General features: G+C 45.1%; 2 protein-coding genes and 1 non-coding gene across 5 annotated transcripts in view; 1 reads left to right on the top strand and 2 right to left on the bottom strand.

The window, feature by feature from the left end:
- Nucleotides 1–154,938, bottom strand: part of MTHFD1L (methylenetetrahydrofolate dehydrogenase (NADP+ dependent) 1 like) — a 1,218,839-nt gene extending 1,063,901 nt beyond the window's left edge. Inside the window, exon 1 of one of the 2 annotated variants that reach the window (XM_078649387.1) lies at nt 154,619–154,938. Coding sequence is in view for 1 of the 2 variants with exons in the window: in XM_078649386.1 (XP_078505512.1) it covers nt 21,044–21,237 (194 nt within the window). In the remaining variant the exon portion in view is untranslated. Of the gene's footprint in view, nt 1–21,043; nt 21,296–154,618 lie in introns of those variants that run through there. The other variant, XM_078649386.1, reaches the window with a different exon arrangement.
- LOC144765386 (U6 spliceosomal RNA) lies at nt 104,950–105,056 on the top strand. The gene has a single exon (XR_013597383.1). It is a non-coding gene; the product is annotated as a U6 spliceosomal RNA (small nuclear RNA).
- An 8,428-nt stretch (nt 154,939–163,366) lies between the features above and the next one.
- On the bottom strand, nt 163,367–451,471 carry PLEKHG1 (pleckstrin homology and RhoGEF domain containing G1). Of its 2 annotated transcripts, XM_078649384.1 has the most exons (18): nt 451,181–451,330; nt 398,670–399,205; nt 304,940–305,040; nt 283,341–283,410; nt 268,726–268,772; nt 266,642–266,792; nt 263,039–263,170; nt 256,639–256,821; nt 255,924–256,019; nt 254,732–254,818; nt 234,982–235,015; nt 227,621–227,716; nt 226,363–226,401; nt 217,900–217,922; nt 207,880–208,101; nt 188,925–189,041; nt 186,100–187,750; nt 163,367–168,372 (listed from the first exon to the last, which is right to left on the bottom strand). In XM_078649384.1, exons 1-18 carry the CDS (start codon nt 451,188–451,190, stop codon nt 167,273–167,275), a joined length of 4,695 nt encoding a protein of 1,564 aa, XP_078505510.1. In that variant the 5' UTR covers nt 451,191–451,330; the 3' UTR covers nt 163,367–167,272. The 2 variants fall into 2 exon arrangements, with proteins under 2 accessions (XP_078505510.1, XP_078505511.1); XM_078649385.1 differs by lacking the exon at nt 226,363–226,401 and having other exon boundaries at nt 163,789–168,372; nt 451,181–451,471.
- Between the last annotated feature and the right edge of the window lie 125,245 nt (nt 451,472–576,716).

Here is a 576,716-nt window from a genome sequence, read left to right as displayed (position 1 = left end):
TTAAAAAACACCCATAAGTACAATGGAAAAATAGGTTTTAGAATCACATAAAACAACAAAAGATTTAAATGAATCAATAAACACCATAATTAGGTTTGTTAAAATTGTAGTTATGCAGATTTACTACAGCCTATGACAGCGTGAATCACAGTAAAATGGCAGAAATATTGGGAGAAAAGATGTCAATCAAGACAACAAGACTATTTAAATACAAAGCAACCACCATAAGCAATCCACCTTTTGCCCTTTCTGAGGTGGTCGGAGTAGCTCGAATGAAGAAAATAAAAATCCAGAAAGTAGTTTGATGAGCACCAGGTTTCTTGAAAATAAATAATTTCAGAAGTTTTAACAAAAGAGATCCAATCTACATTCCCTTTCTTACCGTGTAATCCCACAATGATCCATCAGAAAAACATATGCATTTCCGAGTGCATACAATCAGTTAATAAAGGGATAATGGCATTAGTTCTAGCAACATGATCCGGAAAGGTGGAGCAGCATTTGAATCAATTACTGTTTAAGAAAAGACAGAACGTCAAATTTGTAAGAAGTAGGGACACCATCACTAGACGATATAGCCAAGAGCTATGACGAACAAGGGGCCAGAGAAGAAGTAGGTTGCGACAATTCTAGGTTTGTAAAAATAGACCAAAGGCAAAGGCTTTTTACTATGTATAGGCAAGTAAAGACAGAAAAGAAGCAGCAGTGATGCCAGCTGGCTCCGCTTGATCAAAGTATAATTCTAAGCCTCCCCCCCCATCAATCAGATCTCTCAGAGCCTATCCAGGAAATGCGCCTGAACATGTTAATATGATGGAACAAAAATCCCCACCACCTTGTTTTTCCAATTAAGAACGAGGTTCAGTTGTATCAGTTAAAGATGGGAAATTGGTTAAAACCAGGACAGATTTGCTTCATGAGGGAGACGTAAAACAGAGAGATGTTGGGCAGCAGAAGATATTGAATCATAGGAGATGTTTTTAGGTAACACTGTGCCAAAAGCATTTGAGGGAACAGTAGGAACAGAAGTGAGCTGTTGGCTATTAAGGGTAACCAGCATTGATTCGCTGGAATCCATCACAAGAGGATTAATATCAAAGGAGCTACATGGTTCAGCCGTAAAATATTTTTTGACCTTCCACAACTGCCTGCTCAGTCTCTCCACACCCCTGGGGGCCATCTTGAGCGTGTAGCAGCTCTGTTGAAGCTGTGTCCGTCCTAGGCTTATTCATGCTTTCCACCCTCCAACCATAATCTGCAAATACTGTCATCACTCACTAACTCCCTCCTACCTGGGAGCACCCTGGCACCAGGTTTGCCGCAGCCTCACAGCTGTAGGCTGCTTACCCTGCGCACGTTCTCCTTAAACCAGACCAGAAGGAAGGGAAAGCCTCCAATATACCACCAAAACGGAACACAGCTGGCATCCTAGTCACTAAATTCTTATTTCATTTCAGTGGGCAGACAGCAGTTCTGGGAAGACCCAGATGACAGAGGGAAGCCGGTATCATGAGCCCTCAGGAGATGATACCATATTGGGTCCTACTTAACTCCACCCACCTTCTGCCTTTCATTTTGGGTGACCAGAAGTTCTTTTCATCAACAGGCTCTAACCGACAGAGAGAGAATGGCAGAAAATAGAAAAAGAAGGAATGGAAAGATAGGTTAACAGTAAAAGAAACAAGCATTTGCAATGCAATAGTTATCACATTTACGAGAGTTTAAACTATAGGGATTGTAAAAGACAGTGCCTTTATTTACCGTTTTTTCTAATTAACACATAATTAAAAGGCATTTTCATTTACAATGCCACTAGCTCAAACTCTTGTAAATGCGAGACCTATAGAAAGAAGCTACTGCCATTGTCCTGGGCTGCTTGGATAGTGAAAGCGTGCATGGTGCCATGAATGTTGCAGGAATGCATGTAGTGCCTGCAGTAGGACAAACTCATTAAAGAAAACAGTGTTTACAGGCTTAAAAATACATACCACGTAACAACTGAAGTAAAAGGGCCAGTCCTCATGGAAGGTTACAAATGAAGACAAGGCGGTACTAAGGAGGGATTAACAAGCCTATTAACTAATCAAAAGCCAGCATTTACGAAGGACAACGATACAAGCCAATGACACATATGGGTGGAGAGTGGGCCGGGCTTCTATTACATACTTGAATACAGCATGGCTTGTAGAACAGTGCCTGCACTGCCCAGGCTCGACCAAAAAAAGACCCTAGGTGGGACCTCTGGGAAAAAAACATAGCATGACAAAGGTGGACTCCAGAAATTAATACAACACTATATACAGCTTCTGAAACTAATCTGAATGTTTCATCTGAAATATTGTGAACAGGAGAAAACACTCCAGAGTACAGCAGTAGAACTGAACGTAATATTTATGAGGCCTCTGATTGTGTGCCCAAAAAATAAAACTCCAGTGGAGGCCTTCCAAACTATACACAACATGCAGGCGTGGCCATATGTACTGTACAAGGTAGCTTGAAATATATCCAGAACTGGACACAATATGCCAGGTGTGGCCGTATCTAGTGTACACAGTAACTTGAAATACACCCAGAGCTACCCACAACATGCCAGGTGTGGCTTTCTGTTCTGTACGCAGTAACCTAAAATACATCCAGACCCACACACAACATGCCTGATGTGTATGTAAACAGTTCAGCGGTGACACAACGTCCTTTTCTGTTAGTTGTAGCTCTAGTCACTAGTATATCTGACATCAAGAAAAACCCAACAGACGCTCCAACGATTATTTTTCTTAAACCACCTAAGTGATCCCACCTCTGTTGGATGGGGGCAAGTGGCACAAATTAGATCTCAAACCACTCCTCTAGACAGCAGAAGCAAGTATTAATGGCTCCTTGCTCGTGCCGGCCCTCTTGCACAAACAACTGTTCTCAAACGTGTGTGCAATAGTCCAGCAGCACTGGACACAATGTGTAAATACACCACCACAAACTTGTACCACACTTAGTGTACAAATGCGCATGCGTTTTAATAAATTGACTTGCAATTCTATCAGGTATGTCTTTTTATGTGTCAAAATCTTTCAGGCATGGGCAAGTTGCTTGCATTGTACGACCAGTCATCTATTCCAACTGCTGTCCTTTTTTCCAAATTTTCTTATCTACCAGAAAGGCACAAGTATTAAAAATATCTAATTTCCCCATATACAGTCTACCAAAACAAACACGTTTTTCTAAAATCAATAGTTTGCTCATTCCACAAATTCTTAACCATCATTGAAAGGTTGTCTGCCTGCTTGCAGGTCCAAAGCTTGTCCTTATTCCAATGGGTTTGCTAAAAACCCACCAGTTACCATATTTATCTGGACACAAGTTGAACACTTTGGCCACAGCATAGATGTGGTGTGTCATTTTCTGCAGTTTCATAGACATGTCTCAGTGTTACATGTTGACATTTTCTCCCAGTAGAGTCTTCCAATTCAATGGCTATCCTACCTATGCAGAGCACGCTGTCCGAAGGATTACTACATCTGCAGAAGCAGTAGCTTTCGTCAGGGGTCCATTTTGTTGTTGAGTGGACCACTACTGACTGAGTCCCTAATGTGGTGATAACAGGCTTATTTTCCCTCACAAGTCTATAAAGATTCCTTTCTAAACTGCTCATTATCTTGATCCAGTTATTTTTTTTTGCATTATGCCAATGCCGGCAGCTTAAATATGAATCCAATAGGCTACACACAGCAGCTGCCAAACTCCTAAAAAGGGATGACCGTGCAAATGAGGGTCCATTGTTGTATGGTGCACTGTGCAACTCGTAAAGCAATCCCTTGCACCCTCCCTATATTTCCTAAGGTCATTCTTGTGGCTTAACAACAGCACAGACATGCTCGTTAGCCAATTTCCTTTGAAAGCGACCCCCGTTTCCTCCATGTCCACCAGGATGGCAGACATTTTAGTCCAGACAGTCCCCCGCTGATACTCCTTGACCATAGATGTTTGTTGGCTCTTCCTGAAGTTTGCTGCTTACATCTCGGTTTTCTTTTAACTGAAATTTCTGCTGTGGTTAGGAGTTAGTGCAACCTACCCCAATGTTCTCTTTAAAGTCAGGTAAAGTGTGAAATGCTGGGCTCAGCTGTACAAGATCTGGTTCCTTGTTAGACCAATGGGAGGTGAGTGATAACACTTACCTGGCTTTGCCTTCGAAAAACACTATTCATCTCACCTGCTCTAACCGGAAGAAATTCAAAGAAAATAGTCCTTGGCATTAACTACATCCAAAAAAGAGAAATAAACATAAGTTGCCCTAGCTGATGGCGTAAATGAATTCTATTCACTACAAAAATATTGTAATGGGACTATAGAGGAAGCAGCATTAGCAGGTGTTTGGGGTCTGTGTACCTTATCAAACAACGCTTTGAGTCCAGAAGCAAAACAGAATATTGAGCACCAAAAATATATTTTGTATGAACTTTGATGCTATGCTCACACAGAACTTCAGTCTTGTGGTCTTGATTTCTCAGCCTCACTTCATCTTACTCCATGTGTCATATTACTAAGAATCCTTGTGCTTTGAGAATAGTTTTACAATAGCGGGTGTGCTCGCATTCTACCAAGCGCCCTCTGCGTTCACATTTACTGCTTGCGGGGGATACTACCACAACACTGCCTTTGACTATGTGTGCAGCGGAGCACGGTTTGGGACATGTCCTCTCACATGGAGGGGCATTGTCCTGAGTCGGCCCGTAGCGCCGTTAACAGTCAGTGTTATTTCACTACCCCAGCCTGTGGCAACGGACCACGCTCTGCGGATGCTATAGTGACTGTTGAGCCACACGCAAGCTACTCCATGGGCTTGGCACCTACGTACCTTTCCCTTACCTCACTGGGTTCAGTAACTTGCCCCTTGTGCCGCCCGGCTCTCACCCTTACCCAGTGGGCGACTCCCCCCCCTCCCCATTTTGCTGGTGCCTCTCCATGTTTACCTTTGCTCCCTTTCTCCAGGACAACCACCTCGAGGAGTCCTACGTCGGGGAGACGACAGGAGCACAAGCGTCATAACTTCTGGGTGAGACAGGCCTTACCTCATTACGCTTCTTCTGTGTTTTAACCAGTCACTTGGCTTCTTCCTTTTTTGACTTGTGCTTCTCACCTTTGTATTTTTTATGATGCAGAGCATTTAGCATACTGTCTCTTACTGTGATGGATGAACCTTATTGTGTGAGTGAGTCTGCTAGGACATAACTGACCTCCTGTGTATTGTCTTTTTATGTCATCCCCCTCCCTTAGGTTTCAACAGACCTGGGCGGGACTACGTACTCGCACCTTGTTTTCTGCAGTGGGTAGACACACTTCCACCCATAGCACTTAGTGTAGATAGTCTTTAGGTCCTGATGAAATGCACTGTATCGCTTCGAACACCTTTGCATGAAACATGTTGACCATGGGTATAGAGTAGGGACTGGCTCCCCGGGACCCTTAAACCAGAGAGCCTCCACTCGGTTTTTAGTAAGGTGGATTACCACTTTATTAAAGTTCCTCTGTGGACTACCAAACCTTTTTTAACCACTTACGCACATCTATACGCACGCACCAACTCCCACCTCTCCCTTAGGACCCTCACGCCCACGGCACCATATGGCAGGAACAAAAGATCTCCGCTAAAGAGCCCCTTTATGGGTGCCCGTCGGGTATTGCACCGCTGACCCGACGAGGAGCGAGCCCATTCGATGAAGCATGACACCTAGCTTGCTGGGTGTGTGAGGACTCTAGTTCCAACAAGGAGGATTCCTTCCTGTTTGCCTTCCACTCACTTTGGTTTATCTGCCATTTTCCCCCCCTTTAACCTAGGGATCTGCGTACCCTTTTTTGGTCTACTATCGCACCAATATTGATATTTCGGACCATTTTTCTTCTTGAGCAAGAGAGATAAGGGCCTAATAGTTTTGCTCCAGACCATATTACATGATGATTTTTTTTTTGCTCCAAGGCAAAATGTTAAGACATAGATCGAGAAACACCTGCAAAATATATGAAAATGTTAGTGCTAAAAAATAATTTAATTTCACACATGAAATTGAGTTTTTAATGTTGTGTCTACTAATACATTTTTTTTTTGAAAAGAGCATTTGCACCCATCCTTCACTTTGGAAAACAAAAGAAAATTGTAATACAGAAAAATACTTAAGATGTAGTTTAGTCCATGCATGGCATGGTGCAAGACCTAGAAGCAAACCGGTTTTACCTATTGTATAAGCAACAATAGTGGTGCAAAATGCATGTGTTGTATTTTTCCGCCGTGGAGCAAATCTTTGAGTAATAGGGCTGAATGTGCCTTGTTAGAGACGTACAATGAATCCATTGTGCTAAGCGTGCATCAGCTTGGGCACCGCATTGGCTGCATTTGTAGGTAATGCTGGCTTTATAAAGAGGAGTGGTATGTATGGACTGCATTTCTTTCCTGGCTCATGCTCCCCAGGAACACCCCCTCCAGTAAGCAGCTTCAATGCAGTCTCCGTACATGTAGTTAGCGTACCTCATGGCCATCTTGTGCTCCATCCAGACCAGAAATGGATGACCAATAGCAGAGGGCATTGACGGGGCTCTTTGTAATGGGGTTAGAGGCGCTCAACTCGGGGGCGTCGACTCACATTCACCTCAAAAATCGTCAGCGTTTGAGGGGCTGTTCACTGACCTGTGGGGGCGGGTGAGGGACCTCAGTGCAGACAGGTAAAAGGCGCGACAGACAGTTTGTGAAAAGTAGGCACTTGGAAAGAAGAAGGCGGGTGCGCAGAAACAGAACAGCAGAGCGAGAGAGAAAACAAGGCAACAAGAGTGGATTTCAACGAAAGCCGACTGACTAAAAAAAACAGTGCTTTACCGTAACGCCGCAAGTAAAAGATCTAGTCCAGATGGGCGGTCTCAAAATGAGACAGGGCGGTAACAAGGAGGGACTAAGAAGCCTTATTTTCAATCGGAAGCCAACATCTACCATGGACGATGACGCCAGCCAATGAAAAATATGGGTGGGGCTTCCACTGCACTTCCACATCTGTCCCTAATACAATATGCCTCGCACAGCGAGCAGCGCATGCGCTGCAATGCTAGGCTCGACCTAAAAAGTGAGACATAACAAAAAGCTTGCAGATGACATAACCGACAAGTATTCGCCCACCGGGTACTAGACCACAATGGACAGTATGAAAACTATAACAACCCAATAACCTATGGAAATAGAAAGAAAACACTACATTAAAAATAGAAAAAAAGGGAAATTCATTGTAAAGAGGAATGACACATGCAGTAAACACATGTGCACTGGTTATGCGTAAAAGAGATAATAACCAATGCGGCAGACTCCTACGAAAAGCCAAGGGCAATTATGTTTTTTTTTTTTTTTTACCCAACCTTAAGAATATCTTTGAAAACGAGATGTAACGTAATCGATCACTTCCGACAAAAACACCAATATTAGGTCAAACTGCTGAGTTTGCAAAATATCACTTCTGGCCCTGCTTGTTGAAAACAAGTTAGATCAGGCCCTCTTGGATCACAGACAGTAGCTGCCAAAAGTTGACTGGGTTTATTTACTGCGCCACTTCTTGCTACGTGAGCGAGGTAATGTGCTAAGCAAGCACTTACTGGGTGGTGACCTCTGACCCCCGAGGGGGTCAGGGTCAAAACGGCAGCAAAGTTCACAGAAATCACACACCACACCAGACTAATGGCAGCTGGCAGGAAAAACTAGTCCGAACAGGTGTGCAGTGGAATCCAAAAGCTTCTGAACTAACAGCACGTATCGGAGAATTGCTCTATTAAGAAAGAAGACCGAAAATTGTATTTGTAAATTAGATCAAAAAGTACAATAATAGTAGCTGCTTGATTTGAGAGTCTATGACAACCAAGTAATGCTTTACTGTATGTAATGACCAATCCACCTGAATTGTTCAATAAAAATAAAAAAATAAAAAGGTGCAATAATGCCAAGTAGACCAGACAATCGATACTCCCTCAAAGATAGAACCCAATTCACTGCAAGTTTCAAGCTCGGAAATCACAAGCCTGCTGCAAAACGATCGGAGGGATTGGTTTCTAAAGCTGCAGAAATATTTGGTAAACACTTTCAAAGATCGTGCTGCTCTGCATTTCAACAATTTAGGCCAAACGTCTTTCCGCGGACACAAGCTACTTTGTGGCGCTTGCAATATTTACAAGTACACAATGTACTCGTACTCCAACCTACTAAAGGGGGGAAGAGGGGTCAAAGCATACTCTCTGTGCCGAGTTTGTACTAGTTAGAGAGAGGATTGCAATAAACTGGTTGCAATCGCCTAACCCAAAAATGAAATATTGGCTTACAGAGTTTCAAGAGTGCACGCTGGGAAAAGAATTACACGCGTTGAGATCTAGAACAAACGATAACTTAACAGGGGGCCTATCGGATTGTCCATGCCTTGCTGTAACCACCAGACTGTATTACGAGTACTAAGAAAACCAACCTGTAATGTACTATATATACAGTGTCTGCGAAAATAAGAGGGAGAAAGACCTGCTGGGCATAGGAAGGCTTGTTTTTAGGGAGATGGGATAACGGTCCCATTACTGCCATGGTAAATGGTACATGTTAAAATACAAGAGGGGGGGGGGGGAGTAATGGCAACGTACTTGACACATACTTTACAAAACATGTGTAACACTAAGTTCACTGCCTTGGCCCCTGTAGTGTGACCTGTCAATATCTGAGCCTTGTTTTGGATTACACCCATGTGTACTTGGGAAACAATGCGTCATTCCATTTGTAAGCATGAGTATTTGTAGAGTGCAAACCTAGCTAGATGTGAATGGAGCGCTAAACAAGGGCCGTTGCGTGCCCAGAGTTTCGTTTCAGGATTGTTCACAATGAAGCAGGACGTTTTGAGGTGATGAATCGTATTGTCCAGAGATAGAACGTCATCTTCAACCCCTATCTGAACTGCAGAAAGTTTGAGGTAGTTCTGAAGATACTTGAGATATGTATGGATTGCTTAGGGATTTTGGGAGCCCCTAAACCCAAGAACTCTGAATTAAGAACTATTTTCACATAATTACCAACCATTGAATTATACATTTAAATTTCAGAAACAGTTAAAGAAAGAAGACAAATGATAGACAATTTACATAAAATCTGCATGGATTCACCCATATCCTTTAACATTGCTCCTGTTCTCGATCTGCCCTTGCACTGCCTTGATCAATATACAGCACACAATTTGCCATGTGTAGGAAAGTGGAATATTATGTGGTATGGCGGGGTAGCCTTACAGAGTAATATCAAAATACGCCAAAGATGGTCCTTGGATTCACACTAATAAATCCTTAGCTCAGTCCTGGCAGAGTGGGAAAGTTCAGTCAGACTTTACTAGAGGAACAGGTGTTAAGCATTTCCGAGTACCAACATGGATGGTAAGTAGTTGACAACTCGAGAGAAACTCAACACCAATTAATAAAAAATAGAGTGTATTTTTACCTTAATTTAGACACCAAAATGAACAGAATAGCATACATATAACTGAAGTTATAGATTTTTGAAGCAATATTAAATCTGTGCAGTAGACAAAATAACATTGCGGTCATTGGCAAAATCCATTAGTGACAATATTCACTGCAGGTTCAGTACCTTTAAACCCTTATAGGTGTATGATCATGCAGGCCCCAAGACTAGACCACAAAAGTCAGATCCAAGCCTGCGAAGTCCAGGTGCAGAGTTGTTTTAGTAGCCCTTGGTGCTTAACGGGAGCCACGGATGGTGCTGTTTTTACTGCTTACACAGTACTGCAAGAAACAAAATGCAAAAACACAACAGCTATACAGCTGCTGACACGGGATGATGGTTGCACAGTGTTCTCTGTAGAGTCAAGTGTGGGGGTCAGTTACCGGACTGGTGACCAACAATCCCTGGCAGAGGTAAGCACTGCGAAAAGCTTCTGGAACTTCACTGGGTCTGGAGAAGTAATGTAGTGGCCTGAAATCTTGAGACAAGCAACAATACAACTCCCACAATGCACTAAACCACCTGGATTTGGGCAATCCCTCAGAGGACCCGATGGTCAGTGATTCTTTGGATCTGGCTAGTGTTTTTACCTTCAGTTTCCAGGAAACTAGTGCCACTAGTACAGGGGGGCTGCGAGGGTGTTTTTGGCTTCCTCAAGGGTCCCTCTCTTCGGGACTGAGAAGTGTTTGCCAAGGACGAGGGTCGTTCACTCAGTTCCACGTCCTTCCTCAGGGTAAAAGTATCCCTCTTTGCTGTGTGCAGTGGGCAAAGTCCTGTTGTCGGCAACTCGGGTCGCCTCTTGATCCTTATTTGAAGTAAGCTGTTCAGATCTGAGGTTCCAGTGTTTGGGGGGTGTCCCTTAAATCCTAGATTTAGCATAGTAAGGGGTGGGGGAGCTACTAGCCAATGGGCAATTAGTCCCTGCAGCTAATCCGCCCCCGAGGTGACCACATCCGACGGTGTGGGCCACCTTTTCTACCCAGAACCCACTATTTCTGCCCTCCTAAAGATATCAGAATTCTATTTTAAGTGTAGATGTCAGGCTGCTCACCATGGAGGTTTGGCCAGCCTTTTTGGAGGTGTACACCTCCTGCATACCCAATATCCCCTCTTGCACAGGTGCAAGTATGCCTGGAGCAAGGGGAGACCTGTGTCCTCGTCAGGGGGACAGCCCCGATGCTTATCAGAGGCGGTGCAGCCTTTGAAGATCACTGCTCTGATATGTCACTTCACTAGTCTGCCTGAGGGGGAAAAGATGTGACCTCCTTCCTGCTCAAGCCTTTGTTCTTGACTTCTGGGAAGAGGTGGCCCCTCCATTAGGGCGGAGGAGCGATGCCCCCCCTGCCACCACCTGCACATAAAATAATTATAAAACTGGTTTTAACTTTTAAACCTGTTTTTTTTAGAATTGTTTTATATGTTATTCCACTTGTACCTGCCCCAGGACTCTGACAAGGGGGATGACACTGTGGTGGGGGAGTGGTAGTGCTCTCCCTTGTCCATTCACTGCGCATGAGGTGTTTGGCCTGTAATTTCAGGCCGGCCAAACTCTAATGCTCAGTGAAGCTTTCTCCAGCCCCAGCTGCATTGTTGAGGCTGGAGAGAGCAGGCACAGGCTTCCAGTCTCCCTGGGAGCACAAAGTCCAGTGTTCTTGCCAATCCTGACTCTGCTTTCATGCAGCGTCATGATTGGGTGCAGTGCAGTCTGGGAGCCAGTCCCAGAAGCAGGAAGAGGGTGACTGAGGCGGTGCAATCAGGTAAAAAAAATGTTTTCAATTCTTATGTGGTCCCCGACCCCTTCTCCTTCTCCTTCCCCTCCCCAGATCCCTCCTCCGGCCCACCCTGACACTTTGGCTGCTGCTTCTGGGACTGATCACACTCCCTAGCAGGAGGTCAGAATCTTCTCTTCGCAGCAGCAGGCATGGAAAAGTGCAGGCTGGTCAGCCAGAGCACAGTGCAGCTGGGGCAACCAGGTGGGCAACTGGGTGCCTGCCAGCTTTCCCTTGACTTCAGATTTATTTTGGGTCTGCTCGGGTACAAGTCCCACGTTATCCTATGGACCGCCTATCAGTGGAGAAGTGTGGTTCAATGATTAGAGCGGCAGACCCTGATGCAGAGGTCTGGCCCGGGACCAGGGTTCAATTCCTGCCTTGGCTGGTCTCGGCGGATCTTGGGCTCATAATTCCTCGGACCGGATTTCTCGCCTCGGTGCCTACTCTAAGCATGGGTCCCACGCTGCAACTCTGGGCAATAGCTTGCTTAGTCTCCACAACGGCCCCCTACAGCGCTAGGGATGCCTGGTTGCACCCTGGGGATGCCCAGGAGTGGACATTTCACGGGGAAAAACCAGGAAGGGTTCCCTAGTGGTATAAGTACAGCGCCAGGAAACTCAGGAGTATCAGTGCGCTTTGCAAGTACAGCTACATTTACTTATTTTATACTTTAATGGTAGACACTATAGAGACATAAGCTTGAACTTACATGCCTACACTTTCGGTATACTGCACCTTCCCTCCTGGGCCTTCTCTAGGGGTGACTTTCTTATCAAGAGCAGTGCATCCAACTATGCCACACATGGTGAGGGCACAGTCAAGGTCGAGCAGTTTGCACTGCTCTCGCAGTCTGCAATGGCAGGCCTGCTGTCAGTAGTTTGCTTGGGTCACCCAGGGTGGCATAAGACTGTGCTGTAGCACAGGGATCCCTTTATCACTTATGCCCTGGGAACTCCTGGTACCATATACTAGGGACTTATAAGGGGGTAATGTCCTCTGTAGTAACACAGTTATCAAGATGTACACAGTGCAAGAGCGCATATCATCCATCCGGCTGGGTGAGGATGGTGATAGGTGCTTCTGCATGGTAAACCTCTTGAGGACGGTGTGACTACAGGGGACATCGTCCCTCCCCAGACTGGATGGCGGATAACCCCTTAGTGAGTGTTTACTAGCATTAAGAACAGCTAGAATTCACTCTGGTCCTTCTAGTGCATGCTTTTAACTTTTTACTATTGATGATCTGTTAGTCTAGGTCTTTAGGGATCCCTAGCCCCGACAAATGCCACCGACCGATATAGGGGACTTGGACTAGAGCAGAAACATGGTGCCGATAAGACGATAGTCTGAGCTGTTGTGCCCTTATTTTATCGCACAGTTGGTTTTAGATACACCAAAGGTCACCACTAATAAAGATGAAAAAACGGTTACCTCTAGGTACTTTTAACTTTATCTGAAACCCCCGTTTTTTTTCAGTAAATTATCTTACTTAAGAACTACCTCCATTGGGTTTACTAGAAGTCAAGTCCACCCTGATGGTATTGTCCTACCAGGATAGGAAGAGGTTGCCTATGATGAAGCATGTAACATTCTGTGAGTAATGCTTCCTCTTCCAATAAGATTGGTCTTTCTTCTCCTCTTATACTTACCCCTGTCAACATCAGAATCATGGTAATTTCGGTTCAGTGATTTGTACTATAACAGTGATAAAAACAGCGCTGTAGAAGCCACCATACCTTTATGCGTTTTTGTTCTGAATGAAATGACCACAGATTGACACAGCATAGCTTCCAGTTTTCTCAGGTTTTTTTTTTAACTGTTTTCTATTACCAGCATGGAACTATCCAGAATTATGTGATGCCATTCGCCTGTATTAGCTAACTTCTCTGCCAGATACAGATTGGAGCAACTTCTGGTAGACTTGTTTGTGATCTTAAAGATGTGGGTTGGAGGCATTGCCAGTGTAGTAAGAGTGATGCACACAAATTTCTTTAGGGCTTTGATAAGCTTTGCTCCTGCATGTAAGATGCTTTCAGGAGAGCTACTGTGTTGTAAGGGATACCCCACAACTGGGCACTGTCTACATCTAGGTGCTACAGAAATATGGCTTGGACTGTTCTGAATATGGTTTCAGGGAAAGAGGGTTTCACTTTCTTCACAATGAGTACTTGAACATGTCCTGTCACTGATTGCAGTTTGTATTGGCATTTGTTTAATAAAATCAATACATTTAGTTTACTGTCCCATAGAAAATAATTGGTATACGATATTAAGTTTCATCGTAATCTCTGGCTAGGAAATAGCCACAAATTTCATTGTGGGCTTTTTGAAATATTTATAAGAAGCCCAGTTCACTGAGGAAGTCAGATTTGTAATACATATTTTAGAAGCATGACTTATTAAAAAAATTCTAATTCTGCGTTTTGTTCTCCCATCTCTGCCTGCCAGTTTTTAGCATTTTAATCAGAATGAATGAGGAGGGTGGGGAGACAGGGACTTGCACCCAGGATAGTGACAAAAGGCCTTAGGTGTCTGGATGTGTTTTTGTGCCCTTGACAGGATGGCATGTGAGTTGGGAACAAGGACTAACTTCAAACTGGCCTACTCTGTGACTTGCAGATATAGCTAACACCCAGGCCTGCACCTTCTTTTGCACCCTCAGAAAGACAGGCCTCCATCACAGCAGGGATCTTGTTGACATCACAGTATCAGATCCTGCTTGAGTGCCAAAGCCTGCTTGGCAGGGCTGCTGGGGTTTTTCATATGACACTTGGGGCGCACTTCAAAGAGGCCCCCCGTTACAAGAAAATGTTAGGAGGCAGGACTCCTGCACCTCCACATTTCCCCCACTCATTCCTCAGATAGACTGGCCCCAATCACAGTGGACCTCCTTTTGAATTACAGTGTTGAAGCCGGTTTGTTGTATGTAAACTCAGCAGAACAAACATTTCAATTGTACTTCAAAGAATGCCAAAACAATGTGCGTTTCCACAATCCCATTCCTGAAAACTTAACTTTGCTCTACCAGACTTCTGTCTGAGTTTGTTGGGGGTGCAGTGACTGCCAAAACCTGGATTATAGTCTTAGATGTGGGAGGGCTCTTGGTTAACCATAGTGCTCTGCCCAGTACTCAGAGCCCAAGTTTAGTGTGGCTGAAGACTACAGCCATCTTGAAAGTTCCCAATGTGGATAGAGTTAGCCCCAGGAAGCTATACACCATTGGTTAGGGTGCCCCCAAGGGCTACTCCTACCCATTAGATTGTGCCAGGCTTAAATGAGTCCTCTCCAGGCACCCACTTCAGTACACTCCTTAATCTGTGGAAGATAAAAAGATTGAACCTGTTGTCTGAGACGTGAAAAGAGCCTACACGACTAGGCCTGCCCTTCCTCTTGTACCCAGGACAAAGAAGTGGACTCAAGGGTCACAATAGGGACACAACAAGCTACAAGATGCCCTTTACTGCAACTGGACTGGACTTCTTCCTGTTGGTCACACTCTGCGAGTCCCTAATTGCCTCACCTGTGGTCCTTGGGTGGCTTTAGAAGTGTACTCCTGTGGTGGATTGGGACTTGAAGGACTAAAGATAGAAGGTATAATAGTTTGCACAGGACAAACATGGTTGGAATATCTGACCTGCACTTCATCACGGTCTGATTCAAATTGAGCTTAGGTTGACTAGCAATGGCATTCTGTGCTTCTTGGTGATATTTTTATATAAAACTTTAACAATTCTAATCTCCAGATTCCCTTATTTGATTTCTGCCATTTTAGTGTAATTTCATTTACTACATGTAACCCTTTTTCTAATTTAAATGTTGGATTTTGATTATTTTGTCATTCAACTTTATTACTGTTTTGGTACTGCATAAATGCCTTACGCATTGTCCCCAAGTTAAGCTTGCCTGCTCTGTGCCACATCTACGAGGGGGTTGAGCTCAAGTTTATTTACTGACTTTAGTTGTTCACCCTGACAAGGATTGTAATTATTACTTGATGTTGGTACTTATCCCTCCAACGAAAAACCACATTTCTTACAATGCCTCAAAAATAAACTGTCTGCAATAGGTTAGAAAATAACTCTGCAAATCAAGTTAGGGAAAATCAATGTAGACTGTTTTCTATTGTAGCATGAATGACAGAGCGTCACAAGTTCTGAGATGGACGAAAGTCATATAATTAAAGTTGCAAATGTCAGAACTAATATCACAATATGGAAGAGGCAAAAGGGTGTTCACAACATAAGAATGGTGGTAGTGCTGGAAGACGGCTGTAGCACCACCTATATGCTGGATAAATGGATGCTTAAACACTGCAGGTAGGATCCTTGTGTAGCTGGACAAAATGCGATATTCAGTTGAGAGGTACCAGGCAGTAGTGTTTAAGAAGAAAAGAGAATAAAGGGAAAATGTTTAAAATTATTAGAGCTCGTAGAGTTCCTGCTGTGAAGGCAGAGATGAAGGCTCAAGGACAGATCACTTCTCTCATGATTACATGGCCGAGTATCATATAACAGTGGGGCTTGTGGCCAAAGTGGACTGGGCCTTGCCTTGAGCTATATGCCAAACAGCAAGAGCTTAGGACCTAATGGATTCCCTTTGTGCTTTCAGAAGGGACACAAGGTTGCGCTTATGCTAGTTATATCGGAGTAGTGGCCAGTAAAAGGTTATCTTACCGGAGACCTAAGGCAATCAACCTAAGTTCACTACCAAAAGAAGCAAGTATGCAGAAAAGAACCATACAGGCAGAAAAACAGATTATGGAGTATTGGCAAAATATAAACACAAAAAATATATATCCTGATGTCTAAGGAAGGGAAAGAGTGTGGTCATGGACTAAGACTAATATAAAATACAGAAAGGCTTTTGATGTCAGAGATGCAAAGGGTGCACGGCCAAAAAGTGGACGCACTGGTATTGCGCGCGCTGTGTATAGGTGGTGCAACTGGGTGAGTGGAGAACCCTTAAAACCACTCAACAGTTAGTAGAGGGAACTACCAACCCCCGTATGGACTAAGACTAAAAAGGTGTGTATAAAAATATACAAAATTTGTATGGATTCCCATCACTCACCATTCCAGGTGACATGCTTCATCATCTGGGTCTCCTTAAACAGGGCTGCAACTCCACCCTAATGATGGGGGAGCCCAAGGATGTTTTCAAGTTTGGCAAAACCAGATGTGAGCAAATGTAAATAGAAAATGTATGGGAAAGTGCAGTGCTGTGAGAGAAGTGAGATATAAAATTGAGGCGTAGTAAGACCCAGGAATTTATTATTGTCTACTACGTTCAAAAGTTAAAAACATTGCAAACAAAGACAGTTTAACCAGATAGCTGTCTATAATGATTCAATTGAATAATTATAGACAGCTATCTGGTTAAACTGTCATTGCACTGTTTTTAACTTGAAAACATCCTTGGGCTCCCGCATCATTAGGGTGGAGTTGCAGCCCTGTTTAAGGAGACCCAGATGATGAAGCATGTCACCTGGAATGGTGAGTGATGGGAATCCATACAAATTTTGTATATTTCTTATACACACCTTTTAAGTCTTAGTCCATGACCACACTCTTTCCCTTACTTAGGCTTCAGGATATATATTTTTTGTGTTTATATATTGTGTGGGGCTACCTATCCTGTGAAGTCTCTAAACCTTGGCCTCTGACCCTATCTAAATTTTCCTGTTTTATGTATTGGCAAAATAGTTAACTGGAGTAATTTCCACATTCCAGATCATTGTGACTTGGTCAAAAAAAAAAAAAAACACAGTAGGCGAGACTTCAAAAGAAAATGCATAATATTGTGGACCAATGGATCTAATTGAGAGCCCTCTTTCCACACTCCCATTTAAAGCAGAGATGGTCTTTAATTTCAGAGAGCGGATGTTACTGCATTAGATCTGGAAAAGAGCAGAGGTGGGACAGAATGTCTTGAGGCATCTGCATGCCTTATACAGGAATGGAAGCAAACATACTCTACAGACCATTCTACTTGCAAGAGGGTTCCAGAACATGCTAATTTGTCTTTCCAGACATCTTAACTGCACAGTTACAAAACCTTGTTTAAAGGATTAGGGTCAAAAGTTTTTTTTTTTTAAAGGGATGACAGGATATCTTTAGAGACACCAGAACCCCCATCTCTCGCAAACAGTAGACTTGACATGTTTTGAGAGTTTGGACACTTCTCTGCATTGAATTCGCTGGTATAAATCAGAGATTCGCCATTGGGGGAGTCAGGGGTAAAGAGTTCTGTCCACGGACAGCCCATTTATGCAGCAGATATATAGGGGGTGCAAGACTGCTGCAGATTTGTGCATTTGAACTAGATGCTGCTGCCTGCCAGATATGCTAAAAGCAGCAATCATTGTGGCTGTCCGGCGTGATCTCCCAGTTAGAACTGAAGGTACTTATTTTTCCTTTGTCACAGCATTAATGTGTTACTCCCTTCCTATTTATCTATGAAGAAGTGCTAAGCATCTTACCGCCCCAAAGACTTGAAAAGCTGGATTTTTCCTCTACTAATCACTTAGAACAACTGACCACCTAAGCCCGATCCCCCCCACCAAACCCCAGGCCCCCATCCCCACAGTATGTATGCCTAACGTGCAGGTATGTTTTTGAGGTCACTGTCCATAACACAAAACAACCACATTATTTATGCTACTTTGCATTAAATGAAAGGGTATTTCAGGTGCACTGGTGCCATACAGTACTATTAAGTAATTAGCTTCGTGTATAAACATTTCTGCATTCCAAAAACTATCGATTTGCATCCCATGCTTCCTTCTTTTTCTCTCAGACTACCCATAAGAGTTGGCAACTACTGGTAAAGCTAACAGGCCTCTCCTTTCAAACGTGGGCACAGAGCTGCCAATCTCTACATTATTGTTTAAAAAGTAAAAGAAATTAAAACATTTCAAAATATTGGAGGAATAGCAGGCACATCCAACAGTATCATAAAGCTGTACATTGACAACTGTTTAGCAGCTTAAGGCGAGAGAACTAGAAAGTACAGGGACTTTCATTGAGTGCTGAATGAAAAAGAAAAAATAGTACCCAAAATGTGAGCATTGGAAGGATACAAAGCAGCAAATCAAACTGATCGTAAAATGGAGGAAAAGCCATCAAATAAGAAGCAAGAAAATGAGAGTGAATACGCCAACGAACGGTAAGCAATGGATTCAATAAAAGCCCCGAGTTAATTCACAATAAACCTTTTGCAACCAGACCGCTTGTGCTGTCTGTGACGCTTCACCCAAAAACTTGGCAACACCGAGCTTACGGGGGTATCTGAACAGCTTCTGAAGCTTTAACATTGGCTCGACTAAAGCATGGCTGCTCAGTAGACATTAACTATTCAAACAAAAATTCAAGAACAAAACATGCCACATGCTAAGTATGCAATACCTAAAACCCATGTCACGCATTACACTACAATACAAAGGGCAGACTACTAAGCTTCAAAGTGTGCACTTCCAACCATTGTTAGCAATGTCCACTCTGTCGAAGAGCTACATGACCTACCTTTTGAAATTAGTTTCCACTTTTGGGACTCTTGAGAAACTAAATGTTAATAAAGATGTTGACCCTTGGATGTCACATGCAGTCAAATGGTAAACAATACCATTTTCGTTGGCACACTACTTGGTTTATGGTGACTGCACATCATTGCCTATAGACAGGGCCAGCCTTTGCTCAAAAAGCACCCTGGGCAAAACCAAATTTGGCACCTTCTCTAATCCTCCTTTAATTTTCTCCCTCCCTCACTGTTACACCTCTGCCTTTCCTAGGCGCTGTATACAATGATCTTTATTATGACAACTTGAAGCTGCTTTTGTGCTATGCGTTGTTTGGGGGTAAAATAAGTCTGCGTGTCATGTCTGTTAGTGCCCTTCCATTTCTGGTGCTTTGCAGCAGTTTTAGATCTTAGAGTACCTCGTTGCTCAAATGGGGGGGGCAATTTCTGATATTTATATGTTTCCCTCGCCGTAATTGCTTGATTTTTGATCGTGAGAAAGTAGTCACTCATAATTACACTGAAATTATGAAAACGTCACACATAAGCAATCTGAAACCTTGGCAGCTATGAAAAGCCTGCTCCGCCGTCTAATGCAGATCTTCCGCTGGATCCCGACCGAGACCAGGAAGACTGTCACCCAGGCACTCGTCACCAGCCGACTGGACTACGGAAACGCCCTCTACGCCGGAACCACAGCCAAGCTACAGAAAAGACTCCAGCGCATCCAGAACGCCTCCGCCCGACTCATCCTGGATGTCCCCCGACGCAGCCACATCTCCAGCCACCTGAGGAACCTGCACTGGCTCCCCGTCGACAAGAGGATCACGTTCCGGCTCCTCACCCACACACACAAGTCTCTCCACGACCTGGGCCCCAAGTACCTCAACGACCGCCTGACCTTCTACACGCCCACCCGCCAGCTACGGTCCACCAGCCTCGCCCTCGCAGCCGAAGAGCCACCGCCGGAGGAAGATCCTTCTCTTACCTGGCTGCCAAGACTTGGAAATCCCTCCCCATCCACCTTCGGCTGACCCAGGACCATCTCGCCTTCAGGAAACAACTCAAGACCTGGCTGTTCGAGCAGTAGCATACCCCTCCCCCCAAGCGCCTTGAGACCCTCCCGGGTGAGTAGTGCGCTATACAAATGGCATGATTGATTGATTGAGTTGTATGTTGAACCTATTATGGCGACGTAGCCCCAGGAAACCTTCCTGAGAATAACTATGTGCTTATGAACATCATTCATTCATGAGTAACATTTTTATTGCTGCTATTCTAGCTGTGACCAAGATCCTTAGCAGTGTAAGCTGTGGAGCGAGACTTTAGGAGAAACAGGACAATGTTCAGAGTTATGGCTGGCCTGTGCCCTGCCACCTTCCCTGCTCCCGGCCTTGGATAACCCCTTGCTACTCAGTTGGGCTTAGTGGATGGGGCCTTTTGTGATCAAATACCAGTCAGGTCCCAAGTGATCAACCTTAGCTGTAATCTTTGTAACTGGTGGGTTCTTCACCTAATTGAAATACAACTTATTAACAGAGGATTTTCCGCCTTGAGAAAGCCCTGGCCTGCTGGCCCCTGGGCAAAACACGTGTCAGCTGTTGCTTGTTTTTGCACATGTCTAAAAATAAAGAAGAACAGACTACCACTAACGAGTACTCAACTTTCTCTATATATACACACACATGACGTCCAATATAAAATGGGGTGGGGGGGGGTGTATTCGCCCTATACATCTATATGATCAAAAAAGCGCACAAACCAATCACACACGTGAATAATTAGCAGCCTTTGGACACAAATATCATCCCTTGTCCAGCAAACTAAAACAATAATCAAGGAAAATGGAGGTCAGAGGATGTACGGGGGGGGGGGGGGAGTTGGAAGAAGAACAAGAGGAAGACAAACGAAGAGAGTGGGGACATTTATAAAGAAAATGAGCACTGCAGCCTCCAATAATAATACATAAAAAAGCAGGGAGGTCATTTGTGTGATCACCTAAACCTAGGGACCCGGAGTCCAGCTCGTTCATGAGTCATGACCAAGGCTTGCCCTGCCTGCAGTTTCGCAAGTTTGAGACCAACGCACGATGCTCAATTAGTTGCATTGGCTATAACAGGAAACTGTGCGGAAGTTATCACAGACCCATCGGCAAGTACCACGAGCGGCGTACACGGCAGCCAGCCTCCTCTGCCTGAGGGCATGTCTGCGGGTGATGGCTCAACACATGGTCATCCACTCACTCCCTCACCTGACAGAGGAGCTGTGCGGCGGCCCCTCCTGCGTCCATCCTGCCGAGGAGGGCAGCCCTTCCCCGGCACCGCCGACGCTGCTTCTGCTGCCGGCGCCGCGGAGCTGGAGGGCTGGGAGTCCTGCCGCCGGCGGGGTCCGGCGTCCACCCGTCACTGCCCCGCGGAGCAAGAGGACCGCGCGCAACCACCGCATGCTGCCCACAGCTAGTCAGAGGTACAAGTAAGAGGAAAGAAGGGTCGTACAGGAAAGAGAGGGGCGACTGGTTGACAAAAGCCGGGAGACTTCACTGCAAAGGGGAAGAGGTACCATTCAGAGCTGAAAGCATGGGCAAAGACCACGCCCCTCTCCCTCTGTGGGGCGGTGTCAGGCGTTGCCCCGCCCGGTGTTCTTCCAAGTGCCTATTTCTTTCAAGTGCTTACACGTGCGCTCCTCGTGTGTTTTGCAGCGTTTATAGAGCGGCGTCACGTTTTGCCATGTTTATATTATTTTTTTTAATCGTCTGGCTGAACAGCGTAGTTGTTGTAGCTAGATAATTAAGTGAGCATCCCCACAGAGGGGCCTTGGCTCCGCCCACAAAGTAGGTATAGTACAAGTTTGGAACCCGTTTTGATTGGACCGAAGTTATGTGCTTTAACAATCAAGAATTTGCAAAGCAATAGTTCTCGCATTACTAAAAGTTTAGCTATTGGTGTTGCATGATTATTTGCAACGCCAATAGCTCAAACTTTCAGTAATGCGAGACCTATTGCATTGCAAATGCTTGTTCAGTTCACACGAGTGACACACAATTGATTAATTGTACAAAGTCTGTAGATTCCGGATTGTATCTTTGGATATTCTATACGATTAGTGCAAAATACTTAATATGGTGAGGCTTAATTACTTTTCTGATACCTGTAGTGCGGTTAGCACACTAGCAGATGCACGTAACACGCATCCACACATCCGCAGGCCAGGCGTGGCCTGCGGGGGTCAATAAATGGAAGGCGTGCGCTCGGGCACGTCACTTCCGACGAGAACCAAGTGTGTGGGCTGTTGGCTGTCGCTGCGCGTGTCCACCCCGGCGCATGCGACCAGGCCTAATTATCAAGGCCCACGCCGGAACACCACATTGGCGACGAGCGGAGGGGGCCCAACCCTTGCCCGTTCACCGTGCATCGAGCGGTGCAGCCCGCTCGCTCCTGCGGTGCACACCGCGTGTGGCCTGAACCTGCTGGCTACACTACGGGGCCGCCGTGCCTTTTTCCTGCCCGCCCCTCGCCTGCCAGAGGGCGCTACCCCCCCTCCAACACTGCCCTGGTGAAGAGGTGTGGGACGGGTGCCTGCCGCCACGGCCGCCGTTCCTTCCCGCTCCACACGGCGGCCGGTTGCCATACCTCACGCATCTCGCGTGATACGCGAGGTCGACGCGCCCTGCGTTTTCCCACGCATTGGGAGTGAGTGGAGGGACGATTCTCCTGCAACGGGCCCTATCATCTGCCCTGCCAAGCGGCCGCCGTGCATGTCCTGTGCAGGAGTCTGCTGAGACTTGGTGTGACTGGCTGCTGCTGCCAAGTACTGTTATCCTGTGTGGAGACCCCTGCTGCTGCTGCTCTGACCTGCATCCCTCCACTGGCCAAGGGGCGCGTGAGCCCAGACGACAAACAGTGTCTTCTTCCCGCCAAGGTACACGTGGTGCTGCGCGCCTGCGGAAGGGACTGGAGAGGTTCTAGACTCCGCCGTCATGGGGGATGAAGACGCAGGGGCTCCCATCATCAACATCCCTTTCCAGCATGCTGCCGCTGGGGTGTTGCCGCCATTCAGTGAGGCAAGTGATCCATCCACCGCCTCACCCCGCTGGAAAATTTGGTTGGAAAGGCTCGAGAACTACTTTGTAATCACGAGGGAGACGGACGACGCGGTGAAAAGATCACTTCTTCTTCACTACGCAGGGGACGAGATCTTCAGGCTCTTCAAACACCTCCCCAACCCGACGGGGGTGACCACCTACGCTGCTGCTGTTACTGCCCTAAACAACCATTTTGACCCTCAATTAAACGTGGACTTCGAAGTCTTCAAGCTAGGGCAGGCCCGTCAGCGTGAAGGAGAATCCATGGACCAGTTCCACACTCGAGTGCGGGAGCTGGCTAGCTCCACGGATGAAGACCAGCCAAGAGCCATACGGCGCCAACTAATCCAGGGATGCCGAGATAAGACACTGAGGGGCCATATCCTGCGGAAACCAGGCATTTCACTGGAGGACATTCTCATCCTGGCCAGAGCACATGAACTTTCAGACGCCAGAGCAACGGCGATGGAGCAGGCCTTACACAAAACTCCCGCCAAAACGGAAACCGTCAAGGTGGAGCGCGCCGACGCAGTACGACCACGACCACGTGGCCAGGCGAAGAAGGGATACCGAAGAGACACTCCTCAAGGCCGCTGTGGATACTGCGGACATGAGCCTCACGCAGCCAAAGACTGCCCCGCTCAAGGTCAAACCTGCGGGAACTGTGGAATCCCCAATCATTTTGCATCGGTCTGTCGCAGAAAGAGCCAACCCAGGAACTCCAAGAAATCATGGACACCCACCAAAGCTGTCCGCCAACTATCACTCACGGACCCACCCCCGGAGAGAACGGACAAGTTCCTACCAATAACCTATGACGAGTCAGACTCGGAAGACGAAGAGTCGTATGTAATCTCCTTTGCCCGGGAGCTGAAACTCAGACGACGACCACAGCCAACATGTGTAGTACAGGTGGGAGAAAATGAGGTAAAAGCTATCATTGACACCGGCGCCACCGTCAACGTCATGGGGCTGCAAGAATTCAACAAATTGCGTCCTCGTCCGGAAGTCCTACGCTCCAAGACTAGAATCTTTGCCTACGGAGCAGACACTCCCCTCCCTCTAAAGGGGAAAATTGTGATACCCATACGAGCTGACGAGGCTGAAGTGACCGCGACGATACACATCATCGACCGAGAAGCCGACACGCTGTTGAGCAGCCACACCGCGGAGGACTTAAAGTTGATCGCTTTCGCCAACCGCATTCGGAACCACCAGGTGGAGGAATTACTGGAGCGATTCCCTGAACTGTTCAAAGGTCTGGGCTGCATCAAATGCGACCCAATCAAGCTCCATATCGACAAGTCCGTCACTCCCACAGCCCTACGCCATCGGCGAATACCATTCCACCTGCGGCCACTGGTGGAAAAGGAACTTGAAAAACTGGAGAACATGGGGGTCATTGAAAAGGTAACAGGACCCACCCCCTGGGTTTCACCCATGGTCATAGTCGAAAAGCCTAAACAGCCTGGCGAGATTCGGCTATGCATCGATATGCGGCTGCCGAACACAGCGATCAGAAGGGAGAGGCACCTAACACCCACGATGGACGACATCATAGCCGATGTGAACGGATCGAGGTGGTTCTCGAAAATCGATCTCAATGCGGGCTACCACCAACTACCCCTTGCCGAAGAGAGTCGCTTCATCACGACCTTCAGTACCCACCTTGGCCTCCGGCGGTACAAACGCCTCAACTTTGGAATATCGTCGGCAGCGGAGGTATTCCAGAACACCATCAGGGAACTGCTGTCTGGACTGCCGGGGGTACTCAATGTGAGTGACGATATCTTAATTCATTCCGCCACCGCATCCGAACATTACAAACAACTACGGGATGTGCTAAAAAGACTGAGCACCTATGGAGCAACCCTCCACAAAGAAAAGTGCCAATTTTTCCAATCATCAATTGAATTCTTTGGTTATGTGTTCAACCAGGAAGGGGTCCAAATTGATCCGAGAGTCCAAATCCATCAAGGACGCCCCAGCGCCAAAATCCCCAACGGAGGTAAGGAGTTTTCTCGGGATGGCCACGTACTGTGGCCGCTTCATACCAGGACTGGCAACCCGCAGCGAGCCCCTCCGAGCACTTACGAAGGCGGACGCCGATTGGACATGGGGCCCGAAGGAACACGATGCGTTTCAAGGCATTAAAGACGCCCTCCTTGAGAATGCAACGCTCTCATACTTCGACCCCGCCAAGCGGACCGAGGTCATCGTGGACGCAAGCCCAGTGGGCCTGGGGGCAGTCCTGACACAAGAACATGAGCCCGGAAAATGGACGGCGCTGGCTTTCGCCAGCAAGGCGCTGACCCCGACCGAGACCAGATACGCACAGATAGAGCGAGAGGCCCTGGCAATCAAGTGGGCCTGCAGCCATTTTCATCTTTACTTACAAGGACAACCATTCGTGATGGTCACCGATCATCAACCCCTAGTGCCGCTTTTCAAGGGCACTGCTCCTCACCCACCACCACGTATCGAGAGGTGGGTGATCCAGCTGCAAACCTATGACATGGAAGTGGTATACAGACCGGGAGCCAAAAATCCAGCCGACTACCTATCGCGCCACCCACTACCCCAAGAGCCAGTAGCTGCAGACGGAGACTGTGAGGAATATGTCCAGTGGGTAGCACTCACTTCCTGCCCCCAATGCATGACCATCGAAGAAATCAAGGAGGCGATAGTGGACGATAACCCATACCTGAGGTCGTTGCAAGCAGTACAAGAGGGATCCTGGACGGACTACCTACACCCCCCCAACACCTGGACAGCCGCAGATAAGGAAACCCTCACGAAATTCTGGCACATCCGCCATGAGCTTAGCGCCACGGAAGAAGGCATACTGCTGAGAGGGACCCGCCTAGTAATACCGAAACGTCTCAGACACCGAGCTACCCAGCTCGCCCACGGGGGCCACCAGGGTGCTACTAAAATGAAGGCGCGCATGCGAGGGAAGGTGTGGTTCCCTGAACTAGAAAACACAGTGGAAGAATATGTCAAGAATTGCATGTCCTGCCAGTTAACTAGCGAACCAGAAAGGCCGGTCCCCATAATCACTGAGGAAGCATGCACGACCCCGTGGTCCAAAGTCAGCGTGGACTTCGGAAGTTTCCCCGGAGAGGGCCACACCCTGGTAGTCATTGACTCATACTCTAAATACCCCATTGTGGAAAGAGTGCCATCCACGGCGTTCATACACGTGGGGCCAGTGCTCGAAAAAATATTTTCACTATTCGGATTCCCCGGCGAGATCAAGAGTGACAATGGACCGCCATTCCAAGGAACAGAGTTCGCCACGTTCTTGAAAAGTAGAGGCATCACCCACAGGCGCATCACCCCCCAGTGGCCACAAGCCAATGGAGAGGCCGAAAGGTTTATGCGAACTCTCAACAAAATGTTCAGGATTGCAGTGGTAGAGGAAGCTGACCCGGAGCAAAGATTACATGAGTTTCTGAGAGAATATCGAGGAACGCCCCACTGCACTACTCAGAAGAGCCCGTGGTCACTTATGTTTCAGGGCCAACGCAGAGACCTCCTTCCCATCGCCACAGGACCGACACCGGTAGGGGTTGACATGAGGGAGGCTCAAGAACGCCGACGCCGGAACAATGTGCGAGCGAGCCACCGGCGCAGAGCGATACCAAAGCAATTACATCGAGGAGATAAGGTTGTCATTAGGAACAGACGCCCGGGGGGAAAATTCCAAACATTCTACGAACCAGGCCCGTGGACTGTCACCAACACGAGAGGAACTATGGTGACGGCCAACAAGGGGGGGGAAGAAGTCTCGAGAAACACTTCATGGTTCAAAGTGGTCCCCCCTAGCCCGAGAGTAGAATCCGAAGCCATGGATGGAACCAACGAGCCGCCCCGAGTCGCAACACAAGAGGAAAAGGACGATTCAACAACTGAGACACGAGGGCCGGTGCCAGTGCAGGGAGGAGGACTGTCAATCATGTCCACCCCCATCCGGAATCCATCGCGCAGCGGGGAACGAGAGCCAGGCCGCACCCCGCGGTACAGTCTGAGGCCTAATCCCCGTCCAAGTCAAAGACTAAATGACTACGCCTGCCAGCTGAGACCCTGAAGTCGTCATCAAGGGGACACGCAAGTACAGAACGCCTGGTCAACAATTATTGTGATATTCTGAATAGCATTGGGTTGAACATTTTCAAAGTTTTGTGTAGTTGGATAGAGATGTAGTGCGGTTAGCACACTAGCAGATGCACGTAACACGCATCCACACATCCGCAGGCCAGGCGTGGCCTGCGGGGGTCAATAAATGGAAGGCGTGCGCTCGGGCACGTCACTTCCGACGAGAACCAAGTGTGTGGGCTGTTGGCTGTCGCTGCGCGTGTCCACCCCGGCGCATGCGACCAGGCCTAATTATCAAGGCCCACGCCGGAACACCACAATACCTATGTTTTTTAGATTAATTTTTTGCTTTCCAACATTCGGGCTCTATTTCTTGCAGGGTTGTCGGCATTTCTTTGCTGCCTCTCACGATTTTCTTTGAACCGCTTGACTGAGTGGCAGTATAAGTTTCTGTTCCTTTTTATTCACTTTTTGAGCGGAAGGGTAACAGGTCCACATGTTCATGTACTTTACATGCTTTGGTGGACATTGATGCTTTTTTTGGCATTTTTCTGTATTCTCTGCGATGGCCGGTTTTACAGGAAATCTTTTTGGGACTTACACGTGTCATTCATTGGTGATTCTTCCCGTTTCTCTCAATATTTCTGTCAAAATCGGGGTTTGATATTGTTTAACAAATAAAGTTATCATTTTGTTACCAGTCCCTGTATATTTGCAGCCTTGAAAAAGTTGCTGTTGTGACGGAACACGTGCTGCTGTCTTGATCTAATAAAGCACAAATGGAATTTTGGACTTCATTAATGGACTATGTTGGAAATAAATACCACTGATATGTTATCTACACACAACCTAATCTCCTAGACTTTGTATTTTGGACTAAAATAAGATTACTTGGATATCAAACTGTATGCTGTTTATGTATTATAAACCTTAAGATTTATGATGTGGCACACACCCGCAGATAGCATGGTAGTGGACACCACAGACTTTAGTTAGTTTTCCTACCAGACCCTATAAGTACGTTCTTTAGGAGGTGCAATTGCTATACTGCAGCTACTCACTTGTTTTTCTGATTTGCACACATATGTTCATCTTACATGTGCAAACTGAATAATTGACAACTTCAAACATATGTTTGGAAATACCAAAATGCACATAAATAGGTTTATTTTCTTCATCACAGTATCCGCTAGCTAAACTCACAGTCATTCAATGAAGCTATTCGGGTTGATAGGCACCCCAAGTCCCGACTTTGGGGTGAAATGTTTCTCCAAGCTTGATCCGAGGCTTTTTCACCATTCAGCTGATGGAGGGATCTCATCACCTAATCGCCTCCTTCATACAGAAGGGCTGCTATTAGGAAAGGTCTCTCCTGCTTCCAAGTTGCAGACAATTATGCTGTTAAAGAGGTGTAAACGAGCCACTGCTCCCTACTATGAAGCTTTGTTTTTTTTTGTTATATAAGAGCTACACAAAGTCACACTGAATCAGATGTAAACTTCTTTGGCAGGCATTCGGAAAAGATACCAACAAGGGCACCATCTCCGCACCCGACTGTCGCACTGCAAGTAAATGGGTAATTCCTTCCAGTAAATACCTTCTTCAAAAGTTATCCATGTTTATCACTTTATACCAATCCTTTAACCATTTAATCATGAATCTTCCTGTTATTCAAACACTGCGGAGACAGCGATGTTGCGCTATGATTGTTTATTCAGCAGTTTCAAATGTCTTGTGCTGGCCATCCAGGCTTTAACACAATGGCATGTGCAATCAATCATAATTCGGAGTGTGCTCATGTCCATTAAAAACACCCAATGCATTTCGAACCGCTTGGTTCTTCGTCAGGGGTTATCTAGACAAATAGATGAAGAGAAAAGAAACATCTAAATTGACTGCTCAATACCTCCCCTGTGTACATTGAAATCTTAAACTTAAACATACTTCTGGTATGTGGTTTGTGTATTATTGGGGTTACCATAGGGTGGAGGTTAGTCTAAGTTTAAGATTTCAATGTACACAGGGGAGGTATTGAGCAGTCAATTTAGATGTTTCTTTTCTCTTCATCTATTTGTCTAGATAATCCCTGACGAAGAACCAAGCGGTTCGAAATGCATTGGGTGTTTTTAATGGACATGAGCACACTCCGAATTATGATTGATTGCACATGCCATTGTGTTAAAGCCTGGATGGCCAGCACAAGACATTTGAAACTGCTGAATAAACAATCATAGCGCAACATCGCTGTCTCCGCAGTGTTTGAATAACAGGAAGATTCATGATTAAATGATTAAAGGATTGGTATAAAGTGATAAACATGGATAACTTTTGAAGAAGGTATTTACTGGAAGGAATTACCCATTTGCTTGCAGTGCGACAGTCGGGTGCGGAGATGGTGCCCTTGTTGGAGTCTTTCAGAAACTGCTGTGATTGGGGTGGTTCACAGCAACTGTTCGCACACAATAATTACAAAAATGAGCATGAAAAATGAACAGACCGTTTAAAGGAAGTAGTGCATTCTCTCATTAACTTTAGCTATTCTGAAAAGATAGACAGTCATGTTTTAAGGCAGAGGTCTTCAAACTTTTGAAGGTTGAGCCTCTCCAGCTGAATTTTTTTATATGTCGGGCCCCACCACCACCTGACAAAAATTTCTGGAATTTCTGTTCAAACACCTGACTGGGATTTGTCTATTGGCAACTTAAAACGCTTTTAGCCCTGTGATCATTGCACTCCTGCTGAGGTTCCGTGAATTCTGACCCTGGGTCATAATGGTCTTGGTTCTGTTACGAATTTGGTAACAGCGAACCGTAAACAGTGAGCTCAGCAAGCATGAGTGTTTCCGTCATGTTACATTGATGGATTCACTGTGTATTCGACGATTTCGTTCTGAAACCCTTGGGTTCTATTTTGTGCATGGCAGCCATTTTGTGGTTGCCCTCACATAGGCCTATGACTGTGGCTGAACAAGTCTCTGGGACACGTACACCTTGGCTTGAGCTTGTGCTGACTCCTGTTTGACCTGAAGTGAACTGACCCTGCTGCCTGAAGCTGACCTTGCCAAACCAGTTCTTGCCCTTTAGCTGGTCAAGATAGAGATCAAAGAGCAGGACATTGCTGAGTTTATGGTACATGCACACACCCTTCTATCATGCTTCTCATCTGTTTCTGTTCCTTCTTTTATGGCCTATTTATGATTTGGGTTGAGGTCTTTTATTATGGGTTCTTGTCCGGCTTGTTAGAAAGAAGAATGTTTATTATGATTAATTTTGGGCTGGACAAACTGAAAAATGGGCTTGTCATCATGCTCCTGCTTTTTGTCGTGGAAACATGTGAGTGGTCAAACTGTAAATAAGGAATGTCTGCCTGAAGCACAATTTTTTGTATAAAAAGGGATGGCTTGCTTTGTAAAGTTGAGCAGTCTCCTGAGAACATACACCGTGTTGTACTTCTAGGATCTCTGTTACTGGCTGCAGCTAAAAAATTTGATCTTTGACGTCACCAAGAAGTACCCCGTGTCTCTGTATTCTAAGACAGGTGGACCCGGAGACTTTGGGCGTTTCCCCTGGCGCCGCTGGGTTCTAAAAACCCGGTTCTTCAATTGGCGCCCAACGCAGGGCGACTTCAGCGGTACCGGTCCAAGCCTGAAGATCGTGAGGAGCTTCGTGTGAAAATTCTGGAGGAAGGCCTGCCACTACATCGACCCCTGTATGTCGTCGTGGTCCGAAAGTCTTTGCTGCGAGGTTCCCCGCTTTCCGACGGCTACGAAGGACTGCTGCCCTGACTGTCGCCCTGTCTTGGAGCCCTTAGACGATTTGTAAAGCGAGACGATAGACGGGTCTTCTGGTGACGTGATCGATACCTCAGTTAAGTATGAGTAGAGCGTCTCCCAGTCCTTAGTTTTTGGGTATCCTTGGGATCTTTGATTTGGGACTTGCAAGCTCCAAAGCTGAGGGACTCGTGTATTCACGAGACTATCGTATTCGATATTCCCTTGAAGTTTGAAGCTAGACTAGTGAGCGAAGATGCCTGGTCTTAGCAGACTTGGAAAGTTATTTTGTTGTGGTTGTAATAGGGATTCCCGATTGGAGGATTAGTGTCCGGTTCCTCCGATTGGAACTCCAACCTATGAGCTCTATTTGAAACATGGCGTGGGCTCCATCACGTATAATGAAGTGTGGATTTGCTACACTAGAAAGGACGGTGTCCTAAAGTGGCCCCAATATGGTAGTTATGACACGGAGATTTTAGATAATTTAGAAGTTAAACTCTTCAGGAAGAAAGCCCGGCCGGCGATGTTTGACTCTTTCCGCCTCTGGCGAAAGGAAGCCAAACAGAAAGAGAAATAAAAGAGAGAAGGGTATTTTGATAATGCAAGCTGCTATACAGTTTAAAGATAATGAAGAAGAACAAGCGAGTGAGCAGTTGCACAGGCAACGTAGAATGGCGATTGATAAGTGTTATCCAGCTTTGCCACCTCATCAGCAAGATGCGACAAAGGAACTTGAGAAGGATCCTTTGATGTCCCGTTTGTTGAGGTCGCCACCCCCTTATGTGCAAAGTGCTACAGCACCTCTGCAACCTTTAGTTGCGCAACCTCCGGTTGCTTTGCCTCCGGTTATTGCACAGCCGCCAGCTCCTCTTCAGTTGGCTCCTATTCCTCTGGTGCAGCCTTCTCAAGGGCCGCCGACTTTGCTACCTGCTCCGTCTCCAATTCTTACGACTTTGTCTCCTGTTCTTGCTACTTCTTCTGCTACCGCTCCTATATTGGTTTCCTCTCAGTCTGCCTTGTCTCCTGTCCTTCTGTCAACTTCTCCTTCTGTTCGACAGAGGATGACTGATACCGTTACTGGTCTCCTTTCCCCTCTCTTTGGGTCACTAGGTATGACCCCTGTTTCAGAGCGTAAACAATTATATAGCCAATTGCCTGGTCCCGACGAGCGGACAGTACTGGATCATTTGGCACGTAAATGGGTAACTAATACTTTGAGATATGATTTAGAATCTGTTACGGATGTCTTCCGTCAATGGGAAGCACCAAAGCTGAGGTATGTTTTTGATGAAATGTGTACTTTCCTTCGTGAAGAATGGGAAGATGGTGAATTGGGACAGACTCCGCCTGAGTTCTTCCGTGTACAGTAAGAGTTTGCGAAGGGAACTATAGTGGGTCTCGATGTTGAGAGAGCAGTTGCAACATTGTTGTAGTTTAGGAGTAAGTCTCCTTCTCAGCCGTTGTTTGAGCCTGATCCTTCTGTTAGGAGGAAAGTGCGACAATATCCAATGAGGGAGGTTCCTCCGGTGTGGAAAGAGGCCGTTCAGGCCGATGTTAATGCTGGTATTGTAGCTGCACCAGCCCATTTTCAGCGTGTTTGGGTACATGTTCCATGGAAGCGAGCTGAAGTTTTGGCTCTTAAACAGACTTTGCCTGACCCCCGTAAAAATCCTGCAGGGTATTATAAGGAATTATCACAGACTGCAGACTCATGTATTATGAATTTAGCCGATATAGACATGTTGTTTGGGAATGTGGTTCCACAGCCTTTATGGGGATTGATTCTTCACACGGATCATGCGCAAGAGTTAGGTGATACCTGGGTTAATATTGGTGCTGCGGATGGTCGACAAGTTGGTGGTGCTAAACCTGAGCCTCTAGTTGCAGAACTTCCTGGTAGGATTGTTACTTATATGAAGACTTTAATGCCTGCTATGCGAGTAAACTGGGACAAACTGTCTGCGTGTAAGCAGAAGAAAGATGAAAGTGTGTCTGATTTCTTCACTAGGTTTGAAGAAACATTTATTGACCATAGTGGTCAAGACATGAGTACGGAAGGTGGTCAACGGTTGTTTGTTGATAAGTTTGTGCATAACTTGCTTCCCGAGTTGTGTACTAAATTGAAGGATTCAGAGAGTTCTTGGGCTGTTTCCTCATCAGCACAGATATTGGCTACTGCACAGTACTACGAAAATAGGGATAAGGATGAGAAGGATAGAGCAGACAAGAAGACTAAAGAGTTGAAAACAAAGGTTCTTTTGCAGCAAGCGTATCCGCCTCGTAGTAGCCAACGTGATTATCAGCAGCCTCAGCAGTTTCAGAGAAACCCGCAAAGGTTTGAGCCTCCTCACCGCGTTTTCCTGCAGGTCCTAATCAGTGTGCATATTGTAAAGAACAGGGCCATTTTAAAAATAGTTGCCCGGTTCTGCTACAGCGCACGAATGGTGTTTCTGGTGTGAGAGGTCGAGGTGTTCAGCAAGCTTCTAGAGGTAGGCTACGTGGTGTGTTCCCCCAGAATGCGCGTTCCTTTCCTCCACAAAATTCAATGAATTGTTTTGATCAGCAAAATGGTGCGTCTGGTAGGACGACTCAGTACTATGCTGACGACTACTATGTCGAAGGTGAAAATATGGACGGTAATGATTGCTAGGACAGCCATAGACAAAGAGAGGGAGTTGTTTCAGTTCCAGTAGATCAGAGTGGACCTTATGTTGAAGTGATTACATCAGGTGTGTCAGAGCCTTTTCTGTTGGATACTGGTGCTGCGAAGAGTTCTATTATGCACTCTAAACTCCCTGGCGCACCTTTGTCTGGCTTGACGAATGTTTCATTAGGATTTTCTGGCACCCCAGTTAGAAACCCGATTTCAAGTATCCTGTCTCTTTCTGTTGGACCGTGTGAATTCGAAGCACCCCTTATTTTGACGACAGGTTGTGGTGAGAATTTGTTGGGATTGGATCTATTGAAAAGATTGTATGCAACACTACAATGTTCTCCTTCGGGAGTACAACTCACATTAGGTAAGAGAGTGATCTCTCCGATGTATTTGTCGAAAGACCAACTCCAGGCCGAATTGTCTTCTCTTCCTGATATTCTTTGGGCTACTGGTCCTAATGATGTGGGTCTTTTGGAGATACCGCCATATGTTGTGACACTGAAAGCAAATGTTCGAATGCCACGTATTCCCCTATATAGGATCTCTAGTGATGGTGAAAGAGCGTTGCTAGCGATCATTCATGACCTGATTGAGAAAGATGTGATTGAAGAAACGAGAGGTAATGTGTGCAATAGTCCGGTTTTGTCTGTTCTGAAACGTACTGATTCTTCACAACCGCCTGTATATAGGTTCGTGATCGATCTTCGTGAGGTGAATAAGATTGTAGTTCCTCAATTTCCTGTTGTTCCAGATATTACTGCCTTACTGACCATGATTCCAGCTTCAGCCACTTGGTTTTCTGTGATTGATTTGAAGAATGCTTTCTTCAGCATCCCGATTGCCGAGGAGAGTAGAGATATTTTCGGCTTCTCTTTAGGAGGTCGAAGCTTCCGGTTCAAGCGCGCTCCTCAAGGCTATTGTGAGAGTCCATCAATCTATAGTCAGGCTTTGAAAACACAGCCTGATACAATTGTCTTACCTGATGGTGCTGCTCTTGTTCAGTATGTCGACAATTTGTTAGTTGCTGCTGACAATGAAGAGATTTGTAAAGAAGCTACTTTGTCGTTGTTGCGTCATTTGTCTGACTTCCATCATAAGGTGTCTCTTTCAAAGCTGCAGTATTGTCGACAAGAAGTGACCTACTTAGGTCATCTCTTATCGAAGGAGGGAAGAAGATTGACCCCAGAAAGAATCCAAGCGATTGCGAGAATGAGTGTGCCAACCACACAGAGAGAAGTGCGTGCTTTCCTGGGTATTACGTCGTATTGTAGACAGTGGATTCCAAATGTTTCGCTTCTTGCGAAGCCTTTGATAGCTCTTACTGTTAAGGATACTCCGAATCCTATTCCTTGGACTGACGAATGCCAGAAGAGTTTTTCAGAATTGCGTGATGCGTTGTGTTCGGCTCCTGTGTTGGGTACCCCGACTACAGTAAGCCTTTCACACTATGTCCACGAGAGAGAGGGATGTGCATTGTCAGTTTTGGCACAGCATTTCGGCGATAAGCAACGTCCATGTGCGTATTTCTCGTCGACTTTGGATCCGGTAGCTAGAGCGTTGCCGAGTTGTTTGAGAGCTACAGCGGCAGCGGCTGTTTCTATTCGACAGTCTGCTGGCTTGGTGATGGATAATATGTTGATTGTAATGGTTCCACATGCAGTGGATACATTGTTAAACAGGACGAAGACACAGCACTTAACTAGTGCTCGATTGTCAGGTTATGAGTTGACACTCTTAGCGAGTCATGTGCATATAAAGAGATGCAACACGTTGAATCCAGCTACGTTGTTGCCGATTTCAGTGGAGACAGATGTTTCTAAGCAGCATGATTGTTTTCTTAGGACAGAGGAGAAAACGAAAAGGAGAATAGACCTTAGGGACACTCCTCTTTCAAAATGTGATGGTACCTTATGGGTAGATGGTTCGTGCTTCAAGCTTCCGAATGGTGATACGACTGCGGCATATGCTGTTACGACTTTGCACACGATTGTTGAAGCTACACGTATCCCACATAACTCAGCTCAAGCAGCAGAGTTGATTGCATTGACAAGAGTGTGTGTGTTGTCGAAAGGGAAACGAGTGACTGTGTACATTGATAGCCAGTATGCGTTTGGTGCGGCTCATAGTTTTGGACGATTGTGGAAAGAGCGTGGGTTTCTGACTTCGCATGGAGCTAAGATTCAGCATGGTCAGTTGGTAAATGAGCTTCTTGAGTCACTTACTTTGCCGTTGCAAGTTGCGATCGTGAAATGCAGTGCACATAAGAAGGTTACCGATGACGTTGGTCGTGGTAATGCGTTTGCAGATGAAGTTGCGAAAGAAACGGCAAGGGATGTGATGAGTCGAATGTATGTTGCGGGTCCGGCGAGATGGGTTCCGGATAGAGGAATGTGTGAAGATACGATAGAAAGTGTGAAGTCAATTCAAGCTGAAGCTACAGAGAAAGAGTTGAGCGTATGGAGAGAGAGTACGGGTAAATTGGATTTGAATGGTTGTTGGGTTGAGTTGTCAGAGCATCAGCGATGGTTGTTACCCGATGCGTACGTGCTTGCAGTGGTTACAATGGCGCATGCAATGGCTCATATCAGTACGAAAGGGATTTGTAAGTTGTTGGCTCCAGTATAGCAAAATGCTGGAATTCCTAAGTGTGCAGAGAATGTGGTCAAAAATTGTATGGTTTGTCTGATGTACAATTCTGGCAAGGGAACTCCAACTCCAGCTGGTCATTTTGCGCCTCCAACGTATCCGTTCGAGGTTTTGCAGCTAGATTTCATCCACATGGAGAGGTGCAACAATTTGAAGTATGTACTCGTGGTTGTTTGTGCCTTTTCGAGATGGGTAGAAGCATATCCCCTAAAAGATAATACTGCCTTCTCCACAGCTAAAGCCCTTGTTAAGGAGTTTTTCCCTAGGTATGGTTTGCCGAGAATGGTCTGGAGTGACAATGGGAGTGAATTTGTGGGTCAAGTGATGAAGAGAGTATGTGATGGATTAGGAATTCGTCAGAAATTCCATGCTGCAAATCACCCCCAATCAGCTGGTCTAGTGGAGTGCTATAATGGCACCCTTAAGTTGAAATTGGCCAAGATACAAGTGAGCTCTGGTCTTCAATGGCCTGATGCTTTGCCATTAGCACTTTTGTCAACTAGGATGACTGTACATTCTCGAGTGGGACTTAGTCCATATGAGATAGTTTTTGGTCGCCTGGCAAACATATGGGGAGTGCCGAGGCCGACAAAATTCAGCGAGATCGAACACCCTGTACTGCTTGATTACCTGTACGAATTGACGGCTAAATTGCGTGTCTTACACCAACAGGTTCATGATACATTGCCTCAGGCTTCTGAAGATTCAGGACACGCCATTGATCCTGGCTCCTGGGTCCTAGTGAAGAACTTTCAGCGGACAAAGAACGATCAGCCCCGCTGGACCGGTCCCTACTTGGTGCTATTGTCTACGCGATCTGCAGTACAAGTGCAAGGGAAGAAAAACTGGATCCACGGCGTACATTGTAAGAGGGTTCCTTTGTCTCTGCCGTACGACCGGTGGGTCCAGGAGGGCATTCCTGATTCAGAAACTGACACCGTGCCTCGTTTTCTGCCTTTTAGCGATGCACGTTTAATTGGGACGAGTTCTGAGCGTGAAAGTGACGATCTTCTGCAAGAAGCTGTGCCACCGTCAGTTCGACTGGACACTACCAAGCCTGAACTCTTGTTCCGTGATCAGACATTGCCTGGAAAAGACCGTTATAATTTGCGACCAAGAGTTGTGGGACTAATAAAGTGAAAATCCTTTTTTGCTTTTTCTGAAAGTTCAGCTCTCCCGTCTGAGAAACTGTTTTGACTGATTTTTGTTTTTCGAACAGCCATCCGGGTTCTGCTGTAGGGTCACGGTGTAAAGACTTGGGAGTGCAAGCCAAAGACATAAGATCAATGGTTCTGGTTGGTCCTAGGGCGTTCCCTGGACTGACAGACGCATTCCTTAGCACGGAACACCCAACCGCCGCGAGCAGCACGGTTAGAGGATGGAGTTTTTCGAGATGGAGAGACCTGTTGAAGAAATGAGTTTTAAGAGCAAAATGTGCCGAATTATGAGTAGAAAGTGTTTTTTGGTATTATGTCTTTTCATGTTACTTAGCTTGATGATGTTCTTGACGGGATATATTCTATTCTCTTTCTAAGTGACGTTTGCACCCACTACACAACCCATACCTTCTTCTACTGTTTCTTCGTATTCTTTTCATCCTCTGCCTGAACATGAGTCCATTAGGAGATTGGAATTTGTTAATAACTCCTTTGTTCAGCTTCTGCACCAACACCAGCTAGTAGTGAACATGACAAATTGTTGGGTGTGTGGCCTTATGCCCCATACTACCGATAAAGGTATTCCTTACCTGGTCCTGCCATTCAGCTATAATGGTTCCGTGTGGGCATACAGAACGATGTTCATCTATGCTCGTGAAGTCTACCCCCTACGTTCTGTGAGAGACAATCCAAAGAATAGTGCTCTAGTTAAGGGAATAGTCGATATGATTAAAGGAGCAAGTTCCTATGAGACTATCCCGAGAGATGAGACACTAGCGTATATTGGATGGAATGTGACCGGATATGGAGCTAGTCTGAGTAAGAACCAGCAAGCGAAAAGATCCTCTCCGATTTGGATTGTACCCCATCAGGGTCATTTTTGTCTGCAAGGTAATGGCAAGAATCCGAGAGCTCAGTTAGGGAAGAGTATCTGCACTGAGATGTACGTTTTTGCGTCCCAGACTTCCCCATCGTTCCTAGCAGCTAAGGGTACCTATTTCGTCTGTTACGATAGAGCATACACATGGTTGCCCCCTGATTTCTCTGGCACATGTTTTGTCTCGTTCCTGTTGCCTCTACGTATACAGCTGCGGCAGATTACCACAAGACGAGAGTTGTTAGAGGTGTCTTCAGTAAGGAAGATACTGCATAACAAGAATTGGGAGATTTTCTGAAGGGTTTTCTGCCGTTTTGGGGACCTATGGTTAACAGCAGGAACATATGGCAATTGACGAGAGTGGTTGAGGCAACCATAGTTGAAACTGCAGGTGCCGTTAGCAACTTGACTGCTGAGCTCCAGTTGGATCGCCTTATGACTCTTCAGAACAGGGTTGCGTTAGATGTCATACTTTCAGATAGAGGAGGGGTATGTAAATTGATTCAATCGAGCTGCTGCGTTTTTATTCCAGACAACGCTCCGACAGTGTACCAAGCCATTTCCAAGCTACATAAGATCTCCGAGTCTGTGCATGTGGACGAAGGAGATTGGTCGTTGATGGGATGGTTTTGGGGATTGTTATCCACTTGGGGATGGAAGATTCTGATGGTCAGTGGGGTGGTATTAGCTATCCTTTTCCTGTTCTGTCTTTGTGTACAGTGTGCTCCTGCTATATGTAGCCTTTGTGCTACCTCGTGTGCAAGGAGACCTGTATCAAGAGACATGCTAAGTAATAGGATGATGCTACAGCAACATCTTGATGATCTGATGAGTATAGACCTGGATTCAGATTGACGTGGGTTTAGGTCATTGCCTATGTAAGGGCAAAAGGAGGGCCTGAGGTTCCGTGAATTCTGACCCTGGGTCGTAATGGTCGTGGTTCTGTTACGAATTTGGTAACAGCGAACCGTAAACAGTGAGCTCAGCAAGCATGAGTGTTTCCGTCTTGTTACATTGATGGATTCACTGTGTATTTGACGATTTCGTTCTGAAACCCTTGGGTTCCATTTTGTGCATGGCAGCCATTTTGTGGTTGCCCTCACATAGGCCTATGACTGTGGCTGAACAAGTCTCTGGGACACGTACACCTTGGCTTGAGCTTGTGCTGACTCCTGTTTGACCTGAAGTGAACTGACCCTGCTGCCTGAAGCTGACCTTGCCAAACCAGTTCTTGCCCTTTAGCTGGTCAAGATAGAGATCAAAGAGCAGGACATTTCTGAGTTTATGGTACATGCACACACCCTTCTATCTTGCTTCTCATCTGTTTCTGTTCCTTCTTTTATGGCCTATTTATGATTTGGGTTGAGGTCTTTTATTATGGGTTCTTGTCCGGCTTGTTAGAAAGAAGAATGTTTATTATGATTAATTTTCGGCTGGACAAACTGAAAAATGGGCTTGTCATCATGCTCCTGCTTTTTGTCGTGGAAACATGTGAGTGGTCAAACTGTAAATAAGGAATGTCTGCCTGAAGCACATTTTTTTGTATAAAAAGGGATGGCTTGCTTTGTAAAGTTGAGCAGTCTCCTGAGAACATACACAGTGTTGTACTTCTAGGATCTCTGTTACTGGCTGCAGCTAATAAATTTGATCTTTGACGTCACCAAGAAGTACCCCGTGTCTCTGTATTCTAAGACAGGTGGACCCGGAGACTTTGGGCGTTTCCCCTGGCGCCGCTGGGTTCTAAAAATCCGGTTCTTCACTGCCAGTGTAATGTAAAAAGCAACATTGTCGCCTTTCTGGGAAGAGCTGTCCCTCCCTGGACGGGGTTAAATTCCGAGAGCTGAAATGCTTCAGCTGCAATGGGAGGCAGGAAGCCTTCTCTGCTAAAATTGAAAGCAAGTAACAGACATTCATTTCATCTGCAGTGTGAGGCAAGGAGTCTCCTCTGCTCTGAAATTGTCACTTTCAGTTTTAGCAAAGGGGGCTCCTTGCCTCCCACTGCAGCTAAAGCATTTCAGCTGTAAGAATTAACCAGGAAAGCCCCCCCCCCCAACCCTGTGTGTGGCAGCCTGGCTGAGACAGCTTCCCAGCGCACACAGTAGCACCCGAGTACTTCACAGGTCTTTAAACAACCTTTTTCTTGTTAAGGAGGCTTTAATGTTTTTCACCCCTTCTTAGGGCCCCTGCCGCTCCACTCTGCCGTTCGTTTGAAGAATCAGAGGACAAAGGTGAGATTTTAGGGAGGAGCGCCCCCCCTGATACGGTGTCGCGTCCCCCCAGGGAGGCGTGCCCCGCAGATTGAAGAACTCTGTTTTAAGGTATTCCAGATGGAGCAACTGCTGCCCTGTTAATAAGTGTGACATGGCGATCCCAACATCCTCATATTCGTTCTCACCGATTCCGGGTCCTATCACGTTACAGTGTAACCTTATCCCACCCAATCAGGTTTGACCCGGAACCGCCATTGTTTAAGTATATACCATTCATCAGCCTGCCGTGCTATGCACTTTCCTAGAGATAGAAGCATAACTTAGATCCCTCATTAGTTGGAATTTCAGACTCTGCCTCTGTGGGGCTCCTTGCCCTTCCTTGCCAAATAATAGGCAATTCTCTAAGGCATCAATTATTGTGTCCGGATGATGATCCCCTCATTAGGTTAAGGGTCGAAACGTTGTCGACCTGTGCACTGCGACACATTTATTTCTGTATCATTTTTTATGTGCAACTGTGCTTCTTATATGGCTATGTCCTGATCTTGAATTGTTTCACAGCCTCTCAGTACATATGCCTGAGATGAGTAATTCACTCTCCTTGCGAATATTGTCCCACCTTTATGTTTTCCTTACCTTCCTAATAAATGATATATAATCCATTTCGATTTACAAAAGACATAGTTAACATTATTTCTCTCTGTTGATTATATGATCTATTTTATGTAGTGGGGATTCGAATTTTCCTGTGCAAATACCTACACCCCAAGTCCCTTGCAGACTATTGGGTTCCTTGTTCCTTCATAATCTGTTAATAAGTAGCTCAGAAATGATTAACTGAGGCGCTAATTACCTGCCTGACCCATGGAGTTGTTGGTACATGATGAGGAAAGAGAGCAACAGACTGCAGCAGAGTATGAACGCCGCCATGATGCACAGAGGGAAACACCCGTTACAACGAATGCATCGCATCGCGATGCCATCGCAACGCAACTATTACAACGCGGCGGGCTCCACAACGCATGCCATATGTACGCATGCTACTACATCGCATTCACAGATACATCGCTAGCGATTACATCGCTAGCAATGCCTTTGGTGTGAATATAACAAGCAAATAAATACATGAATGACACTTCAACAACGTGCGCGGCCAGGTGTGAAGTTGTACAAATGTATACATGACTTTGGTGTGAATATCAAATAAATACATGAAGGCGACTTCAACAACGTGCGCGGCCGACTTTGGTGCTGGGAAACCAGGTTCGAGCCTGAAATAAACAAGCAAATAAATAGATGGCTTCACAACATAAAAATGGATGTTCCCATTTTGGTGTGAAGTTGTAGAAATGTATACATGACTTTGGGCTCAAATATGTATGTTCCGATTTTTGTGTCAAGTTGTAAGAATTTATACATGACTTTGGTGTGAATATGTACCATCAAAACTACAGGGCCACACCAAAGAGGAGAGGATGTGGTCTGTCGGCTAGCGCAGGCTGACTTTGGTGCTGGGAAACCAGGTTCGAGCCTCTTATCGAGCCATAACAATCGATATTGACTTTGGTGTTTAATAAATATTTGTTTTAAAAAACAAATAAAAATGATGTTCCGACTAAGGTGTGAAATTGTTTTTAAAAAAATTTATATTAATCATGTATCATTGGTGCTGGAGTATAAGGTTCGAGACTGGTATTGAACACTGACAAGCTGTGTGCTAGTTATATAGTCATAAAAATACATGAATTATGCATGGATGCAGGGTGGGTGCATTAATGATTGTTGGGTGGATGGGTGGATGCATGGATGGATGCATGGATGGATGCATGCATGATGGGTGGATGGATGCATGAATGATGGATGCAGGATGGATGCAGGATGGATGGGTGAATGGATGGATGAGTGGATGCATGAATGAATGATGTATGGATGCAGGGTGGATGGATGAGTGGGTGCATGAATGATGTATGGATGGATGCATGGATGCATGCATGATGGGTGGATGCATGATGGGTGGGTTGATGGATGGGTGGATGCATGAATGAATGATGTATGGATGCAGGGTGGGTGCATTAATGATTGTTGGGTGGATGGGTGGATGCATGGATGGATGCATTGATGGATGCATGCATGATGGGTGGATGCATGGTGGACGAATGCATGAATGATGGATGCAGGATGGGTGGATGGATGGATGAGTGGATGCATGAATGAATGATGTATGGATGCAGGATGGGTGGGTGGATGGGTGGATGCATGAATGATGTATGGATGGATGCATGGATGCATGCATGATGGGTGGATGCATGATGGGTGGCTGGATGGATGCATGAATGATGGGTGGATGCATGATGGATGAATGATTGTTGGGTGGATGCATGGGTGCAGGATGGATGCACGATGGGTGGGTGGGTGGATGGATGGGTGTATGGATGAATGATATATGGATTCAGCATGGATGGGTGGGTGGATGGATGGATGGTGGATGCATGAATGATGTATGGGTGGATGGATGGATGATGGGTGGGTAGCTGGGGGGAACTATTTAAGGGATGGCAATAACATCGCTAGTGCCAATGTTTAAAGATTTGTTTAAGGAATGCCAAGAACATCGCTAGTGCCAATGTTTAATAAATATTTAAGGCTGAGGCGACCCATTCCAAATAATAAATTAAAATAATCACGCTAATGAAATGGCTGAACTCTATAGTTTTTAGACTAGTGTACTGTACACAGGACCCACTATTCTCCAGTCTTAGCACTGTTTTGTAAATGTAATTTTTAGTGGCTGCTAATGCAGGTACAAAATCGAGGGACTTCCCCGACCGTATTTCCGGATAGCTTGGTTTGCAGGCACTATATGTACAGACTTCCCCGACTGCATTTTCTGATAGCTGGTGTAGCTGGTACGATATCTACGTCATTCCCGGCCGCATTGTTGCAGGCGCAACTATGGACTGCCAGACTGCATATCCCGGGCCTTAATGTAATTTGTATTTTTTATTGTTGTGTGCGCATCGAAGGACTTTCTACACTGTAGCGGCTGCACTAATGATACCCAGCATTTCTAGTAATACAGCTTTATCGTGTGAAGTTACTATTGCAATTCATAACGAACACTATAAATTATTTGCAGGGTATCCCGACAATCATCTGTCCCCACACATTTCCAGGAGGGGTAGGGGCGGGTTCAGGCGGCAAATAACAAAAACCGCATTGTTTTGCACCTGCGACGTGATGTTCTGCGGGGAGATGTTCGGGCCAATGGGAAGCAATGCAATCGCGTTGCAAAAGGCTGCGATGTGTTTGCTCACGATGTAATGGTCGGGGCGAGGTCATGGACGCGATGTTAACGCACGCGATCTGTGTGGCCGCGATGTAACGTCATACATCCTGCACAGATGAGGGGCCTCTAGAGAAGCCCAGCAAAGTAAATGTAAATGCCAGCATTTGTAAAGCGCACAGCTATCCTTATAGAGGTGTCCCGGCGCTGGGGGCTGTCGGGAAGATTAAGCAAGCTATTGCCCAGTCACATGGTGCTGAGCTAACCTACCGCCGGAGCCAGAGATCGAACCGTGAACCCTGTGATCCGAAGTCAGGCACCCTTGCCGCTGCGGCACACCTCTTTCAAAGTAGAGGGGCATGAACGCCATGCCCCAGGCTTGAGATCACCTTACCGTAAACATGGTCTACTATTAAGACTAAAGAAGTCCTAGTGCTTTGGTAATTCCTCACGTGGACCATGAGATTAATGGAGATCCAGCTATTTATGAAAAAAAATGATTATTACAATTGGCAATGAATATTTCTGAAGAAAATATTGCTGTTGGTGATGTCACTGCTGATGCTCGGACAATTCTTGATGGAGCAAGAATTTGTGCTTGAGGTATTGTAGATGGCACAACAGCAAAGAATGAGAACAATTCTTACCAATGAAACGTGTCTCCTGCTGGGAATAATGGCAGCTGCTGGTCATAATCTGCTCAAGGAACAACGATTGATAAGTAGGGCAATCTCTGCTGGCGGCAATGCAATTACAAGTGCAACAATAAAGGCTTTGTTCGAACTGTACTATTGTGGAGACAATTCCTGGAGTTGGCAAAGATTTCTGTTTTGGGAAGTCTTGCAAGCGCCATGATTACTGAGGATGGCAACTGATACTACTAGAGGCACTCATGTCTAGCATTTGTCAGATGACTTTTTGTTAAAGATTCACAGAGAGAACCAAATAGGATTCTTGCATGTACATTTTCTGTTAGGACAGTATATTTTTTAATAATGGGATAATTGATTCTGGGGCAATGATGGGCTAGTGAATTAACTGCTGGAGAATAGATTATTTGTAGGTGAAAATGACAATGTAGAAGAATTGGGCTGAGTTAGAGGCATAACATTAAAAGGCATTTGGTAATGTTACAACTGGTGTATGGTTATTTCTAGACCTTTAATTCACAGAATATTATACATCCATAGGCATTTCACTCTGCTGACAAGGACTGACCCCAACACGCCAGACAAATAAAGTGGAAAAATCACACAAACTTAAAAATGGCAGCTCTACCCAAGACACCGGCACCTCTGAAGACGACCAGCGGAGAACCTAAAATCTAGCAACATGTTTGCCTCCATCCCCAAAGCCCTTTAAAGGCACACTTGTCAGAGAAGGAAGCTAATGCACACTTCTGCGGACACATGCACTCTGCACAATAAATAACATAAGAAAAGCTGAAACTTTGCATAAGTCATCTGAACAACACTTTCAAACGAAATGACATAAATAACAGCAACTGTACAATGTTAGATTGCAGGAGTTGTCTTGCACGGACTTTGATTCAGATTGTCCATGATCTACATGCCCCTAATTTTGTACACCATCATCTTGATGCAACAAAGTAGCGAAAAGGTAAAATGGAAGTACTTTACAAAACACCAATAAACTACTTTCCACAAAGCTTTCTGTCACCTATTACACATCAAGGTTATTTTTATTCACATACTGTTGTAGGTCTGTAGTTGGGTATAAACTTATATTTTCTTTTTTATCATAAATACCGAGTCTGCAAGTTCCTCAGGTCTTAGCAGTAGGACAATGACAGAAATCCATATTTACAATCACCCTAACCACTCAAACATCGGCTCACACACTTTCTTCTTCTTTCATAAAACATTTCAAATTCAATTCATAGACACGCAAACTTCAAGTCTTAAGAAAATCCCTTGTGCCTCTAAATCGCAAGAAACTGTCCCTGATCAAGAACGCTGTTCAGATTTCAACAACTTCCAACCAGTATACTGCCTTCCATTCCTAGGATAGTAATGCCATCACCCAATACCTCTAACACCACACTTCATACAACCCTCACACTGTTGGACCAATCTGGCCTCTGCCTGCTCCAAACCTCAAAGATGTGTCTCTAAAAACCCATGACAACCCCATGTAGAAGTAAATTAGCTTTCTGCCACCACTGAAGCTACTTACCATTCAATCCAGCTTCAGAGCAGAACAACACAACAGACCTGGCTAGGAAAGTGTTATGGGGAGTCTAAAACTGTTTCACAAGCAAACTCGCATTGAGTCTGTAAGTTCAAGAATTTAATAATAAAACACTCATGACCTGTGTGGTATAGCAAAGATCTGTTGCGACACATCCACGGTTATCCTGTGCATATATAAAACTCAATAGTCGCTTCATATCAAGGAGACTCATTTCATACTTGTCAACATCATTCAATGACAGATGGCTCCCATGTGGTTGTGGGTAAATGTCACCAAAACCAAGCTTCATCGTTATCAGCTCAGCGACTAAGATTCTTATAAGTGACATCATCAAGTTCTCATAAATGCTAAACAAGAGTCCACATATGAAGTCTCTTCTCTTCTTCTTCCAAACACATAGGTCTGGCATGATTAAATTACTGAGTAAAATAAAGACCATTCGCCTCAAAAACCACGTTAAGACAGCACCTTCAGCTTTAGTCTGTTCCATGCCATTCGCTGCTGATGAGCCAACAAGAAAACAACCCCAAGCTCTGTAAATGCAAATCCTGCGTTTAAAATATGCTCTATGCAATCTCTACTGACTGATTCATCCTGGTCCAAATACACTACAAACACATATGCACTGTGCAAAAAAGAAAACCTGGCCCAAACAAACACATCTAGTCAATAAATCGACACCAGACAATAAATTAAAACGGAACCGCAAATATTTGCGGCGCATTTACAATTCCCAAGCACAAATCTGCCTGCTGAGGGTGTTGCTCAAGAGTGTAACAGACCTAGATCCAATCAAAACACATGAATGCTAAGACAATCTTCTCACAGGCAGTCAACCATCCATAACTGATCACTAACTTTCCTTCCATGGGACTTGACCCTATCCCGATCAACTGAACTACTTCTTACACAACTCCAAATATACTCTTAGTATGTATTATGAAGTGCTGAAGCAGCATTAGAGAAAAACAAATACAAGAAGCTGCCATTTTCTGATGCCACTGTAGGTCGGGATATGCAAAGAATTGGATGTAGTACTAAGAATATTAAACAAAATCTTCAATGATTCAATGTCTTGTAAAAAAAAAAGAGCATTTATAGTGCCTTCGATCAGGGTCCAATGTGGGTCTTAAGACACATGCATGCCAGTGTGGGCTTTGTGTATGGGCGGACCGGAATAACAGGCTTGGAGGCCGTATGTAGTGAGCTATATCTGTAGCTCTATTTATTAACACTGACAGTTATAGAGTACGTAGGGGCAGAGGAAACACAAGATTGGAGAGAGAGTCCGGAGGGTAGTCGTCAAGGAGCAGGGATCCGCTGTGAGCAGGTGTGGGGGTCTTCCTCTTCTCCATCTTGGGTAGTCCGGTGGCCCTCGGAGGTAAAGAGAGACAATGACAGGGCAGTTAGTCCTTGACCACGAGTACTAACCAGTGACACCAACACCCTGGTTGTGATGGGGTAGAAGAGAGAGTGAGGAGGGGTCGGAAGGGTCGAAGATGGAAGGGAACTCAAGCAGGAAGGGAAAGGGTGCAAGTAGTGAGGAGTCCGGTGGCGGTATTCACTATCTACAGTGTCTCGGGAAGTGCGCGTATATACAGTGCTCCTAGGAGTGCTATACAGTGAGGGGATTCGATATATACACTATGATACAAGTCGACCTGCAATTCAGGAGACAGGGTACTCACATGCCCCGCCGCAACTCTTCTCCGAGTTGCGGCCGCTCTCCAGCCACCTCCACAGGACTCCACCAGTCCTCGCTCCAGATCTCTTCCTCCTCGCCTCCGCTCTTCTCTTCTCCGCGCTCTCCGTCCACCGCCTTCAGTTCTTGGTTTGCTGTCTCCTGCCACGAGTCCGCCTTCAAGAACTCCGCTTCTTCTCCGTGGCGTCCTTTTCCGTGTTCCGGTCCGGGATCGTGGGCGGGACTTCCGGGGTCGGTGACAGGTACTTCCGGTTCGCCGTCCCTCGTACTCGTTTCCTGCATGGAAAGAGAAAGGGGGATATGCCGGGTTGCCAGGGACGCGGTGGGACTATCATCGGAGCCCAGGGAAACGGTACTGAGCCACCGCCCGAAAGAGGTAGGGGAGGGGTCTGTTCCACAGCCAGATATTAATGTAACTATTAATCTACATCGAATTATTTTATATAGTCCTATCCTGAGCTGAATTAATATCTCTACGAAAGCACAGCTATCTAACATGCTCATACTGAAAAGTGTATTTATTTTTATACAAACTCACAACCTCCACTCCATTAAATTATTCAAAAGCCTAGCTAAAGATTTACTAAAGAGGTACACTGCGATTCTGTTAATATAGTCAGATCGGATTGAGAGCGTCTAATCGGACGGTCTCATCTTCCTGCCACGGTCAGGCCCAGACCATGTTTCATCAGCAGAGAGGAAATGATGCCGGTGGTGTCACAGGAGCAGAAATAGTGCTGCTCTAATGCCACCTTGGATGCGGAGATCTGCATGCTTGCATACCACCCAAGCTCCAGGTCAATGCTTTAGGAAACGCAATCAGAAGGGACACCTTACACATTATTCACAAATAAACACAATACTAACAATCGACTGGAACCTGAACTGTGCTAGGCCACCAGTCGAAGCAACTATGTGCACTTTTGTTTACAGAAATATTCTTTCATTGCGATGAGAAAATTGATCAGATTCAATATCAAGATACTGTGTCGCTGCACTGGAGCTGTGGTGTGCAATAGCAGATAACACACACGCAGGGTATGCCCAAGTTTAGCCCGGGAGAGGAGGAAGGGGCAGAAAATGAAATTAAGCACTAGAGCACCGTGTTAAAATGACCTCCCGTGAATCCCATTTGCAGAGGATTTAATGCTTGATTATAACGCCTAATCCGTGTAGAGTGGGTAACAAGTGGCCACCATTCTGCATTCCACACAGACATAAATCTAAACAGGGCGCGCGCCTGCCAGAACAGCTTACATGCGTTCCCAAAACAACATACAGCCCCGAACATGGGCAACACATCCGACCTCGCGCCACATACACGCGGCTTCGCCACCACAGCCTGCAAGCAGTGTATTCTCCCCATTGGCCTTGTACTGCTGCAGCCTCCTCCTGACAGGTCCGCCTTTCACATCCATGCCCACAACGTCACAAGATGTCTCCTGTGTTATTAAAAGCCTCGCTGAGAAGTATAAAAAGCACCGACCTGCTTAGTTCAATTTCAAATGGGGGCGCACCAAGAAGAAGTCCAAGCACGAAAAGTGTTGCTCATGTATATAGAAAAGTTCTTTATTTATTTTTATCCGTTCTTTTTAAATATAGGTCTGTCAGCGGGGTGGTGTGAACTTCCCCACAGGCGTTTCACATTCCCATAGTTTGGCGATTGTAGGTACCCAGGAAGTTTAGTCTATTCCGTGTCCTTATATCCTAGTTATGTCGTGATAAACCTGTATAGGATGGTGTGACGTAGGGGTCGGGGAAGGGAGGACTCAACCCAAAACGTGTAGTCCACAAGCTCTTTATTGCTAACTGAAAACAGAAGGGGCTTGGCCCAGGGCAAAGTCAATATACACTCAAGGGTTCCTTATCGCCTGTAGGACGTCTTCTTCAGACAAGATGCACCTCAAGGTCGCTTTTCTCTCTTCCTGTGGCTCCACGGCTCCGGATATCAACAGGGAGGAAAGAGACACAGGAGAGCCTTGTTAGTGGCGTGGACAGGGGACACGTAGGAAAGAGGGGAAGGGCAAGTGAGGGATCACCAGGTTCCACCACCGTGTGTACACCTTCGCTATGAACAGTGCGTGCAGGGCCCCGTGGTTACCCTCGATCTATCCGGTCCCACCCCGTGCAGTAAACAACCCCTGTAGACGCCCTCGTACCTTGGTCAGCCACACTTCTCCCCTGGAAGTGTGGCAGGGCGGCTCGTGGGTCCGGTGGCCTCCTGGCTTGTCGCGTCTCTCCTCAGGTGTAACCGGCGACGTTGCTTCACTCCGTCCGTTGTCCTCTATGTCGGCGTCTTCCTCGCGGGTCGGCGTCTTCCCGTCAGGCAGCGCGCCAGGGTTCATGCCCAGCACTTCCTTATTCTCCGCAGGCCCTGCTGATAGGTCCGTTGGCGATGACGATGTTGCACCGGATAGGCTGACCGGCGGAAGAGACAGGGGACTCCCCCCTGACGTCAGAGCGGGGAGGGCCAACAGCGTAGGCAGCGAAGGAAACTCGGAGCCGCTCCAAGCCACATCACGGGGATCCTGCGGACGGGGCGGAAACGGACACAAGTTAGAAGGTATGTCCCGCCCGTCCAAGTCAGGGGACACGTCCTCGTGACACATCCCACCCCCAGGATTGACCCGATCGGGGGAAATGGGATAGCGGGACAAAAAGTCAACGTTCCCCTGCAGAGAACCCTTACGATGCCGGACATCAATCTGGAAAGGTTGCAGAGCTAGGAACCATCGAAGAATCCGATCGTTGGAACCCCTGTTACGCTGGAGCCAAGTCAAGGGGGCATGATCTGTATACAAAACAAAGGGCCTCCCCTCGAGATAGTACTTCAATTTGTCGACCCCCCACCTGACAGCCAGGCATTCCTTCTCGATGGTGGAATATGCCTGTTCCCGAGGAAATAGCTTGCGACTGATGAATAGGACAGGCCTTTCAACACCCTGCGCATCCTCTTGGGAAAGGACGGCCCCTATGCCCACCCCAGAGGCATCGGTTTGAAGAATGAAGGGTTTGCTGAAGTCAGGAGACACAAGGACAGAAGAGGAAGTCAGAGCGTCCTTCAAAGCCTGGAAGGCGGACAAGTGAGCGGAAGAGGGAGGAGGCAAAGAGGAGGATCTGACCGTTTTACCGAGGAGATCTGTGAGGGGACCGGCCATGTGGGCAAACAGGGAAATGAAGCGGCGATAATACCCCACCAACCCTAGGAAGGCCCTGAGTTCCTTTTTCGTGGAGGGGTAAGGCAAGGCTCTAATGGCTTCGAGTTTTTCTGTCTGAGGCATGATACGGCCATCCCCAAGAAGATAGCCCAGGTACTTGACTTGCTGGAACGCTACTCTGGACTTCTTCGCATTTATATGGAGATTAGCCGCTTTTAGGCTAGACAGAATGTGTCTTAGATGGGTGATGTGTTCATCCCATGACTTACTGAACACGACAATGTCGTCCAAGTAGGCAGAAGCATAAGACAAGTGCGGGGCCAGTAGGGTGTCCATAGCCCTTTGGAACGTGGCAGGTGCCCCATGTAACCCGAAAGGCAGAACAGTGAAGTGATAGTGTCCCGAAGGGGTAGAGAAGGCTGTTTTTTCCCTGTCCTGTTCTGCCAATGGTATCTGCCAATAGCCCTTGGTGAGGTCTATGGTGGTGATGTAACGAGCCTCACCAAGGCGCTCCAGCAGTTCGTCAACCCGGGGTAAGGGGTACGCGTCCTGTTTGGAAACCCTGTTCACGGCCCTAAAATCAATGCAAAAACGGATGCTCCCGTCCGGTTTTGGGACTAATACCACCGGGGAGCACCAGTTGCTATGGGAGGGCACGATTATTCCTGCGTTCAGCATGTCCTGCACTTCTTTCTGGAAGGCAAGTCGTCTCGCTTCGGGGATTCGATAGGGTTTTTGTTTAACAACCACATTAGGAAGAGTGTCAATGTGATGTTCAGCCAGGTGCGTATGTCCCGGTCGATCAGAGAATATACCTGAAAAGGACATTAGAAGAGAACTGATTTCTTCCCTTTGTTCCGTGGACAGGTGTGGGTTAATAGGGGTATCTCCAACCGTATGGGTGTTATCTAGGATCGGAGACACAACATGGACGTCCTGGGGAGGCTTGCCCAACCACTTCTTAAGGATGTTAATGTGGTACATTTGAGTCTTTCCTCTTCCCAATTGAACGAGATATGTCGTTCGCCCTATTTTTCGGATGACTTTAAAGGGTCCTTGCCATTCCTTTCTCATTTTATGTGACGAGGATGGTAATAAGATAAGAACCCAGTCGCCAACGTCAAGTATCCTCCACTTCTTACCTCTATCATAAAAGGCCTTCTGTTTGGTTTGGGCTATGGCCAGATGTTCATGTGCTAGCGTTCTGAGCTTGTGTAACCTGGTCTGTAGCTGGCGGGTATAATCCAGCAGAGCCTCAGCTTCCTGGGCTCCCTCGGCTTCCCAGCTATCTTTTGTTATTTCTAGGAGAGTCCTAGGGGCTCTTCCGAACAACATCTCGAATGGGGAAGTCCCTAGGCTAGACTGTTTCTGGCTACGGAGGACAAAGAGGGCAAGGGGTAGCAACTGATCCCAGTTCTTCCCGTCCCCAGACAGAAGTTTCTTCAGGGTGAGTTTTAGGGAGCCGTTGTATCGCTCGACCAATCCGTCTGTCTGGGAATGGTACACAGATGTTTTGATATGGGTGATGTTTAGCTGTCCACATACTTGTTGCATCAGACGGGAAACAAAAGGGGTGCCCTGGTCCGTAACGATTTCCCGGGGAAAACCCATACGGGAGAACACTTCCACGAGCCTCTGGGCTATGGCGGCTGAAGTGGCTGCCTTCAGGGGAAAGGCCTCTGGATAACGGGTTGCGTAATCAACAAGGACAAGGGCATATTGATGACCTCGGGATGATTTGGGCAAAGGGCCGATAAGGTCCATTCCTATGCGATCGAACGGAACCCCTATGATGGGCATGGGAACCAGGGGTACAGGAGGAGGGGTGTAAGGATTACGTTTTTGGCAAATCCTACACTCCTGACAATATTTCTGGACTTGGGCGTATACACCGGGCCAAAAGAAATGGCGTAAGATGGCTTGACTCGTCTTTTCAGCACCTGAGTGACCTGCCAATAGATGGGCATGGCCGAAGAACAAAATTTGATCGCGAAAGTCGCTCGGAACCAACAGTTGTGGTTCCGCACCCGCTTTGGCGATTCGGTACAGCAACCCGTTTTTCTCCACAAACGTAGGATAACTTTTGGTGGATGGATCTTTCCCGTCACGTGCTACCTGCCACGCGTTGGTGAAACTGGCATCATTCAACTGGGCTGTCCGGAAGTGGGTATCCCTAGCCCAGGGCTCGGATGCTAGGAGTGTATCGTGGGGAAGAGACAAGTGTTGGAGGACCTCAAGTAACAGAAGAGGAAAGGAGGGGTTGTCTGTTCCTATGATGATGGACTCAGGTAATCTGGACATAACCCCTAAGGTAACTTGTTGTCCCTTTCCAGATGGAGAGTATAAAGTGACTGATGCTATTGGGTATGCCTTCACGTCGCCATGTACGCAACGGATATGGACCTGTTTCCCCGGGATGAGGTCTGACGGTTCTACCAACTCTTCTCGTATCACTGACTGCTTGCACCCCGAATCCAACAAAGCCCTTATTTCCTTGCCGTTAAGGGAAACCCTTACATAGTACGTAGTGCCGGTTTCTTGTGCGTAAAGGATGGATCTGGGGGCGTAGCTCACGTCCATGGGTTCGTCTTCTTTGTCTTTCTTTCTCCTACAATACCGGGCTATATGTCCCCACTCCCCGCAGTCGTAACATTGAGGCCCTGTGTTTAGCTGTTCTGGCCTTTGGATTCGCACTCTAGGTGGTTCAGGTAGGGGTTTTATTGGTTTCTTGTCCGGTTTACTAGGAGGCATGGTTTTAGGTGGTCTCTCGGGTTCCCTCACATATGGTCTCCCTTGAGCCCTAGCATAACAGGTGGCCATCTCTATGGCATGGTCCAATGTTAGTCCTGCATGTTGTTTGAGCCACCTCTGTGTGCTGTACGGGAGCGCTTCAATAAACTGTTCAAGGTATATCTTATTCATAATGGCTTCAATGTTCCCATCCTGTGGCTTGAGCCACAGATCGGCGGCCTCTTTTAACTTGAAGAACAGTGTCTTGGGCAAATCCCCTGGGGACCCTTTTTCTTGTCGAAACCGAGTGCGATGGGTTTCCTCGTCCACGCCCAATCGGTCAAGGATATACTGCTTGACTACAGCATAGACAGCGGTGCCATCCCTGTTCACCGTTTGATAAGCCGCCTGTGCTTCCCCTATCAACAGGGGTGCTAAGTAGAACGGCCACCTCTCCCCCGGCCATGCACTGGCTCTTGCTGCCCTTTCAAAGTTCAGAAAAAAAGCCAGGGGGTCTTCCCCCGGGGTGAATTTTTGCAACGGAACCACCGTGCCTGGGGGTGGTGCGGTGGCCCTTCCTTGTCCAATGACAGTCATTAGCTGGGTCTGACCCTCAGCCAGTTTCAGAATATTCTCAGACTGGTTTTGGATGGCCATCGTGAAAGCGTTCCGGTCAGCTTCCATTTGGGTCAATATGTTTTCCATCCTGTATCGAATGGGAGGTTCTTCAGCTCCTGGCTGGCTCGCCAATTGTGACGTAGGGGTCGGGGAAGGGAGGACTCAACCCAAAACGTGTAGTCCACAAGCTCTTTATTGCTAACTGAAAACAGAAGGGGCTTGGCCCAGGGCAAAGTCAATATACACTCAAGGGTTCCTTATCGCCTGTAGGACGTCTTCTTCAGACAAGATGCACCTCAAGGTCGCTTTTCTCTCTTCCTGTGGCTCCACGGCTCCGGATATCAACAGGGAGGAAAGAGACACAGGAGAGCCTTGTTAGTGGCGTGGACAGGGGACACGTAGGAAAGAGGGGAAGGGCAAGTGAGGGATCACCAGGTTCCACCACCGTGTGTACACCTTCGCTATGAACAGTGCGTGCAGGGCCCCGTGGTTACCCTCGATCTATCCGGTCCCACCCCGTGCAGTAAACAACCCCTGTAGACGCCCTCGTACCTTGGTCAGCCACACTTCTCCCCTGGAAGTGTGGCAGGGCGGCTCGTGGGTCCGGTGGCCTCCTGGCTTGTCGCGTCTCTCCTCAGGTGTAACCGGCGACGTTGCTTCACTCCGTCCGTTGTCCTCTATGTCGGCGTCTTCCTCGCGGGTCGGCGTCTTCCCGTCAGGCAGCGCGCCAGGGTTCATGCCCAGCACTTCCTTATTCTCCGCAGGCCCTGCTGATAGGTCCGTTGGCGATGACGATGTTGCACCGGATAGGCTGACCGGCGGAAGAGACAGGGGACTCCCCCCTGACGTCAGAGCGGGGAGGGCCAACAGCCTAGGCAGCGAAGGAAACTCGGAGCCGCTCCAAGCCACATCACGGGGATCCTGCGGACGGGGCGGAAACGGACACAAGTTAGAAGGTATGTCCCGCCCGTCCAAGTCAGGGGACACGTCCTCGTGACAGATGGTAATCTTCGTATCCCTATAGCGGCATGGATGGTCCCAGGCTGGAAGTTCACACCACCCCGCTGACAGACCTATATATGAGAACTATCAGACGGGCAGAGAAAAAAGAAAGAAATAATTGACATCGCATGGGAAGAACAATCGAGTTTTCCAATCATATGTATTCCGAGAAATACCTAATTGCCCTGAAGAAACTCCATGGAAAAGGAGTGAAACGCGTTGGCTGATCAGTGTTGTAAAATTGCCTGGTGATCTGTATTTTAAAAAGAACGGATAAAAATAAATAAAGAACTTTTCTATATACATGAGCAAAACTTTTCGTGCTTGGACTTCTTCTTGGTGCGCCCCCATTTGAAATTGAACTAAGCATCTTGCATGATCTGGAAAGCACAGCAACGCCAAAAAGCAGCTGGCGCTGGCGTTGGCGGCACAAAATCTTAAGGACTCATTTTGGAACTGGATGTTAGGTGCGGCACCGTAGGGTCCGCTGCTAAGTTCTCTGAGAAAAAGCACCGACCTGCCTGGAACACCACTGCGCTCTTCCTGTAGCCAGCCGAGAAGCGGAGGCCGCGCAGCAGCCCGTTCGCGGTCAGACAGATACGCATGTTAGATATGGTGAAATTAGGGGACCATAACATGTCTCCTCCAGGGACGGGGTTCAAGCAGAAGACGGCCCCCGCAGCCCGTGGCAACACATGATGTCCGCTCTCGGAAGACTGTTGAGGAGGGGATGAACGTCTCAGCGGCTGCGGCTCGGGGCACCGCTGCCTGGCACGAACAGATGCAAGAAGGAGCCGCAGCCAGAGGAAGCAAGTCCGTGAGCCTGGCCCCGCCACATGTTGCAGCGACAAAGCTGTGCGCTGGGAATGAGGGCTTGGCGCTCAGTGATCCACTGCAGCACCGCTTGCATCACGCTGAGCTCATGCTCCATGTGTTGTGTGAGATTCACATGGGAGTCCGTGGGGGAGGAGGAGACGTGTTATTCCTCGCTGAATATATCTTCCAATGACGTCGTTAGAACACAAACGTACTTCAGAACAAGCCTGCGAGTGGTGCCCGTGTGTCACTGCGAGCCATGGACTATTGGTGTCTATTACGCGCACCAAGCGCATAATAGACACCAATAGGCCATGAGGTTCTGTGATTCTCGAACCGGACTCCATTTTGTTTGAGTTGTTCGTGACGCCATTTTGTGTTGCCCTCACGTAGGCCTATGGAGGTAACCGAACGAACAAAGTTGCATGGGCTTTGTTGTTCATGTACGCATTAACTAGGCCTTTTCTGACTTGTGAGTGAACTGCAGGACGCTGACCCCGTCACCTGAAACTGACCCTTTGTGAAGCCAATTTCCCTGGCTGATCGTTGTCTGAGATTGCCAATCAATGTTCAGGATATCTTTAACTTTAGTGCTCTTGTACATATCTTATCCTATTCAGCATCTGAACTGTTTCCTTTTCTTATGACTTTTCATTACATGGATAGTGCTTTCAATTATGGGTTCATCCGGCTTGTAGAAACTGGATTTGGGACATTCCTAATAATTAACTTGTGGGTTGGTACAATGTAAATCGAGCTTTTATGATGTGATAATGCGTGGGAAAATGTATTTCATTCGTCAGTATTTGTCGCAGTGGGTGTGCATTTATAATGAGCAAAATGTAGATAAAAAGAGATGTCTTGCTCTACGAAGGTTGAGCAGTTTCCTGAGTTGTACACCGTGTTGTATTGCTGGGATTACTGTTACTAGCTGCAGCTAATAAATTTGATCGTTGACGCCATCAAGAAGTATTCCGTGTCTCTGTATACCAAGACAGGTGAACCCGAAGACTTTGGGCGTGCCCCTGGCGCCGCTGGGTTCTAAAACCCGGTTCTTCAGTCATGGGAGGAGCAATGCACCCGCCTCTGGCCAATTGCACGCAGTCTTTTAGAATAAGACGCACGCAAAGGCCAATGGGGTAGCTTAAAAGGAAACGCACATGCACTTGCGTGTGCAATTCCTAGGTCAAGCCTCACATCCCCATTTTTCACCTACTAAATGTCCCGCGCTGCATGAGCACTGCTGTGCAGTGCAGCGCTAGGCGTGAAACCTAAAAAAGTTATTGCCCCCCACATGCTGTGATCATTATATTTATACAGCTGCCTGAGGTCTAACTTTCAGGGGTACACACATGCTATTGTAATGCATTTAAAGTGACTCTGGTAGCACCACAGATTGGAGGAGGGCAGTCAACCTACATAGATTTTTAGGTCTAGCTTGACTCTGCAACTGTCACCTGGCTTTTTAACCTACATTAATATTATTCCACAGTTCTTTGCTTCCACAGAAATATATATCCATTCCCATGCTATTTCTAATGTTTCATATTACCATGCAGCAGTTCTTTAAAACCAGACCTACCAATGCTTGGTTTAACGCTTTGTTTTTTATTGCTGTTTCCAAGTAAAACATCAGGGGCGGTTCTAGGCTCATGGCGGCCCTGGGCAGGGAGCGTAGGTAGGGGGCCCTGGAAGAGGGGGTCTAGGCGGGGCGGAGACCCCAGAGCTCAGGAAGGTGTTTTAATAAAACATCCACAAAAGGCGTTAGATGACCAGTACCTGTCGCTGCTCCTACCCTTCCGAATTCGTCTCAGAACGATAAAATTTAGGAGGAGGAGAGTATATTGTGACACACAACGTGAGGGACTGGCACAGACAGCTGCAGTGCCAGGGCCATGACAGGGGCCGCGGACCCACAGCCCCCCCACAGAGAAAGAATCGGTGGCCTCTTTGCTCGGAAACATCCCGGCCAGGGGCCGCCACGAGTATAATTCTGCTCATGGATATCATAATTTTTTTGTTCTCGTTTATGGTCGTCAGCGCCTTTTTTACCTAGTGCATCAGCAGTACTCTGGCCGGAGGATTCTCCATCGTTAGGTTTCCCTTGGGTGATAAAGTTCAGGATTGCTCCTTCCTGTGACGCTACGAAAGCCTGCTGAGCCGCCTTTCTCTTTAGTTTCAAATAACAAGATTTGTGTACTCGAATTCTCTTCATTTTGCTTGCAATGTTATATAAGCCTGTACCAGCGGGCCAGCAGTGGGTAGGGAAAAAAAGAAGCCAATCAGGAACCAGGAGGAACGCAGGCGCGGAGGCCAGTGAAGAAGGGGGAGGGGGGTGGTCAGGGTGTTTCGAAATGGAACAGAGTCGGGCCCGCCGAATCCCTGCCAGGGGCCCCCACGCAAATATGTATCCATCCTCAGAGGATTATTATATTAAGGATATATATTGGCGTGGCGGCCCCTGGGGTTTGACGGCCCTGTGCAGGTGCACAGCTTGCACATGCCTAAGGCCGCCCCTGAAAACATGTTAGGAAATCCAGATGTCCGTGTCGTCGGTAAGTACTCAAATTCTCTTCATTTTGCTTGCAATGTTATATAAGCCTGTACCAGCAGGCCAGCAGTGGGTAGGGAAAAAACAGAAGCCAATCAGGAACCAGGAGGAACGCAGGCGCGGAGGCAAGTGAAGAGGGGGGGGGGGGGTTGGTCAGGGTGTTTCGAAGTGGAACAGAGTCTGGGCCTGCCAAATTCCTGCCAGGGGCCCCCACGCAAATATGTATCCATCATCAGAGGATTATTATATTAAGGATATATATTGGCGTGGCCGCCCCTGGGGTTTGGCGGCCCTGTGCAGGTGCACAGCTTGCACATGCCTAAGGCTGCCCCTGAAAACATGTTAGGAAATCCAGACGTCCGTTTCGTAGGTAAGTACTCAAATTCTCTTCATTTTGCTTGCAATGTTATATAAGCCTGTACCAGCGGTCAGCAGTGGAAAAAAAGAAGCCAATCAGAAACCAGGAGGAACGCAGGCGCGGAGGCCAGTGAAGAGGGGGGTGGGGGGGTCAGGGTGTTTCGAAGTGGAACAGAGTCGGGCCCACCAAATCCCTGCCAGGGGCCCCCACGCAAATATGTATCCATCCTCAGAGGATTATTATATTAAGGATATATATTGGCGTGGCGGCCCCTGGGGTATGGCGGCCCTGTACAGGTGCACAGCTTGCACATGCCTAAGGCTGCCCCTGAAAACATGTTAGGAGATCCAGACGTCCGTTTCGTAGGTAAGTAATATAAATATAAAACTTAATTGCAATTTAAGAGGCCAGCCGTTCAATCCCCTCTAGAGATTCAGCAGTTTGGTTGTATTTTGGAACCTCCTTGTGCGTGTGAAGATTTAGGAAAATGTTTTAAAGTTTTAAAGTAGGGAGTTTAGTTTCACAATGCAATTATACTGGAGCAGACAGACTTTTAAGGGAGAGAAAGGTTAATTAACAGCCGTTACTGGGAGGACTGGCTGAAGATTTGATGTATATTGTTAACCGACAGTTTACCTAAATGCAGATATCAGAGGGTGTGAACACTGGAAATTGCTATGGTCCGCAGGGAAAATCAAACTATCTTAATTAGATGGTAGAGAAGCAGTGTCAACCGGGATCGAACCAGCAATATACAGGGAGCACCCTGGGAGCAGAATAGGGCAGTTCTGAACTGAACTACAGTGTATCCAGCCGTCAAAGAAAGGGGCAGTGGGGGATGTCCAGAGCCAGCGGAAGCCAACCAAGAGGACCAGCTACCGTGGAGATTAAACATCAGCTCAATAAAAGATGCTCGCAGAGTAGGCGCAGACCAGATCAATGGCACATAAACCAGTCTTTGTGGTATAATAAATGAGTGCCAAACTGACTGTGGCTGCCATGCTGAGTACCGCATTGCGTGTGGTAAAGGAACTGAGAGTGGTGAAATGAACGTGCGCTGTGGCCAAGGATTGGGGCTGGAACCTCCATAAGTGATGAAGGACCTAGATAGAGAAAAAGATGATAGAAAAAGGACCACGGAATTTAATAACAAAATTTTGTAAGTGAACAATTGCTCACTACACCAACAGAAAGCTGGAAAATTAATTCATAATTATTTACACAAGAAAATTACAAACACTGAGCAATAGAATCATGTAATTATGTGCGCAAAAAGATAGACAAGTTAAATATGCTGCAGAATTTTTGGAGACAGTCAATCGCATTAAAGTCAAATTAATTTCCTTTTTAATTATTCATTAAAAAGGAAATTGGAGTATTACCACACAAAGGGCAAATCGCGCACTTAAAAATCTCACTAATTAGGAAGTGGTAGGAATCCCCTAATATATATGCAACAATGTATTCCAGAATCAAAATGAAGGCAGCCAGTCCTCTAATGCGTTCAAACCTCTTCTAACAGTGTCACTTTGCAGAATCCATCTCAGTTAGCGTCTTGATAAAAATGTTGTACTCTTGCCTCTTCTAAGTGTGTTGAGTGCTTCAGTCGAACAAGCCAGACACCAGTGGAGCTGCACATGCTGCCAGAGCCAACAACACCTGCAAGCCCCGCCCACCACTGACATCACTGACTATTACCTGTAGGAATAATGAGGAAAGAACTAAGACCTACCAAAAGGAAAACGTATCAATCTGATTGATTTTAAGACCACAATCTCCAACTGGGGCACATTTGTGGTTTTTTTTTCTGAAGAAAGATAAATATCTAAATGGTTAAAACCATATTATTAACAATGATCTGTATATTTTACCTCTTTTTAAAGTCAGTTTGGAATCAGTACAAGGAGTATAAGCATTCACTAAATTCGATTTGCCAAGTGCTTATCAAATTTTGTGTGTAAAGGGAAGTGATAAGTGGAAAACAGCCTTCTGCTCTCTGTTTGGGGATTTCAAGTATTATGTAATGCTATTCAGGTTGTGGAGTGCTCCTGATCTCTTCCATTGTTCCATTAATTCTGTCTTTACTTATGCCCTTATTCAGTGCGTCTTAACCTTTTGGCTTCGAAGGACCCCCGTTTACTCAATCCTGGAACCACAACTGAATCATTATTGGAATCCAGGGACCTCCACATAAGCAATTTTAATGATTCGAAACCGAAAACAACACACAAAAATATGCAAACAAGTATTGTTTAGAAGAACCATGCCACAGTGGGTTGTCACACATCCCACCCTAAAAAACTGCAGAAAAAGAGTTTGAGCTGGCTTCAGGTGACTATGTTAAGGAGCTCATGCAAACGATACAAGAAATACTTGTGCACATAATGTAGTTCAATGGAAGTCAGAGAACTAGAATGTAGGAAAACTTCAATATGCGCAGTTAGAGGAGAAAAAGTGAAAGTTGGTGACCTTTTGTATGATCCACAGAAAGGACCAACACATCCCCTTTTTGGTAGCCTACGGAGAAGGTCATCTCACAATAACTGAAAAGGTGTCATTAATAGTATAAAAAAAAGTATACATCCCAAGACTGGAATACTGATTGGTACATACATGATAGACAAAGTTTGTCTCGATAAAAAATGCTGAAAATGCACCTCCAACTTGTAGGCAGGTCACAGAGGAAGAAAGGCAACAAGGCAGACGGAACAAAGAGGACAAAAAAGAGGCTTATAAAGAAAAGGTAATAGATGAGGTAGACCCTCTGTAAATTTCTTTTTCATTTTTACAGAACTCATCTGGCCAGCAACACCAACTCTGCAGCAGCGTTGATGACTGCCAAGTATCAACACAATCCATCAGCCAACAGCATTGTAGACAGCAACAAAATTCTTAGACCACATCACAAAGATGGAATATAGTCACAAGACAAGCCCAAGATTTACGTCACAACACGACAAACGCCACAAAAAATATGTAAAAATACTGATATGGTTTCTTGTACATCTTCAATAATGCACTGATACTTTAAAAGTTTATGCCAACCTGGTGGAGCTGAGCAAAGGGGAATAGGACTATTTACCATCTTCGTTTGCGTGGAAATCTTTTGATCTTTGGTTCATATTCTTATAAGCGTAAAGGGGGAGGAAATTGTATGGACATCCTCGTTCAATAGGTCACTTAAACCAATTGTAAGGCTACAACACTAGTAATAGATGGCATTACCCCTCACCTTCAGTTGCTAGACTCATGCACACTCACAGCAGTACAGAGTTTTCAGATGACAGATGAGCAAGTACCCATGGCCACGGTAAAGGTTGGCAGATATGACTACTTCTATCAATAGAATGTAGCTAACTATCTAAGAAGAGTATATACCAGTAACCTCCACAGTGCTACCTGTATTTGAAAATAGCTATATAGATATATATGTTGCGAACTGCCTTGAACCAGTACCACCAAAGAGTGTGAGAAAGAAAAAATGGCATCACAAACTAATGACACTGGTAAAGATGCATGTGCCTTGGATGTATACCACAAAAGTGTCATGATTAGTTTAAGGGAGCAGGCACTTTGGTTATCTAAATACACCTGTAGCATTCCGTTTTTCTATGTATAATATGCTTGATAAATTAAGTTATTTCCAAGGACTATGGGAGGGAGAGTTAAACACACTGATACCTCAATACTTGAACCAGAAAGTGAAACAGGAAAAAAGAAAAGAGATATGGAACATGCTCGAAACAGGAGGGGTTCCTGGCAACTTAAGAAGTCTTGTAAGTGAAAAAAAAACCAGACCAATTTGGCACAAGGATTAGGTAAAGAAACAGACCATTGTCTGGAAGCTACCTACAGCTGGATCAACTACAATTAACGGTGAATGCTCTGCAGGAAACGTTTAACAATACAAATACAGCAAAGCATATGCATGACTCCTTGGGAGGGGAGTAGTAAGAGGAACAGAGACATGAACTGCCTCTTGACTTTGACCCACGACACCATGGGTGAGTGCAAAGGTGAGAAGGATTGCTTTGGGCAGGAGTGATGCTAGCACCAATGTCTCCACTCTGCTGCAATGGATGCATCACATGAGCATACGATAAATGGCTGATAAATTACAACCAGTTACTATTAATTCACCTGTGTATGCATCAGGCAACTGATTGATGGCAGCCATTCTAACAGTCTATTTGGACTGTGAACCAGAACAGTCATGGTCACCATCAGGGCTTTAAGTGGGGGAGGGTCTGAGCACCCCCATTTTTTTGGGGGGGGGGGGCCCGGGCCTCAAAGGTCAAAGGTAGGGTTACCAGACGTCCCGGTTTTTGTTGGTGTTTCAGGTGAGCATGCGCGCGCACTGCTTAAGCAAATCAAGCTAATGCGCTCCCAGTACCCCCTGGCATCCCCACACCAGCTCGATCAGGGGTGCAACTAGAGTGCCCACATCTCCTTTGTAGGGTGCTTTCATCGCACCATTGTGTCGATCAATGGTAACTCAAGTGGGATCATTTAGCAGCCTAAACCACTTTGTGTGAGAAACTGCCTACATTTTGATCTCTCTTCTTTACTTCTGATCATGGGAAACTTGCTTGTAAAAGTCCAGTCACACAAAAGTTAGACGTGAAATAATGCAAATGTGTTTGCACAGAAGGAAATTTTATGTGACCGCATCATAACGAGGATGTGACAGCCTTGCCTGCAGCATCGCCCAGTTGTTTAGAACACCACACACCTCTCGGCATGTTTACCGCCAGTGTTAAAGCCACAGAGGGGCCTATTCAGTGTCCTGGCAACAAGCACCCACTGGCATACCCACAGGGCGACGAACGGGAGGAGGGAGCATTTGCACTGTTGAACAAAACGCCGGTGGGCACAGTAGTAGGAAGTGTGGAAATGTAGGGGCTCTAAGAAGGGGTGAAAAAACGACAAAGAATCATTAACATGCAAATGGTCTTTTAAAGACCTGTGAAGTACTCGGGTGCGGCTGTGTGCGCGCCCGGGAAGCTGTCTCAGCCTGGGCTGCCACAAAGAGGGGGCGGTGGTCTCTGAGGAGTCCTAGAGCTGACGGCTTGTCAGAGCAGGAGGTATTGCTACACTAGTTATCTTTATTTAGACCAGTCCCCTATGTTATGTTATGTTATGTTATTTGTACTTATAAAGCGCACTGCTACCCTGGGGTGTCCTGGCGCTGAGTACTGGGTTACCTGGCAAAGCTGTGAGCTGTTATTGAGAGAAGAACCACATTTTCAGACCCTTGCGGAAGGAGATTAAATCAGCTTTTCTTAGTTGGAATGGGCGTTTTAAGTCCCTGCTGTAGTGGGACTGGGGTTTTAAGGGTCAGACTACCTGGGATGTGGCAGTGGCGGCCCTGCTGCGGTTTCCCCTCTTCCGGGTTTGTCCCCTTCTCTAGCGGGTACACCTGGGGAGGGAGGGAGGTGTGTTGGCGCAGCTTTGCCTTTCTAGGCGCGCCGGGGGGCGTGGTGGATAAGCTCCTCCTCGGAGGTCGTCTGCCCGGGGTTCAGTTCTCACATTCCAAGTCAGCGTTGCCCCTCTGCTGGTGTGGTGTCTCCTGCCTTGTGGGACCCGCGGGGACACTGTGGTACGGTTGTGTTTTTTGAGTGGCCGGATGGCTGTTCCCCGGTTCTGGCTCTGGATTGAAATTTAATTCTGGTACCAGGATCGGGTGTGGGCCCTCTTGTTGCAGCATAGGGATGGCTGGTCTCCCCTCTGAATGGCGTTGCTGCCAATTTGGAGGGGTCGCTGGCTATGGCCTGGCTGGTACTGTCTCCGACGTTATCTTTAAGGGTGATGTGTTCAAGTCCTGGTGTTTCAATATGTACTTGCTGTGCATTTAGAGCTTGTGTGCTGGGATCGTGGGCGTTGCTTGAGAGCCTTACCTGGGTGTTCTCTAGTTCCTGTTGGGGAGGCTTCTGGGGCTTGGTCGGGTTTCTTTACAGCTGGGGGCTGATTCAGTCATTTGTTTTATTGGTTGGCGATGTCTCCGATTGGCCCTTTTTGGGGCCGGGCTATTGTCCTGTTGGAGATTGGCTGTGGGTCAGGGATTTACTGAGTGGCCCTTCGGGGTCTTGGTTGATTGGTCAGGTGTATTTATAGGAGGGTGGTTACTCTGCTATCCTGATCCATCATGGAGGGTAGAAGTTCAGACGTGAGTGAACTCACATGTGAGGAGGTGGTGGTTGCTGGATCTTCCACTGCTCCTCCCCTGGCTGAGGTGCAGAAGATGATTGAGACCACAGTGGCTGCGGCCTTTGTGGCTTGTGAGCCCAAGGGGCCTAAGAGGCAGAAGTTGGATGCCTCGGCAGATGTTGATCCGGAAGGGGACTTGGATGAGGAGGTGAAGGGTCGTTTTGTCCAGGTGGCGGACCTTCACAATGTTCTGCAACATGTTCGGGACAATTTCGGGTCCCTAGTCTCTTGGAGGGTGGAGAGTTGGAAGACTTTTGCGCCAATTACCAGAAGAAGGAGTCTGAATGCCTTCCTATTCATAAATCTGTGAGGAATGTGCTAGAGGGAGAGTGGAAGGATATTGACAGACATACCTTTCCCCGATTTCTAGCTAAAAGGTATCCCTTACAGGGGTTCACTGATGAGTTTCTGTCTTTGGTGAGGGTGGATTCCCTGCTGGCTGAAACGGCATCTCAGAGCCTGGTGGTGTCCGAGGATGCGGTTCCTTCTGATCCTGGGGACAAACGGTTGGAAGGGGCTTAGAAGCTGTCCTTTGCTGCCTCTAATCTTGCAATTCAGTCTGCGGCATGCACTAGCTACCTGGGTCAGTCACTTCTGAAAGACTGTCAGGGTATTTCTGAGCAGCTCTTACAGGATGAGGATCTCTCAGAATCTTTGTCCATGTTAGAGCAACAGTTGCGCTTCCTGGCGGATTTGTCCTTAATGAGGCGGCTGCTGCTGCTGGGGCCTCAGTGGCTGCTTGTAGACAGTTGTGGATTAAGCCTTGGAAGGCGGAAGCTGCTGTGATGAACATTCCTTTCACAGGCTCTAAACTGTTTGGGAAGCCATTGGAAGCATTAATTAAGAAGATGGCAGAGGACAAAAAGTTGTTGGCTCCGGTCCGCTCCTCGCAGAGAGGGACGTTTGCTGGTTATATGCAGGCTTTTGGGCAGGCGTTTCAGTCCAAAATGGCAGCCCAGCCCTTTTGTGGTCGGGAAAGTAGCCGGGGTGTCCCTTCCTTCCACATATCCCGGGGTCAACAGGGTGCCTCCTCTTCATCAGGGCCCTCCAAGTTGTGACTAAGTGAGAAGTTTAATGGTGGCGCCGATTGGGTGTCGCCTCATGTCTTTTTTTCCTGTTTGGGAGGAGTTCGTTTGAGATTAGTGGGTCCTGCGGGTTTTCCAGCTGGGCTACAGGATCGAGTTTGGTGTTACTCCAGTGGATGTATTTAGAGTTACCCCTGTTCCCAGATCTCGGGTCTGTTGGACGGAGTTCAAGACCTGGTTTCCAAAGAAGCTGTGATGTGGGTGCCTGTGAGTCAGCAGGGTCGTGGGGGTTTACTCAATCCTGCTTCTGATCCAGAAGCCAAATGGGGACTTGTGTCCTGTCCTGGATCTGAAGGCTGTAAACTTGTGTATCCCTCATCGGTCCTTCAAAATGGTGTCTCTGCAGATGATCTTCCCTTCCTGTCGGTGGGGGATTTCCTGGCTTCTCTGGAACTCCAGGATGCCTACTTTCATGTGCCAGTACACATGGCTTCCCAGAGGTTCCTGCGATTCGGAGTGGGAGTAGATCATTATCAGTTCAAGGTATTGCCTTTTGGGCTGTCAGCCTCTCCTAGGGTGCTTACTAAGGTGTTGGCGCCCTTGGTGGGGTTGTTGCATGCTCAGGGGATCCAGGTGTTCCCTTACTTGGATGATTGATTTCTTCCTCTTCTTTCCTTCAGGCTCAGGCCTATACCCAGGAGGTTTGCAGGCTCCTTCGGCAGTTCGGGTGGATTCTAAACTTGGATAATTCCTATCTTTGCCCCTCTCAGGAACTTCTGTTCTTTGGGGGGGGGGGGGGCAACACCAAGTTGGGAAAAGTTTTCCTGTCGGAACCCCACAGACTGACTCTGATATGTGAACTAAGGGGGGTGTTGGGGGCTCAGTCTTCCATGACTCTGCAGTGGTTTTGTGTTCAGGGCTAATGTCTGCTACTGTGATGATTGTTCCTTGCGCTCGTTTGCACGTGTTCCCCCTGGTGAATCATGTTCTGGGGCATTGAGATCTGGTGTCTCTGGATTACAAGCTGTTGATTCCAGGGGTTGTGGCCATCGCCCAGGAGTTGTCCCGGTGGCTGGAGGAGCAGAACCTCTTACAGGGCTCGCCCTTTGTGTCCCAGGAGAGGTTGGCACTGACGACAGATGCCAGCAAACTGGGGTGGGGGGGCGATGTTGGCTTAGGAGTCTGTGCAGGGGCTTTGGTCTGTGCTGGAGGCAGGAATGTCTTTGAATTGGAGGGAGTTGAAGGCAGTTCAATTGGCCTTGACACATTTTCTTCCTTGGCTCCTCCAGAGGGATGTGATGGTGCGGTCCGACAACACGTTGGTGGTGTGTTATGTCAACCGCCAGGGGAGTGCGAAGGTGGCTTCCCTCAACTTGTTGGTTCAGCAAATCTGCCTGTCGATGGAGTCTCCCTTGTTATCTCTGAGGGCTTTACATCTGCCGGGGGTTTTGAACTCGGAGGCAGATTGCCTGACCATGGTGTTTCCCTCCCTGTCTGACATGTGCCTGTCGCAGGAATTGTTTGGTTGCCTGATGGCCCGGATCAGGGTCCCGGTGGTTGACCTGTTTGCAGCTCCGGGGAACACCTTGAGGGAGAGGTTTTGTTCTTGGCGGTGGGTCCTTGCTAGAGGTTGCAGGTGGTTCCTCTTTCATTTCCCTCTCTGTACCAGGATTGTCTGGTCTGCCTGCGACTGGCGAGTTGGCTGTTGAGAGGCTGAATCTGGTGACTTTAGGGTGTTCTCCTTCTGTGGCTGAGTTTATTCAGTGGTCCAGGTGCTCTTCGACTCTCAAATCCTATGCCAGGCATTGGGTGTCGTTTCTGGCTTGGTGTACGGAGCAGGGTTGGTCTGCGTTGGAGGTGGATTCGGTGCATATCCTGGATTTCTTGAAGGACGGCTTTGACTTGGGGCTGGCTGTGTCCTCCCTGAGAGCTCAGTGGGCAGCTGTACGGGCCTTTAGGGGTTCAAACTGTGAGCCGGTGGTCCCCTTGGTCTCCTGGTTGTTGAGGAGTTGTTTCCTCCAAAGCCTGTCATTAAGTCTTTTGGTCCTAGTTGGGATCTTCCTTTGGTTTTGGAGGACTTGCAGGGGGCTCCTTTTAAGCCTCTGCATGAGGTATCTTTGGGGTTGTTGACTACCAAGGTGCTTTTCCTTGTCGCTATTACTTCCACTCTGAGGATTGGGGAGTTGGGCTCCCTGCTTTGTTCTGTGCCCTTTTTGTGTTTTTTTCTAGATCGGGTTGTTCTGCTGCCTGATTCTTCCTTTGTTCCCAAGGTCCCTTCCTCGTTTCTCTGCTCAGAGGATCTGGTTTTGCCGCTTTTCTGTCAGGATCCTCTTTCTGAGGTTGAGGTGCGCTGCACTGTTTGGACATTCGGCGGGCTCTGGAGGTATACCTACTGCGTACTAAGCCTTTCCGTAAGGTGGATTAGCTTTTTGTGACCTTTGGGCTAGCTGGTCAGGGTCTGAAGCCTTCTGGAGCTACTCTCAGTCGGTGGCTGAGGTGGACTGTGGGTGCTGCGTATGATACGTGTAGTGTCTTGGCGCCTGGGTCGGTGCAGGGGAGTTCAACTCAGGGGGTGACTGCTTCCTGGGATTTCTTTCAGGGGGCTTCCATGGCTGAGATTTACAGGGCTGCTACTTGGAGTTCTCCTCACACCTTTATGTCCCATTATCGTTTGGTGTTGGGTGGAACTGAGTCTTCTGGGTTTGGGGACGCAGTGTTGCGTGGTGCTCCAGTGGTGTGACTTTACTGTTTTGCTAAATAAAGTCTGTTTTTGCTACTGAGTGAAGACGATTCTTGGTTTGGTATCTGCTCATGTGGTATGGACTGTGACGGGGAGGTCAGACGGGGAGGTAATGTCTGGTTACTCACCGATAATATTCATTACTCCGAGCTGTAGACCTCCCCGTCACAGTCCTGGTTAGTTTGGCTTCTTGTGCTTGGTGGTACAGGGTGTGATGCAGGGGGTCAGGGGTAATGAGCCACAGGTTGTGGGAGTGGCCTGGAGGGAAGGGATGGGCTAAGAGTTTGCTTGGAAGTTCTGGTAGGAGGAGCTATGCTCATGTGGTTTAAACTGTGATGGGGAGGTCTACAACTCGGAGTAATTAATATTACCGGTAAGTAACCCGACATTTTTGACAGAGGATCCTATATGCACTATTCTCACATCCCTTTCACGAATAAACCACGTGCTCTGCTGTAATCAGGCGTTGAAGCACACCTGGGTTACACTGGGTATCCCAGGTGGGAACCCGATAATGAAGCATGCCAATAACTAGGTTGGTGGGTGAGGGTTCTTTTTTAAAACCTAGTGGTTTTTCCTTCCTATTTTCCTTTGAATAATGTTAATGAGATTCCCCTACAAGGTCCGTCCATTTTGTTGTTTTTTTCAAAGACATTTATGACCACACTGTTCACAAAACATCCGAAAAATGGTCAGATTGGCTTACAAAACCCATCACTGCTCCATACCTATTTAACCCCTTCTGTGCCTATGACGAGCTGGACTCATCATGGAGCACAGTGACCGTGTGCCCATGACGAGTCCAGCTTGTCATGACACCCACCAATGGCGCTCCCCGTGGGTGGTCGATCCGGGTAGTTTTACTGGGGAAGGCAGGGGAAGACCTTACCCTGCCTCCCCCCGCCGACCCTCCGCGTCATCAATGACGTCAGCGCACGAGCCGCGCTGACATAATTGGAGGTTTCCCTTTCTTCTACGACGCGCAGGAAGCCATTTGCTTCCTGCGCGTCGGAGAAGAAACTGCTGAGATTGGGGCTGAGGAGGGGGGGATTTCACTAAAAGAGGCATCGAGGGAAAGGAATGGGTTTTCCTTTCTCCCGATGCCTCTTTTGTGCATTCCTGCTGTGTGATTGTGCAGCAGGAATGCCCCACTAGAGCCATGGATTTTTTTGGGGGTGTTTATTGTGTTTGGGGGATCGGCCCCTTGGGCAAGGGTCGCCCCCCTTATGGGAATAATTTTTGGGGATTTGTCTGCCCCCCTGGGGGGGCAGATTTCTTATATATTTTATTAAAAAATGCCCACTGGACCACCAGGGAGTGTTTTTTGGGGAGTGGCCCCGTGGGCAAGGCTCACTCCCCTTAGGGGGCCATGTTTGTTTTGTTTGGGGGAGCGGCCCCTTTGGCAAGGGTCGCTCCCCTAATGGGGCTATTAATTTAGGCTTTGTCTGCCCCCCTGGGGGGCAGATTTCTTATATAATTTAATACAAAAATGCCCACTGGACCACCAGGGAGTGTTTGTTGCGGAGTGGCCCCTTGGGCACGGGTCACTCCACCTAGGGAGCCATGTTTGTTTTGTTTGGGGGAGCGGCCCTTTTGGCAAGGGTCGTTCCCCTTATGGGGCTAATAATTTAGGCTTTGTCTGCCCCACTGGGGGGGCAGATTTGTTATATAATTAAAAAAAATGCCCACTGGACCACCAAGGAGTGTTTGTTGGGTAGTGGCCCCTTGGGCAAGGGTCACTCTCCTTTGGGGGCTATGTTTTTGGCTGTCTGCCCCCATGGGGGGGGGGGGGGCAGATTACGCCATTTTTTAATCTAGAGCCCACTAGGGCTCCAGGGTGGAGATTGACGGGTCGCTCTTCTTTGGGCTCAATATTTGTGGCTGTCTCTGGCCCCCAGATCAGATCGCCATGTTAAAAAAAAAATTAAGCCCACTAGACCACCCACTAGACCACCAGGGATTTGTTTGCGGGAAGTGGCCCCTTGGGCAAGGGTCGCCTCCCTTTGGGGAGAATGATTGTGGCCATTTCTGCTCTCTTTGGGTAGCAGAATAGCAGTATGTGTTTAGGCCCATCTGCCCCCAAGGGGAGCAGAAGCCAGTAGACACCAGGGTTTTTAAAATGTTTGTGTTGGCGAGTGGCCTCAAGGGCAAGGGTTGCTCCCCTTTTACGGGGTGCATATTTAATGTATACTCTTAGGCCCACCTACCCCATAGCTTGGCTGCTGGATTGTGTGTGGACTGGTGCATTATTTGCATATGTGATTGTTTTTTTTTCCTCCTTTTTATTCTAGTGTAAAGCTTTTGCTTCCTGTTTGCAGTTTAAACAGTGGTTGTTCTGCAGTTTTGCATAGTTGCATTTTTTTGGTAAGAAAACAGTTTTGTTGTATTTACTCCCAATGAGTAATATTGTAATGTATGAATCAATTTTTTTGTAAGTGGTGTCATAATGGCAGCATATTTAGTTAGTGTTTTGAGCCAGAAATTCTTTGCGATGTGTTTTGCATGGTCTTATGTGTTTTTCTTTTCTCTTTCTTTTTTAGGAGGCTATTGTTGATCCATACTGTGTCTGTGCAGAATAGGTGGTGGTGAGTTTAGCTGCCTCTGGCAAGTGAGTGGTATCGTTTTTGAGTATAAATGTGTTTTTGATAAAGGTGCTTTTTGTTTATTACTTATTTTTCAAAGTGTTTGTTGTTGTTGTTGTCTTTTTTGACAAGTTACCTTTATTAGTAAGCATTATGGCTAGCCGTAGAATGACTGCTCAGCAGGTGGCTGGTATGCTTCTTGAATTGTCCTCTGATCATGATTATGAGACTGACAGTGCGTGTGAGGGAGAGGAGGCAGGGGAAGATTCTGGCAGTGAGTTTTCTCTCCACATGGAATCATCGGATGATGAAGGTTCTCTCAGTGCAGATGAAGGTACTCTTGGTGTGGATGAAGCAACTCTCAGTGCAGATGAAGTGCCTGTTTTAGAGGAGGAAACTTCTGTGCCGATGGTGCAAGAGGCATCTGGATTGCAGCCTCAGGCTGCTAGGCTTCCTACGGGAAGTGCTGGACTCTAGGTTGATCCAAACATGGTGCAGCCGGTGTTGCCTGCCTTTAGCGGTGATGCAGGGTGTAGAGTGGATTGTGAATTTTTTTTGCCTATTCCGTTTTTTCACTTGTTTATGGATGATGTGTTTTTGGGTGAGATTGTTGACCAGACTAATTTGTATGCTGAACAGTTTTAGAGGGACAACAGTGATAAACCTAGGCCCCAGTCTAGAGCTACCCGGTGGACTCCCACAAATCTGGAAGAGATTAAGAAGTTTTTGGGTTTGACTTTATTGATGGGTGTGTTAAGGAAGCCGAACCTGCCTTCATATTGGTCTACTAGCCCCTTGTTTGCAACAGCCATATTTGCTGCAGTTATGACTCGTAATTGGTATTTACTTTTGCTATGTATGCTGCATTTTGTTAATAATTCTGTGGCGTTGCCACGAGATCACCCTGACTGTGACCGTCTTTTTAAGATTCGGCCAGTTCTTGATCACTTTGTAGATCGATTTTCTGAGATCTATACTCCTGGGAAAGAAATATCTATTGATGAGTCTTTGGTCTTGTTCAAGGGCCGTTTGGTTTTTAGGCAGTACATCCCTAGTAAGAGGGCACGCTATGGAATTAAGCTGTATATGTTGTCAGAGTAGGACAGGATATATGTTTAATTTTCGTGTGTACACTGGTAGAGATTCTACTATTGACCCCCCAGGTTGTCCGTCCACTTTTGGAGTTTCAGGGAAAATTGTGTGGGATCTTGATGGAAGACTGTTTAACAGAGGCCACCATTTGTACCTTGATAATTTCTACACTGCTGTGCAATTATTTAAGGAATTGTTTAAAATGGACACTTTTGCATGTGGCACAACCCGCTCTAACCGTAAAGGTTATCCGAAAGAGCTTGTTTGCAAAAAATTCAGAGGAGACAGTGCAATTCTTTGCATAGTGATGAACTGCTAGCTGTGAAATTTGTGACAGGAGGGATGTGTACATGCTGACTACCATCCATGATGAGAGTTCTTCACCTGTGGCTGTTTGGGGTCAGGTTGCTGAAATGCGCAAACCTGTGTGCATTCTAGACTACAATAAGCACATGGGTGGTGTTGACAGAGTAGATCAGAGGTTGGAACCTTACACTGCTATTCGGAAGCTTATGTTTGGTATAAGAAGTTGGCCATCCATGTCTTTGAATGTGGGTGTACTTGTGGGTGAATTAGCAAGTTTCAATGCTTTTATTGTGTTCAAGGAGTGTTCTCCTGCGTTAAAGTTGACATTTCTTTAGTTTCAGCACTCTGCGATAGCTAGCCTTGTTCTTGTGGAACAGGCAGGTGTTCCTAGATTTGGAGTGGTGGAGGATGTGGCTCGATTGAAAGGTTGCCACTTTACTGATTACATTCCTCCCGCATCTTCAAAAGACTTTCCCACTAGGAGATGTAGAGTCTGTTGGCAAAGAGGTTTGCGGAAGGAGTCTCGCCTTTTCTGCCCCGGGTGTCCTTCTAACCCTGGGCTGTGTGTGCCTGCTTGTTTTAGAGTATACCACACGCAAAAGAAATTTTGGGCGCATCCGTGAGTGGTAAAGTGAACTGCCTGGTCTGTATTGTTTAAAAAAATTATTCTGTTTTAAGGTTGGCATTAGTGCAATGTATTTAGTTTCAGATTTTGTGTTAGTAGATTTGTATCTATTTGCAATTTGTTTGTGGTTTTTTTTCTATATAAAATCCTAAATGTGATGGCGGTGTGTGTAGACTGGTGCTTGGCTGACGGTGTGCGTGGACTGGCACTTAGCTGGCGGTGTGCGTTGACTGGCGCTTGGCTGGCGGTGTGCATGGAGTGGCGCTTGGCTGGCGGTGTGCGTGTAATAGCGCTTGGCTGGAGGTGTGCGTGGACTGGCGCTTGGCTGGAGGCCTGCGTGGACTGGTGCTTGGCTGGAGGTGTGCGTGGACTGGCGCTTGGCTGGAGGTGTGCGTGGACTGGCGCTTGGCTGGCGGTGTGCGTGGACTGGCTCATGGCTGGCGGTGTGCGTGGAGTGTCACTTGGCTGGTAGTGTGCATGGACTGGCGCTTGGCTGGAGGTGTGCGTGGACTGGCGCTTGGCTGGAGGTGTGCATGGACTGGCGCTTGGCTGGACATGTGCGTGGACTGGCTCTTTGCGGGCGGTGTGCGTGTACTTGCGCTTGGCTGGAGGTGTGCGTGGACTGGCACTTTGCTGGAGGTGTGCGTGGAGTGGCTCTTGGTTGGCGGTGTGCGTGGACTGGCGCTTGGCTGGAGATGTGCGTGGACTGGCGCTTGGCTGACGGTGTGCGTGGACTGGCGCTTGGCTGACGGTGTGCGTGGACTGGCGCTTGGCTGGAGGTGTGCGTGGACTGGCGCTTGGCTGGAGGTGTGCGTGGACTGGCGCTTCGCTGGAGGTGTGCGTGGACTGGCGCTTCGCTGGAGGTGTGCGTGGACTGGTGCTTGGCTGGCAGTGTGTGGGGACTGGTGCTTGGCTGGCGGTGTGCGTGGACTAGCGGTCGGCTGGCGGTGTGTGAGTAGTGACTTGCTGCTGGTCACTACAAACACTGCTAGCTTAGCGCCACTCCACGCAATCCATCAGTTTGTGTAGTTGCTGTGTCAGGAATGTGGGCGTGTGGAAGTGATGGGCCCTTGAATGGCGCTGTCTGCCGGTGTGAGTGTTGTAATGTAATGGTCCCTCGGCTGGCGGTGTGATTGTTTTGTATGTGTCGCACGTATGAAAGGTGTATGAATGGCCTGTAAAGAGGTTGGTGCCTTGTCGTGGCTTTACAACTCACGAGCTGCGAGTCAATGGTTCAGTTTCTCGTCCTTTCAATTACTAACAGTGCATTTCTTTTTTGTGAAATCACTTGCTAATACAATTGTATATACTGAACCATTACTTACCCTCGTGCCAAATCCAACCAGTATGTGTGTGTGCTTTAGGATTATATAGCTATGTGGTAATATTTGTCGTTTTTGTCTTTCTGCAGCAGGGTGTACCTTGTTCCTTTTTGTGAATGTTGTGATGTGTTGGTTTTGTGCCTGGTGGTGTGAATGGTCTTGTGTGCATCACGTATGAAAGGTGTGTGAATGGCCTGTAAAACGGTTGGTGCCTTGCCGTGGCTTTACAGCTCACGAGCTGCGAGTCACTGGTTCGATTTTTTTGTCCATATAATTATTGACAGTGCATTTCATTTTTGTGAAATCTCTTGTTAATAAGATTTTATATACTGAACCATCACTAGCCCTCATGCCAAATCCGAACCAGTATGTGAGTGTGTTTGAGGAATAGATGGCTGTACAGGAATCTTTGTCTTTTTAAACTCTCTGCCAAGGTGTACATTCCATCTAAGAATAACCTACCAACTGCTGATATTGTTGTTAACCCATGGGAGTACATGGTGATGTCTCTCTTGTGAATTGCAACAAGTTATCTTATCCACAATGTCCTGCAAACTTAAAAGTGTCTGTCTCATTTTCCTTGTAATATTGTGCCAAAATTCTCACGGTGCAGAAATAAACAACTAATTATGTCAAAACAATTTGGTTGTGCAAGGGGAGTCACCTGGTTTTTGGTCCTGTGCTCGGTGGGCATCTAGGGAAACCTACCAAACCTACATATTTCTGAACACTAGACACCCGAGGGCTTCCAAGGAGGTGTGGCTTGCGTGGATTCCCCCAACGTTTTCTTACCCAGAATCCCCTGCAACCCTTACATTTAGCTGAAATAAATCACTTTTTCACACATTTTGGTGTGGGAAAGTTGTGGCATCACCAGGCTCACACAAATTTCCCACCACCATGCGTTCCCCCAAGCCTCCCAATAAAAATGGTGCCTCACCCGTGTGGGAGGCCCAAGTAGCCGCGGCATACTAGGGCCCAAAACGTAGTGAGGCGACATCAAAATTGCCTATCTCAAAACCACGTGGTTTTGCAAGGGGGTCACCTGGGTTTTTGGCCCCATGCTCAGCGGCCATCTAGGGAAACCTACCAAACCCACACATTTCTGAACACTAGACACCCAGGGGCTTCCAGTGAGGTAAAATTGAGGTTTCAAAGTGATTCTGGGTAAGGAAACGTTGGGGGATCCACGCAAGCTATACCTCCTTGGAAGCCCCTGGGTGTCTATTTTCCAGAAATGTGTGGGTTTGGTAGGGTTCTTTACGTGCCGGCAGAGCTACGGTTAAAAAACGACAGCTAGGCACTTTGCAAAAAAAGGGGTCATTTTTCACTGCGAAATTGAGGTGTGATCACGTTGCGTTTTGTGCAGTTTCCTGTTGCAGGCACTAGGTCGATCCACACATGTGAGGTACCATTTTTCTCGAAAGACTTTGGGGAACGCGGGGTGGAAGGAAATTTGTGGATGCATGCCAATATCATAACTTTCCACCACGAAATGTGGGGAAAATGTGTTTAAAAAAAAAAGATTTTAGGTTTGCAAGGGTTTCTGGGTAACAGAACCTGGTGGGAGGCAGTCAAGTTACCCCATCCTGGATTCCCCTGAGTGTCTAGTTTTAAAAAATGTATAGATTTGCTAGGGTTCCCTAGGTCACGGCAGAGCTAGGGTACAAAAACTAGAGCTAGGCCCTTTGCAAAAAAAGGGTCATTTTTATCTGCGAAATTGAGGTGTGACCACATTGCGTTATGCGCTGTTTCCTGTCGCAGGCACTAGGCTGACCCACACAAGTGAGGTACCATTTTTCTCGGAAGACTTTGGGGAACGTGGGGTAGAAGGAAATTTGTGGATCCATGCAGATTCCAGAACTTTCGGCCACAGAAATGTGGGGAAAGTGTGTTTTTTTGGACAATTATTTAGGTTTGAAAGGGATTCTGGGTAACAGAACCTGGTGGGAGGCAGTCAAGTCACCCCATCCTGGATTCCCCTGGGTGTCTACTTTTCAAAAATGTATAGATTTGCTAGGGTTCCCTAGGTCACGGCAGAGCTAGGGTACAAAAACTAAAGCTAGGCCCTTTGCCAAAAAAGGGTCATTTTTCACTGCGAGATTGAGGTATGACCACGTTGCGTTTTGCGCTGTTTACTGTCGCAGGCACTAGGCCGACCCACACAAGTGAGGTACAGTTTTTCTTATAAGACTTTGGGGAACACAGGGTGGGTAGAAATGTGTGGTTCCAGGCAAATTCCAACACTTTCCACCACAGAAATGTGGGGAAAATGTGGCTTTTTTGACAATATTTTAGGTTTGCAAGGGAGTCTGGGTAACAGAACCTGGTGGCAGGCAGTCAAGAGACCCCATCCTGGATTTCCCTGGGTGTCTAGTTTTCAAATATGTATAGGTTTGCTTGGTTTCCCTTGGTGCCGGCAGAGCTAGGGCTACACACTTCGCAAAAAAAGGGTACATTTTCATTGTGAAAATGTGGTGCGTTCACGTTGGGTTTTGAGCCCTTTCCGGTCGTGGACACTATGCCTACCCACACAAGTGAGGTACCATTTTTATCGGGAGACTTAGGGTAATTCATATTTGTAAAGCAACTATTACCTATTGAGTTTTGATGCATTTCCGCCTTCCAAATTAAAGACATTGTGTAAAAAATAAGTCATTTTGAAAAATTACCAATAATTCTCATGCTAGTATGAGTATGCCCAATTTTGAAAATGTGCAAATATGTACCGTTTCTAAACTCTATAATTTGTACTCATTTCAGGAATACATAGGTGTCTTTCATACCGATTTTTCCATGTGTACATTTTCACACAATTATTGCAATATACCCGGTACATAATAAAAAGCCATTGCAAATTGCTACTCAGTTTTTTTACTCTGGGTTCGTCTGGTTCTTGGTGAACCTACAAGTCCTATATATTCCCACAACCAGGAAGGTCCAGCGGATGTAACGGTATATTGCTTTTAAAGAGCTGTCATAATTACAAGAAGTTACAGGTGAAAACGTTGACACAAAAGGATGTTTTTTTCAACTAATTTTTCCAATATTTAACTGTTAGTTTCTATAAAGAAACCTTGATGGATCTACAAAAATTACCCGTTTCTGAATTTATAATTTTGTCTACTTTTCTAAAATGTATAGCTTTCCAGGATCCATTATTGCTTTCATATTCATTTTTACCATTAACTGGAAAGAGGTTGAAAGCACTAAAAATACCAAAATTAGGCTAGGTCCCAGAAAAATGCCAAAACTGTGTAAAAAAAGTTGGTTTTTGGACAAAAGACTGTCCTTTCCTAAAAGCTGGGAAAATGGTGATTTCAGCCCCACAAACACTTTTTTTTATAACATTTGCAGGGAAAAACCAGACGTTTTCATTTGTAGCCCATTTTCCCCATTTTTCACCAAAAAAACAAAATTTTGCTGTATTTTGGCTCATTTCTGTGACCCCTCTAGTGGAATCCACAAACATTGAGTATCTTTAGAATCCCCGTGATTTTGCAAGAAAAGGACGCAAATTCGGCATGGATACCTTATGTGCTCAAAAAGTTACAGGGGCCTCAGCGCGCACTACCCCAAATAGCCAAAAAAAGGCGTGGAACAGGAGGGGGAAAGGCCTAGCAGCGAAGGGGCTAATACTTTGAAAATTGCCTATTTACATTTCGGTGTAGTGCATATATGTAGTATAGCACTGTGTCTTTTTAGTAGTAATGATACTAAGAAGCAGACAGAAGAGAAAAAGTAGGAAGAGCTGGATGTAAATGAAAAATGTATTGTTGGTGAAAGAATAGCATAGTTAAATGATAACGGAAAAAGATATGTATATACAAAAATGGGCTAAGCACACTGCCCTTTACACATGGAGGGCTGGGGAGGAAGGTAGTGGAGAGAGAATATTTATAGGGGTGCACGTTTGTACTCTTCCCATTTAAATATCAAACACTCAAAATGCAAATGTGCCCCTTCTTTGTGCTGTCATGTTTGAGAGCCCTTTATCCTTTTGTACGGGTAATTATCCAGTTCTGGATAGTTTCAGTTTCTCAATTTTTGTAGATAGGACCTAGCAGATATTTCAAAACAATATACAGGTTGGCCTCACACACCCCCTGGGTGTCATGCTTCATCGTCGGCCATCCCGCGCTTGCCAGAGATTCCTCTATTGGTGGGCAGGCCCTTGTCGTATAGGAATGTGCAGGAATCGTACAAGGAATGGGGGAAGGGATCCAGATAAAGTGTAAAAATCCCAGCCACCTACCCAAGATAGATTTACATTCATTGGGAGAGTGGGGAGGGGATGATTAAAATAAGCGGTAGGACGTGTGAGGCTTTATCATGTGGCGCATGTCCAAATAGGTTGACATATTTCAGCCCTGAAATGGCCCCAAAGTGGGATCCAGGGCTTTCCTCAGCACCGGAATCCTGCTCTTCCCTATATTATATCCCTGTCTATATGCTTACACACCCTCAGTGCAAATGTATACATACAATACCAGTTGGTGCAAATGCATACATACAATACCAGTTTGTAATTGCTGGTAATGGCCAAATTATTCTGTAAAATGGTCTTTGAAAAACATATAACGTATATATATATATATATATATATTTGCACACACAGAGTTAGCGTGCTTAAGCCTCTTTGACGGCGGGCTCCCGACGGGGTACGCCAGCCCCTAATATTCCACACACTCCTGGTCGCGCTTCATTTTTGAAAAAACCAGAGTCGGAGCCCAATTACATCACGGTGCTGTCAGTTTATTTTGGCAGAGCAAACCCAACGCGTTTCGAGATCCGCCGATCTCTTGCTCACGGGTGGGGCTATGCAGGCACTGACGGTCATTTAAAGGTACATAGTGTTTACACATTGTGCACGTATTCATAAACATAAAGAAAACACCATTGTAAGCTAAGTCTGTCCATTGTAAACATTGTTTCATGTAAACATTTGTCACGCTTCCAAGTATGATTGGGATTTGATTTAAGCCATATTCTTAATGTTCAAAGTATAAGACCAATAATAGTACTTGATATACAGACAAATTATTAATACTGTCTGTTTGACATGCGCCCTTACGCCAGCCATAATATGCGGTATTGTGTTAAAATCACACAGTATCCGGATTCATTGTTCATGTATTATATTGCCCCAGTGGGCAAAGGTCCATCATAATTATCAGACTTGACTTCCAATAATGCCCATGTGGGCGGTGGTATCTCCCATAACCTGTAATGGAAAAAAGAAAAACAAGACTATAGCTGTTGGATATTTACATTTGTAGATCAGTGCAAAACATCTGTTTTTAAAAACTATTAAAATTTAAACTTTCAGATACCAAAAAAGCAGCAGCATATTCAACATCAGAGAAAAACCATATTTTATGTTTGGAGGTGAATGGCTAACTCTTCACCCAAGTTGTGTCCCATGGGCTGCAAAGTATTGTACATTATAATGTACTTTGATTCGAGTTTCCGTAACTCTAGCCACCTGTTGCCTCCCCTCTCATTAAGATCAACGCTGTCCAAAACAGACAGTATTAATAATTTGTCTGTATATCAAGTACTATTATTGGTCTTATACTTTGAACATTAAGAATATGGCTTAAATCAAATCCCAATCATACTTGGAAGCGTGACAAATGTTTACATGAAACAATGTTTACAATGGACAGACTTAGCTTACAATGGTGTTTTCTTTATGTTTATGAATACGTGCACAATGTGTAAACACTATGTACCTTTAAATGACCGTCAGTGCCTGCATAGCCCCACCCGTGAGCAAGAGATCGGCGGATCTCGAAACGCGTTGGGTTTGCTCTGCCAAAATAAACTGACAGCACCGTGATGTAATTGGGCTCCGACTCTGGTTTTTTCAAAAATGAAGCGCGACCAGGAGTGTGTGGAATATTAGGGGCTGGCGTACCCCGTCGGGAGCCCGCCGTCAAAGAGGCTTAAGCACGCTAACTCTGTGTGTGCAATTTTGAAGTAATTGCTTTTGCCCGCCTGATTTATGGCTGCACTTGAACTGAGGAATCGCATTGGGAAAACAGACGTAAGCTTTGAATTTGCAAAAGCTTAAACGGATATCCGACAGGGTGTTATCTGGTCGGAGTGACAGCACAGTTTGAAAAACGATTTCCCGCCCATGATTGGGTAACAGTGACAGCCAGTAGTCAGCGCTATACGGAAAACACGGTGCAGCAACAACATACCGGCTGGTTTGTTGTGTCAAACGGAATGGCGGAATCAAGGAACAGTAGAAGGGCGGAAGCAGCAGCCAAACTGTTCACATCAAAGGAAACCGGTCAAGGGGAAACGATTCAGCCACCCGGTAAGCATGTGAATGAAGCAAAAATGCTTTGGGATGCACTATGGAAAAATTTAAAACGCGAGCAGTCGCGCTGGTGGGAGGCGGCTGCCTTAACAAAATACCTAGAGTGCAACAGAATACCGCGTGGCCTGCGGATCTTCATTATACCCACATTTCAAGACCCAGACCCCGAGTTAATTAGTGACTGGATGGAAAATAACCATATTTGCTCGATCAATATGTTGAAAATGCTCGTCAAAAATGCTGAGAAGGAGTGTGCCAAAATTAACACAGAGAATGAGGGAATAATTGAGAAACTGAAAGCGAAGTATACTGATATTGAGTTTTCTGCTGAAATGGAGAAAATGCAGAAACGCCTTGATAAAATTGAGGATGAAATTAAAGAAAAGAAACAACGTAAATTTTACCGTGACGAGGTAGATTACAGCAAGGGCCAAATTTTGACATTTGCAAAGCGGTATGAGGTAATCAGGGATGCCGCTAAAAAATCTACTATCAAAAGTCATGCTACACCCGGTAAAAAGGCAATGGTGCCAAATCCTGAGACAATTATTCCAAGTGATAATGTAACTGTGGAAGAAGATACTGGATCGATTGAAAGTGATGTTTCTGAACCAGTAGAACAAATTCCAGTAAAAGAACTTATTTTAAAGGAAGTAGCCCTAATGACCAAGGAACGCCAGACAGGCACTCCAACAAAAGGGCGTGGAAGAGGCGGCAGAGGAGGGCGCGGAAGAGGCAACAGGTCATCCGAAGCGGCGCCAAGTACAACAGGAGTGGTAACCAGAGGCAAGGCGGCGAAAATATAAGCTCCATGACAGTGGTAAATCTTTCTAACCGCACTTTAACACCTGTACAAATTGAAGTACTTTCCAGAGGGCTTTCATTCTGTCCAACTTCCACCTTCAATTTCACCAGTGCTCGCATTGATCTTTTTTGTTTCACACGGAAACTTAAACTGCGAAAGTGGTTTGCCAATAAACCGCGACTCAGAAAAGATCCAATGACTGAGAAACTAAGTACTTTAAATATCAATGACGCAGAACTGCTACAATCTGTGCAATTATTGGCGGGCTGTGATGATGTATATGACAATGCTGTACTTAACTTGATTGACACTGAGGATACAATTCACATGACTAGTGGCAGTGGTTTTAAACCAAAATCAGTGTTTGTTCCTCAAATTACGAACAGTTACATTGATAGCTTTGAACGTGGAATGATACAAGAAATGAGACGGATGGACAGAATGAAGCCTAAAACTAACTGGAATCTTAACAAAAAACAGTTTCTTGCCCTTAAGGAAATGGAAAGTTGGGTGGATGTGGTGATCAGGAATAGTGACAAGGGTGGAAATGTGGTGGTATGGCCTATTGACATGTACCTGAAAGAAGGTTTGATGCAGTTATCTGATACACAGAGTTACATGAAAGCAACCAGAGAGGACTATAATGCATCCAAGGGTACTTATGCTGACAAATTGTGTGACTGGAAAGCCAGAGGTATACTTGAGGAGGATGAGTTTAATTACCTCCACGTAAAATATCCAAAGATACCGGCGCTATATTTCCTCCCAAAGTTACACAAAAATTTACAGACCCCCCCCGGCAGACCAATTGTATCGTCGGTGGGTAGTTTGTATGAGAAAACAAGTAGATATGTGGACCATTTTTTGCAGCCTTATGTGAGTGAATTACCCTCATATGTTAGGGACTCATCTGATTTTTTAGGTATCATCAATGATGTGGTGTGGAGTCCCCAATATTGGCTGGTTAGCTTTGATGTGGCCAGTTTATATACCAGCATTCCACAGGAGCTAGGGGTAGAAGCATGCAAATTCTATCTCAGAAACAGATCGATTTCCCTTCTATCACACACCCACATGTTACTTGACATGATTTGGGAGTGTATGAATAACAACTATTTCATTTTCAACAAATCCATGTTTAAACAGATCCGGGGGGTGGCGATGGGCACTTGTTTTTCCCCCAGCCTGGCTTGTTTATATCTGGGCTGGTGGGAGGAACTAGTGGTGAAGAAGATCGCCCACTATAGTGCCCACGTCATCCTTTGGAAAAGGTACATAGACGACATCTTCTGTGTTTGGGATGGTACCTTGGACCAAATACACGAATTTGAAGCCATTTTGAATGACAACTCTCTCAATCTGAAATTCACAAGTGTAATCAGTAAAGATCAATTGGAATTCTTGGACATCAAACTAGCAGTCAAGGATGGGAATCTCACTAGTACCTTATTTCGCAAATTGACTGCTGGAAATAGCCTGCTACATGCAGGGAGTAGTCATCCCCAAAGCCTTATACGCAGTATTCCCTTGGGTGAACTAATAAGGGCCAAAAGAAACTGTAGTTCTGCAGAGGGTTTCCATGATGAAAGTAAACTTATGATGCAGCGATTCTCTGAGAGGGGGTACAGTGAAAAAATAATACAGCAGGCACTAAGAAAGGTCAATGCTATGGACAGGAAAGATCTATTAATCCCAAAGGAACGTAAAGAAGATGATAAGGTACGTTTTATTACGACCTATAACAGTCAATCATGGAAACTGCGTAAGTGCCTAACTAAATATTGGGAGACTCTGAAATTGGATAATGATGTCAAAGAGGCAATCCATGAGATTCCTTCACTGACTTACAGGAAAGCCAAATCTTTGAAGGACACCTTAAGTAGTACACTGATGAAAGAGAGTGAAAAAACCAATTCTATTCAAGGTTTTTTTCCATGTTACAGATGTAAAGCCTGTAAATATAGTTGTACTCGGAAATCAATTGAATTGTCTAAAGACAGAGGTGCTCATAAAATTACCAAGCATCTCAGTTGTACAACGCAATATGTGGTTTACGCTCTTGAGTGTCCTTGCAATAAATTTTATATAGGCTGTACAACGAAACAGGCAAAATTAAGAATTTTGGAGCATCAAAGAGCAATACGAAATGAGAATCAGCAATATCCTGTAGCGAGGCATTTTTCGCTGTTACATAACAAAAATCCCAATTTGATGAAATTTTGTGTTTTGGACAGCGTTGATCTTAATGAGAGGGGAGGCAACAGGTGGCTAGAGTTACGGAAACTCGAATCAAAGTACATTATAATGTACAATACTTTGCAGCCCATGGGACACAACTTGGGTGAAGAGTTAGCCATTCACCTCCAAACATAAAATATGGTTTTTCTCTGATGTTGAATATGCTGCTGCTTTTTTGGTATCTGAAAGTTTAAATTTTAATAGTTTTTAAAAACAGATGTTTTGCACTGATCTACAAATGTAAATATCCAACAGCTATAGTCTTGTTTTTCTTTTTTCCATTACAGGTTATGGGAGATACCACCGCCCACATGGGCATTATTGGAAGTCAAGTCTGATAATTATGATGGACCTTTGCCCACTGGGGCAATATAATACATGAACAATGAATCCGGATACTGTGTGATTTTAACACAATACCGCATATTATGGCTGGCGTAAGGGCGCATGTCAAACAGACAGTATTAATAATTTGTCTGTATATCAAGTACTATTATTGGTCTTTTACTTTGAACATTAAGAATATGGCTTAAATCAAATCCCAATCATACTTGGAAGCGTGACAAATGTTTACATGAAACAATGTTTACAATGGACAGACTTAGCTTACAATGGTGTTTTCTTTATGTTTATGAATACGTGCACAATGTGTAAACACTATGTACCTTTAAATGACCGTCAGTGCCTGCATAGCCCCACCCGTGAGCAAGAGATCGGCGGATCTCGAAACGCGTTGGGTTTGCTCTGCCAAAATAAACTGACAGCACCGTGATGTAATTGGGCTCCGACTCTGGTTTTTTCAAAAATGAAGCGCGACCAGGAGTGTGTGGAATATATATATATATATATATATATATATATATATATATATATAAAACTAAAACACACTGATGATGCATATGAAGGACAAAACAAAAAAAATTAACAGAAATTGGGACACGCATCAATAAACTCATAAAAAGGCCAAACGACATCTGAGAGCCTTATGAAATCATGCTGTGCCAATCTTGTGTGCACTGCAAGTGTGGGCGAACACTCCAAACATAATCAAACATGCATGTGGAGTTCCATTCACAAAACATGCTCTGAACACTTGTGAATTACAAACTAGCAAGCATACTAGGCTCTTAAACTGTCCCTTGCCCGAACTGTGAGAAACTATGAGAAAATCACACCTCATGGAGGAGTATACAGGGGGAGCCTTGTAGTCAAACACTGCGGTGATAGGTAGGTTAAAAAAACAAAAATTCGAAACAAATGTTTTAGTTAGGAGTTGGGTGTAGGTGCGGTATCGGAATACAGGGGTAGCCGCAGAAAAAACACTTACTTCATCAAAGGTCTCACCCTACAGTGGTACCTAGTTCCACATTTGTGGTCTTCGCCCAATGCTAACATGCATTGGCAAAAAACATGTTTAAATCAGTGCGGGCTCAGGGCGTTATGGCGCACCCTGTGCGCTGTTCGCAGGAGCTGCTGGAAAATGTGGTTGTGCAGCATACTTGCAGGCGTGAAATGCATTTGTGGTTATTGATGTAGACATGGTAAGAAGCCCCATGCGCAAAGTCTAATAAGGAGCATAATGGGCAGAGGTGTCACTAACCACATTGACATGCCCTCCGTAAAAAAATGTATGATTGGGGTTCCAGTAAAGGGCTTGCGGATGAAGTACAAACTGAGTAAATGCTCAGTAAAATATAAATAAAAATAAATAGCCGATTGGAGAACTAATCTTCTTTGTGTGTTGAATGCTGGGAATTGTAGTCCTCCACATACTTGCGGGCATGTAATGTAAGTGCAAAAATGTGTTTAGGCTGTAAAGAAGTAGAAAACCCTGCATGTACAATCTCTTACGAAGTAGTATTCGTAGCCACGTAAACATACTCTGTGAGGGGAGTCTCTTGAAAGGCCAAAGGAAGTGAGTATAACCTGAGTAAGTTCTCAAAAAGTAGGTAAATCTACCAAGTATATTGCCAACCAATAATATGGAAACAGTCAATCTGATATGTGGGCCATCACTGCTAATCAATACCTGAACGTTTTATGCAAGTTGTGTAAAATCCAAGTGAGTGTGCAAATCAGAGAGAAGTGCCCAAGTGTCCAAGAAAGATTTTTGCAGAAGCCCATACTCCGTTAATGTCTGCATGTGAGATTGCTATTAGATGGTGACTGAAAAAGTTATCTTTTCAGTTAGAGCTATGGTGTGCTACCGTTGAGCCACTGCACCTGTGCCTTGAGGTGGTACACTCATCAATGTTCCATTTCAAGGAGTAACCGGGACAAGTTGAGAGAAGGACGCGGGTTTATTATCTCAAGTACAACCCATATCATGTCTTTGCCTTTGTGTTGTTTTTCCAGGAAATGTTTAGTCATTCGGGTAGCACTCTTCCTACATCGTATAGTGCGCCGGTGTTCACTGATCCTTAGGCAAGTTTTCCGGCTTGTCATCTCTACATATCACAGTTGGCATGGGCAAGTGATCATGTAGACAACCTTCTCAGAATCACAGTTAGTATGTTGTTAGATGACCTAGGGGCAGTCAGCGCTTATATCAATTTCTTTGCAATGCTTCGTGAAAGGCAGGCCGTGCATGCCCCACATTGGTAGTGGCCAGTCACAGGTGGCCTACCCCACAAGGTTTTTGTGGCTTTTAGGCTGACCTTGCTATTTGCGATGCATGTGTGCACTAGTTTATCACTAAGGCTAGCGCTGCGTTTGAAAGAAAAAAGGGTGAAGGGCCAGCCATTCCCAGTTTACCGCAGAATGTTCCAGTGTTTAGTATTATCTTTTTTACTGCTTTGATACTGCCGTAAATGTGGTGACACAGGTAAGTATTTCAGTGTGTTCTTTAGGATAGATCTCAAAAAGTGGTTCTCTATTATTGTTTTGTGCATATTTTCTGGCGCGTTTAACAACCCTGGCAGAATATTTACGTGCCTTCAGTTTGTCTACGAGTCCGTCAGCTTGCTCTTTAATTGTATTAATGTTAGAGCAAATGTGCCAGATGTGCAGAAATTGGCCAATGGTAGATTTTCTCTCAACGATCTAGGGTGGTGGCTGTTGAATCAGAGTAGAGTGTTTTTGTCAGTGGGCTTCTTACTGACCATTGTGACAACCTTATTCTCAATAATCTGGATATTGAGGTTGAAAAAAATCAATGGTGTCCCTACTGATGGTGTATGTGAATTTCAAAAATGGGTCTTAAGTGTTTACCGATCTGGAGAAATCCGTTGATGATCTCAGATCACCAAGCCAAAGTATGAGGATATCATCAATGTAGCGATGCCACATGATGATATTAGAGTGTACGGGTTATTATACTTGAATTGGTGGACATAGAGGCATGCCAGACTTGTGGCAAAGGTGTAGCCCATAGAAGTGCCCTGTACCTTGTGGTAAAGGGTGTTGTCATACTTGAAAAAGTTCTCAATTAGAGCTATTATGGCAGATACACATTGGAGGGGGTAATGGTATCTATCTCAGTGCCTTTAGGTAGATTCTCAATGACCTGAAGGGTCTGTTATTGGAGGATTCTAGTGTACAACGCCTCGATGTCCATTGCAATCAAGAGGTCAGTACCTGAGTAAAAACTGAGATCCTTCAAAAGACAGAGGACGTCATTGAAAAATGATGGCATCTCCTTTACCATTTGCCTAAGGAACTAGTCACAAAATTGTGATAATGGTTTGAGTATTGAGTTGATACCTGAAACAATGGTCTACTTGGTGGAGGGAATTTGTTTTTGTGAATTTTAGGTAAGATGTGTAATTCTGCAACCATGGGCTTTTATGCTACCAGAATGCCTGCACCTTGTGCAGTTATCCATCCGACGGCCAGAACCTCTTCAACCAGGGTTCTTACTGTTCTGCTGAGGCGAGGTGTGGGTTCTCTCTAAGAAACTTGTAGCTGCTCTTGTCCAAAGAAGAGGCCTACATTCCCTGTCATACATGTCAAAGAGTAAGACTACTGTTGCACCCTCATTGTCTGCTTGCTTTATCACTATGTGATGATGGTCCGCAAGATTTTTGAGAGATCTTCTCTCTTGAGTGGATAAGTGTAGAGTTGTTAAAACTCTTTAAGGAATATGGAATTCATAACCAATGTGATTGTGGTGGAATGTTTATCTTGAAAGGGAGGTGGGAGGTTGGAGCTGAAAAAATGGTGGTGTAAGCTGGAGGTATCTGAAGACGAATACAGAGGAATAAAGAAGAATTTTCTACTCTGTCCTGTGTGAATCTTTACATAACAGGCGACGAGAATGGGATGAGGCTTTTAACAGAGTGAAGGATGGTATTCTTTGTGCTCCTACTGATAGAGCGCGGGCTCACCTGCTCGTTTAACCACACATATAAACAACATACACACTTTGAACAGGTGAACCTACGCTAAATCAGGATTTTAATTAACCTTTTAGGACCTATACCATTTGACTTACCAATCCTAGTCACCGGTACCTAGAGTCCTAAGGGATCAAGGGTGTTAGCATAATAAGTAGTAAATAACATTTGCATTTATAAAATAACCACAGACTCGAGAAAGGTTTAAACACTTTATCTATGTAAATTATTAAATGTCAGAGACCATACCAATTCAATTAAAGCTCATTCAATTAGGAAGAATATGATCAAAGCAAGATGAGGTCAAAATATTACAAGACTTTCTTTAAGCATGGAAACATAGGAAGGGTAGAAAAGGGAAACAGTACAATGACAATACCCACACTAATTTATAATTACCTAGAATGGTGTGAAGACCAACCCTGGCCACGGGCTGGGCTAGAGGACAGGACCTCCGATAGTTGAGGTGCCAACAGGATAGAACAGGTGCAGACCAGAATCAGGACAGGTACGGACCAAATTGGATCAGGACAGAGCCACCGCAGGTTTGGACTGGCACCCACATCTAAAGTGCAACGCCAGCGTCGCACCCTTCTCTGCAGCGAACAGTCGTACCCCGATTGGGTTATCGAATCTCCTTCCCTCAGAACCCCGATTGGGTTATCGATTCTTCTGACACAGTGCTCCGCCAGCACCTCTGCTCTCGATCGTCTATTGAGTGCGTTGGGTCAGTGACAGGTCAGCTATTCGGACAAGTCGGACAATCTAACTAGCTAAGCCTACCTTAGATATACCATTTTCCAGGGCAGTGTACCACCCCCCAATGTAGCAAGTTGCAGTGGTGGCTGGTGACATTTGAAAGTGGTGGGCGTAACATTATTATCGTACTGCACTGACTCAAAAGCTTACCAAAGTGCTACCCCTGGTGATATGGCAGTAGAAATATGTGAAGGTAAAGTGATAATGGCCTCTAAGAACTCTACCAAGCCAAAGGCCCTTTACCCATCAAGGGGATTATACAGCAATTATACATTTACAGCCCCTTTAGACATCTCGACTGACACATTCTAAGAATTAAAAGCAATATTCTTCCACTGCCGCCTACGAGTCACCTACTGGGTCTTACCACCAAACATAGTAAAGTGATTACGGGAGACCAATATTTCACTTTATGGCATTCCAGTGCATCACCCCCTACCCTCCCGACCTCAGTGCCACAGCTCCGTTATGCCAATGGGCATCTGACGATCGGTGTGTACTTATTTGAAATTAAACAGGCAGGCAGTGCGGTCATTTGCACAGACTGCACGTGAGGGCGTATGACACGCTGTATGAACAACAACAAAGAGGCGTGACGTGTACTGTGACCTGGGCCAAGACGACTGCCGCGTACCGTGCAGCGGGACACGGTAAATAAGTATGAGGCAACCTACATACTGGTGTGAGACGTCTGAGACAATATGGCTTATGCATACTGTGCAGCGTTGTGAGACATCTGTTACATTATATACACGGGGAAGATGACTGGTAAACACTGTGCACTGGCTGAGACATTTCACATACTGTAAACCGTGACAAGAGATGACTGGCAGATAGATGCTGCAGAAAAGTGTAAGACAGCTGACATATTATACAATAAACACGACAACTGGCACATGCTAAACACTGCTGTGAGACTGAGATTGTCTCACAGCAGTGAGACAGTCTCAGTGAGTCCCTAAGGGTAATAAGTGCTCTATACAATGTATAATTCAAACCAACACACCACAACAGTGCCAGCCTGTCGGTGTTCACAACGAAGAGCTCCCCTTATGGAAGCATCCCCGAAATTTCACTTAACGAGATACAGTAGAATGCATGGGGGAAACGCACCCGCGGGACCAGTCCTTTGCACCGCTTCCAGGACTAGCACCTGGAACTGCAACTAAAACGTGTTTTGAAACCATTGTAGTGTAGTTCCTATATTCCCAATAGGCTCTGCGCATTGGAATAACATAAACAGCAGTTTAGACGTAGGACTGAGGTCATCTAGGTCTCTACTGACTATGTTAGACTTAATTAGGTTTGCCAGCTAGCTCAGAGGTCACTAGAAACTTTCTCGAATGTTCAGGAAGGAGTTAACTTTCCTGATTATACAAGAAGGGATTAGTTTCTGACAACCGCATAAACATGACAACTTTGCTCCCTCAGAATAAAGAGTATATCTCTAGAGTCGTGTGAAAACAATAGACAACTATTTCACTCAGTCAATCGTGCATGCTTAATTTCACCAGGGGTGCAGAGAAATAGAGAGACGGGCGTTTTCAATAAAAGGTGTTATTTATTGAGCAGTCTTCTTTCTCATGCAAGAGAAATGAATTGCCACAAATGCAATACTTATCATGAAGTAAAGTGCGTACAGTAAAAGGAGTATTATGAAATAATACTGTAAAAGCATTTATATGGTTTCTGAGCCATATGATACTTAAAATGGATAAAATATATACATACATCAAATCAATGACTAAACGTACTCAACTGGTGCTTCTAAGATACGCCTACCCCGGTGTACCTGACCTAAGCCTAATACGTGGGAAGGAGTAAGTAAGTTGCAGTTTAAGTTAAGTGGGTTTTTGCCAAGAATCTGAATCAAGAATTCTCTCAAGGTTTTATTCAGCTCCGTACCTTGGTTCTAGAATGAAGGAGGTCTTGTATCTCTCTCTCAGGGCTCGATCTCCCAGCAACCCGCAAGGGTGACTGGAAACACCGGAGCTGGAATTTCTCGGCTGGAGAAAAGACAGCGTCTCTCTCAGTGCGTCAAATAGGAGGGTCGGCTTCCTTCGGCACTCGCATCAGCTGGGCGTCGGGCAAGTAGATAGCCGCTCTGCTCCAAACCACTGTGTGTTTGCTTAAGGCAACGTTGGTATATTTATACCTGGAAGGTGCCGGGTTTGACGAAAGGTTGGACATAAGACGTCACTAAGAACTAACAGTTCTTTCTGGACTCCAGGAGTTCTTGTTCAAATCAAAACAAAAGCAGGGGGATTTCCCAGGCTGCTGGAGGCTTGGTTTGTTTAAAGAATGCGTTGTACTTTCTAAGAGTCTATGGGAGTAGCCTTGCTGTATTTGGACTGCATTGGCTATTACTAAATATGGACATGATTCTTATGCCTTTATAAGGATATGTTTTGTTATAACCACATAAGGGCATAAATCGGGGATATCTACTTAGGGTCCTAGATAGATTCACAACACCCACTCCACGTATTAATGTCCATCATTACTAAATACTAAGTAACACTAAACATATAACGATGCATGTGTTTTCCAACCTACCCCAAAATACATAAATTGCATTTGAAATGGTGTATGGTATATACACGAACATGAATATTTATACTGTACGTTTTTCAAGCAGTCTTATCATTCAGGAAATGCATATATAAATATTGGCTGAATGAATTGCGAAAATTACATTTATGAAATGGCTCTTAATACAGAAAAGAAGGTCGAGACCATTTCATCACATATTTATACAATACTGTACATGTGCTGGAGGCTGAGGTAAAATATTGTCTCTAGTGTCTCTAAAAATAGAAGCGCTGTTCTCTAAGAATAGTTCTACTTTAAGCAGAGTACCATGTGCCAGAAAAAAGGTAAAGATTTTAGAAGTGGAAAAAATAATTTCGCTTTCAGGAGAAAAAATAGTTCCAATTGTTTTCAGTAGTGTTGTTTATCAAAACTGAAGGCCGAATTCAGAGTTCAGGGAATGCTGTGTGCTCGTTGTTTTAAAAGTTATTCTCGTTGTTAGGAGAGAACATCATATCAGACAGGCTTGCGAAAAATTGGTCTACAACATCAGGTGAAAGTTCGACCAAGTTCGAAAAAGCTGTAATTGTGCATATGTGAGAATGATTGCTATCATCGATGTCTGGATCAGCAATGCTCACAGAAGGTTGTACCTGTGTGGTGCTGCTTTCATCTCGTACTTCACCGCCACCTACTCGTAATGGTGAAGTCTCAACGAATACCGTCATCAGAATAGGTAGCCGCTGGGGACAACACGTTGCATGAGCCGTTATCGAACCAAGCAAAGTATCGATATCAGTTGGTACTGCTGATGGTAGTGTAAGACAGACGTCCAACACGCATTCTTCTCCGCATAGCAGACATCGAAGCACAGGTAAGATGCAATCTTGCCAGATTGGTCTGAATGAAAGAAACCAGGTAGTACTCAGATCTCTTAGCCGGGCAAAGCCGAGGACTTTAGTGATTCGTTCTCGGTAGAGTATTGCTAGGATCGTTTCTTCCATCGTAGCTGGAGTTTTGTCTGTGGCTTGGCTTGCCATATCGGAGTAGAAGGATCAAAAATAAAATTCCTGCTACGAGTCCCAAAAGAAGAGGCAGGCCGCCGAATAAAGAATGCACAAAATTCGGGAAAATGCCCAGAACTGTTTCAAAGGGTGCTAACAGTCCCGAAAAAAATTGTCTTAAATACATGTGCGATGCCACTGGTATCAGACATGTTTAAAATTTGACCTAACATTTCTACGAAATGCACGGGGCAATTTGATGATAATAGAGTATGTATCTCTGCCGCTGTCCTTGCAACTTGCAGATCATACGTCTCTTTGGACGAGGTTAAAGGCACATTTGTCTGTAATAGAATAGACTTCGTTCTGCTTAAAGTATCAATTCGAATAGAAGAGATATTCAAAGAAGGCCATATTGCCGCCTCCATGTCTGGATTGCTGTTTGGATACAATACTTGCATACAGCAAATGACCCTGGACGTAACGGTTACGAGATAGGCTTTTCCTGGCACCATGCCACAACAGCTGTAGTCACTTATTAGAACGTAGCTGCTGTTGGAAAGCTGTCTGAAAAATGGCTCTATCTGTTTTGCAGGAGTGCCATGCAGGTGACATGAAAGGTTATTTGATGAACCATCGCAGGCTCCATGCAAGTTAATACCTTGACACAGAAGTGTACCGCTTAGTGATTTTTTACAATTGTTACCACTAAGAAATACCTCCTTTTTTCCTTCACTATAACATTTGTATGTATAAGGTCAATTACAGGTTGACTTGATGTATCCTTTACCCAACCTTTCATACAGGCCTGCTGGTATATATTTTTGGCAATACTTAAACTAGAAAGTTGTTATCGGAATTGTAATTGTTCCGTGTATTATCCATTCAATGACAGGTCTCTCTGACATTGTCAATGGTAATCTCTCAAGTTTTTCAATGCTCAGAATCGTATAGTCTGCTCCTTTTTGTGCCAAACTGATTTGTTTATCAGTAAGGTTAAAGATAGAAAATAATGATATGTTGATTAGACGCCATGGCACGTAGCCTGAACGCAGATTTTGTAACGTCCAGCCTAGCTGTACAATAGAACGCAATTGGGACTGACCATGTTGTAACATTAGTAAGTCCTGCTCTATTATATCAATAGCAGAGGATACAATGCTGTCCAGTGAATATATTCTGGAGGACAGAGTCGTTAACCCATTGTCCACTACAGAAAGTGATTTTTCCAAATTAATACGATCAATTTCTCGTATTTTTTCTGCAGTTTCAATTTGTGTCACTTTCCAAGCTTCGTTGTAAGTAGCGTTTATACCGGCGTATATGAAACGTTTTTGACGCTGTTTGCGAGGTCCCAGTACGAAATCTCGCAAGTCAGCACCTTCTTTAAGTAAAGTCAAGTGTTGCTTAATTTCAGCCAGTGTGGATTTCTGTAGCCATTCGAGGCATAGTTTCCCTACACTGTATGTTGTAACTATCTCTGGATGTTGTCTCTGGGAATATCTCGGGTCTGGCCTAGTCTGTTTGAACCCCTGTATTTTGTTCAGGAATCTATCTTGACAGTTATTTGTGTCTGTGGGCCAGATCAACCATTTTTTCCAATCAGGATTTGTTCTGTTTTGGTGTAAAATATGGGATACGTCTATCTCCACATCTGTAGTGCTATTACTATCAGGTATGGGCTTTGGAATAGACGGTTTGTTTAAGTCTTTTATCTTGGCTAAACCAAGACAGGTTGTTTGCTGAATGGTGTCATTTAGGAATATTATCTGTTCTGGGATCATGCAGGCTCTAAATAATGCTTCTAGACCTTGTACCTGCCAGTCTTTTGTACCCCAGATGGTTTTTGTTTCAATGTTGTTTTACCAAAATTCAAAACCAAATGTAACCATTTTTTTCATTAAATGTTTCAGAATAAATCAATTTAGTATTTGTCAACATTGTTTTCATTCCTGTCTTATTTAACATTTTAAAATAAAACGTTTCTGGATCAGTGTTGTTAAACCCTGAGTAGTATGGGTATTTCTCATAAAATGCTTTCGAGCTGCCTTTGGTTATAAGTAAAAACATTTCCAGGACTAGCAGATTTATGCAAATAGTGATGACCATAATGATTATAACAGTACATTTCTTCATAGTTTGCGGAACCCTGCAAATAATCTTGTTCTGTGAATTTTTCTGACATTACTAAATCTGACATCATATTATTAACATTTTCAAAGTCCCAATCATCAGAGAAAGTACTTGGTTTTACAAAGTCACTTAATGAAACCTTGAACTGATGTGGATATTTCAGGAGCTCAATCGGGCCATTGATTTCATAGTCCGTTTTGTCCCATGCTACCCCACCGGGTATTGGATTGGCTGTGATGTTCACTGATGACAGTTCTCTTTTCTCGAAGTGAGATGATTTGTGAGGCTTTAGGACCAAGTTGATGTTCTGACTTGCTGTGTCCATTGTACTATATTTTCCATCAATAAATGTACCCAAAAATAAAACCATGATGAGCCAAAGTAGGAGGGAAAGTACACCTAACACAATCCATAATTCAATCCACGGTGAAATCAGATATGTTTCTTTTAGTTGATGAATGAGTTCAGTCATTTTTTGTTTAAAAGTTTTTGTTGCTGGCATTTCTTCATGTTCACTTGGATCATCAGAAAAGTCATCGAAATTGATGAAGTAGCCAGATGCAGTTCTGTCAATTGTTGGAATTGCTTCCGGATTTTCTTTAGTCTTTGGATCTTCTTTTGTCACATTAGTATAGTCTGAAGCTACATCATTGTAGACAGGTGTTTCTTGACGAACTGTTGCAATTTGGGTTTCAAGAGGCACAAGTTCCATGGCTTTGTTGCATAGTCCTTTTTTATTTACTGAAGGTTTATCAAAAGTGATTAGTCTCTCAGTTTGAATCTCTTGGATTGTAGCAAGATTTGGTCTTCTGCTACTTCTTGGGAGTCCACTGGGCCTACTACTTATTATTGGCCACATGATGTTGGTTTACCAGGTCGATTGATACAACTCTGTTCTCCTTTTTACCAGCAAGGGGCGGTAGTACTACTGATCTTGTTCCGCTGACAGCTAAGACAGGTACTGCTTTTCTGTGAGAAGGCCCAAATTCCTTCTTCACCCCGATCTTCTCTCTGACTAGATCCCCAATCTTTGGAATCCAGACAGGTCTTGCTGGGACAGGTGTTTTTTCTTCAGTGGCTGTTGGCTTTAACTTTATGTTACTTAGACGACTTCTTGTTTCATTTAAGTCCTGTACAACAGCCAAACGATCTTTGATATCAAAGGCTTTGTCTTTCATCACTGAAGTCTGACAATCTAAGTCCTGGATTTTCATTCTAGTACCGAACAATAGTTCGTAAGTAGTGATACCTTTTAGAGAATTTCTTGGCAGATTGTTAAGACTACGTTGGACACTTGTTAAATGTTTGACCCACCCATCACCCGAACCTAATACCCTCGCCGTTATAGATTGCTTTATGTCACGTTATTTTCTTTCCACTACCGCATTTCCCTCAGGATGGAAGGGAGAAGAGTACCGCAATGCAATGCCCATGCTGGCCATGGCCTCTTTGTAAGCTCGAGAGCTAAAGGCAGGACCATGGTCAGAATGTAGCATGCCAATTGCGTAAGTGCCGATAAAGACTCGCAAATCTTTTATAACAGTTCTGGCATCAGCCGAGCGCTGGGGCCTACATTTTAAGTGAATCTCGTCTTAATAATTATGGGACCACCTTTTTCCTTCTGGATTTTTGCGTATAGTTAGCCTGATGCTTTCTAATAAGGGTATCTGGGCTGGTGTCTCGTCCCGCGTCCGGTTCCCCACTGCAATCTCTATTGAAGTTCTGACAATTAGTTGCAAAGTTGTAAATTTGCACGCACTTCCCCGGCCACCAGAATTGTGATTGTAATTCTATTACTGATGTCAAGATCTCTTGGTGCCTCAGACCCTGTCCCATATGTGCTTCTTGAATCAAGTAAGCCCTCCGGTTCGTGTTTGGAATTACTCTATCCCCCACTCCAAGGATTTGAGCAAAAGGAACAGAGTTTGCATCAATTATGTATTTATTTCCGAGTGGATAATTTAGAGGTAACGCCTCATAGTCACCTTTCATTGAGGCTTTTACTGCTAGTAGCGTTTCACCGTCTATTTGTTTTTTAATACGCTTTTTTGTGACTACGGAAGCCGGTTGAACCGCTGCCGCTGTGGCTCTGTTAGCCAATGAATTCCCTGCAACGTGAACGCCATCACGCTGATGACTCAGTGTATGTATCACGTGAGTCTTTTGTAGTTCTTTCTGCAAAAGAACTACTTGTTCCCAAAGTTTTTTATGCTTTATTGTGGCACCAGTCTCATCTTTGTAACCGTTTTTGATCCATGTCTGCATGTCATTATTGTAAGACCGGACGCAATAATGCGAATCGCACACTATTAGTGTGGGGAATTCGCGATCGGCATTTTCAAGCGCCATCTTTAAAGATCTTATTTCAGCTCGCTGATCTGTACAGTTTCTGAGTGATTCAGTTTTGGTGATTATCGGTCTGAATTTACCTAAACGGCAGTGACCTTCAACAATCGCGCACGCTGCATTGTAAGATTTTTTATCCACATCATAGTGTTGTGCAAATCTGTCCAGGTAGATTACACAGGTGTACTGTTCTAGAGGCAGAATTTCGATTGGCAGAGGATATTCATGTTCGTATTCCAGATTTTCTAGTTTTTTCATTTTCGGATCAATAGCGTGTTTCACGTCTTCAGCAGCAAGAGAATTTTCCCATTGTATCCATTTTGAATCTAATGCCACAGCATTCGGAATGCGTGGTCTTATTACTGCCTCAAGGGCTGATTCTGCTGTTAATACAGATATATTTCTCCCTTGGACTAGGGCTCTTTCTTTTGCTACCGCAGTTTGAACCACTGTTAGAATTTTTTCAGTAGAACTGAATTTCATTTCAGCTTGTGTGTACAAGTGTGATTTGTAAGCTATTGGTACAGTTTCTCCCTCATTAGAGGTCAGGTACATGAATCCGCATCTTCCTGGGATGACTCAGATTACAAGGTTGCGTTTGTTTGTGCGTGTTTGCAGTTTTGTTTTAGTTAACATGTCTGTTTGTAATGATCCTAAAATTTCTGTGTGTTTCTGAGTCCAATTGATTTGTTTGAAATCAGGTTTTATTAATTCGTAGAGGCTTAACCCTCTCTGCATAACTTAGAATGTATGTTCTTCCGAAATTCAGGAAACCTAGTATTGATTGTAAATTCTTCAGCGTTTTTGGTGCTTGGAGTACAGCACACTTCTCTAAGAAGTTGTCTGCTAGGCTTTTGCCTTCACTTGATAATTCATATCCTAAAAACAGGACAGTTAGGTGAGCAATTTGTGACTTTTTAAAGTTGAATTTATATCCTTCAGCTGCGAACCCAAGTATTATGGTGTTCACTATTTTCAAGTGTGTCTCCAGGTCATCATCTGTGAGATAGATGTCGACATAAGAGAATGCCTCATCATCATATATTTGTAGTAACTCTGTTACTCTTGCTGAGAATAATCCTGGGCTGTTCTTGAATCCCTGTGGGAGTCGACAGAATTGTTTTTCCGACCCCATTGTTGAGAAAGCGGTCAAATACCTGCTTTCAGGTGCAATGTTTTGACAAAAGAAGCCATTTGAGATATCTAATGTCGTTTTATATATTTTGCGCACAATGTTATTCGTTAGTGCTGCACTGTGTGAGTTTTGTACTGCAAATGTTTTGCAACAGGAGTTAAGGTGTCTGTAGTCCAAAACTAGACGATATGAATCGTCTGGCTTGGAAACAGGAAACAAAGGATTGTTCATTTGTGAGGTGCATGTTTCAATCACCCCCTGATATTCAAGTTGATCTAAGATCTCCCTGACTTGTTTTTTAGCTTCTTGCTTAACATGATACTGCCTTTGTGCAGTAGGTTGATTTTTTAACTGGATTTTGTGAAGAGGAGAATCCTCATCCCATCCTACATGATTTTTATATAATGCAGGAGCTTGGGCCACTACCCATTTTCTTGCAAATGTGTATTTTTTATGAATTGGAATATGAGTTGAGAAGGCAGGCATAATCATTTCTTCACCATAAGGGCACTCCCTGACAATCTCTGGTGGCCAGTCTCTCTCAGCTAACAGGATATCATAACCTTTCGAAAGGTTATCCCAAAAGAGACCCTTTATTTTCCTAGTTTTGTCCCCCTCTATACGCAATGGTATTTCATATAATGTATGGGGTTTGCTAACTCTGGTGTCTGCAGTTTCCATCTGAATGTATTCATTCGTGTCCACTGTCTCCAGAAGATTCATCAGGATCTTGCGAACTATGGTTACTTCTGCTGCGCTGTCTAGCATTGTCTGGGCCCACTCTCCGTTTTTCAGTTGTGTCCTCAGAATCCTCGGCATGTTTTATTTTAATACTATCTACCTTCTTTTTTGTAAATTGTAATTTTTTACTTTGATGAGCAGGTTCCTTGTCTTTGGACTTGACGTGCTCTTCCTTGTGTTCTGACCGTCCTCTTCTTTCCGATTTCTGTGAGGAATTCTGAAAAGATCGAGAGGGACGAGAATCAATATCTTGATATCTGTCAGGTTTTCTCAATTTATCCCTATCGCTAAAGTTGTATATTTTCTCAGAGGGCTCCCTTTGGGGAGACTTGCTTCCTCGTTCTGGAGATCTACCTCTCCGCTGAGGAGACCTTCCTCTGGACTGAAAACGTTTTTCTCTGGGAGTGGACTGTTTATTACCCTCCCAACTCTTTTTTGGAGTATTCAGATTATTTTTAATAAAAGTTTTTTCAGGACTTTCAATTAGTTGTGGTTATAGCGGTTTTCTACCCAAACTATCTCTACCTAGTTCTTCATAGGATTTTTCTATGATTCTGGCAAATTCAAAAGGTTGTTCTGCTATATCTGTTTCTTTCAATTTCTGGCGGATCGCCACAGATGCTGCTTCTCCTTTTATGTTGGCTAATATAGCCGAAAACCTGCTTAAAGTCTTTCAGTAATTTCATACCCAGAGTTAAAGCAGGTTCTGGATCGTATTCATTTTGAATCTGTCTTAGTACGTCTGGTATAACCGCCATGGACGGAACACCATGTGTTTTTGTGTATATTGAAGCAAAGACTGTGCCCCAAGTGTCACAGTCCTCCACATGTGGTGCGATCCCCATTGTTTCTCATGAGGTGTAGTATGAGGAAATACTACCTCTATTTGAGTGATTTTTTGAGCTAACCAGGATGGAATTTGTTCCCGTTTTGCGGGTATTTTGCCAATGGCTGATTGTATATTCTGTGGTGTAATTTTATTTGTGTTCCCCTGTTGAGGGGTGTGCTGTGGAATTCTTATTGCTGGTTGGACTGTTGAAGTCCTCATGACATATTGGACCAATTGTCTATGTATTTTAATTAGTAGTTTTAGCTGAGCTAAAAGTTCCCGGTCTGACATTTTTTCAATGTCGGGATGTGGTGTGTAGCTGGCTAGAACCGGCCATGTGGCTCCTGGTCTACCTAGTGCACCAAGCCTGGTAATGTGATTTTGATGTTTTAGGGCGCCATTAAACCAGAGTAGGTGCTCTTGGTATGTTAGTGGAATTTCAACGTCCTCGAAAGGGGTGTATTCCTCTGGAGATTCCTCTATTTTGTAAGAGTGGAAGTCTTGTGTTACAGCGTTTGCTGCTGGAAAATGTATCCAGGAATAGAATACCTCTGTCTGCCGATATTCATGGGCCTCTACCACGAATATAACTGTACCACCTCTCGGTGATCGTCCATTTTCTATAAGTTTAAGAGTTATAGTTCTTCTTACATTAACCGGAATGATTTTAACATTCGGGTCTTCATTTTGGAGACTTTTGTCTTCTGTTAAAAGTTGAGCTGCTATTCTAGCTCTCTCCCTTTATTCGTCACTTTCTCCCATTTTACTGACAGAAAGTTTTGTTGCAGATCAAGTTTCAAGAAAACAAAGATAAGGTGCACAATATTTTGGAACACTGTATCCTTCAACGTTGACTAAACCAAAAACTAATACATAGGAATCTCTTCCTACTAAGTTCCGGCGGATATTAACCTTTTACCCACTCCAGACGTCTATTGGAGTTTTTACGGGAAAAGGGGTCTGTGTGAAAAGCACGACTGAGTTACTCTAATGTCTTGCGTTAGATTATCGCCTTACCAAACGTTGGGCGCCATGTAGTGTAGTTCCTATATTCCCAATAGGCTCTGCGCATTGGAATAACATAAACAGCAGTTTAGACGTAGGACTGAGGTCATCCAGGTCTCTACTGACTATGTTAGACTTAATTAGGTTTGCCAGCTAGCTCAGAGGTCACTAGAAACGTTCTCAAATGTTCAGGAAGGAGTTAACTTTCTTGATTAGACAAGAAGGGATTAGTTTCTGACAACCGCATAAACATGACAACTTTGCTCCCTCAGAATAAAGAGTATATCTCTAGAGTCGTGTGAAAACAATAGACAACTATTTCACTCAGTCAATCGTGCATGCTTAATTTCACCAGGGGTGCAGAGAAATAGAGATGGGCGTTTTCAATAAAAGGTGTTATTTATTGAGCAGTCTTCTTTCTCATGCAAGAGAAATGAATTGCGACAAATGCAATACTTATCATGAAGTAAAGTGCGTACAGTAAAAGGAGTATTATGAAATAATACTGTAAAAGCATTTATATGGTTTCCGAGCCATATGATACTTAAAATGGATAAAATATATACATACATAAAATCAATGACTAAACGTACTCAACTGGTGCTTCTAAGATACGCCTACCCCGGTGTACCTGACCTAAGCCTAATACGTGGGAAGGAGTAAGTAAGTTGCAGTTTAAGTTAAGTGGGTTTTTGCCAAGAATCTGAATCAAGAATTCTCTTAAGGGTGTAATCAGCTCCGTACCTTGGTTCAAGAATGAAGGAGGTCTTGTATCTCTCTCTCGGGACTCGATCTCCCAGCAACACGCAAGGGTGACTGGAAACACCGGAGCTGGAATTTCTCGGCTGCAGAAAAGACAGCGTCTCTCTCAGTGCGTCAAATGGGAGGGTCGGCTTCCTTCGGCACTCGCATTAGCTGGGCGTCGGGCAAGTAGATAGCCGCTCTGCTCCAAACCACCTTGTGTTTGCTTAAGGCAACGTTGGTATATTTATACCTGGAAGGTGCCGGGTTTGACGAAAGGTTGGACATAAGACGTCACTAAGAACTAACAGTTCTTTCTGGACTCCAGGAGTTCTTGTTCAAATCGAAACAAAAGCAGGGGGATTTCCCGGGCTGCTGGAGGCTTGGTTTGTTTAAAAAATGCCTTGTACTTTCTAGGAGTCTATGGGAGTAGCCTTGCCGTATTTGGACTGCATTGGCTACTACTAAAAATGGACATGATTCTTATGCCTTTATAAGGATATGTTTTGTTATAACCACATAAGGGCATGAATCGGGATAACTAATTAGGGTCCTAGATAGATTCACAACACCAAGAAGGGAGTTACCGAACTATATGAGTGGGTCAACCGTTTCTCCAGCGTCGTAAGGGTATATCGACAGCAAACATCCCCTGCTCCAAGAGGTCACTGAAGCCAAAAGACCCGATTCAATAAGACACAGCCACATATGATATCCCAACAATAGATGGAATCAAGCGCAGACCGGGTCCTCTGCTGCCTTACAAGCAGTTTCTACTAAGCCCACTCACAGCATATCTGACTTGGGGCGTTGAACTGCGCGTGCTCAACGGAGAATACAGTGGAGGTTCTACTGGTTAAGTAGAAATGGCAGCTGAAATGAATGATCATATTTAAAGAACAATTTCTAGCTCCGAGATTCCAGTCAATAGCCATTACCCACTACCCACGTATTAAAAAAAACAAACATGTTTAATACAGTAGGAACCCTTTGTCACTGGGCAAATGGAATTTCCAACGGGGGCTCTTGACTCGAAAAACACGTGAAAGCCTCTGCTGTGAACGTGAGAACACAGTTTCTGCATGGGGCTCTGGAAGCAGCTGGGGGATATTGTTTTCCTCAGCAGGAGGGGGCTCGTGCCTAGGACAGGGAGGGTCGCACGAGGACACCAGAGAACTTGTCCCTGGGGGCTCTCCTGCCTGTGTGTCCCGACCAAGCTCAAGTTTCCACTGCAGAGCACTGTGGAAGGCATATTTAATGGAGCCATGCGGATCAGAAGTAGTTTAAAAAGATCTCTTCCCCTGGTTCAAGTTTCACTGATAAGCTAACGTGCCTGGTTACTATCCGGGATTACTCTATAACGAACTTGAAGGTTTTGAATCATATTTCTTTATTTGGGAGTCAAATGCTGAGCATGATGTATTGGGTAATTTTTAGAGGGCCTAACAAGGCCCAGATCCATTGCTATGCTTCACTTAGTCGCGGCCGGCATTACGGGCGGGTGAGTGGGTGAAATGGGGTCGTGACGACTGGAGGGGATGAGGGGGGAGGCGGGAGGGGTTTAATGGAAATAAATATATATAAATTAAAGTATACTTACGGTCCAGAGACTCCCGCCGTCCTGTTTTTCAATTCCTGAAGCAGTGCACGTCATCGGGAAGGCGGCAGGCAGCCACCCTCCCCTCCATCACAGCGCACCGCTGTGATTAGTCAGGCCGCTGCCCCACCCGCGTCATTTTTTCTCCGTATGCTGCAGCATACACAGAGAACAGGGAGAGTGGGCGGAGTTGCTCGAGGGCAGGGGGGAGTGGCTTGTCCACTGTTGTTCATAATGACTGTTTGGGCGGCCTCAGGCTGCCCAAACAGTCATTATGAACAACAGTGGGAAAGCCACTCCCCCCTGCCCTCGAGCAACTCCGCCCACCCCCAACCAGGAACTTCTGCTTTCTCGCTGTGCGAGAAGGCAGAAACAAATGGTAGTTATTAGGGCAATAACTACCATTTGTTTCTGCCTTCCCGCTCGGCGAGGAAGCAGGGGGGCGGTGCCCAAACGCCCCCATAGAGGAGCCGCCACTGGCAAGTTGTGTATTCCCTCAATTTGATTGGCCAAAGTACGTGGAAAGGTCATCACACCATACCAGTTATGAGGTTACTTTATTCACATATTCAAATAATGTTCCCTCCCATAGTTTTATTTTTCCATGCACTTTTATTCCACCTAACAATGGATGTTTCAATAACAAATACAATGCATACATTTTGTACAGTTGAGCTTCCTTTAGAGAGTTCATTAGGTTAGGTTCTCATGGTTTTTACAGGCAAGACTGTCGTTGGCACAGGTTCAATGCCATGACTTGTGGACTCTTGAGCTCTTCTGCGCAGTAGCAGAAGTTCAAGATGGAGTGCAGCAAGATTACATCAGGCCCAAATACGAGCTAATAGCAAAGTCAAAGAGAAACAATTTTAAAACAAAGAATAAATGAATGCACTGTATACCACTTATCTCTACTCTATTCCCATTACTTTATTTTAACTACAGCAATAGGAATTAAGCAGAACGAACAGTTTAGTAAAAGCAGCAATGCAAGCGTTAGCATGTGAAAACATAAAGCAGTCATCTTTAGTTCTAGTGCGTAGAAGCAAAGATTTCCCACCAACGTGGAGAATACATCATGTCACGTGAGTGTGACAGACGCATGCGCAGAAAGGTTCCAACATTGCGACGGCCATTTTAGGTTACTAGAGTTACGGTTAGTAAAAAGCACATTGACAAGCTTCCCCTAGATACTAGAAATGTCGTGTGGTGCATTACCCCCTCATGGGTCCTCCCCGTCCCAGTCCTTACCACGTGAGGCAGTCCTGCCTCCACCCAGCCAATCAAAACACCAGAATCCAAAGGTCGAAGGTGACATAAGCCCCTCCCACCCACCACCATGCCTGTTTTTTTTCTGCTCCGACAGCTGTCGGAACGCTGGTGCTCCCGGTTCCTGCCTTTGTTTGTGTTTCCTTCTGGATGGTTTGGCGGTGCCGTGAGTGTTTCTTTTGCATTTTTAAATGCTTCTGTTTATGGTCTTTTCATGTTTTTGCCGGCGTGGCCGCTCCGGTCCTCCGGCCGGCCACGCTCCTGTTCTGGGGTCAGGATGCTCCCCGTTCATGTGCTGGGCTGGGGCGGGGCGGGGAGCCCTCCTGGTGTTCTGGCCCCAGGTCATTCCGGCGCTGGTGCTTTAGTGCAGCGTCCGGCCCCTGCAGCCATGTTCTTCATATGTGGCTGTGTGTGGAGACTGCAGGGCTGCCCTTTTTTGTTTATTTTCTGATCTCACATACGAGATTACTGTTTGGGGCAGTGTTTGCTGGAGGTTGCTGGGCACTTCCTTTATTGGTGTGTTGGGTGTTTTCCTGGTGCTCGCTTCGGCAGCACTTATACTATACTTGGAACGTTACAGGGAAGATTGGCATGGCCCCTGCGCATGAATGACATGCAATATCGTGAGGCGTTCCATATATGGGGTTTACTTCTTTGCTCGCCATATTTGAGGGGACTTCCTCTCCGGTGCATCCACGGAGCTGTTGCTCATTGGTATGTCATATGCCTCTGGTGTCACAGGCTATCATGTGCTGGGGGTTCAAGTCCTGCCAATGCTGTCAATGTGACTTGGGATGTTCATTTTCGTGCTGTGCTTTGGAAATTTGCATTCTCTTTGTCCACGTAGCGTCTTTTGCAGTTTTTCTTGAACTGTTTTGCGCTGCTGGTGCATGCGGCTATGCCATCATCTCTTGTTGGTGGGATCGTGGACATTTTTCCCTGTTGGGGTATACATTCGGGGATGGACTTTCTCCCTGATTCATTTGCTCCGGCGGGGTTTATTCCCGTTTTTTACCGGCCATTTCGTGCTGTCCGGTTGGCTGTACTGGCTGCGGTGTGACTTGGCATTGCCATGCGGGGTGTTCCTCTCTTTCTGGGGACACGATTTCGCCTGGCGGTCTTTGTCACCTGGTATCCTCCATTTTTCTTCTTTTTTGCACCTTCTCCCTCTGTCTTCGGAGGCTTCTTCCCTGGAGGTCCAGGTTGGGCGGTTGGTGGATTCCGCTCTCATGAGTTCGTATGCTGCTTCTCCTTTTTGGGGTGTATGCTTGCTCTTTTTCTGTCTGTGCTTCGCAGGTTCTTTTCTTGGGGGTCCCTCCTTCCAGTCCCGGTTGGTTGGGCCTTGTACTCGGCTACCGGGGCGGCGGGGGCTTGTGAGATTTCTCTCTGGCCTGCGTTTTGGTGCTTTGCCATTCCCCTGGTGCCTTGGTCCTATGCCTGCATTTTTTGCACTTCGTTTGGTTCCCTGCCTCTGCGGCGCCTGCTGCTGCCCCTGAGTGTCTGTCGGATATTTTGTGCCCAGGGGGAGTCTCCGTGGCCTGGTGGTTGCTTCTCTTCCTCTTCAGGTTATGTGTTCCGCTCCTGGTGTTGACCTGCTTGTGGGTCGCCTATCCCCTTGTAGGCTGTTTTCACGGTCGCTTCATTGTCCGTTGGCACTGTGGTGCGTTCTGCCGTCTTCTTTGGCGTCGGCCTATTTTTTGTCGCTACGCTCTGTGTTGCTGGTTTCGGCGACGGAGTGGGGCCGGGGGTCCTCTTTCTCTCTGTTCCAGGTCCTGGCTCCCGTTGGTCTTTCTGTTCGGTTCTGCCTCCCGGGGCTTTGGTCGGGTTAGTGCGGCTGTGTCCCTTTCGGTTGTGCCCCTTGCGGCCCGGTTTTCCCCTCTTCTTGGTGGGTGATTTTGGCTTCCCTAGGTGTGGGAGTTGCCTGTTTTTCTCGTTCCCCTCCATCCGGCTGCTCAGAGGTTTGCGGTGGTTGAGTTCCGTTTCCTGTTTTCAGGTGTTTCCTTTCGGTCTCTCTCATGCTCCTCTGGTTTTTTCCACGGCGCTGGCTCCGGCTGTGGGGGTTTGCTGGCCTGGTTCCGGTTTCTGGGGTCGTATTGGGTCCGGCCGTTCCTCGTCTGGTTCCTGTTCGGGGGCTTCAGTTCCTCGGGACCGGTTTGACGCTTTGCTGGGGGCTGTTTCTCAGTGCTCGCTTCAGCGGCTCGTGTGCTTTCTGTTGAGCATTACTGGTGGGGGTTGTCGTGGCCCCTGCGCTAGGGTGACACGCATTTCGTGAGGCGTTCCATATTTCCGGATCTGTTCTCTGTCCTGTTGGATCTTCTGCGGGTCCTACTGGGTCTCCCTCCTGCCCTGGCTCGGGGTTGGTTTTGTGTCCGGCGGATGGTGGTTGCCTCCTCTGCTGTGGTTCCTTGGGCTCTTGTGCACCTCGTGTCCTTGGTGTTTCTTCTGATGACTCGTTGGGTCCTTTTTCTTGCTGGTTACGGGGCTCTGGTTCCTCTCTCCCCTGGTCTGGCGGCTTTGCTCTCCCGACTTGGTGTGGGGGGTGCATTTCTGCTTCCCTCTCTCCTCTTGTTGTCCTTGGATGCCTGTCCTTGGGTTGGGGACCCCGCTGGGGTCCTTGGTGGCCGGCTTGTCTGTTGTTCGGGCTGGCGCTCCGGGGGCTCGTTGTTGTTTGGGCCTTCTTGGGGGGTCCCGGTACGTGTCTCTGTTCCTGCGAGCTTCCCTGTCTTGTGTCTGGGCGGCGACTTCTCTGTTGTCTTTCAGAGGGTCTTGAGAGGCATCCCTGTTACGGGGGTTGTTTTCTTTATTGGAATGGTACTCTGGTTGTGCCTTCTGTTGGTGGCTTGGGCCGCTTCCTGCCGTCCTCTGTTTGGTGCTGTCTGATGCTTGTTTCGACAGGACATGTCCTTTTGTTGGGACATTGCGTGGGTGCTTGGGACTGTGCGCTGGTGCTTGGAATGGCCCTGCACTGGGATGTCTTGCTGCTTCGTGTAGCATTCCCTCTGTCTGTTCCTCTGTTCCGGGTCCTTTTGTCTTTGGTTTGGGACTCTTGGTTTGGTCATTTTTGCTTCCCCTCCTGTTGCTCTTCTCCCCCGGTTTTTGTTCCGGGGTGGTCTGTACTCGGGGGTTGCTCTCTCGTTTCCTTGGCCTTCGGGTTTTCTGTATACCTTCCCTCCCGTTTTTCTCCTCCCGGGCGTTCTGCGGAGGTTTGGGGGGTGTCGGTGTTGTTGGGTTGGCCTGGCTGTTTTTGGTTTCCGCTCCTGCTGTTGCTGGTGGGAGTCTGATTCGGCCAGCCTCCCTTGCCTCCGGCTCTGCTTCTGGGTCCGCAGCTGTCTTTGCCCTGTCTTTGGCGCTTGCTTCTGACTGCCTGTCTCTTGAGCGGCTGTCTTTAGCGTCTTTGGGCTGTTCTTCTGTGGTGGCCTGTGGCATGTGTTGGTCGCGTTGGCCTTCCGCTCTTTGGAGCTGTGATGCACTTTGGGGCTCTTTTGTTTCCTGGTGCTCTTCTCTTGGTCGGAATCCATGCTGGGGTTCCTGTTTCTGTGCTGGTTTCTCCAGCTTGGGTTTGTTGTTGGGATTTTTCCCCTTCCGCTTTGTCTGCTCGTTGACGGCGGTTTGTGCTTGTCGGGGCCTTGGGGCTTCTTCGGTGGTTGTTGCCCTTTGGTGAGTCGGCTTCTTTGGAGCTTTTGCTTCGTTGTCCGGGCTCTCCTGTGCTTGTTTCTTCTTTGGGCCTTGCCTGCTGTTTTGCATGGTCTGCGGTTGCCCCTTTCATGTCCTTGTTAGTGGCGGACTTGTTGTGGTTGTCCACTGCGGTGGCTTTTTTGCTGGCCTTCTCTTCCGCTTGTCGGTTGGGTGGGTTGGGTGCCTTGCTCGTTTTGTTTCCTTCTTTGCAGTTTCTGCAGGTTTGAGTTGTTTTGCGGCTTAGATCGGGCTTTTCTGCCTGTTTCTTCGTGTTTACTTTTGCGGCTGGAGGTGTTGCTTCCTGTTTTGCCTGCTGTGGGGGTTTCTCCTGTTCCCCTTCTTTGGGTGTTCGCGGGGCTCTTCTGTTTTGCCTCCTCTGTTCACTACAGTCTCGGGTTTCTCCTGCCCTGTTTGTCTCCTGTGGGTTCTATGTCTGCTTCCTGTGCTGATGCGGCGGGGTCTCTATCCTGGTGCTTTGTGGGGCGGCCTTTTGGCGGTCCCGTCACACTTTTGTGCGACATTCTCGGCTTGATGTTTTTCTTGCCTCTTCTGACGATTTCTGTTGGCGTCTTGTACGCTGCTGTTCGTTGATGCTTTATTGTTTAAAGTTTTGTACTTTTGCATGGATCCCTGGTGTCCTGCATTTTTTCTTCTTGGTTCTCTGCTTGTGAGTTCCTCACGTGGTAAGGACTGGGACGGGGTTGACCCATGAGGGGGTAATGTCTTATTACTTACCGGTAATCTTCATTACCCCGATTAGGGTCCTCCCCGTCCCAGTCCTCTTCCCTCCCTCCCTCCCGCTGTGTTTGTGTCTGAGTCTTGTTGATAACAGGCATGGCGGTGGGTGGGAGGGGCTTATGTCACCTTCGACCTTTGGATTCTGGCGTTTTGATTGGCTGGGTGGAGGCAGGACTGCCTCACGTGGTAAGGACTGGGACGGGGAGGACCCTAATCGGGGTAATGAAGATTACCAGTAAGTAATAAGACATTATCAGAAATACCAAACATGTTAATTAGTAAGTTATAAGTTATTTCAAGAGGATTGAATCCGAGCAAGTCTCTTTACAAGCGAAACCTTGCTCCATCACTACTCTTGGTCACTTTGATGTCACAGCTAAGACATATATTACTACTGATGCTAGTGGTGTAGGGATTGGAGCATTTATGACTTAGGTAAAGGAGGGCCAAGATAGAATCATAGGGTTTGCCTCAAGGCTGCTCCGGCACGCGGAAATTTCTTATTCAGTCATTGAAAAGGAAGCCCTAGCATTTTGTTGGGGAATAAAGATTTTAGCTATTTCATTTGGGGTCTGCCTTTGAAAGTCCATACTAACCACACGCCTCTCAATAATTTGTTTGAAGGAGGAGGGGCTTAGAGGGAAGCGTGACACGCAGGATTTCCAGGTGGATGTTGTCTGTCTAAAAATACAACTATGAGGTGGAGTACATGACTGTTTTAAAGTAAGTGGTTGTAGATTGTTTGTCGAGGATGCCGGTGGATGAGGTGGACCTAGAGGTGGATAGAGTGATTGAGACGAGGCAGTGGTGAGGAAATTGCTCTTGAGAAAGTGGAGTGGGCGGCAGCAATGTTGGAATATAACGTGTTGCAACAAGTAGTCAAGTGTGTGTCGGAAGGCTGGAAGAAGGATTAAATTGAGGATGTCTGGTTCAGGGGATACTGTCATGTGGAGGGGGAATTGAGTGTGTTAGATGGCAAATTGCTGAGGAGTCATTTCGTGCCACCGGTGAAACTAAGGAAAATAATTATCAGTATTACACATGAGGGGCATCTGGGCAGGAATATGACTAAGAGGTGAGTGCGCCAGTCGTTTAGGTGGCCTGGCATGGATGGAGACATTGAGGATGTAGTGAGTGAATGCTATGCATGTGCAAACAGTGACAAAACTAAAATTGTGAGACAACCTCCCCTAAGTTGTATGGTTCTGCCCAAAAGGCATTGGGAAAGAGTGGCAATTGATTGTTTGGGACTGATATCCAAGCTAGGGACACAGAGTAAGTACATGATGGTTCTGGTGGGCTACCATTCTAAGTGGCTTATTGTCGAGGCCACTGATTCTATTCACACAGAGAAGGTAGTAGGATTTTTAGAGAGGGTATTTATGAATGAAGGAATCCCTAAAATCCTTGTGTCGGACAATGGAGTACAATTGTTATCCAGGAGAATAAAAGCTTTTATGTGCAACCTGGGGATCGAGCATGAAAGGGTAGCTTTGTTTAGACCCCAAGCCAATGGATTAGTAGAGAGAGTTAATCAATTGATTATGCAAAATATACAACTCTCATTGTCAAATGGGTTGTCTTGGTGTGAAGAGTTGAAGAAATTAGTGTGGTCCTATAGGGTGACTCCCCATTCAGTGACAGGAGTGTCACCGTTTATCTCTCTCAAAGGGAGGAAACCCTGTTAAAGCAGGTTCCGGAGTGGTTAAAAAACCAGGATAGTGTGTGGGGCGGCTGTGCAGAGTGACGTAGCTCAAACACAACATGTAACTATGAATTATTACAATGTAAAGAGGGATGTCAAAGTACCAGACATAAAGGAAGGTGATTAGGTTGTGGTCAAGAGAGGTGATATTGTCACTAAGGGCGAGAGTACCTTTTCTAAACCAATACAAGAGAAGTAAAGAGAAACATTCTCATTTTGGCAAATGGTTCTGCATGGAGCATGGGGAATGTGGGCAAATGTCAAAGTCCCCAGCCTTTTCATGATAATGGTTGTAATGTATAAGATAGGTTGATAAACAAAGAAATAAAAGATTTTCCCTTTTCCAGGTTGTGGATGATAGAGCGGACTGCAATATACAGCCCTTCTATCACTGCGTTTAATCAGCAGCTGGGGGGTATGATCAGGTTTAAAGCGCACCACACAGGAAGAAATTTACAGGGGAACTAATCAGTATGGATCATATTCCTTTCTTACTTAAACATGCATAGTTATAACAAAATTCAGGGATATATGAGTGGTAAGACCAGCAGCTTGAGAAATAACTTCAACAGCAGAGAAGATATACCAAACCCTGCCTTATAAAATACAAAGTAAATCAATTCTACGATTTACAGTAAACAATCGTTTTTATGATGATTACTCCAAGAGGACCATCACAATGGCATAACATAACTATACCAGTAGTATTTGGTGGACATACACCATAGAGCTAAATATAATAAAGCTACAAAGAGAATCTTATGGTTTAGCATGCTAAACCTGGATACTAAAGCTGATCAAGAAATGAGACACCACGGGGCAACAAATGGTAGAAGTTAAAATAGATATTTTGTTCACAGATTTGTATAGATGTTCCCCCCCTTGTAGTTGAATATTCTTATTGTTGAATGAAATGACATGTAATGTATAAACAGAGATGTTTAGAAGACAGAGGTAATACTAACTGGAATAATTACAGTTTAAGAAATGGAATAAAGAGGTCTGCTGAATAGAATGCTTAGTAACAAAGTTGTTCTGTTTACATCTTTTGTATAGATTGTTTTTAACCATAGAAAGCATTGTCCTGAAGAAGGTGTTCAACTTGTTCACCGAAACGCCGCGTCGACAGTTTATTGTGTTTTTTCTTTTAATTATAATTTTTAATAGAAAATGTTTTATGATTATGCTTTTGTATAAAATGGATGATATTTTGTTTTTATGAAATGTTAATAAAATGTATATCAATTTTGTGATAAATAAATATACTGACTTAAATCAACCTAACCTCTATTATTTGAGCATTACCTCTTGTCTTACCACTCATATATCCCTGAATTTTGTTATAACTATGCATGTTTAAGTAAGAAAGGAATATGATCCATACTGATTAGTTCACCTGTAAATTTGTTACTGTGTGGTGCGCTTTAAACCTGATCATACCCCCCAGCTGCTAATTAAACGCAGTGATAGAAGGGCTGTATATTGCAGTCCGCTCTATCATCCACAACCAGGAAAAGGGAAAATCTTTTATTTCTTTGTTGACTATAAACCCATTCCCTTTTCGCCATGAAGGGTGACTCCCTAATTATTTTGTATTGAGATAGGTTGATCACCCTGCAGCTCATCGTTGTTGAGCATTGTCATTCACTTGTTTTCAATGCTAATTTCTTTCTGTATTTTTTTTACATTTTGTTGTTTGCAAAGGGGAAGATGTGTAGAGTTATTAGAACTCCCTAAGGAATATGAAATTCAGAACCAATGTGATAGTGGTGGAATGTTTATCTTAGAAGGGAAGTTGGAGCTGGGAAGCTGGTGGTGTAAGCTGAAGGTATCTGAAGAAGAATAAAGAGAAATCTTTACATAACTTGTACTGATTAAGATTGGTGAGATTAATAGCTTCTATTCCCTCATGGCAGCCAGTTTAAAGGTTTGGACGGCAGCGGGGGTTGTTTAAGTAGGGGGCTGGAAGGTGGATTTATTCTTAAGACCTGTGTTTTTAAAGGCCGTGTCTCATGGGAGAGCTAGCGAAAAAGGCTTTAAGTTTATTCTTCCTAAAAAAGTCAGCCAGTTTGCACCTTAAATCAAACTTGTCAATTTTAGAGGTGGGATTAGAAGCCTAACCCTGTGTTAAGGACCTTGAGCTCAGATTTATTAAAGGATACTGTAGGTTGACCACTAAGTTGTTGCTCTGCTCATGCTGCCTAGTTGTTGTCCTTGACCTTGCTTCTCATAACCTTTGTCAGCGGTTCGGACCATTGTACCTTTAGTCATTTTATTTCTTCCTCTGCCTTGGCCGTGTTGGACCCGGCCTCATGGCGTGGTCCTACCTCTCCCGCGCGGCGGGCCCCAGACGACATCAGCCCTCCACTCAGCCTCGGGCAGCCCCTCCAGCCCGACCATGCACGACCAACATTGCCGGCCTAGCTCCATCCAAGGCCCATCACGCCCGAACACGAGGCCTTCCCCGACGCCATCTTGGAACCTCCACGTCCGGGGCACGTGGCCTCTGCCCTAGCCCCAGCGAAGCCCCGACATTGAGGCGCCAGGGTCCACCCAGGTGGTCGAGTGGCCACTCGACGGATCCCGGAGGAAAGGGGAGTTTCGATGGTCCCCAGCCGTCCCCGGACGCCTGGTATCGATCGCCTCCGGCCTCCCTGGGCGCTGGCTCCACCCCCCTGCTGGGTGTCTGGACACCATCATCCCGGCCCCTCCGGCCCCCAGGCGCGAGGGTCCGGACATCAAAGGACTCCAGCCCTATATCTGGGCCAGCCCCGGAGCAGGACGCCAGTTGTATCCTGGACTGGAAGCCCTGCTGACGCTGTCACGGCCGACACCAGACGAACTCATCCTTCCTGTAACCCGAAGCCATCTTGAGAGCCTGCTGGCGCTGCCGCGGCCTACCTCGCGGTGACCATCTTGAGAGCCTGCTGGCGCTGCCGCGGCCTACCTCGCTGAGACCATCTTGAGAGCCTGCTGGCGCTGCCGCGGCCTACCTCGCTGTGACCATCTTGAGAGCCTGCTGGCGTTGCCGCGGCCTACCTCGCTGAGACCATCTTGAGAGCCTGCTGGCGCTGCCGCGGCCTACCTCGCTGGGACCATCTTGAGAGCCTGCTGGCGCTGCCGCGGCCTACCTCGCTGAAACCATCGTGAGAGCCTGCTGGCGCTGCCGCGGCCCGACCTCTCGGAACCCCCCAGCTCGAGGATTGAGAGCTGTGCGTAGGGTATCCCTTCTTCCACCCAGGTTGAGACTGTCCCGCTACCTTACCCCCCTTTACGAGACTTTACGGATCCCTCGATCTGCCTGTATATACTGCCCAGAACCTGCAACCTTCATTATCTATAAAAGCTTAAGAAATTGTCCTCCTGTGTGGTGTCCGTGTGTAGTGTTGTGATTACTCTGCTGTACGATCCTAGGAGAGGACCCTCACCCAGGAGGCCTCTCGGTAACGCTCGGCTACTTCTCGAAGGAGGGGTGGACCTAGGGGTGGTCGGCCAGACATCTTCTACCTCCCCTGGGGTCGCCTTTCTAACATTGGTGGCAAGCGCCGGGATCCGAGCCCACGCAGATCGTACAGAGAGTGATTCACTCACTACCAAGAAAAACCCACTACGACCATGAGCACAGAATTCCAGAAAGAGAACATGGAAGACTACAGTCACAAGGAGCTAAAGCAATTCTGCAAAGACCTAGGCATCGCTACCACTGGCTTAAGCACCAAGGAAGACTTTAAATCGGCCCTGCAGGCCTGGGTGGACGCCGGCGACGCGCCACCCCAGAGTGAAGATAACCCGGGCCCGAACGGAGGCCCGGAGGCTGAGACGAACCCAGCGGGAGGGAGACCCGCAAACCCAGACACGGGCCTCTCCCACGAAGACGCCCGAGAACGAGAGAGGAACCGGCTCCACGAGTTGGAGCTCGCTCGACTCAGACAAGAAGGAGAGATCCAGCTGGCAGAAAGGAAGTTAGCCCTCGAGCAGCTACAGCTAGAAGGAGACCTAGAAGAAAGGCGGAGGCAAAGAGACCTCGAGGAGAAAAAACTCATGCTCGAGCACGAACGCGGCCTCAAAGAACTGGAAATTAAGGCCAAGACAAACGAGATCGGCACCTCCGGAGGCAAGACCTCACTCCCCCCGGTGGACACGAAGGTGCACATACCCAAGGATGTCGTCAAAGAGTACTATAAGAACGACGACATCCAACAGTGGTTCAAAGCCTATGAGGTCGCCATGACCGCCCATCGAGTACCCCTCAAGGACTGGGGCGCCGGCCTGTGGGGGAAGTTTATCAACGAAGGGAGAGACGCCCTGCTGGAGCTCCCTGATACCGAGATGACCTCGTACGAGCACATGAAGACCGCCCTCCTCACTCGCTACGGACTCACCCCCGAGATGTACCGGCAGCGATTCCGAGACTGCAAAAAAATCCCCGGTACCACGTGGGTGGAGTACGTAAACTTTTACAGCAGAGCCTTCGAGGGGTGGATCAGAGGCTGTCAGGCCACCACCTACCAGCAATTGGTCGACCTCATTCTATGGGAACATCTGGCCAATAACTGCTTCATTGAACTCCGGCAGCACCTCCTTGACAGCAAACTGACTGAGCCACGGAAGCTCGCGGTAGAGGCGGATAGATGGGTGAGCACCCGAGTTCCCCAGAGTCCGATGGGAGACTACGGCCGGGGATCCCCGGGGAACCACCGACCCCGAGGCGGCGGAGGAGGCCAGAGCCGGGGACGGGACGCCCCCCAGGGGTCCTCCCCTACCTCCACGTCGCCATCCCTGGGCCGAAGAGGGGCCAGACCCGGGCCCCGCCCGAATGTTACGTGCCACAGATGCCAGCGACAGGGCCATTACGCGAATGACCCTCTCTGCCCAATGAACCAGCGACCCGGCACCACCGGTCCCCCAAACCGTCAGATCGCGGCCGCCGCCCTGGGTGAAGAAAGAAGCGAGGAAGAGGACGACAACCACGAGCAGGCCGAATGGGAGCCCGCCGCTATGACCTTAGCATGCCTGGGTAACCGCGACCTGATCCCCCGAGACCCGATCCCAGGCAACACCCAGAAATACCGCCAGTGGGTCACCATCAATGGACGCCGGGCCGAAGCCCTCCGGGACACTGGAGCCAGCGTGACGGCGGTCCGCTGCCATCTGGTGACCCCAGAACAGATCCTTCCTAACGTCCTGTGCCCAGTCCGGTCGGCGGACAACTCGGAGACTTTGTGCCAGATGGCCCGCATCCCCTTCGAGTGGGGAGGTGTGTCGGGCATGCTGAAAGTGACGGTCCGAGACGATGCCCCCGTGGACTGCCTCCTTGGGAACGACCTGGAAAGTTCCCCCTGGGCCGGCGTCGAACGGAGAGAGCACCTGGGGATGCTAGGCCTTCCCGAGTGGGTCTGTGCGACCACCCGCTCCATGTCCGCCCGAGCCTCCACCCCAACGGAGGAAGCCCCGACCGAGGAACCGGAGTGGCCCGCACCTCCGCCGCCCGCCATCCCCGAGGACGCCGACCCCGCACCCGGCCCCCAGGGGCCCGGCCAAGAAGATCTCACCGAGCTCGGCCACCTTCCAGAACTAGCTCAATGGCGCCAAGAAGGTGGCCCCACCCGCGAACAATTCCGTCAGGAACAGAAAACCTGCCCCTCCCTCGAGGGAATCCGACAGCAAGCCGCTACTCAAGCCGCTGGAGACCCCGCGGGGTCCCACTGGGTCTATTGGGACAACGACCTTCTCTACAGTGAGCAAAAGATTGACGAACTGGGGCCAGCCGGGTACTGGTCGTGCCCCTCCGATTCAGAGACTTCCTCCTGAACTTAGCACATGATGTGCCCCTCGCCGGGCACCTGGGGCAGGACAAGACTTACAGCCGCCTGGTGACCCATTTCTATTGGCCGAAAATGCGCAACGATGTGCATAACCACTGCAGAACCTGCCCGACCTGTCAAGCCAGCGGGAAGAGCGGGGGGAAGTCAAAGCCCCGCTCCAGCCGTTTCCCGTGGTGACTACCCCCTTCGAGCGAGTGGGAATAGACATCGTAGGGCCCCTGGACCCTCGCACCTCGCAGAGACACCGCTTCATCCTCGTCCTGGTGGACCATGCCACCCGCTATCCCGAGGCCATCCCCCTCCGAACCATCACGGCCCCCGTGGTGGGCCGAGCCGTCATGAGCATCTTCTCCCGAGTCGGCTTCCCCCGAGAAGTCGTGAGTGATCGGGGCTCCAACTTTATATCGATGCATATGCGGTCCCTATGGCAACAGTGCGGGGTCACCTATAAGTTCACCACCCCGTATCACCCCCAAGGAAATGGACTAGTGGAACGGTTTAACAGAACACTGAAGGGGATGATCAAGGGCCTAGAGGAGCCGCTCCGACGCAAATGGGATGTCCTGCTGCCCTGCCTCCTATTCGCCTACCGAGAGGTACCCCAGAAGTCCCTAGGGTTCAGCCCTTTTGAACTATTGTATGGGCACCCGGTCCGAGGCCCCCTCAGCCTGGTCAAGGAGGGCTGGGAGGCAGCCGTTCGAGATGCCCCACCGGATGTCTACCGATACCTCCTGACGCTTCGCAACCAGACTCGGAAGTTCAGGGAACTTGCCGAGGCCAACCTAGCGGCCAGCCAGGAGGAAATGAAGCGCTGGTATGACCAGAACGCCTCGTCCATCGAGTTCGAGCCAGGCCAGCAGGTCTGGGTCATGTCCCCGGTTGAACCTTGTGCCCTCCAGGACAAATGGACGGGCCCTTCAAAGTGGTGGAGCGCAAGAGCCCCGTCACCTATCTGGTGGACATGGAGTCCCCCAGGAACCCCCTCCGGGTTCTACACGCTAACCGGCTCAAGCCGCACTTTGCCCGCACTGAACTAAGTCTGCTGTTAGCGACCGATGACGGAGCTGAAGACGACTCCGAACCTCTGCCAGATCTCATGAGCACCTCCGAGAACGACGGCTCCAGCGAAGGGGTCAGGCTCTCCTCTACCCTGACCCCAGAGCAGCAACAAGACTGCCGGAAGCTGCTGGGACAATTTGCGGATCTGTTTTCCCTCACTCCAGGGGTCACCCGGTGGTGTGTCCACGATGTGGACACCGGAGACAGCCCGCTGGTAAGACACCGAGCTTTCCGAGTGCCCGATCGGGTTCGGGCCTGCATCCAATCAGAAGTGGCCAAGATGTTAGCTCTGGGGGTAGTCGAACCCTCCGACAGTCCATGGGCCAGTCCCGTTGTCCTGGTCCCTAAAGCCGCCACCCCCGGAACAGCTCCGGAACTCCGGTTCTGTGTTGACTACCGGGGACTGAATGCAGTCACCAGGACCGACGCCCATCCCATCCCCAGGGCGGATGAACTGATCGATCGCCTGGGGGCCGCCAAATACCTCAGCACCTTCGATCTCACGGCTGGGTATTGGCAGATCGGCCTTACCCCTGGTGCACAAGAGCGATCGGCCTTCTCGACCCCTGATGGCCACTATCACTTCAACGTGATGCCCTTCGGCATGAAAAACGCCCCGGCCACCTTCCAGAGACTAGTGAACCAGGTGCTGGCCGGACTAGAGGAATACAGCGCCGCCTATCTAGATGACATTGCTGTGTACAGCCTTCACTGGGATGAGCACCTGACCCACCTCTGGGAGGTCCTGACGGCCCTCCGACGGGCCGGACTCACCATCAAAGCCAGCAAGTGCCAGATAGGCCAAGGGTCCGTGACCTATCTGGGCCACCAAGTGGGGAGCGGCCAAGTAGCTCCCCTCCAACCAAAGATAGACGCCATCCGGGCCTGGGAGCCCCCGGTCACCCAGACCGCCGTCCGAGCCTTCCTGGGGCTCACTGGATATTATCGGCGATTTATAAAGGACTACGGGAGCATTGTGGGGCCCCTCACAGAACTGACCTCAAAGAAACTACCACAGAAGGTGCACTGGACCCCTGCGTGCCAAACAGCCTTCGAGACTCTAAAGACGGCCATGTGCACCGCCCCTGTGCTCCAAGCCCCCGACTACAGCCGAGAGTTTGTGGTCCAAACTGACGCCTCGGAGCACGGCATCGGGGCGGTCCTGTCACAAGTTAACCCCGAAGGGGTCGACCGGCCTGTGGCCTTCATCAGCCGACGCCTGCTGGCAAGAGAACAACGGTGGAGCACCGTCGAGAGGGAGGCCTTCGCCGTGGTGTGGGCCCTCAAGAAGCTCCGGCCCTACCTCTTCGGCACCCACTTCCGAGTCCAGACCGACCACCGGCCCCTGCGGTGGTTGATGCAGATGCGGGGGGAAAACCCGAAACTGCTGCGCTGGTCCATTTCGCTGCAGGGGATGGACTTCACTGTAGAACATCGCCCTGGCAACGACCACGCCAATGCTGACGGCCTGTCCAGATTCTTCCGCCTCGGCGAGGAGAACCCCCAAGAAGATGGGTGACTCTCCCCTGCCTTCAGCTGGGGGGGACGCGTGTTGGACCCGGCCTCATGGCGTGGTCCTACCTCTCCCGCGCGGCGGGCCCCAGACGACATCAGCCCTCCACTCAGCCTCGGGCAGCCCCTCCAGCCCGACCATGCAGGACCAACATTGCCGGTCCGGTTACCATCCCGGATCAACACTACCGGCCTAGCTCCATCCCAGGCCCATCACGCCCGAACACGAGGCCTTCCCCGACGCCATCTTGGAACCTTCACGTCCGGGGCACGTGGCCTCTGCCCTAGCCCCAGCTCCAGCGAAGCCCCGACATTGAGGCGCCAGGGTCCACCCAGGTGGTCGAGTGGCCACTCGACGGATCCCGGAGGAAAGGGGAGTTTCGATGGTCCCCAGCCGTCCCCGGACACCTGGTATTGATCGCCTCCGGCCTCCCTGGGCGCTGGCTCCACCCCCCTGCTGGGTGTCTGGACACCATCATCCCGGCCCCTCCGGCCCCCAGGCGCGAGGGTCCGGACATCAAAGGACTCCAGCCCTATATCTGGGCCAGCCCCGGAGCAGGACGCCAGTTGTATCCTGGACTGGAAGCCCTGCTGACGCTGTCACGGCCGACACCAGACGAACTCATCCTTCCTGTAACCCGAAGCCATCTTGAGAGCCTGCTGGCGCTGCCGCGGCCTACCTCGCTGTGACCATCTTGAGAGCCTGCTGGCGCTGCCGCGGCCTACCTCGCTGAGACCATCTTGAGAGCCTGCTGGCGCTGCCGCGGCCTACCTCGCTGTGACCATCTTGAGAGCCTGCTGGCGCTGCCGCGGCCTACCTCGCTGAGACCATCTTGAGAGCCTGCTGGCGCTGCCGCGGCCTACCTCGCTGGGACCATCTTGAGAGCCTGCTGGCGCTGCCGCGGCCTACCTCGCTGAAACCATCGTGAGAGCCTGCTGGCGCTGCTGCGGCCCGACCTCTCGGAACCCCCCAGCTCGAGGATTGAGAGCTGTGCGTAGGGTATCCCTTCTTCCACCCAGGTTGAGACTGTCCCGCTACCTTACCCCCCTTTACGAGACTTTACGGATCCCTCGATCTGCCTGTATATACTGCCCAGAACCTGCAACCTTCATTATCTATAAAAGCTTAAGAAATTGTCCTCCTGTGTGGTGTCCGTGTGTAGTGTTGTGATTACTCTGCTGTACGATCCTAGGAGAGGACCCTCACCCAGGAGGCCTCTCGGTAACGCTCGGCTACTTCTCGAAGGAGGGGTGGACCTAGGGGTGGTCCGCCAGACATCTTCTACCTCCCCTGGGGTCGCCTTTCTAACATTGGTGGCAAGCGCCGGGATCCGAGCCCACGCAGATCGTACAGAGAGTGATTCACTCACTACCAAGAAAAACCCACTACGACCATGAGCACAGAATTCCAGAAAGAGAAAATGGAAGACTACAGTCACAAGGAGCTAAAGCAATTCTGCAAAGACCTAGGCATCGCTACCACTGGCTTAAGCACCAAGGAAGACTTTAAATCGGCCCTGCAGGCCTGGGTGGACGCCGGCGACGCGCCACCCCAGAGTGAAGATAACCCGGGCCCGAACGGAGGCCCGGAGGCTGAGACGAACCCAGCGGGAGGGAGACCCGCAAACCCAGACACGGGCCTCTCCCACGAAGACGCCCGAGAACGAGAGAGGAACCGGCTCCACGAGTTGGAGCTCGCTCGACTCAGACAAGAAGGAGAGATCCAGCTGGCAGAAAGGAAGTTAGCCCTCGAGCAGCTACAGCTAGAAGGAGACCTAGAAGAAAGGCGGAGGCAAAGAGACCTCGAGGAGAAAAAACTCATGCTCGAGCACGAACGCGGCCTCAAAGAACTGGAAATTAAGGCCAAGACAAACGAGATCGGCACCTCCGGAGGCAAGACCTCACTCCCCCCGGTGGACACGAAGGTGCACATACCCAAGGATGTCGTCAAAGAGTACTATAAGAACGACGACATCCAACAGTGGTTCAAAGCCTATGAGGTCGCCATGACCGCCCATCGAGTACCCCTCAAGGACTGGGGCGCCGGCCTGTGGGGGAAGTTTATCAACGAAGGGAGAGACGCCCTGCTGGAGCTCCCTGATACCGAGATGACCTCGTACGAGCACATGAAGACCGCCCTCCTCACTCGCTACGGACTCACCCCCGAGATGTACCGGCAGCGATTACGAGACTGCAAAAAAATCCCCGGTACCACGTGGGTGGAGTACGTAAACTTTTACAGCAGAGCCTTCGAGGGGTGGATCAGAGGCTGTCAGGCCACCACCTACCAGCAATTGGTCGACCTCATTCTATGGGAACATCTGGCCAATAACTGCTTCATTGAACTCCGGCAGCACCTCCTTGACAGCAAACTGACTGAGCCACGGAAGCTCGCGGTAGAGGCGGATAGATGGGTGAGCACCCGAGTTCCCCAGAGTCCGATGGGAGACTACGGCCGGGGATCCCCGGGGAACCACCGACCCCGAGGCGGCGGAGGAGGCCAGAGCCGGGGACGGGACGCCCCCCAAGGGTCCTCCCCTACCTCCACGTCGCCATCCCCGGGCCGAAGAGGGGCCAGACCCGGGCCCCGCCCGAATGTTACGTGCCACAGATGCCAGCGACAGGGCCATTACGCGAATGACCCTCTCTGCCCAATGAACCAGCGACCCGGCACCACCGGTCCCCCAAACCGTCAGATCGCGGCCGCCGCCCTGGGTGAAGAAAGAAGCGAGGAAGAGGACGACAACCACGAGCAGGCCGAATGGGAGCCCGCCGCTATGACCTTAGCATGCCTGGGTAACCGCGACCTGATCCCCCAAGACCCGATCCCAGGCAACACCCAGAAATACCGCCAGTGGGTCACCATCAATGGACGCCGGGCCGAAGCCCTCCGGGACACTGGAGCCAGCGTGACGGCGGTCCGCTGCCATCTGGTGACCCCAGAACAGATCCTTCCTAACGTCCTGTGCCCAGTCCGGTCGGCGGACAACTCGGAGACTTTGTGCCAGATGGCCCGCATCCCCTTCGAGTGGGGAGGTGTGTCGGGCATGCTGAAAGTGACGGTCCGAGACGATGCCCCCGTGGACTGCCTCCTTGGGAACGACCTGGAAAGTTCCCCCTGGGCCGGCGTCGAACGGAGAGAGCACCTGGGGATGCTAGGCCTTCCCGAGTGGGTCTGTGCGACCACCCGCTCCATGTCCGCCCGAGCCTCCACCCCAACGGAGGAAGCCCCGACCGAGGAACCGGAGTGGCCCGCACCTCCGCCGCCCGCCATCCCCGAGGACGCCGACCCCGAACCCGGCCCCCAGGGGCCCGGCCAAGAAGATCTCACCGAGCTCGGCCACCTTCCAGAACTAGCTCAATGGCGCCAAGAAGGTGGCCCCACCCGCGAACAATTCCGTCAGGAACAGAAAACCTGCCCCTCCCTCGGGGGAATCCGACAGCAAGCCGCTACTCAAGCCGCTGGAGACCCCGCGGGGTCCCACTGGGTCTATTGGGACAACGACCTTCTCTACAGTGAGCAAAAGATTGACGAACTGGGGCCAGCCGGGTACTGGTCGTGCTCCTCCGATTCAGAGACTTCCTCCTGAACTTAGCACATGATGTGCCCCTCGCCGGGCACCTGGGGCAGGACAAGACTTACAGCCGCCTGGTGACCCATTTCTATTGGCCGAAAATGCGCAACGATGTGCATAACCACTGCAGAACCTGCCCGACCTGTCAAGCCAGCGGGAAGAGCGGGGGGAAGTCAAAGCCCCGCTCCAGCCGTTTCCCGTGGTGACTACCCCCTTCGAGCGAGTGGGAATAGACATCGTAGGGCCCCTGGACCCTCGCACCTCGCAGAGACACCGCTTCATCCTCGTCCTGGTGGACCATGCCACCCGCTATCCCGAGGCCATCCCCCTCCGAACCATCACGGCCCCCGTGGTGGGCCGAGCCGTCATGAGCATCTTCTCCCGAGTCGGCTTCCCCCGAGAAGTCGTGAGTGATCGGGGCTCCAACTTTATATCGATGCATATGCGGTCCCTATGGCAACAGTGCGGGGTCACCTATAAGTTCACCACCCCGTATCACCCCCAAGGAAATGGACTAGTGGAACGGTTTAACAGAACACTGAAGGGGATGATCAAGGGCCTAGAGGAGCCGCTCCGACGCAAATGGGATGTCCTGCTGCCCTGCCTCCTATTCGCCTACCGAGAGGTACCCCAGAAGTCCCTAGGGTTCAGCCCTTTTGAACTATTGTATGGGCACCCGGTCCGAGGCCCCCTCAGCCTGGTCAAGGAGGGCTGGGAGGCAGCCGTTCGAGATGCCCCACCGGATGTCTACCGATACCTCCTGACGCTTCGCAACCAGACTCGGAAGTTCAGGGAACTTGCCGAGGCCAACCTAGAGGCCAGCCAGGAGGAAATGAAGCGCTGGTATGACCAGAACGCCTCGTCCATCGAGTTCGAGCCAGGCCAGCAGGTCTGGGTCATGTCCCCGGTTGAACCTTGTGCCCTCCAGGACAAATGGACGGGGCCCTTCAAAGTGGTGGAGCGCAAGAGCCCCGTCACCTATCTGGTGGACATGGAGTCCCCCAGGAACCCCCTCCGGGTTCTACACGCTAACCGGCTCAAGCCGCACTTTGCCCGCACTGAACTAAGTCTGCTGTTAGCGACCGATGACGGAGCTGAAGACGACTCCGAACCTCTGCCAGATCTCATGAGCACCTCCGAGAACGACGGCTCCAGCGAAGGGGTCAGGCTCTCCTCTACCCTGACCCCAGAGCAGCAACAAGACTGCCGGAAGCTGCTGGGACAATTTGCGGATCTGTTTTCCCTCACTCCAGGGGTCACCCGGTGGTGTGTCCACGATGTGGACACCGGAGACAGCCCGCTGGTAAGACACCGAGCTTTCCGAGTGCCCGATCGGGTTCGGGCCTGCATCCAATCAGAAGTGGCCAAGATGTTAGCTCTGGGGGTAGTCGAACCCTCCGACAGTCCATGGGCCAGTCCCGTTGTCCTGGTCCCTAAAGCCGCCACCCCCGGAACAGCTCCGGAACTCCGGTTCTGTGTTGACTACCGGGGACTGAATGCAGTCACCAGGACCGACGCCCATCCCATCCCCAGGGCGGATGAACTGATCGATCGCCTGGGGGCCGCCAAATACCTCAGCACCTTCGATCTCACGGCTGGGTATTGGCAGATCGGCCTTACCCCTGGTGCACAAGAGCGATCGGCCTTCTCGACCCCTGATGGCCACTATCACTTCAACGTGATGCCCTTCGGCATGAAAAACGCCCCGGCCACCTTCCAGAGACTAGTGAACCAGGTGCTGGCCGGACTAGAGGAATACAGCGCCGCCTATCTAGATGACATTGCTGTGTACAGCCTTCACTGGGATGAGCACCTGACCCACCTCTGGGAGGTCCTGACGGCCCTCCGACGGGCCGGACTCACCATCAAAGCCAGCAAGTGCCAGATAGGCCAAGGGTCCGTGACCTATCTGGGCCACCAAGTGGGGAGCGGCCAAGTAGCTCCCCTCCAACCAAAGATAGACGCCATCCGGGCCTGGGAGCCCCCGGTCACCCAGACCGCCGTCCGAGCCTTCCTGGGGCTCACTGGATATTATCGGCGATTTATAAAGGACTACGGGAGCATTGTGGGGCCCCTCACAGAACTGACCTCAAAGAAACTACCACAGAAGGTGCACTGGACCCCTGCGTGCCAAACAGCCTTCGAGACTCTAAAGACGGCCATGTGCACCGCCCCTGTGCTCCAAGCCCCCGACTACAGCCGAGAGTTTGTGGTCCAAACTGACGCCTCGGAGCACGGCATCGGGCGGTCCTGTCACAAGTTAACCCCGAAGGGGTCGACCGGCCTGTGGCCTTCATCAGCCGACGCCTGCTGGCAAGAGAACAACGGTGGAGCACCGTCGAGAGGGAGGCCTTCGCCGTGGTGTGGGCCCTCAAGAAGCTCCGGCCCTACCTCTTCGGCACCCACTTCCGAGTCCAGACCGACCACCGGCCCCTGCGGTGGTTGATGCAGATGCGGGGGGAAAACCCGAAACTGCTGCGCTGGTCCATTTCGCTGCAGGGGATGGACTTCACTGTAGAACATCGCCCTGGCAACGACCACGCCAATGCTGACGGCCTGTCCAGATTCTTCCGCCTCGGCGAGGAGAACCCCCAAGAAGATGGGTGACTCTCCCCTGCCTTCAGCTGGGGGGGACGCGTGTTGGACCCGGCCTCATGGCGTGGTCCTACCTCTCCCGCGCGGCGGGCCCCAGACGACATCAGCCCTCCACTCAGCCTCGGGCAGCCCCTCCAGCCCGACCATGCAGGACCAACATTGCCGGTCCGGTTACCATCCCGGATCAACACTACCGGCCTAGCTCCATCCCAGGCCCATCACGCCCGAACACGAGGCCTTCCCCGACGCCATCTTGGAACCTCCACGTCCGGGGCACGTGGCCTCTGCCCTAGCCCCAGCTCCAGCGAAGCCCCGACATTGAGGCGCCAGGGTCCACCCAGGTGGTCGAGTGGCCACTCGAGGGATCCCGGAGGAAAGGGGAGTTTCGATGGTCCCCAGCCGTCCCCGGACACCTGGTATCGATCGCCTCCGGCCTCCCTGGGCGCTGGCTCCACCCCCCTGCTGGGTGTCTGGACACCATCATCCCGGCCCCTCCGGCCCCCAGGCGCGAGGGTCCGGACATCAAAGGACTCCAGCCCTATATCTGGGCCAGCCCCGGAGCAGGACGCCAGTTGTATCCTGGACTGGAAGCCCTGCTGACGCTGTCACGGCCGACACCAGACGAACTCATCCTTCCTGTAACCCGAAGCCATCTTGAGAGCCTGCTGGCGCTGCCGCGGCCTACCTCGCTGTGACCATCTTGAGAGCCTGCTGGCGCTGCCGCGGCCTACCTCGCTGAGACCATCTTGAGAGCCTGCTGGCGCTGCCGCGGCCTACCTCGCTGTGACCATCTTGAGAGCCTGCTGGCGCTGCCGCGGCCTACCTCGCTGAGACCATCTTGAGAGCCTGCTGGCGCTGCCGCGGCCTACCTTACTGAAACCATCGTGAGAGCCTGCTGGCGCTGCCGGGGCCCGACCTCTCGGAACCCCCCAGCTCGAGGATTGAGAGCTGTGCGTAGGGTATCCCTTCTTCCACCCAGGTTGAGACTGTCCCGCTACCTTACCCCCCTTTACGAGACTTTACGGATCCCTCGATCTGCCTGTATATACTGCCCAGAACCTGCAACCTTCATTATCTATAATAGCTTAAGAAATTGACCTCCTGTGTGGTGTCCGTGTGTAGTGTTGTGATTACTCTGCTGTACGATCCTAGGAGAGGACCCTCACCCAGGAGGCCTCTCGGTAACGCTCGGCTACTTCTCGAAGGAGGGGTGTACCTAGGGGTGGTCGGCCAGACATCTTCTACCTCCCCTGGGGTCGCCTTTCTAACAGGCCGTCCTCTCCATAAAAAAAGGAGGCCTTCCATATTGGAAGGGAAACCCCTGCTGGAAGTGTAGGTACAAGTGAGGCCATATTCCTATGGGAAATCCCAGGACTGCTGTTGCTGCTGGAGCTGAATAACCAGTCAAATGGAATTGGCAGTTTCTTATTAAAAGTCTTTTTATTTTGCTTTGGTAGTAAACTGTTGTCCTCCGTTGCATAGTATTCATCAGTTATGCAGGAAACAATGATGTCATTACTGCATTTTTTTATATCTTTTGTAATTTATTGATTTTGGATTGACAGAGGAATTTCCTGTGCTGGGTCATATCTTTATTAATCTCCTATAGTCGCTTCGGAAATTTTATTTGGATAGGATTTTACAGTTACGTACACTCGTCTGATTTTGTATGAGTATGTTGTTGGCCGTGCTTATGATTAGTACCATTCACTCCCTGGTACACTTCCAAGAGATGTACGGCCATTCTTTTCTGGAAGGTTATGTCATCCAGAAGGTAAGTAGTACATGTGTTACAATAAGGCCCGGGGGCATGCCTCAGCTCGTTAACATTCTGTCATGATATCACCATATAGGGCCAGTTCTGGCAAGCCAAATTGCGATCGTAAACACTGAAATTCTGCGAATTTCAGCGTTTGCGATCGCAATTCAGCTGTGTGCAATGTAGGAAGGCAAAAACCTACGCACAAAATAAGGAATTGCAAAAATTGCGATTCCTTATTTTGCGCAAGCATTTAGAGAATCGCAATTTGCGATTCCCTAAACGCAATGCTAGTAGGCATCGCAAATTGCGATATTGCCTTAAGGAATCGCAAATTACCACCAACTTCAAGTTGGTGGTAATTTGGTATTTCCTTTAAAAAAGCACTTTTTTGCTTTTTTACAAGTGCCATGTGGCACACATTCATGCTCTTAGGGCATGTATGTGCGCCACATGTGCACACATGTACATTTCAGGGGTGCAACAGGGTGTCCTTTTGGAACACTTACACCCTTGAAAGTGAGCGCGCAATTTGCGAGTACCTACTGGGTACTCGCAAATTGCATGCACAATTCCTTTTCATTCCTATGGTCCTCTAGGCACAAAGGAATGAACGGGAAGGTATTCCTTGATTGCGATTCGCAATACGCAATTAAGGAATCGCTAAATATACTGCGATTCCTACCTACATGGCATTTTGCGAATCCTTAATAGCGATTCCCTAAAAATCGCTATTAAGGACTCGCTAAACTGCTTTTACCTACATCTGGCCCATAGTGCTGTTTTTATTTAGTTTCTTTTCAATTGGGTAAGTGATTACCAGTTGCTGACCTGCACTAGTGCTGGTGTTACACTGAAATCACCCAATAGCGATGGAGCCCTTTAGGATATTTTGGACAGCTTTGCCGTCAAATGCAAGTTCGTTTGGTTCAGACATATTTGAGAAAATAAGTGGTCTGCAAAAACAAACTATATCTATTATCAAATAATGTTGCCACCTTGGGAATGTCCCTCGGTTGGATAATAACATGTGAACTATATAGCTTCCCACAGCTATCCGCCACACAGGGCTGCAAAAGACACTGCCCTTTCCACGTACAGCGCCGGGGAAAAGAGAGAGTAATTCTAACAAGCATTTGCAATGCAATAGGTCTCGCATTTGCAAGAGTTTGAGCAATTGGCACTAAGTGCCAATAGCTCAAGTAAATAGTGAAAATCTGCAAGTGTGGGTAAACACGCAGTTTATACTTCTAGTCCTTGCTTACGAGAAGTACGCCTGGCAGTAAAAGGGGCGCTGTTACTGCCAGCCTTGCTTCTTGTAAGCACCTACTATAAGTACAAAGTACGTGTTTACGCACTCCTTGCAGATTTTTGAAAGGCATAAATAAAAGGCATTGTCATTTACAATGCTAATAATCCAACCTCTCATAAATGCGAGACCTATTGCAATGCAAATGCTTGTTTGCCTAGGTATGTCTTTGTTCATGTAGATGTCAACAAGAACCCCTTGAAACATCCTGCTGTTATGGAGAGGAATGCAGCAAGGGATCTACAGAAGGCTGTGTTGTTCAATCACAGTATAAAAGAGGCAAAGGTCCAGCCAAGACTTGTTTTTTCCAGGCTGTGAAAAAAGAGAGAGGCAGAGGATAGGTTCAAAGGTATGAAATGTTACCATAGAGTCAGACAAACAGAAGGATAAAAAGAAGTATGGCAGTGAAAATAGCACACAAAGACGTATAGTTTTTATTACTGCATTGAGGTAGAAAGCTTGTAATTGAGAAAAGTGCAAAAATCAAAGAACTAAACTTTAAATCAGCCATATTTAACTTTGTCATGTTCCATATATGATAATAAAAGGGAGAATGCCACATTTTACCAGTTCAATACTGAAGTTGTGTATGAAATTTTACCTTTGGAAGTTATTGGAGAACCATATTTTGGTCCCAGAAGAAAGATTGTGTGCTCTCTTTGCACAACACAGCTGAATACTCTAACAAATGCAATAAAATACTCTTTGTTGTCAGGCTTCAGAATATCAATTAAGGAGATATAAGAAGGAATTCAGTAAGGCTGACCGAGCACAAAGTAAGAGAACTATATGCCTGCTGTATTTGTGAAATGACAACTTGGCAAAAGTAAACAACACACCATTTGAATTTGCTGTTTGACAGGTGTTTTACTGTTAAAATAAAAATGACAAATGACAAAATGTTGTACTGAATGTCAGGCACCGGGATGTCCGCTGCAGCCGAGTAGCTGCGGACCGGGAGAGGCAGATAGATGGTAGAGCCTGGAGCAAAGTTCCTGGCTCATAACGCGATGGGGAGCAAAGTTCCGGGAGGCCTGCGTGGGGCATAGTCAGACTACTGTAGGATTGTTTCTGCTCATTTGTGCTTGGCTGGCCACAAACCCGAATCACACTGTGATTACTATAGAAACGCTTGGAAGTCATACTGTGCACTATAAAATGGTGCCGCAATGCTACACTAATAGCAGTAGTAGCGCTATACTGGTGCTAATTAATAATAACATATCCCTTCGCATTCTGCCTTTGACAAAGACTGTGAGAAGTGCATCTTGCGAGAAGCACTTACACAAAGAATACACACAAATACTGAAGACCCCCTCCCACCTTCCATCTCCAGTGAACACTTTGGTTTATTCGACTTCAGCACTCTTTTCAGAGACATGGAAATACTGTGTATACCAGAAGAATTTTGGGATTTAGAGGCAGGCAGTACAAAGGGGGATCCGGTGCAGCCCACCTAGAGAGGTGGGTAATCTGTGAGGCATGGAGCCCCCTTGCCCGCCGGGGTATGAAGAGGGGGATTAACTGTTGCTTCCTGCGCCAGATCCCATATCTGGAGAGAGAAACCGAAGAAATGGAGCAGGGGAGGGTAGGGGCCAGGCATTTTATGAGGGAAAGGGGTTTTTATACACCTCTGTTGCTTAAATGGACCTAGTAAACCCATTAAAAGCACATTAGTATAATGTGTCTACTTACCTTGTCCTCGGAAAGCCCAAAATAACAGACAGCGGGATGGAGTGGTAAGGGAAGAGTCTAGAAACGTGTCTGTGATTTATTGATTTCACAAACCTTACGGTTTAATTCTGCATTAAAAACAGCAGAGCTTGTGAAAAGAGCAAACCATGTTTTAAAAAAAAATGGTCCCTAACACCTTGCTAAGCAGGCGAAGGAAAGACACTGGGCTCTGCACCAAAGACATGAGCAGCCTAGAAAAACTAGCTGCAATGGTGCGGAAAGGGACATTAAAACAAAAGAGTTCTCCAAAACGTCAGAAGAAGAAGCGTAATCAGACTGTACTTGACCGGTGCGCCTGAGCCATTAACGGAAGTTAGGTACCGGCTGCCTGAACCACTTAGGAATCCGCAAAGAAGAGCGAGACAGGAGTGAACCAATGGAAATAAAGTAGATGTATTGATTACAGCAGGTCTTGCAGACAGTGCAAGCACACACTGTAGGCTCGACCTAAAAATGAGCCCAATCAGATGAATTAGAAAATGGAGTCCAGTATGTGTAAAGGCAATATGTGAAGGTGTCCCACAACCAGGTAGCACCCCTTCCATGGTTATAATTTTCTATTTCACCATACTTTGAATGTCTATTCTGAGTGTCAACTGCTGTTAACAAATTCACATGTTGTACCTCTGCCCAAGAAGTAGCGGAAATGTTTTTTTGATTTTCCAGATACTGCAAAGGTCACCAGGTCAACTGTCAGCTGTGCCTGGTCAAAACCTAGTCGGTTTGTAAACACACTCACTCTTGGCATGAACATATTCTCTGACTGAATAAAGAGCAGCATCTCTAGAACACTGAAGGATAAAAGTGAGACAATGAAGGGACTCTTAGAATAAACTCCTGCAACTTTTGCAGATTTGTAGTATTTCTAATAGGGTTGACGTTTGTGATATACATAACCAGGGAATATAGAGAGATGTATAAGGTGGTTGGGGAATCCTAAGGGGTTGTTCTTCACAGGTATACAAAGCTATATGTGCACAAAGGAGGAGAGCTTTAAAACTTGCTATTCAGCAGTGACACTCCCATCAAACCTAAATTGGATACTTTGGACTACTTCACTCTGGAAATTCTGTCAACTGGGCTGGACATTATCGTTAGGTGACAACTTATATTCCAGTGAGACTTTTGCAACAGCTCAACTCACTCCTCAACCAACTTGCTGGATTCAGATTTTGAGCACATCCCATGCAAGGAATCCAGACGACGTCTCAAGAGAGACCAGGATTGATAATTTCTTTCACTACTATTGTCTCACAGTCACTGTGTCCCGTTCTTTTATTTGATAAATCAAAACCACTTAAACCAAATGCAACACCTTTTTAGAACTTGGTCCCTATTTTGTACTCCTCCCATATACCCTCACCTATGTTGCTTTGTAGCTATGATGGAGCAAGGATTCAAGAAAACTGAACTTGCTTGGATCAATTCCTCATTAATAAGTACTAACCTCTAGATATAGAAAAGAAGTGAAAAATAACATACGCACGACATTCACATATGGGGAAGAGAGGTTTTTGCATGCTTAAATAACAAAGAATAATTTGCAGCGCGATCAAATCCCGTTTTAAATCGAAAATGCTTCTGCAAATGTGCAAACCAGAACCTACGTAAATAACCATGTGATTAACTTGTTTGAGAGGAAAACTCTCACGCATGCGCAAGAATTAATAACCTTAGGTCTGGAAGCAACGCGTTCCTAGCATTTGCTGGCCTGAACTTAAAAGAAGATGTTGCTGCGAATCCTTCTACTTAAAGAAAGAGAATTTAACATGGGATACAGTAGGAGTGGGTGGTGAACAGTGATAATCACATATTTTTGAAATTGACATCTGTTTATCATTCTTTTATTAATAGTGTACATTTGGGCCGGTATACCTTGACAATGAAAGAAAATAGCGCTGGAAGAAATATCGTACTGCGCATGTCCGGAAAGAGATGGCGCCAAAGATAAAGGACAGTAGCTGTGTGAACATGGGAAAGTGTGATATTTGTCAATGGAGCTTGAATAAAATGTTATTTAATTAGTTACAAAATGTGTATGGGAAAGAAAGACATCGATGAGCTAAAGGGGAAGGGTTTACCAAACAAAGGAGACTTAATAAATTAGCCGTGTAAGCATAGTATGATGTGAACTCCCATAGACTCAACCAATCATATTTTATTTTTTACCGAGATTTACAACTTTTGAGGGTGGGTCATGCAGAAGTAAGAGTATAACTAGAGTGACTTAAGTTGAAAAGGTGTGACGTCGATGCTGAGAGGTGTGGGCGAGAGCTACTGCTGCAAAGAAGAACAAATTGGGAAGATTCATTCTTGAAAGACAGCCCGATTAGAATGAAGACTGCGGAACAATATCGAGGAGGGAGACAGAGTAAGAGAAGTTTGCGCTCTGGTGCGTCGGGGTTCTAGAGAAGTTTTAGTAAGTATTATTCTATCCCATCCTTTCCTATAGACTTTGTCTCCTTATTCTTTTTTTTTTTTATAATTCTTTTTATTAAACAAAACGTCAGCAAAAATCACAGTACAGAGGTAATGCCATAATACTGATAGCACATCTGGGGGTAAAGGAAGAATACAGAAACACATGATTAGGGACATCATGGGGAAGAGGGCACATCGAATTCAACAGTTCTGGGTGGCACACAAATCTCTCCTCTGTAACGATTCCAGGGTCCCCATACCAAAGACCGTATTCTAGGGCGTCCCCTCGCTAGATAAACAGTTTTTTCCCTAAACATACACCAGTCTAAGTTGTTTTCCCATACTTCCAAGGTGGGAGGCTGTACGGCTCCCATAGCTGGGCAATGTTTCTTTTTGCTATAATGTAGCCCAGTGTGTCTGTGCGGAGTTTAGGTCGGTTGACTCCCATATATTCAGGAGGCACCTCCTCGCCTCCGGCATCAACGAGACCCCCAACACCCTAAGCATGGTGTCATGAATTTTGCGCCAGTATTCGGTGATATGTGTACATTTCCAAATGATGTGATGAGTCTCTTTATTCTTAATCAGGAGACATCCACCAGTCCTTTGGCCAGAGGGTTGGGTTTCCCGTTTCACCAGTTGCTAACTATTATTCTGTCTTATATTTGCATATCCTTGCAAATGTGTTAGTTAATATGCCTTTTGTCTCTTAATCTATCCACTCCTAATGCATTGAAATATTGAATGTGTCTGAATTGAATGTATTTGATAAATGAAAATGTTCTCTCCCATGAAAGTTGATAGAATTTGCACTGTGACTCTACAAATTACAAATTATTACTGAGTTATTAGATAACAATGTAATGAATTATACCTAGAGTTTGTGATTATTTTATTGAAAGTTGTAAATAGTTAATTTGTTAATATCACCATCAACTACTCGACTAATGGTCCATTGACCAAATGAAGAATATTGATCTGTGAAGATTAGTTAGGAATTGACTAATCAAGATCAAAGTGAATATAAAACTTGACCCCCAGCAGAACAGCCAGGAAACTTGAATGTGTAGATGGCCCAATTTGAATTTATTGTGGACTGTGAAGTGTTAATCCTTGGCCTTCTGCTGGATCAGTTTTTCTGGTAGCAGAGCGAAAGTTATTATCGATTAGTTTGGTGATGAATGATTATTGATTAGTGATTATAGCTTTTGATTATTAACTATATGTTTAACATTAAAAAGTTAGTGTCCTGTTCTATGTTGTCTAGAAGCACAGGTACAGAGATGCTTAGGAATCCTGTGACTGGAAGTTAGAAGAGCGTGGTAAATGGAAATCACACTACAGAAGGTTACTCGTCTGTTGTCATAATACTGAGAAGCTACGCAAGGCTGGCAGTATTATATTAGGGACTATATCTTATAAGAGTAGAGCGTGCGAGATAGCGGAGGCTCGCCTGTGGAAATTAGGCCCAACTCAGAAGAGGAGTATCTCTAGAGAAGTAACAGGTTCTCCCCGAGCTTAAGTGAAGGGTAAACAGTGGGTTTTACTCGTAGTGACCAGAGGGAATTTTCTCTTTGTAGCGAGTGAAGAAACTATCTTTGGTTTTAGTGGAGTAGACAGAGTAGTGCTGTTTTTACGTTGTTACGAACAACATTTTATAAAGAAAAGTTAGAAAGGATACTGTGGTATTACCTTGTAAAGGGAGGGTCAGTAGCAGGAGCCATACTGACGTCACAGAGAGTCATGCTGGTATTGGTTGAAAAAAGGAATACGTAGTGAGCCCTGACTGGACTGGTGGTGTGAGTCGCGCTGGTATAGGTCGAGGGTTAACGAACAGGGTTTGTGAAAATACATTAGAGCTTTTGGGATTTTGCCGACTGAATTAGTTAAATTGCAAGAATCGGAATGATGAAACTAATTAATAAAATGAAGAATTTCTTTAAAAAGGACAAGTGCCTAGTGACTACAGAGGGAATTCTTATGCCACCTCCCAATACGCCAGCTTCCTTTATGATGATGGAGAATGGATATCATACGTGCGTATGGTTGGAGAATTGGGTGGATTATACAAAAGGTGATGGTGTTTTGGCTTTCCCTGAACATGGTACATTTAAAGTAAGAATTCTTCAGAATTTGAGAAATAGGATAAATTTGTTAGAACCAAATCCTAGGTTAACACAGTATGAGGCTTTGGAAGAATGGGAAGTTGGGGCATTTCAACGAGAGAAATACAGAGAAGGCAGAAGAATAAATACCCAGGTACCCATTTAACACGCGAGGAGACCAAATGAAAATATGGAGAAGGGCTGTAGTAACGGAGGGTTTATATCCAGTATTAGTGGCTAAAGATAAGGAAGAAAGTAAGTGTAAGGAAAAAATGAAACACATAGGTGGGACAGGAATACGGTGTGATGAGTCTGAGGATGAGTTATTAGAAGATATTTTAGTAAAAAGACCGCCGCCTTATCAAGAAAATGCTAGGGATACAACTCCAATTACCCCTTTGATTGGAATTCCATTGATTCCACAAGTTCTATATGATCCAACAGTTATTCGAGCCTCAGAAAAAAAAGAAAGGGATGCATTAAATAAAACAAACAAAAAAATAAATCAGAAAATAAATCAGTTAGCTTTCAATGCTGAAGTATTGACAGTGCCAGTAACTATTGGTCCGGTTATTCCATTTTATGGTGATAAACGAGGTATACCAAAATCGCAAAATGTGGTAGTCTCACAGAATAGTGCTAGAAAGGAGGTAGTCATGCTAGAAGATCAAACTAGTGAGAGTGATTCTAATGTTTCATTATTGGATCTCCCAAATATTGAGACTATGACTGAAACCCCAAAGAGAATTTCACCCATAGATGCAAGGAGGAAAGTATAACTGTCACTCCAGTGGCAGGAAATTCTACTGGATTTTCTCCTGAAGATCTGGAGGAATGGGCAAAAGCATTCGAAAAACAGAAACCACCCCCCCCCCCCTCCAAGCCTATAGAAGTATGTAAGTTGAGGGTAGAAATGATCATTGGCACGATAGGTCTTGACAGATTAGGTTCATATGGAGATTACATTTTTTTGTGTAAAATTATAACTTGGAGGACAAAGAATCTTCATGAAAAAATAGCGGAAGCAGCTTTAGAATTTCGAATAGATATAGGGAAAACAAAAATACTACAAACACCCTATAGATCAGAATTTACTGAGAAAGACTTCGAACGTTTGAATGCATCAGGAAGAAGTTTGCAAATAAAGGAATTAATACACATTTTGAAGAAATGGGGAGACGTAGATAAATGGAGAAGTAAATGGTCAAGGAAGAAAGATGAAGCAGCTGCAAAGAAAATATCCACATTTCCGTTGAGGGAGGTAGAAAAGGTGGAAAGGATGTGTCCGATGAGAGAAGTCCCTGGTGGGGGATATGTTCATGTTCCATGGACTAGACAGGTTATTTTGTCCTTTACAAATGATTTTCCTAGATGAGAGAGAAACCAACTAAATGGTGTTGAAAGATTTGGATGACTTGTTTGATATAGTGGTACCTACAGATTTATGGACGGAATGTGAAATTACAGTTGATTTGCCAGCTAAAGAATATACTAGCGACGCAAAGACAGATGCGCCTTTAGAGGAAGTAATGAAGAAATATAATCAAGTGATTACCTTTCTAAAAGGGAAAATTCCCCCTAAAGAAACAGATTGGGTTAAAATAAACAGAACAACTCAAGAACCTAAGGAGTCAGTAGATGCATACAACGAGAAGTTATTGCAGGTATTTGAGCAGTATAGTGGATTTGAGAACATTGGTGATAAGGATATGGGACATTTTGTGTATAGATTTGTGCATGGGCTAAGATCAGAAATTAGTCAGATGATTCATCAGCATATGCTTTTTTGGCAAAGCAAGCCAATTGATGACATCCAAAAGTACTGTAGTGATGACATTGATGCAAAAAATAAAAAGTTAAAAGAGAAAATGATGTGGGCACAAGTGAAATTGGCAGAACATCAAGAGGCAGCTGCTGGTTCTTAAAATGACAACCAGACGAATGTACAGAATCAAAATAGTCAAATATGGAGTGGAAATAAAGGAAGAGGTTAAATGAATAGAGATGAAGTGAAAAAGAAATACCCTGGTCATGGATGCGGAAAGCTTGGACATTGGAAGAATGAGTGTAGAAATATACAACAGAATAATGGGGTAAATCAAATTTTAAATCCACAGATGCAGAATGAGGTGGTTGTGAACCAACAGCAACAGATAGTTACTCCTCAGCTACAGATGCCACAAGTCCGTTTGCCCAACAATTTGAAGACTCCGGTGCAGAGATACAGTGTGAATGCCGGATTCTGAAGAGAGAGTGGTAAGAATACACAGATCGTTCAACAATATCGGATGCAAAGTGATATGAGTGAATCGGGAATGCAACAATGTCGGTGCCTGAGGGGGGGGAAGGAGGAGTGCGTACTTGGCGCATCCATGGCGGTAGATCAGTCAGGTCCTTTTGTGGATGGAAAAGTTGAAGGAAATGACAACACTTTCCTAGTGGATACTGGCGCTACCCGTTCTACTGTGAGAACAGCAGAAATCCCAAACCTACCCCTCTCAGGAGAAACTATCCAAGTTGTAGGAGTCTCAAATAAACAGATTAGGACCCCAATAACAAAACCAATAGAAGTGAATATTAGGAATTTCAGAGACATGCATTGGTTTGTGGTATGTGACTCAAGTCCAGTAAACCTGTTAGGTAGAGACTTACTTTGCAAAAAGAACTGCACCATCTTTTGTACGCCTGATGGTGTGGCTTTCCAGACAGCGGATGAAGATGTGGCTTTCAAAATGATGCTAGCAAAAGAGGGAACAGAAGTGGATGAGAAGTTTTCACTTCTTACTGAGAGTGCTTTACCGGATGAACTGAGAAATACAGTGAGGTCAGATGTGTGGGATTTTACGGGGATTGGTCTAATGGCAAAGGTCGACCTAGTTAAAATTGTGGTAAAAGAAGGTGCAACATATCCAAATACACCACAATACAGAATGAGTCCTGAAGTCAAAACAGGAGTTGCACCAGTAATTGATCAAAAGATTGAACAAGGTATTCTTAAAGAAATATTGAGTAGTCCTTCTAATTCGCTAATCATGGGACTTAAAAAGCCCAGTGGAAAATATAGAATAGTGCAAAATTGTAGGAAAATAAATAAAATAGTAGTACCCTGTTGTCATGTAGTACCAAACCTAGCAGTGAGCCTTTATCAGATACCATGGGATGCACATTGATATACCGTGATTGATTTGTGCAAAGCATTAATTTCAATTCTATTGCATCCGGACAGCCAATATCTGTTTGCTTTCCGGTTTGGAAACCGCGTTTTGGTATGGTGTCGAGTTCCTCAAGGGCACACAGAAAGTCCTTCAATTTTCAACCAGATTCTGAAAAGATGTTTAGAGAATTTGGTTATACCCGGAAATTCAGTTTTGGCGCAGTACATTGATGACCTATTGGTGGCATCAAAAACACAAGAGGCTTGTGTCACTGACACAATAGCTTTCCTGAACCATTTGGTGGAAGGAGGACACAAGGTGACCCCAGAAAAATTACAGTTTTGAAAACAAGAAGTTCAATATTTTGGACATAAGATAGAAAGAGTAGTCAGAAAGGTGACTCCAAAAAGGATAAAAGTGATTCGACAAATGAGCCAGCCTAAAACTAAAAAGGAAGTACGAAAGTTTTTAGGAGTGGTTGGATATTGTCGTCAGTGGATACGTGGATTTTCACTGCTTGCAAAACCTTTAATAAGGTTGAAAAGCAAGGATATGATGGATCCGATTGAATGGGATGATGAAAGTGAGGAAGCATTCATAAAATTGAGAAGTTGTTTGTGTCAAGCACCAGCACTAGGAATGCCAGATTATACAAAAGAGTTTGCTTTGTTCTCTTGTGAAAGGGAAGGTTCTGCACTTTCAGTATTGACCCATAGACATGGATTGTCACGGCGTCCAGGAGCATACTTTTCTGCTACTCTGGATCCAGTGGCTGTGGCATTACCTGGCTGCTTAAAAGCAGTAGCTGCTACTTGTGTGAGTCTGGAACAGAGTGAATCAATTGTGACGGGACACCCTATAAAGGTGTTTGTTCCACATTCAGTTGAGATCCTTATAACAAGGACTCGTACTCAACATTTGACCCCTAGTCGGCTAAGTATGAAAGAGTAATTTGGGGTGCTGAAAATTTAAGAGTGACAAAATGCACAGTGATGAATCCAGCAACCTTGTTGCCCGATTCCTATTGCGAAGAAGTGAAGGAAGAAATTGATCATGATTGTTTGGTGTGACAGAAATGTGTACAAAGCCTAGACCTGACCTCCTTGACGTTCCATTGGAAGAGTCAGACTTTGTACTGTTTTTTGATGGGTCTTGTTTGAGAACTGAGAATGGAGAATTGAAGTCTGGTTATGCTGTATGTTCTGTATCAGGTATCAAAGAAGCTTCCTGTCTAAGAGGGGTCAAGTCTGCACAAATAGCTGAATTGTACGCCTTAACGAAAGCCTGTAAAGTGGGCAAGAAATTGAGGGTAATCATATTTACGGACAGTAAATATGGTTTTGGGATTGTGCATGACTTCGGCCAATTGTGGCTGCAAAGGGGATTTCTGACTTCTTCAGTATCTTCAATCAGGAATGGCAAAGATGTTAAAGAACTATTGGAAGCATTACAGTTGGCAAAAGAAATTGCAGTGGTCAAATGTGCCGCACATAAGTCAGAAAATGATTATGTGACATTGGGTATTCGGTACGCAGACCAAGTGGCACAATTTTGTGCAAGAAATACAATGTCTTTGAACAGGGGGGATGGAAAAAGAAGTGACCATTTGCCAAATGATGTTTTTCTCTGCTTTTGAAACTTGGGATGAAGTTAGACAGTTACAGGATGAGGCAGACACAAAGGAAAAGGAACACTGCATCTAAACAGGTTGCAAGAGCAGAGCTGACGATGCAGTATGGGTGTGTCCAGATGGTAGAACAATAATGCCAGATAGTTTGTTGTCACAAATGGTCAGGGTATATCATGGAATCACACATGTTGGGAGGGATGCCATGATTAGACATTTCAGACAAACATGGTATAATCCAAAGTTTAGGGCAGTTGCAGAAAGTCTCTTCCAAAGATGTTTGATTTGCAAACTGCAAAACCCAGGGAGAAAGACAGTGGTCAGTTGGGGAAAGACCAGAAAGGCAGAAGGACCATTTACAAGATTGCAACTAGACTTCATTGAGTTGCCACCATGCAATGGTTTGAAGTATGTCCTTGTCATTGTGTGTCTGTTTTCTCGCTCGATGGTTAGAAGCTTATCCCACGAGGAGGAATGACAGTCCCACAGTTGCCAAACTTCTGTTGAGAGAGCTCATTCCTCTTTTCGAATTTCCTGTCACTTTGGAATCATATAGAGGACCTCATTTTAATAATGATATAATTACATTGATTTGTGAAGCTTTCAAAATTGAGCAGAAATTACATTGTGCCTATCGACCAGAAGCTTCTGGAGTGGTTGAGCAGTTAAACGGCACAATGAAATCCATGCTAGGGAAAGTGTGTGCATTCACTTCACTGAAATGGCCTGATGCTTTGCCCCTTGTATTGATGAGTCTTAGAAGCATACCTGACCGAAGAAGAGGAATAGGTCCACATGAAATCCTCATGGGAAGAGCAATGAGACAAGCATTTGTACCTGGCAACAAATTGGTGAATATAACTGATGATCTAGTGTTGTAATATTGCAAGGGACTAGCTGATCTGGTATGTTCTGTGTTTCACCAGATTGGAGAGGATGCAATAACAGCACAGCCAAACCCAGCTCATGATTGGTGTCCTGGAGAATGGGTCATGGTGAAGAAGCCCACGAGGAAATGGTGTCTGGAACCCAGGTGGAAAGGACCAAATCAAATTATATTGGTTACAACAACAGCAGTAAAGTGTGCTGGTTTGCCAAATTGGATCCATGCCAGTCATACCCAAAGATTCCCAAGTCCACCTGAACGACAAAAGCAGCAACTGGTAGAACAAAGAGAAGAGCCAGACGCTGAAAATTGTGAAGTCGAAGAAATCAGAGAAACAGACTCAGAAGAGTGCATTGACGGAGAACAACCAAGTACAAGTCAAGTAGAGTGGGCACCAGCTACTGGGACTGAGGAGACTGCTGTAAAGACCAAAGGAGAGCTTAAACTTGAAAGACCAGAACGAGCCATTGAAGAAAACCCAGCTTCAGCTCAGTCAGAACTGGTAGAAGAACTCCTTGCAGAAAAACAAGATCCAGCTCAGTCAGAACTGGAAGAAGAACTCATTGCAGAAAATCAAGATCCAGCTCAGTTAGATTAGAGGAAGAACGGATTACAGAAAAAGGAAAAGAAAAATAATCCATTGTAGAAAATTCAGATCCAGTTCATTTAGAAAGAGAGAAAGAATCAATTGGAGAAAGTTCAGATCAAAGCCAGTCAGAAGAAGAGAAGAGAAACATAGGGACTCCAAAATAAAGACAAATAACAGAAGAAGAAAAAGTAGGGAATTCAGAATGAGACCAACCAAGAGAAAGAGAAAATAAAAGGACACTTGAAGTAGGTGAAGAAGGTGAAAAAGCAGTACAGTCAAAGAGGGTCAGAAAGAGTGATTACTGGCTGAGTGGAGTGAAAAGACTGAGATACACCCTGAAAAGGAGAACATGGAGAGAATTAGAACAGGTAAATGAGGTGTCAAGTCAGATAGAGCAAGAACAATCAAGAAGAAGATCATTAGGATTGTCAAAGAGAGAAAGAGTACCAAATAGAAAATCTAAGGCTCCAGAGTGGACCTATATAATACTCGAAGACTTCGAAAATCTTGATCCAAATGGAGAACCAGAAAGTGGCGTTGTTGAGGGATCTGATGAAAGGGAACTGAGACCACCTTAAAGAAAAGACTTTTATACAAAGGGTGGATTTATTGGGAAAATTATCAACCAAAAGAAGATAAGATCGGAAGGGAAAAATAACTGATTAAAAGCTGAAAGCCTTTGAAGTGTGGGATCACACAAAGAAATGTCCTTTTTTTTCCACAGTTTTACAATTTTTTTTAGAAAATAATAAAAAAAAATTGGAAATAAAATGTAGATACTAAAATGACGGAAGTACAGGTGACTGAACATGCGAAATCTAGTTTAAAACGGAGATGTGTCAAATGTTGTTTGTGTAGTATTACAATACTAATCTTACTGTGGTTAGTGTTAACAGTTGTGATACCGGTCCTAATGATAACTAATATTCAGAATAACACAAATATTAGTGAGAAAGTGAGTGCGGTTACTAAAAGAACTATTACTACAGATTTAAGATTAATCGATAAGAGCATATATTATCATGACAAATCAAGTAGTGATTCATCATTAAATGTATTCACTAAACTCTTGTATCAGCATGTAAATACAATGGATGTGAGTGATTGTTATGTTTGCATGAAACTACCCACTTCTGTCTCTGAAGGTGTAACATACCATCATCTTCCACTAACTTATGATGTAACTTGTAGTGTTATAACTAGTTTGTTTTATGTGACTGGTAAGTTGCAATACTATTATAGTAATATGGATTTAGTCTTTTCAGAAAATCCTATTCGTAGAAGTGTAAACCCTGCACTTAGTACAATTTATGGGAGAATTTTTCCTAATAACAAATCTCATAGACATAACACATGCTCATAAAAACAACCATACATGTATTTCGCCTGATGAAGAAAAAGATGTTTTGAATTTAGTAGAAGAAAGAAGGCAAGATTTCCAAAAGAAAAACGCTGAACAAAAGTCACATGTAGCTCCATAGGCTGCTTTAGAAGGGGACTATAAGAAAGGTGAGACATGCTGCAATGTCCCTAGATATGTCAAAATTGGGGAAATTCTGTCCACATAGACTAAAAACTGAATATAATAGTGTCTTCATTGGTACTAGTGAATGTGTACATACCTTCTTAATTATGGGGGGATGGGGATTAAAAGGAGGAACTGATCCTGTATTTCCAGGAATTAATTATATGTGCAGTATAAACGCCTAATATAGGTTACCGTCACGATGGTATGGCAGTTGTTATGCTGCCATTGTATTTCCGAAGGTATACCACATCACTAGGAACAATGAAATTAGTGAAATAAGTAAAGGACTAACAAGAAATAAAAGAGCAAGTTTTTCAGAAATAGTAGGTGACATATTTGGTGCACTGATACTGTCAGTTGGACTCGTATTGAGATTGCACAAAATACGTAAATTATCCTCAGTGGTCAATCATTTATCAACAGATACTGCTGGAGGATTCTTAATGATCAATACTCAAATGGTTACGATCAGATCTATGGTTTTACAAAATAGACTTGCCCTTGATATACTATTGGCGAAAGAGGGTGGAGCCTGTGGCATGTTGAAAGTTCAACACTGCTGCACATATATCGCAGACAAAAGCAAAGGGATTGAGGGATATATCAAGAATATTACAAAGATTCATAAAGATTTGACCCAACTGGAGGTTGACGGTGTTTGGGAGAGACTTAGTAAAAGTCTTTCCACTATAGGTAGCTGGTTTTCAACTTTTAGAAGCAGTGTACTAAGGAAAATATGAATCCCCGTAATTACAATAGCATTGGGAGAGGAGTTGGCCTAACGGCTAGGGCGCTCGACCTCGGAGGAACTGGGTTCGAGTCTCGGTAACAACGCCAAACATCCTGTGATTCTGGGCAAATCACTTAATCTCCCCGTGCCTAACAAAAAATTAATGTGTGTCCTCATGTAACGTAACTGGTGCTATGTAAAGCGCTCTGATACCCGATTCGGTTCGGGTCTAGTTCGCGCTATATAAAACTCTGCAACAAAAAAAAAATTGTTGATACTAATGATAATAATGACCTATAAATTTTGCAAGGGAAAAGTGAGAACTGGGTTAAAGATTGAAATCAGAAATAGAAGCATGGGAAGAAATAGAACAAGCATTGGCATAGGCAATAGGTCTCGCCCTTGGGGTCTTGTAAGTGTTTAGGCTGAGCTATTGGCTTTGTCAGTGTCTTTAAGCTATGTTGAACAGCAGCGTGGGTGCTGTGCAACATGTTAAAAAGTTAGAATAAAAACGTATTTTAACCATTTTTGTTACCTTATGTAGAACCAATAGGATATTTTTTTAAACTTTGAACACATTTTTTGAATCATTGTTTTTGTATGTGTTTAAATAATTCTTCAAAATAAAGTGTTTTCATAATTTCATATTTAAAACTTCTGATGTGGTGATGCTTGGTAGTGTGTTTACAAGCCTAAGTGGCCCATTTAGTGCATTTGATTGCTAAAAAGTAGTCCATATTTACAAATTGGGGCAGGTTAGAACTTACAAACATACATAGAACTGTTGAGCCATCGAAATCTTTATGGTGACCAGATCTGGTTACTCAATAGTTAACTTAGAAGCAGACAAACTACACACTGCACATCATTTAAAAAACCCAAACAAAAACAAATAAATTGCCTTTCATACCACTATAACGCTGGGATAATGCGCCCCACCCCTACCTACCCTTTGTCTCTGGGAATCTGAGGAATCCCAGAAATGTGAACTTTGGGCTCTTAAACAGCATTTTGGAGGAGAGCAGTAAATCTTCACCTTGCACGACTGTCAGGGAGCTTTAGCAGGAAGATTGCAAAATACCGTTTTAAAGCTTCGGTGACGCAGCCTTTGCTAACAGCATTAGTCTATAAGCATGAAACACCAATATGCTGGCGGGTGACACACACGCTATAAAGTGATTTAATTTCCACATGCAATTTAATTTGTGAAGATGAAAGTGGACTGGCGTGACCCAATCACTCACATTGTGTTTTGAAGAAGAATGGTAATACAGCATGACAATTTCCAGTAAAAGCAAACATTTTCACCAAGCCCCCCTCCTGTTGCATACACACACAAAACATAGCAAACGAATGCTGTTAAGTGTGCCGATTAAAATGCTTGTGCCTTTTATTGCTAACGCACGCATGGTGCAAAATGACATTTGCAAAATGTCAAGAAGTGAGCTCAGTGGAACCCTGGAATAAATAAATGAATAAATAATTGGACAAGTGGATGAATGTATTACTTACAAGTGAAGCTCGTTTGGCTGGTCTTCGGCAAGATGGAATCGAGTTGAAAAGGCAAGAGGGTGATTCTAAAGTAAACTTTAAAAAGTCCCTTCCACCTGAAGGTATATTTTCTGTAAAATTAACAAACAACTCCCAAATTCAGATTGTGCCACGCCTCTTGACTGCATGTGTCCAATTGGGAGTTGGGCAAAGATGAAGGATAGATATTACAATGAAAAAAGAAAACGGAAAGAAGAAAAGTAATCGGTACAAACAGGAAAGGAGTAAAGAGGAGAAGCTGGCGAGGACAAATGCAATGGGGGCGGGGGGCTCTCAGAAAGTAGAATATTGTTAAAAAGAGAAAAACATGAATAAATCGAAGGGCACATTAATAAAGCTGACACAAGAGGAAGGGGAGAGAGATGTGAAATCAGCTCTGAACAAGCACAGACTGCATTGTGTCTTTAGGAAAGGCAATGCATGCAACAACCTGTGTGCGGTGTCCCAGGGCCCACTTGGGCGGGGCGGCGCATGCTGTGCTTGCTGTACAGCGTGATCCACATGGTGCCCATTGGTAGATTCGTGCATCTTGTGGCCTCTGTGGAGTGGTGAATGCTCTGCCTGCCCGGTGTGCACGGTGATGGAATATGCATTTTTTGCAGCATGGTCAGTATTGTAGCACAATGGATAGTGTGCCGCCTGTACAAAGTACGCCCCAAGTAGAGGGATAGATTGTTTTCACTGTGCAGGATGTTGCAGGCAGGGCATAGTCACATCAGGGCCACAAGAACCCCCGCCCCACAAATGCCCAAACCCGCAAATAACACGAAGACACAAGTGTTAGGTTTGGGAAAAATTTGCTGCAGGTTTATTACATACAACATATGTAATGACGGTGGGTTAACTTACGGGCGATCCTAGGGCAGGCCGCATTCTCGCCACCTGCCCGCCTGTTGAGCCAAACAACACAGTGGCGAACCACCCAACTGTTGCACAATTACCATAATTATACTGACACGCCCATTGCTGGGCGTGACTAGGCAAACCCCCGGTTGCACAGGCCCACAACCGCCCGAAGGACTACTGGGGCGCCGACACGAATTCCTGCACCTCCCATGAGGTTACAGGTTAGGCTCTGAGGTTATGCTCTGGCACCCCAATGTGCCCGCTGACGACCAGCGTTTGCACCTCTCTTCTTCCGGATCGCCCAGTAACTCCGCCTGCAACGAAAAAAGGAACACATTAAAAGCTCCCCCCGGAGCCCCCTCAAGCAGACACTCTGGGTTAGAGGAAGGGCGGGAAAAGAGTGTCCCAACATGGAACTGCGACGTCCGGAGCGGCAAAGAGGCCTCCCCAGCGGGGCAGAGGTCTGATGTACTCCAGACGGCCCCTCCCAGCCGCCCCGGACGTGCATCACTCACCAGTCTCCCCCAACCAGGGAAGACTGCCCCAGGTGAGGCAACAACTGCGTCATGCGGGGGCGGGACAGCCCTCCGTGACTAGTGGCCCGCCCTCCTTATGGCCACTGCGTGGCCTCGGGCAGGCGCATAGTCACATCAGGTCCACAAGAACCCCCGCCCCACAAATGCCCAAACCCGCAAATAACACGAAGACACAAGTGTTAGGTTTGGGAAAAATTTGCTGCAGGTTTATTACATACAACATATGTAATGACGGTGGGTTAACTTACGGGCGATCCTAGGGCAGGCCGCATTCTCGCCACCTGCCCGCCTGTTGAGCCAAACAACACAGTGGCGAACCACCCAACTGTTGCACAATTACCATAATTATACTGACACGCCCATTGCTGGGCGTGACTAGGCAAACCCCCGGTTGCACAGGCCCACAACCGCCCGAAGGACTACTGGGGCGCCGACACGAATTCCTGCACCTCCCATGAGGTTACAGGTTAGGCTCTGAGGTTATGCTCTGGCACCCCAATGTGCCCGCTGACGACCAGCGTTTGCACCTCTCTTCTTCCGGATCGCCCAGTAACTCCGCCACAGCCCGTGCGGTGGTTCCCGCTGCCGCACGGGCCCCCCCACCACTGCTCCTGCGCTTTACCTGCAACCTTCACCTAGAATTGCTACCTTCAGATAGAGGAGGAACAGGGCAACTCCCATAGGCGTGGGAAGACACCATCCGCCACCAATAAACCTGGGGACCCTATCCACCTTGAAGAGACCAAGGCCCCTGACATGATCTTACATGCCTGAAGGAAAGAAAGGCCCCTTCTGCCACTGATCTGCAGGTCCCCCCGGGTCCTTTCACCAAATCAGAGAAGCCAAAGGGATAGGAGGGGCCCCTACTACTGAATGCCCTTTTGATCATGAAGTAGGCTGTCCGCCGTTCTCCGCATCACATGGAGAAAGTGTGCTTACAATGACGCTTGTGCAGCTAACTCGAAAGAGCACAAGGGCATAAAGGGATAAATACATATTATACTATATACTTGGGCGATGACTTTGCATATGCCATTACAGGATTGCACAAGTATAAACAGCGGGCCTCGCCTGCCCTCTCTGGTTTAGTCTAGAAGCAGTATAGGCCACGCTACCAGTAGATAGCTTGTCTGTAAGAATGACTTAAGACCACAGCCAAGGGATTGCTGGGACAGAAACCAGGTGCCCCCTTACGATCCCGACCTGCAACATGACACGCCCGCTGACACCAGAAGCCCACTGAAACTAGTCAGCAAATACCCAAGGGAACGAATCCCTCTACAGCAATAGTGTAGACTAGCCCAGGTTCTAGAGGTAATACCCCTGGAGAGAGCCCAAGCGATGAGGGGACCTCCCCTGCTGATATCGTTCCCTGATCAAACCATAGTAGGACCAGCGCCTGACACAGATACCCCCCACACACCTTCGCACGAAGCATCAGCAGACTCCACCCAGTAATGTACTACTTCTGCTGAAATGCCATGCACAAAATACAACTGTAAACTGTGCTATGTGTACGCTTGAGCGACTATCATCAAGCAAGGTACAGCGGGCTATTTTAGGTGCTTGGTGCAAAATAGTATAGCTTGAGAGGTGAACTCCCATTTAGGTAAGCAGCCAAAGACACATGCCCCCTGGAGGCCGAAGACTGCTTAGACCCTGCTGCCAGCAATAAATAGCTAGTCTAAAAGTTGACTTGACAACCCCCGCCCAGGGATGAGTAAGCTGAACCAAGATCTCCACCACATACCTACACTCAAGCCTCAGCAGACTACACCAAGGATGTACAACTGCTGCCAAAACATAGTTTCTCAAAATTCAACTGACTGTGCAACTCTAAGAAGAGAAGGCGAGAGGGAAAAATCAGTGCGAAATGCACCATTTAGTCTAACTTGCGTGGTGAACTTACATTTGATAACAGGGCTGCACAGGTAAACAGCTGGCAATACATGCCCCCCCCCAGCCTGGAGGCAACATCTACCACGCTACCTAAGAATAGCTTGCCTACAAGGTTGCCTTACGACCCCCGCCATAAGGGATTTCTGGCTGCACCAAGGTGCTCCCCATATTGGCGATATCAAACCTCAGGCCACTTCTCGCCTTGAGAGGAGCACAAGGGATCAGAATTACCCCGGTTCATTCCTGAGGCTGACCAACGCAAGGCAGGGGAGCCCAACCACATTAACTGTGAGGTCAGACTGGAGGATGTATCTGAGGCAAAATCAGGCACAAAAGTGTGCAAATAGATCCCGCAACCCGCTAGTGCCATTGGGCCTACGAAACTGGTGATGAAACTTACATGAATGTTATTCGTGGGCCAAAATTGGCGCACTTCTGGAAGTCTGAACTTGACAACACCGTTGCCCCTGCCCACCTGGACAGACCCTGTCCCCAGGCCCTACATTCTACTGATAGGCAGCAGGAGCTCCCGAACTGATGGCGCAGCGGGTGGGCTGCCTTCGGATTCCAGAGCCTTGGCTGAACAGACAGGCAACAGCAGTAATATGGAAGGGGCGAAATGACAATTGTCATGTGACCTTTCCTAATCACAGGTAATTTAACACAGTACAGGTCCCAGGCTTGTACATAACAGGACTAGCTATACCTCTTGGTAAAGGCCCCAGGAGATAATATGCGCCTGGGGATATTCCTATTAGTTTAGGGCAGGGCCTCGAACTCGCTAATAGTCCTACTTTGGCACATCCTAGGCTGTCTTCCCTACAGACAAACCTTGCCATGACAACAGTCAGACAGAAACCCAGATATGAGGGCCCATCCCAATAGAGCGCCACAGAAGGAAGCACAGCAGGAAAATTCCCACACATCCATTAAAGAGTCACATGACGCGGCTCGGGGCTCCCCATCACACACTGGACGTGTAATTCTAAGTAGTGCCTATTCTACTGTATTAGAACAGACCAAAAGACGTCAAATACATGAAAGTGACTGAAAATTAACACCTTTGCACACTGAAGAGGTCTACATACCTCTTGTTCTGCCCGTCGCAGCACTATCTTGTTTTGGGATAATGATAGATGATGGAGTCCCGACAATGCGCAAGAGCAGGTGTCCTTCCACATACACGTACACTGAGCGCACGACGCGCCTCTCCTGGACCGAGCAGCCATTCATAAATCTGCTGTGCACACACGACCCATAGCTCGGCACCTCACTAGCGGGAGACAGGCGCTCATTCCCATGCACGCTGCGCGCCACATCCCCTGTACACCAGCAATCGGTTGTGTGTACATATTGTCCACACTATGCAGTAGCATTTGCATGGCTGGTGTCGCATATGTCCTATAACTAGATACTCGGTCACCTGTACATACTGATCACCTCATGCATAGTTGGCTTACTGCTCGTCTGAAACACAAATCTCTAACCTGGCACACAGTTACACGTACACATAGTCACGTCATACCGTTCTAGCTTGTTGCCTGCCAGATGTATCATGCTCAGGGGCAGCCAGTCTCACTTGCACATTGGCGGCCTCATGCAGCGCACACTAGCTGAAGGTCTGGTGTACCGTGCCCTAAAAATGCAGGTACTCAAACCCGTTAGTATACCGAGTATATCAACTCAACTCATATGCAGGCACCCAAAGATATGTACTTGTTGAGTAAATCATGCAGTGTCGGCTTGCTGCTAGCCTCTCGCGCACTGAAGCATTTCCAATTCAGGTGTACCTTCCTAAGCAACTGAGACGTTTCTGTCTAATATCGGATTATTAGCCCCAGGGGATGTAGTGAAACTGATTCTCATTAATGTGCTCTGACACCTATGGGCGAAAGCCGCGCTATGTAAAACAGGTGGAACAGACGAAGCTACCACTCCTGCCCCGCAGCATAATGGAAGCATTACCATGCTTGTAATAATTGAACAAACACGGTTCTACTATGCGGCGCAGACCAGTAAACACAACGTAAGTACCACCCATGAACCGACCACACGTGGTGTTCATAGAATGGCACTTACAGCGCCTATACACACAATGTGTGTAATACCCACACTCCGCAACATCATGCCCTTATGCACAACGTGCGAGTTTTCAAACGTAAAGTATGCTGGGCGCCAACCTTGGGTTTAAGCGGGGGAAGCAAGGGAGTGAAGAGCACAGTGAGGGGGAGAAGCATAACTGACAATCATAAGTGAATAACTTTCACGACCAGGTGTCTGGTTGTCACCTTTTATCGTATTTATTGGGTGTGCTTAAAGTTCCCAGCAAAGCTTGCCGGCAGGTAACAATTCCTAAGGCCGCGTGGGAAAAGGTGCTGGATCCCCCCATGCATAAGATGCGGAGACCCAGATGGCACATCTGGCCAACTCAAATAACGCCCCGCTATTTCAAATTAAAAGCAACGAGAGACAACCGCGTGGGACAATTGGGACCACCACCTACACCAAGAGAATGCACCTGAGTTGCCCAGCGGCCACACCGAGATGTAACCACTGTGTGTGCTAAAATACTCAGAATTCACGCCCATGTCCGATTTTGTGGGCTGTATATTAGGTGATGTTGCAGGCAACATCCAGACCGAGGCCTGCCATTGGCCTTCCGGGGGCTAACCAAGGGCGTCTACCGGCACTTCTAACTAGAGGTTATGGCAACTCCTCTGAGTGCCCATATGCAGTGTGACGATGCATGAACGCTATCAGAGAGAACATAACATTGCTGTCCACCTTGGGTATAATTCCAAGCGAATGAAAAGTGGTGAATAGTGCACTACTGATTTCTAGACACCATACTAAGCATTACACTTATTGGTATGACGCACGAATTTACTTATTCTGTAGCTTTTGCTGAACAAGGAAAGTTGCCTCGTTAGGTGAATACAAGTGAACTTCGTTCCAATTCATCATCAATAATTTACCAACCTATCAAAACATTGCATTGCGTTCTTTCACAAAGACAAGCATAGTCCTAAAACCGAGGAGGTACCTGCAGTATATCGTGTATGAAACAATTCACAATGAGAAGATGTATATTAAATCGCATGCAAAAGGACCATAACACCAGTCCATTGGAGTGCAGATAAACCCCCCACAAAATTCTACATTCTTAAGTAATAGCCATTACTGCAACTAAATTATTTATTGGGCACCCCCTTTCTCTCTGACTATTGATGAAACAACATTTGTTTTAAAATCAAAGCAGCCTCTGAGCAACCCGGGCGACTGAAACCCACAAAATTACATTCGTCTTTTTGGATTACATGGCGGTGACGGGTCGAAGCCCAACAGGGGCACAACGGATAACGTCACTTAGACGTGCAGGAACACACATAGCCCACTTAGACGTGCAGGAACACACATAGCCCAGGGTGACGAGCCCGGCAATCCCCTCTTTGCAGCTTTTCTACCTCGTGTTCCGAACAGCGGGCAGCCGTTTCGGGAAATTTCAATACAAGCATCACTAGGGGAGGAACATGTATTCTGATAGGGCATTATTCTGTGAGGCTGCTACATTATTCTGTGAGGCTGCTAAATTATAACATCTCAAGATCTGAATACAAGATAGTATGGCGACTAGCCATAAGATGGTCGCTGACAGAACATGATGACAATAAAGGAGTCGGTTCCTGTGTCCGCATTCCTATACTGCTAGCCCTGCTTAACCTCTGGACTAAGATAGGAATGCCCACCCTGAAGGCAGAGGACCGCCATGCAGCGCCCACTGCCATCCACCCAGCGCCATAATCTCCGAACACCCGTACAGGAAATTACAGGCCTGGCTTAATAGGGGAAGGGGCCCTGCACTTTGACCTCTATTACCTTATATCCATGTATGCGACATGCCATGGGACCGGAATGAAATGGAAACTTTCCAAGTGAGCCACGTACACAAAACAAAGCCAAATCACCTGAAAAGAAATTCACTTGCTGCAAAGAAACTCTTTACAGTAGGGAACTTGGTACAAAAACTCCCCCAGAGATATCGGACTTCTTGGAGTCACACTTCCACGGCATGCGTGCAAGTATTGAAATGATGTGACTTGCGCAAAGTTTGAGCCACACCAGACTCGAACCTGGGTCCCCGGCTTTAGGACCTGCCCTCCGAACCGCTGAGCTGCCCTTGTGGTAGCAAACGGTGCGACAGAGGAGGAGATAACCGACATGTGTGCAGGTATCAGAGAAAACAAAGCACACAGAAGGCAAACACTGCACACATCATAGGCGCTCGACGCGCCACCCCCCACCCAGGCCGTGCACACGACTATGCTAAAACATATAGCGATGCTCGCCTGCCGAATTACACCAAAGGAAATGTGCCCGTCATGGTCAATTGCACCAGCGGACTCCAGCCACACCAAGGAGCTCCGGACGATCGTCCCAAAGGACAGGTACTTGGAACTCTACTGACAGCACTAGCGTGGTGCATGAGGTAGATGGTGCTAATTATTTAAATATAAACTCTGCTGATGGTGCATTGCAAACATTCAAAGAAAAGAGTTTTGCCCTAAATATTCCAAAGTAGCGCTGCCAAGTGACACAGATGGAAGGATCGAACCCCGCCAACGTAACAGAGCCCTGGCCTCGAAAACAAAAGTCGTGTTAAATTTAAAAGTAGCCGCTGCTGCCGCGTGTCGCACAAGACTACTATCCACCCGCTATGACCGCGTGAAAGCACCACCCGCGGCGTGCCGGGCGGGAAGACAATCTGGATCAGGTCATAAGGAGTCATACCTCCCCCCCACCATTACCCTCCGAGGAATGCCCGTCGTGAGCCACAAAAGAAAGGGGGAGACCACACCAAGCTGACTTCAATAAGGTGACCAGAGTGCCCTAAAACCACCTTGGGAAAAGCACAAGGGCTGAACAGAACAGCTGCTTACCCCCCCACCCTCGGGATAATCAGTCAAGGGAAACTGCACACTTGCTAGTCAGGCTTCTATGCCAGGAGCCACGTGGGGCCCGAGATGATCGGGCCCCCGACCCCGCCGCATGCAGGCATACTCAGGCTTCCCACGATGCCGTGTATTATTAAGCCCATATCCAGAGTTCTTTCCAAGGGTTATACCAGGTGATATTTCACTAAGCCAATCATTCCCTGGCGACCCTCCGCAGCCCTCATATTGAAATGTTGAGAACATGCTGGATGCACGCACCGGATGTCCGAGACCTCGAGGGGGAAGCCAACGGTACACACAACGATCCTTTCCGCCCTGCCCCCAGACCCAATGCAAGCCTCCAGCCACACATGGCAGTCTGGCGCGTGCCTATCAGGGGCTGGGCCGGCACCCGCAATGGAGAAGGGGTCCCTCCCGGGCACGGCCCATGTGGGGGGGCGAAGTATTTGATTACTCAATACGCGGGCCCATAGGGCCCACACGCATCCCGCCTGCCTGCTGCCCCAGCTGCCCGCAGCTAAACATGCCGCCTGGCCCAGCTGCAACCCCCGGAGGGGGGGGAGCAAGCAGTACAAACTCACCGCAATCGAGCAGCACTTCAGGGCACTCCAGCGGCGCAGGCAGGCACCGGACGACCGATACAGGGAACGACCGGACAATAGCAACCGGGACAGAAGAAAAGAGTGTCCCAACATGGAACTACGACGTCCGGAGCGGCAAAGAGGCCTCCCCAGCGGGGCAGAGGTCTGATGTACTCCAGACGGCCCCTCCCAGCCGCCCCGGACGTGCATCACTCACCAGTATCCCCCAACCAGGGAAGACTGCCTCAGGTGAGGCAACAACTGCGTCATGCGGGGGCGGGACAGCCCTCCGTGACTAGTGGCCCGCCCTCCTTATGGCCACTGCGTGGCCTCGGGCAGGCGCATTCTTTGCAGCGGGGTGCACGCGCTTTTCAAGCGTGCAGCGTGTTCTCTGGTCCTTACGTGGGTGATAGGTGCCTTGCTTCCCGTAGTGTTTGCAAGCAGTGCCTCTTTTGCAGGGCGGCGCACTCTGTATCTGTTGTGCTGGGTTATGCATGTAGTGTTTCCTGTCCCGTGCATGACAAGATGTGGTGTTGTGCTGTGTGGTTCATTCTATCTATTGGGGAGAGTTATGCATGTAGTGCTTCCCGTCCCGTGCATGGCAAGGTATGGGGCTCTGCTGTGCGGTGTGCAGACGTATCGAAGAAGCGGTCCTTGTGCCCACAGATGAACGCTATGGCCCCTGTGCAGTCTGTGTACCCTCTCTGCTCAGCGGTGACTGCTGAGAGCGCGCACAATGAATGAATGAAGCGCTCTGCACTTAGTGTGTATAATGCACGTCACTGGGTAGGTTCAGAAACTGAGTGAGCTTAAAAGCAGCAGCACTGACCTGATGTAGGGTGCCACGAGGAGGAGCAGGAGGAACGGAGCGAGCAGCAAAGCCCAGCAGGCTTTCATTGATCCAAGCCCGGGGACAGACTGCACAGGGCAGAGGAGGTGACAGGGGGCGAGGCGAACAGGGGCATCACGGGACTTGTAGTGCAGTCCACACCAGGCGGCAGCCAATGGAAGGTGTGCCTTGCCACGAGTCCTGGGAGGTGCTGTAAAGGCGCCATCTGAGAGTGGGAGGCAGACAAAGAGTGGGAGGCAGACACATAGAGGAAGGCGGTGCGGGAGAAAGAGACGTGAGAAGGACAACCAGGAAGTGAGATAAAACTGCGGGTGTCTGCGCTCCATTCAAGAGTTCCAGGGTTCGGGATAACCTATATCAGTTAAATTCCTGTTAAACCCCCCTTCCACCGTCTACCCACGGAACACTACCTACATGAAGCGCTTGGGAAGGAGTTGAAGAGAAAAACGTGGAGAGTACTTACAGAACGAGACCGCCGCATCGTCTGGGAGTAAGATGGCACTATTGTAAACAAAATCAGTTCGGGAGACTGCTGCCAGGTAGAAAATTAAGGCGGCGTTGAGCACCGGAATCGGCACCGCAGACGGACTTCATGCCGGCAGAGATGGTAATGCTCTGATTGAATCAGCGAAGGGAAGGAATCCGCAGTACACGGAGGTGAGGGGCAACAGCAGCCATAATCATCAGCCCACAGCGCGACAAGTGGGGACATGTGCCACCAATGCTGAAAATTGGTCCTTCCCGGAGGGCATGAGAGATGGGGAGTGAGCGGCGGGCCGCTAGACAGCCACGTACATTCGGAAGAACACAAAGCGGATGACACAGCAGGGAGAGGGGACGGCGTCGCTGAGGTTGCTGGGACTTCCAGCAGACTCGCTGTTCTGAAGGGGAAATTTCACACGAGTCGTAAGGCCCATATTGAGATTGGATAATAAGTTTGGATGATTGTTTTGGCGAAATTCGACAAAGCACCGGACAGAGTGAAATAAGCAGAGATTACAGGAACCGGCCTGCCTGACTCTAAAATGGCGGCCGCAGAGGACATATGTTGATCTGGGGTGATTTGGATACGAGAGGCTGCTGCTAGAGCGATCTGCATAAACTGTAGAATCAGCCAGGACACTGGATCGTTTGCCCATTTTAACGTGGGACTCTCCTTTTATATACAAGTACAACCCAAATCACACCTAAAATAACAGATACAAATAAAAGTAAGTGAGAGAGGACAAGCAGGCCAATCGAAATAGAGCAAGGCACTCTACACGATGGCAGGATATAAGTAAAGGAAAGTGAAAAAGGACACGTAAGACAGTTGAAAGAGAGATAGGCAGTAAACAAGAATAGGAAAGGGAAAGAGGACTATCAAACATCAGAAAAAGAGAAAGGCACTCCAACTCTCGGATAACCAGGTTTACTGGCGGCCATCTTATAATAAATTTTAACTTTAGATTGTTAAAAAGAATACTAACACATTAATACTAATATAGGGAGGATACTTTAACCCACATCAAAGAAATATCCAAGGACACGTCAAATAATACTCATCACCATAAAACAAACAAGGAGGATAACTATCTAGAACCAGTAATTAGAAACGCTCATCATAAAATACCCAACCAAACTATCTAAGAATGCAGCCAAAAAATTTAAACACAACCTAATGAGGAAAAACCCTGACACACCGATCTCGGACACTGCTTTTTGCACAGATAAAGGCCATATAGTGAATGACATGATATTCTTCACCAGAAGAACGGCGAAATGGCGCAATGCCATCACAAATATACTGAACATAAAATCCATCACTAATATCCCACATGGCACAAAAATTATGACCTCGGCGTCTCCAAGATACAAAGCCGACCTTTGCATAACTATCTTCAAGAACGGAATAGTGATGATACAAGCCTCTAACTACGAATTGGAAAAATTTGACAATATGTTTTGAACCCTAAAAAGATGTGTAGAGAACTCAAGTTCACAACGACACCAGAGGCCACAGGGAATGACTCCCAATTCACCTGGCACTACCGCCACTATCAACATACTATCTAGAGGCTCTCAGGAACCTGAACCCTCAAGGCAACAAAGAGACACAACCGGTACTGGAGACACAGCGTCTGGGTATGATAGAGAGAGAACCTCGCCCTCACAACAGGCGAATAATGACACAGAGCTTTTTCAGAGGGAAGCATCGGCCTCAGACAACATAATAACCAGAGAACCTCAGGAACCACTGCACTCAATGCATCTAGGAAACACAATCGATATAGGAGGCCCAATATCTGAGAATGATCCTGAGAGAACAGAAATGTCTACACGTCATGTGAATACCACCACAGAACCTTATCAGAGGGAAGAATCAACGCCCCCCCCCCATTGATGCTACAACGCTAACGAACAGAACAAGCAATGAAAAACTAGGAAAAAAAATGATATAGAAAAGACTTCCCTGTCCACACTTCAAAGTACTTCAACACAAAGACCACTAAGATCCACTCGAGCTTCACAGCCTACAGACATAAAACAAGGAACACAATCCTTAGATGTCACATCCAACAAAGCATTGACTGATGGTATAGACAACCGATCTAATGACAGAGAGAAGAAGACCGTGACGAAGAGTTCAGGACAGAAATACGGGAACAAGAAACGTGAATTCCGAATTAAGAGGACGAGCAACCCCAATAGGACTCCCCAGACCCTGAGGAAAATGATAGAGCTCCAAACACAAATAGGATCCGTGTCGCTTGACTTATTAAGCACCCTTCAGGCGGTAGACAAACTTCGGGATATCACAGAGAACACTCATACCAAAGTCGAACAAATCTGTGAACTACTACATAAATCTAAAAAAAAAGAACAATAAAATTGCAATGGCGTTAGCATATAGACAAAATCGACCCGAGAGGAATCAGTAATACTTAACGGAAGAAGAAATCCTATCCTTACTACGGTAATATGAGCCTTCTTCCAACACTAGGGAAGAAAAAATTAAAACTGTACCGATAGATATCAATAGAATATCTAGACCGAATAATAGGAAACCTAACCTTAACAATCTTCATCGAGTCCAACTAATCAACGACTAGCAAAATCGGAACACAATCATAACAGGGAAAACACTAAAATGACTACTGCTCAACTGTCGGTCAGCAGTTAAACATGCTTCTGACATAGCCGATCTCATCATTAACAAGGAAATAGATGTAACAATCCTTACAGAAACATGGCTATCAGAATCCTCGTCCCCGGTTATGGATCTACTGATGCCCCCTCATTACAATATTGTGAGACTTGATAGGCTAAAAAAGACAGGAGGTGGTATAGCCTGCATTCACCGGTCGGACTTGGAAGTTAGCCAAATACAATCCGACCCTCTAGATACATGTGAATACCTAGGTCTCAGTATAAGATCGACCAACAATCAAAGATGCAACCTGCATGCCTTTTATCACCCACCGGGTAATAGTAATATGACCTTCATAGACCAGTTAATGGAGATTTTCACAGCTAACTCTAACACTGAAATAAATAACATGTATCTAGGAGACTTTAATCTACATTGGAACGACAACAACGACAAACAGGTCAACGCTCTTAAAGACTTTTTATCGGAACTAAATCTCTCACAAGCATGCATACAACCAACTCACACGAAAGGAGCTACATTGGACTGGGTAATCTCAAAAAAAGATAATACGTCAGTCCTCTCAATAGAGCCGTGTGACTGGTCAGGTCACCATGCCATAACCTTCCTGATACCCACATGGAGGAAGATAAAGACAACACAACCTATGAAAAGCACAAGATGGATGCAAAATTCCAGAGATGCAAATACGGAACTACTAATTGAAAGATGCGATAAAGACCTAAACCTACCTCAAGACTTGCAGAATGTGAATGATCTAACTAATCACTACTCTACTACAGTAACAAAAATAGTCAACAACATCATGCCACTAAAACTGAAAAGAGTTACAGAGAAAGTTAAAAACCCTTGGTTCAATGGGACTCTGAATGAAGACAGGCGAAAATTGAGATTGGCAGAAAGAAAATAGAGACAACACCCATCATCCCCGGAACTGAAATCACTCAGAAAAATCAGACATGAATACAAGAAAAAGATCCTTAACTCCAAGAAGGAATTTATTAGATCTGAATTGGACAACGCCAAAAACAGACCAAGGAAATTATTTGAAATCATAGAACAACAATCAAATAAGCTGGCCAAATCTGCCCATGAAATCACAAAAACGCAACTAAGCTGCGAAGAATTCTCAAACTTTTTCACCGACAAAGCTAACACGCTGGAAAGAGAACTCAAGAATGCAGCAGACAACCTGGAACTCCATACACCATCAATGGACATTACCACAGCGAAAACGGAGGATAATTTGATAAAAAACAAGGCACAATGGGACACTTTCAAAATATTGGATCAGAATAGCATTGCCAAAACGCTATCAGACATCAAACCCAATAATCACTACAATGACCCACTACCTTCAAAATGCCTGAAAGAAATCTGCCACACGGTGATTCCAATATGGACAGAAATTGCAAACGCCTCCCTATCCCAGGGGAGCCTTCCAGAATGTCTAAAAACAGGTCAAGTAGTACCGATCATCAAAAAACGTACAGCGAACCCAGCAGATCCAAATAACTACCGCCCAGTAACTAACATATCTCTTCTTGCCAAACTAATAGAGAAATGTGTGCAAAATCAACTGAGCCAACACATCGACAATTTCTCACTATTGGATGAATGCCAATCGGGATTTAGAACAGGACACAGCACGGAAACAGCGATTTTACACATAGTCGATGATGCACTTCAGGCATTAGATCACAATCTATCTTGTCTGCTTATCCTACTTAACTTGTCATCCGCATTTGACACGGTTAATCATGTAAAACTATTGAACAGACTCCGTGAAAGGATGGGAATATCTGGCAGGGTGCTGAGTTGGTTCGAATCCTTCCTACCGAATAGAACCCAAAGATTTCTGGTCAACCAAACTCTGTCACCCTCAAGCCCTAACGCAATTGGAGTTCCACAAGGATCAACATTATCTCCCTCACTGTTTAACCTGTATATCGAACCATTAACAGAGATTCTCCGAAATTCCAAAATATCCTACCACATGTACGCGGATGACACACAGATATACATTAAGATCACATCCCTGGAAGACATCAACGTAATGAACGAGGCCCTAAAAATGACTCTAAAATGGTTAACTACTAATCATTTGAAGCTAAACGCACATAAAACAGAATTCTTACTTATCTCACCACAAAAGAATCAATCAGAAGTGAAGGAATGGTCCAAATTGATCACGGCACTAAATTGCACCCCCACTCTAGTGGACTCAGCGAAATCACTAGGGATCACATTGGATGAAAACCTCGACATGAAAGCCCACATCAAAGCAATGGCAAAAAGCTCCTGTTTTCATCTGAACTACTTAAGAAAAATGAAACCATACTTAACTGACGCGGACTTTAAACAAGCAGTGCAATCACTGATCATTTTGAGGTTTGAATATGGAAGCACAACATTGTCAGGGCTACCAAAAATATCCACTGCACCATTAAAAGCATGCCTCAATGCAGCAGCAAGACTTATCTCAGGATCAAGGAAATTCGACCATATCTCCCCTCATCTGAAAGCTTCAAACTGGCTACCTTACGAAGCCAGGATACAGCTAAAGATGGCGGGTATCACCCACAAAACACTTCATTATAATACACCCAGGTACCTTGCCCAAAAAATTGAAATATCTGGAGGAAGCAGACCAGCTAGGAGTGCCAAGGAACTGGTGCCGAGACCACCCATTTTCAGAAAGAAAAAACCTATGACAGAGCATTCTCAGGAGCAGCCCCTAGAATCTGGAACTCACTTCCCCTGAATATCAAAAAAATTCCAAACCCAGCAATTTTTAATAGAGAAACCAAGATATTTCTAATGAGTAAGTTCCTTCCATAGTCATTATCTCTAGGCGCTAACTCCTCAACTCAGAGACGTCCAAGATGTTCCATTGACTGGAGAACATCAAATACAAAGGAAAAGACACTTTAAACAAGCATATAGAGGAAGATTTTATACTCCTCTCATAACTATTATCTAACCTACCTCAGAACACTGTTTTATTCTTTATAACCTTGTAATCCTAGTCAACTATTATGATAGTATACCTAACTAAAATTATGCAATGTAATCTCGCTCTTGTAATGTGAAGCGCTCTGATACCCAAGGGTCTTGTTTGCACTATTGAAAACTGTATAATAAATAAATAAATAAATAATCCCTAAAGAAAAAAAGGAGGAGACCGGAAAAAATAGAAACAAGCATGAGGGAGCTAACTGAATGGAAGGAACAAGCCCGTGAGTGGTGTGTGCATGCGCGTGCGCAGTCTGCTCTTTTTGGAAGCACATACTCGTGCTTGTGGCGCACCCCTGCTCGCTCCCGCAATGTGGATGCCGCCACAAGCACGAGTATGTGCTTCCAAAAAGAGCACAGTGACGGCTAAAGGTCCTCCTATGCAGCGCATGCACGATGCGTAGGCGAGACCTAAAAAGGGAGGAAAATGAGCTAGAAGAAATGAGAGACAATCTGTACGGCAAGATGAAAGAAATTAACTTAAAAGAGTAAAATAAGGAAGGTGTGGAAAACAACGTAGATACCAAGATTAAATGATGAAGTTGGCACTTGGTAATGATGGGTATTTTATGATGGCCCTAAAATGCCATCAGAGGGCGAATTGATGGAGCAAGGATTCAAGAAAACGGAATTTGCTTGGATCAATTCCTCATTAATAAGTACTAACCTCTAGATGTAGAAAAGAAGTGAAAAATAACATAAGCACGACAGTCACATATGAGGTAGACAGCTTTTTGCATGCTTAAATACCAAAGATTAATTTGCAGCGTGATCATCCCGCTTTAAACCGAAAATGCTTCTGCGCATGTGAAAACCATAACCTACGTATATAACCATGTGATTAACTTGTTTGAGAAGGAAACTCTCACGCATGCACAAGAATTACTAACCTTAGGTCTGGAGGCACCTCGTGCCTAGCATATGCTTGCCTGAACTTAAAAGAAGATGTTGCTGCTAACGCTTCTGCTTAAAGAAAGAGAATTTAACATGGGATACAGTAGGAGTGGGTGGTGAACAGTGATAATCACATTTTTGAAATTAACATCTGTTTATGATTCTTTTATTAATAGTGTACATTTGGGCCGGTACACCTTGACAATGAAAGAAAATGGCGCTGGAAGAAAGATTGTACTGCGCATGTCCGGAAAGAGATGGTGCCAAAGATAAAGGACAGTAGCTGTGTGAACATAGGAACATGTGATATTTGTCTATGGAGCTTGAATAAAATGTTATCTAATTAGTTACAAAATGTGTATGGGAAAGAAAGACATCGATGAGCTAAAGGGGAAGGGTTTACCAAACAAAGGAGACTTAATAAATTAGCCGTGTCAGCATAGTATGATGTGAACTCCCATAGACTCAACCAATCATATTTTATTTTTTACCGAGATTTACAACTTTTGAGGGTGGGTCATGCAGAAGTAAGAGTATAACTAGAGTGACTTAAGTTGAAAAGGTGTGACGTCGATGCTGAGAGGTGTGGGCGAGAGCTGCTGCTGCAAAGAAGAACAAATTGGGAAGATTCATTCCTGGAAGACAGCCTGATTAGATTGAAGACTGCGGAAGAATATCGAGGAGGGAGACGGAATGTGACCTAGTGCCCAGAAAGTTGAACAACTGCCAAAAATCAAGGACAGTAGCTGTGTGAACATGGGAACGTGTGATATTTGTCAATGGAGCTTGAATAAAATGGTTTTTAATTAGTGACAAAATGTGTATGGGAAAGAAAGACATCGATGAGCTAAAGGGGAAGGTTTTACCAAACAAAAGAGTCCTAATAAATTGGATGTGTCAACATAGTATGATGTTAACTCCCCTAGTATCAACCAATCATATTTTATATTTTACCGAGATTTGCAACTTTTGAGGGTGGGACATGCAGAAGTAACAGTATAACTAGAGTGACTTAAGTTGAAGGGGTGTAACGTCGATGCTGAGGGTGGGCTAGAGCTGCTGCTACAAATAAGAACAGACTGGGAAGATTCATTCTTGAAAGACAGCCTGATTAGATTGAAGATTGCAGAAGAATAGCGTGGAGGGAGAGAGAGTAAGAGAGGGTTGCGCTCCGGTGCATCGGGGGTTCTAGAGAAGTTTTAGTGAGTATTATTCTATCCTGATCCTGTCCTATAGTCTCTGTCTCCTTATTCTTAATCAGGAGACCTCCACCAGTCCTTTGGCCAGAGGGTTGGGTATCCCGTTTCACCAGTTGGTAACTATTATTCTGTCTTATATTTGCATATCCTTCGCAAATGTGCGAGTTATTATGCCTTTTGTCTCTTTACCTATCCTCTCCTAATGCATTGAATTGTTGAATGTGTCTGTGAATTGAATGTTTTTGATATATGAACATTTTCTCTCCCATGAAAGTTGATGGAATTTGCACTGTGAATCTGTACAAATGAGCGTTCATTTTGACTGAGTTATTAGAATTTTTTTATGAATCTTACCCAGAGTCTTTGATTATTTTATTGAAAGTTGTAAGTTATAATTAGTTAATTTGTTTATATCACCATCAACTACACGACTAATGGTCCATTGACCAGAGGAAGACTGTTGATCTGTGGAGATTAGTTAGGAATTGACTAATCAAGATCAAAGTGAATATAAAACTTGGTCCCCAGCAGAACAGCCAGCAAACTTGAATGTGTATATGGGCCCAATTTGAATTTATTGTTGAATGTGAAGTGTTAATCCTTGGCTTTCTGCTGGATCTGCTACATTTGCACTACACAAATCTCCATACATACAAACACACCCAATATGTTACAGCATTATTTTTAAATGCAAAGGAATCACGTCAGAGGTGTAAACAGAAGCGACTAATAGAAAATCCTAAAGATAAAGCGTAGCATCCGTTAAAAGCTTAAGTCTGAGCTTAACAAAAAAATTCAATAGTATAAATCCAGTAAACAGTCATCCTTTTACGCCACCATTACTCATTGGCATATATTGTAATTGGGCAAAGGGTTCTAGATCCAACAAAGCTAAGAAATGCTAAACCCCAGATAGCATCACATCATTAAATGACGCCACAGCATCCTTGCATCATTTCATCTACACAATAGCGTTTTTTATTGTTTCAGACATTTATTGTATTTATTACATTAATTTCTAAGTAGAACAAAGTTACATAATTCTGTCATGCTTTAAACTTGACTGTTAAGCAAAGCAAAAACGACACAAACACGACAATGAGACAGCTACATGTACATACATTATTTTTACATACTGTACAAAGACACATTATAAAAAGTGCAACTTAAAAAAAATCCATCTTTTATCCATAGGACAAGATAGTACGATTAGTGCTGCAAGGCAGTAACATACTATTTAACAAACCTCAAAAACTTCATGTGCAACCTTTTCGGCAGATGGCACAGTGCAGATAGCGCCACCGTACGAGAAGCTGGAACCTCGGCTAGCACTGATATATAACATAGAGAGGTTTTTTTCCAGAAACATAGTTCTTTTTCCTTTTTTTGTATTTTTTTCCTGAATTGAGGCACCTACCCACAACATATAAATATAGTCTTGTTCGAAGGAACAGGATGAAGGGAGATCACTAACCTTTTATTCCAATTGACTAAAAATATTTCAGTTATTTAAGAAATAGCAATTGCCTGTATCCACAGGTGATCATAAGCATGTTGCTACTGCTGTTTATTTCACAGTATTCGACCCAGGGTTTACAATTTATAACGTCATCTTTCACATTATGCTGTTTCTCAGCTTCTCACACATTGTTCTGTTGTCTTTGGTGGAGGAGCACACCAGATCACTAATATCTGCTATCCAACTGAAGCCAGTGGCAGGCTCATATTGTTATGGGAAGTGATAGTCAAGGGAAAGTACAATGCAAAGCACGTAACCTTTTTTAGAAATTGCATAATTTTTTCTTGAGAAGCTATGGGTAGTCAGTGTTGCTTATTTTACTTGTACCTCATAACTACACCTTGCACTTAGAAAGAATGGCAGCAAGGGATTGTGCGTGTGTGCATCTGCACACACATTTTGGGAGTATATCTTGGTTACATATTATGTGCACTATTCAAATGTTTAGTATACATTTTCACATTTCGTATGAGAACATGGAACTTTTGTGCTCGTACAATGTTGACACAGATACATGAAATAATTAAACCTTAGCTTAATTTTGTAGGGTTACCAAATACTACCGAATTTTCCAACTCAATGAACACTTCAACTAAATTTGATAAGTTCATTTAGTTTGAAACAATGCCTTTAAAGACTAGAACATATCAAAAACTACCTAACACTTTGAGGAGATGGTATATGTCCTTTATTGCGTCTATATGATGCTTGAATCTATTTTACCACAACAGCAGTTACTCCACGGCTTCCACCTTTCTTCCTCTATTAAAACTTTCATAATTACAGGAGCACAGCACGAGATAAGATATTCCTTCAAAATAGGTTCAGTGAGCATAAGAAAGAGATGAGATTTCGCACTTCAGATACTGGCTTTTTACTCTATCCCTATGCCTTTCCATTGCTGTGTACTATGCCTCACTCGCACAATGCACAGATACAATGATATGCATCAATGGCAATCATGTGCAACAGGCCAGGTTTTTTTTTTTAAATTAAATGTTTGACGAGGTTTGAGGCAACTGCCTTGCTTGGAAGTGCAGAGGTAGTTGTAAACAGCACATTACTTACGAAATCACGCTTGTAATATCTGTGAGCACAAACTTTCCACAAGATCCATGAACTTTCCTAGCCTTTAAATGTTGCTGTGCATCAAAATGTGTTGAAAAAGTATGTTCCCATTCAAAGGATAGGGAGTCAGGAAACCAAGTCTTCCATATTCAAATGATTATATTCTACTCTTTCTACATTTACACATTCCATATGTTACCAGTATCAGAAAATGTTCCAGTGAGTCCTCCAATAACAGTGAATCCATGCAGTACGTTAGGTGTATTAGAGGTAACATATCTTTCATGAGTTCTGTCAACTGCAAGGTTCTTGTGGAAAACACTGATCTATTGTAATGAATCCGTAGTGTACATTGTTCCAGGAAATTAAGGTTACATGTACAATGTATACAAATAAGGCTGCCCAAGTAGCTTCTAGAGGACAAACCACAAGACACCAGTGCAAAGAATGGTGTTGGTAGTTTTAAAAAGGATAGATCACATGTACTAAATAATTGTTTTTCAATGGCAAGCAAATATGTATCTTAATACTTACACTGGCAGCCCACTGATATCTGAAGATCAAATACCTACATATGTAGTTTACGTGAAAACGCCAAATTCTTATTTACTGAGATGCTTGAAACACTAAAAATATTTCAGTAATGTCAAATGCCGACTTCAATTTGCCTGTGTTGTTTCACTCACATGTTCCAAGAGTCAAAATGCAAGTTGCACAGCATGACATCTTGATGTTGTTTTATTTTGAAGGTGTATATGCTTATGCGGAGCCAAAGAACATCCAAATTAATATGGTCTGAAGCATCCAGAGTTTTCTTGGACATTTCGAGATAATCCAAGCTCTGTTCAAGTTATGAGACAAATGGTGCATTTTCTACAATGAAGCCTCTTTTGACCGAAATTCTGTGTCAGATGGACACATACATTTAACTTGCTCTTCTTGGTTGACACCTAGTTTCTTTTTGTAAGCTTCATAAGATACAAAGCAGAATGTTAAGAAATAATGGGTCTGCAAGGAAAAGGAGCTCTTTTGCAGTCTTATTTCAAGGCACTTGACATATTCACGGTAGACTTTTGAAGTTGTGTGAATTTATACAGGGCCGGACTGGGATCGCAAATACGCGCAAGTGCTCTATGTCTAGCCTACTGCGGTTTGTCAAATGGTTGAGCTTTGCATAAACAATATGTTTAATGTGACATCCAAGGAGTTGAGATTAGGCGAACTTAAAGACAACTCAATTTTTTCTGTGTATTATCTTCATCATTGATCAAATATTGTTTGAGCACTTGGTTGTGGAAAGTTTAACTTCAACTGAAGTTTCAGTTTAACTCTGATCACTCTATAGTCGAAATGGAATACGGATTTCTGACTAGGATCGAAGCATATGATTATTCCGAGGTCTTTTTGATCTGCATGCAAATTGTCTTTTGAGTGGAATATGACCAGACCATAAAAAACAAATGGGAGAAGCATTTCATGAATAAATTACATGAACACTGTAACTCTCGCTGATATGCGCACAGAATTTAGAAGGAAGTCAGAACGTGACAATTCTTACATGAATCAATTTCTTGAAGAACACTGCTGGAGAAACTAGTGCAGGCAATCAGTGTTCTTATGTAGACTGGCGCTGGATTATTAGAACCTATCTTTGTTAATGTCTGGATGAAAGTTGCACATGATGTCATTTTTGTACCACTGGGATCATGATAGACAGATAAACCAGAAGAAAGCCAACAAATGTAAAAAAACAACAATTTAAACTGCCACTGGAAAAGGAGATCAAACTCCTCCAACATTGGACTGGAACAGCACCATGTTTTGCATGAAAACAGCAAAAAACTAAAGAGACAGGGTAGCAGTCGAAAGCAACACTTTTGAACCACAGGACGAACTGGCAGGAAGGTCCACTCTGAGGAAGTTACTTGTTAAGTGTGTTCTCCAATAAGCAAGAAGAACTGAGCAAAATGGGAAGCACCTAAACATGCATCTAGAGTGAAATATTAATATTTACATCCCACTCTTTCACATGTCCAAGAGCGGAGACCTGCTGAATAGATGACTCGTAATAGAACAACTAGCAATACACAGCTAATCCTTTTACATTTTTGATTACACTTGTAAACAAAGATACAATAAGCAGGTATTGCTGTGATACAGTGCATGAAGTCAGAACTCTAAAAGGCCTTACAGTACATAGTGCCAGTTTTTTGTTTCAAGGCTCTAAACGTGCCAACCTACCTGGGCATAAATTAAGTTGGTTGCAGATAATCATGCAAAACTACTTGAGCTAAGACACTGAAACTTTTCCCTTAAAGACTGAACAATATTTTGCTGCGTAGGTGATGGTACTCTCCACAAATAGTCATTGAGTTTGTCTGAGTCACTATACGTGTTCAGTTGTGGAGAGGAGGCGTGCCTGCTGCTTTGAGACTTTGCAGGTGTGCATGGATCACTGAAGGAATAAGACATGTCTGTGGTATTGAGTGTCTGAGGAGGGGCGTGGCTTACACTGAATGACATGCCAGACTTCTTTGCTTTGATTTGATCAGCATCCAAGCAACTGTCCTCGTCATCTGACCTGATTTCAACATAATCATCATCGTCGTCATTGTCGTCTGACCCGCCTTTGTCTTTAAAGTTAGAAAAATAGTTCTGCGTTGCAATCTCAGCATTGAGGGCTGGGTTTCTGTTTACAAGTAATATTTGTTGGGAGTCCTGCAGAGTGAGATCTGAACGTTCTTTCAAACTTTTCTGAGTCGTATCACATGAAAATGAACCAGGCGTATCATACACATTGTTTGGCCTACCAGACCACACACATTCATTGGAATTCAGATTTTTTGGGGTCAGTTTGTCCCTGTAATTTAAGGTTTCACCTGACTTGCTGGCCATAACTGAAGGGATTGACTGTGATCTACCATACTTTGGGAGTTTGGAACTGCTTCCTCTATTTTCCAAAGAGTTGAACAGGAAATCTTGGCGCACATTCTGTTTGTTAGACTGACTCGCAAATGTGCTACATCTTTGGGTTTGGTCCTGGGGATGAGAGGAACCTTTGAAGGAAGGTATGGAACAAGTCAGCTGCTTCTGGGAACATTTCGCATTGAGTTCAGAAGAGTTGTAAATAGATTTAGCACCTTGATCGTCAGACAAGGAGAAAAAATTGGCCAAGTCTCCATTACTGTAGGTAGAATCTAAAAGCCACTCCTCCATTTGTGAACATTCGCTACTGAGCTGTGATGACAGTGGCTTCGGGTGTGAGCTGTTTGAAGCAGATGAGGTGGATCGGGAATCGTTCTGTGGTTTGGATGGCGTCTCTCGAAAAAGAATCTGGTCATACAGTTGGGAATATTCTGCAATCCTGGCACCTGGTAATGAAAATTGATAAAATTACCACATAGTGAACACTATGTAACTGAACAATTTTGACATATAACAAGCACTGAAAAACCCAATTGTTTTGGCCTTTGTATGAACCTGAGATGGAACGGTGTTAGCAGCATAGGCAGAAACAGTATAAGCGCTCCTCACACGCAGATCGACTACAATATGATAGCAGAAGTGCAAGTCCCTCTAATAAACAAATAGCCAGTACACTTTCGCCAACAGGATACTATTCTGAAAGTAGCAACGCAAGTGGGCCTTGGACACAAACCGGTGTCCAAGAATGAAGCAACAGCAGTAGCGACTGCTTCTTTCACAGAAAATAAAAGTATTGACAGTAGCTATACAGGATAACACACACACAAAGAAAGTAAAGGTGCAGCACAACTAGTGAAAGCTTCCCTAACAGTCTTGGGAATAAGCCACTATGGAGCTATGGATAACCAAAATGGTCAGCAGAGCTGGTGACTACAGGTAAGGCTACAGCCAGATTCTTGGGGAAAAAATCAGCCCTTTTCCTGGCACAGTGAGTGACTGAGAGATGAAATTCCATTTGCCTGTGGTACTGAAAATCATTGCTGATGGATGGGTTCAAAGAAGACTGGTAGCCCACAATGTCACAGAGGAATGCCACAACAGTGGCCTGAAAAAGAAAAGAGATAATAGTGTGATTCTAGCACAATGGCTGAATGAATGAGAGTAAGAGGCTTGTATTAAAGACACTCAACGGCCACTGGATGGAGTTAACCTGACCACTCTGAGGAACCAATAGAGAATAACTAAAAACACCCACATTTAGAATTTGTATTCTGACAAATTTTCTTCTTATAAATGGTATAAAAGTGTAGGAGGTGCATCCCATATGCCGTGTTGCCATTGAAGTCTGTGTTTCAAGCATTTCACTCATTTCTTTGAGTGTGACTCCTTAAGTGCAACGTCTATGCTGCAAAGTATGTGCCTCATCTTCTGACCATCTTCATCTGCCAAAGGACCAAAGCTGCACCTCAGTGATCAGACCCAATAAGTCCTAAAATTGTCTGAGGTTGTTTGTGTTTCACTTCAGCTTGGATGTGGCTTTTCTGCTGGAGCTGAACTCTACCTTCTGAACAGGACCTCAGTTAATTTGCAGGGCACATGTAGTACTGTCACAGGGGGTAGGGTTTAGGTAGTTATGTGGAAGCAGTACGAAGTACATGATGTCAGGTGAGTGTATTCTATGGTAAAATGCAGGGGGCATGGTACATGCTCAGAGTGCATGGTACAGAATGCAGCTGCTGTAGGGTCTTTGTTTTGGTGTTGGCGAGGTGTAGATGGTGGTGTGGATTAGATGTGGTGGTGCAAGCAATGATTTGGAGTGCAGATGGTTGTGTAAAGGAGGTAGTTTGTGTAGGGGTAGGGCAAGAAATAGGTGGTGGTGTACATGTTGGTATACAGTGCAGCCATAAGATGGATGGCAATGTTGTGGTGCAGATGTAGCCAAGTTCCCAACTCATAAGCCTTCCACAGTAATTTAGATTTCCAGGCGCCGGTGTTTTTTCCAGAAGTAAGGGGTACGTAGCTACTTCTGCTCATTCAACTAGATGATAGTGGCATAGCCCTAGGTTAGATTTACTTTGTTTCACCAGCATTACATTCATTTTGCCAAGTACTGCTAATTACACAGCTCTGGATTTCAGTTTCTTAATTTAAAGTGGGTGTTAGAAGCGGCTGTCTCTAGTTGGCAGAGGTATACACTTCTGACAAATAGGGACACACCTTTTCTAGTCAGGGCAAGGGGATCACACACTTAGATAACCCCTGCTCACCCCCTTGGTAGCTTGGCAAAGCAGACAGGCTTATCTCAGAGGCAGTGCGTTAAGCATTGATGACCACATACAGTAATAAAGTGAATACACTACAAATGGACACAACACAGTAGTATTATAAAAATAAGAATGTTTATATAAGGCTTAGCACAAGACCAAATAACGACAAAAATATACCACAATCTTAATAAATACTCTTGGAAGGAAAAATAATAGTTCAAGCGTAGTTTCTTCTTAGCACACAGTCAAATCAAATCAAATCAGCTTTATTCGGTCTTTTAAATTTAAAACCATAAAAGCAACAAAAAGAAATACATACATGTATATAGAATTCAACAGTTCATTACAATATTAAGAAAAAAACGGATATTTAAAGTAAACTAAAATCAACCTGGTACAAAATAAAAACACATGATAGATAGAGTCCCCTATCACCAATTGTTATAGTTCGGTACTCTGGGGCCGGGGTAAAGATCAAACAAGTCCCAAATAGAAATGGGGCCATCTCTAATTTTGGGCTGGGAAAATCTTAAAAAGGGAACAATGTTCCTGTGTTTGAATTTGATTAGTATCAGGTCTCCCGGAATGTCTTTGGGCAACATCCCTAGCCATCCCACCCTCCTGACGCTCAGGATTCCGCCATCTAAGTCAGGTGGCAGCGGTCTATTGTTATTAAGCCAAAAGATGGCTTTATGCAGCAGATCCTGGCTTGTTTCATGTTTGCCCTGACTAAGTTCAGGGACCCCGGAGAGAACAGTCACATAGGGGGCAGCTTCAGGGGGTAAGTTAATTTGATGTCTTCTTTCTTGAGGGAGCCTAGGAGCTTTACAAGGGAGATGAGTGGGCTTCAAAGTAGCATTCCGGTCACTAGGAATGGGTATGCTGAGAGAGGAATCAATTGTTCGTTCTTTACTATGTACAATGGACTTGGGATTCACAAGATTGGTAGAGGGCGTAGGACAAGAGGGAATAGCAGTATTTACAGTTGATGGTAGAATCCTTTGTACTATTTTTTCAACATCAGACAGCCTATCTCCCAGTTCCTTAATTTTTGAGAGCAGGGGTGATAAAGCCGTATTCAACAATCGCTCAAAATTGGCCAGTAGGGTCGATTGGAGAGGGGAAACAGAGTCATTTGATGTAGTCCCCGCCTTAAACGGCGTTGATACGCTTGGGTTGGCGGGGGAAAAAGACGAGCTACAGCACATACGGGCGGCATTTGATGAAATCACCTCATTGCTCCTTTTGCTGATTGGTTCCCGAGACGGTGTGTCAGCCTGGGGCAAGATTATTTCAGGGTCCTGGGGAGTACAGTCTATAAGGTCCATATCTCTGTACACTGTAGGGGGAGTAGAGATATCAGGGACATAGTTTGTGCCACACAAGGCATTCAGATCTTCCCAGATAGACATAGTAATTAAGCTAAGAGGGCCCCAACACGTCACTAGGCAAATCAAAAGACGATTGAAAAGGGTAAATTGTCTCTGTACCTCTTCCTTTGATGGAGCCAAGAGGGGTGGCCCGTCCCGTCCTCCTCCGGTCCTCTGAGGGCCACAGAGGGCCCGCCCTTTGCCCAGGCTTAGCCCGGCGCACTCCCGCGCTGCGGGGATTGTGGGCGGGTTAAAACACGCCTAGGCTGGGGGCGTGTCAATCAGCCAGGTGAGCGGGGACACAGGGAATCCTGGTGGTTGAAGTTTCCAAGCGCCTACTGACAGAGCGCTAGTGCGGCAGAATTCGGCAAAGTTCGTCGGTCTCCCTCAGCCCCTGGAAGTCCCGTGGCAGCAAGGATAGTAGGTGAGGGCTTTCAAAAGGTACCCACAAATGTTCAGCACCCGCCCCAAGCGGCGCTGCGGCACCCGCGATAGCGGGTGCGGCGAGCAGTTTTTGTGCGCCTAGGCTGGGGGCGTGTCAATCAGCCAGGTGAGCGGGGACACAGGGAATCCTGGTGGTTGAAGTTTCCAAGCGCCTACTAACAGAGCGCTAGTGCGGCAGAATTCGGCAAAGTTCGTCGGTCTCCTTCAGCCCCTGGAAGTCCCGTGGCAGCAAGGATAGTAGGTGAGGGCTTTCAAAAGGTACCCACAAATGTTCAGCACCCGCCCCAAGCGGCGCTGCGGCACCCGCGATAGCGGGTGCGGCGAGCAGTTTTTGTGCGCCTAGGCTGGGGGCGTGTCAATCAGCCAGGTGAGCGGGGACACAGGGAATCCTGGTGGTTGAAGTTTCCAAGCGCCTACTGACAGAGCGCTAGTGCGGCAGAATTCGGCAAAGTTCGTCGGTCTCCCTCAGCCCCTGGAAGTCCAGTGGCAGCAAGGATAGTAGGTGAGGGCTTTCAAAAGGTACCCACAAATGTTCAGCACCCGCCCCAAGCGGCGTTGCGGCACACAGTCTTTAGTATCAAAAGCAACTCTTCTTCTTTAAAACACAGTTCTTGGCAACAATGTAACCCCCACGGGAGTCACACGACGTCGAGGCAAAGTTAATCCAAAGGTTCGGCGTCGACCGCGAGGAGCGCTACGTTGAGCCCGGAGTCGCACAGACCCCCACACCACAGTACCTTGGAAAAGTGAAGCACTCGATGATCAGCGGCGTCGAGATGTCCGGCGTCACGTCTTCGGCGTCGATCGGGCCTCGGAGTCGGGGCGATCTGCAGCGGCGTCGACCGAAGTCAGGCGGGAGCAGCGCTCACGAGATGAAGCAGGATACGGCGTCGTCGATGTTGCAAGAGTGAGCAGCGCTCACGGCGTCGAGAGGGCTCGAAGTCGATGCGATCAGCAGCGGTGCAGACACGAGGTCACTCGGAGCTGGAGCCGAACTCCCTACTCACTGGCGTTGTTGCTGGCGTCGATCGGGCCCGGCGGCCGGCGTCGAGGAAGCGGGACACTGGAGCCGTTACTCACGATGTCGAGCTGGATTCGGCGGCGTCCGTCGGCGTCGAGATTGCTGGATTCTTTCAGAGGTGCTGGATTCACAAGTTCCAGCAAACAGCACTTTAAGCAGATGAAGTCCTTTAGCCCTGTGACTTCAACAGGAGGCTGGCACTCTTCCAGCCCTTGGAGATTTTCTTAGCAAAGATTGAGAGTACACACAGAGTTCCTCTCTCCTGGTTCCTTGGCAAAAATAAAGAAGCAATGCAGGATTCCCCCAACAAACAGCACTCTGGCAGAAGGGGTAGGCAGTCCTTAGATCAGCAGGCTTCTTGTCCTTGGTTCAGGTTTCCTTGTCAGAAGTGATCTAAATTCTTGGTTCAGGGGTCCTTCTCTTATACCCCTTTTTGGCTTTGATCCCTTTGTCCATGCAGGGGAATTTCCCCCCATCTTGGGTTTATTGTGGGTGTTGCCAGGCCGAAGCACCTGGCCTATTCACTGTGCAGGGCAGAGTCTTCAGCCGCCCAGCAGGAGCGGAGCCAGCATTGTCACTGGCAGGGGCAGGGCCATCAGTTGCCCGGCAGGAGGTGGGCCAGGAAAGTCCCAGGCAGGCACAGAGTCATCAGTCGCCTGGCAGGGGGGCGGAGCCATCATTGTATCAGGCAGGGCAGGCTATCAGGAGCTACTCTTCCCCTACTCTCAATGCAAATGTCCCACTCATCCCACACTGGCTCATTCAGACCTCTGGAGCCACCCAGCTCCTGCCACACGCACACCAGAACCAGCAGAGACCGGTAGACAGTTAGACAAGAAAATAGCTACTTTCTAAAAGTGCTATTTTCAAACACAGAATCCAAAAACCATCCACCCAAACGGATGCGTTATTAAACCCTGAGTTCAGGGATACCAAACTCGACATTGCACCATGCTCCCCGAGCCCGCTAGGATTATAGCATTAATAATCCTGGCAGCCCATTCTAACTGATGGAGAGCAGGTTACCTTACACTAGTGAAAAACGAATATGGCTGTAATTCGTTCGTTCCAAATCTTTATTTCGGCGTTACGCCATAAAAGAACAATTTGAACATTACATTCCATTAAAAATTACAGTTCAATAAAATTAGAACAATCATTTAAAGATAAAGTGTAAAATACAATCTATTTGACTATGCAACAAAAGTTGAATATTCATGGAGCATAACAATAGTAAAAAAACAAATGAGACGGAAGGACACCTCAGTAATTCTATAAGCAAATTCAATTGACTAATGCAGTTAATGCTATTTTAACAAATCAGTTCCATAGATAGGACAATATAGATAGAGATTAGAGGTTAAATTTACAGCTGAAGACCTATTTCCTACGATAGCAAATGGCAAGTAAAAATCTGCTGACACTGAATATAATCTGTTGAGAAGTATTAGTGGTCAAAATTCTCAGAGCCTGTTCACAGGACCTCAAGCCTAATAAAAGGCATATCGGCTTAATCCATCTTTTCCTCTCATGGGCATAGATGGGACAAAAAAAGAGAATGTGCTGCACATTCTCAATTTGGTTGCGTTCGCAAAGTGAACAAACTTTGTCCAATTCCTCAGCCAATGGGTCACGGTTCCTTGCCCAACATGACAGAGTTGATTTCAGTCGAAGATTTCCATATCTGAACTTTAAAAAAAGTGTCTTGGCAAGTGGAGGCTCTATCTCGTCCATAAAGGACTCATACAGGGGTTCACCCTTAAAACTTAAAAATTTTGATACTAATGAACCACTAGTACTAGAGTTTGCAGCCATATTTGCTACATAGGACCAAAAGGCTTTTTTCAGGACTAACTTGGGATTAGATGGAAGCTGATCGGGATGCTCCCAAAAGTGTTTCAGGCCTATAAAATTGAGCCAAGTCCTAACATGTGTTAGCCAAGGGATTTTTTTGTTACTATCCAACCCCATAATCTCTATCAGCCCTTCTCTGTATACCTGAAGCTCAGGAACGTGCCACAATCTTACCCAGAGCATGAGCGGCCTAATAAGAACATGATGGTCAGTTCTTTTAAAATCAAGGTCCAGTTGCAGGGGTACTAATGGGGTTCCTCTCGGAGCCCTGACCAAGCTACGCATAAAGTTGTTATCGTAAATGCTAAAAGTCTCCTTGGAGCCTGGCCCCCACAGTTCAGCACCATATAGCACTGAGGACTGAACCTTAAATTTAAAAAGTTCCATAACGGGACGTACCGCTTTGCTGGTACTTGAGCTTTGCTCTCTGAGAATTGGTTTAACGTTCTGGGCAAATAGCAATTTGCTTTTTTCCATTTGAGCTTTCCAGGTAAAGTTACAGTCAAGCGTCACCCCTAAATATGAAAAGTGAGGCACTGATTCCAACTTTATCCCTTTCAAAGATAGACAACCCTTGTCTGGTTTGGTTGGGTTAAGGGCCATGTATTTCGTTTTTTTTACATTAATCTCAAGCCCCTTTTCACAACAGTAATTATTAAAAGTATTCAATAAAATCTGCAAGCCATTTTTAGTTTGGGATATCAGAATAGTATCGTCAGCAAACAATAGAGATGCTACCCTTTCGCCATTCAATTTAGGTGCATCATTTTTACATTTATCTAAGTAAGAGGGTATATCATTCACGAAAATTGAAAATAACGTGGGGGCCAGAACGCATCCCTGGCGAACTCCACGTTCGATTGGGATTTTCCGTGAAAGTTCGCCGTTTTGTCCCCATCTAATTCTCGCAAAGTTCCCCTCATGTAATTTTATGATTTGAGCTACTATATTGTTTGGCAAGCCCGCTGCACTCAGCGTCTTCCACAGAAGATCACGTGGCACCAAATCGAATGCTGCCCTTAAATCAACAAAGGCAACATACAAATGGGCCTTCTTTATCATTACGTACTTCCAGTAGAGGCAGCAGAATCTGAAGCACTGATCTATAGTGCTGACTTTAGTTCTGAACCCGGCTTGAAATTTAGTTAAAAATGAATTTTCGTCCAACCAATTACTCACTCTAAATAAAATATGGCGTGAGTAAATTTTCTGAAGGATGTCCATTAAGCTTATTGGACGATAATTGCAGGGGTCCTTTCTGTCTCCTTTTTTAAATATTAAAACAATTTCAGCTCCTTTCCAGCTTTCAGGAAATTCCAAACTTTGAGATAGTTCGTTGCATAGATAATTGATATATGGTGCCCATATTTTCAGGTCGTGCTTGTAAAGATCCCCAGGAATTTTATCCAAACCTGGGGCTTTCCCATTTTTAACTTGGCTGATAGCCAGCTCTGTTTCCCCCAAGGTAAAAACCAGCGGATCCACTGGAGATTCATAGCATGCTACAGTAGATGCTGTGTGAGGATCATCATATTTCATATACAAATTAGTAAAATGGGTTACCCACGTTTGCTCGTCTAAGAATGTGTCTCTAATCACCCTTCCCACCTTGTTCCCATTAGCTATCAGCTTCCAAAATAATACAGTATCTCGTGATCTTGCAGCTGACAGTAATTCCGCCCACTTTGCTTCCTCCCACTCAATTTTCGCAGTCCTTTGGGTAGTTTTGTAGTTACTTCTAGCTATCTTAACATCCAGTTGCGATTTGGATTTTATAGCGAGTAACATTTCCCTCTTGGACTCTCTGCACAGTTTATCGTACCAGGGCTTGCTGTGTGACAAGTTCTGGGTCTTCTGCTGGGATTTTTTGGGCATTTTGGTTACCAATAATTTTAGTTTTCTGAAAAACTCCAAATGTATGGTCTGGAAGGAAGTTCTTGCTTCCTCCTCAGGAGTTAAGCTTAGGTACGCAACAAAGGTGCCAGCAAAAAGTGAATATATTTCACCTAGAATATCACCATGATCCAAAATGAATGGCCATTTGAGCGATCTCCTGTTGTTACTGATATGAATATCAATACCGTCCCCAGCATCCCCCTCAAAGGAGGTAGGAGGGGAGGAGTCGCTAAATATTGCAGCATTTAGTGACAAATTAAGTGGGAAATGGTCACTTTCGGTCCTCTCCATTATTTCAAGATCAATGAGATACGACCAAAGAGGGATAGAAACTATTACAAAATCCAAGATACTCCTATATGTGTTCCTCCTAAAGGTTGGTTTTTTTGTTGTGTCGGACGGTAACCGGCCATTACAGGCCCTAAGGTGATGCTCTGTACATAATTTGATCAGTTGCAGAGCCAGAATGGAACATTTCACAGATTTACTACTCTCGAGGAGGGGGATTTTATTCGCCTGATCTTCCTCCTCAAAAATCTCACTTATGCCCAACACTGGTTCATAGTCACAATTTAGATCCCCAGCCAAGATGATAAGATCCTCCCCAGGATTCAACCCCCTCAAAAAGCAATCCAATTTAGAAACAATAAAGGATTCCTTTGTTGACGGTGTTGGCCTATTGTAGATGTTTATTAGGATTAATTTTTTCCCATTGGGGATGGTTATTTTTAATGCTAGGATATCTACCGAATTTGTGTCTATCACCTCTATATCAACCCTTAAGTTGATCCTTGTCCAAATCAGGAGGCCCCCAGACGGCCTACCACTTTTGGATGGGATTGCTCCAATACCAAAAGTCTTGAAGCCCACCCTATGTGGAATATCGATTGCCCAGGTCTCCTGAAGTAGACAAAAATCAAAGGATTCCACAAAAGCAGCCCAATCATGGTCCCTCAAATTGCTGGCTACCCCAGCTACATTCCAGCTAACAAGCTTAACCGAAATCCCCAATGCAGAAGACATAGCAGTGTTAACCCTTGACATTTCATCACCAGTACATGTTACTTGTTGAGTTCCCAGAGATATTCCCTCAGAGGGCAGGTAACTTATAGTGGGAATTAGTCCTGCCCGTTCTTCAGGAATATTGTCCCAACGTGTAACATTGCTACCCAAGGCTCGAGATACAACAGTTGGCAATATATTACACTCTGTTCCAACCTTCGTTTCAGTATGGTTCCTTGAGTCCCCTCCCTCGACCCCCCCACCCAACAAACTTCAATCACAGCCATCCAGGCCACTGAAGACATCGAAGCGATTGGACGTCTCAAGTGGCGTGAAGGGTTTCAGATGGTCCATCCTTCTGTCTTGAAGGCTTTGGGAATTATGATGACTAGCTGGGACAGAGTACCACCCCAAGGGGTCTGGGACCGTTGCAGGGCAAGGGGCGCAAGGCATGTTTCCCATACCCTGATAGATCAGGGGATACTGATAACAATGACTGTTCCCAACATTCTGTACAGTTGAGCGGTTGAGTGGCTGGGTTTGAATTGACCCCTGCAAAAGGGGAAGATGAGATGGAAAAACCACTGACCTTGGGTAAAAATATGTTAGAGGTCTAGGGATTATAATACTATTAGAACTCCCCGTCTGCCAGTTTAATATGTAGTGGACAGCATTTGGATCCCTAAAATTAACAACCACTACATCTCCTTCAATATCTTTGGTTCTACCCCCCAACCATTCGAGGCGTCGGACATGAACTATGTCCCCATTGACATAGTTTGCAATAGGCCTATGTGTTCTCAACCAGTGTGTTATCTTATTTTTTAGTTGAAAGAAACCCTCCCTCTTATTTTGTTCAAGGGCCGGCACACCTGTTAGGACTACCACATAGGGTACTGCCTCTGGTGGAAGTTCAGGCAATGGTACCCTTTTAGGTTTCCCCCAGGTGCGTCTGGTTTCCCTCGCTTCCCGTGTTAGGTCTGTTAAAGCTAGGTTGGTTGTGTTACCAGAATTTTTAGATGTATTAGCACTGGTCTTGCTAACAACAGACCCCAGCATTTGATCACCAGTTTTCTCATGAGAAGATCTAGAATTAGCTTGATGGTGAGCAATAGCTGGCACTGGGTTCCCCGGAGGTTTTGGTACAGGTAAAATTAAGGGAGGGGTAGGAACAACATAAGCAGCAATAGGGGGAGGAGGTTGCACAACAGATGACAAAACTTGAGATACACCCTTAAATGCATGAATATCTGCTTGATTAACATCTATATGGCCTACGGGATCTATTTTAGGCAGTGCAATCTCAATTTTAGACAGCCTACACTCCACCTCCGTTAACCTCTCCAAGATAGATACAGAATATGATCTAATCAAGTTCTCAATATCCTGGAGGGACACGGGGCCCCTATTCTCAGTATGAACATTGACTGACTCGCTTGACTCCCTATTGACCTCTTTGTCTATAGGGGGATTAGATGGGACTGGGGATGCAGAAATAATATCCAACCCCTCAGAATCAGATTGAATAACACAAGGATTCTTAACAACTATAGACAAATGTTTGCCAAAGTCACAGCAGCTCAGTTTAGGTTGCAATGGATCCCTCCTTTTCCGTCGTTTTTTGTTCGGCGGGGGACCATAAATTTTCCCCGTCGTTGGTATTTTTTTTGCCTTAGCACGGGCTGCAAGCTGTTGTGACAAGGCATCTCCCTTTAGAGTCGACAGGCCACTTCCAGTAAATGATGCGGACAAATCAATCATGTCTACTCCAGGCACGGTTTCGGGTGAAAGAGCAACCGTGTCTACCTCTGGGAGTAAACTGTCTAAAAGAGGAGTCGAATCGATTGTTAGTACCCCAGCAGCATTAACAGAGGGTCCAATCGCGGGAGATGATAATGGCAAAGCTGGTCCATTCTTCATGCTTTCCACTGAACGGCGGCGGTCTGCCCGCCGCTCTGCTAACACATACTCCCTAGTAATATCAGGCGAGGATTTGGTGAAGTAACTATCCAAAGTCCCATTAAGTAGCACACCCTGTTTGTCCTGCGCGTGCAGCTCAACATTAACGGTTGCCATGTTTTGTTGAAAGAGGTCGATTGGTGAAACAAATAGCGATGGTGGGGGAAATGATTTAATAAAAACAACAATCAGTACCTGAAACTAGGAGATATGCCCGGTCCGGTCTCCTCGTGTCTCGGAGGGTCTCAGAGGGTCCGCCCTTAGTCCGGGCTTTATCCCGGGATTCGTCCCGCACACGCGTTCCGCTCACGCGTGCTCGAAACAGTTTTATTGGCAAGAGGTGATTAGGAGGAGGAGTCCCGGGAAGAGGCTGCAGGTGTGCTGGATGATGAGCGGACAGCCTGTTGGACCTCGCAGTCCCGACTCCCTTTCAGCCGCACTTCTGCTCTGTGCAGCGTCTCTCCACACCGGCGCTTCCCTCTGTTGCAGGCAAAGTCTCCCAGAGCAAGGATACGAACAAGCACTCCTCTGCGAGCGGCACCCGCGAAGCGGGGGCCGCGAGGAGTAATGAAGGGCGGTAATGGGAGGAGGAGTCCCGGGAAGAGGCTGCAGGTGTGCTGGATGATGAGCGCACAGCCTGTTGGACCTCGCAGTCCCGACTCCCTTTCAGCCGCACTTCTGCTCTGTGCAGCGTCTCTCCACACCGGCGCTTCCCTCTGTTGCAGGCAAAGTCTCCCAGAGCAAGGATACGAACAAGCACTCCTCTGCGAGCGACATGCCAACCTTGTCAGGCTTGTCCTACCTTATGCTTACAATGCACCCTGCCCGTGGGCCTACCATAGGGGTGACTAACATGAAGTTAAGGGAAGGTTTAGGGACTGGCAAGTAGGTGTACTTGCGCAGTCTGCGTGACAGTACCAGACTGCACGTGGTCTAGCAATGGTAGACCTTCAGACATACTTTTACTAGGCCGCTCTTGTGGGTGGCACAACACGTGCTGCAGGCCCACTAGCAGCATTTGTATTTAAAAGCCCTGGCACTCCTGGTGCACTCTACTAGGGACTGACAGTAAACCAAATAAGCCAAACATGGAATTCAATCAACACAGCAATTTCACATAGGGAGCACTTGCACTGTGGCACTGATCAGCAGTGGCACAGTGCCCAAAGCATTTACCAGCAAAAACATCGTAAACAGAGGAGGCAAACAGAAAAAATGGAGGAGAGACTCATGCCAATGATGCCAGGTCTAACAGTGGGTCACCCATTTGGTGGTTAAATGCGTCTGACAGCTTTGTCAAACGTAGACAACCACTTCACAAGGAAAATTAATTTTATTGCGATTTGTTTCATGCAAGACCTTCTTTACTTCCCAATCGGGAGATCTCCCCTTGAGTGTGTAAAATTACTATTGGCCTACTATTCGCTGTTTGCTAACTACCTAATTTTTACCTGAACATTCACTGATCATCACATTTGGATGTATATTTTGCATTTTGCTTTCTCTACTTTCATTATATTTTACTCCACCATTTTGGTTAGTTACCAAACTATTTATCTTTACAGATATTTGGAACCTGCCGGTATTTTTCTTCCTTGATTGATATCACCCGCCAATGTTAATACATCCTTCTGTTCATCAATATGAATTCCCCCCATTTAACGATATGAATATAATCAAATTCTTTGCAAATACTACCACATATTCCTATATTGCACCTCTCTACTGGCCTCATAGGATCTCATCTGTTAATTTTATAACTTATGACTCACTTTTCCTCGGCTTTCCAATAAAACTGTGCCACTTCACAACAAACATACCCTGGTCTTAGTGGGCTTATTTCATTCCGTTTCAATTTGTACAATGGGTATACTTAATCTCTCTCTCGCTCACCATTTTTCTTTTTTTAACTATTGGGCTCTCTATTTCTTCCACTACCTTTCTGGCTCACACATCTTGTTTGGAGATTCTTATAGATATCCAATTGGACCAGTCTTGCTACATATTGATTATAAATATATTTTTCAGCCTTGAAAACATTCTTTCAGGAACAAAACATGTCAGCTGACCCTCTTTAATATGTGCGCCTTCACAGCACAGCAATCGTCAGATCTGCACTTATGATTTGACATCAGTAATTGTTCAGCCTATGACTATATAATTAAGCACATTTCTAATCCATCTTTTGTGCCTAATGACATTTGATGAAATCAAGAGTTGAGTGTTTGAGTTTCGCAGGTGCCTCTTTTGTCCAACTTTTGAAAGTTTGTTTGCGAGTAAGGTTAATTTTTCAGTGTAGAGAGCTTTGTGGGCTACGCAGGCCATTTTGAATATACTTCTTGCTTTGATTGGTAGCGAGTTTAGTTTCTTGAGTGTGGGAATTATGTCATCTTAGTGGCTCACCAAGGAGAGGAGCCTGGCTGCTGCGTTAAGTGTGGATTTCATGGGAATTCGTTTTTTTGGGCATACCATTGTGTTGCATTCCCGAAGTCCATCTTAGATTGGACTAAGGATTGTACTACAGTCTTTAAGTCTTCGAGGGGATGAAGGGTTTGACTTTTAAGTGTTTCATCGTGAAGGCGGCACTTTGTGCGGAGGCATTAATGTGTTTTTTCATGCTCAGGTTATAGTCAAGAGTATTCCCTAATGATTTGACAGAGTTGGAGAGGGATAATTTACAGTTTACTGCAGTTAGGTTCTCCAGTCAGTTGCATATAGGATAGGACTTTCCTTTTGGTTGGGCAAAAGCGCTCTGATACCTGATGTCTCGGGTCTTGTTCGCGCTATATAAAACTCTAAAAAATGAAATAATAAAATAAGGAGGAGTTCAGTTTTGTTTGGTATTAGCATTAGGTGGTTGTTGGTCAGCCAGGATTGTATGGTGGAGAGAGTGTTGGTCAGGTGCTAGACGTCTCTGAGAGACGAGATTTTAATGTAGAGTTGGGTGTCATCTGCATGGAGATGGTAGGCAGTTATGGCTTGTTTCAGGATGACTGCGAGTGGGTCCATGTAGAGGCTGAAAAAAGGCAGGGGATAGGATTAATCCTTGGGGAACGCCTTATGGAACTGATATTGCTGGTAAAGTGGATTTGTTCAGTTTGATTAGTTGAGATCGCTAGTTTAGGTATGAGACAAACCACTGGTGGATGGTACCGTTGATGCCTGCACATGGTGAGAGGGTGTTTAGGTGAATGTTATGGTTAACAGTATCCAAGATCGCTGAGAGTTCCAGGACGATGAGGCGCGCATGCCTGACCCTCATCGAGAGATGTGCAAGTCATCCGTGATGTTCAGGATTGCAGTTTCTGTGCTGCAGCTTTTCCTGAACCCAGATTGGAAGGTGTTATGTAGCTCGAATTTTTCAATGTGGCTGTCAAGTTGTGAGAGCACACATTTTTTGATAGTTTTGGAAAGGAGATGGAGGTTTTTTATAGGTCTGTAGTTGTTGAGGTCATTCTGGTCGGCGTCTGGCTTTTTGATGAGTGGGTGACTTTTCCACATTTCAGGGAGGTTGGTAGAGTGCTGCTGGATATGGGGAGTTGATGATTTTAGTCTATGTGGGGGAGATGATGTGTCTGAGGTTTTTGATGAGGGAAGGGGGTTAGAAAGGTAAGATGTCAGCTTTATGGATGCAAGGATTCTGGTGATATCTTCTTCCGAGATATTTTAGAACTTGGTCTTGGTTGCATTGTTTTTCAGTTGTATGGGATTATGGTTTGGTGTGGCAAAGCTGGGTTTGCGGGACCATTATTGGTTGGAGTGAGGCAGTGGAAGGACCATCTTTGGTAGAAGGGACTTCATTGGTGAGGGGTGGGGAGGTGGTGGGGCAGTGAGAGTTCAATGTTTGTTCTTTTTTCAGAGAAGAATTTGGCGAATTCCTCACAGCACTTGACAGTCATCATATGAGTGTGGATGGAAGAATTAGGTTTGCTGTTTGATGATGTTGAAAAGGTCTGTAGGTCTGTTTCTAGAGTGGTCACGTTGGGCTTGGAAGAAAGAGGATTTCTTTCTGTAAATATATTTTTTGTATTTAAGGTGTTCCGCTCGGAGGAGGGCAGATGGATCAATAAGGTTTGTTGTCTCGTTTCTTTCAGCCAGTCTAAGTTGTCATCTCTCTTTGTTCAAGTTTTTATTGAACCAGGATCTGGAAGAGATAGTTCTTGATTTCTCCAGTTTTATAGGGATTATGGTTCTGATTAGGGGATTTTGTGGGTACTTCTCGCCAGCACTTTTGGCGATTAATTTGAGTGTGGAATTTAGGTTGGTGGACACGGAGGTCAAATAAAACGGTGTGCTAATTAATCCAGTTGGTGGGTAGGATGGAATGGAGGGATATGGTATTATGGTTGGAGATGACTGCATCTAGGGTAGAGACGGTATTGTGAGTTTTCTTTTTGCAGTGTTGAGTGAGATCTGTTGATTCAAGGAGAGTGGATAGGGCTTGTACTGTTGGGTCATCAGCATCATACAGGTGCAGGTTGATGTCTCCTCATACAATGTAGGTGGAGTCCTTCGGGGAGATTTGTGTTATAATGTCTGTTAAATCATCAAAGAATTGTAGCTTTTTATCTGGTGGGTGATATATAATGTGGAATTTGAAGGGGGTGGAGCCTTTGGAGGAGAGATTGACTCCTAAATATTCGAAGGTAGGGTATTCAGCTGTGTGGAAGGGTTTCAGGCAGAGATCGTTTTTGTGAATGATAGCTAATCTAACACAGACCACGATCTTTGCGGTCATGATGAAGGATTGAGAAGTCTGGAGGGGTGAGGAGATCGATAATGGAGGATGAGTTGTCAGTTAGCGAGGTTTCAGTTAGACAACAAATGCAGTTTTAAGTTGAAGGATGTTTTCCTCTATTTTGGTGGCATATTTGACTGCTGACCAACAGTTTAATAGCATGCAGTTTAGCGAAGGTAGTGTTTTTGGATCGAATGATTGGGTTGGATGGTTTAACGTAGGGCAGGTGGTCTGGGGAAGCAATTAGAGGGGATCCTGCTGGTGCCAAGAATGACCGGAATCTTGTGGCAGCAGGAACGGCTGGGAGCGTTGTTGTAGGAGTTGCTCAGCATCTCAGCTCCTAGCTGCGACATTCTCGTATTGGTGCATCTAGGTTTGAGGTGGTAGTGAGTGTAGGGGATAGGTAGCCAGTGGGAAAAGCGTGGGGAGTCAAGAGTGCATAGTTGTGGTCTGATCAGTATTCACCTTAGTTATGTGAATGGGAGGCAAGCTGTAGCAAGTCTTTGCGTAGTGAGGAGATTTCTTCCAATATTTTGTTGATTTTGTGTTCTAGGCATGTGATAGTGGAGATCAGTTGGTTCTGTGGCAAGAGAAGGCATAGGCTGGTGGTTATAGTAGGCCAGGGAGGGGGCTATAGTAGAAGCTAGTCTGTCGTGAAATGTAGAGTGTGGGTTCTAGTGGAGGCGTTTAGTCTAGCTGCATAGGGGAAGAGGTTCTTGGAGGGTGAGAAGCTAGATTGAGAAGTGTGAACAGAACTACGTGATTTTTGGGAATGGGGAGGATATAGGATGGGTGTAGGTTGCGGTAGTGTGATGAGATTGGGGAGTGATGAGTTCAGCTGAGACAGGAGAGCGTACGGGGATGTGTTATGTGCAGTTAGTGGGAGGGGTGGTTGAGCACCGTTGATATGTAGACACAGAAAGTGAGGAGGCTTTGCTCTGAGGCTTAGATTAGGATGTTTATGTTTCTGTGTATTGATAATTCACTGTCAAATTTTTGGAATGGGATTTGTTGAGTTTGGATTCGTGTGGGAAGCTGATAAATGCAGTTTTTAAGTGGCCACATAAGCATTTTATTTCCTGCCGGTGAATTCAGTAGGTTGCAGTACAGGTGACAGGTGAAAGGGAACACACGCATCACAACCACCATCTCCGTTGGTGTGTGCAGTGCAAAAACATTTTTAAATGTCCAAACATTTGCTCTTGAAAAGTATTCAGTTTACACGCCAGGTTTATTGGGTAAGCGTTAGTAACTGTGACATGGACACTACCACACCAAATTACTATTCCAGGAGCTGGTATTTAAACCTGAAGGCAAAAGCATCATCTAAAGAGAGAGATGGATTATCACACATAAAACACAAATGTAATAATGCGACTCATACACTCCTGACATTCATGCAAAAAGCAAAGTAAATGGTGCAATAGTTAAAGTCATATTAATTTGTGACAAATGGAGAAAGAGTTACCAACACTACCTATTGAAAATACAACTACACACATTTGTTCTAATATTGCAGTATTAAGAGTTTGCAAAGCCTTTGCATATTCCTTTACAGCAAAGAAAACACACAGCTTACAGCGGAATGCAATTCTTTTGCTTTCCCCATAACCCCAACTTACCAATGGCAGCACCCCCTTGTTTCTTTTCCTCTAGAATTGCTGCAAGATCTTTGGAATTCACTTTTGGTTGCCTGCCCAAAGGTTGCTCCTGTTCTGGGCTCTTTAACTTCAGTAGCTGATTGGCCTTTTTAATTTTATGACTGTACTGCCTTGCCATCAAAAATACTTTATTTTTTGTTTTGTCAACAAGGTCCGAACCCAGGTCGGCACTGTCTACATCTGAATTGGAAAGAATAATGCTAGCGGACTTGTAGGGGCTTTCAGCCAATGTCATATCGCCTGCTAACGTGGGCCTGTGAAGACTCACAAACAAATCCTCCTTAGCAACACGTCCTTCTCCAAACCTCATGCTGGCTCCACTGAGTCGGGCTACCTTGTTTTTTGTTATTCTAGGTGTTTCAGGCAATGAAAGTGTGGACAACGAATATTCAACTTCTTTGCTCAGTTCTGGAGTGCTTCCAGCATGCATTCTTTCTTGAACATCATCTCTGTTCACAGGGAAGGATGCAAGAAGTCGATCTTTGTTCTTCTCTTCATTCTTTTTTATGTAATTTTCCAGATCATTCCAAATTTCATCCACTTCCTCAGAAAGCTTATCGGCTGCGGACTTGTGCGAGTGTGAGTCAGAGTTCGAGGAGCTATCAACCAAATTCATATAGTCATTTTCCAGGGGAACGCGGTGATCCAATGTCTCGTCGTCACTGAACTGGAGGCTTTCTTCTGAAACGAATCGTTGAAAATTGTCATAGCATGGGTCTGCGTCTTGTCCCATGAAACTGCTCCTTTTAGAGCAATTAGGAGCATGCCAATTGAAATCCATGACTGGTTGATCTAAGAGGCCTATTGTGTCATAAATACCTTCTTCTATTCTGAGCTCATGAGAACTGGAAGTGTGTATGTCTCCTCGTAACATGTCTCTGCTGTTTCCAAGGCGAGAAGATCTTTCTAAGACTGATTGCTTCTCACTGCTGGGCACTCCCGGTGTGTTACTTTTTTTATTACTTTGATGAAGAGAGTTGCTCGATGTGTGGGGATGCACCTCATTCTCCATGTGAACGAGCCCCATCAGCTTCAAATCTTCATAACTGATATTATCATAGACATGTTCAATGTCATCAATGGTTAGCTCTTCTGAAGACTCAGCATATGTGTGGGTGTTGCCCACTTCAGTCCTAGAGCTGTAGTTTATGACGTGTCTTTGTGAAATCAACTGATTGCGATCATTGGCTCTGCTTCTGAAGCCATTTTGTCCAGTATTACTTTCACCAACACTGCTAGCCCGCCTGACTACTCTTCGGTAGGAGCTGGAGATCTCACTTTGTTGCATCAGTCCCATGTGCCAGCTGCAAGGGCGATTGGAAGTGCTGCGCTCATCATGCACCCTGGTGGAGTCCATGTTAGCAGCCAAAGCAGAGGGTAGGAACATTTGATAATAATCCTCATCGTCCTCCTGCTCCCGAGGTGACCGTCTGCTAGGAAACAAGGCTTGCCTGATCTGGTGATCTGTCCAGATATTCCTCCCAGTGTTTGTACTTCCCAGAATATTCATGATCACCGAGTTGGTCTGTGTTGCGTTCACCTGTCGAGACGGCTGACCAACAGAACTGGAATTTGCTTTGGAAGAATCTTCATCCGATGGTTCTTTAAAGAGCTGAAAAAGTATAGACACATGCCTGAGAATGGCGAATAACATCACAGGAACCATAAACATTAATTTAAAACCAGTGTGAGTATAAAACAACTATTTTGCATTACTGAGGGTGCTTTGTGCCTCTGCTATGACATGGATAATCCTGAGAATGTACTTGCTGTGAAAAAGCTCAGACTTCCAGACTTTTCCTACCAACACACAAGGTCCTAGGATGCTGATACAAACAGTAGAGGTAGCCATCGCCTTAGAAAAAGCACAATCATAATTATCGCTTGCTTAGTCTATACCACTCACACAGGCAGTAAGATCAGTGAACAGATTGGAAGCTTTGATCTTCAATGGCCGGATTCATAAAGCCATTTGCACACCTAAATTTCCCCATGCTATGCACCAAGCTTGCATTCCAAGTGTAAATTTTGATTTTTTATTCACAAAATGAAAATTAACGGCCACATACTATTTATCTATGTAATATTACATCTATCACATTGAGCGAATATGCTCACTGGGGACAGCAGTGGACGCTTCAGTACAGAGATGCATTGAAATGTTGAAAAAAACACATATAAACATGTGATTATGTGAGTATTCAAATAATAATAATAATAATAATAATAATACAGACTTTTGTATAGCGCGAACAGCTACCTCAACTAGGAGGTGTCCCGGCGCTGTGAGAGCAAAGCAAAATACTACTTCTTTACACATTCGCACCATATCAAAAAGGGTAAATCTATATTCAGGGAGGGAATGAAGATGGAATACCACCAAATCTGTCCTGGAATAGGTGTTAAGGAGTTTCTACAATAGAAAAATATTTTCCAGTGGATTAAAAAATGGAAGGGTTTTGAAGTTGAATTGAACGTTTGTGGTATATTTAAATACACATGCATAAACAGCAACGTATAAGAAAAACTGAGAATTTACAAAAGAATTCCATATCTATTCATAAAAATCTACAACTGTTGCAGATTCCCAAGAGAAGTTTTGGAATCCTTTGCGAATTCCATGGCAGTCGCAAATTTATTCCAAAAGCAGGAAGATTCCCTAAGTACTACATTTCAGACTATTTTTGTGGATCGACTCAAAGTTCAAACAAGTCTTCAACACATAACATATTAAAGTTTGAGTGCTAATTAAAAATGATAATACTGAGTTCCTATTCATCACATACCTGACCCTGGCAGGTGCTGAGATTAATGCTTCTTCGCTTCTCTACATTTTCAGACGCTTGGCTATTGAGTCTTTTACGGCCACCTTTTGCCTTCTGCTGGGAATTCTGATGCAAGCACTTCAAATGAAAAAATGCAATGAATTATGTTCCACAACCAATTTTGTACAAAAGTAAAATCACTAGAAAAACACATTTTGTGGTGAAGTTTATGAATTCAAAGTGCATTATGTATTTCACGATAGACGTGTTGAGTGTTTTACCTTCCGTGCAGGAACAGCAAGTACAATATAGCAGTATAGCCAATTGAGGAGTCCTATAACAGTTCTTAAAGGCCCTGAAACTGAGTTACAGTCTGAGCCGCAGGTGAGAGCCTATAACAAGGGAAAAGGCCTCTAAGAACAGGTATAGACAGAAGGGCTATAATGCCAATGGAACATTCCACACACTGGAGTAGAATAATCTAGATTAAAAAGGGAGAAACAAACAAAAATTGGAATGTTGGGGCAATAGGCCTGAACAGCCATTATTGGCCCTGCGCACCTCCATAGTCTTAAATGCAGCTGTCAACATTCCACTGTTCTAATTTACCTTTTAGGAAAGCTGAATCCATTAACAGCCGTATTATCTTCCTGGATGACCATTTACAGGGCAAAAGAGTATAGTGCTATTTAAGATGAAAAAGGTTACGGACCTCATCACTACACTCTCACCATCACCAAGTGCTTTTGAACTACAACCAATTGCTGGTCCATCTAATATGTGAGATGATGACAACAAGCAAGTATTAACTAGTTTTGATAATGACCACACTTATGCTGCATGTGAACCAGATCACTTCGACATGTCCTCAGATGAGGATTGAAAAGAACTTATTTGACCACAGAGACTAGGTCATGAAGCTGAAGATTTTTTAACTGACTTTTGTTTTTGTTTATTAAAGCGGCATAATTTTAATATGATATTCAGTATCATGCCTGATCTCTTTAATTGCCAACATGCATCCCTCTTAAGTGACATGTTGTTACAATACAGTCTTTTTATAATACTTCTCATATCTCTTAATGTTTAATGTTTTATTAATTGAAATACGCAAGGCTCAACAAAACAAATTCATGCACAAGCGTATTGCATTTATTCTCGCTATTGTTATGTAATCCTGCTTTTTTGAAGGTATATTTATTTACACTCCTTTTATTTATCAGATATTATGAAACTAGTGGAATCCTATATTTTTATGTTCTGAGAACATGGATTTCCCTAAATTACAATTACATAAATTACCATAAATCTCTTCGCCCATATGACGTCACAATTCAGACGTATAAGCCGGGGATGACTTAAAGGCATATGGCCCGAGTCCATTTTAAATTAGCAGAGGCTACATTTTCTGTACTTTTGCAAAATCATCAACACATCTACCTTTGACACAGATGTTGTCTGTCCTTATCTTTCCAAGAACTTGTGAAAGTGTCAAATCACTGATATAGACATCAACAAAATACACCTGATGTAACATCAGTCTTGAACAACTTACTGGTTATCTCGAATTCAAGGTCAAATAGGAACAACAGCCAAAACAGTGCAGTATGAATTGTATTTTTACTTTTTTTTTTTTCTTCGAGTTTTATATAGCGCGAACAAGTCCTGAGACATCGGGTATCAGAGCGCTTAACATGAGCACCAGTTTCGTTACATGAGGACACATTCATTTTTGTTAGGCACGGGGAGATTAAGTGATATGCCCAGAATCACAGGATATTGAGCGTTGTTGTCGAGACTCAAACCTGGTTCCCCAGCTTCGAGGTCGACCGCTCTAGCCATAAGGCTACATCCTCTAATGAGTTTTACAACTAGCATCTTGATGCTCATAGGTTAAAACATTCCTAAGGTGATGTTGAAAATTCCATCTAAGATACGATATAGTATAAAAGGACTGCCATTGACCACTTGTCAGAATATGTCCTTTGCACCAGATCATTGCAAGTCAGATACTGCCAGAAGAAGATTCTGCCTGCCAGAGATAATGCTGTATCACACTTTCAACTGAAAGCTGATATCAAGCCAGAGAGGAGCTGATGCGCCAAATGTTTGCCTTTCGTAGGAAAAATGGCCTCTTTGATGCCTGATAATTATAGTGTTTTGCTGTAAACAGGTCTGCAGTTTGCCTATTCTCCCTACGAACATCAAGATGCAAGTTATTCTACACCACGCTTTCCTAGAGTAGCGCATAGAAGTAGATTTTAGGGTGTTAGGTTTTAAGATTAAATTTTACCTATGTGAGAAATGTTCGTTTTATTCTCGTTGCTTGTAACATGCGTTTGTTTTAATTGTGTTCTGTGTGGTTATTTTAGATGTACTGATTACTGCATTCCTATGAGCTGCATGGGACATACACTGGAGGAAGGATAGTCAAGCTCTTTAGTACACTCCAAAGGGTGCTCTTTGATTCAGTGAGATCACCGGAAAGGGGCCTGGGCACATCTCAGGAAGGAGATGGGGCTAATAAAATAATCATAAATGCCATGGGCTAACCTTTTGATGCACATATATTATTGTGACGGAAATCCACGTGTGAACCTTCAGTCAATCCCATGGTCTATGTTGTGGGGTTATCAGATTTGAAGCTGCTCCTGCTGTGACAGACTGCTTTCTGAAGGAAGGACAGGGCACAGGAGTGGGCTCTTCAAAAGGAAGCAGACCTCCCAACGCATACTTCAAAGACTCTGATCCTAAATCACATTTGGTGTTTGTAAATGAACTATAAGAAGGAGAGCATGGGGGCCCCCAATACTGTCAACTGTTGAGCACCCAGTAGGACTGAGTGAGGAGGAGAAGCTCTGCAAGACTTCCCAGCTGGGTGACAGGATATCACCCAGGGACATCCAAGACCACTTGCCACTGGAGCACCAGGGATCCTGGTGAGTGGGTCAGTGATGTGAGGAGATGGCTGCTGCACTGATCGGGTCATCGCCCATGTGCAGGTTCAAGCCAGTGACTGTGTATGTCAGAGGGAGCCATCCTGAAGTTAAACGTGATCAGCATCACTGCTGTGCCTATAGGGCCGTAGATCGTGTGCGGAGGAAAGCCTGTGACCCCGCACGCCAATTGGGGCTGCGGATGAGATTACTGCTGTGCGAATCGGGTCGTAGCCCATGTACAAAGTGTGGTCGGTGACTACATATGCCGGGTAGGGCCACCGGAAAGGACAAGGACTGTTTTCCAGTTCAAGCCGTCATCATGAGGAGAAGCGTTGTGGTGATCTGTGTGGGCTAGAACCCCAAGTGAAAATCGGAACCGGAATATTACCCCTAACCCCCTCACTCGCCACTTGGGAAGTATCAGAGGATCCTAACTTAGTTGTAAGCCTAAATTAAACTATATATATATATTTGAGAAAAGGTCCTTAACATGTTTCCCTCAGAAGCATACCCAGACGTGGTTTCCGTTTGCGTATTTGCACATAATTGAGCAAATTTGCACAGAATTAAAGAATTGTATATTTTAGTCATGATTTTAACATGCAATATATGAAAGCACTTTATTCTTTTAATTGGTTTTTTAAAATTTAATCAATTCAACTAACGGAACCTGCTTGGGGACAATATGAGGATTAAGAGTTTGAAAGGGAAGAAAATGATTATAATTTTCGTACTGTGCCTATCTCTTACTTATGTACATGTCATGTTTTAAATCATAAGGAACTTGAGAAATGTATATGCACTGGTATTTTACATGTGAATTTGTCGTGCATTTATCCCTGACCAGGCTGAAGTCTGCTTTTTATGTCCACAGGCTGTGGGGTCAGCTGATCACGCGCTTGCACTTTAAAATGATCGGGGATTTGCCGGACCATGTCATGTGATCAAGGGATCGAGGTCCCGAAACGCGTCATGGCGGCGTGTTTGTCTGCACAAGGATGAAATAAAGAATACTTTGCAAAATTTCCAATTGGGTCCGGTTTCGTTGGTGTTCTAAGCAGCGTTTTGGGACATAACGGAGTTCTTCTCACGTTTTTACACCATCAGCTTCTTGGTGTACACCGGACCCCTCCAGTAATTAGGGCGAAAGCGGAAGGAAGCACACTTGCGGTTTGGCCGGAAGGATCAGCGGCTCTGGTAAGAGCAACCGCAGCAGCCCCCGACAAACGGTAATCATTGGAAGCGGCTGCGGCAAAGTGAGGCGAGTCAGTTCCCACGGCTGTGGTAGAGCTGACGCCCGACGGCAGCTTGCGGCTTTGTTTGAAACCGTAAGGAGTAATTCTAGGGACTGGAGGAGGACCAGCACGGCGCTAGGCGGTATTAGAAATCACCAAAGCGCACAGCTGGGTGCAGTAATCTATCCACAAAAAGAAAATTTGTGCAGAGAACATGGCCGCCGCAGACGTGGTCAGGAGCCGGGAAGAAGCGGCCATCTAAGTGTTTGATGATGCTCCGATTACGGAGAGTAACCCCAATAGACAGACTACACAAACGGGCACGGGAGGTAACGAGATGAAAGATTTGTTTAAAAAACTCGAGAAAGCCATGCGCACGGAACAGGCGAAATGGTGGGAGAAAAAATCGTTATCCCGCTATTTAAAGGTAGACCGTATCCCCCGTGGCTTAAGGTTAATGCTTACCCCAAGTTTTGAGAATCCGGACCCTCAGATGCTGCATGACTGGGCTAAATGCAATTTGGATTCCTCCAGTAGATTGCTACGCATTTTGATACAATATGCGGAGAGTGATGGGGCAAAACTGGGGGTAGTTATAATGGATTTGAATGATCAAATTAAGAAGTTGGATGATGCGGAACAAGAAAAGCGACTGCGTGATGTAATGCTCCAAAGACTCGCTAAGGAGGAAGATGTAATCAAGAAGAGAAAAACCTTCAAGTTTCAAAGAGACAAACTTGATTACCAAAATGGCAGTATATTTACTTTTTCGAAAAAGTACGATCAGCCCAAAGGAACGGCCTCACCACCAACAACAGGAACCGTACAGAGGGGACAAATGGGAAATAGTCCTTCAACATCGGAGTCCAACCTGAGTTCTATACCGGACAGCGAGTCGGAAAATGAACAGCGGAACAGTGGGGATGCGGTGGGGTTTACCAAGCGGTCGTTAGGTCAGGAAGTGGAGTGCCTGAGACACGACCGCAGACAAACCCTGAGATCACACACCACAGGTGCAAAAACAAGCAAAGGCACAACCTCAAACGCAAGTGGCGGAGGAGAAGTCGGGCAGCAAACCGGCACAGGGAAGCCTCCCATGAGGGGTCGGGGTCGCAAACGATGGAACCGCTAGTGAACACGCAAGTAAGCAACCAACTTTCCATTATTAACCTTTCAAATATCCATTTGAGTACCAGTGAGACTAAGACTTTATCGCTGGGTTTGACATACTGCCCACCATGCACTTTTGATTATGCGCGTACTAGAATGGATTTTTTTAAATATATCAGGAAACTGAAATTGAAGAAGCTGTTCTTAATGAATAAAATGAAAGCGCGCATAGCACCACAGGCTGGGAATAGGATCGCTCCGGACCCAGCCCCATGTCTGACAGGGGAAGTAGACCTATATATGAATTTGGTGGAGCTTAACAAAGAAGGGGGCATTTCAGAGGAGATGGGTATGGAACAGCAACTGATAACCGATGCTCCAGCGGCAACAAGTTTCAAGGCCAAATCAACTTTTAATCCAGTGTTAACATTTGACAATATAGAGGTTTTCAACAACCTGGTAACATCTGACTTGAAGAAACTACATCAGGCATCCATAGTCCAAGATGCGAAAAATACAAAATGCAATAACGCTTATGGTAGCCTTATGAAAAAACTACAGGGGGACAACAAAGTGATTGTCAAACAGTCAGATAAGGGGGGCAACATTGTCCTTTGGCCTAAAGAAATGTATATGGAGGAGGCTTTGTTGCAATTGAATGATAGAAATTGTTATTGCAGGAGCGATTGGAAAACAGCTAAATTGGCTTGGGAGGCTTTCCATACCAAACTATATACTTGGAAGGGCATGGGGTAATTGAGTGGGGATGAGCAGAAGTTCCTTAAATCTAACTATCCTGTAATCCCTGTATTTTATATGATCCCGAAAGTCCACAAGAATATATTCAAACCACCGGGTAGGCCTATAATCTCGGCCAGACAGAGCACATTTGAGAATACCTCCCGCTATATTGATCATTTCCTGCAGGAGCATGTGAGAGCTCTCCCCTCGTACATCAGGGATACTGGGGATTTTTTGGATAAGATCAGGTCGGTTGTGTGGCAGGAAAATTACTTATTGTTGACACTTGATGTAACTTCCTTATACACAAGTATAAACCATGATGATGGCTTGCGGGCGGTAAAACATTTTTTGGAGAGAAGGCCGGCCCACATGCTACAACACAACAACATGATCAGTGAGATGACAGAGATCTGCCTGAAGAGCAACTTCTTCCTGTTTCAAAAGCAGGTGTTTCAACAACTGAGGGGGGTTGCGATGGGGGCCTGCTTCTCCCCAAGCTATGCATGCTTGCACATGGGGCTTTGGGAGGAGCAGGTCCTTGGGAGAACTTATGAAAGTATTATGGCTAATAACATCATAGCCTGGTACAGGTTCATAGATGACCTCTTCATTATATGGAGGGGGTCAGAAGAAGAGGCGTCTAAGTTCATTTCAGATATCAACCAAAATGATTTAAACTTAAGATTCACTGGTCAGATCAGCAGTTCCAAAGTCACCTTCTTGGATGTGGAGGTTAGCATTATCAACAATAACATTGTAACAGACCTGCACCGTAAAGGAACAGCAGGCAATACGGTTTTACACGCCACTAGCCATCACCCAGCCCACCTGATTCGGAGTATCCCCTATGGGGAGATGCTAAGGATCAGGAGGATTTGTAGCACGGGGGAGAACTGTGTGAGAGCCCAGAATGCGAGCAGGGAAAGATTTGTGGAAAGAGGGTACTCGAGAGAAATGGTGGAGGGTGCCATGAGACGTGCCAACAAAACCTCTAGGCAGGAGATGATTGCCGAGGTTGAACCAACACAGGGATTGGAGGACAAGGAGTCAGGTCAACCCAGATTTATAACTGCCTATAGCCGGCAGCACAAACAAATTCACAACATAATACGCAAGAACTGGCAGGTCATCAAGGGAGATCCGGTTATTGGGGGGATCCTAGCTGATAGGCCGGCCATAACATATAGTCGGGCCAGATCTATGAGCGATATGTTGGTGAGTAGCAGCCCTGAAGTCTCTGAAGATAATTGGTTGGGAAAAAGTAGGGGCTTCATAAAATGTGCTGTCTGCAAGGCGTGCAAGATAGGGAAGAACCGCACTTCTTATAAAACGCCTTTTAGCAATGAGGTGATGGCCATTAAAAAGAAAATCACCTGCAAATCTGACTTTGTTGTCTATGTGTTGGAGTGCGCTTGTGGCTTGCAATACGTGGGCAGCACGAAATTGCAGGTTCACAAGCGCATCCTACAGCACCTTAGGGCAATTAGCAACAGGGATGAGACTTACCCTGTTGCTAGACATGTGAATACATGCCACGGAGGTGATGTAGGGTGTTTACAGTACTATGCCATAGATATGGTTCCACCCCTTCGTAGAGGTGGGGATAGAGAGGCACGATTGAGAATATTGGAGACTCGATACATCTTGGAGCTCAATTCTAAAACCCCTAATGGTTTGAATCAAACTGAAGACTTACACTCATGTTTATATTGAAAATCCAAATAGTAAGCAGGGGGTTTCAATCGTCAAAACATCAGTACTGTAAGAGGGCACAATCTGGTTTAATACAAAGGGAGCATTGTTGAACATGAGATGGCATGCATATATAGATTTTTTAATTCAACTTTGATGGTGATGGGTATAAGGTTATTTTAACCAACTGGGCATATTTTTTGTTAATTGAAACAATTGCATATGTTTAAGGTGTTTTCAAGTGCAATCAGCAGTTTCCAAGTATACTGCAGTGTGGACGCAGTGGTCGGGATATTTGATATGCCCACTTGGGCTCAATTTTGAGAAAAGGTCCTTAACATGTTTCCCTCAGAAGCATACCCAGACGTGGTTTCCGTTTGCGTATTTGCACATAATTGAGCAAATTTGCACAGAATTAAAGAATTGTATATTTTAGTCATGATTTTAACATGCAATATATGAAAGCACTTTATTCTTTTAATTGTTTTTTTTAAATTTAATCAATTCAACTAACGAAACCTGCTTGGGGACAATATGAGGATTAAGAGTTTGAAAGGGAAGAAAATGATTATAATTTTCGTACTGTGCCTATCTCTTACTTATGTACATGTCATGTTTTAAATCATAAGGAACTTGAGAAATGTATATGCACTGGTATTTTACATGTGAATTTGTCGTGCATTTATCCCTGACCAGGCTGAAGTCTGCTTTTTATGTCCACAGGCTGTGGGGTCAGCTGATCACGCGCTTGCACTTTAAAATGATCGGGGATTTGCCGGACCATGTCATGTGATCGAGGTCCCGAAACGCGTCATGGCGGCGTGTTTGTCTGCACAAGGATGAAATAAAGAATACTTTGCAAAATTTCCAATTGGGTCCGGTTTCGTTGGTGTTCTAAGCAGCATTTTGGGACATAACGGAGATATATATATATATATTCAATTCCCAAGAAGCTCTGGGCTGCTCGACTCGCGCTACCACAGAGTGAAATGCTGAAGGGGTACTTGGCTCAGTTGCTCAGGACCCAAAGTAGGTCAAGCCCAGTGACATCGGGAGAAAAAGGCCTCAACTCCCACGGTTGGCACAGTATCTCCTTCTTGCCCAGTAGCCCTCTGAGACAGGTTGTTTTTCTTACACTTTACATCAAAAAGCAATGTAATGTGTTTCAAAAGCACCCAGCACACCTGCATGTGTCAGAAAAAGCTGTGGACATACTTTACACCAAGATTTGCTTTGAGATCCCTGACCAACAATGTGATAAGACACTAACTTGTTACCACTTCAGGTTTTTCTATTTGTCATCATATTAGTCATTAAAATTGTGAGCTTCAATTGTGTTTTGTGGCAAGCATTTCATAGGGACAATGTAGATATTTTAATTTAATAACCCTTAAGGAGCAATGCACAAACCTTGTGCGGACCAATCACCAGATAGTAGCTCCGCTAGTATTTGGTTTGAGAGTCCCTGAGAACCTAGAGCTAAACGAGAGGCAGGCATGTGGTTCAAGCCAGACTCAAGCCTTTAATGGCTTGCCCTGCTCTAGCTTGGTTATGTTCCATTATCCTTTCAATGAAAAAACATTATCTAATACAGGGGTCTCCAATCTTTTCTGTAGCGAGAGCTACTTCTGATCAGTGAAACTCATCGTGAGCTATGTCAGGCTAAGTAACTCGTGCATTGTTACCAGACACCCTTACTCCCAGCTTCATTGACTTTAAGCCTAATGTGCATAGAGCCAAGTACTATGGTTTGAAAAAAATACTTTGAGTAGGGCCAGACATGTGTGCCTGTGAGAATATGGTCTTTGGAGATGTATGAAAATGTGTGAGTATGCATGGGATATGTGTGTATGGGTGACTGAGAGCCTGTGCCCTATGGAATTTTGACACACTACATAAATATCTCCATATGTGGCACTGTTGCAGGTATAACACAAACATACAACCATTTTTCTTTAAATGGGAGAAAAATAATGGCTGTATTTTTCAGTTATAAATTTGGAACCATGTTTACCAGCCACTTGGAGCAAGATTCCTGCTGTGTGTAAGGGTTCGCATTTTGAAATGGGAGAAAATTAGACTGAAAAGTTAACATTATGTTTATATGGATTCCATAAAACTCATAATTTAGATTTTCTTCTATTTCCAAGTGTCACATTTACAATCAGCAGGCATCTTGCTCCCAATGGCCTGTGCCATATTCATAATCGAAAAATACAGCCATTTGTTTGTTTGTGAGGAAATATGCTACACAAAACATGATGACCTAGTTGACCTAATTGAAAGTGGAGAAAGACTTAAATGTTTCATAGAAATATTTTTCTTCACTTCAAATTTCTCCCATAAAAAAGACCTTTTCAGATTTAAATATGACAGTGTGTACTGGCCACAGGGAGCATTAGGCCTTCTGTTTGTAAATGCGACACTTTGAAATGGGAGAATTAGAAATGAAGAGTTATTTTAGTCATTAAGGTAAGTTTTCATTTTAATTTTCTCTCATTTAATGGTATTCAGAAACACCATTTTGTTCTCACACTCCAATACTGAGTTCACAGGCACTTTTATTTGAGAGTGAAATAGCTCAGTACTTCAGTACATTCCTTCTGTGCCCCAGCCTGGGTCATAAATCTGACTGAGCACTGCTCATTATAAGGTCCTGCCATCTGCAACCTAATGATAATAATGTAAAATAAACACAGTCTTCCCATACCTTTAAAAGGAAAACGTAGTCCTGTGCTTATTTAACAATGAACTCAAGGCTGCAAGCTACTCTGAAAGTGTCTGTGTGCTATTGGTAGCTCGCGATCGGCTGGTTGGAGACATCTGATCTAATGCGACTTATTTTCCTGTCACGTATTGAACTATGTGACTTCCAAATCGATAACATTTTATTCTATACACCCACTCACCAATCGTTTCATTCCTCGACTTTGTGCATTTTTACATTTTGAGCTGACCCATAGGACTTGTGGATTAACTATTTCATGAAATATTATTGTCCTCCACGAATCATGCAAACCCCTGTTATCTGATGAAATTACACTTACGGACCTGAGCTGAATATGAGGAAAGAATGTGGAGAAAAGGCAGGTATTCATTTTCATTTTCAATAACCTGTGGGAAATAAGCTGATGACCTCTCTCGTGCACCTTCTTTATCTTTTCCGAGGTATTCTCGATTGAAGTTGGGAGCACTTACAATGTACCTCCGTACACAATGGCCGAAAATACGATTCTAAAATGGTAGGCATGCATAAGTGCATTTTGGGATTACGGTTGACTTCATACGAGTGCTTCCCCCATGTAGACCCCCACCCCCTAACCAAGAAAAATTTGCACAAGACACTACCTGACCCAACCACTAAATTGCATAATTGTGCAAAGCATGTGAATCTATAAGTGATTTCAAGCTGCAAAAAACTCCCATTAGCATTTGTTCGACCAAATTCACTAAATAGAGCTTTATATGAACGCTCACTTGCCCTGTCAGGTTCATTTTCCAATTTCATATTCTCAAACTTAAAATGCAGACCAACACCAGTAGTTAATTACTGCAATCTAACATTTCAGATTTGCTAAGCCAATCTCCGCATTCTATCCTGCTGATGAAATGAATATGCTACTTACCAGTATGCATCTGTTCTTGGCATGTAGGGCTGCTAACATTCATATCTTTTGCATTAGATCGCCGCCTAGTGTTGGGTCCGGATGATCGCACATTGTTGTCCTGGAAGAGTCTTCGAAGTATCCTGAGATAGGTGGCTCCTCCCCTGGACTACAGTGCGCATGGGCATCGGCTCCATCCCCAGATTGTTTTTAGCCATTGTGGCAGAGATGGAGTGTAAAGTGTAAAGGATGTCCATGCTAATGATTGAATACAAGAGTATGTCTGCAGCTGCGACAGGCACCGGGGAGGAGGGTGGGCGATATGAATGTTAGCAGCCCTACATGCCAAGAACAGATGCATACTGGTAAGTAGCATATTCAGTTCGAGGCATGTGGGCTGCTAAATTCATATCTTTTGCATAGAATAAATAGCAGTCCCTCCATTAGCGGCGGTTGCCTGTGCCAGCTGCAGAAACCTGAAAAAGTGTTTTGAGAACAGCCTGTCCTACAGCTGCCTGCTGCTTGGAATGTACATCAGCACAGTAGTGTTTTGTAAAGGTATGTGGTGTAACCCACGTGGCTGCTCTGCAAATGTCTTCTAAGGGAATGTTCCCCAGGAAAGCCATAGATGCCCCCAATTTGCGCGTGGAGTGTGCTCTTGGGGGTATTGTCAAGGTACGTTTTGCCTTTTGATAACATATTTGGATGCACTTAACAATCCACCTGGCTATTCCTGCTTTTGAAATAGGGTTGCCCTTGTGCTGTGGCGAGAAGGCAACAAAAAGCTGTTTTGTTTTCCTAAAGTGTTGTGTCCTGTCAATGTAGTACATCAACGCCCTTCTGACATCCAAAGTATGAAGCATTCTTTCCGCCACCGTTTGTGGGTTTTGGAAGAATGCCGGCAAGTCAATAGTTTGGTTGAGATGAAACTGTGACACCACCTTGGGAAGGAATTTGGGGTTAGTACGTAGTACTACCCTATTTGGATGAATCTGAATGAATGGCTCTTGGATTGTGAGCGCTTGCAGCTCACTAACACGCCTCAGTGATGTAATAGCAATTAGGAAAGCTACTTTCCACGTTAGGAACTGCAGTTCACACGAGTGTAGTGGCTCAAAAGGTGGTCCCATTAGTCTGGTGAGGACCACATTGAGGTTCCACACCGGAGCTGGCGGTGTTCTTGGGGGAATGACTCGTTTTAGGCCTTCAAGAAAAGCTTTAATGGCAGGCACTCTGAAGACAGAGAGATGCTGCCTATTCTGAAGATAAGCTGCTATGGCGGATAGATGTATCCGAATGGAAGTGTACGCCAGGTTGCACTTGTAAAGATGTAACAGATAGCAAATGATGTTAGGGATAGATGCCTCTAGCGGGTTGATGTTATTGGCTGTACAGTAAATGACGAAACGCTTCCATTTTGCAGCATAGCATGCCCTAGTAGTTGGCTTTCTTGCCTCCTTGATGATGTCCATGCATTCTGGAGGTAGGTGAAGGTAGCCAAACTCTAGGACTTCAGGAGCCAGATCGCCAGGTTGAGCTGTTGCGGATCTGGATGCTGAATGTCTCCATGGTTCTGCGTCAAAAGCCTGGGCGTGAGGCGCAGCCTTTGATGCGGTACCACCGAGAGTTCGAGGAACGTGGTGTACCATGCTTGGCGCGCCCACGTTGGAGCAACTAGGATGAGAGTCATCGAGTGCTGCCTCAGCTTCCTTGCCACCAGCGGTATCAGAGGGGCTGGCGGAAAAGCGTACGCAAATCTGCCTGACCAGTTCATCCATATCGCATTCCCCTGCGACTGTGGGTGAGGGAACCTGGCGGCAAAGTGTTGGCATTTTGCGTTTTCGTTCGTGGCAAACAGGTCTATCTCCGGATGACCCCACTGCTGGAAGTACGGGTGGAGTACAGATGGGTGTAGCTCCCACTCGTGCATTTGATGGCTGTATCTGCTGAGCAGATCCGCCATCTGATTGTCCTTGCCCGGGAGGTGTTCTGCCATTAGGAGAATGTTCCTCTGAATGGCCCACTTCCACATGCTCTGAGCCAGATGAGACAGCTGTGGCGAGTGAGTGCCCCCCTGCTTTTGAATGTAGTACATCGCGGTCATGTTGTCCGTCCGGACTAACACCACCTTGTTGCACAGATGTACAATGAAGGACTTGAGCGCCATGAAGATTGCCATCAGTTCCAGATAATTGATGTGCATCTTCTGTTGCTGCGTCGACCATAGTCCCTGCACCGTGTAAGTGAGCAGATGAGCTCCCCATCCCTGGAGAGATGCGTCCGTTGTCAGGATAATCTGTGGCACTGGGTCTTGGAACAGTCGGCCCTTGCAAAGGTTGTGTGGAGTCCACCAATGCAGAGAGTCGTATGCCCGACTGGTAACCAACACTAGGTCTGTCAGTTGTCCCTGAGCCTGTGTCCACTGATGTGCTAGGCACTCCTGGAGCGGACGCATATGTAGACGAGCGTGAGGGACTATGAAGATGCAGGAGGCCATCATGCCAATCAACTGCATGAACACTCTCGCTGGAAGCGAGTGTCGTGGTCTGAACTTTTGGATAAGCGCCTGCATGCTGTCTATCCTGACTTGGTTTGGCTGAGCCATGGCCGTCAGGGTATTGATTGTCGCACCTAGAAATTGCCGGACATGCGCCGGCTGAAGATGCGACTTTGGGTAGTTCAACGAGAAGCCCAGATCGTGAAGGAGGTGAATGGTAGTCGACATGTCCGCGGCGCACTGTTGTTCCGACTTGGCTTGAACGAGCCAGTCGTCTAGGTAGGGGTAGACATGGATGTTCTGCCTCCTGAGGTGCGCCGCTACTGTCGCCAGACACTTGGTAAACACTCTTGGGGCTGTGGTCACTCCGAAGGGTAGGACCTTGAACTGATAATGCTTGCCTTGGATAGTGAACCTGAGGTATTTTCTGTGGGACGGGTGTAGTGGAATGTGGAAATAAGCATCCTTGAGGTCTAAGGTTGCTAAGAAGTCCCCTTGGTTTAACAAGGGAAGAATTTGTTGCAATGTAAGCATATGGAAATGTTCCGAGAGTATATACAGGTTGAGGGGACGCAGGTCTAGAATGGGTCTGAGAGATCCGTCCTTCTTTGGAATAAGGAAGTACAGGGAGTACACCCCTGTGCCCTCCTCCTCCACCGGCACGAGCTCGATTGCGCCTTTTTGCAGCATCGCCACTACTTCCTGCTGCAATAAGTGAAAATGCTCTGCGGACATAGGCCGTTGCCTTGGTGGAATGTTGGGTGGAGTGGACTTTAACTCTAGACAATAACCGTACTGGACGAGTTGTAGCACCCACCTGTCTGTGGTGATGTTTCTCCTGATGGGCAGGAACTGCTGTAGTCTCCCCCCGACAGGTGTTAAATGGTCGGGGACAGTGACAGAGAGTCACTGTTTGTTTGGGGCAGAGGAGCGGGAGTTGTTGTTTCCTCTGCCACGTCCTCTGGTGCTGTTTCCTCGGTAACCCCCTTTGTTCTGCTTGGGGTACGAGGATTGTGCTCCACATGTAGAGAATTGTGATTGTTGACCCATCTGTCCTCTGGTGGCTCCACGTGCACCTGAGCGACGAAAATTGTTGCGACGGAACTGTTGTGATTGGAGGGCCCCCATAGACTTAGCAGTTTCGTTGTCTTTTTTAATCTTTTCCAGGGTGGTGTCAACATCAGGACCAAACAGTCTATCAGGATTGACGGGCTGATTGAGTATGGTTGTTTGAATGTCCGGTTTAAACCCAGATATGCGGAGCCACGCCTGTCGTCTCAGCATGACGCTAGTGTTAATAGCCCTAGCTGCTGTGTCTGCTGCATCAAGTGCACACTTTATGGCTGCATTGGAGATTAGTTTGCCCTCCTCTATAAGCAGTTTGGTACCCTCTTGAAACTGCGGAGGCAGGTGTTGTAAAACTTGCTCAAGGGTGTCGTAATGCGCCCTATCATAACGTGCCAAGAGTGCCTGTGTATTTGCAATACGCCAGAAATTGGCAGCCTGCGCAGCTACCCTTTTGCCCCCTGCCTCTAGCACTTTGACTCCTTATCCGGGGGAGGAGCTTCACCCGTTGTTTGGGAGTTGGCCCTTTTGCGGGCATTTGCGACCACAAGGGAGTCAAGCGGCAACTGTCCCCGAATGTATGCAGGGTCTGCAGGTGCTGGTCTGTACTTCTTTTCGATACGTGGATTGACCACCCTCGCCCTGGTAGGTTCTTTAAAGATGTCCGCAGCATGCTTGAGGACCCCTTTGAGCATAGGCAGTGTCTTTACTGTCCTTTCAGAGACTGAAAAAGTGTCAAATAGAAAGTCTTCTTCTACTGGGTCAGCATGCATGTCCACATCATGATTAGCAGCTGCCCTTTCAATGAGTGCATGAAAACCTGCAGAATCTTCTGTTGGGGATGCACGTGGACTGAAAGGCTGTGGGTCTTGCCCCACAGTTTGGGTGCCTTGGTCACCAATGTCATCATATGAATCTTGCTGTGCATCGGGTTCATTGATGGGGAAAGTGTATTGGTCATCTTCACCATATCCCTCACCCTCAGAGTGTTCTGGGGAAGGAGTTGGGCTCCTTCTAGGAGGAGGCTGGACAGGTTCCATCAGTGTTGAAGCGTCCTGAGTAAGCCTTTTCTTCTTCAGGGGGATAACATAGGAGTCCACTGGCTGTGAAGTGATCCTCCTCTTGTAAAGGGTCAATTTGCCCGTGTCTGCGTCGATAAAACGCTCAGAATCCTCTTCTGAGTCGAGTAGTCGACCTGAAAGTGCTCCTGACGTTGAAGAATCCGACTTCTTTGGCGTCGATTTTGTTGAAAAGGCCTTCGGCGCCTCTTTTGGCGGCAGAAGGAAGAGAAGTTTACTCGCAGGCTTTGCCGGAATGTCCATCGGCTTCTGTGGCGACGGCATCGGAGCCGACGTAGCAGAGGCCTTCTCCCTGATTCTCTGTAGTGAAGAGGCGATGAGGGACGCGTCACTTACAGCGGCCTTTGGCGCCGACGAGGAGGTCTTGACCTTGCCCTCGGATCCGACGTCCTGTTGGCTCTTCCGAGTCTTGGACGATGATGCCGCAGCCGCCGACCCAGAGTCCTTGGACCGATGCGTAGATGTTCCAGCTTTCGATCCGTGTGATTTCGCCGGCTCCGTCTCCACCACGCGTCCGACTAACGAAGTCCCAGTCGGAACTGGAGCCGTGTCGCTGGCTTTGGCGGGCTTTGACGGCGTCGCAGCGGTCGACCCGTGCCGAACTCCCTTTTTAGAGGAAACCTCCTCTGGCGCCGATTTCGACACTGTGGAATCGACAGATTTCTTCGACTTCTGTGGACCGGTGGCCGACGGAGTCGATGAAGCAGCGGGTTTAGGTGTTTTTGGTGGGACGGCCGCCATCTTAGGGACGCTCGAATCCATAAGTTTCGGTTTCGATTTAGGGTCGGCCATTTTAGGTGTAGTCGATACCGTAGGTTTCAGTTTCGGTTTCGATACGGTGTGCGCAGCAAGTATGTCCGTGGCCGGGCCTGAAGGCGGGGCCGTGGCTTGCGGTACGGGGTCGTGGGTAAGGCCGACTGGCGATCCCGTGACCCGAGCCTGATCCTCGTAACCTTCGGGGCATAGCTCATCCCCTGAGCTATCTTCCGCGGCCCCATAAACCTCTTCGACGTCCCCTACCTCGTCGACGTATTCAAGGCCTTGACCCACGACTCCGTCGTCGTCCACCGGATCTGCCTCGACTTCCGTCTCGGGCGGGGAGATTTGAAGATGATGGCTCTGGTCCTCCTCTTCTTGGTCGCCGAAGATGTTTTCTGGATCCGGGGCCGCTTGTCTGGCCTCAAGGCGCACCGCGCGCCGAAGCTTGAGTGTCTTCTTTGACCTGAATCTGGCGCAGGCCATGCAGTTGTCTTCGTTATGGTCTGGTGAAAGGCATTTGTTACAGACCGGGCGCACGTCGATATGTGGGTATTTGGACCCACAGAGCGGACAGTTTTTAAACGGACTCCGCTCCATGCTGAAAAGTTGCAGTCGTGTTGCAATGAGAAGGCCTCGATGTCCGAAGAGTGAAACGACTCCGCTGATTCCGACTCAAAGAGACGGAAGAACTCGAGACCGTGCGCAAACAATACCGACGCAAGGAATATAAGGCCTTCTGGCCCGTAAAAAGCTAGTTTTTCTCGGTTCCGACAGAGAGACGTCGAGACCGCTTCCGAACCCAATGGCGGAAAAAAACAATCTGGGGATGGAGCCGATGCCCATGCGCACTGTAGTCCAGGGGAGGAGCCACCTAGCTCAGGATACTTCGAAGACTCTTCCAGGACAACAATGTGCGATCATCCGGACCCAACACTAGGCGGCGATCTAATGCAAAAGATATGAATTTAGCAGCCCACATGCCTCGAACACATCTTTCTTCAGTGGATATGGACCCCTGAACTGAACACAAAGTTCCAGAGTAGGCCTTCACAATACACACAGTGCAATATTTCCTCTTTTTCCTGCAGCTTTGTATGTCTGTATTATCTCACTTAAATCCTAGGTATGAAAGCCCTTGCTACTTCGCTCGGTTGAAGGTGAAATTGGTTATAAGAAGCTGGCTGCTGTTTCTGCAAGACTAGTTAGGTTGCCCCCATAAATGACACATATAGAAGTTGTCCAAGTTGCTTGAATAAATATGTGGATGATCCGGACTGTCCACCTTGGTTGATCAGGTAGCAAAAATGTTTTGTTGTTTGGATATTGCTCTTGAAGGAACTGTGAGAAACTGGGACCGGCTCTGATGTGGAAGGGCATTTTATAATGGCCTTTCACTCCCAGCTATGCAGAGTTTCTGTTCACTTTCCTGCTTCAACTAGGTGATGAGAGGCAGACCTGACACCTTCAGGCGTCTTGTCGCAGACAGCACTGCACACCATAATACAGAGAGTGTGCTTTGGTCAGCTCCTTGCTCATGATCAAATGACTTTCTTGTTTATCACCGCTCCCTGCTTTTTACTAGCTCGCTCTTTTCCCTATTTTACTGTTTGTCCCACACTTGGTGCATAACTTCTTTGCCCTTGCTTTTGATTGGCTCATTTGTATCCTTCCACTACGGACACCATGAACCAATTTTAGGTTTTTATTTTTGCTTTTAACATTCAGTTCTCATTTAGCTTTCCATGGTAGTGCATGTCCTGCTACTTGCTCAAAGAGTGTGATCGTGGTATTACTCCTGTCCCTCAGCCTACCCACCCTGTCTATCTTCTCCCATGCTCCCTCCAACAGTGCAACACTGAGCACTTCTAGGCTCAGTATGTTGCTCTTCGTCTCCTCTCTGCCTAGCATTCCCCACCCCCTGGCTTGCTTTCCCTTCCCCCTGGGTTTCTCTGATCCAATGTTACCCCTCTCTTTCTTGCTCCATGGTCCTGCAGCTATTGCCTTTACTAATGCTGGATGCTTTTAAAACTGCACTGACATTGAAAAAGCCAATAGCCGTGACCAGATATCTAAAAAGGGTATTTGTTATACGTTTAACCTGGATACCACATTCCTGAAGTAACATTGCATGACAGAACACAGCAGCCATCTTGAAAGTATAGCAGATTACATAAAACTATTTATACACCAGCAACAGAAATAACACAGCACTCTGTGTATGGGGAAGTGAACAACATTTAAGAAAGCTTACCTGTTCAGACTCTTCCTCATCATCAGCATCTGTCTGTTCAGATGCACCAAGTTGGTGAGTTTCCTCTAAGTCACTGCTGTAGGTAGGTTCCAGGGATTCTCTTGACTGGTTCGCCCTCTGGTTGTGCTGCAAAACATTCTTACGAATTCCAGAGACAAGAAGAGCTTCAGTGGATGCCATCTTTGCAGCCTGTGAAAGCAGAGCACCCTCCATGCTAATCCGCTAAACAAGAGTAAATTGAATGGATTAGAATGTCATTTTATAAGCAGAAGACTAATTTCTCCACTAGATTTTCTTTATGGTTATGTAAACTTCATCAAAATACATAATAGTTCAATCCTTATCAATCACTATCAATATCAAAAAGCACAGTCCATGTTGCTGGTGTAATATGGTTACAGAACAGAGTTGTTTGATCTTACTTCAAAAAGAACCGCAGATCCTCATTTCTTTATAAATACCATAGGGAAGTGCCCCTTTTTGACATGGTCACCCCCATTTTTAGGTCTCAACCTCTGCCAAAGCGCTTGCGCATTGCAGATGTCGAGACATATAGAGGTGAAACAGGAAAGCTGAACAAGAGGGCTTTGGCAGGCTGATTACGCACAGTGCATGTGCCCGTGCTTGCCGTTTGCTCCCCGAGCCGCCTCGCATTATCGCATCAGACCCGCCACAGCAATGCAGAGAGCTTCAGACATCAAAGGAATGCTCTCCCCGCCCCCCTCTGCGCAATGCCTCTTCTCTCACCCTTTCGCTATCTCCCCCGCCCTCCCACCTTCAGCCTCTTCCTCTGCAGTCTCCGCTGGACCTGCCCTCCCTCGCCATTGGTATGCACAGCGCACTCTCTCCCCCCTCCTCACAGCGCTACACGAAGGTTGGCACCCCGGCTTGTATTACTGACAGACTTGTGCGCGCTTGTTTTTTTTTTATTGTTTCCTGGCCCTCGACATTCTGTATTTTTGCTGTGTTGTCCGGCGGCCGCCTTTGGCTCTGACCCTGTTCGGTACAAATCGGAGCTGCCAGGTCAGTGCCTCAATATTGCCCACACAGTCGTCACTTCTCACTGTTAGATCAAGAGATCGAGATGTGCACACCACCTACAGCGCCCTGCTTTGTGACTGCCACATGGTGAAAGAACCTTCTCTTGTGAAGCCTCAACTGATGCATGGTGCTTACTGCCACTGTCTCGCAGTTATCGAAATTTGATCAATAGCCACATCTTTGGGAATCACGTTATGGTCTGGTCTGCCCCGAAGCTGTTCACTGTTTGTCACAGCAGGTGCATTAACCCACAAACTTCGACTATCTCATGCTGCAGGGGTTACGTTTTCTTGTGCTTTGCCGTTAGTGAAGACATCACAAGCTGCCCCATGTCGTTTCTTGGTTTGCCAGAGGGCGTGTGAATTATGAATACGCAGGTCTTGGTTGCTGGATATGAGATTTTAATTTCGTATTTTCTGGGCTATCTTTGGAGCAGCTTGCACTTTTTTTCAGATGGGTTTCACCTAACGAAGGAGGGGTTGGGGGGAAGGGTTACAGACCCATGAGCTGCTGGAAGCGAACAGCATCAAGCAAGCCAGTTTGGGCGTCGTGTTCACTCATGTCATTATATTGGCAGTTCAAGTTGGCGTGGTTTCTTGGGGGCGCCTTGTTTGCTAGCTCTTTTCAATGTTTATTTGTATCTAATGCACAAGAATTTGACTTGCACTCCTTAGCTGCTGCATTATAAATCACAGATGCATTGGGGCCCAGCATCTTAGCCTGGGTACCAGTCTACCATCTCCCTTCTGTATTCAGATTCCACGTGCAGAGAAGGTCACAAGATGAAAGGGAGAGATTGGGATGCCGTGTTGCTGGTTTGAAGTGATTTCGAGAGGGAAGCAACAATACATTTCTAAATAATTTCTGTGTCTCTGAAGATGGTATCGGACTTTCGGTTGTGCGGTCTGATTTGCCATGTCCACGTGTACCTTTGACAAATGCGGAGCATTGAAGCACTTCTATGACGAAGTCCAGGGTCATTAGCACTGTTGTTGTTGCTTAGGTTTGGTGGTTTACCCCCACACCCTTTCACCTATGTCCACCCAACACTACCAAGTATATAGATAAATCAGACAGTGTCATTAGCAGGGCCAGGCGTCCCTCGGCGGGACACTACTTCACACGTGCCCTTCAAAGTAGGTTTTCCTGACTTGAGCACTTTCTTGTTCATGTGAGACGCTAGAAAAAGGAGGTCACGCTATCTGAAGATGCATTTTAACCCTGACACGCTGCTTTCTCACACATGAATGTGAGGGTTTCCTTCAATGTGTGGTGTGTATGCATAGTATATTCAGTAATGGGGCGCTCCAGTTCACGAACATGCGTTTTATTTCTTGGAGACGGCAGGGCGACTCGCGTCCTATTCACGAGGGAATGACTATAGCAGCAATATTTACATGCGCGCTTTTAGGCGCAGGGTGCACGCAGGCCTCTGGGAGCTATTAAAGGGTTTTGTTATAGTAAATGTAGTTCCAGATATATGAGACCCCCGCCAAAGCAGAAGGTGCGCTCTGATCTGCCTCATTCAGTTGTGAATAAGTCCCAAGCAAGCACACACATACCATGTGACCTCACCCCTAATAACTGAGCCGGAAGCAGTGTTTACAAGGACACACAGAACAACAGGACACCATACATTTCCTCCCGGCAGACATGTTCCCGCAGTGCACACGCCCCAGTCAATAGCCTAAACAGGCTCATGGTAATTCAACAGTGTTGCTCACATGGTGGGATTATGGGTCAATGTACCATGTCACAACCTCCAGCCGGAAGTCCTCAATCCTTCATTTCCGGCTGGCACCTGACTCCCAATCCTCCATCAGGACACATGCAGGGGGGTATTTACGTCTGCACTGTCTGCGACCACAGAAGATAGGCAGCGATTCCAGAAATCGTTATCTTAGTTATAACTAAATATAGGTGATTAAAATTCATTAAAATGTGGTGAAATAACGCTATCTTTATTAGGATACTGGCAAATCGGAGTTTTTTTAAAGTGTTTATAAAATTGCTTAGACAATGTAAAATCCGCGTATTATAAGAAATGATCTGTAAAGTTCACCATTAACTCAAAATAGGGAACAGCTGGACCAGTGAGACGCAAGTGCGACTGTGTTCCCATTTACGTGACTCCACCCTGCTCTAAGGAGCCCACGTTCAGTAAAATCTGAGGTAGTGGTTCAACTGTCACCCAAGGTTATTAAAGCAGCCTGGCTGTCTCTCACGAACTACCCTCAGGGGGCGCTCCTCTCCCCTCACTCCAGGTCATGAATGTTGTGTGAAATGCATCATATAAAAACCTTCTGCAAATTGGACCGGGCATCACCCATAATGACGTCACAAGGACTGACTGTGAACGAAAGCAGCCCGAGATACCGCTGGTTCATGTGTGAACTTTGCTGCTGTGAGCAGAACACGTCATTGGCTGACACAGCGTGCACTCCTAGGCAGCACTATCTATCTACCTATCGCCCTTACTCTATCTATCTATCGGCCTCACTCTATCTATCGCCCTCACTCTATCTATCTATCGCCCTCACTCTATCTATCTGTCTATCTATCCCCCTCACTCTATCTATCTATCTATCTGTCTGTCTATCTATCTATCGCCCTCACTCTATCTATCTATCTATCTATCTACCTATCTACCCATCTATCACCGTCACTCACTCTATCTATCGCCCTCACTATCTATCTATTTATCACCCTCACTCTATCTATTTATTGCCCTCACTCTATCTCTATCTATCTATCGCCCTCACTCTATCTATCTATCTATCTATCTATCTATCTATCTATCTATCTATCTATCTATCGCACTCACTCTATTTCTCTATCGCATCACCACAGCATCACTCAGCACCAACACAGCATCACTCAGGGGCACCACAACATCACAACAACTGGTTCAAATATGTTCTCTCAATGTTTCAAGCTTTATTACAAATGTCACAAAAAGATGTTAATATTTCACTTCTGTTCTTGGATTTTCGTCACAATAAAATACACTGAACATAATCTTCACAAAAGTTATTTACAAAAGTTTAAGCTATTGCCATTATAAAGTACAATAACTTTTGTTTGAGTATTAATTATTTAAAAAAAATTAAAAGTCACTGTTATTTGTAATATCAATACATCAAAGTCAATATCAATACATCTAAGTCACGTAAATACAACACATATTGCATTACAAATGCTATAGGTGTCACATTTGCGAAAGTTAAAACTATTGGCATTGTAAATGACAAAGCTATCATTTTCGCTATTTTCAAAACCAACACATAAATAAAAAAATTGTCATTTACAATACCAATAGCTCAAACTTTCCTAATGCGAGATCTATTGCATTGCAAATGCTTGTTTGCCTGGTACTTGATGCAACTTTGACTGAAGCGCACTGGGTTCCTGCTACCCAGGTCCCCAGCGACAGTGTTCCTTCCCAAAAACAAGGTAAATGCAGTTGTTCTACAACTGGCAAGCCCTTTAGCACCCCTGTACATCTCTTGTAAATGGTACCCGTGGTAACTAGAGTAAGGGTACTAAATAGGGTCCTTCAGGGTTGCATGTATTGTACCACCCTAAGGGACCCACCACTAAACTCATGCAGACTGCCATTGCAGGCTGTGTGAAATGGTGTAGAAAAAAGTGAAAACACGATATGGCACCATGTGTGCCATGCCAAATGACACATCATGGAATATTTGTAAATTACTACTACAGCAGGCCTTACAGTCCTAAGGCAGGGTGCATTATATTACTAGTGAGGACACATCTACATGAACATACATGCCCCAGCGTTGTCTAGTCTAATTGCTAGATAGTACAAATGAACAGGGAAGCAATCTTGAGTACATGTACTGGGAAATGGTCATTACGTGTTTCCCAGCTAACGTGTTTGGTATCAAATACCTTGTCTTAATAAATCCATACTGATGCCAGGAGTGGATTTATTAAGACATGTACCCAAAGGGCATCTTAGAGGTGCCCCCTGAAAACGATCCACCTCTAGTGTGCTGGCTAACTGGTATCGACCAGCCTGCCACCATATATGCATTTCTGATCCACTGGAGGTGCGCGCCCGAACTCTCTGAGGTCAGAAACAGTGCCTGCTCTGGCCAAAAGTGTTGTCACCTCCTCCAAGCAGGATGGCTAGTAATCAGCATATCAAGGCAGCAGGCTTCAAATGTGTCTGCCACCTTTGATGTATGACCCCAGCTTTCCACAGACAGGGCAAAAGGCATCCCCTGCCCAGGGTCCATTTAGCACCAGGACCCATTTAGCACCAGGACAGGTGGGAAAATTAGCTAGTCAGAGGCGTGTTCACTATCAGGTTAGTTACACCCCTAAAGTGGGCTACTTGAACTGAATACAAAAAGTAGAATTCCACCATTTTGTTTTTTGGTGAAGTTAGATACATTGGGCGAGGGTTATGCCCACTCCCCACAAGAAGTGGTCATATAGGGGATGTAGGCACCCCAAACGTAAGTAGGCCATTGGCTACTACCTTTCACTCCCCTTAACGCCCCTAAATTGAGTATTTAGGTGGCACCACTGACAACAGGAACTCAGATTCGACGTGTGCAAGAAGAAGAAGACAAAGGAGAGCGAAGAAGGGAGAACTCAGGACCAGCTGTAGACCTTCTGGTGCCAAGCCCTTCCTACCTGCACCTGTCCCGACAATTACGACAAATTGACTCATCTTGCCACTGTGCATCTTCCAAGAACCCCGGTGGGCTGGCAGCCGTACACAAATTGCCAGCAATCTCCCTTGGAGTAGAGGAGCTACTCCCTGCAGCTTGCAGGCACCAAACAGCAAAGTACGGTCCACCGTTGTGCCGCCCACAGTTTCACTGACGCAGCAGTCACCCCAGAAGGGGTCACCATGCTCCAGAAGGTCAGATCAGGTTCCTCGCCATTTGAGAAGACGCCCCGACCAACCGGAGCTGCATAGCACAAATACCATGGGTGCCAGACCCTGTGCAGCAAAGACTCCCAGACAAAGCAGTCATTGAGGGATATCAGCACCGCAGCAACCCACTTTGAGAGTTACCCAGCTGTCCTGATTTTGTCCCCTTAACCGGCAAGATAGACAACTGTGAGTGCCCACAACACAGAAGCCCAGCTAACCTAACTACTCTGCACTGAAGCGACCCAGCCCTGATATCCCACATCCAGGAGGAACCGAGCTCCCCATTGGGAGCTTCTGGACATGTTTCCATGTCCCCCACTGCAGCCTGTTTTTATTATTCTGAACGATGTGGATATAGCAGTCTCATTAGATGAAACTCTTAGCCATTGATTCAATGAACTTAAAACTGAGTATTTATTATTTGAGGAGGTGATTTTGCTTGTAAGCTATTGAATTCGAATGTTTGTGGGTTGTCTGAATGGGACTCAGAGGACGCTGTGCATTTTGAACATATCCCTGTGGGGATATTTTTAACTCTATTTTGAATAGGATGGTACTTAACGATAGACCTTATTAAACATCATATTGTAGACCATATTTCCACATAGATGTTTCCGCACAGGTGTTATCACATTTTCCCAGTTTTATAAGCCTAAGGATATTGAGTTCGAAATGGTACCGAATTGTTTAAGTCACCATACCCCCTATCTTTATCCATTGAATGCGGCAAGGTAAAACACAATAAAAATAAGGGGATCACAAGTAGGTGGGCTACTGTAGACTCTCACTTTGTCCTTGAAGACTTATTTTGGGAAAGTGGGTCAAGTATTAGCCTGCCTGATTGATGACCTTAACCCCAAGATTGTTTTAAATGCATTTCATGAAATTTGTCAATCAATCACTGATCTCTTCACTACCAAAGCAAAAAAAGCTGAAATTAAATCGCACTATTGGTTTGATAGAAACTGTTCTAAGACACACAATAATCTTATTTATGCCTTAAAGCAGGTTCCTCGGGACAGGGAGATAGTGAGATTTTATAGAAATGAATATAAACAGGCTATTTCACAGAGGAAAAAAGGTATTGCAACTTAAGCCTGTGAAAAACTATGTAGCAAGCACTAGTAAGGACCCTCACCTGTTTTGGAAAACTGTTAGCAACCCATTTCTTAAAGATGACCACAACACACATATTGATGTGACCATTCCCCACAAATTAGATCCACCGTCTTATAAGGAGGTCATCTCCGCTTTGAATCGTACACAGAGAAACAAGGCCCCTGGTCTGGATGGTGTTCCAGCTGATCTTTTTCTAGATAACCTTGATCTATGGGTCCCTCTGTTGACAAATGTTAAGAGAAGTGTGGCTACGGAGGTCCCTCCGAAATCATGGTGTTGTTCAAATGTAATCGCTGTTTTCAAAAAAGGCAATAGATCAGATCCTCGATGCTATTGCCCAATTTCTTTATTGACACCACGCGTAAACTTATGGGGAAAATGTTACTTGACCGGTTGGAGTCTTAGGTAAGGGGTGTTTTTCAGATGTACAATGTGGGTTAAGGCAAGGCCTCAGCACTGTTGAGCAGTGCCTCAATCTCCATCTAATCATTTCTAAATATACAACGGTAATGGCGTTAGTTTCCACCTAGGTTTCATGGTTTTATTAGCGGCATTTGACTGGGTGGATAAAGGGAGATTGTGGTCAATTATGCTTGACATAGTTATTGACTCTGCATAGGTCCATTTTTTGGCCCAGATGCATGAGGGAGTCGTAGGGCATGTAAGGTAGAGGGAAAATGGAGAGCTTACTGATACATTGAAAATGAAACGTGGTGTGAGACAAGGCTGGGTATTCTGTCTTTATATTAATGGTCTGGAAAAACATCCTTATCTAGATGAGGGTCTAGGAAATGACCTGCATTATTGTATGCAAATGATTGCGTTTTAATTTTAAGAAGTGGGGTAGGTCTGCTAAAATGATTAAATATATTTTATTTGTTCATGAATGGTTTGGGTCTAAAAGCCAATACCGCTAAATCTCATTTTATGATCATAGGGAAATCCTCTAAATCTTTAAAGTCTCGTCATATCAATGGGTAAAAACGACTAAATGTTAACACCTTCTCTTACTTAGGAATTCCATTTGATCAGCAAAGTTCCTGGACCCATTTGGTTAAATGCACGAGGTTAAGATTTTTGCAAATTATTGCAGCTCTTTATAGATTTGCTAGGAAATTTGGTAGGATACCGTTGGCTGTTATGCCTAACATTTATACTACACAATGTTTATCCATGGCTATCCACGGCGTTGGAGTATGGATCTATTGTGATATTACTGACCTATAAGTCGCTGAAAATACCATTTGAAGGAGACTTTTTTCAGTTGAAACAGTCTACCTGTCATCTGTCACACAGAAGTGGGACAAATCCCACCAGAGGACTGGGTTAAATTACCTACCCTGATGCTCTGGAGAGCAATTTGGTCAAAGCAGGACACTTTACCTAATCAGACTATATTTAATGATTGTAAGTCTTTAGATAAAGCATCTAAATTTATTTGGTTGAGATATGTAAAGGAGCACCGTACCTTGTTGGGGAGAGAGGACTGCCATAACTGCCATAACAACCCACTGTTAATGGCTTGCGTCTCTAAAAAGCAGCTAAACTATGCGTTTCTCATCAGAAGGGCACAACAAAGACAAGGAAAAGAGAAAAAAAGAGGGCAACTTGATATCTCCGCCTTGTCACTACCAATATGGTGCAACCATATCTTACGTTGGCATATTCCCATAATCCACGCTTTAACCTGGTTAGATTAAGGTTTGGCATTGCATATTATTTGGTCTCCTACCAGAGTTCTACTCATAATGACTCCTTTTGGAGCCTTGCTAATGTGACTCAATAAGGAGTCAGTGCTTGCTACACGTCTTATTTTTTTGCAAGTTATATACTTTCCAGAGGAAACAGTTTTTAATACCACTTATGAAGAATCTGAATATTAGACTCTGTAGACCAGATATATTGTATTTGCAGCTCTTTCAAACAAAATATACATGTCTGATGGTCTATAAATATATAAACTTCCCTATTTGTCTAAGACAGCAAGTGGGGAAATAATATCTCTTATAGATTTTATGTATCTGCTTGAATTATAATTTTGTATATTTTACACTTAATTTCTTTTATGTTTATGCTAGCAAAAAGCAAGTCTATAGAGTGACAGGGAGTTATGGTTTATCTTTGTCTGTTGCATTAGTGTATAGGCCTTGCTCCAATCGAGTTACTTGGATTTGATCTGATAACTCCAGTCACTATAAATAAGTTTTGTTTATATTTCTTGATAGTTGTGAAGTTAATTATTTTGTTTTTCATTTGACCACTCATATAGTTGTGTCTGTATTGTTTATATCTGTTTTTATTTGTGTTGTAGATTGTATGGTTATACTTTTTGTATACGGAATAAAGAAACCTATAACTACTACACAAGACATTTCAAACCACTTGGGGACAAAACTGAGAACCTGTAAACAAACAAAGGTAAACAAACAAAAACATTTTCTGTGTCTATGTAAGCAAACAACATGCTTAATTTACATAGGACAAAGGGAAGAGGCTAAAGAACATTTCACATTTCAAATATAGCAAAGCCTTAGATTAAGAGCCTGGTGGATATGTGGACAGCTGAAAAAGGAGACGAGTATATAATCGAATCAAATATCATAACCCAAGTCCTAAGCAACAATTCCCTGTATTGACTAACGCATCAAAGAGTAATTTACTGAGATAATCTGAAAATGGAGGCACCGGGCTTTCAATCAAGAAGTAAAAAGAGTTTAGTTATTTGAAAAGTCCAGTTTTGTATTCAAAGTTCAGAAGGGGAAAATTTGGAATTTAGAAAACAGCAGTGAGATGTACCAAAAACAGAGGTGAAGCCACTGCACTCAAATGGAGTTTTCCAAGATGCACATTATCAAAACTGGTTAGCTACAGGGCTCATAATATAACTGTGGTTTTTAAATAAGACTTCTTTGAAACAATAAGCATGAAAAAAGAGATCTGTTGCCTACCTTCTGCAACTCTGGACTCATATCTGAAAATAAAGAGACAAAAGGGAAAAGTGAGCACAATATTTTATAATCTAGGGTAGAATTCTACATTTTACATTCTGTCCACCTCTGGTACATTGAGCATACAGGTATATGCAAGGGCGAAAGGGCTGATGGGAGTAGACAAACTATTCTTTTGACAAAAAACACCAAAAAAGTGAAACCAATTCCTCTCCTGAGACACTTGCCTAGAATTTATAGTGTTTATGTATTTTCTGAATGAAGAGATGCCATTTAACATTTTTATCCTCCCTCTCAGCTGAGAGCCTATGGCAGGGGCTGGTCCCAAGATAAATGATACGCATGTAACAACTAGTCATTGATCTGTCAGCTGGTACAGTCCTACTTGGACGATCTGAGTGGAGGTCCCCACTGTTCAGTGCTAGCTGCTCTTGAATAGATGGGTAAGAGAAGTGGGGCACTCACAACTATTAGTGAATAAGAAAGGTCAAAACCCACTGAAATTGAGAAATGCTGGCCTGCAGACAGGTAAAGAACACAGGGCTAGTGGATGGCTTTCAGTAGAAATATAATGAGAGATCCCTCATGCTGAATCAGGACTGACATGTAGGTAAACGTTATCCCTGCCCCTTCACTTCTTTTGCCCAGCAGATAGGTGGGAATTATCTTCACATCCCTCTTCTTCGTCCCAGTGCTTATTAATTAAGTTGAAGCCCCCCCGACTATGACAGTCTACTCCTCTAAATAATTTTTTATCTTTGCAAAGCAACAAGTGTGCAGCAGAAGGTGGTAGCTAAGACTAATGATCTGTTAGATACAGTTTTTCTGAAGGATGTTGCATGCACCTGCCAGGGACCTTGGTCCTTGCTTGCTGTACATGTTCTAGTTATCATCTGTGGCGGAAATGGTTGTAATTTATGGGCGACCAGTTTCTAAGACAGGGTTGGGAATTATCCATGGAATCTCTTCAAATTCTTGTTTCTTTTCATTATTACCGCCTCCGTTTCTGGGCGGGGAAGGTCATGCCAAATACTGGTGATAGGTGTCATGCTCAACACAACTCTGCAGTTAGTGATGAAGATGAAATCTATGACCTTTTACAACAAGCGAACTAGGACCTTATACATAAGCATGGTTTTCTGACCATCATGTAACTCTGCTCCCTTCTTCTGTCCCAAAGTCTAATATCTTCTGTTGTAGTGACAGGACTGAGGACGTTGGAGGGTGGGGCGCAGGGGTAGCAGTTATCTTTTAGAAAACAAATCTAAATCAAGATCACTACTAAGACAAATGAGATCGGCATCGTGGATACATTATAAAATAACCTATTAGCAGTATTGACTTAATGAGCATCAACCTGCTGCATCCACACTCTGACAAAACTAAGAGTATCTTCTTTGAGGATAAAAGGAAAGGTGACTCTCAGGATATTAACCCATTATACAACATTCTTTTGAGGGAGTCAATTCAACCTGTCACCAAAGTTAAAAACCTAGGCCAGGTGTTAAATATATTGGGGATTTCTAAGCTATTTGCATCTTATGAATACCATAACATCAGGGCTGTGTTTTGGAGCAGGTGTCAACACAAGACTAAGGGCCCTATGTATCAAGGAACCAATTTGCAAATCTGTAATAGCGATTTTTAAGAAATCGCTATTTCAGAATCGCAAATTGGTATGTATCAAGAAAATTGCAATTTTTTAGCGATTTCTTGATATTCCTTATTGCGAATTCGCAAATTGCGAATTCGCAATTAAGGAATACTTTCCCATTCATTTCTATAGGCCAGGAGGCCCATGGGAAGGAATGGGAATTGTTTCTCAATTTGCGATTCGCAAATTGCTAATCGCAAATTGAGAATAATTTCAAGGGTGCAGGGGTGTCCAAAGGACACCCTGTTGCACCCCTGAAATAAGCATAGGTGCACATGTGGTGCACATACATGCCCTAGGGGCATGTATGTGCGTCACATGGCACTTTGAAAATGACAGAAATGTGCATTTTTCAAGGAATTCGCAACTTGATTTGCAATTCCTTAAGGCCATTTAGCAAATTTTTTTGGCTTCTTACATTGCATTTAAGGAACCTCAAAATTTGCGATTCCTTAAATTCCATCGCAAAATAAGGAATCGCAAATTTTGCGATTCCTTATTTTGCATGTAGATTTGTGTGATACATACCATTTTGCGAAAATGCGTTCGCAAACGCCGAAATTCTACGAATTTCGGCATTTGCGAACGCATTTGGGCATGATACATATGGCCCTAAATTACTACAATTCGTGCTATGCTGGACTCCCTCCGTGCCAATTTCTCACCTAGATAGCGGCTGGTTCAAAATACCTTGGTGAGACTTATTTAGGGCCTGGGAAGAGGAGATCATGTTTCTGAAAGTAGAGAGGAGCTTATTCTTTTTTTTTTTAGACACCTACAAATGCACATTATGCCCCTTAGTTCTTTGTGGAATGCTTTCCGGTCTTACTTCCACCCACATTCTCAAAGTTTCAGAGCAGTAGACATTATGTGCTCCGTGCAGACATTTAAGTTTCACGTGGGGTGTAGTTTTTTTTTAGTTCATGAGTAAGGCTTGGAACAATTTTGTTACGAAATTCAGACTTTGCCACTCTTTGAAAGCGTAAAAATCGTGAGGCCCATTCATTTCGATAGCACTTATCCCTTAACATGGAGCTGTTTTCCTCTTTTTGTTCTTTTACCTCCCTCCTCTTCCCTATTTTTTGCCTTTAACAACTGTTGGCTTGGCACTGCTGGCATGAATTAATTCTGGAGATCTGCAAATGGTATTTAAACCTCTTTCAGAGAAGTGCAGAATAGTACCAAAAATAAAGCCTTGGCAGGGCAACCATATCAGCATCCCCAAACACCTTCATCCATCATATCAGACCATCGGTGGAGTCGGCTTCCACCGACAGGTTTGAAGTTAGCATCCTGAATTGAATTGCTTGAGTTGGATAAATTAGTTCAAACATGTTTTAACATTTCAGGAATTACTGTATTCGTAAAGAGTTGGCCAGAACCTGTAAAGATTTGTGGACGCCTCATTAGTAAAGTCTGGAATAAGGACAAGGGAAGAGAAGTACTGGCTCTAATTATTGAACATTTCCATTACTCCTAGTTCTGCTCTCTTCCTGATCAAGATCGATATGAACCGCCCACCGCCTGCCATTCTCAAAGCTTATCTCCTCACTGATTTACTGGTAACCAGAGGTGTTGTTGATGGAGGGCCGCGTTATCTCCCCATTAGGATGGTAGGGATTATTACAAAAATATTTTAAGCAGCAGAAGATCCATTTTGAGAGGCTCTGCACTTCCTTAGGGACGCGACAAGCAAGACTTGAGTGATGGGCATTACTGGAAGGTTAGCAAGACATTGTGGTGCTTACCACCAAATCTACTCTCACTCTTAATAAATAGAGAGGGTCAGTGATAAGAAACTGATGCCAGAGAGGGAGTAGAGTGGGGCAAGCACCAAAATGTTTCGATAACTTTCCAGTAATGCCCATCACTCTTAAGTCTTGCTGGTCCCACCTTTATTAAGGAAGCGCAGAACCTGTCAGACTGGATCTTCCGTTGCTTTGAAATATTTTTGTGAATAGTCTCAACCCAACTAATAGGGAGATAACGCACCTACATTAACATCAACACCACATTCTGGTTACCAGAAAATCACCATGGAGAGGAGCTTTGAGCATGGCAGGCGATTCATATCGACCTTGACGAGGAAGAAAGCAGAACTAGGAGTTATGCAAATTATCAAGAACTAGAGGCTGCACTTGGTTTCCCTCGTCCTCGTCCCAGACCTTACTACCGAGGCAAGTACATGTCTTTCCAGGTTCTGGTCAATCCATTATGAGCACAGACATTCGTATTCGTGAAAAGTTAAAACATCGGTGAACTCATTTAATCACTAAAAAACAATGATGGTTACCAGTTACACGTAATTGACCCAAGTAGAATTTGCACCACCCACCATAGACTTTTAGATGTCTTCAGTGATGTAATATGCAAGGCCATAAGCAATACTTCATAATGTGCAAGTTATACTTGGGACAAGTTATGAATAACTGATGAATTTCATTTTTTTTTGTTTTTAAACATTAGTTTTTTTATTATTAGAAGACGTGCGGATATCCACTTTAACCTTTGTTTTTTTTCTGTGAATGTGTAAGGTTTTTTTAGCAATTTAAAACATTTTACTACCTTACTTATATATAACTTCACTTCAAACTGTGTTTTTTTCGGTGACTTTGTATGTTTTTTAAAATGAAAAGTAAGATCTTACAATCAATATGTCCGGGGTCAACCACCCCATGCAAGGCCTAAGGTCGTGCGCAGCTAGGGGTTAGCTATCTAAATCCCCGCAAGCAGCCAACCCCCCATGCCAAGCAGAGCCTTCAGCCAAGCACAGCATTGAGTTTACCACGGTCAACCAACCGTCCACAAAGGCAAAGGCGAGGGGTTCAGGGTACCCCCCTGCCCTTATATATATTTTTTAGACATTATTTCAGTACACAGGGACAGAGTCTGCAAGTCCTGTAATGGTGGGCGTAATATTTTTCTTCATGTTGTGGCCAGCAAGTCAGATTCCTCAGTACCTGTGATGGGTCCACAATATCAAGACAGCAGATGGGAAAACATCTCACCAATCAGATCTCTCTATTTTCTTTATAATTTGCGGTCCTGCTGGAACAACTGTCCAGATTTCTATTTAATGAACCTTAATTTTTCAATAATGGCTAAATCATATGTACATGGAAGAGACCAAGTCCCTCGAGGCAACTTGGAATCAAACGTGCACAGCGTGGTGGGTTACTACAACATTCCTAATATATTTTTAACCCAAATAATTATAGTTTTATCTGTATTTATTTCCGTACATATTTCATTTTTGCTTTCATCAAGCAAGATTTATACTCTAAAAAGCAAAACATATGTTTCAATGCAAAACAATACCATATTTATACAATATTCATAATTACATTACAAAAACTGTGTGAAAACAAAATCATAGCAACGAAAGAAATGACGCCCAATGCATTTCGGAACTGGCTGTCCCTTCAACAGGGGCAATCACACAGGTAACAATACTTTCGTGCAGGAGGTTCGTGCGTTGTAGTTGAGATATCAGGGGGACTGAAGAGTGAAGTTGTTTTCACACAGTTTTTGTAATGTATAATTATTATATGAATATTGTATAAATATGGTGTTGTTTTGCATTGAAACATGATTTGCTTCATAGAGTATAAATCTTGCTTGATGAAAGGAAAAATGAATTATGTATGAAAATAAATACAGAAAACTATAATTATTTGGGTTGAAAATATATTATAAATGTTGTAGTAACTCACCAAGCTGTGTACGTTTGAGTCGAAGTTGCCTCTAGGGACTTGGCTCCGTTCACATTTATCACACGTCAGGCAGACATTTGTCAAACGTGGCAAGCAAATCAGTTTGATTGGATAATCTTTGAATTGAGCTAATTTTATAGGAGTGCACAATCTACTACCATTATAAATCATATGTACACCATATCACAAAATTGACACTTTCTGGGTAAAGAACTAGCTTCCTCCCACATTTAGTGTCATTCAGCTGTTTTTTTCTATAACATTGCATAAAATGCCCAATGGAAACTTCAGGGAAAAATGTCTTTTGGGCCCCCCTGTTTTTCACAGCCCCTGCTTGACAGATTACCCCAAAACTTTCCAATAAGAAGCAGAGGTAGATGAACATGTTTTTGTAAAGTTTGTAAAGGTTTGTTAAATGATGCCAAAATTATTATTAAAACAAAACAAAAAACTTGTCCTTTGGAAACTCTGCCTTACGTATCACTACGCTGTAGTGACTGCCACTGTGAAAAATATAGTTAGGCTCGGATTTCACTCATACAAAACCAGTGAAATTCAGCAGTAGCACTCAAACAGCCACTTATTCCCCCATACATCCACTTACACAGCCCGCCATTCACTCACTCATACAGACACACCCACTCACTCACCAATATAGTCACTCACACATACACTCACACATCCATCCCACCCCGTCCATGTGTCTCTGTGTACCCTAGTTCCAGCCAGGGCAGCCAGTGTGCATGATGGGGACTGCGGGGGGAGCCTCAAGGCCCTCGTGGTCCCAGCCATCTCCCCACCTCCTGCAGATGCTGGCATTGCGGCTGCATGCATGAAGCTGGGGAAATGCAGATCCCAGCGTGTAGGATCAATAGTTTCATCTCTTTCCCTGTACACATGTCTGCGGGCAGGGAAAGTGATGAAACCTCCACTTCCAGCGGGCGGGAGCATTTTGACAGCTCACGCCCACTGGAACCAGAGTCTTTGCTTTTGCTTGGGAGGAGCTGTGAGCTCCGACCAAACATAAGCAAACACCTATGTCCTGGGGATGAGCACTCGGGGACAAAGCAGGAGCTAGCCCTGACGGTTGGTGGTCCCCAATGCCATAATTGGCTCCAGGATGGGGGCCAAGTAGCTCCCCTTCTTCTCTGCCCATGGGCCTGCCCCGGGGAGGTGGTGGTCTTCAGGCTGTATGCAGCCCAGAAGGGGGGCTGCGTGGGCACCCTTCCCAATATTATTTATTATTTAGGCCCTTGGAGGAGGTGGTCCCTGGAGTCCGGGTGGTCTGTGCGGCCCCCACCTACTAATTTCATTGCCCCAGGGAAGTGGGGGTACCTGGGGTCCGGGGGGGGGGGGATGGGAGGGGACCTGGGTCCCTTGCTTACTTTACCACTGGATTCAAGCTAGCCTGGCTGATAAGGGGTTTTACCCCGAAACAAGTCCCAGGATGCTTGTTTCTGGTCTAGGGAAGACCTGACTTGGCAGTTCGGGCTCGACTGTTCCCAGGAGGAACAGGGTCAAGACTGATTTGCATATGGCTGAGGCTGAACTGGGTTGGCTAAGTGAGCTAAAGAACGATAATGGATTCAACCCAGATCAGTGACTGGGGTGAGTGTCTGAAAGGTTTCAGTGCTGCGTCCATCATCTCCTTGTGTTTGCCATGGCATAAACATAAGCATCTTCCCACCTTACTCTAATTTCAGTTGTCCATTCATTTTCATGTTAGCATTCACATTCTGGATTTTTGTTTGTTTATTTAGAATTCATTCAGTTCTTGATTTAATGGCTAGAAGATCTGTGTACATAATCTGCTCTATGTAACTCATCTCTCCCCTCACTGGAGCCGGACTACATGAGGCTGAAAAGAGCTTTGAAAATCAAGTGTACTGCTCTGTGTAGAAATCCCGGTATTATCCAGAGGCCCTATCTGTATCTCCCCCAATGGATTTATTCTCCTGTGTCTATTCCCCTTTTAATATCGCCCTAAAGCAGTAAAAGCATTTTACAGATTTGTAAAATGAAGTAAATTAAATAAAAATGTTAATGTGCAATGCAGACCATGTTGGTGTTCTTTACTAGTCTAGAAATGTAGAGTGCAGAATTAGCAGTCAAAACAACTACTTATCTCTCAATTGGCCAGGGAGGAAGACTTCACAGAGTAAACCAATGAACTAGGCAGCAATCATCACCAAATACTCGCTGGTACAACCAGACCCTATTGCCACTAGGCTACTCATATGCACGAAGTTTCATCAGAGCATAATTATTTAATCATCAGTATCACAAAGCTCAATGGTATGGCTTGGAGAGCTACCAGACTATCAAATCCCAGGTCAAAATGTAGTCAACCAGATGAGCTACCATCTTGCGTTAGCCAATCAGTCCCTTTGCCAACTACCAACACAAAATAATAGTGTTACTAAATACAAGATGATGACCTCTGAGTTCTGGCTTGGGATTGAAGCAATCAAAAAGCTACCCAATACAGGATAAAACTCAACCCGTCTAATTTTGGGAGAGAACCAAAAGATCATATTGAAATTAACCAAAGGGTGCAGGAAATTCACCATGTACCAAAGGGTAAAACATTTGCCATTTCATGATCTGCATTATATTTTCAGCAAAACAGATTCAGCATCTACTTAAGTGCACTCTATGGCCTCTGATGTGAATGAACTAGTCACATGATGTGTCCACGATGACACAGAGGTTCTATACCGAGAATGCTCTTCAACCCAACCTTTCAAACATAAGAGGATCAATCTACAGTTACCAAAAGTGCTAAAACGAAATTCTTAATTAAAGACTTTCCAGTTCCCTTTACAGGAGTCAGTTCTTCTCTAGTATCATCTGCCTGTCCAACAACAGTACATCTAAGCACCCTGAAGCAGTCTCTGGGGACATGTGGAACTATATGAAAATTCGCACAATAATAAACGAGATAGCATTACCTCCCAGATAGGGAAACATGCAACACAAAAGGTTTGTCTGCTTGTCTTCTTTGTTCACATAAATTAAATAACCATCATAAAGGTTTAACAAGTCTACCAACACAGGCTGATCTCATACTTCTGGGGCTGGTAAATGATTACTCACCACCTTGTGTCATCACTTTATGGAGTCTCGACGAGGGCTCTAAAAAGCAAAGTATGCTTATTTAACAAAATGCAATGACTCACAAAGACTACAAAAAACTGAGGGACAAAGCCCAACTTTTGTGATATTCCAAATGACCAGTAGATAAAATGTGACAGACAGAAACTATGCTATAAAAGCAATCTTCACAATGAGGGATATTCACTTTCTATTGTGCATTCCTCAAATGTTAAGTCAAATGAGAACTCACATCTTGCAATGTGGTGTTATACCATCCTGTGTGAGATCATTTCAATTCTAGTAGTCAGAGTTTAATTTGGTACTGTGTTGTGTCCTTCACAGCGTTTCATGATTTTTAGGCTTCAATGCGAAATCTATCAATTGTGGCATGCATCATAATTGAATCCTCACCCGGTAGGGTAAATCAATACTTTTCGGCATCAACCCCGTTCATGGAGGAAGAAGTAGGTTATCTACCCTTCTTGGGGATCCTGATCAAATTTTAAAATGCCTAATAGTCTACCCTAGTCCTGTAGACTTTTTATTCACAGGCCCCCCTTGACAGGGTGAAAACAGGAGAGCGAATGTTGTCGAGTGTTAATTACTCCCATATCCATTGGTCAGCATGTTTCAGTCGTGTTGTTTAATTACTGCCCAGCCTTTGATGAGGACCATCCAGATCTTTTTCGTACACCGATCTTTCATTGTATTGTGTCTAATCCAACACTCTCATAGTGAAAAGGGCATGTACTTTTACTCCCTGCAATCACCCAGACCAAGCCACATTGTAATGGAGGTAAATCTCATTGCTGGAAATTCTGAGGATGTCACAGTCTCCAATTTTATGTAATTAGCTTTTTTGTGCTCCATAGGTTGTTGCGGGTAGACGGTACCCCAGTGTCACACTTACGTCCCTGGGCACCAGCAGTTCTTGCATCTATCTCTGGCCCCAAGGATATGTGGGTGAGGGTCCACCTTTCAAAAAAGGAAAACTTTTTCTATGGGATTTTGGGAAAGTGACTGGAGAAAAGTAACTTTTTAGGATGCTTTCACCTGTATGTGTTTATAGTTACTCTAGGGAAAAATGAGGGGACCTTCTAAAAAAACTCCTTCTCACTCCCCCAACTTTTGTTCTAAGTTCGACATACAAGGTAGCACAGCACATTAGTGAATGGCTCTTCCTGCCAGGAACGCCACTGTCAGATGAAAGGCAATGAGTGGTTTGTGTGAAAATTCATCCATGCAAATCACTAGTCACCTGATTTTCTTCTGGCGCGACGCGGGACGACAGCCTCCTTGGATTGTGAAGGTGAATTATTTTCTTCCTCAGGACTATAATAGAATCCAGGATGGTCTGCAGGGAATTTAGAGATCGGAGTGAATGACTTGGTTTTGGGTAATAGTAGTTTCATAACACGGAGATCCATAAACAATCCAATCAGCTGTAGAGCACTAGTCAAGTGCAGTCTGTTAGCTTAAGGACATGCAGATCTTACTCAACAATGACAGGCGTATTATCTCACTAAACGTGAAACATTTTACAAATGCACAAAAGTGACATAAATTCTCTAAGTGACTTACATACCAACTTTAATATAGATGGTTATGATAGTGACATGAATGATAGAATCATAAATTATTTGAAAAGCAGCTGATGAAAGGTAAAATGAGGTGGATTAAAGAAGGAATATGCTACTTACCAGTATGCATCTGTTCTTGGCATAGAGGGCTGCAGAGTGGTACATTTATGAATAGATCGCCATCTGGTGTTGGGCTCGGATGATTGCACTTTGTTTTTCTTCTGGAGAAGTCTTTGTCGTCATAGGTGACTCCTCCTCTCGGTGTTAGTGCGCATGGGCATCGGCTCCATCCTTAGATTGTTTTGCCATAGTAGGGTTAGATGGAGTAGTGTAGTATAGTACATAAAGATATGCCCATGTAAATGTATCTAAATAAGATAATGTTGGGACAGACACAGGTTTCCGGGGAGGCAGGGAGGGCATGTACCACTCTGCAGCCCTCTATGCCAAGAACAGATGCATACTGGTAAGTAGCATATTCCGTTCGAGGCATATGGGCTGCAGATGGTACATTTATGAATAGATTGTACAGCAGTTACCTCCCTAGCGGTGGTCACCAGTGTCTGTCGCAACTGTCTGAAATAGAGTTTTTAATACAGCTTGGCCCACTCTGGCTTGTTGTGCAGCCTGTACATCAACACAGTAGTGCTTTGTGAATGTATGTGGTGTAGACCAAGTTGCTGCTCTACATATGTCATCTAGGGGAATGTTCCCTAAGAATGCCATAGATGCTCCTAGTTTTCTTGTGGAATGAGCTCTAGGAGGAACAGTTAATGTTCTCTTTGCTTTAATGTAACATATTTGTATACATCTTACAATCCATCTTGCGATGCCTGCTTTAGAGATAGGATTGCCCTTATGTGTTGGGGAAAATGCTACAAATAGTTGTTTAGTTTTCCTGAAGTCTTGTGTTCTTTCTATGTAGTACAAAATGGCTCTTTTAACATCTAGTGTATGTAGAGCCCTTTCTGCCACCGTCTGTGGCTTTGGAAAGAAGACTGGTAATTCCACTGGCTGATTGATGTGGAATGCTGAAATTACCTTAGGCAAGAACTTTGGGTTTGTTCTAAGAACCACTTTATTCTGGTGTAACTGTAGGAATGGTTCTTGTATTGTTAATGCCTGTAATTCGCTTACTCTTCTGAGTGAGGTAATAGCTATAAGGAATGCCACCTTCCATGTAAGGAATTGTATTTCGCACCTATGCATAGGTTCGAAGGGTGGCCCCATTAGTCTGGTGAGTACTACGTTGAGGTTCCAGACTGGGGAAGGTGGTAATCTTGGTGGAATGACTCTTTTAAGACCTTCCATGAATGCTTTTATCGCTGGTACTCTGAACAGTGATGTGCGCTGCCTGTTTTGCAGGTATGCTGCTATAGCTGCTAGATGTACTCTGATAGATGTGTACGCTAGATTACATTGCTGTAAGTGTAATAAGTAGCAAATAATCTCCCTTGTTGATACGTCTAGAGGGTTGATATTGTTATTAGTACAGTGTATAGCAAACCTCTTCCACTTAGCTGCATAGCATGCTCTGGTGGTTGGACGTCTCGCTTGTTTAATTATTTCCATGCAATTTGGGGGGAGATCTAAGTACCCAAATTCTAGGATTTCAGGAGCCAGATCGCTAAGTTCAACTGAGTTGGATCTGGGTGCATTATTTCTCCATGGTTCTGTGTAAGGTGCATGGGTAGAATTCGTAGCTTTTGATGTGGCACTTGTGAGAGTTGCAAGAGCGTGGTGAACCACGGCTGTCTTGCCCACGTGGGTGCTACTAGTATCATGGTCATTGAATGTTGTTGCAGTTTCCTGACCACTAATGGGATTAGTGGGAGAGGGGGAAAAGCGTATGCAAATTTGTTGGACCAATTTATCCATAACGCATTGCCCTGCGACAGGTGATGTGGGTACCTGGACGCGAAGCTTTGGCATTTTGCGTTCTGATGAGTGGCAAATAGGTCTATCTCTGGTTGTCCCCATCTTTGGAAGAATGGCTGCAGTATTTGTTGGTGCAGTTCCCATTCGTGTATTTGTTCCGACTGTCTGCTTAAGATGTCTGCTATCTGGTTTTGAACTCCTGGTAGGTGTTCGGCTAACAGATAGATGTTTTGAGGAATGGCCCATCTCCAAATTTCCTGCGCTTGTCTGGATAATTGGAGGGAGTGCGTCCCCCCCTGTTTTTGAATATAATACATTGCTGTCATGTTGTCTGTTCTGATCAGGACTGCTTTGTGGATAACATGTATTTGAAAGGCTTTCAATGCTAGAAACACTGCCAGTAGTTCTAGGTAGTTGATGTGTAGTGTTCTTTCCTGCACACTCCACCTTCCTTGTACTGTGTACTTGTCCATATGTGCTCCCCATCCGGTGAGCGATGCGTCTGCTGTTATTGTCACCTGTGGAATTGGCTCTAGGAACGACCGCCCCTTGGTAATGTTTGTTCTGTTCCACCACTTCAGAGAGCGGTGTGTGCGGTCGTCTACCAACACCAGATCCGTAATCTGCCCTTGAGCCTGATTCCACTGTGTCGCTAAGCATTCTTGTAGCGGACGCATTTGTAGTTTTGCATATGGTATTAGCAGTATGCAGGATGACATCATGCCTAATAGCTGCATGAACACTCTTGCTGTTACTGAGTGTTGTGGCTGAAATCTCTGAATGATTGTAAGCATTGCTTGGACCCTGACTGGGTTGGGGTACACTTTGGCTTTTTCTGTGTCTATAGTAGCCCCCAGATATTGTTGAACCTTGTTTGGTTGTAGGTGTGACTTTGTGTAGTTCACCGTGAACCCTAGCTGGTGTAGTAGCTGAATTGTCTTTTGTGTGTGTTGCAGACACTCCTCTTGCGACCTGGCTTTTATTAGCCAGTCGTCCAAGTATGGGAAGACATGAATTTGTTGTCTTCTTAGGTGAGCTGCTACCACTGCCAGGCATTTTGTGAACACCCTTGGTGCCGTCGTGACACCAAATGGAAGGACTTTGAACTGATAATGTTGTCCTTCTACCACAAACCTGAGGTATTTCCTGTGGGCTTTGTGAATAGGGATATGAAAGTAAGCGTCTTTTAGATCCAGTGTAGAAAGAAAGTCCCCTTTCTTCAGTAAAGGAAGTACTTGTTGGAGCGTGACCATGTGGAAATGTTCCGAATTTATGTATGCGTTGAGAGGTCTTAGGTCCAGTATTGGCCTTAGAGACCCGTCCTTTTTGGGGATTAGGAAGTATAGGGAGTATACTCCTGTTCCCTGTTGGTGCTGTGGAACCTTCTCTATGGCATGCTTTTCTAGCAGTGATATTACTTCCTGTTTTAATAGTGTCAGGTGATCTTGTTTCATTGGACGCTGTTTGGGGGGGATGTTTGGTGGGGTAGCTGTGAGTTCTAGGCAATAACCATGTTGGATAATTTGTCTTACCCACTTGTCTGATGTGATGTTTTCCCAGACAGGTAGGAACTGTGATAGGCGTCCCCCTACCGGTGTTATATGGTCTGGGGGAAGCTCTATGAAGTCACTGTTTTGGGGTTGGAGAGTTGCGGTTGTTGTTGTTTCCGCGACCTCTACCCTTGTTGTTGTTACCCCTGTATCCACCTCTAGAATTACCTCTGGGTGATGTAGGTGTAAAAGAGGTTTGCTGTTGGTTTGTGCCTGTACTTTTGGATCCTCCTCTATAGGTGGATCTACGAAAGGAACCTCTTTGTGTCGGCTGTTGCAATGCTCCCATTGATTTAGCCGTTTCTGTATCCTTTTTCATCTTTTCTAGGGCCTCATCTGTCCCTGTGCCGAAAAGTGTTTTCCCATCAAAAGGTTGGTTCAGTAACGATGTTTGTACCTCTTGTTTGAACCCTGATACTCTGAGCCATGCATGTCTCCTTAACATGATGCTTGTGTTTGTCGACCTTGCCGCAGTTTCTGCCGCGTCTAGGGCGCACTTTATTGAAGTGTTAGTAATTAACTTCCCTTCTTGTATAAGTTGATCTGCTTTCTTTTGATGTTCTTTAGGGAGATGTTTGATGAGTGTTTCTAACTCATCATAATGCGCTCTGTCATATCTTGCAAGTAGTGCTTGCGTATTAGCTATGCGCCAACTGTTTGCCGCTTGAGATGCTACTCTCTTGCCAGAGGCATCTATTAGTTTGGACTCTTTGTCAGGAGGTGGAGCTTCTCCTGTAGATAAAGAGTTTGCTCTCTTGCGAGCGTTTGTGACCACTAGTGAGTCTAGAGGAATTTGTCCCTTAATGTATATTGGGTCTTTTGGAGCTGCCCTATATTTTTTATCAATTCTTGGGTTCAATACCCTAGCCCTCACTGGGTCTTTGAATATCTCTGATGTATGACTGAGAAGGCCCTTTAGCATTGGTAGTGTTCCTGATGTTCTTTGTGCAGTAGGTAGTGTTTCTAATAAGAAGTCCTGTACTAGAGGTTCTGTATGTAGGTCTACCTTATGAAATGTTGCTGCTCTAGTAATGAGTTGTGCAAACCCAGTATTGTCATCAGGAGGTGAAGGTTTTGAGGGATATGACTCAAGGTCGGTATCATTACCTGATCCCACATTATACTCCTCCCATGGGTCTGCCTCCTCTGGGATTGTGTCCTCATCATCCCCAGGGTGTCCCCCCTCCCCTGTGTCACTCTCTCCATCTGTTGTAGGTGTAGATGGACGTGTGGGAGGGATATCTGGCCTATTGTGAGGAAGAGGTGAAGATGGTGTGTGAGGTTTGGGAGAAGGGGGAGGAGTTGTATTCGTCCCCATTGTTCTCTTCTTTGGATGAGCCTTGTCGTCCAAATGTTCATGTTTCCTCTTTTTAGGTAATTCTGTGGCTACCTTGCCAGTCTTTGGGTCAATAAACAAAGTCTTTTGTTTAGGATCCGTTCCGTGTTCCTGTGTCGGTACCGCAGTTTTCGGTTCCGAAAGGTGTTTTTTCTTTGAACTGTCCATTTGTATTTTCGGTGCCGAAGTTTTGTTCGGATCCGACTTCTTCGGTATCGAAGATGTCCCCGGTGTCGGGGGTGTTTTCGGCGCCGAAGCGTGCTTCGGTGTCGACATGGACTGCTTCGACTTCGAGCTTTCCTTGACCTGGTGCTTCGGTGTCGATGTGGTCGGTTTATCGGAACCGGAACCACTATGATGTGGGACCGAGTGTTTCGGTTTCTGTTTCGTTGCCGGGCTCGAAGGCGGGGCGTTGGAAACTTTTTTCGGTTGTCTGACCGGGCTCGAGGGCGGGGTCAACACCGTGCGGGGTCTGTTTTTCGGTAAAGGGACGTCGTCACTCACGGTTTGTTGGACGTCGATTTCCTCGACGTCGGACTCGTCCGCTTCTGACCCCGCCTCGTCGGCCTCTTCTTCTTCCTCTTCTGGGTGCTGGTCCTCGAACAGCTCCGGGATTGCTTGTGACTGCATTCTCGATACCTCGTGTCTTCGGGCTCGACGGTTTCTAATCGTCGATTTTGACGAGAACGCTGCACAGGCCTCACAGTCCCTGGATTCGTGTTCAGGGGACAAGCAGAGGTTGCACACCTCGTGTAGGTCCTTGTGTGGGAACTTAGCACCACACGTTGGACATTTTTTGAATGGAGTCCTTTCCATGGACCCCGGGCTGGACTACGTCGAGTTTCTCGTAGTCGTCGTCCTTCGAACCGCGTCGGTATGGAGTGAAGTCGCGTTCGATAACGATACCGTCGATTTGGAAAGGAATACGCGCCGGTTATAACCTTCTTTGTTGAAGTCGGTCCGGAGCGCTTCGATCCTCATCCGAACCCGATGGCGGAAAAAAACAATCTAAGGATGGAGCCGATGCCCATGCGCACTAACACCGAGAGGAGGAGTCACCTATGACGACAAAGACTTCTCCAGAAGAAAAACAAAGTGCAATCATCCGAGCCCAACACCAGATGGCGATCTATTCATAAATGTACCATCTGCAGCCCATATGCCTCGAACAAACTATTTTGCAAACTTCAAAGGTTACAGGGTCACAGAGAAACATTGGAACAGAATCTTTAGCTTGGGTGAAATAAGAAATAACAGAAATTAAAAGCATAGTAGGATGTAGAGTGACAGGAGGAAAAAGCTCTTAACTGAAAGCGAGTACAGACAGACCGACAGAAACAGATAAAGACTGAACACAGTACATGTGAAGTGACAAAAACTACAAATAAAATACTTTTTTTTTTAAAAAGAAAGTAAGTTTAAATATGCATATAGCATGGTGATAAATACAATATAAGGGATAAAGTGATTACGTTTGACCCCTGACATAAACACAATAAAAAAGAATAGAAGAAGATGGTAAAGAAGTTAAACAAACATGAAATGTTGAATGTATTACAGATTGAAAATTTGAAAATTACACTTTGGTATAATTATTTTTAAAAAATGGAGGAATATTCTGCCCTTACTTTTCTCAAACTTTATTGTTCCCCTACTTTCCGGCTATTGCTGTTTCCTGGTGCAGAAATAGCTGTCCTGGCTGACAAGTTCTGCTACTCATTCTCCTTTGATTCCTTAACATGGAGGTGCTCAAGGTCAAATGGTAATTCTACAGTCCCATGGCCCTAGCTAACCACACATACATTCATAAAACGGAACCACCTCTGACGTCAGAACTTAACCAGTCTTAACTTTTGTACCAAGCGGAAGCACGGGGCGTGGATATCACTATCAGCAAGGGCAGCCAAGAAGCCACGACTATCATAGACCATACATGATATTGTTCATATGTAACATGTTACATCATGATTGTGCTAATCCAGTTAGTAGCAGGACACCTCCCTGGAGGTTGGCGTCAACTCTCTGGGGTATCATAAGAAATAAAGACAGGCCTAACTTCAAACTGAGGCTCGGCGGGAAAAATAGGACTTAGCGGCTCAAGGATTCCTTCAAAACAAGCACTTTTCCCAAACTGAAGTCTGTCTTCCATTCTGTATAGCAATATGCTTACGTTTCACTTTGTGAAATAGAAAACAGACTTCCCCATATGAAAAATGTACACAAATATTTTAAATAAATGGCAACTCAAGTGTAAAGAAATCAAAATCATACGTACGTATGGCATCCATTTCCAGAATTGCTTGTTTGGCCTGTAAGACAGAATGGGAAAACACCAGTAATGAGGTGCAAGATTTAGCTTTATGTAGAGCACTTCAGTGAAGAGGACCCATATACCAATTAGAATCACTCTGGAGTTCACACAGTTGGTAAGTCAGTGTGTGGAGCAGGGGGCTGGACCATGTCCAGTTGTGTGAGGCTGAAGTTAAGGTCGTGTGAGCACCACCAGGAGGTAATCCCTTTTAGAGGGAGAAATCCAATTATCAGAAACATTGTTTCCTCAGAAGCCGAAATACAAGCGCCCCCCGGATGGGAAGAGGTCGCCGCTTCTCTGTGAAAGCTGCCTCTCACTGGAACTCGCTGCCATTGCAACTCCGTGCGGAATCCGTTCACCTCCGCTTTCGAAAATTACTAAAAACCTTCCCTTTCCCCACATAACTGTCCCTCACCCCCTCCCCCCACCCACCTCAGAGTCTTGATCTATCTCAGCGCTGGGATGCCTCATGGTAACCACGCGCTCTACAAAAATGATATACAATACAATACAATACCTAGGTCTAGCAGCCAATTCTCCTACCGACACGAGGTGGTCTCAAGTGTACTGACACTGAGATTTACTTTGTAGGCCCTCTTTATGCACTTTAATGCGCGCCCACTACCTTTCTACACAGCACGAAGATATCATCTTTCATATGTTTGTACTCACTGCAGAATGAGATGCTGGAGGCTTACCTTGCTCGTCTGTGAATGTTAAACACTGGAGATGCGTGTCATAAACTCTCCTTCAGACTGTTTGTCAAATAGAAGCAACTGGTTGATGAATTCAAATTACCAGACAGTTCAACACACCAGGGAAATATCTACTCCTCAATGTCCATAGCCTAAGTGGTCAGCGTGAGGGTTTCTGACTTAAACTGCCCAGCCCCATCTCTACAAAAATGCCAGTACCAGCTCCAGACCCTCATGTGCACAACTTACAAATCCACTAAAGCTGCATTACTGTTCAAATCCGCCAGTGCTACATGACAATGCAAATTCACCACTACAGCAGGACTACAAATCCACCAGTGCAGCAGGACTGTGCAAATCCACCACTGCCGTCAGACAGTGCAAACCCACAGCTGCCACCCGATGTGCAAACCCACCGCTGCTGCCTGACGGTGCAAACCCATTGCTGCCGCCTGACGGTGCAAACCCACCGCTGCCGCCTGACGGTGCAAATCCACCGCTGCTGCCTGACGGTGCAAACCCACCGCTGCCGCCTGACGGTGCAAACCCACCGCTGCCGCCTGACGGTGCAAACCCACCGCTGCCGCCTGATGGTGCAAACCCACCACTGCCATATGACAGTGCTAATCCATCACTGCCACATGACGGTGCAAACCCACTGCTGCCGCCTGACAAGCGCAAACCCACCACTGCCGCCTACCAGCGCAAACCCACAGCTGCCGCCTGACAGTGCAAACCCACAGCTGCCGCCTGACAGTGCAAACCTACCGCTGCCACCTGACTGTGCAAACCCACCACTACTGCCTGTCAGTGCAAATCCACCAATGCTGCCTGACAGTGCAAATCCACCACTGCTGTCTGACAGTGCAAATCCCCCACTCCTGAATGACGCAGTGGCCTGATGCATGTTTTGCCACTCACTACTGTCAGGAGTAAGACTCCGAGCACCTGATCATACACCAAATCCATGGGGTCAAGTCATGCTTAGCCACGCTATCCAAGGGGGAAAGGCTCTTGCTAACTAGGAACCTGATTGGGTGCTCAGACCAGTGCACAGAAGGCGCATGGCCAGCAGAGGGAGGTCACAGCAGTGAGAGCAGAGCACCTGATGATGCACAGTCCCTAAGGATAACTCCAGTGACCCAGCTCTTGCAAACAGCAGCAGTACTGATTAGATGGCATGTTTTATGGCCCGTTAGACCCCCAGCCCACCTTTAACATAACGCGGGACAACCGCAGTAAACTATACTGCTTCCCCACACCTGTAACAATGTTTTTGTAATGGACCCAAAAAGTCAATACTCGCTTTGCACGTTTGCCAACACTTAAAGGGAAGTGTGCATTATGGACTCTGTGCTGGTACAGACCTACTTATGATGGCAGCATTTAATGTATGGAAGTCCTTACTGCTGTAATCATTAAAATGAAGCAGTTGAAAGAGTGTAGGTTAAATTCTTACTTCATAATTATGAGCGTTACCTTAAAATTCTGCCATGTATATTAGCCATATGTGTCTGTAGATATATAAGCAAAATGCACCTTTACAGAATCCTGGGATATATTGATGAAGTGTTGATAGGAGGAAAATAGTTTTGAGGGCAGAGGCCGAGGGGCGTAACCAGCACAGTCTTGTTAAGTGTTTAAGGCTCAACAAGGTATATCTGCATATTATACCAAAACGTCCCAGGCAGCAGCAGTGCAGGTTTTTCAGATGTTTACAGGCCAGGACCAAATGAGCTACTTAAGGAACCACAGGAGCTGTACCTTTGGACTCACTGTTGCCACTTCAGTCCGAGGCAGCAACTGCAGCCGTTTCCGCTGCCAAGACACAAGCCCACCCTATGTTGCACCGCAATAACAAAAGGACATAATGCTTATCGAGCGAAAACAAAGTGTGATGGCTGGCAAGATGGTCCAAGGTCCCACGGTCGACCTTGAGGACAAACGCTTCAGCCCCCCTCTCCAATATTAAGCCACGTGACGTAGGTCCTCACCAGAAACCTCCCCCCTTTTCATGGTCAGGGAGAGTGAAGTGTCACGCCATTAGTTCCGGTTTACCTAATAGGAAAAGTAGGCACTGGCTTAGGGGCCCCACGACAAAGGATCAAATTAATATTGATTTGCTCTTGAAAGAAAATTATAATCAAGCTTTCTTAAATTGTTTACAAAAGATAGAAAAAATGAATCCACCAAACGAAACGAGAATTTTACATTAAAAAAGCGGGAGACACACAACATCGCCTATCGAGGCGGGAGGGGCTGCAGCTCAGGAGCTCTGGGCGCCTTGCGGGCAGCGGCGTGGTTCTCCCTCGGCGGATGCGACTCCCTGCGGCCCCCCCCTGCTAGTGCCGAGACCCGGAATGCAGACCTACAGACCCGCAAACGCTGGCGGGGATCATCGAGGATCAGCGAGTCTTTCCTGACGTGCAAGGAGAGTCACGGCGGCCCCACTTGCTGCTGCTGGGACGCTGGGAGCGGACCGGCGGCCCTACAGTCACTGGTGAGGATCGAGGCTCCCCGGACGTGTATGGGGACTAGCATGCAACCAGAAGCTGATGCACACCACTTCTTACACACCGCACATTTTTGTTTTGCTTAGTCCCTCGATGTTTGCAAAACGCGATGGCTGCTAAACTTCACTGCTAAACTTCACTATCAACATCAAGGGACCGACTGAGCAGAAAATATCCAAAAGGTATTTAATTCACATCACGCGCTTGCTCACATTTTTAAACTTCCTTTGTTCAAAATGGCAGAGGTTACTAACTGAAACTATAAATCTCCTCCTGTACCTCCAAAGGACCACAAGGCTCTTCGACGTAACTCCCCCACACAGGACCTACAAATTAGAGATAAGACTCCCTCCCAGCAAGCTAGGAAACTAGGAACTGGGCTCACTCAAATAGATTGTGAAACTACCCCTCCCTGCTCTCAAAGCTACCACAACAAACAGAGGACTGCTGTCTCTATCTCCCCCTATTTGGCGGCCATTTTTGACTGGCCTTTCTTTTTGACTGGTCCCTCTTATGAGCGGCCATCTTGGACTAGTCATTCTCACCTTTTGTTCATACCCTAAGAACTGGTTCACTTTAGACTAATATCGCTCCTTTCATAGCCTTGTATCTACACCTTTTTGTAACAGAGTGTCTGCCCTTTATTGCAGTATTTCACTTCTACTTGTTTTTTGTACATTTTATAACCTGCACTCGTGTCACTTTTGTATGCTCTTGTAATGCACCGACTGCTACCTCATATATTCTACTTGTTGTTTTTTGTACATTTCTTTATAACTGGCACTCATCTCACTTTTATTCTCCTGTAATGCACCGATTTCTACCTCACATGCTGTGCTCACTAGTGTCACTATTGATCCATGTAACTTGTTCCCATTTGTATTGTATTCCTTTATATCATTATTGATACATGCTACTTGTTTATATTTGTATTTTATTCCTATATATCACTATTGTTCACCCACCCGTGCCTACCTATACCGCCATGGATCCTGCTGGCAAGTACACATATAAAATCAACTACCCACCCGTACTCACCAAAAAAGCCGCTAAAAGCTTCAAACACAACTGCCTGAGGTCCCACCCTGAAACTCCCTTTGCCGACTCCTACTTCTCACCGGTCAATGGAGCCCTGAACACCGATATCATCTTCCACACCAAACGCAGAGCTCAATGGAGAAAAGCGTTCCTCACCCTACTCACCATCTCCACCTCCAAGAAATCAGCACATGGCCTAACACTATCCATCACACCATCCCAACTATTTCCAGGCAGAGCCACCATTACTATCTACAACAATGGGATTGTCCTAATGCAATCCAGAGACCGGGACCTGGAACTACTAGACAACCTGTTCCCCACCTTCAAAGAGCACCTCGCCAATCAACGGACCTCCACTATTATCACCTCCAGTCCTACCACCCCTGATCTCACAGCTCCCACTCACAACCCCTCCATGCCAGTTCAGTACCAGAACGACACGCACTTCACCTCTACCCCCAGCACCCTAGCCAATCACCCACCAGCTGTAGCTACCACATATTCCGCAATCACAATCACAGATCTCTCCCCCTCATACACCATCTGCACCCTCACCCCCCCTACCTACCCTCGGACCTCCACTCATACCACGTCCACCCCTCTCACCCCTGACATCACAGCTCCCACCCACAACCCGTCCAACCTAGTTCAGCAACAATCCGACCCGCATATCGACAAATCCCGCCCTTTATCCCCCCATTCTTAGTCCACACTATCCCCCTCTAATCAATCGAACAAGTTACTTACCTTCGGTAACGATATATCTGTAAGAAACAGTAGTTAGTATTAGATTCCTTACCTTAGATTCCTTACCTTAGAATATCCCCAGGCGTCAGTCTGGATCCGGAAACTTTTGCGTAGCAGTACCCCTGCGCATCGGTAGGCGTCGTCTGCAGGCGTCCCCTGCGGCTCCGCGTCCGTCGTCGGCGTCGTGCGCCGTGATGACGTCGCTGGAGTATATAGACGCCGCCTCCGCGCGCTGACGTCAGTTCTTTGTACACAGCTTTTCCGCGCCAGAACACGCAGAGCCATGTGAGAACCAACACTGGTGCCATTTGAAACTAGGGCCCTGAAAGGGATGTCCTTAACCCTAGGTATCAGTTCGCAGAACGGGGAGGATGGGTGGGGCGGTAAGGAATCTAATACTAACTACTGTTTCTTACAGATATATCGTTACCGAAGGTAAGTAACTTGTTCATCTGAAAGAAACAGGTTAGTATTAGATTCCTTACCTTAGAATAGATACCACAGCAATACCAACCCCGGTGGTGGGTCTGCGAACCAATACAATCCTACACCAGAAAGTCCTGGAGGACCGAACGGCCAAAGAAGCCATCCCTCCGGACTTGACTGTCCAGGCAGTAGTGCCTCGCAAAGGTGTGCAGCGAGGCCCACGTAGCCGCCTGGCAAATGTCCTGCAAAGGGACTCCCCGGCCCAGGGCAGTAGTAGCCGCCGTGGCCCGAGTGGAATGGGCTCTCAGCCCAACAGGAGGCTCCTTCCGAGCCAAAGAGTAGCACGCTTTGATGCACAGAACGACCCACCGAGAGATGGTCCGTTTATGTACCGCCCGTCCCTTCTTCGCACCCACGTAGCCAACAAACAGTTGGTCATCCACCCGGAACTGGCGTGTGCGATCCATATAAAATGAAAGCGCACGTTTTGGGTCCAGACGATGGAGCCGCTCTTCATCCTTCGAAGGATGCGGAGGCGGAAAGAAGGAGGGGAGGGTGATGGACTGCCCGATGTGAAAAGCAGAGACTACTTTGGGCAGGAAAGAAGGTCTAGTTCTTAGAACCACCTTGTCTGGATGAATGGACAGGAAAGGAGGTTTGACAGAAAGAGCCTGGAGCTCACTCACTCTCCTGGCAGAGGTGATGGCAACCAGGAAGGCCGTCTTTAAAGTCAGGAGACGGAGAGGGCAGGAATGAAGTGGCTCAAAGGGAGCGCACATCAAGAAGGTCAGAACCAGGTTCAAGTCCCACTGAGGCATCACGAACGGAACAGGTGGATACATGTGCGTGATGCCCTTCAAGAATCTTGTTACAATAGGGGACTTGAACAAAGAAGGTTGATCAGGCAGCCTTAAAAAAGCCGAAAGGGCAGAAAGGTAGCCCTTGATAGTGCCCAGAGCAGAGCCCTGCTGGGCAAGAGAGAGAAGAAAGAGGAGAACCTCGGAAAGAGGGGCAGAGAGAGGGTCCACAGCCTTTGCTGTGCACCATGCCACAAATCTGTTCCACCGGCAGGCGTATACCGACTTTGTGGAGGGACGCCTGGCTGCCAGAATCACATCACAGACTTCAGGAGGCAAGTCAAATGGCCTCAACTGTCGCTGCTCAATCTCCACGCATGGAGGTGGAGACTGGACAGGTTCGGGTGGAGGACCGTCCCCTGCTGCTGCGACAGAAGGTCCTCCCGAAGGGGCAGGCGGATCGAGGGACCGACTGACATGCTGAGTAGCTCGGGATACCAGTACCTTCGAGCCCAGTCCGGAGCCACAAGGATAACTTGGGCCCGGTCGCGCCTGATCTTCTTCAGCACTCTGGGCAGAAGTGGTATAGGCGGAAAGGCGTACAACAGACCGCAGCTCCACTCGCGCCGAAAGGCGTCGCCGTGCGAGTGCCGTCTTGGAAACTCCAACGCGCAGAACTGATGACATTGCGCGTTCTCTTCTGTGGCGAATAGATATAACCAAGGCTCTCCCCATTGCAGAAAGAGGCCTTTCGCCACGTCCGAGTTCAGACGCCATTCGTGATCCACCGAGCACCGACGGCTGAGTTCGTCCGCCCTGGCGCTCAGAGAACCTGCCAGGTGTTGAACCGTCAGAGTCACGCCCTGACGTTACAGCCATTGCCAGAGACGCAGAGCCTCCTGGCAAAGGGTCCACGACCCCACTCCGCCTTGTTTTTTGCAGTACCACATGGCGGTGGTGTTGTCCGTGAACACCTGCACTACACTCCCGTCGACAAAGGGGAGGAATGCCTTCAGTGCTAGGCGAATCGCCCGCAGCTCCAACATGTTGATATGGAGCCGGGACTCCGCCGGAGACCAGATGCCTCTGATCTCCGCCTCTCCCAAGTGGCCTCCCCAGCCCTGGAGGGACGCGTCCGTCACAACTACGTGCGCCGGTAGGGGAAGGGAGAGGGATCTGCCTCTGACCCAATCGCGGTCCGTAAGCCACCACTGCAACTGTCTCGCAGTGCCCTCCGAGATCAGGACATGGTCGGATAGGTTGCCTTGATGCTGGGCCCACTGAAACTTCAGGTCCCACTGCAGAGCCCGCATCCGCCACCGGGCGTGATGCACCAGAAGGATGCAGGAAGCCATCAGCCCCAGCAGCCGCAGCGTCAACCTGACCGAAACCCGGGATAACGGCTGAAAGATGGGAATCAAAGCCTGTATATCCCGGACCTGCCGTTCCGGAGGATAAACCCGAAACTGCGCCGAGTCGAGAACCGCTCCGATGAAAAGGAGCTTTTGAGAGGGACACAGGTGTGATTTCGGCACATTGATGGAAAACCCCAGCTCGTGCAGGAGGTCTGCCGTCATCTGAAGGTGGTGGACGACTGTCTGGGGCGAGCCCGCCTTCAACAACCAGTCGTCGAGGTAGGGGAAGACTGAAACCCCTAACCGGCGCAGATGAGCTGCGACCACCGCCATCACTTTCGTGAACACCCGTGGGGCGCTGGTAAGGCCGAACGGGAGCACGATAAACTGAAAGTGCTCGTGGCCTACCGTGAACCGTAGGTAACGCCGGTGGGCCGGCAGGACGGGGATGTGAAAATACGCATCCTGCAAGTCCAACGCCACCATCCAGTCTTGCGGGTCTAGAGCAGCCAAGACCTGAGCCAAAGTCAACATCTTGAACTTCTCCTTCCGGAGGAAGCCGTTGACGTTCCGTAGATCCAAGATAGGACGCAGGCCCCCCTTGTCCTTCTTGGGTACCAGAAAGTAGTGGGAATAGCAACCACACCCTACTTCTGGCCCAGGAACGCGCTCGATGGCCCCCTTGGCCAAGAGGGCCGTAACTTCCTCCTGCAGAAGTGTCAAGTGGTCCCCCGACACACGGTGGTTCTGCGGTGGCATGGCTGGAGGAGTGGTCTCGAAGGGGAGGGAGTAGCCCCTTCGGACGAGCTGCAGCACCCACCTGTCCGATGTGATAGTGCGCCAGCGGGAGTGGTGATGGCGAACCCTGACACCCACTGGCGTCACATGGGCCTGAAAGCACGGACTATGAGGATTTGGAGGCTGATGCTGCGGGGGGAGGTGTGGTCTGACCTCGCCGTTGTCCCCGACCGCCTCCACGGCGGAATCCACGGCCGCCACCGCGTTGAGAAGTGTTCTGCGGTGCGTGGCTGGCAGCACGTGTGGGACCGCCCCTTCCTTGGCCACGAAAGGAGCGAAACGAACCAGTTTGCTGGCGCTGGGTCGAAAGACCCAAGGACTTGGCCGTGACCCTGGAGTCCTTGAAGCGCTCCAGCGCGTGGTCCGCCTTGTCGCCAAACAGGCGACTGCCATCGAACGGCATGTCCATCAAAGTATTTTGGACATCTGCCGAAAAATTGGCGGATCTCAGCCAGGCGTGGCGACGAATCGCCACCGTCGTGGACATCGCTCTGCCCAGCGAGTCGGTCGTATCAAGACCACACCTGATGGAGTATCTTGCTGCATCCCGGCCTTCAATCATAGCCTTGCCGAGCTTTGCCCGTACCTCCTGCGGGCATTCTGGCAGCAACTCCGCGACCGTGTCCCACAGAGAGTGGGTGTAGCGGCCCAAGAGGCATGCGGTGTTGCAAGACCGCAGTCCCAAACTCAGGGACGAGAAGACCTTTTTTCCATACTGGTCGTACCTCTTGGATTCCCGGTCGGGCGGGGCCGACGGGAATGCGGTCTGGGAAGTCGAGGCCTGGATCACCAGACTCTCAGGGGTGGGATGGGTGGACAGGAACTTGGGGTCGTCCGGACACGGACGGTGGCGTCTGGCCACGTTCCTATCAACAGGCGAACCTGAAGCGGGCCTGGACCACGTGCCCAAAAGAACGTCTGTCAAGGCTTCGTTGAACGGCAGCAGAGGCTCCTGCGGGCATGCCTGCGGTTTGAAGACCTCGGTGAGGATGTTAGGCCTCACGACCGCGACGGGGAGCTCAAGGTGTAAGGCCTTGGCAGCCCTCATCAACACCACTGAATAAGCAGCCCCAGCCTCCGAGGCCACAGTAGGAGGCGAGACAAAACCAGGGTTAGGAGAGTCGTCCAGACCACTGGCGTCACCCAAATCACCTGTCCAGTCCACGTCGTACTGACACTCGCATGACAGAGGGTCCTCAGACCCCTCCCAACCCTCTCCGTATTCTACATCCTCCCCATATTCGGAGTCAACAATGTAGACCGGCTCCCCGGGGTCCACAGGCCCCATCGGCGTCGGACTCGGCGTCGGACGACGCCGGTCCGACTCCGCGTCCGGAGTCGAAGAGGGAATGGGGGTGGCGCCGCCCGGAGCCCCGGTGCCGCGCGGAGGTGGCACCATGGGTTGCCCCGATGGAATCGGCGCCGGAGAGGCCGGTGGACCAGCCGGCGTCGACCCTGAAGGGCCCAGCGGCGCCGGGGCCGGAGCCGCCGGCGGCGTCGGGGCCGGAGCACCCGACGGCGTTGGGGCAGGAGCACCCGAACCGCTCGGGCCCCCGGACGGGACCACCGGGCCCGCAGGCGCCGTAGGCCACGTCGGAGGAGACAGTGCCCTCATGGCCATGAGGAACTCCTCTATCTCCTCGCGCGACGCGCCTTGCCCAGGGACCGTAGGGTATGGAGCAGGCCGCGCCGGCGACCCACACGGAGCCGCGGGGGTGGGGCCACCCGAACCCCCGGCCGCATCGCGTGAGCGTCGGGGGGAGTCGGGGGTACGATGACGACGCCCCGACTTCTTGTGTTTCTTACCTGAGGAACCAGAGGAATGGTGACGACTTCCGGAGCGCTCGTGGCGGCTCCGCGACCGCTCTCGCGACCGCTCCCTCGACCTCCGGCCGGACCGGGACCGCTCTCGACGCGGGGCCGACACCCGGAGCTCGAGCAGCTTGCGGGACCGCTCCCGTCTAGCCTTACTCGTCAAGGCCCGGCAATTGACGCAGGAGTCCACGTCGTGGTCCGGGCCCAGGCACCGGAGGCAGAGTCGGTGGTGGTCCGTGACCGACATCGTGCGGTCACACCCGTCACAATTCTTAAACCCGGGCATCCTACCGGCACCTTAGGAGTAGATAGTAATTCAAAAACTTTGGTCAAAAGACCGGAGTACTGCTCTTCGGATCTGCGCTAACTGGCGCGGAAAAAAGAAGAACTGACGTCAGCGCGCGGAGGCGGCGTCTATATACTCCAGCGACGTCATCACGGCGCACGGCGCCGACGACGGACGCGGAGCCGCAGGGGACGCCTGCAGACGACGCCTACCGACGTGCAGGGGTACTGCTACGCAAAAGTTTCCGGATCCAGACTGACGCCTGGGGATATTCTAAGGTAAGGAATCTAATACTAACCTGTTTCTTTCAGATACGCAGAACACGCCACCTTACTTAATTTAACATCTCCTCCCCACAACAGGACCATCCTCAACTCCGTTTCCCCTCCATTCTCAGCCCCCATGACACTACCTGCACCCCCACCACCACCAACAGACACTCACCCTCCACCCTGCTATCTCTGCCTTCCACCAAAGTCCTCACCCATACCGCCGACCTCCCCCCTACCTCAAACACACCCCTCCCTCCCAAACCCTCTCTCCCCGGGGCCCCCTCCACGGAGCCCCGCACGAATACGAACACCAGCCCACCCCCCCACCCGCACGCCAATTCCCTGGTCAGTCACTCACCCCTGACTCACCCACTCCCCACCACCAACACTCACCCCACGCTGGGCATGATTATGGCCACCCTCCTCCAGGTCAAAGATGACATTCACATCATCAAAGAACTACTCCTCACACACCCCAAACACCCCTCACCCACCACCTCCCCTCCTCCCAACAGGTCCCCCACCCTTCCGGATAAGTCCCTCATTCAACACTCCACTCACCGGACCTCAATCCCTATTCGCATGCATTTACAGGAACAACCTCTCTGTTCTGAAAGTCAGCTCCCCCTCCTTACCCTCCCCAACCTCCTGTGAATACATCTGCCTCGATATTATCAGTGATGGCAAGCCGATATGCTCTCTTCACGGCATTTACCACCCACCCGGGGATCACCCCTCCTTCGCCCAACAAATCATGGATATGATCTCAACCAATTCCGGAAAGCAGCTCACCCAAATATACCTCAGTGACTTTAACCTCCACTGGAACGATCACAATGACGCGGTGGTAAATAGTCTAAAAAAATTCCTCAATGCCCTTGATCTCACCCAAATAAGCAACAGTCCGACCCACGAGAAAGGCTCTATCCTCGACCTTATTATATCCAAAGAAGACTCTATCCAACTCGAATCTATCCAACCCTGTGACTGGTCAGATCATCATATTGTCACATTCTTCATCAATGAAAAAGTCAAATTTTACTCGGCTCAATCCTCCAAGCCCAAAATCTGGAGAAGAGACTTGAAAAAACTCAACCCAAACTCTTTACCCCCTAACAGCTGCAATCTCCTACTTCCCCCTACCGGCACTACGGACGTTCAATCCTTGACTGACCACTATATCAACGCGATGACCTCAATAATTAACGAGGCTGCACCTATGCAACTAAAAAGAGTCTCCACTAAAATCTCCAACCCATGGTACGACCGGAGTCTCAATGAAGATAGACGGGCCGTGCGAATGGCAGAGCGCACCTGGAGATCAGATCCATCTGCACTGCATCTAAAAACACTGAAGAAAAAGAGAAACGCCTACTTCAGGAAAATTAAACGCTCAAAAACAGACTTCTTCAGCCTCCAGCTCGACCAAGCAAAAAACCGTCCGAGAAAACTGTTTGAGCTAATCAGAACACAATCCAAAGAACAACCCCAGCCACTCAGCATCACGCGCGAGGCTCCCTCCTGTGAAGAATTCTCCGATTTCTTTATCCAAAAAACTGACAGCATAAAGAGCGATCTCCTCAGTGACGCAAGCCTCTATTCCAAACATCAATGCATATCACCCACTGAACCAAAAAACAATGCTACATAGTCATCCTTTGTCACCTACTCTGAAGAAGAAATTGGCAAACTGCTCAGCACCTTGAAACCATCCAACCACCTCACAGACCCCCTTCCTGCTAACGCTGTAAAATACTTTACCCCTTTGCTCCTCCCTCTCTGGACTAAAATTATCAACAGCGCACTTCAACAAGGAACCATCCCTGACTCCCTCAAAGTGGGTCAAGTCACACCTTTACTAAAGAAACCTACAGCCGACCCCTCTGATTTAAACAACTACCGTCCCATTACCAATATCCCCACTCTCGCCAAACTGTTGGAAAAATGCGCTCAACTACAACTGACTGTTCAGTTTGATCTCCTCAACGCTCATCAATCAGGCTTCCGAGCAGGACACAGTACAGAAACTGCTATGACCCACATAATTGACGACGCCCTTCAAACCCTAGACCAAAACGATACATGCCTCCTCATCCTTCTTGATCTCTCTTCAGCATTCGACACCGTCAAACATGAGAACTTACTCGAACTTTTAAACACAAGAATGGGTCTATCCGGGACTGTTCTCAAGTGGTTCACTTCCTTTCTACACAACAGGTCGCAGAAATTCAAGAGCAACAACCTGATGTCCTCGCCAATACCGGTTTCGCTAGGTGTCCCCCAAGGCTCCTCCCTATCCCCAACTTTGTTCAACCTAGTTATGGAACCTCTCACCACCTTGTTACAAGCAGCCAATGTACACTTTCACATGTATGCCGATGACACCCAACTATATCTCAAAGTACAATCCCCCAATGACATTTTGCTCCTAAACTCTACCATCAGAAGCACCCAATCCTGGCTTGCCGATAATCATCTCAAACTCAATGCTCTGAAAACAGAGTTCCTTCTTATCTCTCCTCCCGCGAAGATCTCTACCACACAAACTTGGCTTAAACACCTAACTGCACTCAATGTCCAACCCACCATCGTGGACTCAGCAAAATCTTTAGGCATAACACTGGACACCAATCTCAATATGCAGCAACATATCAGCAAGGCAACTAAGGGAGCGAACTACCAAATCAATACCCTTAGGAAACTTAAACCCTTCCTCCCTGCCAACGACTTCCAAACGGCAGTACAAGCACTAGTCATCCCTCGAATAGAATATGGCAGCATTGCCCTCTGCGGACTCCCCCTAACTACTACCGCACCCCTAAGAGCTTCTCTAAACGCTGCAGCGAGACTCATCACTGGGTCAAAAAAACACTCACATATCTCACCTGACTTGAAATACTTGAACTGGCTACCTTTTGAAGCAAGAATACATCTGAAAATCGCCTGCATGACGCACAAGGCTATCCACCTGAGCTCACCCAGCTATCTCACTCAGAAGCTAACAATTTCTGGAGGCTCTAGAAACACCAGAGGCACAAACAATCTTCTGCTGAAGCCTCGAAGATTCCGGAAGGAAAAAAAACTTATAAGCGCTCCTTCTCAGGAATGGCACCCAGGATCTGGAACTCACTCCCTCCTGATACGAGGCTCATTTCCTCCACTACACTGTTTAAGAAAGAAGTAAAAGCTATCCTCATGGCTAAATACACTTGAACTATTGTTCTGGACTCATTTAAGTCTCTGCACCGATCTTTACTACTTGTTGTCCCCTTTGTTCATTTGTTTTACCTGTATTACCTACTTACATGATTTTTCATGTTCCCACGTATTTGTACTATTAGCATTACTGATGTATCTGTTTGACTATGCTCCCTCATGTTCCCCTTCTATGTAAAGCGCTCTGATATCTGCAAAGATCTTGTTCGCGCTATATAAAACTTTCAAAATAAATAAATAAATAAAATAAAGACTCCATTGAATATGACGTCTTGTAAAAGGCAGATTTTCAAGATATTCTGAAAGATTTGACCACAAACAAATTGAGGAAAGTGAATAGTTAAATATGTTTATCAAACCAAAAATTACTTTTTGGTTTAATACGTATTGGGAGATCATTTGGGAAGGGGGCCCGACATTTCGACTGCCTAGGGGCCTCCCCAGGGTTTAATCCTGGATGCCATTGTTTTAGTGTTTACAAATAGTGAGCAGAACTCTTTCATGGGGCTAGTAACTAAACCGCCTTTAACAAGAAGAGTAGCAACATATTACATTCTAAATATATTTATTATGAGCATCCCAACACTCCACAATAATTACAACGTAACGCTGTAAACTTAATAATGGCAGAGCTTGGGCACTAAATGGGTTTATTGGTCATTTTAAAATCCGTGTTTCTTAATCAGTTTCTAAAATTAAAATCTATAAAACAGTGGGCTTAGTGTTAGCGCCTCTTCATTACCACAGTGTTATCTGCATCTAAAGCAATCAAATCATCTTAATTGGCCACGTCATGCAACATAGCATAGCTGGCAAGGTTTCAGATTGCTATGTGTGACATTTTCAGAATTTGAATGTAATTATGAGTGACATTCAACGAGAATCAGTGACACTTTCTCACAAACAAATATCAAGCAACAAAGATGAGGGAAATATATACATTTCAGAAACTACACCCATTTAAATAACAAGAAACTCTTAAGATTATCTTAAAACTGCTGCAAAGTACCAGAAATGGAAGGGCAGTCCTCCTCTCCTCAATAGGTGCCAAAAACAATACCACTTCCTTCTTTAGCTTTTTCCCATGCACATACTCCTCCAAAACACCAACTCTCCTCCTACAAAACAATCTCATACACTAGCATAATCTCCTCTCATCCGGCACTTTACACCTGCTCGCACTACATTAGCGCAGATAATTGACATTGCCGTCTCATTGTAAAATTGCCATTAATTCAATGCTACTAAACCTTCCCAGAGTGATCATTCATCAAATCCAAACGTTTTCCTGTAGACCATTGCTGTAACTGGGCACCTGCAGTACTTGAATTTAAAAGGGAGAGCGTCTACACTTCTCAGCAATGCTGTAATATGTAATAGGAGAACAGCTGCACTTTGAAAGTGGAAAGCAGCACTTTATGTTTTTATTTAAAGTACTGCCTGTAGCATTTCATAGGTATATGTCACTCCTCCAACTGCAGACATCACTCTATGAGCACGGATTGAGAGCCCCTTCTGGACAGCCCCTAAGCAACATTCTCGACTACGGGGTTCTGGTAAATTGCCAATCGCCCGAACTGGTGTTGCTCAGATAGCAGCAGTCGCTGGGCCTCTCTTATCTTGTAGGGCGGCTCAGGGCTGCATTAAAGAGATGACCGTCTGCAGAATTCCCGTTCGCAGCTGCCACTACAGGTCATTGAGAAGTCACAGGCTATGGTTTGCTGTGCCTTTTCACGATAGTACAGCACAGCGCTCGCGTGGACGGACACATGTACAGAGACCATCCCGGAACACACGTGGAGCCAGGGCCGGTGAAGAATGCCCAGACCACGGGAATCTTTGCCTGGGGGTCAGGGCTTGGGAGGCAGTGTGAGCGCGATCTCCTCAACAGCACAGCAGCACGGAGAGGGCCCAAAATGGTATTTAAATTCTAGTCTGTGCTTCCCTGCTTTAATAAATAAATCAAGAGTCAGCTGAATGGAGCCTACCTAGCCCTGCCTCTGCAGCACCACCCTGAGTTTGGAGAGCAGAGAGCGGAGCTACAGGTCATACGTATGGCACATTTTTGGTCCATGATGGGGGGTTTATGCCAACACAGATCCCAATTGGTTAGAGAAATATTAAATTGTTGCTCTTTTTACTTTCTTAAATGCCAAGGGTATGTTGGAAGATAAAGGCAGAAATTTATAGGAAATAATCAGGGGTACGTCGGGTAAAGTGTCTGTCAGACTGTAAAATTTCAAAACTATGAATCCCTCTTTGAGACACGCAGCAGTCTCCGTGATGACACTTTCAATCTTTAATGCAACCTCTCCTTTCCGACCAGGTCCGGTCGCAGGGCAGTGGCATGATGAGCACTGTGATGAAGTGGGTACAGGCAGCGCTGCGAGTGGTAGTGGACGCTTAAACGAGAGTAACACATTCATAACTGACACCTGCTCGCACTCCGGCCCCACCCGCCTCAGGAGTAACTTTACTTCCAGGCTTTCTCCCCTCTCAGGAAAGGGACAAACTATTGCAGTTGTGACGCCATGTGGACCCAGAATCAGCGAAGCAACAGCAGTCTAACGCTCAGCAGCCCCGAGCCCCCCCTCCCCCCCTCACCCCCAGACTTAATATAACTTGAGGACGGCACTCTGCAGCAGATTAGTACACTGTCAGCCCGTAGTCTGTCCAGTGCCTCGGCCTTGGTTCCGGGGTCAGCCAGGTCAAAGGCCCGATCATGCCATACAAAAACATGCACCGCGTGTCTCATCTGCAGTCCGCTCGCGCGCTGGTGGCCTGCAAAAGTTTCAGGCAGTCTCAGCAACAGCACTCCTTGGACAATAAAATTATTACACACTCGCATGAATCTGGGAATGTGGCATGGACAAGAGTATGCTGTACATGACAGAGCGAGTTGACCGGACCCAGCGTGAATTAGAGTGCTACCAGCTTTCGCTTGGTCTGTCGCTGCTAATTAATAGTAGCGTTTCTGAGAGAGTCGGTGAGAATGAATAGACGGCTCTGTCGGCCAGGCACTTACTTATATTTGCAGGCCGCCTCCAGTCCTAGCCGCAAAGACTCATCCGGCGGCGGCACACCGCGCCACCTGAGCATGATTCTTCAGGCCCTCAGTCCAGTCCTCGCGGAATCATGATGTTGATTCATTTTAAATGTGACCAATGACTGCAGTTGAGTCCCCGGCCCCGCTCCGCTCCGCCTCTGACCGACCATGCCTGTCCCAGGACTCGTGAGGTCATATCCGATCACCTGCTCCCCACGCGGGGCCACAGCCTGTAATGCAACGACTGCTAAGGTCAGGCCCCGACCGGGTCTCCGTAATTGGGCACTCCGAGGCAGTGACTCACTCACTGTACTACCGCGCAGCCGGCGGGAATGTTAATGCAGGCGCCAGGGCTGATTGTAACATTTGTAGCACACTGACGGATAGAGGATGTTTAACTGTTTTCTAACTGTGCTTCTGCCGGCCGCAAGTGAAGTCTGCTGCTGCCCGGAGCGCACACAGGTGTCTGAGCGCCAGCGCACGCTAGCACCTGGTGTAGCAGGCAGCCAGTTTCAGCTCTGTCAGAGCAGAGTGCTGTCACTGGCAGAAATGCGTGACAATGCATTTCAGTGCGGTGATGCGGGAACACCACACTGAAATGCGTTAGCGTCACGCCAGAAGCGTGACACTTGGCAGACCTGACATAGGGTTCGTCGTGAGTGTAAAGTTCAGATGCACACGTCACAATCATGGCAGTGACATATCCGTCGTTCGTATATCCTTCAGCGCTAAAACGGCAGCAGTTTACACTGTTTAATTTCTGTGTAATTATATATAAATATACATAAAGGGATATACGTACAGCGTAAAACCGTATGCACAAATGCGTACTAAAATATTCACAAAAGAGAGCATCATAAAAAATAAAAAAAAGAATGTTTCGATGCTGCTATTCATGAACTTTCCACAAGGGGTCATAGCTGACCTTTCATTTGATAAAGTGGTGCTCACAGGCAAGAACATTGTATGCATATATTAAAGTGCGCGTTCACCAGCAGGTGTGCTGATGTGTATGGTACCAGACACATTTGAATGAATCTGGCATACCTTATTAATCACTGTTTTACGCGCATGGGCATCAATCCACCAAAATGCCTGGAGTATCGATAGTGACATCGAAAACCATTTGACCGATACTTTGAGTCACATACACAGACATGCTTTGACATACACACACATTTACACCCTCTCAGAGAGAGACACTCACCTACAAGCAAGCATGCATACAACATACGTTTAAAAGCATGTTTTTCTTACCATAGCTGTCAGATAGGGTTATATTCCAGCTAAATTATACTCCATTTTTATTACAATAGTGAATAATATTATTCACTATTTGTGTAATGCAAATCTGACAAAAACCATGAAAATGGAGCTACAAACGACGACCATTAGGGTGAGCTGCTCCTTTGTTCCAGGCACTTATTTTGCCACCTCTGAGGCCAGGGGTCTCAAAGGCAGTGCAAGGGGTAGCAAGTGGCAAGCCAGGGGTCGCAGATGCAACCCCTGGCGACCCCTAAATGATTTTTATGCTTACACAGTGCTAATTGCTTTGTTACTTCCTCTCACTAGAGTGTGATACAGCTATCCCAATGCGTAACTTTCCATTAATTCTTCCAACCAGAAATTGGTTTATCGTAATAATCTAAAAGCTTTTGTATTATTTCTGAGATTCCCCCCATAGTCTCTACACAATTTGTATTCCTCACAAAAAACCCGGATCCAAGTGGCCTGCCTGTGCTGTGCAGGTTCTTTAGAATATATTTACTTCACAGACAGTAGACACGGTGGCACATGCGCCCCAGTGTCAGCTTTGGGTGCCCACCTCCAGGGAGAGTGAGAACCCACACATGTCATGGATCCTTAGCCTTTGGGGGTGAAGAGACCATACTTGCCTCCATCCTACGGGCCCATGGCTGTCCTCGAGACAGGTACATGTGCAGAGGTGGCACCAGGCACCTCCCTTCATTCTGAGCTTTGCCTGGGGCACAGGGTGGGCAAGGGTAATGGATGGAGCTTACCGTCTCTTACAGCATTTGTAAAACAAAATATGGGGCTGATAAGGGCAATTTCCCCACACTTAGTTCCTGCTGCTTGGAAATGCCATGGGAGATAAACTATAACAGATACATAGACAATTTAATTATCAGATGTGGAAAAACTCCAAAACACACAAAAGCAATGATAAGAGCATGACTAGAAAATATCCAAATTGGCATTTTGGAGAATTAGAATAAAACGAAAAAATTGAGCCCCAATTTAATGCTCAAAATCCTACATATCCTTTCCATGTACGAGTCCCGGGAACGATGAAGCAAGTTTACAACGCTGAAGACCCCAACAGGGCCAACTTGAGACTTGAATCATTTAAAAGGTCAATATACTATACATTATTTGGATAGCAAGATCAGTGACACAGACTATTGAGTTTGTGGCCTGCACTATATGAATAGCCAACATTTTACTTTTATTTTTAATAATTAAAAATAGTGTTTTTTGGGCAATGAGTGAATTCCCGAAGAGGAGCCAAGAGGCAACAAGGTACCCTTGAAAAGCAAACCCGAAAAAACAAAATGTAAAGGCAATTCCAAACACATAAGAACATTTTCACAACTGTGTGGACGCTTCTCAACCCATATCAGATTTCTCTGGTTTAACTCAATTTACCTCTTTCTAGAAAATCCTCTTTAACAGTAGAGCTACTGACCTTCGCTGGAATCTTGGCAGGATGGTTTTCCAGAATAAGTCTTTTTAAATGTAGAATCCAGAGGCGTTTATCTTGTTGCGACTTGGCCTGTTGAGGCATAAAGAAAGCAGTTATTTCAGCGACATTTCTATGCTACGTCTTGGCATGGTGAGTGGTTATTTGTCACATGACGAGTGGTTACTGTCGCTACACTACTCGGGCATACAAGGCTTGTTAGATTCAGTACATGTGTCTGAAACTGGGCATGGAAATCAGTATGTGAAATGACCTAGAACCAGCATATCATTCTTTGCTGGGGCTGGGTGATGGTTTGACTTGAATGTGTGGGGCATGTTCATTAAAGATATGAATACTTTTAAGATTAATCCGTCTATTTTGTAGGCTTGAGCGTACACCAGGCTTCTAAGGTGTTGAAAGTATATTTAGAACAGTCCCATTAGGATTTTATGTACAGTGGACCAATGATGTTTTAATAAGGATGTTATGCTGAAAATGAAGTGGCGTGTGTCCTAGGAGCCATCTTGCCCTCAGTGTTATCAGCAGAGCAAGATCTAAACAGGAGCACCTTACAAACATTAAGCTATAATACAGTGATCACACACTTAAGTGTCAGCTCAGGGTTCTAATGTAAGTCTATCTGACCCATTCATTCCATTCTTTTTTTTAATTACATCTGCTATCAACATTTTAAGGCCTCATTAAGGAGGACACTTTTTAATTTTATGAAAACTAAAAATAAATGTGCAAACAATTCTGTTCATGCATTTCATTCTTTTCTATTTTTGCTACTTTTAAAGAGAACTCATTTAATCAATTACAGTAGCCTGAAATGTCTCACACATCCTGTTTAAGAAATCTAAAATGTTTCTAATAGTTGGCAAGTTAAGTGCATTGGCCCAATCTTACATTTTAACATAACTGTTACTATTCCTCTTAGAAGAAATGGGTTTCTTGGCGGTCTTTTCTGTGTTTTGAGTACACAACTTTGTCAAGGAACTATGAGACATGATTAAACAGAATAATCGTGTCAGAAAGATATGCCACATCTTTTTATAATATGAAATTCTATAAGCTATATCACTTAGTCAGCCGACGAAAGTAAGTTCAGGGGAACAATACAACTTTAATGGTGTCTGTACCCCACCATTAGGGATAACTATACAGCAGGTCACTCCGTTCACAGTCTCCGTACCTGGACGGTGTGCTGAAGCTTGGGGTTCTTGTAGTGGAAGACACTGAAGCTGAGGGGTTCCTTGGGTATGACCTCCACCAGCATGAGGTTGCAGCACTGAAAAAGAAAAGAACACATATGATTGGACTCAGAGGGTGGTCCATGCTCCGGGTGTCTCAACTTTCAAGAAAATGCACGCAGTTCAAAACTTCACCCAGTTTTAAGAAGATTTTCCTTTCTGTGGTAGAACTGCATCCTCGAGTCTCTTAACATTCCACAACATGTCGGCCAACCATACCGCAAGAGCTTCTGAGGTGTTGAGAACAGGCTACCACAATCCTAAGGCACACCCAGCGGGCAGGCACAGCCATTGCTCTAACCTGCTTTGACAGGGAGGGAGGATTCCCAATATTCTTTGAGGAAGACTGTGGATTCCTGGACTCTATGGATGAAAAAACAATCCACGCCTTTCAGTGCCTGGCTAAGGGATGGTCGTTATGCGAAATATTGGCCGGTCCACCATCCGACACTCTGACATGGCATGTAGTGTTTATAACACAAGTCCAAGCCAGGCAGGCAACGGGTTGGAGAGTAAGGGTCCTTCTAAAAAGTTTGAGAACTGTGTCAGAACAGAGAAGTGTGTGCTCTAAGCCTCAGACTGGTGGGTGGGTGTCTGCAGCTCCGACACAGCGGCGCGCAGTGCAACAGTACACACTATCACCGTTGGAGAACGTACCAGGATATGAGCTTTGTAGGTGAACATTTCTTCCCTTTTCTTCGTGATAAGGAGCAGTCGGTCAAACAGAAATAAAGTGCGTTCGTTTTTGGCTCGTTGAATGCGGAAGGTCCCCTCCAAAACCAGCTCGCCATAGCTCGTCAGATCAGGCCCTTTCCAATTGGTAAGCAAGCTCTGAATCTCCTAGAACATGAGGCAAAGAAGAACATGTTATTTTGAACATTACAAAATAGAAATATGCAGAGAACCCAGAACAACAAGACAATCCTTCAACAGCAGACTTCGGATATTGTATTTTATAGGCAATTAGATAGCGCTTACTAGCCTGATGAGTAGAGGAAGTGCTTTATGGTGAGTAGAATGCTTCTCCGGAACCTAGTGTTAGTGATTCCTTCAGGGACTACTTCATATTATATTTGTGTTTCATGTGTTTAAGTTGGGTTCTTTGTAGCGCTATTATTAGCAGTTTACCATGAGGAGTTGGGAGGAGATTTCTGAATTCATGTAATAACTGCCAATAGAGGTGGGAGTGTCTCCGAAAGCTCGAACCAGGCTCAAGCGTAAAAGCGAGATTTGGCTCACCTCGAGGTCCTGGTCCTGTTGGAATCTGCATGCTACCCTCCCTCTGCCTTAATGCACAAAGACTTAAAAACAAAACATTAAAGTCTGAGGTAAAACGACTGACAAATAAATGCACATTAACTGGCTGATTAGTACTAAGTGAATCAAAAAAACCTGCATCAACCGTGGCTTCTCACCTTAAACAAATTGTGTGATCTTTGTCAAATATTTTATTACTCCTTTTTCTTCCCCATCACATGTGAAAGCAATATCAAATGTTACTTCAGAACACAAGTTGTACAAAAACCGTATGTGTTTAATTTAACAGACTAGAATGTTGATCTAAGTTAAATAATCTGGGCCACACACAAGGTTCTTGTGACAACGGTCTTGCCTCGTAGTTCACTAATGGCACTGTCGCCAGGATGGGGCTGGGTCAGAATGGTTGTAAGTTCATATTTTAAAATGATCACTTTGTAATAATTACATCTCTGTGTAGAGCTCTAATACGACATATCAATGTCAAGGCTTCCACATGTTGAATAAATACACTTTTCTGAATTTAGAAGAGACTTCACCATATTTTATGTGATTTTGTTGTAGGATTAACATGGCGGACATTTTGAGGGCTCGGCTTGTGCAAGGGCTCTAAGATCCCATCCAGATGCTAGGCTAGGCTCTCACTTTGCTCGCCCTGTTAATTTGCTGGTTCGCCCACCTCTAACGGGTGGGGTAATAAGGAAAATAGAGGAGTTTAGAGTACAGACAGTATACTGTCATGTGAGGTCCTACTGAAGAGCAACGTGTTAGAAGAATGCCACTTTGTGGAGGAGACAATGTGACAATGTGTGTGGGTATGAATAAGTCTGTTATGAATAGGTCACTACAATTTCACTTGTACAGAGATGTAAGTGGGATAGCACCAGTTATCTTCATTTTATAGTAGAACACATCTATTGATTAGAACAGATTTTTTTAAACTGACTTCGCAAGTGCATCAACAGGTCGGAAAGCGGTGTACCTCACAATGTTGAGCTGATACTGTAGCTGTGGTAAGCAGCAAAGTGGGGCTGAACGCTGGCATTTCTTAGCAGGTCCAGGAATAAATGGATGCAGTAATCTCTGGTGCACATTACTACTATTCATGGTGGCCATCACAGATGCCCTAAGGAGCAGTAAACTGGAGTCAGAATCACAGCCTAAAAGTTTTGAGGCTACAATCAAGGGAGACTGGTTTGCTCATGCAGACCGCAGTGCCTGCGCTACGTGTTCCTGGGTCCCTGTGTTGAAACGTGGAGAAAGTGCAGCTAAGTGCAGACTCCCGCCAACTACTCATGGTGTAAAGTGCTTGCAGGTCTGAATGAAAGGAGCCCCCGACGGGAGTCGTATTGAAATATGTGTGCACACCAGAAGAGCGGTTACATTGGGCTGTTACCGGTTCAGGCTATAGGGACTAAGCTTCATGCTTAGGCCAATGAGACACTAGCAGAATAAATATAAAAGTCAAGTCACAGAGCAGACTATAGCTGGTGTTTGACAAAGTGGTTTGCTACACGTCTTCCAAAACCTGCTGATCCTACTAGTGGGAAACCAGTCTTTCTAGCCCCTCTGTAGACACTGCAGACGAGTTCTGCCAGACTTGAGGCCTTCCCCGGAAGGGACCCTTAATTCTTGCAAACAGTACCTAGACGGCATTGAGAAGGCAACACAAAATGTTTGCATCTCAGACCACGTTTCAGAGAGCCAATGCAGCAATTGTTGTGACGCCACAGGAGTTGATGGAAGTCGAGTTGTGGGATAGCGACAGCGGAGGAATTCCTGAGAGCAAGCGATATTCAGCAGAGTTTGATGGCCACTGTGGTGGATCTAGATTGTTGGCTTTATTAGAGAATTTTTGATTAATGAAATGACTACTCCGTAGAGAAGGTGCACAGATACCTTCAGGCAGTGCTGCTTCCCAGGATGGAGGGGGCAGGGGGGAGGGGAGAAAGAGAAAGAGAAAGAGAAAGAGAAAGAGAAAGAGAAAGAGCGTCTGAAGCTCGTGAGCATGTATATCAAGATTTTCAGAGAGATGATCAAGGCTGTGCTCTTCTTTAGACTCAACAAGCCAAGAACTGACTGGGTGACCCACTTGTAAAGCCTATAGGCAGAGGAGGCCCTGTGGCTGACATCTTTCAGCAGTGGGGCGACACTTCATCCGTCATAAGGGAGGAGCCGTCCCAGTGTAGGGGCTGGGTTGGGGAACACGGCCACCAATTCATGGAGCACACTTGTCTCATGATCCCCATCTCAAATCCTCCAGAGAGGGATCCTTTTGGAAAGTGAGAGGCGCCTTTTAAACAGTGCACTTCCTATGCCGAAAAAGTAGACATTTACATAGGTGCAGCTGTGCATTCTTTTAAGTGGAAATGCTCCACCAGCACGTACACAGTCTGACATCATGGGCTGAATAAAGCAGCAGAAGCCATTGGCGACTGTCACACGATAGGTGCACTTGTGGTAAACAAACCATCCGTTCCCCAGAAAGTGCTAGTATATAAGATCACATCTTTAATACTACAAGGTGGTTGAAGAACGTAAGACTGCTACATCCTTAGATGTTAAGAGGTTCAAAGGGTTGCTTAAGTCACATTTCCAAATTCATGGCAAAGTTATTTGCTGCCACTGAAAAGTCTTATTAAAAATCCAGGATTAAATAAACAAGGATATCAGATTTTTTATACTCTAGGCAAACATCACAAGGAAATAATTATGCCCCTTAAGTATTGTATTACTCATATCATAACTTGTAACGCCTCTGCATGTAAGAAGAAGAAAAGACTGGCTGCATGTCTGCATTTTCGACTCCTATTAAAATGGCTAGCAATTATTTCTGCTGTAAATGTTTATCATCATAGGAGTCCAGTGCATTGCTTCTCACCCAGGACCCAGGTCACTATTTTGAAGTGACTCTCGTGAAACCGATCTGCTAGGTCCTGGGAGTTGTGGATCAACCATCATGGGGTCACTGACAGTGGTCGCGTCCACCTCCGAGGGTAACATGGAGCACAAGGCACTACATGCAGAGCTGCGGTTTCAACCGCCTCTTCCACAGATGCAGCCTACTCAATCAGCTAAAACCAAGAAACAAAAACAACTCCGGATGCTGGGCGCATCTGAAAAGATGGCGTCCAAGCAATGACTCCAAGAGGAAGCTCTGAAAAATGCAGGAGGGTGAAAATGTCCCTTTAAATACCATTCTTTACCATGGTGAGTGGGCAAAACACAATTGTCAAGCCAACTTATCATGCAGAGCTGCAAAAAACACTACTGATTGATGTGCTGTGTAACTCAGAAATCCTTCGACTGAGGTGCCACAGTAATGTTGAAGGTGTACAGTCTTCCAAAATGGAGTTGAATATTTTTACATTAACATAGGCTAGTTGAGCAAGAAGCATTAATTAAGTTATTTGCTGCGGAGGGGCGACTGAGCACACAGGCACGATGCAGACTGCAGCACCAACTTACATTTGACATTAGTTTCCTTTTTCATAAAAGTGCCTTGTGTTGTGTGTAGAAAATGCAATGACACATTCAGTGAAAACAAGTGGGGCCACTCAAACCCTGTGCCATGTCTATTCAGGGCTCTTCTACATTAAGGGCACTCCATGTGTGCCCCATTCACCCTCACAGTACTCAAGAGGCACTGCGCGCAGTGGCTATGAAAGGATCTATTATCGTCTGCCTTGATGGGGACACTGGGTTTCTTTTTCTACAGACCCCAGATGCCTTGTCTGGAAATATCTGGACCTTACAGAATAGGACACCCCTAGCCGCGAGCATCCCACAGGCATGTGCCAAGCAGGACCGAGCAGCACTGCACAGGAAACAAGGGTTGACGTGGATGGCACTGACATCACTGGTTTTGTCAGCTACCCCAAGCTATACACTGTGAACTGATGGGGAACTTGGCACATGCCACTACCGATGAGTTCGACCAGCAGCAATGCCCCCACAGTCAAATCAACAACAATGGACAGAGAAACCGCAAGGCTCGTATGGCAGAAAGTAGACTTTGCTACCCAAGTGTCTGCAGGCCGCTGCCTTGGACAATATACAGGTGGGCCAGCTGGAGAGGGTAAACGGCCAATACCACGCGGCCGTATCCATGAAAGGCTTTACCACGCATGCATTAGAACGCATGCGTGGTTACCACGAAAGCCTTTGCCACGCATACATTTACTACGAGATGCGTAGTAAAGGCATATGTGGTAAAGGGAAAAAAAAAGAGGGCATCGGGGGCCTCCCTCCTAAAAAAAAAGTGAGAATAAAAAGGGGGATCTCCACCCCACCATAAAAAAGAAAATGAAATAACGAAGCAAAGTGGAGACAATCGGCATCGTTAGAGAGGAAACGGAAAGAAACTTCCGCTTTACGACGTAGGACGTCATCGATGAAGGAGAAGAGACGATGACGTGAAGAGGTAAGGGGAATTACAATTTAAAAAAGAAAAAGATTGAGGGTTAAGGGCAGGTGTAAATAGATGAAGGTTTGGGGGCTTGGGGACACGTAAGGCTACAGGGGAGGGGTATAACCTTTCACAAGAGTATGCCCTTACCATGCATAAATTAACAACGAAAATCGTTGTTAATCTATGCGTGGTAAAGGAATATTCGTGGGAGAGGTTATGCGTAAAAAAAGCATTCCATTGTAACGCATGCGTGGTAAAGGCATGCGTTGCAACGGAATGCGTTGAAACGACATACAACCGCTGGAGAGAGCATTTACATGAAGTCCAAAGTAAGAACTGCTGAAGAAGCTACTGTTTCTGCAGATACCCATGTTATGGATACAGACACCCTACAATGGAGCGACAAAATGAACACAAAGATGCTTTAGTACACAGTTTGTTCTGGGCTCACAGGGTCCCTGATTTAGATGTGAGAGTGTTCAAATGAGGGATCACATTTATGTGAACCCAAAGCTGCCTCATGTGATTAGAAAGCACCGTTTAAAGCTAAAAGGCATCAGTAAGCAGCAATACTGCTGTGCTCTCATAAACAGCCAAAGAGACGTCTTGATACAACTGGTTCCATTATGAAATTGACTTCATCCACTTATTACATAGCTCAAAGAAAACTCCTTTTTGATGGAAATTAGGATCTTCAGATATGAATATTATATTTTCAAAAGGAGTTTTACATGGACAGCCAACATGTGTTTCGAGGAACATTCTCTATCTCAAGGCCACAATTCTTTCGCCACGGGTTACCCATAGATCAATTTCAAAATCCACAATTTTAACCTACCCCAAAGTATTGGCATTGGGAGTATGGAAAATAGCGGTTTGCTTCTTTCTTTCACTGTGGCATTGATCAATAGATTACCCATGGTGAAATAATTAACTCCAATCAAGGAAGATTTCGCTTGGAACTATGTGATAATTGGATGGAGTCCATAATTAACTGTCTTAAGACCTCCCCTGAGTTGTCTATGAATATACTCGACGCATCAAGTGGGTATTGTAGGCCGGGCTAATGATCCTGTTTCAGCCACACTTTGGAACCATGCTGCTGCGCATTTACACACACACACTGGTGCCCATTCAAAAAGTGATTTTTGGGGTGATCATATTTTACTCCTGGCTTAGGTGTGAATTACTCCTGGGTAAGACACACTTACTCATAGTCTAAGGCTTTGTGAATCAACCTTATACGACAATGGTAGGTAGAATTTGTTTGTCCGATCGCAGTTATCTCGACCTAAAAAAGCTTACTGAAGTTTTTCTTGAACTTTCACGGCAAAGGCGGACTTGAAGACCTTTAGTGATCATAGAAGGCGCTACGGACAGCAAGCTTACCTGCAGCCTGACTGCGTGCTCGTGCTTCCTCTTCATGTCGTTGATGTGCCAGGCCACCCTCTGCATGGTGTCGATGGCTTCCATCACCACGTCGTAGCCCTCAATGTCCTTTTCAAGGCGATTTGCTATTTCCTGACAGAGAAGCAAAGACATCAAATCTTTACCAAAACTTGTCAGACCTGGAACATTGTGGACCACAAACAGGTAAAAACGAGGGAGAGCGTATTGGTTGTATGGCTTTCTCTGATACCAGTACCCAATTAAAGCCCATACATTGCATATTACAGAGCTTAGAACTGGCATAAGTAAGGTATGAATCACTGTATAAAACAAATTATTTAATATTATTATTAGTTTTGCAGTCATAACCCATTTGTGGAAGGGCGGAGAGAGGGTGGAAAATGAAGGCAATTCTAGAATGGATCCACGCATTGCAACCTACGAGCATAATTATGACAAACTTTTACAGTGTAAACAATGCCTTTGTACCTGGTATCACCAGTATGCTGTATCTCTATTGTCAAATGCAATGAACCACTGAATCCTGAAATGGCTGCCTGCCATCACGATGCAAACCCGTGACCCTCAGCTTACATGAAGGGCTTCCCCATCCATCCTCTACCATAGATAACCAACCACAGCAGGGACTGAAGCCAGACATTACATAGAATATCAATGCCACGTTTTCAAATTTCGCTATCACTCAACCACTGCGAAGGACTGCTCATTTATGTACTCTATCTTGCAAATCCTTGCATTAATATTAAGAAGTACACGTCAGCTTGCTACTCCATGTGATGTAACAACTCTAGGAATCCAGACCCTGCTCCCATCCTATTTCTAACATGCAGCTTTCCAGGACCTCAGCAAAAGTTCATTTATCTGGCTAGCGGAAAACTGTCCCCAGAATACATCTCTCTGTAACATGCATTTCGTTTTACAGACCTGATTAAATGAACTGGAAGTGAAACGCCATATCATTATACAGCATGTTAAACGGAAAAGCAGACATTTCAGATGTTTACTGTCCAAAAAAGTCTCTCACTTAAATGAACCATTCACAAGATGTGCGTCCTCAGAATCCAGAGTATCAAAATAAGTAACCTGGTTATGCTATTCATAAACATGACCCCTCTACAGCAGTGGTTCCCAAACTTTTAACTCCTGAGGACCCCCATTAAGTCACCAATGGAAGCCGGGGACCCCCAAGTAATTTGTATGAGTTAAATTTAAATATTAAAACAGTAATTTAAAAAAAACACACGTGTTCACACAAAACAAATCCTCAAAGTACTAAGGATTTTGGGGCCAGATGTACGACCATTTCATTTAGCGCCTCGCAATCGGGGACACAATGCAAGTGGCAAATTGCGAGTCTCTAAATGAAATGTACAACAGTGTGTTAACACTGTTTGGGATTCCCAATGGGGTCGCAAATTGCAGAGCTCATTAATATTAACGAGCCTCTCGCAATTTGCGAGCCAATTGGAAATGTCCGCCCTCCCAGGGATGGTGGCCTGCTGTGCTCAGCAGGCCACCATGTCTGGGACTGCTTTTAAATAAAGCAGTTTTTTAAAAAATGCAGCCCGTTTACCATGCATTTAAAAAAAAAAAGAAAATGAAACGTTTTAGTTTCATTTTTTAAGGGCAGGCAGAGGTCCATGGGACCTCTGCCTGCCCTTAAAAATAATTTTGCATGCATTTGCAAAGGGGAAGGGGTCTTGCAAATGCATTACCATCTACTAGAAGTAGGTGGTAATTGCAAGTGTTTTGCGACCGAAAAACATTTGTACATGGTTTTGAGACTCGCTATTTGGAAGGGAATGCCCCTTCCAAATAGCAAGTTGCAAAACCTATTTAGTGAGTCACAAACAAATTGCGACTCGCGAAATAGGCTATGTACATGGCCCAATAGGTTTTTGCATGCGCAAATGGGTTCACGAACCCATTCGCGCATATAAAAACATACATCTGGCCCTTACTATTATATATTGAAGGAACAGCCCCTCTGTCACATGGATTTCATTTGTTTTATAGCATCTCTCATACCATTGTAGGATGTCAGAGCACTTTACATCACACACATATAGAGACATTGAATCATACATGTAAATCAGTGTGTATATAAAATGTTACATAAGGTAAAGGGGACTACAAAGATGACATGTCATTCATACTGATAGGCATTTTTAAAGAGTGCTTGGTCTGGAAAAGCACAAACTCAGGATTCAGAACATAACACATTGGCTAGTAACATTAAAAATGTAGTTCCGCCCAAATAAATCTTTTTTAGCAGCATCAGGATAATGAATAACAGGGGAAAAACATAAGTTACTAACTGGTACCATGCAGTTTGCAAGCAGCTCTTTGATGATAGTTTATAGGCCCCTCTGCTAGATTACGATTGCCACTTATGAAGTGCACAGTAACAAAATAATCTCTGTGACAAAAGCAGTAACCACGAACCTATGCACATAAAATACTGCTTTTCTAAAATGCATGTTACACGTTCTTTGCAGTAGGCACATTAACCCTCTGTGCTACATTAGTGAAGTCAAAGCTGCCACTGAACAAAACTCGCCTCGCTCTCCAGCAGGTACATTAATCACTGGAATTATCTTGACACTTTTATTATTGCTGGAAAGCTTCTAATTACACAAGAAACGTTTCTGTGCTGCCTACGGGCCCCCTGGGAATGTGTCACGGACCCCTGGGGGTCTGCGGACCACAGTTTGGGAAACACTGCTCTACAGGAACAGACAATAGATAGATTAAATATTGTGTTTCTAAAGCCCAAGCCCTTTACTAACCACTAGATGGCGCTGGGCACACACGTTTCATCCCCCTCTTTCAAGCTGACTCGCCGGTTGCCGCAGTTTCCCCTTTCAGACTAGGAATTATAATTGATAACAAAATAAGGACACTATAACCTGGCATAAGGAGAAGTGGCCAAGAAAGGGGCTGAAGTACTTGGACCAAACCTAGCACAGTGATTAAAGTGGGTCTCCCATAGGCTGTTCGCACATTAAAACATTATATTTTGTAAATTTGACATCTTGTTGGGTTTCACTTTCCTAAACCAGCTGTTATCTATTAGCAGCTAGCTCGTGGTTATACTTATATTCTTGTATTACAGCTCAGGGTATGCACGTGGAACTTAAACCGAATTACATTATCTGTGTGGCGTATTTGTAATCATACTTTTGGATACACAGAATACGACATTTTTGGGATTCCAACTTTAACATACTGCTAGGTATAAATACCATCAGGAAAATGGCTCTGACTCAAACTAGCTGACAGACAGGGCCCAAAACCAGTGGCAGGGGAAAATGTTTACTAAAGACATTTTCAGGTAAGAAACAAGTCTAGAAAACATTCATCTTAAACACTTTGAGGACTAATCCTATGGCGTTGTTTATTTTAAGGCTCTTGTTTGCTGGTCGGAGTTTTATGCGTTATGTAAATAAAATAGCTTTAGAGGTTTACTTTTATTTATTATACAAAATAGCCTTTGATGGATTTAACAATTAACTTCTGCGTCCACCCCCACTCCCTCTCATATCGGACATTCTGTTAGTGGCTAGTCTCTCCACAACGTACGTGCAGAAGGAGGTGGTACTTCAAGATTCGCTGGACAGGTTTCAGGAGGTAGGAGCCCAAGGGGAGGGAGTGCTGTAAGACTTCCTGTCGGTCCCGGAAGAACTTGGACACCATTTTGTTCCTCATGCATTCCGTCAGTACAGCCACAGATCTGCAAGCATCAAGAGGGAGAGTGAGTTTTATACATTAAAACAAGGCTGACCCGTAAAGGCAATCAGAACCAATATTACAATAATGTCATTTAGATGATATAGTCTACATTCACAACTAGGGAGTGTGGTACAAATACATCTCATCACTTTGCCTATCTGCCTAGTTTGTGAAGCATATTCTACTTCTTTGATAAGCAAAGTCTTGTGAGCCCTAGTCAGTAGCAAAGGTGTGCTCTTAACTACATATCTGATCTTGAATGCTATAGTAAGAAAATCTCAAAGATGGCCCTCTGCCTATAATTGGGGTCACTGGATTTAAGCAAATCTGTCATTGTTGTGTTTGCTACATAATATAGCCTTATAGCTTGCTGCAGAGGGCTCTACCGGTTGTTAAAGGCCCTGGACCAGAGTTAAGTAACAGTGGGCGTAGTGGGGCTACGCGGAGCATCACGAAGTGGGGGGGGAATCTACGTACACCCGCACACTTCGTGTAGCCCCACTACGCGCAGCCCGCCTCCCTCCCGCCCTCTTAAATGGCCTTATAATCTCTAAAAGCATAATAAAAGTAATTAAAAAGATTTACCAGAGATTCTGCGTCCCGGGGCTCCCTCTTCCTGCTTTATCGCGACTTCTTCCTGACAAATGAGCCTGCGCGCATTTCTCGAGAAATGCGCATGCGTGAGCACCCGCGCATGCGCATTTGTCAGGAAGAAGTCGCGATAAAGCAGGAAGAGGGAGCCCCGGGATGCCGCATCTCTGGTAAGTCTTTTTAATTACTTTTAGTATGCTTTTAGAGATTATAAGGCCATTTAAAAGAGGGCAGGAGGCGGGCAACTTCGCTCCTCCACGGCGTGTGCATAGCCTGCCTACTACACCTACTTTGCGGATCGCGAAGTAGGCAACACTACGCACACTCTGTGGACGGAGCCGAACACTGCGCCCACGGTTAGTTTTAAGTCCGAGCCGCAGGTGAGGGCCTATACAAGGGCTAGGGCCTTTAACAACTGGTAGAGCCCTTGGCAGAAGTATTAGAAGGCTATTAGAACATTCCACTCACTGAGAGTAGTATCTTCTAAATTAAAAAGGGGGAAACATGAAGACAACCATTGGGATGTTGGAGCTCTGGGCTTATACCAGCCATTATAAGCCCAAAGCTACGCCATTGTCTTCAGTGGAGCTCTCAACATTCGAATGTTTTAATTATTTGTCAAATTTGCCACATAATCCACTATTTGCTGCACAATTAGCAGATTCAACAAAACAACTATTACAAATGCATCAAAAGAGACTTGAATGCAGCATATGCAAACAAACGTAGATCCTGACACTTTGCAAACGTTAACTTGCAGACGGATGTATGTGGACACTACATAGGTGAACACGTAACCCAGATTGTGTTATTAGCTGTTGAGTGGGATATATACACAATCCAGTCAACATTCCGCCTGGTAATAGCCAGTTCCACTGGTTATGATAACAACAATTAAATGTAAAATTCAATATTATTTCATAACTCAGAAAGCTTTATTTTTATGTATGTTTAAATTGTTTAGAAAGACTGGGATATGCCCTTGGTTGGTAAATCTACAGTACAAGTCACTTCAATTATACAAGCACCTCAAATGTGCTGCACATTATGCAAATGTGCTACAGAGAATATTCAACTGTGTGGCTGTTCGATCAAAAGGAAATGGCAGACACTACAATAGATGATAAGAAAAATACACATTGCTAACATACTCTGTCTCCAAAGCATAGATTCTGACTGTTATGTTTTTTTACAGCTGCCTTGTCATTCTTGATGTTATGGGAAAACAATGTATGGGGTCCTGCAGTCTTATTAGGCATTAAAGAAATATATAAAAAAGCTTCAACGCCAAAACTGGAACGGTGTAGAAAAAATGTTAGGTATTTAAAGTAGAGATTTCTTACCTTGGATAATTGGTACAGTATTGCGTGTATATGTGGAAGTCCTCACTCTGTGGGTGGAATCAGAGCAGAGCACAGTATAAGTATTTTAGAAGTTATTTTAGTACTTTTACATATTTTGTAAAGCTTCATAGACTATAAGCAGTTACATAACCAAGGATACTTAAATTATTTTGCAAACACTCCATGCACAGACCTTGAACAAAAAAACACCTAAATGGTAGCTACAAAGTACACAATTAACTTACTTATACAAAAAAACTATTTATGATGAACTAAACAGTTTGCAGTACTATCCCCCTGACAAGTTGCACATGATTACACATTTTGAAAAAGTAACTATTATAAACTGGTTTTGAAAGTTACCACATTACGGCATTGTTTTCTGCTTATTCAAAGAATTGTTTTTATAAAATAGTGAAATGAACAATGCATTGTATATTTCTATATATCAATGGGAGATGCTAAACTTCCAATAATCACTGGGTGATCATTTTCTTATTATCGGCGTGTTCGGATGTAAGAATCCCCCATTATTAACAAAATGATGTCACTACTCACTTGTAATACCTCATTACAAGCAGCAGTGATGTCTAGGCAGGATGAGTATGGAAGGCACAAATCTGCCTGTTACCGCTTCTGAAAGAGGGGAGCCCATGCACGGCAAGACACCTGCTTACCAAGCCGCTGAAAGAGTAGAGGACTGCGCGGTGGCAACTCACCTCAGAGTTTCATGCCCTTACAATGGCACTCAGTCTATCCCTTCTGCTGGACACACTGCTCTCCCTAAAGTCGCAAGCGATCTCCCTTTACATCCAGAGTATAATTTCATGCTGGGGAGGACAGATCTCTCCATAGTGCCCAGAATGCTCTGTGAAGTTCATATTTAGAATGTAGCATGCGAGGCTGCAAGCTACCAGAGTTAAAAGGAACCTCACCTCAGGTGCATAGCTTTGGTGGGTGTTTAGGGTGTGAAATCCCCCACCTAAACACATTCTTGACTTGATGCTGGGTCAGGGGGTCCTGAATTGGGTCTGCAAGGTCTGTGTTGTTTTTGGGGTTTATTTCCATTCTGATTCCTCTGAGAGATTTTAATTTGTTATTTTAGTGGATTTGGAACTAAAATATATTTAGGCCCAGATTTACAAAGATTTTGTGCCGGGTTGCATCACTTTTTAGATGCAGCGCAACACAAAATCCTTTTTGGTATTTACAAAGTCATGCAAATGTTGATTAGCCTGGGTTTGTAAGAAAAAGTAATGCTTTGTAGCGCATATCGCCGTCTTGCATTACTTTCTGTTGGGTAGGTGCCCTATCGGTGATGTTTCTGTTGGGTAGGTGCCCTATCGGTGATGAATGGGCGTTCCCGTGAATTCACCCATGATTTTGACACAAACCCATAGTTACAAAGAGTTGTGGACACAGGCTTGCAATAAGATGGTGCGCGTGCCTGAGGCAGGCACAACTGTGTTCTGCTACCTCTTTGTGAATATGTCCCTTAGTGACAGGTTTACCAAAAAATAAGCAAATCTGCACCCATAGCAGTACTCTTTGAATTGATGCAAATTAGCTACTTTTTAAAATACACAAACATCAGCAGTAATAGGCTTAGATAACGACACCAGTCTAAAGGTACCAGGCATAATATTGGCAATCAAACAACCAAAAGGTAATGGGACAAATGCTTGCAAATAGTGTAACCACTGGCAATCCCTCGGGGTAGTATTCTAAACCATTGTTTTTTTCCTACTGTGCCACTCTAGACAGATAGCCGGATTAAGCATATGAAGGAAAGGCACAAAGTGGAGGAGGACTTTACTCTGCCCTGCCAAATTTAGAATTGGCCGCCTGCACGGCGGACAACTATTTTCATTAGCAGGAATCTCTGTCATAGTGGTTCCTGCCAATATAGGAAAGTTTAATGGACAGCTCTGTCAAACATGATTGCTGACTGCCCTTTTTATTTTTCAAAAACGAATTCCCAAAGTGGGACTATGTTGAGGAAAAATAAAAAAGAATGAAGGACAAGCACATCAGTTTTCTCTCATGGTCTGCAGGGAATTTTCTCTTTTTAGGTCGAGCCTAGGCAGCGCGCATGCGATGTCTGCAAGACCTGTTGTTATCTCCTCTATCGGCTTTTGGCATGTCCATGAATTGCCATTTGTTCGTTGATGTGCCATTTAGAAATATGGGGTTTTTATTGGTGCATTAGGTCCGATTCTCTAGCCTTTGCGTGCTTGGGTCACGCCCAGGCGATTTCACTCATTGTTTGCTTGCGTTTGTCATCCGAACACGTCTGTGGTTCCTTCTGGTCCTCCTGATCTGCCTTTTTATTTTGTTGGCTATCAACCTCGTTTTAAGCTTTCAGGCCGTATCATGGAGCTGTTGAGCTATGCCAATAGCTCTAACTCAAAAAAATGCGAGACATATTGCATTTCTGATGCTTTTTCTTTTTACTGTCCATCACCATCAGGATATACCTGGCGATGACAGACAAGAAAATAAAAAGCCATCTTTGTGCCCACTTTAAATACTGTGGAAGGTCGGATGGCTTACTTCAGATGGCACCTGCTCTGTAGGCCAGTAAAGTAAGTTTTGTACTGACAGAGTAGATTTTACTTTGTCAACATACAACTTGCTGTTCGCCCCAACTCAAACTCAAGCAGTGGACCTTGAGTTTGGTGGACTGGGAACTCTATAGGCGTTGTAATAGAGTTCTTGCCCGCTAAACCCTAAAGCAACCCCCAGGAGTCCACCAAATGCAAATCAGTACTGACCCTGCTCCTGATGAGAACAGTCCATCCTAAACCTTGCTCACCTCAAAGATTCACTCTGTTAACCACTGCTTTTTTAGTTAGGAAATTTGAGATTCACACCCCCGAATCCCACTGATAGAGCTATGTTCCTGCTTCACCTCCCCCCGTGGAGCTGGGTTCCAGGTCCATAAACAGCAGCAGAAGGTCTAGTGAGAATCAGTACATGTAGACTGCAGACACTCACCGCGACATGCTTCGAGACGATCAAATACAGTACTAACAGAAAACCGATAACATGAAAGCGTTCGCTGTCTAAACATTAAAAACCTTCTCGGGTGCTGGTGAAGTCTTAATGTAGGATTTAAAATAGGCCTAATGAGAAGGGGTTTACCTCAGATAAAGAATAGTAATTAGATGAAATGTGCAGCCAACATAACTGTACAAAATTCAATTAAACAGCCATTAATGAAGCAGTTTTCATCCCCGCCAGCTCTCGGTGAACTTAGCTCACTCACTGTTCAAACACATTAAATGTCAGTCTTATCATGAATTACAAGTTTTACTACCATTTCCTAGAGGAAGAGAATCATGGGAAAACTTGAGGAAGATAAGAAAAACAAACATGGCTGCTGCAGTGTACACAGTGCATTAGCGCTCACTGATTCATCGAGTGCATGAACCAGACACTGTACTTTGTTCAGCCCTTGGAGTGCAGTGTAAGGGCAGGAGCCGAAGGTGGGCAGGGCCTGGCAGAGTGCCCACTGAAGCTTCTTCAATAGGATGCAGATGCTGGCACAGGTGTGCTACTGGGAGAAGAGGTCGTCTAACTTGGTAGCTGACGAGGCCTATAAGAGGGTTTCTTTACTTATCAATCACTGGCCAAGAGTGAGGGCAAACATCTCGAGTTGTTAAGTTGGGCCCAACTCGTCAACCCTAATTAAGGGGAATGCATGGAAGTTGTACATTCAAAGTGTACTTGGTATTTCTTGAGTACAATATATTTTAAACATCTTGCAGTGTTGTGCAAAGCAAACATTGCTTTTCTCTCAAAGGCACGGACAGTAATGAGAGTGGTAAACACGCTTACACATAAAACACACACACACAAAAACATTAAAAAAAAATCAAATTGCGTGCCCAAGCAGAGGAAAAAAAACATAGGATTGTGTGTGCCACAGAAGTCTATTATCCAAGTTTCATTAAGTGGATAAAGCCACATACAACATTAGGGAAAGCAAAGTAGTGCGTCCTGAGTGCTTCTACCGGAAGCAAGGACGACATGTAGTGAAAAATGTGCTATGCATCCTGTAAACATTGAGAAGCATATACATTATGGGTGAAATGGTGGCCAACTCAAAACCCATTTCTTGATATGTGCCATCACAAATTTGGAAAATGGCATATTTTGCTCATGTATGATTTCACAAAGAGAATTTATTTGTGCGCAAAAGAGATGCATGAGCAATTTAGATTACACCCATGCATCTTGCACTTAGAGAAGGTTTTCGCTCTGGGGTGTGACAGGCAAAGATGTTAGTCCAACCATAGTTCACAGAGAGATAAACTGAAATCTGCACCCGGAGCAACTCACTCTGAGACACAGCAATCCTCCCCTAGTACAGGGCTGTCCCACATGAAGCACAAAGCAGGCACGGGAGAGAAGGGTCCCCCACATCCATTTAGGAAGCTGTACTCTCTCGTTCTTGCATGATGGGCAGAGTACACATTTGGGGTGGAAAGGTAAATGTGTGCGCTGTTTTATGGATGCTTTAAAGCCCATACTCGTCATTACTGTTCCCTCAGGTGACTTGCGGGTGGGGTAAGAGCCTCCTGAAGTCAGCAGGCACCGGTCCCCATGCCCATGTACCTCAAGGGGTCAAATGCTGAAATGAGCATCTATGCTATGACCGGCGGGCTGGGCACAAAGCAAAAGAACACGGGCTGCGCTGAAGTCAGGACCTACCACCCGCCACCCACAGGACTCAATCGCTACTCAGGATGTCACTGTTTTTTCAAGTCAATGGCCCCAGGAGACCATTGTTGTTTCTTCAGGAGTCTTCTGTGGTTCTTCAGTGTTCTGGTAGCAGAGTTCCTGACTGGACGCCACCAGCTGGTACGACGCAACCTCGAACCCCATCGCTACTCAGGACAGATTTCAGCATGCAGTCGCGCGTACAGAAAATCCCAGTCTGGAATCAGCCACCATGAACAAGGGAACCCCAGTAAATTACATGAGACAAACTGTGAAATCATCTGCATGGAATGTTTGACAGACGAGACGAGACATCTACAAAATATGGAACGAGTCCAGGTCATATTACCCGGTAAAATATTTCAGCTTGCATCAACTGTTTTCTGGATGCTTATTTTATTCACCTTATTTTTCAAAATAAATATTTTAGTTTTGCCATATTTCTGCACCCTCATCCATTAATCATGGGGACTGTGAAGAGGCAGATGCCGTCTCTACCTCCACAGACGACAGGTCTGTGTGCGACACCACTACAAGGCTACTGTCTCACACTCTGGGAGGACTTGTCCCTTTTCCTGCTAAAATCTTGGCCTTAAGTAGGAGGCCGTTTAATAAGTTATTAACAGTTCTACAATGTGCTTTGTTTTATGATCATCAATTATTTAAATGGTGTAATATAATTTCACAACTCCTTAAGCGTGGGAAGGTAAGGGCTGTTAAGATCTCAGCTAATCTTACACACATCATTTGTCTTCCATAAAAGCCAAGTCGCCTTGATCACTTGATGCATTAATCTGTACGCCTTGGACTTCAAGTCCAACGCGCAGTTAGGTCACCACTTAGAAGTCTGAGCAACCCGAGAAAGCCGAGTGGCGGCCGAGAGGGCCACCATTTTCTCAGTAGTGCACATGCTTTCAATTCTCCTCCCCAGAGTTTATAATTAGTGCAGTAGATGAGGTGGGACCTGGTGTGTGAGGTACACTACACCCCCTAAATATGGCTGTTTTACCACCCACGTTTCGGGCAATGTACTCATTGCCCATGCTTGTAAGAGGGACAAGGTTTATAGTAGTGAGCAACCCGAAATACCCTTGAGGGCTTAGGTAAATATATGAAAAGGTAAGAGGTGCCTTCAAGGGAATTTATTTTGAAAATATATCTTTAAACTAATTTAGAAAAACTTAACAGGACAAATCAATGGTCCTCTAGTGGAATTAATCAAAAATACAACTTTTTTCAGATTAGCAAAAGAATACACATTGTGATTCAACATAAAACAGATACAAAAAAACAAACACTAAACCGGTGTGTATGAAAAAGATTGAATTTATCATCAAATTAAAAGGCAGTGAGATTTAAGATACAAATATATAAACAGGCCTACAGAATATCGTTAGTACATCAATAGCTCTGTAGGTCCTGATGGCACATTTTCCTGATTTTCAAATAGGTAGATGGATAGAAAAAAGGTGATGGTCGACGTTTCGGTCTCCTGTGTATTAATCTGCGAGACCATCTTCAGGACTGTAAAATGTATATTTGTAGTGCCCTGTAACTTCTCTGTGGATCGCACAAATGGTGAGTATTTGAATACGAGGGTGTGATGAGACCTTCAAAAGCTGGATTAGACAACTTGCCTGGTGGATGGCGAAAAGATAGTTATCTTCTTTCAATTTCAAGGAGCGTTGCCATATGAGTGATAGACAGGATTAGTACGATGTAGTCTTCTGAACGTTCAGAGGGCTGCAAAACGTATGTACTGCCTGTGCGTGATGATGTGAAAATCTGCCGATACGCAGCTAAGCCAATAGTCTCGCTTTCAGACCAAATCGTAGTATTCTTCTTGGCGCTCCGAGTCTATTTCCCGCATTAAGAATGAGCCAGCAGATAAGTTGCGCTGTGGACTGAGGGATCCTCAGTCCACAGCGCACTCTGGTCTTCTCCTTTGCATCTGTGACTCCGAATAAAAGATTGCAACTAATCTGCTGGCTCATTCTTAATGCAGGAAATAGAAAATATATATTGAACCTTGAGGAAAGAAGAACATGATGTAGTTGGTGAACATGTCATTTTGGAGGTTGACTCTACAACGTTTTCCTGAAGTAGGGAATGTGCCCTTATAAAGAATAATAAACAATTATAAATTATCCGGTCCTCTGCCCTTGTTCACATGCCGAGATTGCCTTTCGGGGCTGATTCGAGCACGTAATAAATTAAAATAACATAACATAACATAACATGCTCGTACATCAGTGACACCCTGCCTATATTCTCATCAATTGCATTTGAAGCACACAAATCCTTTAAAACCTTCAGTATATGTATATTCCATAAATATATATGCATGTCACATAAACTCTCGATCGGAACGAGGTGCTGTGCTGCAATGTCCCAAAATTATACTAGGATAGTGGGAAGGTACATCTTGTACTACTGTTCAGGGTTTCTACCATATAGTCGCACGTAATGACAGAGATTCACTACAAATACATTTTACAGAAGACTCTAACGGGGATCTGGAAGCTTTGCCTAAAACACAGATGGAGGCTGAGGGAGTGGTGTCCTTGACAGTGTAAAATCAGGTAACTCAACAATGGAAGGTTGCACTTCCTTTCACTTGAACGCTTCACTTACAAGGGCACAACTTGATCACCAAACCCATTCCCACGTTTGAACGAATGATTAAACTTTCTGATCATCGACGAGACTTCACCTGTTGGCCATGGCCACCAGTATGAATTGATGCTAAGTGGAGCTCCTGATTGGTGAGATATCTTCACATACACTCAAAGTAAAAGGACTGCCAAGTTGAAAACCTCCATAGTAATCTATCCATAAATTTTAACATCAGACTGGCAATACAAATCAATTATCATTACGTAATTAATGATCTAGTCTATTGCCAACCGCCATAGGGCAAATAATCTTACAATGAAGGGGCAAGAAGGGTAAAAAAAAAACCAGAAGCTAAATTCGAACAGAGATAAAGATCGAAGGCCTGGGTTTTCCATCCGAGGGTTCGATTTACAAACACCTAGTCGACTCTGGTGCAATAAACACCCTGGTTTTACAAGTGCACATTCATGCCTGCGAGTCACAAAACATGAATTCACTCATCTGTATTTCTTTACACTTAAAATGTCACTTCTATGGGGATCTTTCCATGTAAGTCTGCTCTTAGGAATGAGTCGTTGGCATTCTCAAGGCAGTGGTACCTGGCAATGTGGGAGAGGACTCAGAAAAGTGGGGTTGTGGCTGATATTCATAAACAGCTGGTAGTCACATTCCAACGTTAGACACAGGTGCAGGTTTACTTCTGTCAAGAGCAGGATAAAGTCTGTACACAGAGTAGGAATATGGTGAGAACACCTCCAAAATTGGCAGTGGTAGTGGTGACAGGAAAGAAAAAAGTATAAACACATTTGCAAGTGCTCTTCTTCATCACATCCCAAGTATCAGAAACGTGCCTATGTATATTTGTAAGTGTGAGAAAAAACACTGATACAAGTATTCCTGGTAAGCTGCAACACTGGAAGCTTCCCAGGAATCCTCCTGGAATTCTAGGTGGACCCCAAGGAAGTCCAAAATATACGCATAATGTAGGCTGGGCCACTAGAAGTATGCGAATTTGCATCCACGTTTGCTGCACAACTATGGATTAACTTCATTAGCCACATAATCCATCATCTGCAGATTTTTTTTTTTAAATGGTTCCTAGCTCAAACGGATCATAAGTTACTACAAATGCAGCCACCTTTGTTGCTGAGTAGTGGAAGATCCTTTGCAAATAAATGGCTGGTCACATTTCTGTTGCTTATTATTGTATTCGATTGTTATACTGGCAGCAATGAGGTGACACCTTTGCCCAGACACTGTTAGCATGCGTAAAATGACAAAATAAAGTAAGATCACAAAATGTGGTGCATTACGCAACATAATTTGCCTTTTCTTGCCACATAATTTAGTCGACCTTGCAGCATAATTTGAGTCTCTCCTGCCGTATAGTTCCAGTGGCCTTGACTGTATAAAACAACAGGCATAAAATGTCCATTTCCCCACTCAGACCTTTACACTCGACCTCTAGACAGTATGAAGTTAAAAACAGAACCGCCTTTATAGCCCTGGGGTTGCACGAAAGATGTGCCTGACCGCAGCTCTATGGCATGTGCACAGCTGCTCGAGTCTCAGTAGAAGCACAATGACCTCTTATAGGTTTAGGCTGCTGATAAAACACTCGAGTGCCAGAACCACTACCCCCTGTTCGCCCTCGTGTGCAGATGCGTCATTTTTCGAATTAAACCTGGCATCGCCACAATGAAAATCAAGAAGAGGCAGGCAAGCCTGCAGACGCAAACTTCAACAATTAAACCACTGGGGCCCAGCTATCAACATAAACAAATTACAACTGCTGAGGAGGCCCGAAGACTTTCCGCCCAGAGACCTCTCTGGCATCATTTCCACTTCAGTCGACATTTTTCATCAGGGTGACTAAAAAGGGAAACCATGTCAGGTCAAAGTATTGTAGCTTTCATTTACGACTAATATGAAAAAAGATATGGATAAAAACAGAGGATCTCTGCCCAAAATACTTAAAGCAGCAGATTGGTCTAATGCAAGTACCTTTTCTAAGTTTTATTTGAGACCAATAGAGTATGTTAGCATTGTAGCTCTACAATGCTTTAAACATGCATAATGGTAGCCTCCGGTCTTGTAATGAAAGGACGATTCTCCAATTATTATGCAGAGAGAATCTTGATTTCATTAAAGACATACAAAGGCTAACATTGTCCCACCCTCCTCTCCCCGAGAGCTTTGGGTACGGTAATGTTTATGTTTAATATTCTGATATTGCACATTCTGCTTTTATCTTTAGCTTTAGTCTGTCTTTATACCTTTCACTATACAGTGTTCTTTATTCCTTCTCAGATAACAATGTTAAGGATTAACCGAACTTACTAGAACTTCATGTTGTACACCTGTGTCATCGCAGCCCACGAGGAAGGTGAGAGCCTGCACAGCCTACTTGTCATGATACTAATGTTCTATTTATTGTGATGTAATAACATTACTAAAACGGCTGCATGTTTTGCAGCAAATAAAAGTATTTGCATGATGTTAGCATCTGTATGTCTTTAATGAAATCAAGATTCTCTCTGATTGATAATTGGAGAATCGTCATTCTCTAACAAAACCCTACAACTTTTCATCAATCTAGAACTCGGTTACTGACTCAATCAACTGCGTCCTCTGGAATCCATCTTGTACCCTTGGCAATCAATCCTGAATTATTATTGTACTGTACGTTTTCTTGATTTTAGTATTTTGGGATGTGCCTAAATGCTGGGCCAAATTGCCTCCTGAAATGTAAGTTTAACACCGTCTCTGAGCCAGTAAATTGTGGCAAATCGGATTGAGGCACATTTTGGGGTGTTTCAATTTTGGAATGCCATTTTGCTCCAACACCCCTCAGAAAATGTTCTGCTCAGCTTCCCACCCCGGAATTTACTTCCTAGTATTTCTGTTATTCACACTTTCCCTTACATTACCCAATGTGTTACACAAAGCTGATCTTGGGAGCCAGTATGGCCAAGTTTCCCCTTCATATTCATGCTTATTTTCCTCTACCACTATGAAGACCTAAACTTTATTACAATAATTACAACAATTCTCTATATATTTACATCACTGTTTTCATAACGACTCAGCTGTGCAGAATAAAATTAAAAGTAAAAAAGAAATTGGAAGGTGCTACCATTACATTATATTTGAAAGATACCAAGGTTAGTCTTTCTTAAGGAGGGTAAGACCCCCCCCATATCAATTCATTACTAACCATGGACAAAGATTGGGCTAAGAGTCTAGAGTTCTGGATGCACCAGGAAACGGATTGCTTAAGCTCAACAAGAGCTCCTACCACAAATTGCAATACTGAAATATACTGAAAAATTTGCATATCCAGCATAGTCTAAGGATCTTTAAACCATCTATTCAAGTCATGCCACATTTCCTGAAGAGGGTTTCAAGGCTGAAGCTCTAGGAAAGGGATGACTGATCAAATAATTTGGGTAGCCTAACATTATTACATAGACCTAACTGCTTCACATTTTTTAGATGAGAGGAGGTTCATAACTACAAGATGCGATTTGTCATGAATCGAATAAAAATAGTCCAGAAGGCCAAAATGTAGATCCAGAACTACTTAGGGTGGGGCAGTGATCTCCTCAAAGGTCATTAAACAAAGCAGATATTTCCACAAAAAACACCCAAACCTACTTCAGTCATTTTCTGAGGCATAATTGAGCTTCACCTACAGTGCATTTGTAGGTCAAACGTAATGCAACCAGAGCCATTTCATAGGGATAAATATTTCCCTACAGCTAGACAGTTTTCAGCCTAAACAAGCCATTCTAGTTTTTAGGAGGTGAGGAGGGGTTGCTAGAAGTGTGTTTTTATTTATTATTGTAATGGTATGAAAAAACAAACTTGGAATCGAGAGGTAACTTAAAACACTGTTAAAACCTGGCCAGACAGGCTCACACCACTAAACTGTAACCAAAGATCGAATTGTGTAAGAATTTAAAAAGTGAAAATACTACAAACATCTGACTGTCTTCTGAAATTGCTTTGCAGGCCAAAAGAAAGACAGTTGAAGAATAAATCAACCTATTAAGTTCTGGCATGTACCCATTCCTTCATGGCTGGAAGGCATGATTAGAGGGGCAGGCGCCAGTCTCGCGTACCGGAAAGAGCTGTAATAAATGTGTCAGTCATCAGCCAGAAATCGAATTCCAGGGTTGATGCAATATTCTGGGATAATTAGCCTCAAGATAGCTGCAGCAGCTAATGAGACAGTGGAGATCACCACAAAGATGGATACGTTCTCAACCCTTTGAACATCTGCACCGTTGTACCAAGAAAGAATGCACAGCAGTGGACCTATGTATCCAAAAGGATGTTCTGGTCAACACTCTGAAATGCAGCCGGTAACCCCATGGGAATCAGCACAGATATCAATGGCCTGCAGGGGTAGTGGATGCCTTATGCCACATCTATATCTGTTCTCAATACATGCAAAGTGACCAAAGAATAAGCTACTTACCTTCAGAGAAGCTCTTTCGGGTGGATTCTCTTACCGGGCCGCAGATTCTTCACCTTGCAAATATACCGGGCGTCAGACTGGATCCGGAAAACACAAAAGCAGTGCTCCTCTGTGTTGGTAGCTGGCGACCTTGTTTCACTCCCAAGCCGAATATAAGGAATACCCATGCGTGCTAAGGTCAGTTTCCTTTGTAAGCTTCAGATACGAACCCCATAAGCGAATTGGAAGAGCCAGTGTGCAGTTTCCTTTTTAGATGGAAAATAGTCCATTTCACAGAATTGGGAGGTGACAGGATTGTGAGGAATCTGTGGTTAGATACAGTATCAACCATAAAGAATGCTTTCAAAGGTAAGTAACTTGTTCTGATGCATACTTTTAACCACAGATTCTTTATCTTGCGAATAGATAGCAAACTAACACTTTAAGGTGGTGTGTCAATGGAATGGCTTAGACTACAGGGTCGAAAGGGCAAAATGGCCATCATGGTTCAGCTGACTGTCAAGGCAGTAGTGCTTTGTGAACATGTGCACTGATGCACACGTAGCTGTTAGACCAATATTGTGACCATGTATTTCACATGCCAACGTAATGGTAGTAGCCTTGGCTCTGGTCAAATGAGCCACCAGAAATCTTGGCAGCTGCTTCGTAGCCAATACACAGTAGATCTTAGTACAGACAATAACTAGTGTGAAATGGTCCACTTCTGCATCATCTTACCCTTCTTTGAAACAGAGAACCCCAACCACAGCTGATCGCCCACTCAATGTTCCTTGGTGCAATTGATGTAAAAGCTGAGCGCTCTCTCAAGGTCTAATAAAAATGGGTGTTTCTCTTCCTCTGTCGAGGATGAGGCAGAGCAAAAAAGTTCTAAAGAGTGATTGCTTGTCCTATGTGAAAAGCCATCACCACTTCGGTAGGAATGCTCCGCTAGTCCATAGCACGAGTTTACCCGGGAAAAAGGTGGTATATGGATCAAACACCTTTTTCAGTAATACTGGCAATTCTATCAGTACTGTAACCTATATTTGTTATAAAGTGCTTTTGTTGACTTTACTCACAAGAGCTCTATGAAAATAATTATTTGTAGGATGAATCAGACAACCCTTTTTCTGACCCGCACTTCCAGAGATTGACACACAGCACCACTTATCAGCACGCAAAAGCACGGAATTGAGTTTTCCAGATTTAATCTGGCACCAGAGAATACTAAGTAGGTGAAGAATCTGCAGTGAGAAGTATCCATCGGAAAGCCCCAGTTAAATCATCAGCAGGTATTCATTTCACCTTTCGACAAACCCACATTTTGAGTAAGAATTTAACATTTTAAACTTTATCTCACAAGGAAAATGTTAAGCAATTAAAAACATAGGCACTGTACTAACGTCAGTGCAAACCATAAATAGGTAACGAAAGCAGTGCAGATTTCGAGATAAGGTTAATCTAATTTTATAGTGATATTGCGAAATGCCTTGCCTAAAAATATTTAAAAAAACAGAACCAAAAGATGAGCACAATCAAAAGGTGAAAAAGACACGAAAAGAAGAAAGACAGGGAGATTAACTGCATTATATAAAAATTAGAGCCTGAGAAACATTAGGCATGTAAATGCTTACAAAGAATACACATAATCCCCTTCAGCTGATCCCAAAATTCCACAAAACCACACGGAAAGGCCTTCCAAAGTGTACAACGGAGAACGTCATCTCTTGGCAATGACAGCCGCCCTTGTAAAAGGAGAGCCATGCAGCACCTATTGTTTGCCTTCTTCATCTGAGGCAAGACAAGCTAAGTCTCTTAGGACCACATTATCAAATTTGTCAACATGCCCAGAATGATAAGTAGTACACCGATACCCAAGACGCGAACAATGCCACTTTGATACGCTTTCTGGAGCTCCAGGCTAGTGTTTTGATTATTAGTTCTACTCATATTAAGTGAGCTCAGAAAGTTTCATCACAAATACTGCGTGTATTAGCAGGATAATCAACAATACAGCACATTTCAAGCACTTTACTCTGGAAATGAGGTGGACTACGATCTTAGTTAAATGGACAACGCTACTGACCACGTAATATACACCGCAAACACATGGGATTTAATTTTCCTTAATAGCCGTTCCACAAACAGCTTCACTTTTGGAGTTCAGTTTCTGATAAGGATTAGTGTTCAGATTTAACCATCTTGTGTTTCCTGTGTACAAATTTACCTATTGACGCCCCTCTATGCTGAATCTTGCGCACCACTGTACTGTAATTTACAGGGTAAGACAAGCACACCGTCCTGGTATAGATTCCAAAATACAGCCATTTTTCAATCATCTGAGCTAATGACAAATAAATTCAGGTTGACATATACAGGTGCACAGACTAGGAAAAAACACCCGCTTTGTAGAATGTACCACCAATAAAACGATTAATTTGCTTGACATTCAGTTATGTACTCTATTACACTTAAATATGTAGGACAGTAGGAGATGTGCAATAACAAAAGGGTTTGTCGACAGCATGCATACACTTCACAATATTTATCACAGATAAAGTTCTAGGCTGCTCAACAAACCCCCAGATTTAGTAGCTTCCCACACGGCAGACATCAATCTGAAATGGGACTGTAGTGAAGTAAAAGTAAAACCGTAAAGCTCCCGGATCAATGCCGAAAAGACCCGCCTTGCTTAGATCTGCTACACACCCACAGTCTACGTCAAAGCAGTTGGCACATCGAGCCTGAAGACTAGACATGCCTTAACCCTATGATAATCCAGGCCTTTCAAGCAGGCCGTATATAATCTTACCTTTGCAACAAAGCACTCCGCGATAGCCACCGGGTCGTTTTCACAGTTTTCCAAGTCCTGCAAAAGCTCACTGAAATGATACAAATAAACTGCATTAGAGAAAGCCGATTGGAGGCCACAAAACACACAGGAGCCAATAGTGAAATATTTATTTACCAACATGCTGAGGAATACATGTTTCGGGGACTACAAAAAGACAAGACAATGTATTTCCTTTCATATATAGTGCAGTAAGAAGCTCTTATCGTGTCAGTGGTTAAAGTAAAGTAAATATATATTATACATATTATATATATATATTATAGATATTATATATATATATATATATATATATATATATATATATATACACACACACACTTTCATGAATGTTGTAAAAATACATTAACTGAACAATTATTAAACTGCTTCTATCTTTGTCTGTACAAAGATGCATGTAAATATTGTTGTGCAGAGGCGACAGACATTTTGGTCTTTTCTGCACTGGTTTAAAAACTTCTAAAATAAGTGACACTTGTGTCTGTGGAAGGTGCACTGGAGAGTGAATATTGGCACATTTAATTGCCCTTCTCAATATACTTCTTTCTAGAGGTAGGCATTCCCCCCTTAACAGCTTTATCAGACGTTGGTGCTGTGCTACACAGTTCAGAGGATGGGGGATGTAATGTGCAGGCATGCCTGGATGGTCGCCAGGGCAGCCCAGATTCTTTCACTGCAACAAATCAAGCAATATTGGTTCATTAACTTCTGCCATTTTACAGTTCCTGTTTGTGTTCAGCTCCCTGGCTTTTGCATATCGAAAATAAAGATTCAAATATAATATTTAAAATGTGTACATAAGGACATGGGAATGGAGAACGAAAGGAAATGCAAAGAGAACAAAAAAAGCACTGACAAAGTCAATAGATGTACATTTTGGCTGCTGGCCTTTTTAATTTTCTGGTGCTTATTTTGTTTGTGAATGTTTTGTATTAAGACATGTGACACACGAGCGGTAGCAGTGTTGGAGGAGTTGCCAGGCTTTCCGCTAGGTAAAACAAGCATGGTCTAAAAGGCAATTTTTTTTAAATGTGAAAGTAGGCATTGCACCAGTTGTCCACGGCACTGGAGGGGACCACAGATTGTGCTAGTCAAAAGCAGAATGCCTTCACTCCGAGTCAGGTCTTGTGAATGACCTACAATAGACCAATGGATGAAGATGGCAGACTGAAAGCTCAAGTATGTAGGTATGTTTAGTATATATATTTTATTAAAAGCAAAACATCTTAGCTAACGCCAAACCTGAAAAGGAAGAATGTGGTAGTAAAAGAAACGAGAAACCAACTGGGATAACGAGACAAAATAATACAAAAAAATTGATAAAACAATAATTCGCCAGGAGGATCAGCCCTCTTGCTCGTGCCCAGTTAAAAGATCTCTGCGGGGGAGAGTCATTAGAGGGAAGCTGGTTCTCATCTCACCTTGATAAGGCCAAGTCAAAGTCTCCATAGATTTACTGATCAAGTTCATACACTAGGTCAGTGGTTCTTAATCTGTGGTCCAGGGACCACTGGGGGTCTGTGAAATCCTACTCAGGGAATCCGCGACTGTTTACAAAATTAAATAACATTAACATATTAATAAATTATACATAAATAAAGAAGCAAAATGTAAACCTGAAAATATTAAGACGTTCTGTAAATGTGAAGGAATTTGAAATTGAGGCGAGAAATTGTTAGCATCTTCATTTAGATTTGTGGGAGCAGTGCAAGAGCAACAAACAGAATATAGTATGAATGATGAGTGGCCTCAACTGAACTTAGAAGTGCTCCAACCTTTCTATTAAAATGTCTATTTTTTAATTGTTAGAGAATTAAATAAAATAGTTAATCATTTGTGTACTTGTTTGATTAATGCCTGCTTTTGTATATTTGTGCATTGTTTTATGGTTCAAATCATCAGAAATGCTTATGCCGGGGGCCCAGCTCCCAGTAATGGATCAATGGGGGTCCCCGAATTCCAATAATGATTGACTTGGGGTCTCCAGTTTCCAGTAATGAATAAGTGGGGGTCCACAGAAGTCAAAAGGGTAAGATTCACTGCACTAGGTTTAAAGGAACTTTATGGCCATCTTAATTTAGGCCATCCAAATGACGACAATTACATGTTTTAAAAAAAGAACTTTCGGGGTAGCTGGTGAAACCATCCTTAAACCTTTAAAAACTCAAAAGCAGAGGAGAAGAGGATCCGTGAACATCCAGTATGGGCAGTCTTGCTGATCTTTTAGGTCGAGCCTAGGCAGAGCATGCTGTATTCACTCTGTGGGCTTACAGCCCACACATTGCCTTTTTATTCCTCACTTCGACCGCCTTTTAAAAAGGATTCCTTCCTAGTGGCTAATCCTTCTGCTTTGTCCTGCCTTGTTGTCATTTGTATCCTCCCATGGAGCAGTGCCTAACCTCACATATCTTTACGCTGTCGTCTTAATGTGTTGTTTTACTAGGAACACTTATTTTCTTTCACTCGCTCTGCTTCGAGCGCCATTGTGGTATGAAGTTCCTGCTCCAGCGCAGCACCACAGACGGTCATCAGAACTGCAATGATTCTTACTCGTGTCAAACAACTGTTCCACGGTATTGCTCACAGGTCTTTCTGCAGAACCTCACACAGAACTGCCTACATTAAGCTTATTTTTACTTATTCAGCAAATCCCGGGGAGTTTGTTTCTGCTGTTGTTTAAGTAGTGTTTTTTAATACAAGTGTTTTGGTGAAGTCAGGAGTAGGCGGATTGTACGTCTTCCATTTCCCCTTGAAACAAGGAAAAAGTTGGGACAGTTTCCCGGCACCCTGAGGATGACCGCCTTAGTGCCTCACAAGCATGATGGGGTATACTGAAGAAATAGAAGGAGCTATTCCTTTCGCTTCCTTTATATATCTAGGTTTTTTATTGCAGTTTTATATAGCGCAAATATGACCCAATGGCAACACAACACGCAATTACATTGTCAGATTTTTTTCGTTCTGTTTTTAGCACATTAAGAATAAGTGAGTTGCCCCAGATTACGGGAGCTTTAGCCGCTGGGGCATAACGTCACCCAATATGGGCACTTTTAATCGCTGTGCACTTGTTCCTCCCTGTTTGCGGCTGGTTGTATTTTCACTGAGTGACATATGCTGAAGTCCAGCCATTCTCCCTCTGAACATTTGCCAAGATGGCGACTCTCACCGGATGTCTGAGAGGAGGTCAGTGTCAACCTTGTTTCATACTACAAGTGCATTCACATGCCTACTGCAAAACATGGCCCAGTTATAGGCAGTCGGCTGCACAAAAGAACGAGTTACTTTTTATTTTGCAGGGTCTGCCTCGAAAGTGGGAAATGTAAATTAATCTTCAAGGGGGGGGGGGGAGATTTCCAAGTGCTGGAGAATGTTTCCAGAACGGAGATTTTATGCACGTTGAAGAAAAGCAAAGCGTAATGCCCACAATTAACTGTTTCCTTCTATTAACACTTTAGCATCAGGAGACAGTTTGTTAATTAAGAGGCTTGCCATATTGATATTGCATATACTGTGAAGCGGTGCAAAATACACAAAATCCAATTCTGCCATTTTTGCAGCTTGTTTGGTAGGCCATGCAGAGACCACTATACACAAGATCAATCAAACAGATTTTTTTTGCGGTTTCTAGAGATTAAGATGTGGAAAAAAATAGACTTAGTCTACTTTCAAAATGTCACAATTGAGCTTTGTTTGTAGCAAAGTCACCCTGTTCCAGTTATTACATAAGCAGTTTACAATCACTCATGGGCCAAGACATTCTATTACTATTTCTGTCATTTATTTCAAATATCGAAAAAGCAGTGCATGTGGTGGACTTGGCTGTGCAATCGGTTTCCTCATGTTTTGCGCCTAACGCAGCATATTCTTATCTGGGAACCTCTAGCGATGGCCGGTCTTGGTGCACCATAGTTTGCCCAACGCTGTATATTCCTATCTGGGAACCTCTAGTGATCGCCTGTCTTGGTGCACCATAGGTTGCCGAACGCTGTATATTCCTATCTGGGAACCTCTAGTGACGGCCTGTCTTGTTGTACCATAGTTTGCCCAACGCTGTATATTCCAATCTCTGAACCACTAGTGATGGCCTGTCCTGGTGCACCACAGTTCGCCCAGCGCTGCCTATTCCTATCTGTGAACCGCTAGTGACGGCCTGTCTTGGTGCAACTTAGGTTGCCGAACGCTGTATATTCCTATCTCTGAACCACTAGTGATGGCCTGTCCTGGTGCACCACAGTTCGCCCAGCGCTGCCTATTCCTATCTGTGAACCGCTAGTGACGGCCTGTCTTGGTGCACCTTAGTTCGCCCAACGCTGTATATTCCTATCTGGGAACCTCTAGCGACGGCCTGTCTTGGTGCACCATAGTTTGGCCAACGATGTATATTCCTATCTGGGAACCTTTAGTGATCGCCTGTGATAGTGCACCATAGATCACCCTGGATTGACTCTGGCTCTACGGGAACCGCTAACTATTCGTGGTACTGCACCTTTGAGCTCCCAGCACTAATGTCTGGACACGGGGCATTCTAGCACCAAGCTTGGGTCCTGCAGCTTGTGCGGACAGCACAATGTTTGGAAATTTACGCCCGGGTCTGTTGTCTCTACTGGATGGGAGTGTATAATGCGGGACCACATACCCTAAGATCAGGGAAACAAGAGTTGTTTTCACCAATGATTATTTGTTCTGGCACAAAGACGAGTCTTAGGAGTTAAAACAGCAGTGCTATGCACCCGTAATTCTTGGAAACCAAGAGCATGAGTTTGGCATATTTTATATCTCTTCACAGAGCCAAAGAGAACTTTTTCAGCTCCTATAAATATCTGCTATTACTATTACCGGAACAGGTCCACCGCTTAACATCTGGAGTGCTGGGGAACTCAAAAGACAGTAAATGAGGGGAAGAGGCAGGATGGCACACACAATTTGTCATACGACAAACAAAAATGGAACCATCCTTCTCTTGCTGGCGCCTGAGATGTACAGTATCTTCTTTCTCCCACTGCTGTGCCTCTCTCCAGGATCAGATGGAAGTTATGATGTTCCACCAGCTGACCAAAAGCGGACTCCTGGGAAACAGAAAACTACTACTTTTCTGTTTCCCAGTAGGGCTGTGGACTGTAGGAAAATAAATTGGCACAGGGCTATTGTTTACGTCTCTACTTGTTGCCAAAACATGTATAAAACTATGACCTCAGTGCAAAATCTCCTAGTCATCGTTCAGGGACTAGGGATATTTTATATCGGGGGGTTGATAGAGCGAGTGATGCTGTGTTGATTCGTAGTTTCAAATCTTCTGGACACAAATTTCCCACCTACTGCCTGTCCTACTTAATGCTCCTAGAAGTTTAAGAAGCACCAGCAAGCCCTCCTGTGGGACCTCCAGAGAAAATGACCTCTTGGCTGCAGCACCAGCACATTACAATTTTAATCACTCAAGAAAATGACAAAAGCAGCTGGGATACCGCAAAGTCAAAAGATGGATGCCACTCCACAGGAAGAAGCGTGACATCTTAAGCATAGCTTCTTATTGGTTCTTATAGGTTCATTGTACTCCTATCAGATGCCTCTTTTATATGGAGGTGCTGAATCAAGAAGTTCATTCATTGATAAGTAGGACTCAAGAACAGGTGCATTCAAGTTTCTGGATGGATGGCTGGGCAAGGAGATTGGCCACTTCTAACGTAAGTCCTTCAAAAAACATTAACTACTCCGAGATCGCTGAGCTCGAATCAGGAGATGGCCTGTAGCAACTGATGTTTTGCTCCCAAGGAACAAGCAAGCGTTCAGTAGCTTCGGTAACTTCCTGAACGTGCCATGAACGTGTTTCGGAAAGCCTCAAGCACTGTCAGCCATTTTCTGGTGACATTCAAGAGTATGTGCGGCTGTAAACAATGAAGCTTAAATGTTGCACGGAGGGAACCATGAGCTGCTGCAGATTTTCAGGGAAAAGAAGGGTTCACCCTAGGAGGAGCTCACCCTGCGGTGACAATAGGCACAAACAAGGCGCTCTATCACAAGGAGGGCCCTCAACAAATGCACAAAGAGTGCCTCATCTCAACGGAATGGACAACGTGCATTACACCTCCTCTTCAGGAGTCAATGGGGGTGTGCACACTCGTTACACCATCATATGCTTACTGTGTGCAAAACGATGTTACCAGAGCACAAAAGACAGTTAACAGGAGCAATTCTCCCTTTGGGGAATCTTAATCCGCCTCTTGATGCCCAGGTTCCTTACATACAGCACAAATATGAAAAGCTGCTTGCCTGCGTAAAGTGCTCTGTTACAGTTACAAAAGTATATGAACGAGAACTTATATAGAATATTCTGTGGCTCCTTGTATAAGGAAAGGGCCTTACAGATTCCTTTACCACACAGGCTCTTACAATAGTCCTCAGGGGATGTCGGAGCGAAATGCTGTTTGACATAAGGGACCCTAAAGGTCATACCAGACCAGGTACCCTTTTCGGGTCCAACGCGCAGAGCTCGCCTGAAGCCATCAAGGAGGATCTGGGTGTCAGCCTGAGTGCAGGTTGATGGGGGTGAGGGGGGGTTTGGGGGTGGGGTGGGCTACAGATTGAACATAAGATGCGAGCCACTGTGAAACAGGGTCAACTAGAAGCCTTTGAAAGGAAGCCTGCACCAGAAGGTGAGCTGGTGCACCACGCAACCAGTCATTATTTCCACAGGTCACTGACTGCTGTGGGGACGCCATCTTTTCGTAGAATATTAACAGATACCATCCGGGTATTAGTGTTTCTGTCATGGTCTGTTTAGACAAGATCCTTTAGAGTAAGGTGATTTCATGCTGCCTCCGACTCAAAGACATATTAAAAACAGCAAGCTGCAGATTTGCAATATTATGGTGGTAACATGAACAGTCTTCAAATGCTTGACAGCACCGAAGGAGACATGCATGAAAATTACGCCCAAAGTGTTGTTTTGATCTAAGAGCCCTCTACAGCTCAGTAAGCTGTAAAGTAATGACTTTTGCTTAATGTCCATGGCGTGCGGGGTGAGGAGGAGGAACTGGAGTGGGGATAGGGTGTTGGGGAGGGCGGAAAACAAATTTCCGGTAAAACAAAAAAATAAAAACTGGACATACTAATGAGCACCCCAAAGGTTATATTGGGGATGACTTTGCGATGATGTTGGATTTCATGTGATATTATTTTATGTTATGAAATGATGCTAACTTGAATATTGCTTCTAACATCACAATGTAGCTCCATCAAAAATATGACAAATAACTACATACATCTGTGCGAAGATTTAAGAGGTACACCATCCTGGTTTGAACAAAACTCAACCAGATGCAACATATAGTAATTCATTTCTGAAAGCCAATGCTAGGGCTTCTATTGGTGCACTGAAAAGGCAGTGCACGTGAACTGAAATGCCACTTCCTATACTGACCCGAACTTCTTTATCGAAGCACTGCAAGTCAAGTCCTGGATCAACCTGCCTATACATTCAACATAAGAACTGGATAGGCGGAGGCCTCTGACTTATGGCTACTCTCAGCTACTTTTCCTAATTTAAAGCCTTTGAAAAAAGAAATAACCTTTAACAATTTCCAAGCAGCTTGAATGAACAAGATTAAGAGAATTAATGGCCAGAAATTAGTTCCATTATTGACTGAACCAGAGCTGAAATTTGGAAATATTCAAAAGTTATCACAGGACATCTTTGTGGCACTTTGTGTATATATCCAAGGGAGAGTGTTTCCTTTGGGAAAAGTTCATTGGAAGCAACGTTATCACTAACTGGAATTCCATGGAGCCTTTTGGGATGGAGCCACACGAGATGCTTATGTACCAAAATCCTGATCTTGCAAATTCCTATAGGACAGACCAACATGGAGAAGAGATGAGCTGAGCAGAGCACTCTAATAATACACCCCGCCTGAGGTCCATGAAAGAAAGCATAGGAGGTAACGGAAATAGTCCCGATTTAAGATAATGTCTAATTGTGGCACAAACATCGTCTAAAAACTGAAGGACTGACCACCAGCCTATACAATAAAGTACACTCATTTACCATTACTCAGGAGGCAATGGAATCAATGCAGAATTGCCCACCCAGTGCCCCATGCCGTATGCAATCATCAGGAGAAGCAGAATGTAAATGATACTTGTGCAGATTAGGACTGAACCAAATAAATACACATGGAGATTTTTTTTGAGGTATTACAAGGGCCTGAGAGACAATTGTACCCGTCAGGTCTCAAAAGAGGGTCCAGCAAGGATTATCACAGTGCAAATCATATAACTCCAGTGTTTGTCATAGCAGGAAACTCAAATATTTGCCTATTACAGTAAGCTGCAAGATTTCATGTAATAAAATGCTTTTCTACAGGCATTAACACAGTGTAATGACAATCCACACTTACAGAACTAAGGGCTTTAACAAATGTTTTTTTCGAAGAAATTAGTCAGGCCTGCTGTCTTTGTCGTAACTTTTTATAATAAAACGATCAGGCCTATAGCCTTGACCAATGGCTTGCCGGCATAACCAGCTCGGTACTACCGTATTTAGCACACTCTTTCCCACAAGGAAAAAAGTGAATTACACGCATTCTTTCAGCAAAATCGCAGATGTACAAAATGACAGTTGAAAAATAATTAATACGCCTTTCTAAAACGACAACCAGGAATCCTGGAGTGCAAATCTTCCTCCCTGAAGGTTTATCACTGGGAGTAACCAACACAAAAACCAACTCGAAAGTGCCTCGTCAACTTGTGAAGGTGAAACTTCTCCAAAAAGTAATTTTTGTCAATACCCTCCAATATGGCTCTATTAATACCCTCCAATGTGGCTCTATTTTTTAACTCCAACTTAAACAATCATTCCGAATAGCTTTATAGCACACTCGGCCCTAAATAAGTTTCTAAGCTAATGTGATCACCTTGTTTCCATTTTCAAAAAACTTTAACACAGTGTAATGACAATCCATCTTTAAAATGCCTATTGGCTTTAGTATATCGTTTTGCAATAAATAAAGTCTTGCTTACTGTCTTTGTCATGACTTTTTCATAATAAACAGATCAGTCCTACAGCCTTGACCAATGTCTTGCCACCATAACCCATTCAGCCCTGCTGTATGGAACGTACGTTTTCCTACAAAGCAAACAGTGTAATACAAGCCTTCTTTTTCAGTATAAACACACAATTTCTGCACTAACAAAGGGGTTCTCAAGGTAACCAACATTTGGGTGGTGCCTAAGTCCAGGGCTTTAAGTGGGCCATGTCCTGCCGGTGCTCCGCACTGGCAGCTCTTAAAAGCAGGTGCCGAGATGGGTCCCCATGGGGCTCTCCATTTTTAACCTCAGGGTGAAGAAAGAAAAAAAAAGTTTATTCTGCAATAGTACCAGCCATCACTGCTTTTGATGTAACTTCAAAGAGACTCATTTTTCAGTTTTATATAGCGCAAACTTGGAGCGCTTCACATGAGCACCAGTTATATTAAACTGGGATAACTTCATGTTTTGAACCGCAGCATGTTGAGCCAACGTCAGGCTCAAACCTGCTTTCTCAGCTCTAAAGTTGGCAGCTATAGACTTATGCTCAACCTCGCCCACAAGATCGGAAGCACTTTCAATATGATATACAACGAAGTCATAGTTGTTGCTCATCTATCTTATGAGATTCACAAGCATTGACAAAACCAATAGTCCTGGCGTGCTGTAGGTGTAATGTTACTTGTTGTGTTCTGTATCTGGATGCCGTGACAGAAGCAGCAAAATACCAGTGGGGCAGCACACTATGCTACGTACAGATTTTTAGCTTAAGTGTTTGAAGCTACGCCTTCAATTACATCAGCCACGCCCCTATAAGAGACCCCCCCCCCCCCCCAAGTGTTTTTATCCCACTTAAAGCCTTGCCTAAATCCCTCTGTCAGTAATGCTTCTTCAAGCTCTTTTTCTGAGGATTACACGAAGTCTGGCCAAGCTATCTTATCAAGCCAGACCTAAAGAATAAGACAAGCACAAGTAAAAGCTAATATTAAACATATGTTTCTGACTATGGAGCATAGTACATTTATCAGAGCAATACCCGAGCTAAATCTACAGCGACATGGTGATGTCTAGGCAGTAATTGCAGGGGATTTTCAGGCGTCCACTCTCGACCACAGGGTGTTAATCAAAATCATAATACCATTCATTATCATTATGACAATGCAAGTCTAGGGTTCGTACTAGTCTTCAAAATACATTAATTGTAAGCCTTATCTCTGCAAAAAATTGCCTAATTGGCAGACCGGGCAGAGCAACAACAGTTCAATGCCTGGATACAGCAGTGTGGGAGTCAGTCTAACAGGTCTTGGAAAACTGCTTGAGCAAACGGTCTTAACCACTAAACACCAAACATCCAACCATCACAGGTCTCCCACCACACACACCCAGCAAGTCAATGATGTCAGATGTGCCAACACACATTTCTGTTAACTTATTAGCAAGGAGAAACATCTGTCAAGAGGCGAAATTGTTTGTGTGTGTGTGTGTGTGTGTGTATGTGTATGTATATATCATACCAAATCCAATCCAAATTTTCAGAGTAACGGATGCGGCACACCAAGTGAGAGAACAACCATTTATTGTTCAAAATTACGTGTTTCAGCAATGAAACCTTTGTCAGTTCGGTTAACTGAAGAGGTGGCAGTCCAGGAATAGTGAAGTTAGGTTGCTTGGTTGACTGGCAGCATGACAAACAGTTGACCATTTTAGGACTCGCCCTTCTCATAACCCAACTCTTCACTGAGAGGTGCCATTTTATCAACAAAATAAAAAGATAAAAATGGAAGTACTCATATGCCTGACGGCATAAACATGGACATAGAAACAATGCACAAAAACTCCTACAGCATTGCATTTGAGCAATGAAACAGGCATATGCGTGCGAAAAGTCTTGCGCGATTCTTTCGTACATGATGGTGCCTCACCGGTTCTTTGTCTGTGGCAGCAGTTGGTTGCTGGTTACCAGGTAGATAATTGAGATGATGCAGTGTGTCGTTGAAGGAGGCTGTGATGAGCCCATGAGGAGGGGCAGGGGGGGGGGGGAGATCAGGAGGAGAAAGAGTACCTCAGGCAGACAGCATCTTCAGCAACGGGAAGCCCATACTTTCTCAAATTCTTCCCTTGTTCAGCTGTTGCAGTCCTGCCAAGTATCACACATCAAGTGTGACACTAACGCAATTCCGTGCGGTGCTCCGCGTCACCGCACTAAAACGCATTGTCAAACATTCTCCATAGTGTCCCAGTTGAAGCGCTGCAGCATTAACTGGGGTTTGTGGCATCTGGCAATGGCATCACTACACGACGCATAGCCTGTGCGTCTGCATGCTTCCACTGAGCTTCCACTTCTACAAGCTGCTGGTAGGTGTATGCCTTCATTGCTACAATGTATCAGTCTCAGGGGATTACGGGCGCTGCGCTGCTTTGAGTCAGACAGCCTGCCGCCTGACATCACAAGGTAGTGCCCTAGAGCCGGGCCCTCTTAAGTTGTATGTAGCGTGGCGCCGCAGGGGACGTCATCACGTCCTGGAGCTAGAGCCGGGAGTTTGTGAGGGGCCAGCTAATGGTTCCAGGCTGCTATCATGGCCTCTGCTCGCAGCGCTGCCTACTGCTCCACTGGTCACGGCGGGCCACCTTATTGAGGACGCAGTACAGGTCGAGTTTTCTGGTGAGTTTTATCTGCAGGTTTTGTGATTGTGTGTTTTTTTTGCTGCCTGGCCTCGTTTGCAGATAATGACCGCTGGAGACCGGCCCCAGTCTTTCACTGCAAGCGAGTTTCAAACGTTACATGCTGCTGAAACATTGATACGTGAGAGTAGAAATTATACTGTTAAAGGTGCTCTTTGATTCCTGGCAAGTTTCTAGGACTGCGTCATTGTTCGGGCTTTTTGGGGTTGTTCCTGCAGCCCTCATCGGCTGGAGCCTGCTTCTCGGGCCTACTCGGCACTAGGGTGACCAACCGTCCGTAAATTTCACGGACAGTCCGTTATTTCGGCCATCTGTCCGTTGTCCGTGAAGGATCTTTTAACGGACGCCATTTGTCCGTAATTTTAACCGGGCTCCGGTCGCAGCTCCCTGAAGCCGGCGCAGCTTCCACCCACCTCCCTTCTTGCCTCAGATGCTGAGGTCGGGTGTAACAGACTCCGAGGCAGTACAAAAGCTAGCAGCATTGGAGAGGCACAGCGGGGTGGCAACCCTCACACCTCCAGCCCTTGATGAGCTGTTAAGAGGTGCTTGCTTGAAGGTGACTGGGGGGGGCGGAGCTTCAGGAGCAGGGGCATCTATTCAGATGCAAACAGCCCTGAATACGCCATGTCTCCGCAATTTAGAGGGGCTTCACACGTTCCATTTCTGCCCAGGGCCACTGTGACACCAGAGATATGTCAGAAATGCGAAGGTCTGGAAGCTGGGAACATTGCTTTCTGGGCCTGAGAGCATTCCTGCAGGAATGGGTGCTCCCTGCTGCCTCGTCACTACAGGGAAAACAAAACACGAGCTAGAAAAGAGGGACGCAATAAAGAGTAATGTGGAAATGCAATACGAAAGCTCAGTCGTTAATGTATCTCCTGTGTGAGTAAGTGCTGCATGGTCCAGTCGTAGATGGATAATTCTGTGCGTTAATACACCTGCTGCATGGACTTGTCTGTACAGCTTCTATTTTGGTGAGATCGCTCCCTCTCATCACTGGGCGCCATAGCGATTTATCAGGAGAGTATTACGACTGAAAAGAGAAAGCTTAACATGTTAGGAATTTGCAAGATGTACTCATAAATTCACCTACCTTGCACCAGAGGCCGGCTCATACTCCGACCAGACACGGGGCCTCTCTTTTGATCGTGCCTGTGATTGGCTTTGCCTTTAGTCTGCCAGTGGGCAGTTTTGCAAGTAGATGTGTTACAACGCGCTGTTACCTTAGAAGGCTTGGAGAGTGCTTGGTCATTTTAAATTCAGATGACCGAGGCCAAACTCTCTGCAATGCTTTTACTTGCAACTGCTCTGTCTTTTTCTGCTGTCAGAGCGGTGACGATAATTTATTTAAAAACAGTGTCTCTGGCCTTTTGTTTCTACCATGCCTCCCTTCATATACAAAATACACACATAGCTGTGTGTATGTTATGGACGCATGGTAAAAACGAAAGGCAAGGGAACGCATTGCTAAGCACCCAACTTTGAAATCACCCATGTGAGAGGGTTACCCCGGAACACTGGGAGCACGTGGGAAGGGAAATATTCACCTTGCTTGTTCATCACAATAGTACTTCCTTGAAAGGCTGCTTCAGACTCGAGTCGAGACTCTGAATCGCACTTCAATGGCCAGTCAAAGGTGCTTATGTAAAAAACGATAATGTCTTTAATGATAAAAGGCTGACAGATTGCTTTATTGCTGCCCTGCTGTTCTAGTTATATGGGGTCTATACGAATGCGGAGCATGTGTTTGTTTCAAGAAGACAATGGTGTAATGCAAGTTGTCCCTACCCGCCAAGCCCCAAGATTGTGAAGAGAGTCACCTGAGCATCCCATATTTTACAGATATTTACTGGCTTTCGGCTGAATAAGGGCCCCTCTGATTGATTAGGGGGCACCTGTCGGCCTAAAGGACACCTGTTCCCCTGAAAGAAGACCGTGGGTTAATAGACTCGTTTTAGTTTTATACGTGATGTGTTTTGCGAAATCACATGTGTCTCGCTGTCACTGATAGCTTTAGAAACTCTCCAAGACAATCAATCTCTCCAAAACCTGTAGTGTACAGATTGACTCAACATCCGGTGAATTCACCCTTGGGGCCTTTAATTTCTGTCATGCGCCCATGCGACATACACACACAGCGTGTGTTTCTGTTGTATATGGACACCAAAGGCAGCGCATTTCATGATTTAAATGAAATCATAAAATGTGCAGCCTTTCGTTTCTACCATTGTTCCCTCCATATACAAAAGAAACACGCACACACTTCTATGTGTGCAGAGCTTTAAGTGGAATGAAAAAACTGGGGGTGTCTCTCGTAGGGGTGGCCAATGTAATTATGAGCGTTGCTTAACACTGTTAAGCTAAAAATCTGTACTTCGCATAGTGTGCTGCCCCACTGGTATTGTGCTTCATGTGTCATTCCCTCTCCAGATAAATAATACGAGACACACTTATAGGGCCTGTTTCCGTTGGTTGGGTGGGCTTGGCTTGGGGATAATTTTGCAAGCAGACCATTTAGAGGATTGGGCTAATTTTTGATCTGTTTCTAATGTTTTCTTCATATTTGTGCTTTAACATGCTATATTTGGATCCCCGTTTTTCTCCAGTTTGCAGTAAAAATGTGGTGTAAAACCCACCATTTGAATCAATTTTTTAAAAAAATCTTGCGCACCCTCCTTTTGTTTTTTGGGTTTGCTCGCTTCGCTCGCTTACTCGTTATATTAGGGTACAACATTTTTCGGCCCACCACTTTCAAAATCCACCAGCCGCCCCTGGCCCTACCCCACCCTGGAAGAGACCGAGATGATACTAGAATACTGCATGCCCACCCTGGTGGATCCTGTTCCCCATCCTGTGATGGTTCCTGTCCCCCCCCCCTCCCCCCAGTGATGGCTCCTGTCGTCCCGTCCCCCAGCCTGTGATGGCTCCTGTTCCCCCCCCCCCCCCGTGTTGGATCCTGTCTCTGCCCTGGGTGGCTTCTGTCCCAGTCCTGGAATGGCTCCTGCAGCGAGGGTGAAGTTCTTGATGGGCCTCTTCTCAAAAAGGCGCAGCTCAAAATTAATATGAAAAGGTGGGCCAGTGAGCAAGTGAAAGGATGGCTGGATGCATTAGTGAAGGGGTGAATGGATGAATGAAAGATTGAATACATGGATAATGAGAGGATGGATGGATAGATGAGTGAGTGGAAGGATGGAAGAGAGAAAAGGTAAATAGCTGTATGTATGGGTGGAAGGGTAGCTGGATGGGTAAATGGGTGGATGGATGAGTGAAAGGATGGATGAGTGAAAAGGTGGATGATGATTGAGTGAGTGGGTGGATGCATGAGTGAAATGATGTATGGATTGATGAACTGATAAGTGCAAGGGTGAATGGATGGACAGATGAGCGAAAGGGTGGATGTAAGGATGGATGAGTGAGTGAGTGAAAAGGAAGGTAGATGGCCAAAAGGATGAATAGATGAGTGAAGGAGTGAAAGGATAAATGGATGAGAGAAAGGATGGATGAGTGATAGGGTCAATGAATGGATTCATGAGTGGATGAGTAGATGGGTGGGTGGATGGATGGAAGGAAGGATTGCTAAGTGAAAGGGTCGATGGAGAGAGAAAGGGAGGATGGATGACTGAAAGGGTGGAAGGATGAGTGACTGGGTGGATGGATAGTAAGTGAAAGGATGGCTGCATGGGTGAAAGGGTAAATGGCTGGATGGACGAGTGAATGAATGGATGGATGGGTAGAAGAGTGGATGGATGAGTGTACAGATGGATAGGGTGAAAGGGTGGATGGACGGATAATGGATGGATGAGTGAAAGGATGAATGAATGGGATGGATTAGTGAATGATAGATGGAAGGATACATGATGGATTGGTTTGCAAAGGGTTTAATATGTTTGGATATGGCTGGGCTTACTTATATACTATTGCGCGACCACTGATGTGTCCGTAAAACGTATCCAATTGTCCTGAAGTTTTGTCCTGAATTTTGACCTCCTGTCCTGAATTTGTGTCCTGAATTTTGACCCTTTGTCCTGAATTTTTACACTCACCGTCCTGAATTTGCACCAATGCCAGTTGGTCACCCTACTCGGCACGCGCAGGTGGAAGGCTGATTAAGACAGGTTTTCATATTTTTGCATTAGGCAAATCCTCGGCTGTGTAGTTTTACGGGTTTCTCTAAATTGCCCAGTGACTCAGTCAGTGGCGAGCAGGCCCCCTGTTATTAAACATCCTTGTGTTGCACTGCAGAAAGTGGCGCCCGAGAGCTTATTGCAGTCTGCACAATCACGCTGCCTGGGAAGAAGGGGGCGCAAAAGGGTGACATGGATATACTTGCTATAAGGCCATCACAGTGGGGTGGGCTGCATTGACAGAGTAGTTAGTGCCCTTCTATTTACGGTGCTTTTCATAAGTTGAAAGACCTTGGAGTTTCTTGTTGCTCAAATGGGTGTGATTTATGGTATTTATGTTTCCTTCGTTTTCATTGTTGGATTTCGTTGCTTGATTTTGCAAGTAAGAAAGTGTCACTCGTACTCGTTGACATGTCATTATGAAAATGTCACACATAGCAAGTTAAAACCTTGACAGCTATGCTGTTGGCCGAGTTGCACTGTAATTGTGTTCTCTCTGGGATGTAGGCACTAAGCAGTGAAGATGGCCCTTTAGTTCTGGGCTTTATTCAGGAAGGTTCCTTGCATGCTAGGCAGACTATCTCATTCTTTTTAAGGACTCAACAAAGGCAGGCCTTTTCCTTGGTTATGGGGTATGTTCTAAATTGCATCAGAGAAAGTAGCTTCCAGACTCTTGTTCAGTCCTTTCTCCTGTACTGTGCACCAAATTGCTCTGAGCAAAAAGATAAACTTGCAAACCTGGCTCACAATCCAGCTTTTAGGCAGAAACGGTGCAATTATGGCCACATCAACTAGCTACTCAAATTTCAAACTGCACTGAGTCCTTTGGGGGAAGTCAATCAGAAACAAATGCATCTTACTGTAGTCAGCTCCATGGAAACAAGCATCCTAAAAGGGGCATAGTAACTCGAATATTAATGGTGATGGCAACCATTCCATAAATCCACTGGGTTTGTGTTTCTAACCCAGATATCCTTTAAACAATCGAGGGATGTTGCAGGGCTCAGCTTTCTGCAAGAGCCAGATGATGGATAGAGGGGATGGGTAGGCAGCCCATCACAACTGTCACGCTGTTTTATGGTGTCCTTGCCTTTGACCACAAGTCATTGTTCAGGTATCTCCTCACAGCCAAATTCTGACCTGCCGGAACTTGCTTGACCCAAAGCATGAGGCACAAACTAATCTTCCATCTGCTATGAAGGGGTTGCGACTTCCAAACCGGGAATACAACAGCTGGCTTACAATGGCTAACAAACAGCGAGAAAATGGAGAAAGAAAAGCCTCCAAGGGGACATGAGCAAAACACATTTTGGCTATTGTGAGGAAATGCCCTTTTTGCAGGATCATCCCCACTTTTAACAAGATATAGTGCTGTCTTACTGACTCTTAGCATTGGGACACTGAGGTCCAGCACCCAGTGTATGTGCTCGGACTCCTAAAACATGCAGAATTAGGTAATCCCAGATTGGCATAGTTAACTTCTCTGTAAATATCTAGAATATGTTACTATGGTTAACCAGGTTAAATGTCACTAGTGGACTGCAGCACCTATTGTGCCAACACTATACTAACAAAGTGAAAACATGACACTAGATTTGCTCCTGCAGCCTTCCACAGCAGCAGCAAATTTGACCTGAAAAAGGAAATCCTTTGCCAGGCCAAAAACTTCCTTTTCAATTCTTACAAGTCATCCCTATGGCAGGCCACAAGTTCCCAGAGAGCAGGGTGCATGGTATTCAAAATGTAGAACATGTACATTTAAGTTTTCAATGTCCTGACAGCGACAAATCTCTGAAGTAGTTTTCACTGTTGTAAGGCTGGCTGTCCCATATTAAAGCACTGGGTTACAGAAGAGCGCTATATAATGCATAACTTCAGTTTAGGACTAGCTAAGAACACGGTTCAAGGACTAGCCATTTAAAATCTAAACTCATGGTAACTTCGGATTCAACATACTGTTTTAAAAAATTCCCTTTTTTTTTTAAAGTTGCCCTTTTTCTTGCCTAAATCCTATATTAGCCCCTTTTGGGATTATTCCCAGCTGTTGCTTAGCAGCCAGGTGTGCATTTCTCTAAGGAAAGATAACAAAAGAGCCTTGGCTCAGAAGTGTGACCTCTCCCTAACAGGATGGCTTATGGGATGTGGTCACCAACTGTACAAGCTTCAAAGGGGCAGCTCCTATTACAGGCTGATGTAACTCACCTAAGCCTGTGTCTGCCATTAACACTTGCTACCTAACCAGAGTGGCACCAATGGCAATGCGAGACACCCTGTCCCCAACTAGTTTTGTAGGGGGAGTTCCTCAATTCCCTAGACACCTCAGGGGTATGTCCATTGGTCTGACCCATGGATGGAAGTTGTTGACATATTGTATTTGGGCACTGAGATGCACTGTAAGATTGATTAGTGCTAAACCCCCAGGAAATTATATGAGATTGGGTAGGATTTTTACTCCTATTAGTCTGGGAGTCTCACCTACTGGACTACAAGCACTACTTGGCTAGTGTCCTGTTAAGCTTCAGGATCACAAAAGCTGCAAAAAGTCTGCATCAAACAAGAGCACTGCTGACCAATACCAACCAGATTTGCGCTGGATCCTGTTGGTGGCTTCTGAGAAATTGAGTCCTAACTCACCAAATGGTGCCCAAAAGGTCTGGACCCTTGGATGGTGTTAATGTGTACTCCTTTCCCTTCAAAACTGTGAAAGAGGACACTTTTAATGAACTTTTTCTTAAAAATCAGAGGCTACAAAGGAACTGCCACCGAACCGCGGCTGCTGTCATCGCACAGCTGGTTGGATTCAACTTGCTAGTTTGTGCTACTGAAAGCAGCTCTACTTCCAGAAAAGTGTCAAAGTCTCAACATTGAGGATTTCATCGGGACCAACGCTGAGCAGCACCCCTCTCTTTTTGAGTCCTCCTTTGGATCTAGTCAGCAGCCCTCCCTCCGATAAGAAAAAACCTATAGAAAAAGAGTTATCAGAAGGTAAACTTTTCACTAAGATGAACCTGTACCCTGTAGCCGACCCACGCTATATCTATTTTGACTTTGACCCAGTCTAGCACAATCAGATACAGTTTTTAAAAGCTAGAAAACTCAAAAACTTCTAAAATTCATATGTCTGGTTCCTCTGATGCAAATTTGCCCTTTTGGTGTCTATTTACTCAGTAAAATGTATACTATTTTTTGAAAAATTGGAATGGGATTTTTATTGTGTTGTATTGCGTTTTCAACATACTAACTCTTTTGGTATTGATAAAAGCTTTACACTTGTTTCCCTTGAGTTAAGCCTGACTGCTCTTTGCCACAGCTAACCAGGACTGATAGTGTTTAAATTAAAGTAACGTACTGGGCTTGATACAAAATGGAGGCATTATTTCTTGCTGAAGTCTCACATTCACTGCAACTAATAATCCACTTTCACATTTATCACTGACCCTATATAGTTCCCTGCAATCTTTGGAATACATACACACAAAGAGACCCACATAGTGGAGCACCCCACTCCTCATGTATACAAACAATATTCAAAAATACACACCTCTCCCACTCGGGGGATCTCAGATCCCTAGTCCTGGCAGGCTACACAGATTTCATAGGACGAACCAATGGAAATTCTACTTCCTTTGAGTTGCAGAGTCACAGACCCGTTCCCTACGACTATACATCACCCGACATCAACTCTTAGGTTGGTTCACAGGTCACTTCCCAAGCTACCTTACCCCAATAGCCAGTACGCGGATGCTACTCTTGTACACCACCATCCGAACAGCCTCTTTTAGACATCACCTAGAGCCAGGAGTGTGTGTTGTGGGGGCGGGGGCAGGGTCACCTTATCCCTCAGCAAATCATAGGCTTCTCTGCCTGCTTGTAGCTATAGGCCAATTCTCATGGTGAGGTAGTTTCTTCCTTCTTAGCAGCAGGTCCCAAACCCAGGGAAACAATATTCCGAAGGCACAGATAGCTTTAGTCAGTGACACCATGACAACCGTGGGCTTGTGTCTCCTTCCTGGCAACTCTGCCTCTAGTAGTGACAAAGCAGGAGCCTCAGCGCCTGCATCATCCTCTTTGGAGACTCGAACTATTACGAGTGTCCAAGGTGGAGGATGCAGAAACCAAATCCCCAAAAGCTGCTCAAACGGATATAAAATGGCAAACTGAGTGAAGCACCGAAGGCCATGTTTTATCGCTTTTCTGTGACTGCTATTGGTGCGGGTGTGCCATAAGAAGGGCCACTGGAATTGTGGAGTTGTGGCTTTTTTCTCATAACAAGTGATTTATATCATAATCCATCAACTGCTGCATATACTCTGCAGATTTTAACAACAAAAAAAACTGTTTCTAGCTTAGTATGGTTCAAAAGTTACTAAAAACGCAGCGGCATAGCTGCCGTGTAATCACTTTGCAATGGTTAATTGGTCACTTTTCTCTTGCTTATTGTTATGCCTCTTCTCTCCCTCAACTATCATGGGTTCCGGAGTAGCGTGATATATTCACTGAAAAAGCGCTTCAACACCCCACTGTGGTTAGCAAGCGCTATATAAATGCAAACCTTTTTTCCTCTTCTATCCCTCCACTATCCTTCTCAATCCCAATAACTAACTAATATATCCACCACTCAAATTACTTTCATATTTCACTATAATAATTCACCAATAATCCTTTATTGGCACCGGGGTAGCGTGCTACTCCCCGAAAAAGCGATTTGATGCCTCGTCAGGGATAATAAATGCTATTTCAATACAATACAATATTTGGGAGTTAAACTGGTACTAATGAGGTGCGACCTATTCCCAGACAATGTTACCAAGGGTAAAAATAACAAAGTAAAACTACTACAAAATATGCCACATTATGCAGCATAATTTGGCTTTTTCTTTCCACATAATTCAGACAACTCTGTTGCATAATTTGGCCCTCCCATGCCGCATAAAAGTGGCTCTGGCCATACGGTGTGCCTGAGGGGTGGCAACTCTAAGTAGTTCAAATTATTTCTACGGCATGTTCCTCATTGACTCCAGAGCCATTATTTTGCGAACTGTATGATGTCGATTTGCTATGGGTCTCTGCGGCTTACACTGTTTTGAAACTGCCAGGCCTGCTGGGAACTTGGATTAGCAAGAGGTTCGTTCAATACTCTGAGCAAGTCCCCTGTCCCTCCATGCCTCTGACCACCCCTTTCATGAACCCCAAAAACATAATGCGTGTAGTTGCGAATTTCTGGACCGGCATGTCTCAATACACACATTTTACTCCCTTTTGTAAAACCTTCATTTAGCAATGAACAAAATTCCTCCGTTTGAGAATGTCACTTATTGCAGAACATTAATGACTTTAATGCCATTCAATACCGATTGTTCCCAAGCATATGCAGGTACCGCAGATGCTGTTGGCAAGATATAATGGGCTAGCTTTAACAAAACTACTTCACAAGAAAAAGAAAAAGAAAGAAAAAGGTTATATGCCTTCCCCAAGTTCTGCAGCACCGTCATGTCTAATTTAATAAACACTATTTTGAAGAACAAATTATATCACACAAATCTGATAAAAACAGCTGTGCGTTAGAAAGACAGGCTAGGCACAAATACTTCGGCCAAGACAGCCTGTGATCATTACTTCGGCTTGGATTTCATTTTCATTACGTAAGAGGCAGAGTTTCAGGGAAATAATTTTCCTTTTCAATCTAATCGAGTTCCTGGCTTTGAGATAGTCTATCACCAGATATTAGCTTACCTATTGAACCGGTAGATCTCTCTGATGTTTCCAAACAGGGCAGCGCGCTCCTCGGTCCCCAGGGGAAGCCGGGATTGGTCAGTGATGCAATCCAGGTAATCCTGTGAATGAAAAGAGAAGAAAGCTTGAAGCTGCTTTTCTGCTCAGCTCGCCAATGGGCCATCTTTAATTGGGAAAGTTGAGTCCATCATATCGGTTTCAAGTTATTATTACAGTAGGCCTTTCAGTGGCGACGTGCCCAACAAACAGTCATTCCATTATCAGACATTACAATGCTATCTGCTCATTCAAAGCAAGTAAATAACGAATGGACACAGTATTGGCACAAAGGCATTCAGGCTTCACTGGTACTGACAGTATAATCGCCCCATTAGGGACATGTTTATATGACATTATCTTTCTCCCCATTAAAGGCACGTTTGGTTGGTGCCAAAATGTCAACTTCTATCTGAGTGGATGCTTTGCCAGCACCTGCATTCACTAGAAATGCTCAGAGTTGAAGGAGAGGGGTGGGAGGGGGCTGTGATTTCAAATTCAAGAACAATGGTTTTCAGTCCAGGGTGCGCGCGTGGTGAGGTCACGCGCTGGAGTGAGGTCACGCGCTTGGAGCCAGGCGTGCTGCACGCAATCCAACCACAAACCGCGCTTTCAGCCATGCTACACCTGGGCCTCTAGGAAGATGAGTTTTTTTCTTTTTTTTTTTGTTCATGACTTCAACAATAATGTGCCTGTTTCAACCAGTCAGGATTTTACCCGTCCAGTAATTATAAATTCCTTCTGAGGAGATGGGTTCCTGTTCAGGTCCTCAGGCGTGCAAGAGGTTATATATATATCATTCGTGTGCAGTGGGCTGTAACCCGCCGCGAGCGGAGTTCATTCCTGCTGACTTCCAGTCACTGCACCAGAGGCTTTGTTTTGAGTCCGAGTGCGCGTGCTGGCAGAGGCCTACTCGAGTTTAACGTCAGTCAGTGATAACGGTTGTCTCCGAAAGCCTGACCAATCACGACTGCTTCTGAATGGGTCAAGTCCACTTGAAAAGTTTATGATTTTATAACCTGTCAAAACGTTTAGAGGTGAAGCACTGACAGAAACAAAATGCCGTTTATTCGTGGAGGGCTTGGCAATGGAGTGAGGCACAATGATGACACTCCACTGAATTATTTGGTTATGGGCAGTGCTTTAAAACAAAATACATACGTTCTGGTAGTCTCTATTCAACGTACATATTGGCTCCTCAGAAATGCCAGTACTCTCCCATTAAACGCACTGCAGCAGAGCTGAAAAGTGCAGGGACTCTCCCTTTCAAGTAAAAACAAGCATTTACAATGCAATGGTTTTGCCTTTGTTAAAGTTTGAGCTATTGGCAATGCTCTTGACATTATTTTTATTTGTTTTTTTTTAACATAAATAATTGGCATTGTCATTTGCAATGCCACTAGCTTTATCTTTCGCAAATGACACCCACAAACACCTACAGAGAGCCCCCCCAACACACACCCACACAGAGCCCCGCCCACACACTACGAGCCCCCCCACACACTGCGAGCCCCCCACACACTGCGAGCCCCCCCACACACACTGCGAGCTCCCTCCACACACTGCAAGCCTTCTCCACACACTGCGAGCTCCCTCCACACACTGAGAGCCCCCCCACACACTGAGAGCCCCCCCACACACTGAGAGCCCCCCCACACACTGAGAGCCCCCCCACACACTGAGAGCCTCCCCCACACACTGAGAGCCCCTCCCCCACACACTGAGAGCCCCTCCCCCACACACACAGAGAGCCCCCCGCCCACACACAGAGAGCCCCCCCCACACTGCGAGCCCCCCCACACACTGCAAGCCCCCCCACACACTGCGAGCTCCCTCCACACACTGCGAGCTCCCTCCACACACTGCAAGCCTTCTCCACACACTGCGAGCCTCCCCCACACACTGAGAGCCCCCCCACACACTGAGAGCCCCCCACACACTGAGAGCCCCCCCACACACTGAGAGCCTCCCCCACACACTGAGAGCCCCTCCCCCACACACTGAGAGCCCCTCCCCCACACACTGAAAGCCCCCCCACACACACAGAGAGCCCCCCGCCCACACACAGAGAGCCCCCCCCCCTTGTCTGGCAATGTACATCAGGCCCTCAGAGTTAATTGTGAAGAAAGACAAGAAGGAGAGAGAAATGGAGAGATGGAAATGAAGGGTAGGAAGAAGAGAGAGATGAAAAAGGAGAGAGGGGCAAAGAAAGGGCAATAGGAAAATAGAGAGTGCAAGAAAAGAAGGAGAGAGAGTTGGTGACTGAAAGAAGAGAGTGAGAGAAGGCAAATAGAGAGGAAAGGCACACGAGAGAGTGCAAGAGAGAGAAGCATGATAGATAAGGAGGACGAGAGAGGACGCATGAGAGAGAGATCAAGAGAGAGGGAAGGCAGGAAGAAAAGTAAGGGCAGAATGGAGTGAGAAGGCAGAAAACAGAAAGAGTAAAAGATAGAAAAAGAAGCCAAGATGAGGAGGGAGATGGAGAGAGGACGCGGGAGTAAGAACAGGAGAGAGAGAAAGCAGGAAGTAAAAGGAAGGTAGGAGGTAAGGCATAAACAGAAGGAGGGAGGGAGAGAGCAGATGGAAGAGGGAGCAGGAGGGAGAGGGACAACAGAGGGAAAAGAAAGCATAAAGGAGATGGAGATAGAGATAGAGAGAAGAATGATGGATAGGGAGGAAGAGGAACACGGAGAGGGTTGGAAAGAGGAAAAGAGAGAAAAGAGAGAAAGATAAAGAGTTAAAAGAAAAAAAAGAGAGAGTGCAGGAGAGAGAAGCATGATAGAGAGGGAGCAAGAAGGAAGGAGAGAGAGAGCAGATGGAATAGGGGGCAGGAGGGAGAAGGAAGAGAGAGCAAAAAGGAGAGGGAGATATAGAGAAGAGAGAAAGATGGGTCTGCCAGAGAATAAATAAAATAAAATGTAGCTGTAAACATTCTATAACGAAATCAGTGATCATATAGTGTTTTCCGACGAAATTATGTTTTTTAAGGCGTGGTATACAACGGTACCTCAAGTAGAAATATGAAATAATATACGCAGCGACTTGAGCCTTGGGGGAAGTAAGTTTAAGGATGTTCTTTTTGGACTACGTCTGACGTGTGTTTGTGCTGAATGTGACCTAAATTACAGTTTAAGAACTACTCGGCCTACATTTTAGTGGTTATCTTTTTTCTCCGAGGTTTTTCTGCTTCTTTTGCAGGTACGTGTTCCACTGGACGCTACTGGATTACTCTGGTCAGAAAACGGGCGTAAAATGAACCCAGAAAGTGTCATAGCCAATTGAATACCACAGAACTGACAACATAAATATTATTTCACATGTTGACTATAAACACCTAAACTCTTACCCCATTTCAGTCCATGATGTGTTCTCTCACCCCACATAGCCTGGATGCACTCACCGCATCCACGCCCGCACGCGGGACACAGTGCACCTGCCGGGTGCCGCAATGGTCTGATTACATGGGATAGCATTGGTGCCCGTGTACATTTACATCAATATTTGCACCAAACCTAATGCACTGTTCGGTCAGTAAAGGTGTTGCTTTTGCACTTTTGCCCGCATGTAAAATGTTCGCATTTTTTGCACGAGTCTGTGCGTGCGAAGGTGGCTGCAAAATTACATTAACCCCATTGAAACTCGACGCAATAAGGCAAAGTTGGTGCAAACCCACGCATTCTGACGCCTGCCTCCTATTCTCCACACGTCCAACACGGAAGCTGTTTGTGACCACACAAGATGGCCACCACCTATTGAGTGGTGACTATTTATGGACAGTGTTTCTTAAGGAAATAACACCGTCCTTTAATCAACACGGCCCAGAATAACAGCTAGCTACCACACACCGATACAAACCTCCTGCCTCTGGAAGTCGCCAGCGCTTTTTTGTGCTGGTGCTTGTAGGTGCTGGCCAACGACACTCATTGCTGGGGACCTAGAGTTAATTCTTTCAGTGATATAGGTTGACCCTGGGAAAAGAAAGGCAAATGGAGAAAGGGGGACCAGTGAATGGCAATATAGTGAGAAAGCAGGCCTCAAGAGTGAGGTAAAGGCACAGGAAGTGGAGGTGAAAGAAAGGGGCGTCAGGTGGAATCGGGTCTGGCAGCCCAGGTTCTAAGAAATCACAGCATTCGCAGTGCCGACGACTGTCTTCGAATGAGAACTCTGCACCCCCACACTTTTGTTTCCCTCAAACATTAAGCTGTGTAGGACATCTGGACGCGGGCGCTCTTTCTGCTACCCATGCCTGCCTGTGGGTTTAAAGTTACCGTCAGCGACGGACCAGCGCTGGGTCGTGTTTGCCCCTGGGTCACTGCCCTTCACCCACGGAGGGCGCGCAGGCGGGCAGAGGCTGCGCATTAGCACACGGAGCTGCTGTGGGTGAGGTGCGTGGGTGGAATGGCCACGAAACATGAGCCTTTGGCACTTCGTACCCAGCACGACTCCTACTTGATAATTGTTTATGTTTAGAGAGCCGGCCTATGAAGCCTAGGGAGCGAATGCAGCACCAACCACGCACACACACAGACCCGCTACCTTCTAAACGGTGCATGTTCGCTTTAAATACGGTCCCCGTTCTAAAGAGTGGGTACAACCCCTGCACAGCACGCGCGAGCGCGCTCACGCACGTGCACACACACACGTGGACCCGCATACCTACTAAAGGGAGTACATTCACTTTTAACACGGTCCCCGTTCTAATCAGCGAGTACAAGCACATATCCTACACAGCACGCGCGCGCACACACACATACTCTCACAAGCGGACCCGCATACCTTTCTAAAAGGTGAACAGTGGACATACACAAATACACACAGTGCACAACCCCACCCTAAACAGTGCTCGCGCGCGCACGCACACACACGGTGATAATGGTACGAATGCGGCCTGCCCCTTTTATGGAGAGATTAACTGGGCCGAGCTGCGAAGGGTCCCGAGCGCTGTTCAAACAGTTCAAGGGGGAAAAGTGCAACTCAGAGTCCGCGGCCCCCGCGACTGTGGAAGGGAAACAAAGGTGGGGGGGGGAGGGGGGGCAGTTGTAATACTGTAACCGCCGGCAGTAAAAGCTCCTCGGCTGAAGGGCCACTCACTCCTTGCCTGAAGTGGGGCAAGGTTTACTTTCCACCTCTCTCGAGACGCTGGGAGCCCCCGGACGGACACCTCACACCACAGGCAGAGCCGGGACATGACCCGTCAATCACTTGCGGGATGAAAGAGAAGTGTGTGCTTGTGAAACCAGACGCACCCCGAACGCACACGTGAAACGGGCACTTACGGCAGAAACGTGCACGAACTGGGATATATTCACATCCAGGCTAATAGTGTGAATGTTAGGACATATTAATAAAACAGCCACGTTTACAATCTATTATTATCGTTATAAATAAGTCTCAGCTTCTGTGCGCAATCAATGCCTTACAACAAACGACCAACTTCTTTTATCAGCGTGTTTTTGGGCTGATGTCTCACGGGGGAATTTGAAAGTGAAGGCGGGTGCCCTCAATCCCGGACCGAAGCTGCGGCCAATCGCAGCACGGCTCCAGCGATGACGCGGCGGCTCGAGAACCACTCCTAGCGCGGCGGCACTGAGGGGGCTCGACCGCCTCAGCCAATGGGAGGGCAGCTCCTTCGTTCTTGCTCTCCGCGTCCCCGGCGAGGTCCTCATGTTATTCTCGGCCCCGGGCAGCGGCGGCAATCAGGGAGGCAGCGTTTGCACCGTAGTAGGAGGCGGCAGAGCGCTCGGGGTGCCACTAGTGCCTTACCAGATTCGGGGGCGTTCCCGAGAATCGGCTTTCGGCTGACGTAGCGTGACGTCGGCAAAAGCCAAAGAATCTCGGGAACGCCCCCGAATCTGGTCCGGCATTGACGGACAGGCCCCTCGTCCAATGGCTAGGCTCCATTTATGGAGCCAGCCAATGAATGACGAGGGCCGACCCAAAGCCACACTACAGTTCTCATCAGGTTTTCGCCTGCGCGAAAAAGATGCGCAGAGCGCATCTTTTCGCCAGGCAAAACCTAAAAAAGTGCAGGTACTCAGTACTGGACAGAACCTGCCCATTTAAAGCACTGATTACGGGCTCCATAATGCAACTTAGATTGTCTGTCTCACAAATACTAGGGTGCAGGGCACTGTGAGGGGTCCCGCTGTAAGCCTTCAGCCTCGTTACTCTATATAGTGGTGGAACTCATTAGTGACTTGCAATAGCCTTATAGTGTATGGCAGGGGGTACTTTATTCCATCTATTAAGATAACATACCGCTTGACATTTTAAGATAGGTGCTGAAAAGAGTGTAGTGATTGTGCTTTTGATGCATGTACCTAGTGCTTCATACTCTTAACGAGCCACCGGAGAGGATGACGCAGAAACCCAAATCCCCAAAAGCTGCTCAAATGGATATAAAATTGCCAACTGAGTGAAGCACCTAAGGCCATGTTTTATTGCTTTTTTTCCAGAGAAAGCTGGATCACTTAACACGAACAAGAGGAGCATGCATTCCCTGCAAGTTTTTATATGTAGCACAGACTCCTGACAATTGAAACTTAAAAAAACAAGCCCCCAGGCTTGGAGGTCTAATGCAATGTTCCAGTAACTGAACAGCTGCTTGGTGATGAAGACTGTCGTCACCTTTTAATAAAGCGTTTACCTTGTTTGCAAGTCACGTTTGTCAGACACAAGGATGAGGTAATAGCATTGTGCCAAGAAACCACAAAACGAACAACAGTACCGTGCCCTTAACACATAATGCTACCAGCCGAGAAAATCAACTTTGGAAAGCTTATCTACTTTCAGTAGCAAGCTGATCATTTTTAAATGAATATTTAAGCAAAGTACCTGCATTTCCATTTATAGTGAATAATTACAGAGTTGGTGGAATAGACTTATGCAGAATCCTTTACCATGGAATCCCTGTAATGCTAACATATTGGCACACCTTTATTTAGTCATTGAACAATGATGTCCGGGGGAGGGGCTACTAACAGGATCAACAGGAAACTGGGTGATATTTGAGGTGCCATTCTTCCCTGGTTAATAAATGCGCCACTGACGGCTGTGCAATATTAGTATTGTGAAATAGCACAGTTTCTAGCTGCTCCCTTAAGTAGTGTTCTAAAGAAATAGAAGAGGGACTAAAAGAGGTTCTCACAACTTGTCAGCACACCACATACAGCACAAGCAAGGGTCTTTAAAATACACAGAGGATAACCGATGGCTGTTCTGTATAAAAATGGTTTGACTTCCTTGTCATTTTACTGAAATATTAAAACAGAATATTCAATATTTATATGAATGCTTGCAAAATGGTATGAGTCAGGTGTTGCAAATACCTTTGGTTAGGTACATTGCAATGCAGTGAATAGCCATCAGAATCGTTCAAAAATGGCAACTTTGGAGAATGCATTGTAGCTTCTGCCTTTATTGAAATACTCATTGCCATTCTTAGTTTCTCAAAGCAGATCAACACATGAATCCAATGATAAATCTTCTCAAACATTTGGAAGGAGTCTTGGATGGAGTCCCGTGTATTCCCGGTTAATGATCTATATGAAAATAGCAAGCTCTTATTTTCTCTCAAATAGGAGCGAAATCCAAATATCCTCTGAAGAGGTTTACAATTTCTGAAAATTCAAGAGTGCCTTGTCCAAATTGGACTTAAAACTCTAATTCCCAGGTTTATTTGTGGCATATTCACTTTGATACATAAAGAACAGGAAGTAACTTTCATTTATAAACTTATTCACAATCCTTGTATTTGCTTTATGAATTAAATAAAAAAAAAACACAAATGGGCTGAAGTTCTTACAGTGTCCCTCCATACACACCTAACAAAGCACTGGTTAAAAATATTTACTTCCCGCTACAAATCCAAGGTTTCTACCATATTAGCAGAAACTGGACACCGCCTTATTCCCAAACACTGTGGTTAACGTTAATACTTTAAGCTGGAATTGTATAAAAAATACATGGTTGTGTTGCAAAAGCACAAACAGTACTCCCCTGCAAATTATTTTCCAGTGTCCTCAAGTAAAACACTTCTGGAACAAAATATCAGATACGCAGAGCAAAATACTAATAACCACCAGAAACATGCAACCTACCTAGGCTTACTGAGACATCAGATTTGCCTCATTAGCCAATGGGAAAAAACACCCTCATGTTATACTTGCTGTTAGAGGTAGCTTAAAATGTTTGCTGTTAATAAACGCTTGAAAATCTATCACATCATACCTGGTGGTCTTGAGTGTGCTTTGCATATAGGTGTGAGGTCAATGTTATTAGTAACTCAGGTCAGTACAGTCAATGGAAATGAACTCTGAGCCAAAGGGGGGTCTTAGGAGTATTCCACACCTCCATGAAGCAAGAAATAGTCCAATATCACTGAAACATTCCCAGGAGTCGTAATACAACTACACAATGCTACTATAATGGCTCTTGTATATATCGATACACAAGTTTAGTGTGTAAACAAATTTAAGCTGATAATATCATCTCCACCTTTCGATCAGAAGAGTTGGCTGTTATTTTATTTACTTATTAGTGTGAACTTCCCCTAACTAGGTTTAGAGCACCATAGAAAAGCGGGTGTGAAAACACCAGTGTAGAGGCAATCACACATAGGATATGGAGTCTCTCAGATTTTTACTTTCCCTCCCCTCCATCTTGCTTAACCGCTCTCTGGTCCTCCACTCTAGCCTTCCATCCTGCCGCTTGCAACTCGTCCTCCTAAAACGTTGTCATTCTGCGCTGTCCACCCACCCGTTGCGATACCTTGAGATATTCATAAAAGTGCATTACATTTTCTAAATTGTTAAGACTTTGAAATTGTTCCAAACCCAAAAATGTGCAAGCAGGTAGATACAAGTGGAACATTACAAGACTTTAGGCTTCATCCTTCTCAATAGAAGCATCGTCTCAATTGAACATGTCAAGACTAAGGGTACCAGTGACAGTTCTCCCAATAACAATCTAGAACAGTCATATTCGTATCTGTCCATGGCATCATTTTGTTCAAAATATTTCTTTAGAATCATATCTGAAATCAACATTTCAGAGCAACGAACAGTTAACAATTGCTTCTCCTCCTGTAAATTGGTAGTCCATACTAATAATATAAAGAGAGAGACCAAACCTTTGAGGCGGGTAAGCTCCGGAACCACTGCGCCAACCGGAGCACCGTATACAGCATTGGAAAGGTGAGGCAAAGAAGAAGATGGACATAGGCTATACACCAGCGCAACATATACTTTGGAAGGGACAAAGCACGTTGTGGGACAAAGTAGTCCGTTGGAAGTAGCACCATCTCTGAGGTGGGCGTGTGCGTACGTTTGGAGCGTGAGAATAGCGTTCTATCACGTGTGGCGGCTGAGTACGCCGTGGAATGTGAGAATAGCGTTCTTTCGCGTTGGAAATGTGTGGCGGCTGAGTACTCCGTCGGATGACGTTGACGCGGCGTGTGGCGGCTCAGTGCACCACGCCCTGTTGTTTAGTACGCGCCGTGAAGTGCGTGAAGAGGCCAAACAGAAGACACCGGGCATGATGAGCACGGCAGGACGGCTGTGCCGCATTTGCAGACTGTGAGGCCAGAACTTCAGAGCAGGTACACACGCGTCGGCGCCTTAATCAGCGGATGCAGAACCCGGGCACGATGTGCACAGCAGGACGGCAAGAGGCACATATCGCTAGGGCGCTTTCTAATTGCAGACATTTCTGTCATACCCGGACAATGTCAGGACGGGCCGCTAGTTATTAATAAAGAAACGTTGAAATGAAAAACAAAGTTTCCCACCATTCTTCCTATGTTTAGCAGGAAACTGACATCACTAACACACAAGTGACAAGAGCATCACATCAGTGAAAGAAACACTCCCAAGGCTTGAAAAACAAGCATTTGCAATACAACCGGTCTCGCATTAGTGAAAGTTAGAGCTATTGGCATTGCAAATGACAGTTTTTTTTTGTAATTTTTTTTGTTTGCAGTGGAGTGATTATTTGTCTTATGTAAAGAGATGGGAAGGGAATGGAGAGGAGGAAACAGTGGAAAGCAGGGGTGGTACGAGTAGTGGTGTCAAAGAAAGAGGAAAGATGGATTTTGTACACATGTAAAGTGCCCCTCTTGCACTGCAGTTACACCACTGCACAAGTGAATAGGAAGATTACACACGGGCGAGCACCTACCTGAATATTGTATTTATTCTGTATTGTTAGTAAGTTTGTAGATATTAAACTATAAATGTTATAAGCCATTTATGTTTATGTAAGCTTTCCACCTTCCTTTTGGAAAGTGTAGGCGGTAAGAGCAGAGTTGAAGGGATAACAACAAAAGGGTCAGAGACGGAGTTGGGGGCACACAGAGAGTTAGCAGGTGACAGGGTGCAGTGAAAGCAAACAGAGGCAGCTGTTCCTAAGCATTGGGCATCTGGACGCTCATTTTCAGAGACCGCAATGGAGCAAAAGCAACCACCGGGGCACGCTGTTTATAATCTGCTGCATTCATATTGTATCCAGATGTCTATTATAATTTGTTTTAATAGGGGGAAAACACAAAACTAATAGTAGTAGTAAAAGAGCCACAGCCACAAAACGCATTTCCCTGTGTATGGGGTCTGTTTGACCTGCTTTGGGATGTCAGTGTATTGTGAATTAGGAGCTCAGGCCGCTGTGCGCGGAGTTCAGTAGTTTTTCCTGGGCTGTACCCTTTTCTGTATGTGAAAGCTGGGTTATCAAGCAGTCCTCTTACAGCACTAACCAGCAGATCCTCATATTGGGGAAACAGCCACTACAACGCGGCCGTTTCCACGGAAACATTAACCACGCATGCATTACAACGCATGCGTGGTTACCACGAAAGCCTTTACCACGCATACCATTACTACGAGGTACGTAGTAAAGGTATGTGTGGTAAAGGGTAACAAAAAAAAGGGGGGCTTGGGGGGGTCTCCCCCCCAAAAAAAGAAACTCACCTCAAAAAACGTCGTTGTGCAGGAAAACGGTGTCCTTTAAGAGGAAACGGAAAGAAACTTCCGTTTCCTCTTAACGACGTACGACGTCACCACGAAGTATTAGAGGAAAAGCCTATGCGAAGAAAAAGCATTCCGTTGTAACGCATGCGTGGTAAAGGCATGCGTTGCAACGAAATTCGTTGTAAGATCACATATTCCTCATATTTGTTGCCATCACAGTCGAGACGCACTAAACCTGGATCTGTCCCGGCACTAACACTGGGTAAGGGAAGCAACTCGGCTCACAGCCATTATCACGCATAAACATGTGCACAGAAGACAATATACTTTGAAGCAGGCTGAAGATAGAAAGTAAATGAGCATGCGCTCAATAGAGACTTTTCTTATGCCGCAAAAATAAAACAAAGTTTTAATGTCGATGTTACCTCTTATAGCAAAGCACTGCACTGATATGGAGCACTGTTGTTAAAGCATGCAATAAGTTCCTTACTCTGAGTGTATGCGTGTTACTATATCTGCTGTTGCTCAGTGTTTCACTTTCACAACTTTCAGCTGCTACACAAACATGTTTGAGCTTCAGGGTTGCAACTGGATGAACATATTAATGTGAATGAGTCTACCTGGTTATTAAGAACAGAATGAATGAATGAATGAAGGTAGCCGTTATCAGTAAGAGACCCATCTGTGCGTTTTGAGAGTTATCAGGAGAGAATGAGGGTGGTGTCAGTTATGTCATTAAAGCGATCTGAATATCAACATGACAGATGGCTTGACATAGGTAGGTATTTTAAGTAGCACAGTTCTGTGTGTCACCTGGTGCTCAGAACAGCCTTCTGAGTTTGTGCGCCTTCTTAGCAGAGCACAGGGGAGATAGGGGTCTATTTTGTGCTCCCATGGTTTCAGTTGGGCAAACACATTTCTGTTTAGCCACTTTCAGGGCTATCTTTCAAATAAATGATTAACAGTTGATTTGTAGATTAGATGACATGAACAGTAACATCACTCATGAATTCACTGATGACATCTAAAATGACATCGCTGATGACATCATCCACGGAATCTAGTCTTCCTTTTACCTCCAGTAAGATCCAGACAGGTAGATTTCAAAAATTGCCACTTTGCAGGTGACGAACAGAGCATAGCTCTGTGAAATGGCCTGAAAGACTAAAACGATGTTGATAGCCTAGATAATAAAAAGGCAGACCAACATAACCAGGAGGAACCGCAGACGTTTTGGGATGACCAACACAAGCAAACAATGAGTGAAATCGTCCAGGCGTGACCCAGGCACGCAAAGGCTCTAATCAGACCCAAAGTACCAATAAAAACCCTGTATTTCTAAATGGCACAACAACAAACAAAGGGCATTCATGGGCATGCCAAAAGCCGATAGAGGAGGTAACAACAGGTCTTGCAGACAGCACATGCGTGCCGCCTAGGCTCGACCCAAAAAGAGAGAAAGTGAGTGACAGGTCTGAGAGGCAGAGGTGGGTGAGAAAGGTGGGATAGGGATAGGGAGTGAGTGTGGGAAGACCAAAGGGTGAGAGAAAGCGGGCAGCAGAGGTGTAGCTGAGGTGTCTACAACACCTGTATGGGGTATGGGGGTTGCACATCCTTTTGTCCCTAAAACAATTTAGCCTAGGTCCTAATAAATCTCCAACATACACGAGTCTCGGGTGCCCTCGCCATTCTCTGCAGGTAGCCCCATCATTTTACAGGACACCACTGCAGGGGGGTTGTGGGGAGAGGTGAGCCAGAAAGCTGGGGGAGGCAAATGGGAGAAGTTTATGATGGAGATAGGCACGTGGGTGAGCCAGAAGAGAGCGCACAGGGAGAGAGATGTTAGAGAGATGTGTGAGAGAGCAGAAAAAATATTCAAGAAAGTAAAAGAAACAAGTGCTGAGACAGAAGGACAGAGCGGAAAGGGAAATCACAGGGAGAAGTGGGAGTGAGAGGATTGTGGAAGGGGCAGCAGGATAATTAAAGGGTGAAACCAGCTGACTGAGGAAGAAAGCTTGAAAAGAGGGGAAGAAATGCTTTGGAGCAAGCTGCACAGCGACCCAAAAAAATGTGAAGGCGATAGATTGGAAGTTACAGTGAAGAGAAAGCAGTACGTGAGAAATCACACACATTATAAAGTATGAGAAAGGCAGGTGTACAACGCATCTAAGCCACAGAGTTTCAGGAATCCAGGTACTTTGCCAACAGAGCATGCAGGGACGTGCAGGCCACAGTAATAATGAGAAAAGTACAAAACAAATCCCAGAAAAAGAAAACAGATAGCCTGGTCACCATCTTCATGACAGTGGGCATATTGGCAAAGCGAGTGGTCGTAGGGGGGGGGGAAAAGTGAGCAAGACGGATGGGAGAAAATCCAGTGCGAGAGAAAGAGCCAATTAATGGGGAGGGGAAGACAGAGGGAGAGAAAGAGAGAGAAAGGGTGAAAGGGAAAACAAATATAATAAATACGGACTAAACATATTGGAACTTGTGACCTTTTCTCATACACAGAGCTCTGCTTTCAGCACATTAACCCGTGCCTTCAAATACCTTACTGCAATTGGCCCATGTGACTTGGAAGTTTCATGCAAATTTCTGCAGCAGGCCCTTTAACCCCCTCAGCCACGTTACAAGGAGTGCGCCCTGCTGCAGGAAAGTTACAGATCATACATGTCAATATTTTACAACAGGAAAGTGTATGTATGTATATATATATATATCACACACTGACGAAGGCAGAACGCCGAAACGCGTCTGTGTGCACCCCCTTGCTAAATAAAATCTAGCGTGTTGAAACCCTCCACCTTCGAGTGCTGTGATATTTTTCCACGAGTCTGGGAGGATTTGGAGCGTTATATATATATATATATATATATATATATATATATATATATATATACATACATACATACATACATACATACATAGGGCCGGGCCACATATTTCCCCCCCATTGACTTCTATTAAAGCAGAGGTAATTTCATGCTGGGGATAGCTAAAACAAAGCCGGTTTTGCTTACAAAATCGGGGCTCTCTTGCCTAAATGGGGGCTAGTGGCATACATACATAAAAAAAAGTTGCAGCAGGTGCATTACCCCCCCTCAGCTGTGTACCAGAGTGGTAGCCAGGGGGACGCTCAAGCCTGCCGACTGTATAATTGGCCAGCTGCCGCATACGGTTCAGGTGTTTCTTTAACAAAGCTCGGTCCGGTCCAGCCGCTCCTCGTGTCCTGTCCGGGAGCAGGCTTAGTCCGTCATGTCCGCCCAGGGAGGTCCGGTGCCTATTGCAGAGGGAGCACTGGCCTGCCTCCCTCTGTGCCGGTCAGCAGACTGTGGTCAGTGGGCAAGACAGGCATGGACTAAGGGAGGAGACAGAAAAAACTGCCAGGGGGGAGAGTGCTCCCTTGGTCTCAGAGAGGTATACAGAATAAATGATGGGGATGTTTTCAATAAGCAGTTATTGAACCAGTGTCAATATAGTATAAAACATGTTTGCTGTGACAATCATTAGACAGAAAGAGATATGTAAGATTACAAGCATCGACAGAGTAAATAAAAGGTAGACTTCTACCATGGTACTAAAACAGTAAATATATGCAAGCATATCGATACATGGCAGTAATCGAGCGGAGGAAGGAAAGTGAGGGCGGAATCCCTTGTGCATCTTGTGATTATGTGACGGCGAGAGCACAGCCCCACAGAGTCCCGGGTTCAGAGAATTCTATATGAACTCGTGAAGTGGTTCCCTCACAGAAATTCTGGAGAGGTTCAAATGTAGGAGACATTACCTACAGACTAGAAACAAAGGTAATAAACACCTAATTAGGGTAAGGATTGCAAAGTAGGGACCAACACCCTGATGAAAGCCAGCGCCACCCATGTGGGGGTCTAATATTGGCAGAAACATGTTGGTATTTGCAGTGGGGCTATAGGGACCGTTGCTTTCCCGGTATACCCCTTCCTTTATATATTTTTAATCCTTCCAGGGGTCCACAGCCAGAATAAAAGTATCCATGTTGACCCTTAGGTTGTTTTAAAATACTGCACTATTTGGTCCCGTAATAGAGGGGATTAGACCGCCCCTCTGGTTCTTTGTTTTTGTTATGTCACATCATTTTACGTGTTGTATGTGCACTATCACACTGTCTTACTTTCTCTAATCTCACCACTAATCTTCATCTAAAAAAGACTGCGCTCCATCCAGATTGTTGGTCTGCACCTGGATGTATGATGCAGCCCAATGATGAAGCATGACACTGCAAAGTGTGTGAGGGCAGTATTAAGACATGTGTTGTCTCCCCTTGGGATTTTATAGGTTCGAATAGGTATTGTACCTATGCGGAGCATTATATGAATTGTAAAAGTTTAAATCTGTTGCAGAATCAGTACAGATGGGAGTTTAGTGTTTGTTAGTACTTCTCTGTTGTGTGAGTTCATTTTGATAATAAGGGAGCCAGAGAAGCCTTAGTCCCTTGTCTCTCCTGGTGTGTTTTTCAGTAATCGAGCGTACTCCTGAGATGCTAACTCTACCCAAGTGTACCTAGTATGTATGTGGTGTAAAGCCAAGAATCCCCTAGGAAAGAGCCAACCCCATTACCTGAAGGGAGAGAACGAAGGACCACATTTTGGTCTCAAGTTGGACACCCCGCAAGGCATGTCAGATCACTGCGTGCTGGAGCTTCTGCAGGTCGGAAACTCAGCGTCTAGTGTCAGCGTGAAGCTTCTCCTCTGTCTATCTAGTGTTGGTACGGGTGTTGTAAGTACAATTATGCAAATGAGCCTAGAACAATACCTGTGATTATGCAAAGTAGTTCTTTTGCCCTAGGATAAAGATGGCCATGATATTTTAGACAGAATATGTTCATGCTGTTACATACGTCATGTGCAGGGACTTTTCTAGGAATCCTCATGCATAATAAAGGAGGCTAGTTTCCAAGAAACTGATCAACATTTAGTCAGCACATAACTGGGTAAAAGGTCAGTGCTATGCAGAGAAATGTAAAACAAATGTAGGTAAAAGGTCGTGTAGCTACCTAGGCCTAGATTGGGGTAGATTGGGGCACATAACACTATGCTTCCGCTGCCACTAGAATGCATGAGGGACACTTTACATCTAAAAAGTACACTGTCATCACACATTTATTCTTTATAACATCAATGCACTCTACACACAAAGCAATCTTTTTTAGATCTACGTTAGATAAGACCTTTTGATTTTACTAAAACAATGTGTAATGTACTAACTTAAAGGGGCTTTCAGCCACCCCTTTTCACCCATATGTCTGTGTTGTGCCATTACCAATTTGCTTCTTCCCTCTACAGCATACAGTATGGAGCAGTGGGTCAGCCTAATTAAGACTCTAATTAATGTCACGTTGAGAGATTGCGCGCCTTATGAAAGAGCAAAATGCATTCACACACAAGGAGTTCCATTTAGTCACGGTGTTGCCTTTTGTGACACGAGGACACATTTAAAGTGAGCACAGGGCACATTCCAGTGTTATCAGTTCCTATCTCCTTCTAATGCTGTTGTGAATTTCTTTTGAAGTGGACTGCTGCCATTTCACAACAAACCATATTGTTTTCCTAGACTCTGTTTTGACAATGGTTCTTTGATAAACATTTCCCAGGAAGAAAACCAAATTGTATGGTGTTTAATTTGTGTTTTAGTATCCAGTATTTTATTGCATGAACACTCAATCCTTCCTTCCTTTTTGCTTTAATGCCTTCTTATTCATTTTCTTTCATTTTTGCTTTCTTTCACTTTTTCTGTACTTTCCTTGTTTATTTCTTCCTTTTTCCTTATTTCTTGGTTTTCCTTCTGTCTTTCTCTTTTGCCTTCTTTCATTCTTTCCGTCTTTCTATTTTTTGCCTGCTTTCCTTATTTTATGTTTTTTTCCTTTCTTCTCTTTTTTGCCTTCATTATTTTTTCTATTTTTGATAATCCTATTTTTTGCCCTTTTTATCTTTTTCTTTCTTTTTCTTTCTTTCCTTCTTACTTTTTTGTGCCTTGTTTCCTTATTTATTTTTTACCCTCATTTGTTCTTTATTTCCTTTCCTTCTTTCTTTGTTGCCTTCTCTTCTTTTTGACTTACTTAATCTGTTTATTCTTTATGCTTTCCTTTTCTGTTTTGCCTTCTTTCTTTCACTCTTCACTTCTTTAGTTTCCCTGCTTTCTTTTCTCCTTTGCTTCTCACATTTTCTTTTTTGCCTTCTTTATTTCTTTAATTTTGCCTTATTTCTTCCTTTCCTCCCTTCCCTTTGCCTTCTTAATCTTACCTTCTTTCTTCTTCCTTCTTTTTGCCTTCGTTCCTTCTTACTGCCTCCCTTTTTTGTCTGCCTTCCTTCCTTTTTTCCTGCCTTCCTTCCCTTTCTTCTCAAAGGTGAGGTTAGTAGCCAATACCAGACCAATGACATTTTAAAGTGTGTACTAGCCAAGACCTTTTTATTTAACTAAAAGTATGTATACCATAGCTTCTTTTAGGGGGTTTCAGCCAGACTTCATCAATTAGTCGGTCATTCACATTTTCTTCCATCCACTCCAGTATGCATCAAGGGGCAATGTTAGCCAGCTTCAGCCATTGACAGAATTCACTATGAGCTATGGAATGCTGCCCTTTCACAAGGAGCGCATCCACACACAAAGTAGTTCCCTTCAGTGCAGGGCCTACCATGGCAATGTGAACTTTTTACAGACCAGGAAAACAACACTTTTGACTTAAGTGATTTTTTATTTGGCTTCAATAAAGTCCAGAAGCTCCCCGACCAATATACTTTTGCAAAAACCATGACAAAAAAATGATTGACAAAAAGCTGGAAAGGCCAAAGCCAGTCCTATTGCCAACACATATTATAAACTGTTTTACCCTGCAGCAAGTATTTCTTATTGATTTTATCACTGCCATAGTACAAGCTTTAAACCCATTTCCTTTGACGATGCTTGTCACTTCTCTACAAACATGTGATGCACTTTCGTTTTTGTGCTTTCTATATGAAATATAGAGGACAATATATTAAACTAATTTCAGTAGTACTTTTGAAAGTGTAGGCCTTCTATATTATTTTTTTCCTGCAATTCCCACTTGTTGTCAAAGCATTAAGTGCTTAGTTAACACTATAAACAAAGGGACTAAATTACGCAGGATGTCAAAAGCCTGTAACGTTGTGGATTTAAAAATGCATTTTGAAGTTGTGTAATTGATTACTGATTTTTAGTATTCTATGTGTTGCTTAATCTCCACAACGGCCCCAACAGCGCTGGGATGCCTGGCTTCACCTTGGGGGTGCCCAGGAGTCGGCATTTCACAGGGAAATGCCAGGAAGGGTTCCACAGCGGTATGTGTACATCGCCAAGACACCTCAGGGTATAAGTGCGCTATACAAGTACGAATTCATTCATTATATATGAATTAATTATGGTTACCGATTTTACGAATATTTTGTATTCCAACTAATCTATTTAATACATTTAGACCAGAGGTCTCCAACTTTTTCTGTAACAAGAGCTATGTATGTTCAACAAAAATTATCCAGAGCTACTGATATTATTAGTGTTGTATAGACAACGTTACGTTAGTGGTCGGCCTATGCAAGACTGCTAGCGTTGATTACCTCAGTGCATCAGGCAGGTTTGCCATTAGTTTTGGAATGCCGATATATTTTGGCCATTTACCTATTTTCCCCAACCATCATCCTATTAGCTCTGAAAATACACACATTCTCATCTTAAAGTCACACTTTTCAATTTTGGAACATATATGTTAATTCATCCAAGCAATAACCTCTAATTTAATAGGCTGGTCTGCACATAGGAGCTAATTAAAGGTAGCTGGAGAGCTACCAGCAGCTCACAAGCTACTCGTTGGAGATGCTTGATTTAGTCATCAACCTGACTTATGCTTTAGCGCAATATTCAGAAAACGTAAAGGGCACAAGGGAAAATGCCCACTCTATGCACTGAGGCACCACAGATAGACTTTGCAAACACATAATTTGCGCGATGGAAAGCGAACTGAAATCTGAGCGAGCGGTATCGGTGCAGCAGTAACGTAGCAGGATTAAAAGAGACACAAACTGCCTGACAACCGACCATTTTGGAAATAAAATGGCACTGGGCACAAGCCTAGCCAAGCCCCGGTTTATTCATATAAGCTGCTGCTGTCATCACCCTCATTCGCTCTGCTCTGCTCCCCTCCCCTCCAGTGTCCAACACGAATGATCTTTTGGTAACCTATGCCCTACTTACAGCTTTTGTCTACTCTCCTTCCCTTCAGCGCCAAAAGACCCCCCCCCCCCCCAACCCTCTCCATCTATCCCCGCACACAACTCCCCTTTTAGGCCCGGGCCTGGAAGCCCGGAGGGTCGGATCAGACAAAGAGCGCTTGTTCTGCAAGAGGCGGCTGTAAATCTACGCAGTGGGTTCATGTCAGAGCACCGCGGCTGCTCCTCACCGATTTTCAGTATATTCCACTTTTTAGAGTTGATGGTCTTTCCATGAGTACTTGTATCAGACAAGTGTACATTGCTATAGATCGCCTGAAAGCATCACGGTACACATTGTTGAACTATGTGTCCTAGCCAATTCTCCATATCAACCTTTCCTGGTGACACCTTTTCATTAAAAAAAGAAGCCAAGCCACATAACTACAGAAATAATAAGCCGCTTCCTTTATTTCCTTGACATCTCCGTAATAAGAGGCTCTATCTTTGAAGCCGCAGGCCAGCCTAACTAAAAGTTAAGCAAAATTAAACTTATTAACTTGGACTGAAATTGATCCAGGCTCTTCGATGCGAGTGTCCGGGAGTTGTGCAACAAATTAAAAGTAGCCGTAGAACACTTTCTATTGAAGCTTAGTTACACAGCCTTATTCAGAGGAATTATAAATTCGTACAAACTCTCCAGTACTTGCACTGTAAATTAAATAAAGAAAAATAAGGGAGTTGGTCGTAACTTTGTTTTCTTGGGAGCCAGATGCCTGTGCTGCTGAACGCCAGGATTGCCAAATACCAAGTATTCAGACTATATTCGGACTTTTTGCATTATCCACTGCACCATCGAAAGAGTTTCCTTATCAAGCCGGGTAGTGCGCACCTCTGAAGGCTGGTTGTCCACAGCCTTGAGATTCCAAGAGATACACCACAGAGAGGCACCGCCTGGTAATCGTAAAATTCAGTCACCTTAATTCACAATAATCCGATTTGCTGTTCAAAAGCACTCCTTTTACAGTAATTTATATTAACTTGAATCAATCATTCAATTAATTAACAGACAATACAGCCAATGTGTTTCTCTATACAAATAAGTGAGCTTCTTCAGGGATAGTGTTAAATGATACCAACTCAATTATGTCACAATTAAGAATGCAAAGTGCTTAAGTATTTGTACATGTGCTCAAAATCCCACACGCATATTGTAATGAGTTTTTCAAAATTCATTCGTAACTAGGATATCTGTGGACCAGAGCTGCTTGTCTAAACTTGATCTATACCCCTGTATGTACCTAATCAAGTTGACAGCATAGTGCCTCCCTTTGGTGTAACTTTTATCAAACACCAAATTGCTTAATCTTAATTTCACCTCATGCCTTTTTTCAAAACACCCTACACTACCTTTTCCTTCATTATACTTTAATGGCTTCCTGTTCATCCCTACTTTCTTCAGTTGAGTTGTCTTTTAGCTTGTCCTCTTTTCTCCCTTTCTATCTGTTGCTCCGGGTTAGTCGGCAGATGAAAAATAAACCCAGCTGCCCATCACCTGCAAACCCGCAAACCCTTCTCTAAAGACAACAACCTTTTCCTAACACTCCCCACAAAGTCACTTACCAGTCCTGGGATAAAATAATGTAACATACAAACTTTCCTAATCCAGATCCCCAGGCACTACTAACTGATACATTATTAGGTATAGGTTAAAAAAAAGAATCACCATGTTAACTTAATGACAATCCTTACAATTATTAAACTCCCATGTTCTGTTTTTTTGGAATGGACGTTTATACTAAACCTTTGGGATCAACAAATGACATGCTACCAGTTTTAAGGCCCATGCACACTTATCATATTCAGATATCCATCTGAACACCCTTATGCTATCCACAGCTCTTTCAATTTTGATATAGGTTTTAAACCCATAGAAGGGGGGTCTCTTACCCTGGTGGGGATATCCTCATATGTTGTGTAGGATTTGAAAAGAGGTCTTGTACAGCAAGTCTGAGGTGGAGAGATCCATTGATAAAATGTATTTGTTTCTAGGATAGTTTTGCTGATGTTTGTAATCCCACCTAGTACAAGATGTTAGAGCCAGATGTCTGATGTAGGAGTAACTTGTGCATCAAGATAGGGGGTTAAGTCTGTGTGTATAACTGAGTGGATGAGATATACGCAGGCCCACTGGAATTATGCAGCAGTGTTGACTAAATTACGCTGCAAGAAAAGGCAAATTATGTGGAATAATGGGGCATATTTTGAGATAGTATGACTTCTTTAGTTTGTTCTGGTTACACTTCTTAACACTGACTTGGCATCGGTTTCATCTCATTAGTACCAGATTAAAACCCAAATAGAGCAGTAAGCAACAGAAAAGGAAAGAGTTAACATTTACAAAGGGGTTTCCACTGTATGGCAGCACGTGTGGCCATAATTGTAGTAACATTTAATCCGTTTACACTAGATATAGTTTTTTTTTTAAGTCTGCAGATTGTAAAAGCAAATAACAGATTGTGTGCTGAATGCGGCAAAACCATAAATTATGTGAGAAAAGCATCAGCTGCAAAATTTGATAATTCCAGTGGCACTAAATATATAACTACGGGAGGGGAGGGTTTTTATAAAACGGAGATGTGCGCCTGATGGGCCACTGCAAGCAGGTAGCCCATCCCATCTAGCCACCATTAACGAGAGTGGGGAGCAGGCTGACTGGACAGGAAACAGTTGTGCCACAGATTCTAAGGCAAGTTTTGTTGTCCAAATCCAATAGCACTGTTGTGAATACGATACACATATTTCCAGGACCTTCCTTAAGAATCTACTGATGGGCTTGGCAGTCTTACCGAGGACTGCAATATTGAAACAGTGATGTAACAGAAATCTTTGGTCTCTCCGGATTAAAGTGTAATGTACTGTGAACAAGAATGCGAACTATAAACGAAATGTCGCACAGATATACTTCATACATGTCGACATTGTCATCTTATACGTACCAATTAAAGAGTGAAAAAAAATTGAATAATCTACTGAAAATGACTTAAAAAAAGTTTGCACTCAAAGGATCTCAGTCCTTTCGGGGTCGCCATATACTATTTAAAGCATATCTATGAAACCGCAGGCCAGCCTAACTACAAGTCAAGCAACATTAAACTCATTAACTTGGACTGAAATTGATCCATTTGAGGTTCCAGGAAAGATCTTGGGAAAAGCATTGCCCTCAAGCTAATCACATTGCTTGAGGCTTGTGATCTTCCAAAGAGATTTATGAAAGCCTCTGGTTTAGCTCATGGCCCAAAACATGTTGTGCAAAGTCTCTAATTCAATACTTATCAATTCAATTGGAATTTAAAGCAGTAAATACTTTCTGTAGCTCACGCTTCCTTCTTGCAAATTTGTCAACAGAAAGCCAGAGAGAGCACGACTGGAAAACTACTGGGGGGAGGGGGGTTTCAAAATCTGCTGCATCAAAATACCAATTAAGGCAGTTTATGTTAAGATTGAACTAAACTGGTACTGCATCCCAATCTCGTCTTACATCCTACATATAGATCATAGGACCAGATGACTGCTATTCCTTAAAAAAAAAAAAAAAAATTAGACCCAGATTATGATCCAAAGTTGGTAAACAGACTAGAGCTAGCTCTGATGTAGAGTCAAAGGCTACTTCTGGGTCAGGCTTCCTCTTCACCCTCGCTTACATCATTTTATTGATGAAACGGCTCTGCACTCAAAAGCGCAACAAGAGCACAATGGGCCTTGGTGCAAGCAAGGAAAATGAGGCCCTCAGCCTATGGTAAGGATGTAGTTGGCCCTTCACACCCCTGGATCCTCGTGCCACAGCACCTGCTGCAACATTAATAGCTACACCCATTTCTAAACTTACTGCAATGTTACCAGGCCAGCACGGATATGCATACAAGATACTCCCATCCTTTACCCGGTCACGAATACAATTCATAAAATCATTATCTTATACATTGAAACCTCAAATTTAAGACATTTATGAGTTAAATGAAGCACAATTCTACAAGTAATCTTCAGGATTTTAAGTTCTTGCTTTTAGCATTATGGGGGATCCTTTTTAGGACAGATTTCAAGCCTTTACTGGAGAGGAGATGCCCTCCAAATAAAATGATATTCTTTTGGGATAGGTGTATAGTCCGTGGTCCCCTCAGCAGCTACCCTTTATATTGCTGGTTTCTATGGTGTAAAAGTATACAGAGCAAAGCGCTTTTCAGATCATCTGCTTTACTTCCTAATGAGGGGCTGTTCTCTTGATTCCTCCCACTTGCACACAATTAATGCCATGTTCCACTTGCAAGTGCTTTGCAGTATTTACAGGGCTCCGTCTCACTCACAGGGCAGATTCTTGCATAAAGATGACAAAGCAATAGTGTCAAGTAATACACCTAGCAGCATTCTACCTCTCTGCAAAAATGTGTCGTGTTTGCAAATCAATATATAAGCGGAATCTAAGGGTTCAAGAAAAATATTATAATACTAAAAGAAACATGCCGCCACAAAACCCCCTAAACAGTCGATTCTCCTTTCTGCAGGCACAGCCATTGCTTCAAACTTCAAAGAAGAAAAATGGCGATAAACAAGCGTTTTGGGTGGAATTTTGCACGTAGCTCAGCCAATGAGGCGAGCAGAGAGGTATTTATGATCTGTTAGCCGCCATATTATTGGCACCAGGTTATAGGACCAGAGGTCTTGTTTGATGGTTAGGATGATGATAATCTGTTCATGCACCACAGCACAGCAGATTTTATCTAGCAAGGATGGAATTGTGCTTCCATTTTCAATAGCACCACAAAAGTGCATTGTGTGGTTATTTGCACTAACCTCTTTTTTCACTGAACACGTACGTAATCATGGCTTGGCTGTTCTCCCCGGTACATTTTCCAAGTCTCTTAGGTGATTTTTTTGCCACACATTTTCCCACTCTATCATTTATTTCAACTTCTAGCTGCCAGGTTCCTTTGAAAGCAATTGCTGGGTAGTAATCCCTTCCTGAAAATGAAGCCAAAAATAATTCTGTTCAAAGCCTAATCTATCTCTTATGGTCGGTAATAAGATACGCTATCACTTCCCTTTCTCCCAAAATGTTTTAACAATATGCAATGGACTTGATCCCATTTGTCACGTTTGAATCCTAAATTTACACACGTCCACATTTTCCTCACTTGGAAAGCAGTCCTATGAAAAATGGGAATTGGGGGAGAAAGCAGGAGGACTCCATGTGAATATTAACCTCTTCAAGACTGTTAACGTGGTGCTGCTTATCAATTTCTGATACAAAACCAAGTTGTTGGCATTCCGTAACTTACTTGGGAGGAATAGGTGCCATTCCCATCCATTTTTCCTCAGACTGATCCTTATTCTCGTCAAACAAGCACAGACATGAGCAGCCAGAAAAAACTTAACTAGGTCTGAGCAGACAAGACCTTCCCATTCTAGTTTTCCAGATTGACCATTCCAATTTTATTCTTTAAATAGCTTATTTTAGATCCAGGTAGGATGACTGGAAATCCCTGGAATTGGTATAAGAGTTTTGTTGATTGCTCAGACATGGGTCATGTTGTGATGCCATATAAAAATCGCTATACTCTACACAATTGATTCACCCAACCCCAACTATGAGAAAACTGGAAAGTTCTCTGTCCAATTTTTTCTACTATATGTAAAAGTAAAACGCAACAAAGATCTTCCTAGCTTGAACTCATTTTACTTTCTCGCAACTCACTTCAAAACCTCAAGATCAAACACCAGCAAACTATATACAACTTTAAATGATGGTTCTAGTCTGATTTATGGCCATCACCGATCTACACAAAAGCGAGCCAGATACAGAATGTGCTACGATGCCATAACAACCATGTTTGGTGCTATTTGACACGGTCGATCATGTAACTTTGATCGGCCGTGTCGAGGCCATTGGTGTTAAACATAGAGCCAGGGACCTTATTACATCCTTCTTAACCGACCGCAGACAAGCAGTTAAGCTGGGCACTTTCACCTCACCCACTTTCAGTCTTCCCTGTGGAGTCCCTCAAGGTTCCTCGCTAAGTCCGACCCTTTTCAATATCTATGTTTCGGACTTAGCGAGGGTAATAAAAGAGTATAACATCAATCTGACAACGTACGCCGACGACACCCAGTTGGTGTTATCCATACATAAGGACGGACCCACTGTGGCAGCAAACTTCAAAAATGGTATGAGGGCTATTAGCAGTTGGATGGCCTCCAACTGCTTAAAACTCAATTCGTCCAAGACGGAAGTTATGCTTTTTGGAAAGATTCAACCTTTGTGGTCTCCCTCATGGTGGCCTGAGGAATTGGGAACTCCACCACAACCTGTTAGCAAAGTCAGAAATCTGGGAGTGATATTTGACAACAAGCTCCTCTTTCATCACCATGCGAATGCGGTAGTCTCATCTTCCTTTAACATCTTAAGGAAAATAAAGAAAATACTACCGTACCTTCCCATAGCCACGGGAAAAACGCTAATATCCACACTAGTGTTTTCGCGCATTGACTATTGCAACGCACTCCTCCTCAATGCCCAAAAAAAGGTTATTTCTAAACTGCAATTAATACAAAATGCCTCTGCCAGAGTTCTTCTGGGGATTCCCAAATATAGCTCGGTTTCCAGACATCTAGACCAACTGCACTGGCTTCCAGTTAGAAGCCGTACGAAGTTTAAGACCCTCTGTATTGTCTATTAGGCAATAAAAGACATAGGACCTAAATTCTTGAGAAGTTCTTTTAAACCTTTGGCAACCCCTAGAACGTTGCGCTCTAACACAGCTCACATGCTTCAAATTCCTAGAACAAGGACAGTTAACTGGGGAGATAGGTGTTTCACCATAGCAGCAGCTAAACTGTGGAACTCCCTTCCCCTTAACATAAAGACCAGTCCATCTTTAATAGTTTTTAGAAAGCAGCTAAAGACTTGGCTGTTTTCTTATCGACACGATACATAGATCCTTTACTGTTGTCCCTTCGATTCATCACTGGTTTATTTTAGATTTAGCCTCAGCGCCGAGACACCTACGGGTAATTGTAGCGCTTTAAAAATTGCAAAAATAAATAAAATAAATAAATGTGAAAAGCTAAGCATTAACAGATTCAACTGCCTGGGTCAAACCTAACTTCAGTGTCAATTGTTGAGACCATTGTAGATCTCTTGGCTATCATAGCCTTACCTGTACAGTGCAGAACTGACACTGTACAACATCTACTGGCACTGAATATAGCCCATGTGCTCCAGGTCAGTAAAGATGGATAATACAGTATGTATCATAGTATTTGGGTAAAATATCAAGTTTTAAATATCAGGAGCTTGATCGGAGGAAGATGGCGGCGGGCTAACGCCGGCCGGGAGAGCTCTGTCTCTGATCGGGGGATGTCTGGTCACATCGAGGTACTTGCACCTTCTTAGCAAGCCCCGCAATAACAACTAAGCGGTGAGTACAGGAAGATGTTTTCTTTTCCCCGTATTTTTTCATTCTTATTAACTCGTCGTACCTTCTGCCCTCTGTTCTGACGGGATCCGACTCGAGTAAGCAGAGCCGAGCGTTAGGACCCAGAGGCGCGATGGGCATTGATGCAGGGTCTGACCTCAGACGCGGCGAAGATGGAGACCGAGGCAAACGAAGGGAGAACGAGGTGGTGAGCCGCTCAAGCATATGGCGCAAGATTCAAGTTGCAGCAGCAAGAGTCTACCCTAGAAGACGCGGGATTACGGCGGTGAGCGGGTATAGTCCCTGGGCTGAAGAGGAGGGAGGAGATTTGTTAAGTGCCTGCAGTGTGTTTTCTACGTGTAGGGAGCTCGGGGAGTGTCATAATACAGCAATTGGTAACTGTTTGGGGCCACAGTTGTTGATACAGACTTCTGTGGGTGCGTCTATAGGTCCCATGGACACTGACACAAATATTAAGGATATACAAATCCCCTCAATAACATTGAAAGAACTTTCCCCACAGCAGGAAATTCAAAAGAGGGGAAATGGCAACCTAGGGGTTGAGGAAGTGCCAAGAATACTGGGAGTTGTGGCCACAGCTCCCCCAGTAATAAGGAATAGATATCTCCTCCGCTCTTTACCTGAGAGGGAGTTTCCCCACCGGTCCTTAAATCAAGCTGACTGCTTGCCCCCTGTTCTTTTGACCCCACGCAAAAGAAAAGAGAAAGGAGGGAGAGAAATAAAATTGAAGAGGCGAAAAAACAGAAAAAAAGCTCAGTGATTCTAAAACTACCCCCTCTTTAAAATCATATTTTAAAATAATGGAGAAAACGGTATCTAGCTTGGATGCGGCGAACAAGCAGGCTACGCTGCAGACTGAATATCAGGTACCTACCACTGCCCCTGCATCCTGCACTAGCTCTTCTGTGGTGACTAAAAATAAGTATGCTCCTCTGTTGTCAGAGCCAGAGACGGACTTGAGAGAATTTATATCTAGTGCTGATTTACAGAATAACAGCAGTGAGAATCTTACCTCTCAGACTTTTGCAGGACTTCCACCAGGTACTTCCCCACAACCACAACCACAAACAGCAGCTAGTATTGCTAGTGACTCCTTATCTGAGACAGCTGATCCTTCAGGGGGGGGGGAGGGGGGCAATTTGAGAGTGGATTATCAACAGCAACAGCAGTAGAAAGAGGGAAGTGGAAATGGAAATATGGAGAGCTTACTTCGATCCCTCCGTGAAGATCTTTTGGCAAAACTATTGCCCAAATTTGAAATATCTGAAGGGAATCAGAAGGAAATTACCGAGAAGTGCACCAACCTTGAAAGTAAACTAGATGATATCTGCACAAGAACGGAGGTGTTAGAAGGGGAGGTAGCAGTTCTTACGAGAGTCTCACAAGCTCATTCGAAAATGATATCCGAATTGAAAGCTCAAAATAAGACCCTACAACAATATATGGAACGCTTGGAGATACATGCAAGACGGAACAATTTAAAATTTCTGAAAATCCCTGAAGGAGCTGAAAATGGAGGTGTAAAGTCCCTGATGTGCAAGCTGTTGAGGGAAGGGGTCTTAAAGGATAGATCTGATATTAATCTCGAGAACGAAATACAGCGAGCACATAGAGATCCCTTCAGACGTCATCCTGATAGGAATGCCCCTAGAAAAATGTTGGTAAATTTCCTTTCATACTCAGTTAAAGAACTGATTTTAGGTAGGGCTCTCATGGATCCAACACTCCAGATTGACTCATCTAAGTACCTAATCCGCTCTGATGTAGGGAGAGTGACCTCACAGAGACATTGGGAGTTGGGGTCCCGGATGCAGGAATTAAGAGGTTTAGGGGCTCAGGTCATGATGAAGTTCCCGGCCTCGCTACGGGTGGTATGAAATAATGAGACATACAATTTTACGTCCCCTCAGGAAGTTGATAGTTTTCTTATTAGCTTAAAAGAAGCTCAGCATTAGATACATATTATAATAAACGGTACGAGAGGTGCAAATATCGTAGAAATCTGAAGGTAAAATCGCATTGAGCTTAGATAACTGGATACATATTATAATAAACGGTACGAGAGGTGCAAATATCGTAGAAATCTGAAGGTAAAATCACATTGAGCTTAGATAACTGGAGTACAGCATACATAGACACACATATGTATATAGGTGTTCAAAAAAAAAAAAATAATATATATATATATATATATATATATATATATAAGAAATGAGGGGTACTTATCCATAGGGGAAAAAAAACAAAAAACATAAATAAACAAAAAAATAACACAAAAGATAATAAATAATAAGACGAAAAGTTGGATGTAGGTACACTATTTTATATAATAGACACTATTAGGGCCAGAATCCAGATTAGGGATAGAGCCCTCAAATGGCGATACAATCGCTAAGGTTCATAAGGGGGGGTTCCTCAAGGGGGGAGGGGGGAGGTGGGAGGTGGAGGGGGGTGGGGGTGTCAAAGAGAAAAATCTTTCCTCATATATCTAGAAAAGCTGGGATAGACATGACTCAAATTTTAAATAGTGTAAATATTGGAGCCAAATTAGCTACTAGATACTTTTTCTTCTATGGCTTAATATGGAGAATAAAACAAAAATAATTAGTTGGAATGTCAATGGGTTGAGGGAGGACAGGAAATTTGATAGAATTTGCGATTTTTTGAATAAGTCTGGAGCCCATATTTTTCTTCTAGAAGAAACCCACCTTGAACAACAGGAATGTAAGACAGCTTTTAAAAATCAAAAGTGGGTACAGGATCTCCTCTGTTCTAAACAGAGTGGTAACACTAGAGGAGTGGCTATAATTATTCGAACCAATAGTGGGATTAGGGTCGAGAAATATGAAACTGACTATACAGGTAGATGGCTGACCGCCTCCTTAGTCATAAAAAATACACGGTTGACATGCGCAATCTATTATGGGCCAAATCAGGACTCTCCAGAGGCTCTGATAAGTTTAAAAACTAGTTTCCTCGACTTGAATGCTCCTATTATTTTAGGGGGCGATTTTAACCTAATATTCGACCCAAGTTTAGATCGCACTTCTAAAGTTGCTTCCCCCTCATTACAGAAATCAAAGAGAGAACTTAGAAATATAATGAGGGATTTCAACCTATTGGATGTCTGGAGGGTTAAGAATCAAAAAAATAGAGACTATTCATTTTACAGCCACAGACACAGACATCATTCGCGTATTGACTTCTTTCTCATCAATCAAAGTTTACTTTCTGAGACCATGTCCATTTCTTATATCCCAGCCATACTATTTGACCATTCTATGGTAGAATTAACGGTCACATTTCCACAGGGCACACAAGTCAGACAGTGGACCTTGGACAGATCTTTACAGTTGCAGGACGGAATAAAAAATGATCTGCTGAAACAAATGGCGGAATATTTTAAGTTTAATATTGCCACTGCATCCGATCAAATAGTGTGGGAAGCTTTTAAGTCCTACTTAAGGGGGGCATTTGCCACCATAATGATACAGAGATATAAGACTAGGAGGAAGACAGAGGAAGATTCTCTATTCAAAATAAAACAAAAAGAGCAACAACTACAGAAGGCCTCCCTAGAACAGCAGACTAACTTGATTACCATACAGAAAGAGTTAGAGAGTTTAAAAGCTAAATATCAGGCTAACTTGGATAAAATCATTAAAGAAAGTTGGGATGCAAGCAGACTGCAGAACTTCTCCTACGGTGAAAAATGTGGTCGCATTTTGGCATGGAAAGCTAGATCTGATAGAGCTAGGAATCAAATAAATAGATTAAAGATACAGAGCTCTGGAGACATATCATATGATAATGATGAGATTTCTCAAGAAGTTAAAATATGCATGCAGAACTTGTACACGGAGAATAACAACAAAACAACAACTGAAGGTGCAGGTCATTGGCTAGCGGGGCTATGCCTTCCACAGGTAACTGAGGCCGATAGTGTGCTTTTGGGTTCTCGCATTAAAGAGGGGGAGGACTATGACCAGTTGAAAAGAATGGCCAGCGGGAAAGCTGCCAGCCCAGACGGGCTTCCCGTGGAAGTATATCAAATAGGATCTGATATTGTTGTTCCTATCCTTACGTCTTTATTTAATAAAATACATCAGGAAGGAGAGTCTATCCCGCTGACTTGGTTGGAGGCCACAGTTACGCTTGTTCTGAAGCCTAATAGGGACCCCTTGATCGTCGAATCTCGCTGCTAAATACAGACTATAAAATCTTTGCAGCGGTTTTGGCGGCGAGATTGGCCAAAGTAATTAAATCTGTGGTTCACGAGGATCAGAGGGGTTTTATGCCGGGCAGACAGCTGAATGAGTTGACTTTTCAGGCCATTGCTGCAATCGACTTTGCTACAGAAAAAAAATTCCTTTAACCATCGTAGCAATCAACGCCGCCAAGGCCTTCGACCAAGTTAGTTGGGTGTACTTGTGGGAAGCCTTATTAAAGTTTGGTATTCCAACAAACTTTATAGCATCTATAAAAGCATTATATCTAAACCCCAAGGTTAAGATTCTTGTGAACAATTTACTCACAGACTGGGTCCAAATAACACGTGGCACCAGACAGGGATGCCCCCTCTCTCCCTTATTGTTTAATTTATATATAGAGCCCTCAGTTATTCAGTTAAGATCGGATGTTTTAATTGAACCTTTTCACATAAATGAATTAGATCTAAAATTCGCATTATACGCTGATGATCTTCTAATGTATACCTCTAACCCTGAGGTAGCAATCCGTCGACTATTTCATCAGGCGGAAGTCTTTGGAGAGGCCTCAGGATATAGAATTAACAAAGAAAAAACAGAGGTTATGCAGTGGAACCAGGAGGATCTGCTCCCCGAAACGAAGCCCCAGATGAGATATTTAGGAATACATCTTGTTCAAAATATCTCTGAGACATCTAAAGTAAATCTCGAGAAAGTCTACAAGGACATTTGTGGGCTCTTACATTGCTGGTCTGGATTGCCACTAAATATCTTCGGGAGAGTAAACCTAATAAAGATGGTTATTTTGCCAAAGGTCACCTTCCTTTTTAACTCAATACCCTTGACATTCAGTCCAAAAGACATAGCCAAACTACAGGGAAGGATTGGATCTCATCTGGAACTCAAAATTGCCCAGAATCTCTATGAAAAAATTGAGAAGAAAACAGAAAACAGGTGGACTTGCTATGCCAGACATACTTCTCTATTGCCATTCTTTTCATTTTAAAAACTTTCGAATAATGGCTGATAAAGCTGATACATCTTGTTTGGGCCGGTCATTCCAGGCGTTACTACATGGTATTCCTCTAGGGCACGAATCCTTCTTGTTTAAATTCGGAGACCCTAGATTCTACAAGAAGGTTAGACTAAAGGTTTTAGACACAGCTCTGAGAAATTGGGTGTTTGTTAGAAAAAAGCTAGGCATCCCATACTACACACCTCAGGCCCCTATATGGGATTCCCCGGGGACACCAGAATGCCTTAGAGACCGGCTATCGCTTCCCCTCAAAACAGCTGGTATTTTGCTGTGGCAGGATCTTCTTGATAACTCACAGCTATTGGGGTGGGACTCACTCTTTAGGCTGACAGGTGGAACTCTCACTAGGTTCAAATATTATCAGTTATCCAGCTGGTGGACTACCATACCCTGGGATTTAACAACTAACCCTAAATTTGAACTAGTAAAGAGAAAAGGGAGTTGGAAAATAGAGGTTTCCTTCTGGTATGAGGCACTAAACGAGAAAGATGAAGTTACAGATATTGAACTTAACAAGCTGTGGGGAGGAGCGGAAGCTTTACAATGTGATAATCTACCAGCTTTATGGGAAGACTCTTTTAAATTACTAAATACAGTGTTGAAATCGGCCCCCCTAAAACGAAATCATATGTTCACCCTGTATAGAGCATATATATCCCCGAAAAAATTGGTAAAGGTTACGAACCTTGAATATTGTTGCCCACGTTCCAAAGTACCCGCCGCAGATGATTTACACATGTTCGTAGAGTGCCCAACATTGTCACCCTTTTGGTCTAAAATTGAAGAATTTATAACCGATGTCTTGGGTATACATTTTGTGATTACCCCAAGGATGATTCTCTTTGGTTTAGGGGTAGAGTACCAGCTTAAGGATATGAGGACCAAATTTATGTTCTATGTAATGATTCTAGCTAGGCGTGAAATTTGTAAGGCCTGGAAATCAGAGAATGTTCCCACCTTTTCCGACTGTTTGAAATATATTATATATATTAGTGAGTCTGACATAGCATGTGACAGTTCTAGTCAGGATAAGATCTGGGCGGCCCTTGTGGCTTGGCGGAACAGATGAGAATATTCCTATGATTTCACCTGGGTACTGTTGGCGCTTGGTCTCCAACCTAACTAAGGGCCTCCAGTGTAAAGGTGTGGAGTGGACAAAGCAAACAGCTAAATCTAGAGGGGTTTTTCTCTCCTCTTCTGTTTTGGGATCAAATCCTTGTGGCTGGTATATCGTAATATGAACAGGAGGAGATTCCCTATCTAGAATACCCATTATTGGTATATGAGGAATACAAAAAAATATATATATCAGGAGAAAGAAGTTCAGGAAAAAACTATTGCGATATAAAAATATTGGGATGCGTGACTATAATTGCCAAGAATTTAGTTATTTCAGGTAAGTAATATCGTAAAGAATATTGTTGCTGCTAATACTTTTTTTCAATAATATCGTTGTAAAGAAAATTATTTAATTATTTTAATGCATTTTAGTTCACATTCATTTTAGGTTTAATTTGTATAATTTTTTTAAATATAATATGTAAATTTAGATTATTTCAATGTTTTAATTTAGTTGCTAACAGTAGTTTATAGTGTCGTAGGTGGTTGTTGTGTTTGAAGGTGGATATTGTGGGAAGTTGACTAATAATTCTTAATTCATTGATTATTAAGTAAGTATGTGATTAATAATTATGTATATTATGCAATTCTGATTTATTTACATATATATTTATACCCCTACAAACATTGCGGGTTGCAATGTGTGTAGAGGTATACAGTGGTAAGTTAATTAGGAAATACTTAATTTTTAAATTAATTATTTAATTATGTAAATTGTGTAATCATATTTAGGTGCACGCTGCTGGGTTTGTAGGGGTATAGGACGTAAAGTTTTTTGAGTAATTATTAATTAATGATGCATTTATTTAATGATTATTAATTATGTAAATTGTACAGTACTCATATTTTAGTTACATTTTAGCTGTGGGTTGCTAGGTTTGTAGAGGTATAGGGAAGTCAAGTAATATTTAAAAATAATAATTAGCAAAACCATGTAAAAGAGTATTCCAAAACCATTGGGCTCGGTTTCCTTCCCAAACTATAAATGAATAATAGCAATGACAACTTCCTTTGTCTGAAATGTTGGTGAGTCTCCCTAATGTAATCCAAAGGTTTCCCTTCAACTGTTTTGGATAATTTGCTCTACATTTTGGAGATACGTCTTTTCCCCCATTTCTGGGCGACTAAGCTGACCCTTTGATGGCATGAATAAAGGAACGATTCCAACTTACTGCCAGCTTATATCCAGACATCTGGATTTGTTCAGACCTCTTTTTATAGTAGCTTTGTGTACTATGAAGACATCATATTCAGCCAGAATATTAGATAGGATATTTAGTCACCTCCACTCCCCCATAACCCTCCACTACAACCATCTTGTTGTAGATCGGTCTAGGATTAGGTCCTTGCAGCCGCCTCTCCTCCGACGTCAGTCATCATGACGGTCCCCAATGGCGACACGCCTCATTGTCATTGAGAGCTCCTTCCTCCTAGTTCAAGAGGTGCTGCCATGGTTTGCCTCCTTTAAGTCCTAACTTGTACACATATTTCACCAGTCCTCCGTACTCCAGTCCGATACCCAGAAGGCTTCTTCTCTGAAATCACTTCAGCTCTAGAGTTCTCAGCCATAGTAGGACTGTCCTCATTTACCTCTCAATGTCCCAAGTAAAGAGGGGACATTATCTAAGCATTTGAACATTTTTACACCCATCTCGTGGAGATTCTTTGCTGTGGCACTTAGCTTCCATGAAAGTCAGCAACTCTGGTTGTGACCACTGCCATCCAATAAACTTTGAAGTTTTACAGTTTAAGTTGAACTCAACCCACCTTTTGACAGCTGCCTCTAAAACAAGACTTGCTCAATGCCCTTTTTTTTTTAATGCAAACAAATATTTTGGACAATGTTTATGTACGTAAGGAATAGGACCGAACTAGCCTCTGAGGATACCAAAATTGGCCTTTAGTAGTAACACTTGAAGGAAAGACTCTGGGTGATGCTGCCAGGAGCCATATGTGACAGGTTTTCAACACATACACAGGAGGCACATCGTCATTTGTGGGAGGGCAGCCTTGTTGCACATTCAGGTATGAAGTGAAATGGGAGCTTCATGGCAAATGATAACAGCAAAAGCTCCGTAACACTGGCACAGTTCTTTCCTAGTCATTGGCGATTTTAAAACAGTCTCTTAATGTTAGTTTAAGGTTTGTTTGCACTTAAACACAACATAAGTGACCTAAACCGAATTGTCCTGGGTAAAGAATAAAGGTGTTTTATAAATAACTTAGAAGTCCTTATACAGCAACTTTGGAGCACTATAGAAAGAACAGGCTAACAACATAAAAGTATAGGGAGATGAAGAAAGAGTAAGGTTATCAAGGTAAGCAGATTGTGAGGGAACTGAGGTACCGGGTTTTAAGAGCCCGGTGGTGTCAGGGGATAACACCCGAAGACCTCTGAGTTCCCCCTTGTTTCGGACCACAGAAACACGGAGTCTTCTAGTCGCAGTCAGAGATCAAGTTTTATTGGCAGCTACCAAGTAACAGGTGTCCTAGAAGCACGACAAGCACGGGTCATGTGTTCTCAGGAGACTGTTCGTTTTTACAGAACCAGCCTTCTCCTTATATACAAAAATAATAGCTGCAAGCAAGAATTCTTGAGTTTATGATATGGCTATATACATATTTCTACAATAATACCAAAGAGCGAAGTCATGTAGGCAAGCCCGTATTTTAGATGTCCAATTTGTGATAGATTACCTAGCTAGGCCCGGAACTCCCATCAGATATCGGTGAAACCCCAATAAAAGAAGGCACCTCCTAGTCATAAAACTGGCCATAAACAGGGAGCGTGGGCAGGTGTGTATGTGTGTATAAGACATGATCTGTATGTGGTGAATGGTTTGTGGTATGTTGTGCATTGATGCTATCGTGTTTGGCCACTGGGCGAGGAGCTGCCCAAACAGGTTTGGCTGGAGGCAAGGGAGTCAGTTGGGACAGGTCAGGGGGGAGTCAGGGAAGGTGGACGTGTCCTTTTAGATCAAGCTCGACCTTTAATTGACTTATCATGAGGGCAAGACACAAGATGGATACCGTTTACAAAATGGAGTCTGAGGGGTCGGGACGGAAACTACGATTCAGGGGTGTTAGCATGCCTCGATCATGACGCAAATGCATAGGAATGATGTCCTAATCATTATCGGTTCGTCGACACCAAATTCGTCATGGTACGTTGATGTTTCGGGACACGGGTATCGGACCTTGATACCGGGATAACAGTAGGGTCCAGAATTTCAGAACCACAGACCCTCCTTTTGCCCTCATATAAGGCAATAATTCATGTTAATCCGAGTCTAAATCTGTATGAAGGAATTCGTGGAGATGCTGTTGTAGCATCATTCTGTTGCTCAGTTCGTCCCTTGACACAGACTTCCGTACACATGAGGTAGCACAGAGGCCACATAGTGCAGGAGCGCACTGTACACACAGGCAGAACATAAACAGAAGTGCTAAGATCATCCCAATGAAGATCAGTGTTTTCCATCCCCAGGTAGCGATCAGTTCCCAGAACCACCCTTTTTCTACGTGAAGGGAACCAGATATCTCGTGTAGCTTAGAGATGGCCTGGTACACTGTCGGTGCGTTATCAGGGATGAAAATGCAACAACTGAATTGGATCACTCTACACACACCACCACGATCGGCGAGTATGATATCTAGGGCAACTCGGTTCTGAAGAGTCATAAGTCGATCCGACTGAAGTTCGGTCGTCAAATTGCCAAGGGCTCCGGCCGTTGTAATCACGGCGGATTCAACTATCCTCGATAACTGGCGAATATTCCTGCTGTTCACCATAGGCCCCCAAAATGGCAGAAAACCCTTTGCGAAGTCAGCGAATTCCTGACCCGCGGTGTCGTCTTTACTCACGACACCTCTAGCTGTCCTTGTCCGATGGTAATCTGCTCTGGCCGTGTAGGTGGGAGGCAGCAGAAATGCGATAAAGCATGTACCTGAGAAGTCAGGGGGCAACCAGGTGTAAGCTTGGTCATGGCAGACGAAATACGTGCCTTTGGCTGCTAATAGTATAGGGGAAGTTCGGGAAGCGAACACATATGTTTCCGCGCATATACTCTTTCCTAATTGTGCTTTGGGATCCCTACCGATACCTTGTAAACATAAGTGACCTCGGTTGGGTACTATCCAAACTGGGCGGGATTTCTTTGCTCTCTGGCTCTTACTCAGGTAAACCCCATATTTAGTTACGTTCCAACGAGTGTACGGAGTGAGTTCATCTTTGGGAATCGTTAGATATGTGTCGAACTCTCTACTCATATTTCTTATCCCTGCTACTAGTGCCTTGTTACTGGAATCACTCTCAGTAGAACGTGTCGGGTATGGTTCTAGGGCGAATAGGAACATGGTCTGGAAAGCCCACAGAGAACCATAATAACTGAAAGGCAGGATGAAGTATGGGATACCCTTATCCGTTGTGTGTGGCATGAGTCCACATATCCAACAGTTCGATGTGTTCATTATAGACTGGTGTTGGTGTAGAAGTTGAATGAATGAGTTATTTACAAATTCGAGTCTTCTGGCAGACTCATGTTCAGGTAGAGGGTGAAAGTAGTGTGGAGAGATAGTAGGAGGAGGCTGTGGCCGGGTGTCATTTGAAAAAGTAACTTGGAATACGAATAGAGTATAACCAGTCAAAAACATCGTTATGCTACACAACATTAAAATACATGTTATCAAAAACCTTCTTTTGGCCAGTACAGTGCATAGTTGTCTTTCAATGTTCGTGAGTCTGGCAGGTCTCTTTACCCTAGGAAACTCCATCCTCTAGTTGCTGCCCGCGGTGGTAGGTTGGTTCTGCCAGGGAGTGCGCTCTGTTCAGTCCGGGGTAACTCCCTTCGACCAACCAGAACCGTTGACCTAAACGTCCCCAGCTGCACTCCCCAGACTTCAACCGCGACCCTAGCAGCAGAACCGGATGGCGGTTCGAAAATCAAAAATGAGCAAGTTTCCTGAGAGTGAGAGAGCTGAAAAATCAAAAATAGTTCTTGGGGGAAGGGAAATCACATTAGTTTTTATTTTTTTATTAGTCTCTTCGTTTAGACCTTAAATTGTACTGTCGTTTTCCTGGTACGGTGTGGTCTTCAAACAATGTCTCAGGTTCTGAAGTGTCCAACTGCATTGACGGTGGCACAAATCCTTGTAAAATATGATCACTCTCCTTTTCGGTACCAGTTTCTTTTAAACGTGCATCGCTGAAAGGGATGAAGCGAGGTATGGATTCTGTCTCGGAGTCGGCAATTCCTTCGTTGACCCACCGGTCGTATGGAAGGGGCAGAGGGACCCGTTTACAATGGGTCCCGTGCACCCAGTTCTTTTTGCCTTCCACCCGAACCGCTGATCTCGTGGAAAGAAGTACCAGGTAAGGTCCGGTCCACCTCGGCTGTCCGTTGTTTGTGCGCTGGAAATTCCGCACCAAGACCCATGTGCCGGGTGCGATGGAGTGACCTGGATCGTCAGAGGCTGGCGGAGAGGAACTGTGAACCTGTTGGTGTAAAACACGCAATTTAGTTGTCAATTCGCACAAATAGTCAAGCAGTACGGGGTGTTCTATTTCGCTGAGTTTGTTTGGCCTTGGCACGCCCCAGACGTTGGCTGGGCCGCCAAACACTATCTCATGGGGGCTAAGTCCTAACCTGGAATGGACTGTCATTCTGGTTGACAAGAGTGCTAGGGGCAAGGCGTCAGGCCACTTAAGACCTGTACAGGCTTGGATCTTGGCTAATTTGAGCTTTAAAGTGCCATTGTAGCACTCTACTAATCCAGCTGATTGGGGGTGATTCGCAGAGTGAAACTTTTGTTGTATGCCTAAACACTCACACACTCTCTTCATCACGCGTCCTACGAATTCACTTCCATTATCACTCCAGACAATTCTAGGCATGCCAAATCTCGGGAAGAACTCTTTGACAAGGGCTTTGGCAGTTGACAAGGCAGTATTGTCCTTAAGGGGGTACGCTTCCACCCACCTGGAGAAAGCGCAAACAACAACGAGCACACACTTCAGATTGTTGCATCTCTCCATGTGAATGAAATCGAGCTGCAAAACCTCGAACGGATACGTTGGAGGCGCAAAATGACCAGCTGGAGTTGGGGTTCCCCTACCGGGATTGTACTTCAAACACACCATACAATTTCTGATCACATTCTCTGCATATTTCGGGATATTGCTGTTTTGCCATACTGGGGCCAATACTTTACAGATTCCTTTCGAACTGATGTGTGCAAATCCATGAGCCATTGTTACTACTGCAAGTACATATGCGTTAGGTAATAGCCATCGCTGGTGTTCTGACAATTCGACCCAACAACCATTCGCATCTAATCTACCCTTACTTTCTCTCCATTCATTCACCTCTTTCTCAGTTGCCTCGGCTTGTATAGATTTCACGCTTTCGATGGTGTCCTCACACATTCCCACATCAGTAATCCATCTAGCGGGACCTACAACATACATCCGACTCATTGTGTTCCTTGCAGTCTCTTTCGCAACCTCGTCTGCAAATGCATTCCCGCGGCCAACATCATCCTGAATCTTTTTGTGTGCACTGCATTTTACAATGGCAACTTGTAGTGGCAAGGTCAGTGACTCGAGGAGTTCATTAACTAACTGACCATGTTGTATCTTTGCACCATGTGACGTAAGAAACCCACGTTCACGCCACAATCTCCCAAAACTGTGAGCCACGCCAAAGGCGTATTGGCTGTCAGTGTACACATTCACTCGCTTTCCTTTCGCTAAGACACATGCTCTGGTAAGCGCAATTAGCTCTGCAGCTTGTGCAGAATTATGGGAAATGCGCGCGGTCTCTATAATGGTGTGTAATGTCGTTACGGCATATGCTGCAGTCGTATCACCATTCGGCAGCTTGAAACATGAACCATCAACCCATAAAGTATCGTTGCATTCAGGAAGGGGAGTGTCCTGTAAGTCTACTCTCCCTTTTGTCTCTTCTTCTGTCCTAAAACAGCAGTCATGGTTATCAATCTGGTCTGTTTCTGTCGGAATGGGTAATAACGTTGCGGGATTCAGTGTATCGCACCTCTTTATGTGGATGTGACTTGCTAGCAGTGTAAGTTCGTAACTGGATAGTCGAGCGCTAGTAAGATGTTGTGTCTTCGTCCTGTTTAGTAAAATGTCCACTGCATGCGGAACCATAACGATCAGAGTATTATTCATGACTAATCCAGCGGATTGTCGAATGCAGACAGCTGCTGCGGCGGTAGCCCTCAGACAACTTGGTAGGGCTTTAGCCACAGGGTCTAGAGTTGCCGAAAAATACGCGCATGGGCGCTGTCTGTCCCCGAAATGTTGTGTTAAAACTGATAATGCACAACCTTCCTTCTCATGGACATATAATGTAAAAGGCTTACTGTAGTTGGGGTTTCCCAACACAGGAGCCGAACATAATGCATCACGCAACTCGTGGAAACTCGTCTGGCAATCTTCAGACCAAGGCATAGGATTTGGCGTGTCTTTGCAGAGTAGTGCCAGCAAGGGTTTAGCTAGTAGTGAGAAATTCGGTATCCATTGTCTACAGTACGATGTAATGCCCAAGAAGGCTCGAACCTCTCTCTGTGTCCTTGGGGCACTCAGTTCTGCAATTGCCTGTATTCTTTCTGGTGTCAGTCTCCTTCCCTCCTTCGACAAGATGTGACCTAAGTAGGTTACTTCTTGTCGGCAAAATTGTAGTTTGGAGAGAGAGACTTTGTGCTTCATGTCACATAAGTTACGTAATAATGATAACGTAGCTTTCTTGCAAATCTCTTCAGTGTCTGCAGCGATCAGCAGATCGTCTACGTACTGAATCAGAGTTGAACCATTCGGTAGAACAATCGTGTCTAGTTGTGTTTTCAGGGCCAGACTGAATATTGATGGGCTTTCGCAGTAGCCTTGAGGAGCGCACTTGAAGCGGAAACTTCGTCCTCCTAAATTGAATCCGAAAATATCTCTACTCTCCTCAGCAATCGGGATGCTGAAGAAAGCGTTCTTCAGGTCAATCACCGAGAACCAATTTGCTGAAGCTGGAACCATCGTCAATAAAGCAGTAATGTCAGGGACAACTGGAAACTGTGGGATAACTATCTTGTTCACTTCTCTGAGGTCGATCACGAACCTATACACAGGCGGTTGTAAAGGATCAGTACGCTTTAAGACGGGCAGAACTGGACTGTTACAAACATTTCCTGTCGTTTCTTCGATGACGTCCTTATCAATCGGGTCATAAACAATCGTCAATAACGCCTTTTCACATTCGCTAGATATTTTGTATTGGGGAATACGTGGCAACCTAACGTTGGCTTTCAATGTTATGACATACGGTGCTATCTCCAAACGACCTACATCATTAGAACCGTTTGCCCAGAGTACATCAGGAAGACACGACAATTCAGTTGCAATATTTTCTTTTGACACATACATTGGAGAAACAACTTTCTTACCTAAAGTAAGTTGTACTCCCAACGGTGAACAGTACAGAGTCGCATACAACCTTTTTAGCAAATCCAAACCTAACAAATTTTCACCGCAACCTGTTGTCAAAATGAGGGGTGCTTCTAATTCGCATGGGCCAATAGAAAGATACAGGACTGGAGATCGGGTTTCTAACAGGGGCGCCAGAGAAACCTACTGAAACATTCATTTCGCCAGACAAAGGTGCGCCAGGAAGTTTCGAGTGCATGATAGAACTTTTTGTAGCACCAGTATCCAGCAGAAATGGCTCTGACACTCCTGAGGTAATTACCTTGACATAAGGTCCATTCTGATCTACTGGAACTGAAACAACTCCCTCTCTTTGTCCATGGCTGTCCTAGCAATCGTTACCCTCATTTTCGTGTTCGGTGTAATAGTCGTCAGCATAGTACTGAGCTGACCTGGACGACGCATTATTCTGTTGGTCAAAGCTGTTCATCGAATTTTGAGGCGGAAGAGAAGTTGTATTTTGCGTGAAATTTCCACGGCCCCGACCTCTAGGGGCATGTTGAACACCTCTTCCCCTTACACCTGAAGCACCGCTCAAACGTCGCGCAAGAGCCGGACAATGACCTTTAAAGTGACCCTGTTCCTTGCAATACGCACATTGATTCGGGCCATAAGCAATACGCTGATGGGAAAACTCGTTTCCTTGCGCGTTTCTCGAATACTGCTGTTGTGGTTGATAATTGGGCTGACTAGCCGTGCGAGGCGGATAGGCTTGCTGGAGAAGAACTTTAGTTTTTAAATCTTTCGTCTTTTTGTCGACTTTATCTAGCTCGTCTTTGCGCCTATTTTCATAGTACTGGGCTGTAGCTAAAATTTTAGCTGACGTAGAGACAGCCCAAGCACTCTCTGAATCTTTCAGTTTATTACACAGTTCAGGGATTAAATTATGTACGAATTTGTCTACAAGCAATCTTTGGCCACCCTCGGTAGCCATATCCTGACCACTATGATCGGTGAAAGTCTCCTCAAATCTTGTGAAAAAGTCAGACACATTCTCATCTTTCTTCTGCTTGCACGCAGATAGCTTGTCCCAGTTTACGCGTACTTCAGGCATTATCGTTTTCATGTACGCGATAATTCTACCGGGAAGTTCAGCTATTAACGGCTCAGGTTTAGAACCACCAATTTGTCTAGCATCTATAGCTGTAATGTTCGCCCATGAGTCACCTAGTTCTTGGTCATGGTTCGTATGACGTATTTTGCTCCATAGAGGATGTGGAACAACGTTCCCAAACAACATGTCTATATCCGCTAAATTCATTATACATGAGCTTGCAGTTTGCGATAACTCCTTATAATACCCAATCGGGTTTTTAAGAGGATCAGGCAGTGTCTGTTTGAGTGCTAAGACATCGGATCTTTTCCAGGGGACATGTACCCATACACGCTGGAAATGAGGCAGAATCGGTGGATTCGCATTCGCATCACCTTCCCTCCAAACCGGAGGAACCTCTCTCATGGGGTACTGTCTCGCTCTTTTCCCGCCTGGTGCATCGTCTTCGTGACATGATCTAGAGACGTTTCCCTTACTCCTATAAGAGAGCAATAACTCTATCGCTTTCTCAACATCTGCACCTATAATCATACCTTCATAGAACTTAAAGCGTGTACGCCATAGTTCGTTCATTGTGTATTTGGGATCATTTGTCTTCACATCTTCGCCCAGATATACACACATTTCTTCGAATACGTATCTCTGAGTGGGTGCATTCCATTGATGGAAAACTTCCATAACAGACTGAACGTCATATCTAACAGTATCCGTAATCCATTTACGGGCTAGTTCATTCAGCACTTTTCTTTCCTCGTAATCAGGCAGTTGACTACGTAACTGTCTATCTTCTGTTTTAGGGGTCGTTTTAGGCGACCCGAAGAAAGGTGAAAGCAGACCAGTGACGGTACCTGTCACTCTTTGTCTAATAGAAGGAGAACCTTGCAGAGGGGCAAGTGCATCAGAAAAAACAGGCTGAGGCAAAGAAGAAGTAGAGGCAATAGCAGAGGAAGTTGAAGTAGTAGCAGACGTAGTATCATAGACAATAGCTGGAGCTGTAGGCAAAGTCGTAGAAGTAGATGGAGTATGTAGCAAAGATGGCGGCCTTTGAGAAGGCTGCGCCGGAGAAGTAGGAACCAGCTGAAGAGTAGCTGGCGTGTGTGCAAGAGCTGTGTTTCGTGCGCCGGGGCGCGGTATAGTAAAACGCTTTGGCGTTGTAGTAGCGTCTAACGCATACGGTGGAGGTGAACTTAATAAGTGGGACATTAATGGATCTTTCTCGGATCTCTCCTCTTGACCTTGTCCCTTATTTGGTAACATCGGGTAGCATTTATCTACTGCTAGTTTCTTGCTCCTAAGTATTTGTTCGCTTTCTTGCTCTTCCTCGTTATCCCTGTATGCAACGGCAGCTTGCACCATTGACATACCTCTTTTATTCTTTTTTGCTAATTTTATTTCTTTCTGTTTGGCTTCTTTGCGCCATAAGCGGAAAGAGTCAAACATCGCCGGCCGGGCTTTTCTCTTAAATAATTTGACCTCCAAGTTATCTAATATTTCTGAGTCGAAACTACCATATTGGGGCCATTTTAAAACACCATCCTTGCGGGTGTATTTTATCCACACTTCATTATATGTGATAGGACCTACGCCGTGCTTTACATAGAGCTCGTATGTTGGAGTTCCAATCGGAGGAACCGGACAGGAATCCTCTAATCGGGAGTCCTTACTATAACCAAGACAAAACAAGTTTCCAAGTCTGCTAAAATCAGGCATCTTTGCTCACTAGTCTAGCTTCAAACTTCAAAGGATTATCTGTTACGTTATTTCTCCTGAATACACAAGTCCTTTGGCTTTGGGGCTTGCAAGTACCAATTCAAAGCGTATCTCAAGGATACCAAAAACTAAGGACAAACTAAGGACTGGGAGACGCTCCTCTTATACTTAACTGAAGTATTTGAAGATCGGTTACGTTGCTAGAAGACTCGTCTATCGTTTCGCTCTACCAAGGATCACTGGGTCCAAAACAAGGCGATAGTCAGGGCAGCAGTCCTTCGTAGCCGTCGGGACGCGGGGAACCTCGCAGCAAAGACCTTCGGAACCACGTCGACATACAGGGGTCGCTGAAGTGGCTGGCCGTTCTCTGGAATTTTCACACGAAGCTCCTCACGAACATCTGGCTTGGACCGTCGCCGCTTGATACCGCCCCGAGTTGGGCGCCAACTGAGGTACCGGGTTTTAAGAGCCCGGTGGTGTCAGGGGATAACACCCGAAGACCTCTGAGTTCCCCCTTGTTTCGGACCACAGAAACACAGAGTCTTCTAGTCGCAGTCAGAGATCAAGTTTTATTGGCAGCTACCAAGTAACAGGTGTCCTAGAAGCACGACAAGCACGGGTCATGTGTTCTCAGGAGACTGTTCGTTTTTACAGAACCAGCCTTCTCCTTATATACAAAAATAATAGCTGCAAGCAAGAATTCTTGAGTTTATGATATGGCTATATACATATTTCTACAATAATACAAAAGAGCGAAGTCATGTAGGCAAGCCCGTATTTTAGATGTCCAATTCGTGATAGATTACCTAGCCAGTCCCGGAACTCCCATCAGATATCGGTGAAACCCCAATAAAAGAAGGCACCTCCTAGTCATAAAACTGGCCATAAACAGGGAGCGTGGGCAGGTGTGTATGTGTGTAGAAGACATGATCTGTATGTGGTGAATGGTTTGTGGTATGTTGTGCATTGATGCTATCGTGTTTGGCCACTGGGCGAGGAGCTGCCCAAACAGGTTTGGCTGGAGGCAAGGGAGTCAGTTGGGACAGGTCAGGGGGGAGTCAGGGAAGGTGGACGTGTCCTTTTAGATCAAGCTCGACCTTTAATTGACTTATCATGAGGGCAAGACACAAGATGGATACCGTTTACAAAATGGAGTCTGAGGGGTCGGGACGGAAACTACGATTCAGGGGTGTTAGCATGCCTCGATCATGACGCAAATGCATAGGAATGATGTCCTAATCATTATCGGTTCGTCGACACCAAATTCGTCATGGTACGTTGATGTTTCGGGACACGGGTATCGGACCTCGATACCGGGATAACAGTAGGGTCCAGAATTTCAGAACCACAGAACCATGGAGGGTCTACGAGGAGCTTTTGGTCAGAATATATCACAGGATCCTGCATCAAAAGCTAAAGATCATCATGGTAACACCAAAGAAGGGGCATAAATAAGAAAACATAGGGTACCATTTGGAACTTTTAAAAGGAATTCAGTATGTTTAGTTTAAGGGAGAAATGTTGATAAATATATGAATTCACAATCACATGACCTCTCAGAAGCCGAGACTTACACCTGCATGGATTACTTGTCGCAGAGAATAAATGAAACGCATATGTATCCCATGCACACATGAAGGTTTCCTGGAAGAGCACTACTAACAGAGTGTCACTACAAAGGTCTTAGTAGCAAGGGGCCTCTACATCAACTGTTTCTTCATGATCAAGCAAGGGAGCAAAACAATTAGGCTGGAAGGTTATGTGGGGGAGCGCACAATTCGATCAGAAACAAATCGAAAGCAATCTGCTGCGAACACAGAAAAGTATACATCTAGTGCTGGCCAGGTGAAGGACTAGGTTACTTTACAAACAAGTGACTGGTCCATACCACAACAATTTGTACAAAGGAGGCCAGAGCCGCAGGAGGCTTTCAGGCAGCCGACCATGCTAAAGGATTCCTGTTTAGATACTTTTTATTTTTTATTTTCCCGCTACTGCAAACATGGCGCCTACTATTTATTATACAGTGCATGCCTTCTGAATAAAACAATTCTTCTTGGGATAGCTTGAAAAACTGGCATGTTCTGGCCTTTGTGGACTACAAAATGAAGCCCTTCAGCATAGACGTTTTAGGGCATGGGCAAAGTGGGCAATTGCCAGGGGCCCCACTGTCAAGTGGCCCCCTGGGAAAGTTAGCTTTCTATCTTTTTGAGTTCTGTTTCTGACATTTCTCTATCAAAACCTCTCAGGCTATCACTACTTCAGACTCTTTCTACCCAGCATCATCTCCACGATTTTTGGGTTCCCGTATAAAACATATTTCAACAGTTTTTTTAAGTTTAACATATAATTTAGCATTGTTTGCCATCATGTAGGCTTGAGTTAGCATGAAATGGGTTATATAATCCAAATGAGTGCCAAACTGAAAATATGCCTTGCCCACGGCCTCTAAAATCCTTCCGATAACAGTTCCCTTTGGACTGAGGATTGCCCGGCCTCACCGTTTGTAGGGTTGTAAGTTTAGGAACATGAGGCAGGCCGTCTTCCCCACATAAAGATTGACGCAGGGAAGGCAGTGTGAGGTTTTGAACACAATGACCGCGCCTCATTCCATCTGCATTCCATCTTGAAAACAAACAACTTCACAGTTTCCTTTTTAATTGGTTTACAGAGGCCTCTTAGAAATAGCCCTCTGCGCCATAAACAAGGCCCTTGAAAGGCCCCGATTAGGAGAGCAGAGAGGGAACACCCACCACGCTCAAGAGGCCCCTCAGAAAGGAATACATGTCCGACTATTGTTCCAGGATAGGCCCGTTCCGCAAACAAGCATTCAGAGGCCCTCTGAGGCGCAACAGCAGTCAGAGCCCGTGGAAACAAACACGCGCCCCGCAGACCCGGAAGAGAGAACAGGTCCCGAGGAACCGGGGTTTCCATCTTTCAAACAGAACGGGCTTTTTTAATGTTATTCTTAGTGGTAATGGGTACTACCAGTTGTCCGAAAAAAGGGTTTATTGACACTTCTACATTTGAGAAAATGCAGCGAGCATTCTCATAGCAGTAACAGGAAGATGCAGGACGTGCAGTTATTCTAGTCACCCATGGCAGACATCATTTCACCATTTGGTGATTCATAACGTCCATTCGTTACAAACCCCAAAGAAAGATTTTGGCATATTGCACAACGAGCTAAATACAATTTTAATAACAGAGCTTCCTTTCGTGTCATTTTAGGACCTTTAAGGGCCGGGCTGTGCGAGTGAGTCAGAGGCGGTGGGATAAGCAGTGCTTAATTTGAGCCAGTGGTTCCGATGCTTGGCACTGGCACTTAGGGCCTGATTACGATGACGGTGGGACCACCACCCATAGCCCGTCGGTAACGCTCCGACCACTATCGTAATACTGATTTCGCCTGCCACATTAGGCTGGTGGGCGGATGGTTGGCGATCGGAGAGACTGACCGTCATGGATCTGACAGGCTAAAGCAGCCCATCGGTCCATCGGAGGGACTTGTATCCCGACAACAGTGGCGGGGCCTGCCAGGCACCGCCGTAGGGATTACAATGTCCCATCCCGCTGGCCGTTTGATGGTGGTTTACTGGCCATGAAAAGGCAGGTGGAAAGGGACATTGGGGGCCCATGGCGGGTCCTCCTCCCTCCCCGGCCCTCCGACATGGTGCCCCTCAACATATCCCTTCACCATGCGACAGGCACACAGGGATATGAACAGGTGCATATTTTGTACTGCTGCATGTGCCTCAACCCACAGCACCCGCCGCAATACAAAATATACACTTCAAGGCGGTCGCATAGTGATTCAGGGTGCAGGACCACCAACAGCTTGTCGGGTGATCCGTTTTCCCACCAGGATGGTGGTCCGACCTAAGTCCGACCGCCATTCTAATCAGGCCCCAAGTTATCAACACCGCCACTTATGACAGCTGCCACATGGTGGCATAGTTTGTGTAATTTTAAGAGGAGCAGGACAAGGTTGTTATTAATTTATTATACCTTTAAGGCAGCGAATACCTGCCACCCAAGTCATTCTTACAGCTTTGGGGACATCAAATAGTCTTAAATGTCACACTTGTACTTGAAGAGGGCCTTGGCACTACAATTTCTTTTACTACTTAAGGACTAGGGAGAAGGGACGGGGCAGGGAAAAAGAGAGGAGCTTTAATCCCAGGCCAGACCTTATTCAGGGCCGCATGTAAAATCTATTTATATATTTTGATGGCAGCCCTGTTAATTAACAGCTAAAGCCATCAGATAGCATTGAAAGATGGTACTAGTGTTTTCTCTTTCCTTGAAGAATTTTTTTTAAACCTTGAACCAGGTGCTAGTGATATTTGGAGCCTCGCAAAGTTTTTGAACTAGGTCCGCAAAAATTTCTGACATCCTGAGTCTGTGTTGCAAAATCATGGCCGGACACATTGCTTAGGAAGAGGATGCCCTTTATGAGCAGGCTTGAGGGTACATGGGGATGTCCTCCCGTGGCCCTGCTAGATTCGTCTACGGACATCTCTCCCTAGTTCTTTCATGGCTCCCACTAACATCTTGGGAAATAGTCGCTCATGGACTGGTCTGGAGGCAGAGCCTGATGCCCAGACCATTTCTCATCCTCTTCCTACATCAAGGTGAGACGCGGACCACACATCAGACCACATATCATACAAGAGCAGCTATGCCATTGGTGTAGGCCCCGGTGTCATCAACAGAGGATAGGGTCCATCTGCTCGCCAGAGTGGAACCCTGCATTGATACGACTTGAGCTTAAACTAGGTAAGTGTTGTAATTATTATTTAATTATAAAGCGTTATATAGTTATCTACAACATAGTTCAAACAACTTTTACAAAAAGTTTGCATGCAGAGCAATCGGATTCCCAAAGAGCATGTGTGTTTTCTGCAGTAGGAAAGCTGGGGGAGAGAGTGCGGGAAGCCCAGAAATGGTATTTGCTACTGTTCTGCTTCATGTGGTAGAAAAAAGCAAAAATTCAGTCAAGGCATGGGTGGTGACACTGAGCGCCATCGACAAGGAGCTGATCAGGACATAGGTAGGGAGCTAGGAAGGAGAGTGGGCTGAGCTCCTGGAAATAGTGACACGATGGACACAAGCAAAGGACAGTAGAGAGTTAGTGGAATAGGGATCATAAAAAACCGTGAGGACATAGGGCTGAAGAGGACACAGAAAGGGGATGGGAGAGAGGGCAGCACAGTGGACTGAGGGAGGAGGAAAGAGCCAAACAGAACAGAAGAGGGGGTTTAGGCACTCTGGATCAAGTTTCATGGGGTGCTGAAGGGACAAAGGCATGGGGTGTGTAAAAAATATTAACCATCGCTTGGGGGCCCGATGACATGCAAGCAGCGGAGGTGAAGTGACAGAGCTGAGAACCATGGAAGTAAAGGAGATAGAACTATGGAAGCTCTGGGCACACACAATGGTGGAGAGAGTGGCAGAGGAAACCATCCATCTTGACAGGGTGGTGACCACACTGGTTTCCAGCAGGGAAGGAGCTGAACAGGACGAGGATAAAGGGGTGGAGAGGAAGTGGGTTTGGGATAAGTAGCGTGCGTTTGCAGTAGGATGACAAGGCACAGATAGCCTATGTATGGGCCTGTGCACTCTTTCAGGGTTGTTGCTTCAGGGGAGCGCTTGTCAACCGCAGCAGGGGTCTGGCAATCACTGCTCCCAGAGACAGAAAAGCATAGGGACCCCCAACCTGCACAACACATTTCACGGCCAATCAACAAGGAGGCCTGCTCCAGAGAACGGGCGGATGCCTCCAGCCCAGCTCTGTGCCACTTGGAGCATCACTCACATGCACAATTCTTGGCAAAGAAGGGCAATGATGGAAACAACAGGGTCACCTTTCATTCAGGGATGAAGTGGCTCCCCATCCAAGTTGGCAGCGCTTCAAAGGCTGCGAGAACGTCTTTGCTATACTTAAGACTAACCCAGGCGATAGGCGCCCCAGTGTGAATACCAGTTAATAAAAATCCTTGTATTAATGGTGACCGACCAAAAATAGCAGCCTGACTGATACACCCGCCCTACCCGTATTCTGTGGAAAGAGGAGGAGGAACACCTTGACTGAGAGGAGAATCGGAGTAAAAGCGGAGAGCTAATATGTGTGGGGTTTGGAACAAAATGAGGAAAGGGGGGATGTCGTGTCTGCTTCATTTTGCTGTGTTATGATTATTAGCAGGCAGGCATCCCCTCCTACCACTAGTAGGGGTCCAGACGGCCTTCAGAAGTCCCTGTTACCGCCTCAATCTGACACTTCTTGTCCCATCGGCCAAAGGCACCCCTTTATGCAAATTAGAAATTCTCCATACCCCACTCGGGTTTATTGTGCATTTGGGAACACTGAAGGGGTCTTTTCACCACATCTGTCAAACGAATTGGCGCCTGGTGCAGAAACGACACCTGTGCTGCTTCAATCAGGCCAGTGTGTGATATCTAATGCCATTAAAGTGTTAGGGCAGCAGCGGTACAACCTCTGAGCACAAGTTGACTCTCAAGACAGCAACAGATACAAATCCCACTTAAATGTACAGCAGCAATGCAATGCAATAGCACAAGAACCCCACCCACCCTCCCACCGCGTGGAGCAGGCCCACTGGCATGGGGCTTGAAGGCTTTACGGTAAGCTGAAAGTGTGCAGCAAACATCAAATAAAAACGCAATTAGTCAGGCCCTCTTTTGAGAGGTGCACACCCCTCACACAGATCTTAAGATAGCCTTCTGCACCTGCCGTTCCTGCCCCAGGACTGAAGGACAAACAGTCAACCCTCCTTTCAGGAGTGACTGCGCAAAGAGAAGACATGTCTACACTGTTTGTCCTTCTTTTCACCTTCAGTTGTAAGCCACATCCCTTTCAACAGCTCACCTGAATGCGTCTGGTAGTGAACTATACCAGAGGTAGTTCATTAACAAGCACTTTCAATACTAAATTAATGTTAAGAAGGTAAGTGGAAATACACACCAGGGCAAATACTGCAAAGACAATACAAACGTCTAAAAACAGAATGTATTATGTTTTTGAGGACAATATAGTCACCGCAGTAAAACCTGTGTGTCAATATCCTCACTTTGTGGGGACTATAGCTCCTGTAAAAAGTTGACTCCTTTTCGGGTCAAAGTTCATTTTGACATCCTTCGAGTTGGCTGAAACTGTCACTCTAGATTAAAAATCACCGTGTGCCTTCTCTTCCTTCACCCTCACACCATCAATCCCATCTCAACTTTTTTATGTATAAATGGGAGTATTTTGCCAACATTCAAATGTTACCTTATGATAACTGGAACATTGATACAGAAGGAGCAAAACAATAACACAATAATAGGAGCAAAACAAAGCAGTAAGCTAGCTTGTGCAGAACACCACAGCCTAACAGTCTTTAATTATGGGCCCTGAAGAAAGACTTTATAAATATGCTACCTTGAACGGTTTGAGTTTGTCAGACTCTGAAGTAGTTTAGCTTCCCTACGAGTTGGTGATCACAAGTGTTTCATGTATTAGGATTCAACACTTCCGCAGAGCAGCTGCCATGTTGATTCTGGTTGAAGGGTTGTTTTGAGGTGCAAAGACTTCCAAATGCACTTAGTTGGGATGCTGTGTGGAGCCATTTTCTCCATGCACATGACGCCCTCGTTCCAATAATACTCACAGGCAATGCAAAGGGTGAATCTGATGGAAGGTTTGCAGACAAGGCACTGGAGGACACTTAAATAACAAAGATGTGTATGTAGTATTCCTCTTCCATGACTTTAACTTACATGTTTGCTCCATTAAGGCCAATGAAGCCCTCTTGCATGCATTTACACATGATCTAAGCATGTTCTGCTGCGCTCCCGTTTATTTTCCAAAAGCCTCTAGAGTTGTGTACTGTCAGAGTACATGTGGATGTAAATGCTGCTATAGAAATGAAGATGAGTGTAGTGCGGCACACCCTGGTATTTTAATGTTCAAAAAATTCACTTATAAAAGAGTGCAATTCAAAATTTTCTGGGCGCCTCAGGAATGGTCCCTCCTGGCCTCTGGGGACTTTTTAAGACACAAAAATGACAAAGTGGAGTGTAGGAAGCTCCCACACTGCTACCTATGGCGCTCCTGCGGGGGCAAATTCACCCTCCAATGTTCTTCAATACGGTAGAATTTGTGAATGGAGAAGAAACGTGTTCATAATCCAGTTTCAAAATGTATTCACATGGTCACATATTAATTCATAGCGACTCCAATAGTAAATATCCAAAGTCTTTAGGCATCACATGACAAAATCCCTATGCATTTCGGGACTAACGTCCCTTCATCAGGGGACTCAGTTTGTATCTGCAAGGAAATTAACACAAATTCAGGATATAGGAACAACCCTACGATCATCAATACTAAAACTGTAAAGTATGGTTACATCGGTGAAACCACCCAAAGCCCTCTTGCATGCATTTACACAGGATGTATGATGTTACAACGCAGGCTGTTACAACGCCTGCCTTTACAACGTGGTTTTTACATCGCAGTCCATTACAACGCATAGTGCTTTTGGGTGTTGGATAGTGAATAGTTTAATTTACTATTCCAACTCCAGTCCCCGTGGACACTAGGGAAGGTTATTGGATAGTAAATTAACCTATTCCCTATCCTAGAGCGCCCCCCAGCGCAATGCGTTGTAATAGTTTGCGTTGTAATGACCGCGTTGTAATGGTAGTGCGTTGTAAAAGTTTCGTTGTAAAGGTTGTTTACCATTTACACATGATCTAAGTATGTTCTGCTGCGCTCCCGTTTATTTTCCAAAAAGCTCTATCGTTGTGTACTGTCAGAGTAATTGTGGATGTAAATGCTGCGCCAGCACGTGACACAAGGGGCGCATCTACCAACAGGGTCGGATTGGTAAAGCGGGCAATGGCCGAGGGGCTGGTATCCAAGTTCAACATGTTGGCAGCTTTTTTTGGGCAGTCTGGGGGAGGGGGGCTATTTGTGTGGTGTCTGCGTTATTCAGATGCCACCAGCGGCCCAGTGGGTGCCCTAGTGGCCTTTCTGGAGGCAGATGGGCGTCCATTACCTATATTTTATCAATGGGCAGAGGTGTCACTCCCTTTCTCTGGCTGGGCCAGCCCATTAATGTATGCAGATTGAGCAGGGGCAGGGGGGGCTGAGCAGAAGTGGCCTCACTTGTTTTCAGGTGTGTTTCACCTGTGTGAATTAATGTGTGCATTTTTTTTTTATCTAAGTAAAGTTAAGAAAACATCGCTCTGTCTGAGACCCCCACCCCTCTTTTCATAAAAGCAGTTTTTTGCGTAAAGGCAATATGCAAATGTGGGCCACTTTTTTTTTAGCCTGCCCGGGCCGATATTTAATCCCAATCCAACCCTGTGAACCAATTAACCAGTGTTGTGGGCAGAGCGGAGCCTCGGGGGCACAGTACAGTGACAGACAATATTGTAATTGTGTAAACAGGGTTCCGTTGGTCCATGGTTGGGACACCCAGAGCTTTCCCTGGCTGCCCAGGACGCACGCGGTGACCTCGCCTTAACCCGGGATATTGCCACTTCAAGTCGAAGCCATCCTTGACCCGTGGGCCCTTCCCCTGCCCGAGGAGCGCCCCCGGAGATAAATCTGAGGTCCAGGCAACATCTGCCGGGCTAACATCTGCCACCGACAGCAGCGCCCCTGCCCTGCCGGACCTCACATGAAGGGCTCCAGCGACTCTTTATCCAGCTGCCGCCCCTCTGGTGGGGGTCTGCAGCTCCCACCCCGCGGACCCCTTTACAGCCAGGGTGAAACCAAGGTGGGGCGGGGGGGGGCAATTCGAATGACCTGCTGAGCACAATGCGCCTCGCAGGAATGCTCTCGAGTGTGTCGTGAAATGACAAAGGACAACATTGACACTGCGCTGACCACACTGGACGGCCCGATATCGGCGCTAGGGGCGCTCCCTCTACACGCAGCATTGTCGAGGGCAGATAACGCGCCGGTTTATCTCCCGAGCAGAAAGGCCGTCTTGAGAGGCCTGTCAGCCACTAAAGGGCACCATTGTATCAAAGGCGAAATGTCTGGTCGCCGCCTATTGTCCCGTGGGGGCTGCATAAGGCACTGTGACAAGAGGCAGCAGCGATAAAGCGCCGAGTGTGGGGGCGCGTGTGTGTGGGGAGGCGGGACGGGGGGGGGGGTGCCCTGTCTCGCGCCCACTTTTGTTGTGTGAATAATCACTATCAAAACTGAAAGTACACCGAGAACTGCACACCGTGACTTATTGCACGTACATACGATATAAAACATGCTGCAGGGATTTCTCGAGGGAAGAAACTCATTACCTGCACATTAAAAGGGCACTTTTTTTTTATCTCCTTGCTGTTCTCACCCATGAGGTGCCGAGGGATACTCGTTTCCCGCCCATGTAGGCTGACACATTTAGCACGTACTTGCTACTGCAAGCTGATAGCATTGTAAATCTGCAACACAGTTGCTGCTGCAGCCCCAACAGTGTGGGAACATTATCCCCATGACTGGTGTGGGAACCATTCCCATGTGCGCCTGGCTGTCCTAAAATCCCTTGTTAATGCTCAGAGAAAAGAAAGAAAGAAAATAAATCTAGCGCTTCGTACTGTGCTTTGTACCCGCAACTAAAACAAGTGCTAAAATTAGGCTGAGTTTGAACTACCAGTTACCAACAGCAAGCCTTTAACTCACTGAGCCATACCCGTGATGTCACTTTAAACCTGGAACCCCCAATAGATCCATCGCGAGCAACCAGTAGCTCCATGCAGACTAGACCGTCTTGGAGTAGCTCCCCTGCTTTGTCAGGTTAGTTTACAATATGTAACTGCGGGGCCCAGAAAGATGACAGGCCTGCTGCTTGAAAGAAGTCTTAAATAAACAAATACCTCACATCAGATCACACCGCCTGAAGAAATATATATATATCCACGAGAGTTTTATTTCCTTAAAGTCTATGGCAGTAATATATTTGGTAGAGAGATGCATCACATTTAATTCTTTGCTTCTTTCACTTTCTTTTGCAGCTTGTTTTTCTTTTTCAATATTTACTATTCTGTTTTCTGCTCTTTTCTCTCCTCTTTCTATCCTCTATTTATATTCCCTGCCTTAATTTTTTTCTTTTTACCCCTTCATTTTCTCTTACATTTTTTTCTTTCCCTCTTTTTCCGTTCTGTCTTTAATTTTCGCATTCCATTTCTCTCTCATTTGCTCGTATTCTTGCTCTTTTAGTTCGGTTTCGTTCTTTCCTTCTATCTTCCTCTTCTCTATTTACTTCCATCGCACCTCACCTTTGTTCCTTCTTTCCTTCCTTTTACTTGGTCGTTCTTTCTACCCCCCCCCTCCCTCCTCCCTCCAATGACCCGGAGAAATTCTACTTTTCCAACACAGTGCGTGAGACAATAAATGCTCACAAGAGCTTTTTAAATTACCGCAAACAATCACCAACCCTCAGGGCAGCAACACAGCGATGAGCTGCACTCAGAAACTGGGCAACGTTCTGGCTATCGCTAACCATAGCAGAATATTACCAAACCCATTTTCTTACCCCAGGCTGGACAGATGTATCTGATCATCCAACATAGGAGGACACGGAAATGGTCAAGATCAACAACTGTAAATTCAAATCAGCAGATCCCCAAATGATGCCGCCCCCCCGTTCCTTAAGGGACAAACACTGGGATAAGAGAAAGGGGACCCCCGTGCACACCTGATGACCAACCTTATAACTAGGTTCATCAACAACAGCCTCAGTGAAGGAGAGGTTCGCAGCAACCTCAAGGACTTCTGCATCACAACTCGGCTAAAAACACCAAAATAAAACCCCAGACTTCAACAATGCTCCGATTCACAAGTCATGCATCAATCCTGGTCGAGATTCAATGCACCAGTAAATATGAGGGATGATCTACTGGAGCTCTTGAATGAGGCACTGAGCATGCTACGCATTCAACACTGTAAACCACAAAATTCTACTCCAAATTACAAACACTGGCCATCCTTAATGGTGGGTTCTCCCGCACAACAGAGGCTGCAGGTGTTCACATCATGTCCTGTCAGTACGGTCACTGCAGGATAAATATTCCACATCTTGCTTTTCGATTAGACCATCCCATTCCTGTGACATACATTATTGTAGTGAACAGAGATAGCTTGCTCGTTGTTCATATAAAAACCGCAACGGAGCCAACTGAGCTAAGAAGGCTTTTCAGAATACAAGGCTATTCTTTCTGAGGAGGCTGCTCTGCCAGGTTGAAATGGGCTTTGCCATTACGTGAGCTTGGTGGCAAGGTTGTTGCATTAACAAACACACTTTTAAAGGTTGGAGACATTCTGAAGCTCGACTGTGATTTGTACTGAATAGAGCCTTATGAGTTCGGGTGAAGCTGCTCTGGAAGAATTCATTTTTTTCCCAAGCAAAAAGCTGTTGATTGAGTTACACACTATCGGCACCTATGGTCATCCGCCAGGCCAGGAAACCCAGATGCAATTTAGGGACAAATACATGGGCTGTTGTGTCCCTCAGACATCATATTCACCAATTGGTCATCACAACGAGTAACAATGAGAAGGATAACGGGGGCTTGGAGAAGGTAGGTTTGGAATCCAGTCAATAAGTAGAGTGCATTCTTCTTCCATGGCGTAACCAGAAGCTCCTAAAACATCAGGACATTTCGAATAATACGTGCATGAATATTTGGGCACTCAAATGGAAACTACATCTTCCTTCGTGTGCTGCTTTTTTGACAGTCTATTGACTTCAGAGTGGCCTGCCTGTTGTACACAGTATTGTATACTATTGTGTCATTGTAGTGTTGAGTGTTGCAAAAACGTCTGCCTAGCAGGCATCTTGAATTTGCTTATTTTTTATTAGTTTGGTCAATATTGATAACCAATTGTGTTGCTCAATTATCCTGAAAGTGAATCAATCTTGGATTCAGGGTACAGATGGATCAGATAAAATCCATGGAGGCTTCAGGGAATGATTTTCGGATCAGATATTTAATCTGGGGTGAAATCATTGACAATTGACAATTAGGAAACAACCTCTGTATGCAGCCTCTCGGAATCTCTAAAAGGCCTTTGATTGTGTAGAGAGAACACAGTTGTAGGTCGAAGTCAATAAGCTCAAGATGGACAAAACCTTCCTGGAAATGGTGTAAACTTGATAGTCTACATCTCGCATACAAATTTGTGGAGGTCTGAAATGGAAAATCTCCAGAACTATTCCCACCAATGGAGCATTATTAACCCACCCTCTTTAATCTTTATAGAAGTGACACCACTGACCAGACTAGAGATGCATTGGATGGCTGTACAAGGATACCAGCCGAATCCCAAATCAAAATCACTTGTCATTTGGAAGGAGCAACCTTGTCAGGTGCCAATGTCTGAGTGCCTATACTTTGTTCCACTGTTCCAGATCAAAGTAATGTCCATTTTTTCAATAGCTCAATGCCCATCTTTTTGCAAAAAGCATGAGCGTTTATTTGAGTGCCACAGCAGAAGGCAGGACCAAGCACAAGTCAGACAGAAATAAATCAACTGAGTACAAGAGCAAGTGAACACACTGAGAACCCTCCAAGGCCTATGACGTTACTATTGGGCACCTTGGAGGTTTAATGAGAAGGTCCACATGGAGCTGAAATCAGATCTCATTCCTGGACTACCGAAAGTGCTGCAGTGCCATTACAATGGCAGACTGAGCGACACAATTTCCAATAAGAAGGCGGGTGGGAGCACACTACCTCACATCCGAGCACTCAATCTGATCAAAGGTATCATGGTAAATGCAGTGCACGATAACACTTACTTCAGCAGTAGTCTTTAATTTTTCGCCCTTGTTGGTGCAGTTTGTGTTATGTAACTCTAGAAATGTGCTTCTGGATTAATTCCTTCGTCAGTAGAGAGCAACAAGTCAGTTTTGGGGTCCTGGAAATGCTTTCCAAAGTCTGCTTAGATCTCTGTACCACTCACTAAAATGCAACTCAAGTAAAACTGAAATATTGCCCATCGGAAAAAATGTTAATTTCAGCCCCTGCAAATGGTGGCCAAAGGGCATCACCCCGCCCCCCTGTTCGGTTGAGGTGGCAAGAAATCTGGGCATTCTTTTCGACTCGGCATTGTCTTTTGACAACCATGTAAGGAATGTAGCAGGAAGCTGTTTTAACATTATAAAATCATTGAAGAAATCCTTTGACTTTCTCCCCATCGAATCAAGAAAGCCTGTGGCTGGCCCTTATACTTTCCCGCCTCGACTATTGTAACGGTCTGATGGCAGGGGTAAAAAAGCAGTCGCTAAAAAAATTACAAAGCGTTCAACACGCAGCTACACGATTGGTACTAAAACTGCCCAGAAAATCTTCGATGTCCGCGGCCCTCAGGATATTGCATTGGCTCCCTCTTCATAAAAGAATTCTTTTTAAAATCTTACTGACCACCTTCAGAGCGTTAAACAACATTGGCCCGAAGTATCTATCGAAAAGATATACCCGTTACAATCCGACCAGAGTTTTAAGATCAGCAGGCTGAAACCTTATCAATATTCCCACATTTCATTACAAAACGAAAGGCGAAAAAACTCTGTGTCTTGGCTTCTAGTGCATGGAATGCTATGCCAAAAGAACTAAGACTATTAGATCGAGAAGCCCCTTTCCGAAAACAACTCAAAACTTGGCTCTTCAACCTGTCAGATGCATATGTATTGGCCGCCATCTAGTTCTCACCTCTGTTGACTCCCCCCTTCCTTAGCGCCAGGATGCTCCTTCCGGAGTGACAGTTCGCGCTTTACAAATATCGATTAACATAACATAACTAGGTGCAGGTGCATCAACACAAGCTCGTCAGCTCAAGACAACAAGGGAGCATATTCAAACAGGAGGAGGGTGGAAGCAAACTGCCTCACATCCCATTTCCAATAACATAGCCAAGCTTCCTTCAGGATTTCACAGCAGAGGTCCAGGACGAGAGAAATTGTGAGCACTTGTTGCCCCCTTACCCTCTTTACAAAGAAACGTCTTGGCCAAGATACTTGCAGCCTAGACAGCAAGTGGAGGGTCAATTTATCTATACACCGGTTTTCAGAACAAAAATTTAATATAACAGAATACAAAAAGGCACCATGTTACATCATTTCCAATAGGGACCAGTGATGTCAGACCGCTCCTCCTCATCATCTCAGTTTGTTCTTCTATTTCCCTGCTCCTCCTCAGCACAATTCTCCTTTTCTTTTCTGGTGGCTCATATTATATTTTTTTCTCACATAACTTTTCTTCAGGTTATTTACACACAATAACACTAGGAGAGTGAGTGAATCATTTTTCTTATTACGTAACCTCTCCTGGCACATTACAATGTCTCGCTACATAGTTCATTTCACATTGTAATGCACACATTTCCTGTTTCTCTCATCGTTATTCCTCCACTTCCTTTCTGTTTTTGAAAGTCTGGGTTTTGACAGTGCAGCACTGACCTACTGTGAAAAATATATACAGAGTGGATTTGGGCCCACCCCTTCTAGCAACTGGCTCGCTTGGACCAGCGTCTTGCAGCCAGAGGCTTGAAACTTTGTGAATGACGGCTTGGCTCTGCTCTGTGAAGCCTTCACACCTCACCTAATGCTGGTAGCTGTTTGAGCATATCCTTCCATCTCCATGTGTGTGCTTGCACTGAACTTCATGAAGGGACTACTTTGCCTCTCTGTCCACTCCTGCTGGCTCCTTCCAGTGTGGTACAAAAGGGGGTGATGATGGACAAAGCATCTGAACCAATCAAACACTCACACCCAGTCAACAGATCTGGGTTTAATCCATCACCGTTCTTTAGCCCACTCTGCCACCCCTGTTCAGACATGGCCATATGCAAATCAGTCTGACCCTGTGCCTCATGGGAACAGTCCAGCCCGAACTGCCAAGCCATGCCTTCCCTGGACCGGAAACAAGCTTCCGAGGACCGGTTTCTGGCTCCTTCCAGTGTGACTCGCTCTTAACATATTACGGCTATATGTGTTACGCCCATTACACCCACACATATTGGCTTTGCTAATGCTTGCTCTTATACTGAAACAATTTCGGCACCAATTTCCCTTGCCATACTTGGCGAAGTAGTGGTGGGGGAAGTTTGTAGAGTCTAATGAGGTTTCTACTACTTTCCTTTCTCTGGCACAGTCCCAAAGCCACTTTGGATTACACAGCTTGCACGTGTATTACCAGCAATGAGCGTTGATTGTAATTAGGGCTCCTGGTTTTATGGTATTTATTTTTTGGAAATTTCAGTCTGTATTTGTCCATATTTATTTTTTGCATTTTTTTTCTTTATTTATCCAGTTTTATTTTGTGCTTTCTGTATAAATGAAGCTGCAATGGGTATTTTTCCACATTTATTTGACTGATAAATGTATACTCGCATTTGAATCTCCAAAAGGTTTCAGCAGCATACCATGCAATAGCATTATCTGATAACACTAATTGTAGAATAGCAGAAATAACTGTAGATCTTTAATGAAGCTTAATTAGGAAATCTATTGGCTTTTTTCATCTCCCCAACCTCTCAATCTGTAAACCTACTGACCTGGCACTCATGATTGACAGTAAAAAAAAAATCATTTAAAGAAGGCCTATTTTCCGTAGTAAAAAATAAATACAGGCAGGAAAATAAATAGTTTTCTGTCTGCATTAATCTGTAAAAATCAGTAAAAACTGAAAACTGGGAGCCCTAATTGTAATTTAGGGCTACATGATAGAAAGTCTGAATTCTGCAGGAAACAGAACACATCCATATGGTTTGAAGCAAACAGAGTTTTTCCTCCAGACCCAACCACAAATATAATTTTTCACCAATAATAAAATGGGAGAAACCGGTTGGAAGAGGGTGCAGATCACCGCTACTCCTGTAGATCACCTTCAGAGAATGAGATTTATTTAATAAAGAAATGCAAATCCATTTATTCCCTTTTAGATTTTAATATAACTAACCAACGTTATGCTAATTTTGCTTCATTTAATAAGGGAGCAAACTCATTTCTCTCTTAAATACATAACGTATTTCATGTCTGAAAAGTGGAGAAAGCATATTATGTACAATCCTTACTATGCGAGCAATAGCAACTTTCTCTACGTAAACCTGAAATATGACACTGAACAAACATTCTAGAATGCCTATTGTTGGGAATTTCTAGAGATTAAGAATAGGGTGCGGATCAGATATCCATTTATATTAAAAGGTAAATGCTAGTCGCGGGACAAACCGTACAGCACATTGATACAAGTAATACTTCACGTGCATATGTCTAAATTGCCCAAATGACTGCAAACAGTAAATAATTGTTCGATTAACGGATTGCTGCAGTGCCCGGGGTCTCAAAATCCATTCCCTGCTCGCACATGGTGACGATGCAGACCTGCAATTCCTTGCAGCAGGGACAGCGAGCTGAGGGATAGTGAGTGCCACGTGGATTCCTTCCTCGTGATGAAAAGTACTGTTAAAAGTGAACAGCATGAAAACGAGGCAGCCTAACAAATACACGTCTGATAAAAAAAATTTTTTTTTTAAAACAGCAAAAAAAAACAATTCTGGCGCACAACGTGAGTGAGTGTTCACGCGCACCTCGGGTCTTCCTGCGGTCCAGGGTGCGTCAGGTCGCAAATCACAAAGGGTGACATGTTTGTGGAGACAACAGCACAGCCCAGAGCAGCTGTGTAAATGTCGTTCGTCCACTGCTACAGCCTAAAACAACAAGTGTGGAAAATGAAGTGCATCCTTTAGGGGGCATTCCTCGGAGGGCCCCCTCTGGGGTCACCGGGGGATGAGGACACGAGAGAAAAGCATCTATTCGTTTGGTAATTAGTGGCCCAGAAAATGAGGCTCACAGTCCTTATTGAGTGAGACTGCTCCTGTCACAGGGCCTCGGGGAGCATGTTCCCACACCACAGGGGGTTCTTAAGAGAGCCATGACGAGAGAGGTATCCATCCCCAGCTAATGAGCAAGAAAGCTGCTGCAGCCAGCAGACTCTTGAAAACCAGATGGACTTCCAACTTAAGAGCCTTCTCAGGAGGGAGGCCGAGCTCTGCTTTTTGATAACAGGTCATTCATTGGGTCTTAACGTCTCTAGCATCTCCTTTTCCTGTTTACAAAATACGACTGTCCACATAAATCTCCAAAACACCCAGCAAACACCATTCCTGAGAAGCCACCAACATTTTCCTATCAACTTTCAAGGGAAAATCATCTTAACAGAGGAAATACTTTTTCAGTTTCTTCAGGAGTGCACATCCAGTAACACTTCTGGAAGGTTCCTAATGCACAGAGGTGATCGCACCCGCAATAATGAAGATACTACATTTTTGAGTGCTTAAGTGTACGCTGTAGAGCCAAGTCCTTGTTTACTATGAAGAATGAACAACATAATATTCAATATGATCCATTTACAGGTGCCGATCACAAACTGGACTACCTATGCCTTAATACTTAAATAACAGATGACACTGTCCACCTAAACCAAGTTTTTATGGACTACAAAACCCGAAAAATTTGTAATCCCAGCCGGGATAATGCCCAGAGACCAACAGATTACACGAAGATGCTTGTAGGGCGTGCTCAACTGACTGAAACGTCTTAATGGCCAAACTTTTAGATTAATAGTGTGAAACATGTTATTACCAATGACTCTTACCCAGCCCAATGAAAAAAAAGTAAAGAAATCTGCATAATTAAAGAAATGGATGCAAAGAAATACTACCAGAAACAAAGAGTAAAATGTTAACAATGGTGGCCACTCTCTTGACCATGGAGTGTGCAAGGCAGCAGTACTGACCCCACAAGGAGTGTCCGACCTCGACTGGGAGCTGGCATCTGATCGCAGAGTCCGCCCACCCAGATGGACATAAAGAAGAGGGAAAAAAGCTACAACAGTACCCCCAGGGCACCAAGTAATGAAAAAGAAGCGGAAGGGTCAATGGTTGATGTTATGGCAACATAAGAAGAATGGGTTAAAAAAAAGAGGTCATAGATGAGGGAGATAAAATGACTGCGCTTGATCAGCAGGAAAGGAAGAATAGAAACAATAAGTTCTCATTTGACAACTCCTCAGAGCGGAAACCCAAGTTATTAACATTTGAGCCTCGTGCGCTTCGGCTATAAGTCTATGCCTCCAATTCTATCTCACTTCACAGCCAAGATTTGGCATGATTTACTTCTGCAGAGATAAAAACAAAAAGAACAAGAGCTGAATTGTCTTGTGGTGATTATCACATACATTTAAAATGGCCACGTATTCTATTGTTTATCACTTCAGATTGATGCAATATTTTTTCAATCGGATGGCATTTATCCTTTTGTCCTTCAAAGGAGAGATCTGCAAATGGAGTGTCTAACTGGGTTAATATCAACAACTTAGAAATGAAATAAGTGTGGTGTGAAGCACTGCAAAAATAACGTATTATTAATATTCATATTTTTCTTAGCCTCAGCAAAGCTCAAGGTTGGCAAAGATGCCAAGGTGGCATTGCACTTCAACTACAACTTATAAACTACAGCTGCATAACATAAATGTTGCCTTTTGTCTTGATGATACATTAATAAGGCTTCTAATGTGACTTTGGAGTGAATTCCGTTTTTCAGCAGCACAGTGTGCGCAGGATGTACAGAAGATTGGATAAGTTCTGGGGGCGCATATAGCCTTTCAGCCCCCTGCCGAGGGCTATTCTGGTTGTTTAAGGCCCTGAATCAGAGTTATAGGCCCAAGCCGCAGGTGAGGGCCAATAACGAGGCAGAGGACCTTTAATAACAGGTATAGCCAGAGGCAAAGGGGCTTTAAGAATATTCCACCCACTAAGGGTAGAATGTTCTAAAGTAAAAAGTGATAAACATGAGGACAATCATTGTAATGCTGAAGCTTTGGGCTTTAACCATTATAAGCCAGGAGCCACTCCATTGTCTCCAATAGAGCTCTCAACATTCCAATGTTCTAATTCTAGTTACTTCAGCTTATAGTGTGGCTTCTTTTCTGTTTTTCAAGTCTATCCTGAATATTTTCAATACATAGTCCAAGGGGCCACTCCCGCCAACTACAGGTGGCCCTTGTAGCAGTATTTACTTGTAAAGCCTTTCAAAGTGAGTTTCATACCCAAGGGTACTCCGTGAAAGAGCTGAAGGATCCTCTGGGCACAAGTCATCAACTGCTCTCCCACAAGGAGTGCAGGTGGAACTCTGAGCATTAGGGAAAAAAACTGTGGTGGAGGTGCTGAATTTGTGCTGGTGGTTGCATGTGGTGAACATGAGCAGTTAGTTTTTAGGGACGGAGACTTTTTTCATCACGAGACACTGACCCAGAGCAAGAAAAAGGAAAACAAGTATTAGAAATGAAATAAGTCTCTAATTTTTTTGAGTTAGAACTATTGGCATAGCTCAACAGCTACTGGACAGAAATTGCCACTTTCTAGTTGCTGAACAGAGCATTGGTCCGTGAAACGGCCTGTTAACCTAAAACAATGTTGATAGCCTACAAAATAAAAAGGCAGATCAGGATGACCAGGAGGAACCATGGACGTATTGGGGTGGCCAACGCAAGCAAACAAAGAGTGAAATTGCCTGGGTCTGACCCAAACACGCAAAGGCAGGAGAATCAGACCCAATGCACCAATAAAAAAACATGTATTTCTCAATGGCTCAACAACAAAAAAATGGCAATTCAAGGGCATGGCAAAAGCTGATAGAGGAAACATGTCTTGCAGACAGTGCATGTGCGCTAACAATAACACGAAGGAGCCAAGAGGGATCTGGAAAGGTATATAAGGGATCGCCCTCCACTCTAAACAGTCAAACAACAACAAGATCCCTATACCTGGGGTGATTAATACATTTCACAGACATGAGAAAACATCACTTCAGATTTTATTTTTAACATACCGAAGTGGACCCCTGCTATCTATCGCAGTGTGGTCAATCCTCTAATGTCTAATTGTCCCCACTTAATCTATTGTTCCAAAAAATTAAATACTAAGGCCTCTATACAACCAGTGTCCAGGGTGATGTCCAACAAATGTCTGCCTTCTTTGCTGGCAGTACATCTATCCACACTTCACCACATGTGCATAAACCTAACAAGGAAAAATGTGTGGTGGAGAGGAAGGCACCTCACGGGCGAACAACCCTCGGGGATGTTGGCAGATGTTACCAACTCAAAGCCCCTTTCTCATCATCGGTTGCCTTTCAATCCAAACAAAAAACAAAATGAGTACAACACATAAACTGAAATGCGTGTGCAGGTGCAAAATAAAGAGTATCACAACATTAACTCATAACGGACAGAGTGACATAAAATCGACAGCCACACCCACTCAATTACTTTATTCTTAGATTCAGTGTGAGCTGAAGAGTTAAAAGAGAGGTTGGTAGCTTAATATCGCCTACCAGTACCTGATACCGACATGTTTCACTGCCCCAAACATTTCGGCAGATTCATCAGGGTATTCAACACTCGGTCACTGCACCAATTTTTTGAACATCCTTTCTGGACACTGTTGGATCGAGACACAAATAAAAACCAGAGACATGCCCAAGGGTCAATATGGATTCGAGTGGCCCTATGATGCGCCCAAATCATTCGTCATGGAATGTGTTGAGCTGGCACTTACAAGGAACTACTTTGGATACAAGGACCAGATCTACCTGCAAACCTCTGGAACATCGATGGGGGCGACAATGGCCCCCAGCCTGGCATGTATTTATGTAGGTAGATTTGAGGAGCACATCGTCTATCCTGATACCAACCCCTTCCAGCGGCACATTTGCCTCTGGAAGCGATATATAGACGATGTGCTCTGTATCTGGGAGGGCACTGAAGAATCCCTAGGGGAGTTCCTGTGATGGCTCAACTCGCAGGATGAGAGCCTAAAATTCACATGGACCTACAGCCGCACTAGTGCGGTTTATCTGGACCTAGTTATTGAGACAGGGTTGGAGGGTGGTCTGAATACCAGAGTACACCAAAAGCCAACTGACAGGAATTCCCTCAACCCTCAACCCCTCATCCTCACTCACCCTCACCCTCACTCACCCTCAACCCCTCACCCTCAACCCCTCACCCTCAACCCCTCACCCTCAACCCCTCACCCTCACTCACCCTCACTCACCCTCAACCCCTCACCCTCACCCTCACTCAACCCCTCACCCTCACCCACCCTCACTCACCCTCACTCACCCTCACCCTCACTCACCCTCACCCTCACTCACCCTCAACCCCTCACCCTCACTCACCCTCACCCTCACTCACCCTCACCCACCCTCACTCACCCGCACCCTCACTCTCACTCACCCTCAACCCCTCACTCTCACTCACCCTCAACCCCTCACCCTCACTCACCCTCAACCCCTCACTCTCACTCACCCTCAACCCCTCACCCTCAACCCCTCACTCACCCTCAACCCCTCACCCTCACCCTCACCCACCCTCACCCTCACTCACCCTCACTCACCCTCACCCTCACTCACCCTCAACCCCTCACTCTCACTCACCCTCACCCTCACTCACCCGCACCCTCACTCTCACTCACACTCAACCCCTCACCCTCACTCACCCTCAACCCCTCACCCTCACTCACCCTCAACCCCTCACCCTCACTCACCCTCAACCCCTCACCCTCAACCCCTCACCCTCACTCACCCTCACCCTCACTCACCCTCAACCCCTCACCCTCACTCACCCTCACTCAACCACTCACCCTCACCCACCCTCACCCTCACTCACCCTCTCACCCTCACTCACCCTCACCCACCCTCACTCACCCGCACCCTCACTCACCCTCAACCCCTCACTCTCACTCACCCTCAACCCCTCACCCTCACTCACCCTCAACCCCTCACCCTCACTCACCCTCAACCCCTCACTCACCCTCAACCCCTCACCCTCACCCTCACTCACCCACCCTCACTCACCCTCACCCTCACTCACCCTCAACCCCTCACTCACCCTCACCCTCACTCACCCGCACCCTCACTCACCCTCACTCACCCGCACCCTCACTCTCACTCACCCTCAACCCCTCACCCTCACTCACCCTCAACCCCTCACCCTCACTCACCCTCAACCCCTCACCCTAACCCTCACTCACCCTCAACCCCTCACCCTCAACCCCTCACTCACCCTCACTCTCACTCACCCTCAACCCCTCACCCTCACTCACCCTCACTCACCCTCAACCCCTCACCCTCACTCACCCTCACCCTCACTCACCCTCACTCTCACTCACCCTCACCCTCACTCACCCTCACTCACCCTCAACCCCACACCCTCACTCACCCTCAGTCACCCTCAACCCCTCACCCTCACTCACCCTCAACCTCACCCTCACTCACCCTCACTCACCCTCAACCCCTCACCCTCACTCACCCTCAACCCCTCAACCCCTCACCCTCACCCTCAACCCCTCACCCTCACTCATCCTCACCCTCACTCACTCACCCACCCTCACCCTCACCCTCACTCACCCTCACCCTCACTCACCCTCACTCACCCTCACCCTCACTCACCCTCGCCCTCACTCACCCTCACCCACCCTCACTCACCCTCACCCACCCTCATCATCCTCACTCACCCTCACCCACCCTCACCCTCACCCACCCTCATCATCCTCACTCACCCTCACCCACCCTCACCCTCACCCACCCTCACCCTCACTCACCCACACCCTCACTCACCCACACCCTCACTCACCCTCACCCATCCACTCACCCTCACCCTCACTCACCCTCACCCACCCTCAACCCCTCACCCTCACTCACCCTCACTCACCCTCACCCTCACTCACCCTCACCCTCACCCTCACTCACCCTCAACCCCTCACCCTCACTCACCCTCAACCCCTCACCCTCAACCCCTCACTCACCCTCACTCTCACTCATCCTCACTCTCACTCACCCTCACTCACCCTCAACCCCTCACCCTCACTCACCCTCAACCCCTCACCCTCACTCACCCTCACCCTCACTCACCCTCACCCTCACTCACCCTCACCCTCACCCTCACTCACCCTCAACCCCTCACCCTCACTCACCCTCAACCCCTCACACTCACCCTCACCCTCACTCACCCTCACTCACCCTCAACCCCTCACCCTCACCCTCACTCACCCTCAACCCCTCACCCTCACTCACCCTCACCCTCACTCACCCTCAACCCCTCACCCTCACTAACCCTCAACCCCTCACTCACCCTCAACCCCTCACCCTCAACCCCCCACTCACCCTCACTCACCCTCACCCACCCTCACCCTAACCCACCCTCACCCTAACTCACCCTCACTCACCCTCACCCTCACTCACCCTCAACCCCTCACCCTCACTCACCCTCACTCACCCTCACCCTCACTCACCCTCAACCCCTCACCCTCAACCCCTCACCCTCACTCACCCTCACCCTCAACCCCTCACCCTCAACCCCTCACTCACCCTCACTCTCACTCACCCTCACTCACCCTGAACCCCTCACCCTCACTCACCCTGAACCCCTCACCCTCACTCACCCTCACTCACCCTCACCCTCACTCACCCTCAACCCCTCACCCTCAACCCCTCACCCTCACTCACCCTCAACCCCTCACCCTCACTCACCCTCACCCTCACTCACCCTCAACCCCTCACCCTCACTCACCCTCAACCCCTCACCCTCACTCACCCTCAACCCCTCACCCTCAACCCCCCACTCACCCTCACTCTCACTCACCCTCAACCCCTCACCCTCACTCACCCTCACCCTCACCCTCACTCACCCTCGACCCCTCACCCTCACTCACCCTCACTCACCCTCAACCCCTCACCCTCACTCACCCTCAACCCCTCACCCACCCTCAACCCCTCACCCTCACTCACCCTCACCCCCCCACACTCACCCTCAACCCCTCACCCTCAACCCCTCACCCTCACTCACCCTCACTCACCCTCAACCCCTCACCCTCACTCACCCTCAACCCCTCACCCTCACCCTTCCTCCACCCCTCACCCTCACCCTCACCCTCAACCCCTCAACCCCTCACCCTCAACCCCTCACTCACCCTCACTCTCACTCACCCTCACTCACCCTCACTCACCCTCACTCACCCTCACTCACCCTCACTCACCCTCACTCACCCTCACTCACCCTCACTCACCCTCTCACCCTCACCCTCACTCACCCTCACTCACCCTCACCCTCACTCACCCTCACTCACCCTCACTCACCCTCAACCCCTCACTCACCCTCACTCACCCACACCCTCACCCACCCTCACTCACCCTCACCCTCACTCACCCTCACCCTCACTCACCCTCACTCACCCTCACCCTCACCCTCACTCACCCTCACCCTCACTCACCCTCAACCCCTCACCCTCACTCACCCTCACTCACCCTCACCCTCACTCACCCTCACCCTCACTCACCCTCACTCACCCTCACTCACCCTCACCCTCACTCACCCTCACCCTCACTCACCCTCACTCACCCTCAACCCCTCACCCTCACTCACCCTCAACCCCTCACCCTCACTCACCCTCACCCTCACTCACCCTCAACCCCTCACCCTCACTCACCCTCACAATCACTCACCCTCAACCCCTCACCCTCACTCACCCTCAACCCCTCACCCTCACTCACCCTCAACCCCTCACCCTCCCTCAACCCCTCACCCACACTCACCCTCACTCACCCTCACTCACCCACCCTCACCCTCACTCACCCTCACCCCCTCACCCTCACTCACCCTCACCCTCAACCCCACCCTCACCCTCACTCACCCTCAACCCCTCACCCTCACTCACCCTCACTCACCCTCAACCCCTCACCCTCACTCACCCTCAACCCCTCACCCTCACTCACCCTCAACCCCTCACTCACCCTCACTCACCCTCACTCACCCTCACTCACCCTCACCCTCACTCACCCTCAACCCCTCACCCTCACTCACCCTCACTCACCCTCAACCCCTCACCCTCACTCACCCTCACTCACCCTCACCCACCCTCACCCACCCTCACCCTCACCCACCCTCACCCTCACTCACCCTCACTCACCCTCACCCTCACTCACCCTCACTCACACTCAACCCCTCACCCTCACCCACCCTCACTCACCCTCACTCACCCTCACCCTCACTCACCCTCACCCTCACTCACCCTCAACCCTTCACCCTCACTCACCCTCAACCCCTCACCCTCACTCACCCTCACTCACCCTCACCCTCACTCACCCTCACCCTCAACACCTCACCCTCACTCACCCTCACCCTCACTCACCCTCACCACCTCACCCTCACTCACCCTCAACCCCTCACCCTCACCCTCACCCTCACTCACCCTCAACCCCTCACCCTCACTCACCCTCACCCTCACTCACCCTCACCCTCACTCACCCTCACTCACCCTCAACCCCTCACCCTCAACCCCTCACTCACCCTCACTCACCCTCAACCCCTCACCCTCACTCACCCTCAACCCCTCACCCTCACTCACCCTCACTCGCCCTCACCCTCACTCACTCACCCTCTCACCCTCACCCACCCTCACTCACCCTCACCCTCACTCACCCTCACCCTCACCCTCACTCACCCTCACCCTCACTCACCCTCACCCTCACTCACCCTCACCCTCACTCACCCTCACCCTCACTCACCCTCACTCACCCTCACCCTCACTCACCCTCACCCTCACTCACCCTCACTCACCCTCACCCTCACTCACCCTCACCCTCACTCACCCTCAACCTCACTCACCCTCAACCCCTCACCCTCACTCACCCTCAGCCCCTCACCCTCACCCACCCTCAACCTCACTCACCCTCAACCCCTCACCCTCACTCACCCTCAGCCCCTCACCCTCACCCACCCTCAACCACTCACCCTCAACCCCTCACTCACCCTCACTCTCACTCACCCTCACTCACCCTCAACCCCTCACCCTCACTCACCCTCACTCACCCTCACTCACCCTCAACCCCTCACCCTCACTCACCCTCACCCTCACTCACCCTCAACCCCTCACTCTCACTCACCCTCACCCTCACTCACCCTCAACCCCTCACCCTCACTCACCCTCACCCTCACACCCTCACTCACACTCACCCTCAACCCCTCACCCTCACTCACCCTCACCCTCACTCACCCTCAACCCCTCACCCTCAACCCCTCACCCTCACCCTCACTCACCCTCAACCCCTCACCCTCACTCACCCTCAACCCCTCACCCTCACTCACCCTCACAACACATATTGTGTTACAATAGGTGTCACATTTGCGAAAGAGAAAACTATTGGCATTGTAAATAACAAAGCTATTAATTTCGCTATTTTCAAAACAAGCACATAAATAAAAAATGTGTCCTTTACAATACCAATAGCTCAAACTTTCCTAATGCGAGACCTATTGCATTGCTGTGCTTCTCTCCCCTGCTGCACTCTCCTGCTCTCTAGAGATGTGGCCTAACGACCAGAGCTGCCATCTAAGTGACGTAAATACAAAACATGTTGCATTCCAAATGCTATAGGTGTCACATTCGCGAAAGTTATAACTATTGGCATTGTAAATGACAAAGCCATCAATTTAGCAATTTTAAAAACCAACAAATAAATAAAATATGTCATTTACAAGATCAATAACTACAACTTTTCTAATGCGAGACCTATTGCATTTCCAATGCTTGTTTTTATTCTTTTTATGCAATAATGATTTGATGCATTTTATTTGACTCCAATCAAGTCTAATTCATTTTGAGGTGATGTATGCATTTTAAGCGTATTCGTCCTGGAGCTGCAATTTTTCTTAGAAAGCATAATAATTCATTGACATTTTTGCAAATGTTGCTTTATTTGTTTTGTGTACGTTTCAGTATACATACAAAGGACATTCATTCGAAATTCATGGTGGAATGGTACAATGGGAAAATCAACCCTCGCACAATGCCATAGTCTGTTACATTGTACATTTTCTATCATTGACTAACCTGTGAGTCCCGGAAAGTCAAGTCACCCAAATGAAATGCTTGGGAAAGAATGCAGGAGTAACTAAATGTATTTTGGGACGACATACATAAACTAATCATACAATGGACTGACTAGTCGGGAAACATCATGTCATTAGGGTGTCATAAGGACTATAAAAAAAGAAACTCCAAAGGAGGGGGAACGCCATACTATTTTTCCTTTGGTAATGAAATGTTGTACTTTCTTGCCCTTTGGTGCAACGCAACACCATATTTTACCCTTCTGACAAGGCACTGCTATTAGTTTTCTTTGGGGCAACGCATTGCTTTACTTCTCATCCTTGGGAGAGAACAAAACTCTTTTCCTATGATGTTTTAATTGTCCTTTAACCCTATCATGGAATGCATTGTACCAATGCTGCCAAATTCATGCTGTTGACTTGGAATGCTTTTTTTCAGAACTATTTGATTTTTGCTTCTTTTTGCCAATGCTCACGGACTCGCCCTCAGAAGACTCTAAAATTGTTTATTTTACCCATTTGCTTTGAATCTTAGATATAACTGAATTATTCTTTTGACTCTAGTGGTAGCAGAAGTTTGTAATCTTGGAACGGATATTTGTTTAAACTAACCTATTTGGATTTGAATTTCTTACTAAATGTGTGTTATAATACTACATGTTTTATTTTTGACTGAGCTGCTTAAAGAATTGCTGATTTGTCTACATTTGGGACATTAATACAATAACCATCAAAATTGCCTGTGTCTATTATTGTGTCCCGGTGTTCTTTATTTGAACTGAATTCAATTACTCGGTTAATCTAAATGTGTTCTAGAAAGAATCAGCTAATCTTTTCTGAATATCAAGTTCTGCTTCTTTTGTTTTGTGTCAAAGTAGCAGAGCTTCTAGTCTGTATCATACTAGTTAGACTTTTTTTTTTTTTTGTACATTTTTTTTTTTATGTGCTTATATAGCGCCTGAATAAACCCCCGAAGGGGTATCTCCGCGCTTTTGCTATTTGAAGGAAAAATACAGGTGTACCAGGACTTTCCAGTAGTACCAAGGCAGGGGGGAGATTAGCCACTGGTGAAAAGGTAGGTTTTAAGAGTTTTGCGGAATGCTAGATGGTTTGTGATACTTTTTAATGTAGGGGGAAGAGAGTTCCAGAGAGCGGGTCCAGTGTGTGCCAGAGCACGCCCTCCCTGACGGGACCTTTTTATTTTAGGGACCTGTAGTAAGTGAAGACTACTGGATCGTAGAGAGCGGGCTGGGACATAGGGTTGAAAGGCAGTTGTAAGATATTTGGGGCCCTTACCTATCAGGCATTTATGAATGGTGCACAGAATTTTAAACTTAGTGCGTTGCCGCACTGGCAGCCAATGGAGTTGCGCCAGTAAGGGTCGGGAGGGAGTCCTAGATGGAGCATTAAGGACTAACCTCGCTGCCGTATTTTGGACTACTTGCAGTTTGTTCATTTGGCCTTCATTAGTTGACAAAAGAAGGCCATTGCAGTAGTCCAATCTACTGATCACTAGTGCCTGGACTAGTGTCTTCCTATGGTTGTCGGGTAGATAGGGGAACACCCTTTTCAGCAAACCAATAGCCCTGAAGCAAGTGCCGGCGACTTGGTTGACGTGATGTTTAAATGTCAGCGCCTGGTCAAATAATACTCCCAAGTTTTTCACAGTCTGCTTTGGAATGGGAGCTGGACCCAGTTCTACAGGCCACCACTCACTTAAACTTGTTTAGAAGATTGGGTCTCCCCATTGCAATGCTTTATTTTTACAATATTGTTCTGAGAGTAGTGTATTTTAACCTTCTTTCAAATGTGTAAGTTAGTCACCAATTAATGGTACTTATTGGGTGACTGACGTTTGTGTTTTGGACATCCCGATTCCCACTCCTCCTATTGGCGGAGAAAGATCTATCAGAGGACCATTCGCCTCTGTGGTGAGGGTGATGCTGAAATTCATCCAACTCTATTAGGCCCAGTGCAGTTAGAGGGATAGATGAGTAAGTAGTGAAGTGGAAGTTAAACTTGAAATATTTATACCGCTTATGCTGGATCAGGTGTGCATAGTTTTTGCCCTTCTTGTGAAATAATTTGCACACCGACGGAACACAAACAAACCAAACATACAAAATGTGATTCATGCCTTTTGCATTATTGCGCACAATTCCATGATACAAAATGTTTGCAGTTTTTCTCTTGAGAGTTTACATTCTGCAAAGTTTGTACTTGCCTAATAGCACTGCCATGAAAAATAACTGCAAAGTACATCTCAGAATAACATTCTTTTAAAAAAAATAAAAAGTAAAGTTAAAAAAGAATAAATGTGCAAATTGATGCAAAAGTCACGATGTTGTCCAAAAGGGAAAAACTTCATACATTAAGAGATTTTGCAAGATTTTACACATCTCTTTTGGAAACAGTTTAAGGAACCTTGATTGTAGTTTTCTTTCAAGATCAAATCAATATTATTTTTTAACAGTTGTAGCGAGCCACTGAATGTGGGGCGCATAGGCCGGTGCCTACTTTGCCTATTTGGTAATCCGGGACTGATGCCCGGTGAGGTCTAGGACTGCCATTTTACTTTTTCTAAATCATAATTTGCCCAATCCACCCCTCCCCGGCGCGAGGAGCTTTTAAAGGCCTTTGGAGCAGCCTCCATCTCCCCGACAGTGAATGAAAACCACTTACGGGCAAGCAAGAGCCGGATATAGCCTCCAAGCAAACCCTTAAAGCAGGGATAGGTTGCACCATAAAACAGAGATAGGTTGCACCATAAAACAGAGATAGGTTGCACCACACGGGAAATACAGCACTAGCTCATTGGGAAAATAGAGTGCGCAAAAGGAGGCATTGTAACATGGATGCTGTTACAACCCCTCCATAAGAAGAGAATCAAAGGGGCCCGCAGAAGCAGATTAACGCTCCCTCTTATCAGCATTGATTTGCATTTAGAGCAGCTTTCGGCGGGCTGTAAACAGAAGCACGGCTGAGTGATTTAAGGACGGCAGAGACAATGACAGCAGTCTTTCCAGCAGCCCTGCTGCTCACTGGAGCACCAGCGGGCTGTCACTCCCGTTCCACTCAAGGGGGTTTACAAAAAACAGAACACGAACGCGCCAATGGGTCGTGTTTCCCTGTTTACATTCGAAAGTATTACGGGTCACGGGGAACAATCCCGCTCCAAAGCAGCCGATGAAGGTAAACTCATAGCTGCCAAGGTTTCAGAATGCTTATGTGTGACATTTTCAGAATTTCAGTGTATTTATGAGTGACACTTTCTCGTGAGTAAAATCATGAAATAAAGAAGAGAGAAATATATAAATACAAGAAATTTAACCCATTTGAGCAGCAAGAAACCCTATTAAGAGCTTACAATTGTTAAGCTCCAGAAATGGAAGGGCACTAAGCTAGTAAAATGCAGGAACTCATGGCAAATCCTCATCAAAAACAGCTTTGCAAATATATGTGTGGTTCATGTTCTTTCTCCCCTTTTGTCCTCTTGCTTGCTTTTTCTCTCCTTCCCACTGTCTCATTTCCCTCCCTGGTACTCTTTTTATTCCTCCTTCCTCACCCCATCCCACTATTCCTGTCTCTGCAATCTGGACCTAAAAGCACTATGAAGCAGTCAGCACTGTCTACTTTCTAGTGCTTTTTTCAAGTCATTCAGGTATCCAACCCTCTTCCCCCATTAGCTACCCCCCAATTGGCTGCCAAAGTCAAAATCTCCCAGACGGGACAGCTTTTGGCTTTGCCAATACTTGTTATATCTACTCTTCGTCTGCATACTATGAGCACACACTCAGACAGTGCAGCGTAACGCTGCGCCCACATAAACCCCATTTTTACTGGAAACAATTATAGTATGTGCTACGTCACCGCGCCCATTCACTCTGGGAAAAACACATGAAGTGCAGCTACACTAATGAACAAAAATAAATTAAACCGTTTAGACATTAGATTAAAAGCTGCATTCTAATCATTCAGTGTAGAATGGTGTGAAACGTAAAAACTTTTATGAAACAGGAAATGATCCTGACGTACTATCCTTACTATTGACCAAAGTGTCAGCTCCACATATGCAAAGCTGTAGTGTCAGGGTGCCATATATAATGACTTGGGCCTGGGCCCGGCGCACTCTGAAAAAATAAAGCTCTGTGATGCGCTTTCCTATGTCCTGCAAGCTCCTGAGTCCTCTTGCTGGACAATCAGTGATAAGGGGCTTTTATTTCATGGCAGACTGCCCCAGTTACATGTCCCCTCCACGTCCTGAACTGACCAAGAGTGTGAGACGTCTCTGGCTGTCACTCCTTTTTTTTTTGCTCGCTGTTGCGTCACCTTAAGAGCACATTTTAAATGAAGGGTAAATTATCCTGGCACAGGCTTTTGCCTGGAATGGCCACACTTCTCCCATGCATCTCCCCGATCCTCTCTAGCAGGAGAGAAAGGCCTGTGTGAACAGCTAGGGACAAGGATGCACTCTACACAGCGTGTGTGCACACTGCCCTCACACTGAAGTTAAGTGCAGAAAACAGGTTTCCGAAAGGCAGCAAAGCTGCACATGCCGTCTGAAATTAGCGTCTGCTGTCACATAGTGAAAACGAAACTACAAGTGATTCTTCATTAGCACACATGCTGCAGGTGACTGAGTTGAAACGGGGAGGGCCAGGGGCTGACTCACCGTCCTGCTCTTTATCCTGATGTTTCTTCTGGATGCAGCTGTTGTCTTCTCTTTATTTAACTGGTGTCTGCGTAGTGCGGTTAGATAGATGAACGGGGAAAGCAGGTCAGCCACGATTCTGCCTGTATCAGTCCCTCTGCAATCGGTATTACTCCATAACCGGACGTCGGTGGCTGCAGAACTCTCGCTCGGCCGGGCGAAGCTTTGGCTCGGAACTAAGTATTCGCCGACAGCCAATTATTTTGCCCCACAGCGCAGGCGGTCTGTCCCGGCCGTGCAGCAGCACCATGATTCCGGCGTCGGCCCCACTGAGCAGTAGGCCTCCACCTCCAATTTTACATTAAACATTTTTAAAACTCCTGGAGCGCACCCTGTCACCAGGACATGACGTCGCGTCCCCACGCAGCACCACAGACTAGTTGCCTCACAACTTAACTGAGGCATGCCCCGGCTCTCTCTCTAGCTTTTGGGCACAACCGGCATGAAGCCACATTGTGTAACTCCGACACATCCCCAGCGCGCGCAACTAGAATCTCAAAGAGACATTATAGCAGCAATGGGAGCCTGCTCAGCTGCTGTGAGCTCTGCAAGCCCGAGGGAGCACCCTACGCAGGTCACAGGCGTACTCTGCAAGCTACCACATGCACGATCTTTTGCAGCGCTTCTGTGCACAGATCAGACTATGCATTATGCGTGACAATGCATTTCAATGCGGTGATGCGGAGCACCGCACTGAAATGCGTTAGTGTCACGCCTAATGCGTGATACTTGACAGGACTGCAAACTGATCACTATGCAGAAACGAGGTGGCGTTAAACGGAGGTGCTTCGTTTCATAGCGTTTACCTGGAGTCTAGTATTAGGCGCTGGGTCAGATTGTTTTAGTCGACAGAACTTTATTTACATTCTAGGCCAGCGATTCCGGTTTGCGGACCCATATGACCTCTAACAATTATTTTCTGTCAATAATCATAAGCATTTTGAGCTAAATAACTACATAAAGTCGGTGCCTCCAAAGTGGTAATAGTTTCATTAATTTACAGTAATACTTGGAGTGTCCTACATTGTCACTTCAATGTATTTGATACAAGTATTAATAAAATTAATAAAGCATTTTAAGGAGGTTTTTAGGTAGAAGCTGATTGCAGGTTCAGGTCGCCGCATGGGTGAATACGCACAGTCACTGTTTATTCAAACACACTTCAACCTGAACTAGCAATGAGCTCTTGCCTAAAAAACACCTAGGCGTTATGATTTTTGTAGAAAATCAGGTGCATCTGTGTCCTATCAGAGCCTGTGTTCCAACCTCTCAGTAACACAGGAATGTATACACAGGTAGACTCTTTCAGGCTGTGCATTCTCCCATTCACGGCTTTAGATTGTCAGGTGCTCACAGACTCCAGGCACTTACATTGCTTGCATTAAACGGGGTGTTGCTGCACTTTCAGCAGAGCTGAACTTCTCTGGCACGTACCCTGGTATAACAAGTACCTGGTCTTTTAATCATCGTCTTTGTCACCTTTCGAGATCCGCCATGGTCTCCAGCATTGTCCATGCCAAGATCAATGGCTGCCGTCTGTCTGTCCAAAGCCAATGTGTATCCAGTATGAACTTTTGTCCCACCCCTTCCGCTGGGAACTCATATTTCATATTATTATCTGTTAATGTGTAAATATGGGCAGCATCTTATATCGATGTGTAGACACTCTCATATTTAAACTTCCAATTGGATAGGAAAACAGATGCTTCGTTCATACAGTGTGTACTTGTTTGTGTATTCTTGCGCTTTATTGCTGTTGTTTATGTGGTAGAAATGGCTTGGGAACCTCTGGCTTTCAGCTGTGATTCAGTGGCATCCACAGAAAAGTTAAGACTAAGGACCATTGTCCTAGGCCTCAGAGCTGGCCTTTGCTAAGATGGGAGGAGAGAAATGTGGCGCCCTTGCTGATGGCAGTGAATTAAATGAGGCAGCAGAGGGGGGCCTTTTTGTGTTCACTGGCCTGTACCTGGATGAGCAGGGATTGGCCCCTGAACAAAAACATCCCCACACCTCCCCCAGCTCACCTAAGATAGCTTAGCTGCCTCATACAGATGATGCTTTTGTTGATGTGCGCCGGCAGGGGTCAGAGGGTGAAGGGAGGGCAAGGAAGGGGGCTTAAGGGGTGTTAAAAACATCCAGGGCCATATGACAATGAAACACTAAAGCCACTTTAAGCTGGCAAATCAGACAGAAACGAACAGGCAGGGACAAGGACACGGCTGGAGCAACAGGAGAGGGGCGCTGCTGCTGGCATTATCTTAATGCACACAGCTCCCTGCGCCCTCAGAAAAGTGGCGACCTGTGCCTAGGCCCAGCTCACCCATGCTAAATATTGGCCTTGCTAGGCCTTGCAGCTTTGTCAAAGAGCTTCAAAGCTCCAACATGCAAAGGTTTTCTGCTCAGGGTTTGGCGAAAGAATCACAAGTGACCTGTAGCCATTTGGCAAGCGATGTATCCAATATCTCCTACAATTCACGAACGTTTATACTCTTGTACGTTTTTTGGTATTGTCGTTCAATCTGCGGGTGTTTTTCAAACCTAGAAATTCATGTAATATTGGCACACGCCCATACCAGGAATAACTCCTTTAGCGTCGTGGGTGTGGGGAGAAAACACGCCTATATTAATGTAGGTTTATAGGATCTTTAGATGTAACGATGCGGAATGCATGCGTGTGGGGACAGACGGGCCTGATGCCAGAGTCCAGGGCAGGTTTGCGAGTCGCGACCCGGAAACGTGTGTGTAGACATCGAGATATCGATGAGCGGTCACACCGAAACTACTAAAGGCCGGAGATACGATTTAAACACAATTTCAGGTTTTTTGTTTGGATCACGCTGACAAGAAGGACCCTAAGCAGTCAAACGATATCAAAAGTACAAGCAAAGCACTCTCCACCAAACAACAAAACAGACTCCGGTGTGTAACGGAGCAAAGATCCGAGGGAACGGGCGGGAGAGGCCAGGGCCCACCCACACAGTTCATTCAGTCCATCCATGTATATTATATTTTACAGCAACTTTTATGATGCAGTTTCGTGTTCTGCCACTAGGTGGAGCAAGCTCCCACAGACTGGAAACGAGCGCGCTACAGTTAAGTAGCTGGACATGAACCGAGAAGTTGCAAAGGCAAAAAAAACAACTCACAGACACGCAGAGCTCAACTCCCTCAGTTCAGTTCAGCAGTACCTCATCGGAATTCACCCCTGGAGGCGACAGATCCGCTTACATGAGCGTTTTCTTTATGTAAGAATGAAAGAGGATTACAAATGTATGATTCCCGACAGGGCGTGCCTCAGAGCGGACCCCTTCCTTTTCAGGGAGTATGCACTGAAAACACACCGAAAGCGACCGCGCCTCCTCTGACAGATAGAAGACCGAGCCAGAGAGAGTACAGAGCTCCCTTCGAATCCATGGACAATAAAACATTTCTTTGTCAGTCATTTTTTTGACGCATTAAGCATCCAGGGGTGGTCTGGCGGACCTGTACGGCCCGAAAGTATATACTGAACAGAGTATTTCTCCCCGGCTGTCGCTGAGGGGATACAATTTCAAGTCCCTCTCACCTTTCACTACTTTGTACAATGTCACCATTCTTCACATCCGGGAACATTCACCAAGCAATTCAGCCACAGGCGCAGCAGTGGGTAAAAAGCTCCAGTGAACGGAGCCCGAAATGACAGAGCGCGCACTGTTCGGAGCGGTCATATGGACAGAATTTGTCAGCAGAATTCAAGAGACTAGAAACCACCTCCAAGCCAAGGTCACATGCATTTCCTGAAGCCCCCCCCCTCCCCCCCGCCAAAGGTGGCCTCTGCTAGCCAACCAGTGAGGTGAAGTGACCCTGACCTACTGCAGTCTCTATGCGACCTGCAGGCCCACACATTTCTGGAATGCACCTCATTCTTTGTGCAGCTAGGATCACGTTTATTGGCAGCACAAAGAAGACATTTTGAGACGAAGTGGGGAAAATGCCTAGACTAAATGCAGTGGCGTAGCAAGGGGGGAGGGCGCCCCAGGTGGCACGAGTTTTGGGGGAGGTGGCCCCCCATCTTACCTGCAGCATCGCCAGCACCTTACCTGCAGCATCGCCAGCACCGCCCGCTCTTACATACGACCCGAGGGCGGCCACCGGAATATATGACGTTACAATGCAAACAATTACAGCGCAGTTTTTACATCGCAACATCCATTACAACGCATGATTTTACAATGCATGCCATCACAAGGCATTGTTAGAAACTAGATTTACAACGCATTCCATTACAACACATACCATTACAACGCATATTACTTTTAGGGTAAGAGTAAGGTAAGTGTTGGATAGTGTAGGGGTAAAAATTACTATTCCCACTCCAGTGAGTGCAACAGTAGGTTAAGTGTTGGATACTGTAGGGGTAAAAATTACCATTCCCATTCTAGTGAGTGCAACAGTAGGGTAACTGTTGAATAGTGTAGGGGTAAAAATACTATCCCCATGTACCCCAAAACCCATACCAACCATAAAACTAAATATATCCCCATTACCTACCTTATAATGCGTTGTGATGGCATGCGTTGTAATGGTATTCGTTGTAGTGGCATGCGTTGTAGTGGCATGCGTTGTAGTGACATGCGTTGTAGTGACATGCGTTGTAGTGACATGCGATTTAAAGGCATGTGATGTAAAGGCAGCTGTGTTGTAATGACTGAGATGTAAAGGTAGTGCGTTATAATGACTGCATTTTAATGGTTGTTTCCCCGGCCACCGCAGGTATCGCCACCCCCCCAGCTCTTACATACATGCAGGGGCTGCCACGGGCAGCAACTAGTCTAGCTACGCCACTGGCAAGATGCACTAAGCTATTTTGCTGTTGCAAACCCTGCAATAGACAAAACCACAGGGTTTGCGACGACAAAATGGCTTTTTGGTATGCACTAACCCTATTTTGGTAAAAGTGTTATTTAATCAAAAACTGGGTTTAGAAATAGATAGGAATCATAGTTTGGAAGGGGAATGTTTAAGGTGTACCTTTCAAAATGCGATTCAGTATGCCAAGTATCAATGTTTAGCGACCTCAATTCTGGTCGCAAACCACTGAAAAGTTACCACCCACAGTGCCAGAGCAGGGGGAAGATCTTTCTCCTACATCGCGGCCAAGACCTGGAACAAGCTCCCCACGGACCTCAGAAGCGCCCCTTCCCTGTACACCTTCAGGAAGGCTCTGAAGACCTGGTTCTTCAACTGACAGGATCTGCTAACGTGCCCCCCACCCCAGCAACGTGTGACCCTCACGGGTGAGTAGTGCGCTTATAATTCCTCCAATTGATTGATAGGGTAATGTATCGCCTTGGGAAACCCTTTCCCTTTGTGAATGTTGGAAAAAGTTTGTTTGGGTGTTCTGCAGTGGTCCAGGAACAACTTCAAACTCTTAAACCTTTAAAAAACAAAAGCATATATATTGTAACACAGCCCAGTTTCCTTTAAGGAAAATGGACAGCATTACAAAAAAAATAACTTTATTGCAAGGCAATTAAACACATGGGGGTCTGCTGACCATAGCAGGCAATCATTCCTGCAAAGGCAGCCAATTGGACTGAGTCACAATTTGCGACCTACCTCTTGCATATTATTGAGTTAGATCGAATTGCGAACCATATTGAATCTTCATTTTGCAAACTGACCTATTCGCACATAGGTCGGTGAGCAAAATCTGATTCCATTTGCACAATGCTGGTGCAAGCAATGACCACTTTTTGCGGATGAAATGTTAATGCATCTGCCCCCAACTTCTTAAGTTAAACATGACCCTCTGCTACAGGAATACGGTGTTGATGCCAGTTACTTGAGGTTATCCATTTTGTAGCATTGGCTTCCCCTCTGACTCCAAAGTTGAGACAAGCGTGCCAGAACCCCCTCAGACATGGCTTGTTTCGATTATATATAGTGAAGGCTTGAGACAGTGTCTGGTCATAAGTCTCCACAAAGCACCCTGAACAGCGAGTTGTGCCTTTCCTCTCAATACTGCCCAACTATGCACTTTATTTAAACACATCTCCCTTCCGCTGTGTTCTACTGTTGCATAGATTACAGGCAGGGGTAATATGGTCATCTCTTGCTTCCAGTCCAAGTTACTCAATGGCATTTCATGCAGGCAGGACTCTTCAGTTTTAAGAATCAGCACTCAAACTAAGCCTGGGCGGAGTTCGTGACCCAAAAACTCTGCTGCGATAAGCAGAGTTTCGCAAGCGGTGGAGTGTGTTTGGTCACGCCGTTTGCATTGATTTCCACTACCGGGTGTTTGTCCCGCACTGCAAAATCAGAATGAACGGCACCATTAGCAGTGCAAGAGGGCGCTGCTTCTTTTCTGTCTCTTGAGTAGATTTTCTACTCGAGCGGCAGCTTTATCAACGCGAATGGAAGGTTTCTCAACGCGAGTGGTCGCAACCATCACGATTGCCAGCGTTGAGAAATCAGACTGCCCTCGTTGAGAAATCTCGCCGGGAGGGGGATTTTCCTCGCTCGCCAACTTGACATTGGCGAGTGAAAAAAAAACTGCTCTGCAGAGTGGAGTTTTTCCGAACTGCGCATGCTCCAGGGAGCGTGGAAAACTCTGCAAACCCAGCGAACGGAGCAGAGTTCACTGCCCAGCTTAACTTATACATGCTTACACTACACTCAACCAAGAACTAGCCTTTTTCTGGTCCGAGCAGCAAATTCAGAGGTGTAACTGGGTAGAGATGGCCCCACCAAATCACCCTGACAGAATCCTAGTGCAGTGTGCCTACACTGGGGCATAGCCAGCATCACCAGTGACCACTAGTAGGTTCCATAGTGTGAAAAGCAGCATGCAGAAGAGAGGAGGGTTCTCATTTGAGTTTCCAGTGCATAAAGCGGCCAATGTCTCACTTTACAAACAATTACTTTCATCATGGTTTTTGCCCAAGCCTTGAGCAACAGAATGTCAGCAACCCTTTCCCAACCACTCACAACTTGATTGCACACACCGACTACTGTATCATAGGAAACAGTTACATTCAGCCACTCAGCATGTCACTTGTCCACGTGGCCGAAAGATGAGCAGGGATTTCAAAGTATGTTTGACTTTCTGAAGCTATGTATGTACGAAAAAGACAAACACATCTGACATTCCTAAAAAGCATGCACAGACCTATGATACTCTTTGTAGGAATGTCAAATATGTCTGACTATTGATACACAGAAAAGTCATAAAGCGCGCAATAGATACTGGACTATTTGGCTCCTAATTGTAAGTGTTCATCACTACCCAATGCAACCCAAGGTTAGCAACCAAAAAATAACGAAAGACTAAGTTAAAACTCTATGGTTTCAAACTTACGGTCTACAGGCTACCCGAAAGTTGAAGCCGGTGTATAAGTTACTGAGCTTTTTTACCAAAACTATAAATGAAGACATACAGTAACACAAGGATATACAAAATAAAATCATTCACCCACAATCTAATTTATATAAAACACAAATCTGACCTGCAAATTACACACAATACTTTGCAGCTGTGCAGCAGGCGTATTAACCCTCTGAACTATGTTATGATGATTCAAACCTGGGACTGCACACAGATCTACCTAGCAATTGCATTAACCACCAGAGTCGTCATACCGGAGTTATGCTATATACACACAGATCAGCTTTAATATCAGATTTTAATCGTGTTGCCACGTTCTTTGGGGGCAGAGTTTGCATTAAAAATGCTTAGGGTGCCATTGACTTTGATCTTCATGAGAGCATCCCCATTCTGGTTCCATTCCTCAACCATCAGGTTATGGGATACTGGGTTTATTTTTCCACTTCCAGCACTGCTCCCATGGCAGCGCACCTGCGCCACAGCATCAACTCCAAGGTTTCTGCAGGGAGGAAATCAGCATAACCAAAAGCCACGTGCAAATCACTCACTTAGAAGTAGGAATAATAAACCAGTGAACAGCACAAGTAAAATATTCTCAGACTCTTCGCGGGCCGACCAAAGTTGGACCCTGCAAATTAGTCTTTCCATGCCCTCCCTCTGCAAGCCTCACAGGGACCACCAACAATGAGAAACTATCAGTCACCATCCAATAGATCTGCTGGTGAACTAGTCCAAATATCTGGTCAAGGTACTGCCCCCACTCAGCCACAAATCAAAGTGAAATCTTGGATCATACACACAACAAAATCTGGAAACAAAATACAAGGCCTATGAGGCAGCAGCCTACATCTGAAGGACTTTGAGGACTGGAACTCAATGGCACCAGCACTAAGAGCACAGATTGGTCAGCAGAAATTCCAAAAAGAGAGATAAAGACTTCTCTCTCTTGCTAGACCTCTAAGAGTAGACCCTTTATCGAACCCATGCCTGGTATGTTTACCACCTGAAATCTTGGGCACAGATTCTCAAAAAAGAGCACAGTACACAGCGCAACAGCCAAAAAAGGGCATATTTACAAAAAATTGTTGTTCTTGTGCACTTTTGCAAATGATGGGGGGAAGGAACCACATTCCACACTGGATTCTACCTGTGGGATAGTAGGCTTCCACCATGGGGAGCAACAAAAAGGCAATACACCCACAAATATACAAATAAGTGCCACCAACCTCTTTACAAGAAGTAGAGGAGTTACTCCTGCTATGACAATTTGAGGAACACTTTTAGGGTTCTTCCACTAACAGCAACATAGGGGTCTGCAAGGAGCGCTGAAGGCAGTGTCACAGCGGTCCCCTGAACTAGGGACCACTGGCCTCACCGCACAGGGAAGTTTGCAGGCGACTTGTACGCTGATCTGTCCATAGGAAGCAAGAGACATTTAAAGCCCGTATGGACCAGCTGCAGGCCCAACACAACCTATAAACCCAACACAAATATTATGACTCTATCTTTGGCGGTATCATAGCCTGTGCTTGTAATTACAGAGACCGACATTGTCTCTTATCACGGCAAACAGTAGACCAGCACATAAAAATATCCATTGTATGCAATGGGTTTTTTCTCTTGTGACAAACCCTTTGATCATGGAGGCAACTAAACCAAGGACCTGGTGAGCAGTTAGCCGGCTCTAGTAAGCAATATAAACCGTTGCTGCTTTGCAGGTCACGGCTCTAGAAAGGAGTCTAGACCCGATGCAGCTGTGCAGACCACAGCTTTAGTAACGAGTCTAACCCATTGCTGCTGTGCAGACCATGGCTCTAGTAATGAGTCTAAACCCGATGTTGCAGTGCAGACGAGTGCTTTAGTAATGAGTCTTGACCAGATGCTGCTGTGCAGACAGACCACTGCTTTAGTAATGAGTCTAACCCGACGCTGCTGTGCAGACCATGGCTTTAGTAATGAGTCTAGATCTGATGCTGCTGTGCAGACCACAGCTTTAGTAACGAGTCTAGACCAGACGCTGCTGTGCATACCACAGCTTTAGTAACGAGTCTAGACCAGACGCTGCTGTGCATACCACAGCTTTAGTAACGAGTCTAGACCAGACGCTGCTGTGCATACCACAGCTTTAGTAACGAGTCTAGACCAGACGTTGCTGTGCAGACGACTGCTTTAGTAATGAGTCTAGACCAGATGCTGATGCGCAGACCTCGGCTTTAGTAATGAGTCTAATCCTGACACTGCAGCGCAGACCACAGCTTTAGTAATGAGTCTAACCCGATGCTGCTGTGCAGACCACGGCTTTAGTAATGAGTCTAACCCGACGCTGCTGTGCAGACCACGGCTCTAGTAATGAGTCTAGACCTGATGCTGCTGTGCCAACCAAGTTCTTAAACATGACCCTCTGCTACAGGAGTACTGTGTTGATGACTGCTACTTGAGGCTATCCATTTTGTAGCATTGGCTTCCCCTCCGACTCCAAAGTTTAGACAAGCCTGCCAGAACTCGCTCAGACATGGCTTGTTTTGATTATATACAGTGAAGGATTGAGACGGTGTCATACCATTTATAAGGTTTCGGTTTCAATTGTTTTCACTGAGAGACTCTTGGTCAGGTTGCAAATTCATTCCTAGAATTACAGCTTGCCTGCACTGTGACAGCAAAAGAGAATATTTGGTACATGTCCTGTTCTGCTGTCCAGCCTTGGATAGGGAACCCCAGTTCATGCTAAAGCGGTTCTTCCACAAACTCGCCTTGAGATCTTGTGACACAATGATCACCCCCAGCAGTGGCGCAGTAAGGATGCCAGGGGCACGAATAGAAGTACAGAAAATGGCCCTATGAAATCCCCACTGGGAATTTAAAAGTATCAGTGACTGGCGTCCAGCGGGCTTCCAGTGCAACTGCACCTGCTGCACCACTAATAGCTACGCCCCTGACCCTCAGTTGGTCTTCAGATTTATAAAGTTCATAGATGTAACAATTACCTTGTTCTCCTAGAAGTCTGTGTAACATGTAGAAGTGACTCAATAACAGGGAATCTTTTCATGTAACTTGTTGCTGGTGGATTTAGCTCCTGCATTAGGTGTTTTGGGGTCTTTCCTTTGATTGATTAAACTTCATAGTTTTAGTTGGTACGCCCAGGTTCAGGCCCATACTGGTTACTTTAATTCAACTATTGCAGGCTTTTGCATGGTTTTTAATTAAGCACACAAAATTAGTTTTTTCAATTAGGATTCACACTGCCCAAATTCCTTTATGTGTAATTTCTCAAACTGAGGGCAGCACAATACAGCTGATCTCATAAAGCAGAGCACACTTCTGGAGATGTATTGTTTATTCTTTACTGATGCAACAGAAGGTTGCTTTTTCAATGGATGCAAAGGTTGGCCTCTCCACCCATTGCTTAGTTCTTCTTGGGCAGAACACCTGTATAGCACTGACAATATTCTCTGGATGCAAGCTCTGGCCCACCTCGGGCATCAGACCATTCGAAGCGATAGAGCTAGCTTGCATATGCCACCCCGGCATTACATCTGTACAACGTCTAATAAACTTTTCCAACAAAGGATTACCAATGGGCACCAGAGGAAAGGGAGTGCAGAAATGTGTGTGTAAGTAAATTTGTAAACTTGTCTCATGTGAGAACAGTGACTAAGTCAATCCTATCTTTTAGGTTCATACTTATAATGGGAACGGCATGCTTTGTATTGTTGGCTTAAAAATCGAGAAATGGCTGAAAGCCACCCTCACGACATATAGTTAACACCTATACGTGTCAATTAGCAACGCAGCCACTAGCCAAACACTTCAAGACTAGCAGCCATGATAACAGATCCGTACTTGCTTTCCATTCTAGGATCCCAGGTTTGGGATGCCCTAAATATGTGGCAAGGCGGCATTTTCTTATGTGTGCAAGTAACAATTCTTCACCAGGAGATGCCCCCTAGAAAAAAGGGTGAGCAAAAGTTATGCAGTGAGATCACTGTGAAAAGAGACTGTGCGGGGCTGCAAAGAGCAGCGCTGTGCAAACGGTGCCTGGGCTGTGTCTCACAATTTGGGTGTGTACTTTGGGGAGGTACTCTCCAGATCATGTAGACGCAGGCCCTTGCTTTTGGTATTTGATGCTGCAGTCCTGGGCGTTGCTCCTGATCAGAGTTGGACAGGTTATGGCCTGCTTAAGTTAAATTAGGCCTCAAGGAATAAAGTTCATCAAGTTTGCAGTAGAGGAGTCACTGGGCTGATTAGACCGCCAACTCTGGCAATGCAGAGAAGCACTGCGTGGAGAGTCAATCAGTGGAGTGTTATCTTTCCCACAATGCAACGTGTGAGACGAAAGGCCCGCAAAGGACACCACCTCAGTGTTTTGAGGACATAGGCACATAGGGGCGCTTGGGTGGCCAAACTTAATAGAACCATAGTGATCAACTAAAGTCTCAGATTCAGCAATGGCAAAAGGATTTCAAGCCAGGCTGAAAATGAACTTTTGGCCAATGTTTCATGTGCTTTTCTAACCAATATAGCGTGGTCAGCGGCCAATGTGTACAGAAGTGCTGAAGGGAGGAGAGCAGATTTGGATGACTAGGTCAACGAAAACAAATCTACTGAGATTTTCCTTGAAATAGGACTGGTCCGGTCTATCTTCACTTGGAGAAACACAGAACATTCGTACTCATGAAGTTATGCATTTTCGGAGTAATTTAAAGTTATTTTTCAGGAGTAGTAGAACCTACCAGGGGCTAGACCGATGTGCTTTAAGTGATGCTCTTCCCAGAGCCCGCATTGGATATGGGAAGATTTGATCATCTTTCCCTTGCAAGGCTAAAGAGCACTCGGCAGCTTCTGCGCACCTTCTAAACGCAGAGCACGGAAACCCAAGAGCCCAGGTTGATAATGTGCAACATTCACAAAAAGTAATTAATCTTAGAGAGGTTTTGTAATAGGGCCCGACATGTGAAATGTGTTTGAGATTTTTTATGAAATTTGCTTTCAACCAGATGTAGAAATAAGCAATACGTTCACAACCGACAATGCACAGTGTCAATAGGTTATGTCCCAACCAATCCTAAGCTAGGAAGGCAGCTCATAAAGGCATCAAATTAAAAAGCGGGAGGAGTCACACTGCTTCAAATATAGCCACTGATCAACTACTACTTCGAGCTGAATTGTACTCCTCTGTTGAAGCCAGATTGAGTATTATACCAGGGGCACATATCACTGTAGTGTATGATTAAAACGCCTATTCTCAGGGCCAGCACTTCCAGAAGACAAGGTAAGGTCCCGCTAAAGGTGGCAACAAATTGTGATAAAAGGAAACCAAATGGGATTTTGTAAGCACATAGAGAGCAATCCAGCACTTAAAGGGCTGCTTTGTTTGGAGCATTGTAAATTAATGTACTGTTCCTTCCTGCCCTTTAAATTTGAAATAGGCGTTTGATCCATATATTGTACTGTATAGAGTTATCTGAATCATATATGATAAAGGATTTATTTGATATGAATTTGCACCTTAATTACAGACCATTCCCACATGCAGAAGAGGAACCACAAAAATGCTAATAAGGACCTTCGCACATACATTTTCAAGGCCATAACTTTACGATGGTCCCATTCACAGTGGACATCATTGACAGCTCCTCGGCACAAGGCTCTTCTAAGGGTCACCTGGGTAGTTTCTGTGCCTGACGACAGGCTTCTCGTGTGCTCTGAGGGCCCTATTTTAAGACCAGAATGTTCATGCCTAGCATCTCCCACTCCTTAGGGAATGTGTAGCCTGACAGAGGGGGCTTACGCATTGTATTACAAACATTGCTGCCTGAGGCTTCAAGTGAAAAGCTGCGCAGTGTAGGACACAGTCAAGGTATGAATCTGGGCCGAAGTGAAGAAAAACGAAATGTGGAATTTATAAACAATAAATTCATTACTTAACTAATATATGTGCTTCAAATGTAAACAGATAATTGAAAACTTCAGAGTGAATGTTGTTTTTAAAGGCTTCTCATAATCTCTATGTAATGGCTTGAGGAGAGGGATGCCCTTTCTAGATCACGTTGGGTCACCAATGGAACCTTCTGAAATGTTTAAGACATTATCCTACGGCTATCAACACAAAGCTCAGGCCAACGCCAACAAGAAAATGTGCATGGGTACTTCTGTTCACCTAAAAAATGTGCATGGGGTTCATTATACATGGAGAAGAAATGAAGTGGCAAACTTCTCATGCAATGCTCAGGGCTGCAAATTTTTTCTGTTTCCTTGCTCGTTTTAGTCAGGCAGAGCTATGCCTTTGGCCCCATTCTTGCAGCTTCGTAGCACTATGTAGTGCTAAAACCGCCGTGTTCAAGGACACTAGTTTATCCAACCTAGCAAGGATGAAAGGAGGTGTTAATCCACCAGTACGTGACCTGGGACATGCACTCACCTGGGAATACTGAAAATTGTACAGTGAAGGCACCTATAGCATTCAATACATATAAAAGTAGAAAACACTGACTTGAAGCAGGATTGGTGCACGCGCTGGCCTCAGAAAATCACACAAAACTCACTGCCCTTGGTTACAGGAAAAAGGAAGATGTGTGTTCATTGGTCAGCCCAGAATTAAGGGGCAGGGTTGTCCGACTGAAATAAAACGATTACTTCCAGTGAACATCTGCCAAGCCCGCCATCTTCAGAGCCTACCTGCAAAATGTGAGGACCCCTCAAGCCCACTCCAATGAAACTCTCAAGGAAGTGCCGTCAGCGAAGTCTGCTCTAGTCCGTGTTTGGCTGTCCAGCACTTCCAACACTTTTCACAAACTACATGAAATATACAATACACAACACTAAAACATCCAATGCATTGCACATGATGGCAGCTAGCATGAAAGTGCGATTGGCAGTAAAAAAAAAAAGTGAGAAAATCAGTGAGATTACAACTATGCAGGAAAAGCCAATATTGAAATCTCATTGAATTAGATCATCTAAGGTACAAGAACATGTGACTGAAATGTACACAAGGGGCTTTGTTATGGAGAATAGTCTCAATGCGAGCTAAGTAGGGAATGGGTTTAATGTACAGCCTGGATTTGTGGTGTGGCATAAGAAGCTTATAGCCATTTGTTTCAACAAACAATGCTCTAGTCAAAGTATCTTTTATACACAGACGGTGTACTGGGGGCATACTAAGATGGAGCAGAGAAAGAGTGGGGAGAGGGAATGAGGAATGGGGAGATGAGGCTGGGGCATCACTCATATACAATATGGCACCAGTATGTTCCTAAAATCATGATCCACATCCATGCCAGCTCTCACTTGGGCTCAATGACTTACATACTCTGTCCACCACTTTGCTGCTCAAAGCATGCTTGAATTTAGCGTCATTATGGGACCTGCAGTCGGAGTTCAGCTCAGCTGAGCCCATGGAAAATGGCACATTAAAAAAGAATTATGTTACGGGGAATTCCCTTCCTCCTATTTTAAGGCTCTCTCACATTATCACCGGGTAGGTGGTGAACCAACTCGAGTCCTGACTGGACACGGCTTTAATAGCTTTCCATTAGAGATTTGTGCACTCAGTACCAGGCATGCACCTTCACGCCACGGAGTGTGCACTCACCAATGTACCATCATTATAAAAAGAAACTACCATGATAAAAAGTCAAAGTTATCCAGAAAAATGTTTAGTCTGCTTAAGAAAACCCATGCATTATAACGTTTCAAAAGTGTCAGGACAAGGCTGGACAGTGCTACCACCATAGACAAAGCTGAGGCTCACTCATTCTTCATGGGGGGGGGGGGGTGGAGGAGTCATTGAGAGGGCCTTCAAGATGCAGTTGGAGCACAGCTCACAATGCTAAAAGACGGTGTAGGTGCTGAGAACTTCAACTTGTAGGATTGAGTGGTGAGTGGGTGACCCCCCTGATATGGTAAAGGGCTGGGCTATAGGCTCTCAAGAAACCTCTCTGGCATTCAGCTTGGCACTCGGGTATCCAGAAATGAGAGTCAACCTGCATATTGGCAAGCCCAAGCTGGAATCAGAGAGAAGGGTGCAGGCCAAGAAAACCCAGGATCCAGCTCTTCCTTGTCCGATGGTGACAGTCAGAGATGAAACCATAGAGGCTTGGTCAGTTCGTCTCAAAGGCTCTCCTTTTTGTGCCTCCACCACCTCCTACACCTAAAGGGAGTTAGTCTCCACTCAGGTGAGGCAGAGTCACAGGTCGGATGGTCCTTGTCAGGCTGGGTACTCAGCAGCAGACTTCCACGGAAGACCCAAACTTTTCTCCAACCTTCCAAGGTCCGTAAATCAAGGTTATAAAGTGAGTAATCCACGTTACAAACCGCAATTATCACTACCCAGAACAGCCCCCAGGAATCTCATACAAGGACAGAGAATGGCCCCACTAATGCTTGCGCTCGATGCGATTCAGCTACTAACAAAGAACTGTGTGGACGTGTTATTTTTCTAAATGTCTTTAGATACAGCCTTTTAACACATAAAGAGGGTTTAGTGTAGATTGAATACATAAAAAACATTAACTCATGTCACAAGAAAAAGACACATTATAATTCAACAGTCCATCAAATCATATGTGCAGAAAAATTGACATTTAACAGATACATAACAAAAATTCAATAACAACATGAATGACCAGTCGTTAAATAAGAAAAGAAACAATAGCGGTGCATACTTATTTTCAATTTACATTACTGCAGCCTGCTAGAGCTAGCTAGTCGACAATGAGATTGCAACAGGCTGAATGCCAAGTTTGCACACTGTATCATTCAGTAAATTCATGATGGTTGCGGCTAGCTGTGCGTGGTGAATGATTCGGCAGAACCGTGTCCAGAATGAGAAGCTAGCTACATCCCAATGTAAAGCAGCGGCTCAGAACATCTGCGCAAGGATGGGGCATGGGACTCCGGACCAGGCAGTTTTATACAGTCTGTGGAGCAGGTTTGATCCCTGGCGAGTGCTCCACACGCAGGCGTTTGGCACCCTTTCCCTGTAACATTTCAACAGGCCTAGCAAAATGTTGTGTGAACAGGCATTTTAACCCCAAACTTCTGCCACATGAGGAGCACAAGACCTTCCAAACTCGATTTCAGTAATTTGCATTCAATGGAATGTCACAGAGAGCGTGCAGAGTGCTTTGTAAATAATAATTGTTAAAAATTAAGATAAGCAATAGACAAAAGCCAAGAACTCCATTATATCACCAACTGAATTCATGGTGAGCACATTATCAACAATAAATCCATACTCCTACAGTTGATTCATATGGCACACCGACATGCTGCAATGCAGACCCAATTTGGAGTCATAAAAAGTTAAATCACAGCAGAGAATATACAAAACACAAACCCCTGGAGCTGATGGATTGGTATAATCCATGACGCCACGCAGTCACTTACCTCTACAATGCTTTTCAAATCTTGCACATAGGTCCTTTCAGTCTGGAGAATTTCTTGGACAACCCGGTCCACATACATAAGTTTTGGGCGTGTGGGCTCCATTACAAGGGACTCAGAGTGCTTCTTGGAACCATTGGATTCTGCCTTTTTCTGTGGGCCTTGCCATTTCTCAGGATTCTCCATCTCCCATGGCTGCCTGAGCTCGCTCTTCAGATGGCGCTCACTCCCGGCAAGCTGCCTGGCGGGAACAAGCTCCAGTTTGATGGCACCAGACTCCCGATCCTGCTGGAAGGATCCCAAATGATGGTTTGAGGCCAAGGTCATTCTACTGCCGAAGGAGCAGTGGCTGTCCCTGGAGGAGGCAGAGGAGGAGGTGGAGCTGAAGCTGACGGGCCGGTCACTGTCCGACAGCTCCATATTCTTGCTGTCACAGTAGTGGAAATGTCTGATTCCCCTATGCAGATCTCTTGCTCCGATCACAAGACCACACGATTCGGTCACAGTGGGTAAGACATCCAGGGGAAAATTGTAGTCATCTGTGGGGTAATGAAGGGAAACACATATCAACATAGGAAGGTGTCTTACAATTCAGATAACAGTTTGTTCTTCCCAAAATACACATCGTTCTATACGTAGGATGTGGATGCAATTAAACAGGAGCAATTCTGCATACTAAAGGGGAATCGAGTACAGCAATTTTAATTTATTAGGTATTTTTTCACATGCGCAACAACAGATTATTTTCCATCGAGTCCTTTTATCTCGAAGACAAACCTTTTAATGGACGATCTGCCTCCGTCCATGTGCACACAACGATGACAATAGACGAGTGGGAAAGTATATGTGCCTAGACCTGCAAGCACAGCTTGGAATCCAGCCCTTTTAAGAAGTGTACTGACAGGTTTCAGCTAAAGTTGGGATGTTGTCTTTCGAAACTAAGGTTTTACCTCTGAAAGACAGAAGTAAAGTGCCTAAACAACTGGAAACACATGACCCAACCAAAGTTCCCTGGAAACACACTTCAGTAAAACTGTGTTTGTCTATGTTAATCCTGAAGTTGAGCCAGTTGTCAGGTTCAAATGGTCTTCTGTGAGAGATATATCCGTCAAAGGGTGTTTTAGGAGAGAATAAGCTTTCTTTCGCAGTGTGGGGGCACTGTTTTGACACGCAACAAACAATATTGTAGCAACATGAAAGATCATGGCAGGCCTCATTTTCTTAATGGATGGCCGATTGTTAGTATGTTAAACAGTTTACACTGCATTTCATGCTCTTTGAAAAACAATTTTATGCAAACACACATATATAATTACAATAATGGCAATTATATTTTTCATCAAAATCCACTAATAGGTATTAGAGGGATTTCATATAATATGCCAAAAGTTGTTCTACCGGTTCACCCACTCTTACTCTTAAAAACACATTTAACACGAAAGGCCGGCATCTATAATCGGGACTGTCCAGTCGGCAGACCATTTGGTTCTTCATTAATCTTTATTTTAAGATTTACATACCTTCAAAAGGACCATAAAAGAATACAATTTCTTGTTCTCAAAGGGCATCATTGCCTGTATTCAAATCCAAGACCGCACGCATTCTTGTTCTTACTTCTCTACATTACTCCCCTCAAAAATGGGAAAGACATCCAGCTACATGGGTGGAAGAACCACCACCGCCAGCCAAGGGCAGAGCAGCCAGGTTGGCCCATTCCATACACGACACACTCAAACAGACTGGGCTTCACAAAGGTTGGCACCTAGCATCCTGGCACAAGGAAGTCCACTTTTATCACTGTAAGTGTTGGCTTAAAACCTCAGATTGCAAAGCCATGATAGCTATAAAGCCAGGAATGACTCAAGGTGTCAGACGTGACACGGGAATACTTGGGAGCAGTGCAGGGGAGCAAGTATACTACAGTCCTTACACAAGGCACCACAGCTCCAGCAGACTGATGGGTGACGGATGGAAGATGGAAAACGGTTTATGAATGTGCACTGGTACACATACCTTCCCGGGGGTGCACATTCTTCTCCAGGGCCTGGTTTTTGCACTTACAGGGAAAAATGGACAAAGAAGGATGATGTCACACTATGCACTGGTAGATTCAGAGGAAGTCTGACCAATGCCAGTGGAAAAGACAGGGTGCTCTATGGTGTGGGTGCGGTCAGCTTCCCTCCTGGCCTAGTGTGTGGGCAGGATGAGATGCAGCTAAGGGCATCACACTGTATACCCTCAACAGTACCAGACTTCAGAGTACAAACCACTTCTGTCTTCTTCATTTGAATGATGCAGTTTTTCTTCTCAATGGCGGAATGCATCCCCAGGTGATAAGGGATAAGACCTAGGAAGGAAGGAAGGATTCAAGGCCCAGTTTCATCGCAGGGCATCAGTGAAGCTGCGCTGCAGGACTTCAGCCATCTTGGAGCCTGGTCAATTCTGCCTTGAACACAGTTTTTAATGCATGCTAATAAAAGGGTGTCGTTTATGGGAAACCAGAGGCGGTAACCACTTCCCGTATTTTGGGGCTTGTAATTCTGGTGATTTAACCATCCTGCCACCTGATCTCTGAAAACTCAGTATATCTTTAGCGATCCTTAATAGCTAATTGCTTTCGCCTTTTAATCACTACTTATTAAAATGCATCAGAATTCCCTTTTTAATATTGTTTGAAAAAATATTGTACCTGGTCATCTTACTAAAGCTGTACTCATAATGTTTGCAGCATGACTACTTTCTAGAAGGAAAAGTGGCTGGATGACAACCTTTCGCCATTTTGGAGGACTTTTGCTAATCCCATGTAGACAAACAGGGATTCTAAATGTAGGGAGGATTGTTTTTCATATTTTATTTCAAGGAACAACCGATTTGTTTCGCAGACAAATCTCCTATATTCGCTTATGTATTTCCATTCTGCCATTCAGGCAATGTCAAATATGACAGAATCATTATTTTTTAACTTTGGTTTTCGTTTAAACCCCTGCTTATCACCCAACAGAAATGTAAAGTGCTATAAATAAAGTGTAATAAAGTCTGACAGGAAGGTTGCTTGCCACAGAATTCTTTTCACTATATCAACAAAGAGCGTGCCTGCTCACGCCATTGAGCCAAGTGATCTCCAAAATACCTGCCCAGAAACTCGCCGTTTTCCTTGGAAGGTCTATGCAGCCAAATGATAAATAAACTACATATCCCATTGTGCAGTGCGACTAGTTACACTGTGGCTAGTGGATTAAACAAATTTGCTATTTTACAATATAGTGAAAGGCAGCGGCAGAATGTTACATTTAAGATGCCAAAATTGACTTGGAAATTACGGTAATGTTTAAGAATTTTTAAAGAAAAAAAGATAGAAAAATATGAACATTTTACTTTTGCATCCCATAATTCTGTTACAAACCAAAACCACTAAACATATAATCTCATGGCATGAAGTAGTCAGAAATGTCAAGGTTTACATGCTTTACCACAAATTGTCTACTTCAAAAAGTATTAACAGCAAGCTCGCTTCAAAAATGTAAGGTGTGGACAGGAGAAATAATAATAAACTCGGGTTTATCTTAATCGCAGTGCACATTCCCTGTATTCGTGTCACTTCTTTTGACACTTGGAAGGAACTATGTGAGGAATACATTTCATATACACATCCATATTACTGGATGAAGGAAACAGCTAACACAATGCAACAAAATACAGCTTTTGGCACTGGGTGATGCAGAAAACAGCAGACTTTTTCAGGAAGCCCTGCAACCATGGGTACAGTCCTGTCAACCAAAACTAAAGTAAGGAAACAGAACGTGTGCAGTATAAGACCTTTTAGCACACTAACTCAGGGCACATCACTCCTGTTTATAAATCAGCCAGTCATGATTGACCCCTTTAAACACCACATCAAACCATTCCACCCCTTCTCTGGACCATCAACCAATCTCTACTCAATGGCCCTTATTCACAAGTCCCTCCGCGGACCCTTCCACCTGATCCAACTACCATACTCCCCTGAAGCCCTTCAGGATACCCTTCGTGTGACTTCCTAGCCATCCTGCCTCCAACAACCTGTGCCTTGCCCTGCAAACAGGATTCCCAAAACACACAGCACTGACAATGCCTTAACCTGATTAGCACAGCTCATCACAACTTATTCTCAGCGATTGTTACTTGTCTTGATCTCTCACCCATCTCCAGATAGCGAACCTTCACATTTTTCTGTCCACGTGGACTGATTTAGATGAACTTCCTCTGCCTTCTACAGCTCCATTAAGCAATACCTGGGATTTTGGTAATCCAAGGCCCAAGTTGCTACACATATCCCCATGGGTGTCGCCCCTCCCTAAAGGCTCTGTTCGTGTCTGGTTCTCAATATGCAGGGCTTCCCTACAGGACTGCCATCATTTGACTTTTCCATCACTTTTTCCACTCATTTTCCTCCCTCGAGGCCAAATCAATGACTCGGTCATCTGACGCTAGATAGTCCTGTGGTGCTTCATACTCATCCCAGACAAAACAAGCAAAGGTTTAGTTTCTGCCCATTCACAGCAGTGAAAACAACCCCCGTCCATGGGTGTCAATTCAGGAAAATGCAAGGGGTAGTGGAAGTGACATCACACACCTTTTAACCTCAATGATGTCACAGGAAGTGATGACACATGACCTTAACCCTCATAACATCGCAATAATTGCACTCACTTTTGCTGTGACACACTCATTCACACTCTCTTGCTCACCTATACTTTTTCACTCACTTTTTCACACACCACCCCACATACAAACATACATGTTATCACATACGCACACTATGTCACCCAAACTCTCTCACCCACATGCACGCACAAAAAATATCCAGAAAAACATTTTCATTTACTTTCCTCAGGTGCCAGTGAAGGTTCCGTTCCAGATTCTTACATTTTTATTACATTCTTAATTAATATCAGATTATGAATCATTAATAATGTAATATAAAAAAAAGAAGAAAAGGGCCTAGAGCCTGATGCTGGTAATGTGAACCACCTCCGAGTTCTTGGCACTAAATCTGCCACCTCTGAGGTCAGGGGTCGCAAAGGGCAAGCCAAGGGTCGCAGCTGCAAACCTAGCGACCCCTAAATGACCTCCATCCCCCATTTTATCCCAATCCACAATCACTTCCTCCAAAATGCACCATCTGTGTCATCCTCGACTAGGAGAGAGGTTGCTGGTCTTTCATTTTCAGGACTCCCTCCAATTTACCAAAGCAAGGTCCACTCTATCTTTCCACTCTACCAAAACCATGAGCAACTCACTAGTGATTAGAAAGCTTCAGAATGGTTGTAGCTTTTAAGGTGGCTTCCACTCCTCTCGTCCACATTTCCTTACACCCACTCAAGCCCTTAACTTTACCAGCAGTACGCTCTTGAACCCTCCTTGGACCACATATACTTTCAGATTCAGTCAACAGACTGGCCAACTAGCACTCTTCAAATGACTTATTCCTGGATTACAAATACATCCGCGGTGGGCCTCCCCTCTTGAATCCCATTCAGAACCCTACATTTCCATGACTTTTACCATTTTGAGACCCTAAAGTTGCTGTGTGTCCTATCCAGGGTCCAGCCATTTTCTTGCTCGCTCACTACACTTGATTGAACTATCCTGGTGATGCTGCACCCACTGATATATCCAAACAAGCTCTCGGGGACAACCTCTTCCTGTCGAAAGGCACCAACAGCTATCGACTCGCCCAACAGTTCATAAACTCATTGCACTCTACTTGTTTGTCTCCCACTTTTCATAGCTCCACTGCCTCCGGCAATGCAAGAAGAGTCCTGCACTCATTTAACTGTTATTAAAATCCACTGTGATCTGGAATGCATGTACATACAACAATTCTACTAAAATATTCATTTGAATGAATAAATACAAAATGCATTCACGTCGTTCTGCACCATCTATTTAGGCTTTTGTAGAGCTATATGTGCCACCTGATTGTCGCAATTCTCTTGCATTCAGTCGTCTGATGGGATTGAGGAATCCTTTTTAAGAAAAAAGGGTTACAGGTAGAACTATTTTTGAGCATGGAAGGTGGTTTGTCACATGACTTAATTTACTGAGATTCCTCTTTTCATGAAAAGTAAGTTTCCTTCTCCATACAGTAGTATTAGGCACCATCAATTCCTTAATACAGCAAAGGTGATATTCATCATATAATGAGGTATATCTGTGTATGTAGGGATACCTTGCAAATCTCAAAGTAATCTGTAACTAAAGCACTGCATCCAAAGTGTTCTTTCGTAACTTGTCTAGGTTGCACCGTTTCAAAGATTCCGATAGACAAAACAAAGTAAGGCAACATCTGGTTTACAGTCGCACCTGCACACCAGAAGATAAGGCACACATTGAATCAATGTGTGGTATTAGCTAAAAAAGGCTGCAGAAGACAAAAACTATTTCACCTGTTAGTCAAGTGCAAAAGAATCCCCCCTGAATGCCCAAGACGTTGAAGAATATCCCGAGCCGGCGGCTACCCTGCAGCTGGCATGGGGTACTCCTTCGGTGTCACCAGCTCAACAGTAGATTGAGTCGGTTACACGACATCAGAGCTAGAGAAAAAACGACTTTTTACGCTAGCATTCATCAACTCATACAGAAGGCCTCTGAACCTGGAATACCGAGGGAAATTGTCACTGGACATGTGCCAGAGTTTTGTAACAATTCAAAATCCCGGAAAGGACATCCTGTGTCCCTGGAAGTCAGCTGGGGGAAGGGGCTCGAGTGACAAATCTAGCAGCATCCGCTCTAAAAATACAGATCCTATAGGGGCTGTGGAGCTAAAGGCAGGTCCTGGGCTACACTATCCTACGCGGGTGTTGGGATCCCTGTGCTGGGGGTTAAAAGACCCAGCGATACAACTAACTGAATCCTCAATGTTAGAGCACTCAATGTATGATTTGGTAAACGAACTCCTTCACTACTAAATTGTACCGCAATCCAGATTAGAATTAGTTGAGGATTAGGTTAGAATTAGTTGAGGTTCTGAAAATAACGTCAGTGTCCTTTCTTGCTGAAAGTTGCCTGTTGAATTTGTGAAGAGGAAATAGAGCATTTGCCATGTGATCCCCCTTGCTACTCAATAGCACTCTTTAGTCCTTAGAAGCAATAAGGAGTTCACAAAGCACTGGTCATGAACACAAAGCGGTCTGTTGCAGCAGATAGCACAATTTTATGCCCAAGAAAGGTTCGGTGAGTCCATTTTAATTCATTCGAGCATTCCAGGGAAATTTGTGCCATTTGCATTAGTTATCCTGTTTGTCCAAAAACTGTTTAAAATCATTATTTTTGTCTGTTTGAGATGATATCAGCTACCGCAGAGCAATACCTTCTCGTCGGCCTTTCTCGTTCGAGTCCTAACACGTTGAGGTTTGTCTAGCATATCTCTAAGAAAAAATGTAAAACACATACCACCGGTTCTTAGATATGGCTTTTCCTCTTCCTGTAAGTCATATGAAGGGGCCAGGGGCAGTTCACTTCCTGGACTATCAATCAAACTCCTGTTAACCATCTGTAGGTAAAGCCAAAGGAGAGGTTAGCAAGGAGTGTGCTGAGGTAATCCGGGCATTACCTCATCCTCGGTCTTCATTGTGTCAGACTGTACAAACAGAGGGCTTGATTCACAAAGGTAAACTTACACGTTTGTGTAAATGTATGAGTTTTTGGCATTCACAAAGTAAGGGTTGATAGTAAGTTACCGACTGCTGAGTGTCTGCATTCGGGGTGGAGAACTCCGCGATTCAAAAACAGACAGGCCTGTCCGCTCTTTCTGGGCAGAGTTCTCTGTCCCGCTGCAGAGTTTCTGGAGACGTAAACGTATTTTCAACTTTTACTTTGTGACCACCTAAAAACAAATAAAATTAACACATGTGTAAGTTTACCTTTGTGAATCAGGCCCTGAGGACCGACCAAAACTAAACGCCAGTCTAGCACAGGCAAGCTGAAGGAGGTCAACAGCCACAACTCTCACACCTTCAATGAAAACAGAAGGAAGAACCAGATGGACACAGGCTGAAGCAAGCAAACCAAAACAGAAAACCAGCAAACGTGGAAGAAAAGGTGGGTTGGCGCGGCCCAGGTGACTGCATATCAAGCTTTCACATGGAGGCGCTCCATGTGATGAAGAAGGCTAGGATACAGAGTACTGAAGAATAATGTAAGTAATCAGGCATTTAAAGAATGAAGTAAGTAATGTGGCACTAATGCCACACGTGAAAGCACTGTGGGTTCTCAGCGAGTCTTGTAACACTCTCTATAGACTGTGAAACATTCATTTGTTTCAGCAGTTACAAGGCTCTTGCTCTTAAAAACGCCACTTTAGCAAGTCCTGAACAAACAAGCTAGGGTGTAGGGCACCCACCATGGTACCAGCAAGGCATGCAGAAGAGCATATATTCAGTTCCACCATAAAGCGAAAGAGATCCAGAGAATAAACAAATTTGCGATTTCTCGGTGACGTCATGTTCCACTGCAGCTGTGGTTTAAGGCTAGAACCCTGGAAAGTAATAAACCACTGGAAAATGGAAAGTCCTTGCAGGGCTGGGGATGGCACCTGAACTGCTGAGCTTGATCGTCCGCTTACATGAGGGTACATTCGCTCGGGTTCGGTGGGGTCGCCAGGGGGAGGTTACGGAACCCTTCCCGGTGGAACGGGGAGTGAGGCAGGGTTGCGTCATGGCGCCGACCCTGTTCTCGCTCTTTGTGAATGGGGTTGCGGACTTCCTCTCCCTGGTCCCGACTGATGCCCCTGTGATGTCTGGTGAGCGGGTCCCGATCCTTATGTTTGCGGACGACACCCTCATCATTTCAAAGACACCTAGTGGGCTCCAGCAAGCGCTGAAGCGCTTTGAAGATTTTTGTCTGGATAGGGGCTAATAAACACGGTAAAAACTAAGTTTATGGTCCTTACTGGCCGTAAAACTCATGGGACTGCCAGGCCTTTTAGAGGGATGATACATATGAATGGCTCCCCGCTGGAGCAGGTAGATGCCTTCACTTACCTGGGGGTTACCCTTCAGAGAGATCTGGGGTGGTCTAGACAATTAGACATTGTAGTGCTAAAACACCACCAGCAGGCAGGCATTCTTTTGAAAAAATTTACCTCTTCATTAACAAAGCCCATTAGCCCATTATTAGAAGTATACGGGATGAAGGTGTTAAGTTCGGCCCTTTACGGAGCCGAACTTTGGGGATTTGAAGATTTAAGAAAGCTGGCGCTAGCAGAAAACGAATTTCTGCAAAAAGCTACTAGCGTTCCCGAAAGTACCCCGTTAATACCACTAATGTGGGATCTTGGAAAAAAGGCGGTGCAGGACCTTGCCTTTTTGCGGCTACTACTTTCCTGGCACCGCCTATGGACCACAGAAGAATTACAGCACTATGCTCAGGGCCTGAGGGAGATAATTGCTAAGGATTCCTCCCAAAAAATACATTGGCTGAAGGCCATTCGGTCTTTACTTTTTAAATTGGAAATGAGGGAGCTGTGGGAGGACCCGGAAAACGCCGTATTCCCCTCCAAAAAATGTTTAAAAGAAAAGTATTGGGAGATGGTGATCACAGAAGAGAGGTCAGAGGGACTCTCCTCGCACTTAACAGGTCGTTTCATGGATGTTAAGGCCCATCCGAATCTGGAACCTTATTGAGACACTATTGGGAAACAGCAGGATCGCAAGCTCTATTTTCAGCTTAGAGTGGGCACCCTTCCAGTAAGGTCTTTTACAGCAAATTGGGCAGGAAAAAATGGTAACGACAGATGTCCTAAGTGTGGGGAGGAACAAGAGTCATTAAGTCATTTCCTCTTCTTCTGTCCCCTGTATATTGCCCCCAGATCGATGTGGATCAAGCCTATATGCAAACTGCTTGGGATACATAGGCATGGAGAGGCTCTTAGAATCCTATGTACAGACCCGGCACCTATAATTGCTGTTGCTGTGGCTAAGTTCCTAAAATGGGCTTGGGTAATCCGCACAAAACAAATAGCGACAGACATATGAAGATTAAGCTGTTTACACCCATAAATATTAGGGGTAGCTTTTGTGAGCGTCTGTGCAATACTCCTCTGGAACAAATGTATATTGATGAGATTGATTTTAAGATTTTTTAAATAACGTAAGTTGATATTCGGCAATAGTCCATTGTAGTTTAATTCTTTTTTAATATTTATTGTATGAATTTTAAAGGATTTTAAACTAATAATTGCCTTTTTATGTATACTTTTATGACTTAATTGTCGAATAAAGTTTATGAAATGAAATTAAATGAATAAACCACTAAACTTCACTGTAGGCCATTGGTCTTGGTCAATAAATGAACCACCTGAGGAGTAACATCTGAACGATTCAAAACTGTATCACACACTGCCTATAGGTGGAACAACTGCACAAACAACTCATCACCAGCAGAACTGTGAACCACCAATGTACACTGCTTAAAACAGGAGTTCAGGCAGTAAGTAGCATGTTCTTTAGTACCTTCCTTCTTCTGAGAAGTCCAATTGTGAGCCATTAAAGATAGAGTAATTCTACGTTAGACAGCGGAAGGAGCACAAGTGCTGACAGACCATTTAAGGTACAATCAAGCTGCATGAAATCAACCAAGAAAACAGGGGTGGAATGGCAACCAAAGACATTTCATGTGCTTTGGAGCAATATTCACAACAATATCATTGTGGAAATACTTCAGAGGGACATCAAAGATTGCTAAAGATGTATCCTTGCCTCACCTTTAGATAACATGGGACACGTTTAAGAGTTACTCAGGAAGCGGAGTCCAAGCAAACAACCCACACTGCAATACCATAAAAAGAAAAACAAACATCTGAAACCCAAAGTCATTAAAAAAATAACAAGCATTTGCAATGCAATAGGTCTCGCAGCATTAAAGTTTGAGTTACTGGCATTGTAAATGACAATGCTTTGCATTAATTTTTTTTCTTGAATTTGCAATTGGTATAAAAACCTCCCGAGTTTAGGAGGGGTGAAGGAGTGGAGACCATCTGTGCAGGCATTACTTGAGGAAAGAAAGAAAGCACCATAGTCCATTAAAAAAAGTTCAGTCAACCGATAAAAGCAAGGTATATAAGAAAACAATTTCATGTTACCTTGCTTTTATAGGTATCTATTCTCTTGCATATTTGCTCTGTTGCCCTCCTTCACTTTGTCGCGTATGTATTTTCGGAATTTTGGTCTATATGAATAAATGAGAGTTGCCTTAGGATACTGTTTGCTGATTACATTTCTATGGTTAGAGGAACTCACTCCCAGTTGCGGGGGGGTCTTTTCTTACTAACACCTCCCTATCATCAACAGGCAAGAAGTCACCACTGACGACAAAGTGGTGAATGCCTTTTGTACCATAAAGCCATTGTCACTTTGATCTGTGACTCATCTCATCTGCTTACCTTTCTACACTCTTTGTGGACATGCACACCAGGTTGTGAGCTTGAGTCACGCATGCCTACTTGCAGGGCGTTCCAGCAGACTGCCCTCTATGACTTCAGAATCTAGAAAATAATTACTACGACTGAATTGCTTCAGTGCAGCTTACAGGTTACTCTACATCAGCCAAGCACAGACACCCTGGATCATTTAACATGGCAACCTATTTGCAGTGTATGCAGTGAGCAGCTACTTCTGTTGCTCTTGGGTGAACAGCTTCTTAGGGCATTACATCTAATCTCTGAATGCCATGGATCGCTCTCGCTACAGACCTGGTCGAATCTAATCAAATCTTACTTCAGTATTCCTGTAAATTAGTTCCTACACTCTTGCTCGTGGATAATAGTCCCTTATCAGTACTTGCTATGGCGGTTTCTCCTTAACATCCCTGCATGCTGCTCCTATACTGAACTGAAATCATTTACTTTTGGCAGGCTCTACACAGTCCATGCCTGTGGGTCACTCACCTATCACTGCAGGGAACATATACAGTATCTGCCATGAATGCCCATACCCAGTGCATAGGTACTGGGTATAGTGGATGAAGGAGTGCATTATTTACAGACTCATTCATTCATTTATAAAAACTAAATTAATGCTAAGTACCTCAGGCCCATACCACACTCCTCTTCCTGACAGAATATGCTATGGCTCTGTGAGCAGAGATAAGAGCACAATGATCAATCAGCATGATTCACAAAGGAATACACACTCCAATGAGTTGAACATTCCTCCATATAAGCACTGTAGCTCCATCCCCGTACACTTCCCCAACCCAGCTCTGGTTTATGTGCTACCCATCCAATAATGCGCATCGGTGCCTCGTCAGGGGGTATGAGATGCTATAGAATGCAATTACAATAAAATGCAATCTGATCAATCTGCAACTGAAGTGCACTCAAGTAGCCAAAAAGCATACTCCTCAGACTGACAACTCGACCAAACAATGATTTCAACCCCAGCCAAACTAACAGCAAGCATGTTGGAGAGTTTCAATAACCTTTGTGAAAATTTCCTATCCTTCTTTATCAACAAAATCACAGCTCTCGTTGGAGGCCTTTCTCCCCAGCAGCAGGACATGAAGACGCCACCAGCACCGTCCTATCCAACATGGTCCTGCTTTTACACGAGCAGCAGGGGTAACATTAAGAAAATCATGGTCCCCTTCAAAAATGCTGCTCAACTTGGAATGTTTGCACGGCTAAAGGTGTTGGCTTGAGTGCTTCACTTCTGCCACCTATCGTCAGATTAATCAATACCTCCATATCCAAGCATGATATAATCATTCCATCTTTAGGAAACATTCGCCAGTGTTTCCTAATATCTCAGACTATAGATAAACTTTTGGCTCACTCTGTATTGCCAAGGTGCCCTGCAACAGTTGTCACCTGCCAATTTGTTTCTCACTTTGAATTGAATAACCTCCTCAGAGAACTCGGAGGCAGGCTTAAATGTAAGGGAGAATGTGTGTTTGGTATCACCAGCGACGTTTGAAAGAAAAGCAGAGACTTTTGTTAAGGAACTGTAATCGCCGAACACACCGGAGATGCGGGTCCACTAGGGCTCACCGTGAATAACGGGGGCTTGATGTGCTCGATAGATCAGACCAATGGCCAGAGAATGGATGATGGTGTATCAAGGCCACACCGTCCCTTCTACCAAGCTTCCCATTCTTTGGCGGGTTGTAGCGGTTGGAGGGTGAGTCGGGTCACCGGTTCGATCAGGCATAGCGGTATGGTCAAACCAAGCCACAGTGATTGCAGGCAGGTGAGGCAAATGATCGGAAATGAGATCGGGGGTATGTATCGAGTAGGGCATGAACAAGAGGTGGAGGAGTTAGAGGATAGTATACATAACCTTTAAGTTATTAATGTAGTTTCCTGCTGTTCACGCCGAATTCATTAGGAATTTTGCCTGCCTGCCTATACACATACCAAAAAAATAGGTGTTGACATAGCAAGATTAACTCTAGTTAATTGTTTGGTCGTTTAACCCACACGAGTGAAAGCAAAAAAATACGTTTTCTGCCATATGTTCGCCATAAGAACGTCTTCCTCAAATCGCAGCACTGAAGTACAATTAAATGAATACCTGACATGTGGCTGGCACCGATTAAGAACTACTAGCGCAGTAGCTTGTCATTACACCAGTTCTATTTATGACGATGCTCCCGAGTTTAGAATTGTACACGCAGCAAGGATAAAAAAAGGTAGTGCAGCTACTCACTTAGCGACGAGGAGCTTGAAAAGCCGTCTCCGGCAATGAGGAGCAGAGAGTTGAAAAGCGGTGCTCTGCAGGACAGCACCTACTTCCGGTTTGGCCGGCAATGCTTCCGGGTCGCCGCAGGCAGCGCGGCGGCCCGCCCTGCACGGGGAAGGGAGGCAGCTTTCGAGGAGGACAGCACCTGGCCGCGAGCGCGTTCTCGTGCGCGTGGCCTTAACAAATCGGCGCGCGCGGCCAGTGCTGTCCTCCTGGGAAGCTGAGCCGTTAACAATAAGGTCTCTGGCGAGAGCGAGCTTCGCTCGCTTCTAGCCGAGACCTAAAAAAGGATACATTTATAAGACAATTAAAAAGCAGAAGAAAAACGATAAAGATAATTAGTAAAAATATAGTCTATAGAGAATAAATGATCTCTTAAAACTTTGTGCTACAAATGGGTTGATTATTCAACAAGAGTCAAGAACCCACGTAAAAGATTTTCTTTGGGACAGAATGCCCCAAAAGATAATTCAAACATTTGTTATTAAATATCTAGTAAAACATAGCCCCAGAAATAGTCTTATCAAAAGCACAGCTGGGTCTATTGGCACACTGATTAGTCGGGTTCGGTGCACAGTCAGTCATTGGTAGGTAGATGTTGATTCTCTGCGCTGATGTATGCTTTCAAACTGTTAGGCTGAAGTGGTTATTCACTGACTAGGTGAATGTAATACAGTGGGTAAAGGACGGAAGGTGGCTGGGATTTAAATGCTCTCAACTGTTCACCAAATTTTTAATCCGTAGACACATCACAGGTCCAGTGGGAGACCAACATTTCATTTCGTCCCTCGCAAAAGACTAATTGGCCCGAGAGCTTACAGGAGTGTTGTGCTCCAGTTTTTGACTTCTCCATTCTCATTGTATCCCACGGTTAAGTAAACCACATATTTCTTTCAGTCTAGTAGAAAAGTTGAGCAAAGCAGCAAATACTCCAGCCTACTGATCCCAAGTGTAATTTGTGGCAGTGGCCAATTCAACTCTTGTGGTTCTGTTCTGTCTAGGCACTCGGGCACTGTGGAACAGGTGTCCACTATCTTGGGAAAATTCTTCAAGGTCCAGTTATGCTTTCATGTCATTGATTCACCAAAAAGGCTCTATATAGTGGAAATGTATTTGATTCCATTGGTGGAATTTCTAGCTGGAAGCGCACCAATAATAACCTATCTTCAACCAAACTGACATCCACTGTCATGGCAAAGTGATCCGCATCAAGCCACTGAAGTCTCATGTGCGATGGCCTGTAATTTCAAGAAGTCAACAGGCTCAAATTTCAGGCAGAACTCGCTGTCCCAAAGATCCTGGTCTCTGATATTTCAAAGGGAACTCGATTGATGAAGCTGAGAATAGAGGGGACTCCTCATATTGGGCTTGACGTTCTCTTAGCATGGAGTTTCCTCGTACAGGTCCATAGTACGATGAGTGCGGAGTCCAGCTGCCTTGTTTGAAACCAAGGTCAACGTGATCAGCGTATTAGTGTCACTAGAGATGATGTCTACATAAGGCATTATCTAGTAAGCAAGTATTTGCTGAAGAGGAAGAGTAATAAGAAACATCTTGGGGTTGCGACCTGGACAGGTGAGGTACAAGAAACTATTGTCACCTGTGGGCCGTCAAGAGCCTATACTGATCCTTCTCCACAGTTCTCCCTCTCACACTCCCACCCTCTGGTCTACTCCAATAATAAATGTGTAATTGGAAGCAGATCAATGGTTTTGAAGTTATTATGGGGTGTTAAATGCACTATGTGATATACATTGGGAGTTTGGTGCTGCTCTTTTTGTGCTACAAGCGGACCACATTTCCCTGTGGTGTTTGTTGTTCTTGGGCAATGGTGTCTGCCTCATTAAGGTTAATGATGGGTCATCTTGGGTTGTCCTTTCCCTCTTCTTCGACGTACATTCTGTCCCACAGCGACGTGATTGTTTACTGAACTGGAACCTTAATGATTCTGTTAAAAAAAAACCTGGGTAGAATGGCGACAGCAGGCTTTGAACCCAGGTTTATTGGTTACAAAGAGTGCGCCTTCATCTTTACGTGACACAGAATCGATGTGACATTTGAGGTGCTGCATTTAGACTTTACATTTGAAATGCTAGTTTTTTGATACAGAGTGAAATTACACATCCCTTCTACATTTAGCTATGAATTATGTTATACCTTAAGTCCAATAACTTCGTGGATACAAGTTGATATATATTTTTTTATTTCGGCATGTGCAATGGCTCAAAAAACAATTAATGTGGGAATGGCATATATTTTTTAAAGAATCCTTTCTCAGAACAGTTTGCAACACTGGAGCAATTCTTCAAACCATATCTGTTCCGTGTTACTCCTCCCTATATGCTTTTCATAGCTGGTACAAGTTCTCGGTGGGTTTGAGTGCCTGCAGCATACACATTTTTAATTTACAGGTTTTCATTTGTCTAGAGCGGACAAAAGCCTTCTAGTCTTTCTGAGGGGATTTAAAATACCTATAATTCAGTTCAGTGCGTGCGTGCAACCTAATGCGGAAAATCTAAGACTCAGTCACGCACCCTAACCCACCAATACCTTTAAAGGTAGGCTTTTAAATGACTGTATTATTTTGAAGGAATTTTCTGTCTACCAGCTGCAAAGTTCCCAAGCATTTTCATTTAGTTCTACTTTGGGCTGTGGTTTATACACTAGCCCCAGTTGTGATGCACTTCTGTTTAAATGGCTGGTCCTTCCCTCGTGTGCACACCACAATATAACTGAGGCTTAACTGAGATCAGGCCTACTTGAAGTTGCATAAGAAGTTTATTTTAAATTAGCGTATTTTTAACTAACTGGCACATTTAAACATTTCATTTTTAAAGCTTTATTCGACATTTGTCATAAAAGCGTTCACCTAGCCCTAATACAATAAATACTACATATAAAAATAGTTCTAAAAATACATATTAAACATTAAATGTCGAATGAATACATGATAAAAATACATCAGATTACATCAGATTATCACAATTCTTAAAAAATAAATTTTCTAGGATAAAATACAATAATCCATATGACAAAGTGCAAAATACATAATTTCTTTAAGATGCAATTGCCATTAACGATCGGGTACGAATTAGCCATGACCAAGCCAAAAATTTTGCTACCACAAGCAATGTGGAACAATCTGTTTCAAGTATCCTGAGGGCTTCAGATTGGCTACGGGTTCCCAAGTTTGAGCACACAGGTTTTAACCATTTACGTCTGGGGGACGAGTACAGAGGACAACAGAACAAGAGATGGGAAATGTGTTCAGTTTGTTCATTACAATGGTGACAATATTTATCCCATGCCGGGGACCAGTGCTTCTTAAACGCGTTCAGCGGAAGTGTACCTATGCGAAATTGAAAATAAAGTTTTCTATCGTAGGGTTTTTCAATAATATCCCAAAAAGGTTCGCAAAAAGGGTACATTTTTGTATTTAAGAAGCGAGATGTTAAGTTTGAGCTTGTACTGTCACTAAACATTGTAAGATATACCATTTCCCAATATAGGTCTTTTAACTTTGTCTTTGTTGGGAAGCAAGTTACATCTTTGGTTTCCCACAGATAGTCCAATTTCAATTTTATAAGGAGTCCCCGGAGCTCCCTTAACCATGGAATACTGTGGAAGCGGTCGAATTTGATGACATCCTTCAATGCTGCTGCATAATGGCTTAGTTCTGGGGTCACCATAATCCGTCTCCAATATAGAAGGGGGCGTAGCCTCGCTATGTCCTCTATGGATTTTCTTCCCAGATCCAATTTTAGCGGGATTGTCGGTGTGCTTTGGGGGACCATCACAATCCCTCGTAAAAACCTGTTTTCAGCTCGACCCAGTTCTCTCAAATTTGAAAACCCCCATAGTTCAGAGCCATATAAACAAGCCCCCAGGACTTTCATAGAATAAATTTCCAGCACACAGTTTACTGGCTTTGTCAGTGAGGTGCGGTGTTTTAGTGTAATTGCGCCTGCTAGCTGCCTAAACTTTAATAAGGTTGTGGTTATATGTTGTTTCCAGCTCATGTTTTCTTGAAGGGTGATGCCTAGGTAAGAAAAAGAGTCCACTCTTTCTAGGGGTGTACCTTTGTATTTTATTACACCTTTGAAGGTGGACTGCTGGTTGAGGCACATGAATTTTGTTTTGGTGGTGTTCAATTCAAGACCCCTCCCATCGCAAAATACACCAAAGGCATCAACCACTTTTTGGAGCCCACTGGGGGTGCGGGAAAGTAAGAGTGTATCGTCCGCAAACATGAGGACTGGTACACGAGAGCCAGCAATTACTGGGGCGTCACTAGCAACCTTCTCTAGATGTTCAACAATACCATTTATATAAATAGAGAAGAGGGTTGGCGCTAGGACACACCCTTGTCTCACCCCACGTTCTACCGGAAAGGGATCAGTTACTTCTCCTTGTTTGCCCCATCTTATTCTTGCAAAATTATTTTCGTGAAGACGAACAAGGAGTGTAAGCAATTCCTGGCTTAAGCCTACTTCCGCCAAGGTCTGCCAGAGTTTTTCCCTGGGGACCAAGTCGAAAGCGGCTTTTAGGTCCACAAAGACTGCATATAATGTCCCCTGCTTTAGAGTAACGTTTCTCCAGTAGATGGTTAAAAAGTGGAGGACTTGGTCAACGCTACTAGTTGAGGGACGAAACCCAGCTTGATAAGATGACAAAATATTTTTTTCGTCAATCCATTGCTGCAGTTTGTTTTGGACTAATTGGCCCATTAGTTTTTGTGCTGTATCGATCAGACTAATGGGTCTATAGTTTTTAGCCAGGGATCGATCACCTTTCTTATATATGGGAATGATTTCAGCTCCCTTCCATGAAGCAGGCACTTTCCCTCCCATAGCCACCGCATTCGCCAGCATTGCAAAATAGCTACACCAGGACTTCCGATCCGATAGAAAAATATCTGCCGGAATTCCATCCATACCTGGAGCTTTACCCCCTGCTACACAATCCAGTACAATACTCACATCCCTTTCAACAAATATAGGTGATTTGTAATAGACTTGTAGAGGAGGACAATCATTGTTAAACATGGGATTACGAGCATACTGTGGTTGGAAGTATTCTACCCAATTGCTTTTCGGGACATAATTAGTAGGCTGGAGTGCTATGCCACCCTTTGCCCATTTTACTGAGGCACAGAAACGCTTTGAGTCCTTGGAGGCACACGCCTCTTTGAGTTCTTGCCAACAATCCTCATCCCAGCGCTTCTTTGCTATTTTTTGGGCCTGTCTATACTGGTTTCTCGCGAGCCTTACTGCTTCTGCACTTCCTAATCTTAGTTTCATGCTAAGATTATCTCGTGCTACCCTGCAGCTCTTATCATACCACCCTCTAGTCTCTTGGGCCTTTTTCTTTTTATTTGAGGCTACTGTTTTGACAAAAAAACTTTGAATTTTGGAAAACAGTTTCTCATGAGCAGCCATCATGTAGTCTGTGAAGTCAGTCATCCCATAATGGGACTTAATCTTAGAGACTTCATCCACCACTATTTCCTTTAAGGTCTCTATTTTTGCAATGTCTACTAGGAGCATACTCCACTTCAAGTGGCGGAGGTTATTTGAGCTTACAAGGTCTTGTGTAACCATCTGATCCCCTCTTGGGTGGTCGGGCAATTCATGGTAGGGATGGAGTGTCAGGCACAAAGGATTGTGGTCACTTTCTATTTTGTCCTTCACTTCCATATCTACCAATTTATCCCAGGCTCTTACATCCAGAAGTATATAATCTATTCTGCTGGCCGATCGGCCATTATCAAAAGTATTTTTCCCCATAGAATCTGACGGTGCCCGCCCATTTACTGCTCTGAGCCCTCTAGAAAGACAAAAACTTTTCAATTGAATTGCTACTGTGCTCCATTTTTTAATTACTGGGATGTCTAATTGAGGAATTCTCCACTTGGTATCCTCATCTTCTGCCAGGATCCTATCCTCCTCGCCCATGGGTTCGAAGGTGGTGTTAAAATCCCCGCCTATTATTATATGGGGTGGCACTGGTAGCATTTCAATATGATGCTCAAGGGTCGTTAAGGTCTCTGATGCCCCTAGCAACTCCCCTGGAATAGAGATTAAACAGGGCCAATTGTTGGCCATTTTGCCAGCTAATGTCCAGTGCTAGAATATCATTAGAGGGTATAGACCTTTGCTTAACCGCGCTATTCAAAGTTTGGCGTACCCAAATTAACAAGCCCCCGGAGGGACGACCCACTCGGTTTCTTATGGCCGGAACGTAAAAGTTCAAATACCCTTGCCGGAAAATTGGTGTGAGCGACCAAGTTTCTTGCAACATGACAATATCGTAGTGGTCGATAAAGTCGACCCAATCAGGGATATTTAGCTTATTTGTAATTCCCGCTATATTCCAAGAGATAATAGATAATGGCGATGTGGCCTTATAGTGGCGTATCTGGACAATATCAGGGGTATTTATTGTTTCTACAAGATCTATGCCTGGGGCTACGGCTCCACTCAATGTTGGTAACTTCTCAATTACCTCTAATGCTCTTTTTTTGTTCCATCTGAACTCGATTTAGTTCCTCTGGAACGGGACTGAAGGATACATTAGAGACCAGGGACAGTTTATGTGATAGAGGCTCATCTGAAGTGAGGGTCTTAACATATCCTTGGTCCAACTGGACTTCAGGGGGAACGGGAGAGGCACATACGAGTCAATCACACTCGTTTAGGTCAGTTAACACTGAGTAGTGGTTATCCAAGTTTAGCCCCCACTCGCATACTGGGTTGGTCCTGGCCCTTCTATTTCCCACAACTGTCCACTTTGTTCTCAGTATGCTAGGTTTAGCTACTAGACCTCTTCTGCTATAGAAGAAATCCAGTGTCAGTGGTACTATTTCTGCTGTTCTAAGTTGTGGAGAGAAGATGTTCCGTAGAACATCAGGCAATACTTCAGGGCCCTTGAAGTTCAAAACCACACAATCCCCTTGGAATTTCTTTGCCTTAGTGCCTATCCACTTAACCCTTCTTGCTGTAAGCAAATCATCAGATAGTTTTTCCTTGCCCCAGGGAGATATATGCATGTTGTTACTAAGCCACTGGAGAGCCTTATTTTTTAAGGAATCTGAAGACTCGATCTGTCCTATTTTCAACGGTGGTGTGTTTGCAAGTACTAGAATCAAGGGGGAGGCTTCCACAATTAGTTCAACTGGGCCGGTTTCTGGGTTGAAAAGCTCAGAGGTGGTATTGGGTACTGCTTGTACTGGATCTAAAGTTAAAGCCGTATCAGGGGTATCACCGTGCCTAGAGCTGACTTGTTGAATTTGCTCAGATGGAACTTGTGGGCCTACATTCGTGTTCCCCCGAGTGTTTTCCCTGCAGCCTCTATGTGTTCAAATTTAGTTGTTATTAAATTTGATATTTCCCCCACCCCCTCATTAGTTTTCCTTAGGAGGGTCTCTAACTTGTTAACCTTATTAGCTAATTGGTCTACTTTTGATATGAGGGGTTTCATTAACCCTGATAATGTGGACTCTAGTATGCCCATGAGCTTATTTAAGAGGGTATCCTCCCCATCTGTGTTTTCGTATTCTTCTTCCCTTATCCCGTCTTCCGCCCTTTTCTTTGTTCTTCTAGGTGAAGTTACAGGTTTGTTCTTGCAAGAGCGTAGGCCCCCTCTTCTAGGTGGTGCCTTGGTAATCCCTTTTTTAGCTCTTGGTGCAGGGACCGGAGTGGGAGGGGTATTGCTCTGTGGGACTAACTCCATAACTGTATTAGAATTATTTGGCTCTTCTAAATTAATTAGGTCTACAAAAGGGTCAAGTTGCTGTGCGATAGAGGCCGTGGATACATTTATTGTGGAGCAATCATTAAGGTCCTCAATCGGATCGGTGGGGATAGTTTCATCACTGAGAGAGTGGAATACCCCTGATTGGTTGATTTGGGCACAAGGTGGCGAATCCATAATTCCCAATGAAGACCTCCGAACATTATTGATTTTTGCCACTACCTGGACCAGATAATTATCCATTGTGTTAGCCGGAGTGGCAGGCGTTTTTTGCTTCGACATAATAGACAGTCAATTGTAAGCAGCACTACCCTGGTGGTAAATATAACAATAGTAGGCCGATTACACTACAAATATAGAAGTATGTCGCCTTACCACAGGTAGATTGAAAGATGAAGGAAAGAGGGGTGGCCCAGTCCAGTCTTTCACAGTCTAGAACGGGCTAAAACGGGCCCGCCCTTGGCCCGGGCTTCGCCCGGCGTCCCGCTCGCGTCCCGCGAGACGGGTGTGACAACAAATTTATGCGCCTCCTGGCGCTCGATTGACGCGGACAGCGTCGCCGGGAATGCTGGGAAATGTAGTTTTCAGCAGGCCCCAGCACCGCGCTCCGCTCAACGCTCAGACCCACAGGTGGAACAAGGGTCGGGCGGCGGGAGGCGGGTGGGCGAAGGCTCAGCTTCTCACGTGCTCGTTCTCCTCAAACCGGCAATTAGGCAGCAATTCTTTTTCTGGCAAGCTTAAACAGTCTGCTTCAAGCCCAATGATGTGCTACCTGTAGAGGGTATTAGAGACAAGTTTACCCTTACCATCTACTATATGTCTGCCGCTGTGCTGGCTGTAATCAAACACAGTAATACCCATGATTCCTACAGGCCAGGGGCTCACTCATTTGTACGCATTCAAGAGTCTTGAACTTCACTAAGAGCACTAGAACTTAGCATACATAATTCCATGGATGCTTCTATGAAGTGCCTCGAGTCTTCGCCTTTCAAAGCCAATGGTACAATGTTTAAAGCTCAGTTTCAGCAATGGTCTTTGCTCTCAAAAGTTATTAGGTGTGAACGTTCGATTTTGGGATATTCTACACGTTTTGTTTTTTTCCCTGAAGCATTCTGTCATAAGATGAAATGTTGTAAGATATTTGTAAGATGGAAAAGGTAGCACACACTTATAGAATTATGGTGAAGTGCATATAGGATTGATGGATTTGAACTCGTCTGGAATACTATGGCATTGCCATAACATAATTATGGGTGGGGCAGATACAGAAGACCTCGAAAGAAGTTGCAAGGAAACGGACAAGACATTAGTAGAGCCTGTGGGGGTGGCAGAGGAATCGAGAGTGCTAGAGAAAGGGTCACTCTCTGATATTAATACCACATATAGGATAGCTGTACCAGACCAGCATTATGAAGGAAAATAAACTACAGTGTGTAATCTTTCACTGAGCCCCCCTTACACTGCAGCTTCTATTTGCACCTACAAATTACCGAATTAATGATGTTGTGTTTCACTCGGGGTCCAAAACACGTGAAAATCTCATTTTCTTGTTCTTGATGATGGAGGAGACATTCTACCATATCCATCACAAACGTTTTCTGTGCTTGTGCTTTAGCATGAATTCAGCTTTCACACTTCCTGTCTCTTCATGTACTTGGGCAGAAAAATCAAAATTGTGCTGCTCACTAATATGCACAGGTTTTTGTATCAAACTACATGTTTCGAAATAATTGCTCAATATTCTTTCAGCGACGTTTTATTTTCTCTGAATTTTCAGTAAAATTTTCACTTATTACATGAAAAAGTATTTTCAGGGGAACTCTGTATATCACTGAAATACTCTACGACCAACTACAACTAAATACGTTAAACAACACAATTTAATACAACTACAATGGTAGCGCAAGAGACAGATTGATTGATATAATGGCAATACTGAGCGCAGCTACAAAAAGTAACTTCAGTGACACTCCTGGCTTCAACCCATAATTAAATATAAAATATTGATGGAGGCATTAATCTTCATTTGCAATCTTCGTGATCTTGTTCCTTGTGCACCTTTAAACGTGATATTACATGCTGAATTTAGATTTTATCCCAAAGGGACATGCCACACCACTGCAGTCAGCAGGATATGATGCACTTTCTTGGGAACAATGAAATCTATGTGTCTGATAACACATTTCCAAGGAATTGAAGGCTTTGCTTCAGAAGTCACATGATCTTCTAGCAAATTTAGCATATTTCCTAGATGTCAATAAAGCGGTTTCTCCTGTTGTATCACCGTTAATTAGTTGCGCTCTTTAATCAAAGTCGGTTTCACTGCTTTCTTTAAATGTCCATTCCCACTGAACAAGGAGGGACACAAACGTTGGTTTTATTGTACTTTGGGCTCAAATGTGCCTTTCAGAGGAACAAATCGCTTTTACTCATATACAAGGATTTAGGTCAATGTCAGAAAGAGCTTTGGCCGCGGTCACCATTTTCTGAAGTGCTTCACTGTCATGACTTCGGTGAAAAGTGCACTGTGTATGAGGGCTGCTCTTGCCAACTATTCTTAACCTATCTGGGAGATTATGAATAGTTAAAAGGCTCAGGTCTCAAACTCCATGGTGCATACATCCTTCCAGGCAACCACCACCGTGCACCATAATCACTCTGCTCTAGAACATCCTACTTACTTCTGAAATGTTGGTGCATACCGAGGAAATGGAACTTCGCTTTCCATTCTGCATAGGACCAATCCGCTCCTCAACTGGTCCACCTCTAGTGCTTGGATCTGGTTAGTCATCAAGGGCTTCTTCCTCGCCAAACATGCCATCCCCGCCTTCTCCAACATCAACATGGTCCTTTGAAAGTGCATAAGTGCCACTTGCATGTGTGCCATGTGATTGCCAGTGTTCTTCTTCCAAATGTTCCCCAGAACGTCTAGAGAACCTGCCTCTTCGGCTTGGCAGACCAGCAGATTTGAACTACCTTCACTCTGATCTCTTCATTTGAATCATCATGGTGCATGTGTTTGCCAACTTACACATTCTCACATGGAAAGTGCCTTTGAATTTGCTCTGCTTCTGCTTTGCCTTCCTCAGCTTGAGTCACTCAATCCACAGTAACCAGTCAGGTGAAATACATTATCCTGAACAAACAAAAGGCGCCCAAGGGTCAAGGACAAATCACACTTTGTGCTGAATATAAGACGGAAAACTAAGAAAGGATGAGGGTTTCAGGGAAAAGAATGTTACATCTAAACCCTAATAGGTATTAAAGGATACCCTTCAGTAGCTGTCCTGTACTGGCCTATTCATCATTTGGGCTTCCTCAAGTTGTCTATCTTGAGTGTTTACCCACCAGGACAAGGTGTATATATCCCGTAAGTTGGCGTGAACACGATAGAGAGACAACAGGGTAGGAGAGTTATGGCTACTGAATTGCAATGCAAAGAAAATTATGAAAAAAAGTATATCTAGTGTGTGATTAAAATTGGAGAGAATGGGAGGAAAACAATTTTTTAATAGTGTCTCTCATTCGTCCAAGTGTTAAAAACAGTGCAAAATAGCAGTATGAAACAAATATCTGTTATAACTAATATATGGTCGACATGTTTTAGCAGACTAATGGACACAAGTGTCCTCTGCCTTCATCAGGACCTATAGAAAGGTATTTTAAAGCAACTGCAAGATTAAATGAGTGAATCAAAAAAATAATAAATCAAAACCATATCACCTGAATCTCTAGGTGTGGTTCCTTTCCACCTCCTGGCGTAGAAATTTTTCTAATGTGCTGGAGGGATTTGCCTCACCTCACCTGGCTGCGGCTCAGGTAAATGGAGCACCGCTCTCTCCGTCGGTACTCCCGGCATTCATCCAAGCCGACTCGAGTCATACCCTGTTGTCTCTCTATCGTGTTCATGCCAGCTTACGGGAAATATACACCTTGTCCTGGTGGGTGAACACTCAAGATAAACAACTTGAGGAAGCCCAAATGATGAATAGGGCGGTACAGGACAGCTACTGATGGGTATCCTTTAATACCCATTAGGGTTTAGATGTAACATTCTTTTCCATGAAACCCTCTTTCTTTCTTAGTTTTCCGTCTTATATTCAGCACAAAGTGTGATTTGTCCTTGACCCTTGGGCGCCTTTGGTTTATTCAGTATCTTGTTGTAGGGGACGCTGCCCAAGAGGTCGTTAAACATGCCCTTGGACCCTAAATAAAAAATTGTTTGTGAAATACATTATCTTCATTTGTTGCAAGAGGACCTATAAAATACAGGTGATGGGCTACTCCATGTGGGAAATTTGCTGCTGCAGGAAGGGGCCTCTATAAATCTGGAAAGTAATGCCCGATTGGAAAATATTTGCTTCAGAAGAATATTAAGGGAAGCTTCCAAAAATACACAGAGGTGGATGTCTGCCAACCATTTCAGCATAATTAGAATGGCAATGAAATTAATTGTCCTGACGAAGGAAACTCCTAACAAGAAATCCCGAAACATTGACAGATATGACATGATGGGACTTGAAACATGTTACAATTGCTTTTGATCTCCCCGATTCATGAAAATAATCACAGGAAATAGAAAATGAATATAATAAGTGTGGGTTTAGCCCCAAAGCATTTTGGTGTATGTTCCTCTGTGATTGATGCATAGTTAATAGCGTGGCTTTGTGCTCCTAACTGAAAAATATGTAAGCTTTTAATAGAAAAAGTGGTTTAAGTGAACTAAAAATAAAGGATATATATCTGTACGTTACTAAACAATTGTTTCATTTTTGTTTCTTGTGTCAGAATTTTCAGAATTAAACATTTATTGTGTAGTTAATAAAAACCATTACAAAGTTAAAATACATCATTTAAAATTGATCAGTTTACGTGCTTGATTGAAAATTAAAATCAGTATCAAGTTCATGTATAGTTTGAAGTTATTTCTTGGCTCTGTACATTAAATGTCATGTTTGAACTATGCCAATAACATCACATAATAAGTAACCTAAACTCTTTATACAAATACAAAATGGCAAACATTTTAGGAGAGAACCATTACAAGCTCAACACTTCCAAACAAATCGGAGATCATCTTCAACTGGGTCGTGAACTTGGATCCCCGACACTATACCTAGAGAAAGCCAGGAACCCGGGGTTACCATGAACTCCTTTCTAGCTCATATCATAAATCAATCAAGAAGCCTATCGCAACATGATGAGACATCTCTATCAAATGTTCCTACCCCATAGATTTTCACAATAAATCGAAGACACCGACTGACTCCCTAGAACACTCCCACCGGGGCCACTGAGGATCAATGGAATACACCTTGGAGAATCTTACTAATTCTCTAAAAATTACAGACGATCCAAAATGAGGCTGCCGGATAGCTACTCAACCTTCCGTTGAGAACCAGTGTGATGCCAACTTTTCTCCAAGTAATATGGTTTCCCGCAGCCAGAGAAATCACATTTATAGCAATGTGGATAGCTCGTAGCTGTATGGGACTGTGATCACGGTTTGCCTCGTTACCATCAGTGCCTGCAAACAAAAACACAAGAATGGGAGGAACCTCCTTCTCTGTCTTTTCTGCCAAATTTGGAAAAACACTGCCTACTCAAAAAGGAGAACCGATAACTAGCTCCAGTTCCCGAAAGCATTAATAACATTGCTCATTCCAACAACTTAACAATGCTCAAAGTATGAACTGAACTATGCAACTAAATGAGTAAGTAGGTGTGCACGACAGTGTCTGTACGTAAACTCTTTGCAACACTACATGCTTGAGGTTTGGAAAAAACTCTGCGTCATATTTGGAACTGGTCTCTGAATCTCACCCACCTTAACGAACACCTCCCACATAGGTCATTCAATCATACACTCCAAAAGGGAGCATATGCAGGTATACAGATACAACTGCTAGTGCTTTGGCGTCGTCAGAGGTACCAAGTGTGCCAAAACTGCGTCAATGCAATACAACCAGGGCTTCTGGAGCAGCTTGGGTATCTGCATCACCACATGTGTTGAGTGGAGACTGGAAGACCCTTGTGGACATCATCCTAAGCCAAATACAGCAGAAGCGGCCACTCAGCCGTGCAATCCGTCTCCTTGGTGGCACTAAAAATGTTCACCACCTACGCCATGAAGCGCGCCAAACTTTAGCCCTGTGGTTCAAAAGGGGGTGGTGATGGACGGAGCATCTGAACCAATCAAACACTCACACCCAGTCAAAAGATCTGGGTTTGATCCATCACCGTTCTTTAGCCCACTCTGCCACCCTAGTTCAGACACGGCTATATGCAAATCAGTCTGACCCTGTGCCTCATGGGAACAGTCCAGCCCGAACTGCCAAGCCATGTCTTCCCTGGACCGGAAACAAGTTTCCTAGGACCGGTTTCTGGCATTACAGCCGTCTTCAGCCCGGCTTGCTTGAATCCAGTGGCAAACTTTAGCCCTGTGGCATCAGCGCTGTGTGCACCTGACATAGCACACTGGAGGGCACCACGTGCATACATGAGGGGCACATGGCTCTTTACTCGGCTGAAAGTCTTAACATGAACTTTAAAGCGGGGGGGGGGCGGTAACTTTGTCACGAGAGTGGGATAATGGGGGTGAGTGATGTATTAAAGGGAGAGCAACTGAAAAAAACAATTGTGCTTTAGAAACCTGCTTTTTCCAAGACAGATATTTTTTTCAGAAGGGTCTTGTATGTGGAATACAGGCTTGCCAAGCCACAGAATACAAACACAGATGTGCCCAACAGACTGTAAATAAGCAGACAGTGCACCGCGTCCGTTTAAGGAACTCATTTGAGGTGCACCTACATTTACTGACTTAAAAACACATGACTTGGCAGGAAGGATGCAGCGCGCAATGTGCGCACTTGAGGCTAACTGGCCAGTGTGGACAGTGTCTGAAGGGAGATTGCCTGAGGCAGACTTCCAGTTTAAATAGACGAGGCCTGAAAGAATACTTTGTCTGACAGGCGCAGTGGAAAGGAAAGCCCGCAGTGCACCATGCGAAAGGCGAGGAGCCCTCGAGGCGACAGGACAGCGAGGACACAGGACCCAGCGGTCATCCATAACCACTACAAGGCCAAACTACTTCACGCGCTCGATGAGGCGAAGCCGAGGCTTCCTACTGCGCACTAACATTCACGAACGACACCTCGGCGCTAGAAACAAGGCGCTAACTACACAGTGAACTGGTACGCTCAGGCTAGAGTGTAAAGTGCGCAGAGGCGATGCATCGTGCAATATGCAGCCGCACCCCCTTATCTCTACACAACCCCCTTATCTCTACACAAGTCAAGGTTTTAATCCGGGTTTCCGGATACCGAAAGATTAGAGCAGTGCACCCCCCTCTGCGCCCTCCACTTTGAAATATAGCGCGTTTTGGAAAGCTGCAGTGGTGCAAGGTAAAAGGAAGGCTGAGCGGCGCAGAGTGCGAGATATTTCTGAGCTGCGACTTCATCCCCAGTGGGAGCAGCTACCTGCAGAGGCACGGGAGGCTCACTGCGTGAAGCTGCAGTGCGGGCGTCCAGTGCATCAAGGGCAGAGCCGCCACCCGGGCGGAGCGGGGTTCAGAGCCTTCCCGAGCCCCGACGTCTTTGGCGCTTGAAGCTCATGCTACAGTCACAAAGGTGAGCTGTCTGCTGTCCCCTAGGGTCCGCCTGTGGAAGCAGTGGAAACAATGGCAGCCCCTGCATCCCTTACCTGTGGCCGCGCCCTGCCCCACCTCCGCCGTGGCCAGGGCAGAGAGGGTGTCCCACCTCGTCCTCGCCGCTCCGGGTGCGCAGGGAGCCAGACATCGCGCAGCCGAGATCCCGCCGGTGGCTTCACTCCGAGCTCGGCAGGCTTCAGAGCTCTGACGTCACCGAGGCAGCGCAGGGAGCTGCAGGCACCGCTCCAGAGCGCAGGGAGCTGCAGGCACCGCTCCAGAGCACAGGCAGGGGGAGCAGGACAGGGCGCGCTGCCTGTCAGTCTGTCCCACCCGTCTGTCCCTCCAGGCAAGGCGCACTCGGACCATTCAGTCAAACCGGAACCAAAATGTTAGTTACACAAAGACACACCCATTCACTTCCCCTACCTGCACCCAAATCTTTCTGGCCACTGTCTGCACGCCCCCCCTGCCTGAACCCAGTTCTATTTGAGCCCTGATGCACAGTGTGCCTGTTCTTAGATAGCTGCAGCTCCGTGGACATCCTTCTCCACACGTGTACATCCTGGCGCACTCATGTCCTACGGCCCCGTCTGATACTTCTGATCCACCTATGTGCCATACTCGGCTCATTTATGTAATAATTAGAAGGGATAATTATTAATCGGTCTGTTGTGCCCCTCAGTTACTGCACGATTACCTGCCTGGGACCATATCTAAGTGCTCTAAGGTGCAATGGGTGTGTGCGCCTGCATCTTGCCTCCCTGGGATACTTTGGTATTACAAAAGGTGCTACAGACGCTCGCGTTGCCCTGTTTCATAATACAGATCATGCAAGCGCCACACGTCTGCCTGAGCAATCCCTTGGGTGGCCCTGTGCAATGAGCAACTGTATTGCCTTTAAGCCGCCCTACATTACAGGGCGCAGAGACAAGCATTTGCAATGTAATAGGCCTCGCATTTACATGAGTTTCGTAAATGCGACACCTATTGCATTACAAATGCTAGTTTGTAAAAAATGCCCATACAACACTTTAACCCCTTCACTGCGGCGGCTATTCCGCCGCAGTGCAAGGGGGGGCGGCCGCGCGGCGGGCGGATGCTGGTGACGGAACCGCTCCATCACCTGTCGCGGTTGCGCTGTGCTCATGACGGAGCGGTTCCGTCACTGCCCCGCCCGCTCAATGGAACGCTCAGCGCAAGCGCGGAATCCGCACGGGCGTACCGAGCGGGCCATGACGGAACTGCTTAGTCATCAGCACAGCGCGACCACAGCTGATGACGGAGTGGTTCCGTCACCAGCAAGGGAGGGGTTAATACCGTTCGCACCCGTTTCTTTAGACAAGCCTAAAGAAAGGGGTATGGCCGCCATTAAAGTAAAAGGGCAATACGGTGCGCTTTTACAAAAAAAAAAAAAGAGCATTTGTTTGTCAAGTTGACAAGCAAATGCTTTTTTTTGGTAGAAGTGCCCCATGCTGCGCTTTCACTTTAATGTCAGCCACGCCCCTTTCCTTAGACTCGGCTCGTTTAAGAAAAGGGGCGTGGCCGACATTAAAATGTCATTGTGGCATGCAGCAATTTAGAAATAAATTAATAGTTAATAATAAACATGCAGCCGTGTTGGGCGGGGCAAGTAAAGCAAAGGCATGGCCGCCACTATCAGAGTGGCATGCCTTGCTATGTAAAAAAAAATAATAATAAAGCTGTTGCGAGAGAGCGTATTCTGCCTGCAACAGCAGACATCCGAAAACTGTTAAACAAAATAGTGCTCAGAGGCTGTAATTAAAGCCTACCAAGCAGCAACACTTGCAACCTCCCATGAGGGTGTTCTCATGGGAGGGTACAAATGAAGACAAGGCGGTACTAAGGAGAGACTAACAAGCCAAGCCTATTTACAAATCAGAGGCCAGCATTTACGAAGGACAATGACAAAAGCCAATGACATTTATGGGAGGAGAGTGAGCGGGCTTTAATTCCATACACCAATACAGCATGCCTTGCAGAGTAGCACATGCGCTGCCCAAGCTCGACCTAAAAAGTCAGGAGGCACACTGCACATGCATCACATAGAGATGGAGGTCGAGCTGGCACGTGCACAGTGAAAGACGGCCCAGAATCTTCAGCCAGCTAGTCTGCCTTTCACTGATGCTCTGTTCCAGTGCAGACATGAGTTTAACTCTAATCCCTACTAATTAGATCGTATTGCAAGCTAACAACTATTAATTGCTCTGCTTGGCCCACCAGTACTTGCTTTGTATATTTTCTACAGTACTCCTCTGTTTCTGTAATACTGAAAAGGTAAGCAATTTGCGGCACCACGATCCACATTCAATACTTTTGTTCCAAAATCCTCTTTAAATCCCTAATCAACACTGTACAGTACACTCCTGCGTGTTCAGAAGTCAAGTGTATTATAATAAGAGGTATTCCCTCCTTGTGATGGAATTACAAAATGGAGCACAAGAGCCTAGCAGAAAGTCGATTTTGGAATGTTGTCATAAGGAAGGATCAATTTGGGAGGACAAATTATTGATTTTTGTAAAAATATATTGGAGACGGGTTGGAATCCTGGGTCAGCTAGTATATATAATTTCCTACAAATGCATGGTCGCTACATCCGCCTATAACTGAATGCAATAATATACTGTCCCTGGAAGGGAGAGTTGGAGAGACGAAGGGAGACAATAATAATAAGAATAATAACTTGGAGGATTTATCTTTTCCCATTTGCTTGCAATTTCCAAAATTTTAAGCCTGAGGAAAAAAGCAAAATGTCCAAAATCAGCAGAACTAAGAAATCGTTTTTTTTCCCTGCAGGAAAACGATTACAGATTTGGACTTCCCTGAGCCATAAACCACCCATTTATACAGTGCTAAAGAACTCAGTAGAAGTCTGCAACACATAAGATAAGACACTCATTTGTATAGTGTACTTGACAACTTTCCACTTACTGTGCAGAGTGCGGCAAGCACTGCACGGGTACACAGAGTCCAACAACGTAGGATTCTAGGACACCTATCCACTTGAACCAAATAAATACATACATACACACTAACATGTTTTGGAAACCCAATTCTTTTCCATCAATAGGCATTCTGCAAAGTTTGTTTGGTCTATTATGTCACTGGTTGTTTTGAGGTGTATGGTGACATCATTCACTGGATGGCCATTTTCACACCAATAGCACCACTGAACCACAATGAAAATGAAATGTATACTACCATGGTGTTTGACTGTGCCAGTGGTAGGTAGAATGTAGGAGGGTGTTGGGGTGTAGGAGAGTGTGCGGCTAACAAATGTGTCTCGGTGACTGTAGCGTACAAGTGTCTCGAGAAGTGGGGCTGGATGTGTAAGTGAATGCAGACGTGTGTGTGCAGTGGTTCGACAGGGTGTAAGTGGGGTTGTGAGTGAGCACATCACAGACCTACCCATCTCCTGGTACTGTTGGAGGAGTGTTTGGATTGTGGGAATGTGTGTGCATGGGGGTGGATGTGAAAATGTTAGAAGGGGTCAGGACAGGAGCCTTTTTGTGCACTGAGTGGATATCTGGGAAACAGACTGAATCAGACCCCTTCAGTTCAGGAGTGTAGCGCAGGCCCCTGCAGTGCCTGGGGCCCCAAACATTTAAAGCTCATTCAGGGGCCCCATCCAGCCCAAGGTCAATTAATATCTGTGAAACCGGAGACTCAGGGGCCCCTCATCATATTCAGCAGTATGGGGGGTTGGTCATCATTTTTAGTTGCGCCTCTGCTTCAGGTGTCACATTCCGATAATATATAGCGTTAGGCTAGGTACAAATGTGCAGTTTGAGGGTAGTTCTATAGTATAAATCTAAACCCTATAAAACCAGCATAGCCTGAATGAGTTCTCTATTCTTCGAAAACCTGAAAGGGGTCTTCCAGTGTCTAAGAAGGATGTGTGACGGTACAACGCGTGCTTTTACAACGCGTACCGTTACCACGCAGGTTTTACAATGCAAGTCGTTACAACGACTTGCATTGGGGGCCGCTGGATAGTGAATAGTTTAATTTACTATTCCAACTCCAGTCCCCGTGGATAGTAGGGAAGGAGTTGGATAGTAAATTAAACTATTCCCTATCATACAGCACCCTCCAGCGCAAGTCGTTGTAACGACTTGCGTTGTAAAACCTGCGTGGTAATGGTACCGCGTTGTAAAAGTTTCGTGGTATAGGATGTTTCCCTTCCAAGAAGAAACAGTCTCACTCTTCGTAGTGCATTAGCAGAATTTGTGACCACACAAGCCCCCCCCTTTTTTTCTGCAGCAGCACGCTCCCTTCGACTGAGAGTGTCTGTGAACACGGCCTTGTTGCTACCAGGAGAGAGGTGTCCGTCTTAAGGACGCTTCGGGAACTTTTACTCACCGACGTCAGCTTTAAAAAGTAGCTGCCACCCCCACCCCCCGTAGTTCTTCTTCCAGTGCCTCCAGTCAGACTACCCAGAGCTGAGTGACATTTTAATTCACACATCACCAGACTCCCTGGCCCACAAATCTTCACGCTGCCTCAAGCACAAGATCCAATCACAACCTACAACATAGATGGACCACCATGAACGCATTCACCTCATAACTTGCATCCAATCAGCTTCCGCTTCTCACTTCAGTTATTCGAACGTCAAATCACCAAAACGCTTCGAACCAAGCTTTTCAACACTTCCTCTGTGGGAAGGCACATTCCGCCAACAAGGCCTGGTTTCCTTTCCATCCTAACTCTCTGGTAGCGGTGCTGTACCCACATCTGGAAATGCTGACATCCAACTACTTTGAGCAAATGGTTCCACCAAGCCTCATGACTGGACACAGGCCCAGACCAACTCCTAATCAGTACTCTCAATGGACAGAGCAGACTCATTTAACCTGCCGTGGGAACACCTGGGGGAAAACATTTTCCCGAGGACTCGAAAACAGTTGTAAAGAATAAATTAATAAATAGACAGTCATGATTAGCTGCCAAAAAAGCTACTCGAGTGTTTTAGATCCAAGAAACAGTGAAACGCCATTGCCCGTCAAGGTCTGCCTACAGTATACAATATATTACCTGCACATTGTGCAGATTATTTGGTTCTTAGTGGGACCATTAACTAACTTAATGGGAACTGTTTTCTCAACCACGGAAACAAAAGATGCTGACCTGGCCAGACAAGACAAAAACCTGTGCCAGGAACTTCCCTGGTGTAGGTCCACTAACCCACTGGGCTGTTTTAGAGCAAAGCACAAAGTGTTCTCAAAATTGCAGGCCTCTGTTCTAACCCTACTGTTGCAACCCCTTGGCTTCCCTTCGAGTCAATGGATTGACCCGGCACAAGCTTTAATGTACAAACAGCATGAAGGATAATGAAGTCATGGCTTTTTGTCTGCCCCACAATCTGTAGTATTTTAGTGCAAGTGGTAGGAGACTGCTGCAATAGCTAATGCATGTTTGTGCACAGCATCAGCATTGTTCATATAGCACGCGTTTGTAATTAAGTTATAAGTGGAAATGTGTGGTCTTTGTAGTGTGTATAGCAATGCACAGACACGCACAACACTTCAGAGGAATATCCACCGTAGAAAGTTATCCAGGTGAGCTGTTGCCTCTCTGCAAGTGGACGTGTTTCAAAACTGGGTTGTGCTCAATATGAAAACCGCACAACCTCATCCTGTAGAACAGTGGCGACGAGGATGGGATTAAGGCTCACTGCACGTGTCATGGCTCAGGAGCATAGATTCCACGAGACTTAGTTACAACCCACAAAAAAAGCTTCAGAAACCTATGGGCTACATTGCAGAAGAACTAAACAAACCAACTGGAGGAACAGCTGGTCAGGAAACACTGTAAACCATAAACAACGCTTCACAAAGGAGGGCAATAGTGTTTCTAACTCCCAGGATCAGGAGAGTGCCACAATATGAATATTAAACTTCCTGTGCACGGAAGGGTCAATCAGAGATACATGGCAGAGCTGTTACTGTGCCAGTGGCAAACAGTATATTTTCTAGGGCTCCTTTTGTAGCCCCAGAAAATGTACTGTTACAATGTACTAGCTACAATGGCAACAAACCTATGATTTATTTACATACTGGTAAACAAACTCTCGATAAAACAAAGAAAACGGTTTCAAGAATGACACTGTTACAAGATTACAAACATTCTGTGTAAACTTGTGACTGGTTTGGAAAATGTTGTTTCTATGTCACGAAATCCTTTAATGAAAAACAGACAAGGAAGTTCTTTGAACAGATGAAATTTATGAGGACACTGAACACATTGATGGTGATTTGCCTTAATGCCAGACATTTAGTTAGGATGAAAGAATGAAGCCAGGGAAGAGGATTTTGCTTTGATCAAAAGGAAGGAGTACATTCCTAGATGGTGGCCCAAACACGAGGACATAGCTCACCCTTAACAAACCCAAACTACTCCTCTAACTTGAAGAAAAGTTGAAATCATGACAATAAATAAGCGCCTTCCACCACAAACATTATGGAAAAGGATTACCCACTTGGAGCATGAAGGCCACCAAGACCAGTGTACTAAGATACCGTTTTGCTTGCCAAGGAGTGACACAGAATAAGAGTTTGCAATGAATCAATATATCACTTCTGCAATAAGGTTGGCAAAATAAGGGCCCTGCCTTCACAGCCTGTGCAAGAGACAGGAGATGTGCAGGAGAACATTGGGAAGGGCATGGTTTGTGTCAATCAAGAAACACACTTACGGTATTCTGTTTGGACAAAAAGGTAAAGAATATTGAAATAATATATTGTAATTTGGTGAGAAGTCCTGCTAGGTGAATTTATGTGCATGATCTAGAAAAAGCGGCCAAGGTGGAGAAGAATTTATTAAATGTTTGAGATGGACAATGTAAACTAGGTTACCATTAATGTATTTTGTCATCTCTTGGAGGGAGATGGGTTTTAATTGCACAATAATTAAACGTTTATCTGTTTATATGGATTTTGTATAGTAACGCCACTGGTCTGATGGATCCAGGGTACATCATCAGTAGAAGTTCCATTGATGATATCCATCTAATTACGCTGTTGCCTCCATGCCAATGGAAGAGTACTTAAGAAGAAGCACTGAAGAAAGGAAACATGGCTATATGTTACCTTACGGACCTAAACATATGTATTAGAACCATGATATTGACTTTTCAAGTGTATTATTAGCTCCACCGTGACATTATTTTGCAGTCGATATTATCATCACAATATATGTGTTGGCCGATACTTCAACCACGATAACCTGTTACAGTACCGAAGACACATGCACCTCATTCTGGGTGACAACGACCAACATCCGCTATCACCGACACTTTGAGACCCAAGGGACACGGCCAAAAGCACAAATAGCTAACGAAACGTAATCCTGCTCTGCAAGTTATTTTGTAGACTGCACACCACGAAGTGACCCTCAACATTTTTTATTCCAATTTAGGATGTGAATTTAGTGCTGGTGAAAGGCGATAGGACTCAGAGCTGTAGAGTAAGAAACCCTCCTCAGTAGTGTAGTTTGTGTTATCCACCTCGCCAAGCAGTGCAGAGAGCCGCGCAGATTATCTGCTGATGGGGGCAGCGTTTTACTAATACCGCAGGGGATGGAACAGAAATAGAGAAAGGAGGAGTTGAGATTGTGCAAGGAAGCAGTTCCTTAGCAGGACGTGGACAGTGAATCATTCTCTTTTGGAGGACACAGTGACTTACCGAATCTGCAGAGTAGTGTATTAATAACCCTCTGCAGTGCCATAGGTATTTAAATGACACACTGCGGGCATTGACACAATACGCAGTCACCGCTTCTACTGCTGTAGGTGTGCTGTAGGTGTGTGGGGCAACAGAACTTCTCTCATCGAGCAAAGACACGACTGAAGCGGCATGAAACCACTCTCATTGCACCAAATACACACATCACAGGTAACAAACATATCTCCCAAGCAAACCTGCATGCCCGGAGCACTTTATTGTTCAGAATTCTTATATTGATCCTCTAAAGAGCTCCACTGTTAATTGTTTAGGTTTGCACTATACAAACATAAAATACATGGGTACATACACAACCGCCAAGAAAATGAGACGATTTATCCTATCCTGCGTCCCCATTCCCAATTAGACAAATGCCTGCTGGAACAACATCAGTTAAGTACTGTACTGTACAGGTACTTCCAGGGGCGGCCTTAGGCATGTGCAAGCTGTACACCTGCACAGGGCCACCAAACCCCAGGGGCCACCACACCAATATATATATCCTTAATATAATAATCCTCTGAGGATGGATACATATTTGAGTAGCGGCCCCTGGCAGGGATTTGGCGGCATCCGGCTCTGTTCCACTTCCAAACACCCTGACCCCCCTCTTTACTGGCCTCCACGCCTGCGTTCCTCCAGGGGCCCCCTAACGGTTCCTCCAGGGGCCCCCCTACCTACGCTCCCTGCCCAGGGCTGCCATGAGCCTAGAGCCGCCCCTGGGTACTTCAAAGTAAGAACAAAACCAGGTGTCATCGCCAGCACAAAAATCTAATTGTTTGGGGAGTAATATGATAATATTTGCTTAAAAACCAAACATGAAGCTATAGAGCACACTCCCAAAGACATAAAAGGGAGCACCACCAGGCATCTAGAGTTCATTTCAGATTGGCACTAAAGACGTTATTGTTCGAAAAAGTAATAATTCGACCTCTCTTTTTAAATTCCATTCAGTTTTTTATTTTTTGAGTTGAAAATAAAACCCTTTGGTCTTCCACATCAGTATTATTGTCTTTGTGTGTTCAAGGCGAACTATAAAACAAACCTGTAATGGATTTTAAGTACTATAGTTCATAGTGGGTATTAAAATAAAGTAAAACATAAAATAAAATACATCTGAATGCGATTTAAAATAAATTAAAAATGTTACCTCTCTAAACAGGTCACTCTGGTTTGTATATAAAGTGTGCAAAACTGTCCCTTACGCTACTTTCGCACAATGCGTTGTGAGTAAGTTGCGGTTACATGCCGCTGCATCAAGCCTGAAGAACATCTCTGGGCTTCACCTACGACACCACAACCCACATTTTATAGCGACACCTCAACCAACACCCTCTTCCAGACTTTCACAATGGAGTAGCAGCTTCCTCTAAAACTGGACAACGCGGAGGGTTACCTTCACCAAGAGTCTGAAAGTGCTACAGAAAGGCTACAATACAAGAACATCTAAACAATGACATTACCCTTCAATTATAATATGACAAAAATCTTTATATGAAACTCCTTAGTTAAACAAAAATGCTAAAACATTAAACAAAACAAATCCACCGTGGAGTAGGTCAGCTCGAGATATGTTCAAGGAAGTGCTGCAGAAATTGGCATCAAATTTAACTATTTTCCTGTGCACTCGCAAGACAGACAAATGTACCCAAGCACTGTGTATTGGTTTTCCAGTCGTATTTTACTCTTCCCTTTCTCATCGATTGACAACAAAGTGGTCAAAACTTCATGCAGTATTCATTTCATACCAGTAATATGTTTTTTTCCTTCCAACCTAGACAGATATATATATATATATTTTTTTTAACAGCTCCTCTCAGTTGACACGTTTTGCACCCGCTGATGTTTTTCCAAGGAGTGCACATATAAATTGTACATATAAATAACCAAGACAAAAATGTTGCGGGTATTCTTGCTGGTACTCTGTTTTGGTGGGATAAAACTGCTTCTCCTGATGGGCCTATATTTCCTGACATTTGTCTACAAAGGAGCGGAAATAGAGGCAGTCTCCATGTGACCTCAAGTTTCCTTCCCACCAGCAGAGAGGAGTCTTCAATTCCAGCTTGCCAAACTACATTAAGTTTTGCACAAAAAAAATAAATAAATCACAGTAATCATTTGTACCGTTTACCTAAAAAAATAACCACAACACACATTCAATCTGCTTGTTGGCTCTGTGAAGCATGCTCATGATATCTGCATCGAGGATACTTCACAGAATGGCTGCATGTGAATGATGCATCTGGCTGTTAACGGGAGCAGATCTTGTTCAGAATAGACAAGATTTCCAACAACTCATGAGATATTTGGATTTATTATAGCGCATGGCTACCCGGAGGCGTCCCAGCGCTGCAGAGAGGACCAGAGAACAAGAACTTAATGGGAAAAGCCAGGGTTTCAGGTGTTTGCAAAATGTATTGCTACAGTGAGCATCCTGGGAAAGGTTTCCGAGAGTTTGCTTTGCTTGCCCTAAGTTGGCAGGGTATGCTTAGACATTGGGTCCCTTGCTCACCTTGACACTGGATTACAGCTAGCCCGGCTGAGGAGGGATGTTACCCTGAAACCGGTCCCAGGAAGCTTGTTCCCGGTCCAAGGAAGACATGGCTTGGCAGTTCGGGCTGGACTGTTCCCATGAGGCACATGATCAGACTGATTTGCATATGGCCATGTCTGAACTGGGGTGGCAGAGTGAGCTAAAGAATGATGATGGATTCAATCCAGATCAGTTGACTGGGGGGGAATGTTTGATTTGCTCAAACGCTCCGTCCATCATCCCCTTTGGTATCACTTTTAGAACCTGAGCATTTCCCTGTGCTTATAGCTCATACAGGTAGATTCATGAAAGAAAATTCGTCTTGCAAAGGGCAATTTTTGCATTTGGGATTCATCATCCCAAATGCAAAAATCGCTATTTGCGAAATCGCATATTTGCGAGGAATTGCATTTAAGAAATCTCTATTTGAGATTCCTTAAATGCAATTCATTAACCAATTTTTAATTGCGAATTCGCAATTTTTGGCCGCTATTTACCACGAAGTCTGACTTCGTGGTAATTAGCGAAAAAATAGAAGAAAACACTTTAGTGCATTTTTCTCAATTGCATGTTGCGCACACACATGTCCAAAGGACATGTGTGTGTGTAACACCTGTGTAAATTTGCATTTATGGGGTGCTACAGGGTGTCCTTTGGACACCCCTGGCACCCTTGGATTCGCATCCTTATTTGCGATTAGCAAATTGCTAATCGCAAATAAGGAAGCTGTAGGAATCGCAATAAATATTGCGATTCCTACATGAATCCCGTTTTGCGAGTCTGTAATAGCGATTCCTTATGAATCGCTATTAAAGACTCGCAAAACGGGTCTTTGATGAATCTAGCTGTATGTGCTTTGCAGCCTTACTTCTAATCCATGTCTGGGAGGCCTGGGTGACAGCTACATGCTGTGCATACTTTCCAGACAGCCAGAACAGGAAGGGGTGGGTGTGAAAAGAGAAGCATCTGCATTCATCTGTATACCTATAGTCTTCCTGGGTTGGGAGAGAGGGAGGCGGGGCATACTTACAATATGCTGTGTGCTGCCCTCACAACAAGGGCTCATTTAACCCCTACTGAACGACTGGAGCCAGAATTGTAATTGAAAGGGAGTGTTGTGCACTTGTAAGGTTTGTTTTTGAAGTTGTCCCAGATCAAAGAAATTTTGAGTATAAGTACAGGGGCTCTGACCCCATGTTTTAGACACTGTGTGGGACTTGTAACCAGGCACTGCTGGCTCTACATTCTGCACACTGTGAGAGGACTGCTGTGCTTCCAGGAGGAATCGCCAGTTTGGACTACCTGCTTTGTTGTGCTGATCTGCTGCCTACTGATTGTTGGGCTGAAAGAAGGACTGCTACTTTGCAATTTTCCAATGTGCGGCCTGCTGCCCCCCTTGTGACCTCAGTGTTCTCCAGGGGTTGGTTGACTTGCTCCCCCTCCCTGCTCATCTGGAATCCCAGAGACCTAATGGATTCCCTGATCGCTATTGGCTGCCATTTGCGGAGTGTGAGTTAGGCACTTTACTCTAAATACAGTGTGTGTTGAGCACCTCAGACTAAATATGTGTGGTTTGAGAGCTAGATTGTCTGACAAAGTGTGTGGCGAGCGCTTCATTTTCCCTGAGAGTGCTCCCGGCGCAGAAAAACCACCTGGAGCCCTGACCGCGGATTCTGAACCCACCAGCTGGGGGTAAACCCTGCAAGGGAAGCCCCCAATCCCCTCAATGGAAGAGGTGTGGTGCCGCGGCCAGGGCGACTGACGCTGGAATCTGGGGACCACGGTTCGATCCCCGGCTCCGGCGGCAGGTCAGCCCAGCACCATGTGACTCTGGGCAATAGCTCGCTTAATCTTCCCGACGGCCCCCCAGCGCCTAGAGACCCTTACGGGTGATTGTGCGCTTTACAAATGTGGACTTTACTTTTACTTTACTTTTTAATGTGTATTTGGTGACCAGGGGCGGGCCAGGCCAGAGGACCATGGCCCCATCCCTGGAGTCATCCTGTGTGCTTCCAGCCAGGTTTAGGCTGGAATCGCAGAATTCCGGCCCCGTTTCCAAGGCCACCTCCCGGCACCAGCACAGCTGCGTTGCTTTGTGCAAGGAGAGACAGCAGATACCTGTTGGTCACTTCTGTAGTCCAGGCTGGCTACACTCAAGACACACTACTGGTAGTGGTCTTGCCAATAGCTCTGGGCCCTGGCTGCCAAAGTGCCACCTGCTCCCGAGTTCAACATCCCTGGAAATAGGGTACTGGGCCTAGTAGTGGAGACCCACCTAACCTCACAAGGTTTTAGACTACCGGACTCCGAGTCAGGAACTTTGATGACAGCACAGCACTACGAAGTAAATCTGATCCCTTCTATGTGGCAGGTAAGGGCTTATCGGTAGAAGTGCAACCAACCATCGGTTTATCCCTATGGTGATTAGTGCTGTGCCTGGACTTTCTGGATTTTGTATTTCAAAGCAGAAGATGACAGCTTCCACCAGTTGATCTTGGTACTACCAATATCTGCAAGCAGCCCTGGAGAAGCAGGTTTATAAAGCTATTTCCTAGCTACACAACCACATTCCTTAGAGACTTGGCGTACATAATATTTTTCCAAAGATGTAAATGTAAATGTATAGTATTTATATAGCACACTCCTAGCGCTGTATTCATACCGCTGTGGAACCCATCCTGGCTTTCCTGTGAAATGTCCACTCCTGGGAACCCCCAAGATGATGCCAGGCATCCAAGCACTGCTGGGGCCGTTGTGGAGATTAAGCAAGCTATTGCCCAGAGTCACAGAGTGGGACCCATGATTAGACTAGGCACCGAGGCGAGAATTATCAGGTCCGGGAAATTGAGTCCAAGAGCCGCCGAGGCGGGAATTAAACCCTGGTCCCAGGCCAGACCTCTGCATCAGGGTCTGCCGCTCTAACCATTGAGCCACACTTCTCCACAAAGATGTGTGGTTGAGGTCGCAGAGACAGCGAATATCTGTTACATTCTACAAGGTTAGCAACCACAGTGAGAATTAATAAGAGGTTATCTAGGAGCTCTGAACTGAAGTCTTCCATGGCACGTTCCTTCAAAAATCCCTCAAATTTCCTCATGTTGGCATACGTATTTCTTAAGGAAATCAACAGAAATAGACTGCGATGGAGAGGAAAGTCTGAGTGGGTGGGGAACTCTGAATAAATCGCTTGGTGTATCACTTTTATCTGTCTTCCCTTGGATGGTGAACGCTTCGCCCTGCCGCAAGTCTTGTCCGTGACCATGAACCCCTAGATCTCTGCTTATCGCATCCATACAATATAGCGTCCTTTCGTGTTGAGCATGGACGAGGAACGAGTAGAAACAACTGGCCAATGTCTTCATGTGTCATTGTCATGACTATAAAAGAAGGGGCAACCTATATCCCTCTGGGTGCAAGGGTGCACATGTTTCATGCTGTCCTTCCCAACACAAGAATGGCCCCACGGAGACTAAATCTGAATTAATAAGGTACATTTTGTGTCTGGGGGCATAGACAAATACACTGGGTCCTCGGTTGCAGTTTACACAGTGAATGTTGTCGCATGGACTAAACCAGCAAAAATGACGGGCTGAACAAAAACTAGCAAGTGAACTCAAAAAGCCCTAAATAGGCAAAGAACGGAGTAGGCAGGGGTAAAGTTGGAAACGATGAAACGTTTTAGCCACGGATGGGAGGGGTGGAAAGGGAGAGCCCTACCCGTGGCTGCCTTGACGTTCTGGGATTCTACTAGAGTCAGCTCAAATCGTAATTCATCCCCCTGCGAGGACCCTTTACCACCCTCTCATAATCCTACACAACTGTTCATGAAAGCTGATTTCTGATTGCTGAGCCGCACTGCACAAACGGCTCTATTTATTAATCCATTCGTGCGTTGCACTTTGCACCCTAAGCAAGCGTTCCTTCAGCAGCCAGGAAGCAGTAGAGCCCACAGCGCCATGTGACCGAGACACATTAGGCATAATGCCCCGTCTACACAGTTCATCTGCACCAGAATTACCAGACAGCTCCATGACAACAGGGACCCCATGCCCCAGTTATGTGCGTTCCTTTATCTAGACATTGTTTTCAAAAGGTTCTGTTCAAATTGCTCTGTTCAATGGACCAAAACTACAAATCCCAGAATGCATTTGGTTTTTTAAAGGAAAGCAAGGGGCTGGAAAGTGGTAAAACGGAGGCTTCTGCTAACCAGTCAAAACACACAATCTCCTTCTCAACACAATCTTACTTTCCTGGCAAACAGCAACCTGTATGAAAATGAACTTCTATCGGTTTGTTATGGAGTACCAGACGTCCAAAAAGCCACAAAGTAGCCTAGGCATCATGTATGTTTTTTTTCGAAATGACCCCGAAGCTCACCTCTTGACTCGGCGTGTAATCGTGGCAGACAATGTAGTTGGGGCTCTTCGACTTCAATTACTGAGTGTCCTCGAATTAGAACTTGTAACATTTAGCTGAGGCGCCTCGGGTGCTACACACCTGCTGAGCTACACTCCACTTTCAACCAATTCAACCAAAAGAAGCATAACAGAGCTCATAAAAACGAGGCTGCGGAACAGATGTTTGTCTTTAAAGGAAGAATTCCTTTGAACTTTCCGGAAAAAAGACAAAGACGCTCCTTGTACCTGCAAATGTTGTGTTCCTTCCCTGCCATGGTCTGCTCCCGAGCAGCTTTCACTGGCCAGCGCTGCAACACGAGTCTGACCGATTGCACGCCGCAGGCCTTTGCACGTTCCCAGCCATTGGTTTCGATTTCCATTACAAACTATGGTCAATCGGAAGTTTGAACTACGACTCCCAGGATGCATCTTTGTTGCGAAATAAGAGCACCCGATTTAACATAGAGTCACGTGGTACGCGGAGCTTGGAAGGCCTTGGTGCAGGCAGGGTCACTTCACTTGGGACAAGTGCAAGTCCTCCGCGCTGACCTCCAGCCCTGGCTGCACGAGACAAGCCTCTTGTGGGCAGGGCGGGTCATGGTCAGCCTAACAAAGGTAGAAAGGTCAGGAGTTTCTCACTCCACCCTCACAGGCCCGGCAGGCATTTGTTAAGAGCAATTTCTCACACCGAGAGATTTGTCAGCAGAATAAGATGACTGCACATGGCGCAGTATGATGCAAGCAGCATGCATGGTGAGGCAGCAGTGGGCACTGGCAGGCAGACACACTTTAGTAATATTGCCTGCATGTGGGTGCAACGAGATTTGCATTCGTCGATTATATTTAATCCCTCTTTGGGATCAGAACTGCAAGATACTGAGCGTCTAAGTGCCCCATTCAACAGATGGCAGTAGTTTGTAGCAAAAGCAAGAAGAAATCGTAGGAAATCTCCCATAAACGAGCAGGTCTTGAATAAGGCTACCAAACACTTCCCCTTACATTTTCTTTTTTTTAATTCAAATCAGTTTTATTGAAGAAGAAATAAAGGAAGGGTAGAAAGAAAGAAAGAAAATGTAAAGTAAAAGACACAAAATCTCGTATACATGAGATGAATTACATACGAGATCCTAACAAAATCATAGCAAATAAAGGCAGGGTAATGCACAGTTTTGTGGTTTACATAAAAACTCATACCATGAGGTCCGAATGTGAAGTCCAAACCTAAAACGAGTGCTACACAAACAATGCTGCATATACAATGTCCTTGTCAAGGTCCAACTTCCCCTTAAATTTTCTCTGGATAAACCTCCAGTAGTCACCGGTAGCGCAATCTAGGCTTCCAATTGCCAAATCACATAACTATTGAGTTTCCTTTGTCTATGCCTGAGAAACGGTTCTAATCAGGGTCCCATTTAGCATTCTAGGATTTAAAATCTAGTTTATCCCCGATAGAAAAAAACTTTAGCACACTAAAATCAGGAACACAAGTCCCAGAATGCAATGAAAAAACCTGCATTGGTGACTTACCTAGGGAAAATTAAGAGCTCTGAAAACATTATTCAGATTAGTTTTTCCATAAAAGGTGTATTACTTATGTGACTTTTGTGCCTGAATTACCCAATTAAAGAAAGGAGAAAAGTATGTGAGGTGTTCAATAGGTGTAAATATTTCCTAGGTATAAAGACATATATAATGAAGGTGAGCAAGCATGCAGCAGTCGGTGGAGGCAAGATCGGGGTAGGTAGTGAGTATGGGCGGGCGGTAAAGTGTGGGTCCAAGCTTGGTTTTGTGCCCCTGCATGAAGGCATTTTAGCACCAGAAATTACGTTTGCCCGTGTTCATTTGATGAATTTTCTGGTGGCAGTCTATCCAGATTTTCACTTAGTTAAGACATCATTAAGGTCTGTGGAAGGGGTGATGGTCCCCAGAGTGTCTCACTCACTCATGTGCTCCACTTCACGCCACTTTCTTCTGCAGTCTCTGAGTGTTAGACACTTACACCGTTTTTATCCCAACGTCCTTCTGAAATCCTCCGTCTCTCACACATGTAAATGTAAATGCCATGGTACTTATAGAGCGCACCGTCACCAGACGGTCACCTTGCGGTGTCGCCTATTCAGCTTCCTGGCGCTGATACTCATACCGCTGTGGAACCCCTCCTAGCTTTCCCTGTGAAGTGTCCACTCCTGGGCACCCCTAGGGTGAAGCCAGGCATCCTTAGCGCTGTTGGAGCCGGTGTGGAGGCTAAGCAAGCTATTGCCCAGAGTTGCAGCGTGGGGCCCATGATTAGAATAGGCACCGAGGCGAGAATTAACAGGTCTGAGGAAATTGAGCCCAAGACCCCGCCGAGGCGGGAATCGAACCCTGGTCCCTGGCCAGAACTCTGCATCAGGGTCTGCCGCTCTAACCATTGAGCCACACTCCCCCACACTTCCTCTCCTTCCTCTTCCTCAAAGTCTTTTCCTTCTCCATACTCTAATGTATGCCATTCTATGCCTGACACTATACACCACTCCACTCTACGGCACTCAAATCTACTCAACTCCACTCCACAACACTCTACAAAACACCACCCTGCTCGTCGACACTCCACAGCCCCTCTACTCCACTCCACGATACAAAGCCACTCCGCTTTCCTCTAATGCTTGTTTTGGCTACAAGCATGAGACATGCTGAACTTGTAGTAAAATGCCCCCCACTGTAAGGGTAGGCACACAGATCCCAGCAGGTTTAGAGCTTTGGCTGAAAAACCATGGTTGACTGAAAACCACCCTTATGGCATGGGGCCAGCCGACAGCTTTGTGGTTATCAGTTTTTTATCTGGCGCAGGTAGGGTGGCCACCTCACTCCTGTCATGATGGACACCGTTTTCAGACCAGAGTTGTCCACTTACAAATCGTTGCCTTCTGGTGTGCAGTGTTATTTAAATTAGGTAAATGAAAGCAAACAAAGACAAAAATACATAAGGTATCAGGATACAACACAATTGCCCAGGAGTGAACAGTATCTCCATGACGACGTGGGGTGAATGGTCACCCTAATCACAACATAAACTGTTTGAGGGACTTGCATACAAAACGAGTATGATATGATGGGAGTTTGTAGCCGTTTTTGATGTCTTTAAAAACATAAATCTCACAAATGATAAGGCCACCTCTCCATCGCCGCCAAACAAAAAAAAAACTGTACACTCTTGTACCTGGCCTGCAAGGATGTCCTTAATGGTTTTTTCCAATACTTTGTACAGATACTATTTCTTTCAACACCTGGATGTTTAGTTCTGTTGTTAGAGTGACCGCCTGACGCCATGTCATTACACATACCGTTTCTTGACCTGGACTTTTGTATCACAACCTTATGTTTCTTGGTGTTATAGTCTTGTTTTGCTTCCTTTGATCCAACTGATCATACAAAATCAGTGGTTGGTAGGTGAAAAGTTCAGGACTGGAGGCAATGTCCATAATGACCTGGATTGAGGTGGTCCTCCTACTGCTGGTGTGAGAAATCCAAGGCATGAGATTGCCGCCTATGTGGCTCTCGACCTTTGCTTGTGTCCCGGATTTACCAACTGCACTGAGTTGATGTGCTGTTATGGCCTCCACACTGCAGTTGTTGCATTATTTTTATTTTACCGTCTGGCACCAAGTCAAATTCATTTCCCATTCATTACTTTTTTCTGATGATCACCCTTATTTCAGAGTATTGCTAGGGCTTTTCAGAGAAGATCTATTGGGTACTTCTGCAAAAAGCAACAGTTAATGGCGATGCAAGACAGAGGATGGCACGAGGGGGCCCCATGGTCATGGAAGGCTTTGACATGGCCTGTGCTGGGTCTGGAAGAGGAAAAGGTGGTGGGGGGTTTTCTGCTTCAACCAAGGTCATTAATCTACAGGGAGGCCTAAGAATCCACACAAAGACAAGCAGAACAACACTCAGTAAGCTCCCTTTAATTCACCACAACCATTCGCTTGCCTTATACAGGATCAAGTAATGCCAAGCAGAAGACCTTCCTTAGGAAAGACGGAAAAGAAGTGCAAAATGTAATATAATTTCAAATAACAGTACATGAACGATGTACAGTCCAAACTGAATTTCAAATCAAAGTATATTTTAAAGTAAAATCAAGAACAGTGAAAGGGAGTACACGTAGAGCATTTAGCTTTAGTAAGGCAAGGCAGGGAGAAGGGAAAGCCTTCAGGAGAAACATAAAGGCAATGAGGAATCAATTATTCATGGCAATTCTGCAGAGACGGTGTTCACAAAGTAATAACTAACCCTGGGCGAAGCACTACGCTACGCTCGCGGAGTTTGCGAAGTTTTCGCAACTTCGCACTAAGCGAGCTGCACGTAGCACAGTGCGAACATGCGTAGTGCAGCGTAGCGTAGTGCAGCGGTCATTTTTTGCTTGTTCGCGGTCCTGAACGTCATGTCCGCGAGCAAGCAAAATGACATCCCGGCGAGATTCTCAACGCGAGGAGGTCAGGTTTCTCATTGTGAGTGGTTGCGCATGCTCGCGACCGCTCTCAATGAGAAACTACCTGTTTGCGTTGAGAAAGCTGCCGCTCGAGTAATAATCTACTCGAGCAGCAGAAAACTACAGCTCGTACTGTGCAAGATGCCGTTTTCAATGCTTGCACAGTGTCGGATGCTTGTCCGCACTGTGCAATCATTGAAAACGCATCTTGCACAGTTGCGAACATGCTACTACGCAGCTCGCGTAGTGCTGCGTGAAGTTCGCGAAGTGCACTTCGCGTAGCGCTACTTCGCGAACTACGCCCACCCTTAGTAATAACTTTCTTAATGAAAAAGGCACCATGTCCTAGGTGTTTTGGTTTCGTAGCTGAAATAGGAACTGTGAACAGATTTTGCAGAGTCAAGATCAACCACCAAATATACTACAAAGAAGCCAGGCAGGGTTTCCAGCAGCCAATGGAAGGATGCTGGCTGCAGACAGGAAGCAGTACTTGGCCCATGCTCTACGGCAAGGACACACTCAAAGCCCCAGGAGGAAGCTGAGGTGATGAGGAGGCTCTGACCAATAAGAAGCAAAGAGACAAGAGTGAAATTGGAGCAACCCAATGATAATTAATGGGTGGGCTCTAGGCCCCTTTAATGCTTGTTTATAGGATTTGTGAACTTTAATACCCCTCCCAGGCCTGAAGCTTAAAGGTGTATACTGTCTATGATTAAGTATTGCTAAAAGCCAGAAAGAAGGCTGCACAGAACAGTGATGCCTTGTCGTCATCTTCCACCGCCCTTGCAGGTATGTTGAGAAAGTCATATGGTACAGAGAACGCTTCTAAAGAAGGTATGGTGTCCTAAAGGAGGAAGCCCTACACTATCATCCTGGGAAGACGACACACACAGTTCATCCCTCTAAGATTTGGTTGGACTGTGTTTAGTAAATGAATAAGGTGAGCACCCTGCAACCATCAAACCAATGATAGACTCAATTATGTACCCCTCAAAAGGATAGGCTCCTCCCGGAGACAGAAGAGTCTCTCTCACCAAGGTTAATAATAAAAATAAAATCCCAAAATCTTGGTGGGTAGCAGGATATGTGCAAGGTTACCAAATAGCTTTGTGTCTCCAAGAAAGCAAAGCTCCAGCGTGTGCTTCTTGATTACAGATTATTGTTTTCAGGTGCTCGTTGAACTGAAGGGAACCAGAACTACAACTCCCAGAATGCATTAGATTGGTAAGCAAAGACCCAAAAATGGGGGCACTGCGTCCTTCTTGACATGGATTCATCGGATAACTTGAGCATGCCTTTTTCTGATTCATGTCTGTGAGCCAGTCTAGCTGCATCCAAATGTCAGCCACTCCACTCTCCAAGGAAACAAGGAGGTGCCTACAGGAAAGGGCGCTTTGTGCTGTGCCGGCCCAGAGACATGGGATGACGCCCAGCTGACACAATGGACCACATTCTCCTATGTTGTCACTGCTTCCTAACCATGCTGGTTTGTGGGACTGCGACAAGAATAGTATTTTTAAAAAATTTAATAAGACAATGTACTTCACTGAAATAAAAATGGCAAGGGTTGCCAAAGTAAATATGTAACAGACTTTAAATACAGTCTATCGCACAGGGTTCAATACTATTGATTAAGACCGGAGGTGTCTGTAACTGCTAAGAGCCCAGAGAAACCACAGTAAGAAGACAGGTGTTCTGGTCCCGATGGGGAGAGGCGGGAAGAAGTCGAGAATGGGAGGTGTGCACTACATAAGTCACATTCATAAACAAGCATTGGCAAATCCAATAAGTCTTGCCTTTGGGACATTAATGGCTTTGTTAAGGTTTTAACCATACTGCACAGCATCCCCAATGTAATGCTGCATGGCTAAAGTAAAACAAAAAAAAAGTATAAAGCTGCCACTTTTTTTCATTTTAGTTACTGATAAGAGTTGGCTAGCTAAATAAAAAGAAAACTGCACAACAGGGCTCTTTTTGGGGGGTAGAATCAACAAGGGGTATGGGTTTTAGAGAAGGCAGAAGCAATACAGGGGTGAGGAGGTTTCAAACTAGCAAAGTACTGCAACGTGGAGCTGGCAGGTAGAAAGCACACATTCGGGAAGGCAACGCAAGAGACACACAGGGAGAGAGGAACATGGAGCACAGAAAAGGAGAGGGAGACAACAGGAAAACACATGCACCCTCATAGGTGCGTAAAAGAAAAGTAGCACCTAAAAATGTGAGCCGTCGAAAGACATACTAATATGTCAATGCTCCAGGTGTGGGACAGACACAAGAAGAGAAACAAAAAGTCCCTAAAGTTAACAAATAAGAATTAAGCAAATGAGAGTGACAAATGAATCCTACCAATGGTAAGCAATGGGCGGGCTCTAAGCCCCCTGTAAGATAACAAACAACATGTCTCGCTGCAGACAGTCCATGCTCGGTCTCAGGTGAGACCTAAATAGAGAAGAGGTAGGACTGAGTTGAAGAGAATGGATGGGCAAAGGACTGACAAGTCCAGAGGGAGAGAGTAAGAGAATGAACAAGAGGAGAGAACGGTGAGTGGGAAGCAAGCGAGTAGGAGGGGGAATGCACAAGTGGAAAAAACAGCAGGGAGAGGGAAAGTGAGAGGTGTATAGGCGGGGAGGAGAGAGAAATGGTGGATCAAGGGAAGGGGTAAAGATGAGGTCAACAAAAACGAAGGACGCATGCGGAAGCCTCCAGAAGCCGCAATTCTGCCGCGCTCCATTGGCCTCAATTTCCAGGTCACCGCACCTCAAAGCTCACTGCAAACCTATCGAATGTGAAGGAAAACTGTGCGCTACTCTGAAAAGAAGCAAAAAAAAAAAAAAAAAACACAGATTTATCCGCGAACCCACATGCATGTGTTTCATTCATGACAGCAGCACTGGGACCTCTACAACGCCCTCTCGGGGGAAACAAAACGTGTTATCTGTGTAGTATCCTCTTACGTATTTTGTAGCCACCATAGGGTGGAGGGCGAGGCTGTCCCCTTCGAAGAGAGTCCAGTGCACTAAAACTAGAACTGCTGCCGAACTCAGCAAAGCGCTGCGAGGCGGCGCGCGCTGCACCCCTGGGGCGCACGGGAAACGTGTTGCATTATTTAATGAAGCGCTGTACCGGCGGGGGGTGCCAAGGGGATTTGCCGCAGATGCCACAGGGCAGCGATACTTCTGTTGCTTGGCAGAGCCTAAAATACATACTGAGATTACGTCGCGTTGCTGCCAGACACCGTCAAAGCACACAATTATCTGTACACACCCTTGCATCAGGTGAAAGCATACCTTTGAACTTCCTTGGCAGTGCGTTTAGTCTGAGCCATAACAACCTGTGACACTGTGCCAAAGATACTCATGTCACAACAGCCTGCCAGTGGTAGGGTATGCTGGGAGGAAAGGCTACAGCAGCACTCGGTGCGCAGCAGCAGGAAGCCCCCCCCCCCAAACAATAGACACAGTGCTAAATATAAATACAACAAGCATTTCCCATTCCTAACCATCGGTCTTCCTGAAGCCACCCAGCCCTCGCCGCGGGATGTCACACCAAATCATTATAGAAGCAGAACGGGCAGTGAGGCGACCAACTAAGTGGAACCTTGCTTGGCTACTTTCATTGCATGTACCGTGAAAAATGATTTTTTAGAAACGCAAGATAGGTTTTCTAACCGATGCCAGACAAAACAAGACTCGAGCCCTGCAAGCAGGCGCCACCGCACAGGCAGCCCTGGAAGCAGGCGCCACAGCACAGGCAGCCCCCCAGCGCAGCGTGCAGCAATCAACACATTAAGCACAACGCGTGGCCGTCTCTGGGAACCTTTCTCTCCAGAAGCGCAATTACCGCCTCTGAACGCCGAGTCTGCAGAAAGGATGTGGCCGGAAGGGGCTGTAGAACTCCAGAAGACCCGTCGGTGCAAGGTTGAGTACGTGACACATCTGTAATCTGGGATCTGCACCCAGACACCAGCCGGAGCTACCTTGCCCCCTTTGAACTTACATTTCCAAACACCACCAAAAGCCACCCTTGGATTGACCATACACGAACTCTCCAAAGAGGACACATATTTTCGGTGCCCTGTGATCGCATCTTCCGGCTCCAATTGTTTATTAGTTATAAAAAAACATTAAACAAAACAAGTTGAACTAGAGGGGTCCGTCCACCCAGCAACTTTTTAACAGAACTGAGCGTGCAAAGATGTATCCTTAGTCCACAGAGACGCGCAGAAAGAAACAGTCCGCACTCTCACTCACCCGTAGGCATTTTTTGTCCTTCAGGCAAAACAGAGAATAATCCAAAAGGCTATTTTAGTCCAGACCCGGCGCAGACAGGTCCCCCTCGGTGCTGCCAGTGCATACATGTCTGTGCGCCTGCTGCTGTCCCGGGATCAGCGCCGTCCGTCCGCAGCAGCCTGGGAGGAAGGAGGCGGGGCCTAGGGGCTGCCCTCCCCCTGCAGGGGCCAGAGGAGGAGCCCAGCACTGCCCCCCCGTGGGAGCCCGACGAGGCGCACCGACGGGTCTCGGATGTGGTGCCTGCGTCTCCCACTCTCAAACTCCCCCCCCACGTCCCACTCTCAGCCCCCCTCCCCACACGGGCTACTTATGAGGCAGCAGCACGTACAAAAAGAAACAAAACCGCGCCTCTGTGCAGCCGCCCTCGCGGCCCTGAAAGCCCTTCTGCCCCGTTGCGCACAATGGCGCACATTGAGCCCGGGGGCGCAGGGCGCCTCGGGGAGGCCGGCATTATGTCACCGAGTGCGGCCTGTTACCGCGGCCCTCCGCCCCGACGTGCCCACTTTTCAAAGCCTCGTCTCTCTGGAAACCCCTGCCACCATCATTCATTACAACGAGGGACACGTTAAAGGCGCAGGGTGGCTTTCTCCCCTTTATTTTGATTAATTTTCATTGTGTGTAGGTGTGGGGGAGCTGAGTTGCTACCTAGGTATCGTCCACCCACACAAAGGTGGCCCACATGAGCTGCTTCGTGTGTGTGATTTCATTCACACACATTAATCACACGGTGGAAACGCTGCCGGCTTAGGAAGGAAGTTTGTTAGCGAGAGAACGAATACAGAACATACCGAAGGGGTGCGCCTATCCCAGATGCATCCCTTCTTAGCAGAGATCGGCTGTGTTGGTGTTACGCAAGTGTAATTTACATTGCTCGTGGTGGCATTCTTGCTGGGGCTCAGCAGTGGTTAATTTGTAAAGTAATGAGTGCCGGGGCCCAAAGCGCTGCTCAGTGTACTGTCCTGCTGGACACGTTCTAGTGTCTCAGCCACTCCTTGAAAGGGAGAAATAAAAGTGCAGGTACACTCTTGCAGAGTACCTGCTTGTTTCTGAGAAGTGCCGGCACTCTCCCTCTCAAACTAAAAAAGTGCTGGTACTCCGTATGTTATGTTATGTTATGTTATTTTTTATTTGTTAAGCGCACATACGCCCGAAGGCTTCTTGGCGCTGGGGAGAGTCAAACACAACAGTATATAAAAGACACAAATCGCTACTTACAATAAACCTGAGAAAAAAGAAAAGTTTTGAATGTCTTCCTAAAGGTAAGGAGGTCCCTGCTATGTCGCAGAGTCAGGGGGAGTGAATTCCACAATGAGGCAGCTAAAAATTGGAAACTGCTGCCTCCCTGACGTTTCCTTTTAAAACGGGGAACCTCATGTAAGTCTTTGTGGGCAGATCTCAGGCTGCGCGAAGGTTGATATCTACGCAGCAGTTGTCTAAGAAACATGGGACCCTTGCCCTCCAAAGCCTTAAACACAATGCAACCCACCTTAAACATTGCTCTCTGCTCCACAGGCCGCCAATGCAAGGTCTCCAGTCCATGTCTAATCGATTCCCACTTCGGGACTTTACAAATAAGTCTCGCTGCTTGGTTTTGCAAATATTGCAATCTTTTCAACTGGCCGATAGGAGCCCCCAAATAGAGGCCGTTTGAAAAATCGATGTGAGAAAGGACGAGAGCACTGACTGCTTGAATTAAGGCCAAACCTGTGAGGAGATGTGCTATTTTCTTGATCTTCCTCAGCTGGAAAAACCCCGTAGAGACCACTGTTCCAACTTGAGTTTCCAAGGAGAGATCCTCACTGAGAGTCACTCCCAAACTTTTTGTTGTACGGGATTTTTTAGGAGGCGAGCCCATGTCCGATGGCCAAAAACAAGGGTTCCAACTGATCTCACTCTTCCCAGGTAGAATGAGCTCAGTTTTTCCCGGATTTAGCTTAAGGTGGTTTAAGGACATCCACCTTTGAATAAAGGACATGGTTGCTCGAAAATCCTCAGCCGCATTGTCTGAGTTTAAGACAAAGACCAACTGCAGATCATCTGCGTAGTTGTATACATCAACATTAAACTGTTGTAAGGAGAACAAAAGAGGCCGCATATACAAATTAAATAATAAAGGGGACAAGGAAGATCCTTGGGGAACCCCACAGAAGGAAATGTTTTTAGGAGCTGTAAAAGAACCCAGACGAACCGACTGAGTACGTTCTGAAATAAAGGACCTGATCCAGGACAGACATCCTGAGGAGATCCAGATTTAACTCTGGTAAGCAAGTCTGAAAGGATTTGGTCTGTAATTAAAGGAAAGGAATGCAAAGTAAGGGGATTAAAAAAGGTATCATCTATCGGCATGCAAACTGGAAGCCTGGATAGAGTATCCTTAATCAATACTATTTTATCATAAAAATAATCATTCAAGGAATTGCAGAGGCATTGTGAAGGGACAACTGGGGGGGAAGTCCTTTCATCATTGCACAGCTCAGTCACAATCCTGAATATTTCTTTCGATTTATTAGTCGCATTGAGTATTTTAGAAGAGAAATAATCAGTTTTGTGAGTGTGCAGTGTCTTTTGGTAGGCTTTACGAATTAGACAGTATGCAATTTTTGCTTGAGGGCAGTAATTAGTGCGCCATGTCCTCTCATGTTGCCTCACTTCAAGTTTTAGTTTCCTCAACTCCGGTGTATACCACTTATGTGCGGCCCCACCGCGAGAGTTATCGAAGCGAGTGAGAGGAACAGAAGCATTAATGGCCGAGTTAAGCCAATCTTGAAGCCTACAGTCAGCAATTTCCACATCCAGACTCTGTTCTGGCAAGGTAGACTTTAACAAATTTAAGAAAGTTGAAATGTCCAAAGAGGACCATTTCCGAGTCAGACTGGTAGCCTTCAGTTTAAATTGAGGGGTTTTCGCAACACAAAAAGAGAAACTAATAATAAAATGATCAGACCAACTACATGGTTTAATATCAATAAGATCAATAGGTAGGTTCAATGACCAAATTTGATCGAGACTATGGCCCTTTTGATGAGTTTGAGTGTCTATGTGTTGTATTAAATTCAGGTCACTCAAAAGATCCTTCATTTCAGCTGCTTGGGGGTCTAATAGTATATCATCAAACCAGAGATTAAGATCCCCGATCAAAAGTAATTTAGAATTATTAGTGGTCAGCATGGCCAATTGCTCAGCGAAAATAGCAGGAAACGTAGCCATATTTTGGGGCGGGCGGTATAACAAAACCACCACAAGTGTCCCATTGACAGTATCCAGTTTAGCAACAATGTTCTCCACATTAGGTAAATCCAAAGAGGAGAGTTGTCTCAGTTGATGTTTCTTATTGGAGATAATGGCCACCCCGCCCCCAATTTTACCTGCCGGTCGTGACACAGACATAATGTAATACTCAGCAGGCAAGGCAGCCAAGATGTCCGGTAAAGAATCTGGAGTAAGCCATGTCTCGGACAACAAAAGTAAATCCGGTTTAATATCAGATAGCAGCAAAAAGATGTCCATCTGATGTTTGGGCATAGAACGAGTGTTTAAATAAACACATTTAAAATTACAAATAGTGCCAGCCGTACTTTCCACCACCGCATAATTAGAGCCAAGGTCCATAGCTATATTAATGGGATTAGTAATGCCTAAACGAAATGTCCGTTTCACCGTATTAAGGGGTACGGGGGGGCATGTGGTAATAGTGGGTCGCAACGCTAACAAGTCCGCGGAAGTGTACACTACTGGACCAACAGGGTACTTAGCCCCTAGCCCCGGACGCTCGCGGACGAGCGCAGACGAGCTTGACTCTAGCGCGACTCCGGCGCGCCTCCGTCGCGCCCGCTGCGCTCGTCCGCTGCGCTCCCTCCAGCACATTACGTTTTATGTGAGGGAGCCTCGAGCGACTGGACCGCTGCCACAGGTCCCTGCGCTCTCGGACTCCTCCCAATATGGCGCCCGTTCCCACCACCGGACCGGCACTAGGAGCCGCGTTAAGTGAGCCGCCCTCCACACAATCGGCAGAAGCCGCGATGGAACGAGGCAGAGGGGCCGCAGTTCAGGTGAGAGTGCGAGTGGCGCTATTATTCAGCCGCCCTACGCACATACAAGTTTAAAAGCACTCGCGCGTGCAAGTGGCAGTAGTAATCACCGCTTTGCACAGAGTGACAGAGTGATGGTTAAAAACACAATATGGCCCAATAATAAAAATACTAGTTAAGATAAGCGCAATTGTAGAGCAATTATAGTCAGGTCTGCCGCTATGCAGTCTCTCAGCAAATGGCGCCGGGCAGCTACCACCAACCCGGAATCCACGAATGAAAAGAGACACCCAATCGTTTTATGGGAGGGAGCCTCGAGCGACTGGACCGCTGCCACAGGTCCCTGCGCTCTCGGACTCCTCCCAATATGGCGCCCGTTCCCACCACCGGACCCACCTCCGTACCGGGCAGTACCGGTCCAATTGAAGCACTGGTCTCAGCAGGTACTGGTTCACCAGCCAATCCCAGAGTGCGGTTTGTACGCCTACCCCACACCCATCCAATACTGGCGTAGCCAGTCAGGTGACCCTGCCAATAAACAGGTACGTGTACACATGCTTGTAGCCAGTTCTACGAACCATACTCATGTGTCCTTGTCACACTTATTTACAAAGTATGTGGGCCTAGAGCACACGACTTTACATCAGTGACGAGAGGGTCTGATCCCACCTCAGTGCTGGCTGCAAGTTTGCTGTTCCTTGAGGTGGAAATATAGACCGTTGCTGCAAGACATGTCCCTGCAGCCACCGCCTGCCGTGAGCCTGAACGCCAACCGACCGAAAGAGAAGAGTACGCAGAGAAATGGGGGTGAAGTGCTGCAACCAGCACAGGGTGCCCCCTCCGCCTGAAGTGAGCTGCACCAACACACAGTGACCCCCGCACTTGCAGTTCTTGGGGGGACGATATGACTTGAAGGCTAAAGAATGGCTCGCAAGCCGGTCCATGTGGAGGCAGAGCGCCATGCTGCTGAAGAAAGGAAAACAGAAGAGAATGAGAAGGTGAGGTCATGTCAGGCAGGAAACCTCAACGTTACACCCGTCGCACAGTGGGCCAGTGAGAGGCAGCCAGCTGCCTACAGAGGCCCAGCCCACTGGCGAGACAACCTAGATCAGCCCGCATCTGCCTCCAGGGTGAGTGCAACACCCTTGCAATAAAAAAAAAACACTGTGGTGGTGGTGTTAAACCAAGGCCTAACTCCCTGCTAACAATATACACGTACACTCAGGTGGTGGTCTAGGTGGTGGTCTGGGCCGGAAGTCCTGTGCAACTTCCGCCCGTTTATTTAACCCCTCCCATGCTCAGGACGAGGTCAGCTCGTCATGAGCCACGGTGCTCGTGTGCTCATGACGAGCTGAGCTCATCATGGCCATTAGAACACTCACACGCGGGGCTAATTCCCCTGCTGTGCTGAGCGTTCTAAGGAAACGGTTGTGGCCGTGACAAGCTCATCTCGTCATGAGCACACGAGCACCCTGGCTCATGACGAGCTGACCTCGTCATGAGCACCGGGGCGCTGTGCGCGCCCCCAGCGCAGCGGGGGAATCAGCCCCGCGGCCAAGGGGTTAAGCCCTCTGGCCACGCCTGGCCAGAGAGTGTTACATTGTGTGTTTGCCCTTCGGGGCTATGGGAGTCTCTGCTGCAATGTAAAAGACTGGACCATTACATCCCATCCCAAATCAGTGTCCAACAGGAATGTCAATGAGGAGTCGATATGCAAAGTCTGCCAGTCTCTGACTCGACCTGGAGTTTGGTCTCAAATTGTACCGGTGTTGCATGTCACGTTGGCTTCTTAATGGGTTGGTGGCTGGCGCAGCTTCCAGGATGTTGTGTTGCCCGCTGTCCGTGGGTGAAGTGATGGTTTTGGGACTCCTACTTGTAGTGTCGTCTGAGTGCGGTGACAGACCGCCATTGGGAAGGTAGTCTTCACCTGGGCCACTGGAAAGTGATGGGTCAGCATTGTCCGGTTGTACTTGCTCTAACCAGGAAATGTTCCGGGTGATGATCTCTCCTCCTTTCGCAGCGGTGAGAGCTGTTCCGTTGATGTTCAGTACTGTCCACAGTCCCGGCTCATACATTGTGCGGAATTTCCCTCCACTGCGGCGATGGCGCACTAGGATGGTGCATCCGGGTGCTATGACTCCGGTCGTACCCTTCCCCGGCTTCTAGCTCTGTTGTTGGTCGTGATTCGTCGGGTTTGCGTGTCAACTGGGTTGTAGGGTTCTGTTACCCAGTTGTCGGCCACTGGAATGGTGTCTCGCCGGGGCCCAGCCAACATTAGTGCCCACGGCGACCGCTGCGTGGTGCAGTGTGGGGTACTGCAATATTCTCTTAAGAATCTGTGAAGGGCCACTTCAGGATCAGACTGTTCTGCCACGGCTATTCGGAGGATTTTGTTTAGTGTTCGCATAAAGCGTTCTGCCTCGCTGTTAGCTTGCGGCCATTGCGGGGTGCTGCGTCGTGTTTGACCCCTAGCTGTGTGAGTAGTTCCTTGAACTCTCCTCCTTGGCAACGGTGGGCCGTTGTCAGTTTTCACAACTTGGGGTGGACCAAATAGGGCGAACGCTTTCTCCAGAACCGGCTGCAGATAGTAAACTATGTGGATGGTATGACTTCTGCAAGGGGGTACTTCGTGTAACTGTTGACCAAGACTGCGTTTACTCTTCCGTCGGGGAAGCTCCCGAAGTCTGGACTCACCCATGACCATGGAGAGGGCGCCGGATCCTCTGTTATCACCAGTGCTGGTGCTTCTGGGCTGCTGGTGAGTTGGCAGGCATGGCAGTTCTTCAAAACTGCGTCTACGTCCGTTTCTAAGCCAGGGAACCACACCTTTTCCCTCATCCGTGACTTCATTCTCACGGTCCCTTTATGGCCTTCATGCCCAAGGACTGTCGCTGGTTCTTGGAGGCCTGCCGGGATAACAATCCGTGACCCTCGGAGTACCATGACACTGTCGATAGCGCATAGCTCATCGTGGACTCTCCACATGCTTCCCAGCCGGGTTCTGTCTGCTTTATTCCACCCTGTTATGCCTTGGAGGAATCCTTACCACGTCCCACGGCGTAGGGCTTCCAGTACCTTCTGAAGTACAGCGTCATTGTCCGTTTCCGCCTTGATCTCTTCGATTGTGAGAGCTCGTGGACATGCCCATTGGGACAGCATGTGTACGTATTCTTCGATGTGCTGTTCCTGTTCGTCTTCTCCTGGGAGCACCTCTGACGGGTGTTGTGACAGGAAGTCGGCCGGATTCTTGTCTCCTGGTCTGTACTCTAGCTCCATTTGGTAGTGTTGTAGTTGTATCGCCCACCTTTCAATCCTGGGAGGCTGATGTGGAGCGGTGCCTCTGAACAGAGGGAGTAGTGGCTGGTGATCGGTTACGATTTTGAAGGGGTGTCCGCTGATGTAGAGGTGAAAGTGGTTACATGCCCATTTGATGGCTAGCACTTCTCGTTTAATCTGGGAGTAACGAGCTTCGGTGGCCGTGAGCGATTTGCTTTCAAACTCTAGTGGGGCCCACTTCCCTGGCTCTACCTCTTGGGCGAGGAGCGCCCCTAGCCCTACGGGACTGGCGTGTACTATTACTTCCGTCCGGCGTGCAGTGTCGATGTAGGCCATGGTGGTTTTGCTCAGCAGGGCTGCCTTTACCCTTTGGAACGCCTCGTCTTCTTCTTTTCCCCATTTCCAGGTAACATTTTTTTTGTGAGCGCTCTTAGCGGTTCGGCTATCGTAGCGAGGTTGGGTATGAACCGACCACAGTATGTGGCCATGCCCAGGAAACTCCGGTCTTCTAATGCTGTGATAGTCGCCGGTGCTTGCTGAATGGATTGCGATTTTCTGGAATCTACTAACAGACCATCTTGACTGAATACATAGCCAAAGAATTCAATGGACTTTTGGAAGAATTGACATTTGTTCCCGTGGAGTGTTACTCCCTGGTCAACTAGGCATTGTAAGGTGGCTTGAAGATGACGGTGGTGTTCTTCCAGCGTCGCTGAATGTATGAGTACATCGTCACTGACGTTGAGGATGCCTTGAAGGCCTGACAACATTTCTCTGACTGCGTTTTGGAATATCTCCGCTGCTGAAGAAATACCAAAATGTAACCTCTTGTAGCGTTGAAGTCCTGGATGGGTTGAGAAAGTTGTTATGTAACTGCTTTCTTCCGCCAACTTTAGTTGGTGGTAGCCGGCGTTGAGGTCAAGTTTCGAAAACCATCTGGAGCCGTTGAGATCAGCCAGGATGTCGTCGATTGTTGGGGTGAGGTGTCGTTCCCGCTTTATTGCTTGATTCGGCATGCGCATATCGATACAGAGGCATATTTTCCCAGGCTGTTTCGGTTTCTCAGCAATGACCATGGGCGACACCCATGGCGTCGGTCCGGTAACCTTTTCAATTACTCCTTGATGTTCTAGACTCTGCAACTCCTGCTCGACGAGCGGCCGGAGGTGAAAAGGTATGCAACGGTGTCGTAAGGCAACTGGTTTCACAGCCTTATCAATGTGGAGCTTCACTGGCGGCCTCTTCATGCTCCCCAGGCCTTTGAAGATTTGTGGGAACAGCTCCAGTATGTCATCGGTCTGTAGTGTCTTGACTGCGTTGGCGAACACTACCAGCCCTAGATCTTCTGCTGTATGGCTGCTTATTAAGATTTCTGCCTCTCGGTCTATGACGTGGAACATCGTAGTGACTTCGTGAGTGTCAGTCTTGATTTGTACCTTCATCTTTTTTTTGAGAGGTGACAGCTTTTGGCTTCCGTATGTCAGGATTTTCACGTTCAACGGGGTCAATGTCGGTTTTGACTTCAGCTGTTTGTACTGCTGGCATCCCATTACATTTATGGATACCCTGGTGTCGATTAGAGCTGTCACTGACGTTCCTGCAATCTCGATGGCGCATGTCGGTTGAGGCCTTCGTCTCCTTTTGAGGTCACTCGCAAATGACATCAGGTAAACTTCCGCCTCGTCATCCGTGGAGGAGTCTTCTAGATACTGCCTCCGATTAGCTGGTCTCTTCATTGTTTTAGGGTTCTCTGTCTCGTCGAGGGATAGCTGCCGTACCGCTTTGGATGGTAGTCATCTTCCGCGAGCTCTTCTGCCTCGGGCTCTTTGACGGAGCCCCCGATGTGGTCTGTGCTAATGATACACGCAGGATTCAGTAACATAGCGCTGTCTGAAACCTACTACTGAGCGTCTATTCACAATCTCAGTGGTCGAACTATGGATTTACTCCCAAGTAACACGGACGTCTTCATTACGGCTGGTTGGAATTTCTCACGGACTAATTTAGATCCATGTTTGGATAAATTATTTCGGCCCCTGGTTCAGGTGGTTAGGGCTGCCCCTGTGGTGGTGAATAATTTAGGTCCATGGCACACCATTCATTGGTTGCCCACCGATCTGCTGGGGGCTCATCAGAATTTTAACTAGGTTCCCACCCCTCCGCCGTCCCGAGGAAGACCCGTAGCTGAGGAAATAAATCACCCTCACAGCGTCAGGGTCGAAACATCGACGAAAATCCCCCCGTATTTTGGAGCCTGTACTTTCCTTGTCACCCCCGCCCCTTGCGAGTGTGGATAAATCTTACAGTTGATGATATCACTGTTTTGTGACTAAATAGAAACTATGGTTGTGTTGAAATAGTATCCAGGGCAGGCCTCACTGATGGCTAAGGATTACTAACCTTGGCATACTAAATATCTTGAAAATATTCGTATAGAATTCATTCCCTCTACCCCTCTTTTGCTTCACTGCACGAGCACTTTCCCTCTCTTTACACGTTTTTCCTACAAACACTGTTTGTGAGTAACCTATGATATCTCCTCTGTAATTATTATTTGTTTTGTGAATAACTAAGAAAAAACTGCCATGACTTTTTGGCTTAAAGATTGAACCTTTGGGTACTGAGCTATGTCTTATATATGCATTAGGCTTGTTGTTTTGTACTTCCTATGTCTCATGTCATAACCGCACAGGTATGACCAAATAGAATGGTTAAATTTATTGATGTTTGAAAATAACAGTCTAGGACCACTTGTTTTCGTATACTAATTGCTACCCAAGTCCTATTGACTATTTGGGTCACTCCATTATTATTAATGCTCGGGCTCCTCCTCTGCAGACACTCGCATAGTGATTGGGGATACCGCATTTGGAGCATGTCCGACCCTGTGCACCGCATTCCTCTGGTGAGTGTTCTTCATTCTCGCAATAGCCGCATCATGGTCCTCGTGCGTTTTTGTTCGGTCATCACCCTCGAGTGCCTCTGGATGCGGTACACACCACATCTGCTCTTTCGGTTTTAATCATTGCTGGTTTTTCTGCCTGCTGGGTCAGCGTGGCATTCATAACCATTACTCTGGCATCGGAGAGTTTGTGCGATCTTGCTAGGATAAGAATCTCCTCCAGGGTTCGCAGATGTTTGTTGCGGCACCCTTGGATAGCTTGGGCTCTTACTTCCTTATTCTGATCATCGTCCGTGCAAGTACTGGCCAGTTCTCGCAATTGAGTGTGAAAAACGGCCATCGTTTCGCCCTCCCTCTGACGCGCTTGACGGAGCTTGAAACGCTCGTAGTCTGGGTTGAGTTGCAGGTCGAAATGGGCATAAAGCGCCCTGACTGCTGCGTCATAATCTGTGGGAGCGCCGGTGTTTGGTAGGTGAGCGAATAGTTTGTATATTTCTTCCCAGCCAAAATGTAGTAAGAGTGACCTTTTGACCTCTCCGTCCGTCTCGCGAGTGGCGGTGAAGTAATTATTGAGCCGGCCAATCCAGATTGTCCGCCTAGGCGATGCTGTGGCTGGATCAATCAGCGAGCTGAATGGGGGTAGCGCTGTAATTTGTGAGTGTTACGATGTGGGCTGCGCCACAGGCTGGGCAGGTGGCACATTCTGTGGTTGGGCAGGCGGTGTGTTCTGCTGAGCTGCTGGCACAGCTGCTTGGAGTGACATGGCGATATGTTGGCGGCAGTAAAGGGACTTCCACTGCAGGGACTGTCAGCATCTCACCAAACGAGAATACGTATCCCTGACCTGTTTGGCCACACTTGTGCTGCCTCCTATCGTGGTTTTCCTTTTCTTGTTTGCCTCTTGTTTCACTCTATTGATTTTTATTCCCTTTCATCCACACTTCTCTCCTCCTTGGATAATGGGGGTGTGGGATCCTCTTGGCGGGCTCACTCCAGGCGGGAATCAGTGTACACGGCTTGTTCACAGGGTGTAGATACCGTCTAAGGCCATCAGGTGGTGCCCTCGCATAGAGAAGCGAGGGAGGCAGAGCGTCGGGGCAGGCACCAGATGCAGTTCAGCAAAGCGAGGAGACGCTCAACAGGGAAGCTCCGTGGGTGCTGCTACTCACCTGGGCAGACAGCAGGCAGGAGACACTGCGGGACCGTTGGCACCTGAGAAGCACGGCCAGAACGTCACTCCCTGTTCCGTGCGGCAGCAGGCTCACTTCGGGACACCGCGGGAGCAGGTAGGCTGCAGGCGGGATGATCAGGCGCCGGGATGAGAATGGTCCGGGCATTTGCAGGCACAGGTATGAAGGCGTCAGTAGGTGGGTCTGGACGCCCACCCTCGTCGCCAGTGTGGTGATGGTGTTAAACCAAGGCCCAACTCCCTGCTAACAATAGACACGTACACTCAGGTGGTGGTCTGGGCCGGAAGTCCCGTGCGACCTCCGCCCGTTTATTTAAGCACTTTGGCCACGCCTGGCCAGAGAGTGTTACATTGTGTGTTTGCCCTTCCGGGCTATGGGAGTCTCTGTTGCAATGTAAAAGAATAGACCGTTACACCCACCTACAACACATAGCCCGCACCTGCACTGACCATCAGACCTCCATTGCCAAGAGAATGCTGCAATGTGGTCCAAAGTTGCACCGTGCACCAAGTATGATATGCCTTCATGAGTGGCGCGACACAGCCCGCAAGTTCAGGAAGACTGCCGCGGCACCCCGCCATCCTCTAGAAGCTGCAGCAGCCTGTAAGAAGTGGATGCAGCACCACCTAGTGGCCGTCCTTCCTTCACTGTGCCCAGTGAGGCCCGTAAATAAGCCCCAGGAAAGAACCATGTGCACTCACCATTATTAGCATTGCCCGCGTCTCTAAACCTGGTGAATACCGCGCAGTGTGCAGGCACGCATGCTAATACGGCAGTCTCCTGCCTACCGCCACAGAAAGGAGGAGAAAAGGCCGTTCCCGCACTGGCAAACACCTACCTGCCACCTTCTGTCCCAGCGAGAAGAGAAGGGGCTGTACCCAGCTTTGCACTGCAGCTCCTGCACGTCAGAGCTACCATAATGACTTATAACAACTGTTGCAGCATGTTTTGCTGATGTTTTGGACACAAAAGACACACATTTGATGGACGGAATGCAGAACAAATCAAAACATTCACCCCAGTCAAGAGATCTGGGTTAAATCCATCATTCCTTTGCTCGCCATGGTTCTGTCGGTGATCCTGCATCGGCCCGAGGTGGCCTACCCGCTGATCTGCACAGTCTGCTCAGTCCCATGGCAACCCAGCGCAAAGAGCCTGTTAGACCTGGCATCTTTTGGCGTGTTTCCCCTGTCTTTTTGCTTTCTGACCTCCCGGTTTTGATTCTGTTTTTGATGGTTTAGTGTCTCTGCGCACTTACTCCCTGATGTTCAGTGTTAAAGTGCAAGTGCACCTGTTGTAAATTGTTATTATGGTTTGGTGTTTCCATGATTGGTATATTTGATTTTCTAGTAAGCCCCTAGTGAAGTGCACTGAGTGTGCTGGGGCCTGTAAATCAAATGCTTTTAGTGGGCCTGCAGCACTGATTGTTCCACCACATGAGTAGCCCAGAAAAGGTTTCTTCCGACCTGCCACTGAAGGGTCTGCATGCAGTTTGTAACTGCCAAGTCGACCTGGCAAGTGCACCCACTTGCCAGGCCCTAATCTTCCCTTTTCTTACAAGTCACCCCTAAGGTAGGCCCAAGGTACCTCTGTGGACAGGGTGCTTTGTATGTTAAAAATAGGACATGTACTAATGTGTGTGGCGTGCCCTGGTGGTGAATTACAGGCCATTTGCACCGTTACCTGAGGGCACCGCACTCCGCACCGCCTCGCTACATTTTGCCACCCTGGTATTACCGACGCCGTCGCTGCCTGCTGACTTCAACACCCGTGACTGCATCATGGCTGGGGGCACTGCTTGTAAGTTTCACAACGCATCACCTCGTCCCACACAGCCATCTGGGCCGATCAATGCGAGCTCCAGCTAACCGGCTCTGTCGCTTGCACCGCAATGAGCACCGCCTCGCACTGTAGGCCTTGGTCTCACCGAAGCCGTCTGGACAATCATCACCGAGCCGCTGTCTGCACCGCATCGTGAGGGCAGCGCAACCTGCTATGCTTCCATTTTGCAACACAACCGCAATGGTTGCCCCGACCAGCTCGCACCAACGTGCCAGCCGCAAAGGGAAAGATACTGTTCACAAGTCTGTCCACACTTTATCTGGCCCGTACCGATGTGGTCAGCTGGAACTATTAGACTCTGTTGTGTTCAGCATCGCGGTAGCCCCGGACGGAGCTACAGACTCGCAAAAACTGTGTTTTTCGCATATTTCTGCAATTTTAAGGATATCTTGCAAAGTATATATTTTTAGGTACTGTATGTTGGATTCTTATCGTTTTTGTCGTGTTTGGAAATATATAAAAAAATGGGATATTTTTCAAAACTGGTGTGGTGTCCTTTTATAGTGTTTTCACTGTATTACTGTTGGTTATGTGCAAATGCTTTACACACTGCCTCTGAGATAAGCCTGACTGCTGGTGCCAAGCTACCAAGGGGGCGAGGAGGGGTTATTTTAGGAATGTAACTACCTTATCCTGCTTAGAAGGAAGGGTCCCTACTTGGACAAAGGTGCAAACCATTGCCAACTAGGGACCCTCATTTCTATCAGAGCCTTAATAACATTCCTGCATGAAGGTCCTGGTACGAGAGACGGTCTGGAAGCTGCTCTACCGACAAGGTACTCAGAGGCACCTATGGCTTCAAAGAAAATCATCCCCAGCATCATCAATGCCATCTCAGTCCTGACAAGTCTCCCATTCCAGGAGTCAGGACACCCACAGGAGAAAGTTCCACAGCGGATTACACAGACACTCCTGATGCCCCAAGTTTGAACTTTTAAGACACCAATTGCATCACAGCTAGAGCTTGCCAGACCGATCAACATCACATAGGTGGACTGTCACCCCACTGACGTGAGGTCAAGAGATACAGATTTGGACAGCACATTGTTCATGTCCAGGGGTTTTCTGGTTAAATTATGGAGGTGTGCCGACATGCTCCCTGCTGCACCTGTCCACCACTGTCCTGCGGATTGCCTCTCAAGGCTGTGAGTATTTGTTTTTGTTGTTTTCATTCTTTCCCACAGTTTGTATTTGTTCTTGTTTTTATAAAATTTGGGAGGAATACAGTGTCCTGCTACAATGTATGTGGGCCTAGAGTTCACAACTTTACACTCCTGATCAGTGCTATTAAATGTCAGCTCACCAAATACCAAGACTGCTCCATCTAATATCCATGTCAGGCCTCTTTAATCCACTGCCAGATACCTCTTGCCTCTTTATTTCACTCTTTTGGTACCTCCTTTCTCACCTAGGGATGGTTTATCAGCCTTTTCTTCCTCCTTTCCCGTTTTTATGTTTTCCCTCTGTTGCTCTTGAGAAATGTTTGATGAGAGATAACAAGTGCTGGTCCCCAAAATGAGTGCCTGTGGCCTCCACTGGCACCCGCAGCTCAATTTAAGCACTGTGACCAGGGGAAAAGAAAATGCCACAGCATTCCAGAGGTTTTCTAATACATAAATAAATAATAACATGGTTGCTTAGCAAAGTAAAGTACAAGGCACTTACGTCACATGATGGTGATAGCTAGCACTCCAACTCTAAAAATTGTACCATTGGCAAAACTTGTGTATGAGGCACAAAGCAAAGCCCCTGTGTAGCTGCCTATAACCATCATGCCACCCCCAAGCTTACAACTGCTGGATCCTGTGGTGGTTCTCCGAAGTGCTGGACTGGAATGTCGGGCAGTTTGGCACTGCCACATGGGCCAGCTTGAAGGAGGCACTTTTTTTTAGCACAGTAGGTTATGATGAAAGGACCAAAACAAAACATGAGAATACTTCTGCATGCCTACCAGTATGCAGGTCTACTGCACACAAGAAAAGGGTAGCAACCTTCAGTAGTTCAAACAAAGCAATGTCTTCAAAACTGATCTTCTATTATACATTTATTTAATTCACTTGTGTATGTATCCAACTTCACAATTTTCAATGTGCAAGTGAATCTTTTTTCATAATCCATTCCTTTTAATTATCGCGCAATATGTCCATTGCATGTCATAAAACTGCAGACATATGAATTAAACAATACAGGGCGGAAAACCCTCTACCATCTGATATGCACTGGATGTTAAATGCAGGTTTACTTCACATAAATTTAAGTCTGTGTGCTTATTGTAACCTGAGTGTTCGAAAAACATAACCACTTTAGCTTAGACTATCAAAATATATCCTCAAAACTGTAGTTTTACACCTATAATCCATATGAGTGATAAAAAGGTATTCAGCAAAAAATTTGTGATGGGTAAGGTTAACCTTCATCCCCCACAAAACACTATTGTCATGCTCAAAAAACAATTACATGCAAGCATGGACTACTCTTGGGGATGATGGTTAAACTTATGTCCATTTTTATAGTCACCATGTGTGTTTAAGCTGCAAATGCTAGAAATCTTTTATTCTAATATGTAGCACACCTCCAGTAAGCGCCACGGAGCTGCGTTGCAGAGTGTTGTAAAAAGGGGCGTGGCCTCTGAACACCTCTCTGCAATGCAGTTCTCTGGCGCATAGTTGGGGAAATAATTCCCCCTCAATCCTTAGGGACCCTGGGGGCCAACTAGCCCACCAGGTGCTTCCAGTAAGAGCCACTGCGCTGCGTCTGCAGAGAGGTGGTGCAGGTTGTGCCCCTTTTTACACCTCTCTGCAAAGGTGCTTACTGGAAGTAACTAGTGGGCTAATTTGCCCCTAGGGACCCTCAGGATTCAAGGGGAGTTAATCTCCCAACTTAAAACTGCCACAGGGCGTGTTTACACAGTGGGGAAGGGAGAGGACGGGGCCAGAGGTGACATGTGCAAACACGCCCTATGGCGCGTTTTAAGTTGGGGAAAAAATTCCTTTTCAATCCTGAGGGCCCATGGGGGCCAACTCGTCCACCAGGTGCTTCCAGTAAGCACCACTGTGCTGCGTTGCAGAGAGGTGGTCCACGCCGTGCCCATTTTTACACCTCTCTGCAACGCAGCTCTATGGTGCTAACTGGAGATACCTGGTGGGCTAGTTGTACCCAAGGGACACTCAGGATTCAAGGGGACTTTAGCCCCCAAATTAAAACAGCCACAGGGCGTGTTTCACACGTCAGCTCAGCCTCCCCTCCTTCACCCGTGTACCAACGCACCCGGTGGCGCGTTTTAAGAGGTAGTTTTAATCCCCCTGCTCTATTATATACTAGGGGCTTACAGAGGAGGTCATGCTAATAACAGGGGTACCCCAACGCATAGTGTTCCCTAGTGTATGTAGGTGTTTTAACTGTATTCTAAGTGTCTTTTAGCATAGCACTGGCTCTAGGACTGGTTAGTCAGAGTCAGTTACCACCAGTACCCATCTGAAAAAGTGGAGGGTACAGGATGATTTTGCAACAAAGCTTTCTGCTCTTAAGTTTGTTCTTTCTGCACGTCTTCCTTCTTCCTTCACTTTTCTTCGTCTTTGAGGACTTCTGTTGCTTCTTTCTGCATTTATTTTTCTTCTTTCTGTTTGTTTTGTCTTCTTTCTTCACATGTCCTACCTCTGTAGACATAGTTAGAAACTAGCATTTAAAAAAGCTTTGAAATTCACTTAAAAAAACATTGGTTTCAGTTACATTAAAGTTAGACATTAGCATTTAAAAAACCTTTGAAATGTACAGAAAAAACAATAGGTTTCAGACATGTTATAGTTAGGAATTAGCATTTAAAAAACCTTAGAAATTCACAGAAAAAACCATAGGTTTCAGGGGTGTTATGGTTAGCTGGACATTTCACTCGTACAAAACCATTGAAATTCCCCCGTTATAGTTAGTTCAGCTAACTATAACTCGCGCGCCCGCAATGCACTGCTGATGACGTCACATATCACATCACTCTTGACATGGTCAGTGACATCACTGATGACATCTCAAATGACATCACTGATGAAATCACTGATGACATCATCCTTGTGATAGATTGGCAGACCTCCTCTCACCCTAATATAACCTTTGATACACACATTTAAAAATAGAAACTAACATTTTCAAAAAAATGGACATACCAATAACAGTTACAACAACCTATTCAGTAATTCCAAGATCTACATACACATCCACTCATTCACCAACAGTCCTATACAGACACTCATACATGTACTCACTCATCATATGTACTCATACACCTATACATCCTGTTACACAATGACACTCATCCATAGAGTTACTCACACACATAGTCACACATGTAAACAAAGTATCAATAATCCATTAAATTGCATATACAGTATACACACACCACCACACTTATTGGTACAGAAACGTACACGTACTTACTCTCTTAAGCAATCACTTATAGAAACACAGACTAATTTATACAGGAACTCTTCCAATCTCTCACTCTCACGTATACTCACTTATATACACCAAAACTCACATATACTAGTTTAAAACATATGGAGTTACTCATGAAGACACTATTGAGACAGTCATTCACTCACTAACACACCCATACACGCACTCATCCACCCATACAGCCCTGCACACATACTGTCTCAACACATACAAACAGTGACGCACTCATTTGTGCATCTATGCACTAAGTAATACCCCCCACTGAACCATACAGACACTCAGACGGTCATACTGATACTTGAAAAACCAACTAATACCCTATATAGACACTCATGTAGCTACTCACCAACCCACACAGCCACTTATACACAAAGTGAGAGACTGATACAGATATTTACATATTTAAACATTACTCACTAACCCAAGTATTCACTAAGGTACACTTAATCAGTCCGTTATACAATCAATTTTACAAAATAAAATCATCCATTTAGACACTTATATACCCACTTATTCTTCCATCGACCTTGAGATATACATATATAAAAAATATTTAATTTTCAGAAAGACACACATTCACTGGATGATGTCATCAGTGATGTCATGAGTGATGTCACTGACCATGTCATGGGTGATGTAATATGTGACGTCATCAGCAGTGCATTGCGGGCGCGCGAGTTATAGCTAGCTGAACTAACTATAACGGGGGAATTTCAAAGGTTTTGTATGAGTGAAATGCCCAGCTAACTATAATGTGTGAAACCTATGTTTTTTTCAGTGAATATATATATATAGGTGCAGGTGTTCTCTTATTGCCTCCCTTCTCCCCTACGCTCTTCTGTTGCTTTCCTGCCTTTCCCAGCATTGCTTTTTATGTTGTTGTTGCAGTCGCGGGAGGAATAGGCAACACGCTAATTTTAGTCTTTGTGAGTTTTATTTTTAAATATAGAGAGTCTGAGCTTTTCTTCCGGCTGGATATTGTTCCTCGTGGCGAACGGCTTCTCGCGGCCTTTCGGATCCCTGATTCAGCGGATGCAGTCCTCCGCCCTCTGTTGGGTTTCCGTCGATGTAGCTCTCCTTCGGTTTCCGTTTTGCCTCTCGAGTGAAACAAAGAAGAAAGACAACAGTATATCAGTTGTCTGTTTGGTATTGCTAGTGTTTTACAGGTAAGGGAGTGAGGATCCAATTAAACGTGACACACAACTATACGGGTGCCGTAGTGAGGGTTTTGTGCTCAGGGGAAGGGGGTACCAGGAAGGGTGGAAATATAGCCCAGGCTTTAGTCCGCAACGGCTGTCTTACGAGTGACCCAGCCCCTGAATCTCTCACGTACCTGGCTGAGCCACACACCTCCCGCGGGTGTATGGCTGGGTGGCTCGTGGTGTCGGTGGCCTCCTGGCTTCTCCGGCTCCTCGTGCTCTTCAACGACTCCCCGCCTTCTCTCCTCGTATGATGTGCTTCTCGGTTCTGCTTCTTTTTCGCCTTCCTCTCCACTCCGTTCTCTCCGGGTGAATAGACACACCTCCGATTCGTTGTTTCCGGAATAAGACGTCTCCGTGTCCTGATGAGACTCCTCCCAGTCGTAGGTCCATTCCGAATTAAAGGGCCACTGTTCCGACTGCGTTTCTACCTCTGTTTCGACATTCTGTGGGAAGTATAATGAGTGAGAGGTAGTAGTTGTCAATTGTCTGTGTGCATTGTTTTTACAGTTTGTTTTTCGTGATGACCCCATGGTGTTACACACCTCCCCCTCCGGACACTCACGATCGGGGAGTGGGTGACGAGATAAAAAATCCGCCCCAACATTCTCACTGCCCTTCCGGTGATGGATAGAGAAAGTGTATGGCTGCAGTGACAGAAACCAACGTAACACTCTAGCATTGTTAGCCTTATTACGGGCCATCCACAGCAGAGGTGCATGATCAGTAAAAAGTTCAAAACGCCGTCCCTCGAGATAATATGCCAGTTTTTCAATGGCCCACTTGATCGTGAGGCATTCCTTCTCGACGGTGGCATATTTTAATTCCCTTGGAAACAGTTTTCTGCTGACATATAAGATCGGATGGTCAAGCCCATTGTGACCTGTTTGGGAAAGCACCGCCCCTATACCATAATCCGATGCATCGGTGTGTAAGGAAAAAGGGCGAGAGAAATCCGGGGATGACAACACTGGAGTGGAAGTAATCACAGACTTCAACACTCGAAAGGCGTCCTGCATTCGGATGGTAGGAAGTACCGGCGATGATGCCTTCCCCGCGTTTTTCAAAGCATCTGTGAGAGGGGCGACAATGTCTGCAAACTGTGGAATAAATCGTCGGTAGTACCCGACAAGACCCAGAAAAGATCGTAATTCTCTCCTAGTGGAAGGAAAAGGAGTGTCGGCAATCGCTCTTACTTTTTCAATTTGAGGCTCAATTAAACCATGTCCTAAAACATACCCAAGGTATTTAACCTTTTGGAACGCGAGTTTACATTTCTTTGCGTTCACAGTGAGGCCTGCATTCCGTAGAGCCATCAATACTACAGACAGGTGTTTGAGATGAGTATGCCAATCCGGGCTGTAGATCACAATGTCGTCTAGATAAGCAGATGTAAAATCTGACAAGCCCGCGAGCACAGTGTTCATTAGACGCTGAAATGTCGCTGGTGCACCATGAAGGCCAAATGGAAGCACCGTGAACTCAAAGTGCCCCTCATCTGTTGAGAACGCAGTCTTTTTGATGTCTTCAGGTCGTAGAGGCACTTGCCAATACCCTTTTGTCAAATCAAGGGTAGAAATGTACTTCGCATGGCCCAGTTTTTCAATTAAGTCGTCCACTCTAGGAATGGGATAGGCGTCGAAGAGCGAGATGTTATTAAGGGCGCGAAAGTCCATACAAAACCGGCGACTGCCATCGGGTTTAGGGACCATGACAATAGGACTAGACCAATCGCTCTTAGAGGGGCGAATCACTCCTAGGCGAAGCATTTCCTCCACTTCGGATTTAATAGCGGCTTTCCTGGCTTCGGGGACTCTGTAAGGTTTAATCCTAACCTTTTTGTGAGGTGGTGTAGCAATACAATGTTCAGCTAGAGACGTTCTCCCAGGCCGGTTGGAAAATACGTCCCCATAATGTACCAGTGTCTCTCTCAATTCCAGCCTTTGAGGAGCCTTCAGTTCCTCATTGTGAACAAGCATGTCAACAGTAGAGCCAGTCGAGCCTGAATCTTCAGTCAAATGGATGTTGGCGGGAAGTGGACCCAACCATTTTTTTAGGAGGTTGATGTGATATGATTGTTGTTTACGGGGGGTAACTTGCAATTTATAGCTAGTGCGTTCAATGACCTCCACTACTTCATAGGGGCCCATCCATTCCGCCGTAAATTTATGAGAGGAGGAAGGCAGGAGAACTAAAGCCCAGTCCCCCACAATGAGTTGCCTCCACTTCTTACCCTTGTCGTAAGCATTCTTTTGTCTCTGTTGGCTAGCTATAAGATGAGTAAATGCCAAATCCCGCAATTTGCCCAGTTTAGATTTTAGAGCCCTGGCGTAATCAAGGGTGGCACATGCCTCTTCCGACTGTTCGTTAACCCAAGCGTCCTTCGTCATTTCCAACAAGGAGCGGGGTTGACGGCCGTACAGCAGTTCAAAAGCCGAAACCCCCAAGCTGCTCTGTTTCTGTGCCCTGATGGCGTATAATGCCAATGGTAACATTCGATCCCAATCATCCCCGCTGACTTCCATCATCTTACGGAGGGTGGTTTTCAGGGTACGGTTGTAACGTTCCACCAGCACGTCCGTCTGAGGATGGTAGACAGAGGTACGGATCTGGTGGATGTCCAACGTGCCACAGATTTCTTTCATTAATTTTGAAATGAACGGCGTACCCTGGTCAGTTAAAATCTCCTTAGGAAAGCCAACCCTGCTAAATAGTTCAATCATCTTGTCCCCAATCTGCTTCGAATTAGCCACAGACAAGGGAAAAGCCTCGGGAAACCTAGTGGCGTAGTCGACCACTACCAAGATGTGTTGGAACCCCTTCTTAGTCTTGGGCAATGGCCCAATAAGGTCCATGCCGACCCTTTCAAAAGGCTTTCCAATAACAGGCAAGGGCTGTAATGGAACCGCCGGTGGCCTAACCATATTCATCTTTTGGCAGATCTCGCAGGACCTACAGTAAGAGTCCGTATCTTTATAAATACCGGGCCAAAAAAATTGCCTGAGGATATTCTGGGTCGTTTTTTCTGCGCCGGAGTGGCCGGCTACGATATGGCTGTGTGCGAAGAAAAGTACTTGCTCTCTAAAAGAGACAGGCACTAATAGTTGAGCCGGGTCTCCCTCCTTTCCTATTCTATACAATAAATCATTCTGGATTATGAACCCGGGAAAAACCTTAGAACCCTCAGCTCTTTGGTGGGCCTGTTCCCATGCATTGAATAGAGTGGGATCACTAGTTTGCGCAAATTTAAAGCTCTTATCCAAAACCCAGGGGTCTTGTGAAATAACCGAGTGTATCGGAATGGTGTGTGCGTCCGAGGAGCCAAAACCTTTAGATCCTCTATCTGTGTTGTTCAAACCGACTACTTCTTTCAAGAAGGTATCAGCTATACATTCACAAATGAGTTGTGCCACTCTATCACCTCTTTTGATCCGAAAAACCTCAGGCCCAAAATTAAATAGGAGGATTACAACATTGCCCCGGTAATCTTCATCAATAACGCCTGCCCCAACATCAATGAAGTATTTAGCCGCTAGGCCTGAGCGTGGAGCAATCCTGCCATAACACCCTGGGGGAACTGCGATTTGCAAGTCCGTTTTGACTAGTGCTTTTTCCCGAGCGGGTATCACATAATCATATGCGCTGTATAGATCATAACCTGCTGCCTTTGCAGACCCTTTAGTGGGAGATGTTGCATACTTCGACAATTTCACAATTTGAAGGCTACGTACAAGAGGACGTTCTTTTTGTCTATCACCCTCCACATCTGTTTGGCTCTTAACCGCTAGTTTATCTTTAAACATGTTCAGGAAGTTGGGGTTATCTGTCCCGATTATTATGTCTTCGGGTAAATTGGACATTACCCCCACCCTTACAGCTTGTGAGGTTCCTACTGTCAGTTCTATCACAATGTTAGCAATGGGGTAGGGTCGGATATCCCCATGGACACATTTAATATTAACCATACCCTGAGGGACGTATTGTTCTGACCGAACATATGGTGATTGGATTACTGACTGCCGACAGCCAGAGTCTAACAATGCTAATAACGAGTGTCCATTGACTTTCACACTTACTCTAAAGGAACCTCCCATCTCCGCGGAGAATAGAACGGCCTTGGGGAGGTATCCAACCTCCATAGGTTCTTCCTCGTTCCTTTTTTTCGGACACATCCGGGCAATGTGGCCCCACTGCCCACAATCAAAGCATTGGGGACCCGTATTTGCACTGTTCTCGGTCTTCCATGTACGGGGACATGTAGTTTCTCTACCTCGAAAGATATTCTTATCAGGTCGCACTACTATCTTCCTCTCTTTTTCCATCTCAAAGGGGAAACTTTTAGGTTGTGCACGAGTAAACGATGAGGCCATTTCCACAGCTTGGGCGCTTGTCAAATTATGATGTTGGCAAAGCCATTTTTGGGTGGCGTAGGGGAGAGCTTCAAGAAACTGCTCTAAATATATACGGTCAAGTATTTCCTCTTTACTGCTTGTAGTGGGTGTGAGCCATTTGTCTGCGGCCATCTTTAACCTTACAAACAAGGTTTTAGGATTTTCCCCCACAGAACCTCTCTCTTTTCGAAATTTTAGGCGGTATGCCTCAGGGTCTAAACCTAAGTGGTCGAGTATTATTCTCTTGATTTCTGCATACGTAGTGTCCCCCTTTGGATTTGCCACTTGATAAGCGGCCTGGGCTTCTCCTCCTAATAGGGGTGCTAAAAAAAAACGGCCATTTTGCTACTGGCCAACCGCACGCCCTGGCTGCCCTTTCGAAATTTAATAGAAACGCATCGGGATCTTCCCCGTTTCTATACTTTTGTAGGGAAACAGCTGGTGTTCCGTGGGTTATGGTCCTTTCAGTTGTTCCTCCCCTTAGAACGGGATCGACCCAGGGTTGTTCGTTTTTCTCTTCGAATGCTTTTTTTATTGCTTCTCTATCTGCTTGAGCGGATACTAAATGTTGTTCCAAGACCCACTCAATTCGTTCTTGTCCCTTTACTAATTGTTCTACAACCGTTTCCATCTGGACTCCACAGATGGTGCCTATGCCCGCATTCTCCACCACTGTTGCAGTCGCGGGAGGAATAGGCAACACGCTAATTTTAGTCTTTGTGGGTTTTATTTTTAAATATAGAGAGTCTGAGCTTTTCTTCCGGCTGGATATTGTTCCTCGTGGCGAACGGCTTCTCGCGGCCTTTCGGATCCCTGATTCAGCGGATGCAGTCCTCCGCCCTCTGTCGGGTTTCCGTCGATGTAGCTCTCCTTCGGTTTCCGTTTTGCCTCTCGAGTGAAACAAAGAAGAAAGACAACAGTATATCAGTTGTCTGTTTGGTATTGCTAGTGTTTTACAGGTAAGGGAGTGAGGATCCAATTAAACGTGACACACAACTATGCGGGTGCCGTAGTGAGGGTTTTTTGCTCAGGGGAAGGGTGTACCAGGAAGGGTGGAAATATAGCCCAGGCTTTAGTCCGCAACGGCTGTCTTACGAGTGACCCAGCCCCTGAATCTCTCACGTACCTGGCTGAGCCACACACCTCCCGCGGGTGTATGGCTGGGCGGCTCGTGGTGTCGGTGGCCTCCTGGCTTCTCCGGCTCCTCGTGCTCTTCAACGACTCCCCGCCTTCTCTCCTCGTATGATGTGCTTCTCGGTTCTGCTTCTCTTTCGCCTTCCTCTCCACTCCGTTCTCTCCGGGTGAATAGACACACCTCCGATTCGTTGTTTCCGGAATAAGACGTCTCCGTGTCCTGATGAGACTCCTCCCAGTCGTAGGTCCATTCCGAATTAAAGGGCCACTGTTCCGACTGCGTTTCTACCTCTGTTTCGACATTCTGTGGGAAGTATAATGAGTGAGAGGTAGTAGTTGTCAATTGTCTGTGTGTATTGTTTTTACAGTTTGTTTTTCGTGATGACCCCATGGTGTTACAGTTGTGTTTTTCAAAGCATCTTCCCACCATTTAATTGGCCCTTACTTTCCCTACCCACCCTGTCCCCTCCCCTCCTTCATTGCTCTATCTCCTCTCAACATATTTTGCTTCACTTTTATAGACAACCCTGCAGCTTCAGTTTCCACTTTTTGTGTATTATTTTAAATTTACAGCGCCAACAAGATTATCCACTATTTTGTAGTAGTAAACTAAAACCAAAGGAGCATGGATGCTGCACCAATACATATGAGGGAAACAAGGAAGGCTTATGTCTATACACTAACTGGCCTAGACCACTCAAACAAAAAAAACAATAAACTATTGGCCAGGTAGATTATTTATCGCAACAAAGTCTAGTACCACTTACCCAATTAATCTAGGTGGACACACTTGTAGTTTAGTATTTTTACTTATTTTTCATTTTTAACATTTCATTCATATATGGCTGAAGAAAGATACAGTTTCAGTAGCAAAAATTCACATAAACATTACACTTTTCAAACATAAAATGTACAATCACCGTGAATGGGACATATTTACAAATATACAATTTAATAGAGTAAAAAACAAGAACTGCCTATTGTCATTGAATGTTTAAGGCACCAGTCCTAATATACAACCTCCAAGCGAGCCGGAGCCTTTTTGATGTAATTTCTAGCCTGCTCGCTTGCCTATACTGGAACTTGACAATTACTAGGGTCAAAAATAAGGTTGAATTTATCTATAATTAAACTCCTGATGTGCCCTTCCTGAAACTTGTTCCAGTATCGTGCCAACGCGTTTCGAACCCACGTATTATTGAGGGGTTCTCCTCAGGACCTGGACTGGAAACTGTCCTGTACTGTAAAGTGTAAAAAATAATAACATAGTGTAAGAAGCACTGATTCCCTCTATACTTGACATATGTGTACACTCTATCTCGACTACAGATACCTGAAATGTAGCGTTTGATGACCAACAATGTTCTTTTTCTTGTCAGGGGGACTGTAACTCTGTGAATATACAAAGAATCGTTTCAGAACTACCCGAGTTAGCTACAGTGTTTTCTTATGAGCAGCCAGGCAAAAACAACATGGATGTTTGTCAATCCTACCTCAAGGCGGGATTTTTCAGAGTCTTCAGGCTTGTGTAATATCTGCAACAAGGGTGAGAACCATATTTTATTGTCTGGGCAGGCTGGCTACCTGATGCAACAGGCGTTTGACATGTCAATTGCACATACCTCCTCGACGAGGTGGATCGCGAGTGAATCAACATTGTCTCTTTCCTGATGTAGCCGGTCGGACGTTCGTTCTCCGACCCTGTCTGTCTAACCGCTTTCGACTTCGGCGTCTGACGTCAGCCTGTGGGGACATGTCAAACTCGGGTATGTCTGAAACGATTCTTTGTATATTCACAGAGTTACAGTCCCCCTGACAAGAAAAAGAACATTGTTGGTCATCAAACGCTACATTTCAGGTATCTGTAGTCGAGATAGAGTGTACACATATGTCAAGTATAGAGGGAATCAGTGCTTCTTACACTATGTTATTATTTTTTACACTTTACAGTACAGGACAGTTTCCAGTCCAGGTCCTGAGGAGAACCCCTCAATAACACGTGGGTTCGAAACACGTTGGCACGATACTGGAACAAGTTTCAGGAAGGGCACATCAGGAGTTTAATTATAGATAAATTCAACCTGATTTTTGACCCTAGTAATTGTCAAGTTCCAGTATAGGCAAGCGAGCAGGCTAGAAATTACATCAAAAAGGCTCCGGCTCGCTTGGAGGTTGTATATTAGGACTGGTGCCTTAAACATTCAATGACAATAGGCAGTTTTTGTTTTTTACTGTATTAAATTGTATATTTGTAAATATGTCCCATTCACGGTGATTGTACATTTTATGTTTGAAAAGTGTAATGTTTATGTGAATTTTTGCTACTGAAACTGTATCTTTCTTCAGCCATATATGAATGAAATGTTAAAAATGAAAAATAAGTAAAAATACTAAACTACAAGTGTGTCCACTTAGATTAATTGGGTAAGTGGTACTAGAATCTACCTGGCCAATAGTTTATTGTTTTTTTTGCTCCAATACATATGTGCACTGTTGGAACCTAAGTATGTCAGGTCACCTAAGGTAGCCTGGCCTAGGGTAAGGCAAAATCAATAGAGGCACATGTGTAAAGGTTACAGACTACCCAGCAGTAATTCAATGCAATATCACTCAAAAACGACGCTACACCAATGTTTGTGTAAAAATATGAGCTGTTTTATAAAAATATACTTTGCTCTTTCGTCTAGGATCAACCTTCAATTAATGTAGTGTAACACCATATGTCAAGCAAGGAAAGTATTACTCCTTCAACAGTTGCCCAATTATTACATTAATCAGTTTCCTTACATACGGCACATTAAATTTATCTCCAAAGAGCAATGTTAGACTTCTCCAAACTTTACTGGACTTGACTTCTCTGAAGTGCTTATACTTTTTCCCCCTCTGCACCTTTAGCCACCAAGAAGGTACACAACCAGTGAGAGATGTCAGTGATACAAGAGATTTACATATGCACTAGCAACCCCTAAGAGGATCTTATAATTTTTCTTAAACAGTAGGTACCTTCAGCACTACTTCGACATTTGATTCAATTCCCAAATCCTGGTTCAGTGGCTGCTTTTCCTTGGACCTGTAATCAATGAGGTTTGCATCACCCAGCTACTCCCCACCTTCTAGGACACAGTAAAGGGAGAATAACGAACAGTGTATCTAGACTATTTTTACATGCACTAGTACTAATTTTTCCCTACACGGAAAGACCTTTTAAGAACCCCACTCCTCTGTCTCTCGAGGTGGTTAATCCCTAGGGGTTCAGTCTTCCCCCTTTTCCTACACTCTCCTTACTGTACTGTGGAGACTGCACTGCCCACGTCTCCGAGTGTCTGGGTTGTCAGGCGGCTCTACAGAAGTCCCGGCCGGCAGCTGCTGAATCTGTTTCCTCCCGCCCAGCCAGCCACCTGATCTCAGTGCTGGCGCGGGGAGGACCGGGGAATGACTCTCCTTCAATCGGGAACTGCTGTTGGGTCCTCCGCTTTCGGCCACACGATTCCGGGGCTGGCGCTGACAAGGCTGATCAACACTGACGAGCGCCGCTTCCGCTTCTCTCCTCCGGCCGGCTCCGCCTCACAGAGCCAGACGGCTCAACTGGGCATGCGCGGAGGTGAAGTGTCTCCCCGCTGGAGCCCGCGCTCTTCTGCCGGCGCTTCCCCCTTTCACTCCGCCCACTCCGGAACCAACGGAGGCATCACCAGGGCCGCTCCACACAGTGAAACAATCCTCTCACTACGCCTCTCTCCTCACCTCAGGTCCGGCGGCCACACCTCCGAACCTGCGCTGTTCACCTCACGCTGGCTCGAGAGCAGACCAGTTCATTTCCACACCTCTCTTGCTCCCTCAGCGACCGCTGCTCTCCTCAGCCAGCAATCTGCCACGGCAGGTAAGAAGTGGGATTCCGTGGGGTTATATCGCCAGGGGAAATCAAGGGCAACTACAAGCAGAATTCCTTTAAGGAGCTAATCGAGGGGGGCCATAAAGAATCACCCTCAGTCTTAATCTTCTCTTCTTATTGGCAACACTCTGCCCGAGCCTTTCTAAGGATTTTCCAGCTAGGCAGAGGACTGCGCTCCGCAGCGCTGCAGTCTCCTTCATCCACTCATACCCCTTTCTTCAAGGCTAGGGGTTGGTCAGGCGCCCAGGGTCTCCAGTAATCCTACGCAGCGGGGACAGGTTGAGTAACCCAAGGGAGGAAGGGTGGTGGATCAATAAGGCAGCGTCCTTAGACTGGGAGGTCAACCCTTTGACTATCCTACCCCCACCTTCTGCTACAGCCTGTCCTCCAGCTGACTCTCTCTGATAAGACAAAATGGCTGACCAGCATTCCGCCTTATATAGGCTGACCCTCAGAGGTCTGGAAGGGACCAGAAGGTTCTGGAATGCCCTACTCTACCCTATGGGACAGGTTCCAGGTATGTCAGTAATGACAGTTGGTAGCCACCATTTTGTGACTCCAAGGGAATTCCTGTCAGGGAAGGCCTCTAGGCCTGAGGTGAAAAACTATGAGGGCGAAAGAGCACCTATCCCCTAGACCAACACCTTGAAAAATCTAGTGGACACAAAAATAAATAGAGGCATGAGGGGCAAAAAGGGGACAAAATAAATAATCAATTGGAGGGACTACGCAAAAGGTCAGACAGGTCTAACACGCGTTCCCCCCAGCTGAAAGTGGGGAGAGCTACCCAACCCCTTGGGAGTCCTCATCACTAAGGCGGAAATACCTGGAGAGACCGTCTGCATTGGCGTGGTCCACTCCAGGCCGATGTTCCACCCGGAAGTCCATTCCCTGTAGGGAGATGGACCATCTCAGCAACTTGGGATTCTCCCCCTTCATCTGCATTAGCCAACGAAGGGGTCGGTGGTCAGTCTGAACCAGGAAGTGCGAGCCAAACAGGTATGGCCGTAGCTTCTTCAGAGCCCACACCACCGCAAAAGCTTCCCTCTCAATGGCACTCCACTTCTGTTCCCGGGGAAGCAGTCTCCTGGAGAGGAAGACTACAGGCTGATCCAGGCCCTCTTCATTCAGTTGCGATAACACTGCCCCAATGCCATGTTCTGATGCATCTGTCTGGACAATGAACTCCTTGGAGAAGTCTGGGGCCCTCAGGACCGGTGCTGCACACATTGCCTGCTTCAGTTTTTCAAACGCTTGCTGACAAGCTTTCGTCCAAACTACCCGGCGAGGTTGTTTCTTTGAGGTGAGCTCTGTGAGGGGCGCTACAATAGTGCCATACCCCTTCACAAAGAGACGGTAGTAGCCTGTGAGGCCCAGGAAAGCTCGGACCTCAGTCTGTGTCTTGGGGGGTTCCCAGGCCATGATTGCCTCAATCTTTGCCTGCAGGGGCTGCACTGTCCCCCTACCCACCAAGTGTCCAAGGTACACAACCGACCCCTGCCCAATCTGGCATTTGCTGGCCTTGATTGTCAATCCAGCTTGTTTCAGGGTCTGGAGAACTGCTTGCAAATGTTGCAAATGGTCCTCCCAGCTGCTACTGAAGACAGCAATGTCATCCAGGTAAGCAGCGGAGAAACCCTCCATTCCGGAGAGGACCTGATTCACCAGCCGCTGAAATGTGGCAGGGGCATTTTTGAGCCCAAAGGGCATCACACAAAATTGGAAGTGTCCCTCAGGCGTGGCGAAGGCTGACCTTTCCTTTGCTCCATCTGTCAAGGAGATCTGCCAGTACCCTGAAGTGAGGTCAAAGGTACTTAGGTATTGGGCAGCTCCTAGCCGGTCAATTAATTCATCCGCCCTAGGGATCGGATGAGCATCAGTCTTTGTAACTGAGTTCAGTCCCCGGTAATCCACACAGAACCTCAGTTCTGGCGTGGTGCCCGGTGGAGCGGCTTTTGGCACTAGCACCACCGGACTGGACCAAGGGCTGTTGGAAGGTTCTATAACTCCTAGCTCTAGCATCTTGGCAACCTCTCCATGGATGCTAGCCTTCACCTTGTCGGACAGTCGGTAGGTCTTTGACTTCACTGGTGGGCTGTCCCCTGTGTCCACATCATGGGTACACAGGTGAGTCCTTCCCGGGACAAGGGAGAACAACGTAGAGTACTGCTCCAGTATCTGGCGGCAGTCCTCCCGCTGTTCAGGAGTTAGAGTGGGAGAGAGAATCACTCCCTCCACTGATCCATCCTTTTCCTGAGACGAGAACAAGTCCGGGAGAGGTTCGCTTTCCGCTTCCTCTCCCCCATCAGTCACCATCATTAAGATGACCTCGGGCCTCTCATGGTGGGGTTTGAACCGGTTGGCATGCAGCACCCGTAGGGGCTGTCGAGGGGTCTTAAGGTCCACCAGGTATGTGGCCTTACCCTTCTTTTCCAACACTTCAAATGGGCCTGTCCAGCGATCCTGGAGGGCACTAAGCTCTCCAGGCTCCATCACCCACACTTTCTGGCCAGGCTCCAATTCCACCTGGTGAGCATTGTGGTCATACCACTCTTTCATGACTGCCTGGCTGGCCTCCAAGTTGTCAGAAGCTTGCTTCCACAACTTCGCCATTTGGCTCCGGAAGGCCAGCATGTAGCTCACCACATCCTGGGGGGTTTCCTGGGAGACTTTTCCCAACCATCCTTCACCAGGCTGAGAGGACCGCGTACAGGGTGCCCATACAGAAGTTCAAAGGGGCTGAAGCCCACTCCCTTCTGTGGCACTTCCCTGTAGGAGAATAGCAAACAGGGTAGGAGGACGTCCCATTTCCTCCGCAGGCTTTCAGGCAGACTTCTGATCATGCCCTTCAAGGTCTTGTTGAACCTCTCGACCAGTCCATTTGACTGGGGGTGATAAGGAGTGGTGAACCGGTAAGTCACTCCACACTCCTTCCACATTGCCCGCATGTAAGCTGACATAAAGTTGGTCCCCCTGTCAGACACAACTTCTTTGGGGAAACCCACTCAGGTAAAGATCCCCATTAGGGCCCTAGCCACCACAGGTGCAGTGACAGTCCTCAGAGGGATTGCCTCTGGGTACCGTGTGGCATGATCCACCAGAACCAGGATAAACCTGTGACCAGCTGTTGTCGGTGGATCCAATGGCCCTACAATGTCGATGCCCACCCTTTCAAAGGGGGTGCTAACGACTGGAAGTGGTTCCAGGGGAGCTTTCAGCTTCACCCCTGTTTTCCCACTGGCCTGGCAGGATACACATGTCCGACAATAGGTGTTGGACGCCTCTTTCATCTGAGGCCAGTAAAAGTGGAGGACAAGCCGAGCAAAGGTCTTGTCCTGCCCTAAGTGTCCTGCCAAGGGTATAGCATGAGCCAATTCCAGCAGAAAGGCTTGGTATTGTTGCGGGACTACCAAGGCCCTTGATGAACCAGGTAAGGGTACCTTGGGTTCACTGTAGAGGAGTCCACCCTCCCGGTAAATATGGTAGTGTCCCGTAACATCACCTGCTGCCTGGGCTTCAGCCTGTCGCCTCAGTCCCTCAAGGGTAGGGCACTCCCTCTGCCCCTTACAGAATTCCTCTCTGGTAGGCCCTCCCTCCACATGCCACTCAGCAGGGATGGGTAGGTCCTCTAGAGAGACTACTTCCCCCTCCACGGACTCCTGGTCCACCACCGCAGGTGGCCGATCTGTCACATGGGGTGTGGAAGCCGAAGCAGGCTCTTCCTGTCTTCGGGTCTGTCCCTTTTTGGCAGTGGGTTGGGCCATTGTTCCAGGCTCCAACCCAGGCGAACTCCCTCTCCGGGCAGTCGCAGACCTTGTGCTCACACAGGCCCAGTCAGGTGTACCCAGCATCGCAGAGTGCGTCCGGTATTCCACCTCTCTCCAAGCGTTGTGCTCCATATCATTCCCCAGCAGACAATCAACTGGCACGGCAGGGCTTACGGCAACTCGAAGTGAACCTGCAACCCCTTCCCACTCAAAGGGAACCTCAGACACGGGATAGTGGCCCATTCTGCCGTCAGCCATTGCGGCGGGGTGGAGTACATTGGGAACCACCTGCTCTGGAGACACCAGTTGACTTCTCACCATAGTCATACTGGCTCCTGTATCTCTTAGAGCCTCCCCTCTCTGGCCATTGATGGTGATCCATTGCCCATACTTAACAGTATTTGGGGGCACCTGGATCTTAGGAACCATCTCCCGTTCTCCCATGGACACTAAGGTGACACCCGCCCACAAACCCCCCTTATCTAAGGGCAACTCCTCCCCGAGCGCTACACTAGCTACTCCCGGTGGTTTTCCTCCGGTGGGAGGGGGTGGTCTCTTTGGGCATCTAACATCTCCCTTATAATGTCCAACACCACCACACTCGAAGCAGTGGAGAACCCTTGGCTGCTGGCTTTGGCCAGGATTAGGGTTCCAGGGCGGGTTTGCCTTAGGGGTGAAACCTGTTCCCCTTCCCTGGAAATTGTTTTGGGGACCTTTAGAGAACTCCCTCTTTTTATCTCCCCCCTCCTTCTTCTGAGGGGCGCCCTGTCCGGCCTTTTGGGAATCCCCTCCAGTCCCCTTTGCGGACACCCGGGTACTTGCCCAGATGTCCGCCTCCTCTGCAAGCTTCCGGGGATTGGTCAGCTTGCTGTCCACCAGGTGTTGGCGCAGCTCGGTAAAGCATTTCTCGAGGAGGTGCTCTTTCAAAAATAGATCATACAACCCCTCATAATCCTTCACCTCACTGCCCTTTACCCAGCCCTCTAATGCCTTTCTTGCATAATCTAGGAAGTCTACCCAGTTCTGGGTGCTTAACTTGTGGCTCCCCCTGAACTTCTGGCGATACCTTTCTGGGGTTAGCCCAAACTTCCTGATCAATGCTAGCTTCATGGTGGGGTAGTTGGTTTGCTCTTCTGGTTCCAGGGCCAGCAAGGTGTCTCGACCAGTAGGAGGCATGTACTTATACAAACCACCCCCCCAGTGCTTCTCCTGCACCCCATGGGCTCTTAGGGAGACCTCATGGGCAGCCAACCATTTGGCTATGTCATCCCCCTGACTATAGCTATCAAATAAGGTCTGGACTCCCTGGCTGTTTCTTTGGATTCGCTGCCACCATTCGGAGTAGGAGAGGGTCCCCGTTGCAGGGCTTGGAGTTCTAACTCCTTCAGTTTGAATTCATGAGCCATCCTCCGCTCTTCCCTCTCCTGTTCTAACTTGGCCAACTCCCATTTCAAGTGCCTCTTTTCCCTCCTGTCTGTGAGTTCCGCTTCGGTCAAGCTCCCCCCGGAGACACTACTGCCCCTCCTAGAGTTGGTCATTGGTCCTGGGAGTAGGTTTTCCACCTCTGAGGGGAATAATCCCTCTACCCCTATGACCGTGTCCCGGTCCGTCCCTTCATCCTCCTCCTTCCCTTCTCTGTGTGCTTCCACCCAAGCCCTTACACTGGTCTGGAGTTCCCCCTTCTTGGCACCACGCTTAAAAAACACTCCCTTTTGTTGGCAGAAATCTTTTAGCTGGGCCACAGAGTAAGTGTCCAGTTCTTCCAGCGCAAATTCCATTTTTGCAAAAGGCAGTTCAAGGTTACACACACAAGAAGAATAGAATTACAAGGGCGACCTGAAGCTACCTCCACCCCACCACCAGGAATTAATTTGGAAAAAGCAAAAGTAAAAAAATTAGGAGGGCCGCTAGGAGTAAACTCCAGGTGTAGGTTAGTGGATTACACTCAGTTACTGCAGAGTAGTCGCAACCACAGTCAAGATCCCACCGCTAGACACCAATTTGTTGGAACCTAAGTATGTCAGGTCACCTAAGGTAGCCTGGCCTAGGGTAAGGCAAAATCAATAGAGGCACATGTGTAAAGGTTACAGACTACCCAGCAGTAATTCAATGCAATATCACTCAAAAACGACGCTACACCAATGTTTGTGTAAAAATATGAGCTGTTTTATAAAAATATACTTTGCTCTTTCGTCTAGGATCAACCTTCAATTAATGCAGTGTAACACCATATGTCAAGCAAGGAAAGTATTACTCCTTCAACAGTTGCCCAATTATTACATTAATCAGTTTCCTTACATACGGCACATTAAATTTATCTCCAAAGAGCAATGTTAGACTTCTCCAAACTTTACTGGACTTGACTTCTCTGAAGTGCTTATACTTTTTCCCCCTCTGCACCTTTAGCCACCAAGAAGGTACACAACCAGTGAGAGATGTCAGTGATACAAGAGATTTACATATGCACTAGCAACCCCTAAGAGGATCTTATAATTTTTCTTAAACAGTAGGTACCTTCAGCACTACTTCGACATTTGATTCAATCCCCAAATCCTAGTTCAGTGGCTGCTTTTCCTTGGACCTGTAATCAATGAGGTTTGCATCACCAAGCTACTCCCCACCTTCTAGGACACAGTAAAGGGAGAATAACGAACAGTGTATCTAGACTATTTTTACATGCACTAGTACTAATTTTTCCCTACACGGAAAGACCTTTTAAGAACCCCACTCCTCTGTCTCTCGAGGTGGTTAATCCCTAGGGGTTCAGTCTTCCCCCTTTTCCCACACTCTCCTTACTGTACTGTGGAGACTGCACTGCCCACGTCTCCGAGTGTCTGGGTTGTCAGGTGGCTCTACAGAAGTCCCGGCCGGCAGCTGCTGAATCTGTTTCCTCCCGCCCAGCCAGCCACCTGATCTCAGTGCTGGCGCGGGGAGGACCGGGGAATGACTCTCCTTCAATCGGGAACTGCTGTTGGGTCCTCCGCTTTCGGCCACACGATTCCGGGGCTGGCGCTGACAAGGCTGATCAACACTGACGAGCGCCGCTTCCGCTTCTCTCCTCCAGCTGGCTCCGCCTCACAGAGCCAGACGGCTCAACTGGGCATGCGCGGAGGTGAAGTGTCTCCCCGCTGGAGCCCGCGCTCTTCTGCCGGCGCTTCCCCCTTTCACTCCGCCCACTCCGGTACCAACGGAGGCATCACCAGGGCCGCTCCACACAGTGAAACAATCCTCTCACTACGCCTCTCTCCTCACCTCAGGTCCGGCGGCCACACCTCCGAACCTGCGCTGTTCACCTCACGCTGGCTCGAGAGCAGACCAGTTCGTTTCCACACCTCTCTTGCTCCCTCAGCGACCGCTGCTCTCCTCAGCCAGCAATCTGCCACGGCAGGTAAGAAGTGGGATTCCGTGGGGTTATATCGCCAGGGGAAATCAAGGGCAACTACAAGCAGAATTCCTTTAAGGAGCTAATCGAGGGGGGCCATAAAGAATCACCCTCAGTCTTAATCTTCTCTTCTTATTGGCAACACTCTGCCCGAGCCTTTCTAAGGATTTTCCAGCTAGGCAGAGGACTGCGCTCTGCAGCGCTGCAGTCTCCTTCACCCACTCACACCCCTTTCTTCAAGGCTAGGGGTTGGTCAGGCGCCCAGGGTCTCCAGTAATACTACGCAGCGGGGACAGGTCGAGTAACCCAAGGGAGGAAGGGTGGTGGATCAATAAGGCAGCGTCCTTAGACTGGGAGGTCAACCCTTTGACTATCCTACCCCCACCTTCTGCTACAGCCTGTCCTCCAGCTGACTCTCTCTGGTAAGACAAAATGGCTGACCAGCATTCCGCCTTATATAGGCTGACCCTCAGAGGTCTGGAAGGGACCAGAAGGTTCTGGAATGCCCTACTCTACCCTATGGGACAGGTACCAGGTATGTCAGTAATGACAGTTGGTAGCCACCATTTTGTGACTCCAAGGGAATTCCTGTCAGGGAAGGCCTCTAGGCCTGAGGTGAAAAACTATGAGGGCGAAAGAGCACCTATCCCCTAGACCAACACCTTGAAAAATCTAGTGGACACAAAAATAAATAAAGGCATGAGGGGCAAAAAGGGGACAAAATAAATAATCAATTGGAGGGACTACGCAAAAGGTCAGACAGGTCTAACATGCACACATATGTGGCAACGTCAAAAAAATGTCAGGGCAACGCCATTTATAGGCAAAACGTATTGACTTTGCTAAGGTTTGTTTTGCTCTGGAACTCCGATGGTAAAGACTGATTTCACCCGGGCAAGTCGTTTGCGTACCCACAGCCCATGTCTTGACTATGAGGTGAATGACCTTAAAAGATGGCTAGCTGCTGTTAAGTGTGGTGTGTGTAGATTGTCATTGTGAATATATCTTTTATTTAGCACGTTACAGTGGATAGATATCCTTTTCCCATGTTTTAATTGACATATTCCCAGTGTCCGCATGCCTGTTTTAACTGGTAATAATACACTGTAACCAGTGGCGGTTAGCATCTACTAAAGAGCGGGGGCATGTGCAAATAAATTAAAAAAATGTAAACACTTACTGGACATGTCCTCTTCTCCAGCCCTCTTCTTTCCTTGATGAAGTGCAGCCACCAGCAGACTCCTTGGACCAATCCTGGCACTGCTCATATGCTGTTAACCAGCATGGAAGGAGTGCCCTGATTGTAGGGAGCGGCCTTTCTCTGTACTCCCCAGCACCCTGGAGGCCTGCACTTGCTCTCAACCCAGCTGTCTTAAGGCAACTGGCTTGAGAAGTTTAAAGAGTGCATGTCTGGCTGGCCATCGCAACATGGACGCACCAAAGAGACATGCGCACTTTAAACAGCCCTCTGCCTATCACGCCTCCTTTCTGCCACTCAGCAGGCCCGCTCCGCCCTGACACTCAGTTCAGGACGGAATGATGAAAGATTAAATGGTATTTTATTTTTCATCTCTGGGTGTTTGAGGGGCATTTAAGTGAGGCAACGTGCAGCCGCTCCAATGGAGGACCCGCCCCTGACTGTCACACAAACCTGCAGAAGGCTAATTTCTTGGAACTTTATATTATGGCCACGCCGACAAGTGAGGCCCTGAAGAGGGAAGGTTTTTGTATTCAGATCTCAAAATTTGAACTTTGTTCCTTCTGTACAACCACACACAAATTAATAGCAGAGATCCTTTGCCTGTACATTTATTTTCTTCTGGGTATGATATAAGTGAGTTCAAAGCGATAAAGCTAAGGTTTCTATATATAACCACATGAAGTGCTCAGAGAAGAATGCAAAGCATTTGATTGAAAAAAGTTGAAGCAGCATGAAATAAATAGGGCATAGTCAGAGAGAGGCCTGCAGACCAGCAGCGGGCATTGCATTTTCAGAAACCAACTTCATCGGTCCAAAGAAAAAACGGATTGATTCAAGCATTAAAATAAATCCATAAAAGAAGATGAACGATTTTCTGTCCCTAAGGCTAGCTCAATGAATATACTAGCAGCATTATGTGCCACAAAAGAAGAAACTTCAATATATTAAGTTTTCACCACATTTTAACATACTTGATAGCCTGCCAAGTTGTGGGGTTTAAATGCCCAGAGACATGGATGCATTTAGCTGGTATTAGAATTCTGCTAGCGAGTTATGCTCTGCTTTGTCATCTTCAAAATAATGCCTTCTGTGGAATTCCCACAAACTCCTTTTATCAACAAGCATTAACAGAGTCTATGCCGTCTGCCAAAATGCTTAGCTATTGGCTTTGCCAATGTTTGTTTGCATTGGCCTGAACTATTTCCAAAATGGTTGTGATGCACCAGTGGCTATTTTAACATTTTCAATGTATGTTTCCAAAGGTAAATTAAAATAAATATTATAGACAAGAGAGGCACAAAATAAAAAGTGGCATGGCCCTTGGAAAAACAAACAAGCATTTACAATGCAATGGTCTCTGCATTATTAAAGGTAGAGCTATTGGCATTGCTCATGACATTATTTTTCTTTTTTTTTTATAAACATAAATAAATGGTATTGTCATTTACAATGGCAATAGGTGAGCATTAGAGAGTAGTAGAGAGTATTCGCGGACACAGAGCCACACACACACACACAGACAGAGCCGCGCACACACACACACACACACACACACAGAGCCGCGCACACACACACACACACAGAGCCGTGCACACACAGACAGAGCCATGCACACACACACAGACAGAGCCACACACACACACAGACAGAGCCACGCACACACACACACAGAGCCACGCACACACACATACAGAGCCACGCACACACACAGACAGAGCCACGCACATACACAGACAGAGCCACACACACACAGACAGAGCCACGCACACACACAGATAGAGCCAAACACACACACAGACAGAGCCACGCACTCACACACACAGACAGAGCCACGCACACACACAGACAGAGCCACGCGCAGACAGAGCCACGCACACACACAGACAGAGTCACGCACACACACAGACAGAGCCATGCACACACACAGACAAAGCCACGCACACACACAGACAAAGCCACGCACACACACAGACAGAGCCACACACACACACAGATAGAGCCACGCACACACACAGACAGAGCCACGCACACACAGACAGAGCCACGCACACAGAGGCACAGAAAAACCAGGATGACAAGCAGGGAACAGAGGCACAAAAAAACCGGGGGAACAGCGGTACAGAAAAACCGGGGGAACAGAGGCAGAGAAAAACCGGGATGACAAGCAGGGAACAGGAGTAAGAAGCAGACTAGAGAGCTTCATGGAAGGAGTAAGACAAAGGCAGTGGGCACACAAGTAGTAAGATGCAGACTAGAGAGCTTTGTGGAGGGAGTAAGACTTTGATTAAAACCTGGGATGACGAGGCAAAGTATGGGCTCATAACAGTAGTATCTGAGTGGAACAGTGGTGTCACAGCAGGAGCATGCACACTGGCAGGCAGGATCTATCCATGTCGAGGCAGAAGAAAACAAAAGCACACATTCGAAAGGACAATCTGAAATTCTGGAGGAAAGGTTATTATTTGATGAGGAATAAGGTGTTTGTCAGAAAACACTTCTCAGGATAGAAATGGGTAGGTGTGAGGGAGAGCAAAGAGCAGTTAAAGGGCATAAGCGGTCTAAACCATGGACACTCCAATACGCGAAGAAACATACAAAGGGTCCAAACCACAGAGAGATTCTGAGGAAGAGAGAAGCAAAAGAGACCCAAGGCACAGTGAGAGACTATGGGACAGGGAGAGACATGCACGAGATCAAACCACATAAAGGCTCCAGGATAGAGAGAGAGACGCAGTGAGTGGCTCAAACCACAGAGAAAGAAGCAGAAAAGACACAAGCAATGAGAGAACATCAAGTAAACTGAGAGGTACGAGACGAGCACACACAGACAGACACCATGACCGGGGGAGACTCAGGAGGGGTCCAAGCCACAGAGACATTGAGGCAAAGACAGCAGCGTACGAGATACAAGACATAGAGCTGACCAACCCTCTGAAGTGCCAGAGACACCAAGAGGGAAGACACAAGCACACACCGCCCCCGCAAGCACTGACTCGATGCCGACCCCGCGCCCCCTGACCACCAGTACTCACGATGGTGACGCTGGTCTTGCGCAGGTCGCGGTTCTCTTCCTGCAGGGCTTTGCACTTGAGCTTGTAGGTTTCTAGCTCCATCTTGAGAACCTTGTTCTCCTGCTGCAGAGACGCCAGCCGGTTGCTGAGCTCCTCCAGGCAGACGGGCGAGATGACGATGCTGTACTTGCTAGAGGAGGAGGAGGATGAGCCCTGCATGGCGGTGGAGCCCACACCGTCTGTGTCGCTCTCGCTGGCACTGTCCGCCATGGTTGACCCGGCCCCGGGGCGGCGAGGAGCATAGACAGCGGCAGAGCGTGCGCGCGAGTGCTTACACTGCGCATGTGCACCTATCCTCGGTTGTTGGGGCAGAGCGTCTCCCAACCCGCGTTCTGCAGTGGTTGAGCACAGCGCCATCGCCGGGTCTGCGAAGCGCCCGCGAGGCGCCGATCAGGGTCTGCCAAGCCAGTCTGCAAACCTTTATCAGAGTACATCAATAAGCAATAATAACAATAACAATAAGCCTATTGACCAGTGACAGCCACAGTTTACAGTGAACAATGACACAAGCCAATGAAAAATATGGCGAAAAATGGGCAAAGCTTCAAGTCCCTACCTGAATACAGCATGCCTCACAGAGCAGAGCATGCGCTGCCCAGGGTCAACCTAAAAAGAAAAAACAATTTTATAAAAGCACGGGGTAGGGAGCAACAGATTGGGAACTAAGCAGCCTGCCAGAAGTTTAGAGTTTCCAGGTCCTTGCAGATAAACAAACAAACAAACAAACAAACAAACAAACAAACAAACAAACAAACAAACAAACAAACAAACAAACAAACAAACAAACAAACAAACAGACAAATAAATAAATAAATACATATAATGAAGCAGCAGATACTTTGAGGTGGAGTTTGCAGTGAATAAGTGTGGGTGGACTATGGTGTATTAGTCATCGAGGGCAGAGAGAGGAGCGCTATAAACCAACTAAAAAGTAGTCTGCTCACATAAAAAGTTGAAAAATAAAAGTCCTCCATTCAGATGCAATGTAAAGAAGCTATGTAAAGAAGCTATAGTCCAGACAAGAATATTGAAGAAAGCCATTGAATAAGGACCAGGAAACCTAGACAAGAAAGTTATCCAGTCATGAACAAGGTGGGTAAGCCAGAGCCCCCTTTGTATATTGTGTTGTAGACAATAGGTCTTTGAAACTGACAGCTGAAGAACTCTGTAGGCGAGGCCTAGCAAAAAAACTGCAGCACATCATATTCTTATTCTTAACTTTTTATTCCCTCTTCATCATGCCACTTATGTAGTTCTTCTCATAATTTCACTTTTTCCAGGCTAGCTGACAGTCAGAAGTGTGACTAGAGTGGAATTTGCGAGTGTGTGTTTTTTGTAATACGTACAGAACTTTAGATGGTGATAGTCTAAGTGCGGATACAGTCCACAGTTTATTCTGTACAAAGTGGTCATTCTGACTCACTCACAAATTGAATACCACCTCCTTCCAAGGAGGTGTGGTACCATGCCGGGCAAACTACTTAATCAGGAGATAAGGGTGATGTTACCGAGGGATGTATTAACCTGTTTTTTCCTGAGAAGCTTATGGTCTACAAATGAACCTGGTGTGAAAATAAACCTTACAAGTATCTTCAACACCTTCAATCATAATGTATCAGACTAAAAACAAGACACCCAAGAACAGACTCAAACAGCGATTGAAGCTTCCAAAGCAGGATTACATTAACACTATTGAACAATTGATACAAGCTTCTTACGGCAAGGGTTCAAGAAAAAAATAAAAAACTTCACCTAAGAACAGATTTATGAAGATCCCATTCAGAAGGCTCATCATCAAGGCAAGGTAGCAGAATTACAATTTATATGAAAAGCAAACACAATCTACTGAGTACATCTACCCCTCCCATGCTCATCTCCACATAAAACATGTTGATTACAAAGTTTTCTTGCATAAGACCAAAAGGATTAAAAAAAGAGGTCATAAAGGGGGAAGACACTTGTAGCATGACCAACGTAATCCAGCAGATTTGTGTCTTTCTGGGACGCGTTTTTATCTGTCAGTGGGGCATACATTTATTTATTTTGTAGTTATATATAGCACACACCAGACCCACTAGGAAGCACAGTACTTTACATAACCTCAAGGAATGCACAGAGAAAAGAGTTTAAAATATACAAATACAGTGTAGTAGTACAATAAATATGTTTATGTGTGCACACTGCAGCTCAGATTAGCATGCTTGCAAGCAGAGTTAGGAAATAAACACATACACATACAAACAGAACAATTTAGTAACAAAACCAGTAGTGGCTATCATCGTAAGAATAAATCAAAGAAAACCATATGTCCAAATGCAGAACGAACAACCAATACCAATATACAAATGGTACACGGGGAAATGGCTTTGAAAGAGGAGCCATTTAAGGCCTATTTTTATAGAACAGCTTTGTCTTAATAGAGGGTAGACTGGATTTCCTTACTTTAGGTGAACTCTCTTCCAAAGTATGCCTTAAAGTTCTTGGGGACCGGTTCACAGAACTAATCTGAGGCTTAATCTTAGACTTACTACTTATGGTATTCACAGAATGCACTTATGGCTGCACTTACGACTACTAACTTTACGTCCGCACTCGGGCCGAAATTTCCGCACCCAGAGTGGAAATTCCGTACCTGGAGTGGAACTCCCGCACTTGTGCCGGAATCTCAGCTCCCGGGCCGGAGTACCCGCATTCTGGATGGATGAGCATTTCCTCAATGCTAATCACCTGTCCAAGTGCCCAGAATCCCCACCATGCATCAGATATAGTCAATTAACGCCAGATTGTGGGTATTCCGACCTGGAACCAGAGATTCCGGCCCTAGCGCGGAAACTCTGTCACAATTGCAGGATTTCCGCTCCGGGTGCGGAATTTCCGCTCCGGGTTCAGAAATTCTGGCCGGAGTGTGGATGGAAAGTTAGTAGTCGTAAGTGCATTCTATGAATACCATAAGTATTAAGTTTAGGATTTTGTCTCAGATTAGTTCTGTGAATCGTCCCCTTGGTTTTCTGAGAATAGGCTTTTGCAATCCAAAGGTACCCACAATCCCAAGGCCGTATGCACTTGCTGAGATAGCCAGTTTTAGGGCTTTGTAGGTTGAGGTTCCCAGAGTTAAGTATTTTATGAATTATTCAGGCCAATTTGAATAAATTCCTCACTCCCGTAGGAAGCCATTTAGGAGCAATCAAGATTACAGTAACATATTGTGATCTTCTTGGTCCTGAGACTAGTCTAGAAGCAGCATGAAGAGCTGCCTTTAGAGGCACAGTATAGAGTCCAGGGATGTCAATGATTAAGGAAGTTCAATTACCTGACCTAAGCAGGACTAGAAATTGATTCATTGACTTAAAATCCTCTCCAGGGATAAGATATTTTGTCCCACAAAGGAGACTGATTTGAAATTGTGCTCCCCTTTATAAGGCATTAACATGTCCATGCAGAAATACGATTTTTGCCCAGGGTGAATTCTAGGGTTTTTAAGCATTCTGTAAAGGATGATTTGTAATTCAGTGAATCAAGCAGGGAGTGTACTGGTTTAGTGCACTGAGGGAGAAAAGATCCCTAGGAGCTGCATTTTGAGTGGGTTCAATTTGAGAAACTGGAGTGCCATCCATGAATGAAGGTATATGAGGGTCTGTGAAAAGTCATAGGCATAAAGATGCTATGATCTTTTGTATTGTGCCAGAGATAACATAGGGCTTCCAAATATGGACTGAAAAGTGTTGGGGATATGATAGAGACTGTGGGGACTCCTTTGAGTAGAGAAAATGGGTCAGAGAGAGTTTGTTTTTTATTTGTTGTGATTAATTTCCCAGAAAAGATTAGGACCATTTCTGAACTGTAGCATTGATTTCATCTGTTCTTACAAGATTTGTAAGAGAAAGGGATGGCTGGCCTTGTCAATTGAGCAGATAGGGTGAGAAAAATGGGAGGACTAGAGTCCCCCACATTTAGTATACTCAAAGCATCATCTGCTGCTTGTAACACAGCGGATTCTGTCCTGCGGCTACTCCTGAAGCCAGACTAAAAGTCACAGGACACTTGTTTCCATCTTGTGAATTGGTTCAGCTATAATGCTGCACACATTTCATGGAAATTGGTAGCAATTGTTTGGCTTCTGGATTCTCATCAGGCTTTTTCAACAATGGGGTAATCTGTCTCATTTTCAGACAGTAAAGGACTGCTTCTTGTGTTAAAGATGTATGGCATTCTACCCCCTTATCCCTTAATTGTGCACCCTACGAAACACTGTAGGCAGTCAACAATATGCGCTCCCAGACATTTCAGCTGTGCTCTGTACATCTTACGCCACAACATTCTGTCCTCACCCGCCTTGCTTGGCACTCTGTCAGCCACTCTATGCCCATTCTCAGCCAGGCACTGCAAGCTACCAACCTGCCTCTGAAGTCGCCCATCCTAACTCTGGATTTCTTCAACAACCTTCCTCTGCACTTCTGGGGACAGAAAGTGTAAACTCAACGGCTGTAAAGAGAGGTAGACAGTGAGTACACACCACAGATTAAAGGGTCGAGTAGGCGAGACCCACAGAAAGAGGAAATCAAGTCTGGGTCTATGTGTGAAAGCCATAAAGGAGAACATTACTCAAGGAGCCTCGAAATGCAGAGCTACCAATTTCAGTCCTTGGTTCGTAGGTGCCTTTACATTAAAAGTGAATCCCTGCACACCATAATAGTGAGTGCTATCTACATGTGCAGATTTACAAGGACAGGGGCTGAACCTGGAGCCTGAATCCCCACCTGTAAACTCTCTCTGTGCTTAATCCGTGGCACTTAATGTGTGCAGCTGATCAGATTTAAAACAAGGTTCCTAGATCCAAGCTTATGATGGGGGAGTGGGCATCTGTAACGTGAAAGAGCCTATACAGTCACGATGGATTACATTGTTATGGTGCACACTGCATTTGAAACTGCATTTGTATGCTTTATAAAACCGCTGGATCTAAGCAAGGATTAAAGGAGTGTCTCATATTGACAGAAAACGGGAATAAGAGGCATTTGGCTTAAAAACATGAAGGTATGGAATTTTGATTCCAAGCAGCTTGGCTTTCTTTTACATTTTCCTAACACACTTTTTGATCTCTTGGGAACCGACTGTCACAAAAATTCAGTGCACATTTTTAGGGCATAGAATGGGAAAAAAAACCCTGATCGTACCGAATATTCACTCACTCTGAAACAGACAGAGGGTAACGTTAAAATGAATAGAGAGGAACCTCATGGACTCTGATAAAGAAAGAAAAAACAGTTTTACTGGAAGTCTTGATCCATATTCATTCACAGGGTGAACAGCACCACTTACTGGACTGTACTCGGGAACCTGTCAAAGTACTATTTATTTAGGCCAAAGAAGCATGCAGACATACCTTGCATCTGCAGGGCAACAAATACATGCATTTCTTACACGAATCCCCTTTCACTTCCCTAACAACTACAAACCAGTGGGGAGATAACATCTGTGTGGAAGGAAGACGGATATTCAGAAGAGAAAGTGAGGTGTGGTTAGAACAATGGTGGCCAGACCAACTAAAACCAGCACCTGGGCTTCTGGATTGATAGAGGTCTCCCTTTTGACGCACAGTCCTAAGTAGTCGCAGGGACCTGCCTCGGGTTTCTCAGAGGGTTAAAACTCCTACTTGTTTTTTTCGAGCCCAAAGTCCGGCAGACTATAGTACAGGCCCCAATCCTATCTAGATTGGATTATGGCAATTCCCTTTATTTAGGTGCCAACAAATCCTGTATTCAGCGCCTTCAGAGAATACAAAACGCAGCAGCTCGCACTCTATTGGCGCTGTCAAAAACATGTTCTGTATCTAGGTCCCTACCAAAACTGCACTGGCTACCGGTAGAGAAAAGAATGCAGTTCAAGACTCTATGAGTTGTTCATAAAATCTTAACTCAACAAGCCGCCCCGGTTTTATCAGACCTGTTAACACCGTATGTTCCAAGTCGTTGTCTACGGTCAGCGGACCAAGGGCTGACATGCACCCCCAGACTTTTAAGAGCCAGAGCTGGTGGTTGTTCTTTTAAAGTTCTGGCGGCTGAACTCTGGAACTTCCTTCCGGCTGCTATTAGAGGGCTTCGAGATCACCTAGCTTTCCGGAAAGCCATAAAGACCTGGCTCTTCCCAGCGTAACTCTCTTCCCTCTCCCAGGCTGTCACTACTTACAGGTATTGTTGGGGTATCGCTAGGATGCTCCGGTGCTTGGGCAGCTATGGGCTGTACAAATCTGTTAATAATAATAATAATAATATTGCATGGAGTAGATATTTCTCTATGACCTTTAGGTTAGTCTTTTTTAATCACTCTACAGCCACACCCATTCATTCCTGTTGTGTGCAAAATTACAAAGCAGAAGACACATTTATAGATGTCATCAGTGATAGTAACCAAAGAATACGTATGCAGTTATCTAAGGACTGCCTGGATAAAAGGACTGTCTGTCCTGGCAGGTAATCTAAGGGATAATATAAGATGTGGTAGACAAGATGCTACAAGCAGATTATGGGGCTGATTTAGATCTTGAAAGACGGATTACTTCGTCATAACGGTGGTGGATATCCCGCCAGCCGAAAAATAAATCCCATTATATCTAGGGCTCCCGGTTTTATGGTATTTATTTGTTTGCCATTTTCATCTGTATTTATCCATATTTATTTTTTGGCAATTTTATCTGTATTTATCCATATTTATTTTATTTTTTGTGAAACAATTAAGCTGAAACTAGTATATTTTCACATTTATTTAACCAATAAATATGCAGTCATGCTTGAATGCCGCCAGGTTTCAGTGATATGAACACCCGCAGAACATAAATCAATGCACTTATATAAAAATATGCAAATTTCAGTATCAACCTTGTGCATATCTACTGCTGTTAAAGCCGCTTTACTCAAATTGCTTTCTTTTTTAACCCCTTTATCTAGCAATCCACACATCTATTGGCCTGGCAGTCATGGCAGACAGTATTTTGAATTACTCAAAAAGCACCCAATTTCCGTTTTTCTCCACATTTAAAAATAAATACAGACAAGAAAACAAATGTTTTCTGTCTGTATTTATCTGTAAAAATCAGTAAAAACGGAAAACAGGAAGCCTTAGTTTATATCCCATGGGATTTATGTTTCGGAAGACGGGATATCCATCACAGTTGAAACAGAGTAATCCGTCAGCTAAGATCTAAATCAAGCCCTATGTAATTAGTAACAAGGGTAAGAAAGGTGAGTCAAACTGCTTTAGTGTCTTATGAATATAATTTCAAAACCAGTCTAATCCATTTTATATTGGTGGTGTTATTTGTCACTAGTGAAACAAATGTTTCAAGTCAACGCCGTCTCCTCGTCGTGCTTCAACATCCTACGCATGCTACGCAAGATCTTCCGATGGATCCCCACCGAGACCAGGAAGACGGTCACCCAGGCCCTCGTCACCAGCCGTCTGGACTACGGCAACGCCCTCTACGCCGGAACCACCGCCAAACTCTAGAAGAGACTCCAGCGGATCCAGAACACCTCAGCGCGACTCATCCTGGACATCCCCCGCCGCAGCCACATCTCCGGACACCTGAGAGACCTACACTGGCTGCCGGTCAACAAGAGAATCACCTTCCGGCTCCTCACCCACGCACACAAAGCCCTACACAACCAAGGCCCAGGATACCTCAACAGCCGCCTCAACTTCTACGCTCCCAAACGCCAGCTTCGATCGACCAGCCACGCCCTCGCCGCCGTTCCCCGCATCTGAAGAGCCACCACAGGAGGAAGGTCCTTCTCCTACCTGGCCGCCAAGACCTGGAACTCCCTTCCGACCCACCTCCGCCTGACCCTGGACCATCTTGCCTTCAGGAAGCAGCTCAAGACCTGGCTGTTCGAGCAATAGCGGACCCCCTCCCCCCAGCGCCTTGAGACCCTCCGGGTGAGTAGTGCACTATATAAATGCTCTGATTGATTGATTGATTGATTGAATGTAACATTTATTTAGTAGAGAAAAACCTTCCCGCTCTCTTTCACTCATTCACTCACACTCTCTGCAGGAGGATGACACACATCTCATATTTAAAATGCTTCCAGTGCAATGGGGTCTATTCTATGGTTATTGACAATAGTTGGGCTTATTTGAACACCACCGTGAATTGAGTGCAAAATGTGCAAACACTGGGCTGTAGAGGAGTCCCTTGCAAATTTGTGCACCATCAGGTTAGTGGGAGGGCGGTAATGATGGTGACTCTCACCATAGGCCAGAGGCACTGTGAAAGCGGATGTCTCACCATTTACTGCACGAGTCAACCATCAGCTGGTGCAAAATCTAGGATCATGGCCACAGTGAGCATTATGATAAATATAGCTTCTTTAGGTGCAGATTAGAATATAAAGAGCACCACAATAAACACATAAGTAAACAGATAGTAGTCAATGTGTGCTAAATTGGTACTTTGAGCAATGTGAACAATAATAGTATATCGATTGCTATTGAAGATCAGTATTATTTATTTATTCGTGTCATGGGTGATGCACATGGTTTGGTATAAGCTACTGCAGATATGTGTTTGGTGAGAATGAAAAGTGTGTATGCAAGAATGTAGAATACCATCATTTGTTTTGTGAATATACTCTAAAAGTCAATACAAATCTTATCGAAGTGAAAATACATACTATTTCAATGTCGAAAAAAGGTCTATAATCAAAATATTGGACCAGTATGCTACACAGGCATTAACAGATTTGATCTGTGAGCTGAGACAAAATAAAATTACTTTTAGATAAACAATGAGCACTGAACGCGGCTGACTGAAATGTTTTAAATGTCTTTATCGGGGACCAACAAATGTTTTAAATGGCATGTTAGGAGCAACAGAACCCGCAAAAAAGACGAAGCAAAAAGTTTACTAACATTTTTTGGACAGTCACAAAATGTGCTGGGGTTTATTGTATGTAAAGACTTGCATAGAAACAAAGACAGAAACAAATTAGTAATTACATGCAGGGTATTTCACAAGACAAGCGAATTGAAATCATTCTGCTGTTTGTTACATTTGATAAACTACCTTTTTTTTTTTAAATGTCTTAGTCATTAATACAGACGGTAACATTTTTAACGAGGCTTCTCGTGTTCCTGGTGAACATAGCATAAGGGGAATTAATTAAGGACTGCCATTACTTGCTCAATGCAGTGCTTAATTTGTAATAAAATATGTGCCAGGGCACTCCTCATCAGCCCACTGCAGCTTTAACCACCCATCACCCCTGCCAGCACTGCCAACGATAATAGACTTTTATAAACACATCATGAAATAGTCATACCTATTCTTGGTGAAACAGGGCATATAGTGGATTTTTCAAGGGATGCCAAGATTTGGTCATGCAAGTGCCAGTCTAGTACATGATGGAAGCCTGTTGAAATCTTGCCCCTGGAGCACCTCCAACACATTGAGCCAGTGCTTAATTTGAGCCAGTGGTTTCCAGTGCTCGAATATCCTTTGCTCGTGGTGCTCTGTCTGTGTAATTTAGAGATGAGCATCAAATCAGCTGTTTATTAATTCAATCTACATTAAAAACAATTAATTCCTCCCACCCGAGCCATTCTTATACCTTTGAGGGCCTGGAATAGTCTGAATTATCACACTTGTTGGAGTATTGTGGTTAGTAGGTGCATAGGCATTATTGACTATGAAATGTTAATTATTTTTTTTTCAAATATGAAATTCACCAGATTTATGAAATTGTAGGAGTATTTGAATTCTCTTCTTTTGCTCTGTAAAATACAGAGATGAGGGAAGAAGTCAGTCAGTCAGTGTGAGAAATCAATGGTTAGACAGAGTCTACACCAAGAAGAGAGTTATCGAAGGTAAGTAACTTGCTCATTGTTCAGTTAGAACGTTCCATAGTTTGGCCCTTTTATCAGAGAAATAAAAAGCTAGAGGGAGAAGACAGGAAGATGGGCAAAACAGGAAGGGAGCAAATGCAGAAGGCAGAGAAAGAGGGTGAGGATAAAGCGATGGAGAATGGAGGGGAGAAGGTTCAAGTTAGACAAGATAGGGGAATAGGACAGGAAAACATAGGCAAGGGGGACAGTAAGGTGGAGTAAGAGGGAGAAAAGAAGAAGGGGCAAGAGGAGGGAGAAAAGAGAGAGACGCGAAGGAAGCTGAAGGAGACTGGAGAATGTAAGGACAGTGATAAGGCAGAAAAGTGCCTATGAAAATTAATCAGTACTATGTTAATTTGTCTTGTGTTTCAATACGAAAATGCATTTAAAATTAACACATAGAAAATGGTGCAGAATGCACTAGGCTGACTTTCCTATTGCCAGAATTTTGGCCTAGGCCTCTTCTTTCTATAAAATAGATACTTTAGAAAAATGCTGGACCTTTCACAAGTGGATTTTAATGGATTGATCTTAAATTAACTTGTTTAAATGCTGTCATACATGCAGAATGTCCCGTGCTTTTAAAATGTATTTTTTCTTCAGCTACATATTCTTGATAAACTAGAATATACCATCCTTCATCGTCATATGTTCATATACAATTGAATAGACAGTGTGTTTTATCAATAAATGTATGCTTATACGCGATTGATTGCCACTACCTAACAGGAGATCTGCAAGCAAACGTTTCTGTCTTTAGCGTAGTTCATTGTTCCTCAGTGAAACATTTAACAAGTATTAGACCGAAAACTGCAATATTCTTCCCTTGGAACCAAGGCTAACTTGTCGCAGTCGTACAAATATTAACATGAGATGATACTTTTCTGATAATGTATCGAGAGCGTCACATGTTTTCTTTGGGAAAGATGGAACGAGACCGCTTATAGACGGAGGGTGCCTTTTCATTGAAGGAGAACTTTCGAGTTGAAACATTGTAGAAACTTGTTTTTATTTCTTTTATAATAGTGTGTTTCTAGTTAGACAGATGCCAGCCATTTCTCCTATTTTACTTTGCACTTGCTCTTTGCTGTGAGCTACTGCTTATTTATTTGCAGAGTTTTATATAACTCTGGCTAGACCCGGAGGTATCAGAGCGCTTTACATGAGGATCAGCAAGGTACTGCTGATGGTGATTGCTGTTGCTTGCCACTTTGTAGGTGAACATTTCTTTCCCCTATCACCCTGACGAGTGCAGCTACTGCTGTATCTGTTCTCCCATTTTCCTGTCTGAAATTTACCTTTGTGCAGTTGTTACTGCAACTGTATAGTAACGATTTTGGAGAGATGAGCCTCAGCTGAGTTTCACGAACTACTCTTTATGGGGAGTGCGACTTACTTTAAACTTAGTTTTTGATGCTCCTTTGATCTTTTTCTTTTCCAAGGACTCTTTTTGGGTTCTGATAAGTTAGGTTCTTTTAGACAGAATAGGAACTAATTCCTTTATGGAACATGCTGTTATTTTGATATATTGATGACTCTAACCATATTGTTCCCTATGATTTCTGTAACCAAAATATTTGATTTTCTAATTGAATAAAAAGACAAATGAAAAGAATTTACCAATCTCCTCATGAGAAATAAAGTTTTGAGAAATTTCTAAAACTCTTATCATTGACTGGACATAAATGTAATTGATGCCAATGATTACTTTGATTTGAGCTGGTTTCCTTTCGTATACTGTGGCAAAGACCTGTTGCCTCGAAGTAGAAGACAATATAGTGTGAAGTTAGAGTCCAATCTTGTAAATAAAAGGTTGAAATTGTACTAGAGAGTATATTTGGACTCTTTACGCGCTATCAATAGTTGTGAAGGCTAAAGGGAGGGCAAGTGAGACGAAGAGAGACAAATGTAGATGGGGTGAAAGAAGAATAGAGGACCGATGAAGAACGAAGGAATTAGAGCAGGTTAGGGACAGAAGGTGTTAAATGAGTTGGGACAGGGAGAAGAGAAAGAGGAGAGGAGGTGGAGGGCAAGGTGAGAGAGTGGAGAGAGAATGAAGGTAACAAGACAGGAAGAGAAAAGTGTTACAAATAATGAGCAGAGGATGAGGTGGTGTGGCCAAAGAGTGCAGAGATAGAGGATGTCACAGGAAGGACTAAGGGTAGAGAGGAAAAAAGGAAGAAAAGGATGAGGTGGGATGGAGTGACGGGAAAGAGGGGATTATAGAATGTGGAAGCATCAGACCAGTTTTCTGGGCAGAACACTGCAGTCCACTGTGGCACGGAGGGCCCTCTGTTTGACTCTCAGGGGGCAATCAAGGCTAATAAGAGTAATCCTATCTTTTGGAGACTAACATCAGTTAGTAGGGAATGGACATGGGCCTGTCAACTGCATCCGTAGGTGTTTGTGACAATCAATACCTTAGGATAGAATGCCTGAAAGTAAATCCTCTAAAGAGACTTATAATCCATTATTTATTTATTTATTTCAACTTATAAGGCGCAACAGCTACCCGCAGTGTGTTTCACGGCGCCAAGGGATAGACTGGAGAAGAAAGAACTACCAGGCTTTACAGAGTAGAGCAATAAAAAGAACTGTTTCTGAAATTTATTGTTGGAAGAGCCAAGTTTTTAGACCCTTACGGAACCTGACAAGATCAGTTTCCAGCTTCAGCCTAACAGGCAGAGCATTCCAGGATTTGGTGCCCAAATGAGAGAATGAACGACCTCCCATCTTCACCAGCCTAAATCTAGGCACAACAAAATCTCCTTTGCCGGCAGATCTGAGAGTACGGCTGGGTGTATAGACATGGATGAGATTATGGAGGTACCTAGGGGCAGAGCATTGTTTTATCTTGAAAATATAGTATAGAGCCTTAAATTTGATTCTGTTCTTGATTTCCAACCAGTGCAAATCGCGAAGGGCTAACAATGCAGATGTTTTCCTTGGAACATTGCGTAACAATCGTGCGGCCGCATTTTGAACAACCTGAAGTTTTTTCACGGTTGTCAAATCGGCACCAAGATATAGGACATTTCCGTAGTCCAGGCGAGATGTTATTAAAGCCTGGACCACCGTCCTTTGTGTGGGAACCGGAAGCATCCACAGGATTTTTTGGAGCCATTTTAATGTGGCGAAGCAAATGGCAGCCACTTTTACGGCCTGTTGTCGCATAGTTAGCTTATCATCGATCAAGAACCCGAGATTGCGAACCTGGGTCACAGGTGTCGGGGTAGGACCCATACTCTCGGGCCAATGTTGGGGGCCCCAGAGATCTTTGTCCTTACCCAGGATCACAATCTCGGTTTTGTCTCCATTTAATTTAAGGAAACTTGCCCGCATCCATCTTGCCACTTGGGACAAAACCAATTTCAGATCAGAGGCATTGTTACCTTCTCTTTTTGATAAGGAGAAGATAATTTGTGTGTCATCGGCGTATGAGAATAAGGTTAAACCTGCTTCTTCCACAATGGTGGCCAGGGGTCTAATATAGATATTAAAAAGTAGAGGGCTAAGAATAGACCCCTGGGGAACACCATACGCCGATGCACACATTTTAGAAGATGCTGTTGCCGAAAAAACCTGAAAAGTACGCTCACTCAGGAAAGAGGCTATCCACGTCAAAGCAGAGCCCCCAACTCCCAAAGATTGTAGGGATGTGAGAAGAATGGAGTGAGACACGGTATCGAAAGCTGCGCTTAAATCCAACAGGATAAGCGCCGATGTCTCCCCGCGATCGATACCGTGCCTTAGATTCTAAGTTACCCCCAAAAGAGTAGTTTCAGTTGAGTGGTGTGCTCTGAATCCAGATTGAGATGGATGCAGATAGCCTGAACTCTCTACCAACTGAGATAATTGGGAATTAATGTGCCTCTCCAAGATTTTTGAAAAGATAGGCAGCAGCGAGATGGGCCTGTAATTAGACAGGTTGGAAACATCCGCACCTACTTTTTTCAGCAAGGGAACTACCATCGCGTGTTTCCAGATCTGAGGAACACATGATTCTATTAGTGAAGTGTTCAGTAATTTCATCAGTACGCGACGGGAGTTTAGATCAAGTTGTTTTAGAATTTTTGCCGGGAGAGGATCACAGGGGAGAGCCCGATTTAATGCTCCTCAGACAGTTAGTAAAGGAGACATCATCAAAAAGTAACCACTCCGAAAGTTTGGTTGTCATGGGGACTTGGCCGTCAAGGGTTGGCACAGAAGTAGAGGAAGGGTCAGCACTCAACGGTCGAAAACCCAACGAATCATAGATCCGTTCTACCTTGGTGATAAAAAACTCCGCAAAGGAGTTGCACTGTATCTCGTTCAAAACCGGAGGAGCAGGAATGGAGTCTGCTCCTGTTAGTTTTTTCACCACAGAGAATAAAGTGCGCGGGCAATTTTGGGCATGTGTGATGGTATTGGTGATATAAGCAGCTCTTGCGATTTTGCATTGTTTATGGTAGTCTCTAAGGGCCACCTTATATGCCATCTTGCGTGAGGGAGAGTACGAACGTCTCCACTGTCTCTCGAGTGCCTTGCATTCAGATTTCGCATTAAAGCAGGAGTCGCTCTTCTTAGATGTAATCTATCTTCTAGTCAAGCAAAGTAAAGGTAATTATGCATGGTCCCTATTCTTAGTTCTCTTTGGGGCAACTGTGCAGACCTAATAGGTTATCAATCTGAAAGTCAATTGAAATAAAATATTTGTGAATTAATTCATGAAAAGTGTAAATCTTGACCTCATGGGGAAAAATCCTCTCTTTGTGAGGCAATATCACAGGAGGTGCAATGAGGTGACCCTCCTAAATATCAGTAGCATGCTATATGACAGTTCTTTTCCAAGGAGGTTTATAGGCTAAATAGGCCTGGAGAGACAGAAGATAACACATTGGCTTTGTGATAAATGTTTTCTCTGGTTGAGAATGAATGTACTCATTCTAAGGTATGGTACTAACCATTAACATCCTTAGGCCTTAAAGCAATTTTTGAAGAAGACTGTGGTATCCTCCATTGTGGCTCCTCTCTTACTTATACCACCCCTTCTGTTCCTTGGGACAGTAGAATGTTCCAACATGACATTCCAACTGTGGAGAGAGTGTTCCCTTGGTGAAGAGCTATACCTGTGCTGTGGCTAGGGTGTTACCAATAAATCTCTCTTCAAGCACATCGTCTTCCAGGTCATTCATTCAACGTTTCTACACTGAGAACTGAGGATGGGATTGTGCTGAAGAAAACCCTAACACACCAGTATGGGCACAGATTTGACTGAACCCGGAAGGTGTTAGGGTAGAAAGCGACAGAACATTTGTGGCAACTTTTTTGTGGCAACTGTCCCAGTGATGCTGTACATGTCTTAATGAGTGAGCTTTAATTTAAACTGTGCTTGTGGTCCTTTAAGCACTAAACCCTGGGTACTCACAAACATTTTCCCAGGGACCAAATTGTTTGGTCTGTGATGTAACCGAGCACTGCATCGATTCCAGAAGGGTGGTGGTCAGGGGTTTTGGCATTTGTGGGTGTGAGGATGTTGGCTGTAAGTGGGTGTATGGGAAGTGCAGCATATACATCTAGTGGCTGAATAGCACAATGACAAGCCAGAAAACCTGGAACTAATCCTGGTTTCTCCACTTCTTGACCAAATTGAATGATCCTAGGCAATTGTTTTATTTCACTTTTCCCTCCTTTTTCTTCATTATCACATATAAGAGGACCTTGAAATAGATTACTTCAGGATCTGCAAAGTACAACGTTTTCTTCTGAGTTTGATTTAAAAAAACTATATTGTTGTTCATGAATTATAGGAACCCAGGAAACCCAAAGAGTGCTTGAAACAACTGACTTGTGTCTTATTTCCTTTTTGGCATTGTTGTCAGGGGAGGGAATAATTTAATATTTATAAATTCATGTTTCAAAAGTATCATGTCAATGCACTGACATAATCTGATGTACTAAGGTAAAATGGTACTACATGTTAATAAAATACACTTTTTGAATTCCGAAGAGACTTTATTATACTTTGACAATATTGCTGCAAGAAATCTTTCAAAATTAAGGTCTTTCTAAAGTTAAGTGGTGCAGGACAGCCTAGTTACTTCCTTTCTTTCACTTCAATTAATCTTTGAACAAATGTTTGCCTGTTTATTTAATATATTTGTAAGGTTAGTGCTGATTCGAGTAAGCAGTAACCCAGCACTGCTTTTTACTAGGGGGCCACATGTAAAGGTCTGGAGGGCCGCATGTGGCCGCAAGGCCGTACTGCACTAGATGGAAGATGGCTGATGAGCAGTGTACTGTTTTCAGAAGGCAAACTTTGACTAACGTCTATACAAAGTGTGTCCTGACCCCATCACCGCTAGTGCTCTGTGTAACTCTCAGCGCTTCCCAGCCTCAATCCAACTCTGAAGTACCCCAGCAATTTTCACTGTGACTATAACTATCATCTTCACTCATTTATATGTGCCTGGAATTGTCATAGGAATTGCTGTGCTGGGTGATTGACTGTCTTTGGTAGACAGCTACTTCAACTCATGCTGGTATCCAAGACCGTTACCTCTTCCAAACCACTTCCTGAGCCCCTCCTCGCAGTCAGAACTCCCCTCACTACCAGCCCCAAGGCAGGGTGGGCCATTTAGAAGATTCACTCAGAAAATGTATTTTAGCCCTGACTAAATCTGCAGGTTGAATGCGATTCGGTAAGGATTCTAGTCAGCCCTGATTGACTGTGCATGCTAAACGTGAGCTGGGGAACTTGGCGCTGGCACTGGTACTCCTTTGTAGCCTGCTAGGAGTTATTTCTGCTGCCTTCACGTACTCTTACTGGCTGTGCTCCTGTCTCCTAGGCTTGAAGCAAACATTAATATGAAGGGAAAGGAAGGGAGTGCAATTGCGCCACTTATTGGAACCAAGTGCATTTTCGTCATTATTCTGGAAAACAATACAAATATGTCAGTAAACCAGGCTTGGACTTTTCTAAAAACAGGGAATCTCATGAAAAGGAACAGTGATTCACACACTATTGCTCCAAGAGTAAGCCAGTCACAGCTGCTGCCAATATGCAGGGGCGGGGCGGCATGGCAGCTGCAGTGGGGTTGTGGGTGGAACAGGGTTGAATTAAAAACATAAAATACAAATAATTACCTGATCCTGCTGCTGCCTCGTGCTTCAGTGCTCTTCGATTCTTCTGCTGCTCCCGGCAGTCGCTGGAACAGACTCCCCATCTGATCCAGACGCTGCTAATACTATGGGAGCAGCGCTGGGATTGGCCTGAGCGGGCTGGGTTGACGCTAGAATACAGCCAGGTTAGAGAAACCTCAGTGTGCATGGCTGTTTGGCCGGCCTAAGACAGATGGCCAAACAGATATGTGCACTTAGAGATCCACATAGCGCTCCATTCCATCTCCCTCCCATGGCCCGGCCCACCCCTCCCTCTACATGCTGGCTCAGAGCCAGCAGCTGAAAAATAATACAATAATAAAATATTTTATTTTTGGGTTGCTGGCTCTGAGCCAGTGTGGCAACTCTTCTCCTCCATTGCGAAGGTACCGCCGCTGGAGTAAACAATGCATTAACATTGATAGAAATGACTTTAAAGATCCCCACTGCCCAAATTACGCTCTAAGTACAGTGGATCACAAGACAAAGAACAGTGGTTTAGTGGTAGGAGTCCTAACTTTACTACTACTAAATGCCTTCTGTGAATACCAAAAGTAGTACGTTTAGGATTTTATCTCAGATTAGTTCTGTGAATCGGCCCCTTTGTGTTTTCCTGTCCATTGCCTTCTTTTTGCAACTAGTACAACCTACGGTTGTTTCCACACCAGACCAACAATGGGTCTTTATTGCAACTTCATTCAATCTTTTTTTCTTTCTAGGTGTACCTTTGAGGCAGCTATACCTGTCTCGCCAGACTACTTGTTTAAAAAAAAGCTTTCACAATATACATATACACATTGAGGGACTTTTTGTCATCAGACTTCATTTATTGGTCTATTGATTGTCATTCATATTTTTTCTTCCACTGACCACAGCATACAGTACTAGGCATGGGGTCAGCCCATTTTACTGATTGTCTTTCAATACTTTGAGTGACTACCCAAGCTATAGCACATTTTTCACAGCCACTTAAAAATAGTCCTTTAACTTCAGTTGCAAAGCTGGTTCAAAGTGTGCTTTATTTATTTAATTAATGTTTACAGTACTGGCTATTTATTTTGCCTGTATTTCAGGTGCCCCGTTAGATTGTGTTTATTTCCTGCCTTATTTTATAATTGCTTTAAAGTGTTTAAGTGACATTGTAGTTTCCTGCCATTTGAGTGTTTGGTTTGTTGACAATTTATTCTTATCACCTTCACAAAAAATAAAAATAAAATGAATGGCACAATAGAAAGGCTTAGCAACAGGCACTTTTTAAAGTTGACATTTATTGCAAGTATATAGTTACTACATTTAGGTGGTCGGCTGTTTTCTTTTTTCTTTTGTGGCATGCACTTGCATAAAAGATGCATTGTACAAACTATTGCACCAGCATATCAAGGTCAGACCTATTGACTTTGCCAGTGCTTGTCAGCATCCTGAGATTAGTATGCAAGCTTCCTCTTCAGGAATCACCTTTATCTCAGGTAAGATTCCACTAGTGTTCTCAAAACATGAATCAAGTTCTAAAAGATCTCACAATATTCAGTACGCATAAAATCGGTAATGCCAGAATAGTCTCTTCCCACAATCTTTAATCAGACTTGCTAGAAAACAGGAAGGAAAGTACATAGCACTGTGTGTAAGGGTGAAATTCCAAGGTGGTATTTTGATAATCACAATGTACCACCTTTTGAAGTATAACTGCCTTTTCATGTCAGAGGACAACCCCCACTGGTCTTTAAGTGTGGGGTGGAAGGGCAGGAACCATTCAGTTTTACCTTATTTTCTAGATCTCCTAAAATGAGACTTGATTCCACCTTGACAGGCCAACTATACAGCAGTACTGAGCCAGTGACGTTCGCCCACTGCAAGAAGAAGTGCTCAAACATGCACTAGACCTCAGTCTACTAGGAAAACTGGTGGTTGATATGGTTTCTTAGCGCTCAGAATTTCTAGGAGCATGGAGTCTTTGACAGGAGACCCACGAGATATAACAGTAGTTCCCTTGAACGCATTGCAGTTACAAATGTTCACCTTCTGCACGCGCTTCAGGGATACCGCGGTCTTGGGGCCTTACCCTACAGCTCAAAGATGAAAGTCCTTCCCTTGAGCCCCATCCCATTAGCAATCATCGGTTTGCCCTACATTAGCTCTTGGCAGCCCTCCTCTTCTACGCAGCATTTTCCTCCCGCACAGGTACCTCCAATACCCCATCTAAGCCGTTTGGGAGAGTGAGGGAAGCTCTTTCGTTAAAGGCAGGCACGAGACAGCTTCTCCTGGCAGGCTGCCATACTCCCCAGGTTCCTGCTCCTGAACGTGGCAAGGTGGAGATGGCAGTCAGAGATGGCCATCATTGGCACACAAAATAGTTTATTGGCCTCCTCTAGTGAGACTCTGGATGCTGGTAGAAAAATCTTGCCACACTGGTTGGTAGTATGTATCCCATACTTATACTAGGTTTTCAGACAACGTTTGTGTATTCTACAAGTGCACCCCAGAGAACGAATTCTGGCAGTTTTTCCCTTTTGCATGTTCCTTCCAGACTGATCCTGCCATGGTCTTTGTTTCTGTTTTTTTTGTTTTTTTTGTTTTTTTGTCTTGTAGTGTTAGCAGGATAGTGGGGCAGAAGTTGGAATAGTGTCAGAAGAGACCGAGAACATAGGCGCAAATAAGTGAGAGGCTTCCCCACTCAACAACTACTTAACCTGGTATGAGTAGCACATTGGGAGAAGAATGAAGCAGATTTGCTTTTGATTTGATTTGATTATCGGATTTATAGAGGGCACGAATGCCCAAGGGCGTCTTGGCGCTAAAGATGACTGAAAACTGCTCGCAGAATGAGAGGAGAGGTGTATCGAGACATCGTAAATTGGTTGAACAGAATTATTTCGAGAAGAGCCAGGTCTTTAAAGACTTTCGGAAAGATAGCAATGATGAACTATTTTTTATTGCTATTGGTATCTGATTCCAGATCTTTGCTTCTCCCCCCCATCTAAGCTGATTAAATCTGGGGGTTCTAAGTAACATGGCGCTATTAGACCTAAGGGTTCTCTGTGGATCATATTGTCTTAAGTTTTGCTTCAAAAACTTGGGCCCTGAGCCATGTAAGGCCTTATAAGCTAAGCATGCTGACTTAAACTGGCTACTCTTTTCTATTGTTAACCAATGGAGACTATTTAGTCTGTGAGCCACCGGCTCAAATCTAGGAATATCCAGAACAAGCCTGGCCGCCGCATTCTGTAAGCGTTGGAGCTTTAGTAATAGCTGTTTTTGAAGCCCTGCATACAGAGCATTTCCGTAATCCAATTTGGAGAGTGCAAGCATAGTTACTAGAGTTTTCCTGGTGCCTAATAGGACAAATGGCAATAACTTTCTTATCAATTTAAGAGTGTACCATATTGATGAAGAAAGTTTGTTGATCTGGGCCTTGAAATTTAGTTTGGAGTCAAACACAAACCCCAGGTTCCGAACGCTATCCACTGTTGATGGACAGCAGGAAGCTAGCAGGGGTGTTCAACACACTACAGAGAGACCCTCTGTCTCCTGTTCTACAGACCCTCATGTTTTGGACATTTCAAAGGACCTCAGAAGCAGTTGCTGCTGCTGCCAATATGCAGCGGGGGAGGTAGGGCAGCGGTGGGGGGAGTGTGTTGAATAAAACACTACATTTGAAAAATGTACCTGATCCGGCAGCCACTTTGCACTTCTCCTACTGCTCCCTCACGATTCTCCTGCTGCTCTGAGTCCCATCTGTCCCTGGGACAGGCTCTTGAACCAATTCAGATGCTGCTCTCATCCTTTGAGAGCAGCGCTGAAGTTGGCCTGACAGGGCTGCTTAGACACTCCGCTCAGGCACAGTGAATCTGTGCCGTTTTTCCACCAAGCTGAAGAATACAGCTGGGTTGAGAAACCTAAACGTGCATGTCTGTTTGACTGGCCTTACCCGTCCGGCCAAACAGACATGCGCACTTAAAAGTGCACAACAACTCCTTCCTGTGACCCCAGCCCTGCCCCTCCCTGCACACATTGGCGCAGAGCCAGCAGCTGAAAAATAAAATGATTTTAAAATATTGTTTTATTTTTCAGCTGCGGGCTCTGAGTCGGTTGGGGTGACGCTCCTTCACCACTGCGGAGGAGCTGTCGCTTCTCAGAAGTACTGGGGAGAAGTCCTGCAATTCTTATTGCCGCTATGGGATGCCTACAAGTCGCCATGCGCTCTATAGATCCACTTAGTTTAGTATAGTATTGCCTATGAGGCTCTCTCCAACCCTTCATCTTGGGTTCCTCTTCAGGAACTCAGAAATGGATTCCTGGTTGCGCACCTTCATGAGGACAGGACATTGACCATAATAGAGTCTGTATTATTCTTACTCCACCTGCGCTTTAATACTGGCATAGGTTGCAAAGTAGACAAAAGCAAATGTGTCTGAACTATTACCTTTTTGATATACTCGCCTCGAAAGTACCTTTAAACACTACCATGTGCTTGGTTCTGTCTGGGTTTACCACCACTGTCAGTCCTCTGCAGTCTGGTGAGCTGGCGGAAGTCATGCTCAGGAAAGGAGGGTACATATTTTGTACCCTTTATGACGTCATAACTCTTCTCTGAGATGCGTTTTATGTCACAGAAAGGGATCACTGGCATAATATCGAATTCACAAATATAGAATTACCAAAATATCAAAGAAAAAATATAGAATGCAAAAATATCGAATGACTCTCTACAAACAGGTAAGTACAAAAATATTGAATCTAAAATATAGTTTAAAAAAATATAGTCAGTCAAAATATCGAGTTTTTTTAAATGTCTTAAAAGTAATTTAAAATGAATGAAATAATAAATATAACATTTACTATTACCACTCCAGTGAGTGCAACAGTAGGGAAAGCGTTGGATAACGTAAGGGTAAAAATTACTATTCCCACTCCAGAGAGTGCAACAGTAGGGAAAGCGTTGGATAGCGTAGGGGTAAAAATTACTATTCCCACTCCAGAGAGTGCAACAGTAGGGAAAGCGTTGGATAGCTTAGGGGTAAAAATTACTATTCGATATTAAAATACTTACCTTCAATTCGATATTTTTCACCACTATATTCTGTCCATTCGATATTTTGTCCATTCTATATTTTGACTTCGATATTTAAGTAATTCTATATTTTGAATTCGATATTTTGTCTTGTTACCCACAGAAAGCCCTCCGTGCACACGTATTATTGTTGTGTGTGCTTCCAACTGCAACCATGTCTCGATTGCAGCCAATAAAAAATAAATAGTGCACTGACAAAGGAGCCCGTGTGGTCTTGAGCCATAATGCACCATTCCTTCTTTGTAGTAATTTTATCAGACCTAATAAAAGGTGCAACCTACAGGTTCTTTTCTTGGACAGAGTCAATGGCAAATACCTTTTTAAAAAAAATGAAATTAGAAAGCTAACATACCCAGCTGCTGAAACGAAAAGGGTCATACGATTGTATCGTATCTGCTCATTTAATAGCAAACACAAGTTTAACAACCTTTCTAGGTCTACTGTTTGTAAAGCATTACTTGCCAATGGTTTGTTGATAGGAAGTAGGCCTCATTCTTGGGCTAATCTTCTGAGGAAAGTAGTGAGGGGAAAACTAACCCCTCCTGATAAAAGACGAGGCTGGATTGTGCTCTCTGGATTAGTGCCCTGCATATTTATTTATGATATTAGAAGCCTAGTTTTGCTGGGATTTAGTGACATGTGGGCGATAGATACATAAAGTGTAGTGGCAACATATGAATGAACGTTCACTCAAAAGATGGAAGCAAGAAACACACATCTTCATATGTCGGCACTTTGGGGAGCAGGTTTCAGCTTCGCCACCTGTGGCTTGGCAAGGGGGAGAGCACGGTGGGAGATGGTGGAGTGCCCCTATTTCGCGTTCTAGCCTATTTTGTCTTTAATGCAGCTGAGGACGACTTTTCAGGGGAATACCCTGAAAAAGCCACAAAAGGCCCGGGTATATAATTTCAAAACAAAACACAAAATGCTTGCAGCCCTTGGACTTAGTGAGTTGGCTACAGCACTGCTCTGCTATCTAATGAAACCTGATTTCACCCACATTATTGCTGGCGGTTTGGTAGCAGGAATGTTTAGTTGGTGATAATTTCTGATAAGAGTCACTGTTTCCTTTACTTCAAGGGCAAATATTAGATGAATTAATATTCTGATATTCTTGCAGAATGTCCAATGTTGACCAACCTCAGAATGCAGGTAATTTATCTTGAGTAAATCAGATTAGCACAGAACACGATTTGCTTATCTTTAAACTTTGATCAAAGCTAATAAACTTCCTGGCTGCTCAAATCCTAAACTACAAAGCCACGGCACTGTATAAATCCTATAAACGGCATGAAACCCTCATCTTACATGCAGGTATGTTTCTCGGATCAGGTGCGGGTCCTCCTCAATGGCGGAGGAGCGCCGCCCCACTCGCTCTGAGTCAGCAGCTGGAAAATAAAATTATATTTTAGCATTGTTTTGTTTTTCAGCTGCTGGCACAGCCAGAGTGTATAGGGAGGCTTGGGGACGGGGCAATGGGAGGAGGGAGGAGGACTGGTTCGTGCACTTCTAAGTGTGCATGTGTGTTTGGCCGGCCATCTTAGGCCGGCCAAACACATATACGCACTTATGTTTCACCAACCCAGCTGTATTGAATAGCGGGGCTGGAGAAACAGCACAGAATCCCTGTGCCTGAGTGGTGCGCCAAACCAGCCTGCTCAGGCCAATCCCTGTGCTGCTCTTGTAGCAGTAGAGCAGCACAGGGATTGCACATGTAGTCTCCCACTGTCTGATGGGACCAGGAAGAAGAAAACAGAGGCACGATGTGGGAAGCGGCCGGCAGATTCAGGTAAGTCTTCCTTTTAATACAAATTATTATTAAACTATCCCCGCGCTTCCCCTCCCACACTCCACCCACACCTCCTCCACCGCCCCACCACTTTATGTTTGTGGTGGCCCCCACTGGTATCTGTTTGTGTGTGGTATTTGACAGGATATGTAAATGTGTGCATGCGGTCATGTATATCTGTCCCTGAGTGTTTATGCACACTCATGTATGTGCTCCATTGTTTATATGTTTTGGTTTGTATGCATGTGTATGTGTGTCTGGAGTCGTCTGTCTGGGGTTGTTTGTATACCTTTTCTGCATTTATGTATCGGTCTATGTCTATTTATGTGTTAGTGAGCCTGTACATATCTATGGAAGAACCTCTGTATGTCTAAGTGTGTACCTGCGTGTATGTGTCTGTGTGCTCACATGTTTGCATTTATGTATATGTTTGCATGTGTTACTGTGTCTCTGTGTGAGAGTGTATTTGTGCGTGTATGTGTGTGTGTGTGTGTGTGCATTTATGTACATGCCAACATGTGTTCATGCATTTTGCGTAACTGGTGTCTGTGCGTGCAAGTGTCTGAGGGTTTACGTGTGGCTGGTGGCACCTGTATATGTAGCTGCATTTATAGCTAAGCTTACGTGTGTTTCTGTGTCTCGGTGTGTGTGAGTGTATCTGTGAATATATGTGCCTGCAAGTGTTTGTGTGTCTGGGAGTACCAGTATGTGTGTCTACATTTAAGCATCCTACTAGGTATGTTTAGTGCCTGCACATGAACTGGTATTTTACCAGTAATCTTCATTACTCTGAGTCCAAGCCTTCTTCTGGACGGTTCTGACAAAACTGAGGTTTAGCCTCACCGCATAGAACGCACTCCGTTATTCAAGAATAACAAGCTAAAAAATATGTGCGGAAACTGCTCTCCTCCCCAATTTAGGCTCCTCCCACCTCATCGCACCTCAATAGGAAGTTACTGACTTTCCATTTTCTGTACCAGTCTACTAAGAGGAACAAACACTCATATGGGTTCCGCCCCCACATGTGGAAGAGATGGCGGTAGGGAGCCCAGGACTGTGATGAGGAAGACCTGGACCCAGAGTAATAAAGATTCCTGTTAAGTTGCTACCTCATTGTTCCAGTCCTGAGAAAACTGAGGAAATACCCAAGCTACACAATAGGCAACCATTCAAGGGTAATAAAAGAAATATTGCTTCACCCAATGTAAATATATTAAGATCAATTCTTCATGAAGAAAAAAGATCATAACTTTATTTTGACATCCATGTCTTTCGATCATTGGTTCATGATAATACATGTGTTCCAAAATTGAAAGAAAATCAATCACCTACATGCAGTATATAATGACTCTTAAGCATATGAGGTGATGACCATGTATGTGCAAAGAAAATGCTTTTTAATGAAGCACATTGAATGATTGCCCGAGAAGTAGCAACTCTCCTGGTAGATCAACCCTGAATAGGACTCAGTGGATCCTTACCAGATGTATTAAACGAGTAAAATTGCTAGCATTCGCCAAGAACTAAGAGACACCATAGAGAAGTGGTGACATTGCCCTGCAGAACCGCATGCAAAAATAAATGCATCAGTTTAAGAAACAATGCTGTATGATCTAAATTATTATATAGAGCCCTATTTACGTCTAGTGTGTGAAGCCTTCTCTCTTCCACATTTGACATTTGGTCAGGAAAAATAACTGGCATAACCAACTCTTTTATAGAGAATAAACTAGACGGAACTTTGGATGTAATTCGTTAAAGGTTCAGCTTATCTAAAAAGAAACGCAAAAAAGGAGCAAAGGAGAGACATGATCCTAGTTACACAATGCCTTGAGCGACAACATGGTAACTAAAAACTAACTGTAGAAGACTAAAACATGTAAGTTCACTTCTTGCATTGCTTCAAAGAGAGAGGCCTGTAAATACTGCAGTGCCACAGGAAGGTGCAGGGATGGACCGAATAGAGGAAACTGGCAAGAGGGAAAAAACGTTTTAGTCTAACTTCTAAATCAGACACTACAGCCATCCCTGAACCCCAGAATGCCTATTGGCTTCCAAGAGTAAGTAAGTAACCTTTACTGTGAATGGTTTATAAAAACCGTTTACAATATACATTTTAAATAAAGATCAATTCTGTAAAATCATTTGGTACGCTAAAAGTTCAGGTAAGAGATTAATAGGTGCATAATAAAGAAAGATTTAAAATTTGTGGGTCCCACGCAGGGCCGGACTGGCTACAGGGCCGAACTGGTTACTTGGCGTTTTGGCATGCGGCCGAGCTGGTGGCTGATTTAGTTGATGGGGACCTGCGTGTACTGAACAAAATTCGATTTGCTTTGCTTGTTTCGAAGCACATGCAGGTCTCCATCAACGAAATTAGTCCCCACCGCTGTGACATCAGCCACCAGCTCGGCAGCACGGCAAAACGCCAGGTAGCCAGTCCAGCCCTGACAAAGCTGTCTTAATCTAGTTCTTTTTGGGTTGCATGGTCCATCCTTCTAAACTGGCCGAAAGGACCCCATCTATGCAACCTCTTTGCAGTTTGTTTTATGCTGAGGTTAGAAATTTTACCAGCTTGCAATTCAGCTGGGGGTCGTCTAGTTTAAAGCACGCTATCACTGCTTGTCTCCATGTGCTGATCCTGCAGAGGATGAATTGTGGTCTGAGGAACCGAGCCCTTTCCTCCTTCAAGTGAATGCAGGTGCAGATCAAGTGTGCCATGTCTTCTATTCCGTTTCTGTACAGGCGGCGGTTCGTTTAGGTTTGCCCCCTCAGCCATAGTGGGAGATGCAGGATAGCTGGAAGTTTTCCCAGCCAATGTTTTGAATTTTTGTTTTGTGTTCCTCGAATATCCCAGGCTGCAGTATATCAGTGGGCTGAGTGTTTCGTAACCATTGATGGCCATCCATGCATGACTTCTTTTTGCAAAGGCGGCTTTGTCTTCTATTAGAGAAAGGCTCCTATTGGTCCTTCGCATCACTTTTTTGTATAGTGTATGTGGGTGGGTGGAGTGTCCCAGAGTTGGGAAAGATTTGTAGTTGCAAGACTGTGTTTCAAGAAGTTTATGGCCCGCGATGTAGTTCGGTGCTGTAGTTCATGCCAGAGTAGGTGGTTTAAAGTGTTCACAGGGTATTCCTGATTTTATGCCAAATGTGTATATAGGCACCCGGCCTTGCTAAGTGTTTTTTGGTGAGTCCAAATTCCAATCTGATCTGAGCTGCAGAGGCATAGGTTGGTATATTGAAAAGGATCCTATAGGCTCTGATAATAGTGCTGTCCAGAGTTTTGGAGTCTCTTCCTCTCAGGGCTTCGCTCCCGTATGAGATGGTCTGTAGGATTTTGAATTGTGCGACCTGGAGTAGAGGGGAGAGCATGGGGCCTGTCAGCTTAGATTTTAGCTGCTTCAGAGTTGTTGACAAGGCCGGTCCATTCCTTTGGATTGTTTCGATATATATATAGGGACATGGGTAGGTTGTCCTTTAAGTTTTGCGGATGAAAGCTCTGATACAGAAGTGCATTATTTACATCTGTCTCTTTTCGGAATACCTCTGTTTTCAGTTGACCTTCCTTTAGTTTTATTACTACATCCAGAAAGGAGATTTCTTGATCACTAATGGCATGAGTAAATTTGATTTGTTCAACATGAGTATTCAAAAGTTCAATTTTATGCTCGAGCATTTCTCTGCTTCCTGCCCATACTGCAAATATGTCGTCAATGAATCTCTGGTACATCATACTTTTGTTTTGCCAATCCTCATCTGCATGAATGAAATCAGGTTCGAACTTTGCCATAAATGTATTGGCATATGCCGGGGCCCCAGCAAATCCCATTGACGTTCCACTCTGTTGTAAGAAAAACTCAGTGTCCCATTGAAAATAACTATGATACAGGCAAAAATGTAGTAGTTCCAAAATAAATGTTTTTTCTGCACCGATATCAGTTTGTCTCAACAATGCCCATTCTACTGCTTCCAGTCCAGATTGATGAGGAATAGATGTATATAATGATTTGACATCTATTGTACAGAGTAGTACATTTTGGGTGACAGGAATTTCTTTTAGTTTATGAAGAAAATGGTTCGTATCCTTGATATAAGAAGGCCATTTTTGCACAAACTGTTGCAAAAAAGTATCGATATATTGACCCAATGACTCAAAAATGGTGCCACACCCAGTTACAATGGGTCTCATTGGTGGATTGTGTTTGTCCTTATGAACCTTGGGGAGCATGTATAGGCGGGGACGCCTGGGGTATTGAACTGTCAGGTATTGCTTTGTTGCTTTAGAGATATATCCAAGTTCAAAAGCTTGATCTAGTATAGTCTTAAGTGTGACTTCCAAGTCATGAGTAGGATCTTCTTCTAGTTTCAGATAAGTAAGTTCATCAGACACATGTTCTTGGACTTTATTCAGGTAGAATTCTTTATCCATAATAATGATTCCTCCTCCTTTGTCCGCTTTTTGGATGAATATCTTTTCATTTTTTTGTAGATTTTTCAATGTATTTCTGTCATAATCTGATACGTTTTTGGTATTTGATCGCCGAAAACTAAATTTTTCCAGATCATTGCGAATTGATTTTTCAAATGCATCCAAGATCTTGTGTGAGACAGGAGATTGAAATTTAGACTTGGGTTTAAACTCCAAAAATTCCGCCGGTTCTTTTTCAGGTTGTTTAGGGAGCACATTTGTGAAAAAGTGTCTTAGTCTCAAAACTCTCATAAATTTAAAAAGAGCTACCTCCGTTTCCAAAATGTTCGTATCATTGGTGAGAACAAAACCTAATCCTCTGTTTAAAACTCTTAACTCATCAGTTGTTAAATCCGTTTTAGATATGTTTATAATTAGGTTTGTCTGTTGCTCCGTGTTCTTGTTCCTTCTTTTACCTCTCCTGGTTTTGTTTTGGGTTTTCCTGGAGGTTGATTTAAATCCCCGACCTGGGGAAAAGAAGAAGACTTTGAGGTTCCAGAGGCTGAAACAGTTTCCGTTGTTTCTAATAATCCAGATGTTCCCGGAATCTGTGTGTGTGCTGATGGTCGATTGGCACTAAGATCTGTGTCTGAGACAAGGCTTTCTTCAGATGTAGTTGGTGCTTTCTATTTGGTGTAAACTCTTCTCTGGGCATATACCTCTACCCAGGTGTAAACTTAATTCAGCTTGTAATCAAGCGTATCCCTCTTGAATTTCCTAAGTTTTCCCTCCTGGATTTCTTTTGAGTGTTTATCCAGAGTGATGTTTATATCACTCAAAACTTTCTCCCAATCCTTCTTGTCCATTCTATTCTCCAAGTTTTGCTTGATTTCATCGATTTCATTCGTCAATTCAGCAATGACTCTTGCCAGTTCTTCAATTAGCAATAAAATCAAATCCAATGAATATTTATTCAGGATGCACTGCCATTTCTCCATAAACTCTTTGTTCATATGAAATCTATATAGCATTGGTTTTATAGACATCCTCAAACCACGTGGAATTCTCTTGACCTTGTGGTACTGCACCAGAGTTGATGCGTGAAGTCTCTGACTGACTTGGCGTTTTGCCAAAAATTCTAATTGTTTTAACTGTTGTCCGATTGTATTTCCTTGTACATCAGAAGATTGTACTTCTTGGATTAAAGAATAAATGTCCGCAGCTTGTTCTACTGTGTATACTAAAGTTTTCGCCCTATTATCCGTTAAGCTTGAAATCTGATCATACGACATGATTTGTTTGGGTGCGGGTGCTCCACTCCTTGGGACAATGTGACAAAATGATAATTTTTGAAGAAGCAGACCTCTATTTTAACTCATTTAATATCTTCTCAGTTAATTGTTCTGTTTGTTATTTACAAGCGTGCTGTGGAGGTGGCACGTCTGTCCTCAATCCGTGCCTTAACAATAACCTTCCTACCTTGAGTGGTCTAGCCACTCAACCTCTACGCACTGTTGCTGTATGTGAATAATTCACATTGATTGATCTTCTGAAATAAGTTTTCAATAACACTTTACTGGTTTCATTATTCAACCATAAACAAAATATTTTTATTTTTATAATTATTGATTTGATTTAAGTCATCAAACAATGCACGTTTTGCTGGAGTTTTTTAAATATTTTCAAAACTTAAAATTTTTCATTTGTTTAGTGCTTGCTACATACAGAAGATTGTGTATTTGTAAAACTTAACTTATAGTATGTACATATTCAGTTTCAGGCCCTTGAGGAAGAGTCTCTCAAGACTCGAAATGCATCGGGCTTCAACCATCAGCTTGTCACGCTTTGTAAAAACTTTATGTAATGGACAATAGTTCAAATCATGTGTGTTTCTAAATGAAATGTTATAGATATATTGTTTGATGACTTAAATCAAATCAATAATTATAAAAATAAAAATATTTTGTTTATGGTTGAATAATGAAACCAGTAAAGTGTTATTGAAAACTTGTTTCAGAAGATCAATCAATGTGAATTATTCACATACAGCAACAGTGCGTAGAGGTTGAGTGGCTAGACCACACAAGGTAGGAAGGTTATTGTTAAGGCACGGATTGAGGACAGACGTGCCACCTCCACAGCACGCTTGTAAATAAAAAGCGGAACAATTAACTGAGAAGATATTAAATGAGTTAAAATAGAGGTCTGCTTCTTCAAAAATTATCATTTTGTCACATTGTCCCAAGGAGTGGAGCACCCGCACCCAAACAAATCATGTCGTATGATCAGATTTCATGCTTAACGGATAATAGGGCGAACACTTTAGCATACACAGTAGAACAAGCTGCGGACATTTATTCTTTAATCCAAGAAGTACAATCCTCTGATGTACAAGGAAATACAATCGGACAACAGTTAAAACAATTAGAATTTTTGGCAAAACGCCAAGTCAGTCAGAGACTTCACGCATCAACTCTGGTGCAGTACCACAAGGTCAAGAGAATTCCACGCGGTTTGAGGATGTCTATAAAACCGATGCTATATAGATTTCATATGAACAAAGAGTTTATGGAGAAATGGCAGTGCATCCTGAATAAATGTTCATTGGATTTAATTTTATTGTTAATTGAAGAACTGGCAAGAGTCATTGCTGAATTGACGAATGAAATCGATGAAATCAAGCAAAACTTGGAGAATAGAATGGACAAGAAGGATTGGGAGAAAGTTTTGAGTGATATAAACATCACTCTGGATAAACACTCAAAAGAAATCCAAGAGGGAAAACGTAGGAAATTCAAGAGGGATACGCTTGATTACAAGCTGAATGAAGTTTACACCTGGGCCGAGGTATATGCCCAGAGAAGAGTTTACACCAAAAAGAAAGCACCAACTACATCTGAAGAAAGCCTTGTCTCAGACACAGATCTTAGTGCCAATCGACCATCCGCACACACACAGATTCCGGGAACATCTGGATTATTAGAAACAACGGAAACTGTTTCAGCCTCTGGAACCTCAAAGTCTTCTTCTTTTCCCCAGGTCGGGGATTTAAATCAACCTCCAGGAAAACCCAAAACAAAACCAGGAGAGGTAAAAGAAGGAACAAGAACACGGAGCAACAGACAAACCTAATTATAAACATATCTAAAACGGATTTAACAACGGATGAGTTAAGAGTTTTAAACAGAGGATTAGGTTTTGTTCCCACCTATGATACGAACATTTTCGAAACGGAGGTAGCTCTTTTTAAATTTATGAGAGTTTTGAGACTAAGACACTTTTTCACAAATGTGCTCCCTAAACAACCTGAAAAAGAACCGGCGGAATTTTTGGAGTTTAAACCCAAGTCTAAATTTCAATCTCCTGTCTCACACAAGATCTTGGATGCATTTGAAAAATCAATTCGCAATGATCTGGAAAAATTTAGTTTTCGGCGATCAAATACCAAAAATGTGTCAGATTATGACAGAAATACATTGAAAAATCTACAAAAAAATGAAAAGATATTCATCCAAAAAGCGGACAAAGGAGGAATCATTATTATGGATAAAGAATTCTACCTGAATAAAGTCCAAGAACATGTGTCTGATGAACTTACTTATCTGAAACTAGAAGAAGATCCTACTCATGACTTGGAAGTCACACTTAAGACTATACTAGATCAAGCTTGTGAACTTGGATATATCTCTAAAGCAACAAAGCAATACCTGACAGTTCAATACCCCAGGCGTCCCCGCCTATACATGTTCCCCAAGGTTCATAAGGACAAACACAATCCACCAATGAGACCCATTGTAACTGGGTGTGGCACCATTTTTGAGCCATTGGGTCAATATATCGATACTTTTTTGCAACAGTTTGTGCAAAAATGGCCTTCTTATATCAAGGATACGAACCATTTTCTTCATAAACTAAAAGAAATTCCTGTCACCCAAAATTTACTACTCTGTACAATAGATGTCAAATCATTATATACATCTATTCCTCATCAATCTGGACTGGAAGCAGTAGAATGGGCATTGTTGAGACAAACTGATATCGGTGCAGAAAAAACATTTATTTTGGAACTACTACATTTTTGCCTGTATCATAGTTATTTTCAATGGGACACTGAGTTTTTCTTACAACAGAGTGGAACGTCAATGGGATTTGCTGGGGCCCCGGCATATGCCAATACATTTATGGCAAAGTTCGAACCTGATTTCATTCATGCAGATGAGGATTGGCAAAACAAAAGTATGATGTACCCGAGATTCATTGACGACATATTTGTAGTATGGGCAGGAAGCAGAGAAATGCTCGAGCATAAAATTGAACTTTTGAATACTCATGTTGAACAAATCAAATTTACTCATGCCATTAGTGATCAAGTAATCTCCTTTCTGGATGTAGTAATAAAACTAAAGGAAGGTCAACTGAAAACAGAGGTATTCCGAAAAGAGACAGATGTAAATAATGCACTTCTGTATCAGAGCTTTCATCCGCAAAACTTAAAGGACAACCTACCCATGTCCCAATACATGAGAATAAAACAAATTTGTTCAGAATCTGATGACTTGGAAAAACATCTGACTACACAACACTCCAAATACATAGAAAGAGGATATCCCCAAAAAGTTCTAGAGAAAACAAATGATCGAATTAAAACTTATGACAGAGAGAACCTACTGAGACAGAAGCCTAAGAAGACCCAGGACAGACAAGTTTTTGTGTCAAAATTTTCCACAAGTTCTGTTAAAATAAAACACATAATTTCACGACATTGGGAACTCTTACAACATGAACCGGATTTTGAAGGGATTTTCTCGCAGAAACCGATTTTTGCATACACCAGGTCAAAAAACCTGAAAGAATTACTACAGTCATCATCTACACAACGGGAACAAGCACCTAAAGGCATGAAACGTTGCATGAATTGTGTACATTGCAACAATGTTATTATTGGAGCCACTATACATCATCCACAAACAGGCAAATTAATATCACTTTTCTACACGTGTGATTGTAATTCCAATAATTTAATTTATTACATCAAATGCCCATGTGGAAAACTCTATGTGGGAAAAACTGAGAGGAAACTAAAACTCCGTATTTCGGAATATAAAAGTGCCATCAGAAATGTCAACATGAAGAGCAATCTTGCAAAACATTGGTTTGATAACAAGCACAACATATCCCAATTTAAGTTTTCAGTCCTGGAAAAGATGAATCCACGAGAAGGAGAGGATCTCACCAGATCCCTCCTTCAAAGAGAAATATTCTGGATGAAAAAGCTAGGGACTCAGGAGCCAAAAGGGCTCAACGAAAAAATTGACTACTCATGTTTTTTATAAACACAAAAAATAAAAAGAAGGGGGGTGCACCCGTAGGTTGATGCATCTGTAGTTCTCTGACTGTGAAACAAATATCATGTCCGTATTGTAAATATTCTGCATTTTGCCTTTATCATTCCTATTATTATTATTATTTTTATTTTTATTTATTTTTTACACTTTGGGTTCATTCACTCTTGTATATTTTATTTTCACTGATATGCATGGCACAGAAGGGGTTCTAACCCTAAGATTTGAGTATTTGGAACGTTTTAGGCACAGGAGTAATGGTTCCTGTTGTTTGTTTGACACTATCGAGGTTTTTTGACCAGGTTAAGATGGCGCTTAGAGGAAATTACGGCGTAGTCCGTTTTTGATGTTGTTTACGAAAGTGAACGGCAGAAGCTGTAGTCGACAACTAGTATAAGGAGAGAGATTTTCTCCGAGCTTAGTGTGGCGACTGGCACCGTATCGAGTGGAAAAGGAGTACGCAGTAGAGTGGTGACGTTGAAGGTAAATTTGGGCGATTGCGAGTGCAATAAACTTTTAGGGGTTTAGATAAAACGCGAGTGTAAACAGTGTGTTCCGTGTTTCAGGTGTAAGGAAGGTTGCCGTTTTCGAAGGTAGTGACAGTTTGAACACAGAGAAGATTAACCGAGGTAAGATGGTGTAACGCATCAGTGCAATAGAAACAGAGTCTTATCACTCACTAGGTTGAGTTCTTGACAGTATCGGTATCATTGGTATCTTTGATAGGTGGTGTATATTCATTTCTGGTTTCAAATGTGAGTATTGTTTATACTGTTTGTTACACTATAAGGTGAGGTGGGGGAACGTGCACGTTTTGCTGGAGTTTTTTAAATATTTTCAAAACTTTAAATTTTTCATTTGTGTAGTGCTTGTTACATACAGAAGATTGTGTATTTGTAAAACTTAACTTATAGTATGTACATATTCAGTTTCAGGCCCCTGAGGAAGAGTCTCTCAAGACTCGAAATGCACCGGGCTTCAACCATCAGCTTGTCACGCTTTGTAAAAACTTTATGTAATGGACAATAGTTCAAATCATGTGTGTTTCTAAATGAAATGTTATAGATGTATTGTTTGATGACTTAAATCAAATCAATAATTATAAAAATAAAAATATTTTGTTTATGGTTGAATAATGAAACCGGTAAAGTGTTATTGAAAACTTGTTTCAGAAGATCAATCAATGTGAATTATTCACATACAGCAACAGTGCGTAGAGGTTGAGTGGCTAGACCACTCAAGGTAGGACAGTAGGTGTATCATGCCTACTTCAGTGTGGCTGATCAGAACCATGTCGTACGCATATAGGATGCTGGATAAACCCTCACCACCCATTCTTGGAGCGTGTGCATTGCACGACTTTGGGGTTTGCGTCAGGTCTTCCATATAAAGATTGAACAGGTTTGAGCCCTTTGGTGGTAGGGATGTGCCTTGAGAGGTGTGTGCCATCACCCAACTTTACCTGCACCCAGGTTCCTGTGTGGAGGTATATTAGTATGTCTAAGAGAGCAAGTGGAATTTTCCATTGCTAGTTTTTCCCTAGCCTTGTTCGATCTATGTTGTTAAATGCTGCCCTGAAGTCTATAAAGCAGAGACGCAGCCTCTGTTTGGTTGACTTGGCCATATCCATGAGGGGTGACATGGTTAGAATGTTGGTTGTTATGCCGGTTGCTTTGCAGAACCCTGTCCGCTTGAATGAAATAATTTCATGTTCCGCGGCCCAGTCTTGAAGCTCAGTTAGTAAAGTGCTGGCAAAGTATTTTGCCTTGATGTCAAGCAGGGCAATAAGGTGGTAGTTTTCTGGGGAGGTTTTATCACCTGATTTACGAATTGGAGAAATGACAGAGCCCTTCCACGAAGCTGGGAGTTGACCCATCTGCCTGATTTCATAAAAGTATCTGCCCAAAAGTCTGCATCTTGTTTGAAGTTGGCTGGTGAAATTCCATTTGGTCCTGGTGCTCCCTTTCTCCTGCCCTTGGAGATCTGGTATTTGATTATGGCTAAGCGAGTTGGCCTGTCTGCTTCTTGATATAGTGTGACGGTGTCCGGAGAGTCATTGTTCCGTTGGCTTCCGGTTAAGATTGGACCTGTCGTTGTGCTCTCCCAGGTGTTTCTTGATTGTTGGTGGAAGTGGAATTTCAGGAAGTGAGTCCAGGTCTCCTCAGAAATGTGCGATGTCACTTCTCCATGTAGGGGTTGCATTACTTCGTTTACCGTTGCCCAGAAGCGCGTACTGAGAACGAGACCGTGCTGTGTAAAAACTAAAAGGAAACTAGAGTGTAATCTAATGTGGAGCATGCAGTCTCAGTGTAGTATGAAGCTGCTGGTGGGGAGTAAGTGGGGATTCTGCCATTTAGTACCTGAAAGTTGAGGTGCTCTAGGTCTTCCAAAATGCACTTGGACATCTTGCTTGCTCTACCGTGCAGGATTCTCTTTTGTTCAGGAATGTTCCACACCAACGACTGAGCCAGTATCTCTTCTGCAGTCGAAGAGCCCAGATGATGTAGATTGAGATCCCCTGAGAGAATGAGGTTTGGAGTATTTTGTTTACTTATGATTTTCAAAAGATGGTCCATCAAGTGCCTAGTATCTTGTTTTTTTTTGTTTTGGGTTTACATAGGCATTAAGAATGATCACCTCCTCTTTTTTCCCTCTAATGTTGAGGGAGGCCTTGATAGTCTTGACCGACGATGAGGAAGAAGGAATTTCCTTTGCGGGAGAAATACTTGTTGACACATAGGTTGCCAGCCCGCCTGATAGATACCCACATTGTGCTTTTCTGATTGCTGCTACGTGAAAGCCTATGAAATCCTGTAGTTGATGAGCTTCGGCCATCCATGTTTCCTGTAGCAGCACTATGTCATATGATCTCATGTGTGATGCAAACTCTGGGTCAGCTGCTGTGCTTCTAAGACCACTAATATTCCATGAGCAGAGGCGACTTGATCTGCTAAACCCTTCCATGAGTAGAAATTGCTAAGCTGAGAGAAACCCATTTCTAAGGAAATCAAATATTTCAAATGGCTCACAAGAAGCATCTTGAAAGTCTTTTACTAGACACCTATATTCAAAATTGGGCCAGTGCTGAGCGTAAACCTTAAGAATTCCCGAACAGCCTGAATGCTGTATGAAGGAAGCCAATGACTCGAGCAACCTCTGGCTTCTAGACTTACCCATTCAAGATCCATATCCTCAGGTGTAGTCTCATTCAAGTTGATTCTGAGAGACCAAGAACTCTGAGTGGAAATTATGGATCAGGAGTAGCCAAAGAGACTGTACTGTCATTTGTAAGAGCAATGGATACCATGGGTGATGAGGCCAACATTGGACTGCACCTGACACAAATGATTCACATGCCCATTCTCCTTCACGAGAAGACAGATAGCCGTTACAGAAACAAGATTAGACTCTGCCCGCAAGCATATTTCCTGGGCTAGATCTACTAAACTCTGAGCACAGTTTTCCCTTGTCTGTTGACACAGGCCCTTGCTCCCCTATACTGACAACATGTCCTCAAAAGATTGGCAAGAAATGCAGAAGGGCTTGATGAATCGGCACCAATTCCCTCCAGTTGAAAGAAATGGTTATCTCATCCTTAACCCAATGATCCTGTAATGAATGGTTATCTATGGCTGTCAAAGGTTGAGCCACACAATACCCTCACAAATGTCGTAATCACTAATGGTGAAGGAGGGGCTAATGGAAGACCCCTGTTCAAATGTTGCTGCCAACCACCAATGAACTACTTGCAAATTTGGGTTGTTATTAAAATCAGAACTTCGTAATTCTTAGAAGTCAAAGAGCACCATTTTTAAAAGATGTCTACCCAGAGGGAACCAATGTAACTGAGCCCGATACCATAAAAAATAATGGGGTTGCCCTGTGTCCCTCAGAACCTGTTTATATAATGTTATAGATTTCAATGCGTTCTGTTGGGTATCCCAATTTCTTTGCGTGAAAAAAAATATGTGGTGTCCAAAATGTCACAACTATCTCTAAAGATCAATGTATGGCCTGAAGGAGTAGAAGGAGTTGGAGTCTATTTTGACCATTTAGTTAACACCCCCACAATGCAAATATTAAAGTAGACAACACACAATAAAGCCAATAATTATTAAGTATATTCAAAGTCATATACCCAAATAATTCAAACAAATTTCTTTGTTTTCGGCTGTCACAGAAATAGTAAACTACGTGACTTGCAATGCATGACTAGGCTTGCCATGGACAAGAAACTGTGCATGAGGCCAAGCGAGGCATGGAACGCTCACCGTTTTGTAACTTGAGTCAATATCCACTATATAAGGGTAACTGGACTCATCCAACCCAGGATGGAGCCTGCAGCAAGGATCAAAAAGTATCCACACAAATTTCTTCAAGGAAAGGGGGGGTGCAGGTGGTTTGGTTATATTCCCAAAATTACCTGTGAAATAAAAAAATATATAATATCATTAGGACTAGGCTCACATTGCACAAGGCGCTATGCCTAACGGTCAAGGTAGCATAAAATGCTCATCGTTTTTTAACTGGATTCAAAATCCACTATATAAAATGTGGTACTGTTACACAAACTCTGCAGAATCCCCAGAAGTTTCTACTAATAGAAAAGAATGAACTAAGTTAATCAAGGGGATAGTACAATGTTAGAGGTAGCAGCCATCAAGACTTTAAATTAAATCAGTCTCCCTGGCTGCATTTGGCTTCCAACAGCCGCGGAAAGACTTTATTTGGAGTGGCAAGTTGTTTCTGGTAAGTCACTGCCCTGCTTTCCCCCAACCACGATTCTAACATCACACTACCCCTTAGATTAACTTAATACATTCTCGGAGCCACAGTCAGAACACTGACATGATCGATAAACAACTACTGCCTCTTAGATCGGCTAGTTTCTACAGGCGCTAAAAACCATGGCCCCCTAGATCTCGCGAGACAGCTACCATGTTAAAAGCAAGCATGGTGGCATGGGAAGATTGCAAAACGAGGGTCCCCCTTTAATCTAGAACTGCTCAGCCGTAAGACACAGTAAGTTAATCAATCCATTTAAGCAAATATGAAGAGAAAAACCTTACTGCATGCCAGTATAGCGGGATTCCCATGCCTTAAACCCATGTAAAATAGCAATCTCTGCCGCCTAAAGCACAGCACAGGGGAGCTACCCACCATGTTTCTACTTCACATAAAGTTTTCTTTTAGAGAGTGCTAAAGCAGGACATAGAGGGCCTGAATACGATCTTAGTGGATGGGATACTCCGTCACAAATGTGACGGATATCCTGTCTACCATTTTAGAAGTTCTATAGGATATAATGGAACTTGTAATATGGCGGATGGTGTTGTAAGCAAATCTAGGACCCTATTTAAATATTCCCTATTTATGCCCTTGTGTGGTTATATCAAATCATATCCTTATAAAGGCATAAGAATCATACCCATATTAAGTCATAGCCAATGCAGTCCAAATACGGCAAGGCTACTCCCATAGACTCCTAGAAAGCACAACGTGTTCTTAAACAAACCAAGCCTTCAGCAGCCCGGGAATTCCCCCTGCTTCTGTATTGATTTGTCCTAGAACTCCCGGAGTCCTGAAAGAACTTCGAGTTCTTAGTGACGTCTTATGTCCACCCTTACATCAAACTCGGCACCTTCAAGGTATAAATATACCAGCATTTGCCCTAGCAAAACACACGGTGGTTTGGAGCAGATCGGCTATCTACTTGCCTGACGCCCTACTGTAGTGAGTGCCGAAGGAAGCCGACCCTCCCATTGACGCACTGAGAAAGACGCTGTCTTTTCTCCTGCCGAGAAATCCAGCTCCAGTGTTTCCCGGTCACCCTTGCGGGTTGCTGGGAGATCGAGTCCTGAGAGAGAGATACAAGACCTCCTTCATTCTATAACCAAGGTACGGAGCTGATTAGACCCTTAGAGAATTCTTGATTCAGATTCTTGGCAAAACTATCTTAACTTAAAACTGTAGATCACTTACTCCTTCCCACGTACTAGGCTTAGGTTAGGTACACTGAGGTAGGCGTATCTTAGAAGCACCAGTTAAGCACCTTTAGTCATGATTTTATCAATGTATATATTTTATCTATTTTAAACACCGTATGGCTTAGAAACCATACCATGCTTTTACAGTATTATTTCATAATACTCATTTTACTGTACACACTTTACTTTATGACAAGTATTGCAATTGTGGCAACTCACTTCTCTTGCATGAGAAAGAAGACTGTTCAATAAATAACCTCTTTTATTGAAAACGCCCGTCTCTCGATTTCTCTGCGCTTCTGGTGAAACTAAGCATGCACGATTGACTGAGTAAAATAGCTGTCTATTGTTTCCGCGACTCTGGAGATATTCTCCTTATTCTGGAGGGAGCAAAGTTGTCATGTTTATGCGGTTGTCAGAAACTAATCCCTTCTTGTCTATTCAGGAAACTTGATCTGCAAGCTTTCTGTCAAACAAAAATGACGGGAAGTGAAGACGAAAGTGAAAGAGAACCGTTAGCAACTCAACTATTAGCTGAAGACACAAGTCTTCGACAAAATGACCCGGATGCTATACTCATCCCGGTCAATGTACGGAAGAGTGTAACTTACAAACTTATAAACAATGGAGTATCATCAAGAGGTGGTACAGTTATATTTGTGGTAGAGGCACATGAAAATCGGCAGACAGAGGTATTCTATTCATGGATACATTTTCCAGCAGCAAATGCTGTGACACACGATTTCCACTACTACAAAGCAGAGAAATCGCCAGCGGAATACGTTCCTTTCGAGGACGTTGAAATTCCACTAACCTACCAAGAGCATCAGCTCTGGTTTAATGGCGCCCTAAAACATCAAAATCACATCACCAGGCTCGGTCCACTAGGTAGACCAGGAGCCACATGGCCGTTTCCAGCTATACACCACATCCTGACATTGAAGAAATGTCAGACAGAGAACTTTTAGTTCAACTAAAACAATTAATTAAAATACATAGACAATTGGACCAATATGTCATGCGGACTTTAACAGTCCAACCAGCAATAAAAATTCCACAGCACACCCCTCACCAGGGGAACACAAATAAAATTACACCACAGACTATACAATCAGTCATTGGCAAATTATCAGCAAAACGGGAACAAATTCCTTTCTGGTTAGCTCAAAAAATTACTCAGATAGAGGCAGTATTTCCTGATACTACACCTAATGAGAAACACAGAATTCTGACAATCTGTCTACCAATGGGGATCGCACCACATGTGGAGGACTGTGACACCTGGGGAACAGTCTTTGCTTTAATATACACAAAAACACATGGTGTTCCGTCTATGGCGGTTATACCAGACGTACTAAGACAGATTCAAAATGAATGCGGTCCAGAACTTGCTTTAAATCTAGGTATGAAATTACTGAAAGACTTTAAGCAAGTCTCGGCTATATTACTAGCCAACATAAAAGGAGAAGCAGCATCTGTGGCGATCCGCCAAAAGTTAAAAGAAACAGAAGTAACAGAGCAACCTTTTGAACTTGCCAGAATAATTGAAAAGTGCTATGAAGAATTAGGTAGAGATAGTTTGGGAGGGAAACCACTAAAACCCCAACTAACTGAAAATCCTGATTTTTTTTTAATTAAGAATAATCACAATACTCCAAAAAAGAGATGGGAGGGTAATAAACAAACCATTGCCAGAGAAAAACAGTTTCAGTCCAGAGGAAGGTCTCCACAACGGGAGCCCTCTGAAAAAAGATACAACCTTAGAGATGGGGAAAAATTAAGAAAACCTGACAGATATCAAGATAATGATACACGTCCCTCTCGATCTTTTCAGACTTCCTCACAGAAATCGGAAAGAAGAGGACGGTCAGAACATAAAGAAGAGCGCGTCAAGTCCAAAGACAAGGAACCTGCTCATCAAAGTAAAAAATTACAATTTCCCAAAAAGAAGGTAGCCAGTATTAAAATAAAACATGCCGAGGACACAACTCAAAAACGGAGAATGGGCCCAGACAATGCTTGACAGCGCAGCAGAAGTGACCATAGCTCGTAAGATCCTGATGAATCTTCTGGAGACAGTGGACACGAATGAATACATTCAGGTGGAAACTGCAGACACCAGAGTTAGTGTACCCCATAAATTATATGAAATAACGTTACGTATAGAGGGGGATAAAACTAGGAAAATAAGAGGTCTCTTTTGGGAGAATCTATCTAAGGGCTATGATATCCTTCTAGCAGAGAAAGACTGGCCACCAGAGTTTGTCAGGGAATGCCCACATGGCGAATAAATGATTATGCCTGCCTTCTCAAATCACATTCCAATTCATAAAAAATACACATATGCTAGTAAATGGGCAGTGGCCCAAGCCCCTGCATTATATAAAAATCATGTAGGATGGGATGAGGATGCTCTTCACCATAAAATTCAGTTAAAAAATCAACCTACTGCACAGAGGCAGTATCCTGTTAAGCAAGAAGCTAAACAACAAGTCAGGGAGATCTTAGATCAACTTGAATATCAGGGGGTGATTGAAACATGGACCTCACAAATGAACAATCCTTTGTTTCCTGTCTAGTTTTGGATTACAGACACCTAAACTCTTGCTGCAAAACATTTGCAGTACAAAACTCACACAGTGCAGCACTAATGAATAACATCGTGCGCGAAAAATATAAAACAACATTAGATATCTGTCCTTCAAGACCCAGGCCAAGAAAACAACTGGGATTTGCTTCGGGCTGCTTAAATCTATCAGGAAAATCTTGACCCTGCTCCCTCCCTCCTCCCAGAACGGAGCTCATCCATGGCCTCATCCTCTCAAGGCTGGACTATAGCAATGCCATATATCTGGGGGCCCCCGAAGCAACCTTCAATAAATTGCAAAGGATCCAGAACGCTGCGGCATGGATCCTTACCAACACTCCGGCCAGATCATCGGCCAGACCAGCTCTGAAGTATCTCCACTGGCTCCCAGTGAGAGAGCGAGTCGAATTCAAGGTTCTCTGCCTGTCCCATAAACTCCTGCAGGACAAAGGTCCCCCATCCTCAAGAAATTCATCAAGCCCTACAAAGCCGCAAGATCCCTTCGCTCTGACCACAAACACCTTATTACTACTTTCAGAGTGAAGAGGGCACGCACTGGCGGACGGCGTTTTTCGGTGAACGCGGCCCGCTTGTGGAATGCCCTACCCCCCACACTTAGGATGGAGCCAGATTACCTCCGGTTCAGAAAATCTCTGAAAACCCACCTTTTCCCCTGATCTCCTCCCTCACATTATCCTCTTCAGTGTCCGGATCTTAGCGCTGGGATGCTTACGGGTTACTACGCGCTTTACAAAACCTTAAATTAAACCTTAAATATTTCAAATCGTTTCTTCTGTCAAAACATTGCAACAGAAAGCAGGTATTTGACCACTTTCTCCAGTATGGAGGCTCAAAGGCAATTCTGTTGTTTCCCCCAGGGATTCATGAACAGCCCAGGATTATTTTCAGCCAGGGTAACAGAATTACTACAAATGTATGATGATGAGGCATTATCTTATGTCGATGACATCTATCTTACAGACGATGACCTGTAGACACACTTGAAAAGGGTGAACACCATAATACTTGGGTTCGCATCTGAAGGGTACAATTTCAACTTTAAAAAATCACAAATTGCCCACCTCACAGTCCTATTTCTAGGATATGAGTTATCAAGTGAAGGGCAAGGCAAAAGCCTAGCAGACAACTTCTTAGAGAAGTGTGCAGTACTCCAAGCTCCAAAAACGCTGAAAAACTTACAATCAATTCTAGGTTTCCTGAATTTCGGAAGAACTTACATTCTAAACTACGCAGAGAGGGTTAAACCCCTCTACGAATTAATAAAACCTGATTTCAAAACAATTAATTGGACACAGAAACACACAAAAATTTTACGATCAATACAAACAAACATTTTAACTAAAACAAAACTGCAAACATGCGCAAACAAACGCAACCTTGTAATCCGAGTCATCCCAGGAAGATGCGGATTTACATACCTGACCTCTAATGAGGGAGAAACGGTACCAATAGCTTATAAATCACACTTGTACACACAATCTGAAATGAAATTCAGTTCTACTAAAAAAATTCTGACTGCGGTCCAAACTGCTGTAGCAAAAGAAAGTGCCCTAGCCCAAGGGAAGAGCATATCTGTTTTAACAGCAGTATCAGCCCCTGAGGCAGTAACAAGACCAAGCATTTTGAATGGTATGGCATTAGATCCAAAATGGATACAATGGGAAAATTCTCTTGCTGCAACAGACGTGATACACGCATTTGATCCTAAATAAAAAAGCTAGATCATCTAGAATATGAACATGAATGTCCTCTGTCAATCGAAATTCTGCCTCTCGAACAATACACCTGTGTAATCTACACAGACGTATCTGCACAACACTACGTTGTGGACAAACAAGTTTACAATGCAGCATGCGCGATTGTTAAAGGTCGCTGTCGCTTAGGTAAATTTAGACCCATGGTCACTAAAACTGAATCACTCAGAAAATGTACAGCTCAGCGAGCTGAACTACGAGCTTTAAAGATGGCGTTTGAAAATGCCGATCGCGAATTCCCAACGGTAATAGTGTGCGATTCGTATAATTGCGTCCATTCTTACAATAATTTCATGCAGACCTGGATTGAAAAGGGTTACAAAGATGAGACAGGTGCCACAATAAAGCATAAAAAACTATGGGAACAAGTAGTTCTTTTGCAGAAAGAACTACAAAAGACTCACGTGATACATTGCAGAGTCTGCGACGTGATGGCGTTCACGTTGCAGGGAATTCATTGGCTAACAGAACTACAACGGCAGCTGGTCATCCGGCTTCCATAGCTAAAAAAAAGCGTTGTAAAAAAGAAATAGATGGAGAAACCATGCTGGCGGTAAAAGCCTCCTTAAAAGGCGACTATGCGGCATTACCTCTCAACTATCCACTCAACAATACATACTTAATTGATGCAAACTCCGTTAATTTTGCTCGAATCCCTGGAGTGGGGGGACAGAGTAATTCCAAACACGAACCGGAGGGCTTACTTGATTCAAGAAGCACACATGGGAATGGGTCTGAGGCACCGAGATCTTGAAATCTCTAATAGAACTGCAATCAAAATACTGGTGGCCGGGGATGAGCGTGCATGTTTTTAACTTTGCATTAAATTGTCAGGACTGCAACAGTTATCGCAGTTGTGAACCGAACCAGATACCAGCCCAGATACCTCTATTAGACAGCATTAGGCTATCTACACGCAGACGTCCACAAGGAAAGAAGCGATCCCATAAATATTAAGACGAGATTCATTTGGATGTGGCCCCAGCACTCGGCTGACTCCAGAACTGTTATAAAAGAATTGCGAGTCTTTATCGGCACATACGCAATTAGCATGCTACATTCTGACCAGGGTCCTGCGTTTAGCTCTCGAGCTTACAAGGAGGCCATGGCCAGCCTGGGCAATGCATTCCGGTACTCTAGTCCATTCCATCCCGAGGGAAATGCGGTAGTGGAGAGAAAAAACCGTGACATAAAGCAATCTATAACAGCGAGGGTATTAGGTTTGGGTGATGGGTGGGTCAAACATCTAATAAGTGTCCAACATAGTCTTAATAATCTGCCAAGACATTCTCTGGGTGGAATCACTCCATATGAACTTTTGTTTGGTACTAGAATGATCATCAGTGATCTCGATAGTCAGACTTCAGTGGTGGAACAAAAAACCTTTGATATCACAGATCGTTTGGCTGTTTTACAGGAGTTAAATGAAACAAGAAGAAGTCTGAGTAACATAAAGCTAAAGCCAACGGCCACTGAAGAAAAACCACCTTTCCCAGCAAGACCTGTCTGGATTCCAAAGATTGGGGATCTGGTCAGAGAAAAGATCGCGGTGAAGAAGGAATTTGGGCCTTCTTACAGAAAAGCAGTACCTATCTTAGCAATCAGCGGAACAAGATCAGTAGTACTACCGCCCCTTGCTGGTAAAAAGGAGAACAGAGTTGTATCAATCGACCTGGTAAAACCACAAGCATGTGGCCAATAATAAGTAGTAGGCCCAGTGGACTCCCAAGATATAGCAGAAGACCAAACCTTGCTACAATTCAAGAGGTTCAAACTGAGAGACTAATCACACTTGATAAACCTGCAGTGAATAAAGAAGGACTATGCAACAAAGCCATGGAACATGTGCCTCTTGAAACCCAAATTACAACAGTTCGTCAAGAAACTCCAATCTACAATGATGTAGCCTATGACTATACAAACCCAAAGATTAATGAAAATCTGGAAGCAATTACAACAATTGACAGAACTGCATCTGGCTACTTCATCAATTTCGATGACTTTTCTGAAGATCCAAGTGAACGTGAAGAAAAGCCAGCAAATAAAACTTTCAAAGAAAAAATAACTGAACTCTTTCATCAACTTGGAGAAACATATCTGATTTCACCATGGATTGAAGTGTGGATTGTGTTAGGTGTACTTTTCCTCCTACTCTGGCTCATTTTGGTTTTATGCTTGGGAAGATTTATTGATGGAAAATACTGTACAATGGACACAGCAAGTCAGAACATCAACTTGGTTCTAAAGCCTCACGGATCATCTCACATTGAAAAAAGAGAACTATCATCAGCGAACATCACAGGCATTCCTATACCTGGTGGTGTAGCATGGGATGCTACTGATTACGACATTTATGGCCCGATTGAACTCTTGAAATATCCACCCCAGTTCAAGGTTTCTTTAAGTGACTTTGTATCACCTAGCACTTTCTCTGATGATTGGGACTTTGAATCGATTAATAATATGATGTCAGATTTAGAAATGTCAGCAAAATTTACAGAACATAACTATTTAGAAGTTTCATCAGATTATGAAGAAATGTATTGCTTTAATCATTATGGTCACCACTATTTGCATAAATCTGCTAATCCTAGAAATGTTTTTACTTATAATCAATGGGAACATTGTCCAACACCGTCAAAAGGCAGCTCGAAAACATTTTATGAGAAATTCCCATACTTCTCAGGGTTTAATACAACTGATCCAGAAACGTTTTATTTTAAAATGATGAATAAGACAGGAATGAAAAACATGTTGACAAATACTAAACTGATTTATTCTGCAAAATTTTATGAAAAATTGTCTACATTTGGTTTTGAATTTTGGAAAAACAACATTGAAACAAAAACCATCTGGGGTACAAAAGACTGGCAGGTACAAGGTTTAGAATCATTATTCAGAGCCTGCATGATCCCAGAACAAATAATATTCCTGAATGACACCATTCAACAAACAACCTGTCTTGGCCTAGCCAAGATAAAGGACTTAAACAAAACGTCTATACCAAAGCCCATACCTGATAGTATTAGCTCTACAGATGCGGAGATAGACGTGTCTCATATTTTACACCAAAACAGAACTAATCCTGATTGGAGAAAATGGTTGATCTGGCCCACAGACACTAATGACTGTCAATATAGATTCCTGAACAACAAACAGGGGTTCAAACAGAACAGGCCAGACCCAAGATATTCCCAGAGACAACATCCAGGGATAATAACAACATACAGTGTAGGAAAAGTATGCCTCGAATGGCTGCAGAAATCTACACTACCTGAAATTAAGCAACACTTAACTTTACTTAAAGTAGGTGCTGACTTGCGAGATTTCTTATTGGGACCTCGCAAATAGCGTCAAAAACGTTTCATATACGCCGGTATATACGCTGCTTACAATGAAGCTTGGAAAGTAACGCAAATTGAAACTGCTGAAAAAATACGAGAAATTGATCGTATTAATTTGGAAAAAACACTCTCTGTAGTGGACAATGGGTTAACGACTCTGTCCTCCAGAATTTATTCACTGGACAGCATTGTATCATCTGCTATTGATATAATAGAACAGCATATGCTAATGTTACAACATGCCTCAAAAAATTATAAGTACATCATTTCAACCAGCATTCATGGATGTTGAACATATTCATTATACACATTTATTAGAAAAAAATTTCACATGATTAATCTGAAGCAAAATGTAAATCCATTCATAAATATTCAGAATACGACTCTGTGATTCATGAAAGTAAAAGAATAATAATCAAATCAAAAACAACCCAATGCATTTCGGGTTCTACTGAGCCCTTTTTCAAGGGTTAATTTTAAACTTTTTCTGTTCTGATTCTCCGGGCTGGTTCAGATGCCGAATCTACAACAAAAATGCACAATATACACATTTCAAAAATATTGCATGCGTGTCACATGTTTAGTAATCTATTCAACTATAACCTTAGGGTTTTGCATTCACCTGTAGTACCATAGTCTCCGTGAAAAAAGAAATGAAAAAAGTCCAACGAACCCAAGCAGGTATCTATATGAATCCATGCATGTCATAATTGGAACATGTTGTGCCAATGAAAGGTGAAACAGAGCAAAGGCATAGCCCACCGTGAGTAATTCAAAAAGGTGTTTAAAAAGAATCCAATATAAATAACACGTGTAAAATGTAACCATTATCGTGCTCAAAGAATCAGTTATTGTGTGCTTAACTAATGAATACCTGAGTGCCTCTGCTGCACTAGCTCGAAGAATAAATGGTCCAAATCAGGAATAACACGAGCCTGTATGTGATACATTGAACCTAATGGTGAATACATATTTAATATACCTAGGTTCTTGAAATGAGAAATGAAAAGTAATGCGCCTACCAACACAGTAAAAAGCCGAATTCCAACTCATATGTTGCCAGGTACCCTTAAGTGAACTTTGTGTGTCACCAACTATTCAAAAAATAACAAAAACGTAATGTAACAACTATGAGGTTTAAGTTTAAAACGTGAATTACACCTCAAATAAAACCTTTCTTACCGCAAACTGCACGTTTGGAGCCCCATCTAGTGTTTCCGTGTTAATTCACAATATTCCGGTTTCTCCACGTTAATACCTTAAACAAAAACGAGGTTGCCATCAAAAACTGTTCGTGTTGGGCCAATTACCTCACGCTGCCAAGAAACACAGATTATGCCGTCCCCTACCTTCGTAACAAAGTTTTGGCCAGTAATGAAATCACGGCGTCCACATTAACACACAGCAATCGACCCGGCGGGTCTATCCACTTCTTAACATCGCGCAACCCGGAAATAGACATGAAAAGTGGACTCGGGGTAGGAAAACGACCCGATCCAACATGGCGTTTCCACTCGAGCTCCTGATCACGGTTCTAGACTACCCTCCTACTATACAATTTCAAGTGCTTATAAATAAAAAACTAGAAAGGTGAATAAACGATTCCAAAAGTGATAATAAATGTGTGAAAGAAGAGAATATAGATGTGATGTGATGTAAGAGTTGGATGGTTGAAAAAAAATGATACTTCAACATAGTACGACCTGAAAATGCAAAATTACCCTGTACAGTCTATGTAAATTACAATAAACACAACAGTTCATAATGGTCATTAAGGCCCCCCGGGATTATGGTCCCCAACTTTTTTATCCATTCTGTTTCTTTCCGAGCTAATGCTGTATGAATATCCATGCCAGATCGTGGTGTAATGTGTTCTAGGATGGTAAATCGTAGTTGGGTTGAAATTGTATAGTAGGAGGGTAGTCTAGAACCGTGATCAGGAGCTCGAGTGGAAACGCCATGTTGGATCGGGTCGTTTTCCTACCCCGAGTCCACTTTTCATGTATATTTCCGGGTTGCGCGATGTTAAGAAGTGGATAGACCCGCCGGGTCGATTGCTGTGTGTTAATGTGGACGCCGTGATTTCATTACTGGCCAAAACTTTGTTACGAAGGTAGGGGACGGCATAATCTGTGTTTCTTGGCAGCGTGAGGTAATTGGCCCAACACGAACAGTTTTTGATGGCAACCTCGTTTTTGTTTAAGGTATTAACGTGGAGAAACCGGAATATTGTGAATTAACACGGAAACACTAGATGGGGCTCCAAACGTGCAGTTTGCGGTAAGAAAGGTTTTATTTGAGGTGTAATTCACGTTTTAAACTTAAACCTCATAGTTGTTACATTACGTTTTTGTTATTTTTTGAATAGTTGGTGACACACGAAGTTCACTTAAGGGTACCTGGCAACATATGAGTTGGAATTCGGCTTTTTACTGTGTTGGTAGGCGCATTACTTTTCATTTCTCATTTCAAGAACCTAGGTATATTAAATATGTATTCACCATTAGGTTCAATGTATCACATACAGGCTCGTGTTATTCCTGATTTGGACCATTTATTCTTCGAGCTAGTGCAGCAGAGGCACTCAGGTATTCATTAGTTAAGCACACAATAACTGATTCTTTGAGCACGATAATGGTTACATTTTACACGTGTTATTTATATTGGACTCTTTTTAAACACCTTTTTGAATTACTCACGGTGGGCTATGCCTTTGCTCTGTTTCACCTTTCATTGGCACAACATGTTCCAATTATGACATGCATGGATTCATATAGATACCTGCTTGGGTTCGTTGGACTTTTTTCATTTCTTTTTTCACGGAGACTATGGTACTACAGGTGAATGCAAAACCCTAAGGTTATAGTTGAATAGATTACTAAACATGTGACACGCATGCAATATTTTTGAAATGTGTATATTGTGCATTTTTGTTGTAGATTCGGCATCTGAACCAGCCCGGAAAATCAGAACAGAAAAAGTTTAAAATTAACCCTTGAAAAAGGGCTCAGTAGAACCCGAAATGCATTGGGTTGTTTTTGATTTGATTATTATTCTTTTACTTTCATGAATCACAGAGTCGTATTCTGAATATTTATGAATGGATTTACATTTTGCTTCAGATTAATCATGTGAAATTTTTTTCTAATAAATGTGTATAATGAATATGTTCAACATCCATGAATGCTGGTTGAAATGATGTACTTATAATTTTTTGAGGCATGCTTGCCTGATAGCTGTGCGTAGCATAGTCCTTGTCTTCAAGTACTCTATTTACACATTATACCTAGGAAGGGTGGTACCCCCTCCCAATGCTTCGCACGCATACACTTTGATAACTTCAGTTATAAGTTTGATTATATCGATTACATTTAGGTGTGCAGATCCACCTCTTTTTCAATGTTACAACATGGCCAGTCCCAATTACGTTCTATTGTACAGTTAGGCTGGACGTTACAAAATCTCAGTTCAGGCTACGTGCAATGGCGTCTTATCAACACAACGTCATTATTTTCTGCATTTAACCTTACAGATAAACAAATCTCTTTGGCACAAAGAGGGGTAGACTATACAGTGCTGAACATTGAAAAAATTGAGAGATTACCTTTGACAATCTCTGAACGACCTGTCATTGAATGGATAATACATGGCACCATTACAATTCCGATAACGACTTTTCAGTTTCAATATTGCCAAAAGCACATACCAGCGGGCCTGTATGAAAGGTTGGGTAAAGGGTACATCAAGTCAACCTGGAATTTACCTTACACACATAGATGTTGGAGTGGGGGGAAAAAAGAGGTATTTCTTAGTGGTAACAACTGTAAAAATTCACTGAGCAGTACACTTCTGTGTCAAGGAATTAACTTGCGTGGAGCCTGCGAAGGTTCATCAAATAACCTTTCATGTCATCTGCACGGCACCCCTGCTGCACAAATAGAGTCTTTTTTCAGACAACTTTCCAACAGCAGTTACGTTATATTAAGTGACCGCAGCTGTTGTGGCATGGTGCCAGGAACGCCCTATCTCGTGAGTGTTACATCCAGGGTCACTTGCTGTATGCAAGTATTGTATCCAAACAGCAAACCAGACAAGGAGGCAACAATATGGCCTCCTCTGAATATCTCTTCTATTCAAATTGATACTTTAAGCAGAATGAAGTCTATTCTTTTACAAACAAGTGTGCCTTTAACCTCATCTAAAGAAACGTATGATCTGCAAGTCGCAAGGACAGCAGCAGAGATACATGCATTTTTTATCAACAAATTGCCCCGTGCATTTTGTAGAAATGTTAAGTCAAATCTTAAACATGTCTGATACCAGTGGCATCACACATGTATTTAAGACCATTTTTTCGGGACTGTTAGCACCCTTTGAAGCAGTCCTGAGCATCTTACTGAATTTTGTGTACTCTGTGTTCGGCGGCCTGCCTCGCATCTTGGGACTCGTAGCAGGAATTTTATTTTTGTTCCTTCTGCTCCGATATGGCAAGTCCAGTCACAGACAAAACTCAGGCTACAATGGAAGAAACGCTTCTAGCAATACGATACCGAGATCGGATTACTAAAGTCCTCGGCTTGGCTTGGCTAAGAGATCTGAATACTACCTGGTTTCTTTCATTCAGACCAATCTGGCAAGATTGCATCCTACCTGTTCTACGATGCCTGCTCTGTGGAGAAGAATGCGTGTTAGACGTCTGTCTCATACTCCCATCAGCAGTACCCATGGATGTCGATACTTTGCTTGGTTCGGTAACGGCTCATGCAACGTGTTGTCCCCAGCGGCTACCTATTCTGATGACGGCATTCGTTCAGACCTCACCATTACGATTAGGTGGCTGTGAGGTACGAGATGAAGGCGGCCCACAGGTACAATCTTCTGTGACCATTGCTGATCTCGACACCGATGACGGCAATGCATCTCACATATGCACTATTTCGGACATGGCCCACTTTCACCCACTGTTGTAGACGAATTCTTTGCCAGCCTATCTGAGTTAATGTTCTCTCCTAACAACGAGAATAACTTTTGAAAAACTCGAGCACACAGCGTTCCCTGAACTCTGAATTCGTCCTTCAGTTTTGATAAACAGAACTTCAAAAAAAACTATTGGAACTATTTTTTTCCCTGAAAGCAAAATTCTTTTCCCGTTCTCAAAATATTTACCTTTTTTTGGCACATGATACTCTGCTTAAAGTAGAACTATTCCTAGAGAACAAGATTGCTATTTTTTTAAAACTCTAGAGACAATATTATGACTTAGCCTCTAGTACATGTACAATCTTGTATAAATATGTGATGAAATGGTCTCGACCTTCTCTTCAGTATTAAGAGCCATTTCATAAATGTAAATATCATAATTCATTCAGTCAATATTCCAATGTACGATATATGCATTATCTGAATGATACCACTGCTTGAAAACGTACAGTATAAAACTCATTTTTCGTGTATATACCATTTCAAATGCATTTTATGTATTTTGGGGTGGGATGGAAAACACATGCATTGTTATATGTTTAAAATTGCTTAGTACTTAGTAATGATGGACATTATACGTGGAGTGGGTGTTGTAAACGAATCTAGGACCCTATTTAAATATTCCTGATTTATGCCCTTGTGTGGTTATATCAAATCATATCCTTATAAAGGCATAGGAATCATACCCATATTAAGTCATAGCCAATGCAGTCCAAATACGGCAAGGCTACTCCCATAAACTCCTAGAAAGTACAATGTGTTCTTAAACAAACCAAGCCTCCAGCAGTCCGGGAATTCCCCCATCTTCTGTATTGATTTGTCCTAGAACTCCCGGAGTCCTGAAAGAACTGCGAGTTCTTAGTGACGTCTTATGTCCACCCTTACGTCAAACTCGGCACCTTCCAGGTATAAATATACCAGCATCTGCCCCAGCAAAACACACGGTGGTTTGGCGCAGATCGGTTATCTACTTGCCAGACGCCCTGCTGTAGCGAGTGCCGAAGGAAGCCGACTCTCCCATTGACGTACTGAGAAAGACAATGTCTTTTCTCCTGCTGAGAAATCTAGCTCCAGTGTTTCCCGGTCACCCTCGTGGGTTGCTGGGAGTTTGAGTCCTGAGAGAGAGATACAAGACCTCCTTCATTCTATAACCAAGGTACGGAGCTGATAAGACCCTTAGAGAATTCTTGATTCAGATTCTTGGCAAAACTATCTTAACTTAAAACTGTAGCTCACTTACTTCTTCCCACGTACTAGGCTGAGGTTAGGTACACCGGGGTAGGCGTATCTTAGAAGCACCAGTTAAGCATGTTTAGTCATGATTTTATCAATGTATATATTTTATCTATTTTAAACACCGTATGGCTTAGAAACCATACCATGCTTTTACAGTATTATTTCATAATACTCATTTTACTGTACGCACCTTACTTTATGACAAATTGCAATTGTGGCAACTCACTTCTCTTGCATGAGAAAGAAGACTGTTCAATAAATAACCTCTTTTATTGAAAACGCCCATCTCTCTATTTCTCTGCGCTTCTGGTGAAACTAAGCATGCACGATTGACTGAGTAAAATAGCTGTCTATTGTTTCCGCGACTCTGGAGATATACTCCTTATTCTGGAGGGAGCAAAGTTGTCATGTTTATGCGGTTGGCAGAAACTAATCCCTTCTTGTCTATTCAGGAAAGTTAACACCTTCTTGTTGACTCGAGAAAGTTTCTAGGGACCTCTGAGCTAGCTGCATTCATAATTAAGTCTAACATATTCAATAGAGACCTAGTCGACCTCAGTCCTACGTCTAAACTATCGTTTATGTTATTCCAATGCGCAGAGCCTATTGGGAATATAGGAACTACACTAGTATGACAGAGTATCCCATCCTCCAAGATCGTAATCAGGCCCAGAGTCATTACAAGCATAATATACAGAATAAAACATGTCTTACCTTCACGCTTGAAGATAGGGATCGGTTGTGACCAAAACAGGAACTCAAAAAGCGGTTACATCTCATCAGGCTACAATGAGGTGAGATGAGCCTAAATGGGAGAATGTGAGGGAGAAAAGTGCTTTCTATATATACACACACGCACACACATGCACACACACACGCACACACACACACACACACACACACTCTCTCTCTTTCTATATTTATAAAAAAAATTCACAGAAGAAACCAAAGGTGATCACACCACTGATCATCAATGCTGTCATTTGAGATGGCATCAGTGATGCCATAGAACATGTCATGGGTGATGTAATATGTGAGGTTATAAGCAGTGCATGGTGGGTGCAGGTTGGAGTTAGCTCTGCTAACTATAGCTGGTGAATCTCTGTGATTTTTTTAGTTTGAAACATTAATGTTGTCACAGACATGTTCACCATCTTCCTCCTTCCGTTCCCGGCAAAAGTCATCGAGAAGATTGTCAACAAGCAACTGACCTCCCTAGAAAAGAACAACATCCTGGACCTATCCCAATCCGGATTCCGCAGCAACCACAGTACCGAAACAGCGCTCACCGCCACCACCAATGACATCAGGACCATGATGGACAATGGAGAAACTGCTGCTCTCATCCTGCTGGACCTCTCGCCCCCCTTTGACTCTCTCTGCCACAACACCCTCCGTACACGCCTCCACAACACAGGGATCCGCGACAAAGCACTGGACTGGACCACCTCCTTCCTCACCGGCAGAACCCAGAGCGTCCGCCTCCCCCCATTCTGCTCTAAAGACACCAAGATCACCTGCGGCGTACCCAATGGATCATCCCTCAGCTTGACACTCTTCAACATCTACATGGCGCTGCTCGCCAACATCGCCAGATCGCACAACCCCAACATCATCTCATGCGTCGACAATAATCAGCTGATCCTCTCCCTCACCAAGGCCCCCACCACCACCAAATCCAACCTCCACGAAGGAATGAAGGCCATCGCTGAGTGGATGATGAACAGCTGCCTGCAACTGAACTCGGACAAGACGGAGGTCCTCATCATCGGATCCACCCCGTCCGCCTGGGACGACTCATGGTGGCCGGCCACGCTGGGAGCTGCACCAACGCCCACTAACCACGCATGCAACCTGGGAGTCATCCTGGATTCCCCCTTGTCAATGACCCAGCAAGTGAATGCCGTCTCCTCCTCCAGCTTCAACACCCTCTGCATACTCCGTAAGATTTACAAATGGATCACCACCAGTACCAGAAGGACAGTCACCCAGGCCCACGTCAGCAGCAGACTGGACTACGGCAACGCCCTCTATGCAGGAACTTCAGCCAAACTGCAGAAACGACTACAACGCATACAGAATGCCTCTGCATGCCTCATCCTAGACATCCCCGCCACAGCCACATCGCAGCCCACCTGAAAGACCTGCACTGGCTCCCCGTCAATAAGAGGGTAACCTTCATACTCCTCACCCACGCTCACAAAGCTCTCCACAATGCCGGACCAGCGTACCCCAACGAACGACTCACCTTCTACACCCCAAACCGCCAGTTCCGCTGACCTCACCCTTGCCATCGTCCCCCGCATCTGCCGAGTGACCGCCGGCAGCAGATCATTCTCCCACCTCGCCGCTAAAACCTGAAACACCCTCCCCATCCGCCTACGACAGACCCAGGACCTACTGTCCTTCAGAAGACTCCTCAAGACCTGGCTATTCGAGCAGTAGCAGCACCACCCCCCACACCCCCTGCGCCTTGAGACCCTCTTGGGTAAGTAGTGCACTTTACAAATGTACTGATTGATTGATTGATTGATTTTCCATCTATTGCAGGTAAACTATTGTTAGTAGGAAATGGTGTTGAGAGCATGTGTAGGTCCAAGCTCTTTTACCTATAAATGATGGGGTAAATTCAAAATGATAAGCAAAGCAACTGAATGAAATGAAATTAAAATTATATTTATATAGCGCATAACTACCCTGAGGCCTCGCAGGATCACAGCAGCAAATTCTCCTGCACATATGCATTTGCCTTTAATAGTGTTTGTGTTAGGCTCCATGAGTTCTATGTTGACAGATTGCTAGCTAGAAGATTGCAGCACAGTTCTTTCTGTTAGTTTCCACTTGAGCAGACAGCAAAGCAAAGTTCAAATGTCTTCTCCGGTAAAATATGTACAATGAACTTCGAGAGAGTTCCTTAGCTCTTGTCCATGTTCTTTTAAGGGACAACCTTATGATACTCACCAACTCGGGCCTTGGTACTCTTCTTTGTAGTTTGGCCAAATCTATTAAGTTCTTTCTCTAGTAAATGCACAGGTCAAACTCACTAAGGATCACTCCCAATATAAATTGACTCAGTCTGTTCAATGGCAGTTTCAAAACTCAATTCAGCCACAAACTTCAATTCAAAGAGGTTCTATTGGACGCAAATTGTTAGAACAAAAGTTCAAAAATGCGCTCTCCCAGTCATTGACTGCTAGGTATGTCCATTCAGGTGAAGAGTACCTTCCACAGGCCACAGGCCAGGCCAATCTTACAGAACATAATGGGATTTATACTTTCGTGGATAGGATACCAGTCACCTTTGTGACGGAGTAACCCTTTCTTTCAGATCAAAATCAGGCCCTCAGTCTCAAAGCCATTTAAGGGATTCCAGCAACATTTTTCTTATGTTGCTGGCAGCCAATTAGAGTGCTTGCTCCCGCTGGAGTCCGACTTCCCCCTTAGTGAGATGGTTCAAGGGAAAAAAAGCTCCCTGAGCCAATCAGAACACTCTGTTTTTTAAAATCGGGCCCGAGGGACTCTCGCGAGAGTCTCTTGAACCCAATCATCCAAATATACAATTATATTTTAACCTTAATTTCTCAAAATCTACTGAATGGATCTACACCAGATCACAAAAAGCACAATCTGCATACTAAGATCTTGCTTCCTGCCAAATCTGGTGCAATTCGGTTCAGCGGTTTTTGCCGTAGCCCTGCCTAAAGCAGTCTACATAAAATCCATGGGGAGTTTGTTCTTTGTGGCCCCCCCTTTTTTCTCGGCCCCCGCTTGACAGATCACCCTGGATCTATCCATGCACAAGCTAGTTAAAAAGTTACACTTTTTTGGAAAAGTTCGTGGAGGTTTGTCAAACGGGGCCAAAGTTGTCAGCAAAACAAAAACACTTTTCCTATACAACTGCTGACCTAACTATAACTACCCAGTGGCAACCGCCACTGAGTAACGTATGTGTTAACAAAATATACATATATATATTCACTGAAAAAAACCCAAAGGTTACAGGGATGTTATAGGTAGGGTCAGATTTCTCTCATACAAAAACAGAGAAATTCAGCTGTTATAGTTAGTGAGCTAACTATAACTCGTGCCCCTGAAATGCACTGCTTATGACCTCACATATTACATCACTCATGACATGGCCAGTGACCTCACTGATGACATGTCAGATGACATGCCATATCAAACTGCAATGTCTTGGGTGGTGGTCTTCCCGGGACAGTGCTGGAGGCGGCTCTTGGGGGTGAAGGACCCCAGGGCCATCTATGGATCCACGAGGGGGGCCGGGCAGCCCACCTCCAACATTAATTAAGCCCCAGGGAGGTGGTGGTACCCAGGGCTGCATGGGGGACCGGAGCCCCAGCAGATATTATTATTTAATATAGCCCCAGGGCAGTGGTGACCATGTAGCACCCCCGCATTTATCTGATTCAGCCCTAGGATGTGGCAGTCCCTGGGGCTGCAGTGGGTGGGGCCGCGTGTCCCCCGCATTTGTCTGAATTAGCTCCAGTGAGGTTGCAGTCCCCGAGGATGCATGAGGGGCAGGAGCCATCCATGCATTATTATTTAATATAGCCCCTGGGGAGGTGGCAGTCCCCGGGGCTGCCAGGGCCGCGTGCCCCCGTATTCCTTTTGTCTTCATCCGCGATGAGGTGGCAGTCCCCGGGGCTGCAGGGGCCCGTGTGGGCCCCCATCATCATTTTCATAATGCCCCCAGGACCTGTCCGTCCCGGGGGCCTAATTAATTATTATTTTATTTTTAGCAGGAGTCACGAATCTAACGTGACTCCCGCTGATTTTTTTCTTTTAAGTATTTTTTTGGCCTAGGGGAGGGGAGGCCGAAAGAGGCTTGGGGTTTCAGGCTGTTTCCACCCTGCCCCATTTTCTTTTTTATAAAGGTTTTTGCTTGTGACTCAATCGAGTCACAAGATGGCTGCCAACACTTCCTGATTTGAAGTGTCTTCAGCCAATCAGATCTCAAGCATGAGATTGGGAGGGTCAGGATCGGGATCCATCGCCGCCTCAGTTGTATATCTGAGAAATCTTTACATTTCTCAGCAACTACTGATCAGATTTACACCATTTTATAACAAAGAGTACTTTCTGCACCAAGAGATACCTTTCTGCCAAATTTGGTGTAATTCTGTTCAGCAGTTTGGGCTGTAGCCGTGGCTAAAGTTTCTATGGAAATTAACATGGAGAAAAAGTGTTTTGGGACCCCTCCTTTTTTTCGGCCTCCGCTTGACGGCTCACCTCGAAATTTTCAAGACAGCAGCTGAAGTGACTGCCCCGATAGTTTTGAAAATTTCACGAATATTTGTCAAACAACGCCAAAGTTATTGACAAATTAAAAACGCTCTTCCTATGGAAACTACATCCAAACTATAACTAGCTACTGGCGACCGCCAGTAGGCAATCTATATATATATGTACACATATATCTATATACCGAACAACTGTACTGAAAGTAAAGAATTGGGACGCACTCCCATGCAGTTTTCGATTCCTTTAATGTAGTTTTATGATTTATTCCAAAGACCAAGTAAAACGATCTCCTGGGACATAACGAACCAATTCTTTACTTTCAGTAAAGTTGTGGGATAATAACGGGAAGGCTCTGTCGTCAACGGGTACTATACCGCCACAGAGTGCCAACATACCCAGCGAGATCGAGCCAGCAAAGAAGATATATATATCTACATATATATATTTATATATGTCCTGCTTAAATCCACTTCAAGCTGCCGCTCCTCACACGGCGGTGCCTCGAGAATATGATAGTGAGGTCATGGATAATCGTACGAAGATTCCCAAAGGATCTTGCGCGCACACACACACACACATATATATATATATATATATATATATATATATATATATATATATATATATAATTTTTTTTCTGCTTGGATAATGTGATGGGTTCTAAGTGACAAGGAAAAGCCCCACTTTTATTATGAATTGGATAAGGAAGAGGGACCAGGAGAGTCTGCATGTGTGTATGTGTGTCTCTGCGTCTCAGTATATCTTTGTATGTGTCTGTGTGTTTGTACATTTATGTATATGCCTCCATTTATGTATGTGACTCGGCGTGTTAGCGTGTATCTGTGGTTGCTTATGTCCGCGTATTTTTATGTCTGTCTGGGGGCCCTGGATATGTTACTGTGTTTATTTATTGTTCTATGTGTGTTTATGTGTATCTTTGTGTTCTGAAGGTATCTATGCACATATGTGTCTGTGCATTTGTGTCTCTGAATGTAGGGATTGGTGTGTATGTGTGTTTGTATGTGTGTCATATGTCTGTTTCTGTAACTAGATAGGCACATTTGTGTGTTTCTCTGCTTATATGCCTGGCAGCATTTCTGTCTGTGGGATTGTGCCTTTCTATGTTTCAGCATGTGTTTGTTTCCTAGGAGGTCTTCATCTTGGTCGCAGAGCAGTCTGTGTTGAGCAGAACAATCCAGGTAGGAGAAGTGGAGAAATGTATAGCACTACCCAGAATGCTTTGAGATCACAATGTAGGAAATTAGCGATAAAGTTGAGGGTTTAGATGGTAATTAGTTTCCTAGTCCCGTGTTTTAGAAAAAGGGTTTCTAACGCATATTGCACACATCACCCAAAAAATATCATACTGGAATGCACACTAATGACAACATTTTGACTGGATGAGATCCAAGGATAACACCTGTAAGAAACAAAAGCTTTTCAGGTGCTCAAAGCTATCTTTGGCTTGGAGAAAAGAGTTGTGCTGGCAGGGAAAGGTGCGGTCTCGAAGGAGTGCCTTCCTCTATTCTGGGAAGAAAACTTTCAAGGCTGAGCCAGCCTGACCCTGAAATGTAGGATAAAGAAAAACAAGCACTGAAAAAGCCAATAGATCTCGTCTGTGGGAACTATAAATACTTTGTCAATGGTTTTTTGTAACTCTGTGCAGCATGGCTAGACCGACCATCCCCAACAAAAACAAGCATTTGCAATGCAATAGGTCTCGCAGTTGTTAGAGTTTGAGCCATTGGCATTGTAAATGGCACTACCTTTTATTTATGTGTTGGTTTTTAAAACGTAAATAAAAGTCATTGTCAATTACGATGCCAATATGTTAAACTTTCGCAAATGTGAGACCTATTGCATTGCAAATGCTTGTTGGAGTTTCCTGGCTGGGAGCTATCTGTGGCCTCACACTGTGATGCAGGTGCAATGGAGGGGAAACAAATGTACACAGTTTATTACTTCTCAAGGACTTAAGAGAGGCATAACTTTCTTCAGTCCCTGTATATATGAGCTATGCATGCGCTGTTGGAAAGTCAGATGTGTTGGTCTGTCCCAGTATTTACATAATAAAACTTTAAATGCCACTATTCTGTTTTATTACTTTTATAGCGCTATAGCAGTGCTCATCCCAATGAAGAGTGTCAGAGCACTTTACTTTGCACGCACACATACAGTGACAATAACTTATATGTGTGTGTACATTAAAGTACAGGATGTGCTTCATAAGACAGTAAGGGTTACGAGGTGTAGGGCTCCCAGGGCTTTGCCAGCACCTGTACTAGGGATGGGCACTAAAAAGAGGTAGCTGAAAAGGGAAGAGAAAAGGGCAGCCTGGGCTGGGAGGCAGTGCAAAGCACAGGAGGAGTTAGATGGGAAAAGGAGAATAAAGCATGTCTACAGCGACCGGACAACAGAAAGAAGTGAGACAGTAATTAATAAAAGAAGAAAAAAAATGTAGCGAAAGACGAGAAGCTATGAGAGGTGGGGCCATAACGGTAAAAGGTCCGGCTACTATTATAATAAATGTGTGTGTGAGTGCGGGGGCAGATGGGGGGAGGGGGTGCATGCGCGCGTGTGTTGGGAGTTGCTGGAGAGTTACATTTGGGATATATTGAACAATTAAATAGGAGCAAGAGACACTAAAAGTGTGAAGTCGAGGCTGGGCTTTAATAGACGCACCGTAAATTCATCAAGACCTAACATGCGCTGTAAAGGCACCTAAGGGCGGCACTAAAAACTACAGATCCCAGAATGCAAAGTGCTGTGTGCCTGAAGTAATACAAACTTGATAGAAAACAAGGAGAATGGCGCCCAGAGGATATCCATAGGGACGAGCTGCCGCTCTATTCCAGGCACTGATCTCACCCCCTGAGGCCAGGAGTCACATGGGGCAGGCCAGGGGGTCACACCTGCGTCCCCTGACGACCCCTAAATGATGTCCATGGTGTCTTAGTGGAACAAGAGAGCTTTACCCGCCGTTTAAAGGCAGGTATAGGGGGCATACGCACGACCTTGGAGTCCAGTCCAAAGCTGTTGGACACGGGCGGGCGGGCATGGGTCTCCAGGGGCTCTAGTCTCTGCCCGGTCTGTCCAGTGTCAGCAGCCCCTTAGATACGGCTTTTTCCCCATGTCCAGGGTTCTTGTTCAGTCTGTGGTGTCGGGGACCGGCCCACAGTTGTCATAGCGCTGCATGACTGCAGAAAAAGCACAGAACAGATCGAAGCGCTGTGGCAACCCCCAGCATTGACTGGAATAAAGTACCAGCAGAGGGAGGGGGGGGAGAAGCATTACACAGAGGAGCCGCACCCTGAACAGCATAATATAGGAAAAGAGAGGACAGAACAAAACATTATCACTGCCACTAAACAATTGCAAAGTGTAAAACAAGCACCAGAATGCAGCGGGCAGGTCTGCTGAGAGGTCGGAATGCGTCACTCATGGGATGGCAGCGGTCCACACCAACCTTTAACCCCTAGCAGACCCCTCTCCTCCTCAGCCCCACAGCGCCCTCCTCGCAGCCCACGCGTCGCATGTCACAGAGCCCATGCAGATGTGCCGTTGTCTTTCCCATAATTATCGTCAGTCACACAAGCGCTCCCTCATTCCGCTTTTCGACCAAGTAAACCCATGAATAAACACTGCCCCGGCGCCTTGAGGATGCGTGGGCACTGCAGGACTCTGGGAAGGATGGGCTCTGGGCGGGTTCACCGAGCTCACTCACTTCAGAAAGCCTCAGTGACAGACGGGACACGCAACCATACCCGTCACCAGAAACCTCCCTGTCCCCACCTTAATCACACATAAATGACAGTAATTCGAGTCAGCCAGACGTATCTCCAGCCTCCCTCCTCCCCTTCAATAGTGCTGCACAGACTGCGCCTCCATAACCAGGGCCACTTGAATGATGACATGATTTTGGGGCTGCTGTTACCGCATAATTTGGGATTTGCCAAGTCATCCATCATCCACAGATTTTAACAAACAAGCCAGCCTGTTTATCAGCGCCGCGCGCCTCGTGAACAGCACAGCGCGCCCCTCTGCAGACTCCCCCTGCATTCCAAAGTCAGTCACGTGACTTGAACTGTTCACGAGGCGCGCGTCGCGATCCAATTCTTTCGCCCATGCATTCTAATGCAAAAGCTCACACGCGCGACCTAATCCTATTGAAACCCATTGGAAAATGCTGCGCGTGGCCAGCTCCTGTCGCCCCTCGTTTTTCGCCTGAGCCGACAGCTATAGTGCTCTCTGCGAGAGCGCGCTTTCGCGCGCTTTTCGCAGCGAGCCCTAAAAAGATGCTATGACAGCCATAGCAGTTGTGTCATTTTGTGAACATGCATGTGCCTACAATATGTGCAGAGGGACCTTTTTTTTACTGATCCAATTTGGATTAGTACTAAAAAGGTAGTTTCAAAGCATTTTATTAAAAAAAAATGGGCGGAGGAAAGCAACAAGGAGAGGGGGAGGGAAGCTACACAGAGTGTGCTGGTGGGCAAAGGGAGGATCACAGAGAACTCGGATAGAAGTAGCATGGAGGGTGGCAGTAGAAAAACACAGCACGGGTGAGAGAGAGCAGTGTGGAACACAGGAGAACAAAAGCAAACGGACAGGAAAGAGAGCGAAACGTGGAACGCAGAGAAGCGCAGGGGTGAGAAAACAATATGGAGGGAGAAGCACTCAAGGCAAGCACAACACGGAGGAGCATGGGTCTGAGTAGTGTGATGGGTAGGGTGTTTATGTGTATGGTACAGTGGTAGTGGTCAGGACAAGGAGGTAGTAGTGGCGTTTAGGGTGGTGGTGGTCGTTACGATGGTGAGTAGAATGGTGTTACAGTGGTGGTGGTCAGGGTGGAGGTAGAGTGGTTGTGGAGGGAGGGCAGTGGTGGTGGCAAGGTGGTGGTGGTAGGGTGGTGGTGTGGTAGTGGTAGGGTGATGGTAGGCTGGTCGGCGCGCACTGTTGCCACTGGCGCTCGATCTCGAAGCTCATGCAAAGAAGAGGTACGTGTTGGAGATTTGCATCAGCGGGTGACGCTGATGGTCAGCAGATGACATGAGGAGTCCGTTTGCAGTCATAAAGAGCCCAAAACCTCTTGATCTTCACTTGGAGTTCAGGACTTTTTTTGGGATCCATTAGGAGTGCACTCTGATGCCAGACAAGGGTCCAGGACCTGGGTGGCATCTCTTGGCAATCAGGAATCACTCCAGCAGAGGCCAGCAGGAGCGCTCAGGCAGATCTAGATAGGTCTAGTTGGAGCTGGTGTTAGATTTTTTTTCAAGGATTTATATTTTGGGCATTATTAATTGTAATTGGATTTATATAGCGCTTACTACCCCTGATGAGGCATCGAAGAACTTTTTCGGCAAGTAGCATGATACTCTGGAACCCATAAAGGATTAGTGGTGAATTAGTATAGTGAAATATGAAGTAATTTGAGCGGTGGATATGTTAGTCTGTTATTTGGACTGAGGAGGATAGTGAAGGGATAGAAGAGGGAAATGGTTTGAATTTATTTAGCGCTTGCTACTCCTGACGAGGTGTTGAAGCGCATTTCGGTGAGTAGCATGTTACTCCAGATTAAAGACAATAAATGTGACTTTTCACATTTGATTCTTCATGTATAGATTGAAGCAACATGATTGCAGTTGAAACAAATTTTATGTGATGACAAGAAATGCGTTTATTAATGTGTTATAGTTATGCTACATATTCTGTTTCGGACCAGATTGATGCCATCTCAATCACTCAATCCTGTCTCCTTCCCATGTGTGCACTTTCTCCCCACAGGCTCCGCAGAGCACAGGCAGACCAATGGATAATGGGCTTATTCCACTATTGTGAAAACATTGTTTTCAATTAACGTTCTCCTGTTCCCTATGACTTGAAACAATATCAAGATATCTTCCACTGCATTCTGTTGTGAATACAAGTATATTAATTGGCTGAAAGTTCCATTGTTTGAATACTGCATATTAGTTTGAAAATCTATGGATGAATTTAACATGGAGAGTGCTGAATATGTTTTTTAAAATGGGATGGTGCTTATGTGTTAAGGTATTGAAGTGTATTTTTCTCTAAATTCTGATATGCCAAAGAGATGACGTTTGGCACTCAGACCATGATGATTTTGCAGTTTTACTAATTTGCTATGCAAAAATTGTGTATAAGAACTCCTTGATTTCGGGGTGAGCCAGACGTCTTTTTTGTTCTACTAGGGGTTCTGCCTGGTTTCTTTTGATTGTGCTGCTCATTTGGGACTTAGAATAATTATGTTCTTACATACTCTGTTTAATTTTGCACCTGAGGAAATTTATGGCATTATTTCTGAACCACCTACTTTTAAATTTTGTAATAAAACCCTTTAACTTTTTACTGACTTAGAACTCAATTTTTGAGTGGGCCCCATATTTATCTTAAATGATTTACTCTGCTAATCAATGTTTAAGGGGTCCTAACCAAAATGTAGCCGATGGGAGAACTGGATAAGGTAAAATTTCAGGGTGTCTACATTTTGAGGTGCCCAAATTTTGGGGTACAGTTTTGCTTCCACACTGGTTAGAAGGGCAGTTGCAAGGAGGCCTCTGGAAACTTGTTGTGTCCTTGTAGCTCTAACAGGAGATCAGCCAGTTGACCCTTGGGTTCAATTGTGGGGAGCCTGGGTTCAAAGCAAGCAGGTCCGATCTTCCTTCCCCAGTCAGTAGGGCAATGCTTTTTCAGAATCTTCCACACGTCCAGGAGTGTTCTAATGAGAAGTTCTGAAGTTGCCACTTCTAGCCCCAGTACCAACCTCTGGGTGGGGATTCCCACTTTGTCTAACCTGTCCCCTTTCCAAGGTTTAGCTCCAGACTGTCAAGGTCAACAAGGGCAGACATGCCTAGGTATGAGCTGTATTTGTCAGTGGCAGGGCAGGTAGCCCGTAGAAGTCAGGAAGGTGGTGGGTATAGCCCAGAGACTGCACTTTGAAGCTCAGGAAGGCTGAGAACAACCCCCAAGACATCCTGCTCAGGAGAGAAACATCCTGGCCTACATCCAAGGCCCTTTTGTCCCAGTGTCTGGAAGGAATACTTGAGATACCACAGGAGAACCATTCATGGTTATGTGACCCTGGATATTGGCGGAAAGGCACATGTGGTTTAGGTTGAAAAATGACAACTTTCCAAAAGTGGCATTTTCAGAATAATAATTTAAATCCTGACTTTACAATTAAGGAGCATTTTAAAATTAAAATTCAGTTTATAGGAAGAAGAAGCTTTTTTCTATTTGTTCCCAAACTGAAGTTATCACTTATTAAGTAGTAAAAGGTAACCTAGGGTTGGTCTATGTGAGAAATAGCCTTATAACATGGAAAATAAACGTTAAGAGCTTTTTACTATCAGAACATGTAAAACTTAAAATCATATGTCCTACTTTTTAAATTCCATGCACCCTGCCCAGGAGTGGTTAGGGTCTACCTTAAGGGTGACTTATAAAGGTTTATTTTGCCTCGTCAAAATGGCATGTTAAACTGCACTACAGGCTGCAGAGGCAGGCCTGATACATGTCTGACTTTAGTGGTTGTCAAAAATGATGGTAGAATGCACTCCAAGTTCTTCAATCTTGACCACTTTGACAGAAATGCTCTACAGCATGTTTTTTTGCGTGCAATTCGAGCATACTAGCCTTTTGTCAGGGGTTACTAGCCTAAAGAGAAAGCCCATCAAAAAGTCATAAAGAACCCCTTTAAACATGTTCATAAATCAATCATGAAATGTGAAAACATACACTCCAAAAAAACATATTGTAAAATGTGAAAACATACACTCAAAAAAAGTGAATAAACAGGACCATTCCCCTATACATGCTAAATTCAGAAATACATACTCAGTCTAGACTGTGATAGTTTGAAAGGTTAACAAAATTTAGAAAATGCTGATACTCCTAAATTGTGTCAAATACTTATACCAAAAACAGAGTCAAGTGTGACTGTTCACTCACTTTTCTACTATTTAGATGTTCAATCTTTTTGAATGTATGTTTTCACACCTTACGATATATTTTATTGGAGTGAATGTTTTCACATTTCACAATTGATTTATGAACATGTCTATAGGGGTTCTTTATGACTTTTTGAAGAGCTTTCTCTTTACTTTAATTACCCCAGACGAAGGGTTGGGAACTTGGCTGTTTCAATGATAATGAGTGAATTAAACATGGAATAAAACTGGAATAAATATGGATTACCCAGCTTAAAATATGGATTCTTGCCCGTTGACTTTTTGCATTTTTGCATAGCTGTGTGACTTGATTCTGGAGCAGAATGACGCACCAGATATTCCGATTTGACTTTAGTGGTTGGCATAATGAGTGCTGCAGCCCCTATTACCATTTAATTTACAGACCTTGGGTACAAGTAGTACCATATACTAGGGACATATAAGTAAATTAAATATACAAATCTGGCGTAGGTCAATTTTACATTGGCAAGAAGAGAGCTAAACGCACTCCAGTTTAGCACAGAGTCCTGAAAGACCTCAAAAACAGGCTCAGAAAAAGAAGGCAAAAATTTGGGGTGACACTGCAGGGAGAACGCAGCCGAACTCTGCAAACTGCGGTGTGTACATACACCCCAGTCTCACATGAAGCAAGTACTATCACAACCACAAAAATGTGATGCTTCCTGATGATCAAAAATGTAAACCATTCTGACATCAATACAGACATACTCCACACTACAGAAGTCCTAAACAAGTGAAATTATCAATTTTCAGAGTTTTCACCATGGAACATATGCTGATGGACTCTATCCATGGGTGTTTGATCTTCAGTAATAACTCTATTTGTTTATTATTTACCCCTCCCTTTTCATTCACTTACCGGTTTGTTTTTGTTTTACTGCTCTTCTGTGTTGCCGTGGAATAGAGACGAGAGGTAGCCCTTTTGTATGGGTTGCCTATGACCTATATGTGAATTTGGGCATCCACGGTCTGCCTTTTTTTCTTGTTCAGAGTACACCTGCTTCTTTATTTCCTTACATGGCAAAGGCCTCTGTACCTCCTGTCCCTATCATTGCTGTGCCCTGACATTTTGCTGCTCTTATCCGATGCATTGTTTGTTTATGCTATAACGTCCCTTTAACTTTAGTTTTTTTCAGTGAATTTCTAATTTTTTTCATGTTATTTGCTAACTATATCATCCCTGTAACCTTTGTTTTTTTAGTGAATTTCTAGTTTTTTTGTTACTTCCTAACTACGATGTCCCTGTAACCATTGTTTTTTCAGTGAATTTTTAAGGTTATTTAAATTTTATTTTCTAACTGTAACCTGTAACCTTTCGGTGTGGGTGTGTGCTTGGCTATATGGGTCAGTGAGTGGGTCTGTGAATGGCTGTATGGGTCTGTGAGTTGGTGTGTGAGTGGCTGTATGGGTGTGTGAGTAATTTTCTGGGTGTGTCACTGGCTGTAAGGGTCTGTGAATGAGTGTGTGAGTTGGAGTGTGATTGGTTTTGTGGGTGTGTGGGTGGGTGTGTTAGTGGCTTTATGGGTGTGTGATTGGCTGTGTGGGTCTGTGAGTGTATGTAAGAGGAGCTAAATGGGTGTGTTGGTGGGTGTGTGAGTTTCAGTGTGGGTATGTCAGTAGCTCTGTGAGTGACTGGGCCAGAATAAAAAAGCACCTGCCCCCTTGTTGAGCAGGAGTCCAATGTTTTGCAGAAAAAGTCTACCCAACAGGAGTACTTTCTACTGGTTAATTAGTAAGTGCTACCTAGTTGGGCAAATGTCAAGGGTGTATTTTACACTAGCATACTACATGTCCAGCACACGCACACCACAGATGCAGAGCCCATGTACATCTAATTAGGTTTGGAAGTATACCCCCATACTCTTACAGCTGCAGGTGTGCCTTCAGCATTATTCCAATGAGTTGAAGCAAAAAAGGCCTGCTCTTATCTCTAGTAAGAATCCGATGTAGGATTATGAGGGTAGATAAAAAGGCTACTGCACCAATCAATAATAAACATATGCAGCAAATAGGCAATTCTAAATCACATTGGCAGTCGGAATATAAACTGGATTCTTGACACCCAACACGAATGCTTCATTTGTGAGCAAATACAACTAGTAAATCTCAGCGCATGAAGCCGATCCCTCTCCCTTCAGTGTGTTTTGGTCACATACTCCTTCCTAGTCTGCACCCCTGCTTTTCCTCCTCTCTTTTTTCTTTACATTTTACAGTTGCTAGGACTTCCTCATTTCCGTGTTTTATTAGACTCTATAACTTCTGTTTTAAGGTGGAGTCTCAGAAAGTAGTAGAGGGGATTCACCCACAACAGAAAAACCCCATTCTGATACGTGTTATCAGGTTTGAGTAGGAAGATACGCTGAAAACCCCTATATTCTGTAAAGTGTAAGGAGTACAACACATGCTAACACCTGCTAAGAATAAGGGCGAAACAGGGAAAAGGTAAATTGGAAATGAGTAAAAGTGAATTATTGGACTAGAGTCCTCTGTACATTGGACTGTACACCATTGCTAAGAGTCAGCGCAAAACTTGAGCTGTCTTCTCAATAGGTAGCGTGTAAGAGCCCACTAGAAGGTAAAATCATAATGTATAGAAAATACGTGGTAGATTATTTAATTCCGTCCTTGGTTTACCACTCTCTTGGTGGAGGGCTACTGTCACGTGTCAGGACTGACCAGGAACTAAGACAACAAGCTGGATCAGGGGCTGCAGGTAACTGAAGTATTGGGAAGAAAAGCGAGTGATGAAGGGAACCAGTAAGGGAAAGCCCTCTTTGCTAGGAATTTAGTGATATTTACCTGGTATTCCTCTTCATGAGAGATGTGACTGGGATCAAGCTTACACAAGTGTATGAGTCCAGACACATGCCTATAGCAGAAACCTGAAGTGGCACATATGATCATATGCCGAATATTATGAACATGAAAATATACTACTAGGTATAAATGTGGGTGTGGATGGGGAAATGAGTCAAAAACAGGGAATATCTCCTCAAAATTAGGAGTGACAAGGTGAAGATCAAGGAAGGGCGTAGAACCATGCATATCCACTGACAATCCTTAAAGGCGTAGCATAGGCACAATTCAAACAGGTTACACCCAAAAATACTCAACTAGAACTGCACACCACACAACGGTCATTCTTTAGAACCACAATTGAATCACACTGAAATCAATGGAGGCATGGAATAACACTATCAGGACATAGAATAAAACGTGCAATAAAAGATAATGCACAGCAGCATTCATATGATTACAATCTGCACAACGACAACATACTCACACAAGCGGTTTAAGGAACAGATTTTCACACTAAAAATAAGAAGCGATAACTAGACAACTCAATAGCAGAATATATGTATTAGCAACACAAAGGGTCCCTTTCATGTCGGAGGCACTACTTTTCCTAGAATTGTAGCTGGGACTTGGATCAAGCTTATGGAGACTTACAGTCTGACAGATACCACGATTAGACAGACTAGTGACTGATGTTGACATGCTGGTAGGTCTATAATCATCTTTTGGGTGACCAATCCCCTCGCCATCTGTGTGCTGTTGTGATTACAGACCGCAAGAGGAGGAATTCCACCCTAAAATTAAAAATCTGTCTTCAATTGTGTAGTTCTGCCAACTCAAACTGTGCTGCTATGCAACACACAGCTTCTTCACTCACCACAGGGTGAATCGGTGAACAGCCATTATCACATGATGACATGAAAACTCTTGCACATTATAGGTTTCCAGCTCAGGCGTGAATGTGCTGTACACAGGTGGCCTCCAATTAAAACCTCACAAGGACATGGCAGGTGGCTCCAACTGATATTGCTCTTGCTATGGTGGAGGACTGGTGTTACCTATCCCCTTTTCATGCCACACTGCTTTCGTCCAATGTACAAACCAAAATTGTGATTTGGTAACACATTACCGAATTGAAAAATAGGTTTCCGAGTACATTGCATATTGGAAGGGGCATTTTTATGACATCCCTTCCAATTTGCGATTCCTTAAGGTAGGTATTAATGGTGCGGTCACAAACCGTTGATAGGTTACCAACATCTCCAAGGAGGTGGTAACTCATTCACTAATGTGAAATGAGCGGTGAAGTTTGTGAATGTTGACAAACACATTTTTTAAAAGTAGGTAGTCCAGGGGACTACTGTTCACTCCTAAAAGAAGTTTGTGAAACTTTTCATTTTTTTTAAAGGCTTCCCAGTTTCCTTTAAGGAAAACAGGCTGCACTAAAATACATGATTGCTGTATTTAAAAGCAATAACAGATGAGGTGGTGTGCTACCACAGCAGGTCACCATCCTTGTGATGGCAAGGAATCGAAGTCCATCGCAAGTTGCAACTTAAATCATGAATGAATATTCATGAGGTAGGTCGATTTGCAACCTACTACGATTCGGTATTTTGTGAACTGACGTGTTAGTACGTAGGTCAGTTCTCAAAATACCAATGCTTTCGGTAACAGTTGAGTGCACAAAGTGAGACCACATTTACCAAATGCATTCTTCAGGCAAAAGGCTATATGTGAGTTCAGAAGACAGTATTTCAAGTCTGATATTCCTGTTATTGGGGTGAGAGGACATGGGACCTGACTCATGGATTCAATGATCACCAAAGATCTGCTCAGCAGATATCAGCAACATTCATATAAAGTTGCTGTCAGTTCACATAGTGGTGAATGAAGTCATGGAGTGCTATTGAGGTCCCCCTAATAGAATCCAGTGGCTGGGTCATAGTAATGTGACCAGGGGGACTCAAATATCTGCAGCTGTGAATCGTGGAACATGTGAACAGTACATGGAACATCTACATGATGGACCATTAATGTGTACACGGTGCAACGCCTTGTACAGGTGCTAACTGGTGGCTTGACGCCATTTCCTTTGCTTGTTTTGTTGGATGCAGTATGTCACAGTGGTACTTTCGGCGACATGACACTGCCAGGTTTAACAGTACAATATAACGAGTGACGACAATTACATAGATGTTGATCACATGTATATGCCAAAAATCCACAATCAGTGATATAACATTACGACAAATTTTTCAAGAGTCTGAGATCAATAGGAACTTACTCTGGATTGCAATTATGCAAGTTACTCGCTGTGGACATCTTGAACTGCACGCATTTCTTGAGTGCATAACTAGGTGTTGCAACACCAGCGGCAGTCTTGACAAGCTTATGCTTTGTATTAGCACTGGGTATATATGAGTCGTGCAAGCACACCAACAACATAGCTGTGAAAGACATGCATTGCATGAGCTACTGTGTTGGTGAGAGACACTGAAGTGTACACATCGGTGACTCGTACTATACTAAACAATGAGTCTAATTATGCTGTACTTGTGGAAGGAGACATAACAGGTTCTGTCACCTTTCCATAGATAGTGACCAGTCTGCATGGCATCACGTTGAAGGACAAAAGCAGTGGTGGGTTGATGAGGGGCAGGCAACAGAGTCCCTTGATGGAGGTATAAATATACTAGATGTAATTGTATGTGGTTGTGTTTTGTGTAGTTTTCTTGGTGTGATAGCATGAGGTGTGCCCAGACAGACATATGGGTTTATGAGATCTCCCAGTTACAGTGGACTTATGTAGTAGCACAAATGTTCAGGCCTAGAATAGGAATGACATTGCTGGCAGATATACCTGGCTGGGTAAGAGGGTTTGGCTGTTGAACTAATCCAGATTGTGACATGCCACACCGTGGGTGGCCGCTGCTGCGTGTCCTTGGGACAGTGTACACCTGAGGCCTGGGAAGAGTGAAGGAGATTACTGTCACTTCTGAATGATAAAGTATGGTCTCCAACGTTTCCTCTACTCCTTTACTCAAATCATTTTTACTGAGCTAACATTTCTTTTTAAAGGAAACAGTGTTTCACCGATTTTAGTTTTCATAAGTAGTAAGGTGTGGCGTCTTCTACTCATGAGACGGAAGTGCAACTTTGGAAACACTTCAGACAACTCTTGAAAAAACATGCAGGTAACATGATGTTAAGATTACAAAACAAAAAGCAAAATCCAAAGACTCGTGACAATGACAATGGCGCATAGGAATGACTGGGAATGGATTCCTTAATTGCAAATCACAATTTGCACTGCGCAATTAAGGAATATTTAGGAATCTGAAAAATGATTGCGATTACTACCTACATAGCATTTTGCAAGTCCTTTATAGCGATTCTCTAAACATCTAAACTTCTATCCACTCTCATTATCACAAACCTTAGCTCTAGTTCAGAATAATACACTCTAGTAATTTATTTTGAAAAAACAGCAAATGTCTATTCAGAAGCTGAACCAAAAGTCCTGTCCTTTGGATTACCTAAATGCCACAGACCCTGGAATCTGCATTTACACTTTTCTGAACCCATATGGCTAAACACTTTAACAAGAGGCAAACAAGTGAGAAAGATTCTAAATGAAATTCAATGTGTGGTGCACATTGCTGCACCATTAATAAATTAAGTGTATGTTTTTTAGAGGAGTGTCTACATTAATCTTACATGGGGCGGCTGGCACAGGTAACAACAGTGGGGCAGGGTGGGGCATGGGCAGGGCAGGCCTGTGAGGGAGGGAAGTGAACGGACGACGGCATAGGGAAAGTAGAATAAAGCAATACATAAAACCACTTACATTGCGCTCTCCGAGCACAGGGTAAGTGTTTTCTTATTTTTTTTTTATTTTACTTTCCCTATCCCATCGTCTGTCCTCTACCCCCCACCGCCCGCCCCTGCCCAGTCCCTGCCGCCCAACCGCAGTTACCTGTACTGGCCATGCATGAATCTTACTCTTTTTATCAAACGGAAATGTGCTTTCCTTGCCCTCCCTTTTTCTTCTCTCTCTGTTCCTCTTTCTCAAGTAAAGGGAGTGTTCAGTGTTCACAAAGTGTGATATTTGTCAGAGGCCAGGAATTTATTAATTGATGATGGACCTTGGTCAAAATGTTCCATTGTGGGTATGTTAACGAGTTGTGTATACAAAGGTGCACTAATACAGGTAGGAGAGCAAAAATTCTCAACTAGGTAGTCGATCTGGAGGAATTTGAGAATATTTTTGCAAATCATTGAATGTTACCATCTGAGGGAGGTGAAATATGAGTTTAACGTGATTCCTATGAGCATTACTTTTTAAGTATCACAAAGAGATCCAGTGGCGTAACAATATCACTCGAAGCTCCCACAGCTACTGACTGGGCCTGGAGAGCGGGGAGCCCCCTCCATGAACTTTGCAGGGGGGGCCCTCATGCTTCATTACGCCACTGAAGAGATCTTTTCTCCGCACTTGTGGGCAATCAAAAGACATGGGGCCCGATTTATATTTCGGTGGATGACCTGTAGTCCTGCCAGGGGGACGGAGAAGATTTTTCCATCCCCATGGTGGAGGGAAAGTCACCGAGTTTATAAAAGACTGCCAAGTTGGCGGTTACTTATTAAGCATTGTCAGGAACCACTGTCCCAGGGGTTTCTGTCAATGCTCTTTCCTGTTTGGCGCAGGGCTCTGACTACATGATGAAGCCTTGCACTAGACAGGAATTTTCTTTTTGAAAAAAAAGAAAAGGCTCCCCTTGCCAAGGGAGTCATCTCCCATGGCAAGGTGGCATTATGAATTTTTTTTAGTTTTCGCTAAGTTTTGCCTGGTGGCTATATGCCCGCCCATCATAATTTGGTGGGCGGACATAAAATCATTTCAGTGGAGTACTCACCTCTGTAGCCAAACCTTTTGTAAACCCGCATCTAAATCGGGTGGGTGGATCATTATTTTGGCAGCAGGCATACTCCGTCGCCATTGCGACGGAATATGCTCAAGGCCAAGATATAAATCGGACCCATGCTGTTCCTTTATGCTCCATAGCCATCCATTTTTGTCTATGACAGCACCTATTCTGTGAAGAACAGTACATTTCTAGCAACTAAAGCCAAGGGTGTGATCCCACAATCCCCCACCGCTCCCACCAGCACCACATCTCCATTGTATTCCCTTAACTGACATTTTTTGCTCAGAAAAGGTTGCGTGACTTTAGTCTGTATTAATGCGACCCTTCAGGATTGACATAGTTTGGCCACTGGGTTCAGAATCTCTCACAGAGAATGCAAGGGTAGAACAAGTGTTTTGGCTTTGTCAGTGCATATTTTGTTTTTGTTATAGTTTTTGTAAAACCTTGGGGCATATTACCAACAACTAGCAATAATTATCGCTAGGTTGGCTTAGCGGCAATAATTTTATCGCCGTGTAGCGACGATTTTTATCGCTTAGGAGCCTTGATATTATCAAGGTTTATCTCCTAAGCGATAAAAATCGGGAGAAATGCATGAATATCGCTGAAAAGTCAGCGATATTCATGCATTACCGAGCAAATGCTCTTAGCCATGTTATCCACCTCCCAATGGATAACATGGCTAAGAACTGCTCAGGGCAGGTGTTAGCTTTTGGAGATATTCGCGCTTAGCGCGAATATCTCCAAAAGTTGGTAATAGGAGATAGCGATGTTAGCGACTGTTTCCAGTCGCTAACATCTTGGCACGCCCACTTTGCATGTCATTAGTGATAAATTTCTCTGACATGCAAAGCGGGGCCCAAGATGGTCGCTATCTCCTACTAGCTGTCGCTAACTGGTGTTAGCGACAGCTAGGTAATAGGGAGATAATTTTATCTCCGCTTTCTTGGCTTTTAAAGCCAAAAATGTGGAGATAAATCCCTTGATAATATGCCCCCTTGTTTTTGAGTTGCTTTTGGGCCCATGCCAATATAAAAAATTAAACATTGGCTTAAAGCAAAAATATTTTTTGATTTCATAAGGCACACTTGCCTAGTAGTCCCTGGTACAAAAGGGAGTTACTTTGTTTAGATGTGCTCTTTGTGAAGGAGGAGAATGTGGTCTCTTATAGTGAAGTTAGCCAGTTGTTGGAGTGGAGTGACCCAATGCTGCAGGGTGTAGTGGAAGAAAAAAATTATAAGACAACAAAACACTAAGAAGGCTAGCCGAAAGCCCCTATAAGTAAATAATATGGGGAATGTTAGTAAAATCAAGGGTATTGGCTAACACCAGACTTAAAAAGAACACCAGGTCCAGCTAGTATCTACAAGGGCTGGCTGGACGCTTTCCATGAATCCATCCCCTGGCTGCAGGTCCTGTCATGCCCTATGAGAAGGAAGAGTGAATTGTTTACCAGCCAGCACACACTTAAGATGGAATAAACACTGTGTACGAGTGTTGTGACTACCAAGTAAACATCTATTATGAGCAATCACTAGAGGAGAAACTGCACATTAAAAGAGAGCCATGGGCCGCTATTTTCACCCCTTCAATCTAGAATTGACGAACAATGCTTTAAGCTTCCTTCTGCTTGCTTCCATGTGTAGTGGCTGGGGCTCTGTAGGAGCAGTTCACAGGTATTGGGAGCATTAGATCTGCCTGCGACCTTGCCAGGCGTGGCCCGTGCAGGTAAGAGAGGTGGTGGGGGCGGGGGAGGGGGTATTTCGACATACGACGACAAGGTAAAATTGACTATTTATTTAATTTTCTTCGTGGTTGTCTGTCGGATCTCCCGCCTCCAACCCGTCCCACCGCACCTACCTGCACAGGCCGCAGATGGGAAACATCGTTTACAACGCGCCATTACAACGCAAGTCGTTACTACGACTTGCGCTGGATGGCGCTGTTGGATAAGGAATATTGTAATTTTATATTCCAACACCTTCCCTACTGTTACGTGGGCTGGTGTTGGAATATAAAATTATAATAATCCTCAATCCGCGCACACCAACGCAAGTTGTTGTAACGACTTGCGTTGTAATGGCAGCGTTGTAAAGTGCCGCGATCTAAAAGATCGCGTTGTACTGACATACATCTGCCGCGGATGGACCTTGCACCAGGCACCAAGAGTCATCTCTGGTTTCCCAGCAGTAAGCACTCACTAAAGGAGTGCTGCTTATTTAACATGGCTGTCAGGGGTGTAACGGAGGCCCCTGCAGGTCCTGTGGAGCAGGGGGGTGGAGGATAATCCTCCAGGAGGAGGCCCCCAACCGTGCATGGGGGCCCTATTCATCCCAAGGCCACTGAATATTTGTGAGATGTGGCAGACTTGAAAGCCCGTCATCACATTCTGAAGGGAGCCACATCATTTTACATTCCGCCACTGACGGCTCTGCCCGGGAGGAAGTTTCAAGTATTTTGTGACAAATTTTCAAACCACCAAGGCAAAAAAAAAGCCAGGGAAAAGCTTCATGGTTACGAAGCTAGAAATGAGAAAAATAATTCTGTGGCAAAGATAAAACATATTGCGATCACTCGGAATTCAGGAAGGTGGTAAAGACTTGGATGTTTCAACATGGATGACATCCTTAGGATAGACTCAGCTAAACCAGAGTCAACTTTGAATAACTACATGAAGGGAGACATAGATGTCATACATAGGCATCATGTGCTGAACCTCTTACTCCTCTTCAGTTCTCCTCATACATAAGCACAGCTACAAGATAGGATTTGATAGGAGCAGCCATCTGGTGCTCAATGAAGACACCAAAACACCTCCTACATAGGTACCATATAAGCCCACACCCACTAGCCATGCACATTTAATCGAGTCATGTGCTGCACGTCTACCAATGAGCACTTAGAGACCTCATCAAGGGAACAATGCAAATGCTACAACATCACAGTACAACACAAGACACCCAGTTGCACTAATCGTGGGCACAGCACTTCAAATGATTCTGATTTGCTTTCAGTTAGTAACTGTTTGCTGATGTCTAAACGAATTAGTTAATGAATAATTGATGCCTTTGCACTAAAACTAGAGCATTACACACATATTAATTCCTACAAAGTACCGTTCTATTATGTGTTGGTGCTAGTAGTTCCACCATTACTACTACTATGACTACCTATAATATTAGTAACAATACTATCAATGATCATAATAATGAGTGAAACTGTTTATATGTCACAACATCCAAAACAAGCCAACAACTTAAATCAATGTTTATACACACTGGATGATCCCAAAAATAAATGTATTTGAACACTAGTATAATTTTTAATATTCGCAGCTTGCACCACCATTTGGCTAGGTTACAGCGTTTGTCTGACCAATATGACTACTTCTCTTTTAGAAGGATCCACTTAGCTGTTGTTTGGTAAAATAAGATACAATAAAAATGTACCATCCTTTTTCATATATATTACTGTTGAAGGTGATGAATGTATTTGGTGATGTGCACTTCACATGGGTTTATGAGGAATCATTAACCTCTTCCATGCTCATGACGAGCTGAGCTCGTCATGAGGCACGGTTGAGCTGCACTCATGACGAGCTGAGCTCGTCATGACCGTTGGAACGTTCACACGCGGGGATAATTTCCCCGCTGTGCCGAACGTTCCAAAGCGGGTGTGGCTGTGAGTGCAGCTGCACTGTGCCTCATGACGAGCCAAGCTAGTCACAAGCACAGCGGCGCCACGCGCGGCCTCCCCCCCCACAGCGGGGGAAAACACCCCGCAGCGAAGGGGTTAAAGAAAAATGCAGAACCTTACCAGAACACAGATTGACTGACAACTGCCAATCCACTGTTAGCCATCACATGGTGCCTGGTGCTGTGTAGTGTAAGCAATAGTGCATGTATGGGTGATGTATGAGTGAGTGAGAGGGAGTAGAAAGATTAGACTTCGAAAGGCGGGATTATGTGGCACTTTCTGGGCATTAGAGAAGGTTGCAGTGCATGCACACTAGTAATCAACCCGATCCTCTTGTGTATATTCGAGTCTTCGGCTCCAGGAATTGAGAGCACCTCACATACAGAGTACTTGCCGAGAGCATGATGTGTCCAAGCAGCTAAACCAGCATGGCTTTCCAGAGAAAGAAGACCTTAGGATGGGAAACTCTCGGTTTAGAAGGAACCCTTATTGAATATTGAGGAACCCCTCAACACAGCTGAAATTAGGGGACCCATAACTCTACATCGCATTTAATGAGGTAAAAAAACGAAATCACAATTGTTAATACAAAGAAAATGGTATACGGAATTTTACGTCCTTAACATTTTAGTCCCTTCTAGATGTTTTGGGGCCAATTCGGAAAGGCATGAAGGAGTATGTAATAGATGAGTACCACGTTATGCACTCCAAAAGGCCCCAGTGTGTAGGCCCCCACATGTATTTATTGAAAAGGTTACCCTGATCAAGTATATCCATCGCTGAAAACGAATGCTGGATGGTGGCCTCAGCAAGCAAAAATCATGGGCAGTGTTGAACAATTCCTTGATTACTAAACAAGCTAGTGTACAGAATCCTCTAGCTGGGTAGATTGAATGCCACCTAAAGACACTTTTTATAACAATGGGCTTCAGTGGTGCAACCGGGCACACTCCTCCTGCATATTTAGGCACAATCAGTTATGAGTCTGTTTGGCCATTCGTAGAGAGCATGTTTCATAAACATGGCATGCTAAATAATCTCAAAAGTATACTACTGAATGCCTACATATGCCTCTTATGTATGTTAACACTTGGTCTTAATTTTCTTCGCAATTGGGAACGATCTGTTTGGGATCTTGTGAATTTGTCTGGTTTACAGTCGTCAACATTGCCCAGAAGTGGTAGCCCTCTGCCACTCAAAATGTATTTCACTGATCATCACCAATGCGTTGTGACCAGCTAAAGCCAAGAATGCAATAGAAGTTTATGCAACAACCACACTGTGACAATCTCCAACCCGAGCACCTGCTGAAGTAATGCTTATGACAAATAAAATGCCTGGGGAAATAATCCCACCATTCATTCTACATTATGGTGTAAAAATACCACAAGCAATATTGTAGTGAAAAAAAGGGTTGTATGACAGTACAATGCGGGCTATTACCACGCGTGCCATTACAACGCTGTTTTTACAACGCAAGTCGTTACAACGACTTGCGCTGTAAGTGCTGGATAGTGGAATAGTTTAATTTTCTATTCCAACTCCAGCCCACGTTACAGTAGGGAAGGTGATGGAATAGAAAATTAAACTATTCCTTGTCCAAAAGCGCCCTCCAGCTCAAGTCGCTGAAACGACTTGCGTTGTAAAAGCAGCGTAGTAATGGCAGCGCGTGGTAATGTAAAGGCTGTTCCCCGAAAAAGGGCCACCATAAACACTGCGCGCCACAAAGCAGTTATGTACCAAAGTTGTCCAATGCAATGGGAATTCCCCTAAGAATGCTATTCATTGGAACGATCGTCCTACTTTAAAGATTTTACTTTTCCGTTTTAAAATGGACTCTGCAATGTGAACACATGATGTGCAATTGTAATACCCAGGGCTTCTGATATTAAAGTTCTTAATAACCCCCAGGCTAATTCCAAAAGCCCAGAGTCACTCAAAAAATCCTAGATGCTCTCATAGGTTGCTCTCCATCACACCCAAGTTTCGCAGAGGTGTTCTTTAGGATATCCATATTTCTTTAAAGTGCTGATCTAAAAAAATCCCTGGAGTCACCAAAAGATCTACCAATGCAACACTCAGAGCTTTCAAGTTGATGTAACATTAACTCTTGGAGTGTTGAGAGGGTACGAGGGATGGCCTGGGCACCATGCAATGTCCTGCGCAATTCTGGGTCCTCAACTGGTTGGAGGGCCAGGAATAGGAGGGTTCAAGGAGGAGTCGCACGCAATCACACGAAGGTTTATGCTGCACTGTAGGAGAGACAGTGGAGGGCACACTGACAAGGGGGGGTGGGGGTAGAGGGGGTGGTGGGGGGGGGATCGATAGGTCATGGATGTTGTGGGCTAATGACGAGGTTGCCCTGATAAGAACCATGGCACTAGAGATTTATATTTGATGCATGGTTGTAAGATGTTTGCACGAAAAATCAATAAAAAATTTGTTTAAAAAAAATAATATATATACAACTCTTGGAGTGTTGGATTGACAGCAGGTCAGCCAATCCACATTCTTCATTTTCAAGCAATAAATCTTGTTGTAGTCCCAATCATGAAGTATTCCATAGCCATTCTTCTGCCTTGTGCCTGGTTTACACTCTGTATTCCACATGCCCACTTGCCTTCTTCCTGATTTTGTTTAATCATTTCTCAGTAGTTGGTGGACCTGTTTCTCTCCTCTCTGCTCCACAGCCTGTCGTGGCTCTTTGTGGGTGAGGCTTACGGACTGAGGGAGGGGAGCATTACCATTCGACAAAAGCAGCTATTGTTTCTTCTCCCCTTAAGTTAAGCATAAGGGACACAGGTCAGAATGGGGTTATTAATGAATTGTTTTTTCCACGGCAGCTAAAGTCTTGTGCAGGAACTGGCCTCTGGGCAGGGCAAATACTCCACGACTCTACATGATTCTGGTCAGGGCTGGACTGGGAACCACAACCGGCCCAGGCAAAGTGCTTGGCCGCCCCCCCTCTCCCCACTGGGGGATGGGTTGGAGGTGCCTCCGAGCTCTTTGCCGCGGCCAGGTTTCAGCCGATTTTGGTACAGGGCCGATTTTGCAGCTTTGCTGCAAAAACGGCCCTGTAACAAAAATGGCCCCCAGGGGCCCAAAACCGGCCACCACCCATGCGGCGCACCGGGGGATTGCCCGGTGCCTGCTATAGCCAGTCCGTCCCTGTTTCTGGTGATCACAGCCTTTCCATTTTTAGGTTGAGCCTGGCAGGGGATGTGCTGCTCTGTGAGCCATGCTATATTGGACTAGGTACTTGAAGCCCCGTTTTGTCAGTGGCTTGTGTCATTGTCCTTCGTAAATGCTGGCTTCCTATTCGTTATTAGGCTTGTTAGTCCTCCCTTAGTACCGCCATGTCTTTATTTGTAACCTCCCATGAGGACTGGCCCTTTACTTCTGTTGGTACATGTAGGTCTTCTTTAGTCTGTAAACATTATTGTCTTTAATGACTTTTTCTTACTGCAGGAGGGTCTCTCGTGCTCAGTTGTGACCACCAGCTTGTTTATTTAAATCATAGCAAAAACGGGGAGCTCTTCAGGGGCCATGGGAGACAGAAGGGTGCAACTCAGCGATGCTCAAGCTTTTGGAATGCAATAGGTCTCGCATTTGCGAGAGTTTAAGCTATTGGCATTCTAAATGACAATGCCTTTCATTAATGTTTTAAAAACCAGAACATAAATAAAAGGCATTGTCATTTACACAATGCCAATAGCTTAAACTTTGTAAATGCGAGACCTATTGCATTGCAGATGCTTGTTTATGTTGGAGGAGAGGTGATTGACAAGGACAAGGCAGGTGCCGTTAGCCTTATTGCCTTTACTTGCTGGGTAATAATGAATGTAAACTACCCGATCCCTCGTTATGTGCCAACACCAGTGGCGCAGGCCCATAGTAGATCATTAACCGCTATTATTTTCCAAGAGTGTGAGTAATGCCTCTTAATTAACATCATCCAGAGTTCTGGTCATAATAGAGTCATTCAAAGCTCTATTGTTGCCTATAGAAAGAAGTGTTGCTCAGAGGTCTTTTTCTATAATGCAGACTGACTCCTAACTTTAGTCTTAGTAGCAGCTAGAGTACCCCAATGATTCTCTTGTGATAATGTACAAGCATTTTGTGAGACCTGCTCTTTTTACGTCCCTTACAGCAAAGCCTGAGACTGCGGTCTGCTTTACCATCTTTGCATAGGAAGGCCTGTGTAACTAAGCAGTGTTCTTTGCGGATATATATAGCATAGGACACACAAACATGGACAGAGCTTTTCAAGGGAGCGCCCCGACACTGTCGACTCTTTATCAGCCTAAGTCCTCACCTGTCTGCTCCCCCACCTGAGTTGGTGCCTGCAAATGCAAGAGCGAGTCTTAATACAAGTGTGAGTCTATAGACGAGCGTGGTGCCAGAAGCTTAGCTTATCCATTGCCAAATAAGGGAGCACTCCCAGTTCCCTTACTCACTTTAACAAATTCAAACCTAAGCCAGAAGTGATAAATATATACGAATTGTTTCATGTATTGTGTGTAATTTGCTTCCAGGAAGCTCCTTTCAAAGAACCTTTTAGAAATTTTTAAATTTCCCACTCCAGGATGGGTGTCTGCCATCTTTGTATGGTAAATTTAAAAAAGCCGAAGTAGCCAGTGGCTCATGACGATTAGTCATGTGTCATGACACGTTTCCACATATGTCATCACACTGGGGCCAAAAGCCAAAATGGCCTCTCTGTCTTGACAAATGATTTGGTGACACGTGCACATGCATAGTTCATCAATAGCGTCGTGACACAGACATGCACACATGTGGTGACACGTGCATGCTATATCATTGCGCTATGGGTTCTTTTTCCGCTGCTGTAAAAAAACACTGGCAAAGGTAAACGCAAGACGTGCTAGCTTTGCCACTGGTTGTTTTGAAGAAGCACTCCTGGCTCTACAGTCACACAACCAAATGCCTAATATATTGAATAAGACGAGCATTCCAGAATGTGAATATAGTATGTGTTTAGGCACGAAAGGGACAAAAATATAACTTGCACCATGTAGGCTGTATTTGACAATGCATAGCATCCTGTTGACACTATTGAACCAATGAATGAGGCATATTGTGCACATGTAAACCAATTAAGTGTTCACAAAGTTGGCAACACGTGTCATATGTTCCTTACACATCAATGCTGGACTGTTATGCACTATGTGAACAGGCCGTGGCCTACAGGCACTGTAGTGTTCCTTTTGGACCCCTTGCTTTGATTATTAATGTTTCTCAATGTAAAATCATAAAATACGCTCACTGCTGCATAATGTACAACATTTTTTGACTGCACAGTAGAGGCATAGGGTACATGAATCAGACTATCCTAACCCAAGAATCATATTTTTGTTCCTTCTAAATTATGAAAATGAATTGCATTGATACACTAACACCTAGCTAGTAATCTTGCATAGGCGGAGCCAGCAGTGGGCAGAGAAACACATCCTGGTTGTGTTTGCATGCTAAGTCCAAACTCACAACTGTGGGCCTCATTTAGAAGAAACGTACACATTGGCATCGGTGTGTCAGTTTCCTTGCGCCTGCGTCAAATGCCCTTGCGACACCATGGATGTGCTGTATTTATTATACAGTGCTCCTTGGCAAAAGGATTGGCAGATGAATCAGAATATCCGACGCATCTATTGGCGCAAAAATGACGCATTGCTGGAGTTGGTTGTAAAACTGATGCAACTCCAGCAATGCGTCAGAACACATAGGCGAGTCCCATTGTAAAAGCCCTGCGTCAATCCTTATGCCTGGTCAGAGTAGGCTTAGGGATTTTGATGCAGTCAAGTCGTAGAGTAACGCAGTTACGTGGCTTTTTTGTGTAGAAGTGCCTACCCTACATACATTATACCTGGTGCAGGTATAATGTGACGCAGGACTCTACAAACTTTCTAGATAAGAAGCACTGATAGTGCCGCCTCTGTGTCAAAAAAAGCGACGCAGCGGTGGCGCTAGGGGCTTGTAAATTAGGCCCTGTGAGCTTCATTTCCTACTTAAACTCAAAAAGTACTCTTACCATTTGTATTGTTTTCTTTTGTTGTCTATGTTAAGAACTTCTACAACGCGCTTAGATATGGGGCAGTGCGGTCTTCATTTCTATAGCGATAATGCATTTACTCTTGCCTTTGACTTGAGTAGAGTGATAAGCATTTCAAGCGTGGGTACCTACCTCCAAAGGGTGTGTGCCTGTGCCGAAAATCATGAGTTTGTGGGTGTTTACCAACTTTTATACAATGAGCCACCAAGAGCCAACCACAAATACACTGCTACAACCGAATAGTTGAATGCAGAAATCCCGCCACACTGGCGGGATTTCCGCACCTACAAATCTTTTTTCCGTAAGGTCCGCCGGTCCTAATTGGGTGTCTGAGATTTTTTACATGCACGAAATGGGCACTTTGCGCACTTCAGTTCCGCTTAGAGAACTGTAAAGTGGAACCCTCACACAAAGAAGGATAGGACATAGGGGAGTCTTTTACCTCTTTGATACTGGGGTCACGATTTAGGTTCATCTCAGAGAGCAGCTGAACCAGCAATCCCCAGAAGTACAAAGCAACCACCTCATTCATAGGATGGCCCTCGTGCACTCTATTTCTCTGTATTTCAATTAATACTTTTTATTATATGACCCTCATTGTGGTTGGCCCAGTAAAGTGCTGCTCTTGTGCAAACATCTGTTTGTGCTGGGGTTGCAATTATAAGTTGGTCAGTTTCCTGCACCCACTAATTCCCTGGTGCCATAAAGTCTAACCCCCGTCGTTACATTTCAACACATCCAAACTGACGAAATTTACCAGCTAAAAAAAAGTCCAGTAAACACTGACGTAGATTTTTCTGCGGAAGCATTAAATTCTGCATGACATACCCCATTTGCATGGAAAAACCTCATTGTAGGAGTTGTTTATAAACCACAATAAGTAATAGCCATTCATTGGGCTCGATAAATATCATATCCCCAATGGGCCCCGTGGCTTATTTCATAGTAAACTTGAAAATTATTTTATGGTAGCCTGAACCTTAACCATAAGGTATGGACTACTGACAGAATATTTGTTGGTGACATTGGCCCAGATGTATGAAGCCATTTTGCATTTCTTAATGGGCCAAACCGCTTTTTTGGCCCGTTAAAAAAATGCTAAATGACCTTTTAAAATGTACAAAGGGCCAAACCCGGTCGCAATTTGTGATTTTTACTGGTTAGAAATTGCAAACTGGGATTTAGGAATCGCAAATTGGGATTACTTATTTCTAATTCATAAAGCAAATGTACAAAGCATTTTCTAAATGCGAATTGGGCATTTAGGAAATGCAATTACCATCGACGTCAAGTCGATGGTAACCTTGTGGAATAAAAAAAAAATGTTTTTTTTTTCATTATGACATGAAGTGCACATATGTAGGGCATATGTGCACTAGCAAATTAGGGGTGCCTCAAGGGGGACTTTAAGCTCAGAGGTACCCTTGGCTTTGCATTTCTTAAATTGTGATTTCCTGTTAGGAAATCGCGATTTAGGAAATGCAAACCATTTCCTA

The sequence above is a fragment of the Lissotriton helveticus genome, chromosome 6 (assembly GCF_964261635.1).
Source record: "Lissotriton helveticus chromosome 6, aLisHel1.1, whole genome shotgun sequence".
Taxonomy (NCBI): Eukaryota; Metazoa; Chordata; class Amphibia; order Caudata; family Salamandridae; genus Lissotriton; species Lissotriton helveticus.
The sequence above is the reverse complement of the archived record's forward strand: the minus strand, read 5'-3'. Positions and strand labels throughout refer to the sequence as shown.

Bases quoted from the DNA above. Each gene is read 5' to 3' on its own strand.
- PLEKHG1 (XM_078649384.1), bottom strand. The intron at 217,923-226,362 runs GTGAGTAATCAT...CTTTATTTTCAG, and splicing joins TAAAGTGATGACACAAGGTG to ATATGAGTCCAGAGTTGCAG. The intron at 168,373-186,099 runs GTAAGTTGGGGT...TTTCATTACCAG, and splicing joins ACAAGGGGGTGCTGCCATTG to GTGCCAGGATTGCAGAATAT.